The following is a 506316-nucleotide window of genomic DNA, read 5'->3' as shown; positions in this document are numbered from 1 at the left end:
GATGTAGCTCAGTAGAGCGCCCCTAGATTCAGTCCCCAGCACACTTATACACACACACCCAAAAAATAAAGCTTTGTGGGTTTATTTATTTATTTTTAAATTGCAGATAGACACAATACCTTTTTTTAAATTTATTTTTATGTAATGCTGAGGATAGAACCCAGTGCCTCACACATGCTGGGAAAAAGCTCTACCACTGAGCTGCAACCCCAGCCGCGCCCCCACCATAAGTTAATAATTAAAAATAATAATAATAGGGGCTGGGGCTGGGGCTCAGCGGTACAGCACTCGCCTAGCACATGTGAGGCTTTGGGTCCGATCCTCAGCACCACATAAAAATAAATAAATAAAGGTATCATGTCCATCTACAATTAAGAATAATAATAATAATAATACCTCACAGTATTCCAGTTAATTGAGGATTAGGAAAAGGCTACAGTCCTTGGAAGGGCAGGAAGAAATGTGTTTAAGGCCTCCAACCAAATATGTAGAGAGAGATGACTTGGTCAAGTGTCAGGAGTCAGAAGCTCTCATTTGAAGAACTTGGCCCTCTCCCTCCTTGTTTTCAAAGCTGGAAAGAACTGTGTAACAAAAGTTATTGTGTGTACCTAAATAATCCACATCTAAGGTTCTGTGGGCACGGGTATGTATACTTGACATAGAGGAACAGATTCTGGAATCTTCACAAAAAGATACCTAAGCAGCAGGAAGAAGCATTGCCTGGACATGAAACCTTAGGAAACTCCTGCGTGGGATGAATGGGCCTTTATCTTCAGCCTCCTGCTCTATTTTTGAAAGACTGTGAGAACTCCCAATGTTCAGCATGTAAGAGAAAAAAAGAAAAGGAAAAGAGGGTCACTGGAAACAGAATTGCCTGCCATATCCAAGTGCTATTCTTTGCCTTCTCAATAATGGTTGCTGCAGCCTGAGCAAATCTTTCCATTTTTAAGCAGCTGAGAACCACAATTGATTTTGAAGAATTGAGGTCAAATCTACAAGTTGAAATTTTTTTTAAATTTTTATTTATTTTTTTTAAACTCTTTTTTTTTTTACTCTTTTAGTTGCAGATGGACATGATGCCTTTATTTTGTTTATTTATCTTTATGTGGTGCTAAGGATAGAACCCAGTGTGCCTCACATGTATGAGGCAAGCACTCTACCACTGAGCCACAACCCCAGTCCCACAAGTTAAAATTTTATCACACTGCATAAACAGTTAAATAAATAGACACCTGGACAATCGGAAATTAAACCAGAGGGGGAAAAAAAAGATTATGGATGTTAGTGCTGTTTTAAGTGTTTGGGATTCATTTTAAGTGAAAACATGATCTGTCACTTGACCTTCAAGGATGAGTAATCATGCTGGGCACAGTGACACACACCTGTAATCCCAGCAATATGGGAGGCTGAGGAAGGAGTATCATGAGTTCAAGGCCAGCCTCAGCAACTTAGTTAGACCCGGTCTCAGAATAAAAATAAAAAGAATTGGGGGGACTGGGGTTGTAGCTCAGCGGTAGAACGCTCACCTAGCATGTGTGAGGCCCTGGGTTCCATCCTCAGCACCACATAAAATAAATAAATTAAATAAAGGTGTTTAAAAAAAAATAATTGGGGATAAAGTTCAGGTGGTCAAGCACCCCTGAGTTGGATCTTCAGTACCAAAAAATAAAATAAAATAAAATCTGGGAAATAAAGGAATAATTTGATGGCCCCTATCTTTTTCTTTTTCTTTTTCTTTCTTTCTTTTTTGGTCAGCCCAGGGGATTAAAACCAGGAGTACTCTACCACTGAAGTACATTCCCAGCCCTTTTTAAAAACTTTTATTTTGAGAGGTGTGTTGCTAAGTGCCCAGGCTGGCCTTGAACTTGCAATCCTCCTGCCTCAACCTCCTGAGGATCTGAGATTAAAGGTGTGTGCCACTGTACTCACCTAGCAATATTTTTTTTTAAACTCAATTAGTCAAATGGTCAATAAGAACATAAAAAGATGTTCAATTTCATTAATCATTAGGGAAATGTAAATCAAAATTACATGAGCTACCACTTCATGCCTACTAGAATGGCTAGAAGAAAAAGACCATAATAAGTGATGATGAAGATGCAGTGAAATTGGAACTCTCATTTATGATTGTGACTGGGGAATTTAAATGGCACAGTCAGTTTGGAATAATTCAGCAGTTCCTCAAAAAGTAAAAATTAGAGTTACTGTGTTATGCAGCAATTCTAATCTAGTTATATATCCAAGAGAAATGAAAATACAAAAAAAAAAAAAAAACCTTGTACATGAATGTTTTTGGCATTATTATAATAGCCAAAAAGTAGATGCAACCAAATATTCATCAATTTGTGGATGGATAAACAAAATGTGACCTATTCATAAAATCGAGTATTATTCAGCCATAAAAATGAACTACTGATACATGCACAACATAGGTGAACCCTGAAAACACTGTGCTAAGTGAAAGAGACCAGAGGCAAAGGATTCCTATGATGTGTGATTCTATTTCTGTTCAGTGTCCAGATTAGGCTACTTCATAGAGACAGAAAGTAATTAATGGTTGCCAGAAATGGGGGGTGGGATGATGACTGTGGGTACAGGGCTTCTTTCTAAGATGACGAAAATATTCTAAAATTGGAAGTGATGATGGTTGCACAACTTTGTATATAAGGGATAAATTTTGTTTTAAGCTAAATACACTAGAGAATGAATTTCATGGTACGTGGATTGTATTTCAATAAAGCTGTTAAAACAAAAAGCATAATCAGCCTAGAAAACACAAAAGAATAAACCCGGGAAAGGATTGCACTCTGAAGGTTTCATAGTGAAGTAGAAAACCAGGTGGCAGTTACAAGCAATAACAATCAGTCATAGGAAAGAAAACCAAAGGTGTGGCCAACCAGCACCTAAACAGACATGCCAGAACATCCTTACCCACCCAAGTGACACAAGAGCCAAACCCATAGAAGGGAAATGATAAGAAACTTGGAAGGCTGGGGTTGTGGCTCAGTGGTAGAGTACTTCCTTGCATGTGTGAGGCCCTGAGTCCAATTCTCAGCACCACATATAAATAAATGAATACAACAAAGGCCCATCAACAACTACAAAATAATTTTAAAAAGAAAAGTATATATATATATATATATATATATATATATATATATATATATGAGATATTGAAAAAGAGCCCTCATTATAAAGGAAAATATTATATTCTTGGCTTCTCACTTTAGATATATTGACAGAACCTGAAGCAAAATGGTGTATAACAATTTACACTACAAAAAAGAGAATATGCGACATAACTATGTACGTGATACGGTGTTTGGCAAGTAGAAGCACAGTAAATATTTGTTTAATGACTCAAAAAACATAATTTCTTTACTTTTTCCTGCTGAATCACCAGAAGGCATGAATCTTAAGTCCTTTAACCTAAATAAAAAGTGACTGTCTGGAATTAAAATTTTATAGCTAATTGGTAGACGTTTACTAAAACCATGTGCTCTTTTAGGGCTTAACCTGCAAGATACAACTGTCAGGATTCTGCCTCAAAATACTTTTCTGTGCCGCTAATAATCCAAATAAAAGAAAAAAATTTAAAAAAAAAATTATAGCTAAAGACCTCAAAGAAGATAAAGAAAGGATGGACAGAGATGTAAGTGGATTTAAAAGTACAGTACGTTCCACATTTTGGTGATTTGGGTGAGGGGAGGTTTGATTCTAGGTCCTTCCATACACTGAGCTACATCCCCATCCCTTTTTATTTTTCATTTTGGGACAGGGTCTCCTAAATTGCCCAGACCTTGAAATTTCAATCCTTCTGCCTCTACTTTCTTGATAGCTAAGGAGTATAAGTGTGTGTGTGTGAGTGTGTGTGTGTGTGTGTGTGTGTGTGAGTGTGTGTGTGTGTGTGTGTTTTGGTACCGGGGTGTCACAAGGGGGCAAAATTGCGACGTATGCAGTCAAGGGGAGAAATAATGTTCATGGGCTTCTGCCCCTTTCAAGCTTTATTCACTCAAATTACTCAATACAATTTCACTCTATAGGTTCTTAATCAAGAAAACGACTATCCTTAATGCTGGGCACTGCAGTGGACATATCAATTCACAGCAAACAATTCTAGATTAATTCTAAGCACTGCAAAACACACTTAATCATGACAGGCTAATGACAGACATTCCCTCTGCCTGTTAAGTTCAAAAGTCAGATCAAAAGTCTGAAGCCTTAGTTTTTAAGTCCAGCAGATGCACACTCACTCAGACCACGGTGACCAGGTCCAGAACCAAGGCGGGCTTCTCCTGGCGTGGAGTGGATGACCAGTTGAGGAGAGGGTTGAAGGGAGGAAGCTGTGGCTCTCACCAAGGTCCAGGTGAGGCTGTAGAGTTTGAGAGCAGTGAGCATCATGCAGAGGCTCAGGAACAATGACAAGTGATGGGATGTCAGGTCCTCATCAGGCTCTCCAGTTTCGGCTGGCTGAATCCCTGGTCATTTGCTCTATTATTTATCCTAAATTCGGGGGCTTTTGATCCCCCTTTCAATCCTTATCAGCTACCACTGGATTTCTCAGTGCATCCTTTACCTTGGGGTCAGAAACATTTGATCTGGTGGTCTCCACCCTGATCTTCTCACCTTTCCCTCTTATCAGGTGAGGACAGCCTGCCAGGGGCTACACTCTGTTTATCAAGGAGAGGGGAAGTAACTTGTGGGCGTGCCTGGTGAGACTACAGGTTTTAAACTGGAGTTTTTAAAATGGAGTTGCTTAGGCTCAGGCCAAAGGCCAACCTCACAAGAGGATTGAACTCAGGAGCACTTGACCACTGAGCCACATCTCCAGCCTTATTTTTGTATTTTATTTAGAGACAGGGTCTCACTGAGTTGCTTAGAACCTCGCTTTTACTGAAGTTGACTTTAAACTCTCCATCCTCCTACCTCAGCCTTCCAAACCCCTGGGATCATAGGCTTGCACCACCGTATGTTTAGTTTTTTCTTCTTTTTCTTCTTCTTCTTCTTCTTCTTCTTCTTCTTCTTCTTCTTCTTCTTCTTCTTCTTCTTCTTTTAAATACATTTTCAGTTGTTTATAGACCTTTAATTTATTTATTTATACGTGGTGCTGAGAATCAAACCCAGCACCTCACACACGCCAGGCAAATGTGCTACCTCTGAGCCCCAGCCCCAGCCCAGGTTTAGTTCTTCATATAATGGAATATTAAGATTTATTAAAATAGTTTGGTGGGTTCATAAGTAGTTATTGTATTGGTCTCCAAATTTTATGAGTGTTTTAAAGTTTTTATTTGAAAGATAATGTGTGAGGTTCTGGGTTCAATCCCCAGCATCATAAAAATAAATAAATAAAATTTTAAAAATAAAAATAATAGTACGGACTGATATGCAGCTCTGTGACGGAGAATTTGCCTAGTGTTCATGAGACCCTGGTTTCCATCCCCAGCACTGGAAACAAACAAAAAGCAAGGAAGGAAGGAAGTGGTTTCCTACTCCCATGAAGCTGAGCTAGCCTTTGGATTTGTTTTGTCCCTTGGAATATGACAGTTTGATTTCCAAGTCTAGACCTCGAGAGGCCTTGCTTGCTTCAGCTTGTGAACTAGGAAACCTATCACCACCATGTGAGGAAGCTGAAGTAAGCCTACTAGAAAGGACATTATGTGAAGGAAAGCCATTTGTCCCAGGTGAGCCCATCTCGACCAGCCTGTGGCCAGCCAGCCCCCAAATCTGTGAGACAACCCAGACAAGATCTGCAGAATGGCAGACACCTGAGTACCCAGCTAAGATTCCAACAGCTGCCTGCCAGCCTGTGAACCCATACAGGGTAAGAAATGCTCTGCATTTTGTCACTGAGGTTTTGGGGCTGTCAGGCCTGTGCTGCTCTGGGATTCTCCAGGAGTTGATCGGTGAAATAGAGTTAGGAGTAGAACAAGCTTATCAGAGAAGGGCACCTGAGAAAACATGGAGGGAGACAGTCAAGGGAGCTGTCATGCAGACCTGGAGAGACTCTGTTAGTCCAACAGGAAGCTTCAGAATAGAGATCAGAATTCCATGTTCAGTGCAAATTGACCCTTGAATCACCACCTCACCGTCATTTGTTGAGGCTGATTGCAAGCTAAAGCAGACACTTGTACCTAGGCAGTGAGGTTTTCTTATAAATCAATATTTTTTTCCCCGATTCCGGCAATCATATCCAGCGCCTATGCACACTTGAGCACACAATGCCATATTACTGAGTTACAACCCAGCCCGAGACACCTTTGTATAAGGAATTTCACATGCTGTTATTTCCTGCCCTTGCCCATCAAGGATCCTGTCTTAAAATAAATTCAGTTTACTTAAATCTGAAGTCAAGATTTATTTTCAAGAAAGCCCTATTTAAAAGAACCAAAGCTAAATCCGATTCATTCATAACAATAACCTACAAGTAAAGACATGATCAGGCTATAATCAAGAATGAGTTCTGGAACCAGCATACCTCAGCTAGCTCCCCTACATACAAATTGACTTGTTGTTAGCAACCTGGAAAGGTTACTATGCGGATTAGCAAAGCCTATTTGAAAGGTTCCAGAGCTCTGGGCATGTGCTGTGGTGAGAATTTGAAATGTGGCTGATGTAAAATTTCATTGCCGATGAGAAAAATTAGAAAGTATTTATTTGGGGAGGGGATGGTAGGAGATAGGCGTGTTGAATCCAGGCCTTGCCTATGCTAGGCAAGTGCTCTACCACTGAGTTTTATTCCCAGACCTTTTATTTTATTTATTGCAGTACTGGCAACTGAACCCAGGAGTGCTCTACCACTTAGCTGCATCCCCAGCCCTTTTTTATTTTTTATTTTCAGACAAGATCTCACTAAGTTGCTGAGGCTGCCCTTAAACCTTTGATTCTCCTGACTTAGCCTCCAGAGTTGCTTGGGATTGCAGGAGTGCACCACTGCACCCAGCTTCTGCTCTGTATTTCCACTGGACAGTGCTCATGTGAGTAATGGAAATAAAACCAGAAATGGCTTCATAAAGAGTTAATAAATTGTCCCCAGTTGTCTGATTGTTAGAAAGTCAGCAGATAGAAAACCTAGTGGGAAATTTTGTATGGTCATATGCACAGCAAAGGAGAGACTTCAACCTACAAACCTGGGTAATGACCCTGCAAGACTTTGTAAAGAGAGAGAGTGGCACATCTCTGACAGGGATAGTTAATCTGATGAACTGTGGGCAGGAGTATTCCTTCACCAAGCAAATCCACTTCTGCCTGTGTCTCCAGAGAGCATCTCAGGTTAACCTCTTGCCTTCAGCTTCTACCTCTGCAAGTCTTTGTGGCTCACCATGGCAGGACTCAAACCCTCACCCTTGGGTTTTCGTAGTCCTGTGTATCATACCCTTCTAAGGCTGGGGTCGCTTCACTTGTCTGCTCACAGTTATGATTGATCAAGGGAGAACCAAGAAACACACAAACATGTCATCTTGAGTTCCATTCTTATGCCCCCTGTCACCATTGTGTAAAATCAGCCCTACTGGTGCTGGGTCTAGGGCTCAGGGGTAGAATGCTCACCTAGTATGTGTGAGGGCCCCGGGTTAGATCCTCAGCACTACATAAAAATAAATAAATAAAATATAGTTATTATTTTTTTTTAATTGGGGAATGAAGTTCAGGTGGCCAAACACCCCTGAGTTGGATCCTCAGTACCAAAAAAAAAAAAAAAAAAAAAACTGGGAAAGAGGAATAATTTGGTAATTTGGTGTCGCCTGTATTTTTCTTTGAACTTCTTTCTTTCTTTCTTTCTTTTTTTTTTTTTTTTTTTTGGTCAGCCCAGGGGATTAAAACCAGGAGTACTTTACCACTGAAGTACATTCCCAGCCCCTTTTAAAAACTTTTATTTGGAGAGGTGTGTTGCCAAGTGCCCAGGCTGGCCTTGAACTTGCAATCCTCCTGCCTTAACCGCCTGAGGATCTGAGATTAAAGGTGTGAGCCACTGTACTCATCCAGCAATAATTTTTAAAAAAAAAACTCAATTAGTCCAATTTCAAAACTGGCATTCTCCAAAGAAAATATATGCAAATGGTCAATAAGAACATAAAAAGATGTTCAACTTCATCAATCATTAGGGAAATGTAAATAAAAATCACATGAGCTACCACTTCATGCCTACTAGATGGCTAGAAGAAAAAGACCCTAATAAGTGATGATGAGGACTCAGAGAAATTGGAACTCTCATTTAAGACTGTGACTGGGGAATGTAAAATGGTACAGTCAGTTTGGAACAATTCAGCAGTTCCTCAAAAAGTAAAAAATTAGAGTTACTGTATTATGCAGCAATTCTAATTCTAGTTAAATATCCAAGAGAAATGAAAACACAAAAAAAAATGTGGTTTTTTTGTACACGAATGTTTGTAGTGGCATTATTCATAATAGCCAAAAAGTAGATGCAACCAAATATTCATCAATTGGTGGATGGGTAAACAAAATGTGGCCTATTCATAAAATCGAGTATTATTCAACCATAAAAATGAACTACTGATACATGCACAACATAGGTGAACCCTGAAAACACTGTGCTAAGAGAAAGAGACCAGAGACAAAGGATTCCTATGATGTGTGATTCTGTTTCTGCTAAATGCCCAGATTGGGCTAGTTCATAGAGACAGAAAGTAATTAATGGTTGCCAGAAATGGGGAGACAGGATGATGGCTATGGGTATAGAGTTTCTTTCTAGGATGACAAAAATATTCTAAAATCGGAAGTGATGATGGTTGCACAACTTTGTATACTAAGGGATAAATTTTATTTTAAGCTAAATACACTAGAGAATGAATTTCATGGTATGTGAATTGTATTTCAATAAAGCTGTTAAAACAAAAAGCATAATCAGCTTCTCAGAAAACACAAAAGAATAAACCCGGGAAAGGACTGCACTCTGAAGGTTTCATAGTGAAGTAGAAGACCAGGTGGCAGTTACAAGCAATAACAATCAGTCATAGGAAAGAAAACCAAAGGTGTGGCCAACCAGCACCTAAACAGACATGCCAAAACATCCTTACCCACCCAAGTGACACAAGAGCCAACCCATAAAAGGGAAATGATAAGAAACTTGGAATGAAAATTTAGAGACAAAGGGTAGAATGAGATTCACCTGTAAAGCTTTAAGGTATTAAGGGGGGGGGAGGTATTGTGTCCATCTACAACTAAAAAATATAATAAAAAAAAAATCAGCCTTACTCCCCCTGTTCATCAGGTTAGTTATCCCTGCCAAGATGGTTGCTCTTGTCACTGTCTGGTTCCTGGCCATAAGGAATTCAGATGCCCAGATGGCACCACAGTTTGTAATTCAGCTGGAACCTTGCTGTGTCCTCTGGGAAAGAGTGCCTCTGTTGACAACAGAACTGCTAAGCTCATAGGGCCCAGGAAGCAAAAAGTCCCTGTTGGGTCACTGAGAAACATGTTAAGTACAGCCACTACTGCTCCCACCACCCTGTATTCCCAGATCCATGTCTTCTTCTGATTGGAGACGTAGTACCACGTACAGGTCAGCTTTTCATAGCTGTGACAAAATACCTGACCAGACAATTTGGAGGAGGAAAGATATATTTGGGCTCATGGTTTCTGAGGTCTCAGTCCATTTTTGGCTGACTCCATTGCCCTGGGCCTGAGGCGAGGGAGGACATGATGGCGGAAGGGAATGGAGGAGGAAAGCTGCTCAGCTCCTGGCAAAAGACAGGGGTGGGGTGGGGATGCGGGGGCAGTGGGGGGGGGCAGTGGGGGGCAGTGGGGGATGGCTGGGAGAAATAAACTGGTCCAGGGCACAACCCCAGTGATCTACTTCCTCCAACTAGATCCCACCTCCAAGTTGTCCATTAAACTCTAAATTCACTGATCATATCAGAGCCCTCGTGATCCATTATTTCCTAAAAGCTCACCTCTGAACACATGAGACTTTGTGAGACATTCCAAATCCAAACCATAACAAAAGCATCTCTAATATAATGTGTATATGGCATTCTGGAATGTGGAATGTGAAGCCTCATTGTCGCAGAATTTGCCCCTGACTCTGCACTTCAGATATGTCTTCAGAGAAATACACACACACACACACACACACACACACACACACACACACGTGTCTTTGAAATTAGAGGTAGGAAGCACAATATATAAGGGTTTTGAAAGGTAAGTGCTATTCCATCCATCAAAAAGCAAATCTATAAAGCACATGAGCATAAAATCCAAACCTCTCAAAGTAACATTCATGTTACAAGTGATTATTATTAGTCCCTCTCTTCAAATAAAACTGAAGTCTATATTGCAAAATCAAGACCAGGGCTCTCAGGTGCTGTAGCTTCAGCTTCAAAATACGATAAAATATCTGCAAGTGTCAAAAACTGGGAAGCATTTCCTGACAGAAGGACATTTTTATTCAAACTCTTGACACAGCTGAAAAAGAAAAATGTTAGTGGTTCATACACAGTGTCCTAGAACCTCTAATGTTCTTGGCCTGGTCAATAGTGTGTGTGTGTGTGTGTGTGTGTGTGTGTGTGTGTGTTACCAGGGATTGAACCCAGGGGCACCTAACCACTGAGTCACATCCCCAGCCCTTCTGGTATTTTATTAGAGACAATGTCTTGCTGAGTTGCTTAGGGCCTTGCTAAGTTGCTGAGGTTGGCTCTGAACGTATGATCCTTCTGCCTCGGCCTCCCAAGCCACTGGGATTATAGGCGTGCACTACCATGCCCAGCCTGGTCAAGGTTTAATCCTTCTCCTTTGCCCCTTGTTTCTTTCTCTTTATTCCTATGCACATTTTAACTTTTCCCATTTTAACTTTTCTCAAATGCCCCCTCTCCTTTTCCCCTTCTCCCTTTCAGTTTATCTATACCTCTTATTTCTTCTTAGCAACTCTCTTGTTGGTTTGCAGTACTGGAGATTAAATCCAGGGTGCTCCAGCATTGAGCTACATCCCCAGCCCTTTTTATTTTTTGTTTTGAGACAGGATCTTTTAAATTGCTGAGGCTGGCCTCAGTGCGATCCTCCTGCCTCACCAGCCTCCAGAGTTGCTGGAATGACAGGTGTGCACCATCACACCCAGCTTCTTCTTCTTCTTCTTTTTTTTTTAACATTTATTTCACTTATTTATTTTTATGTGGTGCTGAGGATTGAACCCAGGGTCTCACACATGCGAGGCAAGTGAGCCAGAACCTCAGCCCCTTCTCTGGGTTTTTAAAACTGCTGTGGACTTCAGCATCCTCGTCTGTAAAGTGGGGATGATAACAGCAGCTATCTCACAAACAAATGTGAAGATTGATTAACAGGAATCAATACATTGTATTAATTTGCTGGAGCTGGTATAACATAGCCCCACAAACTGAATGGCTAAAACCCAGAAATGTATTGCCTCACAGTTTTGGGGGCTGAAAGTCTGGTTTGAATGTGTTGGGGTGTTGCTCACCCCGAAGACTCCAGAGAAGGGTCTATTTCAGGCCCCTCTCCAGGCTGCTTGTAGTTTCTTGGCTTGTGGCAGTGTAACTCCTACCACATGTGGCATCTCCCTAGGTGTGTGTCTCTGTACCCAACTTTTCCCTTTTTATGACATCAGTCACATGGGATTAGGTCCTTGCCTACACCCATGTGATCTCATCTAATTACATCGGTAGCACTCAATTCCAAACAAGGTCATATTCTGAAGTAATGGGACCTTAACATAGCAATTTGAGGGAGACACAATTCAACTCAAAACATATATGTCTAACACTCAGAGCAGGTCCTGGCGCACAAAAAGCGCTGTGCATATATTTGAGTATATACTGCTTAGTTTAGATCTGGAGTGTCTCCCAAAGGCCCAGGTCCTAGGCCTGAGGTGCTATTGGAGGTGGGGACCAGTGTAAGAATTTAGCTCACTGAGAGCATGGCCTTGAAGAGGACATTAGGACCCTAGCCTGCTCCATCATGATATACTGTGCTGCCACAAGCCCAAAGCTTCAGGACCAAGTGTCCATGTACTGAAACCTCTGAAACTGTGAGCCAAAATAAACCTTTCCCCCTTAAAAGTTGATTTTCTCAGGTATTTTGTCATAGCAACGGAAAACTACACACTACTACATGTGTAGCACTGTGTTAGGTACTGAGGATGTAACAGTGAATCAGACACAGAGCTATTCTTCAAGGAGCCATAGTAGGGTGATATAGGGTAACTGATAGTCCAGTTTCTACAGGACTGATGGGAGGGGTGGATGAGAGGCGCTGGGACATAGGACTTGTAATGCTAACACCAGAAAAGTCCAGGGCAAACAAAGCCAAGCCATTCTTCCTAGAGATGAACAAGATAGGGAGGATACATGATTCCAGAGGAAACAAAGGAGAGACTACTGATTGTCCCCAGTACCAGTTACCTCCTTGGCAGTTGGTGGTCAGGAATGAAGGGTACATTCTGTAGTGGCCCATGACACCAGGAATAGCCATGTGACCAAGTTCTGGCCAACAGGAAGTGATGTATATGGCTTTAGAGAAATGTATTAAAGGGAAGGGGCACACCCTTCTCAACCTGTTCCTCTGTGGACCAGGTTGTGATGTGGTGGCTGGGACTGGTCACAAGGTGGAAGCCAGGGAGCCAGGAACTGCAGAAGTCTTGACCTCTGAAGGTCCTGAGAAGTCATTCACGCGGGACCTCGTCCTTCTAGACTTCATCTATGTGAAAAAGAAATACCCTCCCTTTTTAAGGCCGTGATTATTTGGGGTTTTCTGTCATGCTCTTAATATAATTCAATGTAATTTAGACATTAAACTCTCTTAAACGGTCATGAAAGGGGGTGAAAGGGAAAATGTTCCAAACAAAAGAAGAAGCCTTTGTCACCTCTTAAAACTGAAAAAGAGTCTGGAATAAATTCTGATTTAATAGAGTAGGCTAAATTATTATAAAATATCTTTAATAAATTAAGGGAAATCTCCTAGGGCTAAAAATGAATCAGGAGCTGTAACCGTCATGTTAATAATAGCTGACACACACACACACACACACACACGATGCTGTTCTAAGTGCTTCTCCTATCTAACTGGTTTAATCCCATAGATGATCCTGTGAGGCTGGCTCTGTTTGTATCTGTGTTTTGCAGAGCAGGGAACTGAGTGGCTTAAGCTTACAGAAGATATAATGATAAGGTTCAGTGGTTGTCCAGCCAGAATTCTAGAAGGAGAAGAGCAAACAAATTAAGAAAAGGCAGCATTTGAAAAGATAATGATGGAAAACTGTCCAGAATTAATAAAAATCACAAATCTTCAGGTTAACAAAATACAACAGATCTCGAGTAGATCTCTAAAACAATACTAATACAAAAAGTAATAGCTAAACTTATTTGGTACTTAAGAATTAGGTACTATCCATTAGAGTACATTATATAAGTTACATAATTTAATCTTCACCACAACCTTAGGCAATTGTTTCTACTATCCATTATCCTCACTTTGCAGATACAGAAAATGAGGCACAGAGATATCAAGTAACACTCCTTAGGTCACAGAGCCTACAAACGGTGGTTCCAGGATTCAAACTCAGATCATTTTTTTCCAAAAAACACTTTTTACATCACTTCTTAATTTTTTAAAAAATTTTATGGTACTTTTTAAATGGTATTTTAACTTTCTTTTTAATGGATTGGACTCAGTGGTATTCTACAACTGAACTACATCCCCAGCCCCTTTTGTTTCTATTTTTTTTTTTTTTTTGGTACCAGGGATTGAACTCAGGGGCACTTGACCACTGAGCCACATCCCCAGCCCTAGTTTGTATTTTATTTAGAGACAGGGTCTCACTGAGTCACTTAGAGCCTCGCCCTTGCTGAGGCTGGCTTTCCTCCTCCCCACCTTAGGTTAAATATTTATTTTTTAAAAATTTTAAATGTATTCATTTATCTTAATTTGTTATACATGACAGCAGAATGTATTTCAATTCATAGTACACATATAGAGCACAGTTTTTCATATCTCTGGTTGTACACAAATTAGAGTCACACCAGGTGTTTTTTTTTTAATATTTTTTTAGTTGTAGTTGGACACAAAGCCTTTATTTTGTTTATTTTTATGTGGTGCTGAGGATCGAACCCAGTGCCTTGCATGTGCTAGATAAGCACTCTACCCCTGAGCCACAACCCCAGCCCCAGGTGTTTCTTTCTTTCTTTCTTTTCTTTCTTTCTTTTTGTTTAGACACAATACCTTTATTTTATTTTTATATGGTGCTGAGGATCTAACCCAGTGCTAAGCAAGCACTCTACCCCTGAGCTACAGCCCCAGCCCCCAGGTGTTTATTTCTTGAAGGGGAAAAACACAGAGTGAAATAGAACATGACACATTCACCATTGAGTTTTGTCAAATACATTATTACTAGCTTGGAATTTTCCCTCATTGTTGTTATTGTTCTTCTTCTTATTATTATTATTATTATTGGTACCGGGGATTAAATCCAGGGGTGTTTAACCACTAAGCCACAACACCAGCCTTGTTTTTTTTTTTTTTTTTGCAGGGGGGGGGCAGGGCCTCACTAAGTTGCTTAGAGTCTTATTGAACTTGTGATCCTCCTGTCTCAACCTCCTGAGCTGCTGGGACTACAGGTATGTGTTATCACACCTCGTTCATTTTCTAAATTTATTTTTTTATTCTAATTTGTTATATATGACAGCAGAATGCATCATAATTCATATTACACATATAGAGTACAATTTTTCATATTTTTGGTTGTATATAAAGTACATTCACAACATTCGTGTCTTCATACATGTACTTAGGGTAATGATAGCCATCTCATTCCATCATCTTTTTTTACCCCCATGCCCCCTCCCTTTCCCTCCCACCCCTCTGCCCTATCTAGAGTTCATCTACTCCTCCCATGCTCCCCCTCCCAATCCCACTATGAATCAGCCTCCTTATATCAGAGAAAACATTTGGCATTTGTTTTTTTGGGATTGGCTAACTTCACTTAGCATTATATTCTCCAAATCCATTCATTTACCTGCAAATGCTGAGGCTGCCTTTGAACTCATGATCCTCCTGCCTCAGCCTCCTGAGCCGCTGGGATTACAGGCATATGCCACTGGGCCTGGCTCCTTTTGTTTTTTTAATTTATTTTTAAATTTATTTATTTATTTATTTTTGGGTACCAGGAATTGGACCTGGTACAGGGGTTTTTAACCACGGATTCATATCCCCAGCGTTTTTTATTTTTTCTTTTGAGACAAACTCTGTCTCAAAACTCTCACTAACTTGCTTAGGGCCTCACTAAAAATTGCTGAGGCCGGCCTCAAACTTGAGATCCTCCTGGGCTGGGGATATAGCTTAGTGGCTGAGCAGTTACCTAGCATGTGCAAGGCCCCAGATTCAATTCCCAGTACCAAAAAACAAACAAACAAACAAAAAACAAACAAACAAACTTGAGATCCTCCTTTCTCAGTCTCCCAAATCACTGGGATTACAGGTATGTGCCTCATGACTACCATATTGTATAGCACAAGTTCAGAGCTAATAAAGAATTCTGACCTGAAAACAGGCTAATTCACAAATTCTCCTGATTTCACGCTGAAATGACTGAGTGACTCCCAATTTTAGATGAGAAAAATTGATAAAGTTGCTTCTTAAGCATAATCAAGATTGTCCTTAAGGGCTGGGGTTGTGGTTCAGTGGTGGAGCACGTGCCTCACATGTGTAGGGCCCTGGGTTCGATCCTAAGCACCACATAAAAATAAATAAATAAAATAAAGATACTGTGTCCATCCATAACCTCCCCCCCCCAAAAAAAAAGCCCTTGGCTCATTTGTAACTGCCTATAAAGAACTGTATATGTTTTGTTTATGCCACCATGTAAGGTAATATGTGTGTGTAGCATATAAGGGAATGTTTACAGCTAGGAGAGATGAAGAGAAACCTGAGAAGAACTGAAAAAAAGTGTGAATGGAGGAGAGTCAGGTGAGGAGATTTGCCCCTTAGGCCATGTGGAGAGTATGTTGCAAGAAGAAAGTGCATCTCCTCAGATGCTGAGCAAATGATTATTGAACAGAATAACCGAGAGGGGTATGTTATTGCCCATATTATTTAAATTACTTTTCTGCTTTTCTTCCAGTATATATAGAAGAATAAGACAAGTTAAATGCATATATTATTTGAACATATTATAAATATATATCTTATGTTGAAGTATAAAACACTGTATTATTTTTCTATTGCTGCATAACAAATTGCTACAAATGTGTCATCTTAATCCAGCAGCCATTTATTAGCTCACCATTCTGTATGTCAGAGTCCTGGCTAGCTCAGCTGGGTACTGAAGTTAGGGTCTCACAAGGCTAAAATCAAGATGTGGGCCAATACAGGCTCCTATCCAGAGACGCTGGAGAAGAATCTGCTCCCAGTGTTAGCAGAATTCACTTCCTTGTGGCTGTAGGACGAAGTTTATGGCTCTCCACTTCTGAAAGCTGCCTTTAGGTCCTTTTCAAGCGGTCCCCTTGATCTCCAAGCCAGCAATGGAACAGGGAATCCTTCTTGGGGTTTGAATCTCTTGCTTCCTCTTCTTCAATGAGCCAGAGAAAACTCTCTGCTTTTAAAGGATTCATGTCATTATTTCAGGCTGATCCAGAATAATCTTCATATAACGTATTGCAATCACAGCTGTGATGATCTATTATATTTACAGCTTCCACCACACTGAAAAGGGTGAGTCACTGAGGATCATCTTATGATTCTGTCTTCCACAAACATTATCTCATCCCCCTTCAAAGTGATGTCAGGGGGCTGGAGATGGAGCTCAATGGTAGAGCACTTGTCTGGCATAGGCAAGGCCCTGGGTTTAATTCCTAGCACCAGGAAAAAAAAAAAAGATAATGTGAGCTAGAAAATATTTTTATAAGTTTTAGAAAGTTCTTCAACCTAAGAAGTTTCCTAAATAGACTGATATTTGACGTAACATGTCTTGAAAATCAGTAGAGTAAGACTATACAAAATTGGTACTTGGGCTGGGGTTGTGGCTCAGTGGTAGAGCACTTGCCTTGCATGTGTGAGGCACTGGGTTCAATTCTCAGCACCGCATATAAATAAATGAGAAAAAATAAAGGTCCATCAACAACTAAAAAAAGAAAATTGGTAATTGAAACATTTGGCCAACATTTGTTGAACTTCTGTTATGGATTAGGCACTGTCTTGGGCACTATGGATAGAGAAGCAGGTAAGGCAGAGATGACTCCTAATGACTTCTCCTTACTACTGTCTTTGACTCCCTCCTTTGTCCCCTGTTTCCATCAGACCACATCTCAAATGCTTCCAAGGATCCAAGAGGTGATATAACAGAGGACAAGGAGCCAGGAAGACTGAGGTTCGTGGGAGGACTGGTGCCCATTCGGAAGGGCCTACAGCAATCCAGCGGCTGAAGGAATGTGGGACCAGGCTCGACAGACATTCCAGTGATGAGAACGGAAGAACCCAACAGTGTGGGAGGCCAACCTTATGGGTGACTGAGTTACACTCCCCAGCTGGGTGCTGAAGCGCTCAGTCACAGAAATGGGTGTGTCTTGCTACAGCCCCATGGATGAAGCTATGCTCACCTGTTCCTCTGTAATATAACCCTTTGCCCTGTTTAGGATAGAATCTTCCGTGGAAGTGCCTTGTGTGTGTCCCCTCCTCTTACTGTGCCCTTGGGTGTGGCCTACCCAGGTGTCAGTCAACCTGCTGACAGTGGACATCATGAAGATAGACTCAGCCCCTGAAACCTGACCCCTTGCCTCATTTGAATAGCTTCTCCTCAATAAAAGGGGTCAGAGCGTGCTCTCGCTCTCTCTTTCTGCGGACCCTTAAGGTCAGAGGAGCCATCACAGCAACCCCAAAGATAAAGGTATTTGTGTCTCTTGTGTGGTTATTTCATGCAGCCAGTTAGTCCAGTGTAACTAGAGTGACCCCTGAGCCTTTTAGTCGCGAGAACAGAAACCCGACACAACAGAGTACCCAAAGTGACAATTCACCCAAAGCATTCTTGGGGCTAATGCAAAGAAGTCTATTAACAGATATTCTACCCCCCACCAAAAAAAAGATATATATATATATATATATATATATATATATATATATATATATATATATATATATATCTCACACTAGAGAAAGAGCAAACACCTAAGCTGGTAAATAATAGGACCAGGGAAGTTTCCAGAGCTGCGGTGCACAGGTTCCTGAACTGAACACAAGCAGGGCCCTGTGGATAAATCAAGGTATCATGTGCTGCGTATTCAGAGAAAATGGGTAAAAAGAAAGGTCCGGGCCTTTGGACCTATTTGTAGGAGTTCTGGGCTTGGCCTTGTCCTTGTACCCTGCTTTGGACCTACTTTCCAGAATTATCTTTCCTGCTGTCTGAATGGAAGAGCTGCCCAACAGAACCACTGGCTGGCTCTGGACCCTGAACTGACCCATGAGAACACCAACACCGGCTTTAGCCTGAAGCGCTCTCCTGCACCGCTCCCCGCTCCCCGGGCGCACATCCTCTGCATCTTCCTGGCTCAGTTGGGGGCTCCACCTTCCTAGGAAGAGTCTTCTCAATGTCTGGCTGCTGCTGCTTCTCTCTTTAGCTTCCAGGCTACTTCCCTTGTGAGCCTTGTGCTCTAATTGTCCATAGATGCCTCTCACCCACCCATGTATCATCTCCACGTGCTCTGCACTGCAGGAAAGAAACAGTTCTAATCTTATTCTGTCTCACATCTTAATATTACTTACTTAATATTACTTTTCTTTCTTTCTTTTTTTGGTACTAGGGATTGAATCCAGGGGCACTTAACCACAGAGCCAAACCCTCACACTCTGACATATATATATAAAATTTAAAGATAGGTCTCCCTGAGTTGCTTAGGACCTTGCTAAGTTGCTGAGGCTGGCTTTGGATTTGTGAATTTCCTGCCTCAGCCTTCCAGGTTGCTGGGATTATAGGCATGCACCACTGAACCCAGATAAGGTCTTACATCTTAGTATTGTACTGGATGTCCTTGCCACCCAGTGTGGTCCATGGACCCACAGAATTAGCATTACTTGACAACTTGTTTAAATCCAGAATATCAGCTCCTCACCCCCAGAATACTGGATTAGAATCTGCATTTTAATAAGATACTTGGGCTATTCACACACACAGTAAAGTTTGAGAAGCTCTGGTGTTTGCACTTACCAGTGCAAATCTCTTTAGGTATGGTAATCAGAATGTCTAGCTGGGCTCAGTGGTGGGGCATGCCTGTAATCTCAGTGACTTAGGAGGCTGAGGCAGGAGGATCTCAAGTTCAAGGCCAGCCTCAGCAATTTAGCAAAGCCCTTAGCAACTTAGCGAGATCCTGTTGCAATAATAATAATAATAATAATAATAATAATAATAATAAGGGCTGGGAATAAGGCTCAGTGGTAAAACACCCCTGAGTTCAATCCCCAGTGCTCCCCGCAAATCTAATCTTTCATGTATTTGGTTGTAGTCTTCTGGTATTATTAGACTATAAACTTCACCAGTATAGGGACTATATCTGCCTCAATTGTGACTGTATTCTTAGTGCCTGACACCCAGTTGGGCACAAGTACATCCTCAATAAAAACTGGCAAAATGTATAAATAAATATTAGCAGAAAAAGGATTAAATTTTAATTATAGGAACAAGAGAACATGGTACTGAAATGACCTCTTTAGGTTTGTTTTCCTCTAGGTTATAGTTTTAAATATATCAGATTATGTAGGTATTGGTGATGTTCTTGAATTGTACTTAATTGAACCTCAATGCCAATACCTCTTCCTGTTATACTAAAATCATTTCCAAATGTATTCTTAAAAATAACTAGGCAGAAATTAATCTACCCCCTCTCCAGAAGCCTACAAATAGCTTCCAGCTCCTTCAGTATAGCATGCTCAAGGGTATAATGGAGATCAAAGGTGAATTTTCTATTTATTTCTGTTTCTCAAAATAAGAAATCATAGGATGATGAAAGGATACGTCCCCACATGTAAGCAGTCTAACCATCTGGGAGAGAAGGCAGATGGATTTTCGTGAAGGATTTAGACTTGGTCAATTTCAATTTCATTTCCTGTAGTTTCTCTTCCAATCAGTGTTTATTTGCAAAACTTGTTATGTATGGAATCTTGATTTACTGTGCTTCCCTCTAATTTTGCATTTGGAAAACAAACATTTTTGCTTATCTTTGCTTCTGTACCATCTCCATAGCGATGGTTGGAACTCTTCCTCAGCAACAAACCCACGACGTTGACCTTAGCAAGACCAAAAATGTCTCATACAGAGCTTGTCTTACTCCGCACACTCCGAAGGGAATGTTCAACTTCAGCAGTTCTTTGAGCTAAATATCAAGAGCAAGTAGTGGGACTGACACATTTAATGGACATCAGTATTTGGAGGCCCTTGGTGGCCTGACTGTCACCAGCATCCACCGCCCACTGCTCCCCTCCCCACCCTCTGTGCTCTAGGCACACTCAACTTGTCATTGTCCCCAATACACCCTTCCCTTTAATGTCACCACTCAGGGAAGTGATGTTATTTCTGCCATGATCATTGCAGGAAAACAGAAAATTGGCCTTGAGCAATCTCAGGTTCACTGCCTAATTTCTTTCTTCTTCTGTTTTTGTATTTTTATTTTTTGTGATACTGAAGATTGAAACCAGGGCACTCCACCATAGAACTATATTCCCAGTCCTTTTTATTTTGAAATAGGGTTTTGCTAAGTTGCTGAGGCTGGCCTCCAACTTGTGATCCTCCTGCCTTAGCCTCCAGAGTTGCTGGGATTACAGGCATGCACCATGGCACCCAGCTTTGAGTTAATTCTTATGTCAACCAGATACCTACCTACCCTCTTAGAAGCCATTTATATATTATAAAAAGATGAGATTTCTTCTACATATACCTATTTTTTTATATTTAATTGTTAGTAACTCCAAAACTAGACAATGACATTTTTATTGATCTTCCAATTATATAAACACCATCCCTACCAAAAGAGAGAGACCCAATGGATGTTTATTTAATGGATGGATAGTATGGGATTGTGAATATTTTAGCTACCTTTGCATTGTTATTCCCTCACCAAGTCACAAGTCACAAGTAAAACAACTTACCTTGCAGAGTTTTGTTGAAGATCGAAATAACAATGTGCCATAAAAAGATACAGAAGAAATGTAAATGCATACTGCCAAGTGAAAGAAGTCAGACTGAAAAGGCTACCTAGGATATGATTTCAACTATAACACTGGAGCTGGGTGCAGTGGCGCATGCCTGTAATCCCAGCACACGGGAGGCTAAGGCAAGAGGATTTGAGTCCAAAGTCAGCCTCAGCAACTTAGCGAGGCCCTAGGCAACTCAGTATACCCTGTCTCTAAATAAAATATACAAAAGGGCTGGGGGGCTGGGATTGTGGCTCAGCAGTAGAGCGCTTGCCTAGCGCTGGTGGGACCCAGGTTCAATCCTCAGCACCACATAAAAAATAAAGGCATTGTGTTGTGTCCATCTACACCTAAAAAATAAATATTTAAAAAAGAGAAAAAAAAAAAAAGGGCTGGGGATGTGTCCCTGGATACCAATCCCCAGTACCAACCCCCCATCCCAAAACAAAAAAAAAATAACTATAACACTAGAAAAGTCAAATTATGAAAATAGTTAAAAGTTCAGTGGTTTCCGGGGTTCAGGTTGGGGACTGAGTATAGGAGAAGGAATAAATGAAACACAGAGCATTTGGGGTGACGAAACTATTCTGTATAACCCAAATGTAATGATTTGTCAAAACCCACAGAAGACACAATACAAAAAGTGAACCTTAATGTAAACTGTGGACTTTATCTATTAATAACCGATCAGCACTGGGTTATCAAATGTGATAAATGTACCTACCAAAATAATGCAAAATACTAATAATAGAGGACACTGTGGCGATTAGGTAGTGGAATACCTGGGAACTCTATTCCTTTTTTTTTTTTTTTTTTTCAGACTCACAATGCTCTTGCCTCCGCCTCCTGACTAGCTGGATCGAAAGCATGCGCCACAGCTGCCCAGCTGGAATTCTTTATTTTCGGCTCAACTTTTCTGTAAACCTAAAACTGCTCTAAAAATAAAGCCTGTTATCTAATTTTTAAGTAAAGTGTGAACATAATAGTTTTTAATATGTTAGAGGGTTCATAAGAATGATATGTGCATTGGGCTGGGGCTAAGTGCTAGAGCGCTTGTCTAGCACGCGTGAGGTACTGGGTTCAATCCTCAGCACTACATAAAAATAAGTAAGTAAAGTTAAAAAAAATTGCATTTGCAAAAATTCATTTCATGCCTGCTCTGTGCTAGGCACTGAGTTGTGAAAACAGAAGACCTTGTTCCTACCTCCAGTCTCATGCAAGACACACAGAGATACAGAGACACTTTTCAACGCGGTATGTTATGCACAGAGGAAGTACACCTAAGCTACTCTGGGAAGGTGCCATCACTAGGGGCAGAGACATGTTCCTAGAGGAGGTTGTGCCTGAACTGAGTCTTGGATACAAGCAGGCAAAGGAGAAAGGAGAAAGGAGTGTTCAGAGCTGGGGTCGTGGCTCAGTGGTAAGTGCTTGCCTAGCACGTGTGAAGCACTGGGTTTGATTCTCAGCACCACATATAAATAAAATAAAACTCCATCAACTAAAAAATAAATTAAAAATAATAAAAAAGGAACAGACTTCAGAAACTTACAAATAGTTGAATATTGCCAAACATAAGAGGAAAACAGCTAGAGGAGCAGCAAGTGAAGTTCTTTATGATTTTATGTAGAAGTAAAATCATAAAGAACTTTTGTGCAGAACTGAGGGTGTAGCTCAGTGGTAGAACACTTGCCTGCCGTGCATGAGGCTCTGGGTTCCATCCCCGCTGCAAACAAAGAACCTTTGTGTGCCGTGCTAAGGGACCCCCTCGTGCTAAGGGGCCCCCTCGTGGGGCTACAGGGATTCATGGGTTTTAGGTAGTGGAGTGAGTTGTGGCCAGGAGAAGCAATAAGAAGGACCAGTATTTTGGCCTTTACTCCCCTGCTAATCAAACCGTTAGTCTGTTCTGACTTAGGTTGTTTTTTTTCTGTAAAGGTTCCGGGTACTGGTCAATAAGGAATGATTTGGAAATGGAAATCCTGGCATGCGTATGGAGATGGAGGGGCTGTGGAACGGAGGCTGAGAAGATGTGCATGTTCTCAGGCTGCCCATGGTCCAGTGAAGCTGCTTTTCTACAACATGGATTCTTTCCACTTCAATCCACTACTCATTGGCTCAACCCCGGATACCATCCCCAAGGTCTCAGGAGAGGACATGATTGAAATATGTGAGGAATAGCATCATTAAATATTTTTTCTCAAATATTTTATCAACTACAGTATGTCATGGACTTGTCAGCTTTCCATTGCTGTGACAAATACCCAACATAATCAACTTAAAAGGAAGAAAGGCTTATTTTGGCTCATGTTTTCAGAGGTTTCGTTCCATGGTCACATGTGGCAGCACAGAACAACATGGTGGTAGCTCACAGCAGAAGAACTTTGTTCACTTCATTGGTGGCTACTTAAGCAAAGAGAGAGGAAGAGGAAAGGATGGGTCCTAATAGGAGGGTCCGCCTCCAATGACCTAACTTCCTTCCGCTAGGGCCCACCTCTTAAAGATTCCACCATCTTCCAATAATGCCATGGGCTAGGGACAATGCCTTTAACACATGAGCCTTTAGGGGACATTCCAACGATAGCATGTGGTTAATATAAAAACTCAACAGCAAACACAAACCTAGATCCATAAGGAAAAAATACGAAGGCACTCTAAAACAAGGTCTCAAAAATGATAAACTGAACAGAATTTCTGGATCCTAGACTGGCTCTCAGTTTCTGTGAAAGTGTATAAGAATCACTTCTGAGAAAATCAGTGGGCAAGGTCACAGGCCAGACCTGACCACACAGAACTGACTGCAGTTGGAGCAGCAGGATTGTGGCCCGGGTACAGCACAAGGACAGCAGGGAGACTTCTGCTGCCTATATTCTGCATTGATGTTCACCAAAGCCCATCTATAGTTCTGGAGTAGGTCAAAGAGAAAATTTATGTGGGTAATTCAAGTGTCCCCAGATTATCCAGGCAGTAGGTCAGAGTGGGAGAGAGTTGGGGAGGGGAACAGAAACCCCATCAGAAGATGAATGAGGTTTATCAAACACAAAGAGCAATTTGGACTAGGCTCACCCAGGCGTTCCACTCTCAGATTCAGAGTGTGGGAGGTGTCGTTCCGTTGTCCTTTAGCTTCCGGATTTTTGAAAGTCTGACGCTATTCTGATTCTCCTCCTTTGTATGTGCTTTGCCTCTGTGGACGTTCTGTGCTTCTAAAATGTCATGACAACATGTTTTGAACGGTCTGCTTCTATTCATTGAACTGATTACCTGGTGGACTTTCTCAATCTGTCAATTTAGGTCCTTCCATGATCTTTCCTGTTAATGGATTATCTCAGGTGTTTGATAATCCCAGTTGTCTGTTCATATTTGAGAGAAGAAAGCAAAAAGTTATTAGGAACCCTGTGTTTTGAGGAAGACTTATCAATAGTGAACTGTATTTATTTATTTGTTTATTTATTTTTGGTACTGGGGATTGAACTCAGGGGCATTTGTCCACTGAGCCACACCCCCAGCCCTATTTTGTGTTTTATTTAGAGACAGGGCCTCACTGAATTGCTTAGTGCCTCACCATTGCTGAGGCTGCCTTTGAACTCGTGATCCTCCTGCGTCAGTCTCCAGAGCCACTGGGATTACAGGTGTGCGCCACTGAGCCATGCTGACCATGAACTTTATTGTGAGATAATGTGGATAGTCTTTTTGTTGGGAAATTCCAGCCCATCCATCCTATTATCATCTTTAAGCATTTTTTTTCCCTTTCTTGGAAATAACATGTTCCTTGGAGAAGTCTTTTCCAACCTTCCACTTGGAGGGAAAGGCTGGCATTTGGAGAATTGGGAGAATATCTGAGCACTTAGTATGCCTGCATTAATGAACCCCAGTTCTTCCTCTGGCATCGCTGGCTCCTTCTCCTATGGTAAAAAACCCGCACTCCTGTTAAGTGGGAGCTACCCAGGAGAAAAGAGCAGGAGAGGATATAGAAGTGCTACTACTTCTTTCTGGGTCCCATGGTGCACACCTGTAATCCCAGGGTCTGGAGGCTGAGGCAGGAGGATCCTGAGTTCAAAGCCAGCCTTAGCAAAAGCAAGGTGCTAAGCAACTCAGTGAGACCCTGACTCTATCTAAATAAAATACAAACTAGGGCTGGGGATGTGGCTCAGTGGTTGAGGGCCCCTGAGTTCAATCCCTGTTACTCAAAAAAGAAAAAAAAAAAAAAAAAAAAAAGAGTACTGCTACTTCTCAAGTAGCTGCCAGCCTCCTACAGTTCCTTCTTTCACCCCTTCTTCACCTCCACTCCACATCCAGCACCATCACGAACTTAGCCTTTGGCAGCCTCTGGTTTCCTCAGATCTGCCAGGACCTTCGTCTCTGCTCTCAGTCTCCAAAACTTCATCACTGCTGCCGCTGCTTCTCTCACTACCGACCTTGTGGGCTTGATGGGATTCTAAGGGAGTTAAATTAGATGCATTTGTTCAATCCATCATCTCTACAGCAAATCAACTGTCAAAACACTCTAAAAAACAGAGATCCATTCATCTAATAAATACTGAGTGCCTATGATGTTTCTGGCACTTTGATAAATATTGGAGATGAACTATGATTTATCTTCCACAGTGATGACTGAGGCTCAGAGGTGGTGTTTTGAAAGGAAAATGTCCCCTTCCCTGCCATGGCCCTAGTTAGAATTTTATATGGTGGGGATTGCTGTATGGCAGAGTTACTTGGAGCAAGGGCAGCTGCATAACCATACTGATTTGAATTCACATCTAGAAGCTTGGATCATTTCTGATGGGTTAATTGGCCTAATTCTAAGACTGTATGTTGTGCTGATATGCATTAAGTTCCATTCATACTGAACACAGTGGAACTCCCTTGTCTATGGGGGAATACAGTCTAAGAACCCTAGTGGATGGCCGAAACTATGGATAGCACCAAACCCTATATATGCTATGTTTTTCCTATATAAACATATCTATGATCAAGTTTAATTCATAAATTAGGCACAATAAGAGATGGACAACATAACTAATAACACAGTAGAACAATTATAACAACATATCATAATAAATATTATGTGAAGTTAGTCTCTTTTTCTCTATGAAGATATCTTAATGTGGTATACTCACCCTTCTTCTTGTGATGCTGTGAAATGGTCCAGGGTCTACATGATGAGATGGAGTGAATGACGTAGGCATTGGCAAGTACCATCAGTTTACCACGTAAGGGTTATTTGAATATAATTACTGTGTGTTTTCCTCAACTTTTTTCTTGTTGTGACCAAAATACCTGACAAGAACAATGTAGAGGAGGAAAAGTTTATTTTGGCACATAGTATTAGAGGTTTCAATCCAAGCTTGGCTGGCTGCATAGCTCTGGGTCCAAGGTGATGCAGAACATCATGACAGAAGGGCATGGTGAGGAAAACATCTAAGGACATGGCAAATAGGAAGGAGAGAGGGGGGCGGAGAGGGAGATTGATTCACTCAGGGACAAAATATAAACCCTAAAGATATAACCCCCTCCCCCACAACCTACTTCCTCCAGGCACACTCTACCTGCCTAGAGTTACCATCCAGTTAATCCGTATCAGTGAATTAATCCACTGATTGGGTTAAATAACTCCTAATCTAATCATTTCACCTATAAAAATTGTTGTATTGTTTCACACATGAGTTTTTTGGGGATGAGTTTTTTGCGGATGCCTTGTATCTAAACCATATCATTGTGCTACTGCTAGAGTTAATTCGATCAGAGGGCTACTAGTGACTAATGGTTGGGTAGCATATACAGTGTGGATACATTGGACAAATGGATGGTTCATTTCCCAGGTGGGATAAAATGGGACATGTAAACATTTTATTGTGTTATTCAGAAATGGTATTCAATTTAAAATGTATGAATTTTTTATTTCTTATATTTAATGTTTCGGGAATACAGTTGACTATAGATAACTGAAACTGCAGAAAATAAAACTAAAGATAAGGAGGGACTATTGTCTGCATAAGTAAAGACCAGACAACCTTAGGTGCTGACTGAAGGGTGTTGTGGTCTCAACAGAATCCTTTCATGTCTCTAATTGTCTCTGTTTCTGGTGGCAATTTATTCTAGATTCTGACCTCAAAAACTAACAACAATGGGCTGGGGTTGTGGCTCCGTGGTAGAGTGCCTGCCTCGCAAATGTGAGGCACTGGGTTTGATCCTCAAAGCACCAAATTAAAAAATAAACAAATAAAATAAAATCATAAAAAAACCTAACAAGCTTTGATTATCACAATGGTAAGAGAATAGGAGAGATGTATCATGTTTATTGAGTGTCCACTATGAGCCAGGAAGTGGCCTTGGGACTTCCCATTTAGTAACTCATTTGATCTAGCATTATCCTGTAATAATTTCATAATTATGGTGAAATTCTTTTGGAACAAAGCAAATAGTTCAAGCATTTGTCACTCTCTTCAGTGTTCTCCTCGCTAGGAATTCATGCTCCCGTTTGAATCTCTGTATTCTATACACAGAATCCTGTCAAGCCAAATAGACATGTTTCCACAAATCACATATGAGGGTGTGTTATCAGGATATGTGGATAACCCTACTCCACCCTTATTTCATATTTCCCAAAGATGAGCCGTGTACAAATAGCAGTGTGATCCAAGTGCTTTGGCAGCAGGTTTGGTCTATCAGCAGAGGAGGAAGAAGCCGGGCAGGCTTTCCTTGGGACCAACCCTAGCGAGCTCTACAGATAGCTGCCATTTTTTGCCTGAAAAATCAGTGTCCACTGTTGATAGATTTTACTTTGAGAAAAAATCTTTTTGGCCTCCAAACCATTTTCTTTTCTTGGTACTGGAGGTGGAACCCAGGGACACTTAGCCACTGAGCCATACCCCCAGCCCGGTTTATGTTTTATTTAGAGACAGTGTCTCTGATTTGCTCAGGACCTCACTAAGTTGTGGAGTCCGGTTTTCAACTTGAGATCTTCCTGCCTCAGCCTCCCGAGCCACTGGACCTACAAACACGCACCACTGCACCTGAAAGTAAACTCTATCTTTTATATGAGTCAGGAAAAATCATACAGTTGGGACAGCAACAAGTAATGATATTAACTACAAAATCTTATTTTTTTAAGTTGCTTTTTAATTAGTATGTGTGTGTGTTTGTGTGTGTGTGTGTGGTGTCTTTTTGTTTTGTTTTGTTTTTTGGTTCTGAGAATTTAACCTTTTTAAATTTTACTTTTTAACTATATCCTGGGTGATTTTTTAATTTTTTTAAAAAAATTGTTGATGAACCTTTACTTTGTTTATTAATTTATTTATATGTGGTGCTGAGGATTGAACCCAGTGCCTCACACATGCTAAGCAAGTGCTGAACCACAACCACTGAGCCACAACCTTAGCCCTAAAATTTATTTATTTATTTATTTTTTTGAGACAGGGCTTTGCTAGATTGCAGAGTCTGACCTAGAACTTGCGATCCTCCTGCCTCATTCTCCCGAGTCACTGTGACTGTGTTTGCTATAGCATCTGGCTTATTAGTACATTTTAATTATACAGAATAATGGGTTTCATTGTGGCATACATTCATCCATGCATATAACATACTTGATCATATCCCCCCACTGTTCCCTCCCCTCCCCATGACCTCCTTCCTCTTGTCCTAATGGTCTCCCTTCTACTTTTATCATAGGAAAGCAGGGAGCTGAGACTCGGTTCTTGTGTTCCCATGAAAGAAAATTTAATGTCAGACACCAAAAGTCATGCAACAGAATTTTATTGCAGGTGAAAGTGAAGTAAAAGCAAACTGAGGTTCAGGCAGAGAGCACCCTCCAGGGAGAGAGTGGGCCGTCTCCAAGCAGAGAACAACAGAAGAGACGCTGCTGTCTCCAGATTTCTTACTGTTTGCCAGGGGAGCTGGGGACCACCTTCTGCACTCTTGGCCAGCCAGGTGTTCAACCCCTCCTTCACGTTGGGCGGGGAGTTTTGGTCTTAGTTGGTCCTCCCCGGAGCTGTCTTGGGGGCATCCTGTGTAGGGGGGCTTCATCTACAAGTCAATCCCATGTTGATGTGGGTGCTGGACTCAGTAGCTGGTCAGAAGTTACCTCAGTGCGCCTGCGCTGCTGAAGGACTCTTCCTTCCCAGACAGATGGAGGCACTTACAGCTGTAATTCCTAACTTCACATCCACATCAATGGACCCTGTCAAGAGTTAGCTCAATTAGTCCTTTTCTCTTGATGGTGATTTCCAGCTAGCTCCCTTGACTTTGTTTGTGTTCTGCAGATTAACTGCCACTGTTCTATTTCTTAAGATAATTTAAAGAAAGACCCTAATGTCATGGAAAGAACACTTTGTGACCTTTCCATGCATTTTACTGCTCACGGCTAGCCCACTCCCTAACACTTTCATATCATCTTTTCTCTGTTCTCCTCTAGATTCCATATATGAGGGGGGAAATGCAGTACTTATCTTTCTGAATCTGGTTTATTTTGCTTAACATTATGATCATCAGTCCCATCCATTTTCCTGCAAATGACATGATTTCATTCTTCTTTATAATAATACTCCATTGTATGTGTGCGTGTGTGTGTGACATTTTCTTTATCCATTTATTCATTGTTAGGCAACTAGGCTGATTCCATAATTTGGCCATTGTGAATTAATTGTACCATGATAAACAGGGGTATGTAGGTTTCTCTGTAGTATACAGATTGTAATTCCACAGAGTGGTATATACAGTTATTGGGGCTGGATCATAAGATAGCTCTAGTTGTAGTTTTTTCTGGAACCTCTATACCAATTTCCATAGGGACTGTACTAAGTTACACCCCCACCAACAGTGTTCAAGGGTTCCTTACAAAACTCTTATTTCTGCATAGTACTGAAAGGTTCCAAAGCACTGTCACACACAGGAGTTCCTCTAAACAGCTGTGAAGCTGGCTTCCCTTGCTGTGTAACTCTGGGATTCCAAGATAATACTGTAAACTCATTAATGCATAATACAATAATCATTTATCAACCAGGAATTCTCTAAGCTCAATTTTAGGATACAGGCTGTATTAAAAATTCCCCACCCCGACAACTGTACCTGAAAAAATCAGAACAAGAAACTATGGCAAACAAGTTGTTTGCACCTTAGAATCAGTATCCTAGGACAGAATCATAAAATCTCAAGGCCGAATGTCAAACCTTTACCCAAATCTTGCCCTTGGGGCCAAGGGGCAGCTTATAGCGGTAGAAGGAAAAAGAGGGGGCAGTGGATAAGGAGTTGGAGGAGAGGAGAGGAAGGGAGAGAAGTGGGGATGCCTTGGGGAAGGAGGAGTTTATTATTTTAGTAGACACTGAGCCCTCCTCACCATGCACCAAGCACAGCTGGTATTGGGGACACATAGGGGAAAAATAGACCCTGTCTTCGGGGAGTACAGCCTTGTGTGGGAAGAACTGCTTACTCGAGGTAGTTAAATGGAGGGTGTGTCCGTGAGTCAGCCCTTGAAAACCCTGAGAATTAGGTTAGTAAAGGAAGATAAGATGGAGTGGATACAAGTACTTTAAATGTACTACGTGATATGCTCGAGGTGATTTGCATAGAGCAGAACTGGAGATGATAACTTATCCGAATGAAGAATATGTTAACAGTTGGAGGCGGTTGCCAGAACCAAAAAATTCATTATGAATGAGTCTTGGGTTCGTGAATCCACTCTGAGGAGACACCCAAAAGTTGGCTGCAGAGCGTTCCCAATTGTGGGAGGGCCTCACAGGGGCCTGCAGAGGCCACACCCAGAACTTCTCGCCACCCTTGGCTGGGTCAGTCCACTGTGAGCGAGATCTTGGCTGTTTGGGGCACATCTCCTCCATGAAGTTCCCCTGAACATGGTCCCTTAGCTCCCAGGTAGGACTCACCTCTACCCATTTGTTGTGTGCCTACCTCCCTTAAGGTCCACCCCACCACAGAGTATTTCTCCTGTGTGTGCGTGTGGTGTTGGGGATTGAAGCCAGGGCCTCTTGCATGCTGAACACATGCGCTACCACTGATGCAGGTCCCAGTCCCATACACTATTAAGAAATTTTTTTGTTGTTGTTCTTTTCAGTTACACATGACAGTATTTTGACATATCATCATACATGGAGTATAACTTCCCATTCTTGTGGTTGTACATGATTCGAAGTTACACTGGTTGTGTATTCAAATAAGAACATGGGAATGTCCTATTCATTCTACTGTATCCCATTTCCCTCCCTTCCGTTCATTTCCCCTTTGTCTAACCAATGAACTTCTATTCTCTCACCCCTGCTTATTGTATGTTAGCATCAGCATTTCAGAAAGAACATTTGGCTTTTTTTTTTTTTGGAGATTGTCTTATTTCACTTAGCATGATAGTCTCCAGTTGCATCCATTTACTGTCAAATGCCGCAATTTCATTCTTCTTTATGGCTGAGTATGTTCCATTGGGCATATTTACCACATTTTCTTTATCCATTCATCTGTTGAAGAGCACCTGGGTGGTTCCATAGCATAGCTATTGTGAATTGAGCTGCTATACACATGGATGTGGCTGCATCACTGTGGTATGCTGATTTTAATTCCTTTGGGTATATGCCCAAGGAGTGGGATAACTGAGTCAAATGGTGGTTCCATTCCAAGCTTTCTGAAGAATCTCCATACTGCTTTCCATAGTGGTTGCACCAATTTGCAGTCCCACCAGCAATGTATGAGAGTACCTTTTTCCCCTCATCCTTTCCAGCATTTATTGTTACTTGAATTCCTGATAATTGTCAATCTGGATAGTCTCTATCCTTAGGAGGCACACAACTGAGGAGAGGACAGCTTCCAGGAGCTTCATTAAAAGGTAGTTGGGGCTGGGCATGGTGGTGCATGCCTGTAATCCCAGTGGCTTGGGAGGCTGAGACAGGAGAATTGTGAGTTCAAAGCCAGCCTCAGTGACAGTGAGGTGCTCAGCAACTCAGTGAGACTGTGTCTCCTAATAAAGTATTGAAAAGAGCTGGGGATGTGGCTCAGTGGTTGAGTGCCCCTGGGTTCAATCCCTGGTACCTACCCACCCACCCCCGCAAAAAAAAAAAAGGTAGCTGGGGACAAAGGCGGCCAGAGAGACACAGCCAAGGAAACTGGGAAGTGAAGGATTGAGTGAGTCACGCCTGAGAAGCATTTGAACTGACCTCCAAGGGTGGATCTCAAGGAAACAAGAGGCACTATGAAAGTCAAGAGGGGGAAGTTGAGAAGGCTCCCCCTGGCTGGGGCCAACCAGGAAGCCAGGGGCCAGGTGGACCACAGGATGGAGGGAGAGGCCGGGCGAGGTGGCCGAGGGTGTTTGTCAGGCTAGGGCAGGACCAGTCTGGTTAGGAGGCCCCGGGGAGCCTGTGCTGACTTGCTGCCTGGTTGGGTTGGCTAATTACAGGGGCTCCAAGAGCTGTCAGCCCAGCCCTGGGGAAAAAAAGCAAAGCAAACCTTTTTGACAGGCTTACCTTAGGTTTCAAAAAATTTTAAAAAGTCTATAATTAAGTGTCAAATGCTGAGATAGTTTCTGAGGTTTCCGCACAGGAATTCATTCCTCTCATGCTGCCCTTTCCTGGCCCCATAGACTGTCATTATCATTGCGTAGGGTTCTAATTCAGACCTCAGCTGAGACAGATAAGCATAGACTGGGAATCTGGAACGTTCTCCCCCTCCCAGTTAGGACACCCTTGATCATGGGGCCAGCAAAGCCTTTAGCAAGCCTTCTGTGGAAGCTTCCAGTTAGAGTTGGCAGTGCTTGGTGCATATTAAACCTCAGTTTCTGTTGACTCATGTATGGCCTTATTCAACCATGGGGGGAAATATTTCATTTTTTCTCAGTGTGCAACAGAACCCAAGTATATTTTTCAGGACTCCATTGGTGGTAAGTGACAGCCCAAACCAACTTATTCCCAGCATTAGATTTATTGAGTAGGTACTGAGATAGCTCACAGAACTGAGAGAAAAGCCAGGGCTAAGTAGTGTGGGGTGCCTGAGATGACAATTAGGTTTAAGGCTGCCTAGTCTCTCTATTTACCCTCTCTCCATTCCCCTTGCTGCTGGGGAACAGAATTTCTGACAGTTCCAAATCCATATTCTTTTTGCATCACAAAATAAGAATCAAGAATGAGCCTCCTCCCTAGAACTCCATTAGCAAATCCTGAATTAGGCCTTGAAATGATGTGACTCGTGGGCCCACCACAGAGAAGGGGTGGGTGGTGGTGGTGATGGGGACAGAGCATCGTGCCTGGCTCCGCATGGGTTATGTGCCCTCCTCTGTGGCCAGAGGGTCTGGGACTCTTACAGAAGGCGTGGGGTAGAGAGCAGGGCAGACCAGGAGAAAAAGTCCTGTGCCAGCTGATTTTAGCAAGAACTCTGACAATTTCCTGATTCCAAGTTCCAAAGGCTGGAGTTTCTGATTGAGTTCCAGTCTACTGGGTATGAATTAACTCTGTCACAACACTTCAGGGTACCTTAATTATGTCTTAATTACTTCTGGGTCACTGACACATGGTCTAAGTCCTTCAGGTTGTCTCATTTAAGTGGTGTTCCTTTTTATCTCCAATCTCTGTTTATCTTGAAAGATGTCTATCTTTTTGTCTTTTAACTTCCTTGACTCAGAAATGGAATTTTTGAGTGTTAAAAACCAAAACATGTGCCTTACATGCTTTAAAAGTCACCTGCAGAAGCTCCGTAGGTCCCCTCCACCCTGCCCTGCAAACCAGGTGGTGGCTTTGTCATGACTCATCTGCTGCTGATCTGTAGCAGCCCTGCAGGGTCACCTAGAGTGTCACCTAGAGAGTGTCACTCCTGCTGGGCCACAGCTGAAGAAGGAAAGGAGGAAAGGGTTCCTAGCAAAACAACGAAGGGCACTGCACATTTCTTTCTTTCTTTTTTTGTTTTTTAATATTTTTTTTTAGTTGTAGATGGACACAGTGCCTTTATTTAATTAATTAATTAATTAATTAATTAATTTTTTAAGTTTTAGGTGGACACAATATGTCTTTATTTATTTATTTTTTAATGTGGTGCTGAGGATCCAACCCAGTGCTTCGCGCATGCCTGGCCAGCGCACTACCACTTGAGCCACAGCCCCAGGCCCATTTATTTATTTTTATGTGACGCTGAGGATCAAACCCTGTGCCTCACACGTGCAATGCAAGTGCTCCACCACTGAGCTACACCCCCAGTGTCCTCTCTTTTCATTTTTTGGTGCTAGGGATTGCACCTGGAACCTCCTGGATGGTATGTGAATTCTCTACCCCTGAGCTGCAAACTCAGCCCAGCATTGGGATCCCTCCCTCTCTCTCTTTTTAATTTTAATTTTTTTGCAGTACTGGGGATTGAACCCAGAAGGGCTTTTCAACCCCAACCTTTTTGACTTTATTTTGAGACAGGGTCTCACTAAGTTGCCCCGGCTGGCCTCGAACTATTGATCCTCCTATCTCAGCCTCCCAAGTCACTAGGGTTACAGGTGTGCCTGGTTTGGAATTACTCCCTTTCAAGCATATAATATCATTTGGATCCTCTTAGGGGTTGAATTGTGTCTCCCCCAAATTCACACGTTGAAGTTCTAATGCCCAGTGCTTCAGAATGTGACCTTAATTGAAGAGTCCTCATAATGGTAATTAAGTTAAAAGAAAGTCATTAGGGTGGGCCCTAATCCAAAATGACTGGTGTAGTTATAGAAAGAGAAAAATCAGACATACACATATGTACGTGCCCTCGTGCACACATACACACAGAGAATGCTACGTGAAGAAGCAGGCAGAGATCAGGGTGATGCTTCTACAAGCCAAGAGCACCCTAACCAATAGAAGAGGCCTAAAACAGGGCCCCCCTCACAGCTCAGGAGGACCCGCCCTGCTGACAACTTGATTTCAGCCTTCCAACCTCCAGAACTGCAGAAATACATTTCTGTTGTTTAGTCACTCAATGTGTGATTTTTGTTATAGCAGCTTAGAAAACTCATACAGATCCTTGATAGCAATACTGTAAATTCAACTAATACCCCCAGGGGTGGAGAGCACACCATTCCTTTGCACAGTCTCCTGCCTCCTGGACCTGTACTGCATACACGCCTATCTCTGCCTAGTTTGGGGTCATGCTGTTCTCTCAGCCTGTTCTCCTTTACCTGATCTCGCAATCTGCATCTCTCTTTGCCTGCCTGGTGATCCCATGATTCCCAGCCTCCCCGACCTTTCTTCTGGATTCTCTCCTACTGCCAATCTCACCAATAACCCAACTGTATCACTTCCTCACAGATCAAATTGGCCTCAGAAGTTACCCTGTTCCTAGCATGGGCTAAACTCAGATGTTGATTTTATTTTATTTTTTCTTTTTTAGACATTTTCTGTTTCACATGCTGGCTTGGGACTCTAGGGCTCCAGAGACCCTCCCATCTCAGCCTCCTGAGTAGCAGGAACTGCAGGCATATGAAACTGCATCCAGCCTCCAGGTGTCTTTTTTGGTACTGGGGGTTCAACCCAGGAGTGCTTTACCACGGAGCTACACCAAAACCTTTCATTTATTATTTTGAGACAGAGTCTTGTTAAATTGCTGAGGGCTGGCCTCTGACTTGCAATTGTCCTGCCTCAACCTCCCAAGTGACAAGATTACCGCAATGCCAGCCCCACGGGTCTTCACGCCTTTCCAGAAAGCACTTTAAGGAAGACTCCTTTAAAGGAGAAGCAATGGGGTAATGTTTTAAGGCTGCAGTGGACAAGAATTAACCCTGAGCCAGGCTTCCATGCCCAGCTGTCATCAACTCTATGCGACAGAACCAAAGTGGGGCCACCCCATCCCCACTGGCGATTTCTGATAATTTAATTTATCTTCTAACTTAAGTTTTCTTATTATGGTGGGGAAAGAAAAAGGTTAAAACACAGGACTTCTGATCAGAAAGATCTGGATTCTAGAGGTGCTCTGACATATTCTGGCTGAATGACTTTACTACAGGTCCCTTAACTTCTTTAAGTCTCAACTCTAAGACAGGAATCATAGTTTTATATCTCAAAGGGATAAAAGAGGAGGATGAAAGAGATAATAGTAATTACTCAAATGTCCTGAAAACTAACATTTACATGCAAGATGTCATGTTGTGTGAACCATTTCATTTAGGAATGTTTTAAGTACTTGGGACAGGATCTGAGAACACAATGAAAACTTCTAAGTAGTGCAAAATAAAAGAGGTGGGCAACCCAGGGAAGCTCCCTTCTTCCCCGTTCGGATGTTTTGAATAGAAGCCCAGTGTATCAGATGTACTTAACGAGGACAAATGGCCACAAAATTGAAGGGTCCATTCACATTTTTAACACTCTAATGATGCTGTGTTTGATATTTCTTGAAATAAAAACATGACTCTCGGTTGGAAATATTTTGGTTCTGATGGATTTTTATACGGTTGTACTTTATAGTGGATCATGCCTCAATCGTGACTTTGAGACTTTGATTCAAATAATTCATGCAGAATTACTCTATAGTAGTGCTCTTGGTTAGGGATGACCGCCTCTGGCGGGGGTGGGGTGACATTTGGCAACATCTAGAGATATTTCTGATTCTCATGACAGGGCAACAGCTTGCAAAAAAGGATTTGCAATCCATCAAAATATTAAGAATGTGAAGACTGAGGAACCCTGGACACACATTCTTCCTCTCTCATGTACATATGGTCACACACACACACACACACACACACACACACACAAAGTGCAGTCATCACAGAGAGTGAATGCGAGCCACACAGTAAAAAGGGACTTCTGCAAGGAAACACTGACAGGGAGGGCAGGTGGGGAGGTGAACTGTGGGCTAAAGGCTCTGCAGGGGCTGGGGCTGGTCAGGATGTCAGGTTTCGGAGCAAGTCAGCCAACTTTTCAATCCATCTGCCAAGAGCAGATCCCAGTTCTGCCTCAGCCAAGTGACCCATCTGTGAGCCTTGGCTACTGGAGACAAAGGTGCTGCTATCTCTTCGTAGAACTGGGCACAATCGTGGAGTAACACACACTAGCATTCTTGTTAGGAGTTGGCAGGGGCACAATTAGCACGATTGTTTTGGAAAGTGTGCGAGTGCACTATTGCTTCATGTTATTAATGTCGGCAGTGTCTAGGAATAAAAGGGTGGCTGGGGGAGGGGGCACATACGTCTTAATTATTCAAATACATGCAGAATTTTGCAGCCTTAAACACTATTTCTGAGACGCCTTCCTGCATCAACACAATGTGTTAGATTCTACTGAGTACTCAAAATAACTCCCTGGCTTTGAGTTAGGAATTTAAAAGAGGCCCATTAATTCTTTTGGGTGACCAGGTGATCATTTGCTCATTTCTGTCATGAGAAGAAAAAAAAAAGGACAAAAAACTCAGAAATGACATGAGTGTGGACTGGTAGAAGAGGTCCCTTGGTCTACCCACCACCTTCCTTTTCTCCTCCTCCTCCTCTTCTTCTTTTTAATAAACGGGACACGGGACCTTTCTTTGATTTGTTGATTTTTTATGTGGTGCCGAGGATCCAACCCAGTGCCTCATGTGCTAGGCAAGCGCTCTAACACTGAGCCCCAGCCCCTGCCTCAGACTCAGAGGCACTCTTCATCACAAGTCTCATATTTTATTCCATCATGTTTATCAACTGCTGTTCTTGTTGCTTTCCATTCTCATTTGGCTTTTAACTCAAATAAATACATGAGATTTTCTTTTTTGTACCAGGGATTGAACCTAGGGGTGCTTAGCCTCTGAGCCATATCCCCAGCCCTTTTAATATTTATTTAGAGACAGGGACTCATTAAGTTTCTTAGGGCCTCGCTAAATTACTGAGGCTGACCTTGAACTTGCAATCCTCCTGCCCCAGCCTCCTGAGGCACTGGGATTACAGGCGTGCACCACCACACCAGGCTAATACATGAGATTCTATCATGCCAATATCAAAAGACCACTCACTTAATGACAAGTAAAGTTCTTTTTTTAAAAAGAGAGATAGATAGATAGATAGAGAGAGGGAGAGAGAGAGAGAATTTTTAAATATTTATTTATTTATTTTTAGTTTTCGGTGGACACAACATCTTTATTTTTTATTTTTATGTGGTGCTGAGGATCGAACTCAGCGCCCCGTGCACTCTAGGCCAGCGTGCTACCGCTTGAGCCTCATCCCCAGTCCCACAAGTAGAGTTCTTATGTCTCCAATTAAAGACACTGACAGGAGGTCTGGGGGTGGAACCTAGAGGTAGAATATGTGGTTAGCATACTTGAGGCCCTGGGTTCAAATCCCAGCTCAAAAAAAAAAAAAGATATTAATAAGAAAGTCAGGCCACCAAGATGCTATTTTTGTGTTGAGTTTAGAGATCAAGAAGTAATACAAAGTAGAATAGTGCCAATATTGTGTGTGTGTGTGTGTGTGTGTGTGTGTGTGTGTGTTACTTGGAATTGAATCTAGGGGTACTCTACCATGGAGCTTCATCCCTACCACCCCTCCTTTTTTGATTTTTTTTTTTTAAATTTGGAGACAAGGTCTTGCTAAGTTGCTGAGGCTGGCCTCAAACCTGCAACCCTCCTGCCTCACCCTTCTGAGTCCCTGGGAGTACAGGTGCTCACTCAGTCTTGGCCATATTAATGAACAAAACTTTAATGAGGGATCACTGTTACTCAGGACCACTGGCGTTTGGTGGTATGAGACAAAAATATAAGCCATGGACCTATATAAATATAAAAGTAAATGTAAATAGAGAAAAGAAGCATATCAGTTGTTTTTACTTTACTGGGCCATAGACAGTATTGGTGAAAGTTTTTTTTTTTTTTTTTTTTTTTTTTTTTTTTTTTTTACGTAAGGGCTGAATCAAAAGACTGTTGCAAGGCCATTGATTCATAGAGTTTCAGGCTTCAAGGATGTCAGAATCTACTTAGGGTGACAAATCACCATGACAGTAGAGAACCAGGGGCCATGGTGCAGGCCTATAATCCCAATCACTGAGGAGGCTGAGGCAGGAGGATAGTCAAGTTCAAAGCCAGCCTGGGCAACTTAGTGAGATCCTGTCTCAAAGCAAAAAATAAAAAGAACTGGAGATGGAGTTCAATTCCTAGTACTGCAAAACAAACAAACAAACAGAACACTGATAACAGAGATTCAATGGGTGTCAAATAGTCTTAATTATCAGTGTAATATTTGCTTATAAAAGGAAAAACCAGATTAAGCCAGATAACTGATTTACTCCTTGAAGCAGTCAGAATGGTGTAAATAATCCAGGTTATTATGAATCAGACAAGCTAAGAGATCTTAATCGAACACACACACACACACACACACACACACACACTGAAGCAACTCCCTGGAGTAAGGGAATGACAGGCAATCAAGGCCTAGAATATGTGCTGGGCACTGTGCCATGTTCTGGGGACACCAAGATGACCAGGGCATGGTTCTTGCTCTTATAGAATTGACAAAGAGGCATTTTAGGAAATCGATTTGGCTGCCATCCATAGATCATACAGGATGGGGGGAGTCCAGCTATGGGGGTGGGAGGAAGAAGATGAGTGCCTGGGCTCATGGGAAGAGCAGGGGAGCCAGAGCCCGAAAGGCACTCGTGGGCTTTAAGCCTGCAAAAAAGGGAAAGAGGGGAACGCAATGAAGAGTCAGGGACATGGGAGCCACGGTAGTACCACCCACTAACAGGAGACCCTTGCAAAGGCAGATATTTGCCATCCTGGGAACGACGAATTTTTGGAAGATAAGAAAGTAAGATACAAAAAATACTAGAGAATGGAAGTCTGGAGTGAATCAGGAAATGCACAGGGATTGAAATCAGAGCCTTAGGGACATCCCCAGAGTTAGGAACTGGGAGGGGAGGAGAAGGGAGTCCAAAGTTGTTGAAAAGGTCAAGAAGTAGGAAAATGTATGTCACTGAGTCTAAGGGAGGAAAGAATTTCAAGGAGTGGGTGGTCAGGGTGGTTACATGCTGCAGAGAGGCTGAAGAGATGAAAACCAAGATAAAGTCCTTCATTGTATGAAACTGTGCTCTATGATAAACAGCCTGTGGGCTTTTTGTTTTAAAATTAAATGAAAAGTTTAAGATATTAATAAGCTGGGAAATACAACATATATGCAAATGAACATCAAAGATTCAGTGGCTTGCTGGGCAGAGATAACAGTACCACCTAGTCAGATGCGGTCCCTTTGTTTCCAAAGTGCACATTTCAACTGATCTTTCCAATGCTCCTGGGATAATCCAAAAGAAACCATAGTTTCTGTTTTCATCATTTACTTGCTCAATCACAGTTTGCATTGGCACAACAATTAATAGTAACAATAAATAACTATCCAGGAACTTCGTGACAGAAAATGAAAGATGATTATAATGACAATGATGCCCTTGCAGTTAGATAGCATGAAATGATTTCATGTAAGTGATTTCATTTTACCTTCAATAGTTCAGTGAAATAAGTCTCATTATCTCCCTTTTATATGTGTGGACTAAGAACCCATGGCAAAGATAAATACATTGTCAAAGGGCTAAACTAAACAAATAGATGGGCTTTTCAGGCTGAATTATCTTAGGCTCTGCTAAGAACAATGAAGAAACTTTTATCATAGAACGAGAACAGAAAGTCTGAAAATATCAAGACAAATCAATTAATCAATCCTCTTTCAGTAAGTAGCCATAATATAAAGCTGCCCATCTTATTTGAAAGTCTCATAAATTTCTGTCACACTTTTTTTTTTTTTGGTTGAAAATGACAAACCCACCTCAAACTTATTTGGAAAAAAAAAAAAAAAAAAAACATGGCAAGGGAATCGATTGGCTCAATAGTTGAAAAGTCTAAGAGTAGAAGTTCAGTCGAAAAATTCAGATGTGACTGAATCCAGGGGCAATTCTAGCCAAAAAAGCAAATTCATGGGCTTGTGTTGTGGCTCAGTGGTAGAGTACTTGCCTAGTAGGTGTGAGGCACTGGGTTCAATCCTCAGCACCACACACACACACACACATGCAAAATAATAATAGTAATAACAACAACAACAACAATAATAATACCACTAATAATAATAATAAACAAATAAAATAAAGTTATAAAAAAGATCTTTAAAAAAAAAAGCAAATCCAAAGAGCTTGGACGAGGAGTAGGGAAGGAGTGGTTTTCCGTGGGAAAAATCAAGGTGTTTACGACAGAAGAAAGATGAATGGAGTGCACATCCCTCAAATTACCCCTGCCCTCACATAGTGCTCCACCAGCTTACCTGAGATTGTCACTCTTGGAACTCTTTAAGACTTTGAATCTGAGATGTTTCCTACAGTGGTGCAGCTACCCTGAGGCAGAGATCAATGGTGGCTAAACGTTAGAATCACGTGGGGAGTCCTTTAAAGCATGTGCCCGAGACTGCTCTCTCAAGTGAAGTCCAGATGATGGACCTCAACAGCCCAATCTTCGTCCACATGTTTTTTGTTTTTTTAGTACTGGAGATTAAACCCAGGGGTGTTTAACCACTGAGCAACATATCTCTCTCTCTCTCTCTCTCTCTCTCTCTCTCTCTCTCTCGATATATATATATATCTCTGCCATATATATAATTTATTTAGAGACAGGGTCTCGCTAAGTTGCTGAAGCTGGCCTTGAACTCGTGATCCTCCTGCCTCGGTCTTCCCAGCCCCTGGGATTGCAGATTGTGCCACTGCGCCCAGTCTGTAAGGCAAGTATTTGAAGGAACAATAAATTGTACAAAGTTAATATCAGGAATGAGTTGCGCAACCCATCCTTTTGTATTTTTCTCTTCCCCCTCCTAGGGGGCCGTGAGGTCCGAGTCAGTAGGTATCCCAAAACACTGGCAGAACTGAATACGAAGGAACTGAATGAAGACAATGTTCTATAAAAACTGTGCTGCTCATGTGCTTTTCCTCCTTTGCACACAGTGATTCCTCCTTTCTGTCTGGGTCTTACTGTCTCTAAGGCAGGAAAAGTAGGGGACAAAAATGAAGAAGAGTCATAAACTCAAAGCTTCTCCAGACCAGCAGGGGAGAGAGATGAGTTTACAGGAATTACCTTCTGGAGTTGAGGAACATGTGGAAGGCACCATCGACCACACAGGAGTGAAAAGAAGTCTGTCCGAAGTAAGATTTAGAAGTCAGGCAGAGGGAGAGAGTGGAGTGGGTAAGGGGTTTGCTCAGCATGTGCAAAGTCCCACAAGCAAGAAGAAGCTGGGCGCATTTGAGGACACGTTTCAGTCAGGTCTAAGGACAGTGCGGAAGGGCAGAGTGAGGAGGGCTGGAGCTGGAGCGAAAAGCCAGGGAATTAATGGTAAGTTTTTTGGTTGTTATTCTTAATTCTGTTTCCGCATTTAAATGTTCAGGCCTCTAAAGAAGACCTTATTATAGACCATAATATATATCACGCGTCCTATCGTTTTGAGTTTATCCATTTTCTATTAGTGAATCGAAGACCAACAGCTTTAAATTGGTGGATTTTAAAAAGCAGACAAGAAATGAATCCAAATGGCCTCCCGGACTCCTGTGCTGCAGTGCCACCGCTGGGCCACAAGGGTGCAGTGCAGCTCAGTGGACCGTGGGCCCGCAGCCGCCTGATGAAGGGCCGAGGGGCGGGGCTCCGGGGAATCCCTCCCCAAGGTAATAAGCAGCGCCCTTTGAACCAGGAGGACAGATTGGCTCACTCTGCCGCGCAGCACTCCCCTGTCGCTGGCATCTATTCCTTTTCCCCCAAATTCTATCATAATTGTGTGGAACACAAAAGTGTAAAATGACAGTCCCTGTGGGACTTGACCCACGCCCCCTGCCCCAGTTGACACTGGCCTTGCCTTGTAAGAAATTGGACATAACAAAATGTCCAGTGATCAGGGTTGACGGAATGACCTGTGGTATGTTCATACAAAGAAATACAACGTGGGTATTGAAAAAAATTCTAGAAATTACTTATAAATAGGGGAAATGATAGTGAGAAAATATTAGGTGAAAAAAAGCAAAATCCAAACAATGCATAGAGTCCAGTTTGATGAAATTGTTTATATAATACATATTTACATAGAATACAATCTCTAAATGATGGAAGTATTGTGGACTTTTATTTTCTTTGTCTTATTATTTATTTTATGGTACTGGAGAAGAAACCCAGGGGTATTTTACTGCTGAGCTACATCCCGACCTTTTTAAAAAAATTATCATTATTATTTTAAAAAATTGTAAGACATGGGCTAGGGTGTTGGTCAGTGGTAGAGCGCTTGCCTAGCATGTGTGAGGCCCTAGGTTTGATTCTTAGCACCACATAAAAACAAATAAATAAAATAAAGATATTGCGTCTACCTACAACTAAAAAATAAATATGTATATATAAAAAAAGAAAGTGTGGACAGATTTTATTTTAAAATATAAGAAAAAGCAATTGCAGACTGGCCACAAAATTAAAAACAGATTCAAGATTAAGTGACTAGGAAGCTAGAAGGGACATTTGAATGTCTATTTTCCAACCATTTGCAAATAGTTCTTCCTTCCTGTTATCTTTGTATCTGTTTATTTTTGGTGCTAGGGACTGAATGCAGGGCCTCATGGCCCATAACCGCCTTCTGTGCCACTGAGCCACACCCTTCTCAGCATCTTGCTCCAGTTTAAAACAGGATCTCAACTTTTCAGATATAGTTTGAGAGAGCTGGATCTCTCTCAAACTATATTTTAATGCTACAACAGTCATTTTATCAATCTTTCTTTTCAATCAAACCTTCAAAAAATGTAAACTTTAAAATTTTTTTGTGTTTGTTTTTCCTTTTTGGTACTGGGGATTAAATCAAGGAGTGCTTTACCACTGAGCTACATCCCCAGCCCTTTTAAAATTCTTTATTTAGAGACAAAGTCTCACAAAGTTGCCTATTACCTATTTACAAAGGTAAATAACTGATTCTCCAGGGGGTACTGCTTTGCTAAGTCTTGGTGTTCTGTAGGTAGGTTGCTTGAATGCACTTCTGACTTACTATATTTCCAACTTACGCTGGGTTTATTGGGAGATTCCTCCATTGTAAGTCGAGGAGCATCAGAATATACTCAGCTTTTCCCCCATATAGATATATACTTATGATAAATTATAAATATGATGAATTTATAAATTAGGCACAGTGAGCCATTAATTAATAATAACTAATAATGAACTAGAACAATTACTGCAATATACTATAAAAATTTTTGTGCTTTGGGACCACTGTTAAGTGAAATAACTGTTACTTGAACATACTGTGATATCATGACAGTCATTCCAATAACTCAGGTGGCAGCTGAGTGACTAATGGGTGAGCAGCATTTGCACTGAGCATATGCTGGACAGAGTAATGTTCGTCCTGGACAGAGCAGACAACCAATGTTTCATCATGCCACTCAGAACAGCATGTAATTTAAAACTTGTGAAATGCTTATTTCTAGAATATTCCATTTTATATATTTGTACCAAACTGAAAAGGAACATAAAACTATGGATAAGGAAGTAGTATTTTATATTTTGATTTTTTTAAAAGAATTTTTGCATTTGTGTTAATGAGTGATATTTGGTATACAATTTTCTTGTAATATATCCATTTGGCTTTGGCATCAGGGAAATGTTACTTTGTGGGAGTGAGTAGAAAATAGTTCCTCCTGGGGCTAAGGTTGTGGCTCAACGGCAGAGCACTCGCCTTGCATGTGCAGGGCCCTGGGTTCGATCCTCAGCACATAAAAATAAATAAATAAAATAAAGTTCTTGTGTCCAACTACAACTTCAAAAAATAAATATTAAAAAAACAGTTCCTCCTCGGATGTGGGGAAAAGGGTATTCTTGTACATTGCTGGTGGGACTGCAAATTGGTGCAGCCAATATGGAAAGCAGTATGGAGATTCCTGGGAAAGTTGGGAATGGAACCACCATTTGACCCAGCTATTGCCCTTCTCGGACTATTCCCTGAAGACCTTAAAAGAGCGTACTACAGGGATACTGCCACATCGATGTTCATAGCAGCACAATTCACAATAGCTAGACTGTGGAACCAACCCCGATGCCCCTCAATAGATGAATGGATAAAAAAAATGTGGCATTTATACACAATGGAGTACTACGCAGCACTAAGAAATGACAAAATCATGGAATTTGCAGGGAAATGGATGGCATTAGAGCAGATTATGCTAAGTGAAGCTAGCCAATCCCTAAAAAACAAATGCCAAATGTCTTCTTTGATATAATGAGAGCAACTAAGAACAGAGCAGGGAGGAAGAACAGGAGGAAAAGATTAACATTTTTTTTTAAAAAAACTTTTTTTTTTATATATATATATTTTATTTTCAGCGAACACAACCTTTGTCTGTATGTGGTGCTGAGGATCGAACCCGGGCCGCACGCATACCAGGTGAGCGCGCTACCGCTTGAGCCACATCCCCAGCCCTGGAAAAGATTAACATTAAACAGAGTCATGAGGTGGGAGGGAAAGGGAGAGAAAAGGGAAATTGCATGGAAATGGAAGGAGACCCTCATTGTTATACAAAATTACATATAAGAGGCTGTGAGGGGAATGGGAAAAAAATAAGGAGAGAAATGAATTACAGTAGATGGGGTAGAGAGAGAAGATGGGAGGGGAGGGGAGGGGGGATAGTAGAGGATAGGAAAGGTAGCAGAATACAACAGTTACTATTATGGCATTATGTAAAAATGTGGATGTGTAACCGATGTGATTCTGCAATCTTTGTAATGTTTGAATAACCAATAAAAAAAAAATAGTTCCTCCTCTTAAATTTTCTGGAAAGCTTGTTTATAATCTGCATTCTCTCTTCCTTAAATATTTGGTACACTTCACAGTAAGGTCATTGGGGCCTAGAGTTTTCTTTGTGGGAAGATTTGTAACTATGTATTCAATTTCATTAATAGAAATAAGGCTTTTTAGTTTACTTCCTCTGTGCTTTTTAAAGACTTGTTTTCGTCTTATTCAGGTAGCTTCTTCATACGCATGCCTGTTGAATATTTAGTGGGACATTCTCTAGGTCTCCAGGGTTTTCTCCCTGTGCAGCTCTCTCTTCTTTGGTACTCCATCTTGGGAATTCTAGGTATCTTGATTCCTTTATTTCTTTTTTTTTAATTTATTTTTTAAATTGTTGATAGATCTTTATTTTATCTATTTATATGTGGTGCTGAGAATCGAACCCAGTGCCTCACACATGCCAGGCAAGTGCGCTACCGCTGAGCATCAGCCTCAGCCCCGCTATCTTGGTTTCTTAGACCATCAACTGCCAGCTCTACCTCCTCAACTCAAGGCATCTGCCCTGCAGCCTGGAACTTCCCTCCAAGCAGCAAGCTGCAGAAATGATCCCTCTGCTTGCTTCTCATTTTCCAGGAAAAATTCTCTTGATGTCCACTGCCTTGAAACTTTACATATACGTGTGTGTGTGTGTGTGTGTGTGTGTGTGTGTAAAATTTCAAGGCAATGCAATATATATATTTAAATAAAAAGATTTTTTTTTTTTTTTTTTTTTTTTTGGTACTGGGCTTTGAACCCGGGGCACTCTAGCCCTGAACTATATCCCAGCATTTTTTTTTTTTTTTTTTTGTATCACGGGTGCTCAACCACTGAGCCACATCCTCAGCTTCCTTTTTTAAATTAAAAAAAATAAATATATATTTTGAGATGGGGTCTTCCTAAATTGCTTAGGGGGCCTCCCTAATATGCTGAGGCTGGCCTCAAATTTATAATCCTCCTGCCTCAGCTTCCCAAACTGCTGGGATTATAGGTGTGTACCACTGTGCCCAGCACTTTACATATTCTTTAGGCTTCCCTGTACTCCTGCTTACTCGTTGGATTTACAAGAGACCAAATAACAAAACGTGGGGAAACAGTATCACAAAATGCTTAATTTTTGTAGCTTTATCAATTATCTATAGTAAGTAAAACCTCTAGTTTTATGATGAATCATTATACACAAATATCTTGGATGAGACTATTTAAAAAGTTTATATTGAAAAAAGCCTTCTTTCAATGTCTTGATTTTATCTGGAACTTCAGGACATGTTTAAATGAAAGGAAAGGTAGAAAAATTATAGTCATTAGTGAACATTAAGGACAAAATTTTAAATACCCTCTCAGAGCTACAAATGTAAAACTGTGCCTCTTATCATGGTTTTGAACTGAATATGCTCTAATGCACACTGAAATCTATCAAGTTCAATTATTTTATAAATGATAAAATAATTATAAGTTTTCAAAAACGGTAGCAGGAATCACACAGTAAGTGGTTTTGGAGCACTGCATTCTATTCAGCTGATTTAAAAAAATAACTTGCAATAACTTAAGTGAATATTTTTTGGGGGGGGGCGATACTGGGGATTGAATTCAGGGGCAGTTGACCACTGAGCCACATCCCAGCCCTATTTTGTATTTTATTTAGACAGGGTCTCGCTGAGTTGATTAGCACCGCACCATTTCTGAGGCTGGCTTTGAACTCACAATCCTCCAGTCTCAGCCTCTGGAGCCACTGGGATTACAGGTGTGCGCCACTTTTCTTGGTGTAAATAGTTTTGTAAACTCTTTTCATCTATGGTAGATATTTTATTTTATGCATTTATTTCTTTTTGGTTCTGGAGATTGAACCCAGATCCTCATGCATGCTGAGCATGTACTCTACCACTGAGTCATGACCCGGGCCACCATGGTAGATATTTTAAATGTATCATTTGAATGGGCACAAGAATAAATACCAGACTCTGAAGATAGGCATGAAACCAATGGGGAGAATTTCCTTTCCAGAGAGATGCATTTCCTTATTCCACCACTGTATGGCAGAGTAACAACAACCAGCCAATCAACCAAAATAATTAACCAACTCTTCCAAGACCATCTCATTAGTATTCACAGGTAACCTATCTTCCAGGTTCTAGAGATAAATGAAATAACTATGAAAACTTACTTGAGAAACTTCTATTCTTTTCATGATAAAGAGGGCAATAAAACTGACCCTCTGCTGAGTGCAAATGTAATACATATTTTAGAAGGGTAAAGTAGCACGTTGTCATAAACAGAATCAATCAAATATAATAAGGGGGCTCAGATTCTGAGCCAAACCCTTTTCTGTATATTGAGCTATTCAGTTTTGAGACATAGAGTTACCACATCCTATCAAATGCAGAAACCAGTGAGCAGGATAAATTGGACACCTGACAGCTTTCTAGTTAAGCAGTTTTTACAGCTGCCTTCACTGAAACTATCAGGAAATTTCTACTTGAGTTGAATATAACTACAAGAAAGAAATTTTCTGTAAGAAAACATGATTACTTGCTATTGTATCAATTTGGACACTCCTGAGCTCAATGAAAACAAGCAAGGTATCTCCCCCCTGGGAAATGCATTACATCAGACAGTTCATCCCGGTCTCCTGCTTCTTTCAAATAAATAGGTCCTACTGCAACTACGAGGATGCTGGCCACGTCGAATTCTCTGTGAGGGGGGAAACTTTCATGCTTCCCTTTTAAAAAGCAATCTGGAAAGCTTTGACATGTGCTACAATAAAAACGAGCCTTGGAGACAGTATACCAAGTCAAACCAGTCACAAAAGGAGAAATAGTGGCTGATTCCATTCCTAGAATAGTAAGAATCTAGACATAGTAGGATGGTGATTGCCAGAAGCTAAGGGAAGGAGAGGATGGGAGTTAGAGTTGAATGAGTACTGATTTCAGCCAAGGAAGGTGGTGTCCTGGAGATAGAGGTGGCGAGAGTTTGATAACAAAATGAATGTACTTACTGCTATAGGACTACACAATTCAAAATGGTTAAGGTTTCTGGGCACAGTGGCGAACACCTGTAATTCCAGTGACTTGGAAGGCTCAGGTAGCAGGATTGTAAGTTTGAGGCCAGCCTCAGCAATTTAGCAAGATCCTGTCTCAAAATAAAAAAGACTGGGATGTAGCTCAGTGGTACTGTGCTTGCAAACTTGAGGTCCTGGGTTCAATTCTTAGTGGGAGGGGGCAGGGAGAGAGGAAACAGAAAAATTACAATAGCTTTTATAATTCCTTTTTTCTTATTATAAAATTAGCATATGCCGAGCACAACGGCACATTTGTAATCCCAACTTGGGAGGCTGAGGCAGGAGGATTGCCAGTTCAAGGCCAGCCTTGGCAATTTAGTGAGATACTCAGAAACTTAGCAAGGCCCTCAGAAACTTTGCAAGACCCTGGTTCAAAATAAAAATAAAAAGGGCTGGGCATGTAGCTTACTGGTAAAGTACCCCTGGGTTCAATTCTTAGTACCCAAAACAAAAAATAAAAAGCAAAATGGTATGCATGTACATTGTAGAAAGTAATTTTTTTTTAATTAAAATACTACAGAGTTAACCAGTACTAACTTTTGCTCTGTTTTTTTTCTAGTCCTTTTATTATGTATAAAATATGTATTTGTGTGTGTACATAACATAGCCTCTTCCTAAGACTACAGAGCTCCAATGGTCAGAGAATGCTGGTGATTAGCTTAACACTTCTTATACTTTGTTATAGAAGAGGAAAACAGAAGGCTTCATTTATGCATTTCAGAATGTTAGCTGTGGAGAAACTACTGAAATCTAGAGAATCATCCAAAACTATTTTGAAAATTTATACTCCAGTAATCTAGAAAATCTTGAAGATATTAACAAATTCCTAGAGACATATGACCTACCCAAATTGAGCCATGAGGATATAGAAAACTTAAACAGATCAATATCAAATAATGAAATTGAAGTAGCTATCAAAAGCCTTCCAATGAAGAAAAGCCCAGGACCAGATGGATTCTCAACTGAGTTCTACCAGACCTTTAAAGAAAACCTAATACCAATCCTCAGATTATTTCATGAAGTAGAAAAGGAGGGAAGGCTGACAAACTCATTCAATGAACCAGTATCACCCTGATACCAGAACCAGACAATGACCCATCAAGGAAGGAAAACTTCAGACCAATACACTTGATGAACATAGGTGTAAAAATTCTTTATAAAATATTGGCAAACTGCATACAGAAACATGTTAAAAAGATAGTGCACCATGACAAGTGGGTTTCATCCCAGGGGTGCAAGGTTTGTTCAACATATGGAAATCAACAAATGTAATTGATCACATAAATAAGGATCAAAGTCAGGAATCCCATAATTATCTCAATAGATGCAGAAAAAGCATTTGACAAAGTACAGATCTCATTCATCTTTAAAAAAAATTTTGTAATGGACAGAATGCCTTGGTAGATAGACACAATACCTTTAGTTTGCTTATTTATTTATGTGGCACTGAGGATTGAATACAGTGCCTCACATGTGCAGGCAAGTGCTCCACTACTGAGCCACAACCCCAGCCGTGGACAGCATGCCTTTGTTTTGTTTATTTTTATGTGGTGGATTGAACCCAGTGCCTCACATGTACTAAGCAAGCACTCTGCCCCTGAGCTGCCCTAGCCCCCCATTTATTTTTAAAATACTAAGAAAGTAGTGATAGAAGGAACTTACCTCAACATTGTGAAGGATATATATAACAAGCCCAAGGCCAACGTTATACTGTATAGAGAAAAACTGAAAGCATTTCTTTTAAAAATAGGAACAAGGGGCTGGGGTTGTGGCTCAGTGGTAGAGTGCTCGCCTAGCACATGTGAGGCCCTGGATTTGATCCTCGGCATTACATATAAATAAATAAAATAAAGATATATATAAAATAGGAACAAGCAGAATACAACAGTTACTATTATGGTATTATGTAAAAATGTGGATGTGTATCCGATGTGATTCTGCAATCTTTGTAATGTTTTGAATAACCAATAAAAAAAAAAAAAACAAGGATGCGCCCTTACACCATGTCTATTCAACATAGTCCTTGAAACTCTACTATAGCAATCAGACAAGAGAAGGAAATTAAGCGATACAGATAGGAAAATAAGAGCTCAAATGATCTATTTGCTGACATGATCCTATATTTAGAAGACCCCCCCAAAAAAATTTCACCAGAAGACTTGTAGAGCTCATAAATTGATTCTGCAAAGTAACAAGATATAAGATCAACATGCATAAATCAGTCACATTCCTATACTCCAATGGTGAATCTGCTGAAAAAGAAATTAGGAAAATGATCCCATTCACAATATCCTCCAAAAAGTAAAATACTTGGGAATTAATCTGACAAAAGAGGTGAAGAACCTCTACAACTATAGAACACTATAGAACTACAGAATACTAAAGAGAAATTTAAAAAGACCTTAGAAGATGGAAAGAGCTCCCACTTTCTTGGATAGGCAGAATTGTTATTGTCAAAATAGCCATACTACTAAAAGCACTGTACAGATCAGATTTCCCATCAAACTTCCCATCAAAATTCCAATGATATTATTCACAGAACTAGAAAAAGAAGTTCTGAAATTTATTTGTGAAAGTAAGAGGCCCAGAATAGCCAAAGTAATCCTTAGTGAGAAAAGTGAAGCAGGAGGCACCACAAAACCAGACTCAGATTATCCTATGGAGCTATAGTAACAAAAACAGCAAGGTACAGCACCAAAACAGGCATGAGGATCAATGGAATAGGACAGAAGATGCAACACACTAGACAAAGGTGCCCAAAACATACACTGGGGAAAAGATAGCCTTTTTAATAACGGTGCTGGGGAAAACCGGAAATCCGTATGTAAAAGAATGAATTTAACCCCTATCTCTCACCCTGCACAAACGTTAATTCAAAGTGGATCAATCTAGAAATCAGAACAGAGACCCTGCAACTGCTCCAAGAAAATGTAGGCCCAACTCTTCAACATGTTGGCTAGGAATCCACTTCCTTAATAAGACTCCAGAAGTGTAAGAAATATACATACACACAATAAAATATTACACAGCCCAGGTCCTTATCACTTAAAATTAACAAAAATTATCATGTTGTCAAATGAGCTGCTAATTTTTAAAAATATTTTTATTTTTTAGTTGTAGTTGGACACAATACTTTTATTTTCTTTATAAAAAATCAATAAGTGGGATGACATTAAATTAAAAAACTTCTGCACAGCAAAGGAAACAATTAAGAGTGTGAAGAGAGAGCCTACAGAATGGGAGAAGATCTTTGCCACCTGCTCCTCAGGGCATTAATATCCAGGATATACAAAGAACTCAAAAAAGTTAACACCAAAAAATAAAATAACCCAATCAATAAATGGGCAAAAGAACTAAATAGACACTTTTCAGAAGAAGAAATACAAATGGTCAATATGTGAATAAATGCTCAAGATCTCTAGCAATTAAGGAAATGCAAATCAAAATTATATTGAGATTTCATTTCCCACCAGTTCAGAATGGCAATTATCAAGAGTATAAAGAATAATAAAGGTTGGCAAGGATGAGGGGGAAAAGGTACACTCATACATTGTTGGTGGGACTGCAAATTAGTGCAACCACTCTGGAAAGCAGTATGGAGAGTCTTCAGAAAACTTGGAATGAAACCACCATATGACCCAGATATTCCACTCCTCGGTGTATATCCAAAAGATTTAAAATCGGTATATTACAGCGATGCGGCCACATCAATGTTTATAGCAGCACAATTCACAATAGCTAAGCTATGGAACCAACTCAGGTGCTCTTCAACAGATGAACGGATAAAGGAAATGTGGTACATATACACAATAAAGTATTACTCAGTCATAAAGAAGAATGACATTATGGCATCTGTGATAAATAGATGGAGCTGGAGACTATCATGCTAAGTGAAATAGGCCAATCTCCAAAAGTCAAAGATTGATGTTTTCTCTGTTATGCAGAAGCTAATCCATAATAAGGGAAAGGGAGGATGAAATTTAAAAAAAATAGAAAAAAAAAGGAGAGGGAATTTCATCAAAATAGAGGAAAGGCCAGTAAAGGTAGACAAAGGGGATTGAGGAGGAGGAAGAAGGGACAGGAAAAAGGAAGACAGTAAGATGAATCTGACCCAAGTTTTCGAATGTGCATGCATGGATATGGCATGGGGGGCTTGGTGTTGTGTGTATTCACAGGACACTAACTAAAAAAAAAAAAAAAGTAAACTGTAAATGAATTGAAGAGGGATTGGTGGAGTGAAGGGAGAGGGGCAGGGGGAGAGGTGCTGGGGACTGAATTGGAGCAGGTTGTTTTATCCTTTATGCTTTTGTGATAATGTTGGATGTATCCTGGTGTTGCATGTAACTAAAAATAAGTAAATAAAGAAAATGTTGGCTGTGGGGATTGGATAGTAAGGTTTAGGCAGAAGCACACACATAGAACCAAAATTAAGACAATATTCAAGATACAGTTGTAAAGAAAATATTTTTAGCAATTATATGCATAACATCAATATTGATGTGGATGGTTCCCTTACTGAGTATTTGTGTTTTGTGGATCTGGAAAAAAATGTTCTGAATACAGAAATATGATGCAAATAGTATAATGAATGCCCACGTCCTTACCACTTAAAATTAACAAAAATTATCATGTTGTCAAATGAGCTGCTAATTTTTAAAACTATTTTTATTTTTTAATTGTAGTTGGACACAATACCTTTATTTTCTTTATTTATTTTTATGTAGTGCTGAGGATGGAACCCAGGGCCTCACATGCACTAGGTAAGTGCTCTACCACTGAGCCACAACTCCAGTCTATGAGCTGCTAATTTTTAAGAATATTTGACTAATAAACCCTACACTTGAACATGACAGGTGGAAAACCCTGCCAGGCTGTGTTACTTTCCTCTTTTCCATAGGCAGACTCTTTCTCTTTCATGATTTTTCTGTGCGTCCTTGCAATCTGTATTTTTTAATATATATGTATACATTAAAATATATCACATTGTTTTATGTTTCTAAAACTTACATTAATGGATGCATACTATTTGTATGTCTTCTTTCTCATCTTGCTTTTTACACTATAAACTATATTTTTAAGATTGGGTCATGCTAGTAATTCATTCTTCTAAACCACTGATTCTCAAAGGGGGCAATTTTGCTTCCTCAAGGGATATCTGGAATTATCTGGACATATTTCTGGTTGTCACAGTAGGTGAGGGAATGTGCTATCAGGGTCTAGTGGGTACAGGTCAGGAATGCTGTTAACATCCTACACTGCACAGGACAGCTCCACAACAAAGAATTTTCTGGACCAAAAGATTAAATATTAATATTTAGTTTAATATTAATAATTAATATATTAATAAAATATGAATAGTGCCAAAGTTGAGAAACACTGATTTAAACAAGTGATTCTCAAAGTGTGGTCCTAACCAGCAATATCTGGGAACTCCTTAGAATGTAAATTTTTTGTAGGAGTAGGGGGTATAGCTTAATTGATAGTGTGAGGCCCTGGTTTCAATCCTCAGTGACACAAACACACACACACACACACACACAGAGAAAACTTTTGGGCTCTGTCTCTGACCTAATTAATCAGAAATTTAGGAGGTGACACACAACAATCCATGATTAAACAAACACTCCAGGTGATTCTGATGCATATTAAAGTGAGAACCACTGATCTAAACTATTGACTAGTATTTGTGTTAGTTTTCTATTACTACAATGAAATAACCGAGGTGATCAGATTAAAAGGAGGAAAGGTTGATTTGGGTTTACACTTTCAGAGGTTTCATGGTTACTTGGCCTTGTGCTTTGGGCCTGTGATGGCACAGTACGTCATGGCGGGAGTGCATGGTAGAGGTCTGCACACACCATGGTGACCAGGAAGCAAAAAGAGAGACACGAAGGGGCTGGGCTCCCAAGATTCTCTTCAAGGGCACACCCCCAATGACTCAACTTCCTTCAACTGGACTCCACCTCTTAAAGGTTCTACTACCTTCCAACAACACCAAGCTGGGGACCAATCTTTTAACACATGGGCCTTTGGGGCACATTCTAGATCCAAACTACTGCAGTATCCAATTGCATGGAAATGCCCCAATTTATTTATCTTATTGACCGTTTCACATTCATTATGAAAAACAATGTTTTCTCCACTATGAGTGCTCCTTTGTCCTCCTACATTATACCATATAATATATATATATATATATCTTTTAAATTTTTTTTGTAGTTATAGAGGGACAAAATGCTTTTACTTAATTTATTTATTTTTATATGGTGCTAACGATCAAACCCAGTGCCTCATATGTGCTAGGCAAGCATTCTGCCACTGAGCTATAGACCCAGCCCCATAACATATCTCTTAACAAACTATATACATATATACATGTGTATATGATATGCATATATAGATAGATAGATTTTGTGTGTGTGTGTGTGTGTGTGTGTGTGTGTGTGCTGGGGCTTGAACCCGATGGCTCTTCACCACCGAGTTACACCCTTGGCCCTTTTTATTTATTTGTTTATTTATTTATTTTGAGACTGAGTCTTGCTAAGTTGCTGAGGCTAGCCTTGAATTTGCCATCCTCCTGCCTCATCAGCCTCATGAGTCACTGGGATTATAGGTGTGCACCACTCTGCCTGGCTAAAATGATTTTTTTGTTTTAATAATATACAACTATTGAATATTTACTATATGCTTGCCCTTATTCTAAGTATTTTTCATCTGTTAATTACTTGTAACAACTCCAGGAAATAATTGCCAGTATGATTTGATTTTACAGATGAGAAACTAAGTAGTTAAGTAATTTTTTCAAGGTCATGGAACTAATAAGTATCTGGCTGAGCTAGGATTTGAATCCAGGCTATCTGGGACTGGAGCCTGTTTCTTTAATGAGATATACTCCCAGAAACATAGGCCACACTGTTTTGGCTTAATGGCTGGAATTTAGGATAAAGGATTATGTGTCCAAACTTTAGACAAAAAATGAATGTGAGAACGGTGCAGGAGATGGAGTCTAATCTGCACTTGGCCTGTTTCTATCAAGCACAGGATCCACTTATAATACTGAAGGCACCTGCTTTAGCCATATACACAGGCATTTAGATCACTCAAATGTAAGCCTCCACATGAACTTTAGAGGAGTCTGGCTACTCAACATATATATTCCAAACAGGATTTGAAATCAGGTTGCTTTCTTGTCTAAGCAGATGAAAAATAGATGCTCACACCTTAATGGCTTTAAAAAATAAGGAAAGAAAAACCTTAATGCTGACTTTAACATTTACTCTATGGTTTTAATTTTTCTTATTTATTTTATTTTATTTTTTTGTGGTGCACATGTCAGGCAAGCACTCACTCTACCACTGAGCTACATCCCCAGCCCTGGTTTTAATTTTTCGTGAGTGTCACTATCTATTTTCATGTGATATGAAAGGTTTATCTCATTCTAAGATATTTACTGATCACTTTCTGGAAATCTGCAGGATTGTTAGGAGGACAAAGTGTCCACATGCTAAATAGTTAAACAGCAGTGGGAGGCCAGATAACCTTAAGAGTCTAAAAATGTAACAGATACCAAAGGAGAAAATGCTACTGAGCAGAACAGCTTCTGGCAGCTTCAGATTCTCATCCTTCCAGGTCTTGTGTGTACCACTAAGCCTGCCTTTTTTCTTTTCTTTTTAATGTTCAACTATAGCAGATCTGTCCAGTGGGAATCCCTTCAAGATAGCTCCTGTATCTTCTTGACATGTTCCCATTATTTTTTAAGGGCTTCCTAATGTTCTAATTTTTTTTTTTTTTTTTTTTTTTTTTGGCACAAGATATTGCAGACTCTTCTGTGTCTGCCCTGCTCCAGCCTGGAATCATCCATTTTCCCAAGAAGACCTACGTTCCTTCCAGTAGAGGATAGTAATTAGAAACCAAGATCTGGGGTCAAGATTTGCTACAGTGGGAGAGAGGTTATTGCTTTTAGGCTTTCTCAATGGACAGGAAAATATATGCACACACCTGTACTTCTATAATTATTTGTAAATCTACCTGCACACATGTGAAAACACGAGTTCACATGATTCCCACAATTCTTTTTTTAAAAATTTTTATTATTAGTTGTTCAAAACATTACATAGTTCTTGACATATCATATTTCATATATTTGATTCAAGTGGGTTATGAACTCCCATTTTTACCCTGTATACGGATTGCAGTGATTCCCACAATTCTAATCCAGAACTTGAGGCTCCTCTCTGACTTTCCCTCTTTCCTTTCTAGTAAATGTTTTCTCTAACTTTTTAAACATATTTACTTGTTCACTCAGTTGATTTATCTATTTCTTCCTTGTAACCAGTCCCCAGTACACAGGCTGTCCCCTCTGCCGGCCATCTCCCCTCTCCACATCTCAGTACCCGGTGTTCTTGCTGATGTGCCTCTTCATGGCCACTCCCTTACTCCTTCACTTCTCAGTGCCCCCCACCCCCCCATGCTCTTGGGTGCTATTAGGCATGAGAACACTGCTTTGTAAAGGGGAACTATTGATATTTTAGATGGTACAGTTCTTCCTTTGTAGGACACTCCTGCACAATGTGGTAATGTTAACATCCCTGCTCCCCACCACTAATTGACAGAAGTGTGTCCAGTCATTGTGACTATGAAAAATTCCACCCATTTCTAAATGTGCTCTATTGCCTTGATACTAAAAGGTGACCCTCACACCAGAAACTTAAACATCACCTGAGAACTTATTACAAATACAAAAAGGAGCCCCAACTCAAACCTAGAGAACCAGAAACTGCATTTTAAGATCTCAGGGAATTTGTAAACACATTAAAGTTTGAGAATGAGAGACAGATGACCTGTTGAACACCACTTCCCTACAGAAACTCTTCCATCTGTGCACCAGGAGGCAGGCACAAGAACGTTCACACCAGAGACGCTCCATGTGTAATGCGGACTCACTTGTGATTGAAACTCACTAACTTGGAGCATTTCTGCAAAATGAAACCAACTTCCAGTGGGATGCAGTCAAATGGGAGATGAGTTCAAGACAACAAGATTACTTGAACTCCTCAAAGCATCCTCACCCATAGTCTGTTCCCTAGGTATGGATGTCAATAAACTTGCCTTTTTATTTAAATAGGTTCATGTTGGGTTTTGGTTACATGCAACTGAAAGAGCCCTAAGAAGACAGAGCTGGGCCAGATTATAAACAGTTTTACAGGCATAGGGTCGAATAATGTCAACACATACTCCCAAGTAGGGGTCCAAGATGGATCACCCAAGTGCCAAAAGGCAGATACTTCAGCCTTTCAGATAGCCACATGAAACCTGAGATGGCCAGACACCCCTGTTGGTCACCTCTAATCTTGAGCAACTTTGTGTATTGACCTAGTATGCTAGTGATCATTTTCTATGTGTGCCTCATTGAAAAAAAGATTGGGAATAACCGCTGTCAGCAATGAGAAAACACCGGATGTATATATGTCTTTAAAATGGAAATAAAATACATGTAATATAAGATTTACCTTCATAACCATTTTCAAGTATGTAGTTCAGTTTTGTTTAGCACATCCAAACTGTTGTGTAAATATGCTGCAGGACTCTTTTTGCCTTGTAAAATCAAAGCTTTATATACATTAATCGACTTGTCACCATTTCTCTGTCCTCTTGGCCACTGGCAATCACCACTTAACTTTCTGTCTCTATGTTTTGATGACACTAACTACTTGATGTAGGTGGACTCATACAGTATCTGTCTCTTTGTGACTGGCTTATTTCACTATGTTCTCAGGGTTCATCTGTGTTACAACATGTATCAGCATTGTTTTCCTTTTTAAGGTTAGATAATATTCCATTGTGTGCATATACCACATTTTGTTTATCCATTCAGCTGTTGACAGACACATAGATCGCTTCTACCTTTTGACTATTGTGAACCATGATACCATAAACATTAGTGTGAAAATATCTTTCATGCTCCTTCTTTCAATTCTTTTCTGTATATGTCCAGAAGTAGAATTCTATATCATATGGTGCTATGGTTTGACCATGTCTCCCAAAGTTCATGTGTTAGGAATGAAATCTTCTAGGCAACAAGGTTGAGAAGTGGACCCTTAAAAGTTGATCAGGTCTCAAGGCTGGGGCTGTAGCTCAGCGGTAGAGCTCCTGCCTTGCATGTGTGAGGCCCTGGGTTTGATCCTCAGCACCACATAAAAATGAATAAATAGAGATATTGCGTCCATCTACAATTAAATAAATATTTTTAAAAAGTTGATCAGGTCTTGAGGAGTCTGTTCTTGAGGATGGATTAATATTGTTACTGAAAAAAGGAGTTTGTGGGCTGGGATGTAGCTCATTCTGGAAGCCCTGGGTTCAATCTCAAGTTCCAAAGACCAAAAAAAAAAAAAAAAAAAAAAAAAAGAAAAGAAAAGAAAGAAAAACAAACAAACAAATAAACATGAGTTTGTTACCATGAGTGGGTTTGGCCCTTTCCTGTGCGCTTGCTCTCGCTCTCTCTCTCTCTCTCTCTCTCTCTCTCTCTCACTCTCTTGTCTTTCTGCTTTCTATAATGGGATGACACAGACAGGGACCCCTTGATCTTGGACTTCCTAGCATCCAGAACCTTGAGTAAAATAAATATTATGCTTTATAAATCACCCAGTCTCAGGTATTCTGTTACAGCAGCACAAAACAGAATGAGACATATGATGATTCTATTTTTAATTTTTGAGTAATTCCCACACTGTTTCTGAAAGCTTCTACACCATTTTACATACTTACAAACAGTGCCCATGCATTCCATTTCCCCACTTTTTGTTAACCCTTATTTTCTGGTATTTTTTGATAGTATTCATCCTCATGAGGGGCGGGGGACAAGGGAGTGCTATCTCACTTGGTTTTGATTTGCATTTTTTAATAATCATTGATGATATTTTTTCATGTGCTTCTTCAACATTTTAATGTCTTCTTCAGAAAATGCCTGATTGAGTCCTTTGCCCATTTTATAATTGGTTTTCATTGTTATTGAGATGTAGCAGTTTTTTAAAAAAATCTTTTTGGCTTCTTAAAATAATACATTATTGTTATCTATAGGAACTCTATATTATGTTCTGGATATTAACCCCTTATCAGACACAATTTATAAATATTTTCATCCTGTAGGTTGGTTTCTCATGTGGACAGAAGTTTTAAATTTCAATGTGTCCAATTTATCATTTTTACTCTTTTTTTTTTTTTAAAGAGAGTGTGAGAGACAGAGAGAGAATTTTTTGATATTTATTTTTTAGTTTTCGGCGGGCACAACATCTTTGTTTGTATGTGGTGCTGAGGATCGAACCCGGGCCGCACGCATGCCAGGCGAGCACGCTACCGCTTGAGCCACATCCCCAGCCCTCATTTTTACTCTTGTTGGAGGTACTTCTGATGTTATATGCAAGAAATCATTTTAAACTTCAATATCGCAAAGCTTTCCCTCTGTTTTCTTCCACTGTATTTTCCATAGTTTTAGCTTTTATGTTAGGTCTTTGGTCCATTTTGATTTACTTTTTGTATCACAACTGAAAGTTTTTGAATACATGGAGTAACATAATGTGAGTGTGAGCTAAGGATCTAGTAACCAATAATAATCACAGATGCCTTATTCACACCTCTGATTCTACATGCTAACTACACTAAACAGAATCCTCTTGATCAACATGAGCAATGGTTCTTGACCTCATTTGTCCTGGAATTACCTGGAGAAGTTTTAGAAAACACCGATATCTGGTTTCCACCCTCAGAGGTTTTTATGTAATTGCTCTGGAGTGCAGCCTGAGCACAGAGTCTTGTAAAACTCCCTGGGTGATTCTAATATGCAACCAAGGATAAGAGATTCATAGTGCTAGAGAGACTTCCACCTTGACACAGTTGAACAATAGTTCACTGTGTAGTTATCACAAATACTGTTGCTTATTTGCTTTATTTATTGTTGTAAAAGACTGTAGACTCAAGGGGTAAAATTCCCCATACATTCCAACATGTTTCCAATTCAATGCACTGCCTTCCCCAATATTTAGCAATATTTGAGGGGATCTGACTTCAAGGATGTACAGATTTTTTAAGAACTCTATAGACGGCCTGTGCTATTACTTTTATAACTATTATATGCCTCTGTGGTATATATGGCAAGCACTTTATCTTAGTGGCATCATTCAAAAAATGTATTGGCAGCTGGGTACAGTGGCACGTGCCTATACTCCCAGCGGCTCAGGAGGCTGAGGCAGGAGAATCATGAGTTCAAAGCCAGCCTCAGCAAAAGTGAGGCGCTAAGCAACTCAGTGAGACCCTGTCTCTAAATAAAATAACAAAATAGGACTGGGGATGTGGCTCAGTGGCTGAGTGCCCCTGAGTTCAATCCCTGATACCCCCTACCACTCCACCCCTCTGTAAAATGTATTGGTAAATGACATATGATAAAGAACTCTAAATAAGCCTAGAATTTTTTAAAAATGTAACTTTTTACATTTCAGAACTGAATTTCCAGGCTACAGAGAAAGCCCTTTATTCCTTTCTTAAGCTACTTAGCTTTGAAAATACTGGTGTTCGTCGATGATAGTTTCACAAATCCTGGGTAGGAGCGCGATTAGGAACTGTCATAGATGGTGAACACAGAGAGGCCTGGAGGGAGGAAGTAGAAGCAGGGGATCAAGGAGGAATAAGAAATGCTTCTTGTTTCTGTGTCCCCATTAAGCCCTGATGACTGAGATGTAGGGAAGTAAACCTGATAGACTTAGTATAGGAATTATTTTGGTGTCAGGACATCATATATACTCCTCTGGCCTCTTTTTGCAGACCCAGGGATTGAACCCCGGGCTTTGTCGTGCCAGGCAGAGGTTCACCTGAGCTGCATCCCCAGCCCCCTGCATGCTTTTCTTATGCCAGATCTTACGCTTTTTCACTTTGTAAACTCATAGATAAGCAACAAGTAGTTAAGCCCCACATCTTATTTAGAATTAGATAAATGTGAATTTGTACAAGGGAGAGGTGCCCTTTAATGTATTTCCTCTAGATTTTATTCCAGTGGTTCTCAAATTTTTCTGTGCATCTGAATCACCTGGCAGGCTTATTAAAACATGAGCTGCAGGCTGGAGTGGGGGCTCAGTGGTAGAGCGCTTGCCTGGCATGTGTGAGGCACTGGGTTCCATCCTTGGCACCAAATAAAAAGTAATTAAATAAATAAAATAAAGATATTTTGTTTATCTACAACTAAAAATATATTAAAAAAAATATACATGAGTTGCTGGGCTGTACTCCCTATGTTTCTAATAGTAAGTCTAGGACTGTGCCCAAGAATTTCTAGTTCTAACAGATTCAAAAGTGATTTGGATGCTGCTCTGGGCAGAGGGGAGGAAGAACACTTTGTAAACCATGTTTTATACAGGCTGAACATCCATCCCTATTCTGAATATCCAAAATCCAATGCTCCAAAATTCAAAACTGTTTTTTTTTTTTTTTTTTTGGTACTGGGGATGGAACTGCTCTATCTCTAAGCTATGTCCTCAGCCTCTTTCTAATTTTTTTTTTTTTTTTAATTTTGAGACAGGTTCTCACCAAGTTACCCAGGCAGTCCTCAAACTGGCTGTCTACTTGCCTCAGCTTCCTGAGTAGCTCAGATTATGGGTGTGTACCACTGGGCCCTGCCGCAGTCTGGCTGGGCACAAATCATGAGCCACTGAAGCAGGAACAAACTTTATTTCTGAACTCCACCAGGACACTCCACACACTCTCCCCGGGAACTCTCCAGAATGCCACGAGGCTCCTCCAGGAACCAACAACTGGAAATCCCTCTTCCGGAAATCCCTCCTCCTGCACTTCCCCAACCAATGGGAACTCTCCGGGAATCCCCACGAGAACTCCAAAGTAGCAGGCTGAGGCAAACAGTAAAGGTCTAATATATAACCGAATCAATCCAGCATCATCTTAATGGCTGGCCTCTCAACCAATACTATTGGCAAAATGCCAGGGGCCATTCCGACTCGCTGTGGCTCTCAGCAGGGCCCTGCAAAAATCCAAAACTTTGTGAGCGCCAATGGATTCTATAAGTGGAAAATTCCACACCTCTTCTCATGTGATGGGTTGCAGTCAAAACACTGGTACAGGGCTGGGGTTGTGGCTCAGTGGTAGAGCACTTGCCTAGTATGTGTGAGGCACTGGGTTCAATTCTCACTATCACATGTAAAAAAATAAAGGTCCATTGACAACTAAAAAATATTTTAAAAAAACCACTGGTACACTTAAAATGTATAAATTTATCTTCATGTATAAGTTAACAAATGAATTTCATGTTTAGCCCTGGGTTCCATCTCCAAGGTATATCATTATGTATATGCAAATGTTCCAAAATCTGGAAAAAATTATAAACCTCAAACACTTCTGGTCTCAAGAATTTCAGATAAGGGATACTCAGTTTTATCTTCTTTGACACTAAGCCCCACTGGTCATAGATATCTGGTATTATTCCTTATTCCTGAATTTTTAGTACATCTTTCAGATTGATTTTTATTTGACAAGTGGATTGCTTTTTATCATGCTTCTCTTTAAACATGATTTGAGTCTGATATTTGCTTTTATTTTTCAACTGAAAAAAAAAAAAAAAAAGAAAGTCTTACTGAATGATTCCCACCATTCAAATAGTTGGGTGTATGAATGGTTTTTAATATGAGTTCCCATAGCCCTTAATATGGATATATTCAATTTATAAACAATATTTCCTTTTCTAACTACAACAGTGAATTTTATAGACCTGCCACCTTTTCAATTTTGGATGTGAATTGTGAATTGTGGTAGTGAGGATAGCTGATATGGAAATAAGGGCTAATGGCATCGAGGGAAGTCAATTTTATTAGGATAACCTGTGGATTTCAATTATTCATGCAATTTTATCTTATGAGTAATCAAGAATCCACTGTGGCTATAATTTTCCATTGAAATTTTCCTCTTCAAAAGCTCCACACAGCAGCTTAATTATAATCTCTCATCGCCTACGCAAAGAAACCCCTTGAAACTGGCTGTAGGTGTCCTAAGTGCCTGACTTTAACATGTCATTTTGTAGCTAGACCTGAAGGTAAGGCATCCAGTATAAACCCTGTGTGGTACACAAAGAGGGTGCAATCTGCGAGAAATCTAGAAGAGAATTGGCAAGCGTGCTTAAGGCTCCAACGGTAGACAAATAGAGTCAAGAACAGAGGAAGAGTGGAAGACTTATAAAATGCTAGTTTTTCACTGTTTGGGGTTTTTTTGTTTTGTTGTTGTTGTTGGTGGTGGTTTTTTATTTTTTAATTTATTTTTAAAATAAATAAATAAATAAAATATTTAGCCCTGGTCAGTTTTAGAATGGGTGCTTTCTATGAAGAGAAAAGGAAAAGAAAAACCAAAACCAAATCCCTCAGTGCCATGAAATCTTGGAAGAATATGTTAAAATTAAAAAACAGACAAGTTCACCAATGGTATGGACAACAATCGAAAAAAAGCAATTCTAGGAAAGAGCAAGTAGAGCATCCCTATATTTTAAAGAAGGGGGAAAGAATTGCCTTGTGACCTAGGATCAAGGGTTTATTTTGGAAGCTTAGGGGCTGGTGTGTAGCTCAGTAGAAGAATGCTTGCCTAGCATGTGTGATGTCTTGGATTCCATCCCCAGAGCTCCAGGGAAAAACAAAACAAGACAAAAAAAGATAATTAAATAATTATCAAAAAAAGATAATTAAACCCAATCATGGCTAAATCACCTGGAATTGTGAAAATCTCTATTCTTTCTTTTCTTTTGGGGGGGGGGCGTGTAGGTAGGTGGATACTGGGGATTGAATTCAGGGACACTCAACCACTGAGCCACATCCCCAGCCCTGTTTTGTATTTTATTTAGAGACAGGGTCTCACTGAGTTGCTCAGCACCTCGCTTATTGCTGAGGCTGGCTTTGAACTCGAGATCCTCCTGTTTCTGCCCGCCCCCACCAGCCACTGGGATTACAGGTATATGCTGCTGTGCTGGCTGTGAAAGTCTATTTTTTAAAATCATTTTTTTTTGTTGTCCAAATGGGCTGTTTCCTATTCCTTCAATATGCTTGTCTACCTCCGCACCATAGTCAATATTTCTTTTTCACAAGAAATATCATCTTTACCAATTTGGACCTGTTGGAAATTTACAAAATCCATCAAGGTTTTGGTCAAATAAAATTCTATTAGACCTTTCCAGTTTTAGCCCCATCTAAGTTTCTTTCTTTTAAAGAAAATTCTTTATAACTTTAATTTTATTTCTTTGTGTATTGTGATTAGTAGGGTAGACACATATTTTCCTTACTGGATTATGTGGTAAATTTTGGCCTTGCGTTCCTTTTTATGGCTCTAGGAAGGCCTAATGCAATGTTTGGAAGTTGGTGGGTTCTCAAAAGTATGTAAAATATTAAAAGGAGAAAGAAAGGAAGAAAGAATATAAATGTGGATAAATATGCACACATGTATATATATATATATATATACACATATACACTCGGTGTATCCTTACCTTTACCTTTAAGGCATGCTTATATACTTAAATAAATGCATTTGCATTAATGTTTCATGCATTAAACCAGATACTTCTGGTTCCAGATAAGAGGTGACCCAGGAGTGGATGCTAGGTCTTTCTCTTTCAGAGAGAATCCTGGAGATTCCAGAAAAGACAAATCCCTAACAGTCTGGAATTAAACACCTATGACACGAAGTGAGGTCCTAATGGAGAATCTACAGATCCATAAGAGTTTGCTAAACTTTAGACAACGGTAAAGAAAAATAAGTGTACGTATGGTTCTGAGTAAGTTAGGGATTACTACGCAAAGGTTAAAGACAAAATGCATGCTTCAGACAAGTAGAAGAAAATTTGATCTGTCAAACATTAGGCAACACAGAAAGTATCTGAAAAATAAAACTCAAAAAATATGGCAAGTATAGTTGCAATATATAAAAAATTAAAGTGATATGTGAGTAGATCAAATTTATAAATCTTATAAATTTATAAGACTGAGAATCCCAGGATGTATTTAAAAAAATTGGATCTAGCAATGCATTATTTACAAGTGATAGACTTAAAATAAAAGACAAAAAATAGAGTTATAGAAAATGCTAACCAGCAAAATCTGAATCAGAAGAAAGCTAGAATAATGATTTAAATATGAAGTTTGAATTTAAGGGGACTAAAGGCTGTCGATGGTGGTGCATGCATGTAATCTCAGTGATTTGGGAAGCAGAGGCAAGAGGATCATAAATTTGAGGTCAGCCCTAGCAACTTAGTGAGGCTCTAAGCAACTTAGCAAGAACTTGCCTCAAAAGTAAAAAAAATAAAAAGGGGGCTGGGATTGTGGCTCAATGGTAGCTTACAAAGAGAATCCTGGAGATTCCAGAAAGGACAAATCCCAGCAATTCTCAGCACCACATATTAATAAATGAACGAAACAAAGTTCATCAATCAATAAATAATAAATAAATATAAAGGGCTGTGGATGTGGCTCAGTAAAAAAGCCCTTCCGGGTTCAATCTTCAGCACCAAAAAAAAAAAAAAAGTCAGGGGGGTAAGTTATAAGAGATGGTATAATTCATTTCATGTGTTAACTTGTAGAGTGTTTTGAATGACATTAACATTTAAATTAGCAGTCTCGGACTGGGGATGTAGCTCAATGGTAGGATGCTTGCCTATCATGTGTGAGACTCTGGTTTTGATTCCCAGCATAACAAAAATCAATAAATGAATGAATAAATAAATAAGCAATCTTTGGGTGGGGCAGATTGCCTTCCGTAAGGTGGGCAGGCCTCATCCAATCAGTTGAAGTTAAAAGGCCAGTTTCTGCCTAACTGCATCAACCATCAGCTCCCCTAGGTATGGAGACTTCTGCCCCACTAAAGATTTGGAATTGATAGTCTTCATAATCACACACACACGCACACACACCTGTCTGATTGGTTCTGTTTCTCTGGAGCACTGGAGGGATAAAATGGGTGATTGCTTGTTGGTAAAAGAAATAATAGGTCAAGAAAATATATCATGGGCTGGGGCTGTAGCTCAGTGGTAGAGCGCTTGCCTCCATGTGTGAGGTACTGGGTTCCATCCTCAGCACCACATAAAAATAAATACATGAAATAAAGATATTGTGTCCACCTACAACTAAAAAAAATTTTTTAAAAAGAAGATATATTGTAAACACATGTGCCACCTATAAATGAAGAAATATGCCCTAAACAATATATACTCAAAATACAGAAAACAAAACACTAGTAATATAATGGACATAAATTAAAAAATAACAGTAAATCTAAGAAGACATCTTTTTTTTTTTTTAAAGAGAGAGAGAATTTTTTAATATTTATTTTTTAGTTTTCGGTGGACACAACATCTTTATTTTTATGTGGTGCTGAGGATCAAAACCAGCGCCCCGCGCATGCCAGGCGAGCGCGCTACCACTTGAGCCACATCCCCAGCCCTAAGAAGACATCTTTAAAAAATTTTTTTTATAAGCAATGAGCAAGTAGGTTGGAGATATAGCTTATTAGAACATTTACCTAACACATGTAAGGCCCTGGGCTCAATTCCCTGTGCAACAAAAAATAAAAATATCAATATCAAAATGTTTACATAAGAAAATTAATAAACTTTATCTTCTTTCAATACATCTTTGATGCTTAAAAGCAAATATCCATTTTTTTCAAGTATCCATGGGACATTTATATCAAATTATTATGTAGTGGGTCTCAAAAGAAGCCTCAAAAACCTCCAAAGAATTAGCATCACACAGAATATGTTCTCTGAAAAACAAAGCATAAGCTATTAGTTTAAAAGGTAGATTTTAAAAAGATCTATCAATAAAAAAATTTCTCAAACAGTGAGGATATGAGCCAGGTGAGGTGGCAGCTCATGCTGTAAACCCAGACATGTGGGAGGCAGAGTCAGGAGGATCACAAATTCAAGGTCAGCCTGGGCAATTTAGTGAGACCTGTCTCAAAGTAAATAAAAAGGATGGAGATAAAGCTCAGTACTAAAGTGCCCCTGAGTTCAATCCTCAGGATCAATTAATAAATAAATCACTAAGGGATTAAAAGAAATCCAGTGGGTACAGTGGTCCACACCTATGATGCTGAGGTAGGGGGATCACAAGTTCCAGGCCAGTTTCAGCAATTTAGGGAGATCCTGTCTCAAAATAACAATAAAAGTGGCAGGAGATATAATGGTAAAGCACTCCTAGGTTCAAACCCCAGTATGGTGGTGGTGGTGAGGGATCAAAAGAGAAATTATAATCAATTTCTTTGAATATTTACCTGTTGTAATTCTTTCAAACTTGGTTTTATTTATTCTTTTATTTTGGTGCAGGGGACTGAACCCAGGGGCTCTTAACCACTGAGCCACATCCCCAGCCCTTTTTATTTTTTAATTTTGAGATAGAGTCTTGCTAAGTTGCTTAGGACCTTGCTAAGTTGCTGAGGCTGATTTTGAACTTGTACTCCTCCTGCCTCAGCCTCCTGAGATGCCAGGATTGCAGGCGTGCACTACTGCACCTGGATTCAAGTCCGATTTAAAATGCTTTCTTCAACAGTATTTGAATTGGCTCTAATGGGAAACTACAGACCTAACCAATCCAGCATCCATCTTATCTAAACTTTTGCTATGGGGTATTTTTGTACCACACAGATAATATTTTTCTTTTTATAAAATGCAAATTAACTGAGACATCAAGAAAATATGTGTTTGTGGTTACATGGCTAAAAACATCCTTACAGTAGGGAAAAAGCTCTGTATAACAAAAAGGACTTTCATAAGCCATCAAAGGGAGCACATGCTATAGACGATTTTCTATTTGAAGTGGCTTGTAGCACCAGCCTGTGGGCAGGATCAGCAGAGGGACTGTGGCATTGAACCAAGGCATCTGGGACAGGAAGGGATCCTAGCCATCCTCAGTTGCCAGCTCCTTGCTTTATAGATGGGAGAACGGAGGCCCAGAAAGATGAAGGGGACCACACAGATCATATTAATTCTGGCTCAAAGAGGGATCCAGCTAGTGATTTTCAAGAGAAAGTTTCCTTTCCTTTCCTTCCTTTTTCTTTTCTTTCCTTTCTTTTTTTTTTAAACTTTTAATCATTCCATCTAGAGTCAAGGTTTAAAAAGCACATATCTCCACTGTCTTCCTACTGTGATTTGGATATGGTTTAAGGGTGTCCCCTAAAGGTTCATGTGCTGGCAGCTTGGTCTTCAGTGTGTTGATGTCAGAAGGTGGTGGAGTCAAGAGTTGGGGCCTAATGTGAGGTCCTAATGTGAAGTCCCAGGGACACTACCCCTGGGAGAGATTAATGCTATTTTGCAGGCTAGTTCTCTCAAGAATGGGTTTGCATAGAGCAAGTTCTGCTGTCTGGGGCTCTCTTTCTTTATTATTATTATTATTTTTGGTAAATTTCTAGGCTGGCCTTGAACTTGTGATTCTCCTGCCTCAGACTCCCAAGATGCTGGGATTACAGGTGTGGGCCACTGCACCTGGATCTCTCTTGCTTTCTGTCTTGCCTCTCACTTGCACTCCTACCATGATGCCATTCCCATTCGGTGATGTAACCAGAAGGACCTCACCAGAACCTGACAGATGCCAGCACCATGTTCCTGGACCTCCAACACTGAGCTAAATAAACTTCTTTACTTTATGAAACACCCACCTTAAGGCATTTATTAACAGACAAACAAAATGAACCAAGACCCTGCCTCTGTGGGTTTTCCCTCTTATTCCCCCATTAACTTCCTCTAAAAGTATAAAGGTCCCTTCATATGTAACCCATTGTGACCCAGTGATCAATGGATGATTTTTTAAAAAAGTGCAAGCTCTGACATTCATTTATTTCACATTTTAAAAAACTTGGCATATTGTTCATATACTGTAATTCATCCTTTTAAAGTATGCAATTCAGCAATTTTAGTCACAGAATATATTGTATATTCTCAAGAATGTACAACCTTTGCCACCACCTAATTCCAGAGCATTTTCTTTATACCAGAAAGAAAACCCACATCCATTAGCAGACAGGTCCTGTTCCTCTTATTTTCTAGCTCCTGGCAACCACTAAGTATCGTTCTGTTTCCAAGTCTGGTCTTTTTTGATTCTGAGTATTTGATATAAATATAATCAAAGAATAATATATTTTGTGTTTGGCTTCTTCCATGTAACATAATCTTTTCAAGATTCATCCATGTTGCAGCAGGTATCCACATGTCCCTGGATTTTATAGCAAATAGTGAGGACACACCCCACCTGTTCAACTACCAGCTGGTGGACGCTGCACTGTCTCTGCTGTTTGGCTATCTACTGATGCTGTTATGAATATTCACGTACCAGTTGTGTGTGGATGCATATTTTAATTTCCCTTGAGTACATCCCTATTAGTGCACTTGCAGGGTCACATGACACCTCTGTGTTTAATTACTAGAGGGGCCATCACACCGTTTTCCAATCATGGCTGCACCATTATCGTCTCTCCCACACCCTTATGAGTTTTTGGTACTTAAGTAATTCTCTTACTTTCTAATAATGTATTTAAAAAGATTGCTGGGTGTGCTGGCCCACACCTGTCATCCCAACGACTCAGGAGGCTGAGGCAGGAGGATTGTGAGTTCAAAGCCAGCCTCAGCAACTTAGTGAGGCCCTAAGCAATTTAGTGAGACCCTGTCTCCAAATTAAAATATATATATATATATACATATATATATATATATATATATATATATATAGACACACACACACACAAAAAAAAAAAAAAAAAAAAAGTCCTGGGGATGTGCTCATTGGTTAGGTGCCCCTGAGTTCAATCCCAAGCACCAAATAAATAAATATAAAGTAAAAGGTGAAGAAAATAGCAAGTTATCTCTGTCACCCAAACAACAGTCAACAGTAGAATGGATAACTAATTAATGGAAGACTCACCCAAAGGAATATTACAAATGACAAATAATAAACCACCCATAACTAAATCAACAAGATGGATGAACCTTATAAATCAGTATGCAGACACAGAAGAGCAATTCATATATTTTATTGTTCCAAATACATAAAATACTAAATCAGATAAAACTACTGTGTCATTAGAATCTAGGAGAGTGATAAAAAGGGGGCACAAGGAAGCTTCCAGATTCTGTCTCTTGATACCCCTGCTGATTACATGAGTCTATTCAGTTTGTGAAAACTGAGATGTAAACTTATAATGTGTGCACGAATCTCTATGTGTATTAAAAGGTAAAAGGTAAAAGAAAAAATGGATCCACATTTCAGTTGTGTAGTACTCAGATTATTTTCCCCGAACCTTATTACCTGATAATTCCTATCACATAAGTTGCTCCAGAAAAATAGGAAACGGTCAAAGTGCCCAACTTAAATTATAATGCAGATGCCAAGTCACATAATGATAGTATAAGAAAAAAAGGACTTATTTACCTACTAACATAAGTGCAACATCATCCTAAGTAAAATGTTAGCTAGTGGAATCCAATATCCTACTAAAGAATATCTTATAATCAAATAGAGTTCATATTAGTAAGGTAAATATAATTAAACAACAGAAGACCTACCAAAAACAAAATCAGCACATCATGAGACAGCAACAGAACACCAGAAATTAAAACAACACATGATCATCTCAGACGCAGAAAGAGCATTTTATAAAGTTCAATATCAGCTAATGATGTAAAAATATCTTAAGTTATTCTAAGACTAGATTGGAAGTTTTTCAAAGCACATCAACCCCCAAACTATAAACATCGTTTTTAACAAAAACTCTAGCTGCTCCATTATTTAGGAAAATGTTTGCTATGTGTGAAGGAGACCATAATAACAGTGGGATAAACACACGATGGTTGTTTTCATCTGGGGACAGGAAGTCCAGAGGTGGCAGTGTAACAGTAGTGGTATGTGGCTTCCCAAAGCCCTGTTCTAGGCCGCTTTGGGCTTCGTGCCTCACCAGCCCAGGTGTTCAGCTTTTCTTCCCATCATGTTCAGGTGGCTTCTGCCTCTCTAGTAACCTCAGCCCAGGAGGATGCAGGGGTTGGAGAGAAGGGCGGGAGACAAGCCTGCTGGGCTCTCTGAAGTCCCGCACAGGGACTGCTTCTTCCATTCCTTTGGCTTGGACTGTGTTGCTGCCTTTAGTTACAAGGACATCTGCATTTTGCCACTGCAGACAAAATTGGGGTTCTGGTTGGAAGGTAAAAATAGAGACTTGCAATTGGTCTAATCTACTAGTAGTGCCTGCTTCCATATTCCCTGCAGGTTTGAGAAAAACAGTGATCCCAACTGTGATCACTCCCTTGCAAATTAGTACTTCTGCCTTGGCCATTGCTAAAAGACAAAAATAAACAGGACACATAAGTGTTAGGGTTCTGCTGAAAACTGCAGAAGCCATCCCTAGAGGGTTTAAAGAAAGCAGCTTATTAAATAGCATTGGGTAGCTCACTGAGTCTATAAAGTGGTCCAGATGCAACTTGGAGGCTAGGGATCTAGGAAGAGCACCCCAAATTATATGATAGATCTGCTCCAGTGGAGACACCACTGTTATCACTATTTGCTTCATGCACTGCCAACTCCACCAGCCTGAGCACTGGGCACTGTTGCAGGAATCTCTCGATATCCTCTTCCTCTCCCTACCTCTCTACTAGAATGGTTCTCCATGGGGCTTTCTTGTCTTATCAATCTCCCTTTCAAAGTCTGTGTTTTAGCTGCATGGGAGTCTGAAGGTTTCTGAAATAGGAGGTGGGGACTTACAAGAAGAGAAACCTTTGAATACCTAAGATGAATGATTAAAGATACTGGGTGAGCATGAAGGAGGATAAATATCCATTGAAACATATAAAGTTGGGAAGAAAAGGCATAAATTCTCATTGCTTTCAGATGTTGATCACGTTTGTGAATACCTCTCTGAATTCAACCATTAGAACTAAAAAGAGAGTTCAGCAGAACAGTCGGATACACAATCAATACATAAAAATAGATGGCATTTCTCTATACCAACAATGATCAATTAGAAAGGTTAACATATTAGAAAATGACATTATAAGCATGAAAACCATATAATATTCATAAATTAGGATAAGCAAGAATAAAAAACTATAGAAAAGTAGTATGGCTGGACATGGTAGTGCACACCTGTATTCCCAGTGACTTGGGAGACTGAGGCAAGAGGATCAAGGTAGCCAGCCTTGGTAATTTAGTGAGACTGTGTCTCAAAAAAAAAAAAAAATTAAAAAAAATAAATAAATAAACAAAATAAAGGGCTGGTTATGTAGCTCAGTGGTAGGGGGCCCAAGGGTTCAATCCCCAGTAGCCAAAAAGCCCAAACAAAACAAAGAACAACAAAAAACTGATTCTAATACCAAAATAAAAAAAGCAAAATACCTTGTTAACTGATGGAATGATTTAGCATATTAAAGATTTATTTCCTCCTGAATGAATCCGTAAATGCAATGTAATTCTAATAAAAATTCCAGAAGGATTTTTGGAAGTAAATCAACAAAGTGTTTCTGAAGTATATTTGGTGAATGTCTAAGGGCAATTTTGATAAATAAGCCAAAGTAATGGAAACATCATCCAAGACCATTTTTAAAAATTTTAGCACCACTGAGCAACCCAGGTCCTTGCACACTACTACCAAGCCACATTCCCAGTGCAGAAGATCAGATGAAGGGAACAGGATGGAAAGTCAAGATACAGACCTGTGTATACACGGGAACTTGTTAGAGACACAACATCACAAATTGGTAAAGAAATGATGGCTTATTGGATGCATGCAGAGGTGCACTCCTGTAATCCTATAGATCAGGAGGCTGAGGCAGGAGGCTTGCAAGTTTGAGGCCAGTCTTGGATACTTAGCAAGACACTGTCTCAAAATAAAAAAGTAAAATGGGCAGGAGGTGTAGCTCATTGGTAGAGCACTCTGGGTTCAATCTCCTGAAAAAAAAAAAAAAAGAAAAAGAAAGAAAAAGAAAAAGAGAAAAAGTGTTATTTGGTATATGATAATGGGAAAATCAGCTCACTATAAGGAGAAAAAATATAATCAGATCCCTCTCTTATTTCTCTTATTACATAAAAAATAAATTCAAAAGATGTTAAAAGTCTAAATATCAAAAATAAAAGTAAAAAAGAAAAAATAGAATATTGGGGAAGGATTTCTTTCTTTCTTTTTGGTACCAAGGATTGAACCCAGGAGCACTTTACCATTGAGCCACATCTCCAGTCCTTTTTGTTATTTGAGACAAGGTCTCACTAAGTTGCCCAGGGTGGCCTTGAACTTGAATCCTCCTGCCTCAGCCTTCCCAGTGACTGGAATTACAGGCATGTACTATCATTCCTAGCTGTCATTGTTGTTTTGATTGTATTTCTTATCCCATTATTTTCAAAAGTGAAATTTATTATTTTATTATAATTGTGAAAGCAATACATGTTCACTATAGAACATTGTGAAAATACAGAAAATTATAATGAAAACACTACATCTCTCCAGGAGTTCTGGTACTTCAAGATGATCAGTATTATGGCTGTATGGGTCTTTTCAGCCCTACCTCCTGTCTGTCTGTACACAGGGCTGATGCTAGCCCACACTGCCCTTTTGTACAGTTAGAAAAGACATCCTATCCTCTGGGTTGAACAACCCTGAAGCAGGGAGTACTGCTCAATAAGCAAAGCACAACTAAATCCCAGATCCTTCTTGCCCCCTAGGGCAGGTACTGTGAACAGCCTGTATAACTATTGCAGTCCTGAAGGAACATTTTATAAAACTGAGCCTGTACTATCTGCTAGACTATGTTTGGGAAAGCATAAATTATTTAATTTCTATTAGACAGTTATTAATGAAAATTTTTTTTTATGGTATTGGGGATTGAACACAGGGGAAGTTAACCATTGAGCCACATCTCCAGCCCTTTTTAAAAATATTTATTTTTTAGTTGTAGTTGAATACAATATCTTTATTCTATTAATTTATTTCTATGTGGTGCTGAGGATCGAACCCAGGGCCTTGCATGTGCGAGGCAAGCACTCTACTACTGAGCCATTACCCTAGCCCTCCAGCCCATTTTTTTTAACTATTATTTTTAAATTTTATTTGTTCTAATTAGTCATACATGATAGTAGAATGCATTTTGACATATTATACATACATGGAGGATAATTTCTCATTCTTCTGATTGTACATAGAGTTACACAGATCGTGTAATTACATATGCACATAGGATAATAATGTCCAGTTCATTCTACTATCTTCCTACCCGTTATCATTCTTGCCCCCCTCCTCCCTTCACTCCCCTCTGTCTAATCCTAAGTACGTCTATTCTACCCTCCTTCCTGCCCACCTCCCTTATTGTGAATTAACATCCTAATATCAGAGAAACATTTGACCTTTGATTCTTCCGAATTGGCTTTATTTAGCTTAGCATAGTATTCTCCAGTTCCACCCATTTGCCAGCAAATGCCATAATTTCATTCTTCTTTTTTTTTTTTTTTAAATTTTTTAAAGAGAGAGAGAGATAGACAGACAGAGAGAATTTTTAATATTTATTTTTTAGTTTTTGGCAGACATAACATCTTTGTAGTGGTGCTGAGGATTGAACCCCGGGCCGCATGCATGCCAGGAGAGCACGCTACCGCTTTAGCCACATCCCCAGCCCAATTTCATTCTTCTTTACCAATTTCTTCATCCATTCATCTGTTGAGGGACATCTAGGTTGGTTCCATAGTTTACCTATTATGAATTGAGCTGCTATAAACATTGATGTGGCTTCATCACTGTAGTATGCTAATTTAAGTCCTTTGGGTATATGCCAAGAGTGGGATAATTGGGTCAAATGGTGGTTCTATTCCAAGTTTTCTGAGGAATCTCCACACTGCTTTTCATAGTGGTTGCACCAATATGCTGTCCCACCAGCAATGTACCCCAGCCTTTTTATTTTATGTTTTGAGACAGGGTCTTGAGTTGCTGAGGTTGGTCTTGAACTTTCAATCCTTCGGCCTCAGCCTCCCAAGTTGCTGGGATTACAACCACGTGTTCCCACTCCCAGCCCTCCAGTCCTTCAGAAAATTTTTATTTGAGACAGGATCTTGGTAAATTGCTGGGGTAAAAATTTGATGTTATAAAATCTTGCCGGCATAAGACATGTACATAAATTTTTCTGCCCAGTCACGATTATTGTCCTATGATAAATTCCTAGAAATTGCCTTGAAAATTAAATTTATTGAGTACTTTTTACGTGCCCTGGTCTGTATTCAGATATTCGTTCCCACTCTCTCTCCAGTGATGTAGGTGCTATTATTATGTCTCTTTGGAGAGAAAGCGGAAGCAGGGGAAATGCAGTTCCTTGACTGAGGTCACAAAGCTGGAAAGCAGTAGAGTAGGATCTGAATACATGCTTGGGGGCTGCAAGTGCTGCAGGGCCGGGGTCTTCACTTGCCACAGTGTTCACTTGGAGGGACAAGACAGACAGGTGTGAGAAGAGTTTTAAGAGGAAATGAGCTTCATATCTTCAGTGGAGTAGAGCCTGACCACTTGATGATTTCCATAGGAGACGAGGCCATTCAAAAGCAACGGGTTTTATTAACGTATTTGTTAGGGAGAAGAATTTCTTGACAGGATGATTAATTTTCTAACAGGCTACACATTGTTCGTTTCTGAGCTCTTTTTAAGAGAATCAATTTTAGAAGATAATTTCAATTTAGATTTAATCTGACTACGAATGAAAAAGTTTTCATGTTCTTTTTAGTTTAGATTCCAAGGTACTGGCACAATGGAGGGACAGCTTTGACATCTGCACCTTGGGCCACTCACTTCCCTATGCCATACCTTAGTGTCTGCTTTTTTTTAGATAGATACCTTTTGTCCACTTTCTCACAGGAATGTTAAGATCTATAGTCCTACTAGCAAGAAGAGTTTGTGTCTGTGTGTTATTGATGAGATACTATTCTCCTTTTTTTTTCATATAATCCTAGATAGCTTTTTAAAATTTAATTCTTTTAACAGTTTGAAAAGTGTACAATACAATTTTGACATAGTTACATTTATAAGTGGGAATAAAGGCAGTAAGAAAGAGAGGAGCCTTAATTGGCTTCGGCATTAAAGAAATCTAATTTCATGCTTTAAAGTACTATATGCAACACTGCTGAAGAGGGTAAAAATAAAATTAGATAATGAAAAATACAATTTGGAAAAAGTTAACATTATGTTACTAATCATGTTACTCAGCTTTCCATTTCTATGATATAATACCAGGGATAAATAAACTTAAAAAGAGCAAAGGTTTATTTTGGCTCATAGTTTTAGAGCTTTTGGTTCATGACTGATTAACCCTGTTGCTCTGGCCCTGTGGCAGCACAGGACAACACAGTGGTAGTGCAAGGTTGAGGAACTGTTTTATCTCACAGCAGCCTGAATGAAGAAAAAGAGAGAGGAAGAGACCCATATTCCCCTTTGAGGGCATCTTCCCTCGGGCCACACCTCTTAATGTTACCATTCCCTCCCAGTAGCAGCCAAAGTGAGAGCTAATCCAAACCATAGCCAGATCCAAATGATAGCACTAATATATACATTTACAACCATGTACTTACTTTAATTATCATAATAAGCAGAGGTTAATATTAATGGCCATTTACTGGATGCATGCTGTTTAAAAATATATTGTCCGTAAAGTGCTTTTCATAATTGTTTTGCTTGATACTTAGGGTATTTGCAACTTTTCCGCTGTATTTTATTTTTTGGAACCAGGGATTGAACTCAGGGGCACTCAGCCACTGAGCCATATCCCCAGGCCTATTTTGTATTTTATTTAGCGACAGAGTCTCACTGAGTTGCTTAGTGCCTTGCTTTTGCTGAGGATAGCTTTGAACTTGTGATCCTCCTGTCTCAGCCTCCCAAGCTGCTGGGATTATAGGCATGTGCCACTGCACCTGGCTTCCACTACATTTTAAATAATAGTATAATGACTAACTTACATATACATTGTAAATAAATATTTGAATAAATTCCTAGAAGTGAAAGTAATGGTTCAAAAAGTACATTTTAAAGATTTAGTATAGACTGCTAAAAATTATTGTAATTCATACTTACTTCGGCATGGTATAATATTATCCAAAATTTATAAATTCTAGTATTTGTATGGTTGAACTCTTCTTCTTTCTGTGCTGGGGGTTGAATCCTGGACCCATTCATGCTAGGCAATAGTTGGACTTTTGAAATATATTGGACATTTGCTTTTTTTTTTTTTTGAGAATTTTCTATTTGCCAGGAGTAGCAAGCAAAACTCATTGTCTCTTATACTTTGTGGATTTTTTTTCTGCTTTATAACAAACTTTTCATATTTCAAACTCTTAAACTTGCGAATTCAGATGCTATACTTTGTCTTAGTGAGGAAGCATGTCTTAGAAGAAAGTAGGCCAAGTTAGGTGCCTCTGTTAGACTTCATTTCTTCCATTGCTTTTTTCGGTTGGACTTCCATTTTTTATGTTTTTATTTCTTGTTCTTTCTTCCTGTTTTTATTTTCCTCTCCTTTACTTTTAGTAAGACACACTTCCTTTTAAAACAATATCTCCAGGCATAATGGGTATATATGAGATTCTGATTTGTTGAAATAGGTATTATTTTCTTCACTTTATAAGGTGAGTTTTTTTTTTTTAATGGTACTGCTTAAACCACAAGCTTCAGAGTCCTCCTTATCTTTTTTCCTTCATACTCACCATCCACTCTGTGAGGAAACACCATCAGATCATCATCTCCACCACTATCTCCCTGGTCAAAGGTACTGTGTCTTGGTCCTGGACTATTTTAACAGCCTTCTAACTGGTCTCTGTGCTTAGCTTTTACCATTTACTGTCTATTCTCAACCCAGAAGTCAGAGTGATCTGTGTCAGTTAGCTGTCCCTAACAGAAGACTCAGATCATTAACTTACAAAGAGGAAAGGTTTACTTTAGCTCACATTTTGGAGGTTTCAGTCTATGGTTGGATGGATGACTTGATGGTGTGTGGTGAGGCAGGACATCATGGTGGAGGCCCTGGTGGAGGAAACTTTCACCTCAAGGCTGGGAGGGAGCAGAAGAGAGGAAAATGGGGAAGGGGAAGAGACAGAGAGAGGGAGGAGGGGCCGGTATCCCTCTATTCCATTCCAGGGCATGTCCCTATCTGACTGGAAGGCTTCCAGTAGGCCCTAGTACCCAGTGCTGGGGACCTAGCGTTCAACTCATGGGCCTTTTGGGGACTTATCCCAAGCTATAACATGATCCCATTATAACTGGCCAGGGAAGTTACTTTTCTATACAAAGTTCTCCAATGGCTCCCAACTCATTTACCTGATCTTCATCACCCCTGGTCTTGTTTCTCTGATTTCATTCTCCATTCTTCTGTCACGTCCTCTTGGGTGCTCCTGGTAACTCAGGCATACTCCTGCCTTCAGTATTCATTATGCTTTCTGCTGAGAAAGTTGTCTGCATAGAACTTAGCCTCCTTCAAATGCTTTTTCTTGATCACTCTTTTTAAAAAAGCACCTCTCATACTTCTTTTAAAAAATTTTTTTTAGTTGTTGATGTACCTTTATTTATTTTTATGTGGTGCTGAGAATTGAACCCAGTGCCTCACACTTGCTAGGCAAGTGCTTTACCATTGAACCACAACCCCAGCTCCCTCATACTTCTTACGTAGCCTCTCTGATGAATTCTTCTCAGTGGCATTGTGCATGCGTGTGTGTGTCTATGGGCATCAACCAGGGCTTGGTGCATGCTATCACTGAGCTATATCTCCATACCCATAGGATTTAAAATCATCTGCCACTTCACATATTTTACTTATTTATCACCTGTCTGTATCAGAAAACTATGTTCCATAAGGGTTGAAACTTTTGTTTTTGTTCTTTATTTTGCTCCAAGTCTAAAAGAGTGCCTAGCATGGAAAAAAGCACTGAATTGATACTTGTTGAATGAGTGATTGCCCCACATTCCTAGGGTAGAGCAGGCCCAGGTGACCTGTGCAGAAATTCTTGGTTTCTTCTCTCATCTCTAACTCCCTTGTCTTCCCGAGTTTATACTTAGGAGCCACTTCTTGACGGCACTTGTCACAGGTGAAAGCTGGTGAATCCTGAAAGATATTCTCGGCAAGTTTAATCTGTGTTCCTGCTGCCATTCGCAAGCCCAGCGATAGTGATAGGCAGCTATAGAAGTATGAAGTTTTTACCCTTCAGTTTCTGTGGGTGCAAGAGAGAACATGAAATTAGATCTACCCGATTTGGGTTATATCCGGATTGCCATTCATGAGAACGAAGGCAGGAAGATACTTCCCCCAAAGCAGAACTTGGCGAAGGGTCAGTAGGATGCTGCTGTGGTTGAAAACCTCCATGTCCGCCTCTGTAATCTGCAGCGCAGCCCCACCCGCTCAGATTGAGGCTCACCTCAAGTTTCAGCCACACAACCGCAGGGCCGTGAAAATGCCAAGAGAGCTTCTAACCAAGGGTTTCGATTTCCTCCTCTGGGATTTAAAGTCCAGAAAGCAGAGGCTTGACTTCACGGTCCAAGCGCTTAAAGGGCGTGGGAGACAGAAGGGAAAGCGAGACAGTGTGTACAGCTCGCAGTCCACCGGCAAAGGCAGTCCAGGGCCGGAGGGCCGGGCTCTGGGAAGGGGGTCACCTGCACCCACCTGCACTTCCATGCCCCGAGGAGGTCTCAGTTAGGGAAGTTTCATCTGTGTTGTAAAGAGCCCTACATTTTTTTTTTTTTTTTTGAGAAGGGTCATTGTCAGTAAACCTTTGACACACAAACCCACAAACAAGCCCGGTAGCGCTAAAACTATCCCTTAAAAGCAAAACAACAAAACTGCCACCCTACCTCCGCCCCAGTCCCGCGGGTAGCTAAGTCCCAAGCTTCCCCCTTCCTTCCTTTCTTTTTAACGTCCCGTGTGTGAAGAGGTGAAGTTCCGGCGAAAGGCGAGCCCCCAAGGGTGACGCGTCCTGCCTGGAGCCCCAGTTCAAGTTTCGGTGGAAACTTTCTCCCCGAGGCCCCGCCTCCTTCACCTTGGAAACCGCGCGGGCCGGAGCGCGCGCCGCCGAGTCCTGGCGCACCTGGCGGCCGCGCGTCCGGGCGGCGGGGCGGGGCCGGCGGCGGCGGGGCGGGGCCTGCGCGCTCCCCTGGGCTGGCAGGTTGGGCCCCGCCCCCGCCCCGCCCAGCTCCCGAGGGCACTGGCGGGCGAGGGCGGGCGAGGGCGAGCCCTGGACCCGTGGGGCTCCGCCACCGGCTGACGCACGGTCGGAAAGTTGCGCTCCGAACCCGTGTCGCCGGCTACTTTCTCCACGAGGACTCCTGCTGAGTTTGGACCGAGGCTTGTAGGACCCGGGCCCGGACCTGCGAGGGCAGCCGGCCCGGATTCCTGGGCCGGGCGGGGAGCCGGCTCTGCCTTCCTCGCAGTGCCCAGCGCGGGTGGCGGCTCAGGGGCCCGATTCTCCGGGACCGCGGAGCAAACTTTGTGACTGTACGGGGACGCTGCGCGGTGACGAGGAACCGCGGTGGCCGCAGGTACGTGGCATGCTGACCTGAGCTTTGCGCTCGAAGGGTTCTTTGATTTAGGGCTTTGAAGGAGAGGGGACAGCCCGAGTGGTTCTCCGCGAGCTGGGCAGGAGGAGCAGGTGGGGCTGAGAATGTCCCATAGTGAGTCCGGCCGGGACAGGACGGGAAGGAGGTGGTTCCTAGAGCTGCAGGCTGTGGCACAGGACGTTACTCGGTGACTGACTCCGGGAAAGAGAGGGCCGGCTTGTTTTGACGGAGAAAGATGTCATCAGGTTCTCCACCCCTTTCCTTGGTCCCTGGGGCCAGTGAGCCTGGATCCTACTTGAGGGACTGGCAAAGAGATCTGGCTCTCAGTTTTCATCTCCAGACCTCTTGCATACACAACAGATAAGTGGTGCCACTCAGATTTGTAGCACTTCGCTGGTTTAAGGACTTGTTGGGTGGCTGTTGCTCAATTTCATAAATTCTCTCATGAAACTATTCAGGTCGTGGTTGTTATTGATAGTGTGTGTACATGTTTTCCTTGGCCTTAACAAAGCTCACTTGTTAACCCCCCTTCTGCGAGGGAGTAGAGTTAGCTTTTGTTTTATTTCAAGCCTGCTTAGAGGAGTATTGGTGGCGGCTGCAGCCTTGTTTGCTGGGGATTTTGGAAATCACGTGAGCAGGTCTGATGAATTATGCCAGGTCTGTCCCAGGCTCTGGACCCATACCTTCACAACAGAGCCAGTTTCCACCTTTCTTCAGGTGCCCCATCCCCAGCCATCCAGAGATCGGGAACACTACACTCCCCCTGAGGGAAAGAACCCCCAAACCAAAGAGAGAGAGCTCTCTAGAGGAGGAGGAGGAGTAAACAATGCGTACCAATTGTTGCTTCCCGGTGGGTTGGGCCTACTACTCCCTTTGCTTTTCTGGAAGGCCTTGCTATCAAATTCATCTCATTAGGAAGTCAGCTGATCCCTGCTAATAGTCATAGCAGCCCTGATGAAATTATATAGGTCATTGAAAAATAATTCCCACTTAATCACCTTTATCCTGTTGATTAAGAGAGAAAAGATTTCCTTTCCTTATGGTACACCATGCCTGCTTGTCAGGGTCACCTGCCTGACCTCAAGTTTACTTGTGCTCCTGGCACTAGACAGGATATGGTCCCTGAACCTGCCCAAACATGGTGGACCACAGCCAAATTCCACTTTTGGAAAACTTAAGTAGTCTTCTTTGGACAGAAGTTGAGCCGGAGATTCAGTCCATAAATTTATGGCATATTAGTTGGCTTTGAATAACTTATCAGATAATTAAAGGCTGGTTTCTTTTAGTTCTGGTTAATCTCTTCCTGCAAAGCTTCTAAGAATTGTGTCTGTGCCTGCATTGAAATAAATTAAGTTTGGGGTCCCATTTGTCATTTGTCTTAGAGCTTTAGGAACAGGATTAAACTGTGCCGGGTGAATGGAAAGGGCAAGGGAAACTGGCCATAATCAAATGAACTCAGGGAATGATTTAGAGGGGCCAAATAATTTAGGTCCAACTGCCCAGCTCCTTTCTTCTTACTTTGAACACAGAGGTACTATGTTTAGGCCTTTGAAGACTTTGAAGGAATGAAAAGGGTGTTCTGTTTTTACAGAATCAGAGTAACACATTGCTGGACAGTTCTGTATTCTACCTCCCGAGTTTCAAAATACTTTCTTTGCAAAGTTCTTTCTATAATAGGAAGCTAACAGATAATGACTACAACTCAAGAAACAGATGAACAAATGTATAGAAATGTGAAGGTAAACATTAGAAGAAACCAAATTTACTGCCGAGGAATAAAATTATGATCTTGTAGCACTTTTAAGAAGGAAATTTGATAATGTCCCTTTTCTCTCTGCAAATATAAAGCAAGTTTATTTTCTCTGATTTCTGCTTAAGCACTTGATCTTTATTATGTGTATGTACACTTGTCTTATAGGGATCTGGAACCTTATTCTTGGCCTTGAAACGCAATTTATATCTACTTTACACTTCTTCCCAGTGACTTCCAATTCTTAGTTTTAGCCCAGGTAGAGGAACAATGCTTATGAGTGACTAAACACTCCGGGGACTTTATTTAAAGGGATCTCTTCGACAGTAACAAAAGTGAAAATTTCTATAATGTCTTATGATTAACAAAGTTATTTCACATATATCATATTTATGCCTTGTGATTTAATCATTTCATAGTGAACTCTATTAGACTACACAGGAAGAAAACAGATGACATTGTGAGATAAAAAAGGATTTTTTTATACCTTAATTTAATTTATTTATTTATGTTTATGTGTGCTGAGGATCAAACCCAGTGCCTCACAGGTGTTAGGAGAGTGTTCTACTGCTGAGCCACAACCCCAACCCAATAAAAAGGGATTTTAAGTGCATGCTTTGTTTGGTGGACTCAGAGCAACATTCAGGATTTCTGATTTATAGGCCATGCTTTCAGTTTTTTCCATTTCATTTTGTGAAGTATTTGAATATAAAATGGGATCACCTTTCTTTCTTTAATCATCTTTTTTTTTTTTTTTATTGTGTGGGGATTGAGCTCAGTTGCTCTGCCACTAAGCTATATCCCTAGGCCTTTTAATGTTTTACTTTAAGATAGGGTCTTGCTGGATTGCCCAGGCTGGCCTTGAACTTATGATCCTCTTTCCTTGACCTCCCAGATATCTGGGATTGCAGATGTGCACCACTGCACTCAGCTGGGATCTTATTTCTTATTAACCAAAATGAGGACTCATATGGGGACAGGTCAATAGGACTATATATAAATATGTGCATGTGCCTATGTGTGTATGTGTGTGTGGGTGGGTGTGTATACATATATATGCACATATATGATCTTTATATTCTCTGAGTCTCAACAGTATAACTATCCAATAAAATTGAACTAATGTCCATCACATTTGGAAGGGAAATCCTGCAGGGAGAGGGGATTTATAGATGTCCTGATAGATTAAATAGTGAACTATTGGTAATGTCTAAAATTAAACAAACAAACCAGGAAACAGCAATGTAAGTGTGTGATTTTTCAAACATGGTAGTAATTACCAGAATAAACAGAAGAATCAAAGGACTTATTTTTTTGTGGGGAATGAAATTTAGAGATGAGGCAGAGTCAGGCAGGAATCTTTATTTTTGCAATGTATCTGATTTAGATAAAATTTTATTTTTTGTATGTGTGTTTTGGTATTTATGAAAACCTTTAGAGAGGATAGAGTAAGGGTCTGTGGTCAGGATTTTAGAGTCTCCCTAGCAATTATTTGCGTTCTTCACCAGGCAGATTGAGAATTTCCCCAGGACAGTGGTTCCTCATTTACCTCTCTAGGCTATTCTTTCTTTTCCTTCTATCTGGTTTTTACAGTGTTTGGGTAGGTTATAGGACTATGGAGCCAAAGACATTTATCTCTAATTCCTCCTATTTCCATTATGAAAATGCCTCAAATATCTTTAGAATCCTCAGAACCTGAACCATTTGTTGTTGTTAATTTTGTGATTGCTTTTGCTTAGAATTAGAGACATGCTATTAGAAGTTGACAGTGTTTGCTCAGTTGAATTTTTTGAAAATAATTTAATTTTTTAAAATTTTCATACTGGGGATTGAATCCAGGGGTGCTTTACCAGTGAGCTATATCCCCAGACTCTTTCTTTCTTTTTTTAAAAAAATATTTTTAATTTTGAGACAGGGTCTTGCTAAGTGGGTCTTGCTGAGGCTGGTCTCCCACTTGTGATCCTCCTACCTTAGCCTCCTGAGTCTCTGGGATTATAGGTGTGTGCTACCATGCCTGGCTGCTCAGATGAATTTGATAAACTGGAATCTGGGATGTACTTTTATCTTGAGAAATAAAGAAAGAACACTAAAAGGACTTTTTCAGTATTTGTGTGTCACTTAATTTTGAAGTTTTGAGAGTGAGTATGCTATTGTCCTCCCAAGGAGGTAGAGACAGATAATATTTCAACACTATTATTAAAAAGTTAACACCTTGTTTTCCCTTTTCTTTATAAATAAGACTCCTACTCCACTTCCAGTTATGAAACTTTTTTCTTTCTGATTATACATATAAATATATATATTATTAAAAATCTAAACATTACCAAAATATAATGTTGACAGTTAAAATGCATTATGATCTTATGTTCTGAAGAAACTGCTATATATTTATCCCCTCAAAATTTTTCTTTATATAAAGCTATGTTTATTTATCATTTTGGTTGTTAATGACAAAGAAGAATAATACCATGCAACTTTCAACTTGGTATTTATATATTAATTTATTTTTGGAGTAGGAATTCATAAATCTAGGTTCGAACACTGAGCTACATCCAGCCCTTCACTGTTTTTTTTAAAATATTTATTTTTTAGGTGTAGTTGGACACAATACCTTTATTTAATTAATTTATTTTTATGTGGTGCTGAGGATCGAACCCAAGGCCTTGCATGTGCTAGGTGAGTGCTCTACCACTGAACCCCAGCCCCACTTCACTGTTTTTTTTTTTTTTTAAATTAAAATTTTTTTTTAATTGTATGTTATTTATTCATTTTTATGTGGTGCTGAGGGTGGAACCCAGTACTTCACATGTTAGGCAAGCATTCTAACACTGAGCCATAACCTCAACTCTCCAGTCCTTCTTTTTTTTTTTTTTTTCTTTTTGTAGTTGTAGATGGACAGAGTGCCTTTATTTTATTTGTTTATTTTTATGTGGTGCCGAGGATCGAAACCAGTGCCTCACGCATAATGGGCAAGTGTTCTGCCACTGAGCTACAGTCCCAGCCCCTAGCTCTTGGTTTTTATTTTTAACTTGACAATATGTTTTGAAAGTGTTTCTCTCTTCATACATACAGAACATCTCTAGTTTTCTTTTTTGACTGGCTGTAGAGTTCTGTGTCAAATAGATTTATTATGGGCTAAATAGTTCCTTCTCGTGGAATTTGGATTATTTCCCATTTCTCAAGAATAATGCTTAAGAAACCATCCTTGGGCTGGGGATGTGGCTCGGGCGCTCGCCTGGTATGCGTGCGGCCCGGGTTCAATCCTCAGCACCACATACAAAGATGTTGTGTCCGCCAAAAAAAAAAAAAAAACTAAAAAATAAATATTAAAAAATTCTCTCTCTCTCTCTCTCTCTCTCTCTCTCTCTCTCTCCCCCCCCCCCCCCTCCCTCTCTCTCCCCTCTCTCTATCTTTAAAAAAAAAAAAAGAAAGAAACCATCCTTGAAAAGAGTATCATTGTACACGTGTGCGAGTGTTTTCTGTAGGAAGGTTGGTGAAAGTCACAGATGTGAAAATGTCACACTTCTCTAGTTTGCACTTCTGCCAGTCATGTCACCGTCAGGTCATGCCACTTCACTTCTTGTTGTGTTAGCATCCTTTTTCCTAACGACCGAGATTGAAGATCGAAATTATCAGCATACAACCAGGAGAGGTCATGATAGCGCTAAGCTTTCAGGTGGTGCTCACCTCATTTCTTCCCATTTCAAATTCTTTTTGGCTTTAATGTGTTCCCCAAAGAGGGGATAGTAATTGATAACAGCTATAAAAATACTCTGCAGTTGTTGGATGATCTGCTAATTAGTTTTTATGAAGCATAGTTTCTTTTTTCACATTTTCTTAAGAACATTATTCTAGGACATGCCATTAAGGAGTTCAGAAAATCCATGAGGTTTTGCAGAATGCAGGAGTGTGGGTTTTTTTTTTTAATTTTTTTTTTTTTTTTTTTTTTTTTTTTTTTTTTTTTTAGTTGTATATGGACTCAATGCCTTTCTTTGTTTTTATGTGGTGCTAGGATCGAACCCAGTGCCTCACACTTGCGAGGCAAATGCTCTACCACTGAGACACAACTCCAGCCCCAGGAGTGTGTTTTAACTCCTTTCCTTGGATTGTTAAAGTTTACTTCTGTTGGAAATATTGGTCAGAGGTCAATTTTAGGATTTGGGAGCTTGTAGAAAGTGTTAGAAACTGATTTTCATCTCTTGTATGCAGAAAATGTGAAATAAGATATGTTGGCTAGATTGCATGACTCAGACTCACTGAGGAGGGACATTTCAGGAATTCCTGTGGCAGAATTTTTACTGACCAAAGAGTTGATTAATATTTTCACTTAGTCTAAAGTTTTTTTCATAACCATTCTATTAAAGCAGTATGTTTTATTCCTCAAAATAAATATTTTCTGATATTTTTTTGGTATGTGTGTTCATGGGACTTGGAGTTGGTCATTTTAGGTTCATTTTCTTTGTAACATATCAGAATTGGAAGAATATTTTTACATATATATATCTGTATACACACTCGCATCCACTTACCCACACCCTGTATCTATAAACATGTGTAGTATGTAGAGATACACATTGTCTTAAAAATAAGATCTTGAGATGGGTATGGTAGCACAGGCCTGTGATCCTAGTGACAGAGAAGGCTGAGGCAGGAGGATGAAAAATTTGAGGCCAGACTCAGAAACTTGGTGAGATCTTGTCTCAAAAATAAATTTATTTATAGATGGATAGAGCTGGGTGTAGCTCAGTGGTATGGGTTCAATTCCCAGTGACCTTGTTTCAAAATGAAAAATAATAAGTAGCTTACTGATAGAATACCCTTGGTTTCAATCCCTAGTACTGCCAAAAAAAAAAAAAAAGGATCTTTAGCAGGTCATTTAATGGAAAACTTTGTACATCCTCAAAATAAGGATGACATCTGACCAATTTATTTTATTAGGAAAAATGTTTCTGATTTTTTAAAATGTTTTTCTCTTTAGTTGTAGATGGACACAGTACATTTACTTTATTTATTTTTATGTGGTGATCAAACCCAATGCCTTATATATGCCAGTTGATGTTCTACCACTGAGCCACAACCCCCAGCCCCTGATATTTTTAGTATAAAAACTTTCTTAACATAATAAGAATTTTGGGCTGGGATTGTAGCTCAGCGGTAGAGCACTTGCTTAATGTGTGAGGCACTGGTTTCGATCCTCTGCACCACATATAAATAAATAAATTAATCAAATAAACAAGAATTTCTTAAGACATGTTTACATATGGTCATTTAGATCTTTTGTGTGGGAAAATGCAACATATCTAATATATTATTCTTGATTATTGTCTTTAACATGAAGTCACTTTTTTGATCAGTTGAATATTTTAAATATAATTTGTACATATTCCAAAATGTTTGTACCTTTGGCTTATTTTAAGCAAGATGTAGAATTTAAATGCTGTTGAAAAATCTGATTACAGGACTTTTCATTGACCTTGATTTGCTTCAGGAAGTACCAAACTCGTTGATATTTACCTGCTGCTTGTGTTAAAAACTTAATGGTTAATGTTAATTTTTTATCAGTGTGATTAGATTTGGCCTCTGAATTTCTTGTACTCACCAGCGTATGACTGTTTAGGACTTTGCATGTCCTATTTGAAAACTGCACCCTGGAATTGCTAGAGATAGTGAGAACCAGCTTGCAGCATTTTGGGACTGGCTGCTTTGGTGCCCCCTTTTTTCCTTAAAGTAATCCTACCTCTTGGTCATGTTTTAGGGTTGGGTCATCACCAAGGAGTGGTCATTCCTTCACAGTGAATCACAAAATGAGCAGGTGTGACGGAGTCCTGCCTAGGCTGATTCACACAACCTGCTGTTCTCCAGGCTCCTGTCAGTACAGGTGTGCCAGGAATCAACTCTTAACTTGTGCTTAACTCCAAAATCTGCATCCTCATTGCTGACCTTCAGAACCGTAGGCTTCCTTCTCCAATTCCTTAGTGTAGGTTTATGTTTAGATCCTGACATCAAATTAAGTGACAGGGAGACAAGTAACTCCACGTCTTAATCACCCAGCTGAGTTCCTTGCATTGAACAGAATCCTGTAAATGTTTCTAGTGGATGCTCTGACTCTTATTACCAAATATTCTCTTATTATCAAATATTCTAATATTCTATTATCAAATATTCTAATTAGAATATTTTTCTTTATTTCTATTTGCAATTTTTTATTCTCCTACTCTGTTTTCAGGCCACATTGGATTTTGCTTTTTTGTGTTGCTCTGTGCTGTTAAGCATTCTACCATCAAGTCACACCGAGACCCAGTTTGATTTCATCAAGTATAGTTTTGCTTATGTCACCAATAATGGCCTTACTTGCCTACTAGGGAGTGACTCAATTTCAGGTGTGTTGGTTAATTTTATGTGTCAGCTTGCCTGGGCTATAGGTTGCCCAGATAAACATTCTCGGTGTGTCTATGTGAGTTTCTGAATGAGATTAGCATAGTAATTCAGGTTGCCCTCCCCAGTGTGGGTGGGCCTTATTCAATAAGTGGAAGAACTCACTAGAATAAAAAGGCTGAGTAAGCAAGACTTTGCTCCCATTCTCTTTCTCCCTCTCCCTCTCTGTCTCTCCCACTCCTCCCTTCCCTGTGTATAAGTTGGGAATCGGCCTTCTGTCTTCAGACTCACATGGGAACTTATGTTTTTGGTTCTCCTGCATCTCCAGCTTACTGACTTCAGATGTTGGGAATTCTCAGACTTTAGAATCTCATGACCAATTTCTTATAGTAAATCTGTTTATATGCATATACATAAAAACAGAATCGTCTCCTACTGCTTCTGTTTCTCTCTAGAACCCTAATACTCAACTCATCGATGACCTAGTGTCCTGAGCAGGTCCTCTGCTTTGGCTGTTAGGTGGGTCTGAACTTCATTCCTGAACACACCCTCCCTCTTTCTTTTTCCTCTTCTCTGTTGGGACTAGTCCTTTCTCTTTCCAGTTATTTCAGGGCTGTGCATTCATAAAACCTAGTTCAGAGCCCGTGTCCTCCATTCATTCATTCATTCTCAGCTGTCTCTTCTTATAGCAATTTCCTAACATCCAAATCTTGGTACAGAAAGTTTAGGGCCTTAGCCATTGGTTGTATTCAGACGTTGTCTTTCATTTGTCCTTCTCCTCAGCTAGATTATAAACTCCCATAGGATCTGGGCCAAACTATACTTTCAGCTCTCGCTGTTCCTGGGTTGCCTTTCTTTCACTTAGAAGGTGGCCAGTGTGTGTTTACTGATAATTTGAAAGCCCTAAGATTTACCTAGGGCAGGCAAGGCCAAGGAGGGTCTTGTGTGCCTGCACTGTCCCCTTTAAGGCCATGGCAGAAGCATCTCCTTCATTCACTATGGGGCCCTGACCTTTTGGCTGGGGCAGTGCTCCAGGGAGGGCCTGCAGGTTGCTTGAGGTTGTTACTAGAGGTGAAACTTACATAGCGTCCTTGACCTAGAGCCATCTTTTCCCAAGGAAAGAATTGAGTTGGATTTAAAGTCCTGTTGAATTTGTCCCTTCTCCAGGAATTGCTTTGCACCTGTTCTTGGTCTCATCTACTTTGCCCTTGTCTCTTGTAATTCCCATTGCTCTGCCTCTGGCTGAGTCTTTTCCTATCATCCCCATTAAATATGCTGCATTAGCACATTTAGGTCAAAAATTTTGAACAAAGGTGAAGGAGAAGAAATGTAGAAAGGGAGCTGTATATTCCTAGGAAATTTGGATTTGTCAAATTTTATGCAAATTTCCTTCAAACACAATGTGACTTTGTTTTTCCTGCAATCCTAATGGAACGTAGTTTTTGAGAAACATCATTTGGAATCTGACCTCCTTCCCTCCGATTGGTCTTTAAGTTCAGACCCTCTGCACTTCGCATTCCTCTTACACTGTTCTCTTGCACTTGTCTTTTAACATGTTATAGTTTACTTTTTTACTGTTATCTTTTTTTATTGACCATATAACATATAGATTCTTTGAAGGACAGAGATGGTTGGTTGTATTAGCTTTGGCTAAGTTGGTTTTAATATCTTGAGACACACACCAGTGCCCAATGCTCAATGTTATTTGTTGAATTGGATGGGGATTTGCTAACCTGGGGACCTTCCATCTCCACATCCCCTTGTTGCTTCGGCTTCCTGTGGCAACCTTTCAGACCACTTTCCTTTTCCTTGTCGCTGAAGACCCCTCATAACTATACCTGGTGTAATTTTTTTCAAATCATAATAACTACTTGCTTTCCAGGTCTATGCCTTTGTAATAGCCACATGGAGAACAGAATGATTTACCTTTTCTTGGTAGTTCATGGTCTACAAAGTCCTTTCACATGTATCTCTCATTTGGGATATTCTCTAGTCTGTGGCTGCAATGGAATGTATTTTTCTTTTTTTTAAAGAGAGAGAGAGGAGAGAGAGAGAGAGAGAGAGAGAGAGAGAGAGAGAGAGAGAGAATTTTAATATTTATTTTTTAGTTTTCGGCGGACACAACATCTTTGTTTGTATGTGGTGCTGAGCATCGAACCCGGGCTGCACACATGCCAGGTGAGCGCGCTACCGCTTGAGCCACATCCCCAGCCCTGGAATGTATTCTTTAGGGCCTGCCTTTCTCCAAAGTATGCAAGTTGCCCAAATCTTTTCCTTCCATGGAAGCAAGCATTTTTCAGTATGTGCTGGCTATGCTGTTGTCAGATTATGAATGACAGTGTGCTGCTTTGACAGCATCTTCTGGCTTACTGGGAACAGTCATGTTCCCCAAAAGAGTGCCTGTATGGCAGGCAGTAAGGTCCTCAAGTCAAGTGATGAAAATAGATAAAGAAGGGGGATGGGAAGAAAGAAACACTACTGGCAATAAACATTTGTGGATACTTTTCAATGGAAGGCACTTGGTAGGTGTCACAAAAACCTTTGTTGTCCCCAAGTTAATTTTTTAGCAGGAGCTCCATGAAGATCTATGCTCCATGGAGATGCATGTGTGGAACTGAGAAGGTTGCCTCCAAGGTTATGATCGTTGGTGATGAGCGCTGGTGGCCTTCAGGTTCTTTGCCAGTGAAATCCCATCACTGTCTTCCTAGCCCTTTCTTCCATGAGCTATGGAGATGGAACCATTTTCTTCCTGAAAACCTCTGTTCTTGCCTGCAAGCCATGGGAGTGCTCAGTAACTATTAGTGTCTAATGATGACACAGGGATATTCCTCTGAGCCCTCGGAGAGCTGTAGGTGTGTCACACATTGACAGGTGCTCACAAATCTCTTTTTGCTGTTTTGAAATATCACTGCCAGGGGAGTTGTATACAACATGTTCTGACAGAGTGGTCTTAAATATTCATTTCTTTTCCCCATTACTTTAAGAGAAATGTCAGTGTTTAGTCTTCAGGTTGCCAGTAGCAATTTTGGAGAAATTGTATTATAACTTTTTCAAAAGACTGATTTTAATGTAGCTCGTTTATTTATACATTAGTTGATTACTGTGATTATTTATTTATTTAGTTATGTTTGGTGCTGAGGATTGAACCCAGAGCCTCACACATCCTAGGCAAGTGCTCTACCATGGAGCCACAACCCCACCCCTGCTGTGATTATTTTTGATGATGGAGGGATATTCACTTTGGGGTAGTGGAAATTCAGGGGTTAAATGGAGGTTTTGGATCTATTATGCCTTCTGGTGAGTTAATTAGCAAGGATTTATTATGGTGTTAGGCTACATGGGCTAGTGATACAATTTGGATGCAAATGTGGTTCACATCCCTGATCTCCTTACCAATTAGTAAGTGTGTGACCTCAGACAAATTGCTTTTCTTTGATGAACCTTAGCTTCCTCATCTATAAAATAGAGTCAGGTGTGGTGGTGCAGGCCTGTGGGCCCAGCTGCTCAGGAGGCAGGAGGATCTTGAGTTTAAGGCCAGTCTTGGCAACGTAGTGAGACCCTGGATTTTATTAAAATAAAACAAAACCAAACATGTCTACAAAATTACTCTTTTGGCCTGGGGTTGTAGTTCAGTGGAATAGTGCTTGCCTAGAATGGGTGAGGTGTTAGGTTTGACCTCTACTGCTGCAAAATAACAAAAGACATAATCCGCATCTCAGGGAGTCTCTGTGAGGGTTAACTAAGATGCTCAGGCTCCACTTGAACTCTTTTAGGGACCATTGGGAGATTCAGAAGGTATGTAAGATACATATCTGCACAGCTGTGAAAGATGGGTAGCTGATGCACAGAAAATCAGGACAGTGTAATAAAGTGTTATTTGTATAGAAAGGAAGTGCAAGAAACTGGAAAGGTAGAGGTCACTACCTTGAAGGTAGAGTCTTCAAGACTCTCTATGGGGGCTGTATTGGGATTCCTGAGCTCTCAAATTATAGAAATCTGAACTGTAGGCCTGGGTGTAGCTCAGTGGTGGAGCGCCTGCCTGGGGTGTGCAAGGCCCTGGGTTCCATCCCCGGCACTGCAAAAATGAACAATGAACGAATTGTGTTGAAGGGAGACTTCTTGGTTCCCATGGCCAAAGTATAGGAGAAGTGGGTGGGTCTCAGGGAAGCCGAAACAGGGAGCTCCTGTACCATCCTGTTTCTCTGTCTCATACTCTGCGTCAGTTTTCTCTTCTTGGCTTGGGGTGTGGCTGCAGCAAGCCAGGCAGCAGCCAGAAGAGGACCTGACCTCCTTCGTTTAGTTTAAATTCTCAAAATCTCAGGATTGGTTGGCCTCACTTGATCGATGTTCCTGTTCTTGTGCTCAGGGACACAGGTTCAGTACCTGGTAATTGGATCCCTCTCTGGAAATACCTGTTTGGGCTGGGGAAGAGGAGCAAGATTTTTTTTTTTTTTTTTTTTTTTTTTTTTTTTTTGGTACCAGTGATTGAACCCAGGGGCACTTAACCACTGAACTAAGACCAGCCTGTTTTTTATTTATTGTTTGTAGATAGGGTCTTGATAAGTTTCTAAGGCTGGCTTTGAACTTGCATTCCTCTTGCCTGAGTTGCTGGGATTACAGGTGGGAATGTCTTGGCAAAGGGGAACAGTTTTAAAAAGAAAGATTGTGCCATTATTAGAGGAGAGGAGAGGTGCTGGACAGCAAGAGTTGGAGATGTGTTTATTCCTGAGGGCACAGGGAAGAGATGGAGCTGGTTGCGGGGCTGGTGTGCAGAACACTGAACCAAAGGCAGAGAAGAGCAAATGGTTTGTATTAGTGAAACAGGATAAAATAGGCATGGGAAGATGACATGAAGTAGTTTATTGAGGGAGTGGAAAAACCCTGAGACTAACATCGGATTGTCATTGTCCTACCAGTGCTGGCTTCGATTCTTTAAAATAGGTTTTTCATATTGTAGGCCAGTTATTTGAGTTGGTAAGCAGAGGACATAGGCATTTGAGTAGTTGAACTGATTGATTATAGACAGATGGTCTTCGTCATCAAGAGAAGATATCCACTGCCTTAAAAATGGATGCTACGAAGCGCATGAGCAAGATGCTATCTTAATTTTCCGGTAGGCCAAAAACAACAATAAAATAGATGCATCAGATACAATCTTGCTTTTAGATGAGTTCTAACTAATAAATGGACAATGAATGATAGAAATAAAATATTGCCATTTTACCACCCTTAGTGAAATAGTAGATCTAGGGAATGACCTCAGTGGCTGCTGAAACTGTTAAGGAGTAGGGTTTAATACTTAGCATCCCCCCAACACCAAACCAAACCCCAAAAGCTATTAGGTCAGAGTCTCATGGGGACTTTATGATTGACAGGTCAGGCTTATTACCCCCTGATCTATCTTACTATTATAAAAAGAGAAAGATGCACAAATGACGTGCCTCCTAGTTGATTCAATAGGAAATACACAGAACAACCTGTGAAACTTCTTGCTGGGGGAAAAAAAACACCCCCAAAAACCCAAAAACGAATGTGATATTTTGAGGGGATAAAGGAATGATAGTAGTGTTTTTGTTTTTTAAAAAGTTCTTATTTCTTGAAAAAAATTTTTTTCAGTTTATGTGATAGTATATCAGTTTTCTAAGGCTGGTATAACAAATTACCACAAACTGGGTGGATTAAAAACCAGAACTTCTTTCCCTCATTGTTCTGGAGGCCAGAAATCTAAAATCAAGGTGTAGGCAGGGCAGAGTCTCTGGAGGAGGATCCTTGCCTCTTCCAGCTTCTGGTGGATGTCCTTGGCTTGTGGCTGAGATTCTCTGCCACCTTCACTCTGCATTCTCCTCCCTGGGTCTGTGGTGGATCTCCTTCTGTCTCTCTCTTACCAATGATGGCATTTAGGACATTTTTGGATAATCCAAGAAAAACTCTTCCTTAAGATTCTGAATTTAGTCACACCTTTTTGTAAGTAGTATTCACAGGTTCTAAGAATTAGGAAGTGAAAATATCTTTGTGGGGGCTGGGGATATGGCTCATATGGTAGCGCGCTCGCCTGGCATGCGTGCAGCCCGGGTTCGATCCTCAGCACCACATACAAACAAAGATGTTGTGTCTGCCGAAAACTAAAAAATAAATAATAAAATTCTCTCTCTCTCTCTCTTTCTCTCTCTCTTTAAAAAAATGATTTAAAAAAAAAAAGAAAATATCTTTGGGTGGGGCATTGTTTTGCTTATTGCCAGTATGACATATGAGATTTGTTTTAAAACAGTCCAGCAGGGGCAAGGAGTAGAAATGGGAAATGGTTGGTAACTGGCGGAATCCAGATTGGCCAAGCAGAGCTGGCATGGCCATTGAGTCTGTGATTCTCTCTATTTTGTATTGGTGTGAACATTTCCATAATAAAAAGTAAAAGCCCAGAAATGAGAAAGGTAAAGTCAAATACCAGGATTCTTTAGTTATCACTTCATCTCAGATTCTGGAAAATACCATGTTACAACTGATAAATACAAAACTCAGTTTTTTTTCCTATTCATAAAAATTAAATAAAATACTTATAATATCCTGGTTAATCTTTCTAGTTCTCACCAGTTTTTTGTGCATATTTCTTTTTGTTTCTCAAGAAAAATGAAGGGTGAATGGAAATCCCTTCATTTGGAAGCCTCAAATTGTTAAATGACCTGAGGCTAATACAATAATCCATTTTTCTTCCTTACTATATTGGCGACTGTGTGAAGTGGTCATGACTGTTTGAAGATTCCTTGGCAACACTTTGGTCAAGCAGATGAAATCATGGAAGGGTCAACATTTTCATTATCAGGAGGGCTCTTCCATGTGTTTTAACGTGATCATGAAGTGTTTGAGTAAGCTGCCGCGTGGCACACAGAGATCAACCACTGGTGTAGCTATGTGACAATAATTTTCTGCAAATTATCCTTTTGATAGTTCTATAGTCTTAAAGGGCTTGAGATTTTAATTCCTAAACTCAATCTATTTTATTGTTTTTTTTTTCTTTCCTTAAAAACCACAACTATTGAGTGTTTTTCCAATTTTCTCACCCCTGTGCTGGAAAGATTTCAAGGAACAATTTAAATATAACCACAAAACGCAGAGCATCGCATCTCTCAGAGAGTGAGCGTGGCATATCAGAAGTTTCTTTCTCACAGTACCAGTGTGTGTCCAATTGAGGCTTAAGCATATATGTTATAAATGATAATGATACCATATAAATGGTACCCTTATATGCTAGTCAAGTTATTTCATATATACCTTAGTATTTATGATTTTTTTTGGAGGGGGAAGGAAAACAGAAATTAATATGCAGAATGACTGTTTAAATAATGCCTGACTTGTGACTTAGATGACTAAAAGCAACACACAGCCTTTAGAAGTCAGCTTATTGACATACTGTGGTTTTATGGTTTTATATTGGTTACATAGTACTGTGGTACTATGGTTTTATATTCTCTGCTTGGAAATTGAATTTCTTTCAAAATCCAAAGCTGCATGTTGTAGGTGGGGTGGTATAAACTCTAGTTGGAAATTCAAAATAGACTAATTCTTTTTATCTCAGGGAATTGGAATTTAGATGGTGGTTTGTTGTTGATATATGAGACTAGTAAAAACCAGCTCCCTCTTTTGTTTGTGGTGAGCTGTTGTACAACTTGTTTTGTATAAGTCAGACACAAAGGTGGCCATTTCGGTATAAAATTAGATTTTTTTGTGGTGTCTGTGTTATAAGAAAAACACTCCGAGGTGTCCTAGATTTAATGACAGAATGGAGGATGGAGGGGGGGAGAGAGAAGGGAAGTTAACCAGCTCACAGCATCTGGGCGGCTTCACCATCCCGACTAGAGCCTTGCCATGACCACCGGGCCAGTCCCCTCCGGGCACTGCCGTGCCCTGTGTATGTATCAGCTGTCCAGTCAGTGAACCCCAGCCTACTGAGTAGCAAGAACTGTTTCTTAAATAAGAAGCATCCCCAGATTCCTCATGTTTTGAGGAGTGTGCTTTGTGCTTGTTTGTGCTTTAAGCCCTTCTCTGTCTATAAAGTCAGCCCCCTCTGCTCGGACCATCAGAACACCTAAATTCCATTTTTTGGAATGAAGTGTTGCCAAGTCTACTATTCAAAATAAAGCCAATTACAGAAAAACAAGTATCCCACCCCTCTTATCAATAGCCAGTGAGATTCAATATCAACGATTTTTGCTTTCCTGACTCAAATTCTCATTTATATAACTGCTCTTGGCTCTTGGGTGGTGGATGCATCTCCAGCTGCTCTCTAACCTGTCTGCTGGGGGTTGTGGGAACCTGTCCTAGGACCAGGGTTCTATTTCTGGCTACATTTATAAATGGCTTAATCAACTCCTTTATTTCAGAGAACCTTGATTTCATGGTTTGTAAGGCTGACTATCTTTTGAAGTTATTACATGTGTCAAAGGGCAAAGTTACAACTTATTTTAATCTTAATTGGCTTATTTTCTTTTAATTTTCAATTAAAAATGTACATAGTTATTTGATAATTCAGTACATGTATATAATGTGTGATTATCATATCAGGGTAATTGGCATTTTCATCTCCTTAACTTCTATCATTTCTTTGTGCTGAGAGCCTTTGGACTCTTCTTTTATATTCTTTTTTTTTATTGGTTGTTCAAAATATTACAAATCTCTTGACATATCATATTTCATACATTAGATTCAAGTGGATTATGAACTTTATAAAATATGTAGTAAATTGTTGTAAATCATAGTCTCCCTACATAGTCACCAGTAGCACACTAGAACAATTATTCCTCCTATCTAGCTGTATTTTGGTGTTCATTAGCCAACCTTTCTCTCTCTCTTCTCTCCCCTGCATCTTTCATAAGTGGTGAGTAATCACTATTCTACTTTTCTGAGATCAACTTTTTAGTTTCTATGTATGAGTGATAACATTGATAGTTGTTATTCTATTCTTTTATTTTTTTTGGTATTGGGGATCAAACCCAAAAGTGCTTTACCACTAGCCACATCCCCAGCCCTTTTTTGTGTTTTATTTAGAGATAGGGTCTTGATGAGTTGCTTAGGGCCTCACTAAATTGCTGAGACTGGCCTTGAACTTGCCATCCTCCTGCCTCAGTCTCCTGAGACGCTGGGATTACAGGCTTTTGCCTTTGCACATAGCCCAATATATATATATATATTTTATTTTATTTTTTAGTTTTCGGCAGACACAACATCTTTATTTGTATGTGGTGCTGAGGACCGAACCCGGGCCGCACGCATGCCAGGCAAGCGCGCTACCGCTTGAGCCATATCCCCAGCCCGCCCAATATTTTTTATTCTGTAATTGGATTTATTTTGAATTCTAAACTTGGGCAACACTTCATTCCAAAAAATAGAATTTAGGTGTTCTGATGGTCCAAAGTTGACTTTATAGACAGAAGGGCTTAAAGCAGAGACAAGTGCAAAGCAGATTGGTCAATTCAGAGTTTCATTCCTTGTAAGATGGGGACTGGGGGACAGAATAATAGGAGAATTACTGATAGTTAGCTTTGGGTTGTATCAGGTTATTTCTTTCGTGCAAGGATTAAAGCAGGGAGAACTTTATTACCATGCTGATTGAAACTGGCCTGTTTGAGGACTGTGGCTGTTAGCTCTCTAATCCAGATTTCTTTGAAGGTCAGGGAAGGTGAGATGAATACCTCCAGTTCAGCTTGGTGATGGGGACTCCAGTGTGAGGGACTCTGTATTGATTTTTACCCTAGTCTGATCGGGAGCTTTGTCCAAAACAGTGGTTTCCTGTAATTTTTAATTTAATCATTGCTGTGACATTGTAACACTGAAGCCCAGATTTATGGAAAAGCTGCATTCTTTGGAGGGCGTGGCCTGGGAATTGGCAGGTTGTGATGTAGGTATAAAAATGACTTTCCCCTGAGGCTGGAGCAATTGGTGAAGGATTAGATCTACATCCTTGCAAGCTTCTTGGGCATTCTAGTTGCTTACTAAATAGTTTATTATGAAGCTTGATGGTGATTATTAAATTTCTCAGCCTCCTATCCTAAGGAGAGGTGCTGTGTATGGAAGTAGTTAAGCTAGTGGTTTATTTTTCACTTGATGTATCATGATGATCGGTTCTGCACTGTTTAATCTATGCTTTTGTGCAAGGAAGAAATATTTACTCACTAATATTTCTGAATGTATGCAATGTTTTATTACCCAGGTTGCTCAATTTTTCAGGAATGCACATTTTTACATAAAAATGAAATACTTCTTAAGTTTTTCCTCTTTGCTTTTTCTTCATCCCCTAAAGTATGTTTCAGAAATATCATAATAGGATGCAGAGGATGACTGAGGAAGAGCCCTAACATTTGTATGATGTTTTTCAGTTTGCCAGTGATTAAGAAACTCTTAGGCGAAACCAAATAATGAATGCAATAATGAATGCAGAGTCCCCCATCTGAGTCTGTACTGCCTTCATACCCTTGTGTCCCTCATGTCTTTGCTAACTCTACCCTCCCCCCCTCTTCCTCCTCCCCTCCCCTCCCCTTCCTCCTCTACCAAGGATTGAACTCAGGGGACACTTAGCCACTGAGCCACATCCCCAGGCCTATTTTGTATTTCATTTAGAGACAGGGTCTCACTGAATTTCTTAGCTCTTTTTGCTTTTGTTGAGGCTGGCTTTGAACTTGCCATCCTCCTGGTTCAATTTCCCAAGCCTCTGGGATTACGGGTGTGTAGCACCGCACCATGCCCAGCCTCCTTTTTTTTTTTTTAAATGTTTATTTTTTAGTTGTAGTTGGACATAATACCTTCATTTCACTCATTGATTTTTATGTGGTGCTGAGATTCGAACCCAGGGTCTTGTACATGCGAGGCGAGTGCTCTACCAATGAGCTACAACCCAAGCCTGCCCAGCTTCCCTTCTTGTTGTTACTGTAGCCTCTGGTCTTCCTGCTCCCAACCTGGCTGCTTGCATTGGTTTGCCGTCCATCATTGGGGACAGTTGAACAGCGTAGATTTCATCATATCATCCTCCCCCTCTACTTTCCTTTCCCTTTGAAATCTGGAGCTTCTCATCACTCTTAGGGTAAATAATCAGTGATGCAAAAGCCTATACTAGTGAAACCCAAGTCGCGCAAAGAGGCTGTGGGCAAGGGTCTCCAACCATCCAGGTTTATCTCCCTTTGTCACTATCTCTCAATCTTTAAGGACCACTGCCTATCTTCAAGATTTTTCAGTGTATCATACCTTTTAAAAAGCCACAGAGCCTTTGCACATGCTGTTCACTTTGCTTGGAGCACTTCTCCCATTACTTTCTGCATATATCCCCACTGTAGTCCCCTATGGCTGTTTGCTCCTGCTTAGTTTCAGCTCGACCTCATTTTCTTCAGGAAGCTCTTTGCACTGGTTGGGTTTCACTAGTATAAGCTTTGTGTCACTGATTATTTTTTCTCCTTCATTGGGCTTAGTGGTTATAATTTATATACTTGTAAATTATTTTCCTACCTGACTATAGACTTCTTTTTTTAAAATTTTTATTGTTGGTTGTTCAAAACATTACATAGTTCTTGATATATCATATTTCACACTTTGATTCAAGTGGGATATGAACTCCCATTTTTACCCCGTATACAGATTGCAGAATCACATCAGTTGCACATCCATTGATTTACATATTGCCATACTAGTGTCTGTTGTATTCTGCTGCCTTTCCTATCCTCTACTATCCCCCCTCCCCCCTCCCCTCCCCTCTTCTCTCTCTACCCCCTCTACTGTAATTCATTTCTCCCCCTTATATTTTTTTCCCCTTTCCCCTCACTTCCTCTTGTATGTCATTTTGTATACCCCTGAGGGTCTCCTTCCATTTCCATGCAATTTCCCTTCTCTCTCCCTTTCCCTCCCACCTCTCATCCCTGTTTAATGTTAATCTTCTTCTCATGCTCTTCGTCCCTACTCTGTTCTTAGTTATTCTCCTTATATCAAAGAAGACATTTGGCATTTGTTTTTAAGGGATTGGCTAGCTTCACTTAGCTTAATCTGCTCTAATGCCATCCATTTCCCTGCAAATTCTATGATTTTGTCATTTTTTAATGCAGAGTAATACTCCATTGTGTATAAATGCCACATTTTTTTTATCCATTCGTCTATTGAAGGGCATCTAGGTTGGTCCCACAGTCTTGCTATTGTGAATTGTGCTGCTATGAACATGGATGTAGCAGTGTCCCTGTAGTATGCTCTTTTTAGGTCTTTAGGGAATAGACCGAGAAGGGGAATAGCTGGGTCAAATGGTGGTTCCATTCCCAGCTTTCCAAGAAATCTCCATACTGCTTTCCAAATTGGCCGCACCAATTTGCAGTCCCACCAGCAATGTACAAGTGAACCCTTTTCCCCACATCCTCGCCAGCACTTGTTGTTTGACTTCCTAATGGCTGCCAATATTACTGGAGTGAGATTGTATCTTAGGGTGGTTTTGATTTGCATTTCTCTGACTGCTAGAGATGGTGAGCATTTTTTCATGTACTTGTTGATTGATTGTATGTCCTCCTCAGAAATGTCTGTTCAGGTCCTTGGCCCATTTGTTGATTGGGTTATTTGTTATCTTATTGTCTAATTTTTTGAGTTCTTTGTATATTCTGGATATTAGGGCTCTGTCTGAAGTGTGAGGAATAAAGATTTGTTCCCAGGATGTAGGCTCCCTATTTACCTCTTTATTGTTTCTTTTGCTGAGAAAAAACTTTTTTGTTTGAGTAAGTCCCATTTGTTGATTCTAGTTATTAACTCTTGTGCTATGGGTGTCCTATTGAGGAATTTGGAGCCCGACCCCACAGTATGTAGATCGTAGCCAAGTTTTTCTTCTATCAGACGCCGTGTCTCTGATTTGATATCAAGTTCCTTGATCCACTTTGAGTTAACTTTTGTGCATGGCGAGAGAAAGGGATTCAGTTTCATTTTGTTGCATATGGATTTCCAGTTTTCCCAGCACCATTTATTGAAGATGCTATCCTTCCTCCATTGCATGCTTTTAGTCCCTTTATCAAATATAAGATAGTTGTAGTTTTGTGGATTGGTTTCTGTGTCCTCTATTCTGTACCATTGGTCCACCCGCCTGTTTTGGTACCAGTACCATGCTGTTTTTGTTACTATTGCTCTGTAGTATAGTTTGAAGTCTGGTATCGCTATACCGCCTGATTCACACTTCCTGCTTAGCATTGTTTTTGCTATTCTGGGTCTTTTATTTTTCCATATGAATTTCATGATTGCTTTCTCTATTTCTATAAGAAATGCCGTTGGGATTTTGATTGGCATTGCATTAAACCTATAGAGAACTTTTGGTAATATCGCCATTTTGATGATGTTAGTTCTACCTATCCATGAACAGGGTATATTTTTCCATCTTCTAAGATCTTCTTCTATTTCTCTCTTTAGGGTTCTGTAGTTTTCATTGTATAAGTCTTTCACCTCTTTTGTTAGGTTGATTCCCAAGTATTTTATTTTTTTTGAGGATATTGTGAATGGAGTAGTTGTCCTCATTTCCATTTCAGAGGATTTGTCGCTGATATACAGGAATGCCTTTGATTTATGCGTGTTGATTTTATATCCTGCCACTTTGCTGAATTCATTTATTAGCTCTAATAGTTTCTTTGTAGACCCTTTTGGGTCTGCTAGGTATAGAATCATGTCATCTGCAAATAGTGATAATTTGAGTTCTTCTTTTCCTATTTTTATGCCTTTAATTTCTTTTGTCTGTCTAATTGCTCTGGCCAGTGATTCTTGAACAGAAGTGGTGAGAGAGGGCATCCCTGTCTTGTTCCAGATTTTAGAGGGAATGCTAGCCTGAGGCTTAGCATAGATTGCTTTTACAATATTGAGGTATGCTCCTGTTATCCCTAGTTTTTCTAGAGTTTTGAACATAAAGGGATGCTGTACTGTGTCGAATGCTTTTTCTGCATCTATCGAGATGATCATATGGTTCTTATTTTTAAGCCTATTGATGTGGTGAATAACATTTATTGATTTCCGTATATTGAACCAGCCTTGCATCCCAGGGATAAATCCTACCTGATCATGGTGCACAATTTTTTTGATATGTTTTTGTATCCAATTCGCCAGAATTTTATTGAGGATTTTTGCATCTAGGTTCATTAGAGAGATTGGTCTGTAGTTTTCTTTTTTTGAAGTGTCTTTGTCTGGTTTAGGAATCAGGGTGATGTTGGCCTCGTAGAATGAATTTGGAAGTTCTCCCTCTTTTTTCTATTTCCTGAAATAGCTTGAAAAGTATTGGTATTAGTTCCTCTTTAAAGGTTTTGTAAAACTCTGCTGTATACCCATCCGGTCCTGGGCTTTTCTTAGTTGGTAGTCTTTTGATGGTTTCTTCTATTTCCTCAATTGATATTGGTCTGTTTAGGTTGTCAATATCCTCCTGACTCAATCTGGGCAGATCATATGACTTAAGAAATTTATCGAAGCCTTCACTATCTTCTATTTTATTGGAGTATAAGGATTCAAAATAATTTCTGATAATCTTCTGTATTTCTGAAGTGTCTGTTGTGATATTGCCTTTTTCATCCAGTATGCTAGTAATTTGAGTTCTCTCTCTTCTTCTCTTCGTTAGCGTGGCTAAGGGTCTGTCGATTTTATTTATTTTTTCAAAGAATCAACTTTTAGTTTTGTCAATTTTTTCAATTGTTTCTTTTGTTTTGATTTCATTAATTTCAGCTCTGATTTTAATTATTTCTTGCCTTCTACTTCTTTTGCTGTTGTTTTGCTCTTCTTTTTCTAGGATTTTGAGATGAAGTATTAGATCATTTATTTGTTGGTTTTTTCTTTTTTTAAGGAATGAACTCCAAGCAATGAATTTTCCTCTTAGAACCGCTTTCAATGTGTCCCATAAATTTCGATATGTTGTGTCTGTGTTTTCATTTATCTCTAAGAATTTTTTAATTTCCTCCTTGATGTCTTCTATAATCCATTGATCATTCAGTAACCTATTGTTCATTCTCCAAGTGATGCATGATTTTTCCTTACTTCTTTTATCGTTGATTTTCAGTTTCATTCCATTATGATCAGATAAGATGCATGGTATTATCTCTACTCCTTTATATTGTCTAAGAGTTGCCCTGTGACATAATATATGATCTATTTTTGAGAAGGATCCATGTGCTGCTGAGAAAAAAGTGTAACTGCTTGATGTTGGGTGATATATTCTATAAATGTCAATTAAGTCTAGGTTATTAATTATGTTATTGAGTTCTATAGTTTCCTTATTCAACTTTTGTTTGGAAGATCTGTCCAGTGGTGAGAGAGGTGTGTTGAAGTCTCCCATGATTATTGTATGGTGGTCTATTAGACTCTTGAACTTGAGAAGAGTTTGTTTGATGAACATAGCTGCACCATTGTTTGGGGCATATATATTTATGATTGTTATGTCTTGCTGGTGTATGGTTCCCTTGAGCAGTATGTAGTGTCCCTCTTTATCCCTTTTGATTAACTTTGGCTTGAAATCTATTACTATAGACTTCTTAAGGCAGCAGGTAGTGGGCCTGGTTTTGCTCTTCATTGTATCCCCAGCACTCAGTACAGCACCTAGTATGTATTTGACCGAATGAACAACATGAAAGAATCAGATTTGGCTGTTATCCAGTTGATTAAGTGCACAAACGGTGCTCCTATCCTTGACACTGTAAAAAATAAAACTTGCCCTTCAGAGAAGTCATCTAGGGGGGTTCCTGCTCACGCACAGCTGCTGTTGCGATAAAGGAATTTTGGAAAATTCTTAAGAATTGTCTTTTGATTGGATGCCATGGCACACACCTGTAACCCCAGTAATTTAGGAAGCTGAGGAAGGAGGATCTCAAGTTTGAGGCCAGCCAGGAATTTAGCAAGACCCAATTTCAAAATATAAAAGGGCTGGGATGTAGCTCAGTGGTAGAGAGCCCCTGGTTTTAATCCCCAGTATTGGGAGGGGAAAAAATGTCTTTAGAAGTACATTTGTCCTCAGTATCTACTGGGCCTCAGTTCCAGGACCCATCAAAGAGGCCAAAATCCACAAATATTCAAGTCCCTTATATAAGGTAGCATGGTATTTTCATGTAACCTATGCACATTGTCTTAAGTTAAATTGTGTAGAGAGTACTTATAATACCCAATACAACATAAATACTATGTAAATAGTTGTAATATTTAGGAAGTAGTGATAAGAAAAAAGGTCTGTAGGCTTTAAAATTTTTTTCTCCAAGTATTTCTGATCTTTGCTTAGTTGATTTGAAATCTGTGGCTAGGGAAGCCATCTGCATTTGTTTGTTAATTCTTTTGGTACCAGGGATTGAATCCAGGGTGCTTAACCACTGAACTACATCCCTAACCCTTATTTTGTGTTGTATTTTGAGTCAGGGTCCTGCTAAGTTGCCTAGGGCCTCACTAAGTTGCTGAGGCTGGCTTTGAACTTGCGATACTCCTGCCTGCCAAATCCCTGGGATTGCAGGTGTGTGTCACCACACCTGGCCCAACTGTGGTTTATAAGCCATTTAAGAAAATTACTTATCCTTTTGATTAAAAATGATACCCAGCTTGAGTGTTCTCTTTATTTTCAAAAAGAACTTTCAACTCTGAGATAACAAATTTGCTTTCAAAGAACAAAATTTGCCACAGTTGAAATTTTTAAAAGAATGTTTTATACATGAAGAGGGTCCTGAAAGAGCTGTTCTGGACTCATTTTGAGCATTGGCGAGTGCTTTGGTCATGAGTGTGTGGTCTTTGAAGGGACCGTCCCTCCTGTGGGGTGTGGGTTTTCCTGTTTCTGTTCAGATCTGTCCCAGAGTCCTTCTCCATGCAGAAATGATGTTGCAGCTTTCTTTTGGCCACAGGGTGGAGAGATGCCATTTAAGCTTTAAGTCATTCACTTCATCTTTGTGCTTTTTGTTCTCTGTGGGCAAAATAAATCTTGCAGAATTTTTTTTTTTTTTTTACTAGAAAGGACTGTATTAGGGGATCAAGTTAATTATAAAGTGCTTTAAATTCCTCAGATGTTGAGCTCTATGTCTAGGAAAATTCCTTGTGAGTATGAGATCACAGAATTGGGGCCACGTTCTTCAACTGAAAAGCATCAAGGGATTCTTGCCAAGTTCTGTTATTCAAGGTTATTTATTCAGTACTGCTGTGGACTCAGCTAGTAGTTCTTTCCCTCTTTTGTGCTAGGTGCTGTCCTTTTGCCTGCGGACTTTGGAAGACAGTTACTGTGTGGAGTATTTTTCTTCAGCAGCTTAAATCAACATTTTTTTTTCTTTTCTTTCTTTTTTTTGGTACCAGGGACTGAACCCATGGGCGCTTACCCATTGAGCCATATCCCCAGCACTTTTTAATATTTTTAACTTAGAGACAGGGTCTTACAGAATTGCATGGGGCCTCAATAAATTTCTGAGGCTGGCTTCTAACTCAGCCTCCCGAGTATCAACACTGATTTTTAAGCAGGAGTAACGAGTGTGAAATAATACATATATGTTTGCATTTTAATCCTTCGGAGCACTGGAGCACTGTTAGATACTCTGAACTGACAAAAGCAACTATTGAAGATTATCTTAAAGCAGGACAGTTGTCACAGCTCTCTTCTGATCACTGGTCACTGCTGGCACCATAGTTTTTCACTTTTCACCTTTGAGGAAACATGCTCTAGTCAGCATGACTTAGAGGATTCAGAATAGCAGGGGCTCAGTAAGCTCCCATGGTGGGAAGCCTTAGGTATGTGGCTGTGACAAGAATTTTTTTGACCTTTCGTTCTGGTGTCCTTATTTGCACCTGAGCAACAGAGGCTTCTTGCATTTGCCTTTTTTTCCCGTTTACTGCTTGCCAGTAGGAGTTACATTCTCCAGCTGCTTCAGTTTGCACAGTTTCTACTTTTGCAGATGCATTTTTTCTGTGCCCTGCAATAGTATCAATATTTGTGAGAAAATCATCTTTTGAATCTGATCTTTTAAAGGGGGGTTCTTTGCCGAATCTCTTCTTTGGCAGGTCATTGCTTTTTGGTAAATAAGGCTGGTGGAAAAAAAACCTCTTACTGTGTGTGAGGGAACCTCACTGTGTTCTTTCCCTGTCTGAGTCCCCATGCACCCAAATGAAGTTGAGTCACCACCTCTTACCTGAACCTGATCTTTATATGCATGAGTACTGTCTAGCCACTCCCTGCCTCAAATTGAATTGTTCCCCAGAGGGATTTGACTAATGTCACATGCATTTTGACTGAGATGCACTTTTAGTATTTGCATTAAGCCCTTTATTATTATTCTTTTCAATCATCCATTCTTAGGCTGCCACCATGGTATTATCCAACGTGTTTAATAGGTGCAGTTCATGAGCTCACCCCTTACCTAAGAGTTGGGCTATTTCCTGTGTGGATGTTAAGGGAAAGAGAATCACTCTTCTTTGTGACAGGGTGACATCTTGGGAAATTATTTTGCTGTGGCTCCAGGAAGAGCTGGGAATGATGGCAGGAATGTGCCGGGGTTACTTATGTCCTCTGAGTGAGCACTGAGATGAGGTCATGAAAAGAATTAATGCCTTGTAAACATAACTGCTGTTTCAAATAACGACCTACTCAAGGTGAGCCATGTGAGTTGGACAACTTAAAGCTGGTAAAGAAGGGATGATAAAGGATTCGGGACTGACCACTTAGCTGTGAAGGAAATAGACTGGTTTGCTTTACTCATCTTTTGAGGAGGAAGCTGTAGTGAAGAGAAGTTAAATAATTGCTCAGTGTCATGTCAGAAATCAGTGACAGAGATAAGATCAAAGCCCAGACCCCCAATGGTGCAACTGGTGACTTTGACTACTCTTCAGGGCCATCTTTTCTCTGGGAGGGTGTCATTGTGTGCCATAATAAATAATCCTGACTCCTGGGCTGGGCTGGGCAGTGCTGTAGCTCAGGGGTAGAGCCTCTGCCTAGAGAGTGGGAGCCCCCCTGGGTTCCATCCCCAGCCCCAGCCCGAGCAAAAGAAAACAAGAGACCAGAACCCCCAGACAACTCATATGCGTGAACAAGTGAAAACAACAACAACAACAACAACAAAAACCCAGGCCCTTCTTTATTGAAAAGGTGAGACAAATTCAAATTTAGAAATTAGTAAATTACTTGAGCTTTTATTAAACCAGTGTCAATGTAAAGTAATGACTTTGCTTTAAAGGGAGTAAGGCAATAGTTTATTCTGAGCCAAATATGAGTGACCGTGGCCCGGGAGCATTAGATTCAAGTTACCCTGAATGCCATGTTACACTATGGAAGAGGTTACGTGAACTTTGAAATCACCGAACAAAATAAAGTCCTAAGTCAATACATCCTCAATGACATTGATGGGAACTTTGGGTAGCCGGTATGGGGGGGCGAGGGGGGGCGGGTATCTCTTTAGTAGGTTCCAGATGATCGGAATCTTATAGCATTCTTAGGTTTAGGGTCAGTGGAGGCTACAGGTCTGCTAAGCTTAGTGATACGTTCTAAGAATCTGTCACGAGGCTCTTGGGTCACATACAGAAGTTAAGGTGATTGTCTGTTAAAGGGCTCCAGATAATTCTGGCTCTCCACCCATAACTCTCCATCTGTCCACAGTGACAGTGTTCTCCTTGGCCACAGCAGTCTGAAGGCTCTTCAGTACAGATACAGCTTCTTCAGAGAACCTTCTGTGCAGAGAATCAGAGTTATTACATTGGGTTATTACATTGCAGGGATAGCCAGACTCTGTCCTTGCCCTGGAGGAGGAGACATAAAGCTGACTGTGCGAGGTTCCGTAGGTGCCATGATCCAAGTACTACTATGCTCAGAGCACTGTGGAGCGGACGGTGGGGAGCTTCAGGTCCTCCGGAGGACTTGGAGGGCTCACTCTGCAGTGTGCTTGCAGGACCAGCTTAGAGCTTAGGTGGGAACAGGGAGCAGCCTGCAGGTGAGGCCAGACAGAAGAGGGACGGCGGAGAGGTGAGGCTTACCCTCTGGAGGAACAGCGCTAGTCAGCTGAGGTTACTCTGGGGGAGCGGGGAAGATGTCCTTGTATCCTGCAGAGGTGAAGGGAAGGGTGTCCTATGGTGGCATGACTGGGACAGGTTTTACAGCTCGGGGTGCAGGAGGGAGAAAGCCAAGGGAGTAGACATGAAGTACCAGCTTGCCTCAGGAAGTGGAAGGGACTCGGTGGAGGTTTTTTAGTAAACTGACATGGTCACAGCACTAGGAATTCATTCTCACTGCAGTGTATAAATAGATTGGATGCGGGGAGAGGTGGCTGGGGGCAGTTGTGAACCGCCCGAGGTAATAGAGTTCTGAACTAGGACGTGGATGTGGACCCAGGGCTGAGAGTGAGGTGGGGGATGGCAGTCTCCTGGTGGGATATGGAAAATTAGGGAGAGGAAGAAGAAGGTGACTCTAGGACAGCATACAAAACACCTCTGTGACCTTGATCCTCATGGGATGTCACTGGGAAGTTCTTTCATCCCATCTTTCAGTGCTGTCTGCTAGAGCAGATCGTTCTCAGTGAGTGACAGGAAACAGCTTGGCTTCCCTGGAAGAGTGCAAGTGTTTGTTCCTGGTGGAATCATAACTAATTGTGTTTACATTTTCCCCTTGGCTGCCACGAAGCATGGAATCAGATTCTCTACTCAGCTGCAGAAACAGGACCTTATGTCCTCATATTGAATTCAACTCCAGTTTCTCTTATCCTGGGCAGAGTCTTCCTTTTCCACTCTAATTTGTATTTTCCTGAGTCACAAATTTTAGTTTTCTTCTGTAATACATGCATTTTTTCCTAAGCCACTTCAAATTTGTTGGAGAATTAGACGTGGGTTAAATAAATAATGCCACCATGCTGCTTTCTATGAGATATTCTCAGAATATTTTGGATCAGTACATAAACACAAGGAATATTTAAAATTTACATTTTAAAAACATTTTTTCTATGACTTTTTTCTTCATTGCTAGTTTTCGGGCCAGTGGTACCACAGACTGTAAAAACTTAAATGAAAAATCATGCAACAGCGAGAGCCAAGTTCATGAGTAAATATTTGTGTATTGACCAAGTCTACTTGACTCTTGGTTAGGTGTATGCATCTGCAATAATAATAAAAAAGTTTTTTTGGTAAACCGTTTCCAAATACTAATAGTTGGTCCATTTGGAAACTTAGAGTTGATTTTATTAATTATTAATAAATCATATTATAATTAATCATAATTAATCATATTAGCTTAAAGTTGATTTTATTTATAATCAATTTATGCAAACCCTGCCTCAGAACACTGGGTAGTATTTGTAGATTGTTTACTATTGAGTAATTACTAGGTAGCTGATTAGTTAAAAATAATTGACCTCTTGCTGTCTAGATGTCTGTCCTATAAAGAAAGATTTTTTTCCTTCTGTCCAAGGAAACTTCTGCTTTCAGTGGTCAGATCCCTTTAAAACAAAAAATCTTTTAAATTAAAATAGCCAAGTAATTTAGGAGAATGTTCATGGTGACTGGATTTGTCCTCTATTAAAATTTTCCCCCAATTTTAAACTTGACAAAGTATCCTTTCCCTAAGGCCAACTTTTCAGTTCTGATGGCACAGAAGAATATAAACCTGAGCTGACACAAATCTAAATGGTGCCAAAAACCTCAAAACCAAAACCAAAAATCATTTTCTTTTAGAAATAGTAATTCCTAGATGAAAGACTGACAGCCTATTTCCATTTACTATGGAGTATCAAAATGTTGACCCCAGAATGTTTTTGTGATTCAGTTTGTATGAGAAAAAGCAAGTGAAATAACATTATTGCATTTACTTATTTAGACCCTACAACTATTCCACAGGAAGAAATGCTTTCTGAATGTGGCAGCAATATCTCACTGTCTTGCTATAGGCATTAAGCTTATAGAGACAAGCCCTGTTGTGTCTCCATATTAAATTGCTTGGTTTTCATTAGAGCTTCTCACCCTCAATCTTACCTATTTGTTTTAAAAAAAAAAAATCGTTTTAGGATTCTTACTACATTAAACAGAATCTTCTATTAGGAACCACAGGGTACATTTCCTTCTGATCTCAGTATCTAAAATATTTGTTCTTTCTCTATGCAACTGGCTTGTTTTTACCCTGTGGACATTGAATCTTAGAAGAGATCATTTCCCCTCTGCGTGTCAGCTGCGTTAAGCCTGGAGCTCCACCTTCTTCCCCCAGGTCTTTACAACACTGCCTTTCTGGCTCTTGCTGTACTTGTGGCTACAGTTCTTGGTACATAGATTTTATCCAACTAGTTTAAAGGCTGCTTGAAGACAAGGATTCTACTACTCCTTATTGTATTCTTTATTTACAGTGCATTTGGGTACTCAAATAATGGCTGAACTGAGTATTAGTCATTCAGAGTATTTTCTTGGCTCAGGATGTAGCACGGTGGTAGAAAGCTTGCCTAGCATGTGTGGGGCCCTGGGTTCTACCCCTATACTGCCCCCCCCCCCCAAATGTTCATGTTGGGCCCTCCATGATGATAAGGATAAGGAGAAAGATTGTGTGTTTTAAAATATGATACCATGAAATGGGATCCTCATAGGTTATTTTCCTCTGTGTCATTTCTACCAATAATCCATGAATTCAGTTATTATTCTATATTATTAAATTCCAGTACAACTGCACAGAGCCATGGGTGGACAGTTCCATGGAGTGAATTTTATTTCTTTTCTTTTCTTTTTTTTTGGTACTGGGTATTGAATCTGGGGGCACTTAACCACAGAGCCACGTCCCCAGCCCTTTTTTTGTATTTTATTTTAAGACAAGGTCTCACTGAGTTGCTTAGGACTCACTAAGTTGCTGAGGCTGGTTTTGAGCTCTTCTTGCCTCAGCCTCTCAAGCCACTAAGATTAGAGGCATGTGCCGCCACACCCAGCTCATGGAGTTAATTGTAATGGCATGTGGCACATAAGCAAAATGTTTTAATAGGAAAGTCCATTGAAATGAAAAGGTACCTCCTTAACTGAAAGCAAAGATCATCAACTTTTGACAACACAGTTGATAATTTTTCTTTTTTAGTTGTAGGTGGACACAATACCTTTATTTATTTTTTATTTTTTGAGAGAGAGAGAATTTTTTAATGTTTCTTTTTTTAGTTTTCAGCGGACACAACATCTCTATTTTATTTTTATGTGGTGCTGAGGATCGAACCCAGCGCCCCGTGCATCCCAGGCCAGTGTGTTACCGCTTGAGCCACATCCCCAGTCCCAATTCCTTTATTTTTATTTGGTGCTAGGGCATGAACCTAGTGCCTCACATGTGCTAGGCAAGCGCTCTACCACTGAGCCCCAGCCCTAGCCCCAGTTAATAACTTTTAATAATGCATTTTACAAAATTGATATTCAACTGTGTTGAGAAGGGTAACTTTTAGTTTTTTTTTTTTAATTTAAAAATACATTTTCCGGGCTTGGGATGTGGCTTAAGTGGTAGCACGCTCGCCTGGCATGCATGAGGCACTGGGTTCGATCCTTAGCACCACATAAAAAAATAAAGATATTGTGTTCACCTAAAAAAAAAAAAAAAAAAAAAAAAACCTAAAAAAAAATACATTTTCCTTAGCGCCTGTCTGAAAATTAAAAAATAAAACCGGGCTGGGGGTGTAGCTCACCCTTGGTTTTGATCCCCAGCACCTCGTACACAAAAATTATGAATACAAACTAGGAATAAAAATATATTTTATGAGTTTTATCAGTTAACATACACTGCATGTTTATTGGTAAGGATCATGGTTCTAATAGTAGAACTTTATTTATCATATGCTTAAAGTAATACCAGAAAAAGAACTTAATTTTTTTTTCATATTTCTTTCTCCTTTCCCCATTCCAAAGACTGAAACATATTTAATTAAAAACAACAAAAACCCAAACTTGCCTTATCATAATTTCATTTTTAAAAATTTTGAAAATCAGAGTCTTTTAAAAAATTTTTTCTGTTTAGATATACATGACAGCAGAGTGTATTTTAACATATTATACATACATGGAGTATAACTTCCCATTCCTGTGGTTGTACATGATGTGGAGTTACCATGGTCGTGTATTCATATATGAACATAAGAAAGGTATACCCACTTCATTCTACTGTCTTTCTTATTCCCATACCTCTCCTTTCCCTTCATTTAAGATCTGAGTCTTGAAAAAGAGTATCTTTTGTAATAATATGTTGTTGAAAACCTATTCTTAAGGACCCTTTATTGAATTAATGACATCCCAATGTATTTAGCATAACACTGATTATATAGTTTCAAGTTTTCTTCTAAAGCAAGTTTTCTTCAAATGAAGTTTATCTACATTCTTGATGTACAAATATGCTCTCATTCAACTAGACTCAAACAAAGAACTTAGTTTTCTAATTAATGATAGAAATCATGTTTTATGAAGGGGGTGACTTGGCTGTTGCAAGCATTGCCTCAGGGGGTTGTTGGGATTATTAAGATTATTATTCATGACAAAATAGTGCCTGGCATGAAGTAAGTACTGTAATATAAATATTTGCTGTTTTTATTATTACTTTTATATGACTTAAGCCATTTATTTGTGTAATTAAATTTTTTTTCATTGCATTACCCTCAAAAGGATGTGATCTTCTTCTGAAGCAAGTGGAAGGAATTCTGCTTTTGGTAGAAGTGACTGAAAATCTAAAAAGGTTTCTAAGTTCCCTTTTGTGCCCAGCCGACTTTTGCTCTAAGATGAAGTTATTTAAGTTCTGTGAGCCTCCATTTCCTCATCTGTAAGATGATAGTGTAAGATGATACCTGTAAGATGACAGTTCCAGGGTGATGGACAGGTCTCTGATATCTCTTCAGACCACTGATTCTCTGATCTCTCCTTCTGCTTAAGTAAGAATGTTGGGGTTATTTGTGTCAAACTCTTTGATCTGGGGGTGGTAGAATTTCAGAACTGGAAGAGGCATTAGGCAAATACTCCACTCCTTGGAGAACTCATCTCTTCTTTTAGCTGTAGTGTGTGTGTGTGTGTGTGTGTGTGTGTGTGTGTGTGTGTTCTTTGATCTTATATCTTTGTTTTTTTTAAAAATTTTTTTTCAAAGCAGTTTTTACACACTGCACTGTATGTTTACTTACTGTGTTTGTTATCTCTGTCTCCCTGCTTGAATGTCAGCTTCACAAGGGCAGGGATTTTTGTCTTTTTGTTTAACTACATGATAAATATGTACTATGGTAGGTGCCAGGTGGGGGCTCAAGAAATATTGTTAGATGAATGTATGAATGAACGGGTGATCTTCTAGTAAACATTTCTACCAATTGGCCACTCCTGATTCTTTTCCAAAACAATTCATGTTTTTCTGATTTCCGCCAGTGATGCTACTTTCATACTACAAAGAGCAAACTCCTAGAGGCAGCCACACCTGAGACTGCAGGTGAGCTTTTTTTTTTCAAGAGCATTTAGTCACATAGCTCTGGACATGGAAATAGTGATGGTAGTTTCTCATACAAGGTAGATGGAACTGAATATTCTCTGACAGAACCTTACAAGCCAGAACTGGGGGTAATTGGCTAACTGTCCAAGAAATTAACTACCAAAACTTATTACTAGCATGTTAGCTTCTGCTGGTTTAATATTCTGATATGCTTCCTGTGGCATGTTAATTCCATTGGAGACTGACACCTTGTTGCTTCCAAAGTCCCAACTCTGCAGCTGGCATCCAAAGGATCCCTAGAATCTACCAGTTCTGTCTCTCAAGAATGTCGTGGCATTCCTCTACCCAGCTGAGGCCTCTTCCTGAGCGCCTCCTAAAATATTCTTGTTTCTTCTTGAAGTGCCATTGTATAGTCTGCACTGCTGTTTTCCTCCTGTGTCATCTGTTGGACCCATGCTTTATAACTGAGGGAAGCTTTTCAGCCCTTACTTACTTGAACCTACCTACCCCTGTCATGTTTTGGATTCCTAAACACTGTATTATTATTAACTATTTCACTAGTGTATTGTTGCCTTCCTTACTTAAGATAACCTTTTGGCAAATGCAGTAATGGAGGCGGGATTAGTGAATGAATTACAAATCATAACTAAAGTCAAATTTGCTGAACTGTGGTACAAAATCATCTAATATATATTCAAAGTCATGGGGTGTAGAATATTCTGAGATCAAATCCTTCCTACATTTTTTTGGTATTAAAATACCCTTCTTAAAAAAATGGATGAGCTGGGTGCGGTGGCACATGCCTGTAATCCCGGCTATTCAGGATGCTGAGGCAGGAAGATCACTTGAGCTCAGGAGTTAGAGAGTAGTTGGTAGAACTTAGAGAGAACCTATCTGACAAAAAAGAAAAAAGAAGGAGGAGTTATAATTATCTTGTGACAGCAGTGGCTTCAAATGAATTACCTGTGCTTGGAAAAAATAGAAAACAGACAATGGAATTGTTGTCTGTATGTGCGCACACACATACGTTTAAGGCAATCTGACTGATCTGTGAGGTCAGAGAGACTGAGAAAGACAAGTGTTGGTGGTTTCGAGTCCCAGGAGCACACATATGCACCTTTACTGCGATGGCCACTCCCCTGCTCTGCCTCAGCACTGTTTGTTGTTCAGGGTGTTTTAGGTTTAAGATTTTCATGCTGGGGTTTGGCCATCATTATCCATCCAGGAGATGCTTGAAAGTCAGCTTTCACATATGTAAAAGAGTTACCTCCCCTGTATGCAAACGAGTTTTCTTCCATTTCTTGAACTTCAGAGAGCATTTTTTTCTTGTTCAGTGTTGATTAATCTAGGCAGTGGCCTTCTGTGTCCTTTCCAAGTGAGTCACCTTTCTGTAGAAGAGAAATTCTCCTGGCTTTCTAACTTTTCAGGCTGATTAAAGAATGCTGTGAGGATACACAAGACATTAATGTGCTCATTTTCTTTTCCAATCTTGAGCCATTTGTTTGCCTGTTCCCTGTTGTAAGGCAAGTTAACATCTTCTCCTTTTCCTGATTGTTCCACAGTTTCAAGTTTTCATTGAATGTTTCATCAAATTTATTATGATTACCCTTGGATTTTGACATGTTAATTATTAGGGAGCATTTGATTACATGTAAATGTAATGATGTTCAACAAGACCACACTGCTCATGTTTGTACGGAGTGCTGACAGAATGACAGCCTGCAGGAGCCAGTGCTGTGTGCTGCACAGCTGATTAGCCAAGGGACAGGGGGTGAGCCCTGTTCAGCAGGACAGGATTGCTTGCTCTGTACTTCCAGACATCTGATACCTGCTGTGTGAATAAGTTTATTGGTTGCAAAGAGCAGAGAATCTCTCAAGTTAACTCAAAATCCCCCAGAGCCTTAAAAATGCAGGGTAGATTAAACAGCCAGTCTCAGTGACACTAGTAGATCCTCAGGGACTATGGCATGGGCCAGAAAGTCAAGCATTCTAGTCCCTTGTTCTTCTCTCTGCTTCTCTCTTCCCTCTTTCCCTCATGGGTCAGCATACTTACACCTGATGGTATCCACATGACCTTTTAGTTTTAGGCACCTACTGGAACCTATGTTTTTCAGGAGTCAGATTCTGAAAAAGAGACAATTTGGTTGGCTTAATTCAGCCTGTGGGATCGACTCCCTGGGACAGGTGTCATGGTGTCATTGATATTTTGGGGCTGGGACAGTGGAGGATTTACCTGGTGGAAATTGAGCAGCTTTTAGTTGGATACTGCATGCACCATCTGCATTGGTTCTTTATTTTAAATCGATTCCTTCACGCATCCTGTCCTTTTATCTGTTTGTCACCACATTTTGAGAGACGTCCTTACTGTTATCTTATAGTACTTATATTGAATTTTTATTTTGGCAATCATATTTTATTGTTTTCCATAATCATTTTATTTTCATTGTGCCTTGTGTAATGGTTGCACTATCCTTAAACTTTGAGTTGGATTGTAGTTATTTCTTTTTAAAGTTAATCTTCTGTTTCCTGAATTAACTTTTTCCCTCAGGGTCAGTTTTCTTTCTCCCTGTGTTCCTGATTTTCCTTACATGCTTGGTGCCTATTTATAATAAAAAATGAAGGACTATAGCATTTCCTCTACTCTTAAAAACATCTATAGATAGCCAGGTGGTGGAACAGGTCCAGAATCCCACTGGTTTGGAAGGCTAAGGCAGGAGGACTGCAGGTTCAAAGCCAGCCTCAGCAACTTAGGCTCACAGCAACTTAGCAAGACCCTGTCTCAAAATTAAAAAATAAAGAGGGCTGGGATATGGCTCAGTGGTTAAGCACCCCTAGGTTCAATCCCTGCTACTTAGAAAAAAATAATATATATATATATATATATATATATATATATATATATATATTTTTTTTTTTTTTTTTTTTTTTTTTTCTTTTTCCCAGTTGCACCTCTTCCCTGAGTGGAATCATTTTATACTTTATTATTGTTATTAGTGTGTTATAATTACATATGATAATGGGATTTATTATTCTAGTTAACATGTACTTAACATCATTTGATCAATCTTTCTTATTCCCCAGAACCTTCCTTTCTCTCCCCTCCTACCTCCCTTGATCTGCTTACTCTACTGATCCCAAACAATTATTATTATTATTATTTTGATTGGTATGTTATGAGATATATAAAAATAAATACACACACATATACACACATATACATGGGATTCATTGTGGTATATTTGTACATGAATATAGCACAATTGGAATTGCGTAGATTTCATTTCCTAGTGTTCCCCAGGCCCTTCCCTTCTCCCTCTCTCTTGATCCTTTTCCTTTACTCTGTTGTTTTCCTTTGTATTTTTTCTATTAAAGTGTAGATTATTTATTAGGAATCCTGATATGTAAAAAATTTAAATATTTCTAAAGAACTGAGTCCTGCTGGGTGCAGTGGTACATGCCTGCAATCCCAGGGACTCAGGAGGCTGAGGCAGGAGGATTGCAAGTTTGAGGTCAACCTGGGCAACTTAGCAAGACACTTAGCAACCTAGCAACACCCTGTCTCAAAATGGAAAAAGAGCTGGAGATGTGGCTCAGTGGTAAAGGGCCCCTGATTCCATCCCTAGTACCTAAATAATAAATAAATAAATTTGAATCCTGATCACTGGGAGATATTCATTTATCATCAAAGAACATAAAACAACAACAAAAAATTCTTAAAGTTCCCAATATTAGTGAGATGTTTTTTGACATTTTATAAGTATTTATTATTTTACACAAAAGTTTAATATAATTAATATGTTCATGTGTATTTATGTGTTAGAGTTTTGTACAAAAACACATCACTGGAGGCTTTTGTGTTATATTTAACTTAAAAGATTTTACTATGGAATATGGCATTTTAACAATTCAGAACGTTTGATGAGGCTTACCCATTACAATTTGGAAGTTTAGGACATTTTTAACAGAAGTGTAAAATGCCCTTGAGGAATGGGTTTTACAAAGTTCTCTTGAAGAGGCCCTTTTGCCTCTCTGATTAAGTTTTGGGAGCCCTGCTAATGGAGTAGTATAAAAATGAAACTGACTATAGCACAAGAGGATTCAATACCCCTCATCCAGAGTGCTTGGGACCAGAACTCCTTCAGATTTTTTAATTTTTAAAACTTTGGGGGGTATTTACATAGACTTCACTGATTGAGCATCTATTTCCTTCTATTTTTGTGAGATGACCTCTCTCCTCCTTTTTCCTCCCCCTGTCTCCAGCTTCCACATACGAGAGAAAATATTCCACCCTTTACTTTTGGAGTCTGGCTTATTTCTCATAGTATGATATTCTCTAATTCCATCATTTACCTGCAGATGACATAATCCCATTCTTTTTTATGGCTGAGTAAAACTCCATTGCGTATATATACCACATCTTATTTATTTCTTCATTTGTCTATGGGCACCTAAGCTGGTTCCATAACTTGGGTATGTGAACGGTGCTGCTATAGTCTTTAGTATGCACATATTACCACATGGTATGCCAATTTTAGATCTTTTGGATAAATACCAAGGAGTGTGATAGCTGGGTCATATAGTAGTTCCATTCCTAGTCTTTTGAGGAATCTCCATCTGCTTTCCAAAATGGTTATACTAATTTTACAGTTCTACCAACAATGTGTGAGTGTTTCTTTTTCTCCACATCCTTGCTAGCAGTTATTGTTATTCGTATTTTTTTAAAATATTTTTTTAGTTACCAGTGGATTTTTCACTTTATTTATTTATATATATGTGATGCTGAGGATCGAACCCAGGGCCTCACACATGCCAGGCAAGTGCTCTACCACTGAGCCACAATCCCAGTCCCTGTTATTTGTATTTTTGATGATTGCTACTCTAAATGGGGTGAAATCTTAGTGTAGATTTGATTTGCATTTCCTTGATTGCTAAAGATGTTGAGCACTTTTTCATGTATTTATTGGCCATTTGCATGTTTTATTTTGAGAAATATCTGTTTAGATCATTTGCTATTTACCGATTGGGTTTTTTTCATATTAACTTTTTTGAGCTCTTTTTCATTTTTAAATATGTTTTAGTCGTCAATGGACCTTTATTTTATTTACTCATATGCAGTGCTGAGGATTGAACCCAGTGCCTCACAGGGCAAGTGCAATACCACTGAGCCCCAGCCCCAGCCCTTGAGTTTTCTTATACATGCTGGCTATTGATCTCCCATCAGAAGAGTAGCTGGCAAAGATTTTCTTCCACTCTGTAGGCTCTCCCTTTGTGCTTTTGTTTCCTTTGCTGTGCAGAAGATTTTTAATTTGATGCCATCACATTTATTGATTCTTGATTTATTTTTTGAGCTCTAGGAGTAATTTGGTGCCTGTGTGTAAATGTTGGAGTGTTGACTCCATGTTTTCCTCTAGCAGTTTTAGTGTGTCTAATCTAATTTCTAGGTCTTTGATCCTCCTCGATTTGATTGCTTTGGCTACTTTGGGTCTTTTCTTCTGTATAATTTTAGGACTACTTTTCTACTTCTGTGAAAAATGTCTTAGAAAAATGTCATATTTTGATAGGGATTGCGTTGAATCTGTAGATTGCTTTTGGTATCATGGCCATTTTGACTATATGTATGTGGGTGTGTATATATATATATATAATTATATACATATGGTTGTCAATGGACTTTATTTATTTATATGTAGTGCTGAGAATCGAACCCAGTGCCTCACACAGGGTAGTAAGCACTCCATGTGGGGAGCCACAACCCCAGCCCCCATTTTGATAATATTAATTCTACTTATAGGATGTTCTTCCATCTTTTTGGGTCTTTAGTTTCTTTCTTCATTGTTTTCTAATTTTCATTGTAGAAATCTTTCACCTCCTTAGATTTATTCCCAACTATTTTTTTTTTGAGAAAAACCTGTTATGAATGGAATTATTTTCCTGATTTCTTTCTCAAGAAATTTCATTATTAGAAGTTAGGAAAGCTATTGATTTTTGTATGATGATCTTATATCCTGCTTTTTTGCTGAATTTATGAACTCTAGAAGTGGAGTTTTGGTGTTTCTAAGTATAGGATCATGTCATCAGCAAACAGATTATGTGATTTCTTCTTTTCCTATTTGTATCCCTTTATTTTCTTTCTTTTGCCTAATTGCTCTGGCTAGAGTTTCAAGACCTATAATGAATAGGAGTGGTGAGAGTGGACATCTTTGTCTTGTTACTGGTTTTAGTAGAAATGCTATCAGTTTTTCCAATTAGTATGATGTTGGCTTTGGGTTTGGCATGTATAGTTTTTATGATATTGAGGTATGTTCCTTCTATCCCTAGTTTCTTCAGTGTTTTTAATATGAATGGGTCCTGGGTTTTGTTGAAGGCTTTCTCTGCACCTGAGCAGAGCTTTATGTGTGTATGTTTGTGTGGCACTGGTTTATCTGTTGGCCGCTTTGCTTCACTCTGACAATGCCCCAGTGAGGAATTTACCCTGAGTACCAAAATTCACATCTCACTCCCTCCTGCCACAGTTGGTTCACTGTCTTTAGTGAACCCTGAGAGATTTGGTCTGTCAGTACCCTTGGCCCCGCTGCCTGAGGGCTTTGCTGAACGAGGAGAGGGAGGAGGGGTGTCAGCAGGGTCACTGCTTCCTCCTCCTATTTCCTGCACCATGTCATCCTCCTCTCTGACACCTGTGGACTCTGAGCCAGGAGCCTCCTGGGAGTTCTGGTGCCTCCTGGGTGGCCCTGGAGTAGCAGCTTTCTCCTCTCTTTCACCTGTCATCACATTCCTCCTCTCTGTTTTCCAGAAATTGGTTGAAAACTCTTGTCCATTTAAAGTTCTCTTCCAACCTGCTCTTTTCAGTTTTATGGAGTTCTTCGGTTCTGTCATTTGGTGCTTTTATTTCATTAGGGACTTCGGAGAGACAACCGTGCTGCCAGCTAAGAACTTCACGTCGCTAAGCTTTGTCATGAAGTTCTTTTTAAAAATAGTGTTTCGCTTTGGTTTTTATCTTAGTTTTTGTTTTTTCTAAATGAGAAATATACATATAAAATACATATAAGTGTATGTGCAATTGTAAAAATTAATAAAATGAACTGTAGTTCCTATTACATCACTTAAGAAATGGAAAATTATATTCCCAGTACCTGGACACCCCTGTATGTCCTCTTTGGGTTGCATTCCCTTTGTCTCCCTGCCTCCTGTGGTGTCTTACATTTTTTAGTCATTTCCTTGCTTTTTAAAAAAATGGATTTGTCTTTTGTGTATTTATCTACAAACAATATAATGTTTAAATTTATCTGCTTTTGCTCTTTCTACCAATGGAATCATATAACACGTATTCTTAACTTGCTGTTTTACTCAAGATTATGTTTTTGAGATTCACACATGCTTATTCATGAAGGTATATACATATACATGTACATACATAGATTATCTATATTTTTTGGTACTGAAGAATGAACCCAGGAGCACTTTGCCATTGATCTACACTCCTAGCCCTTTTTTTTATTTTTATTTTGAGACAGAATTTTGCTAAGTTACTGAAGCTGGCCTCAAACTTTTGATCCTCCTGACTCAGCCTTCTAGTCACTGGGATTACAAGTACATGTCATTGTGCCTGGCTTATGAAGCTATATTTTATTTATTTTTGCTGTTTACATTTTGTTGATGTTTTGTTTTGTAAGAGTACACCACAATTTAATGATCTTTTAAAAAAGCTGACAGCTAAAATTATTTTTTATTTACTGTGTATAACATGATGTTTTGAAATTGATTTACATTGTAGAATGACTAAATTTAGCTAATTACCATGAATTATATTATTTTTGTGGTGAGAACACTTAATATTTACTCGATTGGCACTTTTCTTCTTCTTTTTAATGGTAATGGGAACGAAATCCAGGGCCTTGTGCATGGACTGAATTACACCCCCAGCCTAGCATTTTTCAAGAATGCAGAGTATTATTAAATGTGGTCACTATGTTATACTATAGATCTCTGGAACTTATTTCCTCCTAACTGATGTTTTCATCCTTTGACATCTAGAGAGATGTCATCTTTTTTAAAAAAAGTTTTTGTAGTTATAGATGGACAGCATACCTTTATTTTATTTATTTATTTTTATGTGAGACTAAGGATTGAACCCAGTGCCTCACACACGCTAGGCGAATGCTCTACCGCTGAGCCCCAGCCCCTGCCCTCTAATTATGTTTTTAAAAGAGGAAAACAATTTTTCCTATGCTCACACAGGACACTTCTGATGTCACATTAATGCATTTTCCAAATACTACGACCAGGTCTTCAGTGCTTGGCTGGTGCTGACTGTCCTACAGCTCAACTCAGTGCCCCAACTGCCTGGAGTTAGTGCAGACTTCTGTCCCCGCTTCAGATGCTGATCACAAGTAGTGGGTCCCCAGGTTACCCATGACTTCCTTCCACTTGGCCACCTGGCTGAGGTTCCCATGACCTCCTCCTGAGGTTCAGTAATCTGCCAGGGACAGTTTACTTACTATCTTCAGTTTTTTAAATGAAGGGTACGTTAAAGGATACAAATTGAGCAGTCAGATGACAGAGGGCCAGGTCTGAGGGGACGGAGCCCAGGAGCTTCTTTTTGTCTCTGTGGAGTTTGGGGTCTAACACCCTTCACAAGTGGGTGTGTTCTTGTTCACCTACCTGGAAGCTTTCCAAACTGTTGTTCAGGATCTTTATAGAGATTTCCCTACAGAGGGGCTGGGGGTGGAGGAGTGTGGCTGGACCACAAGTTTGAGGGCAACTTTAGCAACCTAGTGAGACCCTGTCTCAAAGTTAAAAAAAAAAAAAAAAAAAGGGCTGGGAGTGTGGCTCAGTGGTAGGACACCCCTTGGTTCAATCCCCAGTCCTGGGGAAAATAAACAACTTTTTTTTTTCTTCACCCTCCTAATCTGCTACACCTTGTGTTAAAACAATTCCAGGTGAGAAAATACCCTTGGCTTCAAGTACTCAATGCTTTCCTTGGATGCATTCCACTTGTAGCATTGCCCTTGTAGCGGGGCTCGTGATGCTTGCAGCGCACTGTGCTTGCGGCTGCTCTGCTGAGAGGTCAAGGTGTCGCGGGGCCTCAGCCCACAGGCTGCCCTGTACTTGGGCAGGTAGGGGAGTGGGCACGAGTGCTGCCCCACACCTCCCATGCGAGCTCCAGGGTTTTCCTTGACTCTCATTAACACATTTCTGAAATTTAATGGAAAAGTAAGTTGGCTTAATAGGATAATAGCATTCATGGGTACCATTCTATTCTCCATTTAACATTTATCCTGAAGATAGCCTTTCCCTCCTTCTCTCCAGGGTCTTGTGCATGGACTCTACCACTAAGCCATATCCTCAGCCCCAGGAACACTTTCTTTTCAGTGGCGACATTTCTATAAATAAAAAGCAAAATGGTTAAAATGGTGAATTTTATGCTTCACATATTTCACCACACTAATAATTAAATGAAACTCAAGGCAGCAATAAATAAAACTGTATGCAAAAACAAACCCCCAAACCAACACAATTTTTGGAAGACTTCTTAGGACTCTAGCAGAGTGCCTCTTAAGTAGTGTGTCTGGTTTTGAATGCAGGGAGGTTTTCCAAAGGTCACTTCAAAATGCTGAGGTCCAGTGACTGACTAGCAGCACTTCTTTACATAAGCTGCCTGTGCCTCCTCCGGATGGTTCTGTTTAGAAGGAACCTTTTCTTTGGAGTTCTTATAAAAATTTGGAATGAATTTTTCAGGATTCTCTTTCCTTTTGTCTCCTGTCCATAGTATTGGCTGTCACTTAGCTGGGAGGTACTGGGCTATGTGGAGGTAGTGTTAAATCATGCTGTATCGTATTTTGCTTTTTGTTGGAGTCATAATATGTGAAAGTCCATAATATATGTTTAAACATGCTTTTCTGGGATGGTCTTTAAAATACAGTTAGCCTCTCACACTCATGGATCTGCATTCTTGATATATAATGCATTTTTTTTTCTCCTAGTAGTGGGGATTAAACTGAGGGCCTCACTTGCTGGGCAAGGGCTCTATTGCTGAGCTTCAACTGCAACCTTGTAGTAAGTTTTTGAAAATATGCTTTTTTGTGATGGTCTTAAAAATATGCTTAGTCTTCTATATTCATGGATTTCATATTGTTGGATTTAACCAACTTCAGGTTGAGAATATATGGGGAAAAAATTGTGTGTCTATAAAGAATATGTGTGGACTTTTTTTTGGTCATTATTCTTGAAATAATACAGTGTAACAACTATTTACATAGCATTTCATTATGTATTGTAACTAATATAGAGAAGATTTAAAGTATATTGAAGGATGGGTGAGAACACTACACTATACATATATAATGAACTTGAGCACTCTTGGATTTTGTATCCATGAGAATTTTGGAATCAGCCTCACATGTTTTACAGGGATGACGGTAAAACATCTGTATGTGACTTTTTGTTCTCAGAGTTTAGAAATTTCATGTGTTATTAATCCTAAATATTGAGTGCTTTATTCTTTTACTCAAAAATCCCTCCAAATTTTAGAGTTTACAAATTAAACATGCTTTCTTGTTAATAGGGTATTATGAGCAAACATTTCATAAAAGGCTTAAAATGTAAGTTTGTGGGCTGGGAACATGAAATCCATAAAGTGGCTTCTAAAAAAATAAATATAAAGAATGCACACATTGGTCTGGGGATGTGGCTCAAGCTGTAGCTCGCTCGCCTGGCATGCGCGGGGCGCTGGGTTCAATCCTTAGCACCACATAAAAATAAAATGGGGATGTTGTGTCCACCGAAAACTAAAAAAAAAAAAAAAAAAAAAAGAATGCACACGCACATTGTAAAAAGTCCAGAAGTATGGGAAAGTGTAAAATAAAAAGTAAAAATGAAACCTATAGCCTCAACTTAATAGTGTGTTATATATTCCCTTTCATTTTACTCAAATTAGATCATGTTGTAATAGTGTTGACCCTTTATTAAGGTCTTTTGAATATTTCTCCTTATCAATGCTCATAGACATACCTTATATTTTTAAAGACTGACTTGTGTTCTGTTGTATGGCTAAACCATAATGTACTCAGTCTGTCTTCTAATGAAAATTTGGGTTGTGTACTTGTTTATTTCACTTGTTAAACCATGCTGCAGTGAACATCCTGGCCTATGTATCTTGGTGTTCTTACCTTGCTGTATATAGAGGGTGTAAATTACTTGTCAGTGGTATTGCTGAGTTACTAGCCAAAAATGTCATTCTAGTTTATACTTTCACCAAAAATGTAAGTTAGTTGTTTTAGTGAACTTTATTGCTCCTGTGACTAAAAGATCTGATAAGATCAATTTTAAGGAGTAAAAGTTTATTTAAGGGCTCACGGTTTCAGAGGTCTCAATCCATAGACAGCAGGCTTCATTCCTCAGAGCTCTAGGTGAAGCAGAATATCATGGTGGGAGAGTGTGGTGGAGAGAAGCAGCACACATGATGATCAAAAGCAGAGAGAGACTCTATTAGCCAGATACAAAATATATACCCCAAAGGCATGCTCACAATGCCCACCTCCTCCAGCCACACTCTGCCCACCTTCAGTCACCACCCAGTTAATCCCATCAGGGGATCACTTCACTGATTGGGTTAAGGGTCCATAAGCCAATCATTTCAGCTCTAAATGTTCTTGCATTGTCTCACACATGGGCTTCTGGGGGATACCTCACATCTAAACCATAATATTGGTCAACTGTCATTATAACAAACACTTGAGATAAGTCAACTGATAGGAGAAAATATATATATATATATATTTTTTTAGAGAGAGTGAGAGAGGGAGAGAGAGAGAGAGAAAGAATTTTAATATTTATTTTTTAGTTATCGGCAGACACAACATCTTTGTTTGTATGTGGTGCTGAGGATCGAACCGGGGCCGCACACATGCCAGGCGAGTGCGCTACCGCTTGAGCCACATCCCCAGCCCAGAAAATATTTTTTTGTGTGTATGGTTTGAATATGAGGTGCCCCCAGAAAGCTTGTATGTAAGACAATGCAGGAATTTTCAGATAAAATGATTTGATTATTAGCTGTGGCCAAATCAGTGGATTAATCTATTTGTTGGATTGATAATTTGAAAGGTCTACTTTATAGGCAGGTAGGCTTGAAGTAGGTCACTGGGGATGTGGCTTTGGGATTTTTTTGGTCCAGGCTCTGTCTCTGCCTCCTAGCTGCCGTGAGCTGGGCAGCTTCCCTCCTGCAGGCCCTTCTGCTATGAGGTTTGCCTCACTTCAGGCCCGGAGCAGTGAAGTTGGCTGACTCTGGACAGAGCCTCTGAAACTGTGAGCCAAACTAAACTTTTCCTCCTCTAAGTTGTTCTTGTCAGGTATTTTGGTCACAGCAATGGAAAGCTGACCAGCACATTTTGGCTCATTGTTTCGGAAGTTCCAGTCTATGAATGGCCCTGTTGCTTAGGACAGTGGTAGCACATCCTGGTCGGATCCCCTGGTGGAGTAAAGCTTCTCATGGCTGGGAAGTGAAAAAGAGGAGGGGGAGGGAGAGATCCCCACAGTCCCCTGGGCTGCAGGCCCTCTGTGACCTGCAGAACCTCCCACCAAGCCACCCCTCCCAAAAGCTCCCCCACCTCCCAGGAGGGCCTCCCAGGGATCAAGTCTTTACTCCATGGTGGGGACACGTAAAACCTAAACTGGGGGAGTGTCAAAGATTTTCCCCACAGCCCCAGCCACTTTTAATATTTATATGTGTTGCTGACCGTTGTTTCAGTAGTGTTTTGATCTTCATCTGAATGAAGTCAGGTATCTTTTGATGGCTGTATTGGGTATTTGCGTTTCTTTTCTCTTTTTGTACCCTTTACCTTTTTTTTTCCTCCTTGGGGTTTTTATCTTATTCTTATTGGTTTGTAAGTGCCCCTTTTACATTAATACAATTTACATTATATGATGCTGATGTTTTCTCAGTTAACTTTTCACTTTTCTTCTTGCTTTGCTTTTTACATAGATACATGCATTAGCCATTTCTTTTATGGTTTCTGGGGTTTGGGTCCTTTTTTTTCTAAGGATTGTTTATGATGTCTTTCTTGCTAATGTTTGAATCTTGAGCAATGAGGAATTTATTTTGGTATAAGAGAAGCTTAGAAATTTTATTTTATTTATTTTTTAAAAATTATTTGTGCCTTATAATTATGTGTAATAGTGGTTTAGAAATTTTAAATGTAGTTGTAAGTAGAAGACTAAGTAATGAATTCGCCTTCTTCCTGGCGTTTGGGCCTTCGCCGTGCTCTTCTCTCTTATGGAATGTACTCCTGCCTCATATTTTTGCATAATAAACCTATGAAAACGTAGCCAAGAGGCCAGTTTCTTCCTGTTGATCTGTTGATCAGCCCATGGTTGAATTTAAATTTCGAATTCCAATAAAATTCTTTCAAATTGATGACATTTTTATAATAAAAGTTTTTTTCCCCCAGTTAGATGTATTTTTCATGTCAAACCTTAACAGGGATTTGGTTATTACTGAGCTTCCTGAAAATCAGTGGAATGGTCTAGTTCGGAAAGTTCTCAAAGGAGACTTTATTTAGTGTAAGACTTGCTTCTGAGAAATGCTTTGGCTTGCCCTGCTGTTCTGGCAGAGCAGAGTGCCTGAGCTGGGAGAATGTGAACTCACTGTTGAAGGAGATGTACTTACAGGCCTTAACCAAGCTTTTAAGTTTTTAAATATAGTTTTTTTTTTTTTTTTGGTATAAAAGTAATACACATATATTCCAGAATATCTTGGATATATAGACATACAAAAAATAACAAACACTGTAATCTCATCAACTAGGGTTATTTTCTTGAATTTCTTTCTAGTGTTTATTTTTTCCTGTATGCAGACACTAGGCATATGTGTATATATAAACATTGCTGAGAGCCACAGCTGAGTCGGAATGGCCCCTGGCATTTTGCCAATAGTATTGGTTGACAGGCGAGGCATTACTATCCTCCTCACCGCTACTTTGGAGTTCTCGTGGGGATTCCCGGGGATTCCCGGAGAGTTCCCATTGGTTGAGGAAGTGCAGGAGGAGGGATTTCCGGAGGAGATATTTCCGGTGGCTGGTTCCTGGACGAGCCGCGTGGGTTTTGGGAGAGTTCCCGTGGAGCGTGTGTGGAGTGTGCTGGTGGAGTTCAGAAATAAAGTTTGTTCCTGCTTCAGTGGCTCGTGATTTGTGCCCAGCCAGACTGTGGCAAAACATCAATATTTTATAAAATTAGGTCTGTACTAGATATAATTTTTTCATTTGCTATTATGGTATCAGCATTTTTCTGTGTCATCAAATATTGTATCACTTACCTGCCACTTAACTGTGCAACCTTGGATGAGTCACTCAAGCTTTCTGTGCCTCACGTTCTTATCTGTAATAGGGACAGTGATGGAGATAATGATAATACCTACCTTACATGTGTGTAAATTCATGTAATGCTTACAACAAACTTGTCATTTAAGTTGTTTTCAAACAAGCCTGACACATTCTAAGTGCTCAGTTAGTGTTTTTCTTATTTAATAACATGATATATAAATACTTTGTAGTATTTATTGGATGCTTTTTTTTTTTTAACCAAATGTTCATTATTTAGTGCTGTGGCTGTGGTGAATAATACTTTTGTGCTGAATTCTTCTCTCTGTGTGTGTGTGTGTGATTGAACCCCAGGACACTCTACCACTGAGTGGTATCCCTAGCTCCTTTAATTTTTTATTTTGAGATGGTGTCTTGTTAAGTTGCCCAGGCTAGCCTTGAACTTGAGGTTGCCCTTCATTGGCCACCAGAGGAGCAGGATTTACAGGTGAGCACCACCATAGCTGGCTTTGTACTGGGTTCTTTTCCTAAGAATGTGTGAGTGTATGTTTCCTAGAAATGCTACACTACTGGTATCCAGGCTTTCAGGCAAAATGCAGCATCCTTGATTTTTTAATTTATTTATTTTTTTTTGTGGGGAAGGGTAATAAAATGTGGTTTTAAAATTTTTACTAGGTTAAGTCAAAGAGTATTGATCTCTTAAGAATTGTGAGAGGCTGTTCATCTGTCTGCTGATTTGGGCATTGTACCTTGGTGGCATCAGGAATAGCTGAGTTACTGGTGGTGTTGGTGGGGAAGACTGGAAATCATCTTTTTTTTTTCCTGTTTGGACCAAGGCCTTTGTTCCCATAAGTTGCATTGGGTCTGCTTACCTGATGCAGGACCAGCTATGCCAACTTGCAGGCATTTCCCACCATAAAGACTGTAAAATAGCTCTTTAGCAGACTAAGAGGTTAGGAGGACATTTGTTGCTGTTTTCCCCAGTGCAAAAATCTCATATTCTTCAGTATTTACATCTCTGTTTGCTTTTATCACTCATGGATCTAAACATTACAATCCTGTAAAGAAAACAGAGCAAGTTTAGGCAGATTAGGCCTCAGAAGTCTGAAGCAGAGGTTGTAGTAAAACATACACAGAAATATACAGGGCTTTCCTGGAGGGCATTTCTGAACTCACCAGCGTTGTGTGTCTGACCTTCAGTGTGTACTACCACTGCCTGAAAGATTAGTGTCAAAGCAGCTGAGTTAGGAATGTTTATAAAAACACCTCTTAACTTTTAGCTCCTGTGTGAACGACATGGAAAAGATTGTGACTTACTTTTTTCCTGGCTCACTCCCCCAATCCCAGCAGCAATTCTTGGTGGCTCAGACTGGCAAACTAAAAACCATTCCTGGTATGGTTTAGGACAGAAAGAGCACCTGATCTCGTGGGCTGACAAATCCTGGTCACTGACTGCTTCCCGCACTAGTCTGCCATCCAAACTCTGTTGTATAGGTCATAATCCACTCTGGGGTTGCTTACTTCAGCAGTGACGAGTCCACAGTGCCAAGGACCAGCAGTAGTGGCATCACAGGACCTCGTAACACTAATTTTACACACACAACTCATATTTTTCTTCATGCAACTTGTGTGCCCACTGGTTTGAGAATTCACAGAAAATATAATTAAAGTGATTGAAGCCGAAGAATAGAAGGATGTTTCCCCTATGATTAGCCCTGTCTTCAGTGTCACTGCAATAATAGTGCCTTGTCTCAGCAGCCTGGAAGCCCTGCCAGTGCTTTATAGGCTTTGTAAACTGAGATAACCACCCTGTCATTAAAGGAGGGCAGGTCACCCCCCAGCAGGGATCAGGTACGCCTGCTTCACCCGTGCTGTTGGCTGACTTAATTTGCTTGGAATAGTAAAGCCCAATCAGGAAGGCGTCCTTGGCCAACCCCGCGTGCCTTTCCAAGGAAGGATGGAAGGTGCAGAAATTGATTGCATTGCTTTCTTGAGGTGTCATGCGGCTAGATCTGTCCCTCTTACTAGAGGCTCAGAGCTGGCGCAGGGAGAATCCGCTTCTTCCTTTGGTGCTGCGGCGTTTTCTGAAAGCCTTGCCGTAAGTGGGATGAAGTTGGCCAGTGGGGTCGTATCTCAGTGTTTGTTGTCCTTACACAGAATACAGAGATGCGTCTAAGCCAGAGAAGCAGAGGATGGGCTTACTTTACTATTGATTGATGGATGCGTTTCACTGATGTTTAACAAATAGGTATCAGAAGTCTGCTGTGTGCTGTGACCTGGGCTAAGCTCTTTGGAGGCATGTGAAGCCCAGTTCTGTCGAAATAGCCTGGAGTGTTAGCCACGTCTGCATGTTCACTCCCAATATGGAACAAGGGTCCTTTGAAAAACATACTCTGGCCCTCTAGTAGTGGTTCCGTAGGGTATTGCTAAAATTTGTAAACAAACATTTTTCATCTGATAATGAAGTAGTAAATTTCATAGATTAGAAGACTTGGAAAACATGCATAAAACAAAAGAAAAATAAATCACCTATCTTACAATCTAGTCACCTGGGAATAACCACTGTTACGTCCTTACTCTTTGGTTCCCATGGAAATGCCTGTGATTATATTTACTTTGCTGTCTCAGACCAGGATATACAGGTTCCACAAAAGCATAGCTGAGTTGGATTCATACAAGATCATTGTATTAATTAGTTATGACAATAATTTGGTCCTATCTACCTTTTACTTTGCAATTATTTTGAAAAATTTTTGTACATCTTGAAAGAAGCCCATGTGTTTTTGTTTTTAAGTATTTGAAAGCAACTGACCTTTTACAGAGCATATTTTCAATGCATAGACTTTGTGGAATAGAAGAAGATAGAGATTTTCTAATAAATTAAAGAATTATTTTATGATATTGATAAATGTCTTTAATAGTTGAAAGTCTTTACAGTCTGAAAGTATGTAATTTCCAGAAGTAATATATGTTAAGGAGGTATGTATACGTTTTTCTTAATTAGTAATTCATTTTTTTAATGAGCCAAGTTCGATAGAGCATGCCTATAATCCAGAAGCTCAGGAGGTTGAGGCAGGAAGATGGCAAGTTCAAGGCCAGCCTCAGCAACTTAATGAGACCCTGTCTCAAAATGAAAATATAAAAAGGGCTGCAGATGTGGCTCAGTGGTAAATTGTCCCTGGTTTCACGCCCTTCCCTCCAAAAAAGAAAAAAACAAATAATGAGCTATTTAGGTGGGCTAAGTTAATAAGAATATGAAAATAGAAAATATCAGTTTAATTTTTTTGATACATGCAAAGATATTAGGTGAGTTTACAGGTCCATCTGGAGTAGAACACTGCCTGGGCAGTGGCTCTCTACATGAGGAGTCCTAGCATTTGAAGGCTATTTTCTGAATCTGTCATTATTCAATTTACTTTGCCATTTTGTGTCAGACCAGGAAAGGGAATATTGGGGTTCTGTGTTTAATTTTTTTTTTTTTTTAGTTATAGATGGACTCAATGGATTTGTTTTATTTATTATTTTTATGTAGTGCTTCGGATCGAACCCATGCCTCACATGTGCTGGGCAAGTTGCTCTACCACTGAGCTACAGCCCCAGTCCAGGTTTTGTGTTTTATAAGAACCTCACAATTTTTTCCATGTCTAAGAAGTTATTCCTGACTATAAAACTGCAGAGTTTCTTCCTTTCCTCTTCCTACCTGTATACAGGTTGGACATTTTAGCTGATTCAGAGGTCTTAATCTTTTTGAAAATAACCGGTTCCTTGCTGTGGTTTTCAGAAAGCTTCACTCCTTTTAAGTATATTGTATGCTGCCCTAATTCTATAATGTTTTTATTATTTAATATGTGTGTGTGTGTGTGTGTGTGTGTGTGTGTGTATTTTGAAGGGGTCTTTTTTTTAAAGAGAGAGAGAGAGAGAGAATTTTTTAATATTTATTTTTTAGTTTTTGGTGGACAACATCTTTTTTATTTTTATGTGGTGTTGAGGATTGAACCCAGCGCCCCGTGCATGCCAGGCGAACACGTTACTGCTTGAGCCACATCCCCAGCTCTTGAAGGGGTCTTGTTATGTTTCTCAGGCTGGGCCCAAACTCTTGGGCTCAAGGGATCGTCCTGCCTCAGTCTTCAGAGTAGCTGGGACTGAAGGCATGAGCCACCACGCCAAGCCCAATATGCCCTATTTATTTATTTTTTGCCTTTGTTTTTAAGTCCTTTTTTGTTGTTGGTGATTGGATAGATAGCATAAGAAGAACCTTAGATGATTCTAGGGAGAAGCTGTAAAGATGGCAACAGAATGGAGAATGCTTCTCTCCCCAAATGTGCTGGTAACAACAACAACATATTAAAAAAAAAAACTAAAAACAAAACCTATATATATATATATATATATATATATATATATATATATATTTTGTGTGTGTGTTTGTATTTTTAAGTATATTTTTTAGTTGTAAGTGAACACAATACCTTTATTTTTATGTGGTGCTGAGGATCGAACCCAGTGCCTCACACATGCTAGGCGAGTGCTCTACCACTGAGCCACAACCCCAACCCTCAGATACATATTTTGAGGGTAAAAAAGAAAGTCCAAATTTGTCCTGAAGCTTGCCTATTTAGATCCTGTTGTAATACAGTAGTAGAGTAGGAGTTTAATGAATATTATAATCATAAAAATAGCTGACATTTATTGAGAGCCTGCTGTATGCCAGGCACATGTCTTCCCAATCCTGGTAAAAATTATTGTCACCCCCAACCTAGAGAGGAAACTGAAACTGAGGGTGCTGCCTGAGTCAGACACTGAGTGGAAGAGTCAAAGCCAGGCTCGTCTGACTCTGGAGCTCGAGCTCTGTGATGTATTTTGCTGTTAGGCCACGAAAGTTTGAAATGCACTGCAAAGGCAAACATCACCAGTCAGTGGTTTAGCTACTTAAGGTGTTGGCACTGGCCAGTTTTGTGGCCTTGGAGGAAGCAGCCAAGCCTGGGAGCAAGGGCAGCGTGCTGGCTCCCAAGAGGAAGAGCAAAAGCGGGGTCAGGTTTGTGGTGTGGACAGGCTCTAGAAAATTCTTCACCGAGTGCCTTAAGAGGTGGCTACACTGGTGTGTTGGGACTTAAGACAGTTATAATTCTGTGTGGAACAGAGGATGTGTATGGGGTGTGTGTAGTACATAGAATTTATGGAATTAAGAACTGAAATGTATGGGGTCTGAGATTTAATCCAGGGCTTCCTGTTACAGTAGACTTTAAAACTAAAATGAGGTTTTATAGTCTGGGTGCAGGGACTGGCTTTTGTCTGCTTTATCTGTTCAGCTCTTGCTTCTGGGGTATAGTGGATCCCTATCCAATCATTGGCACTTCCTGTGGTCTTTAGAAGAAAGAGGGTCATGAAGAAAGTCTCAAACCTTCAGTTGTTTGACTAACCAGTTGATAGTGTTAAGTTAATAACATTCCACTGTTAATGTGGCACAGGGCGGCTGACCTGTTGTGCTTGTGGCTCTTAAAACTACTTGCTCACTGGCTGCACATGAACATGAACCCTAGGAAACAGCTACCTCTGTGAGAGCCTGTCAAAAAAAAGTTCACACACACTCTCTATGAAGGACTCTTATCTTCCCCAGCCCCCAAAATGTAAATGTCCTACAAAAATATGTGAGAGGATAAGATTGATTGGTAGGGTTTGCTTTCTGCTGCCTAAAGATTTTAAAAGAGATACTGAAAGGGCAGGAAGCAAACTTGTATGGGAGAAACCTAACACTACTGAGAGGAGGAGGAGGAAGGGTGGATCAAAATAGAGCAGGCCTGGGTCCCAGGAGTGCTTCTGTTGAATTGTTTGATTGGCTTAAAATGGTCACTTTCCTAGAAGCAACAAGAAAAACTGGTCCAGTTTGTTTGCTGAGCTGGAGGTAAATAATCTGTAAGCAGCTCCTGGCTTTGCAGCAGTTGCATCTGGAATATTATCTAAGAATTTGGCCAGATCTCTCTCAAGTGATTTATGTTTAATAAACAAGATTATCTTCAGCTTCCCACTGTGAAGAAGCAAATGGTTGGGGGGTTAGTTGCAGCTTTTCAGCCTCTTCTAATTGCTTCTTCAAGGTAATGCTGTGTGAATCTCCCTCATTTATCTTGAGTGTTGGGTTTGCAAATAGGTTTCTAAAGCAAGGACCTACAACAGCTAACCCGAGTGGTTCCATGCCAACACCCTTGTGCTGCTGCCCCAAACTGCAGCTGCCTCCTGCCAGGTTGGTGAGGGAAGAACTTTTGTACAACTCTGAAATTCAGCATTTTACCTTTTTTGGTATCATGACAGATTATCATTCATTTTATGGACAAATGAAATACAGGGAATGTCAAGATAGCTATTTTGAATGCTTCTGATATTTTTCTTGTATCTTATGAATTTAATTTTCCCCTACTATAGGCAAACATTTCTTTTTGAAATTGTGGATAACTGGTGAAAAGTTGCATTTCTTGGGGCTGGGGTTGTGGCTCAGTGGTAGAGCGCTTGCCTAGCACGTGCAAGGCCCTGGGTTCAATCCTCAGCACCACATAAAAATAAATAAATAAAATAAAGGTATTGTGTCAACTACAACCAAAAAGTACTTATTTAAAAAAATTGCATTTCTTTTTTATATTTGAGGATAACTTATTGTGATAATGTGAATACTGACATTAAAATGTGGGTGAGTTTTTAACATGTTCTACATCTAAATTAAATTCTTTGTAGAGGTCCTAGGTTAAGAGTCTTACTAATACTAGGTCTATATTTGTGAGAGACAAATTTTAGCAAAGAAATTATCATTTTTTTCTCTAAGACTAAAAAAGCTATTAGTGAAATGTTTCAGAGCATACCATTTAGAAAAATGTATATTTCATATTCCCTGCAGGTAAAAATAGCTACTCACATCTAGTCAGTCTCTGCTTTAGTTCCTACCAACACCTCTTCCTCAATCTTGAATTCAAAGTCTCTTTCTAAACTTCTGTCTTGATATTTAAAAGTTTCATACCTCACACACAGTGCAAATCTAGCAAAAGATAAATTATAGACCCCCCACACTGCAAGAAAAAAAAAAAAAAGATACAGAGAAGGTCACTCTGTCTTTCAGATTCTATCCCCTGTTTTGAATGGGATTCTTAAACTACTCATGATACCTTGGCAGCAAGCCATGCAGTTGTCATTTTGTCTCATTAGTTAAATCTAATCCTGTCAAGAGCAGGTTTACTAGTCTTTTTTAAATTGCCTGCTTAAAATTTTTTTATTTCCAAGATCTGCTGAAGAATTTAAGATGGTGAAAAGTGTGGATGGGGTCAAGTGCAAGTTCCCAGCAGAGTAGGAATTCACTGCAGGAGGGAGATGAATCCATGAGGGAGTTTTAAGGTTTTGGTGGAGGAGAGGATTTCTGAAGCATTTGTATCTAGGAAATTGGAACTAGGTGGGCTCGGTTGTCTAGTTGTGTATATGAAAATATACAATTCAGTGAGTGTAAACAGTTTTCCTTGGTGCATTTTTGCATTTAATTATGCCATCTATTCTTCCAGGAACTAGAGGCTGAGTATTAGAAAATTAGAAAGTTGGAAAAAAACAGGTGAAAAAGAAGTGGAATTTGGAGAGTCCAAGAGAGTAGGGTGCTCTACTACCTGAAAATAATGATGACCTGGTGAGAGGGCAGACGGTGTTCTGGGGACCAGCAGAGTCTACAGTGTGGCAGGCAGAGGGCAGAAGCCTACAAGAAGGAGGTGAAGAGATGTTTAGGAGGAGGCAGGAGGGTTTTTATTTTTTTATTTTTTGTAGCAGGGATTGAACCCAGGGGTGCTTGATTACTGAGCCACATCCCCAGCTGTTTATATTTTTTATTTTGAGACAGAGTCTCACTAAGTTGCTAAGACTGGCCTTGAACTTGAGGTCCTCTTGCCCCAGGCTCCGGAGTCATTAGGATTACAGGTGTGCACCACACCACAGCCAACCTGGCTTAGTCAGTTTTCTTTGGTTGATGCTGATGAGCAGTGTGAGGTGAGCATTCCTAAGACTGGGAGAGGTTTGGAATATGTGCCTTAAGAATCCCCTCTCGAGGACATACAATCAATCAACAAGTATATGAAAAAATGCTCACCATCTCTAGCAGTCAGAGAAATGCAAATCAAAACCACCCTAAGATACCATCTCACTCCAGTAAGATTGGCAGCCATTAGGAAGTCAAACAGCAACAAGTGCTGGCGAGGATGTGGGGAAAAGGGTACTCTTGTACATTGCTGGTGGGACTGCAAATTGGTGCGGCCAATTTGGAAAGCAGTATGGAGATTTCTTGGAAAGCTCGGAATGGAACCACCATTTGATCCAGCTATTCCCCTACTCGGTCTATTCCCTAAAGACCTAAAAAGAGCACACTATAGGGACACTGCTACATCCATGTTCATAGCAGCACAATTCACAATAGCAAGACTGTGGAACCAACCTAGATGCCCTTCAATAGACGAATGGATAAAAAAAATGTGGCATTTATACACAATGGAGTATTACTCTGCATTAAGAAATGACAAAATCATAGAATTTGGAGGGAAATGGATGGCATTAGAGCAGATTATGCTAAGTGAAGCCAGCCAATCCCTTAAAAACAAATGCCAAATGTCTTCTTTGATATAAGGAGAGTAGCTAAGAACAGAGTAGGGACAAAGAGCATGAGAAGAAGATTAACATTAAACAGGGATGAGAGGTGGGAGGGTAAGGGAGAGAGAAGGGAAATTGCATGTAAATGGAAGGAGACCCTCAGGGGTATACAAAATTACATACAAGAGGAAGTGAGGGGAAAGGAGGAAAAATATAAGGGGGAGAAATGAATTACAGTAGAGGGGGTAGAGAGAGAAGAGGGGAGGGGAGGGAGGAGGGGGGATAGTAGAGGATAGGAAAGGCAGCAGAATACAACAGACACCAGAATGGCAATATGTAAATCAATTGTTGTGCAAATGATGTGATTCTGCAATCTGTATATGGGGTAAAAATGGGAGCGCATATCCCACTTGAATCAAAGTGTGAAATATGATATATCAAGAACTATGTAATGTTTTGAACAACCTACAATAAAAATTAATTAAAAAAAAAAAAAAAAAGAATCCCCTCTCGCCCCCTCCACGCTTCATCCTGAGGAGCACCTTGGGTTCACACTGTTCCCTGACAGAGCACACTTTGCTGGGGGTGTACTTTGTGTTCTGGATCTTGCTAGATTTTTTCTTTCTGCCTACCAGAATTTATCTGTTCACTGTCGGATGTCTCTTATCTCTTCAGATAACTGGAGCTAATTTGGTAAAGTCAATTCATTCTCTTTCTGTAGGGTTAATAGGTAACCTTTTCCTGTTTGCATTCAGAAGAAGGAGCTGTAGTATGCTTGCAGTGGAGTCCTATTATGTACATTTTTTACTCATGGGAGTTCAATGAATGCACTTGGCTACAAGAAAAAGAAAGGGCAAGAAATAACTGAATATGGTGAGCATACTCCTGAAGTGACATGAGATGGGAGAGGTGAGCCTGCTGTTCGTTTGGAGATTTAATTTCCTCGCAGGGTGTGAGCACTTTGGGTCATGGGCTGGCCCCCCAAATGCAAGCCCGTTGCTTCCTCTGGTGTTTACCTTAACAGACAATAGTGTTTTGCAATAGTCAGCAAAAATTGTTTCTCTTGCACTTGCTGAGAGATGACATAGTATTTGATGAAGAACTTAAGGAATTTTGAAGAGTAGGTTTGACTGCAGCCATGTGTCACTTAGGGACAAGGAGACTTTCTATGAAGTGGGTTTTTAGGTGATTTTGTCATTGTGTGAACATCACAGAGTGTACTAACACAAACCTAGGTGAGAGAGCCTGCTGCTCCAAGGCTGTGAACTTGTACAGCACACTACTGTACTCATACTGCAGGCAGTATAACACAATGACAGGTATTTGTGTATTTGAACATGGAAAAGGTACAGTAAAAATATGCTAAAAAAGGTAAAACATGGTATACCTGTGCAGGGTGCTTACCATAAATAGCCTGCAGGACTGGAAGTTGCTTTGGGCAAGTGGCCAGTGAATGCCAAGGCCGAGGACATTACTGTATCTACTGTGTACTTTGTAACACTGTGCCCTTAGGTTACGCTAAATTTATAAAAATACCTTTATCTATTTAATAGTAAGTCACCCAAAGCTTATTATAACTCTTTACTTTGCAAATTTAAAAATTTTTAAGACTTTTTTTTTTAAGAGAGAGAGAGAGAGAGAATTTTTAAAAAATGTTTGTTTTTCAGTTTTTGGCGGATGCAACATCTTTGTTTGTATGTGGTGCTGAGAATTGAACCCGGGCCGCACACATGCCAGGCGAGCGCGCTACCGCTTGAGCCACATCCCCAGCCCCCAAATTTTTAAGACTTTTTGACTCTTTGTAATAACACTTAGCTTAAAACACAAACATGTTGTATAACTATATAAACATTTGCACTATAGTTATATTTTTAAAAATTTAATTAAAAAATATTTTTTAGTTGTAGATATACACAATATCTTTATTTTTAAATTAATCTTTATGTGGTGCTGAGAATCAAACCCAGTGCCTCACATATACTAGGCAAGCACTCTACCACTGAGCTGCAACCTCAGCCCTTAAAAATTTAATTTTAAATTTTATTTTTACCTTTTTAGACTTTTTTGTTCAAAACAAAGACTCAACACACATTAGCCTGGAGTAAGGATTATCAGTGTCACTGTTTTCGGCTCCCAAATCTTGTCCTACTAGAAGTCTTTGGGGGCATGCATGGAGCCTTCTTCTGGAATACTTATGAAACACCTGCCTGAGTCTGTTTTACAGTTAACTTGAATACACACACACACACACACACACACACACACACAAAAGGAGGGTGAGCACAGTGGTGTATGCCTGTAATCTCAGTGATGTGGGATTATGAGGCAGGAGGATTGCAAATTTGAGGTCAGCCTCAACAATTTAGCGAGACTTTGACTCATAAGTAAATGGGTAGATAGGTAGATGAATAAATAGGTAGGACTAGAGATGTAACTCAGTGGTTAAACACCCCTTGGTTAATCCCTAGTGCAAAACAAAAAACAAACAACTCCCCCAAACCAAGTAGGAGTGTACTCTAAAATAATGATGAAAGTTTAGTAAAAACTAAACTAAACCAGCAACATAGTTGTTATCAAGCATTACATACCGTGCATAATTGTGTGTGCTCTGCTTCTGTACCACAGCCAGCACAGGAGATTTGTTTACCCCACCATCACCACAAAGCAGGTGTCTCATTGCACTATTCAGGTGTCTCATTGCACTATGATGACCATGACATCACTAGGCAATAGGAGTTTTTCAGCTGTGTTATAACCCTAAGGGACCACTGCCTATATGTGGTCTGTTATCAGCTGAAATCTGTTATGTGGTGGGTGACTGTATTTGCAGTTGCTGCTTTGCTTGGCTTTAGACCCTTACCCAGTTCCCTGTACCATTAGGTATGAGTCGTTTGGTCCAGGTGCTTGGGTGAGAGTGGGGTCTTTCAGGGCCCCTGCAAGCTCCTTGAGACTTGGGACTATGTGTTATTCATCATTGCCACAGGAGCTCAGAAAACCCTTTTGTTGAATGAAATAATGAATACATAACACCTTTCTCTGTCTGACTCTCTCCCTACCCCATGGTCCCTGGAGCATGGGGACGTTCAGGCTGCTTTAGTTTATAAGAAATGGATTTTGCTGAGTGGTTTAGATCGTCTGTGGGGACTGGAGTCAGGCTACTGATTTACTAAGACCATCTTTTCTTCCTGTAGTTGCCACAGTGGCCAAAAAAGTAGCAGTGGGTATGTTTAAGCTGGAGTGCTGGTGTGCATGGAACCCCAATGGCCTTACAGACGCCTTCGCCGGCCTTTCAGTTTTATATTAAATTCTATCTCCCATACCACGACAGGACACTTTGGTAGTGCACATGTTTTTGACATCCCAGGAATGGAGTATATTCCACATAGAAGGTCCTACTTCCTCATTTGCCCTTCACAGATCATTCTGACTTCTGAAATCATGGGTGGTTTATAAATTAAAAGCTTCTAGTGAAAGATGTGGCCACCTACCTCCAAGCCCCCTGTTCTTTCCCTTCTACTGTCATGGAGTTGTGGACTTAATGATCCTAGCACTTCATACACAGCTTGCCAGGTAGCCTACAAATATGTGTCATGAAGAAATGTTTTACTGTTTAGTAAGTACCCTTGTCCAATAACTGTCCTGAGCATGTGGCATCTTGTACTGAATCTTACAGTATCACTGTGACACCTACTGAAAAGACCTGGGTTTCTGCATGAATGGGCAGGATTAAGTAAAGATGGTTACACTGGAGTTAGTCAGTATTGTATTCCATTTCCACGGGCTCAGTAGCTGCCCTCAGTGAGTTTGGACACTCCAGTGCTTGATGTCCAGACCTCCATGCCAGACACATGGTCTGACTGCCAGCTACCCATTCTTGATGCCATGTGCACCCTTTTGCCAGCCCCTTGGGCCAGTTTGATAGTTTAATCTTTGTAATGTTTCACTGAGCCTTTGCTTGTGTTGTAGTAGAATCATAGAAATGGATGGATTCTTAGAGATAATCAAATGTAGTGGTTTTTAAAATCTTTTTTCGCTGCAAGGGGACAGTAAAACCATTAAAATATGGAATTTAACCCAGTCTATAAATCAGAGAAAAGCAGACCTTCTGGTTCATAGAGGAATAGAGGTGAAACGCCAAAGCCTCCGACATTTCTCTGCTCCCCTCCCACCCAAGCCTTGATGTGTCCAGACCTTGGTGGAGCTCAACTGGAAACCACAGCTCCGGAGTCATGGATGGATTCCTAGGTGAAGTAAACCCTCCCAGCACCAATTTGCTGTTTATTGCTTCCTGAGTGTAGAATGTTAAAACAGACCTGCTTCACCTTCTTCCTCTGCGTTTCTCTGGTATGAGTGTCCAGCAGACACTGGCAGCTAGCAGGAAGCTGAGTGTGGGTCTCAAATGTTCAGCCCAACCAACGCTTGTGGAACTGTGGGTGAGAGGCAGGCCTGGGTGACAGTGGTACTGGTTCATTTTTTTTTTTAAGTTGTTGATGGAACTTTATTTTATTCATTTATTTATATGTGGTGTTGAGAATCAAACCCAGTGTCTCACACATGCTAGGCAAGAGCCACAACCCCATCCCTGGTTCATTTTTAAATTCGATGATTGATGTGGCAGCTGGACGGCACTATGAGAATGCTTAGCAGGTTGGGATGTCCTAGAAGAATTAGGCTCTAATCATACTGATCCGTGCCTCTCAAAATATGGTCCCCCGAGGAATGCCATTCGTGTCCCCTAAAACTTGTTAGAAGGTGACTTCTTGGCCTGCACTCCACTACTGCTGAATTAGAAACTTTGAGGGTTGAGCCAAAGCCCAGCATTTTTCCCCCTAAGCCCAAGAATTTAATTTAATAAACCTTCTGGGTGATTCTGTTGCATGTTAAAGTGACAGATGATGATGGTGCCAAGAGTTGGGATGCCTTATCCTGTGCCCTTCGTACAGCATGCTTCTTACCTTGCTATTGGAAATTTGAAACATTTTTCAATCTTATGTGCAGTCTCAAGCTACTTCAGCTTCAAAACAAATCTTCTAAATGGAGCTTCCAGTTACACTGCCACTCCCAAGCCCTTTCATGTGGAAATTCTGAAGCAACCACACTTACGTCTGGTTGTTTGGTTGTTTATTAAAAGAAGTGATTTTCTGCTTGATGGATGAAGCCTCATGAATGGCCTCTGTATACTGCTAAGGCGCCTGGGAATTGAAGACCTTCCAACTTCATGTGTCCTGGGAGATGGAAGGTTTTCTAAGCATGGTACCTATGATATATGTAACCGTAGGTACTTAGTAATCATTATGAGCCTATTCCTTTTTCTGTGTCTTGTGTCTTTATGATTGGCTATATAGTCATTCAACAGTCTGCAACTGGGGATCCCTAGCCCAGGATCCTCTGATATCAGAAAAGTAAGATTTATGCTAGGGATGGAGCTGAGGGGTAGAACACATGCCTGGCATGAGTGAGCCCAGAGTTTAATCTGAGCACTTTGGGGTGAAGGGGGTGGATTTGTTTAAATATATGGATTTTTTTTTTTTTTTTTTTGTAGGTGGAGGGTTCTGTAATTTTTATCAGATACTAGAAAGGATATATTGCCTCTCCCTTCCCAGTACTATCCCTGATTAATCATTGTTTAATTTGCTTTTGGGTAATACTTTTAAGTTTTCATAAAAATTGCAGCCATTCGAACTGTAAGAGCTTTCAATAGATGCTGTGATCCTATTTTAGTCAGTCTAGCCAGCGCAGGTGTTACTGTACACATTAAGTAGAGCAGAACTGGTTCTTGTGCAGTCTTGCCTTTCTGATTTTGGTGTTTGGAAGGGGCATACCCTTGTTGCTGTCATCAACAGAACAGTACTTGGATACTGCTTCCCAGTGTGTGCTGTAATTTCAGGTGTAGTTTCTTTTGTCAAATTCAACCCTGTGAGTCTGTAGAGCTGGAGGGTATTCTCCCTATTTATTGACGGTGGCACTGAGGCTTAGAGAAAAGAGGGAAATGGTGTAACTAGGTTTACCCATTGCATTTTGGACATTACCCCAAGGCTCATGCTCTAGTTGCTTCTAAGTATGCTTGGGTTGAGGGGGTAGCTCAGTGGTAGTGTGTGCTTAGCATGTGCAAGACCTGGGTTCCATCTCCAGCACTGCAAAAAAACACTACCAATACCACCAACAGCCTCCTCCAGTTTGGATGATGCCTAGAGAAGTCTCAAGTTCATTATGTGTAAAAGATTGATTGCTTACTCCCAAGAATGCTTAAAGCCACTCTTATCTCTAAAGGAAGTAGATCATGTTAAAATTGTAGATTTCTTTTTTGCTGTTTTTTTATTTTAGTGGTTTTTAAAAAACACAGCTTTGTAAATGTAGATATGATTTCCCCATTTCTCAGTCAAAGAAAAGCTGGCTGTAGTCCCTCTTCTGTCCTCTATGAAGATCTTACAAAATCCTTTGGAATCATATTTTTCAGCATGTTGGGTCAGGAGAGTGCAAACCATTGGCAGCTGGTAGCATCACCTCATTTTCATTAGATTGTTCTTTGGGTTTCAAAGACTAGTGCCCTTGTAACTTACATTATACAGCCTTAAAATTGCACATAAAAGTTTGCTGTGGAAGAGTAGCAAATGTAAGATAAATTGAGAAGGTTAAGGGGAAAGCTGCTAAGAGCTTCTCATAAATGAATTCTCATCATAAAAGCATAGTGCTTTCTCCAAGTGACAAATTAACTCAGGAATTGTGCTTTGCATTTTTAAATAATGTGTGGCAGGGTAATTCCATTTGTGTTCAAGCCAGAGGTCAGTGTCTTAACTTATTCCACTTGTGCTTTGTGCCTAATAGTGTAGGAAAGAAAGCTGTATATGTGGACATTTCATTTACTTTTATTTTGCAAACGTGCCATGTCTGTGATTCAGTTAGTAAAGAAGTGCTGTGTTTTAAGGCAGGCTGGCATATAAAAGGTGTTTGTGCTGAGGCTTGGGGCCAGAGCATTTTCCACAAGGCATATGTGCTTAGAAAGCCTCTCATAAAGATTCTTGTTCTGACTTGAATTACTCTTTCACTCCAGTGAGGTCACTGAAAAGGGCATCGGATGTCAGTCATTTATTTCAGTTCCCTGCCATCAGGTGGGTATGTTAGCGTGGGTGGTGATTTCCTCTGCCAGCAAGTCGGAGGTTTGATACTGACAGTGAACTCTGAGAGAGGAACTCCATCTTTCTATCATGAATATGCATATTAATTCCATTTAGACTTTTTTGTGTGTATGTGGGGAGGGATATAAAATATCTATATTAATTTTAAGGTTTTACACCTGTGGTTTCTTGAACAGTAATGAGAAAAAAGAGAAGAGACTTCCTGCCCTCCTTTCTTACTGTCTGTCTAGTGATGGATCATGTGATAGCTCTGTGTTCTTCTAGTCATTGATGTCAGGATTACGAATTTCGACTGGGTAATTGATAATATCTTTGCCCTCTGCATCCTGAAGTTTTCATTTTCCTTTCTTTGGCCTGTGTCCACATTGCGTTTTTACTCTGTGATTTTAATTTGTGGGGCAGAGACAGTGGGCATGATGTTAACCAGTTGCCTCAAATGCTGGCTAGTGTGGACTTGACCTTTCAAAATTAGAGCGTGATGCCAAAGATCACATTTTACTTGAATGAGGTTTTTGTTGTTTTAATCTCAGGGAAATCTGAATGCCTGGGGATCAATGAGTGAAATGCAGAGGAGATTAGGGGATACTGGGCAGATGTTTGGCTTAGGAGTTCTAGGACTGTGTACCAGTGGGTCCTAACCTGGAGGGAAGGCCCTTAATGTTTCTTGGGAACAGAACAGAGGAAGTTTCAAGGCTTAGGAGAGAGCCTGAAGCATAGCAGACCTCTGGATTTCCCTGAACTTTCTTCTAACTCTGGGTCTTTCCTGGCAACAAACTATTTTTGACTTTAGTGCAATTTTTTCCAAGAAGAAAACAAGCAAAACCAAAACAGGAGTCCAAATTTATGCTTCCTGTGGTGGAATCTAGTATTATAGAACTATTTGCACCTAAATAAAGAAAGTAAATTCAACTGCTTAGGAAGCTGAATAAGAGCCTAGGGGTTCAAAGCCTAGCCTCAGTAACACAGACCCCACCTCAAAAAAAAAAGGAAATCTTGGCAACAACATGCCAATCAGCAGACCCAGAAACTACAGTGGGCATTTGAGGTTGAAGTCTTACCTGTCTGGGCAGACAGATACAGAGTTAGGAAATACTTGTGTAATTCCAAGGCTAATTGTTTATTGGAAAAACATATTACCACAAAGTTATGGTCTGACTTAATAATAGCTTTGTCTTCATGATTAACAAAAGTTATTTTCCCGTTATTTGGTTTTTAATGGGTATTCAGGCCATGATTTTTTTTTTTTTTTTTTAAATCAAGGACTGAGAGTGTAGTTCAGTGGCAGGTAGAATGCTTGCTCAGTATTTGCAAAGCCCTGGGTCCCCCAAACAAATTTTTTTTCAAGAAAATTTCTCATAAATGCCATGATATTTATTTATTTTGTCAAGGAGAATTTAAGAAAGGTTAATTGACTCAACATTTGGTTCATTTCGTTGAATTCTATGGCTGATAGGCCAGGGTAATTTAAAGCTGCGTCTTTGCCTTCAAGGATCAGAGCCTTGAAGGGGATCATGTAGACAAATTCTAATAGAGGTGCATACAAGATGTCCTGTGACTGCTGGGGATTGTTTTTCATACTCTCATTGTTGAGCCTGCCTCTGGAGGAGGTGGAATCTTTCCTTCTTGCTGTGCTTTTTAGAGCAGCCTGTCTTACTTGGTTGTCTCCGTGCTTTCTGTGTTCAGGATTGCATGTGGAAGTTGGAATTTTGCCAACCACTTCATGCTTTGGAATATTTTTTTTTTTTTTTTTTTTGCATCCGTGATTTCAGGGGCAGATATAAACCTAAGTGGCTGAGCCCAGGCTAGTCTGTTTGTTTGGATTATAGGACAAGCATCACATTAGGGCTTGAATAAAAAAGGTATTTTTGAATGTTGGAGTATAAACTGGGATTCTGTCAAGTCTATGTTTCCTGTGAGTCTGTGGCGTGACTGTTGCACAATCAACTCCAAATCTGCTTGGCTTACTGAAGTCAATCTTAATATTGCGTATATTTCCGGTTTGGTTGTTTGTTTCACCTCTCTCCTCCACCAAAAAGCCTATGCCAGTTAAGGGTGTACTTCCTGACTTCATTGCTTAGAAGTTTCCTGAAAGTCACTTGTTCTCTCTGTTCCATGCATGTAAATGACAATGGCAGTGCCTTTCCCTCTTGTTCTGGTAAATGAGGAATTAACATGTATAAACATCTTTTAGAACTCTTAGAGACAGGATTAAATAAAATGGAATAGTATTAAGCAAAATAAATAAATCCCTTTCCTGTACTGAGTTGAGTTTTATTAAGGTAAGTTTTCTTAATGCTAATCTGTTTTTTTTTTTTTTTTAATTTTAAGACTCTAGCCTCCCTTCAAAAAAAAAAAAAAAAAAGTTAATATTCTTTAGACTCCCTTACTTCCCTACTCAAAGGTATTGCTGAATTGGTACAACTGTCACACCACCCCTAATTTGATAAACTGTGGTATTTTCTTTTTTTATTGGTGGTGGTACCAGGGGTTGAACCCAGGAGAGTTTAACCAGTAAACCACATCCTTGACCCTTTTAAGTTTTTCTTTTGAGACAGGGTCTTGTTGAGATGTTTTTTAGGGCCTTGTTAAGTTGCTGAGGCTAGCTTTGAACTTGTGATCCTCCTGCCTTAGCCTCCCATGCCGCTGGGATTATAGGCGTGTGCCACTGCACACAGTATGGCTAAGTATGGTATCTTTAAAATTTTATTCTAAAAAATTCATCTTTAAGTGTCTTTCATGGCTCATGAACTGTAAAACTTGATTTAAGTTGACTTTCACTTTCATAATCTTATTATATTAAAATCTTGCAACATTTGAGTCAAGTGCAAGAATATAATTTTCATAGCTGAAGTTAAAACCTGAGACCTGAGTTTTACTTATTTTTTATTTTTTAAATATTTTATGGTTTTAGTTGTAGTTGGACACAACATCTTTTATTTCACTTATTTATTTCTGTGTGGTGCTGAGGATCGAACCCGGGGTCTCCAGCATGCGAGGCGAGTGCTCCACCGCTGAGCCACAACCCCAGCCCCTGAGTTTTATTTTACCTGTCTTGTGTGCAGGGTTTTAAGGCAAACTTACCTGGTGACACTTCACAGTTTTACAGAAAAATATGTTTCCTCCTCCCTCCTCCAACTGTCTTGACAGCCAAGAAAGTCAAGGGAACAATCAACAGAGTGGTTCAAGAGGCGGAAATTTGCCCAGTGCCCTGGAATTTGCTTCCTCCTTGGTGTGAAAGCCTGTATTTGCAGCATACAAAGTGATGCTGTGTAAAAATGTGAGGGACAGGTGTTTACTCTGGCTTTGCCTAAGGTGAGAATTTGAGATGAAAGAGTCAGACTCGGAGTGGGAGGTGTTTTGGAATCTGACCTGTCTGTCAGTTTTGTTACCCATCATTGAAATCAAAGACTTAGTGAAAGCAATGTAATTTCACAATTCATAATACAGCTCTAAAATCTTTTTCCTTTTGGTTGATGTATTTTAAGCAGTTGAATATATTTTCCATAAATTTTACTGCCTTCCATTTACCTTTGAATAGAAGCCAATGAGGAGAAATATTTAGAAGGTTATGAGCAGTAATAGAACGAACTGTTAGGAGAGTCCTTTTGTGGCTTTCCTCTAGTGTGTAGAAAACGGCTGTAATTTGATAGTGAAATGTTGGAAGATGATATTATTTACTGTTCAGAAATAACACAAATGGGGCTTTGCTTTTGAAATTCACAGGTTCAAAACGTTTAGTTCTGCCTCACTAGCTCAGTCGTTGTTCATTATGCTTTACAAGGATGGGAGGAAGTGTGACACATCGCAATGGTGGGTCCGCAACACTGGTCTAAAATACAGAGTTTGATTAAACCAATTAAAGGTGCTGCTTAATGTCCTATGTGAAGATTCATGAAATTTCGTTTTTAGCTTAAGGTTGGTTTGAAGAAAGAACGTATCCTATCGATGAAGAATACCTCATTGTAACTTGTCTGTTGAAACAAACAAAAAAATTCAATGTAGAAAGAGCAAATAGTCTTTTCTTTTTTTAAAATTTGTTCTTTTTAGATATACATGACAGTAGAGTGTATTTTGACATATTATACACACGTGGAGTATAACTTATTCTAATCAGGACCCCAGTCTTGTGGATGTACACGATGGTGAGATTCACTGTGGTGCATTCATATATGAACATAGGAAAGTGATGTCAGATTCATCCCACTGTCTTTCCTAATCGTGTTTTCAAGTTAGGTCCTTCACGTGTGTGTCCCCTAGCGGCCTGTCCCCCGGGGAGTGACACTTCTAGTATGTGTCTGCCGATGCCAGTGGTAAACACATTTATTGCCATTTGGTCCTGAAGCATCCAATTTTATCTTCTGAATATTGAAGGATCCATGGCATGGATGGATCCCCACGCTGCTTGCCGTGGGTTGAAAAAGGAGGGGTAACTTAATGTAATTCCCGCAATGCCAAGGAATTCCTTATAGACTCTCTTCTGAATTTTTCACTCACTTTGTGCAAAGACTGTCTACACAGTTTTCTTCTGACTTCCATACAGTGGTGTCATTTACTTGTGCTTTACTGTTCAGAAGATTATGTGAGCTTTTTTTGTGACCTAAAATTGCCTATCATTTGTTTTGATGGTTAAGGGTGAGGAATTGAAAGTTAGACTGGAGTTCCTATTTTGGCTCTGCCACTGAGATTTTATGTCATCTCTTTAAGCTTCAGTTTTCTTGTGTATAAGATGGGTATTCATTCATTCATTCCCCCCTCCCATTTATCCATTTAACAAATATTAAGTATTTTCCATGATCCAGGCCTGTTGGTGTTGGGAATCCCCTGATGAGTAAGGTAGGCAGAATCTCTCTTCCCAAATCTCTCCTCTCATGGAGCTTACATTCTTTGGGTTAAATGGAATGGAAATTAAATATTGCACATTCATTCCATCTGTGAATTTATGTCAGGTGGTGACAGGTGCTACAAGCAAAAGCAGGGTCAGGGCTGAGAGTGACCAGATGGAGGGCAATTTCTGGTTTATTTGAGGTCGACAGGAAAGGTCTCTGTAGTTAGGTCACATGTGAGCAGAGACCGAGAAAAGGGATGAATGGGGATGTCTGGGGATGTCTGGGGACCTAGGACTCAGGGAATGGCATGCATTGTAGGCCCTGAACATTCTTGGAGGTGAAAGCAAGACTGGAACAGCGAGGAGATGCAATGGCTGGAGCGAAGGGCAGAGCGGGCAGGGGAGAGCACCCACCTTGTAGGGCTCCTAGCAAATTGAGCCAGATATCATGTTTAATATGTACTTGGCACACATTAAAAGAATAAAACACCATGACAGCTGAGGCTGATATTTTAGAATGCAAGAAGATTCAATAGTGTGAAATTTACTAATGATATTCATCATTTTATTAAATATAAGTAGGAAAAAACAACCACTTTAATATAAAAGACATTTGAGAAAACTCAATGTCTATTATTGATTTTTTTTTTAAAACCCTCAAAATGTACTAGGAGTATATCCTAGCAAAGTAAGGTACTTTCATCTCAATCCCCAAACCATCTCAAGCTTAAGAGGAAGTTTGAGAACACTGCCATTAAATCAGGACAAAAATAGAGATATCCATACTTTTCACTACTAATGGTGTTTTGGAATCACAAGTCAGTGCAGCTGGGAAAGAGAAAAAAATTATAAAGGCATAAAAATCAGAAAGGAGATGATTGTTGTCAAATAATGTGGTAGGCGATTAGAATATCCAAGAGAATCAAGAGAAAAACTAATTATTAAGAATAAGATAACTTGTAAATGTGCATGGATAACAAATAATGTATCTACATTCATAGCTTTTATATATACTAACAATGATCGATTAGAAGGTTTAATGCAAGAAAAGACCATTAGCATATAAAAAGATAAAATATCTAAGAATTTAAGAAATATGCATGCTGTGTGTGAAGCCATTTAAAAATGTTCCTTAGGGTCACAAATAATACATGAAAAAATTAGAAGAGCTGTCATAGTCTTAGATACAAAGATGTCAGTTCTCTCTAAATTAATCCATAGGTTTAAAGCCAGTAAAAAATAACAACAGGTTATTTGTGGGGAACTAAACAAGCTGATTTTGTATTCACTTGAAAAAAATAAATAGGACAATTCTGAAAAAAGAGATGAAAACCTAACATAGTAAGGCTACAATAGATGGAAGATTGGTATTATCAAATATCGTATTTAGCATATGATAAAGTGTTGCGAGCTGTCCATGGGCTGTGTATGAGCTCTGCTCATTTGAGCCTATGGGAGGACTGGCCTGTCGTGCGTGCTCTTTGGGCTGTGCAACGCAAGTGTGCTCTTTACTCTCGCTCTGACCTGAGATGGGCGTGACTTGCCACAATGTCAATCAGTCTATGACCGCAAGACATCAGGAAGCTAGACTCAACCCCCTGGAACCTGACCCCTTGCCTTATTTGCGTGGGATATTCTATGAATGGCTTCTCCCCAATAAATAGGGGGGTTTCTGGTGTGCTCGCTCCCTTGCTTGTCTCTTGTCTCTTGCCTCTTGCCTTCCTTGCTCTCCTTGCCCTCCAGCATGGGAGCTTGATTCTTCAGGCTGCAGAGCTGTCCTGAACCCTTAATGTCTTCACCATTTTCCATCTACTTGGTTGGACGTGGATCACTGATCCTCCCTGTGCTTCAGTTTTATCATCTGTAGAATTTAGGGTCTGGATTTCAGTGATCCAGTTGGTCCAGCCATGTTAGGATCCTAAGTTATTAATAGAGTCCTTGAACAGAGTCAGCAGAGATTGAGCCTCTGCAGAATGCTCTGTTCTCTGCAGGTTTCCACATGTGAATATGATGTGTCACCTGTGCCAGTTCAGCCCTTTTAAAGAATGGAATTATTCAGTAATTAGCTGGTCCACCTCATCTATTTGAAAACTTGTTGAGTGGTCTGACACTTCTCTCTTGTTGGTTGGATTATTCATCAGCCTCCAGGAAAGCACTTGATTATGTCTTGGGTTTGTTAACACAGTGCCATGGATATATCCACACCTCCTGTGCTGGCACCCCTGCATGAGATTCTCCACACAGGGAGCAATCCCTGATGGGGACAGTAGCATGTACCCCCCCACCACAGAGTTCACTTGGTGGTTTTTCCTTGCCTTTTTGCACTCTCTGCCTCAGCAGATTTCTGCACTTGGCACTCTTGAGGTCTAAATTCTGAATTTATGCCATTTGGAAATGAGCTTTAAATTTTGTTCCTCTGTTGAAATTAGGGATGTGACATGGTGATTACACAGAAGGACTGTGAATCTGAATCTGATTTTATTACATTGTATTAGAAGGCAAGCACTTACCTGGGGAGACAGCTGAGTGTAACTGACCTGTTAACTGCCACCCTCTCCCCTCAACTCCACTGCCCCCATTTTCTGGCAAGTGACATATTTTGTTTTTAAATGAGATTGTGACCAAGAGAGATATCAAGACCCAGTGAGTTTTAAGAAAGCCCCTTCAGCTTACATGCATTCCATTTAACCTTGCTTTCCATGTCATTCTGTACAGTACTGTGAAAGGACCCGGCTTCCTTTGATGATGGGAAGCATCACTGCTGGCGGGATTGTGACGGTAACATCTGAGTGGCACCTGATAAAGCCCTCAGTGATCCACAGCCATGTCTTGTGACCCAAGTAAAAGTGCATGTGTGCGATGACTAACAATGTGGAGCACGAGAGGAGGGTATATGGGGATGGGCATGGAGATGGGAGAAGTGCTTCTCTGGAATTAGGGGCGTCCTTTCATAAGTCCTGAGTCACAGAACAAGGAAAGCCTTGAAATCACCCGAGAGGCATCTGAAGTGATCTGGAATTGCCAAGAGGTGGCAGAAGAGCCAGTGTCTCTCCAGTACCTGTGATAGAACTGTTCGTGGGGTTCTGGAAGCAATACAATTCTGTTACTTCCAAATCCTCTCGAAATTCATTGCCCTGACAGTTGATCAGGAGGTGCTCTTGCTGGTTTCCAGGTGTTTGATAAGCAATTGATCGATGACAGTGAAGAAGGCTGATTGGGGTCATCCGTTTCACACCCCGCTCTTCTCATGCCTAGTCAGTACCACTGCTGTGCAGTTTGGAAGATGAAGGTCACATTGTGTCCCCATTCTCTTCTGCTCTTTCATGAGACATTTGTTATAATCAAATTTATCACATTCTATGCTTTTGTAGCCATCTATAGGTTAAATGTGCACATGCCATACACACCACCTCTTCTGGTGACTCCTGTGGAACTGTCTTCATTGGACCAGTGCAGAAAAATTATGCCATTCAGAATGGCTCATTTGTTCTATAAGACTCAGATTTGTATTGCCCACCTTAACCTGTAGAAAGGATGGGGCAATATTTCACCTAATATTTATAACTCTATCAAAAGAAATCACATCTTGTTTTGCTTTTGCAGAAATGGTTGTAATTATATGTAATTACCCTGTTGTACTCTGCTTTTTCCTTCCTCTTTTTGTTATAAATGACATTTTCTCATTTTTCTTATAAACTTGTAAAATTTATTCATAGCAGGCAGAATTGTGATTAAGTAAATTGTGTGCTAGTGGCAAATTTACTTGATCGTTCCTCTGGCATTCAGTGGATTCCAGTTTTCAGATGTAAGTGTCGCATGCTGTAGGTGTAGTGTAGTCTTCTCTAGCTGTTGGAAGTTTTCTCTAGCTTCCACCCGTCGTGATGGTGGATCCTGTGATTTCGCTTCACATTTACATTAGCTTCTGCTTCTCATACCTCTGTTGGGATGAAGTATTTTAGATGTTCTGGTTTCTGGCCTGGGCACTTATAGCTTTGGCTCACTGCATTTCTCTCAGGCAGGGTGATTTCCCAGCTTGCTTCTCCTCAAACTCATGTTTTTCTGGTTGTTCACTGAGGATGAAGATGTGGGTTTGTGTTGTGAAACTGGGCTTGCCAGCTAGGCCCAATGACGTGAGGTGCCTGTCTCAAATCAAATGCCAGTGGGGTGGCCAAAAACCACATTACCATCGGTGTCTAGAGAGGTCAGAGGTACCAGGGAATATTTTGGGAGCATTGCCTATTTTTGGAAAGTAGTTTATAAAGTCATTGTGGCCACTTGTTCACTATTTTATATTGTCATTCTCCTCTGCATGTGATGCTATCCATCCATGGATGTGAATTAATTTAGTTTCACATTTTTTATCTTCTTCTGAGAGAAACGCATAATTACTTGACATCTGTTAGAAGATGTTACTTTCCCCTACCCAGCAGGGTTTTCTCATTTTTGGCTAGCATTCAGATTTGTAAATAAAGATTTGCTTTTCACTTATTTCTTATGATGAAGGTAAAGGCGGTGTGGAGAGAATTGACTCAATGCACAACAAACAGTGAAAAATGGGAGGGGAGATGGAAATGGGGAACCGTGGATTGGGTCTCTTCATTTAGTTAATGATCGTGGGACTTTTTTATTCCTTTCTGTAGATTCTGAAAGTCACCTTCTGTGGGTTCCTGTGAGTGCAGATGTTGGGGAGGTCTTCCACACTCCTCTGAGGAGGGAGGTCGACAGACAGCACCCAGCCGGGGGCTCTTGAAGGGAGCCGTCACAGGTATGCCTGCCTTTATTACACACCAATGTGAGTCTGGAATGTTCAGTGATATACTTGAAAAGAATCCTGCTTGCACTTTCACATCTGAGTGAACATCATCATGTTCAAAACAGCGTTTTGGAGGGCCTGACCTCGACGTTCTACTCAAAGCATTTTGAAAACATTTCTTTGGGAGGTGCCTCTTGGTCCTCTGGGAGCATCCTCTTAAGCACCCCGTTTTCTGTGGAGGCATCTTTCAGCCCTGTAAGGGGATTTCCCGGAAATAGCCTCAAGTCATTTACAGGTAGGACGATGCATGGGGCACTCTGATTTGATCAGAACCAAGAAGGCAGTAGCGCAGGGAAGCCAGGGTTCTTTTTGTAATTTGAGTGAGTACTCGAGGGCGTACACCTCTACCCAAAATTAGTTCTAAGAGTGAGTCAGAGTTTTAAACACTGATAATGTTATTAAAATAAGTGATTATGTTGTGTAGTTTATAGAGGCATACTTATTTGAGTGCATAAATGTTGAAATTCTTTCTTATTAAAGTCAGGCAGTCCAGTCTCTCTCTCTGCCAATGTTGTAGAAAGATTCCTGGGCTACGCAGGCCAAACAGGATGAGAGCTAAACTTCCTTAGAAGTATACCTTTAAGGCTTTATAATTTGCCTCTTTTAAATGATCCCCCATGGGTATTTTTGCAGTGTTTCTCCAAGTATAATGAGAGTACTTGTTAAAAATTCACATTAAAAATTTCAAATGACAGGTTTGGGGGTATAGCTTTAGTGGTAGGGAGCATTCTTAGTATGAGCAAGATCCTGGGTTCATTTCCTAGCACCAAAAAAAAAAAAAAAAAAAAAAAAAAAGGAAATTCCTATCTATTGTGTCAGAATTAGAATGGAAGCCAGGACTTGGGAATTAGCATTGTATAAGTAAGAAATCCCTAAAGATTGACACCTTTGGGGCAGTAAAATCAGCAGAACTGACATTCAACTCTCTGGTCTCTATGAATTTAACTATTCTAGATACCTCCTATAGTATTTCTCTTTCTGTGTCTGGCTCATTTCACTTAGTATAGGTCCACATTTTATAGCATGCGTAGGATTTCCTTTCTTTTTAAGGCCAAATAATATTCCATTGGAAGCGTATACCCTTTTTTTTTTTTTTTTTTTAAAAAGCATTCTTTTTTAATCTTTATTTTATTTATTTACTTATTTTTATGTGGTGCTGAGGATCAAACCCAGTGCCTCACATTTGCTAGACAAATGCTCTGCTCCTGGGTTATAACCCCAGCCCCCGTATATTACATTTTGTTTATCCATTTATCCATCCATGGGCATATGGGTCTCTTCCACCCTTTGGTTGTGGTGAATAATGCTGCTATGAATATGGATGTACAAATAGGTCTTTGAGTCCCCACTGTCATTTCTTCTGGGTATCTAGAAAAGAATTGCTGGATCATATGGCTTTGGTTTTTTTGGGAATCTCTGTCCTGTTTTCCATAGCAGGTGTATCATTTTATATTCCCACCAACAGTGCAGAAGAGTCCCAGTTTCTCCATGTCTTTGCCAATATTTGTTGTTTTCTCTTTACTTGACAGTAGACATTCTCATGGGCATGGGTGATAACTTGAGGTTTTCGTTTTCATTTCCCCAATGCTTTATGGTGTTGAATATTTTTTGATCTGTTTGTTGGTCATTTAATATCTGTTCAAGTTCTTTTTTTTTTTTAAATTTTAATATTTATTTATTTCTTTTTTTAGTTTTTTTTTGGTGGACACAACATCATTGTTTGTATGTGGTGCTGAGGATCGAACCCGGGCCGCACGCATGCTAGGCAAGCGCGCTACCGCTTGAGCCACATCCCCAGCCCCTGTTCAAGTTCTTTGACATTTAAAAAAAATCTTTTTGTTGTTATTGTTGAGTTTTCTATGTGGATATTTCCCTCATCAGATATATGGTTTGCATAGATGTATGTCCTCCTGTCCCATAAGTTGCCTTTGCAATCCATTACTTGCATCCTCTGATGCACAGAAGTTTTACGTTTTTTTTAGAGTTTTAAAATTTTTATATAGTCCAATTTACTAATTTTTTAAATTTTTATATTTAGTTGTAGATGAACACAATATCTTTATTTTTACTTATTTATTTTTATGTGGTGCTGAGGATTGAACCTAGGGCCCCACTCATGTGAGGCAAGTGGTGTATCACTGAGCTACAACCCCAGCCCCAATTTACTTACTTTTACTTGTTGGTTGTACTTTTGGTGTCATATTGAACAAATTATTATCAAATCCAGTGTCACTCTGTATGTTTTCTTCTAAGAGTTTTATTTCTGAGATCCATTTTGAGGTAATTTTTGTGTATGGTATAAGTTGAGGGTACAACTCATGCTTTTACATGTAAAAATGCCATTTTCCTAGCACTGTTTGTTAAAGAGAAGTTCATACCTTCAAAGACAGTTTAGAGTGAGGAAAAGACAAGTAGATAATTATAAATATATATAGTATGTCTATGCAGAAATTCCCATGAATTTCCCTGTTTCTAATTAAGAAGGCATATCAGAAATAAAAGGGTATTGCACAAATTTGAAGCTCACCTTAGACTGAGATTTAATAACTATAAGTAGGTATGGCATTAAGTTTTATCTTAGTTATATGGTGGGTCATGACACTTTTTATTTATTTATTTTTGTTATGAGGGATTGAACCCAGGGATGCTCAACCACTGAGCCACATGCCCAGCTCTTTGAATTTTTTTTATTTTGAGACAGGGTCTCACTAAGTTGCTTAGGGCCTCACCAAGTTGCTGAGGCTGGTTTTAAACTTGTGATCCTCCTGTCTGGGCCTCCAGAGCTGCTGGGATTATAGGTGTGCCCCATTGCACCTGGCCAGGTAATTTAATATCAAATTAAATTTGGGATTTGATTTTGTTGAACTCTGAGGTTTGGTCTTAAAGTAGGGAGGTGTGTGTGTGTGTGTGTGTGTGTGTGTGTGTGTGTGTATCCCCTGTTACAGATCTTTTCCCAGTGAACTCTGACTAGTGACAGTTTTAGGGAGCATTTGTTTCAAGGCTCTAAGCACCTAAGCAGAATCAACATTTTGATGGTAAAAAACAGCCAATAATGATTCCTGGGGCAAAAGTCTGCAGTTTCAAACCATTCACATGTCTTCATGGCACAAGCTGTTTGAAATGTGTTTTTATCTCTTAGCTCCAGAAAGTTTGTGTGTGTTGACCTGATGATACACTGGTTTTGAAAAGGTCACAACCCAAATATTGTGTCCTTAAGAATTAAGTTATGTTGGGACAGGCAGGAGGGTGTTGGGAATGTGGTGTGAAGGATGTAAAAGAAAATGTACATAATGAAGGGGAAAGCCAGGTCAGGAATACTAAGGAGGTAGCCTGGTGGGGACCCAAGCTTATAATCCCTGATTTAGGCTCAGGCAAGAGGATCGCAAGTTCAAAATCCAGCCTCAGCAACTCAGCAAGACCCTATTTTTTTTAAAAAAATTATTTTTAGTTATAGTTTGACACAATACCTTTATTTTATTTATTTATTTTTATGTGGTGCTGAACTCAGCGCCTAGCGTGTACTGGGCAAGCCATCTACCACTGAGCCACAACCCAGCCCTCTTTTTTTTTAAATTATTATTTTTTTAGTTGTAGATGGACACAATACCTTTGTTTAATTAATTTATTTATATTTGGTGCTGAGAATTGAACCCAATACCTCACATGTGCTGGGTGAACGCTCTACAGCTGAGACACAACCCTAGCCCTGAGACCCTATTTCAAAATAAAAAAATAAAAAGGACTGGGGGTGGTGAAGTGATGGCCCTGATTTTAATTCTCCCATGAAAGGAAGAAAGGAAGGAAAGAAGGAAGGAAGGAGGGAGGGAGGGAAGGAGGAGGGGAGCAGGGAGAGAGGGAGCAGCAGAGGTGCCCAGAGTTGCAGCTTGGATAATGACAGGCTCTAATGTCAGGCCTGTTACTGTCTTGGAGGAAATGATAGTGGATACTGGAGGTAGCGCAGCAAGAACCACAAGTGGAAAATGGCTTTGAAAATGGAGCCTGAAGGGTGGAGACAGTGTGATACAGTGTGAGCACGGTCCTGAGGAGATGCTGTGTGGAATGCATCGCTGTGAATTTGGGATGTGCCACAAATAGCAGGGAGGTGGAGGCAACTGCAGATTTTCGGAGCTGTTGGGAGTTACCGGTCTAATGTACTGTTCCAGGGTTAGGAGCCGTCCCCATGAGAGAAGCACAGCGGTTACAGCAGCACCAGCGCCCTCTTTCTCCTGGATGCTGGGAATGTGCCTGGGAATGTGCCTCCTGCAGAGGGGGGGCCCAGTGTGTGCTCCTCTGTGCACCGCTGGCTGTGTGGAACCCCTGCGAGACCTTTTCCAGAGGTGGTTTAGAGTGACAGTCCAGCCTCAAGACTGGTTGGGGACCAGGTTTTCTGAGGAAATATGAAAGAATGGCCCCCACATGACTTAGGGTCCAATAGTTAAACCAGCTACATAACCATGTAAATATGAAATTTGTTCATTTTGTATAGTTCTTTTTACAATTTCATTGACTTTAAAACCTACTTTCATAGACTTAGTAATCTACTTTCTTTTTCAGATTTAGTAATTTTGTTTATTCAGTCATTTTTGACTCTGCTTATCTCATAACTCTTATAATTTCATTCTTAGTTTAGATGAAAACTATCCTTTTTTATTATTGACTCAGAAGACATTTGTTCCAAACCAGTCTTGATGCTAGATTTTTGTCTTTTCTAATTGATCAGAAAATATATGTGTGTGTGTGTGTGTGTGTGTGTGTAAATAATTTATGTGTTGTTACGTTTTCTATTAATTTTTAACATCATTTCTGAAATAGCTTGCCTCATCTCTGTCTTTAAGTTTACAGGGCCACACTCTGAGAGCTGAGACACAACCCCAGCCCTGAGACCCTTGAATAGCTCTTGTCAAGGCAGACGTTCTCAAAGGGTGGTCCCTAGAGAAGTGGCCTCAGCCTCATCTGGGAACTTGTGAGAAATGTAAATTTTGGGACAGAGTCAGAATCTCTGATGGTGGAGCTCAGAAGCGTGTGTATGACAAGCCCTCCAGGTGATTCTGATGCCTGTTGAAGTTTGACAAGTGTTCTTGGTGTATTCTTTAGCTTCTTCGTGCTTTTCTTTAGATCATTCTTTTTTCTCTAACTTTTGATTCCCTGAGCAAGTAGATTAGGGGTTCTCCAATTTTGTGTGCACAGGAATCACCTGGTGAGTTTGTTTAAAAACATTTCAAGAAGCAGTGAATTTCTCCTGACTTTTTCCTAGGAATCTGATTCCATAGGCCTTAGGTAGACTGGGGTACCTGCATTTCAACAAGCTCTCCAAAATAGTTCTCATATCTAGGATCTAGATTAGATGAGTATCTCTCAGTTTCTTTCAAGTCTCAAGTTAATGTGATTTAAAATGGCTTTTGGGGGGATTAGTAACTGAAAGCTTGAGGCCAGAACTTCATTTGTAAACCGCAGTTTGGATTCTTTTCACTGAAACCAAGTTATGTTCTGATTTCTTTCTTTGAAAAATAGGATTTTTTCTTTATCTACTCAGATTACTATCTATTTTTCGGAGGCTTATCCTCTTTGGTGAGACAGTTCACTTACTAATAGAGCATTCTGACCCTTGTGAACTTGGAGATTTCACATGCACTTCTTGTAGGTAATTCATAAAATATAAACTTTAAACATGGGTTCTAGGGAATGCCACTTTTTATTGAGATGTGTTTTTTTGCCCCTGTCTTTTATTTTCTGGGTTCTAAGTTTGTTCCCTATAAATGATGGCCCATTCCTTCATCTCAATGTCATTCATGTCTTTTTTTTTTTTTCCTTTAGGTTTTATGGTCCTTCTTTGTCAGCACACTTGTTTATGGGTCTTCCTCTTGTCTTCTGTCTCCTCAGTCCTTTTCCACATTGTCTCTTATGAGTGGAGGAAGTTCCCAGGCCTTTTTCCTTTGATGCTGGGAACTGAACTGGGGACTCACAGCTTTGAAGCCCATGCTGTGTCACTGAGCCACACTGTGGTTCTCCCAGCCCTTTTCTTTGCCCCACATCTCACTTGCCTGTTCTTCCCACAGGCCAGCTTCTTCTGTCTGCCAGGTCCTTGCTCAGATGTCACCTTGACACCACTGTTTGTATGGGTGCACCTAACTCCCACAGTGGTCTACTGGATGTCCCATAGTCAGGTCAGGTTAACAGACCTGAAACTGAACTTGTCATTCTTCTCCCCTGGAATCTATGCTTCCCATTGTGCTCCCTGTCTCGGCAAATGGCATCCTCACCTGCCATTAACCACAGGTATTTCCTGCGTGCTAGATACCATTCTGTGAGCTTTCCTGCATCGATCACAAAACCCTTTGAGACAGATTCTGTTATTTTAGCCATTATTCCACAGATGAGGAAACTGAAGCATGTAGATCACAAGTGATTTACCCAGGTCCCCACACTCTTAGTTGGTGGAGACGGGTGAGCAGGCTGTTTCCACAGCGCGTGTGGTCCCCGTTGTTGTGCGTTGTTGTGCTCTGCTGCCTGCCTTTCTCAACTGCCAAGGCCAGAAGCCCAGTATTACTCTTTATTCACCACTCTCTTCTTCTCGGTGTATGTGGTTGTGTTTCTTGAGTTTGCCTGTGAACTCTCTCTTCAAACTATACTTCACTTCTCTGCAATCCATCATAAAAATTCTAGTCCAGTCCTCCGTCATCTCATACTTTCTTTACTGTAATTGGTGTCCTTTTTCCATTCACTTCTTTATTTTATGGCTGGAGTGTTGCTCTCCCCAGTGGTAAATCTGATCATGACAGTCCTCTGCGTTCACCAGCCCAGCCCCTGTTCCACCAGTCACCTGTCAGGCAGCCCTTCGTTATCCACCTTGCTGTTGAACAAGCCCAGCCAATCCTGGGGTCAGGAAGGTTCAAACAGTTGAGGAATCTCAGGAAGGCAAAGAGCTGGCAGGGGTCAGGTAATTCCTGGGAGATGCCTGACATTTTGGTGCATAGTCTTTGCCTCTTTTGGGCTTGGGCCTGTATTTATTGTGATAAAATAACAACAACAACAACAAAATCAGTGTCTAATTTGGCCCTGCGAGGAGGAGCCTGTGTAACTCTGGAAGGCCCAGAAGAGTGCTTCCTCCATCCCACTCCCGAATTGTGCTCTGGCCATATCCGACCTCTTTCCTTCCATAAGGGCATCATGAACTTTCTCTACTCCTGGGCCTTTGCACATGCTTGTCCTACTACCTGAATTCCTCCTCCCTCGTTGCTCCTTTTGCCTGAGTACACACAAGTGTCTCATCTTCCATGTCTCAGTTTAAAGCTCATATCACCTGATAAACCTTCTCTAATTCTGCTCACTTTTCCACAGTTTAGGTTCAGTGCTTTTCTGAAATGCTACCATAGCAAGCACACCATTCTTTTAGTACTGTATGACTCATTAAACTTTGTCTTAATCATCTGTCCATCTCCTTTATACCGTAAGCTGCATCTTAATTCATTCCTGTGTTTCTGCTACCCAACATAGATGTTCAAAAGGTACTGATAATATGAAAGAGTCTGTGAGTATTTTGGTGAGCCAAAAAATGTCTGCTGGTGTCATGTGCTTTCTCTAAAAGGTGATATATTGGAAAGGGTTATGTTCATGACCAAACCTGAACCCTAACCCTGGTGGATAGGGTTTGGTCACCATCACAATCAATGGATTGAGCAAATTAGGAAATTATTATTTTTTTTAGTAAAGTAAGTATGGAACTAGGCTCTCCAGGGAGCAGAGTGGTTCTGTGGTTGTCAGTGACCTGGGTTCCCTCTGTCTCTGCTCCACCGTGTTGCAGTGTGAACCTTGTCTTCCTGTCTTCCTCTCTAGTGCCTGACTCTGGCCTCTGCAGGGCCTACTCCCAGGAGAGAAAGGAAAGGTCAGAAGGTAGCAGAGCTTGGCACAGTCCACATCCTGCCCACTGTCTCTCTGCAGCTCTCCTAAAGGCCTTAGAAGTGATTTCCCTGTCCTCACCAGGCAGAGGGCATCCCACATCACTTCTGGCCACAGGGAGGCTGGGAGGTGGAGGTTTTTGTCTGGTTCTTTGCTGTGCCTGTGAGGTTGAGATTGTTACTAGGGCAAAGGGAGACTCGTTATGGAGTGGGAACCAGCATCTCTGCAGCACAGGTCGGGATGATTTCTAGCCTGTGCTTACAGATGGCTTTAGTGAATAGTTTGCAGTTTCAGTGAATAGTTTTGCAGATAAGTATGTTTAGTGAATAGTTTGCAGTTAAGTATGTTGCAGATTAAGTACCTTGTTTTTTAAAAAATGTATTTGAAAGAAAGCTACCTTTTAAAAATATATATTTTGATTTTAGTTGATATCATAAATGTCATATATTTTGTAAACAGTTTGACTGACCAGCCTGCCTGCCTACCTGTTTTCTTCTTAACTTTTTTTTTTGTTTTGTAAAATCTACTGTACTAGCTACTCTGATATACTCAGTTAATTGTTATTAATCATTGTAATCCTACTATGCTCTATAGAATATTGGTAGTTATTGTTCCTATCCAACTGCACCATTTACCTATTAAATAAATAATATTTCTATTCTATTCTTTATTTCTTTGAGGTCTATTTCTTTGGAAGCTATCCCCCCTTTTTTCCTTTTTTATTGGGGGGGAGATTTTCTGGTGATCTTATATATAATTAACAATCTGACTATTTTAGGCATCTAACAAAATCTAAGTGATGACTCTATGAATATAATTTTTCTGGATATTTGTTACTTATTGGTTTAAGGATATAGCTTCTTTAGGTTTTATTGAAATGTACCCAAGAATCTGCTGATGGCAGTGTAAGGTGCTAGAACACTTGGCAAAAGATTTGATAATACATGTCAAGAAATAAGGAATCTGTAATTTCTTCTGGTCATTCTTCTGTACAGATCCATCATAAAAAGCCAGACCTCCCCAAATTATTTGTATTAATTTGTTCATTGAAGAGCATTTCTGATAGTGAAAAATTATAATAAGCTGAGTTCAATAATCAGGGAAGAGTTATAGTAGAGAATGAACTACTATTAAAATGGGATTTGGGGAAGAATTTAATGACTTGGGTTAATACTGGAGAATAGTAAATGGAAGAAACAAAAATCAGCATTGTATATATACACACACACACATTATGCTCTTGATTTTATAAAATTGATGCAATTTTTTAGAAAGTATAAAAGAAAGATATTAAAGCTTTAAAAATAGTTTATCTCTCATATGGTGCTATGAGAGGTTTTACTGTCTTATATATTTTCTATACTTTCTTGCAGTAACTATATATTGTTTTTATGATTTAAAAATGAGTTAAATTGGGTTGGGACTGTGGCTCAGTGGCAGAGCACTTGCCTAGGACATATGAGGCACTGAGTTTGATCCTCAGCACCACATAAAAATAAATAAAGACATTGTGTCCACGTATAACTAAAAAATATTTTAAAAGTGAGTTAAATTAAAAATAAAAAGTATGTCTGCTGTTTTGATGATAAGCAGTTGCTTTGCAATTGAAGGTCTCAGTATCAGAGCTGATTTTGTGTTTCTGTGTGTTGGGATTTTTAATTTTTTTTTTTTTAAGAGAGAGAGAGAGAGAGAGAGAGAGAGAGAGAGAGAGAGAGAGAATTTTAATATTTATTTATTTTTTTTAGTTTTCGGTGGACACAACATCTTTGTTTGTATGTGGTGCTGAGGATCGAACCTGGGCCGCACGCATGCCAGGCGAGCGCGATACCGCTTGAGCCACATCCCCAGCTTCTGTGTGTTGGGATTTTGTAGGCTGCTCTCAAACTTCTGGGCTCACGCCATCCTCTCCCCACAGTCTCCTGAGAGCTGAACTACAGGCGTGTGCCATCATATCAACAAAAGCTGAAATTTTAATGTTGATATTTTCATCAAAGAGTAATAAGCCCATAGCAGATATATACAATTTGGGATCTACATATTAGACATGTTTTCCTGCATTGGTTTAGATGACCTTCTCTGGCCCCGCCCTGCCATAGTTCATATTTTACCTTATGGAATCTAGTAAATTGAAATAAATGAAAGTTTCTGGTTCCCCTTCTGCTGCCCCAGTGGTTTATGTTGAAGCTGTTAAAAACAAAAGCACAGAGAGCCGAGATTCTCAGAATCAGTAACTGTATCGTAGTACACCATTAAGCCCAGGGTCAGTTTTAGCCTGTCATTTCCAGCGGAATCCTGTTATTAATATAGAAGTACATATATGCTTTTAGAGGCAAAAGCTGAGAGAGTCGTGGTAGGTTTCATGTGATGGGCCCCTAAGGAAGATAAGGTGTCCTAATGACTTATTTCATTCAGGCCAGGAATAGATTAATTTTAGAAATACATTCCAGAATGTTAGATAAGGAGAGAGAATATGAACAATATGTTAAGTATAAACCAAAACACTCTCAAATAAAAACAATAGTAATGATGAAACCAAACCCCTAAATCAGCATTGAGGAATTGGGAGTTTTGGTATTTAAGAACAAGAATGTCAGGTTTAGGATTTATGGTCAAAGGGCAGATTTGTGAGAACATTTTAAAGCAGTGCTTTGAGAACAACCTTGCCTTCCTACTGTAAAAACGTGCTGTGCTGTGCTTCAGGGTCCTGCCTCTATATCCCCCAGTTGAGTAACCAATATTGATAGAAAGTTATTAGACTCTAGTCATAATTTTAATAAATATATATATTTTGTCAAGTATGATATAATCTGCGTGCCATTGGTATCTATTTGAAAAGTGGTACTTGGTCTAAAATAGAATATGACAGATTATTGCCCATGGACCAAATCTGGCCAGCCACCCCCATCCTTTTTTAATTGTCTATTAGCTCAGAAAAATTATTACTTTTTACATGGTTGGAAAAAAAAAGAAGGGACAGAGAAGAATAAGCACAGAAAGTACGCACATATCGCAAAGCCAAAAGTATTTTCTCTGTGGCCCGTTGCCGAAAAAGCTTGCCAGCCCCAGGCCTAAAGCAGTGGTCCTCAACTGGGGCAGTGTTTGCTTCCAGGGAATATTCGCCCCTGTCTCCAGGCTTTTTTGATTGTTACAACTTGTGTGTTTGTACACGTGCGTGCATGTGTGTGCGTGCTGGTGGCCTTGAGTGGGCAGAGGCTGGATATGTTGCTCAACCTCCTAGGACAGGCAAAATGGTCCCCGAACAAAGAATTATATGATCCCAAGTGTAAACTTTCACCTTCACCAAATTTGAGTTAGGCTCCTCTGTTTCCTTTTCTTGACTTGGCCTGACTTCAGCCTGCTCAGCCAAGCTTCAGCAAGAGTCCTGCTAGTGAGAAGCCCCCAGCCTGGATGTCTGATTACATTTCTCATTTTCTGCCCTGGTTATTTGATGACTCTGGCCTGCCTTCATTGAGAATACCCCTAGTCCTGAAGTGTCTTAGTCCTTTTCTGTCCACTGGCCTCTTATTCTGCCCATTGATTCTAATCCCTACCTGTCTGGTTGTTTTCAGAGTTGGGCCTGATCTCTCTCCTTTGTTGTGATAATCTTGATTCTTATTGTAGTAATGATGAACAAAATTTTCCTTACCAACTTAAAAAAAAATGTCTGCTTTTTTTCTTCTTCAACAATGTCAATAATGCAGAGGTTGAGAAACCCTAGTGTTTGGTACACATATAAATTTAGGGGTTACTTCTATAGAGGACTCTGCAGCAACCCTCTTCCCCTCTGGGGATTGTTTGATAGGGAAGGGTGACCAGCCAGCACAAATATGTCCTAAGAACAGTTGTCTCAAGGACTTGAAAGAGGCCATTTGTAAGTATATTTTAAAGATATTTTAGGCTTTGCAACATGCATACATTTGTATATACATTTTCTGTGTCTATTTTTCTATGTCTTTTTAATTTACTCAGCCATTTTAAAATACAAAAACTATTCTTAGCTGGTGGGCCATTAAAAAAAAAAATAGAGGTGGCTGGTCAGATTTGGTCCATGGGACTAGGTATGTAGCTCAGTGGTACAGCTTATGCATAACATGGGAGACACCATGGATCCAATTTCTAGTACCAAAACAAACAAACAAAAAATATATTTTGCCTTAACAACTCTAGAGTAGGGGAGGGCAGTCTGTATAGGGGAGGCTGTGCTGTGTTTGGCCCTGGTATCCTTGAAAGTGAAATGGTGTTGACTGTCTGTCTAGGGATGTCATATGGAGCTCCTTTCCTCCTTAATGTTTTCCTATCTGTTGGTAGCTTCATTAAAAGATGAAGCCTTACAATCTTAAAAGTAAAATGTTAACAAGCAAATGTGTGAGCTTCTTTAGACAGATTCAGACAGTTATTAAGCAATAAATAGAAGGGATAACTATCCCTTTCCTGGTTCTCATTTTGATTTGTGTTGGAGGAGAACAAGAGTGCATGTGGGGGCTGAAAATGTGTACTTATATTTTGGAGTAGAAGTTAATGAGGTTAGTATATTCACTGGTGGGTAGGAGACAAAAAAAAAAAAAAAAACAACTGAAGACAGTAAAACCTCCAAAGCTGCCATCTGACTCACTCTTCTTGTGTATCTGGACCCCAGACCACCACCACCACCACCTATCACTACCACCCACCACCACCAACCACCAACCACCACCAACCACCAGCACTAGCACCACCACCACTACCCACCACTACCCACCATAAACCACCACCAACTACCAGCACCACCACCATCACCACCAACAACCACCACCACTACCACCCACCACCATCACCACCACCATTACCACCACTCCTCCTCCTCCTCCTCTTCCTCTTCCTCTTGCTGGGGATTGAACCTTGAGGTGCTTTTACCGGCTGAACTACTTCCCCTTCCTTTTCAGTTTATTTTTTATTTGAGACAGAGTCTGCTAAGTTGCCAAGGCTGGCCTTGAACTTGCGATCCTCCCATCTCTGTCTCTCCAGTTGTTGGATTACAGGCGTGCACCACTATGCCCAGCTCAGATCTGCTTTTCTTCTGCCTGCTTGTTTCCTAAGAACTGGAGCCCTAGTGGCTTTGATATCAACTTCTGCTTCCTTCTCTGGGCAGGAAACTCCGCGTCAGCCACAAGGCTGGCTCTTCTCCCTGAAGCCAGCTGTGCTCAGTTCGAGTCCTGCCTGGCTGACTGAACCACCCCCACTGCTTGTGTTACTGGAGGTGCTACACCTCTGGTTTTCCTTAAGGCCCTAGCTTTCTTTGGCCATGCTCTAGAATGTGACCTTATAGAGTAAGCACAGCTACAGAGTGACCATGGAGTACCTTGTGCAAGCCAGTTGGAACTTAGCTCTGCATTCCCCTCTGTTCTCTTTGAGTTCAGTTTTCCCTCCATTTTCTTCTAGAACTTTTTCATTGTGGAGATTGAAGTCAGTAGAGCAAACCTTGCTACCGTTGAGAGGTTCAACTATTTTCAGGTAGAATCTTTGCAAAGTTAATTTATGGCCACTATGAGATCATTACAAGTGACTGCTTTAATGACTTGTAATTGCCGATATAGAAATGTCCAGGAGGACATGGAAAAATTTAAAAATTTATGCAGAGAAACGAGGGACCACACATAGAGATTTTTAATTAGCAGCTAAGGGAACTTTATGACCACTCTTCATTTCTTTAGGTTCCAGAAGGACCATTTGATATGCAAGCAACTCAATAAAAGAGACAACTTTCTGTTAAGTAATGGGGTATAACCTACTAATTTATTATTTGTTAATAATTGGCATAGAAAAATCTGCCCCCACTACTGCCCCTGGATTGGATTGAGACCATCCATTCTCTTCAAGTAAAATCTTTTCAGTTAAAGAAAAATTTTAACTACTCTGGGACATAAGGAATACTATAAAAAAAGAGTACTGCCTTTGGGAATCATCTGCATGGGTTGGAATACTGGTTCTGCCCCAAGTCATTTGGGGCAAGTTATTTAACTACTCTCTGCCTCAGTTTCCCAAACTGTAAAACAGGGAAAATAATAGTACCTACCTACATTATAGGATTGTTGTGAGGACTCTTTTGGTTTACATGTAAAGTACTTAAAGCAGTGCAGGTCACACTGTGACTACTATTGAAACTTTAATTGGTATTAGTGGCGCTGTGGCCTTGGAGTTAAGGACCTAACTAGCCAAAGATAATTTTAGGTCTTCAAGGAGGTAAGTTCAGACATTTCCAGAAACAAAACTCTAAACCCAGTTCTTTGAAATACCTTGTCAGGAAGATAAATGAAATTGTTGGAGGTATTAAATCATGTATTTCTTCAATGGACACACCAGTGTATTCCTTTATGTTGAAAGTATTTTTAGCTGACAGAAATTGCCTAGGCCCTGGAAAGCATGCTGCCACTGTCCTGGGTTGTGGGACTCTCAGGGATATGGGTTAGAATGGCACTCAGTTAAATTCAAGTTTCACTGTGCAAATATCGATTTGCTGAAGAGCATAGGAATAAAGCCCCCTATGGGGTTTAGTTTTGGTGTGGTTAGCAAAATACATAGAATTTAAATTTCAGTGAAATCATCAGCAATATAGCAGAATAAACACCAAATTTAAATTATTTCATAAAATAAAGTGGCTGTATGTAGGGGGCAGTTTTCCTTCAATTTGGTCAGTAGACACAAGTTCAGAAGATTATGAATTTTTAATACATATACTTGTGCTATTTAGATGGACAGAAACACTCCCAAGTGAAATGTACTTTCCTAAAATTTCAGCGGATGTTCCTAAAGCTTTATCTTTGTATTTATCGTCAACATAGCCTCTATTTTTTGTTATGTGCATTTATAATTAAGTGCAACTGTGTTAATATGTACGTGCACTATGTAAGTCAATGTAATTATGATAGAAAACAAATTAAGGAAAGAGATTATGGATCTCTTTTTCTAAATAAGAATACAGCTTCTTTCTTTGAGAGTGGTCTTTCTTTAGGCATACCCAAAAACTTAAGCAGTGTTTTGCTGGTTGGATTGATTTTTCCTTTTGCTGTGGGAGGGAAGGAACCCAGGGCCTCACACAACCAGGCAGGTAGGTGCTCTCCCACAAGCTGCACCAGTCCCTGCCAATTGACTTTTTTTTTTTTTTTTAAAAGATGAAGCGAGGGCTGAGCTTGCGGCTCAGTGGTTGAGCGCTTACCTAGTATGTATGGGGCACTGAGTTCGATCCCCAGCACCACATAAAAATAAACAAATAAATACAGGTATTGTGTCCATCTACAAATAAAAAAAAGATGAAGCAGATGCTCTATTGATTTGTAATATGGTTATTGATATGGCTGGATTTCTACATGAGGAGAAAAGTCCGATTTGTTACCATTAATTGTGACATATCTCATAGATTAAGAATCTTTGGGTATGTTTCTGTTTTCCTAACTTTTCAAATAAATTGGTAGCTAGGTAAATAGATTCCTATAAAAGAGTCTGGCAGAAAACTTTGGAAAATAAATTCATCTTCTACAAAAATGTAGAATGCCAACATTGTCAGGTACTTAGTGGTATTAGAGATGTGGGGTCCTGCTGCTGTCTGCAGAAGCTGAACCTTTAAGTCATTTCTCTGGGGGTCTTTAGTGCCTGTGCATTGAGGTGGCTTCTGAGGCTTGGAGCTGCAGTCTGTTACTATTAATACCAGTGTGAAAATGCAACAAAATCCAAGATTAAATCTGTTGTTTAGATTTTGTGAACTCTTGGTTATCTAGTCACTCAGGGCAATGTTAATTAAATTAATGGTTCTACAATGAGGTAACAGTATAATTTGATGTACTTTTATGCATTTTTTTCTCACTTGATTTTTTCAGTGCTATGCAGTAGGAAAGCAGTTGTCAATTATGATACAGTAAGGTTCAGGGACTTGAGCTGTGCTATGATCATCCTTTTATTTTTCTTATGGTGTCCTGGGAGTCAGTGGTGATGGCACAACCTTCATTTCTAATATTAATAATTTGTATTTTCTATCTTTTCGTCTTAGTTAACCTGGCTAAAGAATGATCAGTTTCATCGATCTTTTCAGAGAAGTAGCTTCTGGTTTAGTTGACTTTCTCTGTTAATTCTCTATTTCAATCATTGATTCTGCTCTAGTTTTTCTTCTGTTTTCTTAGGATCCAATTTGTCCTTCTTTTTACTGTTTCCTGAGGTCAAAGCTTAGGTTATTGACTTTGGATATTTCTTTTCTAATGTGTACATTCAGTGGCATACGTCTCCTCCTAAGCACTACTTTTACTACATCTTAAGTTCTGTTGTCTTTTTTACTTTTCTTAGTTTAAGATATTTAAATTTTCCCTTGGAATTTCTTCTTTGATCATGTGTTACGTACAAGTGTGTTTTTCGCATCATACCCTTTTTTGTTCATTAGTAAGTTGTGGGTCTTGTAAGATACAGACCTGAGCTCCAGAGTTTGAGGACCTTGTTCCAGGCTTCTGCTGTCAGTGTGACTTAATTTGGTTTACTTTTTCTGATTTCTCTTTTACTGTTCAAATACTTGAGAAGGAGATGCCCGGATTCAATTCGTTCTTTTTAAGTCGGGCTACACAAGTCATAATTTGCTGGATTCCCCGTGTATGTCTTCCCCAGTAATATCAAATATGCAGCTGGAAGGGGGAAGTGGAAGGTGGCCTGGATAGGGCACCTCCCCAAATTCCTCTAATGCACCCATTTACCAGTCACATAGCATCTTGAGCATGACACACTAGTCATCCAGTAGCCTTTTAAGGAATGGGGATCCAAGAAAAATTCCTCTTGAGGGTCCTTGAGCAGAGGGCAGTGGGGGACCAGAGACACCACATTCTCTCAGCAGCTTCCCTACACCAGCTGCCGTGTGGTTTTTTCACGTAGCTGTGTGCTTGAGAGGCCCTCAGCTTAAGCCAAGCTCATGACGTCAGGTGTGGTTTAGTAGAAGCCATCCTTTCAGGATGTAAAGCAGTGAGGTTGAAGCATGAAGCTCTGCTGCTTAGGGTTGACTTAGAGATAAAGTTTAAGTGACAGAAGTTTTCTCTTTCCTTTTTTGGTTGAGGTAAAATTCACACAGTGTGCAGTGAACCACTTTAAAAGGTAAAACTCACAGGCATTTAGTAGCTTATAATTTTGTGCAACCGCTGCCCCTAATTTCAAGCCTTTTCATCTCTCCACAAGAACCCCTGTGCCCTTTAAATGATCACTGTCCATATCCTCTCCCCCAGTCCCCTGCCATCCTCAGATCTGCTTTCTGTGTCTATGGATTTGCCTTTTGGGTTCAAAAAAAGACCTTTGTGTCTGGTTCTTTCACTTACAATCATGTTTTTGAAGTTCATTTAAGTTATAAAACATTCATCAATACTTTATTTCTTTTTATATCTGAATAATATCTCATATATATATATATATATATATATATATATATATATATATATATATATCTTTTTTTTCTTTTTGCAGTACTGGGTTTGAACCCAGGGATACTCTACCACTGAATTATATCCTCAGCCCTTTTCATTTTAAGACAGAGTCCTGCTAAGTTGCCCAGACTGGCCTCAAACTTAAGATCCTCCTCTTCAACATCCCAAGTTGCTGGGTGGTGTGCAGTACCACACCAGCTAACGATTTGTTTATTCATCTGTTGATGGTTATTGTGAATAACCACCTTTTGGTTATTGTGAATCACGCTGTTGTGAAAATTCATGAAGTATGTGTTTATGTATATTCACAAGTATTTGTTTGAATAGCTGTATTCAGTTCTGTTAGTGTATAAGAAGGATTGCTAGGCTATGTGGTAATTCTGTTTTACCTTTATGAGGAACTGCCAGACTTTTCCACAGTGATTATATTGTTTTATTCTCTCACTAGCAATGTTTGAGAGCTTCTCTTCCCCCATATCCTTACCAACAGTTGAGTTGTTACTTTCTGATTCGCTTAATTAATTTTTTTTTTTTTTTTGTTACAGGCATTCTGGTAGATGTGAAGTGGATCTCATTGTGTTTTGCTTTTGTTTTTCTTTGATGAATTTGAACATTTTTTCATCTCTGTGTTGGCCACTTATATATCTGCTTTGGAGAAATATCTATTTAAGGTCCTTTGCCTCGTTTGAATTGGATTGTTTGTCTTTTTATTGTAGAATTTTAAGAATTCTTATATGTTCTGGATTTGAAACCCTTATTAGAACACCTGGTTCACAAAGAAAAAAAATCACAAAGCATCTAAAGAGCAGGAAAGTATGGCCCATCCATAGGAAAGGGAGAAACTGATAGATCTCATGTTTGAGGAAGCCCAGGTGTTTGACTTACTAGATGAAGACCTTACATGTAATTGCATAAGTGAGCTGAAAGGGCTTGAGGAAGTGAGGGGAGAGAACAGAGGAAAATCTGGAGGACACTGTATGACCAAATAGTATCAATAAAGAGATCAGATTATAAAAGAGAACCAGTGAGAAATTCTGGAGCTGAAAGGTACAATAATGGAAGTTGTTTGAACAAATATATTTGAAAGACAAATGCATGAAACAATAATTATAAATCTATTACAAAGTGGGGCATATGGTATATAAAGGTTTAATTTTTGACAACTCCACTATAAATTCAGGGAAGGGTCAGAGCTGAATGAGGATAGTTTGTGAATGCTGTTGTTGCTCAGTTGGCATCAATTCAAACCAGATTGTTACAAATTTAGGATGTTAACTGTAATCCCCATATAACCCCAAGGAAAATCAATGTAATACACCACATTAATAGGGACAAAAGCCCACTTCATCATTATCTCAGGAAACAAAGAAAAAGCGTTTGATGAAATTCAACACCCATTCATGATTAAAACACCCAGTGAACTAGGAATAGGATGGAACTACCTTTACATAATAAAGGGAATTTGTGCAAAGCTCACAACTAATGACATGCTCAATGGTGAAGGACTGAGAACATTCCCTCTAAGATCTGGAACGAGATAAGGATGTCTGTTCAATAGCATTTGAACATTAAGAGCCAATAAGCAAGGAAAGAAAATCAAAGACATCCACATTGGAAAGGAAAAAATAAAACTAATTCTGTTTGCAAATGACATAATTCTATAAGTAGAAAATTACCCCAAATTCCCATGCATAAAAATCTCTTAGAGCTAATAAATTAATTCAGCAAAGTCACAGGGTATAAGATCAATATTTAGAAACAATTCCAGCAATGAGGCAATCTAAAAGGAAATTAATAAAAATAATTCTATTTATAATAGCACCCAAATAATAAAATATCTAGGAATAAACTTAACTAAGGAGGTGATAGACTCATGCAACAGAAATTACAGAACCTGGCTGAAATAAGTAAAAAGATTTTCCTGTATGGATCAAAAGACTTGATATTGTTATTGGTAGTATTTCCCAAAGTGATCTGTAGAGTCGGTCTTCAAATTTATATGGAATTAATTCCAAGGGGTCCCTGATTAGTCAAAATAATAACAAAGAAGAAGAACAAAGTTGCAGAAGTTACACTTCTTGATTTGGAAGCATATTTCAAAACTACAGTGATAAAACAGTGTGGCAGGGCTGGAGGTGTGGTGCCTGCCATGTGTGAGGCCCTAGGTTTGATCCCCATTACCATAGGATGAAACAGAACATCCAGTGCTCCCCCTCTTCCCCAAACACTGTGGTACTGGCATAAGGACAGACATATAGACCAATAGAATTGAATTGAGAGTCAGAAATAAACCTGAACATTTATGACCCTTTGGCTCTTTTTAATAAGAGTTAAAAGAACATTTAATGGGTAAAGAATTGTTCCTTTAACAAGCAGCACTGGGGCAACTAGATAACCATATGTAGAAGAACAAAGGTAAAACCTTACAATATATTAAAAATTGAATTAAAAATGATTAAAGATCTAAATAAATCTGAGTTAAAGCTGTAAAAGTTTTTAGAAGACAACTCAGGGTTAGAGCTTCATGACCTTGAATTTGGCAGTGAGTTCTTAGATTTGGCACCAAATGAACAACAAAAGAAAAATTAAATTGGACTTCATAAAAATTGAAAACTTTTGTCTATCAAAAGACATTATTGGGCTGGGTTTATGACTCAGTGGTAGAGTGCTTGTCTAGCACGTGTGAGGCACTGGGTTCAATCCTCAGCACCACATAAAGATAAATAAAGGTATTACGATCATCTACAACTAAAAAAAGACATCATTAACAGGAGAAAATGTTTAACAATCAGGTATCTGCTGAGATGGAAGCGTCTTCAACTTACCTTGACTTCCCCAGATTCCGTGGTCTTCCAGCTCTCCATGTTCTCCCTGTAAGTGAGAACTGCCATCCACAGCACACTAGAACAGTAGCACCTCCTGGATATTAACCTTGACCTGGGACCTGTGCTGCCTCCAGTTGAATTTTGCCTACTAGAAGCCCACTGTGTGTTTGTTCAAATTATATTTATTTTTTACTATGATTAAAAATTTAGTTAAGCATAATAAGAACCAGTTAAATATGAGTGCAAGAAGATGTTTGTTTCTCAGAAAAACAAGTTTAATGCTTTCGAAGAACTTGATGAGAATGTGTCAAGAAAAAAATTATCTTTTAATTGTGAATGGGTGACACAGCTGTAAATGGTTGTGAAAAAATGTAAAAGTTCCTTAAAAATTCTCTGCGTGGCTTGTTTAGAAAGTGTCATAGTGTCTTTATTAATCTTCATTAAAATTATTAATTTACATTAAAGAAACTCAAACTGGCTGGGTTTGGTGGTGCGTGCCTATAATCCCAGTGATTCAGGAGGCTGAGGCAGGAAGATCTCAGGTTCAAGGGCAGCCTGGGCAATTTAGCGAAACCCTATTTCAAAATAAAAAATAAAATAGACTGAGGGTATAGCTCAGTGGTGGAGTACCACTGAGTTTGGTTCGCAAACAAAACAAAACAAAACCCCCAAACTCAGAGACCCAAATGGAAAAATGATGAAAGTATACATTAATGGGAGTCTTATGCTAGAAAGGAGGTGTAGGATGCCAAAAAGCAGAGTGTCTCCACAAAACACTTCCTACTGAAAAGCTTCGTGGATGAATGCTTAATGCAGATTCATATGATGAAGTGAAAATAACAGTTATATACTTTTTACCATTCTATCAACTGGTTAACTTTTTAAATGAACAATTCAGTATCCAAATCTGAGCATGATGGGTAAAGAGAATTTTTGCCATATCTCTTTCTCTAAATCCAGAGCATTGCACCCCTAATTCAATTTAACAGCAAGGAATTTTATCTCACATAACAGATATTTCTATGATAGATATCTTCATGTTGTCATCAATAAGCTTTCTCTCTTTCCCTCTTTCTTCAATGTGTTTTTCTTTGGGCGACCCACTGTCAAGATTGCAGAGTGGCTGCAGTGTGTACAGAGGTGCAGAGTTCCGTCCATTCTTCTGTCCCCATGATAGAAGCAGAGAAGCTTAACCCTCCTTAGACTGCCTGCACCAACCCCTAGCAAGGACCCAACAGATGTTTTAACCTCAAAGAAGGTGGAGGCTAATACGTAAGTGAAACCAAATACTGCTAACAACAACAAAAACAAATAAAGAACAAATTGGCTGTTTGGTAATGACTAGTTCTAGATGGACAGCAAATTCCTCATGTAATCTTCCTTGAATGCTATTTATTTTAACTAAGCTTTTGATAAGAACTTAGCAGAGAATTTGAGGTTATTCTCTTTTTGTGAGCATTCAGAATTCGGCTATTCAAAATTGTTGTTCAAGAATGTATTAATATGCTTCATAGTGGTCATCCACTGATTGGCCGGTTGCCTTGCCCTTCTGAAAGATTTAAAGAAGTCTAGCAATGACACCTGAATAGATGGCCACCACACCTTTGCGTGGCAGGAGTCAGTGGTGACTAGTCCCTAGTGCTTATGGCTGTCCGGGATGATTTGCTCTCCCTGCCGTGTGGTAATAGCAGCCTCTCCACCTAGGGTGTGCTTTTCCACCTCCTGTGGTTTTGGTAATGATGATAATCATGTTCATTTATGACCTCCCCATTTCCTGCCCCCCACTCCTAGCCATGAAAGTGGGCATGCGACCTTGGCCTGGCTAATAAGAGATCCCTGTCTTCCAGGCTGCAGTGACGGTTCAGGGAAAGGCGCTGATGGATCAAGTGGGAATCCTCCCTTGGATTTTTGTGATGTAGTTAGTGGGTAAGGCATTTATGTTTTTAGGATGGAAATGCTGGACAAATGATAGCCTGGAGCTTATTTCCTGGGTCACAGGGGGACACACACGGAGTAGAAGAGAGGGAAGCCTTTAGGCACAGACATACAGGGTAACAGAGGCTGAGGTGGGCAGTGGGTGAGAGCAAATGTGTTTCTTGACAGTAGAGTCCTGATTCTAGTTTTCTTCCATTTTGTGAGTTATCCACGATGTCTTCTCATCTAGATGAGCTAATGTATTTTCCATTTTGCTTAAGCAACTTTGAGTTGGTTTTCTGTCACCTGTAACTTCCAGCATCCCGATTAATACACTGTCTGGGGAATTATCTCAGGATAGAGTCATGATTTTCCATAGAATATTTACTTTAATACTTACAGTGCTTAATGAACCACCGAGGGAGGCCCCAGCGTTCTTGCTGGAGGGCGCACTCCTGTTAGTCTAGCCCAGAGTTCTTCCAAAGCTGGTATTACTAATTGCCTATCAAGGCCATAGAGGGGAAAAATCAACTTGGAAACGATCAATGGCCAATTTAAGCACCATGGCTGGTTACTCATAAATACTTCAGGATAAGTGAGTTGCAAAGGTTTTTCCTGAGAAATGTTATTCCAGTTAAATGTGGGGAGATACAGACTTAAAAAATATTTGAAAAGAATCACTAAAAGGAAAGGTGTTAAAATAGTTGAATGTGCATTACTGTTGGTGAGGCTGACTTGATATCGGTACTTGTCTTTTTAGACTCTTCATAGTTTGTGAAAATAGAATCATCTGACCAGTGTGGCTGACACTTCCCTTTGGGTCCTCTATAGTTGGGATTCATGTACAGGGGACAGTCCTGTTGTTCTGCATTCCAAACAAATCTGAGTGGAATTCTAATTAGTAAGGATGGAGGGCAGGAACTAAATTGACTGGGAATCTGAGGCAGAGGGTTTAAGGTTAGCATGTGCCCCAAGGCAGTCTGTTGGAGAGAAAGTTTGGCATTCTCACAGTGAAATACTTAGGTCTTTAGAGCTTAGTGTGCCCCCTTGCACTGGGGAGAAGCACTCCACCACATGGGAACCTGCAAGGAATAAGCTTGCTAGAAGAATTTAGTTTTTCTGTCTGTGGGACTTTGATGGAGTTGTAACTCTTACTAGTTTCCTCCAAGAAAAGGTAAGGGACAAATGCAGAGAAACAGAATGGGCCCAGTCCAATTGCAGAAGAAGAATATGAAGTTTGTTTAGTAGAACAAATGTTTCAGTGTGGCATCATAAGAATTCTTTAACTACATTGAAAACATGGGCTGACACCAACCATGTAATGACTGTGTCACGACAGGAAAATGACATAACCCTGGCTCTCCCTGGTGGGCACAGTGGGGTAGTGTTGTCCCAACAGGCTGTGGACTGACAGCTACATCATGTGCTATTCAGAGACATTAACAACAAACCACCACCAACAACAAAAACCTTCCTTTCATACCCAGTGGCTAGCACTGAATAATTTGGGGATTCTAAAAATGTGTAACAGTTTGATAATCTTCAGAGCTCTAAACCATCTGCAAACCAATTTTGTTTGCCTAGAGTTAGCTGTGGAAGGGATCAGTAGTCAGACTTGAAAAGGCTCTTTTGATAAAGTAGGACAGATTATGCTACACCCCTGAGACTGATGGTCTGCCAAGACTTGGTCAGCGACTTTTATTTAAAGATGTTTTGCCATATGGTTTTCTCAGAAAGCTAAAGATCAGGTCTCAGAGTCTAGCACATGTGCATTAATAAATCATGTTCTTGAACCAGTACAGGTGCTACCCATAGTTTATGGGTAGAATTCAAAGGGGGTTGTGGGAAACAGGGTAAGGGAAGTGACCTGGGTGGAGAGTTGTAGAGAAGGGTGATTTTTTTTTTTTTTTGACTGGATAGTTAATAAAATATTTACTGTGACTGCAAGGCTCTGCTGTATTTTTTTGACCTTTGTCAGGGAAGTATTTCCACACATACCAAAAAAGATATATCTTCAAAGTGTATTGAATTTCAGAAATTTCAGAACATAATAATATGAAACCATTCATGTAATATGAGAAGAGATTTGGAATGGTGGTAATTATTTTAAAAATTTATTTGCAAATCAACTTTGCTTCCTGAGACAGAGGACAACTCTACCCACCTTACAAAAGAGAAATCAAATATGTATTATTTGTAACCCTGATTATCCATTTATTATCTCTTTCCATCCAATATGTGCATTAATTAGTATTTTATAATGAAGGGTTATCTAGAGTATCTTTAATTTCGTATTATACATTGTCAAATGGTGTGGCAGATGATCTTAGATTCATGTCATATATATATGTCACAGAGGCACAGAGATGGAATTAGGGATAAAGTAGGGGTTTTGTAACAGAATCATATACTTTTTACATGGCTCAGTGCATTTGAGTAACTCAATAACTATGTATGTATTTTCTTGAGACAAAGTCTCACTGTGTTGCCTGGGCTGGCCTTGACTCCTAGATTCAAGTGATCCTCCTGTCTCAAGCTCCCAGTTACCTGGGAATATAGATATGTACCACTTCTTGGATTTGATGTTATATTTTGTAGGAAAAAGCTATCAAGTGAGCAGGGGGATACTATGATTATTTATTTATTTATTTATTGTGGTGTTGGGCCGTAAACCCAGGGCTTTTCGCATTGCTAGGCAAGAGCTCTATCACTGAGCTACATCCCAGCCCTTTATCTACTTTGAGTTATAATGACCTAGAGAATCCCCTCCCCCAGCATGAGTTTAGAACTTTTTTTGGTACTGATCATGAACCAGAGCCTTGCTCATGCTAGGTGAGCAATCAGCCAGGCCTCCCCCATGAGTTCAAAGACACTCTGAGAATGACACTTCTGTCTCTGAGAGAGAGATGAAGATACTCCCAGGGATATAGGGTATCAGGAGGAGATGAGAAGAACAGCATGGGCTAGGGCTCATCCGAGATTTTGCATTATATATATTTAGACAGAAGCTGACTGTTGCTGACCTTGGAAGCAGGAGTAGGACTGAACTTAGAATTTCTTTTCTGAGATATTTTAAGTCTGTAGGATTCTGAAGAAGACAGAATGTAGAAATAAAAACCGAAGAGGCTAATTTGAGGTAAAGACTGGAGGAGGTGGTGTAGGAAGACTGATCTGTCAGGCAGGCCTCTCCAGGGCAGGTATACAGAAGGTTGGGAAGAGACACAGAGATGGAATTAGGGAGATAATGTAGGGGTTATATAATAGGGTTGTATGATTTTACATGGCTCAGAGCATTCGAGTAACCCATAAGTCCCAAATTTTCAATTCTGCAAGCATAATAAATACCTAAATACTATTTCCAAGTTACCATAAGCTTGACGTATTTTTTTTTTTTACTCAGGTGTGTTTTTATTTCTCTTTTTTTTTGAGAAAATATGACTCTACTGAATTTAAATGAAAATTTCAAATTATTATGCAATCACATGTAAGCACTATTTGGAGATGATAAAATGAGCCTCAAGTACCTTTTCAGGGTCACAGAGCTAAAATGATGGCAGGGCAGTAAGAAAATCCATGTTTTCCAATACGGTAGGATAGGGGTTTAGATCTCTTAAATTCAGCAAGGGTATAATTTGCAAGTAACTATTCCCTGAAAAAAATCAGTCTGAATTGACCACTTTTAGCAAAGGCCATTTCTCAGGGTGCTTGTCAGGGTTCCCCCTGGTGAGCATGGCCACGTTCTTCCCCCAGCAGCTCGCACAGGTCTCCTTTTTGAGGGTGCGGAGCTTTCTCTGCCTAATCTGGGTCTTCACAGTGGCATAGCATAATAATTTCTCTGCTCAGTACATCATCACTCAATGTTAACTCAGGGAGAAGACTTGGTGTTAGCACAGCGTCAACCAAAGTTAGATGCCTGACATCTCAGAAAAGCCAACCGTTCACTTGAAGCAGGCCCCTTAGACCCGAGGAAGTCTGAAAATGAGGTTACTCAGCCAACAGGGACTGGCTGAGAGGCTGGAAGCTCTGATGGCTGATTGTCCTCTTGTTTAATAGCAATGTATAGGACTTCCTGTCCGTGGGGGTATGGTAGAGAAGAGTATCCAGTGTGTAAGTGGTGATCTGGCCATTTATGTGCAGTTTCCAATAGATCTCGTCAAATTTGGCCAGAAGGTTGGGTGCATCCTTCACTTTTTCCCTAACCTTGACCAACACTTCCTCTGAGAACTTATGTTTTTTCACAAATCTTGATACATTTCCTTCTGCAATATTCGTTAGTATATCTATCAGGGTGTCCAACATATTTGACTGGATATGGATTATAGTATTTAAATTTGTGCAAGTTATGCTCTCTGGATTTTGATTTGAGAAAAAATGGATGCAGCTTTTGCTACCTGGTTCTGGTTCAGAGCTAACGCCACTGCAAAGCAGCAGGCTCTCCTGGAAAGAATGTCTCCTTGATTAAGGCTTCTTCTCTTAATGTAGTACAGATTTTAAAAGACTCTGGGCTATTCAGTTTGTAGCAAAATTGCAAAAGCAAGGACACAGATATCTTTGGTGAACTTCACATCTTGGTTTTTCATCTCTATCAACACTTCCAAGGCATTTTTATATTTGCCTTTGATAAATAACATATCCATCAAAATACTGAATGATGTGGAGTCTGAGAAGAAACCGTGTAAATGCTGGTCTTTGATGAGCTCCATTGCAGACTCCTCAAGATCCAACTCATAACACAGCCTCATGAAAACAGGTCCAAACTTCTATTCCGCCAAAGTGACATTTCTGTTCTCTGTATGGTACCTGTACATGACATTTTTAGCCAGCTCCACATCATCCTGGGTCTGACTCAAATGAAGCAAAGTTCTCAACTTGTCCTTTAAGATGAGTTTGTTCTGGGTCAATTTCTCTTCCAAGTTTCTAAAATAGGTTTCTTTGGTGCCAGGAAGATTATATGCAACAGCCAACTTCTTATGTTGAAATTCTTTTAATTTCATGATATTATCTGTAAGTAGATATCGTTTAGCTCCGAGAGGGCACCGGCAGCAGTTGGAGCCTATGCCTTCCACCCCAGGATAAAAAGAAGTCCGTGTCATTTGCTGCAAAGCTCGTTCCAAGGACCGAAATGCAGCCATATTGTCCTGGGCCGCACCACTTGTCGTGTAGTGTATGTGTTATTCAATTTAGGTGTCCACAATTGAGACAGTGAGAGAAAGTGGATTAATTTTAGAATATCTCAGAGACATTCAGCATTTACAAATGAAGAATAACCTCTTGAGAACTTAAGATCTCAGAACAACAAAGAGCACATTAGTTTAGGGGTAAAGGACTCTGGGAACCTGTCTGCGTGCAGTGTACTGAGGTCTGATGCTGGCCAGTGTTATTTCCTTTGGTTGCTGGTTCTGGAGTCGGAAGCCTTTTCCTGAGGCCCATCTAGAGGTTCCTCATCAGAACCCAGGAACTAAAAATAGATAGTGTCTGTGGGTGGCCCCAGGCCGGAGCTATAGGTGAAGGGATGGAGGGTGGAAAGAACAGACTGCCCTTTTTCTGACATGCCCTCTCAGTGAGCAGGGCACAGCATTGATCTACAACTTCTGGTTGAACCCAAAATTCAGCTGTGTCCTTGCAGAGAAAGATTCTTGGGATTAAGATTTGATTTTTTTTTTCACTCTTATAAGGCTTAGAATCATAGACTAACCCCAAAATAGTTACTTGGAATTGGAACAAACTGAGTCCTGGGACCAGTTAATTTCCATGTCTCAGGATCAGCTTGACCTGCTCAGAGAGAGAGAGAGAGAGAGAGAGAGAGAGAGCGAGAGCGAGCACGTGAGCGAGCTAGTGAGCGAGTGCAAGTGCAGAGTAGTAGGGCAGCTCAAAGTCCATTTCCCACAAGCCTCCCCTTCCCCAACCAGCCCTTTTTAAAACTACCCATAACTTTCCAGGAACATTCTTCTTAAAACTTCTGCCCAGAACAAATATAGGAAACACTTAAAATGATAGTTTTTCCTCCTTCTGGGTGTGTGTGAAATTCTCTGTAGGCAGGCATTTAGCATTTTGGGGGAAGAATACAGACAGCCCTAGCATGGGGCTGACATTGTACAATGAATACTTAATAAATACTACTCCCAGAGAGTGAATGAGCTGGGAAGCAAATTGGCTCTCCCAGCCATTGGCATCACTGGAAGCGTTGATTAATAAGCTCTTTACCTTCATGGGGCGCTGAGCCAGCGATGGTACAAAATACATTAGCAGATGTGACTTCTGCCCTCAGGGACTTGTTTGTGAAGTGTGAAATTTACCTCCATTGTCATTCTCAGCTGACAAAATAGGTGAATGGTGGTTGGTCCAAGGAATGATGGTGGCCAGCAGAAAGCCTACAGGTGCCCTCCCCCTTTATTGTTCCAGGGTCCTTTCCTTTGAGCTGTTGACAGTACCTTTTAAAATGCCTGTTTGCTACAGTTGCCCTTCTGTTCCATATGTGTAGTGTAAGTACCTTTAAAGGGATGTATTTTCCCTCCCTTGACTTGCTTCATCTGGAAGGTTCGGATCTGCATTGGAAGCCTGAATTTGGTTGAGGAATGATTTTCCTTTCTCTGGCAGGAACTTTTATTTTTCTCATATCTGAAAATATCATTAAAACCTGGCTGGTCCTAGACAAGGATGGGAACCAGGAAGTTGTCTTTGTTCTCCCTTCTCTGGCCCTGTTCTTTTCTGTGCCCCTGCATACCTTCTGCTTCTTTTAGCTCCTTCTCATTGCACATGGCCTGGGGACCTTCCCTGTCAGCATTAAAAAAAAAAAAAAGAAAGTTTAAAAATTGGATATAATTTTAGATTTACAGAAAAGTTGTAAAAAATAGTATGGAGAGCTCCTGTTTCTCCTTTATTCATTTTCCTGAATGCTGACCTCTTATTTACCAGGCCAATAGTTCCAAGGTAATGTCCTTGGAGTGCATATTTTTTAAACCTCTTATCCTAGGGACTTTGCTTTTGTCAGGGTACAGAGATGACTTGGTTCCTTCCTCTTTCTCTTACCTTAAGGAGTCAGCAATCTAGGAGTGGGTTTTGATGACTTAAGACTTTGTCTTCCCATATGAATTTTTATTAAACTGTTCCAAAAATGGCAGTGGGGAATGTACAGATAACAGTTTCTAGTAATTGAATGTCAGCTACAGTAGAATCTGGTGAGTAGGTCCTTTTGACTTGAGTCCATGCTGGGATTCTTGAAATTGCTGTTTGTTTATTTATTCTTCTGTTCATTTAGTATTAGTTACTGCCCTGTAAGTGCCAAGTACTTTCCTAGTCTCTGGAGATACCAAATTGAACTTTATGATATAGCTCTTGCATTTAAGAAATTTGATCTAGGGCTATGGTTTGGATATGAGATGTCCCCCGAAAAGCTCAAGTGGCAATGCAAGAATGTTTGGAGGTGAAATGATTAGATTACAAGATGTGTCCTAATGAGTGGATCAATCCTTCTGATGGATTAGTGAGTTGAATGGATTATTAGATGGTGACTGTAGGTAGGAAGGACGTGGCTAGAGGAAGTAGTAGGTCACTGGTGAGCATGTCCCTGGTTCCTTGGATGGGCTTGCACACTCCTGCTCCCCCACCCCCGCTTTGTGGCTGCCATGAATTGATCAGCCTTCTTCTGCCACGTTGTTCTGTCTCACCCCAGGCCTGCCTAGAACAATGGAGTTGACTAACTGCAAACGGAGCCTTTGAAACCATGAGCCAAAGTAAATTTTTCCTCTCTAAGTTGTTCTTGTCAATTTTTTGCTTATAGTAACAAAAGCTGATTAACTTGTAGAGTGATCAAAACAGTTACAAAACAATGGAAATATGGTGGAGATACATACAGGGTGTGGTGGGAATGCAGGGAAGATCTAGCCCAATCTGACCGGTCCTCATTAAGCTGCTCCACCCAGAAAGAACACACGGGGACTGTGAAATAATATGGTTCTGTCCAGGCAAACTTACATTAAGATGGTTTAGGTAAATTCAGGGGACTGTCAGTGCTTTGTTTTTTTATAAATGGATAATACATTGCTGCCCATGAAGTAGAGTTGAAATAGTTATTAAATGCACCAGTATGCTGATTGTGGCTATTGTCCCTCCAAGAAGGTGAAACAGTTTTATTTCACAATTTGTCTTTAAAACTGAAAAGACACTTTTTTCTTTCATATAAAGACATTTCTACAATTGGGTGCAGTGGTGCATACCTGTAATCCAGCTACTTGGGGGACTGAGGCAGGAATATTGCAAGTTCCAGGAGAGCCAATTAGTGAGAGATCTTGTCTGAAAAATAAAATAGAGAAGGACTGGGGCAGAGTGCTTGTCTAGCATGCATGGGGCCCTGAATTTAATCCCCAGAATCACAAAACAAAAACAAAAACATTAGTATTGATACCTGTACTTTATAGAAAAAGATTATATAAGACCACCCCAAAGAAAAATATAACCCATTATATGGTTTCAATAAGGTTGTTTGGAAAAACGCGTTTGGACCAATGGCTCTAAGACTCTGTCCCACAACTGCGTCACCTAGTTCACAGTGTGGGTCGCTGTCATCAGTGTGTGCTCCTGTGTTCTCATCACCTAGCCTTCCATTGGTTCCTCAGCCTTTTTTGCAGGTTTGTCAGCAGATTGTGCAGGTCGCACCTTTCTCCATGATCCTTCTCAAGGACCTTCCAGGAAAGGAGACACATTATTATTCTAGATCATAAATTCCAAGTCCTTACCAACAGTTCTAGTTGGTAGAACATGTCTCATTGAAGGTACAGAGCCCATGTTTAACCTGTTCATTTGAGTTCCATTCCGTAAACTCAGACATATGTCTCTCTGAGGAAGTGTGAATTGATGGAGAAAGGGCTCACATGGACAGAACTCTGCAGTCAAAATAGTTAATGGCAGGCGGGTAGGTTTAGAAAATGTTAGTGCCCATATCATCATAGCCAGCAGCAAGCAGCTGACACCATATGGTCTCCAGCCGTACCTCTGTGTTGGTATCCGGGTCTTGCTTCTAGTTAGAGGTGCAAGATGAGACCCAGGGAGTGGTCTTGTCAAATAAAGTCTGATTTCCAAACAACTCATGGAACATAAAATTACATAACAGTCTAGCATCAGCAGTAAACCCCCAAGTTGAGATACCAATATGGTTGTCAGCATGGAGAATTTTTCCTGGTGAGCAGCAAATTCGGACTATACCCTTTTCAATGCAACCAGCTCTGCATGCAATTTCGATTTCAGACCAACTGCGGCTGAACCTTGTTTAACAGCTTCCGTTGCATATTCAGTTGGATAAACTCTGCCAAACAGTGACTTCATTGTCATACTGGTTGTGAAACGTAGTGCCAGCAGGGACCTGGATGAGCGTCGTCTTCCTGACTCTTTTCTGTGAAATTAAAAATGTGGACTTTTATAGATCTATGTGTATATACCCAGTAATACACATATGTGAATGTATATGTGTACACATATAAAAATTGACTTCAATAAATATTCTTATACCCTGTTTTCAATATTTTATCATGAAAACTTTTGTTATGAGAGATTTTAAACATAAAGTTGGAATAATTTTTCAGTAGACCCATCATTTAGACTTTCTAACAAACATTATTCTTGGCTTCTCACACATCTGTTCATTTGTCCATCATTCCTTTATTAATCTGTCTTAATTCTTTTGATATGTTTAAAGTAAATCATGAAATAGCCTCTAAGTACTTCAGTATACCTGTCATAAAAATTAAATATTTGTTTGGAGTTTTTCTTTTGGTACAAAATTTGTGCTCAGTGAAACGCATGCATCTTAAGTGTGTATTTCCTGAATTTTGAACACATGTACCTGTGTAACCCAGACGTCATCATGATATAGAAAATATACAACATCATCCATCATCATCACCCTCTATAGAAAGTTCCTTTGTGACCCTTCCCAGTCAATCCCTACCTCCCTCTTTCCAGAGGCTACTACTCTTCTAATTTTTTCCTTTTGTCTTTTGTGGTACCGGGGATTAAAGCCAGGGATACTTAACCGTTGAGCCACTCCTCCATCCCTTTTTATATTTTATTTAAAGACAGAGTCTAACTAAGTTTCTATGACCTTGCTAAGTTGCTGAGGCGGGCTTTGAACTTGTGATCCTCCTGCCTTAGCCTCCTGAGCCACAGGGAGTGTGGAGTGTGCCACTACCCCTGGCACTGTTCTTTTTTTTTTTTTTTTGCATCATAAATGTATTTGTCTGTTGTCCAATTTCAAATAAATGGAATCACACAATATATGCATTTTTTTGTGTGTGTAGTGCTTATTTCCTTTGACATAGTTTTTAAGAATCATCAGGTTGTTTATATTTTAGTTCTTTATTAAAAAAATTGCAGAGTAGGGCTGGGGTTGTGACTCAGTGGTAGAGCACTTGCCTAGCGTGTGTGAGGCACTGGGTTCGATCTTCAGCACTGCATATAAATGAACAAAATAAAGTTCCAAATAAAATAACACCAACTTTGTTTAAAAAAATTGCAGAGTAGTATCCCATTGTATGAATATACAGTTTCCCTATTGATGGACATTTGGATATTTTCATTTTTTAATGATTATGAACAAATTTGCTGTGAACATTCTTTTCCAAGTCTTTAAAGTGGATATATATGAATGAAAGTGTGTGTGTGTGTGTATAGATTTGTGTGCACGCGCTCTGTTTCTAGGGATAGACTGACTTGATCATAGGATGGACATATGTTTACCTTCATGAGCAATCACCAGGGCTGTTTCCAAAGTGGCTGCTGGTTTTACTTTTCCACTAATAACATATGTGAATTCCTGCGGCTCCACATCCTTGGGTTGTCTGTTCTTTTCACCTTGGTCATTCTGGTTGGTGTACAGTGTCATGATGACGTTTAGTACTTGTTGTGTGCTTATTGGCCATTTGTATATCTTTTGTGAAACTCTATGATCTCGTTTTCATTTTTAACACCGTCTGAGCTGTTGGAGTATTTGGAAACCGTCTTTTGCAGACATGCGCTGTAGGTCTTTACTCCCATGCTGGGACCTGCTTGTTCATTTTCTTAATGAAAATGCTTTGATGAGCATTTTTATTTATTTCTTTATGTTTTGTCTTTTTGAGGTGGTGAGGGCTCTCACTAAGTTGTTGAGTCTGACCTTGAACTTGTAGTTCTCCTGCCTCAGTCTTCCATGTATAGCTGGGATCACAGGCATGTGCCACTCCACCCAAAAAATGAGACAGTCATTATTTTTCCTATTATTGTTTTCTGTACCCTAAGAAACCTTCCCCCACTCCCAACTCGTGATGCTCTTCTCCTCTAAAACTTTATGGTTGTGTCTCTTACATTCGCATCTGTATTATACCTCAAGTCAGTTTTTGTGATTGTTGTGAAGTAGGGGTCAAGGTTAATGTCCTCTGTACAGATATCCAGTTATTCCAGCACAGTTTGTTGGAAAAGCACCCCCCCCCCCATTGTTGGACTGTGTTGGTTCCTTTGTTGGAAATCATGGCTGTGAATGTGGGAGTCCACTTCAGGAGCACTGTGTTCTGTCTTGTAGTTCTACTTTGATTAGTGTTGCATCCTTCTTAATAGTTGTGTATTTGTATAGATGTTCCATAAGTCATGTGGAATCACTGTGCCATTGTCGGACATTTTGAAGTTCACTGTTTTTTGCTATGAAAAGCAGTACTGAGACATACACATTACATCTGTTCAATCTCTGTTTATCTAAGTGGAAGTGGTAGAAATGATTTATGAATAAAATTCAAGGAGAATATTTACAAGAGTAATGTTAGTGTTTAGTTTTATATAATATAGTCTAATTTTTATTTCTGTGACAAAGGAGAGTACCTGCTATTTACAAGAAAGTAAACTGAATACTATGACCAGTACCCATGAAGTTCTTGTCAACTGGGAGAAGAATATTCATTTTGCTTAGCCAACTTTCCATCACTATAATGAAGTACCTGAGAAAATTAACTTAGAGAAATGGTTTATTTGTCTTATGGTTTTAGATGTACCAGTTCAAGACTGGGCAGACCCATTGCTTTAGACCTCTGGTAGGAGTGCTGGATGGCAATGGTGGAGCCAGCTGCTCACATCAAGAGCCAGGAAGCTAATCCATAGAGAGAGAGAGGAAGAGACAACTTCTCACAGTCCCCTTTGAAGTTATGCCCCCAGTAACCCCAGAGCCAAAGACCTATTTGGCTGTACTGATACTGAAAATTAAACCCACAGGCGCTTAATCACTGAACCACATCCCTAGCCCTTTTTATTTTTATTTCGAGACAGGGTTTTTCCAAGTAGCTTAGGGGCTCACTAAGTTGCTGAGGCTGGCTTTGAACTTGCAATCCTCCGGCCTCAGTCTCCTGAGTAGATGGGATTACAGGTGTGCGTCACCATGCCTGGCTTTGGCTATACCTCTTCAAGGTTTTCCCACCTCCCAGCAGTGCCACCCTGGGGATCAAGCTTTATTTTGGAACCAGGGGTTGAAGCCAGTGGGTGCTTAACCACTGGGCCACAGTGGGCCTTTGAGGAATACTTATCTAAGCCATAGCAACTTCTAAATGTCTTTTATGGATTGTTTATATTATACTCACAATGAAAGTTATTAAAGAAATATAAAAACTAAAGACTTCAAAAGGTCTTTCCTAGAACACGTTGTTCTCCATGGATCTCATAATAGATTGTGAGCATGTATTTGCATGCAGGTCAGCAGATCGAAAATGAGAAGCAGATATTTGACCAGTTGTCTAAAGGCATTTGCTCAATTATGGAAACAGAATAGCAGTTATAACTCATCTCATGCGTACTGTCAGATGTGAGAGGTTATCTTTCTTAAGCTTTTTTATATGGTAATCAGAAAGACATTTAGTTGTGTAAATGATCCCCAAGGTACATGTTTTTTATTTTATGTGGGTATATAAATAAAATACTACTTGTGAAGTGTTTGTAAACGCTCAGCTTCTTTATGTGATCATTTATCCTCTTAAGAGGAGCAATTTGCAGTGGAAAGGCCACCCTGGATTTCATTTTAAGTATTTGAGATGCTTTTCTCGGGGGAAGATGATTTTAAGGGGAAAGAGTTATTTTGGGTAAATATTTAATATTTTTTTTCACGTTCTCTCCCATACAAACAGTGAAATAATTGTACATCATTATCTTTTAAGAGGTTTTCTTATGTTTGCTGTAATAAAAATTAATATCTCTGGTGGAAGGATCACTGTACTGGAAAACTGCAGCTTTCGTAAATTATTTAGTCATCTCTGCAGTCTAATCAGGGTTTGATAGCTGCAACTTGTAGCAAGCCAGATTTTGGCAAAGCAGAAAGACAGAGGACTGTATCCAGAGCAGTATCAGAGGAACGCTGTGTGTGAACGGGTTCTTCAGACTTTCACAGATGCCTTTTAATTTCTCAGTAAATTAGAGACTTCCTTTTTGGGCCATGTCAGTTATTTTTAACCAAGTAAAAACTCTTTTCTGCCTGAAACTTTCGTTATCAGACTATGATCTCTTATAAATAAATTAGAATCTTTTGGAAGGCTACTTCCTTTTTTCCTGTCTTTCCTCTCTTTTCTACTGGGCGAATGAGTAAAGTGATCAAAGAGCCATTTATCCAGCCCCAGTGTTGACTCCAGCCTTCACTGCTGACGCAGTTTCTGGAGCATTGTGAGTATAAGACAGGGGAACCCTCTAATCCAGACCTGGCCCAGTTCAGTGTGAGATGGTTCAAGATACAACGGTTAGTTTTAATTGCATTTTGAGCTATGTCCCAGAGTGAATTGCAGGAGCCCCAGAATGAACTTAATTCCTGGTTACTCTTGGTGGAGCAAAATTTCTCTTTTCCCATGAAACCTACTGGACATCCTTAGTCTAACTTTCTCTGTTCGGGAATCTCCCCGTGGGAAGTGAGTGGAGATTCAACCAGGTTGGAGGACAGGCTTGTCACAGCTGGCTGCCAACTGATGTCCATCCCCTCCAGGGTCCAATTTTCCAGCCTCCTGCCTGTTCTCCTAATGAGAAATAAAGCAGAAAATGATCCAGAATCGAAACCAAGCCCAAACCATAAAACAAGATTAAGATGGATTTTATCCTTTGGCTCTTGAACCATCTTATCTAATTCTATTTCAGTAGCTTTTGATAAAATGTGTCACATATATAAAGTCATTTTATAGATCTTTCTCTTTCCATCTCTTTCCTTCCTTCCTCGCTTTCTAAATAAGAGGTGGGAGACTGTATGCCCGTGTAATTCTAAAGTGGAAGCTTAAAATTAAGAACCGTTTCTTCTCCCTCCTCCTTTACACTTGGTCTTTAACACTCGCCCTCATGGAGAGTGTGTTTGGTTTTGTGATCAATGTGGCTGTCTGGTGTTTGTGATTTTCTCCCGCTTGACTCTTGCTGCTAATGAACATGATCATTTATACTGTGTCACTGTAGTATAGGCATGTTTAATAATTGATTGGGCCATGGTAGGTAGAGAGCAGCAAATGCAGTCCCTTTGTTGCCATGGTAATACATTTGGTTAGGGGGCTGTCCATCATTTGGACCACATGGATCTGGCACATGGGACATAATCGCCTGTGGTTGAGGTGGTTGGAAGACAAAATCAACTTAAGAAGAGGTAGCATTTTGAAGCAAATTAATATGTATTTCAGAGCATATTAGGACTCACAATTGTAGAGTAACTTACCTTTTTTATTATTGAAAGGCTCATTTTCAGCTAATATGTCAGCGTAGAAAATGAGTCAAGTGACAGATTTGTTTACTTGCTAACACGGTGGGATTTGATCATTTATTGTACAAAATGGTAATTGTGTGAGGTTTGCTTCTTCCTTCTATCATCCCAAGGAGGGTTTCTGATGCCCTGTTTATTAGGGACGCCATAGGGAAAGGACAACATATTCTCTCCTCTTATTCTTTATTTTAATAAAAAAATCATAGGTTCTTAAATGTAGAGGCTTTGCTTATGTATGCTTTCAACAACTGTTTATTGAGCCTTCAACCAGGGGCTCTTAGGGACTGGATACTGTGCCAGCCCAGCAGTTGTGCTCCCTGCCCTCACAGCGGGAAGGCTCTGGCGGGCAGTGTCCCTCTAGCACTGTCCTTTCCCTTATGGAGAAATCTCCCTGCATATTTAGTAAGTTTTTACAACCGTTTTTTTCTTCCCAGAATAGTTTTTTAATGTTTCTCCGGGTGGCTTATTAATATCATTTGTCAACAACCAACATGAAGGCAAATGAACACTGTGGTGGCCGAAGCCCTGGCCCTTCTGTGGATCCACGTCCTTCCTGTCCATGATGTGCAGCCTCCAGTGCTGCCTCTGTCATGGTGTCATTGGCACCAATAGCACTCGCTCTCTGGACAGTTCACTCAGTGTCCCACACATTGCTCTGTTTTTTCTTAAATGTTATTACTTATCTTTTATGTCATCTTTCCACACCTCTTAAAAGTGCTGGGGTAGAAGAAAAAAGCTAAAGCCAGTGTGAAGCCTCAGCACCTTTATTTTGTAGAGTCATACCTGTAGAAATGAAATCATAATTGGTTATTTAAAAAAAGTCAGGATGATACCCCAGCATCCAGACCCTGAGATCCACCCCCCACCCAATTCTCCTTGGCCATTTCTAGGAGGAAGAGCCCGCAAGTGCAATGTTCTCCACCTGGCGAGGGAGTCTCGTGACTGTGGATGGCCATCAAGAGGGCCGACCTTTGGGGCTGGCTGTGACCTTAGGCATGATGGGTTATGACAGTGTTTAGGTATCATAGAGCCAGGGGATGCAGCACTTAGTCAGGAGTTTCAATTAGACACATCAAGCTTTGGAAGTCACTGTGGGCTTCTGAGAAGATGCTTAATGTGAACAAATGAACACTCCAGGGAAGATAAAAGAAGCACTTGCTTCCATGTGTTCACGTGGTTGGGGGCAGGGAGGACAGCTAGAGGTGCCCTTGGAAGGGAAGTCTTACCCTTCTGACACAGAGAGGCTCAGGACTCTTTGATTTTGAACTGAGATGCCATAATAAATACATGACAGAAATAGGAATCAGATTCTCATGTCAGTGCCATCTCTTTTGATCAAAGTGGGCTTTCTGGCTCTGAATTTTGATGATTATCTTATTTTCCCTTGCTGAAGGATCATTCCAACATAGCTTGACCTTTATCCCATGCTTATGCTGCTCTAGTCCTGATTTAAATAGGTTGGATATTAAGAGACACCTACTAGATTCAATAAAAAGGGACATTTATTGCAAGGATTCTGGAAGTCAGGCAAAGTTAGGACTCAAGTCAGGACTTGGAATGCCAGCTAGCACTCTTTTCTATTTTCTTTCACTCAACTGGCTTGTACTCAACGTAATTGAGGTAGGCTTCTCCAAGTTTCTGCTGAATTTATGTTCCAGTTGTTGAAATAACTAGAAAAACACCTTGAGCATTTTCTGACCCTAAATTCTTGGGGGAGACCATTTGATGGGCTCAGCCCCGTTCATTTGAGTTAACACAGGTGAGAGGCGAGATGGCCAGGCTCCACATGCCCAGACAGCTGCCAAATCCCAACCCTGAATTTGAGGCACTGGGGGCCAGAGAGGATAATCTGAGCAGATACCCCTGACAAGTTGAAAATCCCCACTTAAAGTTGCCCAGATTCCTGAAAAGTTGTGTGCCATTGTTTTACTAACATTTTGAAATCTTTCTGAGGCATCATGAGGAATTAGATTTATTCTGTCCATTTTGCTAATTGCATCACATAAAAACCGTTCCGATCTGGAGCTTTGCGTTGAAGCTGGCGGTTTCTGCTCACCTCTGCACTCCTCTGCCCTGCTGGAAAATTAGCTTTCCATTTATTTATTTATTTTGCAATATAAGCATTGAGAAGTTAAAGGTCTATGGTGCTTTAGTACAGTGCCTCGACAATTAAAATCTGAGTTTTCACGTATGGAGAAATTTTGTTAATTGTAAACCACATTTCTTTTGATTGTATTTATACTCCTGCCATAGAAGTGTAGAAATGAATAACCTTGAGATATGCATACCTCAGAAGGTTTACTCGCTTCCAAGATTCTGATTTTATTTATAAGGCTGCAAAAAGAAGAAAAAACAAACAAACAAACAAACACTCAATGAAATTTGTTGTGATTCACTGCTCATCACCTTGAGCTGTTGCCACTCAATGCTAGAAAGGTACTGAAACTCAGACAGCAAGAGGACTGAATAAAAACCCTGTAGCTCCAAACAGAAGCCCGAGGGTTGCTATTGCAGGCATTTCTTGTCACATATCGGGTGGACCCAGGCCAGTGGCTTTAGATCTGAGCTTTTTTGCCCACTCCCACCCCTGTGGGAAGGGAGTACTTTTGTCAATTACAGCAGCTGCTCTCAAGGCTGGTTCTTTTGCTGGCTGAAGGAAAAGCTAACGGGAACAACAGATTTCAAGCCCAGTTGAGCAGTGGTCTGACAAAAAGTAAATCTGGATAAATTATGCTGCGGCCTGCTGGAGTCCCACTGTCTCCCTCGCTGGGTTTGATGTATGCAGCAGTACTTTTCTGCTGCTGTTTTTAAATAAACAGTAAACAAATTCTCTGTCCTATGCAGATTTGAGAGAGGCATTGAAGCAGGTGGCTCTGAAGTGTACATCAGGGGTGTCTGCTGAAGCCTGATGTCCATTCTGTTGAAATATAGAACTCACACATTTAAGCCAGAAGACCTGGAGTGGAACAAATTGGGTTGCAAGCCTGGTAATAAAGTAAATGATGAACAGAAAGAGACCCCAGAAGTGCTGCAGAAAACCTGGTGGAGGATGGGAGGCCAGGCCAGGGGCGGTGGGTGCTAGGGAGGCCCACATGTGGCCCCTGCGGGCTCGGTGCCTCTTCCTCCTCGGACTCCTTTCCCAAGTTCATGTCTTTTCATTTCTGTGTTCCATCCTCCACATCATGAAAAAAATAAAGTTTATTATGTCTACCTACAACTAAAAATATCAAAAAAAAAAAAAGAAATCCAGCTTCGTTTCATTCTCAAGAAATGTTAGAGTAAAAAACAAAAAAGAGAGTAAATCCCTCCCCAAGGAACCTATAAATGGTGGCGAAGGTAGGGCTCCCGACTTTAATATTGTACTTCACGGAACTTCTTAAAGCCATTATATTTATAGTGGTCCCCCCCCCCCCACCGCACTCCATCTGCCCCACCTTTCCTTTGGTGGCCTGCCTCTGTGAGGGGCTGCCTTTCTCAGGTAGTGGGGTCAAGGCCTTTCTCCTTCCCATCTGTTAGAGAGGCTCACAGAGCAGCCTGAGCGCTTCTCAGCCCCTCCCGGCCTCTCTCAAAGGCAGTGTTGGCTTCCCACCTGCCTTATTTCTGGCTGCAGAGAACAGACACAGCATCCTGTGACCTCAGGAGTAGGAAGCTTATTGTTCCATCTTAGGGAAAGAGCATTCAGCTCCAGGAAGGACCAGGGCGGGGGGAAACCGGACACCTAGAGGGAGGGAAATCAGAGGCTGCTTGGAGCCCCACTAGTTCTGGGAGTGCGCCCTCACTCCAACCCAGCTGCTCTCTGAGTTGCTCCTCTGTCTCTGGCCTGTCTGCTTTCCTGCCTGCTGCTGGCCAGCTTTATTTTCTGGATTTGAACTGGGAATTTGAATGGCTGAGCTCCTGGAATGCCATAGTTGACATTTAGGCATGTCACAGGTTGGTGGCCAACCCAGGCATACGTTGCTTTCAGGCCAGGTTCCCACTGTTGGTTCTGTGAGGACTATGTAGTTCCATTGGACTAGCAGGTTGATGTTGTGCATGTGTGTGTGTGTGTTAGTGTATACATACACATGCACTTGCATGCTTAAGTACAGAAAATCATTGTCGGAGACTGCCCCCAAGCAGCGGTTGGGAATATTTCCAGTTTCCTGAGGAGGGGCGGTGGGGCAGGGCATCACCTGCGCTGGTGTGTGGAGTGCACTCCCAGAGATACTCATAAGATACTAGCAGGGCAGAAGGTATTATCCCTGTTTTGAAACTGAGGAAATTGGGGCCAAAATAGGTTAAGTACTTTGCCTAAAGCTATAGACTGAGTAGGGAGCAGAGTTGGGATTTAAAGCCAGATTTATTTGACTCCACTAGGCCATAATGTGTTTTTAAATTTTAATGAGGCAGGAAGCGTCATGAGTAGAGCTGCCCCTTCCTTATTCTTGGAGGGACAGGCCTGTAAGATTGCAGAGCTGTGTTCCCAGTGCCCGGTAACCACCGCAGCTTCTGAGTGTCCTCTTCAATCTGATTCCCAGGCACTGAGTTTTAATGACTTCTCTTTAGTGGCTGAAAACTCAGACTCTTTTTAGAGGTCCTTCCTTCTGAGTTGTCAGGCATTGAAGGGCAGCGGCTGACACTCAGTGCTTGGAGTCAGCACTGGCCTCCCTATAGCACAGCTGGATTCGGGGGCATGTAGGGGGAGTTCTCAGGTGGAGAGGTCTCCATCTGGGGGACCTGCTTTGGAAGGGGCTTCCCAAAGGGGCCTGTGGGTGCTGCTGGGTCCCTTCTTTGTTCTGTTCCTCATGGGGTCTCTGGTGCCCTGCCTGGAGGCCAGGGCGTTGCCGTGGCAGCTGACAGGAGATGTGCAGCACTGTCTGCGTAACTGCATGACTCCACCTGCTCTCAGAAGCCTCCACGAACCGCGCCCTCCTAGCACAGCAGCCTTTCCACTGCTCTTCGTTCAGATTTTACCAGCCCTGGGACGGGAGGCTGGTTTTCTGATGCCTATCTGGACTTCTTTCGGGTTCAGCGTTGGCTTCTCTGGCTGTGTGTTTAATCTGCTCTGGGGAGAAGTATGTGCAGCCGACGGCTCCTTCTCCTTCCTGCCCCTGCTCTTTTCACCTTAGGGCTTTGGTGGCTGTCGCAATTAACAGTATAGACTTTAGAGCCAAACAGACCTATTCTCCTCTAGCACTTTCTGGCTGGGGCACCTTTGAAAAGTTGCTCAGTCCCTCTGAGCTTGGGGTATGTGAAAAAAGCACTCAGCGCAGCATGGGGCCCAAGGTAGTGGCCCAGGAGAAGTTAGGTGCTGCTAATACTAATAATGATCTGAGTAGTCACTGCGTCTTTCTCAGGCCTGTTAGTGCTCCTTGTTCCCAAAGGGGGAGCTCTTCACTTGGATCTGCAGCAGCGTGGTAATGGACAGGAGCCCTAATGCAGGGTCTTTTTGTTTATATTCTGTTGTCACCCCAGGGTTTGAAGCATTTTGAGTGTTATAAAGCATATTTTGTATGAAGATAATTACCAGGCTTCTAATGTAGTTGGTAGCCGAGGTGTTTTAATTAATGATGTGCCAGACACCCTTTCAAATAGGGTGAAGTATGATTTTTAAAGCCTTTATCTACTCGGTCATAATTAGGGACACTTGGAACGTTCCAGCATAATATCTGCTGATTTGCACACTTTCATTAAGCAATCAGGATTGAATGACCCAGTGACCAGCTTTTCATGGGATCAGGTTCCAATTTTTCAGGTGGAAGAGCGGGCTCTGCTCTCTGTTCTTCTCCCCTACCAGTGATAACTTTAACTCACATCTTGTTTTTCTAAAATGAAACTTTTGTGCATTTTTTTTGAGGTTTGATTTCTGTAGAATCCCTCCATCACATTTTCTTCCTTTTTTGTCATATGAACCTGTTTGGCCAAGTCTCTCTGTTAGTACAATTTTCATGTGGTACCATTTGTGGGTGTTAGAGGTTGTTAATAATGGAAGGAAAAAATAAAGTTTGTGCCATGAGAATCAGAAAACAGAGGGAGAAGAGTAAAGTTGAAAACTTGAAACCTGGGCCAGGGTAGACTATGATCTAGCATCTGCAAGGCCCTGTGTTTGATCCCCAGGACCACAGATAATTAAAGCAAAGCTACCACCAGTAACAGAACCTTGAAACTGAAAGGGACTGTCGAGTTCTTCTCTACCCTTCATTTTTATGGGCCAAGCTCCACAAGAACAGGGACCATGCTTGTCTCATTCAGTCTCTTTCTCCCACCTGGCACTCAATCTGGTGCCGAGTGAAATTGGCTGGATACATGGATGTGTAAATTACATTAGTATCTATAGGGGCAGAGCTTGGGTCAAAGTCTGGATCTCCTGGGCCCACAAAGAGATGTATGAAGAAAGCAGAAGGTAAAGAAGGCAAGAATTTGTGTGTGTGTGTGTGTGTGTGTGTGTGTGTGTGAAATCAAAACAGAACTATTTAAGGAATATATAAGAAAGTTTCATAATGGAAGATATAAATTTGGTTCACTAGTGATTCATATGGAAGGAGTCTGTGTAGCCTTGCTTAATCCAGCAGTGCTATTTGATTGTTTTTCAGAAAGTAGTAATTTTTCAGAGAGTAACTGTATAACCATCTTGCCATTGTTCAAGCTGTTATCTTTTCTTGGTTTTGTCACTTTATTGCTTAAACCAGAATGACTTTCCCAGCCAAGTCTTTATTAATTTTCTCCCTTTTCAGCTTAGCTTATTGTTGTGAAAAAAAATTCAAAAATTTTTCTTGCTATGATGCAGATTATATAATTTCTAATCTGCTTGCATTTGTCAAATCTTTTATACATTGAATGAATCAAAAAGTAGAACTTCAGATGCCTTCATTGAATATAATTTTGATTTTTTTTTCCCTTTGTGGTACTGGGGATGGAACCCAGAGTTGCTCTACTACTGAGCTACATCCCAAGTGTTTTATTTATTTATTTTAAATATATTTTTTTGATTTTTTTAGTTGTAGATGGACACAATACCTTTGTTTTGTTTAATTATTTTTTTGTGGTGCTGAGGATCAAACCCAGTGCCTCACATGTGCTAGGTAAGTGCTCTACCACTGACCACAACCCCAGCTCTATTTTATTTTGAGTTAGGATCTCACTAATCTGCCCAGACTGGCTTTGAATTTGTGAACCTCCAGTTCCTGCCTCCTGAATTGTTGGTATTACTGGTCTGCACTTCTACACCTATCTGATTATTGTTTTTGCTTTTTAGTGGTGCTGGAGATAACCCGGGGGCCTCCTGCATGCTGGGCAAGTGCTTTACCACTGAGCTACCCCCCCACCCCCCCAGCCTGGGTTTTGAATTTTATGTCAGTTCTCCAAACATGCTGTCTGATGAGCAGATTCTGTGGGCTAGATGCTCTTCCTCTTCCACTCCTCGTCGCTCCCACACAATGGGACTTTCAGGCACACCATGAGTGGCTTCTCCTACCCTCACGTCTCGATGCTAGATCAGGTCAGAGAGGAAGTTGGTGGTAGTGGTTTTCTGGGACCAGGAAGGAGGGGGGGAACAAGGGTTCTTGGAGAGCACAGAGTGCCATCAGCCTCCCCCCATCCCTCCCGTTGGAGCTGAGGGCCATCTGCTGATGATTGTGGTGCGCGGCCGTTTCCCTGGCAGGTGGAGGTGAGGGTGCCCCCCCTTTCCTTGTTGGCAAGGGCCCTTCCGCAGTGTACCTTGGTGGTGTTTTGGCATGTGACTCTCAGATAGCAGTTGTCACCCGGAAGGCACGGGGAGAGAGGAGCAAGAGCAAGAGCCGTCACCGTAGGGCTGGCATGTGAATGTGAGGAGCCGGTTAGGGGCTGTGTGTGGTGGCATACGGGGTGTATTTTCTTTAGCTCCCTGGAACACACACTATGACTTCCAATTATGTAGGCATCCAGAAGAATTAGTTTTGAAAATCCCTAAAGTATGCCTGTAGACCTGTTTACCAGTCCATCCGTAATTATTTATTGATCATGTGTGGCGTAACCGGCCGGGCCAGTCCCTGCTTCCAGAGGGGAGTGAAATTTGGCCTAGGGTTTTCTAACTGTCATTCTGTTTGTGATTTAGGTTATTAGGGAAAGCCCATTTACCCCGAAATCAAGACAAATAGCCTGTGGGAGTTTTGAGTGGAAATTCATCTGTTTTCTCTGTCACTTTGGAGAAGGTGCCACACTTGTACATTCAGCAGTGGATTATGTACAATCAACTGTGATGAATGTATGAGCATTTTTAATTAGTCTTCATGCCCTCTGTCTAATGCAATCAGAAACCCCCGTATCAGGGTAGGGATTTATAATCAATCATTCATCATCTTCTGAGGTGTGTATAAACCTATTTGCTTTTAGTCTGTAACTTAAAATATCTGCTACAGGGAAGTATTATGTAACTAGGCAGATATCTATAAACCAAGTATATTTTGAGCATCTTGACTTAAATCTCAAATTGCAGATTGCTCTGATTAAATGTAATTGTGAGAATTAAGGTGTCACTGGCTTCCAATCTGTATGTGGAAAACCCACCAACAGACAAATTAGTTTTAGAGGAAAAGCATGAGTCTGGCATCAGGGAGACCTGAGTTCTCAGTCTAGCTTTGTAAACCCATTGCTTCATCTGTAAATGAAGCAGATTGGGCAGCTGGGTGCAGTGGCACATGCCTGTCATCCCAGCAACTCGGGAGGCTGAGGCAGAAGGATCACAGTTTGAAGCCAGCCTCAGCAATTTAGTCAGACCATATTCAAAATAAAAAATAAAAAGGTCTGGGGATGTGGCTCAGTGACAAAGTACCCATGAGTTCAGTTCCTACTACCAAAAACAAACAAATGAACACAAAAACTGGATTGAAACACCTGCCATTGAAGTTCTCATTATGCTGTATTAAAGTTATCACAGAAGTGCTGTCAATAAATGTCTTGGGACAGCTAACTCTGTACTAGGCACCTGTTCCTTGTAGCAGCACATGGAGCCCACATTCTCTCACTCACTCCATTTCCCTTTACAAGGTAATTGCTATGAAAAGACCCCCTCGGTCCTTAGCCAGGGAGTTCTTGGTGGGGAGGCCGAATCCCATAGGCTAATGTTTGAAGATGTTATGATTAGCTTCACCAAAAGTACTGAGTTGAATATAGAGTCCTACAGAGGTTTATTTCATTTTATTTTTTTATTTATCTTAGTGGCTCTAACAAAATTTTGCAATGTAAATAAAATTGACAAATTTTCTAATTGAACAGACAACCAAATTATTCCTATATTTTAATCTGCTGTTAAAAATCCAAAGTGTAGAGAATTCAAGAGCAAGTGAATCCCCTGTTATGAGCAGCACTAGTGAGGAGAATGGGTTCTTAATGATCGGTCACATGTAGCAGGACAGCTCCGGGGAGTCTGCTTGCACCCTCGGCCTTCAGATGCCTTGACCCTGTGAGCTGGTACTTCCCCTCCTCAGATTTTAACTGAAGGACAGAATCATGGGTGTGCCAAATGTTTAAAGAATGTCCCATGCACACAGTGACATTCAAAATCTGCAGACAAACTAAACATCTACCCATTAGCAGATTGATAGAATGAACACAGTATATCATTAAATATGTCAGTAAATGATATGTCACTAAAATGGCACATATTTTTAAGGAAAAAAAAATAAAAAGACTTCCTATGAACCAGGCTTTTTCCCTCCGATGATGAAAACCAGATAATACTAGTGACACTTGTTAGTTTTAGAAATTTAGAATATACAGATAAAACCAATAAAATTAAACACACATGCAGTCTTACTTTCCAGAAGAAACCACTGTTGACATTTTGAATGATATCTTTTTTTTTTTTATATTATGTGTGTGTAAACGTGTGTGTGCGCACATGTGTTTGTATTTGTGATCACCTGCAAGCTTTATGAATGTTAGTGTCTCTCCTATTTCCTTACCAGGATTAACCTACATTTCTGTACAGAGTTGTGTTATGGGACATCTGGCCATCCAGCTGGTTCAATGGCTTGCCCATGAGGACCAGTCGTGGGAGACCATGGGGAGTGGTGGAGTCTAGAGCTTAGATGTTGTGCCCAAAGGTCTCCAGTGAGGCTAGTAATCAAACATGAGGCTGTGGGCTGGCCTCAGTATTATCACTGCTTATTTGAGAAGGCCTTTGATAGGTATAGAGTAGTGTCTATTTTGTGGGGGTGGGGTGAAGAGGGAAAGTTTATTTGCAGATCTCTCAGTTTTCTTAGAAATGGGCTAACTGCTCAAGGCAGGTAATTTTTCTACCCGCCTGTCTATTAGGGATTATCTCCCAGTGTAAATCCTGCAAATTAAAGTGTGGGGATGACCTTGAGCTACAGAGCATAGTGCTGTACTCGCCTTCTGGAAAGCAATTGACTCTATAGCATTTCTCCCTCAAGGGATGTGGCGGAAAGACAAAGTTCCCTCCCTGAGAGACTTAACTCATATTTTTTCCAAACAAGAATAATCTTGCCTGCGGATACCCTTTCATGTTAGAGGCTAGCTTTTGAGAATGCAGCTGGCTTCTTTTAATAATACAGTGGAAGTTCTCTTTACCTATCTAAGTGCTTTCCTGGATTGTCAGTGCTTTCCATTCTGTCTGAAAAAACACAGACTATTTCTAGTGAGCTCTCAAAGCTGCAAATGTCTCCCATTGCCAGCAGCAAGCATTGTTATAGTAATTACACAGTTTCATCATATGACATAGAAACAGGAAATGTATGTGAAAAGGAAGTTGAATTTAAAAAAAAAATTTAGTTGTAGTTGGACACAATACCTTTATTTTATTTATTTTTATATGGTGCTGAGGATCGAACCCAGCATCTCACGTGTGCTAGGTGAGCACTCTACTGCTGAGCCACAACCCCAGCCCCAGGAAGTTGAATTTTTGGGGAAGGAATAAAGGCAGGTTGCCATAAAATGTTGCAACTGTCAAATTGGATGTGGAAGACAGAACTCTAAATGGTTGGGAAAGATGTTTAAAATATGGAAGGATTCCACACTGAGATAGAGTCGCACTGAAGTTTTTTTCAACTTCCGGTAGTCCAAACAGGAAATTACAGATGATGCATTTCATGAGTACAGTTCATGCATGAAAGACAAATTTGAACTTCTGTCAGTAGATATGTAGTTGAAGAACTAGCCTTGGTCTATATGGAAATGATAGCAAATAAATTTGATTTTTATGTTTCATGATAAAATATTTAAGAAATGTATATGTCATTTTTTATAATTCTGTACCTTAAATGACGTATTCTATCTATCCATCCATCTCAATTGCAAGTAGGATTTCTGCAGTCATTCTTCCCACAGAGCTGTATGCAACAAAATTGAATAGTTGACCAAGACTTGTCTGCAGCCAAGTTGGGGAGAGGGTATTTTAATGAAAACATACTTTAAAAGGAAGGTATTCATAAATAATTTTAAACAATTCTTAATGAAATTTTGTTTGGATGTGGTGGCACATGACTATAATCCCAGCAACTCAGGAGGCTGGGGCAGGAGGATTGCAAGTTTGAGGCCAGCCTCAACAAATTAGCAAGGCCTTAAGCAACTTAGCAAGACCCTGTCTCAAAGTGGAAAACAAAAAGGGGGGCTGGGGATGTTGGTTCATGGTAAATGCCCCTGAGGGTACAAGAAAAAAAAAAAGAAAAATTTTGTTTGATTCTTTCATTTTATAGCATAGTTCTATCTAGTTTTGTTTTTCAAATACTTCAAATATAAGTAATATACACTTAGTAAAATGGTAAAAATCAACATTTTGTTTTCCTGTGAAAAACTTCTTATGTTCATGGTGGCTATTGTTCAGTATCAAGTGATACCAGATGATTCATTTTTCAAGTTCCAGGATGTTCAAAATTCTCTATAGACATAAAATCGGGATAATAAACTATCCTGACTTTACACATGAACAGATAGTCTTATAAAGAAATCTTAGTGGTGACAATAAGAAGTTTAGAAAATTAAAGATGTGAACTGTGCTTATGTGTCAGACTCCACTGGCTCCGCGTCCCAAGTGTCTGGATTCCCTGGTTCTGGTGGCGCCTGCTGCCCTGGGCATTCCCAGCTTCTCCAGGGCCTCCCGACTGAGTTTCCTCCAGGCAGTGACGGTGAAGGTAGAGCAGGCAGGACAATTTGGATAAATGACTATTTGAAATTTTCTTTCTGCCACTCTGATTTGGCCTGCATTCACGAGGTAAGCGCAATTACATAACCTCCTCCCTGCCCCCCTAAAAAATATTTGCTTTTTGGACGTGTATGTCCCCCCTAAAGGTATCCAGCCAGCAGCTGCCCTTTGCCGCCATCAGACTGTTAGATGAAGTTTGAAGTCCTCACTTCTTTTTTCTCTGGATTGTCTTCTCTTCCCTTTAAGTTTTTTTTTTTTTTTTAAAGCACACCGACTGATTTTAGATCTTCTCTTGCATTAGCAACAAAAGACTAGATAATCCTTTATTACCTGTGAATGGTTAAGTGCCCAAGAATAGTTGTTGAGCAAATGCAGTAGTTGGCCAGGCTCTACAGATGTGTGTGCTCAGGACCCGGGTGGAGGGGCGCTGCACTGCCTTCCTGGAACCCAAGAGCAGGATGGAAGGCGGGCGCTGTGCAGTCGGTGGCCCTGCTGGAGCTTGTAATGGGACTTCAGCCAGGGCGCGGACATTTTTGCAGTCCATTATGCCTCTTCTTCTTTTCCACCATAAGAGTTCTTTCTTCTGAGACTCGTGTCTGTCATCACCATCCAATAATATTCTTTTAGTGCCGCGGTGCCGGGTGCTGGCAGGCTTCATTCTCTCTAATGAGGGCAACGTGGGGCTGAAGGATAGGCTTCTGTGAGACGTTGCCCGTCCAGGGAGGAGTGATGGGTGACGCCTGAGTGAGCTAATTAGACCAGTCACACATTTGTGTTGGCAAGCTCTTGAAAACAAGAGGTAAATCAGCCCTGCCTTGTGCTGGGAGATGCTATCACACTTGGGCTCTGTCCTATTAGCCATTAGTGGGTTCTTTATCTTGATTTTGTAAATAGCCGCCTCCTTCACACAATGAACGTTCATGCTCTCTGCTTCCCCGTTGGTCACTTTGGTCATCTGCTGAGGTACACCCTTTCAGTCCTCAGGAGTTGCTTGGATGGAGACTATGCTGTGTGAGGCTTTGCTTTGTGCTGCTGTTGGTTTGACCTTTAAAAAAAAATGCTTTAAAATTAAGTAACTGCACAAAATACTTGACAAAACCTACAGAAATCAAAATATCCTCAGTGGATTGTGAGATGTGACTTGTCTCTCCCAAGACTCATTGTTGGTAAAGTTCTCTTAATTTTCCCTTCCCAGTGTCTTGGAGCTGGGCGTAGTGGCACCTGCCTGTGATCCCGTGACTCAGGAGGGCAAGTTCTGAGCCAGCCTCAGCAATTCAGTGAACTGCTGCCTTTACAAAAAGGGCTCGGGATGTGGCTCAGCGCTACACACACACACACACACACACACACACACACACACACACACATTTTTTTTTTTTTTTGCCCCTCTGTATTCTCTTTGCTATCACCTGGTGCAGTCTCTCATCAACACAACACCTGCTTTGTTTATAATATATTCTCTCTCTCCCCACTCTCTTTTTTGCCTCGTGCCAGCTTATTCCATGCTTATCTGTGCTAGACCGATTTCCTTACATTCATCTTTTGTCCTGTAACTACTTTGCCCAGAATGTCTTATGAGCTTTCAGTCACCTAATGAATTAGAGCTGAGCTCTCTTGCCTGGCTTTCTTTACCCAGTTCCTGTCCTTTTCAAGAGTAAATGGTGTGCCCAGGTGCGGTTGTTTACCACCCCTGCAGGATGGTGTTGTGATTAAGAGCATGGGCCCTGCAGTCAGATTTGCTTGGCATCTGATACTAGCTCAGCTCCAGACCCCTCCCTGTGCCTGAGATTGCTCATCTACACGTTGGATATGTTAGTCTTTCCTTTCTGGACTTGGGAGATGGGCACTGTGTGTTATCTGATACATAATAAGAGGTTAGCAAAAGAGAGTGAAAATTACTGTTTTTACGTTGCCTAAAATGCCCTTCTAATGATGGTTAGCATGGGGAGTAGTGCTTCTCATCAGGCAGGCAGGGGCCGTCCTTCGACCCTTTCTCATATGAATTTAAGAGCTTTATGAGGAAAAAATTGATAACAGCCCCATATTTCAGATGACAAAGCCGAGGAATAAAGAGTGTTGGAGAGACTTGTCTACACTCGGACAGCAAGGAAAGCGGCAGGGTGAGGATGGCACCTAGGAAACCCAGCCCTAGATTCTGTGCTCTTGATATTTGTGCTGGTGAGACTCTATCAAAGGAACCCTCCCACCCCACAACCCGGGCTCTATCCTTGGCCACCCCAGCCCAAAGTGACATTTCTCTGTCTGAACACTAAATGCATTTAATAGGCAGCATAAGGTAGTAATTGCTAAAACCTTCCTTGTTTTGTGTCCTTTAGTTCTTATATAAACTAAAAAATTCTTTGATTATAATAATTACATGCTGTGATAGGGAATTTAGAATACGGACACAAAAGAAGAAATGACATACACCTGGGAATAGCTACTATTCAGTTTATCTAGCCTCCTAGTCTTATTTATAAATACTATACATAACCGCCAGGTGCAGTGGCACACGCCTGTAATCCCAGAGGCTCCGGAGGCTGAGATAAGAGGATCCTGAGTTCAAATCCAGCCTCAGCAAAAGCAAGGTGCTAAGCAACTCAGACCCTGTCTCTCAATAAAATACAAAATAGGGCTGGGGATGTGGCTCAGTGTTGAGTTCTCCTGAGTTCAATTCCTGACATCAAAAAACAAACAAACAAACAAAAAACTATACATAACATTGTATAATAATGCATAATAATGTATGTGTTGTACTTAATGTCATGCCATATACTTAATTTTTCCTATTGCTTTCCTTACTTAATATTATAGTGTGAAAGTATGCCTGTGCTATTAAATATTATTGTAAGTCACCATTACAGTGAATGCAGACCATTTGCTCACTTAGTGAGTCTATACTGGACATATTGCTTACTTCCAATATTTTAATGACTACTAATGTTTGTGTAGTGAAGTGTGTCAAAGATTGTGACCTTAGGGGCTGAGGCTGTAGCTCAGTGGCAGAACACTTTCCTGGCGCTGGGTTCAAGCACCACATAAAAATAAACAAATAAAATAAAGGCATTCTGTCCATTTACAACTAAAAAAGAAAAAAGATTGTGACCTTAAAAAGACTTGATATATATGCAAAAGTTACCTTTCAAAAGACTGTACCAAGTTGGGTACGGTGGCACACACCTGTAATCCCAGGGACTCAGGAGCCTGAGATAGGATGATCACAAGGCTTAGCCACTTGTTGAGGCCCTAAGCAACTTAATGAGACCCTATCTTAAAATAGAAAATAAAATAAAAGGGCTGGGGCTTAGTGGTTCAGCGCCCATGGGTTCAATCTCTGATATACACATACACCAAAAAAACCCCCCAAAAAACAACAAACAAACAAACAAACAACAAAAAAACCCCACCAAACCAAACTGAATCAAAACTGTACCATTTTATTACTTTTTCTAACTTGGGACCCTCCAGCGTGTTTCACGGTGCTTGTTAAGTACTAATATTTTGGTAAGTCTTTGCTCATGGGATGGATGATACAGGGTGTGGGTCATGGTTTGAATTGCATTGAATCCAAAGTACTTTAAAAGGCCTGGCACTTTGAGAGACTTTGAGAGACTTATGTGGTTGATTTTCAGTAGTGACTTGATGGGCTTCAAATACTTCTTAGATTTAGGACCTGGAGGAGACTGTAAAGCATTTACTGTAGCCCCAGGACTCGATGGTAAAGAAACTGAGACACAGAGAGAGTCAGTCACTTGTCCAAGCTCGGTAGCTGGTTGAGAGTAGAATGAGGATTTGGTTTCCAGTTTTCAAACTCATTGATTTTTCACCATGTCTTCCTGTTTCTCATCTTAATCCATCCACACACCTCCATCTGTTTCACCTATAGTGAAACACAGCTCACCAAGTTTGGAGGTACAGCTTATGGTGAAATAAGCAATGTTCCAAACTCTCTGGGGCAAAGGTAAAGGAATGCTGACGACGCTAATCAGACAGCCCACTGCATAAATCCTCCTTCCCCACAGGGCCTCGCAGGTGCCAAGTGTGTAACAGATCACAGGGAAAGAGTGTGCAGATGGGGACCTGGAACGTGGCCTGCCTTTCACACAGACTCTTTGAGGTTGTTCAGGGCCTTGTGCTAACAGGGTTCCTGGGGGTCAGGGGTTTAGGAGGTGACCATAGTGTCTGGCCGTGTGGTTCTTTTCCTCTTCTGACATGAGAGTGAGAAGAGGTTTGGTATCCAGCTAACCCACGGAGACTGGCTCAGCTCCACTGCCTCTTGCCCCTGGAACCAGTTCTCTGAGCCACCCTCTTCCAGGTTTGGCAGCATACAAGTCCTCAGTGTGCTTTACATTTCCCTGAGGAGCACTTGGCTTCCCAGGAAGGTCTGGGGAACATGGATTAATATTTCTGTTTATCAATAATATGGAATGAAAAGTAAATGCTTTTTATAATTCAGTTTTTTTTTGATATTGTGATTATTAAGCTATAAAAAGGTTAGCAGTTTCAAGGCCAGAAGCACAGAAGAAATTCATATCTCACCTTTATTGCCAGTGGGATGGCTAAAATGAACCAAGGCAAAATATTTCCTTTTCTTAGTTTCAGAGCCTACCTTTATCACCTATCCTTAACCAAGAACAATGGAGTTATCAGTTGATTATAAGAATTATCTTGACAAATTAAAATTTCCCAATAAAATTAAATAATTCCAACAAAAGAAAACCATTGGGTGTGGTGGTACACACATGTGTGAGATCAGCTTTAGCAACTTAGTGATACCCTGACTCAAAATAAAAAGTAAAAGAGGCTGGGGACATAGCTCAGTGGTAGAGCACCCCTTGGACTTAGTCCTCAGTACTGAGAAAAGAAAGGAAACCTGCCCTGAAAAACCTCACATTTTGGGAAAAGTGAATGCTTTAATACTATTTAATGTGTTTTTGGTTGAGAGGCTTAGGAGAAGAACTTTAATTGTCCCATTTATCTTGGGGTATCTTGCAGTTGTTTAAATATCTTGGAAATGCTAGATTAATCTGGGCTTAAATTTTTGGCACAACCACCATCTCTTACTTATTCATTTGTTCATTCATTCATCAATTTACTCAACAAATATTTCTTACAGGCCTATCATGTGGCAAGCATTTATGTAAGGAATTAAAAACACAGCAGGGGCTGGGGATATAGCTCTTTTGGTAGAGTGCTCGCTGTGCATGCACTAGGCCCTGAGTTCAATTCCCAGCACCACAAAAACAAATCAAAATAAAACAGTGAAATAAGTGTCAACATTGTCATCATGGAGTTTGTAGTCTCGGGCAGAAGATGAGCTCCTCTGGGAATGCTTCCTAGTGGTGGAGGTCTAGGCCAAGATCTGAGAAGTAACAAGTTACCCAGGACTGAATCTCCCTTTCCATTACTGCATCTGGAAATGCCATGAGGAAGTGAGTACTTGACTTGACCAATACCATGGACATACACATAAAGCATGTTGAAAAATATCCAGGTTTGATAACAGAGGCTTTGTCTCAAAAGCAAAACCATTTGCTGCTTGCTTGCTTGCCCATTCATTCATTCATTCATTCAGTGCAGGGGTTGGGACCCAAGGCCTTGGACATGCTAGGCAAACAAACGCTGTACCACTGAGCTACACCCCCAGACTTTCTGCTCTTGCAGAGCCCAGACTTTGTTTCTGCCTGTGGCTGGGCCTCAAGAGCCAAGGGAAATTCAGATTCTCAAGTTCTAGTTATGAGACATTCCCTTTGGTCCCCATTTTTTAGTTCTAGCAGCTGGTCTCTGCCTCGCCACTTGTTCCTTAGTTCGGAAATGGTGTGGCAGTTCTTTCTCTAGGTTGGCAGTTCTGATTAGAGTAGAGTATTTCTGTTCTGAAACCAGGAAAGAATAGTGTGACATGCTTTTGTGCAGTCTTTTGTGGTTGGCTCTGCCTTGTCTCCTGAAGAGTTGTCATCAAGGGCTGGAGACCATCAATTTCACCCTGTGTGTGTGAGAAGTGGCAGAAATACCTACAGATACAGTGCAGATTCAGACCTTCTCTGCAACAGTCAGGACACACCTCTCTACTTCACTGCGTAAATGGCAGCTCCGAGGGGAAGGCTGCCCTTTGGAGTGGGCCTCAGGCTCCCAGGCAGATAAGGCTTAAGCTGTAAGATCTTCTAGTCCAGTGGGTTTGAACTTTCTTAGACATTCTCCTTCCTTTCTTTTTTTGAGCAAAATCTCCTGTGGAAATTTAGGATATAAGTCTGATAAAAGCAACGAGTTGACATCTTAAAAAGTATTAATATTCATTTTTTTTAAAATGCCTGAAGCACTGCTTCTCCCCAAAGCCTTCAGGTTCTGGTAGGCCTGGATGGAAGCTAGTTAATAGTGGTAGCTCACTTTTATTAGTGCTCGTAATGAGGAAGACACTGTGCTGAGTGCTCACCTACAGTATCGCAAATGTCCCTACTGTCCCGTGAGGTGTGACATTATAGTCATCTGTATTTTGTCGATGAGGCATTAGGCTTAGAGAGGTTTAATGTCATGCCCAAGGTCACGTGGCCTAGTAAGGGATAAAGCTAGTACTGGAATCTGGGCTGCCTGATTGACCAGCCAACCCCTGAATTATTATTATTATATTATTATTATTGGTACTAGGGATTGAACTCAGGCACTCAACCCTTGAGCCACATCTCCCGCCCTATTTTGTACTTTATTTATAGACAGGATCTCACTGAGTTGCTTAGCGCATCACTATTACTAAGGCTGGCTTTGAACTCACAATCCTCCTGCCTCAGCCTCCCAAGCCACTGAGATTGTAGATGTGCACCACCGTGCCTTGCTGATCCCTGAATTATTAATCTGGTGGAATCACTAGGTGCCACAGGTCAGTGGCTGCACCAGCACTGGGTCCCAGGATTTCTGACCCCTGGTCCGGTGTTCTTTGTGTTGCACTATAGTGATAACTATTTTGGAAATATCAGAGAGATGTTTAATAGGCAAGACAGTTCCCCAGAAACAAAGTTCCCTTACTCACAAGGTAGTATAGGACACATGTCCTTTTCACATAGCTTCCGAATAGCCGTTTTGTAAGGGAGATGAGTGGATGTTAAAGTAGAGTAAAAGTCTCTTCTTCCTTCTTACTCTCTGCTTTTTACGATTAGAGTCCTCTTTGAAAGTCTTTGAAAAGGGCTTTTCTTAAATTTAATGTTTTGGTACTGGGAATCAGACCCAGGGCCTCATGCGTGCTAAGCACAAGCTCTACCACTGAGCTACACCCAACCCCTCAAAACAGTTAATTAATTAATTTATTTAAAATAGTTTTTAGGGGCTGGGGATGTGGCTCAAGCAGTAGCGCGCTCGCCTGGTATGCGTGCGGCCCGGGTTCAATCCTCAGCACCACATACAAACAAAGATGTTGTGTCCGCCGAAAACTGGAAAATAAATATTAAAAAATAAATCAATCAATAAATAAAATAGTTTTTAAGTTATAGACATATGCAATATCTTTATTTATTTGTTTTTATGTGGTGCTGAGGATCAAACTCAGTGCCTCACACATGCTAGGCAAACGCTGTACCAACTGAGCTACAACCCCAGCCCCAATCAGCTTATTTTTAAGAGAAACAAGTGAGTGACTGAGCTAATTTATTTTCCTTGTTCTCCAGATTGTTGATACTTATTTATTTTTAAATTAGCTAAATTGCCAACAGCCTAATATGAAGGGTAAATGCTTTTCAATGTAATGTAAGTACATAGAGGTTTACAATTTATATAATAGGAAAAGCCATTTTTTGGTGTTAATTCTTTTAAGATTGGTCTGGGGATCAGAATTATAAAGGGCTGAATATTGGAAAATATGGGTTGAGCATACTGAAGCAGCATTGGAGTATTTTGGTGATCAAAGGCTTATAATGTAAAAAAAAAAAAAAGTTATTGGGGCTGGGGATTTAGCTCAGTTGGTAGAGTGCTTGCATTGCATACAAAAGGCCATGGGTTCAAATCCCCAGCACCACACACAAAAAATGTTATTTTAAAAATTATTTTCTTTCCTAAATGTGTCTAATTATCTTCGATGTGCAGTGTTTTCGTTGACTGGTGGTACTTGTTGCAGGTCCTCCTGGGTGCAGGCTCTGATGCAGGCTCTCAGACACTTGCATGAAGGGGGACTCTGTTAAGGTCTGCTCTCTGAATCACCTCGGGTGGAAAGAAAGGGGCATGGTCTTCACAGAGGTGATGATGGCCTGCCACCAAAGCTCATCCTAGGCCTGTGTCAACCCTCCAGGGAGATGTGATGGCCCCTCAAGAGTTGTCCTGAGTTGAAGTGAGGGGGTCCCACCTACCCTTAGTTATGAATGTGTGCTCCCCTCAAGGAGGGTGTAAGTCTGGGCAAAGCGACTCTCTTCAGTAGAGAGCAGTTTCTGGAAAGGGCTGAGGTCCACTGGTACTCCTTGCAGCTGGGAGAATAAGGTCTGCTCATGGTAAGGTCTAGCTATAAAGTCTAACTAGTTAGCAGGGAACTGGAGGGAGGGATATTTGAGCATCTATTTCAGTGCTTGTAACTCTTGAAATTCAGTAAAAGAATAGGGGAGTGTGGGAAGCAGGCTACTAGGTAATCTCTGAGTGATGAATATAGTGTTCAGGTAGACATAGTCTTCTACCTGTGCAAGAAGTAGTCCACTAACAAATCCATTATCCTCTGTGTGAGAGACTGTGTGTGCGCTCGCATGTGCATGTAAGAGAAAGAGAGAGAGAGACAGAGAGAGAGTGTGTTTGTGTGTATGTACATAGAAGGTTTGGTACATAACTTGTAAAAGTAGAACCAACTTTCTTATATAATTTGCTTGATACATGATGTGATTTATTCTAGTATTAAATTTAAAACCTGGCCAAGTCACAGGTACCCAAACTACACACACAGGAATGTGCTTTGTATTGTAATTATCCAAAGGAAAGAAGGTAAGTCTGGGACCATCTTGTATGAGATATAAGCATGGTCTGCAGAAATTTTAGGAAACCAAGAGCCAAATTGCAGAATCTATTCCACAGGGATGTAATGTGAGGATAAATGTGATTAATGACCTGAATTTGTATTTAAAATTTTGCATGGTCTTACATTTTATAAAAACTGATAGAAAAGCATATATAGTTACGTTTTAACTGGCTAATTTTAGTTGTATACAGAAAACTACAGAGTGTATACAAGTATTCTTCATGCTGCTGGTCAGTAGGTGCCAAATGAAAGGGAAAAACAAGTTTTTGAACTGGCATTTTGGGTAATAACGTCTCTTAATGGAGTTTAGTTAATAAACTCCTCTCAGAATAAAGTGACATGAGAATATAATAAATAGTTAATGGTTAGTGTTGTTTTTAAAAGTTTTGCTGGCAGGATAATCAGTTTTTCTCATCTTTCTAATATCTATTAGAATTGCTAACTAGTTAGACTTTATAGCTAGACCTTACCATGAGCAGAAAAATGCAACTTCTGTAGTGGCCAAAACCCATGTTTTCTAGACTATTTTTTAATTTGTTCTTTTTAGATATACATGATAGTAGAGTGTATTTTAACATATTATACATACATGGAGTATAACATCCTAACTAGGATCCCATTCTTATGGATATACATGATGTGAAGTTACATTGGTTGTGTATTTATACATGAACATAGGAAAGTTATGTCTGATTCATTCGACTGTCCTTCCTAGTCCCCCTTCCTTCCTTCTTTTCATTCCTCTTTGTCCAATGAATTTCCCTCCACCACCCCTCCACCATTATTGTGTGTTAGCATTCACATACCAGAGAGAACATTTGGCCTTTGGTTTTTTTGGGATTGACTTATTTCACTTAGCATGATAGTCTCCACTTCCATCCGTTTACCAACAAATGCCATAATTTCATTCTTTTTTTATGGCTGAGTAATATTACATTGTGTAACACGACATTTTCTTTATCCATTCATCTGTTGAGGTCACATAGGTCCATAGTTTAGCTATTGTGAATTAAGCTGCTGTAAAGATTGATGTGGCTATGTCACTGTGGTATGCTGATTTTAAGTCCTTTGGGTAGACCAAGGAGTGGAATAATTGGGTCAGGTGGTGGTTTCATTCCAAGTTTTCTGAGGAATCTCCATACTGCTTTCCATAGTGATTGCACCAATTTGCAGTCCCTCCAGCAATGTATGTTCTAGACTGTTTGATCCGTTGTGGTGGTAGCAGTACTGGCTGACTAGTGGTTACTGACTAGTGGTTTTTCCTGTTCTCAGTCTTCTAGTCTCCTTGCAAGTTGGATTTGGGGTAGGTACGAGTCCTACAGCACTGTTCTGTGGGGAGCTGCACTGCAGGGAATCAGATCCTACATTACCAACACTCGTCTCTTCGCTTAGCTGAAGTGCTTCCTTGTGTCACTGTCAGAAATCTACTTACACAGACATGGTGAGGGAACCGCTCCTTGAAGTCCTTCCCAACTCTTCTTGATCTCGGCTGCCTGTCGCTGCTTCCTCCCTCCGCCCAGGCCTCCCGACTCTGCTTCTTGCCAGCCATGTGACCAGTCCCTTTTGTCTAAGTTTGAGTTTCTTCTGTAAAATGGGACGGCAGTCCCTGCCTCGTTGGGGGTGTGGACACACAGGATGTGTGGTGCCTGGCTCAGGGTGGTGCTCAAAAAATGGCCTCCCTCTTCTCTCCTGGCTGAGGGTGCTGCTTGCTGAGGCAGATCTCGCCCAGTGAGCGGATCAGTCCCTGATGCCTGCGAATGGATGTTGACCATACATCCCGCTCTGCACATCGTGGGCATTTGGATTAAATGCCTTTGAATCACCTCATGAGTAGCAAAAGACGGGATCCTTCCTCTTAAGAACACCGAAACTGGTCCTCAGAGCCCGTGTCACCGTGGGGAGAGGAGTTAAACCAAGAGATCTAGAGAAGAAAGGCATTAGCAGTCAGATTCAAGGCAGGGGTTTAGTGGGCACTTAGTTCAGCATAATGTCTTTGATCATGGCAACTAGTGAAAAAAATTTTTGTTAATATTATATTGGGCATGTTTTATTTCCATTTTGTTTTTTATCCCCTTCAACTTTTTTTGTAAAGAGAGAGAGAGAGAGAGAATATTTTAATATTTATTTTTTAGTTTTCGGCAGACACAACATCTTTGTTGGTATGTGGTGCTGAGGATCGAACCCGGGCCGCACACATGCCAGGCGAGCGCTCTACCACTTGAGCCACATCCCCAGCCCCCGACAACATGCTTTTTGCATGTGAGGCAAGCCTGGACAGAGTGGTGTCTGTTAGCCTGAGCAGTTGGAATCAGAGCCGAGGGAGGGTTAGTTAAGTGCATTCCAGCTCCTTGAGACACATTTGCAAGCATTTGCTGAGTATGGTCGTAACTTCTTTCCACTGGATGTACCATTATGCTGAGTAGATAATTTCGTGTGCCTAGTTATAGTTAGTGTGTGTAGCTAATTGGAACACTTTTGTTTTTGTAAAACTTTTATTATATGGTTTTTCTGTTTAATGACTTCGAAAAGATTCTTTCTCCAGAGAGAAAGAGAGAGAGAGAGAGAGAGAGAGAGAGAGACAGAGAGAGAGAGAGAGACAGTGCCAAACTAGAATTAATTATTTTTTAATCACAGTATTTTGGGGGGATAGCATGTTCTGCTTTGCCTTTCTTCCCTTGGCCTCCTAAGCTAGATTTAGGAGAGAAATCGCAGGGGGACCTGTTCAGACTGTTACTTGCTGGTCCCCCAGAGGCACTGGTGCTTTGATCTCCTACTTGTGTAGCTCCTCTGATCTTTTATTCTGTAAGGTGTTTGCGTCTCAGTATGATGGATGTTTCACTGACCCTAGTAAATGGAAGAAAATTTTCTCCAGACTTTAAGTATATTGCTTTCCTTGTTCTTTCAAAAAACAGTCTTCTTGGGTAAGAGTGTTTTAGAGGCATTGGCATCAAATCAAGAGAATTGTGGTCTTTAATGGAATTTGAGGCACCGAGGAGTGGTTTGATTGGTGAGAATCCATTTTTGTTTCTTTCTATCCACTCAAAACAATAACATAAACAGCTCCCGCCTGTCTTCCTGGTCTTCTTATTTTATTGAAACAAGATTTGATTTCAGTGAATTTTGTGCTTTGGTTTTTGTTGTCACTTTTCTTTTTTTCCTTAAAGGGGAAGAAAAACCTCAAAGGTATACAGAGTAAATTAAATTATGAGGGAAATACTCTTTGAGTTTAACAAGATGAATCACGGTTTTAGAACTGAATCTACAAATTACAGTGATGTTCTAGAGTCTAATCTGTGATTCAGAAACTTATTAGTCACTTTGATAGACTGCTGATTTGACTAATTACCTTGAAGACTGCTGCTGGCTGAATTGCTCAAGTCAACTAGTAATTTTGATCAATCAACAAGTAATTATGGTTTTGTGTAGGCAATAAATATAGAATACTGACGGTGTTAGACTAAAGATGTTATTGTGAAATAATTATGTAAAATATTTAATTCCAACATCATAGCAGTCCTCTTACCTTTTTCTTATTTTGTGGCTTAAATTCTCAAAACATGACAAAAAAAGGCCATGGCAACTTTTAATCACTTGATTATCAATGAACAACATATAATTGTGTGAGATATTTTCTGGTGCTAAGTAAGTACTCTAGTATTTTAAATGTAACTTAATTATGATTAAATATATTTTTGGAAGCCCCCAGAAGCAAAAGTGGTCAGATTTAAAGTAAAAATTCTCTTTAGATTTGTCACAGAAGGAACCCAGAAGTGGCTGGAAGCCGCTGCTGCTGGTTTCCATGTGGGCTGACTAGATAAAGGTTAACGTCAGCATGATCAGCTGTATCTGAAGCCCAGGTGCTTACATTTTCTTGGCTCCTATTCTATCATTATGCCTTCTTTTACTTGTGAAAATCATTCTGCAGAGAGCATGATATTTATTACTGAGCTGCCGATTGGCAGTGTTTGTGTGTTCTGTTTGTGAGTGTAAACTTAAAATATTTTAGAAACAGAGGCATGTTTACTTAATGGAAACATCTGTCTTTAATATTACTTGAGTTGTCTCTTGGATGGTTTGCCTGTATTAGATTCCTTTTGATATGAAAGCAGGAAACATAATGTACTTGGAACTTTATGCAGATTTTGGTGGTATTAATGTTTGTGAAGCTCCCTCAGGGTGGTAATTCTGAAGAAAGCGCCAGTCTTGTGTAATGACTTATATATATGTCCTTGACTCCTGCATCCCCCTCCCCCGCAAACAAAAAAAATCAGGGATTGAAAGGGAGGGAAGATAGTGGTTCACAGGTGCAGGGGTTATTCTTGGGTAGTGTACATGTGCGCTCCACTGTGTTCTTGCTTAGTCCTCTTTCCAGCCGCCTCTGGTTGTGTGGGTATCTCTGAGTCTCGGATTTGAAAACACACATTGCTTTTGTACAGCCTGACCCAAATACATGCTGTTTTGTTGGATTTACAACTGTTTTTGCAACTTAAAAAAGATGTCTGTTGGTTTCTAGCAAGTGCTTTGCTAAGGGGTGTTTGGGAGTAATTTTGAACCTTTTCATGCCTTATCTTAGACACTGATGTTAGAACCAACCCCCAGATAAGTTGCAGCTACACTCTGATAGTAAGGGGTCAGATCATCAATGTTTGGTAATTCCCTAGGACACAGAATGGAAGCGAATTATTATGGAACTATGAGTTAGTATTATATAAAATCACTTTTTTTGCTGAAATAAAGGGAGGTACTCAGCTTCCTCTTTCACTTGTACATCTTCCTCTCAACTCCTTTGCTTTTGGAAGTTAGTTACCTCTAAATGCAGCTTGCTTTTATGGGGAGCAGGAACCCCTATGCATTCGTGCTCCTTGTGTTCTACCTGAAGCACCAACTCTAGGGAGAAATAGCACCAAATGCAAAATCTATTTGGAGGAAAACTTAATTTAGGACACTGTCTTTGATTTTCTTTGCTTGCTTTTGCTGCCCCTGCCCATGTACAAAAGACATCGATACACACATGTTAATACAGTGGAGAAGAGTTTTTAATTCAGAAGTGTAGATGGCCTGACGCCATTCAGGTCTGTGCCCGTCACTCCAGGGACAAGTGTAGGCGGGAGGTGGGAGAGTTGTGATCTACCCAGTTGCTTCTGGAGCTTATGGATAAACTAATCCTCCCTCTCCACAAGGAGAGTCTTGGCAGGTCTGCTTGGCGGGGTGGTAGCAGCCGTCAATAAGCCATCCCTGCTGCCACGAAGGAATTGCCTGATAGGAATCTTCAGTTTTACTTTATTTTTTGGAACAGCAGGTGGGAAGCCTTAATCCTGGATCCCCAAGAGGAGTTGGAGCCTCCATAACTGTTAATGGCAAGTTCTCAGAGCTCTTTCTCTTGTGGGGTCTCTGAAGGAAGCCACTGATAATTAATACTTAACATCTGTGTGCAGAGATAGATTTGGCCTTGTAACAATGTGCACAGCTCTCTGTACAAGGGGAAGAATGTGTACCCCTCAGTGAGGTACAGTACCCTCTGTTCAGTGGTAACCAGTCTCTTGCCAAATTTTTCAGAATTCCACAAAATGATGCTTGAAGGCTTACAGCAGTCAGATCTGTAGCTGATGAATGTAATATATATATAAATATTTTATTTGTGATACTAGGGATTGAACCCAGGGGTTCTCTACCACTGAGCCATATCCCCAGCCCTTTTTATTTTTTATTTTACTAAGTTGTCCAGGCTGCCCTTGAACCTGTGATCCTTCTGCCTCAGCCTCCTGAGTCACTGTGCCTGCAGTGAGTGTAATATTTTTAAAAGAGAAAGTTTAAGAAACTTATTTATAGGTGCATATTGATGTTTGGTTTTTAGAGAAAATCTTGGTCTGAAGGAATAGGTTTTGCCATGTTAATATAAAATATCCTAAAAAAGAAATGTTAATTTTAAGGTTTGTGACTAGTGAAACTCAAGTGTAGCTACAGTCAGTTGCAATGCAGAAAGGTTTTTTTTTTTTTTTCATCTGAGCAATCTTTGTTGTAAGCTACATTTACTTTGACTGATTTTGTTTTTTCTTAGAAAGAGGATCTTGAAAAAATTATTGAGAACTCTTGGTTAAAAAAAAGAAAAAGAGAACCCTTGGTGACCTCTGTAAATAGGGGGAGCCTCGGCATCTCTCAGATCTTATTTGGAGAACCACTGACGTAGTCTGACAAAGAGTTTGGCAAAATATTAACTTTACAAATTCCTAGAGATATGAACCTCATAGGCTAAAGGTAAATTATATATATATTTTTAAAAATATATTTTGTTTATTTTTATGTGGTGCTGAGGATAGAACCCAGTGTCTCATATGTGTGAGGCAGGCGCTCTACCACTAAGCTACAGCCCCAGCCCAAAATTATATGAATTTAATTTAACAAGCACTATTGGAAAATAATATTAAAATAACCATTGAAAACAGTGCTCATTAAAAATAAGACTACCATCCTTCTGAATTCCTTACACTTTCCTGATGCATTATTTCCCTTCATATTTACTCCATTGGAAGTTGACAACTTGTTAATTACAGATGTGCAGCTGGCCCTCTGTATCTGCAAGTCCCACACCTGCAGATTCAACCAACTGCAAATTAAAAATATTTGAGAAAAAAAAAGTTGCATCTACTGAATACATACAGATTTTCCCCTTGGTTTCTTTTTTTTTCTTCCTCTATCATTTTATTTTATTTATTTTTATTTTTATTTTTTTATTTATTGGTTGTTCAAAACATTATAAAGCTCTTGACATATCATATTTCATACATTAGATTCAAGATGATTATGAACTCCCAATTTTACCCCAAATACAGATTGCAGAATCACATAGGTTGCACATCCACATTTTTACATAATGCCCTATTAGTGATTGTTGTATTCTGCTACCTTTCCTATCCTCTACTATCCCCCCTCCCCTCCCCTCCCATCTTCTCTCCCTACCCCATCTACTATAATTCATTTCTCTCCTTGTTAATTTTCCCATTCCCCTCACAACCTCTTATATGTAATTTTGTATAACAATGAGGGTCTCCCTCCATTACCATGCAATTTCCTTTTCTTCTCCCTTTCCCTCCCCTAAACAATATGGCGTAATGATTTACACAGCATTTAAATTGCATTAGGCATTATAAGTAATCTAGAGATGATCTAAAGCATACAGGACGATAGGACTTGGTCATCTGCAGATTTTGCTATCTGTGGGATCCTGAAACTGGTCCCCCAGGGATACCAGGGACAACTGTAGTTATTTTCCTTTGTAGGTTTTGTATTAAATACCTTTCAAACATCTTGTGGTCATTATAATTGAGTCAAATAGCATCTTCCACTAAGTGGCCCTTCTCTCCCTACCTGCACCTGTCAGATCACACTCATCCTGCAGCCACATTCCTTTTATATAAGACTAAGAAGAGACTTCAAGGACAGTGTAATGGCTGTACTTAAGTTGGACTTAGGGACTTTCCCTATTGTTTAGGATGTTCTTTTGCTTTTATGTTGTCAAATCAAAAAATTTTGTTTTGCTAAGTAGTACATAAACTTGGTACAAAATTTAAACAGTGAAAAGGTTACAGAGTGAAAAGTGAGCCTCTGTCCCCCTGCTGTCCCCTGACCACCTAGTGCCCCTGTGCTGAGGCAGCACCCTTAGCCTTGCTGAGTCTTCATGGAGGCTACTCTGTGTTTATAAGCACATAGTTACAGTAAGACGTTGGCTTCTTATATGAACAGTGGCTGTACTTTGTGTGCTGTTCCATGTGCCTCCTGGTCATCTTTCCATTAAGAACTGCCTCTTATTGGAATTGCCATAATTTATATAACCATAAAACCATTGTTGATGAATATGTAGGAGTTTGCAACTGTACTATTTAAACACTGCTGCCAAAGATAGCACGGAGTTAGAGAGCACCAGTGGTTATCAGGATGTGCCTAGGGTCTGTCCTGATAGACTGTCAGACCCCACATCCATATGACCCTGATTAAACATGTTCCTTTGGCTCTTTGTTATCATGAAAGTCACAAAATTCCACAACCATCTCTTCAGTAATATTTTAGGATCTGCACTGGCCATTAGCCTTTGTTTTGGACTCTTAATTAAAAAAAAAAATCTGTAATGCATCTTTGAGGTGGCTTTCAAAACTTTCTTGAAGGAGAGTAGTTGATATGCTTACTTTCTTAAATAGCCTTAAAAATTAAGTCCCCCCCAAAATTTCAGGAATGAATCTGGATGCTCAGTTTGATTTTCCCTTCTCCATGTGTTCTGCTTATCATTCAGTTGCCTGGAGCATGGGTGTGGTCTGTTGGCCATCTGCTCTTGTGAAATGAAGGAGTTAACCTGGTGGGGTGCTTTCATGGCATTAACAGTGTTCTCCAGTCTTGTTCCTACTTTGAGGCATGCATCTGTCAAAGCTTAAAACCACTTGGAATGGGTGTAGTGAGAGGATTTTCTTTGTGCACACACTGTGTGTTAACCAGTGACTTACAAGTCAGTGGAACTGAAGGAGGTTCTGCTTCACTGGAACAATGAATGGACCAGAGTCCTAAGGTGGTGCCTTGAGAGAGGCCCAGGAGTCGGGGGTTGGTAGATGCTGGCTCCATTTGTCACACTGTCCAGCGTTGCCATGTGATGTTAAGGCAAGAGAGGGAAGGAAACTGGGCCAGGGTACTAGAGCACAGTGAGGATTTAGGTTTAATAAGATTTTGTTAGGCTCTAAGAAGAGGGTGTGTGAGGTAGTTTGACCCAAAATGAATCCCCCCGCCCAATTATTTGAAATTGAAGGCACAAGGTTCACTTCTCTTCAGGTGTCCCAGTATTTGAAGAGTCTTCACCCTAGATGGCATTGCACATGGTAAACACATTTACAGTAATAGGCTTTTCAGCCCTCAGTCGCACCAGCTCAGGGCATCCAATGTGCATGGTAAAACAATGAGGTTTTCAACCCACAGGAGAGAAAAAAGAAAGAAATGGGGTGTGTATGGGAAGCCACAACCATCACAGAATTCTGTTGAGGTAGTTGATTTCTGTGCTGTGGATTTCTTAAGGGAAGTGTAAAAAGAATACAGATATCTCTCATTTACAGTGGAAGATTTGTGGACAAAGGCTCTTATTCTTCTTGAATGTCTGTGTGATGACCCCTCCCCAACCGTGTAGCAGTTTCAATAAAGTACATAAAATAACAGATTGAGCCATAAGAGACCCAAGAAATGGTGATTTAGTTCTAATTCCTTCTCCAAGTGAGTTTTGCTCAAGACCTCACAGCTCCTTGGAACCACAGGTAAAACTGGATCCTTGGGGCGTCGTCAGCTCAGAGACCAGATTCCCAAGTTGGGACTTGCAGGCTTGGAGAACTGAGCTGCTCACTTAGCCCTTACCCTTTGTCCCCGGCTTCTAACTCTGCCTAAATTCTCTAGCCGTTTTTGTAAACCCACCCTGATAGTACTAGGCTTAGTTAGTCCTGTGAACCCAGCACAGTTGAGTGCTGTAAACCCAGTACTACCAGGAAGAACCAGGAGGGGGAGGTGGGGAGGGAGCCCACCCTGCATCTGCATCAAGGCCCGGGTGTTCCTGCCCACTTGTAACACACCAGGGAAGGGCTCAGTCTGTGGTCTGTGGTGGTCTGTGGTCTCTGGGACACTCTTCCCTGTATTCTCCACCTCACCTTCCTTCTTTTTGCTCCATCAAGGTCCTTTTTCTTGTCTTCCAATTCTGTGTGTGTGTGTGTGTGTCTCGGTGTGCCTCTGTGTGTGTGTGTGTTGGTGTGCATGTGTGTGTGTCCCCCACCCCCCATAGGCCTGCAGGTGTGATGAGTTTACTCTGAATACAGAGTTCTCAGGACACCTTTTCCTTGCATCCTTCCCCCCCAGGGTGGCCATCCCATTTTCTTCCCTTAAGGTTTTTTTCAAAAACAATTCATTATTAAAAGATATTATATTTAAATAGATGAAAGAATTGAAGGATCATATGAGATTATGTATTACTGAATGCTAAAATGTTTATAATTTGAGCTTAGTCTGCTTGTGAGAGAGGGACATGTAAAGTAGTTATTGATAATTCAGGGAAAAAATGTGATTTTGACACATTTATAGCTTTCCTAAATGTTATAGCTTTGCATAGAGCCTGAAATTGGACTGGAATGAGGTGGAGAAATTTTTGCATTGAAAAGAGGTGTGATTTAGTCGACCAGAATCTAAATTTTTAGAATTATATGGTACATTTTATAATTCTGTGTTATGGAAGTCTGTGCTTATTCTTTTTTTCATAGTCAAATAAAAGATATATATGCCCTTTTTAAAAAAAAGGGAAAATAAAGATACATATCCTTCCATGTCAGTTATCCCTGTCTCCAACAATATCTAATAGAATTTTCTTTCTTTTTTTGATGGGAAGAAAGTATTTCTATATATAATATTAATGAGATATAAACATGGCCAGTCGGTAACGTCTTTGGAAATGATATAGACATTTCAGTCTTTGCAGTGTTGAATTTGTGTGGAAATAGCAGGCTGTTATACATGTATTTTGTCTGGCCATTTTTCTCTGCCCCTCCTCTCCCAACCCAAAATCTGAGTAACCACACCATGAAGCCATATATGATCACTGTTGCAGACAGAGTCCTCTGGGTATTTTTTGGTGTTGGTCGTTTGAAGAAAGAAAAAGCCAAAACCCACTTCTTAAGGTCTGAACAGTCTGTAGAGCTGTCTCTCAGGCATGAAGTCTGAGTCTCTGGGCGAGTGTGTATTTAGGGGAGGAACAGGCTGGATGTGTGCCCCCAGTAGCAGGCATCACTCTGAACATTCCCCGTCACAGCCACTGGAGAGAGCAGGGGCCAAGAGGGAGAAGGTCTGATAATTGCCACACTTGGGACTCTGGGGGTTGCCACCTCTTTTACCTGCTGTCAGCCTTTTGCTCAGGTCTGTGTTCCATACTTCACTTGGTTCTTTAGCTGTGATCTGAGAGCTTAATAAATACCTGGAATGGGTGCAAAAAGGACAGAAGTAAAGACTGATAAAATCGCAGACTATGCATGGAAAGCCTTGGCGCTTGACGAGGTGGCATCGTCCTTCCTATCCCTTATGAATGTGGAGCTCCCTCTTTTAGTTCTCTGTTGCCCTGGGGCCTTGCCAGAGTTCCCATGCTCTAAGGTGGGAATGAGAGAAGGAATGGAAACACCCAACGTTTTGGCGCCAGGGTGTGTTCAGTAGTATTTCCACTGGTAGGATCTCCAGCACTGTTCTTTCTCAGATTTAGCTTGACTTGCTTCATTCGTCCATTCTCTCCCAAGTCTTCTTTATGCTGCAGTTCTATATTCATGGCACATTTGATTCTTCAGGTACAAGTCTCTGAAGTATGATTGGATAAGCATAAACCAAACAAGATGCCTTTTTGGTAGAAAATATGCTGATTCCAGATGGTATACACTCATAACCTCTGCTGCTCGGGAGGGGAGGTAGGAGAATTGATAATTCAAGGCCATTCTAAGCAATTTAGCAAGATCCTGTCTCAAAATAAAAAGGACTAGGGTTTTAGCTTAGTGGTAGAGTGCCACAGGGTTCATTCCCCAGGATTGCAAACAAACAAAAACTAAAAACATGTTTCTTAAGGGAACAGGGCTAGAGATTGTGTTATAGCCAGCACATAGAAGAATATAATTTCCAATAAAGAGATTCCCCAGGACAGGGAATCCCGAAACTTAACGTTCTTTTTTCATCAAAGCTCATGACATTGGCTGAGATATTTGTCCTGTCTTAACTACATTCTTACATCCCTGAAAAGGTTGCAGGTAAATTCTCCTTGAGAACTAACTCAAAGGATGTTAGGAGGCATCTTTTTCTGTTTTTGATTTAGAAGCAATTGGTGTGATGCATGTTCCTCTCCTACCTTTGAAGACGAATCAGAATCCTGAAGCTGGAAAGCCTCTCAGGAAGTCTTGTACTTTTCAACCTCTGAGAAAAACTAAAACACTTTGATTTTCCTTATTATTGTGGCGATGTTGTCGGAATAAAAGGCATTGGCATTTTTGCAGAAACACAGTATTTAGGACCATGAGGAAACTGATTCAGAGTCTTGTTTTATCTCTTACCATTTAAAACAGGGCTGTGGACTTAAATGCATGTCAAGGCTGGCCAGGTAACCAAAGTGAGGTGGGAGACTGGCAGCAGGATCATGGGGAGTGGTAGCAACTGAGGGGACGGGAGAAGGTATAACCTGTGCATGGGATCGGGGGCACTCCTGATTTGCAGAACACCACAGGAACCCAATAAAATATTCCTCTCAATGGCAAAAGGCATGATTGGCAGTAAACAGTGTCTTATTGAGAACAACATGTTTGTATTATTAGGAATGCTAGGTGGGGGGATTTGCCAATTTTAATAATAAAATACACGAAAGCCATTTTCCTCAAGTGTGTGGTTTGCCTGGTCCTCCAGCAGGCCCTCCTCTCTGTATACCTTAATCTTCTTCTGAAGCCAATACTTCTTTCCCCAGATATGTTAATACTTGCAAGTTTCCTGTTCTTATGTCCTAAAAGTCTTTTTTAAAGGTCCTTCAGTGTTCATTCCTCACTCCCAGAAGAACTTGTTCTGAATTTTCCAGTGTGGGATTCTATTCCCCGCAAAGAACCTAACCCCTGAGTCTAACCCAGGTCTTAGCCTCCTGCCTGCTTTTTGCATTTTACTGTTAGAGGCGTGGCTGATCTTCTGGTAACACCCTTCATATTACTCAGTGGAAAATACCTTTTTTTCTCTTGTCTTTGGCATAAGTCTGCAAACTTAACTCTTATCATGCATTTATTTTCCAGTGCTCTGTAATTGCAATTACCTTTTTTTTCCCCCTGAACTCTTTCCAGTCTCTACAATAAAGGAAATAATATTCTGAACTCTACCTGGTCCTTTCCTGGGCTGATCAAGCTGGTGAGATAATACTCCTATGTTATTGCTTTTGTCGAAAAGCACCACACAGCTGGATCGTATTCAGGGTATACACTGACCTCAATATCTTCTCCCCTCTTGCCCCTGTTGTAGTCAGGATTTCTTTGTGTTTTATCCACATAATTCATTCTTCATTTGTAAGTGCACTACCTTGTTCTCACAGCTAATAAGCACCATCATGTTTTTGATGGGTCATTTCAATCTCTCATTTGCCAAGGTTACTTGGAATTCTGTTGTTTTTCAGACAAATTAGAAACCTTCACTTAGTTTGGAGCCATAAAATTTTTATTTTTAACTTTAAATATTTTTAACTTCATTATGACAGGCATTGATTAAAAAAATATGTGGTCACGTTAGACCTGGGAGTCTGAATGCTGCATTAAGTCATTTATTTCTATCACTGTTAACTCATAGTTTGCCTTTTAATAGTGTTTGAGACTCCATAAACATTTCTATCATAATTTCTTGCTTGCTTATAGAAACTTGAGTGATTTAGAATAATAACTTGGGGTTTGTGGTTGGTTGTAGTAGAGAGAAGAAACCTCCAAATTGTTTAATTCATGCATATGGTTTATATGCCATCATTTAATATTTTGAGTAGCAAGGGGAAGGAAAATAGGAAAGCCCTGGGATTGAGTGTAAATATATTTTATCCATATTTTTCTGTGTTGGACTTTGAGGATGTCTATCCACTGGTCTTAAACATCATAGCATCCTAAATAGGTCAACATAATGAGTTGCACCTTTTGTTCTTGTCTTCACAGGTTTCAGAAGGTGACCATAAAAAAGTGAAGAAGTTACATTTCTAATATGACACTTGGAAGTTAGTGACTGCTTACCACATTTTCATGAAAATAAAATATGACTTAGAGGCTTCGAAGGCTTATGATGTCATCGGTTTCAACAGAAAGCAAACTCCAGCAGGCTGTGAGTCTGCAGGGAGTTGACCCGGAAACATGCATGATCGTATTTAAGAACCACTGGGCACAGGTAAGGTATGAGCTGGACCTTCCCTTCTGGCCTCAGTGGCCCCAGAGCCACCATGACCCCAAACCAGGGTTTCCTATGTCTGTGACAGATAACTGGGTTTCTAAAAGCAGAGGGAGGGAAACCTTTCAGATGGGAAGAAAAGGAACCTCTCATCTTGCTTACTTAGAACAGGTCTCTGTTAAAGACTCTGGTTTTTACAAAAGCATTTCAAGAACATGCACATTTCTTAGATGTTTTTGGAAAAACAGATGTTTCTTACAGTGACTTTTTACATCACTTTGCAATATACTTGATCATAATAACTTCCCCTCCCTTTCCCACTTCCCTGCTGATTTCCATCCAGTCTTTAAACTCTGATAATACTAGAGTACACTTTTCTTAAGAATTTACTGAGTACTTGTATCATTTAATACTCACAAACCTCTAAGGTAGGTGGTATTGACTTCCTTGTTTTACAGACGAGAGAATGGAAGATTACAGAGGTTAAATAACATGTACAACTAGTGAGGTACCCAGGCAGCGCCTGAACCTTTGTTCCTTGACTCCAGAGCCCATGGATGCGACCTCAGTGTTCTACCAGTTTCGGGCAATTTAAATTCCCTGTACTTTAAAAAAAAAAATTAATATTTTTAGTTGTAGATGGACACAATACCTTTATTTATTTATTTTTATGCAGTGTTGAGGATCCAGTGCCTCACACATGCTAGGCAAATGCTCTACCTCTGAGCCGTAACCCCAGCCCCAAATTCCATGTACTTTTAAGGAAGGGAGATGTCTTGAATATCTGTCTCCTTCATCCCGAAGTTGATTATACAAGTTTTTTTTTTTTTTTTCCATAATTTATTTTTTCTTCTCTGACTTTTCCCTGATCTGCTAATGTGGTTAATAAAGGGTTGAATGTTGAGAAGATTTACCAGCCTGCTCCTTTCCTTAGGGAGTTCACAGGTAGTAAAATAAACAAAGTTGGCATTCTGTACTCCAAGTGTCCAGCATCACACTCCGCAGGTGAGCTGGTAAGTGGCTATTTATGTGACAGTTTTTTTAATGACTATCCAGTTCCTTCCTGTGGCCAGAAACAACACATGGTTAAGGCACTGAGCCTGTAAATCACAGCAATTATAGGGGACACGGTTTAGATCAAAAAGCAACAAAACCAATTCTGCTTCTGGATCGACACGCTGTGTAGCTCCTTCTCCAGTGTAACGCTGGCAAGGTTTTTTCTTTTTGTGTGTTTTCCATTCTCTTTTCAAATCTGAGATTTTCATGGATTTGCTGTGGACATTGAGGATACATCTGCTTTAGTTAATGGTGGAAGTAATTTAGGAGTTTTCCCAGATAATTAGAGTAATTGCTTTTGGCTTTGCACCTTTTCTTTTCTTTTTTTTTTTTTTTGGTACCAGGGATTGAACTCGGGCACTCGACCACTGAGCCTTCCCCAGTTCTATTTTGTATTTTATTTAGAGACATGGTCCCACTGAGGTTTTTAGTGCCTTGCTTTTGTTGAGGCTGGCTTTGAACTCTCAATCCTCTCGGCTCAGCCTCCTGAGCCGCTGGGATTGGCTTTGCACTTTTTAAAGCCTTTTATAATGGTGGCTCCAAATTAGGGTCATGAGCCCGAGAAGGATCTGTGTGCCCAGTGGTCCACTGGATGTGGCTGGCAGTAGTGTTTTAGAGGGCCTGACTCCTCTCTTTACCTTTTAAATTTTTCTATTATTTTGTGTTCATAAGGTACATGGTATTATCATGGATTAGTATGTACATGTTTAAGTATTTAATTATTTATGCTCATTTTTAACTGTTAGGAACCTTTTTTAGCTTCAGTCGTTCATTTCACTTGGCTGACCATGTCTGTCATTCTAACACATCGTCTTCACGCCGGGGCCCCTTTGGTTAATTTGTGTATATTGTTTTTGATCATAACCTTTCCTCCTGCACTGCCTGGTGTTCTGTGTCACTCTTGAGGATGTGGTACGCCTTGGCTGTGTGGGGGTGGGTCACCTGCTGTCTGACTCCCTCCGGGGCAGACCTTCTCCAGGGCTGCTGGGTGCTGTCAGCCTGACCTGCCTTAGCGGCGCGCTAGTGCTGCTCTTGCGCATTGCTGAGAGGAGAAGTATTGGTCTCAGGCTCCTGTGATTCAGTTCCCTGTTCAGCAGGAAGGACTTCAGGATTAACAGGCATTCTGGGTTATTGAAATATAGTGCAGGCAGCTAGCCCTCCTTTTAGCACAGAAAAGTATTGAGTTGAGGGTGAGAATTCTTTGTCAGAGGGAATGGAGTTCGGTCATTGGTAATGTGGGGGCCAGTCATATTGTTGGCTCCGCCATTTCTTGAACTTCGCCTGGGCCTTCCTTGCTTCCCTCTTCCTTCCATCCTTCCATCTTTTCATTCTTCTTTCTGTCCTTCCTTACCTCTCTCCCTCCTTCCTTCCCTTCCTCCCTCTTGAGGCTTAATTTTCCTCTTCAATCTGGAACCTGTCCTCAGTCTGTTTACAGAAGGCCTTTGGGGCCTTTCTCTTACCCGTATGAAAACACCTGTTGAGAAAGTCACTGGGCATCCAAGGGGTTGTTGTTCCTGAGAGGTTGGTTTCACCCACACTTCAGGCGCCCTGTTGTGAGCATCCTCTTGGGACTGGAGAGTGCAGCACCTTGGCCTGGGCTTAAAGGATGTTCCAGCTGATCTGAATGGCAGTGCAAGGAACATAACAGCAAAGTGAATAATGATGATTATAGGAATTAAGGCATGAGAAGAGGCTATTATGGAAGGAAATGGCCTGGGAGAGAGAGGAAGTGACATTTTGGCAACTTGGCTGTGAAGAAGTTTTGATGACAGAAAAAGAGAGCATTTTATAGAAGGATATTTGGAACACAGTTTTGGCTTTTTTGGATGATGAATAGAGGGTGGAGGAGGCAAAAGATTCAGGGTAAAGCAGAGACGAGGGCTCATGTGTGTGGTTGGGAACAGGACCTGCAGTACAATGCTTTCACCACTTAGGAAAAGCAAAGGCAATAAAAGTGCAGTATCCCGTTTGTCTCTTTGTTCCCGTCCTTCAGCACAGGAGCAACATACCTGACATGTATTTGGCGGGCTCTGTTCTACTATGTATTAGTAGCTTTGGTTCCAGAACTTGAATTACAAAGCAAATGTGGATGGAGGAGGATATCCACTTGCCCACTCTCACCTTATGGTTTGTCACGGACACCTTGGTGTACAGCCAGCAGGGGTCCAGGGCAGTCTGTGATTCAGGGGCCCGCCAGAAGAGAGACTGTGAATGACCAGTGGTGTGTGTGAGTTTCCAGACTGTCCCCTGGGCCCAGTGATCTGTTCATGGCAACCCTAAAGTGGTTCTAGAGGAGTTATTTAGGAATAGGTGCATTCCTAATAGTGATCCGTGTGGAATTAGGAAATGGCCCTGCCTGTGCTCCTCCCACCTTCTGAATGGCTATCTTGTACCTTAAGTTGCTAGAGTGATGAATCTAACACCAGATCTGTCTGGGTTACCCCCTAATGGGACCCTTCAGTGGATCCGACCCCCCCCCCCCCACACACACACGCCAGGATAGCACGTGGGGTTCTTCATGTCCTGGCTTCTGTTACCCTGCCTCTCAGTTACTCTCCAGAGATGCAAGTTGCTTGGTGCTCCTATCCAACCTCACCCCTAGGCAAGTGTCCGTCATGCGGTTCATGCCTCTGTGCCTTAGGCATTTGCCCTTCTTTTTGTCTAGAACATTCCTTCCCCTGAATAAATACCTCTTCTTCTCTAGGATTCATCTGGGACAGCATTTCTTCCAGGAAGTCTTCCCTGCTCTCTTTCCTGTTCCCTCTCCGTGTTCCAAAATCACACCCTGTTTTCTTTCACCATTATGCCAACTCCCTTTTATTACAATTACATGTACAGTACCTTCTTGACTTTTTGCATGTGTTTCAAGATCAGAGACCATTTGTGGTTAATTTGGTTCCCAGTGCCCAGAACAGAGCATGGGATATTGTAGATAATCAGTAAACTGCTGAAGAAAGGCAGGAAATATACAACTTTAGAAGGCTTCAGGAATTTAGGAAACAGTTTTGAATGTACACTAATTTTAAACATTGTATAATTTGCTTCTAGCAAGATATTTGGACTTGCATTGAGTGATCAGGAAGCTTGAGTTTGTTCTAGTTTTTATAGTCATCTGCAAGAACAGTTTATAAACTAGTAGATTGTGACGTTTATCTCTTACCAAATGGAAAAGGGCAAAAGTGGAGAGAAGCGTTGACCCACCAGGGTCAATAAACCGTTCAGTTCAACTACCGTGTGAATTAACCCCCTATACTAGTTATTTTTCATGGCCTAGTTGTACTTTGTGACTTTGTGACTTCATGGACCTTGCTGTATTCATTGTCTGTTTCTTTCAAGCATTGGATACCAAATTGTGTGTCTCCTTATAGCCAGGAGAGCAGAGGAGTGTACGTTTAAAAAAGATCCCTAGGAAATATGCATTTTTGCCTTTACTTTTAGTTGGTTCATATCTCAGAGCTTCATACCATCTTCAGCCTCCAAAAATAAACTGTTTTACCATTTTGTGTTTAGATAAGAAAATGACAGAGCTCAAATATAGTAATGGTAACAGTTGAGGAAGAGCTGGTGAACAGGATTAAAATTTTTCATCTTGGAAGGGATGGATGGGGATGGGAAGAAATGGACCCAAACAAATTTGTTAAGTTAGATTTCTTTCCACAGAAATGAAAAATAGATCATATATTTTAGGTGTAGTATCATTTTTTTTGGGGGGTGGGTACCAGAGATTGAACTCAGAGTCACTTAATCACTGAGCCATATTTCCAGCCATTTTAAAAACTATTTTGTTTAGAGACAGGGTCTCACTGATTGCTTAGGGCCTCACTGAATTGCTGAGGCTGGCTTTGAACTTGTGATCCTCCTACTTCAGCCTCTTGAGCCTCTGGGATTACAGATGTGCATCCGACTATGCATAGTTACTTGTGTAGAGCTCCAAGTAGCCAAGATCTATTAAAGAAATACAGAGCATCTATAGATGCCTTCAACACATGCATTTGAATCTTGTTCACTTGCTCTCTGTCCTTTGATGTGTGTCCTTTGGTGCATGACGTGTTGTAGACTAAATGTCAGAGAAATTAAAACCTTTGAGAGATGAGAAGTTGGGAAGTATTGAAGAGCTCTAGTTAATCTTCTGGACATCTTAATAAGTTGATGTTTGTTAGCATTTTAAGAACTAAGGCCTCTCTTCCCAGTTTTACCAGTAGCCCCAAACTCAACATAGACAGTAGAAAATAAAGCAAAGGAAACCTGTGCTTCTCAAGACAGGGCTGAGGCATGAGCTTGTCCTTCCACCTGACCTGGAGTGGAGGAGCTGTTGGAGCCCCACTGCGCGCTCATTGCAGAGTCTGATTTTTGCTGTGGTTGAAATTATCATTTTCTGGTCTATTGTTACTTAGACCCTTTCTCTTAAGTCCTTTCCGTAACTCCTCCCTATCCTGTTCCTATCTCAGGTTTAGACAGGTCCCTGGGACTCAGGCCTAGAGCTGCCACTGTGCACGTAATACAAGAAGTGACTTGGTGAAGGCCCCTACCCCTGTGGTGATAGGTACGCAAGGGAAAGACTGAGCAAAAGTAATGAGCAAAAACTGGATGGAAACTTACTTTGTTAGTTATTTGGTATTAAGTGGATTTTGGCATATGATGGCTAAATCCTGCGTTTCTTCTGTGTGATGGAAAATGTTGCCTGGTAACTTGTTTTTTTTCCACACTCCCACTTTAAATTAGCATTCCAAAGAGTTTGGAAGTATGGCTTTCTTGAAATAACCAGGCTCTAACTAAAGTAGCAAAAACAATCACCTGTTGATATAGGCATGTATCTAAGACGCAGAGTAAAATTAAGCTGGAATCGACTCAGAAATATTTGTGTTTACCATGAGGGAAAATTATTTGTTAGCTTGAGGTGTGATTATGTGATTAATGTAGATCTTCCATTCTGAAAGCATTTAAACTGCCTGTTTAGAGTTTGTAACTGTTTACAATTCAGGCCCACTCTGGATTTTTCCATTTAGTATTTTCAGACTGTGGTTGACCACAGGCAGCAGAAATTGTGGAAAGCAAAATATGATGAGGGGGTACTGAGCATCGAAGAAATTAAACAAATGAAGCGACAGGGCCCAGGATTTAAAATCTTCCCAATTCCAATGCATGTGCTTTAAACTGAAAGGTGTCAGGTAACTCTGAGGAGTCAGAGCCCTTGCAAGAGGCCTTGTTTTCTTGTTTGGGCACAACAGCCACAGCCGCCTCCTTCGCACAGACTTCTGATCTCTCAAAGTGGGAGGCAGGGTCAGAAGAAACTGGACGTCTTTATGTGAACCAAATTGGAGGAAAATACCTGTTATATCATTAAAGTCTTTGGTTTTGTTTTTATATATGTCTCAATAAAAATGCTGAAGTAAAAAAATCAGGCCCACTGTCACCAACTAATGGGGCCATCATTAGGTACAAGAGTAGGAACATCTGATGTTCCTCATAAAAAAAAAGATGCTATTTGTTAATTTTATTTAGCCCCAACAGTCCTCATATGTGTAGGTCAAATAGCTTTGAAATTGGGTTAAATTTGGCTATTTTTATCTGATTGATAATTTGAATACCATGTTCATACTGCTGATTATTTTTTTTTAATGGTTGACATTTTATTTCCTGGACAGTGATATATGGGTTAAAACGCAAACACAAGAAATGTTAGATTAGACTGGACCCATGGTTTACACAATCCAGTGTTCTGCATTAGGCGGTGGTCCTCGGTCAAGGAAGGTACAACACTGTTGATTTTTCTTTCTTTCTTTCTTTCTTTCTTTCTTTCTTTCTTTCTTTCTTTCTTTCTTTCTTTCTTTCTTTCTTTCTTTCTTCTTTCTTTCTTTCTTTCAACAGTATCTTTATTTTATTTATTTATTTTTATGTGGTGCTGAGGATCGAACCCAGGGCCTCCTATGTGCTAGGTGAGCGCTCTGCCGCTAAGCCACAACCCCAGCCCCCAATTTTTGTTTTCTCTTTAGACTTGCGATAATTTACATGTGGATCTAAATGTGATCCAGGCTCACAATTCTCTCTCTCTCTCTCTCTCTCTCTCTCTCACACACACACACACACACACACACACACACACACGCCTATATATTTTAAAAAGTTTTCAAATCAACAAATGCCTGGTTATGATCAGCAAAACATTTACATTATAATTTCTGATCTCTGCTGGTTTACTTTAGTAGTGAGCATGGGTTTAGTTAGGTGTAGATCAGTCTACTAAAAGTTTTTTCAGCTTAAGGAAGTAAACTTCTTTTGCAGAGGGGCTGTTTGCAAAGCATAGTCTTGCTTTCTTGCACTTTCTCACCTACTGTGATACCTTTGGCCTCATTAGTAGTGCTTCCCCCTGAACCCACGTTATCCCCGAGATTGATAGTGTGGGGCTGAGTCAGAGCTAGGGGTGGGCAATCTGAGGCCAGGTTGAGAGTCTGAGGTAGCTGGCCAGGCACCAGAAGGCACTGTGAGCCACTGGAATTGTGGCATCCATTGACCTGGAAGGTCAGAGTTGCTAAGTGGGTGGAACTGTGCAGCAGGTAGAAATCAGGGAGGCCAGAGTGTTGGAGTTGATGTGAGAAGAGGGCACCCAAGGGAAAGGTCAGGGAAGTCCAGGTCACATTCAGAAACTGAAAGAACCATGACACCATTTGGGCAGCAGAGGTGGGACCTTGGGGTGAAGGTTCTTGGCATCTCAGTGTGGCTCAGCCCAGAAGCTGCTTAGGCATCCCTGCCCTGCCTGAACCACTCCCAGTGTGTGTGGAAAGCAGGTTATGGGTGTGTCTGCCTGGCAGGGGGCAGGAGGAAGCCTGGGAGGGACCTACCCCTGAGCATGGAGATTAAGGGTATGTGGCAAAGCAGGCCTGATCAGCACTTCGCTGGGTATTCAGCCCATGACGCAAAGGGCCTTGGTTGCAACACAGCCCACTTCTCCGCCATAACCCCAGGCGAGGGCTGGGAGTGAGGAAAGGGGTTTTAAGCTGCCTGCTTTACTGCAGGAGATCAACAAGCCTTCTACCTAGGTGGGTGATTGTGACTCCATTCTCATGTTTCCCTGCCCATTAACCCAGGGTCAGAATAGAGGAGATACCAAGAGAAAGTTATTATGCTTCTGCTCAACAATCAGCACTCTATAAAAATCCCAGTTCTCTTTATAAGAGTCCTCCTGGCAGGACTGGGGATGTGGCTCAGGGTGGAGCACTTGGCCTGGGTTCAGTCCCTAGCACTGCCTGGGAAGGAAGAGTTTGCAAAGGAATACATCGGAATAAATATTATAAGTGAAGGTTAATTCATGAAAAAATGTGATTTATGGCCCTGTAAATAAGGAATTTTGCTTTGTATTACCCACATAGGAGACACATGATAAATATCAGATGTACAAATATATGCAGATTTATGAATGTATATTGCTTAGGAGATGTCCAATAATCATTTCAAACTTAATGTTTTGGTCCTTTTTAAAGATATTAGTATAAATTGCTTTGTCTACTTTTATTTTTAATTTATATTATGAAATTAGAGCAACTTATAGGAAAGAATTAATTAACCTTAAAATGATCACTTATGTCTCTTCAGATCAATTCTAATTATACATTTGTCAATGTATTAGCTTTTTAACTTAAATTATTTCATGTTTAGAGGTACATGTAATGATATGTAACAACAGTTGTATTATATAGTGATATAACCTTTTGATTATAATTCTCTTATTCTTGACCATTTGGGTTAATAATATTTTATTTTTTATTATTGGAAAATACTATTGATATTAGAATTTTTTGATAAATTACTTTTGGATTGTTTCCTTGGAACATTTTTCCAGAAGTCAGATTTGCAAGTCAGAGGGCAAAAACAATTTCATAACTTCTGTTACATATTACCAGATTGTTTTCCAGAAAGGCTGAGGTAATTCGCCATGCTATTATCAATGTGTAAGGCACAATTCCAGTTTTAGACATCTTGGGCAGTCTCAGCACCCCTGAGAAGTATAATTACATTTCTAACTGTGGTGACTGAGCTGTAAAGATAGCTCTCATGAGTAAACTCAATATGTGGACTTTGAAATTATGGAACTGATAAAGCATGTAGCTAATCTATTCTATAATGTGGAACCACAAAGGGAGAAACTTTTGGGGCTGGAGAGCTTGAGGTGTTGAAGTGGAGGCCCGTTGGGACTAGTGTGGTACTGTGATTCTACTCTGTGGATGTTGTCAAGGCTCAGAGCCAAAGGGAAAGGGGGAGACCCAGGTCCCGGGGCCCTGCTGCCAGTGAGGTCTTCGGGCTGGTGAGGAATTTGGAGGACTTGGTGGAGGCAGGACTGTGACAAAGCAGAGGATAACCAATGTCTGCCCCGTGGCTGCACTGTGGCCACCCGTCACTGGGCCACACATCTCCTGTGTAGCTGCTCACCGAAGACCTTTCTCATTAAAAATATCAACTCAAGGGTATTGGGGTGACTTTTCCTTTGTGACAAAGCACTATCAATTTTACAATGGAAGTTGATAGAAATTATAGATTCTGTGGAAATCCACTCATTTCTGTCAGGATGCGCTTGCCTGGTCCACAAAGATCCCTTTCCCCTGCTCTGACAGGGAGAAACTTAGACCTTTCCTTGAGAAGTACATTTGCCTCATTGCTTATGCATGCTGACAGAGCATTGTGTATTTTCCAGCTTCCCCAGTGACTTGCAAAAATTCTATAACCTAAATGCGGAATATGTAACAGCGCATCGTAGAACTGGGCCAGGAAGGTACTGCAGAGATGCATATTGCATGCAACTCAGAAAGGCAAAAAGGAGCAAAAATAAAGTCTTTGCTAAAAAAATGTTTGGTTGTTTAAAAATGTGTGTCTATACCCCACCCCCCCAGTACTGGGGTAGAATCCAGGGCCTTCTGTGTGCTAGACAAGCAGTACTCTACCTTTGAGCCACCTCTTTAGCCCATGCGTATGCACTTTAAGGGAGTAAATTATATGGGATTATTGTAGACATCCCAAGTCATGAAGTTAAATGGAAATTGTGGTATAAAATTTTTCAGATTTCTAAGTCTCAAAGTAGGAGTATCAATGGGTAGAGAAAGGTAGGTAGGAAGCATTTGAATGCTTGCAGGGGTGAGAGAGAAATAGAGCAGGGCTGTGATTGACCCACTTATGTATGTATTTAGTTTCTACTATTAGTTGATTGTTTTTGTAGTGAAGTATATTTGACAAAGTATACCATCTGAACCATTTTTTAAAAACCATTCAGCACCATTAATTACATTCATAGTCATTACTATTATTTCCAAAACTTTTTTATCACTCTAAAATTTAGGGACTTAATTTATAATTAGTTACCTCAGAATTTTTTTTTTCTCAAAGAAATGGAGCATTGAAAGCCTTTGTTTTCAAGTTTCATCATATGCCATCCAGGTGGATTCTGCTGGTTATACGTCTGTTCATCAGTTTCCTTTCATCCTTCCTACCTTGCCTGAAGAGGCTGCCCATCCGGGTAGAGGAGGGAGGATATTGTTTTGTCAAGGGCAGATGAGTGGCTGTGTTCCTCTGATGAAATCTCCAAAGCAACTCCATTTATAGGAAGACATGGTTAGTCAGATTTCCTTTTACTTGTTTATTGTATTTTAAAGTTAAAAAGGCAACGTTGCGTTGTTGACAGTTTAGAAAAAAAATTAGGAACTTGTCATTCCTTTTGAACACAAATGGTATTATTATTTTCCTATATTTCTTTTCACTCCTTTTTCACCTATGTGTTTTTGACATATCTGATAATTATGGATCTCACAAACATAGCTAGCTTTTTTTTCATCTAAATATGACTACAGTTTTTTTTTTTTTTTTATATTGCTCTAATAGTCTTCACAATAGTAAGCCAAGGAATTCAGGTAATCTCAGTTTGCATGACCATACTGTTTTCTTTGACATTTAGGTTGCTGTAATTTTTAACTGTTATAAATAAGCATCTTCAAACATCTTCTTTCATAGTTTAACCCTTTCATTTTATGAAAGAGACAGAGACAGATGGGCACACACACACACACACACACACACACACATCACATTGATCTTACTGCAGTCAGTGGCTCCTGCATCTTGAGTGATGACTTGGTCAAATCAGGGGTGGGTATGTATTTATGATTATGATAAACCCAGATAGATAATGAATGTTCGGTTTGGTTACAGGTTGTGAAAATCTTAGAGAAGCATGACCCCTTGAAGAACACCCAGGCAAAATATGGGTCCATCCCCCCGGATGAGGCCAGCGCCGTGCAGAACTATGTAGAGCACATGCTGTTCTTGCTAATTGAAGAGCAAGCCAAGGATGCGGCTATGGGGCCAATTCTGGAATTCGTGGTCTCTGAGAACATCATGGAGAAGCTTTTCCTGTGGAGCCTGAGACGGGAGTTTACTGATGAGACTAAAATGGAGCAGCTGAAGATGTATGAGATGTTGGTCACCCAGTCTCACCAGCCCCTGCTGCACCACAAGCCCATTCTGAAGCCTCTGATGATGCTGCTGAGCTCTTGTTCAGGCACGGCCACCCCCGCCGTGGAGGGGAAGCTGGTGGTCCTGCTCAATCAGCTCTGCTGCATCCTGGCCAAAGACCCGTCCATCCTGGAACTCTTTTTCCACACCAGTGAGGACCAGGGGGCTGCCAACTTCCTCATCTTCTCCCTTCTGATCCCCTTCATCCATCGTGAGGGGACAGTAGGCCAACAAGCGCGGGATGCTTTGCTCTTTATCATGTCCCTCTCTGCTGAGAACAGCATGGTGGCCCACCACATCGTGGAGAACACCTACTTTTGTCCAGTAAGTTCCCCTCCTTGGCATATTTTCCTTCCCCTCCCCTCTGTCTCTCCTGTGTTAATGATAAATACTTTTTATTCCTTTCCTCCCCACCCCAAGTTATACCTCCTATGGGAAAATGTTTAGAGGAAATCTTTGGAGGGGGGAGAGAAATCTAAGTTTAGATGCTTTTTGGCTGAGCAATGTCAGCTCAAAATAAGCCAACAGGGGAAATGAGAAGTGCTGCCATTGCAGGTTCATTTTTATTGGATTGGGAACAATTTTAGTTTTTTTTCCCCCCAAGAACATATCCTCTTTTCTAAATTCTTATCTTTTCAGGTTGATTTTGCTCCAGTGAATCAAAGGATGTGGTAGGACCTCTCTCAGCTGGTTTCAAAAATTAATTTATTTCTCTTAATTATAGAATTGAAGCATTGATTTTATTTAAAAAATGAATATGTACTTGCAGATCTGATAACGAGAAATACTCTGATTAGTTTCTTATTCCATGGTATGGTGAGAAATAAAGTACAAGGTTCTTTACAGATATTGGAGTAGCCCAGGTCCAGTCATTTCAGAAAACCATGGGAATGATATGGAACTCATGGGAGGTCTTAGGTCTCTGAGTATTTTTTGGTGTTGGTGCTGTCTTTGGAAGGGGGATGTAAATGACAGCTTTTTAGATTTGTGTCTTCTGTTGATTGGGCAACAACTATCCTTACTTTCCCAGTTCTGTGAACATTTCCATTTTAGTTCCATTGTCTATTATTATTATTAGTATTAGTAGTAGTAGTAGTAGTACTATGGATTAAACCCAGGGACACTTTACCACTGAGCTATATCCGTAGCCCTTTTTATTTTTTGAGACAGGGTCTTGCTAAATTGCTGAAGCTAGCCTTGAACCTCTGATCTCCTACCTCAGCCTCCCAAGTTGCTGAAATTACAGGCATGTGTCACTGCACCTGACTCACTGCCTATCTGTCTGTCTGTCTGTCTCTCTCTTTTAACCAGTCTTTATAAACTGTATTGCCTCAGATGTGTGGAATAGTTTGTAAGGCCCTCAGTGAGTTTTGTTAGAATAGGTCAGGCAAATTGTCATTGGTAGGTTAGAGTCTACCTTGTTAATTAATACGGTATGAGTGGTTTTGACCAGGATGGTTCACTCCCTAGAGGGCATTTAGAAATGTATGTGGGGTGTGTTTGGTTGCATATTATAGGAAGGTAAGGTAGTAGGGAGGTGGTTAAATTGGCATTTGGTGTGCAGGGGCCACATTAGTCATACCAAATGATGGGAAGCATGTGGAACAACAGAAACTCATTTATTACTGGTGGGAATGCAAAATGGTACAGCCACTTTGGAAGACAGTGGGCTGTGTTTTATAAAATGAAACAGAAATTGACATATGATACATCAGTTGCACTGCTTGATATTTACTCAAAAGAGTTAAAACTTATGCCCTCACAAAAACCTGCACATGGCTATTTATAGCAGCTTTATTTGTGATTTCCCAAACTTAGAAGTAACCAAGATGTCCTTCAGCAGGTGAATAAAAACTGTGGTACATACAGACAATGACTATTATTTAACTAAAAAGAAATGAGCTATCAAGCCATGAAAAGACATGAAAGAATCTTAAATGCGCATAATGAAATCAAAGAAACCCATCTGAACAGGATACATGCTGTATGATTCTAACTATAGGACATTCTGGAAAAGACAAAACTATGGTGACAATAAAATGATTAGTTTTTCCAAATCAGGGCGGGGTGAAGGATGAACAGGTGAAGCACAGAGGACTTTTTAGGGCAGCAAAAGCACTGTATATGTTACTGTAATGGTGGGTACAGCCATCACACATCGTCCAAACCCTCAGTGCACAACACCAAGAATGAACACTAACTTGATGGATGGGCTCTGGCTGGCTCTGAGTTGTCAGTGGGGGGTGTTGATAATGGGGAGGCTGTGCATAAGCAGGGAGTGGGAATATATGGAACACCTCTGTGCCTCCCTTTCAACTTTATTGTAAACTTTAAGTTGCTGTAAAGAGAGACTTAAGGAAAGGGCAGATATTTTTGGGCAGGTGGGGGTGGGGTGGGTGGAATGCTCCCAGATTTGGTGTTTGGTTTACTTGAATTGTTTCCAATAGTTCTGCTCTTAAAGGAGAGCAGGCATTGTAACAAATCACAGAATATCAGATGGTTCACTTGATAAGAACGCAAAATGCAGGTTTAAAAGGTCAACATTTACAAAAGCAAGATGATCAAAAAGTATCTCAAAATAAATCTAATAAATATAGGAAAGGCCTTTATGGAGAAAATTATAAAACCTTATTGAAGGGCATTAAAAAAGATGTAAATAAATGGAAAGCTCTGTCATTTATAGATAATGTACAGTGGAACATTCTTGCAAAATCAATTTGTGAAAGTTAATCCAATTTATGTTTTATAACTTTATATTATAAAAAAAGTAAAATGAAAATTTGGGAGAATACTAAAATGAACACCATATTTGTTAACACTTTGGTATTCAATGGTGTATTTTCATCTGTGCTTTTCATTTATTTTGCTGTGCCATTTGAAATTAACTTGCAGAAATAAAATAATTTAGTATGTTTTCCTACAAATGACATTCTCCTATATAAGCACAATACCGTTATTGTGCCTAAGAAAATTATTCAGTTCCTTAATATGATCTAATATCCAAACCTCCATCATACCCTGTATCTCTTTAACCTCTAATAATAAACAACAGCTGCCACTTTTCTTCCCCCCTACACAGACTTTTGAAGGGACCAACCATTGTCTTATAGAACACCTCACATCCTGGGTTTGATGTTTCTTGTATAGTTTGACTTGTTCCTCTCCCCTGTATTTCCTACAAATTGAAGTTAGTCCATGTACTTGATTAAATCAGGTTATTGGGTTGTCCCACCCGAGATGGTGCTCCATTGGCTAAGATGGTGACTGTTGGATCTCTACAGTATAAAGGAACAACTTTCCCTTTGCTAGGTGTAGTTTGTGTGGTGTTAATGTGATTTGAATAAAAATCCAAGTAGGGTTTTTTTTTTTTTTTTGAATGAATGCAACAAATGACGTTAGAAATTGCTTTAAAGTATTTAAAGGCAAGAATAGCTGAGATAATTATGAATTAGGGCAACAATGATATCCTGTATTTTGGGGGTGCTTTCCATGTGCTAGGTGTTGTTCTCAGTGCTCTCCATGTATTAATTCATTAACTCCTCATAGCTGTAGGTTCTGGTGTCGTCATTACCTTTTTTATAGTGGAAGACATCAAGTAAATTTTACAAGCCCACAGGGCTAGTACGATAGTCAGGGTTTGGACCTGGGCATTGTGACTCAAGAACCCATATGCATTAACAATGAAATTTCAAGATACCTTACAGAGTATCCAACCATAAAGAAAAGATTGGGATCTGGGGTTGTGGCTCAGTGGTAGAGCTCTCACCTGGCACGTTTGAGGCACTAGGTTTGATCCACCGATAAAGCCACATAAAAATAAATAAGTAAAATAAAGGTATTGTGTCTACCTCTAATACACACACACACACACATACACACACACAAACACATATGTTTAAAAAAAGATTGGAATTAAGAATAAAACCCCATACTAGGAGAAAATATTTACAATGAACATAACTACAAATGATTGGTACCCATAATATATAAAAATATTTGTAATGCAACAAATTAAGAAGAAAAAGGTGAAACAGCCTATTTGAAAAATGAGCAAAGGATATGAATGCATGACCCTCAGAAGACACCAAAGCCAGTGACATATGAGAGTATGCTCTCATTCTTTCCTTGGAGTCAGGGGAGTGCAAATTGAATCCACAAGGGGACAGCGGCCAACACTCAACATGGAGGTTAACTAGACATCTACTAACAATTAGTGACTTAAGATTACAAATTTAGAAAAGAGTGTAGCAGTATTTAGTAAGATTGAATATGTAAATACCCTGTGACCCTTCACCTTATGGGTATCTACCCAAGAGAAACCTAGCACAGGTTAGAACAGTGATTTGAAAAAGAGAAAAATATAAATTATAAAAGACAAGATAAAACGATTTATTCATACATCAATGCAATATTATTCAGCATTCAAAATGAATAAATCACATGTTTTAGCATGTAACCTCATCTACATGTGTGAAGACCAGGAATCTAAACATGTTGAGTAAAATAAGTAATAGCAAAAGGGTACATATAGTATGTTGGCTTTTACAGAAAATTTACATAAAGTTTTAGAACTCAAAATTTTAATGCCTACTTTTTTGTATTTATCTACAGTAAAATTACAAAAACAAGCACAAAAAAATATTTACTAAGTTCAAGATTATAGTTGCTTTTGGGGGATGAAGGGAGAAGAAAGAGTTAGAGTAGGATTTAGTTCTATTGGTAATGTTTGATTTATTTTATATTTTGGTGCTGGGGATCGAACCCAGGTCCTTGTACATGCTGAGCACACACTCTGCCACTGTGGTTCTCTCCCAGGCTGTAATGCTTTATTTTGTGTGGGGAGAGTAGAGTACTCTGAAAAAACATACCGCAGAATGTTAAAATCTGGTCTTGGTGATGGGTTTCAATTCTATTATGTTTTGTATGTTTGTAACATTTCATAATTTAAAAATTAAAATATATTGGGAGAAGAATGGGGCATGTTTTTAACTTTTAGATTTTTCACTAACTGTGTTACCAGCAGATTTCACTGAGTGACTGTTGCTTTTATAAAAATGTGTTTCACAATGTCGTACAGTCCATTAAAGTTGCAGGGAAAACAGCTGACCTTGTTTGCTAGAAGGGAAGACAAGCTTCGTTGTGTTAAGTTGCCCCTCAGGATAGATCCCATAATCTCTTTTGTACCCAGTTTTCTATAATTACATCTGACAACATAATTAAAAAAAAAATGGCCCCTTTATGTTGAAGATAAAAGCACACTCTATTAACCGTCCAGCTAAGGGCCACAGTTGACAAAAAGCTTTCTCTAATTAGTATGATTGTCAAAGCCTGTTAGGATCAGGCTGTTGGGAGGTAATGACTCTTTGAGGAAATTGGACCCCTTTTGGAAGCTTGTAGCTGATATGGAGAGCTGGCCGGTCCTATGGCTGTTTATCTGGAAATGTGCTTTCCCAAGAAAACCAGGAGAGTAAGAACACTCAAGAGAACAATTTGGTGCCAACAAATGCTTGGGGACAAAATAACCCTATTACTTAAAAAAAAAAAACAAACACTGAATATTAATGGTTAAGCCCATGCCATTTGTTAAAGTTGGCCAATGTGGAAAACAGCCCATATATACATAAATCAAGAAATGCAAATTGAAGTAAGTGACCTTTAGGTACACAGCCGCAGGTAGAAAGTTATTTATCCCATATCCAAAATTTATGAGGCTTTTTATTTCCGGAAGTTGTAGCAAATGGTCTCCACCAGGTGTTTTGCTGCCAGCTTCAGACTATAGCCATCTGCTGAAAATCTTTGTTTTCCTAGAATTAACTGGGTACCATTAGATGTTTAGAGATGGAAATCGCGTGACTTGTTCAGTGCCCTGTGCCTGTCATCTTCCCGGTCATCTTTCCTTTACTGTGTGGAAACATCGCTATGGAAACATTGCTATGCGGAAACCGTTCTGCTAATCTCGTCACATGCGTTATTTTCTTTAATCCTTGCAAGAACTCAGTGAGGAAACTGAGATTTAGAGAGCTTTAGTAACTGCCCGACAACCACAGAATTTGTCTCAAAACCATATTGGTCTCAGTGCTGGCCGGGCCACCCGGCTGCCAGGGAGCTGTGTCTTTTGTCTGTCTTTACCTGTATGGTTTTATATGGCTGTTAGTTTCTTTTAAGGATACTCTTGGGGGGAGATAAATGAAAACTATTGAGTTAATACTTACTGTGTTGGGAATAAATATAATGCTTTTCAGGGTTGTTGTTTTTTTTTGATGTGTGTATGTGTTCTGAGTCAATAAAAGGTTAAAATAGTGGATGGGCTTTTTATTTTTAATTAGTGATTATATGTATATATTCATTTTTTTATAATTTCAAAGTTCAAAAAATTTTAAAGTGGATAGATTGTGTTTTTAAACCCTCGAATCTGGAAAATACCTAGAACCCATTGTTGCCTCTCCTTTTTCTGGTTCTGGTCCCACAGCACTCTTGAGTTCCTCAGGTGGCGAGTGGATCTTCCGTGCTGGGTTATTTAGTTGGTGGGTGCTCTTCTCCAGCTCGCCTGCTCTGACTATTCCCCGCTCTTTCCCCGGCGCTCACCTTGTCCGTGCCAGGCCCACGGCTGGGTCCTGGAACTGCGTGTGATCTGGGTGAATGAATCGAACTCTGAGCAAAGCCCCAGAAGGGAGGCTATAAATAGCAGGAAAGGTGTGGAATCTCCTTCTCAAGACTGGTGATTCTCTATTCTGCAGAACATTTCCTCCCGAATATCTTTGGCACTCTGAAGAAGATAGCAGGCTGTCACCCTGCCCCACCTGGTGGTGGCAGGAACATGGCAGGATTCCCCACCCAGCTGCCACTTCTGTGCAGGGCGTGTCCTGCATGGAGCGTCCTTCCATCTGGACGGCTTCCTTCTGTTCACGTCTCAGCTATGCCCTTTTCAGAATACTCATTTTAAAAAGTGAGTATTAGGTATGTGTTATTTTTAATTACTGTCACTGATGTATGTAATTTGAAAATTAATGTTGCTGTAATTATATTGATATACTGAATAGTTATTCCCAGCTTTTTAGTCAGACAAATTAAGCCTGTCTTTATGAATTCATCTTCAAAGCCTCAAAGTGGTTAAGAAATCAGGAGTATGCAGAATTAAAGCCTTTGTTCTGTGGTTAATTTAGCATGAGTTAGCAAATGTAATTGATTTTTAAAACGTGGCATCAAGATTAGATTTCTCTTCAAGGAGAACTTTTGGGCTCTGTTCTCTTTTGCCAGAGATTTCTAATTTACAATAGGCAACTCATCTGGGTCACATTCAAAATCAGAATTAAAGGGATTTGTTTGGATATGTTGACAAGGAGCTAAGTATTTTAAATAGGTGACATTTTCCTTTGGGCACAAATGCCCTAATTTTGAAAAATAGATAAAGCTGTGATCTTGCTTACTGTTGATTTTCCTGTACTTAATGTAGTACCTGGCCTGAAGTTTTAAGTGCTCAGTATTTTGTTTGTTTTAAATGTGTGAGTGAGTAGATGAGTAAATAAAGGTTACTAGAAAGTGGAACAGAGAAATGATGTATGAACCTTTGATTTCTCCAGTATTAGAATGGTTTATCCATTTCTTGTGCTGCCCTATATTCTGCACTGCAGATCCTATACCATGTCCCCCGCCCACTTCCCAGTCCCTCCCGCAGCTTCATCTGGTTTCTCTGGGAAAACCTCCCAGGTCTGTACTCTTACTGTTAGATTTGGTGTGCTCCTCCTGGGAAGGACTCTGACAGTCAACACCTTTGACAAATCATTCATGCTTCTGGTGTGGACTGGGTGAACAGGTCAGATCTGGTGAGCAGGGGATACAGAGAGTGCCCCAGGGAGCGGGCAGCGCCAGGGGAAGGGTGAGGCCGCAGCAGGCCTGTGGAAGTCATTTCCCCCTGCTTTAGCACACCTAGGCCAGCGTCTCCTCCTGTTTCTAGTGTCATCCGCTGTGGGTGTTTTGTCATGTCTCTCCTGTCTAAATCTCCTTTTCTTTCTCTCTCAGGTTTGTGTGGCTTGAGGTGCTGGCCACACCTGGGCTTCAGATGGCTTCAGATGGCCATGTCTAGCCCAGAGCACTCCTTCAAACATTAGACCCCCTGTCCCTTGGGCTCTCCCTGCTGGCCCATGCACCCCTGCAGGATCTGGTGCTTATTTACTTAGCTGCCTCTGTCTACCTGTAACTCTACACCCTCACAGCACTGTGCCTCTCCTAGGCCTGGAGATACCGTCTTTTCTTTCTCCATATCCCCAGCACTGTTTTCTTTCTTTCATTTTTATTTTAGTTGTTGATGAACCTTTATTTTATTTACTTATTTATACAGTGCCTCACACGTGCAAGGCAAGAGCTCTACCACTGAGCTACAACTCCTGCCCCTCCATTTGAACTCTCGTCACAGCTCACTGACCCCACCCCCAGCTTTCTCCTTGCTATTGCTTGTGAAGATCAGATAATTTGCACAAAAGTACTTTCTAACCTGGAAATATGTGTCAGTCACGACCTTCAGTGTGTGGGGATTTGCAAGGAATCCTTCTCATAGAGCTCCTCATGGTTCCTACCTGTGCAGCCCTCTGTCCTGGGTCCCCCCAACCCCAGGCTTGCCGCCGTAGACTGGGGTGTTTGTGCTCAGTGTATCCAAGTACACCATATTGTCCCTTTCCTGAGCTTCCTAGGGACAGGAGTCCTTTTTATTCATCTGTGTTCACCCCTCTCACTCTCTCCCTTCCAGCCCAGCATGGTGCCTGGCACTAAGGGACCATCAACCGCTGCCACCCACACGTGCAGTGGCCCAGTAGCTCTGGTCCTATTGCTCCCTCCACTTGCAGAATGCTTCCTCACCAGCTGATCCTCCACCTTGCTCCTTCAAGTTTAGTCTTTGGCCTAGAAAATAGGTACCACTCAGGAGCTTCTAGTAGCAGCCTCAGAACTTTGGAGATGACTGTTCTGTTTTTATTTCTGCACACAGGTGCTTGCCACCGGGCTCAGCGGGCTCTACTCTTCCCTGCCCACCAAGCTGGAGGAGAAGGGCGAGGAATGGCACTGCCTGCTGAAGGACGACTGGCTCCTGCTGCCGCCCCTCGTGCAGTTCATGAACTCCCTGGAGTTCTGCAATGCCGTCATCCAGGTGCGTCCCTTTGCTGGGGTCCCTTCTAATCTTAATCACCTTCATGGAATATGGGTGCTCTACTTCAAGCCCACCAAATGCTCTGGAATGAGCGAAAGTGTTTGTTTTGTAAGATTCTGGGAAGTCTCAATTGAGAAAAAAATGAGTAGATTATATCCTCTATAGATTGTGTTAATTCTGTTTTGATTATCCACATCCACTTACCCATCAAAATAAGTTCAGTGCCTGACTCATTAAATAGGTATTTTTAGGCTTTTAAGTATTCCAAATTATAACACTTTTACTTCAAGGTCTTCTTGGGAGTCTACAAAGGAAAACACTTTATTTTGCTTAATGGTGCATACCACATAAAGAATATTGTTATCCCAATTGAATTTAGAAGAAGTTAACCATCTTCTTAGCAACACAAATTAAATTTGCTTTGAAATTGGTCTGCTTAGGGGAAAAAACCAGCCACTGAACTCTTGTATATTTGGCTTCTTGATTAGATTTTTACCTTCAGATTCCTTGTTACTGTTTTCAATAAAAATCAGATTCTATATATATTTAAGGATATAGTAGATTTTCATAAAAATATTTTACTTTTATACAGCATAAATATTACCTTAATATTGGATTTATTATGAAATTGGTTTTTTTATGGTGATTGGAGGGTGAAAAATGTTAAGTTTATCTGTTTATTTACCAAATAAAGAAATAGCTTCTGGAAGAAAATGCAAGTAAATTACTTTAGTTCCATTTTGTTTTTATTGTTAAATCAAAGGAGGTTTTATTTATATGTAAGACAAAATGGATCACATCTTCAATTATTTTTTAATAGTATAAACTATCAAGATTTTCTTGCAGAAGTGTCTGGAAATAAAAATTCCTCTCCAAATGTGGGGGAGGGGAGACACAGACATTATCAGTAATTTAAATATCTAGCCTTACTTATCTAGAATTGCTTTTCAGTTTTTATTTTCCCTCCCTCCCTCCCTCCCTCCCTTCCTCCCTCCCTTCCTTCCTTCCTTCCTTCCTTCGAAGTAAAACTAGTGGGCAGTATATTTTGAAATTAGTATATTTTGAAATTGAAGCCATAAGTGTGTGTGTGTTTGCTTTCTTTCTTTCTTTCTTTCTTCCTTCCTTCCTTCCTTCCTTCCTTCCTTCCTTCCTTCCTTTCTTCCTTTCTCCTCCTCCTCCTTCCCTCCTCCTCCTCCTTCCCTCCTCCTCCTCCTCCTTCTCCCCCTCCTCCTCCTCCCCCTCCCCCTCCTCCTCCTCCTCCTCCTCCCCCCCCACCCAGGGCCTTGATCCTGCTGATAAGCACACACTGAGCTGAATCCCCAGCCTGCCATATGCTTTTAAGAATTTTTGTTTGGGGATTCAACTGGAAAGGTTACTTCTCATAGATACTGGTAAAGTATCATGCTGGGTATATTTTGACAGTCAAATATGGGAAGTGTTAGTACTTCCAGTGTTTTCTGGTTTTGAACATTGTCTATGTTTTAATGAAAAATATTTTTTTATTTAAAAAAATTCATTTATTTTTATTGATGTTGAAGATTGAACCCAGTGCCTCATACAAACTAGGCAAGCACTCTACCACTGAGCTACAACTGTAGCCCCTGAAAATATTTTCCAAATCCCTTTCTCTTTAACATAAATGACTATCAGAAAATGTATTTCAGAATGAGAAAATTCTTTCTGCTAGCAAAATAAGTATATTTAATTATCTGTTTGACAGTTATGTCTTTTTAAATTAGTTACAAGTTAAGATGGGCTCTAGAGGAAGTTAAGGGATAAAATTCATACTTACCAGTTTGTTAATTTTAATTTATGAATCCTTATATATATTTAGTCTTTTGTCCCCCTCCATAGACTCTTTAAAATTACCATTGTTTTTTAAATTTGAAAATCCATCTTTAGCTAAGCTGTTTATACTAGGTTAAACCATTTGAAAAAAAAATCACAGAGCAATTCTGAATTATTCTTTATATATTGTATAAATGACCCAAATTTGGAATTCCTTTTTGCATTGAGCACGTATACAGAAATGTTTGATTTTAAGACCTAAAGATTGAACTTTCTCTGCCTGCTTGTTTGTGTCCCAGGTGGCTCACCCCTTGATTCGCAGTCAGCTTGTCAGTTACATTTACAATGGATTCCTGGTGCCCGTCTTGGCCCCTGCTCTCCACAAGGTCAGTGATTGGCTAATGAAATCTTCTGTCTGTTTATAGTAAACTGATGGGCACCGAGGAGGGTAGACGCAGTGTAACTGACTCCACAGTGGCTTGAACCCCATTTGCCTTCTCATTAATTGCCTTCTCAGTAATATCAAGCACAGGTCTTAAAAATAGCCCCTGTGTTTGGAGTAGTGGAATCCAGCCTGGTGGATGTCAAGTAAGGTCGTCAGTCTAGAGGAGCGTTGGCAGGTGGCCCCTGGATCTTGTGCCTATTCAGTTTGTGGGTGGAGGCTGCTTGGACCCTGTTAAGCTGTCCACTGAGGACGAGTCTGTCACAGCGGATATGAGTTGCCTAGAGAGGGGCAGTGTAGCCCGAGTGTCATGGATTTGCCGTCTCCTTAATAGAACATGATTTTCTATTATAACAATTTTGTGACAGCAAAAATTAAAGTGAAGCCAAGTTAAGGTCCCATCAAAGGTTGGCTGTCTCATTAGCACGGCTCTGAATTCCTTATGACTCTCATTTTACATAATAAATCAACTGATATCTTTTCCATTGTGAGCTGTTATGAGACACTCGGGGACCTAGAATTCTAATTTTTTTTTTCTTTGCCAAGGGAAGAGCCTTGTGTCATATTTAGTTCATAAGATTTTTGTCAGGTTTCTGGAATTACCACTGCTGGTAGGAAGAGAAGCCAGAAGCAACTTGTATATTGTTTTGATGAAATGCTCACCTTTCTCCCTGCTGGAGTTCCATGCTATGGGCTCGTTATTTTACAGAAGCCAAGAATACCTGACTGCAGCGGCTCTGCAGCCTTACTTTACATGCCAAGGGGTTTCAGATGTAGAGCACTGGTCTTGATGGAAGATGTTTCTCTCTTATCAAATGCAGGGCCTTTTGAGCCTCAGAGCCATGTTTTCCAAAACAAATAGAGTACTTGATCTGACTAGGATTTTTGTGTTGCTTCTAGGTTCAAGAGGTAATCTTGGATATGGTTTAAATATCAAAACACTGAGATTTTTAGTTGTTTATGGACACAAAGGGACCAAGTCTGTGAAATTGGATGTGTCTTAGAAAATATAAGCAATATCTTTGGAAAATACAAATCTTGCATTTGTTTTGAGGCTGTCTTTCTGTTAGTCTGTATGTGGTTGTTTGGGGGATGGGGTGAGTGTATGACACTGACGGTCTCTGAGCCCCTGTGTGGAGGAACTTCCCACGTCAGAGGAATACAACAGTGCTATTGAATTTCTTTGCAGTAATTATTCATAGGCCTCCTCACACAATTGGACTTTCTTCCTCATTTATTCCTGTCCTTTTCCTCATTGACCTGTTGACAAAATAATTACTATAATAGTGACAATTATTATAATTACTATTTGCTCAGGACAATTCATGTTATTATAATTAGCATATTTTAATGTTACAAATAATGACAACTCTTTTTAATGCATTAGTGGAGTTCCATGAAATGTTTTGATAGATGTGTACCTTGCATAATGTTTACATCAGGTTAAACATATTCCTCAGACATCTTCTCATTTCTTTCTTTTTTTAAAAAGTTTTTTTTCATTGTTGATAGGTCTTTATTTATTTATACTTGGTGCTGAGAATCGAACCCAGTGCCTCACACATGCTAGGCAAGCGCACTACTGCTGAGCCACAATGCAGCCCTCATTTATCATTTCTTTACAGTGAAAACTTTCAAAATCCTTTCTGCTAGCTTTTTGAAATGTACAGTTCATTATTGTTATCTGTGTCCACCGTACCTTGCGGTGGCACACCAGGACTTCTTGCTCTTAGCTAATTATAACTCACTGTATAGTGACAGTTCCTCATCCACAACCGAGGATGAGCTCCGCCCCACAGCGCCTTGGTGAGGATCTTGCTGGCCACACCCCACTGCCCTTCTCCCTCACAGCACCAGGCACCTCTTTAACTATGCTTCTGCCCACACAGGGACATGCATGCTTTCTGTGGGCAGGGTTCCCATGAGTGCTGTTCACTGGGTAGCCTAGGGTTGAAAAAATAATACATAAGTGAGATCTTTCTTCAAGTGCCAGCAGAGTGCTGGCCCTCGGTACCTTCCTGGACAGTGCTTTGTAAAAGACTAATAGCTAACTCACATTTTACGTCGCTCTTTATATATTATCTGTTATTATTCTCAATTATGCCCATAATTAAAATAATGAATATTTTAAAACTATGGAGCTATACATGTTGTGGGAAAAAAAAAACCCACCTAGAGCCAATAATGACTGTAGAAAATGAATGAAATTGTATTGGATTTGAATTTGCAACTCCCTAATTAAGATTCTTCAACTTTTATCCACAGCAGACAATTTCTCCCAGGGTTTTTTAAGCACCTAGGGAGAACAAAGACTGAGTTTTTCCCTCCTCAATTAATTTTTCTTCCTGTTCTCCATCATTTTGTTTGTGTTTTTGTCATTTAGAATTAAAAAGGCTGGGAAGGCAGTGGGCTGGGGAAGGCTCACCACCTTTCATGAGTGGCAGGATGGGGAGAGGAGCAACCGCCCAGAACCGGGCGGCTCTTGGGGAGTCCCCAGTGGGAGCAGCTGTAGCCTATTTCCTGCATCAGCTCCTTGGACAGGGGAAGGGACGCCTACAGTTTGGGCTCAGGTCTTCTGTAGGGGCTCTGGTCCACTGCCCTGACACGTGCACCTTAGTTAGGTGTCTAAATAAATCTTTGTGCACTCAGTCCCTAATTTATACTTGACATGTTAATTACCTGCCATCAGCCTGGGCAGCTGACAGAGGCAAACTCAGTCTGTCTCCTAAATAATGTAAATAAGTTCACATTTAAAAATGTCCCCACATCGCCATCAGTACCCACACACAGCTTCCCCACAGCATTTCTTAACTATCGCGGGTGGCAGAAGGTGCGGAGTGGGGTGCTCCCGAGTGAAGGTTGGTCCTCTCTCCTTTCCCACTCTGTGTCTGTGCTGCAGGCCGTCTCGTCTCCGCAGGCTGTTCTTTTTTTTTTTTTAGAGAATTTTAATATTTTTTTTTTTTTAGTTTTCAGCGGACACAACATCTTTGTTGGTATGTGGTGCTGAGAATCGAACCCGGGCTGCATGCATGCCACACGAGCGCGCTACCGCTTGAGCCACATCCCCAGCCCAGGCTGTTCTTTTTTTAATATTTATTTTTTAGTTTTCGGTGGACACAACATCTTTATTTTTTAAAAATTTTTTTGTATGTGGTGCTGAGGATCGAACCCAGTGCGGCGCGCATGCCAGGCAAGCATGCTACCGCTTGAGCCACATCCCCAGCCCCATACCGCAGGCTGTTCTGTTCGTGCTTTTCCTCATCCAACACTGTGGGTGGCCACTTATTCTGCTGTGTTAACACAAAGGTGGACTTGGTTTTCTGTTTGTTTGTTTTCTGTTTGTTTGTTTTCTGTTTTGTTTGAAAGGGCTGCATAGTTTTCTGAAATGTGGACATACTTGTTCACAATTCCTCATCTACAACCTGAACTTAAATGGAATGTTTTCTTCTAATTCATTTGGCATACAATCTAATCTTTATTGAACTCAGTTATTGTCCAGCTCTACCTGAACCATCTCAAGACTGTTTACTTTCATCCACTTGCATTAATACACACACACACACACACACACACACACACATATTTTTTTTGGTACCAGGGATTGAACTCAGGGGCACTCGACCACTGAGCCACATCCCCAGCCTTATTTTGTATTTTATTTAGCGACAGGGTCTCACTGAGTTGCTTAGCACCTTGTTTTTACTGAGGCTGACTTTGAACTCGAGATCCTCCTGCCTCAGCCATCCTAGCCATTGGGATTATGGGCATGCGCCACTGTGTCTGGCTAACACTTATATATTTTGTGGAAGAAATATCACTATTTCTTTATATTCCAAGATCTCCTGGGGATATTATATCAAATGTGGCAGATGCACTTATTTCTAAAAGTTTTGAATTTCAAAATATACATCGTCTCCAGGGTTTTTGAAAAGGGATTGGAAGACTATTCTGGACATTTGGAAAAGGGGGAATTTTTCAGATAGGTTGAAGTTATACTTTGTAAAATTCACATGAAGAAAACAATGTTGAATTATTACAGGCAATAAGGAATTAGACTCAGCCATAGATAGGGGTATCACATTCTGAAAAACTGGTTACTTTTTACTTTAATAGGACGGACTTTATTCAATAAGAGCCACTTTTCTTGTGTCAGTGTTTAGTTTGTCAAAACTAATATTTTGAAGCTGAATGGCATTAGCCTGGGTTCTCAGAGAAGCAGACAGGATGAAGTGCACCAGGATTTTATTTCAGATATGAGAGGAAACAGGAGTGGAGATGGGGAGGGCTGGGAGAAGCCGGCCTGGGACTCCGTTTGACTCCAAGTGAAGGAGCCAGTGAGAGGAGGTGGGCTGGAAGGGCCCAGACTGTGTCAGAGGAGGCCCGGCCAGCCAGCTGGGAATGGGCTGCCTTGTTCATTTGTTCACTGGCTGGGAGCAGTGGACAGAGGGTGGCCTTGGAGCACACACGGGGCTGATCCCAGGTGGCAGCAGTGCTCCCTGTGGGTGGAGGTTCGAGAGGGGTTTCCTGATTGTAGATGTGAAAAATATGGGCATGTAAATGTAAGTTTATAGACCTCCTTCCTGGTGTGCAGAATATTCAGGAGGCCACATGGACCTCTAATGGTCATTTGGTTGGTATTAACAAAGGAGCTTCTCATGTCAGTTAGGATGATTATAACAAGGTCCAACTCTTAGGTGCTGAAGTCACAGACGTTTTTTTCTTGTTTTCATCTTGGGTGTGAGATGAAGAATTTGTGGGTAGCTTCTCTTCATGTGATCCTCCCATGGGGATCTGGGTTGATAAAAACCTTATCATCTGGAACTAATATCACCCCCTGAAATGTCAGAGGGGAGAGAGCTTAAGGAATGGCCCAGTGGCTCATGGAGCTTTTGTCTGGGAGTGACTCGTGTCATTTCTGTTCACGTTTCATTGTCATCAGGCTACATCTGACCTCCGGGGGGAGTGCAGTCCTGCTGTTCTCTCAGAAGCCTAGAAGGTGATTAGCAGCTCTAAGGACTGTCATTTGTATTTTGTCAAAGCCCTGTAGGAACAGGTGGAATTCAACTTGGGTAGTGAGGGACCTTAGTAAGTGAACTGCTTAGTTGGAAGAGAGTGGTGCTAGTGATTTATTGCTGTGTAATAGACAATCCCCAAACTTGGTGACTGTAACAGTCATGGACTGTTGGTCTATGTCACAATTCTGGTTCAGGATTTCAGTTGGGCGCAGTGGGGAAGCTCGCTTCTGCTCTGTGATGTCTGCAGCCCGAGCAGCTTCAGGCCTGCTGGAGGCCACTCTCCTCTTTCCTTTGTTGTGACTGGGATCTGGAGTGCCCTCCAGAGCTCCTGTGTCAGGCCACAGCAGTGTTCAGAGGTGTGATGGATGGGTCATGAGGGCTCTGCCCCCATCAGTGGGTTAACTCACTTGTGGATTCATCATTGGATGGACTTTCTGGGAGGTGGTAAGAATTGGAGACAGGTGGGGCGTGGTTGGGGAAGTGGGCCATTGGGGGCATGCCCCCCACTTCCTGGCTGCCAGGAGCTGACAGGTTCCCCGCCTCAGCCCTTCTGCCTTGGCGTCTCTGCCTTGGAGCCGGCTGACCATGGCTCAATCCTCTGAATCCACGAGCCAAAACAAATCTTTCCTCTCCTTGCTTGTCCTTGTCAGGTTTTTTGGTCACAGCAAAGAAACCCTGAGAGTAACAGGCTTCCTCCCAGCCCAGCAGCCTTGCGGGTTGGGCTTCCCATGTTGAAGTCCAGGGACTCCAAGAGGAAGTGGTAGAAGCTGCCAATCCCCCAAGACTTGGCTTTGGAACCTGGAACAGATCACTTCTCCCATTTTTTTTTTTTTTTTTTGTTCATAGTAGCACAGAACCTACCCACTTTCCAGGGAGGGGACCTAGACCCCACCTCATGATGGTAAGAGTATTAAAGAATTTGTAACCATCTTCTGGGCAGGTTTACCATGGCTACCACCCCTAGGTCTGAATGTGTATGTAATGAGTCAGAGAAAGGGCCCTTTCCTGTGTGGACAGGGCCACCTGATAGGAGCCTGAACTTCAGTCATGAGTCACCATCAGACTGAGGCAGCCCTCAGAAGGGGTCAGGATTATCCGCCCAGCTTTTCTCCCTTCCCTCCTCTGGTCTCCTTTTGGAACCCCTTTGCACTAGTCCAAGTGGAGGTCAGATGGCAAGGGAACCGTGGAAAGAGCTGGCGCACACTGGGGTACAGAGCAGGGTGGGAAGATGGAGAGTAGATTCTGAGGGACACCTGGATGCAGCCGAGCATCTCAGAGCACTAACGAGCAGGTATGGCTGGCACCTGTAGGGAGTGCCTGCACTTAGTGCTTCAGTATATTGCAATATAAACTTTCCTAAAAACACATTTTAATATTTACTATTTATAGTTTGTAGTTAGTGCCTAATTCTGTGTATTGACCTTTGTCCTCTGGAACCTAAAATCATAGTGATGTCTTAATGTGGCACGTGGAAATGCCTGCTACATACCAGATGTGGAATGCAGTGATAATACACTAAAGCACAGGTAACCAACGTCAGTTCGGGCTGTTATTACGTGAATTCATGCAGAGGCCCGGTGTGTCACAGGACAGCACTAGACTATGAGTCAGAAGATCTGGGTTCTAATTCTGGCTCTTCTGTTTGCTGCTGTGTGACCTTGTGCAAAATTTTTTTTACCTCTCTGAGTCTCAGCTGCCCAGTGAAGATACTAATACTCCTCTTTCCTCTGTAGAGATTGTGAAGATCAAACATGAGCACATTCTGAAAAATCCTATACTCTGATGTGTAAAGGAATCCCCATGGTTGTTCCAGGACCAACCCTGCCATCTCCTTTGCAGTGAAAGGGTACTATCATTGTTCCGAGGCCATGTCCATGTGCGAAGCACTCCACCAGACTCCCCTGCAACATGAGCTTTTATCTGGTACCCGGGAGACTGACATGTTAAAAAGCAAGGACTAGAATAAGTGCTGCCACAGAGAAAGAGGCCAGGGTGGACAGGGGGCGTGAGGGGGTAAGAGTGGGGAGGGTGACCTTGTACACAGCTGGAAGGCAAGCAGGCTGGAGGAGGGCTGGTGGGAAGAGGGCTGGGCCGGTGATGCAAGGAGGGGAACATTTGCCCAAAAGTTTCCCAGCAGCACTGTGGCTTGCAAAGGCCATAGGGGAATGAAGACCAGGGGAGAGGCTGCTTCAATTCCTGAGGCAGGTGAATACCTGCATCTATCATGAGCAGTGCAGGGGGCCGCAGATGATGAGGGGCTCAGGAACAAAACAAGGCAGCAGTTGTGTTATGGGGTCTGGGAGGTGTGGTGGCCAACAGAAGGAAGCAGGGAGGGGATCAGGAGCCTGAGTCCGTCACTGAGCACTGAGCACGTGTGCCTGACATTAGCCACATATTGACTTTGACCCTGCCTAGCCACTCCTCTGAAACCCTGGAAGGCCGGTATCTGAGTTCCCAAGCAAGTACCAAGGTTTCCTGGGCTTTTCAGCACACCCCCAGGGGCTGGCATGTTCCCAGGTAGTTAGGGAAACACAGTGACATCTGTTGGACACCAGGGGAACTTCTCACTCAGAATCGCTGGAAGTTTCAGTGTTAAATCGTATCCGTTCCATTCAATGTAGCCAAGCCTTTGCAGGGAATTCTTGGTGGGTGGGGAACTTAAATGCTAGTGGCACAGGAGAATTGCTGTGGAGCTGGGAATGAGGTGTGCAGATTCCAGGTGTGCAGATTCTGGTGTGCAGATTCCAGGTTTGAGTGCATGTCAGGTCGCATTGTTAGGACCTCACTGTTGTCTGGATCTAAATACTTGATCAATGGCTGCTTGGTGGGTGTTTCTTTGGTGTAGGGATTCTGGGAAGAACCTGATACATTGGAGATGCCCAGGATTAAGGAGCTTAGTATCCCTGGTCCATGCTGTTTGTTTTTTTGTACCTCTAGGTCAAGGTTTGACAAACCTCAGTCCATGGGCCACATGTAGCCCGTGGCTTGTTTTTCTGTATCCTCAGAATAAAAGGATGGGTTTCACATCTATCAGTAGATATGTGGTTAAGCAAAATGTGGTAGGCACCTACAGTGGAATTTATTCAGCCTTAAACAGGAAGGAATCTCTGCACCTGGTACAACATTGATGGAACCTTGAGGATGTTGTAGGTGAGATAAACCAGTCACAGAAGGACAAGGACCACATGATTCAAGGTCAAATTCACAGAGACAGAAAGTAGAAGTGTGTTTACCAAGGGCAGGAGGATGGGAAGAATGAAGAATTCTTGTTTTATTGGGACAGATTTTCAGTCTGGCAAGATGAAAAAAGTTCTGGAGTTGATTGCACAACCGTATAAATGTACTTCACACTATTGAGCTGTACACTTAAAAAACAGTCAGCTGGAGCCAGGTGTGGTGGCGCATGCCTGTAATCCCAGCGGCTCAGAAGGCTTGAGGCAGGAGGATCATGAGTTCAAAGCCAGCCTCAGCAAAAATGAGGTGCTAAGCAACTCAGTGAAACCCTGTCTCTAAGTAGAATACAAAATAGGGCTGGGGATCTGGCTCAGTGGCCGAGTGCCCCCGAGTTCAATGCTGGTACCAAAAAAAAAAAAAAAAAAAAAAAAAAATCTTCAAAACAAACAAACAAAATGAATATACCATAGACACTAGATCTGCAAAGCCTAAAATATTTGCTTTCTGGATCTTGACAGAAAAAGATGGCCAGCCTCTAATGCACAGGGTAACATGGAATTCTGCATATTTTAGGTTATCAGTAAATGTTCAAAGATAATAATAGTAGAAGCTCCTCTCTAGAAGGATGGAGAGAACCTATTGAAGGGATCATCACATACTTTTTATTTGAAAGCAGTGATCAGGCTGAAGAGCAGTAGATTAAAAACCAGTGGAATAGCCTGATTGGCAGTTGGAGTATCTGCCCAGGTGGGGGTCCGGGGCTGACCGTGCCGCTGGGGTTGGCAGTGCAGCTGAAGGTGGCTTCAGCGCTTGTCCTGGCTCTAGCAGGGTGAGGAGAGCGCTGCAGGGTGTTTGGATGGGACTGGGTTGTCCAAATGCCCTCTGGGCTTGGTCCTGGTATTCAGTCAAGGGTCTGGTGAGCTAGGGAAGTCTTTAGTCTTGTGGGTTATTTTGGATCCTTCATTTATAAGTTGTTGGGAAATGACGACAGAAGTTTGGTACTTTCTCTGGTAGATGGAGGCAGAGACCCCAAGGGGACTGTGCTAAGTAAGAAGTGGGTTGAGGGCTGGGGATGTGGCTCAAGTGGTAGCGTGATTGCCTGGCATACGTGCAGCCCGGGTTCGATCCTCAGCACCACATACAAACAAAGATGTTGTGTCTGCCAAATACTAAAAAATAAATATATATATATATAAAAGAGGTGGGTTGAAGGGGAAATAATTACACACAGTCCTTTTCACTAATGCTCAGAGGCATTAGTGGTGAAAACCATGACCTCAAAAAAAAAAAAAAAAAAAAAAGCCTGCGCCTTTGGCTTTTGCAAAGAGCAGCTCTGTGTGTTTCTGTGTTTCATTCAGCAAATAATTCCATAAGTGTGCTTGGAAAAACAGAAGCAAAAAATCTCCCAGAAAAACCAATTTCCCCACCGTCTCCTGTGTGCTAAATCCAGGCTTGAACAGTGTACCTGGGTAGAATAATTTCAGACATGTCCTTGAAGACCCGTCTTAGATGCATGTAGGCTTCTGTGGTGCCCATTGTTAACAGCCTTGTCTTCCAAACATGCACATACATATTCATGATCTGCATCCTGCAGGCTCAGTAATTCATAGCTTATTGACTTCAACTGATGGATGTAAGTTTTGGGGGGACTTTAGAAAAAAGATGAAAATTTCAAGAGGCTGGGAATAGCCACCTGTGAGTTGTCCCCTAGCTTGCTGGTAGTGTGCATGTGGGCAGGGCAGCTGGGACTCCACCAGAGGCTAGTTCAGCTCTCACTGACTGGGCATGTTGTGGACTTTTATGCCCACTGAGAGTCATGACTGAAGATTTTTAAGAGCAATTAAGTACTATCTTCAAATTTTTATTACTGTTATAATAAAATATTAATGGGCTATAATTGGGTGCGGAGTTTGCAGGAGGAGCACCCTGATCCCTTATGTCAGGGTGAGGAGTGAGCAGAGCAGCCGCTGCTTAACCATATTTTTATTTATGCATTTCAGTAATTCAATTTTTAAAGCCTGTTCTCTACGTTACTGACTGTTATGGTTTGGATGTGAGGTGTCCCTCAGAAGCTCACATGTGAGTCAATGCAAGAAGGTTCCAAGGAAAAATGATTGGGTTGTAAGAGTCTTAATGCAATCTGTGATTTAAACCCTGATAGGGATGAACTGAGTGGTAACTGAAGTGGTGGGGTGTGGCTGGAGGAGGTGGGAATTGGGGTGGCTTTGGGTATATATTTGTGTCTGCCGAGTGGAGCCTCTCTCTGCTTTTCTGATCATGATGTGAGCTGCTTCCCTCTGCCACACTCTTCTGCCATGATGTTCAGCCTCACCTTGAGCCCCAAGGAATGGAGTTGGCCTTCTATGGACTGAGACCTCTGAAACCCTGAGCCCTCAAATAAACTTTTCCTCCTCTACAGTTGTGCTGGTCAGGTCCTTTAGTCACAGCAGCAAAAAAGCTGACTAAAACACTGACCCACAGTTTTTAATCACTGCAAACTCCTGTGCTGGGGTACGGCTGCAGCAAAATAACTGGGGGGTTGACAAGCAACTTGCGTAGATTGATACAGCAGGAATGGGAGCCGTTTATTGTAGGACCAGAGGGGTATTTATACATTCCACACAGCTTATCTTAATTAGCATAAAATAGATACAGCAGTCAACCAATAAGGAATCTCCACACTTAATGGCTTGCTTTTGTTACCTCACAAACCACTCCCTCTGGCATTTTGCCAGGCACCATCCAGACTTGTTTACAGACTCTAACTCCTGAATCATGTTGTCTTGTATTATTTTTTTTGCTAAGTTCTGTTCCTGTTCCTGTAATGATGTTGAATTGTATTTGTTTACATGGAACTTTGTCTGCTTTTAGCCATGCCTGGAGTCAATCAGTTACTTAAAAAGTTTCTGTCCTCCACCGTGCAGAAAGGTGCCCCCATGCTCACACTGGTGCTGGATCACTGGCCTGGTGCACTGTGCAGGTGGTCTCAGTGGTGTCCTGGGGCAGTGAGATCTGTCTTATAAGTTGCTGCTGTCGTCTCTACAGCGTCTGGCTGGCTTCAGGATAGGCAGGCATTCCCTTTAGAGCCATCTAGCAGATTGGGAAGCTGAGCTAGTTGTTGGTGCTTGGGCTAGGCAGGAAAGTCCAGTGTGCCTGGCCATCCCTCCTGTATTGTGTTGTGCTTCATGTCCAATGCTGGGGTCCCGCTGTGACTGAGGATACATCACTAAGGAGCCTGGCCCAGCTTGCAGTGGGAGTGGTGGGGTCCAAACCGTTGTTCTGTTTCCTCAGTGACCCTGGACTTAGACAAGCAGAGTCCCCTGGAAGCAGGGTGGCCAGATGTAAAGATCACTGTAGTTGGTCAGTAATTGCAGTTGAATGATGTAATTAAGAGGCCCAGGCCTGTTGTGGGCCCGCAGCTATGTAACATGGAGCGGCAGTAGCACTATTAAACCCAGACCCAAGAAATCATATTAAGCAGGCCAGCTCTAGACATACTAAATTAATAATTGCTCTGTCCAGTGAGAGCGAGCTATTAAACAGAGCTAGAAGATTTTAACGACAAGTGTGAGAGGGTTTGACTTGGAAATACTTGATTTATTAATTGGAAACTAGAAGTGTGTGTCATATACTGCTTTCATTTGGTGCATTATGTTGAATTAATACAGTTTTGAGAAGCCATCCAGCTTATATTACAGAGCTATTGAAGATTTTGGACTGTTTTTGTTTTATTGTTGGAAAACTTATAGTTTCAGATGAGTAAATAGCTCTTTCATTGATCTATAATTAATAAAATTTGGCTTATTGCCAAGAGGAAATAGAGAACTGTAGATATGAAGATACTAGGAGAAATAATTGAGAAGCATAGACGTGGTACAACCCACTGTTTGAATCTTTTCCAAGGCTAACCCCTCCTCCCACTCCCTCTCTGTAGGCTCCCTTCTCCAGCTGCCTTGGCCTGTTGGCTCTGGTCTGGTTGAAGGCCTGTGCTTATGCTTCCCTCCACTTGAGACACTCTCCCTTTTCCCCTGGGCATCCAAATCTTTCTCACCCTCCAGTGCACAGACCTCAGGCCACCTCCTTCCGGAACTCCGTCCTGGTCAGTGCAGGCAGAGGCAATCCCTGAGCACTTCTCTGGAGTTTGTTTGGTACCACTCAGGTGGCACTGGAAGGCTGCCCCCCATGAACCTATGGCTGACCTCTCCCACTGGGCGGAACGCACCTTGAGAGCAGGGCCTGCACCTGCTGGTTTACTTGCCCATTCATTGAATGAACGTTACTGCAGCACACCTAGCGTGTTGCCGCGAATATGCTAGATGCTATGATGGCTCTTGAATAAAGTAAACACATGTGTGAGTGTAGACATGGTGACGAGGGAAGGGGGTGTGTGCACCGATGGCTGGCCCTCTGGGCCACCTGGAGTGGGAGAAGAGTGAGGTGAGGGGATTGTGTTGAGGACTGGCTGCAGATGAGAGGTGGCTGTGCTGAAAGGGAGACAACTCCTAACTGCTGTGAAAGTCCACAGGGAGCCAGACTTAAAACACATATTGCTGGAAAAAGTACCAAGGAAGATTAGATGTTTTATAGTTAAGAAGCAGAGAGAAAATGAACAAAAAACATTCCCAAAGAATCAGTGATGACTCTAAGAATCCTGTTTGAAGTGGACTCTCCATTTGCAGAAATAAAATTATTTGAGGTGGTTAAACTTTACTGTTTCTGGTGTGAGTTGCCTATGAAATATTGAGTTAAAAAATAATAAGTCATTGCCATGGCTATTTATCCAGATGTCACGCTGTCTGAATAAGCCCCTGTGATCTCCATGCTCATGTTAAGTGCTTCACTGTGACTGTAGGTTGGCACCCCTGATCTGAAAATCCAATGTGCCCTGAAATCCAAGACTGCATTCCCTTGAAGGTTACCCAAGTGTAATGTCACTGTCCAGTTTCCTTCTGTAAAGGGTTTTGTTTGAGAATTTAAGAGTTGAGAGCTTGAAATTCATTAGTTTTCAATTTCATAGAGGAGCTATGTGTGGGGAAGAGCTGAGGGTCTTCTGCTTGTGTCTGTGTCCTTATTGCCTGGTGTGGTGTTGGCCCAGGGACAGTTACCTAGTAAGCTTTATGTGAACATTTTTCAGTAAATGAATTAATAACATGTTAGTTAATAGAAATTTCACAGACTATGAATTTCATGAAACATATCCTTTGTGTTAAAAGTTCTTGCTAAATCTAAATGGAGAGATTAAATTGGAGATAGAAATGTAGTCTGTTATGTTTCACTTGTGAATTTTAATTCTGGACTTAATTCCAGAGATTGTCTAGTCCTAGCTCCTCATTTTATCAGAGAAAGACACCAAGGACCAGAGAGGCTATAAGAAGCTTATGTAGCTGGTGACTGGCTATCTCCAGCCAATCCCAGATCTTGAGGCTTCAATTCTGTCTCTTTCCAGGAGCCCTTTTGAGCTAAATTCTAGATCCATGATTCCTTCTAGGGCATAAATTTAACTCCTGAGCTTCCAAAGCAGAATTTAGGGAAAAAGTACTCATGCTTTTATTAATTGCATTCTTCAAGATTTGCCAGAGCAGACGCCCTGCCCCTCTCTCAAGGGCTGCTTGGGTGCACCAGCACTAATTTTTAAATGTCCTTTCCTGCTGGTAAGAGTGCTTGGAAAGGAGAGCTTGCACCATCTAGTGGAGCTAACAAGAGGCTCTTGGGTTTAATTTTTTGGTGGCCCTCCTTTAAAAAGAAGAAAGGAGCAATATTTTTTTATGTAACGAATCTGCAGATTCTTTTGTGGAAACCCAATGTCATGAGAATGGTGTTGGCAACCCAGAATGAAGGCAGAGTCACTCCATGCCTCATAGTGCAAAAAACAAGGCACAGTATCGACCGCGTTGCTTGTTCCCTGGCGGTGGAAGGAAGGTCAGGCAGTGGGTGAATACATCAAGCCTGTCTCTTCAGCCAGTGCTCGGTGCTTAGATTCTTTTCCTCATTAATTCAAAACATCCGTTCTTCCAATTATAGCCTCCCCATCATAGCAGGGAATTAGTCAAATCCTATTATTCCTGAGAGTTCCTCTAGTGCTCATATGAACAATTAACTTACTCAAGAATGTACAGTATTCTCCTACCCAACTGGATAAACGAAGTTTTTGGAAGCTTCTAAATTATTCCTTTGTTTTCCTTCAATAGAGATATTAAGTCTTTTCACAGGCTCTGGAAAATATGTGTCTCATGTTGCAGGTGGTAGGAGACGGTATCTGTCAAGCGGGAGAACTTGATGACTGGGTGGGCAGTGGAGGGCCAGGGCTCTCAGTTCTGATTGGCTCTGTGAGCTGAAATGCCTGTCAGCCTCTTGGGTCCAGAAGCTGTTATGTATCACTTGTAGAATTTTAATTCTGAATTTAATTCCAGGGATTGTCTAGTCCTAGCTCCTCATTTTCTTTGAAAAGAGCGTATTTGGTCATTTTTATGTTCACAAAGCACTGCTCAGCCCAAATCAGGTTTTAAGAATGTTTTTGTTAACCCTCAGCAGTACCTTAAACAGCACCTGTGTAGTATAGATGTAGTTGGTGGCCCTGTTGACCTCCAGGAGACTTTGTGGTCACAGTTCACGGCCTGCGCATGTCAGAACCTGCAAGGGAATCAACCCTCCTTGGAGGTTTTGATCTAACTAGATCAGAATGGGCCATGAGCATGGGTATTTTTGAATAGCTTCCCGGGTAGTTCTCACATGGAGCTAGGCTGGTGAACCACTGTTGTATGGAATCATTAAAAATGTGTCATGAAGCGGATGAGGTTGTGGCTCAGTGGTAGAGCACTCGCCTAGCATGAGTGAGGCGCTGGGTTCCATCCTCAGCACCACATAAAAATAAAAACAAATAAAAATTTGTGTATTGTGTCCAACTACAACTAATAAAATATTTTAAAAATGTGTCATGAAGCATTGGATTCCAAATTGAGTTTGGTAGAGTTGTGTGTTTTATGACTTTTAAGTGACGTCAGCATCGGGGACCTGTGTTTGCTCGCCAGCGTTCCCCTGGGGGCCAGGGAGCAGGACCTGCACTGCCTGTGATTTTCCATCTGTCAGAGGTGCCACAGGGGTGAGTCCCCGTGCAGGACTCAGATCTGAGGCTGAGAGGGGTTCAGGGCCAGCCAGGAGCAGTGAGGCCTGAGGTCAGTGCTGCAGTCAGTGGCAGCTCAGGGTGTTGTTACTACAGTGGTCCTCAGGAGAACACTGGTTCCATGTCACCCTCGTCCCAGTTACAGTAGGAAGGTGGGTGGGGTGCCCAGCAAGTTCTTTGGCAGGCTGTTTTCTGGAGTTCAGTTCCTGATCTGTCCCTGGGGGCAGCTCTTTCCAGAAAACGTAGCTGAATTGGTTGAAAAGGGTCGGTGGGTTGGGAGGGAGCAGGGCAAGTCCTCTAAAGCCCTGCAACTGGTGGAGCGCCCACGGGAAACTGGGACTTTTACTACATGGTCCAGATGGTTGATGCATCTTCTCAAAATAGCATGAAGAAGGTGACTCTTGGTATCAGGTGGACTTGAGTTGGAATCTGGTCTCTGCCACTTATTTTGTATTTTCAGGGCAACTTTTTAAATCTCCATTTTCTTCTTCTCTTCCTTTCTCTCTCTGTCTCTCTGTCCCCAGTCCCTCCCTCCTTCCCTCCCTCCCCATCTTTCTTTGGGGATTGAACCTGGGGTGCTTTACCACTGAGTTACATCCTGAACCCTTTTATTTTTTATTTTGAGACAGGGACAGGGGCTTGCTAGGTCGCTGAGGCTGGCATCAGACTTGCCATCCTCCTGCCTCAGCCTCTGAACTGATGGGATTACTGGTGTGTGCCACCATGCCCGGCTCTCTGTTTTCTTATGTATGAGAGCCCTAATGTTATGGTTTGACTATGCGGTGTCCCCCAGAAGCTCACTTGGGAGACAGTGTGGCAGTGTTCAGAAGTGAAATGATTATGAGAGCTGTGACCTAATTGGTGGATGAACTATTTGATGGATTAATAACTTGGAAGGACTGCTGTGTTGGGTAGAATTCTTGGCAGGTGGGATATGGCTGGATAAGAAGGTCACTAGGGTCTTGCCCTTGGGGATTGTATCTTTTCCCTGGCTCCGCCCTCTCTCTCTCTTTGCTTTTGGCTAAAGGGGAGCAGGTTTCCTCTACTGTGATCTTCTGCCATCTTCTGCCATGATGTTTTACCTCGCTTTGGGCCCAAAGTGCTGGAGGTGACCAAACATGGACTGAACCTCTGAAACTGTGAGTTCAAATTACATTTTTCCTCTTGAAGTTGTAATTGTCAGATGTTTTGGCTATAGCAACAAAAAGTTGACTGATATGCCTCATAACTACGTTGATAGGCCACAGTGAATTAACTTAGATAATGAGTATAAAGTGCCTAATACAATGGTTGGCACAGAGCCAAGACTTTGAAAGTAGTAGCTACTTTTGAAACTGCCATTAGTAGAAGTAATTAATGATGATGGTCATCAACAGCACCTTCCCTCCCTTCCTTTGGAAATGGTAACTTCATGACCTGTGTGTCCATTTGTCTTTCTGGTGGGGATGGCAGTGGGGTGTTGACCGAGCCCAGCTGGGAAAGGTGTGTTTGGCATTTTCCCTCCATATAGTTAATTTGTTATCATTTGGAGTCTCATCACACCAATGGCTTAAAACATAGTTACTCTCCTAGAAGAATTAAGTTTACTGATCACTCATCTTGTGTACATCCTACTCTTACACTCAGAGGGAATAGGATATAGATTTTCACTTAAACAGTGTGGAAGAGGCTTAATGGGCAAGGGAGGAAGTGTGATTATTCTGGTGTAAGTCACACCTGGTGCCATGGGTAGCATGGGCTTCGGATGCAAGAAAGGTTGGACCACTGGGAAGCTGAGCATAGGAGAGGCCAGAATGGGTGACTGCAGGGTGGTGGGGGCCCAAATACAACAGCCATGAATGTTGCATTGTTGAATGGGGTTTCCTGTTAGGATTGCTTGTGTGTTGCAATGAGCCACCTCGTCACTTGCAGTGTTCTATCATAGGGACGCTGAGCCTGGATTATAAAGAAACCATTTATGTGAAAATCAATGCAAACTTGAGTTTGAGTAACTGAGGGACCTGCAGTGCAGTTTCAGAGAAGTCAGTACAGTTGCGGCTGGGGTTGTGGCTCAGCAGTAGAGCACTCGCCTCGCACATGTGAGACCCTGGGTTCGATTCTCAGCACCACACACAAAAATAAACAAGTGAAATAAAGGTGTTGTGTCCAACTACAACTAAAAAATTAAAAAAAAAAAGTCAGTAGAGTCTTATCAAGATATTAAGGGCCCTCCTTCCCAAAGAAAGAGATGGAGAAATATGAAACATGAGTCGGGCTGATGGACCAATCTGATAGCAACTTTATTACCAGTAAAACCAATGCTGGAATGCTACAGTGGTACAGCCACCTCAATGTTTATAGCACCTCAATTCACAATAGCTAAACTGTGGGAACAGCCTAGATGCCCTTCAACAGATGAATGGACATAGAAACTAAGATACATATACACAATGGAATATTACTCAGCATTAAAGAAGAATGAAATATTAGCATTTCCAGGTAAATGGATGGAGTTGGAGAATCTCATGCTAAGTGAAATAAGCCAATCCCCAAACACCAAAAGTCAGATTTTTTCTCTGATAAGTGGATACTGATCTATAGTTGGGGGAAGGGGCAAGGGAAGAATGGAGGAACTTTGGATTGAGCAGGGGGAAGGGAGAGGATGGGGGTGTGGGTGAGGAGGAAGATGGTAGAATGAGATAGACATTATTACTTCTATGTATGAGTGTGATTGTGTGAATGGTGTGACTCTGCGGCATGTACAACCAGAGAAATTAAAAGTTGTGCTCCATTTGCATCAAAAAATAAAATTAATAAAAATATAAAACTTATGTATTTTGGGGGGTAACACTCAATATCTTAAAGTTGTCATTTATTAGCAAATTAATCTATAAATTAACTCAAGTAAAAAGACAAACAAACAAACAAACAACCCAATGGTGGAGAATAGGGTTTGCCCATGTGGACAAGATTCTACCCTATTAAACTCTAGAGTTAGAGGCACCATAGGAGCTATAGTGTGGGTGACTAGAGAGAATAATGTGTTCTTCCTTCCAGGATCCTGGCTTCCAGAGCAAAGAGGAGGGGCAGGCTCCACCCCAGCTCACTAACCATGCAAATTATTTCCCTTGTCCTGGGAAGAATGACCAAGGAAGTCTAAGAGGCTAGGAGGTCCTGCATGTGGGAGAAGACATTAAAAGTGGAGACGTCCTTTTCCTCTATCAGGTCTTTCAAAAAAAAAAAAAAAAGAAAAGAAGAAGAAGAAATCCAGTCTTTCTTGGTTCTAGCAAGTTTGGAAGTAATAATTAATACTTAGGGAAAAAAAGGAGCAGGGTGGTCAAAATGTCCCTCCCACACCAAAGAACTTGCAGAAGATGACTCAGATGCTCTACTTGGTTTTGAAAACCGCATTTAATCTGGCTCCTTCCTGCCTATTACCCTTCCTACTCCTCATGCTTCCCAGTGCATTCAAAGTCAGATCAGTGTCATTGTTCTCTTCACAGACCGTTTCTTATTTCCTTGTTCCTGCTGGAGCAGTCTTTCTACTCCCTGTTTATCCAGACTGTCCGTCCAATGCAGATCTGTCTGTAAATTCCCTGTGCAAGCCCCACACTGGCGAAAGCCTTGCAGTTAGACACACACTGATTTCTTTCATCTCTAATCTGCCACCAAGCTCTCCTGTGCCAGGAACTTAGCCTTTGTGTCCTCATATGAGCTTTGACAGCTGTCTGCTGCGAGTTCCTTGAGGGACAGAAGCTTCTAGTTCTTCAGTTTGTCCTCAGCTGCTCCTATATAGTACACATGCAAAGCACTCCATAAACATGCAGTTGGCTAAATATAGCAAAAGAAGTGGTGAGGGGCTGGGGCTGTGGCTCAGTGGTAGAGCGCTTGCCTAGCACATGTGAGGCACTAGGTTCCATCTTTAGCACCACATAAAAATAAATAAAATAAAGGTATTGTGTCCACCTACAACTGAAAAAAAAAAAGCGGTGAGCACCCTTCTTTTTTTTTTTAATTAATTTTTATTTTAGGTTGTTCAAAACATTACATAGTTCTTGATATATCATATTTCACACTTTGATTCAAGTGGGATATGAACTCCCATTTTTACCCCATATACAGATTGCAGAATCACATCAGTTGCACATCCATTGATTTACATATTGCCATACTAGTGTCTGTTGTATTCTGCTGCCTTTCCTATCCTCTACTATCCCCCCTCCCCCCTCCCCTCCCCTCTTCTCTCTCTATCCCCTCTACTGTAATTCATTTCTCCCCCTTATATTTTTCCCCCTTTCCCCTCACTTCCTCTTGTATGTAATTTTGTATACCCCTGAGGGTCTGCTTCCATTTACATGCAATTTCCCTTCTCTCTCCCTTTCCCTCCCACCTCTCATCCCTGTTTAATGTTAAACTTCTTCTCATGCTCTTCGTCCCTACTCTGTTCTTAGTTACTCTCCTTATATCAAAGAAGACACTTGGCATTTGTTTTTAAGGGATTGGCTAGCTTCACTTAGCATAATCTGCTCTAATGCCATCCATTTCCCTCCAAATTCTATGATTTTGTCATTTTTTAATGCAGAGTAATACTCCATTGTGTATAAATGCCACATTTTTTTTATCCATTCGTCTATTGAAGGGCATCTAGGTTGGTTCCACAGTCTTGCTATTGTGAATTGTGCTGCTATGAACATGGATGTAGCAGTGTCCCTGTAGTGTGTTCTTTTTAGGTCTTTAGGGAATAGACTGAGTAGGGGAATAGCTGGATCAAATGGTGGTTCCATTCCGAGCTTTCCAAGAAATGAGCACCCTTCTTGCTTCATTAGAATGGAGCAGTGTGTAGGTTATCCTGGAAAATAAAATCACCAAGGCAAAGAGCTAACATTTCCTTTTAGTTTTATGTTGCTAACATGGAATTAAGAGAACCTCAGAATTTTGGAGCCAGTAAGGTACACCATCTGGTTCCTCATTATCACTTTACAACTGAGAAATGAAGACTCACAATTTGGAAAGAAATTCAGAGTCTTCAAGCTTCAGGGTTGTCAGAGAAGTAAGGCCACAGCACAGACAGTTTTCCAGTTCTTTGATATTAGGGAGGAGGAGGAGCAGTGCCTGTGTACACGGAGGAGGATGCGGAGGAGGAGGAGGAAGAGGAGGAGGGTCAACCGTACATGGAGGAGGGGGTGGAGAGGAGGAGGAAGAGGAGTGGTGACCGTGCTTTATGGCCCCCATCTACAAATGCGTGGCTCTCCCAACCTGCTTCCAACTAGAGACAACAATCAGGACCTGAAAGACCATCACCAAGGTTCCTGCAGGTCTGGTGACACCAGAGGTGTCCCTGCTAGCCTACTTCTCCTGATTCCTCTTTCATTCTTCCTGTGAACTAATACCTCTACAGTCTCACCTCCTACCTCATAAATCTCACATCCTACACCTACCCTCTTTGTCCACCATTAGAAACTGTAGACCCTTATGCAAACCTACTATTTGTATAGTAGACATTCACCTAACATGTCATCTCTGTTTATTGTGACAAAACTGTAATAATCTAAACAGGAGCCTTTTGGTTTAAGGCTGCATAGTGTTTGCATTGGGTGCTGTAAATATTGATCTCCCCCTTAAAGGAGAGGTATTGATAACCTGCAGGGACACTAGAAACTATAATACCTTGGATCTGCACTGCTAGAGAGAAAGACACACAGACAACATGAAAAAACAAGGGAAGACATACCTGGAACAAACCAAGATGCCACAATAATAGAATCCATTGATAGCACAGTAGATGAAACGTCAGAGAAGGAGTTCAGAATGTATGTAATTTTAAGAGAGCAAATACAGGCAACAATTGATCACTCCAACAAAGAGAAAAGAGAGGAAATACAGGTAGCAAAAGATTACTTCAAGAAAGATTCTAAAAACAAACAAACAACAACAACAAAAACCCAACAGAAATCCTTGAAGGAAACAATAAACCAAATAAAAAATTCAATAGAAAGCATCACCAACAGGTTAGATCACTTGGAAGACAGAACTTCAGGCAATGAAGATAAAATAAATAATCTTGAAAATAAACTTGACCACATAGTGGAGATGATAAGAAACCATGAACAGAACCTCCAAGAATTATGGGACAACAGGAAAAGATAAAAATCTAAGAATTATTGGGATAGAGGAACGTATAGAGATACAAACCAAAGGAATGCACAGTCTCTTCAATAAAATAATATCAGAAGATTTCCCAAGCATGAATTTCCTGGAAAATCAAATACAAGAGGCTTACAGGACACCAAATGTACAAAATTACAACAGATTTGCACTAAAGCACATTATAATGAAAATGCCTAGTATACAGAATAAAAGTAGAATTTTAAAAGGTGCAAGAGAAAAATTTCAGATTACTTATGGGGGAAACCAATTCAAATCTCAGCAGATTTTTCAACCCAGACCATCAAAGCTAGGAAATACTGGAACAATATATACCAAGCTCTGAAAGAAAATGGATGCCAACCAAGAATCTTATTAAGCTTCAGATTTGATAATGAAAAAATGAAACCTTACACTAAGAAAGGCTATACTACAGAACATTCTTGGATAATATTCCATGAGGAGGAAATGAAAAATAACAATTAAAATCAGCAAAGGGAAGAACTACTCTAAAGGAAAAGCCAATCAAAGGAGAAACCAAGTCAAGTTAAAAACCAAAAATAAACCAAAATAACCAGAAATATAATAATAACAACCCTGAAAGTTAATACCCTAAACTCATCAATTAAAAGACATCGACTGAATTAACAAACAAATAAACAAACAAACAGTATACTGTCTTCAAGAGACTCATCTCACAGGGAAAGACATCCACAGATTGAAGGTAAAAAGTTGGTAAAAACACATATCACTCACATGGACTGTGCAAACAAGCAGGGGTTTCCATCTATGTATATCAAACAAACCCTTTTCAATTTCAAGAAGCAAATAGACCAAAACACAATAATACTGGGTGACTTTAACACACTTCTCTCACCACTGGATAGATCTTCCAAACAAAAACTAAACAAAGAAACTGTAGAAATCAATGATACAATCAATGATTTAGACTTAACAGACAGATATAGGGTATTTTATCCTTTATTGAGTGAATACACCTTTTCTCAGCAGCATATGGATCCTTCTCCAAAAAATATGTTATGCCACAAAGCAATTCTCAGAAAAAAAATAGATACTATCCTGTATTCTATTAGATCATAATGGAATGAAATTAGGAATCAATGATAAAATAAAAAATAGAAGCTACTTCAATTTCTGGAGACTAAATAATATGATATTGAATGAACAATGGATAGCAGATGACATCAGGGAAGAGATAAAAAATTCTTAGAGGTTAATGAAAGCAACAATACAACATATCAAAATCTCTGGGACACTATGAAAGTAGTGCTAAGAGGAAAGTTCATTGCATTAAGCTCATTCATTAAAAGAATAAAAAATCTACAAATAAATGACCTGACATTATATCTCAAAGCCCTAGAAAAAGAAGAAATCAACACCAAAAGTAGTAGAAAACAGGAAATAGTTAAAATCAGAACTGAAATCAATGAAATTGAAAAGCAAGAAGTAATTCAAAAATTGACAAAATTTAAAGTTTGTTCTTTAAAAAATAAATAAAATTGCTAAACTTGTAGCTATGCTAATGAAGAGGAGAGAAAAAAACTCAAATTATTAGAATTCATGATGAAAAAGGAAATATCACAGTGGACACTATTGAAATACATAAGATAATCAGAAATTATTTTGAAAATGTATACTCCAATAAAATAGAAAAATCTCGAAGACATTGACAAATTTCTAGAAACATATGATCTATCCAAACTGAATTAGGAGGACATACACAGTTTAAACAGATCAATTTTGAGCAATGGAATAGAAGATGCCATCAAAATCCTACCAACAAAGAAAAGCCCAGGACCAGATGGATTCTCAGCTTGAGTTCTACAAGACCTTCAAAGAAGAACTAATACCAATACTCCTCAAATTATTCCATGAAATAGAAAAGGAGGGAACCTTCCAAATTCTATGAGGCTAACATCACCCTGATACCAAAACCAGGCAGAGATACATCAAGGAAAGAAAACTTAAGACCAATATCCTTGATGAACATAGACACAAACATTCTCAGTGAAATTCTGGCAAATTGCATACAAAAACATATTAAATAGATAGTACACCACAATCAAGTGGGGTTCATCCCAGGGATGCAAGGTTGGTTCAACATATGGAAATTAGTTCTTTGACATTAGCTTAGCTGTAGAGTGTTTAGATGGTGGCTTCATGTCGCATTAGGTGGTCCTTAAGTGTCCCATAGAGCTTTTCCATTATCTTACAGAGCCTCCCTTCTTTCTGCTTTCACCAAAGTCTATGCAGGAAGGCACTTTTCACAGATGCTTTCACTACTTCTCACTGTTGACCTTCTATATGACAGGTCTCCCTGTGGTGGTGGGGAGCAGAGGATGTGAGTCTGAAGCATATCACATGACTTGCTGTGGTCCTCAGATGCTAAGGGTGAAAATGCAGGTGTCTTATATTCCCACTACAGAGCCTTTTCTACCACCCCTCGATGCCTTTGTTGTCCTTACACTATCTGTAGACCCAGAGAATCATGGCTTAGAGAGAGGCTCATTGGTGGTTCCCTGCTCAGCAAAGGGAAGGAGCAGGGAAGGCGAGTGCTGAACCATCAGGGTAGATGTCGGGGGCGGAGCCAGCATGGGGGAGGGCTGCTGGCTTGCTGAGTCCTGGGAGAGGATGGTGATGCCCTTTGCCAGTGTGGACTAGAGGTGGGAGATGAATGGCAAGTCGCCTGAGCAGCTGAAGGGCCCGTGTCCCAGGCCAGCCTTTCCCAGGATGGCTCTGTGAGTTGCTTTGGATTGTAGAGTTCTCATGGCATCAGGGTCACATTTAGCTCTTGTGCAGAATTATCAACTAAATAAGCACAGCGTTTTGGTGGTTTCATTATAAAAATTTAAGATTTTTAATTAAAATATGAACTGTTGACATTGACTCTTATTTAGCAAAATTGATGTATATATAATCCGTGTAATTGTATATAAGCTTAAGCAGTGTCTTCAAATAGTCATCATGTTAATAATGAATTAGGGAGTCAATTTGGCAGATAACAATTAGCACTTAAAATAGAATAAAATAGAAGTATCAGATGTACTGTACTTCATACTGGAGAGTATTGTGTTTTACCGTTAAGTTTATTTCTGATGATGAATCATGGTTACAAGAAGTTTGGAAACCCCATTGCTGTGCTGGGAGGGGTATTGAGAATGGTTGCTGGATTGATCTTCACATTCCACTTCTGCTTTATTATGAACTGCACATATTAGCTGCTCTTATTATGAAACTTCATTTATTAATGAATTCATTCAGCAGACATTTTGAATACCCATTATATCCAGGCACTGCTCTAAAGGTGGGGGAGGAGATCTCTGTTAAAATTTACTTACTGTTTTCAGGGAAACCCCCTGTTGGCTTGCACAAGGGTTAGCTGTAGGGAAAACCCCCTGAATGGTCCTTCCCAGCTCCACACATCACTTCTGTTTAAGTTGTGGCCAGGACATGGACAGCCACATATAGAGACAAAGCAAGTATTTTTTTGGTTTTGTTTTTACGCTATCAAGTCAAAGTTTCTTTTTAAGGAAGGACAGGAGAACGAATACTGGGAAGACATTGAATCGTGCCTGCCACAGACCTCAGGGCTTCTTACATGTTGATCAGGTTTTGTTTCCTTGATGGGAAGTGGGAAGTTTCTTTTCTAATCCTTGGAAAGGCTTGGAGGCCCTGCATGGAGTCCTGCAGCACCTGCTGAGGTTGCGAATAGAAGAGATGGAGTTCACATTTCTCTTGCCAGACTTTGTGCCCTGGCATGGGACTGTGTCCTCCCTTAGGAAAGGGGAACCTTTATTTAATTGGCAGAAGTCACCTTCTGCTTAAGCTAAGTCATTTGCTTATCGAACCGGGGGCCTAGGGGCTACTCTTTTACTAACATGTGGAAAGCCCTACATGGGCTGGCCTTGGCTCAGAGGCAAGCTCTCAGGAAGCCTAGAGATGGTCATGAGTGTTGACTCTCACCATGCCTGATTCTGCCCCTTCTCCTAGTACAGCTCGTCTCACCTAGTTTTATAATTTTTCATGTTGTAGAAGGCAGGTGACAGAAGGGCATTCAGGGTGTTACCACACCACATAGGCAGAATGTGTAGCGCTTGGCCCAGTGCTGCACGGCCTCCTCTCTGACCTCTCTGCAATGCCACATGTCACTTCTTTCCCATTGTAGGAGAGGAAATTAGGGTTATAAATTAAGCTTACATTTACTTTTGATTTGAAGTGGGAAATGAGATTTCTTTCTTTTTAAAAAAAATTTCAACAAGTGCATGAGGGAGATAATGCTGTACCAAAGGATTCAGTTCTTAAGTATCAGGACTATGAAAAGATAGGGAAGGCCCCACCCTCCCGACACACAGAGAAATTTAAAAAAAAATTAAGAAACTCACACAAAACCCCACCTTATCTAAGGAAGCCAGGTGGTATTTGCCTCGGAAACAAGTGTAGAGAGAGGAGGGAGATCTGGTCTGAAAGTTGGTGTGAATCCCTTATTCTCTCCCTGTACTCTCCTAAGAGAACATTAAAAATTTATCACCAACAAATGCCCTGCAAGTTTTCTTCAGGTAGTCATAAGAAAACCAAAAAGCAAGGAAAACGAAAAAGGAGTTAAGCCTGTTATTCTCCCTTCCTCCTCTAATTTTCCCTCGCCCCACACTAACTTGAAGGGCCCCCCTTTCCTCATTTCCGTGTTGGACTTGCTTTCTGACAGGGCTCTTCTGTGATTAGCCAATGCCAGACGATCAGCAGGTTTGGGATAACAGAGAAAAATGACCACAATGACTAGAATTGTTGAATTTGTTGGGCAGACACCTGCCTGTTTTCTGTCTTCTCATTGTGTTGAGGTCTTTCTGTGGCTCATGGAACATAATCCAGGAGTGAAAACAGTCTTTTATCATCAGAACTTGCTTTCGTTATACTTTTGCTATCTAGGAAGGCCGGTCTGAATTTAAAATTCCATCTCTGGATGCTGCATTTAGTCCAGAGGCTGACTGAGTTGCTGGGGGTAAAGCAGCAGGCATGAGACACCACCTTTCCGCCTAGGGACTTGCTGTTGGAGACTCTGGCCCATAACTGTTTCCTCTCTAGGGTTGGCTTGAAAGTCCTTCTCGTCTGAATTCAATAGGACTTCTCATTCATTAGAAAGAGGAATGGAGGAAGCCACAGAAGCATGTCTTTTTTCCCAGTGGATCTTTTTTCCAGGTTGCCATAATTCAAGACTGTGGCATGAGTTAAGCTTTTTATTTTGCATAGAGTTATATTCTATAAATAGAAAATTTCCTCTGTTGTTTAAGTATTATCAGATTGACTAACTGCCCTGCTAATGAAGGCATCCCCCAACATGAAAACCAAGTGTTTTTTTTCCCCCTAGTAACAGGGCTACTGATTTCCATCTTAACACATTTATTGATTGTTCTTTGAGTGTCTTGATGGTACATCAGATCCTTTGAGAACTCACTATAGGTCAGATGCAGTTTCTGAAAAAAATTTACAATCTTAAAAGCATTAAGAAAACTGAGAAAGAGAATTGACTTAGCCTAGACTTTGGAAGCTAAGGGGTTTAATAAGAATTCCAGAATAGGAAAGAAAGTTGAGTCAGGTGCAGTGGTGCATCCTTGTAATCCCAGTGATTTGGGAGGCAGATACAAGAGATTGCAAGTTTGAGGCTAGCCTCAGTAATTTAGGGAGACCCTATCTAAAAAATAAAAAGGACTCAGTGGGTGCTCAGTGGTAAAGTACTTCTGGGTTCAATCCCGAATACTAAATACATACATTACATATACAGGAAGAAAGAAAGAAAGCTAGTTGACTTTGGGGAGTAGCATTTCTCCATCACCATTCCTTGAGGGGAGGAGGGCAAGGCAAAGCGCAGTTGAAAGGCAGCAGGTGGAATTTCCTTTTGTAATGGGGAATGATTCTTCTGATTCAAAAGACTTTGAGCTACTCCTGAGCTGTGTTGCCACAAGAAGCCCGTGAGCTGCTCTGAGTTTAGAGGAGGCTGCATGGGTGCCTGTGTCCCAGCTGTCTGGCCTCAGAACTGCTTTCCTCTCTGAGCCGGTCCCAGCCTGGGGTGATTCTGTGAGCTTGCCCCCTGCCCTTTCAGTTAGGATCCTTCCTGCTCCGTTCATCTAGAATCAGTTCCCATCAGATTGTGTGGTCTCAAAGCCCCAAAACAGTATGCTTAGCAGAGCCCCTAAATAAACAGCAGGTGCTCAACAATTGTCAAGGATTTGCTGTTTTTATTGTTTTTCACATTGCAACTAGGACGTTTGAATCAAAACGAAGCTTTCTGGAACAGTTAGTAAATGGGAAAGGGGGAATCAAGTGACCTTTGTAATACTCAGATCTTTCCTTTTGAGCTAAAATACACTCAAACTTCTTTGTTAATCTGGACCTCAGAGCCATGCTTAGAAATAATCTCATATGTAATATTTTGGGTATTTCTATAGCTAAACTGTATTGGATGATGTTCAAATACAATGGATCATATATTTGATTGTACTTTGATGAGTTATAATCAAGTCATAGGATACACATGATTCATACCAACTGCAGAAAAGGAAGCTGTAGCCCTTTGTTCACTATTCAGAGAGAGAGAGAGAGAGTGGTTTTTGATGGACAAGAGACAAAAATATAAGAGAGCAGTGCCCCTTCAGCTTGGCCAGCTGTGGTTGCAGTGTGGACCCTGTGGACATCAGGCCATGATTGCTGGCAATGACAGCTGTATTTCTGCTCTCAAATATTGGTCAGCTGGACCTGATGGGGGTATAGCAAGGTCTAAATGGGCCCACACTGGCAAATATAGAAGAAGAAATGTTTTAGAGGGTTCCTGTGTCCCCTCTAACTCCAGCTTGTTCTAGGACACACTTATTCCTTGGGACTGTCTCAGCCTGTTTCCTGTGACCATGTTAGCATCTCTTTGTTTTAGTCAGCTATTTCGCTGCTGTGACTAAAGGATCTGACCAGAACAATTTTAAAGGAGGAAAAGTTTATTTGAGGGCTCATGGTTTGGAGGTGTCAGTCCATAAGAGGGCAACTCCATTCCTTGGTGCTCAAAGTAAGGCAGGACATAATGGCAGAAGAGTGTGGCAGAGAGAACTAACTCACATGAGGATCAGAAAGCAGAGAAAGACTCCACCCTCCAGATACAATATGTATATACAGAAAGCCACACCCCAATTCCCATCTTCTCCAGCCACACCCCACCACTTCAGTTACCACTCAGTTAATCCTATCAGGGGATTAAATAACTGATTGGGTTAAGACTCTTACAACCCATTCATTTCTCCTCTGAACCATCTTGCCTTGATTCACACGTGAGCTTTTGGGGGACACACCTCATATCCAAACCATAATACTCCTAATTCTGAAAAATGCTTGAGAGGAAGTGGGGGAGAGGAGTGGAAATAAAAAAGCTCATTTTTTATAAGAGCTGTTGTACATCTTCCCAAATATGAACAGACAGACACAGATTACATTTGTCATTTTTTGCCCCAATTGGGCATATTTTAAACTTATGCCCTCAAACAGAAAATAATAGTCATCTTTTACTGAGACTCTTTGTATTGAAATTTATGCCTATTGTCTTTAATCCTCTCAATACTCTGAAAGATAGTGGACTATTCATTTTACAGAGGAGGAAGCAGGCCCAGATAGATTAAATGACACAATCAAGATCATGCAGGTAATGAATGTTAGGACTTGAACTTGAGTCTGTCTAGCTACAAAGCTTGTGTTCTTTTCTGAAAACCACACTCTCCTATCTTCCACTCCCTGTTTCCTCCCAAATCTCCTTTTCTACTCAGTGCTGACAGCAGTATTCTCTGAAAGGCTAACATCACTCCATAACCCCAGGATAGAACTCTTGAGGTTTAGATGTTGGAATTTCACACTGCTTTTGGCTTCTGCATACAACAGCAAAGCACTCAGAACTGCCTGTCTGTCCCCGGCATATAACACAGAGCTTTCACATGGGCTTGACGAATGTCTGTTGAAGCGCGCCATCCCTGGTACCTTCCCATTGCCAGGAAGTGTAAAAGCTAAGAACCCCCAAAGGAATAGCATCTGTAACAATTGACAATACTCATGGCAAAACCATCTCTACAGAGAACAAAATGGGAAACTACAAAAGTCAAACCCAAGTTATAGGAGTGTCCTTTGGGGAGGGTGGTGTGTAGGAACAGTGTTAATTCACACACCTCACACTTGGGCCAGCCGCAGTCATGGAGAGCATGCGCTTGGTGAGGAAGCCTCCTGGTCCAGGAAGGCCACCATTGCTGCGGCACAAAGGGTGGCACTGTGCCCCCCACCCCCTGTGTCTCTAATGCCGGGTTCCCCCCTGGTCACCCCCAGCCCCACTTTCCACTGGGAAGATGGAGAGGGGCTTCTCCACACAGGGGCTGGAAGGGCCCTGAAAAGCCATTTGTTCCCTGTTGCCCTTTTTTCCCTGAAGGTATAGTTTGTTATACTTCCGTGTTTGATGTATCACAGATGCTTTGAAGAAATGCAGGGACAGGGACAGACGCTGGCTTTATTTTCACTGTATGTTTTCAATTTATGTTGCCCAAGTCCTCAGTGTAGCCTTCATTTTCATTTCCTCCGTTCTCAGATATTTCGGGAATAAATAACCAAACTTCCAAACTTACTGACTTTGAATGTCACCTCCACTCACCTCCCCAGCCTGCCTCTGGCGGTGGCATCAGTAGTCTGTGGCCTTGAGGTCCAGGAGCAGAAGGGAAGCATGAGGGGGCCTGGAGGGAGGGAGCCTGAATCATCAACGCAGACTATTTTCAGACCTTGAATGATTGAACGTTTTCTGTCCTGAGTTTTTGGCTGGAACTGAGGGGCTGCCCACTGAGAGCCAGGGCGTCTGCGCCTTCCCTTTCTGTACTTGAAAGTTCTGTGGGCGATCGGTGTCCTTGGAGTCCCTCAAGCTGCTGCCCTTGCCTGCGTGGGTGGACCAGCCTTGGGCTTGCACCCCATCCTCTCTGTGCAGACCCGCTCACCCCTGTCTTGGCCCGTCCAGCCCCAGCATTCCTTTCCCCTCTGCTGCTGTGCGTGAGCCATGTTCTCCTAGGTCTCACCTGTTTCCTCACTTTGGTTGAAGCCACTAGGGGTAAGGACTCATAGGTGACCCACCAGAACCAGCCGTTAGCTAGTTTTCTCCTCTGACATCAAAAGAAAAGCCAAGGAAAGGTGGCTTCTAACTTGGAGAGGGTGCCACAGTCACCCAACCCCACTGCCTGCCACCTACCTGAGTGACAGAAGGTAGGATCCATCTGTTTGCTGCAATGTGACTGGATCACCGAAAAACAATTAGCAGGTGGGAAATTTATTTTCCAGGACACACATAAACCAGCCATTATAGGGAGGATTCTGGTGCTAATTTAGATGCAAATGGAGTTGCCCAACTAGAGCTGATTACAGAAAGGTCAGGGTGTCTGTATGCTCAATTTCACTCCTACGCATTAAGTTAATGTGCTGCTGCAATTGTGGGCATGATGGCTGCGCCTGGGTCTGGCCTTAATTTTTTTTTTTTTTATAGAGTTTTGATTTTATAGAAGTGGAACATGACACATGGTGTCACCTCCTCCACCCATCTCCTTTTAAAAAAGAAAACAAACTGTCCATTTATGAAAAACTTGAAATTCTAATAAAAAAGATACACTTGGAGTTCTTAGGCAAAGATAAAAAGGAGTTAAGTTGACTGAAAACTCAGTTGATATCCTGTTCGGAGGACTGATATCGACCATGTGTGCACTTCTTCCAGGCCAGAGCATGTTGGGTTATATCCTGGAGGATAGGACCTGGGGACAAGCTGGTGGGTGATAGAATGGGAATTGTGCCAGATGTTCTCGACTCCTTGTGGTCAGAAATGTGTTTTGTGCATTTTCATATGTACATGTATTGATCTGTGCATATACATATATATATATATATTTACTGGAAATATGAGCAAAGCACATATAAATGATACTGAATTTTATGTATTTCCAACAAAATATATGTGCAAATGTTTCACAAAACAGCACTTGCTCTTACTACAATCAGTGTATATTAACATTTTCTGTTTGAATCTAGTCTAAACTGTTAGTGAACCAATAATACATTGAATCCACTCACCTACTCTTGGGTGTGAAACTGTCCTTTCAAAAGCACCTATTTAGGAGATTAGCAAAGGCACCTGGCATGAAGAGGGACCCAGACAAGGGCTGGAGGAGGTCAGAGAAAATGGGTGAAGATTTTATTTCAAAGGATGGATGGAAATTGGACTTGACTGATAAAATCAGGTACCTAAGTCAGAGACCTCTTCTCGAACTTGGTCTGAAAAGTAGGCACATCAGAGTGCCCACACAGATGGGTTCTGAAGGTCTAATTGTCCTTATCTTGCCAAGGACAGTTATTTGAGGCAACCCAGTTTTCTTTAGGCCCTTTTGGTCATTGTGGTCCGCTGTTGGTATGAAGTAACATTCGTAAACTTAAACTTTATTACTGATGTGATGTGGTGCTAAGGTGCGGTTTCTGTGTAAACTCATACCTAACTGCAGTTCGTGGGGAACCAGTCAGTGGACGTTGGGGTCATCTGTGAGACATGGTCTTCCCTACACTCACACTCAGTGTCCTTTGTCCCTGGAGCACGAGGTCTGCTGTCTTCCTGTCTGGCTCCTGCCACGTCAGGGCCGTCGTGGAGGATTCCGAGTTACATTCTGCACAGCAGAGCATCTTTCCTCTGGTGGTTTCTCGTCAGCTCTCAAGTGATCACACTCAGGCCCTGGTCTCATCCTTGTTCAGGAGGTTGCCTATTGGGAGGGATTAGAAAAAGTTTCTGAAAGTAAGATAATGGGGCAGGAGAAGATTTTCCTGGATAAAAGGCTTCTGAAGGCTCCCAGGACATGGTGGGGAGAAGAGATGGGAAGGGAACCAGATTTTCCTGGTTAGAGTACTAGTTTAAGGTGAGTGTGACCTTGATTTATAAAGAGTTTGCAACTTGATACTTAGTGAAATTGGGTCTTTAATATTTATAGCCTGTTATGTAAACCCTGCTCCTCCAAGTGCTCCCTTAAATCCTCTTAGCTTATTAATGACAGCTTTGATTTCTAAAAAGAAATCAAATCTTCCATTTATTCAGCCTAAGAGTAGTAAACAATAGCTGTTTAATGCCCTCCTTTCATGTTAGCCCCCCAAGACTGGGGCTTATGTTCTAAGGAGTTTATTGCTGGGCTTTTGAGCTTATTAAGGTCATGTGTAACTTAAGGGGGAAAATCTGATGATGCATGATTGGTACAAAAGCAGCTCCTTGAATTCTGTGTGACATGTCAGTTCAGCTGTGTCAGTAGTTAAGTTGAAACTATGGTATTAAAGAACTGCACACGTGGCCTATTTGGAAGGATTATACAGTTGTACTTTTTTTTCTAGTGATCAGGCTCACTAGGAAATTAGACTTCTGCCTAAATCATTTTGGATTAAGTTTCTGCTGAGCAGCCCAAGGTTGCAGTAGTCAAGTGGATGTGAGCTAATGGGACTACATGTTTGGAGTGGTTGGGTTCATTTGCCCCTAGGTATGCTTCATGACACCCATTATTTTAGAGTTATTTATAAAAGAAAGTTTTTTGGGCTGGGAGTCAGTGGCAGAGTGCTTACCTCGCACTTGCCCTGTGTTCAATCCCCAGCAACTTCCCCCCCCCCAAAAAGTCCTTAGTTTTCTGGGCTGTCAGGATACACATAGAAAATAAGTAAGAATTTAAAGATAAGCTCAACTCTGGCAAATGTAAATCACTAGATCCTTAGGGGCTATTGTTCACTCAGGAGTAAGTACTGACTGTATACCAGGTTTGGACACGGGACTGGAGTAATGAAGAAAAAGACACAGTGTGTCCTGGGACAGCATTAGAAGTGCCACGCACATAGGAATCGCATGGGTAGAAGCAGTTTGTTGGAGGAGCAGGAGCAGTCTAGGAGAAGCACTCCTCTCAGTGTGGGCACCTGCCAAGTGCTTGATGCTTCCCTGTTTCCACAGGTGTGTTTGGGCTACAGGGAGCCCTTTCAAGACAGTCAGATGAGCATGGCATGTTGAATTTTGAGGCTCCCACTGGTGGTGCCGACCTGGGGAAAGGCTGTACTCTGGGGCTTTGCCCAGGCCACTTAGGGAACTGCCATGTGAGTTTGAGTAGATTCTAGAAGAGCAAATACAAATGGACTTCATGAGCATGCCTTGTTTAGAATAAAGAAAGCAGACTGCTGATTTGGTAATATCTTATCCACCTGGACTCATCTTTCTAGAACAGCTGAACACCAAGAACGTTTAAAAAAGTAACTTGAACAGCCAAAATAGATAGCGCCAAGCGTTTACGCACAGATGCATCACTCAGGGCCTATCTAAACGTATCTAGCAGCTCTGGACATCTGGTTTCTAAACTCATCTGTGGGTTTTGAAAGCTGAGAATTAAAAGTGGAAGAGGAATGTAGTATAAAAGGAAAAGCACAGTGATAGTATAATAAAGTGATAGCTACCGCTTTTAAAGGGAGGAAGAAAGAAGATAAACCAGAAAAGAGATGATATAATCCCTCAAAAAGTATTACCCTCTGTTTCATTTGGAATCAAGTCCATTGGGACGGCAGGGAGCTTTCTAAGATTTCCAGGGTGTGCCTTTTGGAATCTGAAAGCTCAAACCATTTCTTTGGTGATTTTCTTGCATTTGAATCTGGATGTTTCTGTACCCAAGTAGAGCAAGTGATGACCCTGGCAGTGACTGCTAGTCATTAAGACATATGTTACGTCACATTTTTAGGAGAATAAAGAAGCATGTGCTCCTTAAAAAATTTCCCAAAAAAATTTTTTTTTGTACCAGGGATTGAACCCAGGGGCACTTAACCATTGAGCCTCATCTCCCACCCTATTTTGTGTTTTATTTAGAGACAGGGTCTCACCGAGTTGCTTAGGGTCTTGCTAAGTTGCGGAGACTGGCTTTGAACCATGATCCTCCTGCTGCAGCCTCCAGAGCCGCTGGGAATACAGGCATGTGCCACAGCATCTGGCCCCAATCAAAATGTTTAAGGTTCAGATTTTGATGCTTCAAGCATGATATCTTCAGTTCTTTGAAAAACTAAACTCTTCAGAGTCTTATTCACTGAGAGATTGACATTTTACTGCATGGGGAAAATCATATAGGTTAGAACATATTAATTTGTATTATAAAAAGTCACAGTTAGTGTATTAAATAGTAAGTGCTTGTAGTACTTTGTAATAATACTGTAAAAAGTTGATTTGAAACTGTCCAGAAACATGTTTGAACATCTGTAGCACTTGGTACCTCTCCTTTGCACTTTATTGTATTATCATTTTGTTTGTTATGGTCCATGTTCCTGGACATAAAATATGTTCCATGTTTCCAGCTGCTTTTACATAGTAGATCCCAGTAGATATTTATTGCATGACTAATAATGAAACAAGTTACATCAGACTTTCTGATTAACCCTTTACTAACCATGTAAATACTTTTCATAATCTTTTTTCCCCATTTTTGATTACACGTATTTGAACCGAATCTGATGAGTAGAGTTTTCATAACACTTGAATTGCTTCTTTCCACTTTTTTTTTCATTGAATTGAAGCTTGGAGGCAGCCTGAGGTGTTCTGCCATGTGAGTAGGTGGTGGGCACCTTTGTCTGGCCTGTCCTGCAGTGGCCAGTGCTGGGTTTGGGGAGGCAGTGTCTCAGCATGGAGAGGCACTCACCTGTGCTCACTCTCTTCTGTCCCAGGTGACTGTGGAGGAGGTCATGACCACGACCGCCTACCTGGACCTTTTCCTGCGCAGCATCTCCGAGCCAGCACTGCTTGAGATCTTCCTCCGGTTTATCCTGCTGCACCAGCACGAGAATGTCCACATTCTAGACACTCTCACCAGCCGAATCAACACCCCATTTCGGGTAAGGGGAGCCCAGGAGGAAGGGAACTGGTCACTTGGATTCCAGGAGAGTTTGTTTTGGTAATGAAATTATGAATATTCTCTCTTCTTTCCTTCCCTAGTCTTCCCCCACCCTTCTTTTCTTTTTCTCTCACATCCATTACCTTCTTTTTAATTGTATAGAGATGAATTGGATTTATTACTCTATTAAGAGCCCTCCCACTCACTGTTTTTCACAGGAGATCTTTCTCGGTTTGTCTGAGTTAGCTCTTCTGTAGAATTAGCAGAAGGTACTTCTCAAAGGGCAGGATTCTGGAGAACATAAGACCTTAAGTCCAGGTAAAACCAAGGAACCAGTGTCAAGTCTGGATGTTAGAGATCATATTTCTTTCCGTGCATATTTTGAAGTGAAAGTCTGAGAAGTTGGGAACCCAGGGTCATTTCACCACTGAGTTATATCCCCAGTGCTTTTAAATTTTTTTTTTTTTGTTGTTGTTGTTGTTTTTTAAATTTTAAGATAGGGTTTCTAAATTGCTGAAGATCTGGCTAAGTTGCTGAGGCTGGCCTCAAACTTGCAATTCTCCTGCCTCAGCCTCCTGAGTCACTGGGATTACAGGTGTGTGCCACCATAACCAGCTAGGTGGTCACTCTTTAGTTTGGAGCCCCGATTCCCTTTGAAAATCCTGCTATTGCTATTACTGCCACCTATCATAACCCACTCTCCAATAGTTGTAATTATTGTTTTAAAACAATAATAATCGAACAATGTATCTTTGAGTTTGTAACATATAGATGTAATGTGTTAACAGCAATATCACAAAGAGGGGAAGAGGAATAGAGCCAGGTGGGAGCAATATTTCTATATTTCACTGGAACTAATTTAGCATAAACCTAAAGTAGAGTCTGATAAATTTAAGCATATTAGAAGAACTAGAGCAACTACTAATAATACAAAATATAGTGAAAAGATCGTTAAAGAAATTAAGATGTTACACTAGAGAAAATATTCATTTATGATTCCACCTAATGGCAGAATACACATTATTCCCCAATGTGCATAGAGCATTCTTCAAGATAGACCATAAGCTCTGTCATAAGAAAAGCCTCAGTGTTCCAGTTATTTTGAAAAATTTTAAAAAATAAAAAGCTTCAGTGGATCGCGAAGGATTGGAATTATGCAAAGTATGTTCTCTGATCAAAACGGATTGAAATAAAAAAATCCCCAATATATAGAAATTAAATAGCAAACTCCTAAATAACTAGTAGATCAAACCAAAAAATCGCAATGGAAAGGAGAATTCACTTTGAGATGCTGCAACATGGATGATATTAAGCTGAGGGTGATACCTGAGGATATTATACTAAGTGAAAGAAGCCAGTCAACAAAGGAGAACCCACATGATTCTATTCATCTGTGGTATGTAAAGCAGTCAGACTTTATAGAAACAGAAAGTGGAATGGGGCCATCAGGAGCTGAGTTGGGGGTGAATGAGGGGTAGCTGTTCAGTGGTTCCATTGTAAATATTTTAGAGATCTGTTGCACAACAATGTGCAACAGATACTTTACATTACTGAATACTTAACATTACTGAATTGTACATTTAGAAATCACAAATTTGTTCAATTTCATGTTGTATGGTTTGTTTTTAACAAATTACAACAGAGGATAATTAATCTAAATTTATGACACACTCTTCCAAAAATAGAACAGGAGGGAATACATCCCAACTCATGTCTACAATTTGAAAACCTAAAGTTATCACAAGGAAATTGCAGACTAGTACCTGTTATGAATTTAGACATTCTCAACAAACACTAGCACATAGAACCTAGAATATTTAAAAAGCATTATACACTCTGACCAAGTGGGATTTAGCAAGCCAGGATTGCAAAGCTGCTATAAAACTGGAAAATCAATTAATGTAATATGTCATATGAACAGAATAAAAGAAAAAATCATGTAATCATCTCAGTAGACACAGAGAAAGCATTTCACAACATTTGACATGATAAACATACTCAATACACTGGAAATAAGAGAATATATGAAATCTAATACAGGACATCTATGAAAGACTCAGAACTAACAGTGTACTTGATAGTGAAGAGAGCGTGCCCCCAAGATAAGAGCCTGCCTCACCAGCTTTATTCCTTGTATACTTCAAGTTATAGCCAGGAAAAGTAAATAAGAAAACAGATTGGGAGTAAAATCATCTGTATTTGTAGATGACATGATATTATGTAAAAAACTAAGGACTACACTGGAAAGCTATTAGGACTCATAATGAGGTCAGTAAGATTGGAAGATACAAGATTAATACACAAAAGTCAATTTTATTTCTGTTTAATAGAACTCAGCACACCAAAAATCCAATTAAGAAGACAGTCCTATTAACAATAATATCATAAAGAATAAAATATTTAGGAATAAATCTCACAAAAAAACTATAAAACTTATTCTTGTGACAACTATAAAAATTGTCTTCATATACTGGAGACTTGATATTGTTGATATGGGAATACTCCCCAGATGCATCTGCAAATGTAATGCATCCCTGTGAAACTCCTAGCTGGCCTCTTGGATGAAGTCGATGAGCTGATCCTAAAATTCATATGGAAATGCAAAGAACTCAGAATAGCCAAAATAAATTGGAAAAAGAACAGTTGAGATGCTACAACATGGATGAATCTTAAAGATATTGTACTAAGTGAAGTAAGCTGATCAACAAAAGAAGAATGATGATTCCATTCACTTGAAGCATGTCAAGTATTCGAACTCACAGAAACAGAAGGTAGAGAGGGGAGTGGTGGTCAGGACTGGGTGATGGGAAACATGAATGTCTATTGAGTTTCAGTTTCGGTGTAAATATTTGAGATTTCAAAGCTTCCTTCAAAATGATGGCAATCAAAACGGCATGGTATTAGTAAAAGGATAGACAAAGAGATTGATGGAATAGAATTGAGACTTCAGAACTAAACTCACAACTTCAAGGTCAATGGGTTTCTTTTAACAAGGCTTTCAAGATCAATTAGTGGGGGAAAAATAGTCTTTTCAATAAACAAAGATGGGACAATTGGATACCGACATGCAGAAGAGTGAAGTTGAATTCCTTCCTCACACCACATGTGTCAACCTAGAAACAGATCAAAGATCAAAGACCTCAACATAAGAGCTAAAACTACAGAACTCTTAAAAGAAAGCATAGGAGTAAATCTTTGTAGCCTTGGTAGTGGTTTCTTAGGTATGAGCAACAACAGAATAAACAGATAAACCAGACATCATCAAATGAAAACTCTGTGCTTCCAAGGACACCCTCAAGAAATTGAAAATAAATCCACAAAATGATAGGCAGTTTTATACATATGCATAATTCTTGTACATAAATAAAGAACTCCTGCAGTTCAGTAATAAAAAGAATAAAGCACTCTGCTGAACACCCTCGACGGCGATTTGCAGGGGTTACTGTGGCAGTAGGTGAGAAGACTACCTGAGACTGGGAGGAGGAGGGGCTGGGTGCAGAATTATGAGTATTTCCAAGGGGAGGTGATGTCTGAAGTAAGCCTTGGAGGATAAGAAGGATTTAGCCTTGGAGAAGGCAGAAAAAGGCATGGCAGGTAAAGGAACAGTGCAGGTAATGACTTGGAATGGGACAGGATATGTTGCTTCCAGCTAACTACAAGTGTATGACCTGCCCTGGGCAAAAGAGATGTTTGGGGGCAGGTCAAGTATAGCTCTTTTTTTTATAACACCATAGTGGATTTCATTGACCAGGTTTTAAGGCCATCATGCCTAGAAGACAGGCAAGCTCTTTTTTCTCCTGTGCAAAGAATGAGAGCCTACATTACTTAAATAGCCCTGCGGACTGGTGGAAGCTTACTCTCAAAGGGTAGAGTGATTTTGTAATGCATCTTTATAGATCTCCCCTGTTCTAGAGTTTATCTTTCCCTTTTGGAAGTCAGAGATTGAAAGACTTCTTGTTATTTTTTAATGAACTTATTAGGGAGCTATATCATCATACCCTCAGCACTGTAGGAAATGGAATCAAGCAGAATATTTGCCCCTGCACCAAGGAGGAGCCGAGGCTTGGGGCTGAATTCTCTGCAGGGAACTGTCTGGGTTACATGCAATTTTCTGTGATCCCTCTCTTGTAAATAAGCAATGCCATGTTCGAAAATGACCCAGGAAAACAAATTACCTGTAAAGGAGCTCCACATGAGGTGGAGGGAGGTGGAGGGAGGTGGCAGGGAGTAGGTGTGTGGGGGGAGCTGTAGGGGCGTGTTTATCTGGATCTTTATAAGTTGGTGATAGGCCTTTTTGCAGGAGGCTCCTTCTGCCTGGTGCTGTAATTCTAGGCACTGGCTTCCTAAGCAGCTCCCGTAGGCAAGTCCAGGATACCCAGTCTCAGGCAGCAGTGTGCTTTTCGTCAACACTGCTGGGGGTGGGGGGGCGCATTTTATTTTGTAATTCTGATTTATTTGCCATCTGTGAGAAGTAGAGTTTTGATTCCACTCTCTGAAATAGAATATGTGTTGACTGCTTCCCAGCTCTGCGTGGTGTCCCTGGCGCTGTTCAGAACTCTCATCGGTTTACATTGTGAAGATGTGATGCTACAACTAGTTTTAAGGTGAGTTACCCCCCACCTTTGTGTGTGTGTGTGTGTATGTGGCTCCCTTTAAAGCAAAATTAATTGTATGCTATTAGTATTTTATTTTTACTTTGGTAATGTAAGCTAAATATGAGCAACACTTCTGAGGAAGAACGTCATCAAGAGCATCAATTTAAATTTTGCATTGTGTCCCAAGGTTAATCTGAGTTTTATTCTGTGAAGTTTTTTTTTTTTTTTTTGGACAGGGGGGTATATGCATCTTATTATAAATGTGATCCTAGAAACATCATGTGGACTATTTGGAAATTTTCACAAGTATCATGAAAGCTCTTTGGCTGGTGGTTGAAGTTCTTTCTCCTGAAGTATGTTTATTAGGGATCTTTGTTATTAAAAACAACTGTCCCAAAGATGAAAAGCTGTTGAATACAATTTGGCATTTTCTTTGGTAGTGGTACGCACTATCAGATCTGTGATCATGTTTCAATTAAATTCCATAAATATTTAATCAGCATTTTCCATGTGCAACTCTGCAGGGAGGGAGGTGTGGGAGCAGCTGAGCTAACAGGACTTCTCCTCAAGGTGGCCCAGGTGGCCTTCAGTACAGGTGGAAAGGGTTCACAGTGGCTGGTGGGTATTGGGAGTCAGAACAGACTGCTACTGAGATACTTGATGTGGTGATGCAGGTAGGAGACTCATTGGCACCAAGTCTTGCCTTGGCCCAGCCAAGCTCTTCTCTAGTCCCCAAGGGGAGCATCTGCTTTTGTGTAGGGGTTCCACCCCACACCCCAGTGCAAAAGTCTGTAACACCCCAGGCTACCCCATGCTGCTCTTCCTCCTCTTCTCTGAACCCAGATCCTGAATCTGGGGATCGACTCCTTGAGCGAGACCCATCCCAGCAGTACCAGCAACAGAGATAGGTAGAAAGTTGCCCCAAAGCCTAGAGGGGAGCGAGGGCCGGGGCTGGGAGGTGCTCCTGAGGAGAGTTGGTCAGGGTTTGTGCTGACACTCCCTTCCTGTGGTTAGAATGGAAGAGAGAGCCAGCATCCCTCAGCCGGTCACCCCCTTCTCCTTCCTCACAGGACTTCCTGACCCTCACTTGCCCATCCTTCGGAGTCGGGATGGATGAAGCAGAGATCAGGGAAGAGGGAGTAGCCCTGGGCTTTCCTTAGTTCACACTGGTCATGTTGGAGTGGAGAGTACGGAGGAGAAGGCACTTAGGGTGGATGTCACAGCATTTACAGATAGGTAATCGGGAAAATTAAGGGGGGGTTGATCCTGGAAGAACAGCAGCAGCAGCAGCAGCACCCCTGGAGCTGGTCAGGAATGCAAGTTCTCAGTCTCCTCCCAGATTCTCCGGAATCAGAAGCTGTGGGGTAGGACCCAGCGAGCTGTTCCAACACCTCCTGAGGATTCCAAGACCCTGATAAGCTCCAGAATCAACCGAAAGCTGGTGCAGAGGAGAAGGGAGCAGTTAAATGAGGAGTCCAGAAAAGTTGATAGCTGTGTGTTGTGGGGGCCTCACGGAGGGGCCGCTTTATGGGAGGGTTTTGCCTATTAGATTTTTAAGTAAAAAATGTTTTTGAACTTTTTAGGGTTGAGATCAGGTCATCAGTAACTAATCTTAAGGCATTAGCAGAGAACAAATCCTGTCATACAGTGGCGCCCTGGGTAGTCTGTCCTGAAAGGATGACTTGAGTCCCATCGGGTCTCCACTGACGCAATGGAAGCTTTAACCAGGCCTGGAGGGAATCCAGAAGAGCAACCTCTTAAAGTCTCTTATTGCCAAAAACCAGGCTTTTACTCCTAGGTGGGTAGAACTGGCTTGTATTTTAATGTTAAATGCTTAAACACTGCTTCTTTGATGGCAGGAAGAGCAGCTGGCTCTTCAGTGTACCTGGAAGCCTGGCCCCTGCCCAGAGGCTAGAGCATCTCCACTGTGGGTCAGCCATGTGGGTCAGGACAGCTTTGGCCTAGGTGATGGCAGGGTTGTTTGCTGGCCATTCAGTGACCTTTACAAGGTGAGCTCTGATCACCTTTTCTCTGCTTCTAAAGCCTTGCTTGTAGTATTAAAAACTGTCCTCAGAGATGGCATTAGCCAAGGCCGCATCTGGGACCAAGACATGTACCTTATGAAGATGGAGAAACCAGCTCATGTTTGAAATAGGAACACGTCCAAGTCTGGGCTAGTCATTTCCATAGAGGGTAAGAACAAGTAATTTCCCAGAAAGTGCCTGCAGGGCACGTTGTCACAGATCTTGATGGTATAATGCACCAAAGGCTAGACCTGAGCTGGTTCATTTCTCCTCTTCCTCTCTCTCCTTCTTTCTTTCTTTAATGAGGATGATGGAGATCATAATACCATAATAGAGTTGCTCTTTTTTTTTGGTGGTGCTAAGGATAACCAGGGCCTTTTGCTTGCTAGGCAAGTGCTCTGCCACTGAGCTACACCCCCAGTCCTGATATGGTTTTCTTGATTGAATGGTTCGTCTATTTCTTTTAATATTTTTTTTTAGTTGTATGTGGGCATCAAACCTTTATTTATTTATTTTTATGTGGTGTGGAGGAAGGAACTCAGTGCTTCAAATATGCTAGGCATGTGCTGTACCACTGAGCCACGACTCCAGCCTGGTTCCTGTATGTCTAATTTTCCTGCACTGCTGGGGGATTTCATGGAGAGAGAGAGGGAGAAGACGCACACAAGAGGCCATTGTTCCTGGTTTCCTTCCTCTGAACTGCTCTTTTGCTCTGACCTGTTCTGGTTTTGGAATGTGCTGCCTCATGAGGTTGTGAAGATCACGTGTGGTGATACATGTGAAAATATTTTAAAGTGCTGTGAAATATTATACAAATTTAGGGAGGGAATTCTTTAGAAAGTTTAACCTTAAACTCATGAAAGCAGTTATCTTCTCTCATTTAGAATGTCTCCAAAGCAAGAACAATGAAAACTCTATTCTTCTAGTCATGTAAACTTTAAAGGACATAAAAAAAATAGATTTATAACCCATCCTTTTTTTTTTTTTTTTTTTGCTACCATTACTGTCTTTCAAATGTTCATGGCAAACTCGGAGTTCTCAGAGGCCCTAGAGCAGTAAAGATTGTATGAATGCTTTTTAATGAAGTTATTTATTATGTGATAAATAAATGATAACCTTATGTCACTTTGTATTGCAATTCAAATGCTCTTATACATTGACACTTCATAGTGATATTCCATTCATAACAGATACAAGTTTCTCTTATTTGACAGGGTATCAGAAAAGCAAGTGGAAATAAGACACCCCAGGAGAGGATATTTTAGTGAGCAGAAAACCAAGAAGTCACCCACCTCCTTGGAAGTGACATGTGATAGACCAAGGACAGACAGGCAATACTGACAAGCAGTGAGGTGACAGATTTGCCCCTGTATTCCTGGAACTTCCCCAGTTTAGGTGAAAATTTAATTGCTAGACACCTGAATGCTGTTTCTGAATATCCTGGTTGGCATTTCCTTCCAGAAATGCCTGTGTGCACTGCATCACCATTAGGTTCCCGTAGTGGCTGTTGTGCTTGGAGAGAGGCCGCGTGTGCACCTGAGGAATGCTGCTGCCCTCTTCCCGGTGTTGGGGTGTGCAGCGGGGGGAAGGCAGGAGTGAGGCAGGCACCGGGGAGGAGGAGTGGAGCAGCGGCCAGGCCGTCTCTCTCTGTGCCTCTGTGCCTATGGTGCGATCTGGGGTGACTGTCATCTCAGGAGAAGCACCTTGCTCACCTTGCTGTATGTCACTGCTTTGTTTTGTTTTTCTCGTCAGTGTAGCAATAAGCTTTGTCACCATTCCTGTCATTGGCTCGTGACAGAAGTGATGGTTTATTTTAATGAGTGATATCCAGGAAAAAGGAAGTAGACCCAGGGTTGGGGAATTAACAAAAACCAAAAGGACAATGTGGACATTTTCTTCCCTACTGTGATGGGAGATGGGTTCAAGTCATCTGGACATCTAAAGTCAATAATTAATCTCTGACTAGTATTACATCTTTCTGAATTTAAATACAAATAAGATAAAGTGATGACAGATACCTATGCAAAGTGCTTATGTGAGCTTTCTGCTATGGACAGCCACTTTGTTTTGATATTTGACATTTTAGGAGTTTCTAGCATTCATTCCTTTCCCAATTTTTCCCTCTAAGTGATGGAAAGACAGAGGGTTGGGTAGGGTTTGTCTGTTCCTTCCTCTGTGAGGATCCTTCATTTTAAAGACCCTGTGAAATAACTACCTTCAATACTAGGGAGGTTATTCATTTGAATGGACGCCCCTATTTCCAATTTCATAGAACCTCCTCTTTAACCAACAGGGGATCTCCCTTCAATTGATTTATTCAGAAGAAAATTCTTAGCTTCTCCTGCAAGTATGTATTTGCAAAGTTGCAAACTGCTAGTAACTCTTTATTCTAAAACAATTTCAAGCTACTGACTGGTGGTATCTGATAAATAGCTTTATTAGCTTTGATCCAGTGTTCCTTTTTTTTTTTAACACTTCCAACAAACAGTAGAAATCTGTGTATATCAACTTAAATCAGGAAATATGTTTGGTTTGAGCTGCAAGTACTCATTGAGTTCCTGCAGTATATAAAAACATTGAAGCAGTTTATTCCATAAATAATTAATGACCAAAATAAGGATACAGTGAATCCTGGGTAATCTGAATACCACCAGCCTGTGGTAAGGAAGAATTCACATCAGCAACCACAGGACAGGTTTCCTTGGCTCTCACCTGCCATCTCTTGTCAGATCTTGCCCTCCTGCAAACATCGGTCATCGCCTCTTGGGGTCCCCAAGCAAGGGTGCCAGCATGGGTCTCAGACAGGTCTGCCTCCCACCTTGGTGTCCAGCGGCCCCCCCGTGTGCTCCCCCCTGCTCTGACCCTTGTGTTAGTTCTGCCAAGTATCCTGGCCCCTCCTGCCGCGCTGGAGCAGCCCACCCTCCGGGGTGCCCACTGGGGCCCAGCTGTGCTGTGTTGAGACCGAGGTGGGAGGATGCCTCTGTCCCCTGTGTCACTCTTGGTCTCTGAGCATCTGTATTCGCTGAAATCCTTGGGAAGAAGGCTCCTTCGTTTCCTGCCGTGACAGCGCTCCTCCCGTAGGGCTCAGATATGAGTCCCGGTGAAGCCAAGGGTTAGAACAGGCCTGCCCCCTCTCCCACGCTGTCCTCCTCCATCTTCCCTTTTTGTTCTTGTGGCTTTTAGCTTTCATGGAACTGAGCTTACGGAAATAGATGCCACCATGTCAGAAGTGACTGGTGGGTGGGTGTGGTTTGGTGATAGTGTGGACGTGTGGGGGTCGGGGCAGAGAACAGGGGACAGGGGACAGGACCCCTTTACCTAGCTACACCAGGAAGTTAGAGTCTGTGAGAATCAGTTTGATTTTTGGAGGAGCTGAGGGTTAGGCGGCAAATTTGTCACTTCATACCTGGAAAGCATTCTTAAAACCTTCACTGTAGGAGGAGGAGGACCATGAAGGGGAATTCAGTCGCCTTCCTCTTGACTCGGACTCTGCAGTGGACTGGTCATTAACATCAACTCCAGTTTCCTCATTTGGATCTTCAGCGGATGAGGGAGACAGCTCGAAGTCTGCAGGCTCTGGGACATATCCTAAGTCGGGAACCTGAGTCACAGCTTGTTAGCCTCTTTCTCTAGAGCTCAGCACCGAAACAGAAGCCATTCCGGCTCATGGAAAGGCTGTGACTGGTCCCCTGAGAGCTCAGGCTGCTCTGTGATTGGCTCCTGCTCACGCTGTGGCTGGCCTTGGGTCCTTTATCCCACGTGCTCCATCTCGGTTTAAGTCAGCAGTGTGACTGTCCCTGTGAAGAGAGAATGCTACTTATACCCTTCCTTCTACGCACGCACAAAGCCCACCAGTAGCTCCAGGTGCGTCAGAGAAGATGGCGCAGTTTATTGTCTCCAGGTGCATAACCACACTAAGATGCTCTCAGTCACCTAATCACCTAGTTTCCTAATTTTTTTTTCTTTTTCACAACTGTGACTAACAGACCTAACAGAACAATATTAGAGGAGGAAAAGTGTATTTGGGGGTCTCAATCCAGACAGCAGGCTCCATTCCTCAGGGTTGAAGTGAGGCTGGACATCCTGGCAGAAGAGTGTGGCAGAGGGAAGCAGCTCACATGCTGATCAGGAAGAGAGAGACTCCACTCGCCAATACAAAATACATACCCCAAAGCCATGCCCGATGCCCACCTCCTTCAGCCACACCCACCTGCCTCCAGTCACCCTCAGAGCTCCCATCAGGGGTTACTTCAGACCTTCTTGCCTTGTCTCCCACGTGAGCTTTGGGGGACACCTCACATCTAAACCGTAACACAGCGGTTGCTGGCCAGCTTCATTGCCTGCTCTGAGCCCAAGTTTTCAGAAGTGCAGGACAAAACGGCTGAAGCGGGTCCTTGCTCTGGCAGTGAATCATGTTGAAGAGTCAGGCCTGAAGCACTCGTGGACCGGGCGACAGTGGTGCTTCAACAGTGAGCAGAGGGAAGGGAGCGAGCGGCTCCATCCTGGAGTAGAGAGCCGGGAGCCTTCTCAGGGTGGGTGGCCCTGGAGCTGGACTTTGCAGGGTGACAGGGCATTTGTCAGGCATAGAAAGGAAAAGCACACTCCAGGGGAATTTTGGGTGGTGCAGAGGCCAAGGGCAAGGAGGAGGCTCATGGAGGTCAAGTTGGGAAGGTCTGTGATGCCCTGCAAGGGGCGGTTCTGTCGGGAGGAGCAGCCTGGTCAGGGGGTGGGCGAGCCCTGGTGGCCTGGTGGGGGTGGGGAGAGGACGAATCCTGGCCGCCATCAGCAGGGCTGACGGTGCTTTGGGACTCAGTCCCAGCAGGGTCCAGGGCATTGCAGGGACTGATGCAGCTCTGTCTGTCTTTCCAGGTATCTGATCCCCTGCAATCACATGATGCTCAGTCAGAGGTGGGCTGTGAAGGAAAGAGACTGCTACTCGGTGTCTGCGGCCAAGCTTCTCGCCTTGACCCCTGTCTGCTGCGCCAGCGGGATCACACTGACGCTTGGGAACCAAGAGAGGGATTATATTCTGTGGTCAAAGTGGATGCATGATGGCTCAGGTAGGAACTCACTAGTGACAATCTTTAACCCAGGATGCCACGTTCCATCTCTCCTGGGGCCTGGGGCCTCAGGCAGGTGGAGTAACACAGAGTCCTGTTTCTTCGTGAGTCACTGGTTGGCTCCTTCTCTGCCTCACAAGGGTACGGACGCTTGGTCATCAGTGTTCACTGAAGCTCCGGGTCATCACCTTGGCAGTTGTCCCTGGCCCCTGTTTTAAGTGGCCCTTCTTGTGGCAAAGTCCAAATGTGATATCTACAACAAAATGAGGGTCACAGGTGTGGCCACGGCTGTCGTAAGGGTGGAGCTAGCCCTCGTCTGAACCCCACAGTGTCCCACTTGTTTGTCAGTTGTGTCTCCTCATCGCTGGGCGCCGTGGCACACACCCAGCCCAGCCACTTGGGAGGCTGAGGAAGGAGGACTGTAAGTTCTAGGCCAGCCTCAGCAACTTCAGCGAGACCCTGTCTCAAAACAAATAAAATAAACAGGGCTGGGGATGGTAGGTCAGTGGTAAAGTGCCCCTGAGTTCAATCCCAGGCACCCACCTCCTAAATATATATCTTATTATAAAACTTGCAGTTTGTGGTGTCAGCTCTGTCTGATTAATCTGACGGACAAGTAAGGGACTCTCCTAGATGCTCTCCCCCACAGGAGTTTTAAGACTCATGTCCTGTTTGTCATCTACAGTTCACTTTGTACCAGTTAAATTTAAATGGCCACCTCTATTAACCTTGGTCCTCTGGCAGCAGCTGGTAACAAGGGGACAAACATTTGTGTATCTCTAATGGTCACCCGGCGGTTTCAGTTCAGGAACATTCTGCCTATCCTATGACCACTAGGAAATGATCCAGTCCTGGAGGTGACTTAAGTGTTTCCAGCCAGTGTTCTGATATCCCCTCTCATCATGCCATTCTGTCCACCCAGCCATAGTCCTCTTAGGTGACATCTGTTTAAGAACTGAGCTTCTTGACCAAGAAAGTATCCAAGTATTTGATGTAAGTGCAGTTTTTAGGAATTAAGGTTGTTTTACTGATTCTTGGTCTTTAAATCAAGATATAGTGCATACATAGAAATCAACAATTTATATGGCTGTACCTTAAATATATTTTTCTGTAAGGCACAATATTGTGGATATCTTATATTTTTCTCATTCCAAAGTTATTCTTAAAAACATATTTAAAAATTGATGTCTTTTTAAAAAATTTACTATGCAAGTTTGTTCCAAGAATGATGTTGTGGCTCAACTTGCTGCAGAACTCAAAATTCAGATTAAACATATGATTGTGTGTGATCCCATTTGCTGCTTTGGAGAAGGCAGTGTTCCTGTTTTATAGATGAAGAACAAACTCAGAGAGGACTTGACTTGTTCAAGGTTAGCTGGTAGACTCTGATTCCATATCCCTTGGTTTTGCACATCCTGCTCCTTCGTGAGTCACTGGTTGGCTCCTTCTCTGGCTCACAAGGGTACGGACACCTGGTAATCAGTGTTCACTGAAGCACCAGGTCGTCACCTTGGCAGTTGTCCCTGGCCTCTGGTTTAAGTTGCCCTTCTTGTGGCCAGATGGACACCAGATGAAGGCTCTAATGGGTGGATCACACACCTATTTAGTTAGCTAATGTAATGACTGGGCAGTGGTTCACAGGTAGGATTCTGAGTCTTGGCTCTACCACTTTTTGGGGCAAATCACTGAACCCTTCTAAGCCTTTTTCCTCATCTGTGAAATAGAACCTCCCCTGAAGGATCATTCTAAGGACAGGTGAGTTAAGACACTTAAAGTAACTCTTAAAAGACTGGCATGTAGTAAGTGCTCAGTAAATATAGCTGGTGGCAGTTTTTGATGTATTTTAAAATTTTGTTTTGTAGTTGTAGATGGGCACCATGCCTTTATTTGTTTATTTTTATGTGGTGCCAAGGATCGAACCCAGTGGCTCACACATGCAGGCAAGCGTTTGCCACTGAGCTACAGCCCCAGCCCCTTGATGTACTTCTACTTAAGGTTTGTAAGAGACAAACACCATCCTTTTGGCAGTAGAGCTGTACAAATGGATCGTTTCTACCTGAACAACCTGAAAATGTGCACTTGTAAAGGCCCGACCCTCACCCAGTCTGGTAGAGATTCAGATCTTTGTGTGGCATTGAAGGAAGAGTGGGGGTTGGGGTGGGGCTGCCTGTGCTTGGATGGTGGCCCTGGCCCAGTTAGGGGAGTGTGTTTCTATCTAGGAGTCTCAACTTCTCCAGCTGTAAGTGGGAAAGTAACCTCCACCATGCTGGATTGTGGAGAGGACTAACTTCCCACAGCAGTCATAAAGAACTGCAGCATCTGGATGGTGAAGACATGGTAGAATATGTTTTTCCTTGTCTTTCTTTTTCTCCTTTCAAGGGAAAATGGAAACTTAATTGCAGATGTTTTCACAACTGTTTCAGTAATTAGGTTGGAACTGGTAACATCAAAAGTGGTCATGTGGTAAGATAGAATTCCCAGTTTAAAATGAGTGGGCCAGTGAGCATGACTTGACTTAAAGAGACCACATGGTACATTTCCATATCCCAAAAGTCCCCAGGAAGGTAGAATGAGTTAAAATCCAGGGTTTCTCTACAGAAAACCCAGTTCCCAAATACATGGGTTACCTTGAACCTATGGGTTCTTCCTTTCACTTTAGAGTCAAAGTAAAAACTCGCCAGTTATTACCCAGTCTGCAGGAGGTACCATTAGGTGTACCAGGTAATCCTCTCAACCTAGAGGCGGCCCTGATTAGCCTTCTTACTTTTCTAATGACGGGTGTCAAGTAAGTTTTTGGATGGCTACCGCCAGTACCCGACTGGCCATTTCTGTCTTCTCAGAGAGTAGATTCTCTGTCATTGTCTGTCCTTCTTCAAATCTAGGCATTTTTTTAAAAAATCCAAAAGCATTTAGTCAGAGATTTCTAGACCTAGAGTGGCTGGTGACCCGGCTTGGCCCGAGTGGGCCCACCCCTCCTGCCACACTGGCCCGGCCCGACCGCTCTCTGCTCTCTTGCAGGGCCCGGGGAGCATGCCCTGCCCGCCCCTGCGCCCGCGGCCTGCATCGTGGAGTACGGCAAAGCCCTGGACGTCAGCTACCTGCAGTACCTGTGGGAGGCGCACTCCAACATCCTGCGCTGCATGCGGGACTGCCGCGTCTGGTCGGCGCTCTACGACGGGGACTCCCCGGACCCCGACACCTTCCTGCAGAGCGCGGCCGAGGAGAGCGCCTGCCCGGCCGCCCACCTCGGGGCAGTGGGGCCCCAGCCGGCCGCAGCCAAGGACAGGGGCCAGACGGAGCTGGAGTGGGACGACAGCTACGACACGGGCATCTCCTCGGGGGCTGACGTGGGCTCCCCCGGGCCTTACGACGAGGCGGAGACTTCCGGCCCCCCAGCCCCCGTCGACCCCCCGAAACACATCCAGGAGATGAAGAGGAACGCCATCCAGCTCTTCAGAGGCCCCTACATCGAGGAGTCGGACTTCCAGGACGACGTGATGGTGTACCGGCTCTGTGCCCAGAAGGACGCCGAGGACGCCGCGAGGTCGCAGGAGCCCGCGGGGCCCCCAGTCCAGGGCCAGCCCGAGGCGCAGCCGCCCCCAGTGAACAACGGGCCCCTGCCCAGCCCCCAGCCCGATGCGGAGGAGGAAGAGCAGAGGGACAGGGCTGACCCCCTGCCAGACGCGTCCAGGGAACCAGAGCAAGAGAGCGAGCCTGAAGTCGCCCCGGAGTCGGACTCGGGGTCAGCAGCCGCGGGCCCCGAGGCCGAGCACAGCCCCGACCCGGCCGAGGTCAGCCCCGGGAGCGAGGATTTCATGGCCCAGTATGACCAGATCATCAGGGAGCTGGACTCGGGCCCCGAGAGCCTGATGGACCAGCCCGATGGAGCCGCGCCCGACCCCTTGCTTCTCACAAAGGGGCGTGGAGGAAGGGGAGAGACGGGCCAAGGGGAAAAGCCCGGGGAGGAGGAGGAAGAGCCGGAGAAGGACCTCGAGGAGGAGGACGACGAGGACTTCGACTCTTTCATGGCCGAAGCTCCTTCCCAGCCTGTGCGCTCCCCATTTGGGTTGAGAGAGGAGACGGCCTGTGCCAGGCCCCAAGCCATGAGGACTCAGAGCACCCCGTTCACAGGTGACCATCTTAAATTGCTTTCTGATTTCAGCTTTTGAGAATCCTTGTACATTTTGGAACAGGAAAGTGAGGTAGGTGAAGGTGAGCAGCGAGGAGTGAAAATATTGTTGTAAAGAGCAGAGGGGAGCACATAGTTTTATTTTGTCATTCTTAGATTGTCTTGTTCATTTAGCAAGTTAGGGGTTAAATTTTACTTCCTTTGATGAGTCTGTGATAAAGTAATAGGACTGACTAAGCCACCGGGAATCCAGCCTTAGTATTCAGTAAACCAGTTCCTTTAGTCTAATATATAGTTCTCCTTGGCATTTGTTTATAGGTGTCTTTTCAAAACTTACCCTCGCCCACTGGAGTGTTTGTTCTGCTCTGTCCCCAGCATGCAGAAGGTGCCAGAACCTTTCTGAGTGACAGAAGCTGTGCACACACATCAGAGGTCGTGGGAAGTGGGTTGTACCTTTGGGAGTCCATTCAGATACTGCAGGATCTTCACCCTAAGATAAGGAGAGCAGACCCGTAGGTACTCCTTGCTCATCTGCAGGGTGATACTCTGCCAGGCAAAAGGGACAGGATGGGAAGCAGATGAGTGCATGGGGTGAGGAATTAGGATAGAAAATGTCACTAATTATTAGGCAATAAAATCTGAACTTGCAAATGGTGGTGCCAAGGGAATTTCTACAGATGAGAAGGGTCCATTATACTCAGGGAGGCTGGAGTGGGACCCCAAATGTTGTTTGGTAGCAGGGAGTGGTGCTGGAAGAAGATAGTGTCACAGAGCAGTGGCCTTGGAGTTAGGCCTGTGGGTGGGTCCTGGCTGTAGCCTCTTATCAGCCCTGTGGCCTTGGCATTCCCCAAGACCTGGCATCCCGGGGCCCTCCCTTTGGCCCTGTGAAGACTGGCTGCATTCCTGGGGTGGGGGGGCATTATTACTGTGCCTGAAGGTGGCCCGAAGTCTCAGCTGATGCTTTTCCTTCCCAGGCAGTTGGGAGGTGGCGGGGGGCGGGGGGCTGTGCTTCACCTACTCCAGGGTCCCCTGAGATGGATGACAGCAGCAGATTGCCCTCTGGTCCAGCCAAGTAGGCTTAATGAAATTTTAAGGGGCTCTTCTTCTCTCCTCCCCCAATATTTATTCATCTGTTTACTGATGCCTGAAGGTTTATTTAAACAAGGAGAAAGCTTCTAATTCCACAATTATAAGGCTGGAGGTTCTAGCTGAGATAACATTTCAGTGTGAACAAGTTTTAATTAAAATCCAATCAGTCAATCATAAGTAAAAAGGATTAGATCATCTCAGGTTTCCCAGTTGATAAGAGGAAGGGAGGGAGCCAGAGATCTCAGCTTGAGGGAAAGGACAGAAGTTAAGCTTCTGCCTCCCAGTCTCACTGGAGGCCTGTCCCATCCACTCTCGCCCACCAAGAAATCCCAGCCTAGTCCTGTGGCCTTTTCGTGGGACATCAAGTTCCTCCTTGGTTCTAAATGCTGTTCTTTAGAATGCCAGCCTTCCCCAGTTCCCAGAGCATCATCCCTGGGAGATGCTTAAGCAAAGCCCAGCTTAGGAGAGAAAGCTAATACAACATGTTGAGAGCCACAGCGCGAAGGGGCCCCAGCAAACTTTCAGACTGCCAGCTAATGATTGGCTCACAGCGGCCCCAGCAAACTTTCAGACTGCCAGCTGATGAGCTGAAGGGGCCCCAGCAAACTTTCAGACTGCCAGCTGATGATTGGCTCACAGCGGCCCCAGCAACATCTAGCTGATTGGCTCCTCTGTGGTGATGCTCATTGGGCTGTTTCCCTGCCCTTTCAGTTCACGGAGCTGCTCATTGGGGGACTTTTTTGGCTCCGCCCACACGACCCAGCCAATCGGCCTCAAGAGCAGGAGGATTGTGGAGGTGGAGAGGCTGGTGGTTGGGGGAAGTGGCTTGTGGGAAGCCGGTGGTGGCAGTTGGGCTCTGAGGGTTTTTCCTGAGGAGCTGTTTTGTTTGGCGTGTGTGGTTCTAAATAAAGTTAGTTTCTTTTGACAAGTGGCTACTGAATTGTGCCCAGCCAGACTGCGGCATTTGGTGGCCCGTACGGGGAACGAACCCGCGACCTTGGTGTTATCAGCAACACTTGTTAAATTTGTCAGCACTTTACATATGATACACCTGAGAACTGAGAAAACATGGTGTTTTTCACATCTAGGTCAATATAACTAAAACTGTGCCTTTTTCTCCTTTGGACACAGCTTCAGAAAACACCCCCCCTTCTCTCCATATGAGAGCTTTGTTTTCAAACTTCCAAATGTGTTCTGTAGCATTAGGCTTCACTCCCCTGTCTCCAGGGAGTCCCAGTTTCCACTGAAATGAATTCACTTCCCAACAAAACTACAACATTCCATTTATCTAATTTTATTTGTTCATGTATTCAGCAGTCTTCTATTGATACCATAATATTTGGCAGGTTCTATATACTTAGGAGCTAGCTATGGACACAAAACAGAAAAAATCCAGTCTTTGAGAGGAGAGCTGGGGAAGGCTTGTGCTCTCCTAGTGAGGAATGCACTTGGTTGTCCTCTGAGGGGCCAGTGGGAGGGCTTCCCCAGGAGGGGCTGCAGATTGAGGGAAGCCCAGCTGAAACAGATGAGGAAATGAGGGGTGCAGAGGAGCCTGTGTGACAGCGGGTCTGAGGGGCAGGGAGGTGGGAGAGGAAGCCTGGGGGTCTTTGCGCCAAGCTGAAGAGGGGAACTAGTGCCCCTGCACCGAGAAGCCCTTGAAGTGTTGAAGCCAGGAAGGGCCGTGAGGATCAAGCCAGCCTGGCAGGCGTGTGGAGAGAGCCGTAGGGTGGGGACAGATTTGTGCCAGGAAGAACAGTGAAAGTCTGTGTCCTTGTATCAGAGTTCAGGAGTCACCACTGCTGTGACCTGGCAACTGTTTCTAGGAACATTTCCAAGGCTGTAGCCATTCTTGGGCACCAAGAGGTGACTACACAGATGTTCATCGCAGCATTGTTTACAATCGAAAAAGCCTGAAGCAACCCTGATGCCCACCAACAGGGGATTGGCTTATTGACTCCACTCCCTTAGCCATCAAATAGTCGGTGGCCCTGAGAAGAATGAGACAGCTGTGTGCGTGCTGGTCCCGTGGTCCCCAGGATGTGTCCTTAGTGGGAAAGCAAGCTCCTGACAGCGCACAGAGTGCTGTCACTGGTTTGAAAAACATGCTGGAAGAGGGAGGGGGGACACACTGTCCACCTGGGAGGCGAGAGCGTGCTGGTGAAGAGCACTGGCCGCAGATGAGTTAAAACTCTGGTTCCGTTGTTTACTAACTGAGTGCACTCAGCATTCTGCGTTATCTTTAAATGGAATAAATAATAAATATGCTTCCTAGGGTGGTTGTATTAAGTGCCTGGGAACACTGGCTGGCACACAGGGGGTACCTAATAAATGTTTTCAATAATTCAGCTATTATTATTATATTCATAAAACATTTCTGGAAGGATATACTAAAATCTGTGAACAGGACACAGGGACAGGGGTTTCCTCCATGAAGGTGGCCTTTTTTTTTGTTAATACCCTTGTACCATTATATATAGCATGTAATGATCACTTTAAAGATCATTTTAATCTCTATTGAAACAGAAAATTCGTTGCTAGAATTCAGACAAGAAATGATGAAACTCTGACCTAAGGCAGAGCTGGCACGGTGGGGTGTGTGTGTGTGTGTGTGTGTGTGTGTGTGTGTGTGTAGGTCTACGTTCAGATGTTTCCAAGCTAGAATTTGCAGAGCTGAGAATAGAGCTAATGGCAGCTCCATTCTTTGATTTGGGAAATGCAGAAGGAGCAGGATCGATGGAGGCACGGGATGAGGACACTTGAGGGAAGAGAACTGAATGACAGGGATAGGCAATGGAAATTGTCTTGGTCATTCTGACAAATTAAATATTTTATGGTGGTTTGTTAACTGTTGCTGTGATAAAATACCTGAGACAATCAACTTATAAGAAGGAAAGGTTTATTTTGGCTCACAGTTTTAGAGGTTTCAGTCCATAGTTGCTTGGCCCCATTGCTTTTTGGGCTTTTGGGAAGGCAGCACATTATGGCAAGGAGCTCACTGGGGAGGAAACTGCTTGCCTCATGGTGACCTGGAGGAGGGCCAAGGTCCCCATTTCTCCTTCAAGGGCATGTTCCAGTGACCTGACTTCCTCTCTCTAAGGTGAGCCTCCTAATGGCTCCACCTCCCAGTAGTGTCACAGTCTGGGGACCAGGCCTTTAACATGGGAGCCACCTCCCAGTAGTGTCACAGTCTGGGAACCAGGCCTTTAACATGGGAGCCACCTCCCAGTAGTGTCACAGTCTGGGGACCAGGCCTTTAACACTGGAGCCTTTGTGGAGCCTTTGTGGGATGTTCAGGAGCCCGACCCCGGGAGGCGGGAGCTTACCTGTCCTCCTAGGAGAACAGGGAAAGCAGCCGCCGCTCCCTCCCCACGCACACCTGTGGCTTTCCGGGACGTGGCTCTGTCTGCTGATCTCAGCTGACCTCCAGTTTCCCTGGGCAACTGCTTTTTGCTAAGCAGTTAAAAAAAAAAGGGCTAGAAACTAAGAATAAAGTAGGATCTGACAGGTCCGTGGGGTCTGTGCTTTGTCGTCCCTCAGGCACTGCGTCGCCTCTGCTGTCCATGAGTGGACCTCAGTGTCAGTGGTGGGCTGTGTGGCCGTCCTCTGGCCTGGCCCAGATCTGCCACTGAGATGAGATACTGTTCCAGACTCACTCTCCCCGTTTGTGGGGTTCAAGCTGTGTCTCCCCAACTTGTAGTAGTGATGGTCTAGATGGTCTCCCCTGGTCACTGGCGGTCAGCAGTTTTCATGTCTGTATGGTGGCTGGATGAGGACATGGGCAGTCTGGGACCAGTCATGAGATCACAGTGGGGACATGTTTTCAGAGGACTCTTCCCACCTAAGTAGGGCCTCATTGACTCGATTTTGCACCACCTGGACAGAGACAGATACCGAGCCAGAGACTGCAGGGGGGGCAGGCGAGAGGGTGGGGAGACATGGTCCAGAGTTGGGGGTTGAGGGCAGCAGCCTCCCCCTGGAGATCCACCCGCAAAGCCAAAATTGGGCTGGCATGCCTTCCGAGAAGCCCCCGCTGACGTTTCTGTGGTTCTTGATGGGAAGGTCACTGGTAGCCTTCACACTGGGTGCCAGGGGACTCCTGCGCTGGGCAGACCGCCGGGTTGTGATGTGTAGGCTTCTCCAGGGGCTCTTCCACCCGCTGGCCCATCTACTCCCTCTGCACGGAAAGTGGCTGAGGAGCCTGCCCCCGTCCCAGGGATGGAGAAGAGAGGCTGCTTGGCAGGACACGTGCGAGGAAGGCACCTCCTCTGGCTTTTGAGACTCTCTTGAGAGACTGTGGACATTTCTCCAGACAGGAGTATGTAGTCACCCGTCATTCCCCTGTAGAGTCTCTCCCCTCTCCCCCTCCCCTCCTTTCCCCCTTCCCTTCTGTACTGAAGATTAATCCTTGCTCTACCACCAAGTTACATCCCCAGCCCTTTTACTTTTTATTTCAAGACATGAAAATCTCCCTGAGTTGCCCAGACTGGCCCCAGACTTGCAAGCCTCCTGGCCCAGCCTCCAGAGTCGCTGCGATTACAGAAGTACGCCACGGTGCCTGGCCTGGTATTCCCGTCTCTTAGGGCTGACCTTGTTCCCTTGCCAAGGGTTTTGCTCTCATACCCTACCAGGGCTTCCGAGTGAAGCATCTTGTGATGAAGAGTGTTTTTGTTCAATTTGCATTAATGGTGGTGAAGTCTTCATAAGGCGCGTTTATTTATCAAGGGGCGTGTGCTTTGGCTGTAAATATGCCACGGCTTTGTGGCATCATCAATAGCTCCACTGGGGGAAATACAAAAGTCTCATTGATTTTGCTTAATGGAACATTTTTATGGTAAAAATTTAAAACATGCTTACGTAATTTTTATTAATGCCAGGCTTATTTATTTATTCCTTGTTTTCCCTGGGCCTTCAGTGAACTCAGACATAAAGCATATTAATTTTTTAGTGACCCAAAGAAACAGGAGCTCTTTTTTTTGCCACTTTTTTTTTTTTTTTAATGAGCTGCTTTTGTAGTCGTGTGGATTTTCTTTTATAAGATCTGTGACCCACCAGACCCTCTCTCAGGACTGAGGGCCTTCTCTTCCTCATCTGAGAGTTGGGAGTGGCTTCTGTGTTGCCAGGGCTACTCCCGTCACAGCCCTGGGCCTTTGTTCACCTCTTTTCTCCTGTTGTTTGACGTTGCGACAGTTGACGAAGCAGAATCTCTCAGGGCGCGGGTTCAGGGCACTCCAGGCCTGTTCAGCACTGTTGTGTGCTGGGCATTATTTCACGTGCATTTGCTGTTCTCGACAACCAAGGGTTCCTGTTGTCTTGTAGAGCGGGGCCTACATCTAGCCAAGCAGTCTACACCCAGCCACGCCCCCAGCCCCCCCCAAAGGCTTCTTGTTTCCAGAGCTTTAAGTGGGCTCTGATGTTTGCGTGACACCCTGCGGTCCACGCACAGCCACCTGAGATGATGAATGTCACGTTTTGAGCACTGGCAGCGTGAGAATACAGAAGCAGCATGGGAAAGCTTATTTTAATTTTTTGACAATGAAATTTTTCATCTGATTTTGTTTCAAGGCCCTTGATAATTTTCAAAATATTAAAATGGAGTCAGAAAGACGAGTTCTATGCATAGTTTTCTGTCTTCTTGTGGTTGTGGTTTGTCTTCTGTTTGGATCTTAAGGGAGGAAAAGGCCCGGATATGTTGACCCATCTGGATTTGCACCTGGTGGTCCATGGTGGTCTGGGGCTGTGGTTCCAGTGGTGCCGCCATTGTGAAGGGCCATGTCCCCAGGTGCCAGCCAGCCCTGAAGCCTTGTGTTTCTCCCGCAGGCCCATTCATCAGCGTGGTCCTGTCAAAGCTGGAGAACATGCTGGAGAACTCTCTGCATGTTAATTTGCTGCTTATTGGGATCATCACGCAGCTAGCCAGCTACCCGCAGCCGCTCCTGCGCTCCTTCCTGCTCAACACCAATATGGTCTTCCAGCCGAGCGTGCGCTCTCTCTATCAGGTATGTCTGTGCCCCCCCATCTTCTGGATGCTCATCTGTGAGCTTCTTTTCTCACAATCTTGTCATTATTCAAAAATCCCACTGTCCTGTTTCATTTGCTTCCCTTCCCTGTTCGGTTATGCTCGCTGTGTCGATTAGTCCAGACAGACTGCAGAGCTTCATTTAGTTTGATGTTTTGAGGGTGCCCTACCAAGAACACCCAGGCAGTTAAAAATGAGCAAATGCCTGATATCATAATGGTTCCCATAATGCTGTACCTGAAAGACGTATGGATAACCGAGAGCGGATCCACTGTGGGGCATTTAGCATCGTTAATGTGTTTGACAGGTCCTTGCATCTGTGAAAAACAAGATTGAACAGTTTGCCTCGGTGGAGAGAGACTTCCCAGGCCTCCTCATCCAGGCCCAGCAGTACCTGCTCTTCCGGGTGGACATGTCTGATATGACCCCTGCCGCTCTAACCAAAGGTCAGCCAGCCCTCTCCACCGCCTCCTCTTCACACTGCCCCTCCAGCTGCCTGTGTGCTAGTTTGTGCTCACAGGCGCTGCTCCGGCCCCAGGGCGCTAGGAGCATCTGAAGGTGTTTTTGTTTTGATGTCACAGGAAAGAACCTCCTCTTCGTGTTCTTAAACCTGAAGGAGGTCTGCGGCCCTGGCTGGTGCCTGTTGGGGTCTGGCTGGGCACTCCTTTTCCTGTCAGGGCAGTGCAGGGAAGGGGTGATGTGCAGGGTTGTCAGGCCCCAGCAGGTCACATAGCAGCTGCCGGCCACAAAGAGGCACGGTGTGCATTCCCAGGGCCGTTTTTTGGCCAGCCCTGTCCTGAGGAGGGCGTCTGTTCTCTTTATTGTGTTTTCAGAGGCTCTTGAGCTAAAAATATAAATGTGATTTAGGATTCTGGAAGGTGAAAACTATTCATTTCAATTGGGAGAAGTAAAAGTCTCTGCTCAGCCTAAGATTTTTTTTTTTTTTTTTTTTAGGCACTGGGGATTCAACTCAGGGACACTGTACCACTGAATCACATGAATCACACCCCACTCCTATTTTGTATTTTATTTAGAGACAGGGTCACACTGAGTTGCTTAGGTCTCCCTTTTGCTGAGGCTGGCTTTGAATCCTCCTGCCTCAGCCTCCCAAGCCGCTGAGATTACAGGTGTGCGCTGAGATTCTGGACAGGACCTTTTTATCAGCTCTGGCTGAGGGGTGTGTGTGGGGGGATGCGGGGGAGGGGACCTGATAGAGCAGGAAGCCGCTGGGAGGTATGTTGGTGCTGCAGAGGAGGGCTGAGAAGGGTACTGCTGGCCAGCCAGGCCTGGGAGCACCTGGCTTTGCCTCATTTAAGCTCTGGGGTGACAAATTTGTGACTGTGGCCATCTTCTGAACTGTGATGCAGGTCCCGGGGAGCACAGTAGGAGAGGCCCAGTATGGCCGCTGGCCTTTCCCCTCCACCCGTGGACAAGCCAGGCTTTCTTTGGCAGGGAACGAGAGAGAGGAGGGCCCTTCCTCCTGGGGTAAAGGCAGCTGATCAGAGAAAAGGTTGAGAATGAGAGGCTGAAATTTAATTCAGGGCAAGTTTTAAATTTTTAAAAGAAGCTGAAAAAGAACCCAGAACTCTGTATCACTATCAGATCCTGCCTCTGTGTAGCTACTTGGTCTTGGTCACTTTGCCTCATGGGGCCCATGTCCCTGGACCTCTTTGTCTGTCTGGGTGCTGGGATGGAACTGGGGCCTCCGGCATGCCACATGTGCTCTGCCAGCCCCTCCCTCGACTTCCTGCTCCTCAGGTTCTTTCTGGCTACAGCCAGAACTCTGCTGGTGGTGAGCCTTTAGGGGACTGCGAGGTGCCACTGGCAGAACGAGGGGCCAGGCTTTGAGCTGTTGGGCTTAGAGAAGAGCAGGCAAGGCCCTTCAGGGAGGGAGGGGAGACCTCAGAGCTTGGTGGGAGTGTGAACTTGAAGCCCTTGTGTCCTCTCTTGGACACGTGGATGTCAGTCTGTAGCCGTGCTCCTCCTGAGCAGGCAGCTAGCGTGGTGACTCACCTCGGGGGAGACGTCAGTCAGCACTGTGTGTAGCAGACCGCCACCAGAACTCAGTGCTTACAACGGCCACTTGTGATTGTGTGCGAGTGCGTGTGTACCTGCGTGTGCTGCTGACCCGGGCCCAGTGCAGCTGGTTTTGCCTGGACCCACTTAGGACACTCTCGGTGGGTGGCTGGATGATGGGGTGGTGCAGGTTAGCCCAGGCTGGTCAGTGGGTTCCAAGAGTGAGAGCAGGGGTGTGGATAATCTCCTGGGGCTCAGGCTCACACAGGTAAGTCTGCTGCTCTCTGCTGGCTGCAGCAAGTCTCTGGATTCCCAGATTCAAGAATGGAGCGAAAGCCCCTTCTTGATGGGAAGAGCTAGAAAGAATTGTGGCCCTTTCCTGCAGTCCACTAGACAGAAGGTGGCTCCAGGCCCCTTACATTGTCTCTTTACCCAAGCTCAGTCTTCGTTTGCATTTGACAGTTTGTCAAGTGCTGTCCCAGGCAGTCAATTTTTATTGCCAGACAGCCCTGTGCCACGGGCACGAAAGGTCCCCTTAGCTCCATTTCCATGTGCAGAAGCCAGATCTGAGGCCTGGGCAGTCAGCCCGGATAATGGAGCTCAAGTGCTTGAGACTGTCCTGCTCGGTTCATGAAGCCAGGTGCACACACAGCCTGACCTATGATGGGGTGTGGGGTGGGGGGCAGGTGGGCGTCACTCACACCTGGGCTTTTTCCCTGTAGTATGCTATTTTTAAGTCCTCTTTTTTTAAAATTCTAATTTGTCATATATGACACAGAATGCATTGAAGTTCATATTATACATATAGAGCACAATTTTTCATATCTCGGATTGTACCCAAAGTACATTCACACCATTTGTGTCTTCATACATGGAAGGGTGATGAAGTCCATCTCATTCCACCATCTTTTCTAGCCCTATCCCCCTCCCTTCTCCTCCCACCCCTTTTTCCTATCTAGAGTTCGTCTGATCCTCCCATGTCCCCCCCAACTCCATTATGAGTCAGCCTCCTTACATCAGAGAAAGCATTCAGCATTTGTTTTTTTGGGATTGCCTAACTTCACTTAGCATTATGTTCTCCAACTCCATCCATTTACCTGCAAATGCCATGATTTTATTCTCTTTTAATGCTGAGTAATGTTCCATTTTCTTTATCCATTCATCCACTGAAGGGCATCTAGGTTGGCTCCACTGTTTAGCTATTATGAATTGAACTGTTATAAACATTGATGTGGCTTTGTCCCTGTAGTATGCTGTTTTTAAGTCTTTTGGATATACTCCAAAGAGTGGGATAGCTGGGTCATATGGTGGTTCCTTTCCTGGTTTTCCAAGGAATCTCCATGCTGCTTTCCATATGGGCTGCACCAATTTGCAGTCCCACCAGCCATGTATGAGTGTGCCTTTCCCCACATCCTCACCAACACTTATTGTTGTTTGTCTTCATAATAGCTGCCATTCTGACTGGAGTGAGATGAAATCTTAGAGTAGTTTTGATTTGCATTTCTCTAATTCCTAGAGATGATGAGCATTTTTTCATACGTTTATTGATTGATTGTATATCCTCTTCTGAGAAGTGTCTGTTCACTTCCTTGGCCCATTTATTGATTGGGTTATTTGTGTGTGTGTGTGTGTGTTTTTTTTTGTGTGTGTGTGTTTATCTTTTTGAGTACTTTAAATATCCTAGAGATTAGTGCTGTATCTGATGTAGGAGAGGTAAAGATTTACTCCCAAAATGTAGGCTCTCTATTCACCACCCTGATTGTTTCTTTTGCTGAGAAGAAGCTTTTTAGTTTGAATCTATCCCATTTATAGATTCTTAATTTTAATTCTTGTGCTATAGGAATCTTATTAAGGAAGTTGGGGCCTAATCCCACATGATGGCCTACTTTTTCTTCTATTAGGCACAGTGTCTCTGGTTTAATTCCTAGGTCCTTGATCCTCTTTGAGTTGAGTTTTGTGCATAGTGATGCATATTCATTTTGATGCATATTGATTTCCAGTTTTCCCAGCACCATTTGTTGAAGAGGCTGTCTTTTCTCCAGTGTGTGTTTTTGCCTTTGTCTAATATACGATAACTGTAATTATGGGGGTTAGTCTCTGTGTCCTCTGTTCTGTACCACTAGTCTACAGGTCTATTTAGATGCCAATGCCATGTTGTTTTTGTTACTGTTGCTCTGTAGGATAGTTTAAGGTCTGGTATAGTGATGTCACCTGCTTAACTGTTCCTGCTAAGGATTGCTTTAGGTATTCTAGGTCTCTTATTTTTCCAGATGAATGTCATGACTACTTTTTCTATTTCTGAGGAATGTCATTGAGATTTTGATTGGAATTGCATTAAATCTATATAATGCTTTTGGTAGTATCCAAAATATATATTGTCATTTTGACAATATAAATTCTGCCTATCCAAGAGCAAGGTAGATCTTTCTATCTTCTAAGTTCTTCTTTCTTTCTTTAACGTTCTATAGTTTTCGTTGAAGAGGTCTTTCACTTCTTTAGTCAGGTTGATTCCCAAGTATTTTTTTTTTTAGGCTATTGTAAATTTTTAAAATAACTTTTTTATACCTTCTCTCCCCCTTCAAATCTGTGAAAAACCGCAGTGTCAGTTTCTTCTCTTTCCTTGTTTATTTTTATGTGGTGCTGAGGATCGAACCCAATGCCTCATCTGTGCTAGGCGAGCGCTCTCCCACTGAGCCACAACCCAGCCCCGACTTCTTTTTCAATGCAGTTTTTGAGATTAGTTCCCTCACTTCTTTCAGGTTAGCAAAGTGACACTCTCAGAGTGAGATGGTTTCCTGTCCCTTCTAAAAAGCCGACTTCTGTAGCACTTCCTGGGGCATGATCACCTGCAAATGAGTCGAATCTGGGAGTCCAGTTCCCACGGGGACACAGCACCTTCCAGTTAGAATCTGGGGAAGGGTCCCCAGGGTCTGTGCCAGGGCCTCTGCCTGGCACCACTGTCCCCAGCTGCACGGGTGACGGTTCCCTCCTAACTCCTGAGACCCTCCCGTCTTGGTCTTGAGCACCTTCTGTGGCGGCTTTTCAGACTCGCATTTCAGGCCACGTTTCAGAACCACTTCTGTCCTGACCGCCCTGCCCACCTGCCCTCCCTGTCTCTGCCTCAGGGACTGGGCTGGCTTGTCAGGCTTCGTGCTAGGGCTGTAACTCAGGCCCTGAACCAAGCTGCCTTCATGTCACCTGGGTTCCCTGCGCCTCCTGGCAGCTCCTCACTTCCTCTTGCAGCAGCAGGAGCAGGATGCTGTGCAGAGCAGGCCGCCTCCGTGGCCGGTTGCCTTGGTGCAGTCTTGGGACAGATGGTCTGGGAGGCGCAGCCACTCTCCAGGCGCTTCTCTCCCCCCTCAAATCTGTGAACAACCACAGTGTTGGTTTCTTCTCTTTCTTGTACATCACGCCTTTAACCGAGCCCTTACTCTAGAAGGGAAGGCGGGCTGATAGGTGACATCCCATTTATAGAGAAGGAGAGGGAGACATTTCGGGATGAGCTGGTTGCCAGGAAGGATCGGCCACTCGGGTCTGATTGCCTTTGACTTGGGAGCTGGCTGGTGTTTCATGACACACTGAAAAGCCAACACGCGGGTGGCGAGCCTGCATGGGTCTGCCCCAGCTGCTGGTGGAACCTAGTTAAGGACACTGCCCCTGGCTGGTCCTCGCCCACCTGGCACGCTCTGCCTTCATCAGCAAAAGCAGTTTTGATTCTTGAATTCAAGCTGGGTAAATAAGCCTTAGTGGTGACACTTTTTATTCATAGATGAAGCTAGATAAATAAAGCCACAAAAGCCTTTTAGGGGAGATGAGAGGAGGGAATTTGAATGAGGACGGTGGAGAGAGGACTGAGAGCTGGCCCAGGGAGCATCGGGGTATGCAGGCACTGACGCTGGACACTTCCTTCAGTCATTCAGCAAATGTCGAGGGAGGTGTTAAGGGTCGTGGAAGACGCGTCATCAGGTGGGGACTCAGCCTTGGGGAAGCACGGAGCCTGACAGGAGCTGGACAGCACAGCCGAAGAGCAGCCAGGCCTTAGCTGGGCAGTAAAATGGGCAGAAGAAGCACAGGGAAGGCCTCCAGGGGCAGGAACTGGTGACAAAGTGAGGGTCACCAGTGGGCCCTGTGTCCTTGATTAATCCTTACAGTAACAACACGTGAGCTTCTTGCCAGCAAGGAGGGGACAGTACCAAGTGTAAAGCAGCTTGTCTGGAGCGGCTCAGCCGGCTGATGACAGTCGGTGCTCTTAACCACTGTGCGCCTCGGCGCCTCGTAAGATCTGGACGAGGAGAGATGCGGAGGGAGGAGTTCCCGGCAGAGGGCCAGCACAGACCCAGGGGCTTCACTGGGCCCTCTGGAAAGCAGCAGCGCCTGAGGGCCAGGTGGGGCGGCGAGGGATGGCCGAGGGTGATACAGATCTCAGCCACCTCAACACTTGTGTTGACAGCCTCGTAGGAGTCTCTCCTGAAAGGTGGTGGAAGACAGATTCTCAACAGCTTCTCCAGTTCTTTATGACATGAACCGTGATAAGCTTTAATCTAAAAGGATATTTAAAGCAGTAAAGCAGAGGATTTTTTTTTTAACACTGAAGACTATAGGAGCGCAATGTGGAAAGTACTATAAATGTCAAGAATTTTTAGTACTGCAGTTAAGCAACACTCTGAGAAGAGTGTTGAAAAATGGAGCTGAATTCTAAAAAGCAGCCAAAATAATGAAGAGCTTGAATATAATGATTTAAAAGGAGTAATGAGACCGTTTGGATAGGGGGCAGAAGGTGGCATAAATAATTCCTACAAATATACGAGGGCTGGAGATGTTCAGGAATTAAATAGTCAGGGAAGTGAACCATTTTAATTAGTAAAACTGAGTTGGTATGAAAATGCAAATCACTTGCATATGATGGAACTTGGGCTCATATCATGAAGACCCGCCTTACTGAAACTCAGAAGAACCCCCTGGAAACCCTACTTAAATGTCAGCTTCCGCCGAGCTGCGCGTCGCCCCAGATCCCGGTGGCTGCAGGAGTTCCTGGGCTGCTCTTTGCAGCATCCCAACGTTCTCCCCATTATTCTGGTGATCAGAAGGCATCTTCCCCTCTCCTCTTACTGAAGGCTGGAGAACTAGGCCAGGAGGAGGCTGGTTCACTGGGAAACCCTTGAGGCCGAGCAGTAGATGCAGAGAGCACCGAGCTCGAGTGCTGGCCCTGCATCCTGTGACCAGCACTTCACCCAGTGAAGGTGGACAGTCAGTTCAACTGGAAGCTTGGGAGAGCAGTGAGCCACTGGGTGTCCTAAGAGACACCCTGGCAAGCCAGTCCTGATCCCGACTGATGCCATCAGCAGGCAGGAGAGGCCTGTTTCCCTGGCCCCGCCCCGCACCCTGGCAGCAGGCAGCTTCCTGTCTCGTATTCTTTTTGAGACAGGGTCTGGCTGTGTTGCCCAGGCTGGCCCTGAACTCCGGGGCTTGACCAGTTATCCCTCTTCAGCCACCCTCCCTCAGCTGGGGCTAGAGCTGTGGGCCACTGCTCTTCCTGGGAGGTATCTTGACCAACCTATTTTTTTTAAATTTTAATTAAAAAATTTTTTTTAGTTATAGATGAACATAATACTTTTTATTAATTAATTGAGAATTAATTAATTAATTGAGAATTGAAGCCAGCGCCTCATACATGCTAGGCAAGTGCTCTACCACTGAGCCACGACCCCAGACCCCCAACCTATGTTCTTGCCACAATTTCTGCACTAGATCCTCATTTAGGATTTTGGATAAAATCTCCTATCCTGAGCTCTGTGCTGGACATTGTCTGCTGGGCAGATGTGTGTGCCAGGAGTGCTGTGTCTTTGGGACTTTGGAGGAACTGCACTCTTGACAACCCCCCTTCGCCTACCCTGCAAACGCACTGAAGAGGGCAGGGGGAGGGACACACACCGTCCCATGACAGTTTTCTTTCTGTTTACAGACCCCATTCAGGAGGCTGCCAGGACAGGAAGTGGCAAGAACTTTTTGGATGGTCCCCCAAGAGTGCTTCAGCCCTTCCTGACCAACAGAGCCAAGGTGGTGGGGGCACCCCCAAACCTGCCCCTGCCTGTGAGGAACACCATGCTGGCCGCCGCCCTCTTCCCCGAGTTCCTGAAGGAGCTCGCCGCCCTGGCCCAGGAACACTCCATTCTGTGCTACAAGATCCTGGGTGACTTCGAGGACTCATGTTGTTAGCTTTTTAAAAAAATTGTTATTTTAATAGAGATTCTTGTTTTATAAGGTTAGACTGTCTAGACTGAATGTTCAATGCAAAGCTGCTTACCAGAAACTTCTACTTTGATATTTCCTGACGATACTTGATTTGCAGGGAGGGGTCTTCTGACCTCCTCCCTGTCCGGGTCTCCCCCCCTCACCTATGGAATGTGAGTCTCATGAGCTGATGGCTCCCTTGGCGGGTTTTCTTTGCTCAGTTTTTCCTCCCACTTGGGGTTGTCATTTCCCATCCCTTGGAGTCATACCATGTGCAGCTCAGATGGAGCAAAGCAAATATTGGGGTTCTGTGATCCCCAGAGGTGCCCCATGGCAGAGGGCCGGCCCTGGGGCAGCACGTGAAGAAGGCGCAGTTGCGACCCATGGATGCTCCTGCTGCCAGTGTTTGGCTTCCGTTTTATAAAAGGGAATAAAGACGGAGAATAAAGACGGAGCTCCTCTCACCTCCGTCACACGGCACGTCATATGTCCATTTGCATTTTGCTTCCAGGACTTGTGTCCTCTCAACATATGTTGCCTTATGGTGCAGGAAAACCCATCTCAGCTGTCTGCCTGGGAAGTCACGTGTAGGTGGGGAGAATTTGGAATGCAGGGAATTATTTCTTGTTGCTTTTGTTGATCGTCATGATCACACCACCTGAACACGGACGATAGCCTTACTTTAGTAAGATTTGCACAGAATGAAGTCTACCTATGCAAACGATGACCTTAGTTTCTAGGAGTTGGAGCAGATGAAGAAATGCATCTCATGCCTTACACAGGAAGACAGCTGTCATTGTTTTATGAAAACAAATGTTAACTTGTGAAGCTCTTCCATAGTGGGATTTTTTTTAGGGGCGGTTGGAGTTCGGAGTTGGGGAAGCAAAAAATAAGGGTAAGCTTAATAGAACCATAAAGATGCTGGTCATTATTTTGAATTGTTTGCTTTTGTCAACGCATTGCACTTTATGGATGTAAATGGGCCCCGAGCAGCCTGCTTTGGGAGCTGGGATGTAAATGCACACAGGTCACAGGGAGGCCGCAAAGCCAAGCATCTGCCTGGGACTCTGCACAGAAATTCTGGCTTGTGAGTAAGGGGCTTCGTGATTGGCCCCCTGTGCTGCACTAGAGTTTCTTTCTGCTTCTCGCCCTACTGCAAGAGGCATGATTTTCCTCAGGGCCACGGCCACCCTGAGCCACCACCAAGAGGGAGATGCACAGTAATTGTGGGCTAAAAATGTGACAATACACAGCTGATATTTACAGATGTTAAAACCCACTCCCCTCTGCTTTGGGCCCAGTTCTACAGGAGAGACGCAAATAAGGATGAGCCTCTCTGCCTGTTTGGAGGGAACTTGAAAGTCCTGACTCCCTTTGTTCCCTCAGGGGGTATCAGCAGAGCCCTGCAGGCATCCATGGGCCAGGGGTTGTGCCTCCAGAGCACCAATTTGTCTTAATCTGGCCCCTTACATAGAAGGAAAATGGAGGAGAGAGTCACGGCAGAGCAGAGAGCACCCTTTTGTGTTACAGGGATCCTGAAGCAGCTCTGAATTGAGAGACATGGCGAGGTGGCCCAGGGAAGAAGACACGAGGCCATCTGGCCTGGGCTGGGAGAGCTGGTAGGCTCCGGGCTGGGAGTGTTTCATAGTCTAAGCAAAATACAAAGTTAGCTGTTCAGGGCACATCCTGACTTCACGTTTGCTGCTTTGAACGATGGTTCTCTGGCTCCTGACGCCAAGTTGTGTTTTGTACAGCCCAAAAGTCTTCATCAGGAATGAAGGTGGAGAAGGAGGACCAGTTAAAGATGGAATTTAAGCTGTAACTTATTACCCTTGAACTTTGTTTTGCATGAGTATTTATCCGATTATTGGACTCTGCAGGTCACATACTGCTGAAGCTACATCTGGAAATGGTATTCTTGGCTTTTGGGTTTGATACTCCTCTCTGCTGGTGGCATTGACTCGAGTCTGTATTTCATTATAGAATGCCACAGCCACCTCCATGGAAGGTGCCCACTGGGAAAGAGAGTGACTTTGTGCCTTTTCAAAATTTTTCCAGTATGTACAGACTTAACTTTAAAGGAGGACAGAGATGACTGGAGCCTAGGGTGAGGGGCAGGAAAATTAAACTTCTCATGGAAACAAACTTACATGATGAGATGCCGCCGCCCCCCCTTCCCTGTTTGCAGTTGGAAACTGGGATGTGAATCTGCTGCAATTCTTCAGATGGTTGTGTTCAGGGTTTTATAAAATTAAGTAAAAAAACTGACTGGGACATAGAGCATCAGAAAACCCATGTGGCTGAGGGACATAGCCAGGAATAGGCTATTCGGGGAATGGTGTAGTCTGGTGGGAAGAAAAACGACAGAGGCCTGAGCCACGAACAAAGAGCAAGTCCTGAAAGATGTTGAGATGTGAACCTTGTTCTAGGAAGGCAGCAGAGAGCAGGCAGGTGAGGGGAGGAGCTTCTTGGTGGGAAAAAAAGCAGCGGAGTAGAATATTTCAGTTCTAAATTAATTAAACAGGTGAGGTCCTTAAAATACTATTTCTTTTTGGTAATGAGTTTTGGGAAATTTTAGATAGATTTTAAAATGTGGCCCAGGGGCATGGGTCCTTTCCTGCGACAAGCCCCACATCATTGCTTGTTGGAGAGAGGGCACAGCTCTTTGGTGCAGCCTGGCCTGGCGTCACTGTGTCTAGCCCGATGCCTGGGCAGGGACGGCAAGTCAGGGATTCCTGGAACAGCACGACACTAGCCTTAATTCATAATTCAGGGTCTGATTTAAAGTTCTCAACCGAGTGAGTTTATGATTCAAATTATGTGAGACCACCGGGATATTTAAAATTGATTTTTGAATATGACCAGGTAAATGTAAAATTTTCAACAAATTCCAGCTTATGTTTAGGCTAAAACCCATCTTCATGGGGGTCAGTTACAGTTTCCCGGCCATGAAGTGGAGGTGCTGGAGTTCACTAGAGCTGTGACTTTCTGTGTCACTAGATGCGTCCTTCCCCAGCACTTAGAGGCATGGTGAAATTAGACCCATTTTGTTCATCATTGTGTTGGAAGATACCTTAACTGGCTGAGGCTGGAATTGTGTCACTGTTAGGAGGACACATTGTGTACTTTCACAGGCCTCAGAGGTGGCTTCTGTTTAGGTCAGATGTAGATGATTTTCTTTAAGGCATCTGGGCTGGGGTGTCGGGAAAGTGTCCTCTTGTGAAGACAATCTAGAAACAAGATACGTGGCTATTTGGGTTTCCCATGTAATTTGGGCAGCCAGTGGTTGGAAGCTGTCGTTGATGTCTGAATCCCCGTGGCTGCAGTAGTCATGCGGGATATTTCCTGATCTGTTGGAAGCTTAAGGCTGCGCATGGACTGCCCATTCTGGGTCAGTCTGTCTAGGTTGCCTTCAGTGGGGAAGCACTGCCCCAGGACGGGTAGGACCCCTCACCGTGTGCTGTTAAATCTCTGTCTATGCTCCGGTTCTCTTCTAGGGGCAGTTCAATTTGATTGCTAATTACCAGCCCTCTATTTACTGCAGTGGCTGTCATGCCTGCCACTTTTATGAAACACTTTACTGCAGGACAGCTATTACTGCACGTGCTACTCAGAGTCACTGGCCCAGGCCAGTGTGACATATGGGTTGCTGTGAACCTCAGCCAGCTCTGAGGTCCTATCTTTCCCTGAAGCAGTGGTGCTCTGGTACCTTAAGTCACACCAGCTTTGAGTCATTAAGAAGCCACCCTGGTCTCTTGCTTCAGCCTTCAGCCTGTAAATCACACGTGCTAATTCCCCATCAAATAACAGCTTAAACAATATGTCCAACCTGTTTAGGCTTCACCCTTAAGTCAAATCAGTAAGGGACATTTTAAGAGAATGGAGTTGACATTCTTTATTATTATTCTTTTTGAATGACCATCATAAACCTAATGCTTCAGAAAAAGCTCTTGTAAGACAAAGAATGGTTTTTGAGATAGTTTTGCTTCAGTAAATCCTCTCTACGTTCAGGCATTTATTAGGTCACTACTTGTTTTGGAGCACAGATAATCCTGGCAGCTCATTAACTGGATAAACAGGGTTTTAGCACGAGATTTTCAGAGAGGTTCCTTAGGGAAAAGAAAAACCAGGACAAGGTGGAGGGAAGCCTTCAGATCTTTAGCCTTTGCTCTCAGAACCCTCCGACTGATAACTTTAGACAGGCTGACCTTCCCTAGCCTAGGGGTCGCTGTGAGTTGCGTTCTTGCCTTACGAGATGTGGTAAACCTAACCGTCGCCCACACCAGTCACAAGACCAGCACCAAGACTCCATCAGATGAGTTCAGTATGCATTTTAGGCATCTTTGGGGGAGCTCAGATTTACTGTATCACTTCAGAACCTGACAGAGGTGATGGGAGCTCTTAGGCCAGATTTTAAATTTCATGGAGCGGAGGTTGTGTGAGTGTATGCAGCTGATATTTTATTGGAATAAGTAAGGCCCTCCTGTAACTAGGACTCTTGTCCTGCAGGTGTTTTTAAGGAGGGACTATGGTGTCAGTGGTCTTCCTTAAAATTTTGCCCAGCCGTCCGACTAAAGGAGATAGTTTCATTCAGATGCCTCCCAACCCACTGACCCTCCCAATCCATGGTCAGCTCTGCTGAATCCACAAATGCATTCCCTAAAACCTGCAGGAGCAGCCCAGCAGCCCAGCAGCCACCCCCGTGCTGTGCTGCCGTTGATGCCTTCCACATACAGTGGGCATTTTTTCTCCCTGGTAGCCACTGTGTGGAGTCCTTGAAATGATGCAGCTGAATTCAGTCGAAATGAAAAAAAGACATTTGTTGTGGGTCATGGCCATGGTATGTATTGAGTTAACTAACCTGCTGCTGAAGAGGAAGGTATTCATTCTCAGAAATTTCATGGCTTTCTTCCAGATTAGCAATAACTACTTAAAAGACAAAAAAAAAAAAAAAAAGTGGATGGAGGGGGTTCGGCTAAAACGTCCTTACCTAGGTGTAACAATCTCGATTTTTTCCATTTACACTCTGGGAGGAACAGAAGTCAGTTTGGACACATGAGCTCAGATGGATTCAAAAAACTGCTTTCTAGACCCAGAATTGAAAATCCTAGGTGTTGGTGGCCTCTTTTACAAAGGGGCCTGACAAAGTTTCCTAAGTTAGATGAACTTTTACTGAACACTCCTGTGCTAGGTCGCGTGCTGAGTGCCGGGCTAACATGCCCCTTCCCACCAGGACCAGGAGGCACATGGTTGGGGCCTGACCAGGCAGACCTGGTTCAGGCTGTTCTGGGTATTGTAGAGCCAGTTCTCCAGCACATTCTCCTCCCAGTCAGAGCCTCAGCATTAGACACCCCACCTACAGGTGTGTGGATTCCAGTGACAGATGGCAATGGCTTCAGCTACCATGCTAGCTCATACATTTTAATGAGATTTCCCCTAAATGGTACAGACAGAACCAGTCTAAATTCACACTCAGGCAAGAATGTAAAATTGCATCTCACTGAGGCCCGCGTAGGAGCGGAGCCGCACTGAGTGCGTTTCTTAGGGTGTTATGTAAACACCTCTTTCGAGTAGCTTGGGTTCCAATCAGAGCTGTGCTTTGATTCCACCCCCACCCCCAACCGCTGATGTCAACCAAGTCTGGTTTTCAAAAGCTGACAGTCCATTGTCAGAGCTGGATGGAAATTAGCCTTGTGAAGTCCCACGTCCTAACTGTGGCTCTTTCCCCTGGAGTCACCTGTCCACAGGCAGTTTTCCTTTGATGTCATAGTTTTGGTGTCCTGACTTGGCAGTGCCCCTATTTAAATAAGCCCATGATTTGAAGTGGTCTGGAAAGATCCTTCAGTGCTTTCTGTAAGGTTTGGTCACCAAGATGTCAGAACTTTTTGGTAAAAATGCAGCTTATGAAATAAAATGAGCATCACTAGTTCTTATAAAATAAAGGTCTTGCCGGGTGAAGACCCCAGAGCAGCCATGCCTGTGTGGAATTGGTGACCCGCGGAGTGAGAGGTTGGGGAGAATTACTTCAGTATTGCAACAGAGTGTGGGTAGATGCTTCTGGGGAGGTACGTATTCTAAGTCACTAATTTTTTAAAAAATATATATTTTTAAAAAAACGTTACCTCCTTTTCACGTGTCTAAAAGCACACAACTGGTGTCCTCCCTTTGCCTTTCTGGCTGGGCAGGGCATTGCTCACTGCTCCGTCAGTCCCAAGCCCTGTCCGCAGGCCGGGAACTGTCGTGGCTCAGGTGGCGATGCGTGGGGCGGGGCGGGGGGGGGGGGGGGTCCTAACCTTTCTGCCCTTCCCCAGCAGCCCCTGGAGTGACATTCCCCCAGTAACTTTTGGTTCTTAGTAGGACAAGGAATTCATTTTAAAATCAGGGCCTCCAAAGGTTTTGTCCCTGTGCTCATGTCACATTCAAGTACTTTCCAAACAGCATTTGCAAGACTGGCCTTTTAGGAAGCATGGATCCAAGGTACCAGGCATTTAAGGATCACAGGGGCGTCCAGGCAACAGAACAGCCTTCCTGTCTCAAGCAATGGGGGGTGGGGGTGCGCACACAGCCTTCCTCACTGGACTATCAGCTACACCTCAATTACTGTTAAAGGTCAAGATTTTGATTTATTAGTTTATAATCTTATTCTTTCCAAGCAAAACAAATCAATGTTACAGCTTTTCTCTTTTTTGGTCAGAGGTTGGGGGGACGGTTGTCAACTACACATCTTTGAAGTGTAAGTTAATTTTTATCTGATATTTCAATATATATTTTATTCATTAAATTTATTTGAAAACTTCTGTTTTTTTCTTTATTTGATTCTCAGACCTTTGCCGTGGGGATCCCCAGGGAGGTGAATGTGCAATGTCACTTTGCTCAGTGAACATGGGATTGCTATGTCCTTCCTCCTGTCTCGCGACTTCCCTAATCAAACGTATTCCACGGCACTGACTTGTTTGTTGTTTTCGTCTTCATTAACCTGTTTTTAGGTCTAAATACACGGCATCCAGATTGCAGTCTCTCTTGGACACTATTAATCCCTGGCCTCTGCAATGCTGGGCTCGAGGACAGCTGTTGAGGGACAGCGAGGTGAGGTTCGGGGAGGAGGGCCTGGCGCAGCAGCTGCCTTTTATTCTGCTGCACTCCCCGCCCAGCAGAGCGTGTTATTGCCACACGAGGCTGCAGCCCCTCGCGCTGCTGGGGCCTGGGGGCAGTGGGTGTGGCCGTGGCTACTGCTCTGCCGAAGGCACCAGGCGTGTGACTCCAAGCCTGCCATCTCCAAGGCGTGGCCCAGCCAGGGACTGAGATGCCAGCTCCTACCACACGTGGACCTCAGCTTGCACAGGCTGTCCGGCCACGCTGTCCTCCTCGGGCAGAGGGACCCCAACACACCTCAGGACCACAGCCTCTTCTCCAGGATGTCCTTTATCAGGGCTGGGTCTGCTCGGCTTAGCGTGGCTTTCCGGACCAAGCCGATCAGTTTATTGATCGCCCTGGGGTTTCCCTTCTTCACGTCCATCACCTTTAAAAACAGAAAAGAGGAGACAATGAGTCACACCTAAGAACCCTCAGTCGATGCTTAAGTCAGCTGCAAGTTAAACACAGTTTCTCTGTCCCCTCCCTATGACATGAGGAAGGAGTGGAACCCTCGTGAGGGGTTCTAGGCTCTGTGCCTTCCTCTGACAGTGCACGTGAAAAGGATGTGATGGGTCATGAGTGACCTCTGAGAGCCCGAGAAGCTGGCCCACAGGAACCAGGACACTCCTCTAGGTCACCACAATGAGAAAAGGATGGGGTCTGCGATGGATCACCGAGTCCAGGGTGAGGGCAGTGACAGTCGCCAGTTGCTGGGACTTGAGACTCTCCTTCTCCACTTCCTGCCAACAAGATTCTCTTAACAAAAAACTAATCTAAAAAGTGGCAACTCCTGCCAAGCATTTGAGTGAGGGGCATACGCTGGGGACTGGTGGGGGGTGGGAATGGAGGCAGGAGGTGCTAAATTCCTATCAAATAGCCAGGGCCACCCACTCTGACCTCCCGCTCTGCAGCGTCCATCCAGCAACAGCAAGTGTGCGCGTCTGCACTCAAGTGCCGCAGGACGAGTCTGAAACTAAGTGTGTCCTTATCAGTCACTGCAGAGAAGGCAGGAAGATGGAGATTGCGGGACCTGGTGCAGGCTCATTTTCCTTATCAAGAGCTCTTTACAGAGCTGTTAGTGTCCCCGGCAAGCTGACGGCAGGGTGGGTATTATTCTGAAAGAGATGCTAGCAATTTTTCCCCCACTGGAAGCTCTCTCTAGCTGTCGCGAGCTGGGCGGGGGCTGCGTTCTTGCACAAAATGGCTTGGTTTCCAGCCACGCTCCTGTCAAAGGATGTTCTCCGTAATTTTCACATAATTTTCTCTTCTGCTTTTCTTCCTACTTCTTAAAGGCACAAAGCCAAAGTGTTTCCCTAGCTCTTCCCTCCTGCAGCCCTGCCTGCTGGCTAATCCCTGAGAGGGCCTCCTTGGGAACCAGAGCTGGGCACACGGCCGTGGGGGAGAGCAGCACGTGTCACCCACGTTCAACCTGGAGGCTGAACTTGGAGAGCTTGATACTCCTTCAAAACACAACTCCGCCTACAGTCAGCGCCATGGTGGAGTTTTCTTACAGGAAAGGGAGGTTGTGTTGTGCCAACACTCACCTCATTTCATCTCTTCTGACCTTAACTAAAGGGCTGACACAAACAGTGAGGGACTTACTGATGCAAGGGGCCACCCTCAGGAGGAGCCGCCTCTGGGCTGCAGCAGGAAGCCGCGGGAAGGTGTCTGGCCTTGACCCAGCTGCCAGCAGGGCAGCCCCCACTCCAGCCCCGTGCGAACACCCTCTCCCCCGCTCCCCTACGACTGTCACCACTTGAGGATGCTCCTCCATGGTGGCGAGGCACAGCTGTTCCAGGGCCGCTGGATCCTGCAGCAGTTCAAGCTTCTGCTCGGACACGATCTGCGCGGCCGTCTTCCCCTGGCCCCTCCACAGCTCCTGGAACACCTGCGGTGGAGGACAGTCGGAAGCCAGGCTCAGCCTTCTCCGCCTCCACTTGCCACTGTGGTGACCCGTGGAGCCAGGGCAGGGAGAGGTGGGTTCAGTTAACGCCCAGCTGCGTGGGCCTGGATGGGAAGGGCCCTCCCCAGCCCCCTGGCCGGGAGCAGGCTGGCTACCACTCTGGATGAGTAACTGCCCAGAGTTCTCCCCAGGCAGAAGCACTCTGTTGGTGAGGGGACGAGAGGACTCTGGGGTCAGCCAGGCGCCCACTGTGCCAGGGGAGGTGGCATGTCCTCCTCTCCCACAGGAGGGCCGTGGAGACACAGGACTCCTGCTGACCACAGTCAGAGGGTCAGTGATGGATCTGCCTGTGTCCAGTGAATTAGTGACGTGCAGGGGAGGACGGGGCCGTGCGTGGGCTGCAGGAGCAGCTGCAGTGAAGTCCACAGACTCGACCCTCGGGAGCCGGGACTTTAGGAGGGGGCAGGTAAGAGCCCCATGCCGAGACAGCAAATGGAAAATGACTGAAAACACACGTCACAGTCCCCAGAGGTCCCCGCTGCCACATTCGACCCTTATACGTAGAGCTGGCCACCGACACCCAGCCCTGGTTGCTCCAGGAAAACCTGCTCCTGGATGTCCAACACTCAGAGGAGAGACGGGGACCTCAGACCCTGGCCACACAGCACCACCTGCAAGATGGCAGCCTCCCCTGGTGGGAGGAGACGCCCAGTAGGCAAGGCGACTGCTCCTCACGCCAGGGCTGGAGTCCGTGGGGCACTCCCGGGTCTGCCCCTGCGTACACCACCCTGGCCCTGGAGACCCCGAAGCAGTCCCTTAGAGAGCCGAACCTTGTCTGGACCTAGTGCTGCCCAGACCTGGGAGCTCAGGTGCTGACTGGATTTGCTGAGGCCACAAAAACCAGCACAGTGGTGACGTCTTGGGGACCACTTCTGACCTACAGCGTGAGATGGAAAAGCAGGACACCAGCAGGACAAGTTCGCTTACATTCTGTGGCACTGGGGATGAACCCAGGCCTCCTACATGCTGGGGAAGCCCTCGACCACGGGCCACGTCCCCGGGCCTTTTCCAACAATTTTATTTTGAGATGGGGGCTCAGTTGCCCAGGCTGTTCTCAAACTCGCGATCTTCCTGCGTCAGTCTCCCAAATAGCTGGGGTTACACGTGTGTGCCTTGGCACCCGGAGAGGACAGGTGACTTTAAATGCAGAGGCTGGCAGCTCCCTGAGGTGTGGGGGTTCACAGCGACGCTCTGGACTGTCCAGTCAGCAGCCTCCAGGAGCACAGGCAACCTGTGGCAAAGTGCACTTCACTCCCACAGTTAGACACGTCAGTTCGCTGACCTCACAAGTTAGTGAAGCACCACCCCAGCCCAGACCCCGGGGTGACACAGCAGGCTCCAACTGTCCAATCCTGTCCTCAGCCCTGGCTGGAGCCAGCGGGGAGGGAGTCACCAAGGGGGCTGGTCCCGCCTTGGCCAGGTCTGCTCCCCTGGGCCTCCTGTGGCTGCAGAGCCTCCTGCTGCAGCATGAATCCTGGGCCTCTGTCGGGTTCAATCCCACCCTGGGAAGCGCTGGCCAAGTCAACCGTTTCTGGCCAGGAGCACAGCTCTCAGGCCCGCTGCCGCCCGCCCAAGACAAACACGCAAGGATCTGCTAGCGCCATGCTGGTCCTCTGTGCTAATAAATGGCCACCAAAAAATATGTGGCAATGAAGCTGGGAAGTGTCCAGACACACACACACACACACACACACACACACACACACACACACACGCCAGCTTGACAGATGGGGTAGGACTCAGCCCTTGGACCCCTGGGGTCCGAATTCACACACTTTTCTTAACTGCCACCTGATTACTTCTCCAGCTAAAGCTATTTTAAAAGTATCCTAAAGGAAAGTGCCAAGGCCCCCACTGTCCTGGGCTCCCAAGGTCAGGAGCAGGAAAGGCCAGCCCAAAGGGGAGGCAGGGAGGGCTCCCCTCCCTGATCAAGGACAGATACCGTGAGAAGTCATTCTAGGAAGGCACAAATACCAACCCACGCCCCTAAGAAGGCAGGGCACTGTGACAAGTGCAAAGACTTGGATTACAAAGTGAAAAGGGCACCGTCATTGTGAACACAGCTCTGGTGCATGACATGTAACGTTCCCTACATGAAGAGACTTTCGGTGATTTCTAACACAGACCCCAAGTACACAGAGGAAGCTGCTCGTGGTACAGTGTGTTAATGGGATCTCCACCTCTGTGGACCCCAGTCTCGCCTAGTCTCACTGGAAACGTGAACTGCAAACAGTGGGTCACCTGCATCTGTTTCCAGGTGTGCAAAAGGAGACGCACACACACACGTGGCACGGTCTCCCCGAGCTGGACCTCACCTGGGGCCTCGGAGTCACGAGCAGCGGCACCTCCTGGGATGCTATCCGTAGGTGAGCTGACCCTGCCCTTAGACTGCCACCTGCCACTTTAATACGCAGACCTAGATCTGGTGAGAGGAGCGGGCTGGTTCTGTGTACGGTTACCAGGAGGCTGCGCACACGACACACAATCTCTGGGTTTCTATTTCTGTTTCTGAAAAATAGGACAGCTTCACGGCAGTGACCTCTAGCTGCCCTGGCCCCAGGGTGCCAGGTGAGGCTGGAAACCTCAGAAGCCCCGTCGGAACACCTGGGAGGGGGGTGCGTTGACATGTATAGGGGACAGAAATAATTGGCGATGATGCTGGCAAGGGACAGGCAGAGAGATTAAAAACAAATTAGAACACAGAGCAGGAGGTCCTCTGGGATTCAGAATGTTCTCGGACAGGATAATTCTTTCCACACATCTGTCACCCCAGGAGTTTGTCACAGTCAACACTCGTCCTTACCCCCTGGTCACCCAGTCACGACTGGAACCTCTCCCAGTTTCATCAGAGGCAACACCAGTCACGGGGAGAACCAGAGGCCTTTTGTTCTGGCTCACAGGTTCCTAAAACCCCCCACACACTTGGGTTCTTTGGTTAAATTCTGAAAAATTAATTACAACACCTTTTCTTTTTTAAAAAGTAACACTATAAAATTCGACACAAAAAGATACTCCAGGTCATTAGAGAAACGCAATCAAATACAGTGTGGGACCACCTGCCATTCACCAGGACGGCTATAATAAAAAAAGATGGACAATAACATAACTAGTTCTGGTGAGAATGTGGAGAAACCAGAACCTCCCGCACCCCAGGTGGGAACGTAAGATGGCACAGCCATTTTGGAAAATGATTTTGCAGTTCTTCCAAAAAGTGAACCAATTACCATATGATCCAGAAATTTCATTTCTACATACCCAAGAATTTGGAAAACATGTTCAAACAAAAATATGTACATGAATGTTCAAAATTACATTATTCAGAAGAGCCCCAAAATAGAAACAATTTGGATGTCCATCAACTGAAGAATACTTAGACAAAAGGAGGCTTATTTGTACAATGGAATATTATTTAGCCATAAAAAGGAATGGAGGATAGACACATGCCACAACATGGATGAACTCTGAATACCTTATGTTCAGTGGAAGAGCCAGATACATAAGCCTGCCTATTCTGTGAGCCCATTCATATTAAATATCAAGCACAGGCACATCTGGTGAGCCAGATCAGTTTCAGGGGGAAGGGCTAATGCAGTGACGAGCACAGGTTTTCTTTTATGGGTGATGGAAATGTTCTGGAAAGGACAGTGTGATGGTGGCGCTGCTCTGTGAACACACTAAACGAACACCAATGAGATTTCAAGATGGCTGTGTGTACTGTGGGAGAACACTGGAAACCCGTAGGAGGAAAACAGAAGCTTGTCGACTCGAAGACCTGGGACGGCAGCACAGTAAGAAACAGACGTCTCAGCACAAGCGGGGCTGGCTCCACAGCTGGGAGCGAGGACCTCCCCTCTGCAGGGGGACAGTGGGAGTCCCAGAGAGCTGGACCCGCAGGGTGCTAGCAATCCCAGCTCCCGGGAAGTCCCCCCACCAAGGCTCGCAGCCTGCAGATTACGCTGGGAGCAGAACTGAAGGCAGTGCCAGGCAGTCCCGCACAGGCGCTGGACACTAACAGGGCGGGGAAAGAGTTCTGTGGTTCCAGCTGTCGTCCAGCTGCAGTGGTGCAGCCCCCAAGGAGGTCTGGAGGGCAAGTCTCCTGGTGCCAGCTGTGCCCACTCTTGCTTGCTCCAGTGGGGATTTCCACTGGAAGAACTAGAAGGTGAAAAGCCCCGGTCGTCATCCAGTCCGTGGGAGCTCACAGCCTAATCCCTGGTTCCCTGGCAGCACCTACAGCTGGAAGAGCTGGGAGAAGAGCCCTTCCCACGGCTTATTCCCAGGTGAGTACTGCAAGAGGGAGTTTGAGGTCCTGCTTCTGGGCAGGCATGCCCTCGGGAGCAGCAGAGAGGAACATCACAGCTCCTGCACCTACCACGCTGGCCCAGTTCCCATCGCTGCAGCTTGTCTGACCACCCACTGCCATCAGGACTTCTCCCCGTGAAGCACCTGGACCCATGCTATAGCCCAGTCAGAGGGCAAGAGCTTCAGACCTGCACTATTATGGGGTGAGCCAACATCAACAGTGTCTGAAGACCCATCAACCCACAGGGGCAACGGCCCACTGCGGGAGTTCCACACGGGGAGCATGCCTCACACTCTGCTGTCCACGCCAAACCTGCCTGAACTTCTGGAGTATCCCTCCTTTTGTGTGGGTCTCTCTGCTGACATGATAAGCCCTGTGCCCACAGCCACAGAAGCACATTCCAGTGCCCACCCAAACCAACCCTGCAAAACAGCAACAACCAAAGACACAGCGTTAGGAGGAAGCTGCTAACCAAGAAGGCCATCCCATAAAAGTGGTAGAGATATCTGATTCACCAAAGGCACAAATCACAGCGATGAGCACAAAAATATATGAAAGAAACGGCAATATGAGACCTCCAAAAGGTCATAACTTGCTAGTGAGATATTCCTAAAAAATCAAAATGGATGAAATGCCTAATAAAAAATTCAAAAGAAAGATTTTTAAAAAGCCAATAAGATGTAAGAGAATACAGATTTAGTTAAATGAAATGAGGAAGACAATACAGAACATAAATCAGAAACTCAGGAAAGAGAACCAAACACATCTTGAAAATGAAGAGTTCAATAAGTCAAATAAAAACTCCAGTCAAAAAGCCTCAACTACAGACAAGACCAAGTGGAAGAAAGAATATCTGAACCCGGAAGACAGGCTTTGGAAATATCACATTCAGAAAAAAAGGAAAAAAAAAAAACAAAGAATGAAGAGCACATTCAAAATCTTTAGGATACCATTAAATAAACATCTGCATCACCGAAATATCCAAAGGTAAGGAAATAAAGATTAAGGAAGTACAAAACCTAATCAATGAAATCACAGTAGAAATCTCCCTGATCTTGAGAAAGACATGGATATCAGGTGTAGGAGGCTTACAAAATTGAGTCCCATATAATAAATCCCAAATATTCATGAACAGAAAAAATCCTGACCATGAACATATGATAGTCAAACCATCAAAAGTGCAGGACAGGGCTGGGGATGTGGCTCAAGCGGTAGCGCGCTCGCCTGGCATGCGTGCGGCCCGGGTTCGATCCTCAGCACCACATACAAACAAAGATGTTGTGTCCGCCGAAAACTAAAAAATAAATATTGAAAAAAAAAATTCTAAAAAAAAAAGTGCGGGACAAAGAAAGAATTTTAAAATCTGAAGTGAAAAGTGTTGAGTCATATTTGAGGGCAGCCCCATTACACATGATCTCCCAGCAGAAACCATAGAAGCCAAGAGGGAATAAATGAAGTGTTCCAATCCTGTAAGAACACAATTATATCCAGAAAGGCTATCCTTCAGAAATGAGGGAGAGGTGGGGGAAGAAGACCTTCCAAAATAAGTAAAAGCTGAGAGAATTCATAACAACCAGGCCAACCTTACAAAAGATGCTTACAGGAGTCCCACATCCAGAAGTGAAAGATAACTACTAGAATAAAAAAGGAAAATGAAAAAGTCCCCCTAGAAGAGTGGATACACAAAAGAGAAATAGAAAAGAATCAAACATTATCAATACAGGAAAACATCAAACCACAAAGATCAATGAGAAGAAAAAAAGAATATTTAAAATGAGAGGAAAACAAACGAAATGACAGACAAGTCTGTTCGTTCCGATAATAACTTTGAAGGCAAATGGATTGAGTTCTCTAATTAAAAGATATAGACTGGCTGAAGGTATTTAGAAAAACAAGACCAACGATGTGCTGCCTGCATGAACCTCACAAGTAAAGATACAGACTGAAAGTGAAAGGATACAAAATGATATTCCAAGTACTATGGCTTGTCAATGAGGCTTCCCCCAAAGTTCATGGTTTATGGAGTTTAACCTAATCGTGGATTGATTCAGTTCTATGGATTAACTGGATGGCAACTGTAGGCGGGTAAGGTATGGCTGGAGGAATAGGTCACTGGGGCATGCCTTTGGAGTTTATATTTCTTCCCTGGTGAATGGAGCTCTCTCTGCTTCCTGGTGCCGTGTCTTGAGTTGTTTTCCTCCACCACACTCTTCTGCCATGATATTCTGCCTCACCTTGGCCCAGAGTTGACCATGGAATTAGCCTCAAAAAAAGTGAGAGGCTACTACAATGGAAATTATAAAACAGTGATGAAAGAAATTGAAGATATTAAAAGATGAAAAGACCCATGTTCATGGACTGGAAGAACTAATATTGTTAAAATGTTCACATTCCCACGTGGCACTTCCCATCAAAATACCTGGCACTCTTCATAGAACAAATGTGTTAGCTTCGTTACTGGGACAAAATAATGGAGAAAAAAAAGGAAGAAAGATTTATCTTGGCTCCTGTTTTAGGGTTTCAGTCCAGTGTTTTCGGGGGCCTGTGGTGAGTCAGAACATCAGGGTGAGGAGTGTGTGTTGGAGCAGAGCTGCTCACTTCATGGTGCTGGGAAGTAAAGAGAGCGAAAGGAAAGTGCTGGGGGTCCCAATATCCCTTTCAAGGGCTTGTCCCCACTGACTGGATTCCCTTTCACTAGCTCCCCCTTACTCCCACCTCCTAAAGGTTCTAACACCTCTCAAGAGTGTCATCAGCTGGGGACCAACACATAAGCCACTGGGGGACATTTAAGATCCAAACCATAAAAATTAGAAAAACCAATCGAAGAAATCGTATGAAAGCACAAAAGACCTTGAGTAGTCAAAGGCATCTTAGGAAAAAGAAAAAAGGTGGAAGAAGCGCAGTACCTGACTTCAAGACGTACTCCAGAGCCACTGTAACCAAAACGAAAGTATGAGATTGGCATAAAAGCAGACCCACAGAGCAATGTGACAGAACAGAGATGCCACAGTAGACCCACCCATCCAGAGCCACTGAAGCTCACCAAAGGCACCACCGACATCCTGGAGAGAGGACAGCCTCTTGAACAAACGGTGCTGGGAAAAAGTGGATATTCACATGAAACCTGAACCTGCTCTCACCTTGTACACAAATCAACTTGAAATAGGTAAAGATCTAAGTGGAAGACTAGAAACTATGGAACTACTAGAAGAAAACATAGGGGAGTCATAATTGGTTCTGAAAGTGGTTTTCTGCACAGAATCCTAAAAGCACAGGAAGAAAGCAAAAAAGTCAATAGGGTTACATCAAATTAAAAAGCTTCTGTGGAGCCACAGAAATAGCAAGAGAGTGAGGGAACCTATAGAATAGGAAAAAATATCTGCCAGTTATTCATTTGACAAATGGCACTATGCAGCATCAGTAAAGAACTCAGAAAACTTCATAGAAAAAGAAGAAATCCAATTTAAAAATGGGCTAATGATCTCAACACTTTTCAAAAGATGAAATACAATTGGCCAATAAAAATACTTAAAAATACTCAGTATCATTAGCCATCAAGGAAATAGAAATCAAAACTACAATGAAAACCACCTTATTCCAGATAGAATGGCTATTATAAAAAAACAACAAAAAAGAAAGAAAATCAAAACAAACGAACAAAAACCAAAACACAACAAATAGTGGTGAGGATGTGGGGCAAAAGGCACTCTCATCCTCTGCTGATGGGAGTGTGAACTAGCACAGCCATGTGGGAAACAGTTTGGAAGCCTCATAAGACTAAACACAGATCTGCCACGTGGCCCAGCCGTCCCACTTCTGCCTACAGATGAAGGCTTTCCAAGGGACTGGGAAGGTGCTGGGGGCAGGGTGCCAGAAGTGTGGTTACAAATGACTGGTGCAGTATGGAAATAGCACATAGATTCCATTAATATGTGTAGTTAATGTGTGCTAAGAAAAAATAAAAGCTTCATAAGTTAAAAACACCTATGACCTGTATGCTTAATGATTAAAAAAACTTAAAGCACACTATCAACTCTAATTTTTGGAAGTCATTATCTAACTTCAGCTGTCTGCCCTCTCTCCCTTCCTCCCTCTCTCCCTCCCTGTTTATATGCAGGGGAGGTGCCTGGAAGGATGTTCACCAATATTAATGGTAGGTAATGGCAGTGGAATTTGAGAATCTTATATTTTCTGCATTACTTAAATTCCTTATAATCAAAATACATTATTTCCCCCCTGAAATTTAATGAGCTCCTTAAAAACAGAAAACAAAAAGTAGAAAATGAAAAGATAAAGCCATGACATATAAGGGAGAGTCCCTTATTTATTTATGTAGCACACACTAAGCACCTTTCTTACAGGCTTTTATTTGGGTTTGATTGCCCCACAGAAGCAGCCAAGATTTCTTTAAACATTTCTGAAGAGGACAAAATGCAAGTCTGTCTCTATCTACATCTGAACCCAGCTGACAACAACTTCCAGCATTTTCCATTTCTCCCCACTGGAACGTCTCAGGCACTGCCCTAGGTTTTTGTTTTCTTTTCTTTTTTGTGGAGCAGGATGGGCAGGAAGGAGAAGGGAAGATATTTTTCTCCTTCATTTCAGACACAATAATTCATGTGCTCTTACGAACACACACACACACACACACACACACACACACAGTTTTTTCCTACCCTCAGGCCATCTGATCTTTCTACAACTGCTGAGCATTGTCATAAACATTTGTATTCCTCTGACATCCGTGCAACCAAAAGCCTTTCCTAAATGGTGGGTCCCTGTAGTTGACAGGCTCACTCGAGGTGGCTTAACAGAGCCTTTATCAGCTCCTGTCTCCAGCTGCACAGCAGAGAGCCTGCTGTATGCTCCATGGTGCCTCATAATTAGCCCAAAGCAGCCGCTTCCCCAAAGCCTCACTTTGTAACCTGCCACTACTGTCAGTGCGTATAAATATTAAATGCAAAAGGCACCATTAAAATAACATTAGGATTTTGGCTGAAGCATTGACAGCTGCGATCTCTGAAGTTGAGATGAGGCAGCTGCCTAGAAGTTCTTTATCTTTCTGGGCACTTATTTGTAGTTTTCTGAATTCCAGGAATCACTCACACACCTCCTGCTGATAGGTGAAGGTGGAGATGAGGCAGAAAACCACCTTACATGAAGCTATTTTTCTGAGTTTTCACCTGGGCCCATGTGTAAAATTTCATCTACCAAATGTGTGGCAGCTGGACCCCACCCTCCTTGCTGAGCACTGACTCTCGAGGGCTACCAGGCAGCAGACCAGAGGCAGCTTAAGACTTGTGAGGCTGTGAGGACCTGAGAAGACCAGGCGGGCTGGAGGCGGAGCCGAGGCTGCCTTTGGCTCTGGGGAGGCCGTGGTCTGGCAACCCCCATGAGCTGTAGGGCTCCAGCCTTTTAAGTACACAAACATTTGAGGGAGACATTCAGGGCAAGGCCAAGCAATAACTCTTTCCCCCAAAGAGCAAAGATGAGGAGCACACTGCGTGTGTCGTACATGGAGGCTAATCCAGATCTCTCTACCTTTCAGCCTCCACTGACATGATGAGCCTTTAATATTTTCACTATGAAATCTACTTAGTAACAGCCTCTGGATTTCACAGAAAACATTTGCTGGGATAGTGGAGCAGTGAGAAACTTCTGAAGTGTGGACATACCTGTTTAGCGACGGATGAAGAAATGGCTTTCCTCTCCAGAAGGTCGAGAAGCTCAGCGAGCGCAGAGGGTGTGACGGGACTAGGCGGCCCCACGAAGAGAAAGAGAAAGAAAGTTCACATTTCACACCGTCAGGGTACTCAGGACCCAAACTGCTCGATCGTACACGTTTAAAGAATCACAACCACACCCCGGAATGAAAATAACAGGCCAATTGGGTTCTATTTTATTTTACTTATTTATTTTGTATTTTAGGATATAACAAATTTTTGTGACTGGTTTTGTTTTTTTCTGCTTATTTTACCACCCAACAATAACAGCTGTTTGGCAGAAGCTGTAGCAACAGACAACTGCTCAGTGCAATTAGTCAAAAAAAGGAGGTGGCTGCAAAATTCATGAACCACAAAGAGAAAGGGGGAAAAAATCCAGTAATTAAATATTTTCAACGGAAAGATCGGCCTAAAAATTACTTCAAACAAAACAGCTAACAAAGCCACTTTTCTGTGTTGTTTCTATGCAAATATAAATTCCTTATAATTGTGAGAGATTTTCTGTAGGGGAACACAATGTCTCCCAGCCACGGCTCTACCTGTCCTCATGGGCCCTCTGTATAATCTGTTCTCTTCTGCAGATTCACAACAGCTTTCTGGACACAGAAGGGCCCCAAATCCATTATATCTGTGATGTAACTTATTTGCCAAGGTGCCATGATACAAAAGGTCAGGGGGAAAGGAAACACAGTAACGTGTCATTAACTCACACTTGGGGTAGGGTGAAGGGATGTGTCAAGATGACTGAAAAGATGAGACTCAATTACAGCCTCCTTTACAAATATTTGGTTTTCTAGTTTAAGGCATATGCAGCAACTAGGCTAATGAAATGCCGTCTATCTGAGGTCATTAGGGGACTAGTTTAAAACAAGAGGAATGACTTAAAACAGCACACAAACATGTCCGTGAGTCACAGCTTCTGAAAGGTACGTGCCACTTGAAAATTTACCTACTATTTAAGTCCTGGTTTCCACCATTCACAGTTCATTTCTTTGTGGCTCTTACATAGGGAACCAGAGTTCGGCTCCTATGCTAGTTTCCATGAACTCCAGCCCAGTAAAGTGCTACTTAACCAGGAGTGGCTTACGGGTCTCAGACCCAGATACAGGGGAACCTTTATGGTTGTTCATTCAAATCAGCTAACACACCGAGTCAGCCCATCATCCTGAAGTGCTTGTTCATTCCAAAGTATGAATAAAGGGTAATTTCAAGTGGAAATTAGGTTTGGAAAGTGTCTGGTGTTACTAAGTTAGTGTCTGGAACATCTGTGAACCATGCTGATTAAATCTCAAAAGAAAGAGGGGCAGAGGGCTGTGAAATAAATCACTATCCTTTTCCAACCGCCCATCTTACTGACAAGTAGAAAGGAATCAGTTTTCTCTAAAAATGTGGGTTGCTTGCATGTTCTGCAATCCTAGAAAATACAACAGCCAATTATCTTATAGTGGAGACTGTGCCTGGACCCACAATAAGGGCTGAGGTTTCTAGAGCATGCGAAATATAGGGTCTCTACCCCCATATGGGTTAATTATCTCAGTTCATCGGGGCTGATATAACAATACCATTGCCTGGTGGCTTATAAACAAAGATTTCTTTCTCACAGTTCTGGAGGCAGGGATGCTGGAGATCAGGGCACCAGCAGGTGGTGTCTTGTGAAGTCCCTCTTCTCAGGAGTGTCCTCACAGGCATCCAGGGCAGCTCTCTGGGGCTTATTTTATAAGGGCACTAACCCCACTTATTCACCCTACTTCCTAATACCACCACCACAGGGGTTAGGATTTCCACACAGGAATTCTGAGCACACAGAAACGTTAGCAATGGGGAAGAAAAAGAACACAAAATCACTGAAAATACTTAGAGAAATTCATCTAGTGACCTCAATTTATTAGGTTATAAATTTACACTATAAATCTCTCCACTGACCTAAAAGCACATAGGATTTTCCAATTATCTTTTTATTCCATAATGCTCAACACATAGTAGGTCAATAATATTTGTGTCACAGGATTCCTCCTGCCAACAGGGTATCTGAGGAGGTTGGTTTCAGGATCGCCATCCCACCCCCATCCCAAGGATACTAACATCCTTTGCACAGAAGCTATGCACATCTTCCCATATACTTTGAATCATCTCTAGATTAGGTACAGCTAATACAATGCAAATGCTACGTAAATGGTTGTTTGGGGAATAATGATAAGAAAAAAAGTCTGTATGTGTTCAGTAGAGATGCAATTTTCTTCCAAAATATTTTTGATCTGCAGTTGGTTGAACCCTCACATATGGAAGGCTTACTATACTAATTCCAGGTACGCCAGTGCATAACTAGAATGAGGGGATGACAAACATTGGTACCTATCACACCAAGCCTGAAAGACCCCCCTGCCAGGTAACTAAACAGACCATCATATTTCAAAGCCAATGGCAGCAGAAAGAGAAGCTACTAATTTGCTGCTGTCAGATCTAATACTGGCTTCTGGACAGTGACTGTGTCTCCACTGGGAAGCTCTGATGTGGGAAGTGGAGGCTCTGTGCAGACTGTCTTCCCCTTGACACGGGATCTTTCAAACCTTCCAATCTCACCCATTCCCTTGAGTTCTTCTAGGGTCCCAACTTCATGTCCAGCTTGGATTCTGAGAGCAGACACCCTGCCACTTCTCAGCCAGGGCCCACCCCAGTGAAATGGCTGTCCATCTCAATCCCAAGCTGATCCGCCCGAGTCCCCCCTTCTCTGCCTCTGTTGAAATGAGACTCAAGAAGCTGCTGCAGGAAGATGCTGGGCTTGGAGTGTGCTGCTCACTGAGGCTGCTATTCACCCTACTGGCACCCCAGTGCCCTGCCTGGGCCCACACACCCAGCAACTGCTCCAGACGGTCTCCTGCCCATCCTCTTCCCTGCACACACCCCACCTCCCACTTCCTAGGGAAGTCAGCTGATGCAAGGGCCAGGGGCCCCTAGTGCCCCTCCCCCCATGCTCTCCACCCCATTGCCTGCCACATGCTTACGATCTGGATTCCTCCTGGGAGGTGCACTTTTTCCAGCCTGTGGCTTTAATCTCACCCTTCACAAATGCTCAGACCTCTCCTAGCTTGAAAATGCCCACAAACTACTAGAGCTGCTGGGTTTCTTACCTTATTTTGGCCAATAACGATCTAGCCTTGCTGGTTACTCTGTGCCCTCAGAAGCATGTGTCAACTGGGGTCCACCCCAGCCTGCTGAGCAGCTCCGCTCAGAAACTGTCCACTCACTTGCTGCCAAACCCCAGCCTTCCCTTCTGCTGCCCCGACCCAAACTCAGCCCCTGTGAGCAGGCTTCTTCCAGGCCTCCCTCTGCTCCTCCCTCAGCTGTCTGTCCACCCCCCTCCCCACTCCAGGTCCTCTTCCTGGGTCCCTGGCCTTCCCTCAGTCTGCAAAGGGGAAGCGCATCTGTTCCCAGGGTGCTGCTGCTGCTGCTGTACCTACCTGCCTCCCGTGAGGTCCCACGCTCACCCAAACTAGGTGTTTTAAACCAGGTGGCAAACTTCTGGAAAAAGCGAGATGGCAAATATTTGAGGATCTGTGGGCCACACACATTCTCTTTCCTTCCTTTTTTTTCATGGTGTGTGTGTGTTTGTGTTGGAGATTAAACCCAGGGCCTCCAGCATGCTAAATACACATGCACCATAGAGCTTCACCCCAGCCCTACCCCCTTTTTAAAGAAGGTAAAAAATCCATTCTTATTCACAGGCTGCATGAAAACAGACTCCCCAGACAGCCTGCCAAGCTACACTTAGCCTCCCACTGCCTCTGGTTCTCAAATGATGGCAGTGCCATGCCTCTGGTTACCTGGTGCACATGGTCATGCCATTTTTGCTTAGCTCACTGCCCACTCCCTGAAAGTTTAGCCCAATACTGACAAGTCCCAGTGATCCTTCAAAACATTAGCTACAGCCGTGCCTACTCCTGCATTCCCCAAACTGTCATTTTTGACAGTGTTGTGACAATAGCCCCAATGATCTAACATGCTTCCAGTGGCTGTGGCCCATTCTTGGAAGCCATCCCACATGACACTGCTGGACTAAACCTCCTGGCATCACCACTCCCTACTTGGCTCAAAAGCCTCCCTGCTTTCCCAGTGCTTAGGGCTCATGCCCACTGTAGACCTGAAGTTTGGGACACGCACCTGACCTGGACAACCAGACAGCTGCACTGGCCTGATTTTACTACAAAATACTTAGGCAATTTACAATTTCCATTTTCTTAACTATAATTCTACTTTCTTTTTCTTTCTTTTTTAATATTTGTTTTTTAGTTATAGATGGACACAATATCCTTATTTTTTTTTAAAGAGAGAGTGAGAGAGGAGAGAGAGAGAGAGAGAGAGAGAGAGAGAGAATTTTTTTAATATTTATTTTTTAGTTATCGGCGGATACAACATCTTTGTTTGTACGTGGTGCTGGGGATCGAACCCGGGCCGCACGCATGCCAGGCAAGCGCGCTACCGCTTGAGCCACATCCCCAGCCCGAATATCCTTATTTTTAATTTTTATGTGGTGCTGAGGATCGAACCCAGTTCCTCACAGATGGTAGGCTATTGCCCTACCCCTGAGCCACAACTCTAGTCCCAGTTCCACTTTCTTAACTAAAGCAAACCTATTAACAATTTGAAATTTCTTATTAATTTAAATAACCTCCCAAAGTAACATACTGAAAAATAATCAGAAAGTTCAGAAAAGACCGGATTCTTTATATGCCAGTCTTTTGATATGAAGAAAGCAAATTTGCACAATCAGCATCTATAAATTTGATTGCTAGAATGTTCCCTGATGGGGTGTCAGTAGGACATAGTAGCTAGCTACTGCCCCTCTAAGTTTTGGTAACATAAGTCCTAGTGGCCAAGGCTGTTCATTAATTAATGTTTGCTCCAGGGTTAGGTTGGTACATTCTGTGTCTGTTGTTTGAATATGAACTGTCCCTTCTGAAACTTGGGTTGAAATTTAATGTCTATCAAGGGATACTAAGGAGAGGGACAGGTAGGACCTTTAAGAGGTGATCAGGGCTCTACTTTCCTGATGGATTAATAGGTCTGATGTTTCTTATGCTCTGTCTGTTGCCATGTGGTATCCTACATGGCTTCAGGATCTGCCAGTAAGGCCATCACAGATGCGGCCACTTAATCTTGGACCAGAACCATGAGCCAAGTCTGTGGTATCATGCCATTAACAACAGAAGACAGACCCAGTCGGCTAAAGGTTATTTGAACTGTGTAGAAACAGAGCGGCTACCACTGGTTTCAGCTCCTCCTCACATGGTTTGGAATGACTGTAATATTTCTTTAGACAGAACCAGGGCTCCAAATTACTCAACAAATTACTCAACAATTTATCCTCCAGTTCCTTTAGAAGCCACTGGTTGTTTAGCAGACTGACATATAAAGAAACTGATCCAAAAGTCAGGAGAGTGGCATGTATCCAAGGGAAGTCACCTTATCTCTTAGGGCCTCTGTTTCCTAATCTGCTACCAAAGTTTTCTCCCAAGACTAAAATTCAGCAGCTCCAAGAATTATACCCAAGCCATGACTCCAGAGCCGAGGGATTTATACCTGCTCTGTACACGCAAGCCCCTCGCCTGCCTGGGGCCTTCCTGGATTCTCGGGGACAGTGTGAGTCTCCCTCCTCTCTGTCCCATCTTGCTGTGTAGATGTGAAACAGGAAGTGACCTACTCTGCCTAGATTTCAAACACAGAAGTCTAGGCTTCTTCAGGAGAACGACAGTGACTTGGGGTGGGACTGGGCTGGGGCCTGTATATCTACACACACACACACACACACACTCTCTCTCTCTCTCTCTCTCTTTTTGGCTGTCTTCTGTCCTCTGCTCTTCTCAGTTCTGCCCGTGCTAGTTCCCTGCCATTCCCACATCTTGGCTCCCACAGGCATCACTCGGGCCCCTGGCTCATCAAACCCAACCCGTCCTTTAAGGCTCTGGTACAGCTGTGTCTCCTCCATAAATTCTGGATGGATCCTGCCTTGCCTGAGTGGCCATCGTACTGTCAGTGTAGAGTGGCATTTCTGAGTGGAGAGTTCACACCTGGGAGGATGGGGATGAAAGACCACGGATGCCATGGAGTTCAGCAGACTGTTGTCAACAAGGCGAAGAAAGTAAGGGAACTGAGGCCAGAGACTGCCCTCCCAGACGTCGCATCAGCCATGATCCACACACACGCTGACTCCTGGCTCCCACTGGGGTGTCTGTCCTGCAGGCAGCTCAAACTTGGCATGTCTACGTGCATCGTGGTGTCCTCTAGCCCTTCCCTCTGAACTTACTCCTTTTCCTTGTCTCTACCAAGAGTGAGAAAGACTGTCATCCATTTTACCTCAAGTGGCCAAGCAAGGAATGTAGGTGTGACGCTGTGTGGGGGAACTGCTTCCAGCTCAGTCCCCTCACTTTAGCTGAGCCATCTCCACCCTGGCTCAGGCCTGGGGCACTTCTCATTAGCACTCCTTTAAGATGTTTCCAACTGGTCTTTCTGCCTCTAGACTGTTCTTCTACTCTGCTGGATTATGCCCTCTCCCCCCATACAAACATCATACATACAGGTATATATATATATATCCCAATTGTCCAATGTGATGGTATTAGGAGGTGTACCTCTGGGAGGTGATTAGGTTTAGATGAGGTCATGAAGGTGAGGCCTCCAAGATGGAATTATTGTCCTTGTAAGAAGAGACCCAGAGCTTTCTCTCTCCACTGACAACACCTGATCTTGGACCTGCCAACCTCCAGAACTGTGGGAAACAAATATATTTAAGCCACCTAGTCTGGAGTGTTTTGTTACAGCAGCTGAGCTTACTAATATACACATACTCCCCCAATGTGACCCTAGGGCTTTGCATAGGAGTTTTCCAGATGGCCTACGGTCGTCTCTCCAGCTTTGCCCCCATTCTTGCCTGCCTGCCTCGGCACTCTATAGTCTTGTTTCCTGAGTGTACAAGGCCACTGCCTCTGAGCATGGTGCTACTGCTTTCTTGGTTCAGTGCTTCTGTCCCTCCCACCACTCAGCAACTCCCACTAGTTCTTCAGGGCTGGGCTCAAGTGTCACCTGGGGGAAGCCCTGGATGATTCTGCAGCCCCCACGCAGGGCCCTGTTGCTAGCAGTCACGGCACCCCACGTTTGCCTCTGGAGTAACAGGATCACACTGAGGTGACTGTTTTCTTACAGATCTGTATCCCCTGCAAGTGTGCAAGCTCCTCATCTTATTCATCTGCAGGCCACCAGCCCCATCCCCTAGCACAGTACAAAGGACATGGTGCACAGTCAGGAGAACTGAACAAATAGATGAATTTTCAGATGGGAGAGAGACTATTTTTAGAATTCAGAATATACAGGCCATGTTTGTTGTCTTTTCAGGAGAGCCTGAGGGAGAAGAGGAAGAGGAAAAACTCACCCTGCCCTATTTCAACTATTTTTAGACAGAGTTCATGATAAAGGAAGAAAAGAAATCCCCAGATCTCACTCACCTCTCACTGACAGTCAGGTTCTGTTGCTTTAAATAGCCCAGGAAAGTGTTGAGGACCCAGCTAGCCACCTTTTTTGGCTCTGCCCTAGTTTCTTTTATCACATTTTGGAAGAACTCCAGTAGGCCAACTTCATTCTATTAAAAAAAAAAAAAAAAAAAAAAAATTACATAAAGCCTTCCCCCAAAACGAAAGATCAGCATTCTAAGGCAAATCTGACATTCACTCTTTCTTTGCTAAATGCTGAGATGTCACCAGAAAATTCTGATCGTTTTCAGTAAACGGCAAGAATTCTACTTCTACTACTGCCACTCTGCATTCAGACAGCATTTTCTTGAAGGAATGATCGTGTGTGTTTTAAGAGCCCTGACTATGTGGCCTAGAGGACAGTAAAGGACACACTAGGACACACTCTTGTGTCCTTTCAGCATCACTCATGTACCCAGTGGCCTCTAGCCTTGAGCTGCAAACTGGGCCCACATGTTTAATGCCGTTTTTCCTTTCTAGGCCTGTCTCCTGTTAGGAGTCTTAGTGATTGCTAGAAAAGAAGGTAGGAAATGGAGCCAATCAAGAAGGAACGAGCACGTGACCCAGACAGGCCAGGCGCAGAACCAGTGGAGGAAGCTGCTGGCTCCCAGACCCTGTGAGCAGGCGAGGCTCGCTGGCCCTGCCTCTCATCGTGCTCCCTGAAGTCACCAGAGGATTGAATGAACATGGAGAGCTGCTTCATGAAGACTTTACTGTAGTCCCCTCTGGACGGTCAGCTGCAGGAGTCAGGGCCATGCTGTTCTAACACAGAGCCAAGTCAACGCTGGGCCACTGTAGCTGTTTGGATGGAATCAGGGTCTGCTGTCACCATGTCACAAACACTCATTCTTAGATGTCCTACATTCACCTTTAAATAGTGGAATTGCCACAGTTATGCATGAGAGTGACTGGGCACTCATCAGGTTTCATACTAATGGCCACCAGCTCAGTGATTTAGCACAACTCAGAAATTTAGCTAAGACTGCCCCTAAAATAAAAAATAAAAACATACTCGACTCATGTGGTGGAGGCTGAAATTTCCAAATGCAAAAGGGTACACATTTTGGGAGCTCATAGCCCACTTGAATCAAAGTGTGAAATATGATATATCAAGAACTATGTAATGTTTTGAACAACCTACAATAAAAATTAATTTAAAAAAAAAAGGGTACACATTTTAAGTAACAGATTTCCCTTACCTGCTGAAATCCAAGTCAAACTATACTCTCCTTGAAATATTTTATTTTTTTAACATTCATACTGCAGCTAAAGCTTCCACTTCCTCCCCTTTCAGGGAATCCATCATTAAGCAAGGAACTTTCTAGAAAAATAAGATACTGGGAAGAAACAAGAAATACTAACAAGTGCTCTCAAAGTTTAGTTATACTAGAAACTTTAATATATACACACAGGCACAAGTGCTGCAATAGAAATTCTATAATAAAAAAAAATGTATGCGCCCTTTGTACCAGATAAATTCTCTGGTGACGGGCCTGCTGAATAATCCCATAATCGTCTCTTGAATCTCCTTTCGAGCCAATAGCTATTATTCTGTTCATGCTAAAGGAGGGCAAAGGCCACCTCGGCAGCCCAGACTTGACTGCAGATGAAGGCAAATTCAAGCAACATGAAGAGGAAGTGCAGCTCAGCTTCCAGAAAATAGTCAAACTCTGCAATGGTGTGCAAATCACTGGGGAGAGAGAAAACTGCTTTCCGGCCCCAATCAAATGGGCAGAGTTCTCTGTTCGAACCCAGACAGGCAGGCCCGCTGGCGAAATGAGCCGTTAGGAGGAGAACTATGCTTTGCTAAGGAAAGGTTCCCGAAATCCACCTAGAAATATTGTGCTCGAGCTTGCAGGCTTGGCTGAGCGGCTGGGACGTGATGAATATCTACTCCTCTACCCTTGGGTGGTTTTTTTATTGGATGGATAACATGGCAAGTCAGATTTCTGTTTGTCTTTTCATGTCAGTGCTGTGATGAAGCCTCTCCGAGTTGGAACTGTACTTCACTGGGGGATACGCGGTTTCAGTGCTCAATTTAAAGTGGACGTGAAAATCTGCTACAGGGAGTGGGGCTGTCGGAGGCTGCGCTGTGCTGCAGCTGTCCAGAGAATGATGGATCAATAAAAGTTGCGCACGGGCTGCTTGCTTTGGCTCTTCAGAGCCCAAGCCCACTTTCCAGGGAAAAACGCACATGCATTCTGGTTTCCTAGTGTTAGTTCTTCGATGAGACTGGCAAATGCTAATAAGCCTGGCACAGATCTCAGAAGTCCCTGGTGAACATGGCAGTGCAACCATCTGGTTTTCTCTGAAAAACAGCAGACTGGTAATTCCCTTACATAAAAATCATATTAAGAGCAATGCAGACAGGTCACTGCACTAAAGGACCTTCAATGTCCTTCCCTGAAGCCATAAGCCTCATCTGTCCTACACAGGACAGAACTGAAACTTCAGCCACCCAGTGAGTCAATCTCCTGGTTCACATGACTCCAGTTGTTCCTCAGAGGTTGCTGAAGTGCAGTAGGGACAATCAGTCTTGTCTTATGTAGAGTACCAGGCAGTCTCGAGCTCTGCGACTGGAAAGCATCTTTTTCACATTTCAATCAAATTTCTCAAAGCATTCAACGACATCCAGAGTCAATGTCAGGTGAACCTCTCAGATGATAACAGGAGCCCTCACCTACTAATGGACCTGTCAGCTGGTCGATGTGGGGGTGAGGCAAAGTGGAAGATCACCTCACTTCGCTGCTTGCTCTCGGAATGAGCCTCAGTTTACCCTTGCATAGGGGAAGCAATCTGTCCCCAAGTTGTCCTTTGTATTCTACCTTCAGAGACAACAAAGTGTTAGATGACTGTCCAGTTGGAACAGGATGAAGGCTGATTTCTCAACTGCAATTCTCATTCTAAGTCACACACCCTGTGAACCCGATGACAGTCCAGAAATGAGGCTGGACTATATTTATAAGTAGAACGAAACCTGATAGAGACAGCTGCCCAGGCGCAGGTTCAGAGAAGAAAAAGAAGCCCAGAAAATACTAGTGAAGAAACAGCTGGTTATGTGACAGGGAGTGTCTTGGCACCTATGAGGGACCCTAGATTAGAGATGCTGGCTGATCAAGGTCTCGAGAGCATTTACTAAATATAGCGCTCCCCTTCTCCATGGGGGGATATGTCCCAAGTTCTCCAGTGGATTCCTGAACCCTGGTCAGTACTAAATAAGCTCTGTATTCTCCCACATATAAATATCTGTGATACAAGTTCTAATTGATAAATTAGGTCCAGAAAGACTAACAATAACTAATAATAAAATTAAACTATTATAATAATATACTGTAATGAAAGTTTTTAAAATTTTTTTTTAGTTGTCAATGGACCTTAATTTATTTATTTATTTATATGCAGTGCTGAGAATCAAACCCAGAGCTGAGAGTTGAACCCAGTGACTCATACATGCAAGGCAAGCGCTCTACTACTGAGCCAAAACTCAAGCCCTGTAGTGAAAAGTTTTTTATAACATACAAATTATTTCTGGAATTTTCCATTTAATTACATTTGAACCATGGTTGACTGTGGTTACTTGAAAACTTGAAAGCACAGGTAAGGGGAGACTACTGTACCTATTAGACACCTGGTAGTCAGCCTTGTGGGCAGCTGCGTATGACGGCTGCTGATGGTGAAGATTACAATGATAACATTGGAGGGGCCTGTCCTGTAAGTGAGTTCCAACAACCTGTGAGCTGAGGAGTATCAGGACTCTCCTGCACATGAGGACACCGAAGCACTAATGTACTTGAGGCCACACAGCAAGACAGCAGCAGAGCCAGGAATCCGAACCTCTGCAGTTTGTGTTCTTGTGTGACACTGCCTTTGAGCAAAGAGGACACAGTCGATGCCTTCCTGGGGACTGAGACTGAGCCCCTATCAATGCGAGGCTTGATGAGAGGCAATGAGCTCATCAAAAGAGAGCGCTTCCCCACCCTTCCATTATTTTGATACCTGCCAGATGTTCAAAGGTTATTAACCTATGAAAGATGCTTCAGAGGCCCCCAGCAATTAGCCTAGAAATTAGAAAGAGAAAATGGTAAACTCACTGTTTGCCTTTGCCAAGGTACACCTAGGCCACCTGGCACGACACACTCCAGTTCCTGTACTAAGGAGGAAGACAGTGGCAAACCTACAGCCCCTGCCACTAGGGTTCCATGGGACAGGAAGGTGGCCAGAGGTCCCCCACACCACTGCACCAGAGAAATTAGACACTGCTCAGTTCTCAAGTACCTTCTGACACAATAAGACACATCCCCGAATTTCTCATGAATTTGGATGTGAAGCATACTCTCTTATCTACTGCACTCTGGTTCCTCTAATAAGGGTAACCCAGGTGGTGGGCCTGCACCTAAATGGGCAGGTCACCCCTGTGGTGAGAGGCGCTGGCTGTCCAGGAGGTTTTGCCTCTGCAGACTGAAGGCTGGTGGTTTTAACTGGGCAAGGCTCTCATGTGTTACAACGTGGCATTTTGTGGAGCCACAAGGAATTACATCCAGTCCCTGTGTGGCAGGGGTTGAGGGCTTGAGTAGCTGCTGAGCAATTGTAAAGACAGTCAGGGACCTGTCATCTACACATCCATGGGGGCTCTGTCCTTCCCTCCTTGTTCCTGTGAATTTGGTTATTCTTACAAGATAAGAAAAACTAAACTCAAACCCACCAACTCTGTAAAACATGGCGGTGAAAATAACACCAACTGCTGGTTGGGGATGGAAATGAAGTGAAAAGGGCCGAGAACGCAATGGTTCTAGGTCTAAAGGTTGAAGTTGTAGGAGATGAAGGACTGGAATTATTTTGGGGGTGGTGGTGGTGGGGTGGCAATGGCTCTGGTCGTGATGTGAATGAGCCTTTCCAGGGGCTGTGATAATCTTCCAGGGAGGGTTCCTGCGAGCAGAATAACCACTGAGATGGGCCTTTCCAGTGGAGAAAACAAAGGGAGTTAACTGGCACGAGGTTGCCTGGAAAGCAGCATCCTCACGTGACAGTTCTCCCTCAAGAGAAAGCCAAAAGAATCCTGAACCAGTGTTGCAACTTTTAAACTACAAGAATCTGCAGAAGCTCTGAACAGACCTACCCACCCCAAAGGCATGCTCTCTGGTCTGGGCCATCCCAAGGACACATGACTAGAGGTGGATAGTCCTATTTTGGTCCCTGTGATTCCCAGCCCTGGGCCATGTTCTCCAGCGGAGCTCTGGAGAGCCTACACTCTGAGCAGAGCTCTCAACAATTTCACTTGTGCCATGTTTCTGGCAAAACCGAGTTGTACACAAATCCTGAGTCAATCCAGTATACCAGTCTGTGCAGGGAACACTCAGGCCAACGTGGTACACTTGCTCCAGGAGAGAAGTCAAAGGGAGGCCCATTTGGGAATAAGCATTTCTCCTGCCTAATCACAATGCAAAAAATTAAAGCAGTGAGAGCTGGCAGCAGCGCAGCACAGTTACGAGACTGCATCTGCAAGAATGGGACCCTGGAAGTACGCAATTCTGGTTGTAGTCACATTTCAAGGAGCCTAAAGCCACCACTGTCATCCGGGGTAAGCAAGTCAGCTGGGGGAGAACTTGGGTTGCTCAACAGGAGCTTTCTGGCTGCAGATTGAAATTGGCAAGGAGCTTGCCGGCCATGTAGATATGCATGCGTATCTACTTCAAGATCTGCCTGAAGCCTGAAGTGGCATATTTTATTTGTCCTGAATCAGAAATTATTCCATAACTAAGAAATGCTGCTACAGGATGGGTTGGGGACAGAAGTGCCTGCAGGTCTCCAAGGTAGGGGGCTCAGGACGTCACTGCCCACTCTGCTTTGTCCACAACAGGCAGGTTGCTGAGGGGGTCGATAGCACAGAGCACAGAGAATCCTCACATCTGAAGGCCCCCGTCACTTGAATTTGGAAGAAATGGAGACCCGTTTTTGCAGGGGTAGAATCAGAAGATGCCTCTTTTTATTCAACTTTACCAGAACAAAATTTTAGTTATTTTTCTAGTACAGAGAGTAACTGTAAAAGCGTCCTTAAGCTGGCAAGCTCCAGATGCAATTTATAAAATGAAGAATAAAATCAATTTTGAAAATTGCATGGAGTTAAAATATGGCCACAGCAATGTTGACCAAATGGATTTTCCTTCAACGGCAGTTAGAAGGTGACTGCTTTGCACCTTGGTGAGTCTGGGTAGTCTAAAATCAGTCAACATGGCTTCAGATACTATTGTAAACCATTAGCTTTAAAGCAATACTACATAAGGGATATGCAGGTATTTATCGTGGCAATTGCTTCATGGGCAATTCATCCAGAAGCAAACCAGGCTGTTTCTAGCTTATTTGAGACTTAAAGTAAAAGTCTTGAAAAACAATCCATTTGATAACCAACTGTGGTCATGATAGCTTTTCTGTTTCTTTGTCTCTTGGAGACACCTTAACCTTTTCTATGATGTCAGAAACAAAGCATTATGACTTGCAAAGGGAAAGAACCAGCTGGAGAAAATCAAGTTGTTCAAATAAGATGATGCACCTTGAGGCTGCATATAAAGACACACACACACACACACACACACACACACCCACACACACACACACGGCAGCCCACGTTACTGATCTTGGGTTTACAATCACATTGTCCTTTGGAGCCAGGCTGGATTTTTCTAAAATTCTGCCTCTGGTGGACAACTCTCCATCCATCATATCTGTGTGCTGCTGGTGTTCATCTCCTCTCTCTGGCAGAATATTCTTGGGAGTCTGCTTGACTGTATTTAGTTTTTTTAGATTTGACGGAGACTGGAGTATCTTTGGGGTAAGCAAGTCATCCTCCTATTTCAGCTGAGGAGGGGACTGGCTCTGTTGACCCTTGCAGAGCCTCCCAACTCCTGAGAGTCAGAGGTTAGAGCTGCAATCAAGAATATCTGTCCCTTTGTCAGTATTTTAACCCTCTCCCTGTGGGGCTACTCAGAAAGCACCAAAACGACACAGCCACACTGAAGGCTTATGGGATAAGAGGGACAGGTGAAGGGTAGGCCTTAAGAAACCAATCCGGGCTGCTCTGTCTATACTTCCTCCATGAAACCTGCCAAGCAAGATGCGGCCACATCTTTCTAGCTACTGACTTCACAGGCGGCCAGTTCCCTGACAGCACACACCTGGACCTTACCAGGTGCCTACTATGTGCCAGACTGAATGACTCGAGGCATCAGGCAAGACCATCCTGCAAGCCCCACACCTTATGGCCCAGGTGGACGCACTTCTTGATGAAACAGACAGAAGGAGCCATTTTGTTTAAGAAACAAAATAAATAAAGCTGCCGAGAACAGCTTACACTGCTTCTCTTCTGACTTAATTTTTCCACTTGGAAAATTGACATCATTTCTGCTTTTCATGGGAGTTGACCGATTTTCACTAAATTTAGCAGACAGCACTTGATGTTTATTTATAGGGCAGTCTGACATTTAAAAACCAACAGGAGTGGTCAGAATCTTCAAGGAACCCACAGTCTCTGAGCCTCGGGAAACGAGCATGGTATAGAGCATTAACAGTAAGAGAATTAACTAATGTCACTTCCCGTCTTTTATCAAACTGCCTTGCTCTCTGACCTCATTTTTTTATTACTTATTTTCTTTACTAATGAAACAAAAGTGATCCAAAACAGCCATTACCCTGAAACTTTATTTCCACTTGGCCCTGGAGCACATCAGTGTGCAGACAGACAGGAGGGCTCAGAAACAAAGAGCCTGATCCCTCTGGTCAGCCTGGTTGACTGTGGGTGGGGAAAGTTACCTGACCAAAGAGGCTGCATTTCCTCCCCTATGCCTGCCTAGAGGGCTGTCCTAAGGACACACTGGGGACCCTAGAGCATGCTCTTGCAAGCAGACTTTCAAATGTGTGACTCAGACAAAGGGCTACGGTTCCTCTGCATTCCCTGAGGGAAAGAAGACAGAAGTTTACAAGAGCTGCTTCATGGACATCAGCCAGGAATGATTTTGCCAAGAAAAATGCGCGTGATTACCACCCTGACCATTCTGATAACTACTCCTGTATATACTCAGAGGAGGACTAGTTATGTGAGAAGAATCTCATTTTTCAGAATCCAAATACCTGAATCTCAGCTTCCACATTTCTTTCTTTTTATTATTGTTTTTTATTGGTTCTTTTTAGATATACATGTAGTAGTGTATTTTGACGTATCCTACATACATGGAATATAATTTCCCATTCTTGTGATTGTACAGGATATGGAGTTACACTGGTCGTGTATTCATATATGAACAGAGGAAAGTGATGTCTGATTCATTCTACTGTCTTTCCTATTTCCATCTCTTCTCCCTTCCCTTCATTCCCCTTTGTCTAATCCAATGAACTTCTATTCTCCCACACTTCCCTCCTTATTTGTGTGTGAGCATCTGCACATCAGAGAGAACATTTAGCCTTTGTTTTTTTGGGACTGGCTTATTTCACTTAACATGATAGTCTCCAGATCCATCCACTTACTGGAAAATGCCATAATTTCATTCTTCTTTATGGCTGAGTAATATTCCACTGTGTATATGTACCACCTTTTCTTTATCCATTCATCTGTTGAATGCTACCTAGGCTGGTTTCAGAGTTTGGCTATTGTGAACTGTCACTTCCATATTTCTATTCCTTAATCTTTACAAATGAAGTAAGAGAGCAAGACAATTTGATATAAGATGGGGAAGTGACATTAGTTAAATAGACTGAAGTCTTAGGTGGACAAGGTATTTATTTATGTGAGCAGAAGAAAAACCAGTAATAGTTCTTCTGGGAGGGAGCCACATGAGGTTGTAGGAGAGAAAACCAGAATGTAGATTTGATTTACTGTCCCAATGAAACTAATTCAGAACACAAAAGTCAGACCAAGTGACTTGTGTATGGTCACAGGTAGTGGGATGGCTGAACTCCTCACCCAGAGTTTGATGACACACATGTCACCCATGATTTGCTGGGTTGTCCCAGGGTGGTTCGGTGCATGGTCTTTGAAAACATCAATCCCTTCATCAGGACTACTTCCCCCAGGATTTTCCTGTGTACTGCAGCGATAGCCGGCTCATTCCCTGTCCATCTCAGTTGCTGAGCACCCACCATGCCTCTGACATCATAGAAGATACTAAGGTACACTATTAGACTTGTGCAAAAATCAAAGATAACTAGATGCAATTCAGTGCTCGCTGCACATGGACATGACAATATAAATTAAAGATGAGTTAAATTCTGAAGATTTTTTTTGCGGGGAAGGCACGTCATGTGGGGATGGGGGGATATATGCACACTGCTTAATTAAATAAGCAATCCAAAGGCAGGGAGCACGGAGCCGAGGCCCTGCAAAGCACACCTCCACCACTGCTATTTATTTAATGAATACTCCTGGGCACTCTTTAAATTGAAAGATGGTTCATTAGATTTGTGCATCTGCCCTTCTCAGCAATCTGTTGTGTTTCTGATGGAGGCAGGGAAAAACATGAACAGATCATTTTCGGGAATGTTATGAGTAACCCAGCTTCCAATGATTACAAAGTCATAAAGGGCTCAGGCTGCTTAATTTGGGGAAAACAATTTGTCTGAATCATTCTCTGTCTGTTCCTATCTGTTCCTGTTCTCATTCATCGTGGAAATTTCAGGTACTAGGCCTTTCACTTTTTTTTAAAAAAAGACTAATCACCTAATATATTATCCGCAAGCTACAAAATAAGCATGTGTTTGAGGTACCAAAACATTATAATTCTTTTCAAAAACAGCTAAAACAAACCACCTCTTTCTGAGGTGCTCCAGGTCTCAGTTGAGTCGTCGCCACCTCCGCGGGGCCCCCATCTAGCTCTGTCACAAGCTGCCCTGGGGGCTGGCTAGCTGTCGTACTATGTATGCATACATAGACTCTAAGGAGACCAAAAAGGATCTTAAAAACAGTCTTTGTCCCTATCTCAGTACCTGCACCTAGGCAAAGCTAATAAAGTGTTGAACAAAATAATTATAGGTAGGTTTCTCTTGACAGGCCCCTAAGCTATTAAAATGCAGACTCGCTCGTTTGCAGCACTAAGGAAAGACCTTACTGAAGGCTGACACCAGGTTTTGGTCCCGTGAAGGACGCATGAATGAAGACGGGGGCACAAACGGGAGTATGAGACGCCCCTGCCCTCACGGAACTGAAGCTCAGGGAGATGAGGCAGCTGCTGTCCCCAGAACACACCCATCGGGGCCAAGTGTGAGGATCCTAGAGCTGTCCTCAAGGGGACACACACTTTCACCCAGTGCCTTAGAAACAGAGAGCTGTGCTCCTGAGAGGAGGTTCCAAAAGGTCCTTTCCCTTCTCTTGTGGAGAAGGCTGATCTACAAAAGGATTCCTCTGCAGTGTCTGGTGGCTTCTTCTCTGAGGCCAAGCAACCTCGGCACATCGCCACTCTCCGGGGGCTGCCCCTCCACTGGTGAAAGCCTCTCTCTGAGAGGTAACGATGTCCTCCCCAGCCCCACACAGTTGGCAAAGAGCAATAAAACGCAGACCTGGAATTCAGCATTTACCCCAACTGGGCTGGAAACTCAAGTGTGAAGATGAGGGGAGGAGTGTGAGACTAAAACTGGGGACCGCCACCTAACTTCAGGAAGAACAGGAGCCGCAGGAGGCTCAGGTAAGAGGAGCTCTATGGGAAGCTGACGGACGGCTTCAGCCAAAGACCTGGCATTAGGTCTGCTGACGTGCTCCTCTGTGCTCAGCGACAGGAAGGCGGGCACAGCGCTTGCCTTGAGATGCTCAAGGAGATTCGCTAATGAGCAACTGAAGCGCAGCGACGGAACCAACCGCCACAGATGGATGACTAAGACGCAGGGCAGCCTGGAGGAGGCAGGGATCAAGTCCGCCTAAGGTACTGGCAAGAAACTGATGGTGCCTGATCTTTATTGGTAGTAAAAGAGCTTTCTCATGAGGCACCCTGGATGTCTTTCAAGGGAGCTAACTTACGGATGGTAAAGAGAAACAATTGCTCAGTAGACATTCGATTGCCTACCCTACTATAAACCTCTAGGTGCTGTTATTAAAGGGTATAAATATGCACAGCCATACCATAACACCTCCTATAGTTATTATTAGTCATTTATAAAAGCAAAAGTCCAGTTTCCACAGATTTTGCTGTTCCAAAAGATGACTGGGGCATATACCTTACTCCCTGAGAGCCAGTCGCAAAACTTTCCACTTCTCCCTAACAGACAAGACAATGGTGACAAAATGCTCTGCTCACTGATGCTGTATCACTTTAACGTTGCCATAACAAAGAAAACCACAAAGCCCCAAGTAGCTTTGAAAAGGATGGAAAATCCCTAAGCAGATCTCAATGGTGTCAGATTCTCTACTGGCCCCGTTAGATGCATCCTCAAGCCTCAAAGGACTGATACTTTTAGTCACAGTTCCCAGCATTTTGTGGGGAATAAATGTTTTCTTCCACAATTGGTAAAACAACCGACTGACTTTTGAGAGCCTAACATCCTGCCAGACCCTGTCACGGTTCGATACTGTTAGACATCTAGAAACCCTATACATTGATTTTCCTTTGTCCTGCAGACACATGGGAAAACACTCATCCATAACATTTGGACTGGCTTCAAAAAGTCTCCACGGCTGCTGGGAGCGGCTGCTCAGTTCTACATGGGAGGAATGACTTAAGTGGGATTTGTTTTCTCTTCTGGTGCTGAGGAGCAGTCCCATAAAGGACAGTGAGCAAGGACACTGTGCCTCACTCTTCTCAGGGGCGTCTATCGTAGGAGTGAAGACGCCTGCCCACTTGCGGCCAAGTGCACGTGCAGGGGCCTCTCAGAACACCACCCCCTGCCTGCCTAGCCAGCTCGTTTCCGCCTCTGATCAACACCTACCAGTAACGTGAAGCTGTGCTCCGGCAGCAGCCCATACTGCTGGACGAGCTGCTCTCGGGTCACACTGGGGAGCTCCGGGAGCATGTCCCGAATCTGGTCAATGTTGATCACTTGCTGAGAGTCTGCACCTGCAGGCAGAGTCGTGCTATCGTAGAGTACCAGAGGAGGCAGGTTGGGCTCTGGCATAAACCTGGGAGGAAAGAGGAGACGGAACTGGAATCTGGAGTATCTGGATTGATTAGAACCACAGATCTACCACTGATAGGAATATTTCTGTGTCAGATGTTATGTTACTTGCAAACGATTTCTAATGTCCTATAACATCAATTCCCAGTTTTCCTGGAAAATCTTTGCACAGTGCTCACCAAGTGCCCAAATCACCAAGCTTGCTGTTCTCCATGCTCAGGAAGCAATGGTGAGTAAAATAAGCAGAATGCTCAGCCACATTCTGATTTATGACTGTGGATCATGTACACATTCATTAAGACATAGGCTGGAAACAACGGGACCAACTGAGAACAATTTATTAGGGAGAAAGATGACTTTCCCCTATTTTTAAATTCCCACTATTTTTAGCAGTATTTGTGTAATAATGAAAAGTTAAAGGTGGGGGAGGGGGACTGTTCCTTCTTGAGTGGGAGAAGAAATGAATGAATTCTGCCTAAATAAAATGTGGAAGCAAGAGGTAAGGGTGGGATGAACAGGTGGAGCACAAGGTACTTCTAGGGCAGTGAAATATTCCATATGACTCAGTAATGGCGAATACATGTGTTACACATATGTCAAAACCCACAGAGTCCACCACACTGAGAGGAAACCTTAATGTAAACTATGGACTTTAGTTAACAATAAGGTATCAATATTGGTTCCTTGCTATAACAAAGAGACCACACAAATGCAAGATGTTAGTAAGAATAGACTGTGTCGGGCAGGGCATTGTGAGTAAGTGGGAGAACGCTGCACTTTCTACTCAATTCTGCCGTAAACCTGTAATTGCTCTAAAAATATAAAGTTATTTTTTTAAAAATGTGGAAGCCTACCACTGTGTATATGCATATGAAACAAAGATGTCCCTCCCTGCTCTGTTCCAGCACTGATGTTCTCTCTCTGCTCATAATTGTCAAAGGGTTTATATAAAAGCAGGAGAATGCAGAATAAATGGTGGCTTGAAGGTAATAGATTAGAAGTGCAAGCAACTCATCAAAATTCAATGTTAAAGCTCTGCTATGAATCAGTGTGATTTCTGAAGGCAAGAGGAAACCAAAAGGAGGCCTCACTGTCAGCTAACTTGAGGGACTGAGCAGAAGTCACTGTCCCAATTAAAAGGCAAACTCCATGCTCAGCAAGAAAACAGCATAAATACAGTAGGGAGCAACACTGAGGAACAAAGAGGGTTCCTGGGAAAAACAGGCTGCACCTAGAAGATCACAATAATTAAACAACCTTGACTTTGACAGACACAGATGGGAGTCCTTGGGGCAAAGGCTACATCTGATCCTCACTGACAGCAACATCTGCACTTATATATCCTGCAACTCACAAAGGAGAGGTGGGCTCATCTCAACAACACTGCTGCTTCAAGCCTCCACCTTGGCAATCTGCTAAACTCAATGGGAAGAAGCAAAAGTTCAATTATTTTAAGCCTATCCTTATGATTTATTTGCAAATTTTCTACTGAACCAAACTTGTTTGTCAATGAAATAACATCACCTGAGATTAGAAGGGAAATGCCATTAACATACACACCTCTTTTCATTTTTTTCTCAAGCAACTTCAGAATTTGCTACTGAATGTAATAAGAGTAAAAATAGCCGAGGCCCCTATCCTTCTATCCTTCTATCCTCTCAGCTCAACTGTACAGCTCTGACACAGGAGTGAACAAGGTCTTTCACAGTTGATCAGACCAGGCACTCTGAGGCTATCAAATCAAGAAAATGTCATTTCTTCTCCCAAGATCCACATAAAATAGGGAGTCTTGCTTCATTTTCCATCATACGGTAAGTATTCCTAAAAACTCTCCAGGATCACTGTGTTCATCTTCAAATGGATTTGAAATATGCTCCTAAGCCCAAATGTGTAAGTATTTTGATCCAAGGATAATCACCTGTAGTCTTGTTTTCCTTCTTTGTCTCTCATTGGCACAGTGCACCTATAACAGTTAAGGAAGACAATATTGAACAAACACTGCATGTACACCAGCTAGCCTACACACACAGGAGGGGTTTGCTATAGTCTGAGTCTTGTGTGAACCCAAAGGCGTATGTGTTAAAAAAATGGTGTGGTTCCCCAGTTTGGTGCTACTGGGAGGTGGTGGAAACTTAATAGGTGGGCCTAGTGGGAGGTCTTTAGATCCGTGGAGGCATGTCCCTGAAGTGGACTATAGACTCCGATCTCTTTCATTTTTTCTTCCCAGTCATGAGGTCAGTGATTTGCTTGACCATACACTCCCACCATGATGCATCACTAGGGTCAACCAATCATGGATCGACACTCTATAACTGTGAGCCAAAATAAACCTTTTCTCTTCATAAATTGATTATCTCAGGTATTTGTTACAGTAATGGAAAAGTGACTACCACAGGTTTTCCTTTACCAATAAGGGACACAGGCAAATTCAGGTTCTTTAGCTTTACATAGGAGACACCTATGTGAATTCACATTGAAATGTCTGGAAATATGATTTAAAATAAGAAGAAATGACTTCAATATTTCCAGAATGTTTTTTAAGGTGCTGGGGATGGAACAAAGGGCCTCATACATGCTGGGCAAGTTCTCTACCACTGAGCTATATCCCCAGGCAATGTTTCCAGCTTTAAGCCAGCTCAAACTCTAGGCTTTTGAGCTTTTTTCTGTATTTTGCTTCAATCCTCAAAATTCTAAATAGGAAAATCAGGGTCAAAGTTACCTAAATAAACAAAAAGGCATGCCTATAATCAGGTTTTAGCTTTCTGTCTCTAGTTTAAGCTGGTAGAGGTCTGGTATACTATTTAAGGAAGAAAAGATTCTGGCCACAGAGTAGGTAAGCTAGAATAAGAACAGGTCTAGGACCTAAGACCAAGCATTCTGTTTAAAATTCTCAAGGGTCCGGTAGGGCATATATTAATCCCTGTAGGGTGCATTGATCTAATTTTACTGATGAATAAAGCAAACAGCAGAAACCTAATGGCCTTCCTCAGGAACAGATGTTTGGTCTGTGATCTAGCCCAGATAGTGAGGGGCCAAGATGATATCAATGTGAACTCACCCCAGCTTGCAGTCAAATGAACGAGTTTCATTCAGAATTTTACCTCCAGTCTCAAGTTCATTGATTTGCCTCTGAATTTCATAGTCTATAAAAAATATAAAAGAATTAGTATCATCTTTTGATTATATTTTTTATCCACTGATAATTTGAAGTCTTTTTAAAAATATTTTGTTTATTTTTTAGTTGTAGTTGGACACAGTACCTTTATTTATTTTTATTTTTATGTGGTGCTAGGCGAGTGCTCTACCGCTGAGCCACAACTCCAGCCCCAAAAACCTTTCTTAAACTTGAAGCTGAATGATAATCAAGAAGAAGACTGTTTATCATAATCCTCCCATGTGCTTCTCACTGCCATGTGGGATGCTGATGCTGGAATGGGCCTTGGGGAGGCCTGTACCCTTGTTTTTTTTTTTTTTTTTTTTTTTTAAACAATTCAGGTTCACAGAGATCAAGCAACCCTACACAGATGACACAAGCAGACAGAAGCAGGTGTGTTTAGTGACTACAGACCTAGGATCACTATCTAACGGGGGCTCTGACCCTGGGATCCACAGATGGGCTACAAAGAGCACTGGGACCCCCTGAAATTATATATAAAATGGGGGCTTGTGCATTTTTTGGTGAGAAGGTTCAGAACTCATTCTATTTTCAAAGGGAAGCACCCAGTCCACAGAACTGTGAGAACAAAGGGGTTACCATGTGACCATCAAATAAGAAAGGCAGGTTATGGCAGCCTAAACAGAACAAGCTCCTTTATGGAAATAAATCTTCCCTTAATTCCCCCCACCGCACCCCTTTCCTTGTTTAAATTCACACCCTTTGTATTGAACTGCTACATAATAGCAGCAATACCAGAAGATGCCCATTTTTATTCCACCTCTCCCCCACTGGAATGCTCTTTGAATGACATGAAATTATGGCTAAAAAGCCCAATGCAGGCAGAAAAATCATCATGGAAAAATTACAGGATTGGAGAATGAAGCTCAAGACAGCAAAGCTTTGGTCCTTCCACTGAGCTGGTACAATTCTTTCTGACTGCTGCTCCAAAGGACACTTCATATGACAAAAGAAGGCTCTTTCGTAACCGATTAGGGATGAATCTACTTAAAACATGGTGGCTTGTTTTTTTGGGTTATTATTGACACTTCTTGGAACCATAGGATCTAGAACAGTTCCTGGCCCAAGGTGAAATGGAACTCTCTTTTGTTGGTTCCAAGCTTCCCCTTCAAATACATGGGTTACAGACCTGAGTTTCCCTGACTTGCACCTTGGCAGCTTCAGAAACATGGTCACGTCCCCTTTTAGAGACAGAAGAGTTCATCCTCTTTAGCCTGTCTTCACATGGGGACCTTCCCTTTCTCTTCCCCCTCCCAGAAATTATTCCCTTGTCCATTTTTAATGTCTTCCTTGAACTTCTGTAGATGCGTGAGTGTCTTTAAGGAGTCTGGGTGACCATCTGAGTTCGGGATGGAAGGTTTTATACAAAACTGGAATCACCTTTTCTGTATTGTTTCTGATGTTTTGCTTGACACGACTCAGGATTCTACTAAACATTTTGGGGCAGCAACATTCTGGCAATGTGTTTTGTTGTCTTGTTCCTTGTGCACATTTGAGGGATGCACTTTGAATTCCTTTCCCTCCTTGTTGTGTTAGGCTTTAAAAAAATATTTTTTGTCTCCAAGATGTCCTCCCCTGAGACTCAGTCATCAATTTCTATGGGAGTGCACAGATGTCTATCCTGAAAAGCTATTTCAATAATTATTAGATATTTTTCCTTAATGAAATGCCCACAGTGTGCTCTAGTAAGACCAATCTTGATTGTACAGGCACAGAGAATCTATTAGTTGAAAATAGTAAAGAGCAGAAAAATACACTGAGCCATTATGTCATGCCATAGCCAATCTAAAATGACCACATATGACTTCATAAAGTTCAAGCCATGGCCAATCTAAAATGAACTTGACTTTATAAATACTATGGTACACGGTAAAATATGGCAACAAGAGCCTGTGAATCCTCTCTTTGGGAGGTGAGTCTATTTCTCTCCACTTGAGTCTGCTTTGAATTCAATCTGCTCTGAATATATTGGAAGTGATACTGTGAGAGTTCTAGAGCTTAGGACTCATATTGCTTTGAAGCTTCTGCCTCCATTTTTCTGGAATGTTCCAATGGTAAATGAGAAAGCCTGGGCCAGGCAAGTGAAGGATGGAAAGCTATATGGATAGAGAAGCCTGGTGGACACTCAGCACCAAAGCCCCCATATGTGAGTGAGGCCATCTCAGATCCCCTGTTTCAGCTGACCTATTGGTTTTGCACAGCTATGGGAGCAAGCAGAGGAGAAGTGGAAGAACCAACCAGTGCACAGAACTGAAAATCAAAGGGGTTACTGAGTGAGTCACTAAGTTTGAAGAGGTTTGTTGTGCAGCAAGAGAGGACCAACACAAAGCAAAACAACAGGAACAACAGCTGATATTCACCTATGGCTTTGGCCAAGAACCTGATGCTGTTGAGATTCTTCACTTCGGTTCGGATGCCCAGGGGTTCCCCAGGGTGATGCACAGATATATTGGCATCCACTCTCAACTGGCCCTCTGGAAGGAGAGAGAAAAGACAACTCTGGAGAAATTCTGCGAGGCAGTGCTGTCTTCTGAAGCCTGGTGGATGTTGAGGTAAACTACGTCTATATCCACGTGCTGCCTAGTCACAGCAACCTCACGTTGCAGAGGACACAGCTGGTCCTGAAGAAAATGGCTGGTTCTTCTGTTCACTTAACAGCAGGCAGAATCAGTACTGAGGCATCTGAGGGGTGGACCCCTCAGGGGTTCAAGTGCATGTGTATATAGATGTGTACTAATGCACACTCAGAAGTTCTGAATACACCAGCTGGGAGTCTCTAACATTTTCTATGCTAAATAAGAACACTATTAAAATGGAGATTTACTCTGCAGTTTTATTCTGAAGTTGTTTTTTTTTTCCAAGTGTCAGAACTGGGGTTGGGAAAAAAGCCTCTAAAATCATTATGTGAAAACACTACACTGCACTCCAATGCAGTGTGGATTTCTTACAGCGATTCCAGGAGATTTATAAGACAGTCCTTGAGAATTTACAGCTCAAGGGCAAGAGCTGAAACCCGGGCTTTCTCCCTCCTCCTCCCTCCAGGTACTGTAATAATCTCTTCTTCCCACAAACATGGCTCCAAAGCCTTCCTGATTGCTTTAAGGATTTGCTGCAGGGGAAAGCAGAGCTGTGATGAAGTCACTGGGGGGGATGTCCGTGGTGGGACCAAGGGGCTGACCCCACCCTGGAGGACCTACTCTGCCCCTTAAAGGCCCTCCCCTAAAGAAGCAGGTGGTTGTGGAGAAGACTAAAGGCTTCTGAGGAGGAAAAGGGGACAAAAGTCTAAGACAAACAGATGAAGATATGAAATAATTACGTCAAGTACCTTACAAAGTAAAGCTCAAATACTCTGTTCTCCAATTTCACTTACAACACTCAGAAAGGAAGAAGACAAAATGCTGGATTTTCGTTTCCTAGGTGGATTTTTAAGATGGGATTTTCTGTGTTGCCCAGGCGGGCCTTGAACTCATGACCCTCCTGCCTCCACCTCCTAAAAAGCTGGGATTGCAGGTGTGTGCCATGATGCCCAGTTCCTATACAGATTTTTAAATTAAAATGTAATCTGCAAATTTGAGTGCTTCAATGGCCTGAATAAATTCACTTCCAAAGATTCCACATAAAAGTATAGAAAAATAATAAAAAATTGAAAATAAATTCCATGCCAAGAAAAGGTGATCTTTGGAATGGCTTAATCCTGCACCAAGGGTGAGAGCCCCAGCTGCCCGCTGCTGCCCCTTCTCTCCCACCCTCACAGAACAGGAAGAGCTCACCCACTTTCTGGCTCCAAGTGCCTGAAAAGATGCTCTTCTGCTCAGGAACTACTCTAACCATATCTCTAGCACTGACCTCTCAATGTTTTTATAAAAATCCCACAGCCCCTTCCTTATTTTAAATCCCCTTTTGAACAAGTTGTGCTCTTCTGAGTCTCAAATCCTGCTAGGGTCGTACCTTGAAGTCCCCTTCCTCTTCCATCTTCTTTGCCCCTTACATCCAAACTGCCAATCAGATCCTACCAGGTCCTGCCTCCATACAGTCCCTGGATTTGTCACTTCCTCTCCATTTCCACTGCTGCCACCTTGCCCGAGGTCTTGGAACCTTACCGGAGGTTATGGGATCACATCCTGACTCTTTCACACAGCAGTGCCCCCTGTCCAGTCGCCCACATGTGACCACAACTTCATCCTGCGACACTGTGGCTTTCATCACTCGGTGACTAACTGAAACACAATGGCAGCTCCCATTGGATCATCTCGTCTCCTCTCGGTACTCAGGAGCCCTCACTTGATCTGCAGGTGGACACAACCCACATCTGCCCACCTTTCGTTCCATGGGAAAGCTCCCTTGCAGCCAGGGGAGCCTCTGTGCACTACCTCCTGTCTACATCAGCGGCACACACTCAGTACCCCTGCTCCTGTCCCCCTCTCCCGCCTCGGTTCATCCTTCTGAACTGTTGCCACTGTAGTGTTACCCCCTCTACTCCACCTTACTGGACACCTCAGCAGCATGTGAGAGAACAACTCAGCTTTCCTTCTCGAAATATCCTCCGACCTCATCGGTAAGTGAGCCTCTACTGGCAGGGCCTCCAACCTCAGAATACACACAATCTATGTCACGAAGCTGAGCCCAGGACTGAGAGTCTATTTTGAAGTAACCTTATCTTTAAGACCAAAATGGAAGCTCCCTTAGGACCAGGTCAAATTTTAAGGTCCCTGGTGCCCTCTCAAGGAGATGGCTCTCTCACTTATCCCTCTCCCAGTCAGTCACCGTCCTCTTCCTCAGCGCGCCCTCCACTGTGGACGTGGGTAACAGCTTTTCTCACTAAGAAAACAAACAGAAGCCCAAACCGGGTTTTCCCGAGCCCCCATCTCACCCCACCAGCCATCCAGCCTGTTTCTGTTTCCTTTTCAGCAAATCCTCTTCAACAAGTTTTGTCAGGAGCGTCGTCTCCATTATCCCACATCCCACCTACTCCCAACCCACTTTTGTCCCCACCTCTGTGAAAATGCCCTTGTCGGAGGCACCAACAACTCTCTGGCTGCTAAATCCAGGGAACAGGGCAGGTTTTGTCTTCACCTTTCTGGACACTCAGCAGCACACGACAGAGCAACTAATCCTTCCTTCTCGAGATTTCTTCCGACCTCAGCTCCTGTGGCCTGACCCTCTTGCTTTTCCTCCTGCCTCCCTGGACATTCTATTTCAATTTCATTTGCTGGTGCCTTCTTTTCTAAACTCTTCCTAACTACACTTCTCCGCAGGGGTACATGGAGTCAAATGTCACCTAAATTTCTCTCTTCAGCCCAGTCCTTTCCTCAGACTGCTACACTAGTCTCACGGGCATTTCAATTGCCAACCCCTATTTGTCCCTTCACAAGGACACTTTTGTTCTCAGCTTTCGACTTCAGACAATACCACCACCTTCATCCTTAAACTCCCTCGAGGTACCCTTGCTTTCTTCGGTTAGCAGATCTTCCACATGGGCCTATAACGGAAAAGTCACTCCAGAAATCACCTTGAACCCACCCCTCTCTACCATCAGAGCCACCAGCACCGTCAAACCACCTCATCTTCCATCTGAACTACCACCAGCACCTGTGAACTGGTCTGGGTTTCACTCTCTCCTTCTGGAATCCACTTCCCACAGAGCAGCCACAGTGGTTTTCTAAAACATTAATCCCACCACGATGTTACTTCCTTGCTTGGAAACCTTTCAGTGATTTCCCTTGCACTTGGACAGAAATCGAAACTTCTCGCCATTACCTGTAATCGGTCCCTTGCCAACTTTATAGCCATCTCTAATGCCATTGCTCCTTCTGCTTTTCCTACAGTGCCCTCTGTCACCTTGGGCACCCCAGAGCGTATTCTGAGCTCTTTTACACCTCAGGCCCTTGGCCACAGCTGTTTCCCCAAAATGCTCATCTCCCAGCTCTATGTGGCTGTGCCTCGAGTCATTCTTCAGGCCTTAACTCAATGCCACCTTCTCTGAGGGAACCTAAAAAGCAACACTGTCACTTTCCAATGTTATTCTGAACCACACCACCTCATTTATTTCCTTGAAGCACTTATCACTGTAATTACTGTGTTTTATCTGTTAATGTCCTGGTGTCCCCATGAATATAAGCTCTTGTGGCAGGAACAAGGTCTTTCTCAGAACCCAGAGATGGGGCTGGCACATGATGCTTGTTCAGTGTTGAACAATGAATGCCAACACGCTGTTATCTTCCTGAGCAATGAGTAAGCAGGCTGGCCTCCATCTCACCGTAGGCTCCTGACAGGTTCTAAGATTCTGTCTGAGCAGGACTCATCAACAGTTGGACTCTTCTGAAAGGCCCATTCAGCTCAAAGGCAAACTTCCATCTATACCCAGCTCCGCTCAACCAAATCTCAATACCTGGGAGACAACTTTTTTTTTTTGAACTCAGGGAACCCTGAATTACTCACTTGCTTTTAAAAAGGAAACCATCTTTCACAATTTAGAATTCTAATTTGGAAGAGGAATAAAAGCTTGAATTTTAGTTTCTTCCAGAGAAGACCATACTACATAAATGTCTGAGAGGAATCATTTAGTATCCTGTGGTGTTGAAAGAGAGTTCGCGAGCCTAGATTCAAATATAGTATCAAACATTAACAAAAGACTCTCTATCCAGAGAAGACAAAATACCTTTTAAACAAATTAAGTTAAATTGCCTCAAGTGCATGAGAGCCTTACCAGGCAGGTTTACTTCAATGCATTCTGTCCCACAGAGGGAGGGCCTTCATTCACTCATCATGAGAATGTTACCAAGCTCAATTTCTGTCTTCCAAAGGCTGAGAGATTTGTAACAGCAAAACTAAAATACTATACCACTGAGCACAGTGATAGAGTGCAGTTACATATTTTTTTCTAAAACACATTCATACAACAGAAATACAACATCACGACAGAAAACTGTTTCTGCAAACAGCAGGGATTCCAGGCTTTGGTAGGAAGGTCTGTCAAGCTATCTCATTCTGGTTGCTGAATACTCCCCAATACTTTAATAACAAGATTTAAGAAAAAAAGTATGCACCCACACATATAAAATGCTATAATTTCCCCCCAGTGCTAGGGATAGAACCCAGGGCCTCGCCCATGGTAGACAAATGCTCTACCACTGAGGTACATCCCCATGTGAAAGGGACCAAATTCTACTGAACATAGCTCACAAAGCATACCTCACCAAAAAATGTGGTGATTCCCTAACAGCAATCCTATTTATTTTTGTTAATAGAGCATGGGCACTTACCCAGCACCGTCTGTTCCCCAGGCCCTGTGCTATTTCATATACACTACTACATTCGCTCTCCATAACCTGGCTTCCACGACAAACCCACTAAGACAGCCCCGGGGTATTTCAGACTTAGCATTTCCAAAAGGAACTCCAGATCTCCCCCGTAAAGTCACTTCTCTCATGCAGCTGCTCCAACTCCACTCAATGCCTCTGTCAGCTTCCTGTCCTTTCTGGTTTCTTCCATTCACTTTCTACACACCGTTCCTTAGGGATACCTTTTATAAATGTGGAAAGTGAGGCACAGAGAAATCAGAAAATTTGCTCAGGTTTCTACCATGAAAAGCTGTGGGACAGGACTGCAGCCCAGGTCTGGGACCTTAGAGCCCTTAGCACTCGTGATCTGCTCCTCTGGTTACTCCCCCAGTGGGTCTCTGTGGCAGTCTCGACACTGCTGTGGTGCTTAAATAAAGATCTTCTGGAGTCGTCACCTGGGCTCAAATCCCAGCTCAGGTGCTTCTTGTGAACCCTGGGCAAATAACCCCACCTAACCCTGTAGCTGACCTGTACCACAGGTAAGGAATGTCTCAGGAATGTTGTAAAGAGATGGTATGACGATTTTTAAAAATTCTCAGTGAACTGGTGAGCATATTTTAAATATTCCAACTGGTAGATACTACTATTGTTGAAACACTTAGTAGGTCTACTTCTACACACGTGCTGTCTGAGAAGGAAATGACTTGGAAATGGCTTGAACTGGTCCATGTTCTTTAATAAAACTATCAGGAACTCAATCACAACCCAGAACAGCGGAGGCCTCATTCCCGAAGCACCGTGTCCGCTGGTCTTCACTGCCACCTCTTCTTTAGGGTGGCCCTAGGTACCCAGGATGCAGTCTCCAGTGCTGACACAGGGGTCCTAGGGTAGTGGGACAGAAGGATGAGCCGAGGAGTCAGGGCTGACACAATCTACCAGGAAGCCGGACTCCAGCAGACTGCAGGCAGTCCCCGACTCCCCACAGCCTTCAGAACAACCAAAGCCACTCGGCTGCTGTGCCGGAAGCAAAGCTGCTGGATTTGTGTTTAAAAGAAACAAAAAGTGTCACAACAAATGAGATTTAATGAACATGCTCAGCTGTCACTGACTCACGAGTTCTTGCCGTCATGGTTTATCTCTTGGCAAGGACCCAGATGGGACTATTTCTCAGCTAACAGGTGGCCTGTTTATTATTCCACAGGGTTCACAAGAATCACAGTGGTTTTGAAGAAGAATGGAATAATAAAAACTTTCTTAAAGCAATAGAGAATCAATGCTTAGCGCATTAATGGATAACCATCCAACCTGCCCATATTTCATATATGTTTTGTGGGTAAAAATGTAGCATGAGTGATAAATGGAAAATGGAAACTTCTTTTAACTCTCAGTCTCATTTCTATAAAGGAAATGTGTAGACAGCTAACCTTTATGTAATTCAAATTTATGGGGCTCTGTGTTTCTAGTCTTTGGCTTAAGATGATAGCAAATAAGCAAGTGCTGTCTCCAGACTTGACTTGTACCAAAGCTTTGATGGTACTCTCTATTGCTTGTATGTGACAAATGCAGCATTACAAATTCCGAAGGCCTTCTGTAACATGCAAATACATCATGAAACATGATAAGGGTGTTAACAGTACTATGGACCAGCAGAGAGAGGAACGTTATCACTGGTGGTGTGTGCCATAGAAGACCACAACTGTGCATTCAGATCCTGTATTTGGTCAGGGAGTGCTTGGAGGCTGGGAACAGAAAATTGGGAAGAAACCATGGGAGAGATTAGCTTTCAGTAATTTAAGGGAGGGCAAAGGAGCAAGGGCTAAGGGAGTTGAGCCACCAAGACACTGAGCTTGCCCCAAACTTGTGATTTATATCCAATTTTCAAACATTTAAAAGGGACAGTTTCTTTCCTTCCCAAGGGTACAGGTGTTTATTTTGTTGCTTGGGTTTCCTACTTTATTTCTACTGAACTTAAGTCTGGGTAAAGCTTTATGTAGTCAAAATCTGGGCTTACAGCCAATATTATTTGGCTTTGGTTGCACATGGATGGAAATTGTTTTTTTAATAATTATTTTAATTGTACAAATTTATGGAGTAGTGTGTTAATTTGACACATGTATATAGTGTAATAATCAAATCAGGGTAGTTAATGTTTCAGGGTTGAAACTTCTACAAAAAAAGGAAAAGAAACAGATCCCCCTGTCCAAAAGTAGCAACTATCTATCTATACAGAACTCAGGAATTATTCTGGGAAAGATGAAACTGTTTAAACACATTATTTCATGAGTCCTCATGGTTTTGATGTAAGAAGCTGGGAGAAGACACCTTCTCCTGTGCTCATGTTCACTGGCTTGCATTACTGCGCTGCTGTTATGTATGTGTTTATTTTTATTTGAGGCTCAGAAAAGAATCCAAGGGGGTAGGGAGCCGGTGGGCAAAGGCTGAAAATGGGATGTAAACTATATTATAACTGATGGAAAAGAACAAAACTCAGAAGAGGCCCAGGAAGCAGAAAGCAAGATGGTTCCTACCTGCCATGTTTGCCTGGCTGGTCCCCAGGGCTTGCAGTATCAGCTGCAGCTCCCTGACGACTGCTGCGGCCTCTTCTCCACAGGACAGGTCGGGCTCCAGGACCACTTCCAGAAGGCCGACTCCTACCAGAGAGAGGCGGAGTCAGCCTGCCTGTGTTTGGCCAGTCCATCAGCAGACAAACCAGGCAGAAGTCTCCGGGAAAGCCTACATTCCCAAAGGGCTCTCGAGGTGGTTCTGGCTTGAAATTGTCTCTCCTTCCCCCACATATACTGACTTCTAACTCTGGCTTATTTCTTTTGACATACATCCAGCTGCAGGGTCCGTGACTGGGTATGGAAGTCTGTCTGACTTTCGGGGTGGCCCAGAAGTGCTCACAGCTTGGGGGCCGTAACACCAACACGAACACGTTGCTTTCCATCAGCCAGGCCCCTCTGCCTGCTTTCTCAATTGGTTTTGGAAAACTCCAGAAGTGAAGAAAGGTGTCTAACACCCAAGGAGCCAGAGGCTGGAAGGAAAGACTGAAGCACTGCGCCTACCTGCCCTGTTCAGATCAATGAGCGTCTGGGCCCTCAGGTCATCGTGAAGGCTCTTGCCGCTGTCCTGCTCCAGCTGGATCTGCTTGATCCGCACCCTCTTGGAGACCAACTGACCCCGCTTCTTCCCTACAAAGACGCTGTAGGCCAGGCTGCCATTCGCAGCGATCGGGAGCCTCTGCTGGGTAATTTGGTAGCCCGCCTGCATTCAAAGACACACGCGTTACAGTCACTAGGCCAGAGCCGAGAGCTGGGATCCAGGTGACTATTCCTTTTACTGTCACACAGCTAAAGGCTTATGTGAAAACAAAGTGAAAAACAACAAAAAGAAGAAAAAAAAATCATTTATGCACTGCTGCCATAATTTAGCCTGGCTTTTCCCATCACTCCCTATCCTCCCCCTCCCCAAACCCCTCACAAGAACACCATAACAATGCAATTAACACCACCAGACCCATTTTCCTTATGGAAAGCCGTTTTGGGGAATAACAATAATTTCATTGTTGGGGCCCCTAAAAAGAATTTATTGTTTTCATTTAGCTCATTAGCCTAAACCCTGCATCTCAGTAATCAGGCGCTGTCAGGCCATCCCTATTAGTGAATGCTGGCTGTGCATTCTCGCTCTCTACTCTCAAGGGGATAACAGCGGTGGTCAGTGTGTTTAAGCTTGCTTTGGTTCTGCTCTTTCAGCTAACCAATCATGCCAGCTGCCCTCCCTGACCCAGCTTCCCTCTCTCGAGCCAGAAAGAGCTGTGACGCTCACGCTCAGCGAATGGAAAGCACACAGTACTCAAATACTGATGGATGGTGCAAGGACTCTGGCACCTCCTTCTGAGTGGAAAGGAAGAATTGTTCTCAAATGCACACGTGCATCAACACACACTAAACAGACCACAGGTCTACGCGGAGAACTGAGGCAGAGCAAAGAATCGTAGCTACATCATCTGCAGCCCTCGCTTAGTTCTCAGTAGGTTCCACTCGTTTAATCCCACGACATCCCTAAGTAGCACAAGGCACAGAAGGGTTAAGGGCCTTGCCTAAAGCCACATGCAGATCTAGGAAGTCTCAAGGTCAACATGTGAACTTGGTGGTTTGGCTCCAGAGTCTGACCTCCTCTTCACTAGGCCAGTCAGCAGTCTGTAAACTTTAAATGAATCAGAAATATCAGGGGCTTGTCAAAGCACAGTGTGCTTAGTGACACCGCAAAGGTTCCTGACTCAGTGGGTCTAGGGTGGGGCCTGAGAAGTTATATTTCTAACGAGGTCCCAAGAGATACTGATGCTGGTGCTCAGGAACCACACATTGAGAACCCTGCAGGAGGCTAATTCATTTTCTATGCTAAGATAGGAAGTCTCAATTTATAAAACTAAACTCTGGGGAAGGTAAGCTGGAGAAAATATAGGATGCCCTGTTCAATTTTAATTTCAGGTAAACAATGAATACTTTTTTAGTATAAATATGTCCCACACAATATTTGGCAACAGCAATTGTGATTATATGACCCACCTGGGCCAGAAAGAACAGAAGGCCATAGATAACCAAAACCTCTCGTTTTCATCATATATTGCTCAGGCTCCCACCTTAACCAAAGTGGCCGTCATTTTTGAAAGATGAAGAAATGGGGACTAGAGATATAGCTGAGTAGTAGGGAACTTGCCTAATACTGCACAACCCTGGGTTCAATCCCCAGCAATCACAAAGAAGAAATTCAAACCAGAGCAGAGCTTGCTAGAAGGCTGGAAGGTTGGCAGCCCAGGGGAGGCGGGTGACTACAACTGCAGTGTTCTGGTCCTATTTTATTTTTTATTTACTTCTCCTCCTGTCTCTGCCCACTACACAACAAATCACCCCAACCTTCAGGTCAAGGAGAATGACCTGAAGAGGTGAAGCAACCTTATCTCTATTGTTTTGCGCAGTCTAGGGGAGAGCTAGACTTACTATTGGAGGCTCAGATCAAATGACACATTATTTTGGGAAACCCTCTCCATGTTTCAGTTTTGTTCCAACTCTGAATTAGGAAAAAGTGGCTTTCACTCACACTGGACGCACTTAAATAAAAATCTAATTTTAAGGAAAAGGCAGGTAAATACCAAGTTTATTGCTCAGCCAATTTCTGTTGTTCCTGCAGCTTTCTGGTTCGTGGTTCTGCTTACTACTGTTCACTTACTTGCTCCATGTGAGATGACAGAAATGTCCCCAATAGCCATCTTACTGGGAGCTTCAACTTAAGAGAGAGCCGCTCTTGCAATATCTGTGGTCTGTGGTGGGCACCGACCAGTGTATCTGCCACAGGGTCAGCCTCTGTCCTGCAGGCAATTAGCACCAAACACCACGGTGGGGCTGTGCCTGACAACACTGGCTTCTCCTAGTCCCCATTCAATTATGAATGAGCCACCAGAAGCATGAGGCTAAGCAAGGAGTCAGCAATCAGGACAATTGCATCCAATCTAGTAAACATCGGGGGGCACCTGCCTTCATCAGGGCCAGCCAGAGCTCCCCGCTGGGATGGACAGAGCGCTGATTGAAAACATGAGCGGGTAGCCTTCTCTCCCTGGCTTCAAACCCCGCAAGGCAGGGCTGGCCCAGCTCTGAGAACTTCCAGGGGGTGGATCACAAAGCATACTTACTGGGAGGTCTGCATAGAAGTAGTGCTTCCTGTCAAAGGAGGACTTCTTGTTTATGTGGCAGTTCAGAGCCAGGCCTGTCATCACTGCAGCTTCGACACATCTCCTGTTGAGAACCTAGGGAAAAGCCACACAGGAGCTCCTTTCAGAACCAGAGCCAGCTGAACCAGCGCTTCTCCTTCACACTGACATCCTCCCTGAATATTCAGCTGGGCCCTTCCATGGGCATTAGCTCTAGTTCTCTATGTGGGCAGCTCCGATTCAAAGCTGTCTGTCTGCAAACCAGGAAAATGGTACAAAAAAGAAAATGCACAATAGTGGGCACACTGGGGACCCTTCGCCCCAATTCCTGCTGTTAAAGTTAACAGAAGAGTCCCAGAGAGGCTTAGTAGAGTGGATTACTTTGTGACTAACCCACCCACTTCTGCAAACAGAACATGGAGCCTGTCAGACCCCCATGGAGGGTCCAGAGGCAGCTCAGCAAACCACCTGGGTGAGATCTGAACTGGAAAGGCCCAGGTGGGACCCAGAGACTGACGGGTGTTTATTTACCGACAGAGAAAGAATGAACTTCTGAGAACTACATTTTCTCCAGGGCTGGGAAAGGGGCATCGTGGCCTCCCAACTTTCAATGCAGGCCTGGCCAGCTCCCTGACTGGGGCTCTGACCGGCAGTGTATCACATGGTTGACTCCCCATGCTGCTCGGCTTTGCAGGGGCCCATGGAAATTCCCTGTGAACCCACCCTGAACCTCTTTCAGGAGTGAAGGACCCAGAAACAGGTAGCAAACATCCTAGCCCCAAATGACATGAACAGCTTTAGGAACTTTGGGGTCTGGAAGTAGGCAAACGACTAGAGAACATGGTAGAGGAGAAAGAGCCCATCAGCAATCAGGTACTCAGCCCACTTCTGCTCTGGATATCCATATTATTAGGAACCTCAGTTTCCTCATCTCTGAATCAAGGATTTGATATCTACCTTGAGGAGTAGATAGTATACTAGCTAGAACAGCTAATCTGTCATGGAGACTCAATAAATTGTTTACTTTCCCATTCTACTTTGGGAAAATTTGTGAAGATGTTGTGCTTGCAATGAAATATATTTCTATGTTTTGTTACAGTATTTATGGTGTTCTTTAGTAAATTGAGCACTTATATGTAATATTGTAATGCATATAATAGACATACATCGTACAATAGTAATTATATCTATTACTTAAATAGATAAGGCTTTCCAGTGAAGCAATTTTCATATCCATTATTTTATTTTATTCTAATCTGTAAAGGAGTTAGTATTATCCCAATATTCCAATATTTCAGACAAAGAAAATAAAGACCTAGAGAGACTACAAGACTTGCCCAGTTGGCAAGCTCTGAAGCCCACATGTGCCCTTGGTGACAAGCAGAATCCCTGAGGTCTGGGGACTGGCTCTCTGTGCTGAGATGATGAGTGCTAACTGATCACATGCAGATTTTTAAAAAATCTTTAAAAAAAATTTTTTTAGTTGCAGATGGACATAATACCTTTATTTTATTTATTTAGTTTTATGTGGTGCTGAGGATGGAACCCAGGGCCTCACACATGCTAGCCAAGTGCTCTACTACTCAGTCACAACCCCAGCCCTGATGACACACAGATCTAAAAGCAAACTTAGCTGCATGACAAACTAAGAGAAGCCTCTACTTGCTGCAATATACAACCCCCAAAGGAAACCCACACAAACCTCCCCACTATGACAACATCACACCCCTCCTTTTAGGAACCCAGGTTACAAATGGAGGGAGCCCTCTCACAGCTTCTATTCCAAGTTCTTCCTTCTGGGCCTAATAATGTTGTGAGTTCTGCAGTAATCAAGGTTTTCAAGGAGAGGTGTGCTGGGGAGCAGGGTGCTCTCATTATTGATGTTTTCACTTACTAATGTTTGCTATTTCACCAAGTGGTTGTCATTGCAAAACAAACAGAGCTGTGGAGAATCCTGTCAAACCCCAGCCTGGTGCCTGGGGTCCGCCATCCTGAAGCTGAAGTCTTGGCTCTGAGCTTTGCAGCGCTTGTGACTCTGGGACTCCCTGCCTGCACCACACTGGCTTTCTCACTCCCAGAGCTTTTCTGACCGCCACTCTCTCAATTTGTCCCTTTGGGGCTACGCTATGTCCTCCTTCCTAGCATGAAGAGAACCCAGGTCACTCTGTTTGTTTTTGAGCACACAAAACAAACTGCCCATGCCTGGTACCAGGAGGGAGTTGCGAGTCGTATGTGATCACAGACTCTCACTGTGCCCAAGTACATGCAAGTGCCCAGCACTTGATAAGCCATCAATTTCCAAAGAAAAAGAATGCAGTAAACCCCACAAACATTCGAGCAATATTGAATATACTTTAATCTTTTTTTGATGATTTAGAAGGCTTGAAGTACTTCAGGGTCAGAATTATAAGCATCAATCATTGCCACGCTGCAGGTGCACAGAGGGGCTAGTAAACAGAGTGCCAGTTAAAAGAATGCCAAGAAACAAGAATTTACTATGATCTTAGTCAAGCTGCCTGTGACAGATGGAGGTCCAGGTCAGCATGTTCTGAGGATAGGATGCCGAGCTGGAAAATTCAACTGGGTCTGTCTAAAGCATTTCTTGAGTGTCTACAATATACTAAACATTAGGGATCCAGAGATAAATTGGACTCTGTCCCTGCCCTCAATGAATCTGCAGTGGTGACATGAACCTGCTGCCTTTCCAACACCCTTTTCAAGCTCATCTTCCACCAGAGTGATCTTGCTAAAAACGCACCTTGTGGTAGGTATTTTATTGTTGGAAGTCGCTCAATGGCTCCCAGTGGCCCCATGATACAGTCGAGCTCTTGGATGGTCTAACTCTGTCCTCTGTTTTAAATGTCATTTCCTCCTGTGCTCCCCACCCACACCCCAAAGGTCCAGTTTTCCCACACAAACTACACAGTCCTCCTGACTCTCTGTGTCCTTGTTCCCTTCAAAATCTTACTGAGATGTCCCCACCTCTGCGAAGCCATCATTACTATGCTTCCCAGGTACCTTTTCTGTCTGTACAATTCCATCTGCGCTGTTCACAGCGGACTGAATCTGTTCAGATATTTCCACACAATTATAAGTCTCACGAGGATAAGAACTGTCTGTTCATCCCAATACAAATGGGAAAAAAGAGTGGTGTTCAACTCATGGGAGAACTCACAGGGGAAGGAATGCGATGGGTACTGGGCTGGGGGAAGATTTCAGAGAGCCAGTGATGCCCAATCTCCCCTGCAGTCCTACCTGCCACCTGCCAGCCTTTAAACTTGTTTCTGGAAGTGCTCTAGGTGATAACGGACCATGTGTGAGGTGACCAAAGGGCTAACTAGAAACTCAAAAGACTAACTTGTCCTGAAGAAAACATGTTCCATACTTTTCTTTATAATTACTCTAAAGGACAATGAAGGATCACAGTATTAGCCATAACAGCTCTCAAGTGGAAGGAAATCAACAGTTCTCAGCACTCACTCAGCTCATCTTTCTCAACTGGGCCTGGGGACACTTCCTTTTGGCCTCAGGCATGATCAACAACAGGTATTTATTGTGCACTGGTGTTGTATGAGGAGGTCTGAGATGTGTGTCTCGTAAATGTCCTCTTAGCAATCTTAGCACAGAGACTATTGTGATCTTCATCTTAGAGTGATGAAGGGAAGCTCACAGATGAACTAATTTGGCCAGGTCACACAGATATTAAGTAGCAGAGCAAGGAAGTCAGACCCCGGAACCCAGGCTCTCAACCATAACCTTCTATCTTGAATCTTCAAAGAATAAAGTGTGATAGTTTTAGTTCTCAAGACTATTAACCTGGCCATAACTCCACAGCAGTACCTCAAACCAAATCCTGATGCAGACAATTTAAGGCAGATGTTGCCTCTAATGTTTTATTTCTATCAGATTCTCTCTACATAGGTCTTTCCAGCTGCTGAGTTCCCAGAGGGCAGGCACTATGGGTTCTTTTTTTAGCTTTCTAAAACACTCAATACATAGTCTCTGGTATATAGAGGGTCTGGTAATGTGTGGACCTGTAGGTTGTCTCAAATAGCAGAGGATGTTCTCTTGCTAGATTTCTGACACAAGGATTCATAAAATGATTCATCAACTGGGAGGCTAATTATTTTATTTCATCAGAAGGCAAGAAAGCTGTAAGAGGCAGAAGTGAGAGATGAGAGTCAACCAATTTCATGACTAGCTGGGGAGAGACTGGGCAGAACACGGTCTGGAAAAGAATATCAGGGGTGGTGGGTGGCAAATGGGAAGAGAGTTTTTTTAAAAAAAAAGAATCATTTGCTGGGCTTGCAGGTCAATGTGAGTAGTGCTGCAACCATACTTTGTTTAGAATTTAAAATACGTCTAGTGTAGCGTAAGTCAACCCAGAAATGAGCAGGAGAGCTTCAAGGAGATACTGGGATCCCAATCTGAGAAACAGCCTTCTGAGATTCATTTAGTCTAACCAAACAATCATGTTCTGATCTCTGGGTACAACAGACCATTACATAATGACAACTTCCAACATCACCCCCCATCACTATGTTCTACACATTCTACTTCCTTAACACATCCTGATTTTCTGTTTTCCTACATCCTCTAGGACATAATTCAAGCCTCCCTTCAAATACCACCCCCTCCAACCACGAGGGGCCACTGACCACCTGGCCAGACGCTTCTTCTTCTAGTGTCTCTTTCACATCCTCCAAGAGCGACCTTTGTGAAGGTCAATCTGTTCATGTATTTTCTCTGTCTAGAATCCTGCCTCACTGCTCCACCACACCCAAAGGATGCAGTCCAGGTGCTTAGCATCTTCAGTACCTGAAACCTAATGCTCCCTTGCAGCCAAGTGTGAGACTGCTTTTGTACAAACTGCTACTGCTGCTGGTAACATTCTTCTTCCTCATCTGCTTGAGCAAGAAGTGTTCTGACACCTGGCGAGACTCTCAGATGTCACCTCCTTCGTGAGCTCTTTTCTGCCACTATCCAGGTTTAGGTGTTCCTGCTCCTCTGTTCCCATGACACTCAGGGGAAGCACCATCTCCCCCACCAGCCTGTGCTCCCTGAGAGCAAACGAGTCATTTGGCTTATTCTTCTTTGCCCCATGGCCTAAGCCTAACACCAAGCAGATCCAACATTAGCTAAGGTAATGAATAATTTAACATTTCCTTTATCAACACCCCAAAGACTACAAGCTATGAAATAAAAGCAAAATTGTTCTATAAAATGTATTAGGAAAAGGAAGGCACTCTCGTTATGTAAAGTGGAACATTTTAAATGCACAGACTTCCTTACACACTAAATAGAAGAGTGGAGATGTCAAAGGGGGCGCTGTGAGAACGGCTTAGGGGACTCTCAGCAGCAGAAGCCACCGTATCCCAGGGCTGGAGAGAAGTGGGAGAAGCAGTGTTAACTGGAGAGCCAGGGTGTGGAGCCACCAGAGGATGCGGAAAACATGGCGGCCCTGTCTCCCAGAAGCTGGAGCCATGATGAGATCCAGGTGTCACTAGAGATGCTGATAGGGTAGAGCAGGGAGGAATAATACTCTGCTACTTCTTTCTTCCTATCTGCAATCTTTCATCACACCTCCTGGTGGCTCTACCCAGACAGAAGGCAGCTGACCCACTGGGATCTGTACCAGGAGGAGCTTGGAAAACAGAAGTTGCAAATTTGAGGACACCTGTCCCATGACAGGCAGAGCAAACATATATTTTGTGTTCATTTATTTGACTTTTTCTTTGGAAAAATGAGTAATCAATAAAATGCTGCCACTCTCAAGTCTGTCCAGTCGACATAAAACTGCAAATTTGGTGGGTTCCTTTTTTCACATACTGGGAACCAAGAATTATGACATACTACTAATCTGTAAGGAACATTTGTGCTAACTCACCTGGTGTGAGCTGAACTGGAAATCTACCTTCAATACTAGAAAAGGATTTGCTGAACAAATTAACCGAATAAAGAAGATTACATAACTTACTGTCAGTGAAACATTCTCTAGGATTTGAGCATCTTATGTGAAATTCTATTAATTACAAATAAATCTGCTCATGAAAGCCAGTCCCTGGGAGCCATCCTGGGAGACACTGGGATGGACTTGAAGGAGCAAACTGCACGACTCTCTAAACAGTCTGCAATGCCCACTATTTCTCTGCCCTTCCAACCTTGCCCTCAACTGGCAAGTCCACGATGCTCCAGTACCCAAAGTTAGTCCAGTGAGTATCCATCCATATATCTTTACAAAGTTGGGGTGACACAGCAGTACTGGCGTCCTCACTGAAAATTTAGTTGACAACTCCTCTGAACACTAAAACAAAGACTATAAGGTGATGTTTTTCAAAAAGCCCAAATGGCAATTACTCTGTGAAATTTATGCTAAACATGACAGATCTGATAATTAGGATATAGCATGGTAAATGCTTTAATTTATGGAGAGAAAGTAATTAAAATTTATTAAGTAAAAATAAGGCAGTAAAACGGGCCTTTATCTTACTGCTCACCATAAATTTGTCTCAAAGCATGAACTCCCTCTGATTCGTATTCAAAGCAAGTTATCATGTGATAAATTTTTATTACAATAGAGAAAATGGTTCCCCATTTCTGTGCCCTACACTCCTTCTCACCATTGAGCCCTTTTATCATCACCCCAAACAAATACAAAACTGTAATAACGCTGTGATAATTCAGCTTGCTAAAACTGGTTAAGATAATTTTTTAAAGTAGAATTTTACCATCATAAGTATTAGTTCTATTCAGGTATTAAATATATATGTAGGTGTGCTCATGTAAACATATATGTTCTGTATGTGAAACATGAAGTTCACAAGCATTGCCTAGGGAAGAGAAAAAAGTAAATGCTACATTCTCTCTTTCGTTTATGACCCTCTTTCACAAAAGGGAAAAAAATAAAATATCCATCACATGTGCAATAACTCCTGGTCAAAAGAAGAGAGGTGTGGCTGGCAGTTGCAGCTGTCCCTCAGCTCCGAAGTTCCTCTTCATTCCCAGCCCTCAGTCCCAATTCCACTTCCCATGGGAGCTCAGGACCAAGGGCAAGAATACTTCTTTGATGTAAACAACGTCAGAAGCCTCATTTTTCTCATCTGGAAGTCCATCCTCCTTCCTCTGCTTACCTGGCAAGCTTAGATGGCCGACAGCCAGTGCCCAAAGTCAGCACTACATGAGGCTAGAAATAGGCAGCCTATACGAGCAATTTCTCTTGCTAAGACCTGACATCTACCACTGAGGATGTAAGAAGGGCAATGACTTTGGCCTATGCGGGTCCTAGGCCTGCCTCTAACCTGGGCAAGAAGAGTTCTCACACAACACTTTCCGGATTTTACTTTGAGGTTGTTTACCTAACTATGGTAATAGTATTCATTTGTGGAGGCCCATGTTTGGCCAGTTAGCCAAATTAGACAGGAAGGCTAGAGAGTGGTTGGCAGCCAGTAAAACACAAGTCTTGTGTGTGCAGGTTAACTGGTCTCTTCCTCTTCCCACAATGTTCCCAACGGCTGCTAATCTAGCATTAGTCATTGGTGATTAACTCGCTTTCTAAACAGACTTTTATAAACAGATGAACCGGACCAAAATTGAGTTAGAAAGACCTGAATCTGAATCTCTCTAATTTCTAATTTCCTAATGTGCAAAAGAAAAATTAGTTATATTTTGCAGGACTGTCCTGCAAATCAAATAACTCCACCCTGGCAGGCATTTAGTAATTCCTGTTTCAGAATGGAAGTGTTATTAAAGGCAAAGTGCTTACCCCAGTCAAATCCTTCATGTGCAAACTTTCTAGGAGGCAGGGATGTCTAATGAGAAAGGCCTAAACAGCTCCACAGATCCATTAGTCTGGATTTACAATCCAAGGTAAGGCACAACAGATGCTAAAATTATGTGTTATGTCAACATAATATTTCCCCCTTAAATGATAACCAACACCTTTTGTGATAATTACTGTGCTATCTCCAGTGGAACAGAGAACATATTTCTTAATGTGTCAGGAAGCTCATATTGCTTCATTTTCTCCATTTTATAGTGAAGCAAAATTTTCCTGGGTAATTCACCTCTGGTTGGAAAAAGCTCATTCTTAGGTGAAAGAAATGAGCTTCCAACAAGCTGGCCAATTATAAACCAGTTAACTGAGCCAACCGTTACCCACATCTCACCGTGGCCTGCTGCACATCGGTGACTTCCTGTTTTCCAAAGTAGCAGCTACCTTTAAAATTCAATGAGTCAATGGAGAAAACAGGTAGGAAGGCAAGGAGCGGACACAGGAATCAAGCCAAAAACCAAAATCAACCGCCAACCAAACTAAAAAACATTGTTCTTTTTGAATACAACTTTGAGATGGAGACAGGATCTTTAATGAAAAAAGATTTCCCCTTATTTTAGCTATGAATATTGGTTTTTCTCTAGTTCATGACTTTGAAACAAAGTATCTAAAAATTTAAAATGCCAAGCCATATAAACCCCATCATTTTAGATTTTCTCCCATAACTGAAACTGCTAAGTCTTTCCAGACCTGTCTTAAAATTTACTCATAAGATTCTATACCTAGAGAGATTTTATGGAATGCAATGATAAACTATATCACATCACTGAAACCTCAAGAGCAATCAGAGGAAGTAATGGGAAATATTATTTTCATGACTGAAATACTCTAATGATCAGATGAGGTCTACTTCTGTATATGAGAGATTAGTATTAAGGTGAACGATCGCATTATTGCTGAGAAAGGGAACAACTGACTTGAACCAACCTAACCAAGTAAGGCATGCAGCTAGGTGTTTACTATTGGTATGGATAAGGAGTTTGATGGAAAAAGACCTGTGAATATCAAAAGTGAATCCCCAGAGACACATGCCATTCAGTGAAAAATGGACCTGCTGTGTTCACTGGTCCCATGAATGTTCTGAGAAGGGAATCTGTGAAAGAGTTAATTTTCTGCACTGAATAGAAACAGTGTCTTGTTAGAGGTTCTGGTAAGCCCTGAAATCATGGCGTTTAAAAGGGAAAGAAAAAAGGCTGAACTTCTATAGTGCAAATATACCTATTAATTATGTTTACTTCCATAGTAGATAAGAAAAAATATCTGGCCTGAGATATTTCAAAATCATCAATGTTGTGAAGGAAAGGGGAAGAAAAATGAAGGAAAGAGAAAGGAAAGAAAAAGAAAAAATGAGACTACAGAGACATGACAAGTGAATGTACCATGTAATCTTTGGATGCTGGATTGCAGGGATAAAGGCTAATACTGAGGCCATTCTAGAAACCTAAGTATGAACTGCATCAGATAATAATAATTTTGTGTCAATACTAGCTTTCCTGAGTGTGACACATAGAGGAATTCACATAAGAGAATGCTTTTACTCTTAGAAGACAGACACTGAAGTATTTAAAATAAACTTCTATGAGGTCTTTCAAATGGCTCATCGAAGTGGGGGCAACCTAGATGTAGGATAGGTATTTACTGTACTACACTTTCAACTTTTCTGAAAGTTTGAGTTTTGTTTCTAAGTAAGCAGGGAAGGGGCAGAAGAGTATGTAATTCTCCTGAAAGGATACTGAGATGTTAAGTCTCCCACATCTGCATGCCTGTAATCTAAGTAGCTCAGGAGGCTGAAGCAGGAGGATTGCAAATTTGAGGCCAGCCTCGGTAATTCAGCAAGGCTCTAAGCAACTTAGCAGAATCCTATCTCAAAATAAAACATAAAAAGGGCTGGAGATGTGCTTCAGTGGTTAGGCACCCCTGGGTTCAATCTCCAGTACTAAAAAAAAAAAAAAAAAAAAAAAAAAAAAGTCTCCCACACAAAACTCAAGGAATAAATCAATTATAAAGAGAGTGGGGTAGTGGGATGGTAGGGCCTACAGGAGGCAGGAATTGTTTAAATGATACTGACTTGTAAACCACATGGGTACCTAAAGCTTCCATCCACTGCTGCCAAAAATCAGCCATGGAAAAGAAAGCACTTATATACTAAATAAATCTACCTTAATTGACTGTAGTCAATTAGGTTATGGGGACATACTAAGATGATCCCTGTGTATGTAATGAATGATGGTGTGACCCCACCGCCCCCCCCTTAGTATCATGTCACAATCTGTGAACAGGGAATTCTGCAGTATTTATCCAAAAGTATATAAATCCTACATAAAGATTCCATATATACATAATCAAGAATATGAAAGGAAAATTTGTTCTTTTACCTGGTAGGAAAATAACTCTGTCCAATTATATCTTTTTCTGCTGAAAAGTACTTTCATTTCCCTACCAAATTATATGTGTGTCTTATTTTTTACTAATGCTTCCATTCTGTTGCCTCTCTATGTGAATATACTCATTCATTTCCCAATTGGGAACCTCTAAAAGAATTTATGACTGACAGCTTCATATTAATTGTTACTCTGTTGTGAATACATGCCATCTAAGTTATTTCAGGAAATGTTACGTGTTTATCAGTCCCCCTCCCTGCTCTTATACAGGACACTATATATGAAAGTATCTCTGTTTATATTTTAATGATGCAAAGTTAAGAACATGAACATTATAATAATACTAAATGAAATTTACATGCCACTTGAGTGTTTATGTTTTCATATACATCAATTTCTCTGCATAGGTGTAAAAGATGAATAAGAGTAAGAAATAAAGTCAATAAGTTAGTTGACTGTCATAAGTAAACAAAGGTAAGGAGTAGCTACAGCCATCTTAAAGGTTTACGAAAAGCCATAAGGAAAAATTCCCTCTTATGTTTTGTTGTAAATAAACAATTAGCAATTATGGCAGGAGGGAGGGCAGTCTGGAGCTTTACGCTAAGAATATGAACCAGGCCATTCTCATTTATATTTTCAGCTGGCTCCTGACTTCTCTGTGTCCTTGGGTAAATCAATCAGGCCCTCAGTTTCCTTGCCTATCAACTGGGGTTGGAGCTCCCGACCTTGCTCACTGGGGTGGCCTGTGAGTTGGCAAATACCACTGAAAATTCAAAGCGCTATTGACAATCACCGATTCCTGCCTGTCTGTGTCTCCTAAGGAAGCTGCAGAGCATGACAAAGACCCTTGATTGATTATGCTTCCTGCTTCTATACTTGTGAAAGGAGATTCATGCATCAAAATTTGGAACAGAATATTTTAAGGCTCCTGGAAACACAAGTGTGTTTTGATTCTCACTTCTTGTCCCTGCCTCAGCTCCAGTCCTTCTGATAAGGATGCTCCCAGACGTGGACTGGGGAGCAAGGCTCCCCAGCAAGAACTCTCTGCCATGAGGAACAGCATGCTCTTCGGAGGAGCCCAGTCTGACTACCTAACCCTGCCAGAATCACCACGCCTACGCTTGTCATCTCTAGAATGCCAATGGCAAAATGACTTCCCAACTTTGCCAAGATTTTAAAAAGAGCTAAGGGAAAAAATTCCCCAAGATGCTGCAGTATAGAAGATAGCCAACTACCCCCCCACCCCTTTAATACTAAATGTGAAGCAGAAAGCACATAAAAATGGTCAAGTAAGAAAGGTCCATCTGAATGGCCTCAGACTGACCTCGGGGGTGGGCCTTTCTTAGACTTACAGATCCCAAGAATGTACCTGCAGTGTGGACAAAGAATTCCACAGAACCCACCCCCAAAAAAGTGTCTCTTTCCAGATACGATGTAGATGCTAAGAGTGGCTTCATGTTTTCTCTTTTTGAGAATTTAGGCAACCTTTATTCCCTTGTCACCATGTCCCCATGTGGCAGGAGCGACTTCTCTGACAAGTGACTTGGGAAAAGGAAATGAACACATGTGGATCAGCAGCTTCTGTCTGAGCATTTCCATTATAGGCTTCTCACACTCATCGTCAGAACAAAGCCTGTCCGAGCTCTCTATCAGCAGGCCCACAGAGTGGTGTATTCTGGTCGACTCCAGCCAAATGATAAACTTTCTGCAGAAGCAGAAAGCCTGCAGTTTGGGGGAGCTGAGGTCAACTTAAGCATAAAGTACTAGAAGCCATCTGGCTACATATCAAGTTGCCTTTGTCAATCGAGCTATCATCAGTAACGAAACTGACATGCTCGTCTCCATCTGTCTGACTTCTATGCTAAGATTTCTCAACTGGTTCTAGCTCAAGAGGGTAAGGAAGTACCAACAACCATGATGTAACACAGCAGGAGAAACCCAAGAGGGCGTCTGCCATGGCCGGGTCGGTATACATTTTCTGTAAGGGAAGAGCTTTTCCAGGTCTGCTGCAATTTTTTAAGTTCTGGAACTGTCCATGGAAGAAAAATGAATGGTACCCAGCTGCATGATTTCAGGCTGCATTTTTATTATAGGCTTCTAGTATAAATCACCAGAACAAAGCCTGTATGAGCTACCTGAATGTCAGAGACAGAGTGTCACAGAACACTGGTTTTTTTTTTTTTTTAAACTACTACATATTATATCAACAAAGGACCCCTAAGTTTTTATACTCCCAGACATTTTGGTAATGTGTTTGTATTTTATTTTCTGTACATTCCCATGTCCTTTTCTAGTATTTCAGAATTTTGCACAAAATTCATTTTGAACAGTTAAAAGAGTTCTAAGTATTGCACACTCCTCTCTAACAAGGGCTCCCTCTTATTGTGCTCACTATCTCCTCCAAGGGCATACTTTGAAAGGAAAAGAAACCAATAAGGGGATATGGAAATGGAGGGGCAGGGAACCCTCCCTGACAGATGCAATACTCAAGATTTCTCACTTAGGAATAAACCTGAGGAGGCAAGTATGCTGCCTGAAGATACCCCATTACTAGGGAAGGATTATAGAGTTCCTAGAAACACTGAGTCTAAGAGATGCTCTGCAGCCCCAAAGATTCACCTGAGGACAATGAGGTCCCGCAGGCTCCCCAGGGCTGGGGCGGAGGGGAAAACGAACCCCCAAAGTCCTCAGTGATTTCTCCCACTAGCATCGGCTACCCCCCTCAGTTCCACCATACTGCTTTCTGTTGTTCCTTGAGGAGAAAGAGCTGGTGTCATCATTTTAACATAACAGTTAGGGGAATGAGTCATTAAAGATGAAATTTTTTTTTCAATGTTCATTGCTATAGTTTAGATATGGAGTGTCCCCAAAAGGGATATAGGGGTTAAAGGTTTGGTCCTCACTGGCGTTTCTGCAAAGTGGGAGAATCTTTATTGGATAGGGCCTAGAGGGAGGTCTTAAGTAACTGAGGGCATAACCTCAAAGAAGGTTATGGGACACTGGTCTCATCTCTCACTTCCTGGCCTCCACAAGGTGAACGAGCCTCCTCTACTGTGTGCTCCTTCCATGAGGTACTGTACTGCCACAGGCCCAAAGAAACAAGGCTCAGTGACCACGGACTGAAACCATGAACCAAAACAAATCTCCACTCTTTTTAAGTTGATTACCTCAGCGTAACGCTGACCAACACAAACATCTTTAAGTGCAACAGGTGAGGGTGTGCATTCCTGTCCATCTACGGGGAATTCAGAAGAAGTTGAGTCACCGATCCCTCTCTACAGCAATAGCATAGGCACAGTGAGAAGGTGCACAAATCTCAGCTCAGCTGGCATGAAGAACCACATTACATATGGAACAACACAGAAGAACTGCAACGAGAAGGGAACAGAGGGAAACAGCCAAAGAGAGGCAAAAAGATGCCTTTCCTGCCCCATTCTGAGTCTCTGAGTCACCCATCTTCACAGCTTTGTCTGCAGCCCCATCTACGGGGTCCTATCCTTTGTTCCTTACTCTAAGGGTTCAACCTTAGGTTATGGGGGGAAAGTCTGCCCTTAGAATTGATAACCTACTCTCAGCAGGATTGAGGTCAAATTTACTAGCTCCGTGGCCCATGAATCCCTAAGCTAAAAGATAAAACGAAAAATGGCTGTAGCTAAGAACTGAAGCATTGGGGAAAAGCCAATAAGATAGTTCTTTGGAGGGGTTCTTCCACCCAAATACTAGAGTCCCCCTAAAACATAACTTCATGATCCCAAATTATAAAACACACAAGTAAATCATCTACCCTTAGCAGGAATTAGCAGACATACAAAAAGCAGAATAAGATCTCCCAAGAATTTCTGATAGAATTAGTGAACACAGACTATAAAATAAATAAATTTAAAATTATTAAGCAAATAAAGAACTGGATATGTGAAAAAGGAACACATTGCTTTCAAGAGAACAAAAGGAGATTTAGAAGGGAAAATTAGTATTTTTATAAAGGAGATAGTCTCAGTGAAGTATAAAACTCAGTGGATACATTACAGAGAAGAACAGACAGAGAAAAAGAGGGAATTAGTGAACTGGAAGAAGTTATAGAGAAAATTACACAGAATAAAGCATAGAAAAAGATTCCAAAAGAAGTCACCATTAGAATGAACACTGTCTGCATGGAGATCCATTTAGCTATGAGCTGTCTAAAGTCAGGGTTGCTCTCCTAATGGTTAGCTGGGAGAAATCCAGCACACAGGGCACTGAATTTGTGACCAATTAGGTGAGATCTCCTTTTACCCATTTCTAGTGACTGAGCACTCTTCTTTTCTCTCTTCAGGTTTAGAAGAGAGGTCAAATTTACTAACTCATAACTAATCATAATACCTGGAGCATACAGTCAGCATCAATGATGTGTGGTCAATGTATCTGTTTGCATATGAATATATGGGCATATATCTACAAACATACTACATATATATCTCTTAACGGCATTCATGTTTTAAGATATATACTCATGCATACCTGCAAAATAACAGCCATGTATATAAATTATATAAATTAGACTTCTTGAAGCTCCAACTACAATGGGAACACAAATTTGGAGCTGTTCATTAAACTAGGAATGAGAAATATCCGTTCAAACTTAATTTGAACTGATATTTCATTAAGGACATTAAGCTGTGTGACCATGGGCAAGTCACAACAGCAGTTCTTCCTTCTGTAAATTAAAAGGAGTGAACTGAATGACTTAGGCTCTCTTCCTAATCTAGTCTCCTTGGTTTATAGCCTCAAGAAGCCAAACAGCTTTCACACTATCTATGTACTTTATTCTGTAGGGCATGTCTCTGTGCAGAGCCTTACTCATATTTACATTAACAAATGTGATGATCTAGCTTTCTGGGCTAGAGCAGGTCAGAAATAATAATTGAGAAATGAGCAAGAATGGATTTCTAGAACCAAATATACAGACAGTAGCTTCAAAAAAAAAAAAAAATGGTTAGAGGTAGTGGCTTGTAAATCCAAGGAAAAACATTGTACTATGAAAGCTAAAAAGAATGGGCCATCCTAGCCTTTTACTGTAGAATCAGATGGCTTTACACACTTCAATAGCCCTTCAAGGCACCATTATATTACAACACTGAGCAATAACTGATGTTGCTGATAACCTTGAGCAATCAAGAAAGGTTGCCTTAGCTTCAATATACCCTATTTAAAAGCAGGAAAGCATATAATGCATTTAAAAAGAGACCTATAAAGAGGTTAAAAAATATCAAAAGGGTTTTAGATGCTTGGAAAATTCATTCACATGGACTCCTTGTGTATGTGTATGTTCAATACATAGCAGGATACAGAGAGGTACTTATCAATGTGTTATGTACGTTCTAAGCAAGGTACTGTCAAGTAGCCCAAGGAGTAGATAAACTACTTTTCAAAACCACAAACATAGAACTCCTCCTGAACAACATATATAAAAGGATGATCAGTCAACTGTATGAAACATATATTGATAGAAAGTAGAGGTACCGTTATTAATAGAGTCATGTTGCATACTGGGAATGCTGCATGTACAACTGGCAGAGAGACAGGGGAAATGAAAATTGTTGTGAAACAGGAGGCTTTCAAGAATCCATTGACAGGTGGGAAAAGGTCCATGGCAGAGGAGAGTCAAATTCTTCCCCGCTAGAGGGAGGTGAGGTCATCCTGCCTGCTGAGTGCTGAAGTCCATCATGGTCATGAGTCGTCTGAGTTCATTCGAGATGACCAGTTAATAATATGATAAGGCAAGTTTGGACCACTTAAGATTTGAAGAGCTGAAAGGGAACTCTTCCACATTTGTGGGTATGAGCTCATAGACACGCCTCTTATTGGGACAAAAGACACAGCACAGGGCAGAACACTTCATCATTGGAAAGAAACACTCTTCAAAGGAATGGAGGAAACTATAAAAGTGACTTGGGAGAGTGACTGGCAAGAAGAACGTCTGAGAACACAATGTAATTACAGGTTCTGCAGATTACATTAAAGCAAATCATTGAAATGGAAAAAAATTTTAATAGAAAACTGTCACATTTTGTCTTCTTAGTCAAATAACTAAACATCATCTAAGTGTGAATGGACAGAGAATTAAGTACATATCTGATTATAAATGTATGCATTTAAACACTTTTCCCCTGATGTTTTCTTGAGTCTCTGTTTCATTTCTACATTTTAAGTTAAAAACCACTTTATAATTACATTTAGAATTAAGGGTCAGGAAAACATTTCAGCCAGATGCCCTGTAGACTACTCAAGTATTTTTAAACCTGTTAGGACCTCCCAAACAAAAGTTATTACTAATATCTGCTTAGGTTCAGAGAGTAAGAATACTGCAGATTTAGCTGGCTTTATCAGAAGAAATTTTAAAATAAAATAATTATTCTATCAGAAGAAATTTTAAAAATAATCACAAAACACTTTATAAAAGCATTCGCATCCCGATTTCTTTCTTTCTTTTTTGTTGAGGGGTGGGGTACGGGGATTGAACTCAGGGGCACTCAACTCCTGAGTCACATCCCCAGCCCTATTCTGAATTTTATTTAGAGACATCCCCAGCCCTATTTTGAATTTTATTTAGAGACAGGGTCTCACTGAGTTGCTTAGTGCCTCACCGTTGTTGGGGTGGCTTTGAACTCATGATACTCCTGAGCTGCTGGGATTACAGGCATGCGCCACCATGCCCAGTACATCCTGATTTCTTGAGGGAGGCAAGACCCTTTCTGGTGCAAACTGCATACTTGGATTCGAGAATAAATCCCCAACATAAGGCCTGGTATCTGTACTGTTAGTGCCCAGGGAACAGGCATTATTTATTCCCCTTCTTCATTCTCCTCCTTCTTGCTAACAATAGTGTATACTTTTATGAGTAAAAGAAAGTTTTGCAAAATGTGCTAAATAACATCCCAGTTTTCATTCCATAACTGCGAGGACCAGATTCTAAACATCTCTGGTATGAAAAGCCCCAAACACTTTTTAGACAGTCTGATTCTGAGAGGAGAGGAGACTGTTCTTGCATACATGTGTGAAAAACAGCTTTAAATGTCTTTCCCCCACTTCTGGAAACAAGAGGCATTCATGGTTGCTAGGAGGTTCTGTGTTATGTACAGATAAGAGCTTTCAGACAAGCAAAACATGAGAGTCACTGGTTTCTAATTAATCTAATTGTGGTGTAGCCTGATTATCAGAAGATATCTATTGGGCCAACGGAGCATTCCTACCAGCAAGCAACTGGATTGCTCTTCCCCTCCCTCCCCTTTCTGCTGCTTAGGGACTAAAACCAGTATTTCAAATTACAAAGAAGGAGCGTGTGCGTGTGCGCGAGCACACCCATCTAAGACAGAGCATAGAGGTTTGCACACATTTCCAACAAACTCGATGCCTTACTGAAATCTTACCATTACTGGCAGCATTATTTGGCCAATTATGGAACAAAAAGACTTGTAAATCCTGTGACATTTTAGCCAATACATATATTTTTTTCCTAATTTTCTTTCCATTTCACATCCATATACAAGTATTTCAAGGAGAGAAACTGGAAAGACATGATAAAGAGGAAATAAACAACTCTAAGCAAACAACCTAGGATCCTGTCTATAGTTCTGTAGACAAATAATTAGCTAATAAATTAAGGAAGATTCTGTGCCACAGTAAGAGGTTTTACTAAGTCAAAATAATGAGTGAGGCTGAATCCTTGCTAATAAAAAAAGAATGCCACCTTTAGTTTAGCTGTAATCCTGCTTATAAGGAGTAAAATGGGCTGAAAGACCTTTTCAGGCTGCAAATTTATGATGGAATTCCATAAAATTCTAAAACTAAGGTAAAATAAGAAGATAAAATAAACGTGTTCCTAAAACCCATTTAGAAGAAGGGTCACTGATCAGAATGGGGAAGATGTGTTTACACAGTCGTCAGGACAGCAGGCTAGGCAGAAGCAGACCTGGTGCAGACGTGGGGTGGACAGGGGTGGAGGTAGGGGATGAGAAAAAGCATCACACTTAAACACAGAGACATTTACATACATATAAACTGATACATGTGCATTCGCATGCGCGCGCGCGCGCACACACACACACACACACACACACACACAAGCTCAAAGCAAAGCACTTCCTCTGGGGCCACAAGAGTGGTGAGAGTTTAAAGTCATGGGATGCCCAAGGGTGACCACAGAGAGACAGGACAGCAAAGGGATCAAGAACATGAACCCTGAAGTCAGACTACTGGGTCTGAATTCTGGCTTCTCTACCTACCAATTGTGATAACCACAGTTAAAGCCTCATAGCAACTCTATGAGGTTAAAATAACCTGCTACATACTTAGCACTCGGTAAATGTTAGTAAAATAAATCATTATTGTTGACCAGGCTGAAGAGACGCTGGTTGTCACCAATCTAAAATCCCTCGAAGCAGAAGGCTGTTAATTCATGTGGGCAGGGAGTTAGGAGGGTTCTCAGCAGAAAGATGTGAGCCAAAAAATCCTGGTTCACTCTGAAAACCTTCTACCACGAACTGAAGAGCTGGTATTCGAGAGGCCACCCACCTTAGGTCATGGGTGAAAGAATCTTAAGAAAAACAGCCCCTGACCCTGAACCTGGCTGGGTGTGGGGCTGGACTGGCACAACCTAAGCTGTATGACAGTCAAGGTCCAAGAAGTTAACATAGAAACTGGTTTGTTCAATAAAGTCTCACATGCCTTGGCAGAGGCCATCAGGAATTCACTCCATAGATGCTGCCATCATCCAAAGCCTAATCCTTAAATTAAAAATCGCACTGAGCCCAGAGTAGAATAAATACAAAAAACTGCCCCACCCCTGGAAACATCTGGCTCATGCTATCAGAGAAAAACAAAATACCTACAAGGGATGCAGACTTCTCATCAGCAGTAATAGATGCCTGAGCTCAATGAGGGGAACGTCTTCGAAGTGCTGAGGGGAAATAAATGTCAGCTTAGAATTCTACATTATCATTCAAGAGGGAAGGAGAAGCAGAAAGAGCTGGAGGTGTACAAAAACCCAGACTCCATCACCTATAGACCCAGAATGCAAGAGGTACCAGCACCAGGAGGAAAGAGCACCAGGAGAGTGAGATCTAAAAAACTGTTTTCTAGAAAAGGAAAAAGTCAGACTGAAGCTTCTTCAACGATCCATGACCAAACCTAAGAGCTTACTTGAGCCATGGGAGACACTTCTTCCCTCAGGGTCACAGTGGGAGAGGAGTCTTCCTCCCTGTGCTCTAGAGACATCTTTCTCAGGAAGTTTAACCTCTAATTTTTAAACAAAATATTATAGGCATGTATTTTAAATTAACGGATAAGGAAAAGCAGCAATGCCCCCACATCACCCCTTCCTACATCCAGTCCTGTTCCTGGCAGCTACCTCCTTCAGATCTTTGAGTAGTCTCGTCTGGTATTTATCTTCCTATTTTTAAATAATATGCTGTGCCGGGAGACCTTTGGAAAATCCATCACCTGCTGGCGAAGGCTGAGGCTGCTTGGCTATTTGCCATGTGACAATCCTTCCTTAATCTGGCAAAAAGTCAGACTTGATAAACTGTCACAATGACACAGTGTACTTGTTTTTAGAGTATGGGGCTATAAGACTTGGCCCATTCCATTTCCAAGAGATAACTGATACTAAGTTACAAAGTGAGAAAATAATGAGACATTTTGCAATATTTTTGTACTTACTCTATCATAAGGATTTACCCACACTTACTACTTTATTACATTTATGTTCAAAAATAAAACATGCCCACCTCTAAGTGCTTACCCCCTCCCCCATGATAAACTCGCCAACATGAAGTTCAAAGTCAGGTAGCTAGGATGGGGGTTATTTCAGACCCACCAGGGGAGAGATCCCCATCACATGCATGAGCTTCAGTATGGATGAATCTAAAACATGGATGAGTCTATTCCTCCCCAAATCAGAGTAAGGGTGAGTTGTTTGTTAGGATATGGGGAGGAGGGTGATCTTCAGTGTGTGGATTCTGAGAACACAAAAGAAGAAAATTCCACCAGCAGAAGCCTCAGAAACCAATACAGGTAACATCTGATTATTATTTAATGTTATATATAAAATAAAAAGAAACTTTATTAGAAAAAACCCTCTGTGACTAATAGTCTCTTAGGTATTTTAAGTTTTTCACCCAGTACCTAATTAAAAACAAACAATAACAGCCCCACTTCTTACCCCTTCTCCAAAAACAAACAAACAAACAAACAAAAAACCCAAAAAACTTAGGGTCTAAAATGGAGTAAGGAGAGGGTTCTCCTTTCAATGGCTAAAAATGTCTCTGAAACATACACTCATGTGTTGTTACTTTTTCTTGCTTTACCAATTTAGAATGTGACTTCCAATTATAGTAGATAAAAATTTAGTTATTTTATTTCCTAATATTTAACAGTTTTTTTTTAAATTTGTTTTTGGTGGTGCTGGGCATCAAACCCAGCACCTCATGCATGCTAGGCAAGCACTCTACCACGAGCCACATCCCTAGCCCAACAGTTTATGCTAAGTACCTGGTGCTTCTATAATTACTACCTCATTATGTTTCTCTGCTGAGCTGTTAAGTGTATTATGATTAATTTTCTTTCCTGAATGTTTTGTTTCTCCTGGAGGTGATATGTCTTTTATTTTTCTTCCATTTGCTTCATTTTTTATGTAGCTACAGTTTATCTTCTCGGAGAGTGCAGATTACAAGTAAAATCTCTTCTCCATGATGTAGGCTCCCTATTTACCTCTCTTATTGTTTCTCTTGCTGAGAAAAAACTTTTTAGTTTAAGTAAGTCCCATTTGTTGATTCTTGTTATTAACTCTTGTGCTATGGGTGTCCTATTAAGGAATTTGGAGCCTGACCCCACAATATGTAGATCGGAGCCAACCTTTTCATCTATCAGACGCATAGTCTCTGATTTGATATCAAGGTCCTTGATCCATTTTGAGTTAACTTTTGTGCATGGTGAGAGGAGGGGATTCAGTTTCATTTTGTTGCATATGGATTTCCAGTTTTCCCAGCACCATTTGTTGAAGATGCTATCCTTCCTCCATTGCATGCTTTTAGCCCCTTTATCGAATATAAGATAGTTGTAATTTTGTGGATTGGTTTCTGTGTCCTCTATTCTATACCATTGGTCCACCCGCCTGTTTTGGTACCAGTACCATGCTGTTTTTGTTACTATTGCTTTGTAGTACAGTTTGAAATCTGGTATCGCTACACCTCCTGATTCACACTTCCTGAGAGCCCTAATATCCAGAGTATACAAAGAACTCAAAAAATTAAACAATAGGAAAAAAAATAACCCAATCAACAAATGGGCCAAAGACCTGAACAGATACTTCTCAGAGGAGGACATACAATCAATCAACAAGTACATGAAAAAATGCTCACCATCTCTAGCAGTCAGAGAAATGCAAATCAAAACCACCCTAAGATACCATCTCACTCCAGTAAGATTGGCAGCCATTATGAAGTCAAACAATAACAAGTGCTGGCGAGGATGTGGGGAAAAGGGTACTCTTGTACATTGCTGGTGGGACTGCAAATTGGTGAGGCCAATATGGAAAGCAGTATGGAGATTCCTGGGAAAGCTGGGAATGGAACCACCATTTGACCCAGCTATTGCCCTTCTCGGACTATTCCCTGAAGACCTCAAAAGAGCGTACTACAGGGATACTGCCACATCGATGTTCATAGCAGCACAATTCACAATAGCTAGACTGTGGAACCAACCCTGATGCCCCTCAATAGATGAATGGATAAAAAAAAATGTGGCATTTATACACAATGGAGTACTATGCAGCACTAATGACAAAATCATGGAATTTGCAGGGAAATGGATGGCTTTAGAGCAGATTATGCTAAGTGAAGCTAGCCAATCCCTAAAAAATAAATGCCAAATGTCTTCTTTGATATAATGAGAGCAACTAAGAACAGAGCAGGGAGGAAGAGCAGGAAGAAAAGATTATCATTAAACAGAGTCATGAAGTGGGAGGGAAAGGGAGAGAAAAGGGAAATTGCCTGGAAATGGAAGGAGACCCTCATTATTATACAAAATTACATATAAGAGATTGTGAGGGGAATGGGAAAAAAATAAGGAGAGAAATTAATTACAGTACATGGGGTAGAGAGAGAAGATGGGAAGGGAGGGGAGGGGGGATAGTAGAGGATAGGAAAGGTAGCAGAATACAACAGTTACTATTATGGTATTATGTAAAAATGTGGATGTGTAACCGATGTGATTCTGCAATCTTTGTAATGTTTTGAATAACCAATAAAAAAAAATCTCTTCTCCAAATAAACATCAGACACCCACTATTCCACCTCTCCATTTTTTCTGAGTCCTTTATTCTGCAGCTGTCCCTTCTTCTCTCCCAATACACAACAGGTTTGCTGCTGCAAACCTGTAACCTGGAATGTCTCTATGACTCCAGTTGGTTCCTGGAGAGTGGAACGTGAATTTTTTGAGAGGCTGTCTGCTTGAAAATGTCACTCTACTATCATACTTGATCAACAGTATGGGGTTCGGAATTCTAGGTTAGATGATTCCCCCCTCCACCACTAAATTTTTAAGACCCTATTCCATAATGTCTCTCTGATCCCAGTCCTTTGCAATGTGACCTGACTTTATTTTCTTCTCTGTAAGCTTCAGGATCCTATCTTTATCCCCAATGTTCAAAAATTTCATGATGTGCTCGCACGTGAGACTATTTTTACTCCTTGTGCTGGGGAGCTGGCAGGCCCTTTCAATTTGGAGATTCATGTCCTTCAATTCTGGGAAATTAATCTGTGTTATTTGCTTGATAGTTTCCTCACAGCTGTTTCCTCCCTTTCTGGAACTCCTATTAATCAGATATTGAACTTCCTGGATTGAGTCTCTAATTTTCTCATTTTTTCTTCCATTGTCCAGGTCATTGTACATGTTTTACTTTCGGGAAGGTTTTCTTGACTTTATCTAATAATTCTTCTGAGGATTCTTTGTGGGGAAACAGGAAGAGACACCATAATATTAATTTCAAAAAGCTCATTTTTATTCTGTTTTAAAAAGTAGTACTAGTTCTTATCTCATGGATACAGTTACCTTCTCTTATTTCTCTCAGAATATTAAAGTTTTTAATATTTTAATTATTATTTTTACTTCACACATCATCTATTGCCTCCTCTTAGTGTTCTTTTTTTATTGTGGACTCTGTCCCTCATATTGGACAATTTCTTCAAATGTCTGGTGCTTCTGGCTATCAACTTATATTTGAAAGTGAAGTACTAAAATGCTGATCAAAAGTTCTATGTATGGGCTGGGGATGTGGCTCAAGCGGTAGTGCACTCGCCTGGCATGCACAGGGTGCTGGGTTTGATCCTCAGCACCACATAAAAATAAAAAATAAAGATGTTGTGTCCACTGAAAACTAAAAAATGAATATAAAAAAACTAACAACTCTCTCTCCTTTAAAAAAAAAAAAGTTCTATGTATATCATTAGGACTTGTTGACTGGTAACCTTCACTCTAAGACAAGGCAGCTCAGGGACCCCCAAATGCCACTACATGAGATCCTTTCCTTTAGGACATATGAAATCTCCAAAGATGTTTTTTCAGATTCTTACCTAGGGAAGGAAGGGAAGAGAAAAGATGAACATCCCAGGTCACGTAATCTTCTTAATAAACACAGGGGTGTGATGGTGCATATGTATCATCCCAGAAGCTTGGGGGCTGAGGCAGGAGGAGTGTGAGTTCAAAGCCAACCTCAGCAACTTGGCAAGGCCCTAAACAACTCAGTGAGACCCTATCTCTAAATAAAATACCAAAAAAGGTACAGAATATGTGGCTCAGTGGTTAAGCTCCTCTGGGTTCAATTTGTGGTACAAAAAAAAAAAAAAAAAATAGGAGGAGGAGGAGAAGAAAAAAAAGGCAGGGGAGAGGACTAGGCAGGCCCTGGAATTTGCAGGGCTCACTCTCCGATACCAGTTTCTTTTGCTGTCCCTGTGACAGGTGGAACATGTTTCAGTTCCCAGAGTAAGTCACATCCTGGTTTCTTCTGGCCCTTGTACATTCCATTCACTTTTTACTTGGGCAATCTCACAAACTCTTTCTATCTTTGGCTGCACTCTACCACCCTCTGTGCTCTTCAAGCACACTATTTTTCCATTACTGAGACTTTTATAAACAGATACAACTGCCTGCTTACTTATCCACGCCCCACGAGGGCAAGACCCACTTCTGTCTGCTGCCTCCTTCAAAGCTCTGTTACTAGAACTAGAACAATGGCCAGCACTCGGTAAGTTTACAATAAATGTCAGGTACATGAAGGAATGAAGACACCAACAGAGAGGAAGAATAAATGTCAACAGAAAGATGTATGATGTAATCTCATTTTTTATGAAATCAAGAGACATACTCTGGGGCTGGGATCGTGGCTCATTGGTAGAGTGCTTGCCTCACATGTGTGAGGCACTGGGTTCAATTCTCAGCACCACATACACATAAATGAATAAAATAAAGGTCCATCAACAACAACAACAACAAAAAGATAGAGGCACTCAATAAACACCAACTGACTGAACTTGAGTTTTCTTAAAGGACTACTATTCTTCTAGCCACTTTGGCCTTCTATAATCATAGACATCTCTTTCAAAGGCCGGCAGTGCAAAAAGAAACCACACACCGACCAAATATGATCTATAGAAAAAGACTACACTCTAACCTAAATTCTTTTGGCTGCATTTTTCTGTCTTCTCTTTAGTGTATCTGGAAACCAACTGGTCACTACTTTTTGTACAAAACCAAAATTCTATATGATGATGAATTTAAAAAAAAAATCCTACAAACCTTCTCTTTTGCAAATGAAGTACTATTAACTCAGAAACAATTTTATCCAATATACTATTTTTCACTACACATTTAATTTTCTATATCTGAGATAATGGGAGAGCCAAGTTAATTTTGTGGGCTAGGTCACTGAACTAAAGAAATCCATGTTGAGTAACCAGCTGTCATGTGTAGTGTTTATTTCTGCTGTCATGTGCAACATAACAAAGAGTCTTTGAAAGATGAAAGTCACCAAAATCATTATGCAATATACTGATTAAGATTTACTGTGCACCTTCCATGCAGAGTGACTAAATTTTTTAATTTAATTTTATTTTTTTGGTATGGGGGATTGAACTCAGGGGCACTCAACCACTGAGCCATATCCCCAGCCCTATTTTGTATTTTATTTAGAGACAGGATCTCACTGAGTTGCTTAGCGCCTGGCCATTGTTGAGGCTGGCTTTAAACTTGAGCTCCTCTTGCCTCAGGCTCCCTAGCCACTGGGATTACAGGTGTGCACTACCTACTGCACCCAGTGACTGAATGTTTTAAAGGCATTGATTCATTTAATTCTCATAAAAACCCAATTGTGTCAAATATATTATCCTCATTTCACAAGTGAGAAACTGAGGCAAAAGAAGATTAAGTAACCTACAGGCAAATTTTACTTATCATAATGAGATTTTTACTGTTAGCATTTTCCTGCCACTAAAAATTCTTCATAAACATGATATTATTTCACTGTGCAGACAAATGATAATTCACTCAACCATTCCCACACCACTGGGAAATTTTGGTTGCTTCCAATTTTACACTATTATAAATCGCCTTGCTATAGACAACTTTGCAAAGAAGTCTTTGCCCACATTTTGTTTTATTAATTTCCTGGGGTGGATCCTTAAAAGAATGAGTGGGTCAATAAATATTTATTGGATGAATGAAGTAGACAAACTCCATCATTTTGTCCTATGAGTTTCTCCTCTTTTATGCTTACAAAGTTTCTCCCCATCCCAAGGACAAATGAATATTTATTTTAATTTCACATATAATTTATAAATAAATATTTGAATTTTGTTTTGATGTATGAGATGAGCTATAAACATTTTTCTCTAAATACCTAATTAGACCAGGCATGGTGGCACAAACCTGTAATCCCAGTGGGTTAGGAGGCTGAGGCAGGAGGATGGCAAGTTCAAAGCCAGCCTCAGCAACTTAGTGAGGCCCTAAGCAACTTAGCAAGACCCTGTCTCAAAATAAAAAAAGGGCTGGAGATGTGGCGCAGTGGATAAGCACCCTGGATTCAATCCCTCGTATTCCCCCCAAAATAAATAAATACCTAACCCATTTGTCCAAAACCATCAACTGAATAAACATCTTCTTTCCAATGACTTTTTCCCTTCTTTGATATACATGTGTATATAACACATACACACAGACATTTCTCCCCTGAACATCCATTTCTAAGCATATCCTACCCCCGCCACCCACTTGTTGATTTATTCTTTTGTCAGGAGGCAGTGAAGCTCTGGGAAGCAAAAATAATGGGCTTGGACTGGGGTTGTGGCTCAGTGGTAGAGTGCTTGCCTAGCACAAGTGAGGCACTGGGTTTGATCCTCAGCACCACATAAAAATAAATAAATAGATGTATTTTAAAACTAATGAGTTCAATATTTTAAGTGCTGAATTTAAGCTGATGGTGAATCATTTTGATGGAAGTATACTGTAGGACATTAGAAATACAGATCTGTTACCCAGAAGAGAAGGGAATGAAAGATTCTTCAAGAGGACTTGAGAAAGCGAGAGCCCAGGAACAGCACACAGGAAGCCAACATGTCAGGGCTGGGTGGAGGAACACAGCCACATGAAGGAGCAGTCAGCAAGTCACTTCAGGAGAGAAAGGCACAGTGCAGACTCGAGCAGAGGGTTTCAAGCATCATCATGAATTTCACATACTTTTTGGCTTAACTGATCTAAACAATAACATAATGATCTATTCTAATCCTGAGAAACATACTCTCAACTTCTGAGTTTGTTAAAAGCAGTTACCAGATATAGAGTCAGGATATCAGCACATCGTTATATCATAGGGTTTAAAGAAGGACACCTGTCTAAATGTTCTAGCACATTTTAAATCTATTTATAGGCAAATCTTGGGGTTTTGAAATGTTTTCAGTGACAATGTCTTATTCTAGGAGTTCTGATATAATTTTACTCATGTACTAAAATAGGTATTTTAAAGACAGAAACATTCTTGAAAAAGATGCAGATCAGCTCTGTTAAGAGAATCACCACTTTGGGCCACTCAAATGAGTGCTGTTGGCTCTGAAGAAGAATAAATCCTAGCTCTTGAAAAACTGTAGCTTCTGCCTACAATTTAATTAATGTAAACCTAATTTCAATGGTCAGTGTCTCCAACACCTTCGCTATTTAACTAATCACTATTTAACTAATCACTGGTCAAGCCCCTTCTTTTTTATGACAAGATATATTTCAACACATGTTGGCCTGATGGTTATTCCTAATTGTCCTTAATTAAATTTCACTACATTTAGGCACAACAGAAGCTTAAACATTTTAGAATGTTTTCTGTTTACACAAAATGTGCCTATCTGCAAATGGATCTATTTCTAAATGTGAACTGTAAGAAGTACCCTGCTGCATATCAGACTCCCAGCTGGAAAAATCTAGAAGGAACTCAGAGCTTGTGTCTCATCTTGCTTTTTTCTGCTGGGGAGGAGGGGGGGTTACTGGGGATTTCATCCAGGGGTGCTTTATCACTGAGTCACATCTTCATCTTTATTTTGAGACAGGATATCAATAATCTGCTTAGGGCCTTGCTAAGTTTCTGAACCTGGCCTTGAACTTGCAATCCCCTGTCTCAGCCTCCAAGTCACTGAGATTACAGGTGTGCACCACCAAGCCTGGCTTGGTGTTATATAAACTGCCTTCCATTTAACTTGTCTAAATAGATATTTACCTATTTAGATTTTTTTAATCTAGATTTGTTTTATTTTTCCGCCCTACCCCCCAAACACACACACAAAATGCTCGTATTACTGAAAAACTATCTTTTCTCAAACAAACCAAGTTCTCTGTACACAGCTGGACTTTAAGCCAGAGAGAGACAGAGAGACAAAAAAAGAGAGAGTACCACATCTATTTTCCTTTAAGGAAACCCAAAAGCAAGTCAAAGCTAGCCCTGGATAAGGCTGCAGGAATGAAAGTCCTCCATGACAAAAAACCCAAGTATGACAAGTCTGAGATGGAGATGCTGTCCTAAGACAATGAAAGCCCTTGGTAAGGCAGGCACATGGGAGGCACTGCCAAGAACTTTCCAGTCTGGGCAGTGACTTCGAGAAAAACAGACTTTTACCCCTGCAAGCCTGCCAATGCAGTTCAGCCAGCATTCCCTGGTATTTAAATGTTTGAGAGTATGAAATTCACTCATGATGACCCTTACCGGCCCCATCTCTGTCAGTCCTGGCCAGAATATAAGCTCAGACGTTTACACTGTTCCTTCTAACCTTTTCTTCAAAATTCAGCCAATTATATGAAAACATATGCTAAAAACCTTGCTGATAGTATGCTGGGCTTAGTCATTCCTTGGGTTAAGGTAAAAACGAGTAGCAAAATCAGTAATTAACCCACTGCATGTTGTGGTTGATTCTTTTCTCCATTATTGATCTCTTCTTAATTTTCAATAACCACAATCATTATTGATCTTACACAGTGATATCATATGATATATGTGCTTCCTTTGACTAGGTTCCTCCCCTCCTCCATTTAACTGCCTAACTGCTGTTGGGCTTTTCAAAGAGCTAAGACACCGCCTCTTTCAGGAACCCCTCCTTAACAAATATACAATTTCTAACTGTAGTTTTTCCTGGATTCCAAAACTATCCTCTATATGTTACCTTCACAAGAGTACTCTATTTGTTTCTAAGACATGTCACCCCCACTAGTCTTTGGGTTTCTCAAAGGCAGAGAGCTTTGCTCATCTTTTTGAGCCAGCTCACAGGACAATGTCTGGTATTTAGTAGACATTCTAAAATGTTTGTGAAACAAGTGAATTTGCATATGAAAGTTCACTTAGAAACAGAATTATAGACATGGGTCTTTAGAAAACATTTAGCCCATTTCCCTTTATCCATAATCCCCTAAACAACTATTTCCTGAGTTGTATCAATATATTAAAAACAAAGAAATCTTTATCTATGTTCAGTTTAAACACTTTCTAATGAAAATAGAATTAGATAAAAACCTTACCGGCAAAGTTCCAGGCAGAGATGCATCAAAAAAAGAAACCAAAGAATTTGGAGGTGCTGCAAAACACACTTGAGATCCAGAGAAGAGCTTAGAGTTGGAGGAAATCTGGGCATGAATTTCCAATCCTACAACAGCTGCCCATTTGTGTTCACTGATGAGAAAGAGATCATGGTTAAGAAGTAGTTACATCTGTCAGCACGAATACATTTCTATAAGCCTAAACCCCAAATGTGAATTTCCTTTCTAACTTATTAAAATTTTATATCCTTACATTTTAAAATGTATAAATTTCATTGGTGACTAAATCAAAAGCAATTCATATTGAACACCTGAAATGAGATGGGCAAAATAAATTTGTTTGCAATGTGGAATTAGGAGATTCACTGCATAAACGGGAAGGCTACAAAGAACAAAATAATCTGGCATCTTAATATAATTTAGAAATGGTACCAGGTGACAACTGCCGGGCAGCAATGTCTAAATTAACGGAGCCTATCAGTGAACCACTGAGTAAATGGAAGAAAGCTGGTCTTTCAAATATTATCTAGAATTAACACAAATGGAAGGATTTGACTACAAAAAAAAAGTTAAAAAAGGAAATTCTCAGTCATATTTTAAATTGATTTTATCACAATGGCTTACAGGTACAACAACCAGTGTCACAGATATAACAGATCACCACTAAATGATACTCCTGAAAAATTTCACAAAAGAAAACTAAGCATCAGATGTGGCACTTTGGGAGGAGAGTGTACTGGGGATTAAAGCCAGGGGACACTTCACCCTTGAGCTACATCCCCAGCCCTTTTTATTTTGAGACAGGGTCTTGCTAAATTGCTGAGGCTGGCCTAACTTGTGCAATCCTCCTGTCTCAGTTTCCCAAGTCAATGGGATTACAGGCAAGGGCCACAATGGCTCCCAAATCACTCCAAATTTCTGAGATTTAATCTCAGGTTGCTTTGTTTGTTTATGCTTGACTGCTATCAAATTTAAGAAGAGAAGTGCTAAAATAATCTCTCTTATCTAGCCATCCCTATTCTGTTGGGTTGGTACACAGCTCTCTCCAGGTAATTATAAGTGTGCTTATCCATATCAAATTTATGTACGTTCCTATCCTGCTCTTTTCCCCAAGACATCTTCTATATTATTTAGAATTTTGTTCACATGTATTGGGTTTTGTTTCAATCATTTCAATACAAGAAGTTCCTTCTTTTTAAAGTTTGGAAACATCTTGTGAAAGGAATTAAACTAAGAATTCATCAGGAACTCTAACTTCTCTTAAGCATCATTCAAAGCATTTTTGTAATTTCATTATGCGAGACAAAAATATACTTTCCATTTACAGGGAGTCAATCTAATTTACGAAAAGAATAGAAATCAAATGTTTTTGGACATTTTCCCTCTGTTTCTCTAACTCGAAAACAAAAATAATGCTAATGTCAAAGAAAAAACCCAAAATATTAGAAACGTACCTTATGTTTCTGTATTTAAAAAGAAACTATTTAAATCTTATGTGGCAAAGCTTAAACAGCTGCTCAGGAAATATCTACCAAAATAAGCAAAATTCTTACATAACAAAAAGGGGACGCTCTTAGTTAGCTACGTCCTCCTAAGTCTAGACACAAGTGTTTAACATAAAACACCTCCACAGATCGCTGATGTTTTCTGATTACGTATTTTTGACTAATGACATTAAACCACCAATACCCCAGATAGCTTGTAAGATAAAAACTCCCTTTCCACATTCAGAACATTGTTAGTCCATAGTAGCGCTAAAGATATGTCAGCTAAATGATTCCCCTTCTAGTGTGGCCAACCTCACAGCTAACGAATTTGCTCTTCTGTCTGTGCAACCTTCGGCTCAAAACACTTGCTACATCACACCAACTTTCCCAAATACGCCTACATTAAGACAGTATATGAGGGCCAGACTCACAGAGGGCTCATTTTGTGTTCTCAGGCCCTAGGGCTCCACCCTCCCGCCCCTCGAAACCTCTAAAACTGGGTTGTAGTGGCCATCATCTCCCTGGCGCCTCAGTTCCACTTTACACTTAGGCGGGCAGTAACAGTATGAAAATGGTATACCCTTTCCTCGGCTTCTGAGCCACTGTACTCAGTTCCCTTGTCGGATTGGGCGTGGACCCAATCGAAGCCCCTCTTCTGTGGCGAATACCGCCGCCAACCCCCGCTAAAACCCAACGTGTGCCAGGACAGCCCCAGCGCAGCACGGGCGCCGCCATGGCACCGCCAGAGTCCGAGTCAGGTGACTCAGCGTCCTCTGCCGCAGAGCTCCCTGGGAAGCGTAGTTCTGAAAAATACTGAGACTCTATAGGCTTGGTCCGGAAGACTACTATTCCCGGCGATCATTGCGACTCGAAGCTGCCGGAACTCTGGCGGGGAGGGGAAGGAAAGAGAAATAGAGGAGAGGGTGAGAGGGTGTCAGGGTCGGGAGGTGTGACTCCTCCTAGCGGGGAATTGAAGAGGTTTGCGCTGTGCGCTTGTGTGTGAGAGTGAGCGTGAGAGCTTGGTGCCAGAGAGCCAAAGCTGGGAAACCTGGCCTTGGTTTCATAGCCCGTTAACCTTGTGGGCCCAGCCAATGACCTTGACATCAGGGAAACTTCCTGAACTCCAAACCCACTTATCTGACTTATCTGTCGGCTCTCCCATTTCGCATACAGATTTGTGCATTAAAAGAACGGATACGTATTTGCATGCACAGTTCTTAAACATAATGGTATAGCAAAGAGCAAGACAAGTTTGGGCTCTTAACATTGTTTACATTCTAGGGATAGGAACATACAAAAAAGAAGGTGCTGTATTTAAGCAGAAGGTGGTTGGAGACAGATTGAACCTTGATGTGCATTTTAACTTTTTCTCATTTTTTTTGTTCTTGGCCAGCATCTGAAACAATTTCTTTATATTCTCAGAAGGCTGAATAGCAGATACCATCATCCCGGCCGAATTCTTTCACTTTTCGGCTTTAATCCCTTGTATTTGAACACAGTATCCATTCTCTTAGTTTATCATCCAATTTTAATTGTTCACATAGAGTTTATAATTATTTGATGTTTATCTTGTTTTCCACAAATCCTTTTATTCACCATGGTGCTTCCAGAGTCCAAAGTAGGCCTCTCAAAAGTATTTGTTGAATGAAGTAGTGTGGAAAATGCTTTTGACAAAGGACAGAGTGGATGCTCTTTGGAGGAGTAGTTTAGGAGAGAAGATAAATTAAGATGGTGATGGAAGCAAAGACCAACTGATCTATTTGAAATAGAAGGTAACATTAAGGGACGGTTTAGATATGACAGTGGAAAACTAGCTGGGTTAGAGTAACCCCTGCATTTCTAGCTTGCATAACTGAATGGCTAATGTAGTTAACTGCTGAGATAAGGAAGCTAGAAAAGGAACAGGTTTGCAGTGAAAACATAGGAGTTTGGTTGCCTTGGAGACATCCAAGAGAAGTTAAGTAGGCATCATTGATGCCTAGCTGTGAGTATAGAGCATAAGAAAAAGCTGCATGTTGTGCAAAGTGGTAAGTTTTCCATTATTAATCAATAACCTGTTGATTAGACAACTGCAATTTATGATCTATTTCCATTAATACTTTTGTACAATTATGGCATTATGGTATGTAGAAGTAGGAAATTTTAATTACTCTCTTTAAAATGGTCATAATTTACTTTTTCTGTTTTTTATACTTTTTCATTCACTATTAGCTGATCTAAATTGCTACACCAGAAGTATTTTCAAATGACTAAACTACCTCTAGTTATTGCCCTTTATATCAGGTTCAGATCTATACTTTAGATGTTTTTTTATTAGTGTCTCTCCCTCTCCTCTGAGTTTCCATATTTTCCACCTTTACTGTGGATGAGTTTGTTTTCTCTTTTGTCTTAACTCCTCAGGTTTTTCTGACCCAGAAAAATTAGGGATCAGGAGTACAGCATGAAAGGAGGAGAAAGGGATCCTGCACCTCTAGTCAAAGGGAGTATGAGGTTTTTGCCTTCTTACCACTACCCTTACCACTAATCCGCATACTTAGAAGATAGTTTACTCCTTTACATGGAGTAGTGTTGGGGGTGTTTCGAAAACTACCATAAAGGATAGAGCACACCTAAAGACAATCCTAGCTTTTATGGGAAGAAGGCAGTGTAATGGAAATTCATCTCATGAAGCAGTATTGCAGTAGTGACAGGCTGTCCCTTCAAAGGCCCCCCCCACCCCACCACTAGAGGGAGAGAAAATCCTGTGCATGTAAACATAGTCAATTCCTTTCACAAATGGAACCTTCCAGTCTGGTGCATGTTTTATCCAACCATGGCCCTTTCAAAGTCCTACAAGAGCTAATGGTGGAAATAGGAACTTGTCACCCATCTTTCTGACTCTCTGTTCTCCCAAGATTTTGTGTTACTTCCAAAAATGCCTGATGGTTTCTCTGTGCTTGATGTGGTATCTAGGAGTTGACTGTTTTTCAAATGCCTTGCCCCTCAGCTAGTCTGGTTCTCCCCTCAAATCTCCTTCCATGGGGCCGTTCTTGCCCTTCTCCTGCATGCCAAATCTGATATCTGTCAGAACTCTTACTGACAGACAGCTCTCTGAGAGAGCTATTTTGGTCCTACCGACAAGGTGGCTGTCATCTGGAAGACAGAGATTTTCATTTTCAAGGAGCTCAGGAGGTAGCAGGACAGAATTTCTAGAAGAAAAGAAAAAAAAAATGTTTTCCAGGAAGGGTTTCTCTGCTCTTGTTTTATCCACATAATTGACATAGCACAAATAGATTTAGAACAAATTTTTTAAAAGATGTAGCCACAGCAGAATTTTGAGTTGTTATTTATAAATGGCAATAGTTTGGAAGCATGTATAAAATAACATACTTGATTTTGTTTAATATTCTTCAGAGAGTCTTTGAATGTCAGAGTTGGAATGGACTGGCCCACCTCTCTATTTGACTCATAATCTCCAGCTATCTATATCTTAGATTCTCCAAATCTAAGTTGTGTTTAATTGTAATCATCCCTTTCTCATCCTTTCTCTACTTCTCAATAGGGTAAATAATATGAAGATATCATTGCATTCCAGGATTTTTAAGTTCTTCATTAGTGTGCACACAATGTAAAGGAAATACACATATTAGTAGTTCTAAGTTTATGCTTTTTAAAATGAAGCAAATAATTTTCATGGGAAAATTACAATTTCAGATGAAATTAAGAAAATAGTTCCCACTGTCATGGCAATGTATCTCAAAATATATTTGTATGTATTTTTAAGAGTCTTAAAATTGTGTGAATTAATTTATTCTTCAGTTAACTACCTGTGTCCTGTGGAACTGAAGGCAACAATTTAAAAACTTTTAGCAGAAGAATGAATAAAGGTTCTTGGCGATCTAACAGAGCTGAGTGTGGATGGTTATCTTTGTATTTCTCAATTCAATGGTGAATTTGGTTTCTCTGTTATTTGTTAGTTTCTATCTGTTCTTTGGCTATAGAAAGCAGTCTACTGTTGAAATTCCATGCCATGTGGTAGGAAAGGATGATAGTTAGGCCAGTATAAATTCTCTCTAAAAATAAAACAACAATTCACTTAAAATGATGGACATATGACAAAAATTGACAGGATCATTTTCATGTAGGAAGAAACTAAAGTAGGTCCTGTATTTGAAAAAGCATTCTGAAAACACCAAGTTACTTCTTAGAATTACCCACATTTTAAGTTCCAGTTAAGTATCATTGGGGGGAAAAGAAAGACTGGGAATACATGCCTGCCGAGCAATTGGGAGAACAGGATTCATTTCCTTTTATTTTTCCATTAAAGTCTTGATTCTGATAAAATACGGATGTGGAGGGAACAATTGCTTTCTCTAGAAGATTGCTTGGAGGCAAAGAAATCTATAACTCTTTCTTCCTTTCCAATGCAAGGAAATAGAACACCCTGTCCAATGCTTTGGTAGAGATGAAGTGCCATCCGGGAAAGATGATTCCAGTACATTGCTGCTCTCAGGCCTGTCTGGTGAACTATAATCTCTCTCTGGTCTTCCTTCTTCTAACTGCTCTCAGGGGGTGGTTTGCTGTTTTCCCGGCAGTTGTCTGTTCTAACAATCTGACTCATCCCTGGGAGCAAACAGGAGTTATGTATAAGAAAAAGCTCCACCTGCACACATCCCCTTGACTCACCATTTCCTTGCAGGAAAATACTTTTGAGTTGCAAGTAATGGGTGGTAAAACACATGACACTGTTTTTAGAGGCTGCATGTGATCAAATCCCTGCTGTGTTAAGATGCTCTCCCTTTTGTGTTTTTTGAATCAAGTATTTGGCTTTCAAAGTTAGAGAGTTTGCGAGTGCATGTACACACACACACACACACACACACACACACACACACCTGTGTGCTTTTAAGCATTATTTAAACTCAGGACCATGCATAAATACTAATCAGTAGTTTTTAGATTTAAAAACAGATGAAGTTTTTGTATATCAGACAGTTCTCCTGATTTTAAGTGTAAAGAGTTGAGTAACAGTATGACTTTAAAGAACTATCCCACTAGGACACATGGACTTTGATGAGACCTTTCTCCCTATGAATGAACTCCTACTTGATAACAGAGGGGACTATACCAGAGTTCATCAGGATGGTACAAAAGAGAGCAGAAAACCTTATCTTACAACCCTGCCAGGTAATCAGTGTCTATCAGTGTCTGTCTAGGCTGCCCTTGAACCAAGAATAAATGAACTGCACAAAGCAAGAAAGGCTGAAATCTTGTCAGTGGTGGAGCCTTTGGGGTCACCACAGTTTAATGTATAACTATCGAGAGGAAATGTAGTGCTCCATGAAGAGGCGCCAGATTGAATTACAATCAAGCAGCAATCAAATGATACAACTACTGAGATAAATGCAAAGACAGAGAGAGGGGAAGGGAGAAAAATTCCAGCAGTTCATGAATACTAATTAGGAAAGAAAAGACCAGCACAGACATTATTCATGTCTCTTTGGAATCTGACTATATTCTAATTCAAAAGTAAGATTGGATGATGGCCCAACAGTGATTTCAAGTTGGTGTTGATGGCGTACTTTGATCAGCTTTGCTCTAAGAAAGGTAGTTTTAACTCCTCTCACATATCATAAAAATTAAAAAGAAATAGTGTTAAGAATAGGACTGGATACTGTGTTTTTCAAGAGACAAAAGAAAGTAAGCCTATATAAAAGACTTCCAGTAAACAAGGGCCCACCTAGTCTAATATTCTATTTGTGTTCATTCTCTAAAGCTGTTGTCTTTATTATGACTGCTGTAGTATGTTGGTATGGCATCTTTGGGAAACATTTTTCAGTGATTCAGAGGCTTTGAGTTTGAAAAATTTACATAACTTTTAAATAAATTCATTGTATTCTACTTACCAATGGAACTCACACGATCTCAAGAAATGTCTCACAATTTATGAGAGTCACTTTGACATTTTACAGTCTTTCAGATTAAAATCCTTAGCAGATGTCAAAATGAAGAATCTTGAATTTAGGAAGAAAATATTTATCTTGCTTAGTTCTGTAGGCTGACTACCATTTTAGGAGTTGAAGGTCCTTGGGAACCACAAGAGGATCTGATTGCTTAGAACAATCACCAGTATAGTAATTGTGGTTACTCAATAGTACTTCACTTCCTCAAGGAAGACCATGGATATTTTGTTTTTGGTCTATATTCCTTTTAAATTCTTTCTAGAAACTTCTGCTAGGCTTAGCCTTTTGCTCTTGTGTTCTCTTTATCCAACAGAGATATAAGATGTCACTTGCTTCAAAGTGATAATATCCCTTCGCATTGTGTCTATTGTGCAGTAGATCAAATGAACTGTGTCTCTGACTGTGTAAGTTAATAGATGTTGTCCACAGAATTGAAAAATAAAATGCAGTGTATGTTTTTGTTGGATTTCTATGGCATCATTGAATCAAATGTTTTATTTACTCTTTCTTCTTTCAAAAATATTGTGATTTATTTCCAATTGTCAAAAACCAGCAGGCTTAGAAGTTGTAATTTTCACTCTGTCTGAAATATAATGTGGCAAGACAGGCCAAATTACAGAAAATCAATTAGTTTTTGTTACAAGAGTCATGTATCTGAGGTCTTGTTCTGTCTCTGATTACTGTAGCTTATGTCTGCTCTACTCCAAAGGAATTCTTAGGAGAAAACCACCTGGAGATATTTTTTTTTTAGAGAAAAAACCTGAGTGGGCCTCGACACTTAATCCTTGTCAATTATGATAGAGGCAGAAATAGATTTCTTCCTTGAGTAATTTGCTTTCTTCCTGTTGTTTCAAACCACATACTCTTGAAAGGGCAGTTAACAGTTACTTGCAGAGGCCTAAAATTCCCAAATACTACAATTTCTAAATCATATTATCTGTGTCTTTTTATGTAAGATAAAGACCATAATTCTTGCTAAGTATATGGTTGCATGTAAGTCTGATCTACATCTAGGGATAATTCTCCTCTGTTATCCTTTGATTTAAAAATCAACTAATAAGGGGCTGGGGTTGTAACTTAGTGGTAGAGCACTTGCCTGGCATGTGTGAGGCACTGGGTTCGATTCTTAGCACCACATATAAAATAAATAAATAAAGGTTTATCAACAACCTAAAAATATATATACATATATATATTTAATTATATATATATAATTAAATATATATATATATATGTATATATGTATATATATATATATATATATATATATATCAACTAATAAGTCCAGTAGGACAAATATATTTAGGTCCAGTTTTCATTAATCATAATGTTACTGTTTCATAGATCTGCATTGGAATGTGCCTTTCTGGTAAAATAAACATTGCCACAAATTTCCTTGCTTTTCTCTTCTTGAGCTTTTAAAAGAAAGACTTTATTATCAATATTTCATCTTATTAAGTAATTTCTTATACCTTGGGAGACTCAAGGGATCTAAAACAGCAACAACAACAATATATATAGATGTAAGTATTACACTGATTTCAGAATATTACTGATTCCATTTCCCCCATAATCCAGAAAATCTTAAATTAACATTAACTCAAACTTAAAACATGGATGTAGCAGAATTGTTTTAAAGAGTTGTTAAGCAACACAAAACTTGTAGTCAGCCAAGTTAGAACTCCTATGTTATTTAGGGCCTATAATTAATTTTTTAAAAATCAAAACACTTTTTAAAAATAGTCTCATGTGTTGAATTCCAGCATGGTGCTGCTTTTTGTAGAGGAATTTCTGTAAAATGCAAGTTTATTTATAGATTGCAAGTGACTCAAAGATGTTACAATATAAAAGAAAATGACACTCTAGAGTCTTTGTTCGGGCTGTTTAGGGCTGTCTTGGAATGTTCAGTTCACTCCAAGGAATTGCTTTTAATCTTCTGAAGCAAAAGGAATTTCATAAATTGGAATTGTTGGCCAGATGGAATTTCCTGATTAATTTTTTAGTGTTTTGTATTAAACATAATAATGAAAAGGGGAGTTCTGAGAGTAAACCCAATTAACATTTCATAAAATTTATTGCTCTAAATATGGCTTACCCTTTATTTTACAATTTCCACTCACTGCCTTCCTGGACAAATGATTGTACCTTGAGAAACTGAACACAGTCAACTTGTCTCTCTCCTCCCTCCCATTCCTTCCTTTTCTTTTTTGCTCAACTTCTTTCTATTTATACTCTGTTTGGGTTTTCATGAGGCTACAGTACCACTCTGGGGCTCACCTTTTTTGTTCTATTCTTTATGGGTCTTAGTAGAAAGAATTTTTTTATCAGTTTGTAGTAGTAAGTCCTGGTGCTAGAATGGTGTCACTTGTGTTGGACACGAGATTCCTAATTCCATGTGTAATCATAGACTAGAGTATGGTTTACAAAGCTAGTCTTTGTGATATTGCAAATACAGATAAACATTCTTCCTGTATTTCTTGTAATAGTTATACCCCTTTCCTTTGGCAGTTGGAAGTTCCTATTCAACCTTGAGATGAATATACTCATTGGATTTGTTGGGATTGAAGAATCACACCTTTAAAAAGAAAATCTGTCATACTAGATTGAGATTGTTTGAAGACAAGAGTCATGCCTTTCTTGTTTTGGTGCCCTTTGAGTTCTCAGAAATATGATAACTGTACTGGCCACCATTTACTCATTGCTCCTGGGGATGATTTCCTTGTCCTTACTCATGCAATCCACATAGCTAGGTTAGGGGCTGCAGAATTACTATTCCATGCCAGGACTGGCTGGCTACATAATTTGTGGGGTCCACTGCAAAATTAAAATACAGGATCCTCTATTAAAAAAATTATTAAGAACTTGTAAATGGCAACATCAGAGCATTAAGCCAAACATAGAATTCTTCTAAACATAGGTGTCCCTTCCTGTGCAGATGCACAGGTTGTGAGTTTGACTGTGCTTCTGCCTCCTCCTCGTCCATGGTTTATTGGATCCTGAAGGAAGGAACTATCAAATCCAGGTAGTACAAATCAGAACACTTTCCTGGTTTATTTGTTTGTACGAGAATTAAGGAAACGTTTATCCCAATTGGCTAAAACTGGGAACCATCAGCAATCTTGTTTCCAGATGTGAAGAAAGCCATCAATGCACATCCTTTCATTCTATCTCCGACTTGTGCTTGGGTGTTTGGCATATGCCCCAAATATCTTCTATGGTCTTTACAGCCTGCTAATCTTGCTGCTGACCTATACCTTACTGTCCACAACCTTTCAGGCTCTGGATGCTGGAAAAGATGACCCCTTGAGTATTTTCTAGTTCTGTAATTTTCCGAATCTGTAACCAGATTCCTAAGAGTGACTTCATCTGTGTGTGGTTATACATGTGTAGGAATGCAGAATAGTGCTTGATTACTCATTTTTCTCAAACTTCATAGAAAAGCTATTTTTTTAGACCTTGATAGTGTAATGAAATGACCATTGCAATAACAAAGAAACCTTATCCCATTAAGACTGACCATCAACTAGGCAATTTTTAAAGCATTCCAACTATAGGTGATTTTGAGTGCTTCCTTAGGGGAAAAATGCTTGAGGTCTAAGCCACGAATGCCTCATACCCTGGGGAATTTCTGGATCCACATTTTCAGTCTCTTTCTTCTTTTCCCAATAGTACAACTCCTAAGAACTTTCTCAGAGGATTCACAAAACACTGATAAATGAATAAAAATTGGCTCCTGACAGACCTCTTGACTGGCATTCTTCTGGGAGCTCATTTTAGAAGGCAAGTTTAGGGCAGAGCACAGTCAATTTTCACAGAGTAGGATCTGGGCTTTGGTGTTTTCTGAGTTTTGTTCCCTCTGACCATATTATACTTTTCAAGGGGGAAAACTGATCAAGGTAAAATGAAGGCCTTAGATGAAGTTTAAATTTAACATGTGATGACTTCCCAACTCCTGCCCGAAACTTATCGGAGACTTAACTGGATTGATCATGTTATCTCAAGTATTTCACTGTTACTATTCTTCCTATTATTTTGAAACAACATCTTGCTATCTTTCTGTGTTTCCCAAGTTGAGCTTAAATTTATGAACTCAAAAGATCCTCCCACCTCTAGCCTCTGGTCCATGGTAAAGCCTCAATCAGTGGTTGTCAACCAAACCAAAAAAAGAGATCTTCCCACTTTGAGTATTTTAAAATAAAAATGTGTTTATATCAAAATCTGTTTCAATGAGAAATGAATAATTCCTCAAATATATCTGAAGTTTAAGGTCATAGATATAGAAGAGCTTGTTCCTAGAATCCTATTAAGCAAGTTATCATTCCTAAGAGGGAGGTTTTTTTTTTTTTTTTAATGTCACCTCTCTGTCAATTTATAGATGAAGATGCTGAACCACTGCATGGTGACAACTCATATTTTTCACTGTGTGTATCCAGAATCTTCCAGACCTTTTTTCCCTCTAATCCTGGCTGGGTTAATACCCAGAGCCCTGTGTCTGTGCACTGCCTCAGAGTTGAGAAATTGATATGTGTCATAATGATGACTTGCTCTTACATTAATATTTTTTATTCCTTCAATTGAATATACTCTGGCCTTTTATCTCCTAAGTAAAAACAGGAAAAAGCAAAGGTAAGTAAGAGCCATAGGACTAGAGGTAAAAGCAAACCTACAAAGACAGACACTGAAGGAGGGCTCATCTGCAAATGTCCAGAAGCCTCTGTCCATATGTCTTTCTGAAACCTTTGCCAAGATAGTCAGAAGTTCAAAATTATTTCTTCATGGCCGTTATGCAGTGTCACATTTTACAGAGCCAAAGGAATAAATTCCAGACATGCAGAACACACATCTCTTCAGCCTCTCTCAGGCAGGCTGTCAACTCTGCCACATTGATGCACAAATAAAAAAGGACAGACAGAGCCTTAAAACTTTTTCTGCTAGTCTGTTCCTTACTGTCCGCCTTCCTAAAGGAATGGAGTGAAAAACCTACACCCAGGCCCTTGTCCTCCACATTGCCTTCCCCATACAGGTACTTCCAGGCTAGGGAGAAACACACACGCACACACATACACATGCACGCACACACACACATGCACGCACACACACACACACACACAGGAAATAGAAGAAAGAGATTTCATTAAGTAAAGGAGAAAGAAGTTACATATTGAAGAACCAGTTAGTCAAGGACTTACCACAAAAATTTGACTTCTACTACCTGTCCCTTAAGTGGTCAAAAAATCATGCTCCAATGCTACTCTTTCTCCTCAACATTACTCTTTCTCTTCCTCCCTGATGGTTTGTCCTCCACAGTTGAATGCTTCTGAGTGTTTTCCCTCTTAGAAACAGTATGATTTCTGTCAAACCACAGTTTAAACTTTTCAGAAAAGCTCTCAAGCTTTCATTTCTGTAACCAAGATCAACAATCTGTCACGTACAGTGGCATTTTCAACTGACTGCTAGAAATCTCCACCTGAATGCCCTGCTAGCACCTTGAAATTAACATGTCCACAATCTCAGCATCTTCCCTCCTGAACATAATATTCCTTTCATGGACTTCTTTTTCTGTTGATGATAAACCACTCTCAGTCATTCCAGTTACAAATATTGAAATTGTGTCTGATTCTTGCCTCTCCTGTACTGTCATATGGTTTAAGTGATCACCCAGTTTTTAGCAAAGATGACTAAGTAGAGGTGACACTTCCAAAGATCCATATGCAGTTGTGTAGGAGAGGATACTATGTGCAGTTTTGGACACATTGGATTTGAGATATCAGTGAGGCATCTAAAAACTGTTAATATAAATTCGGGAGCCGTCAGAAGTGTCAATTAATACCATGAGAGTGATGGTGTAGGATAGGACAGGGTATAAATGATTACATTTATTTTTTAAAAAAATTTTAGTTGTAGATGAACACAATATTTTAATTTTTATTTATTAATTTTTATGTGATGCTGAGGATTGAACCCAGTGCCTCATGTGTGTGAGTCAAGCACTCTACCACTGAGCTACAACCCCAGCCCAAATGATTACATTTTTTAAGCATATATATTTATTTTTTCCTAAGACAAGACACAAGGTTTCTGGTCAAAGGCATAGTTATTATAATGAAGTAGGTTCCCCATGTTCCATTTCCTGTTTCAGGGTGATGTGTGAAAGCTAGCTGTCACCCTAAATGTATAAGTGATTCTTGAATTATGAATGGGAACTCCAAAATTAGGGATCTGGATTCTAGTCACAAAGATTTGCTCATGTTTTCTTCTAGACATTCTCTAGTTTTAGGTTTTCAAGTTTGGTCTATGATACATATTGAGTTACTTTTTGTATATGTGTGAGAAATGGATCAAAGTTCTTAAAAAATAGCTGATATTCAATTGTTCTAGCATCATATGAAGAAAAGAGTATCAATTGGATTTCTAAGCACTGGAGACATGTGCACATTTTCTACTTATGTGCCTTTGCCCCACTGTAAAAAATTGGTTGCTCGTGTGTATGTGAATCTATTACTGAACTGTGCTTTGTTCCACTGATTTCTATGTCTGTCTTTATGCCAATATAATGCTATATTAATTATTATAGCTTTATAATAAGCCTTGACATTGGCTAGTGTTAGTTCTCTAAATTGTTATTCTTTTTGAAAGTTGTTTTAGCTATTCTAAGTCCTTTGCATTTCCATATAAATTTTAGAAACAATTTGTCAATTTATAAAATAAAAATAAATTGCTAGGATTTTTATTGAGTTTGCATTGAATCTGTAATTCATGGAGAAGAGTCATCTTAACAATATTAAGTCTTATTTAATAATTTATATAGTTCTTTTTAGTCATTTAATTTCTCTCAGCAAGGTTTTATAGTTTTTAGTGTATGTGTCTTGCACAATTTTGTCAGATTTAATTCTCAGCATGTTATTTTGGGTGCCATTGTAAATGGCATTGTTTTTAATTTATAACTGTACCCAGTATTTAGAAATACAATTGATTTTTTGCATATTGAATTACATTCTGTAGCCTTGCTAAATTAACTTAATAGTTCTATTAGTTTTTTGGTAGGTTACATCAGATTTTCTACATGGACAATCACAGTGTCTGAAAGTAAAATGAGTTTTACTTATTCCTTTTAAATCCAGATGCATTTTTCTTGGCTTTTTGTGCTGAGTAGAACCTCTAGGAAAGGTGAATAGAAGAGGTGATAATGCACATTCTTGCTTTGTTCTTAATCTTAAGGGGAGAGTACGTTTTTGTGTATTTACTCAGGTAGTTCTAGTTCTAGCACTCCTTGTTCCTTTGTATGGATAAATATTTCCATCTGTTATCATTTTCTTTCTGCCTAAAGACTCCCTTTAATGTTGCTTATAGAAATTATCTGTTGCTGCTGAATTACTGCAGCATCTCTATGTTAAAATAGTCTGTTTTACCTTCATTATTAGGTGATTTTCTTTCTTTCTTTTTTCTTTTTTTTTGGACTGGGTGTAGAATTCCAGGTTAACAATTTCCTTCCCTGCACGCTCTCATACTTGATGTTTATATTCTTTTGACCATGTTAATACTATTCAAAGCTGAACCATGCAGCATATTGTAATTTTATACCCTTTAAAATTTTTACATTTTCACTGAATTATTTTTTAATTTGTTTGGCTTTATATGACTCTAATTTATTCCTAAGGTTTTAAGTGTTAATTACCTCTCAGTACAGTCAAACTATCTTTGTCAATTTCATTTTTGTTTTAGAGATATGCTCTGGAACCTTGTGTTTCCTATTGTTCTGAGCTGGAATGGTTGCTCCCTGGTCCTGATGCACAACTGTCCCCCTGAGCAATCCTATCATCATCATCATCATCATCATCATCATCATCATCACCGCCTCCACTATCATTATCATCCTGGGGATTCCCTTCTTTCCTCACATATACTGGATCGCTGTTTTCTTGTTCCCATTCCATATCTTCTTTCTTGGTTTATTCTGTTATTATGGTAAAGCACATTCATTCTCTAGTATCTTCTTAAGAAAGGACAGGCAGTATATATTTTATTTCTTAAAACATCTATATAGGTATTTATATCTGATAATGTTTTAATTCTAACCTCATTCTCTGTGTGCAGGGCAGGCAGAATACCTAGGGGCACTCTACCATTGAGCTACATCCCCAGCCCTTTTTATGTTTTATTTTGAGACAGAGTCTTGCCAAGTTACTGAGAAGGCCTCAAACTTGTAACCCTCCTGTGTTATGGTTTAGCTATGAGGTGTCCCCCAACAGCTCCTGTGTTGATGCAGGAATGTTCAGAGGTAAAATGATTGGATTTGAGGGCTGTAGCCTAATCAGTGCATCCTAATTTGAATGGATTAACCAGGTGGGCAGGCGGAGTGTGGCTGGAGGACATGGGTCACTGGGATGTGCACAGGAGAGTGCATCTTCCCCGTGGCCCTTTCCCCTTTCTGCTTCTCTCTTGCTTTCTGGCTGCCATGAATGGAGCGGTTGGTGTTCCTCCACCACACCCTTCCAGCATGAAATTCTGCCCTCCCTTGGGCCCAGCACAATGGAATTGGCCCACCATAGGTGGTGAGGCAAAATAAACTTTTCCTCCTCTCAGTTGTTCTGGTCAGATATTTTGGTCACAGTGACAAAAAGCTATCTAAAACATTCTGTCTCAGCCTCCCTAGTGGCTGGGGTTACAGACACACACTGCTGTGCCCAGCTCTAACCTCATACTTGATTGATGGTATAGATGGGTTTAAAATTCTAGGTTGGAAATAATTTCTCCTAGACTTTTTCTTTTTCTCCTACACTGTTTAAACCATTATTCCATTCTAACTTTCAGTGCTATGGAGAAATGCTATGCCACTCTGTTTCCTAGACCTTTTATGTCACTTATTATTTTTTAAATGCCTTTAGGATCTTCTTTATTCCTAGTGTTTTGGAGTTTCATAACATTAGGAATAGTGTACGTGGATCTTTTTTCATATATTGAGATGGGTATTCTACTGATGAGTCAATCTGAACATTTATCTTTGAGTTTTGGGGAAAAATATAATCATTTTTCTGGTAATTCCTTCCTGCCTGTTCTTTTTCTGGAGTTTCTCATACTCAGATGTTCAACCTCCCAGTCTTGAACTTCTCTCTCAATGTCTTTTTTATTTCAGGTTTATGCTCTGTTTTATGCATTTTCTGTTATTTTTGCATAGTTTTAAGAAGCAGTAATGGTAAATATATGTGTCTAGTTCTTTGTATTTAACTGGGATCCTCTGATCTCTTTTCAGATATCTTTACTGCAGGTAAGGAGCTATTGTAGAAATCCATATGATCTCTGAGATGAGCAGCACATTTTTTTTCTTGGTCTGACTTTCCCAGCCTTCTAACTTATCTTTAGGATTTTTATACAAAAAAAAAAAAAAAAGAGAGACAAAGTAAGTGAAAGTAGAGCCAATCCAGGTACAAGTTCCTTGGGTACATTATTCACCCTCCTTTATGAGATTTACACATTTCAAGAATGAGGGACAATAATACCCATATTTTATAGTTCACAATTGTTATGAGGAACAAATGAAAATATACAAATGAACATTACTGGAAAGCTATGCAGTGGCATATGAATGTGGAAGATTGATTCTCAGAAAGGAACATAGACACCTCCTAATGAATGCTCAAATAGAACATCTTGTTGCTTTTTTTGACCAAGGTAAACAAAATGAAGCAAGAATCAGGTAAGATAATAGCAAGATCAGTGAGTAGGAGGGTCACAGAGGAAGCAGATAGTCTGTAGAATTTAAACCCTGATTTCAGGACTTATGGCAATCTATGAATGTCCTTGTCTGTGAAATGAGGAAAATAATATCTATCTTGCAGTGTTGCTTTAAGAAACTGACTTATAGAGGTAAAAATAAATGTAAGTCCCTGGCACATAGCTAGCATTCAATAAATGGTAGCAATGATCAGTGGTGAGGTTTTTAGGCTCTAGAGCCCAGTTGTCTGGGTTGTCTCAACCTACCATTTATAAGTCATGTGATTTGAGGGCAGAGTATTTTAATCAAGTATGTTAATCAATGGGAAATTTCTAGGATGGAGCCCTGGTACAAAATCAATACTAAACATATATTAGCTTTATAATTATTATTAGCTACTAAACGAGACAAATGTTTTGACCATACATTGGGTCATCATTTGGAGTGCAAATAAAGTTGCAATTTTATTTTTGTGATGTCTTAGTCTGTTTGGGCTGCTATAACAAAATATCCTAGACTTATAAACAAAACAGTTCTAGAGCCAGCGAAGTCCAAGATCAAGATTCCAGCAGATTTCATGTCTGGTGAGGGCCCCTTTTCTCATAGATGGTTACTTCTCTGTGTCCTCAAATGGTAGAACAGGCAAATAGGCTCCTTAGGCCTTTTTTATTAGGGGACTGATCCTATTTATGAGGACTGAGCTCTCATGATCTAATAATTTTCCATAGATGCCCACCTGTTAGTACCATCACTCAGGTTTCAACATATGAATTTTGGGGAGATGTAAACATTGAGACCACAGCATGTTTTAAAATAAAATAGCATATAATAAATAAATAGAGATTACTTATCCTGACATTAGATGGTTGACTATTTCAAAGGCCTCCAGTCCTGTGTCCCTTGAGCCTCATGTCCTTAAGTCAGGGGTGGAGTGAACATATTTGAAAACATTCTGATGCCAGGGCCCTGGACCAAGTCCTGAAAATGAAAATTCTGATCCTGAAAATGATGAGTTTAAATGGTAAATAAGGGAAGAACCCTTCAGACTTCACAGGCATCCTCACTTAGCTCGGACATCATGGCCTTTCCACTTGGTGCAAAAACTGAGAATTAGCAGTGTTTTTTGAACTTTGTCCTTCTGACTTCAAATAGACCAGTACCAGTTGCCTACCCCAACCAAGAACTAGATTGACTACAGAGACCTGCGAAGCTCCCCAGCAGCCCTGATGTTACCCAGTTTGCCATTGACATTAGGCTGCCTCTGCCCTGGGACTGCCAGCTTCATGCTCTGGTGTGGTTTCAGATCATAGGGATGGCAGCACTGCTCGAGCTCTCAATGGATACTTGTTGAATGAATAACTAACCAGTAGGGGGATCATGTAGTGAAGACGTCCACATTCATGCTGTATCATATATAAAAATAAAATCTACCTTAGAGTTTTAAAGGTAATATGTGGTGTTTCTTCTCCCTTCTGGGCTCATTGCACTTACACTATCATATAAGTTTAGTGCTTGAGTCTCTTCTAGAAAACTGAACCTAACAAAGGTGGGGGACTTATTTTTGTCATCTGTAATATTCGAGGAATAGATGAATGAATGAATTTGTCCATTCAACAAATAAATATTTGTGAGCTCTAGGCAATGATGTGAAGGTATGATGTTGCTCAGATAGGTCTCTGATCCCATGGGGCTTACATTTTAGAGGAGGAGACAACCCCAAAATGAATACATGAACAAGGTAATTTCAGAGAGTGAGTGCAACAACCCCCTCGTAAATTCTGTCAATGCAAATGTGTTTGGCATTTTCTTATAAGGAAAATGTAGTGCATAATTTGGCTCTAAGTTCCTTCTCTGTGGAATAGACCTCTACAGAGGGAAGAAGGATAGATTGCAAGGATATATCCAAATTATTAAACTGGAATGATCTAGCCCTCCAAACTGAGACAAGTGGCAGCATTGCTTAAGTGTTTTAGCTTGGCCTGTGATTTGCTAATCAGAGGCTGGAGGTGACACACCGTAAAACTACACAGGCTTTTTAACTGATGGGTTTACAGAAGGTTCACAGCAAATCTGTGCCCCGTAATTGGAAGTTTAAAGGTATAAATATCAGATTATTTGAACAAAAAATCTCCACACTCATTTACCCTTTTTCTCTTCTAAAAATGAATGAAAACATCTTGGCCAGAAATAATCTGCTATAGGTCTGTAACTCCCAGCAAAGAAAAAATCGAGAACTTAGTGACAACTTAAGTCCTTACTGTAGGTACTCACAGCACATTTAACATATAAGTATATGTAAGAAAAATTCTTAAAAGCATGATAAATGTATTCTGGAAATGCTGTCCTACATGCCTAAATGATAAAAGGAAAACAAACTTAATTAGCCCAGACCAGATTTCACCCTTTGATATGCACAGATAACTTTCACTGAGATTATTATACCAAAGCAAAGGTGGTATTCAGTTCTCAGAAGAGCATGTGTTTTTTTTTCAAGAGAAGAATTTATATTTAGCATGTGCATACATGTTTTGGATCCAGGTTGTACGTGTGTGTGTTGGTGTTCATGTGTGTTTCTCTACTGCCCACGAAGAGAGGTTTTGAGAACTGAGCCAACTGGTAGAAGTCAATTAGGTGGAAGTTAGGCCAAGTATTCACCTTCCTCCTTGCTCAATGATCCCTACCTGTGACTTTCAGAAACACTCATGTTCTAGGGATTCCTGTGGTGGTGGTGCTGGCAGTGGGGGAGCTTCTGATCCCCTGTGATTGGTTAGTAGTCTGTAGATGGTCAAGAAATGGAACAAGTAAAATAGCATGGGGCCTCAAAACAGAAGTGCCATCCGCCAGTGCTTTCCTCCACAAGCATTGCTTGGTTTTCTTTCTAAACCTTGTTCTATGGATACCTGAGTAGGAGAAAGTTAAGAAGAGCTACTACTTTTATACCATAGGCACAATCCTCAGGTTTTAAAAGCAAACTTTGAAACTTGGAATGGAAATGGAATGAAAAGCATTGGCATTGGTGGGGAGGGATGTACCTTCAGGTTTGTAAGTCAAAATCCATAAAATGATTAAAATAAATTACACATTTATTCTAGGCATCCATGAAACTAGTGAGACTAAATTATTCCAAAGCAATTATTCTTCAGAAAAGATCCATTATACAATTTCTACTCTTGCCCCTAATGTTTCACTTAGATTTATATTCATAATGTTATTGGAACACATTAATCCAAGCAAGATATTGCCCCAGGATTCCTGTTATTATTTACCCTCCATATATCCTCACATATGCATTATTAAACTGAAGGAAGCACATACATGTGAATAGAAAAACAGACACACAAGTGCCTGATGCTCCATCACACATACTGCAATCATATTTGACAGGCTAATTTCTAGTAGGTGCCCAGTCAATTGGTTTCACAGCTTTGCTATTCATCGTCAGACAGGGTGTCTGTGTTTGCCCCATGCATTTCCAGTTTGCAGAATAGTGCCAGACTGGCATCTTGTCTTGTGACTTGATAACAGATTCCATTAATAGCGTATCCAGTGGTACTGACATCCAGTCCCTCTCAGCTGGGGGCAATCTGGCATTTAGTGCCAGCCTGAAGAACTGCAAGGGTTGTAAAGCCAGTGCCAGGTCATACACAGAGGCTGGCTGTGAATTCACACCCTCTCTATGCACAAGGAACTGCAAAGGGAAACTTTGAAATGAAAAAGAGATGAGGGAAGATAATGGTAAGGACTTCCTTGATATCTGCCATTCCCACTTCATGAACTCGAGGGTGAAACAAAATCATCATTGTTCCACTAGGTTGGGACCATGCCTAGATGTGTGCTCTATTTATTCCTAAGCACATTGCTAGTTCTCAATGATTATCATTATCATTATTAATGATGGTAATAATTGACAACATGGCAAATAACTTGAAAAGAGCTAGTTTCCTGAAGAAAAAAAAATAAGTCACTTTAATAATGACTCTTTTACACAGAAATAAATAGCACATTTGTGTCTTGGTATTTTAAATTATGTCTTTGTTTGCCGAGGCTGGAGGGCATAGGGTGCAATTTTGAACTCCAATAAATGAACAAATGAATTAGCATTAGGAAAAGGGTACATGTTAATCAAAACCCACCATTTGGACTTCGGGTCCTTAATTACATGTAGATTTTTCTGTTTTGTTTCTTTCTCTCCAATATCACTTATTCCTACATTTTCAGAGTCTGCCTTACCCATAGGAGGAAGAATGCTGTTTCGGTGCAAAGGTTTTTAGCCAAGGCACATAAAATTATTCCTTCTGAAGGTAACTGCCTTTAATCAAGCTAATGCTAAAAATGCAAATATACCAAAAGCAAGAACTAAGAAGGATCTAGAAGCTCCTGACCCAGCCAGCTTCTCTGTCAGACTTTTTTCAGTCAGTAGTAGGAAAGAAGACAGACCCAGCTCATCAGTCTCTATAAATCTGAGAGTTAATTATTTTTTTCTAGAAGACCTGCTAAAGATACTGCTCAATAGTCTTATTCAGAAAAACATGTATCTTGAAACATTCTCCCACATTTACTTGCAAAGCAAACATTTGTATCTTGGTAAATAATTTCAACTAAACTAGAATTAGAAAAAAGTAACATTTCCTGTAATGGGGGATAGTGGCTCAAGCTTTTTCACCCTTTCTCTTTCTGTGATTTACAATGACATCTACTACTGGAATAAAAACTCAAATATGATCTATGGAGCTTGACATGTATTTCTTTTTGAAGTGGTTTGGCATGAATGTATTTGTGCAACTGAACTCATTTGTTTTAAAATATGGCAGAGTAGATTTTACCTAGAAAATCCTTTGGAATTCTAAATATGCATTCACTGGGGTATGTATTTGTTTTTGGAATTTGGGAGAAAAAGATAGGAATCCATTTCTACTAAGAAAACCTCTCTTAAAATATCAGTTTGGCAGACAAAGTGTCAAGTTGGTGAAAGTAATAATAATAAAGATGATAATATCTCCTTGGGAAACAGACTGAGCAAATTTCAATCCTTTTTTTTTTTCTGAGTACCAGTGACTGGCTATATTGCATCTTCAGATAATGAATTTACATTGCTCCCTGATGCTTCCTTTCTTTAGGCTTCTTTTCTTAATGCCCTAAAAGCAGCTTATATCTACCTGCAGAAACATCATTCCATCTTTTCAAGCTTAGTCATTGATTCCTCATTTTCTTTTCTATACAGGTAGAAAACTTCCTGCCCTGCATTTTAAAGTTGAGTTCCATCTTGGTCTACCATATCCTTGGTTTCGACTCAGAGTTACTAACTAAGCATGGTTTCTGAATACAGTATGGACAAATCATTTTTCTAGGTCTCCTGCCTTGCTCGGGCTAAGCTGGCAATTTTTATGAAGCAGCTACTTGCAACCAGTTCTGCACCATTGTGAAGAAAGAGGAGAGTTCTATTGTCTGTGCAAGGGCCTCTGCTCCCTCCAGGTGTTTCCCTCTGCTGTAGGACTACTCTGTTGAAGCATTTCTTCTTGGATGGTACTTGTATTAATTTCCTAGGACTGCTGTAAAAAAAATGGCATAAAATGGGTTGCTTAAAACAACAAATATTTATTCTCATACAGTTCTAAAGGCTAAAAGCCTAAAATCAAGGTGGTGGCCATGTTGGTTCCCACTGGGATTCTGAGGGAATTCCATTCCATATCTCTCTCTATCTTCCAATGATTACCCAAAATCCTTAGCCTTTCTCGGCTCAGGGCAGTATGTTAGTCAGCTTTCCATTACTATAACAAATGCCTGAGATAACCACTTTATAAGGAGAAAGGTGATTTTGGCTGACAGTTTTGGAGGTTCCAATCCGTGGTTGGTAGACTACTTTACTTTTGGGCCCCTAATGAGCTGGACCTTTTCTTGGAATATGGTGGAGTTGTCCATTCCATAGAAGTTGTCCACTCCATAGAAGCAAAAGAGAGAGGAAAAGAGAGGCTAAGGTCCCAATATTCCCTTTGAAGGCACACCTCAGTAATCTACTTTGTCCCACTAGGTCTCATCTCTTAAAGGTTCTACTATCTCCTAAATAGTTCCACAGGCTAGGTCAAGTCTTCAACACGTGAGGTTTTGAAAGACATCTAAGAGCCACAATATAGCACGGCATAATTCCAATATCTGTATACTTCTTCATATGTGTCTTACCTGTGTCTTTTATCCTCTTATAAAGACATTGGTCAGGGGCTGGGGTTGTGGCTCATTGGTAGAGCACTTGCCTTGTATATGTGAGGCACTGGATTAGATCCTCAGCACCACGTAAATAATGACTAAATAAAATAAAAGTATTGTGTCCATCTACAACTAAAAATAGAAAAAAAAAAGACACTGGTCATATTGGATTAGATCCCACCATAATCCAGTGTGACCCCATTTTAACTTGATTATATCTATAAAGATGCTATTTGCCAATAAGTTTACATTCACAGGTACTGGGAGTCAGGACTTCAGCATATTTTGGGGGGATACAATTTGACCCCTGAGAGTGTTATAATCTTTTTTTACACTGACACCTTTTTCCTATTGTGAGCTCTCTGAGGACAGCTCTGTATTGACTATATCCTGGTACATTATAATGCGTCATAAATAGTGACTGAATAATTAATAAACAAACTGTGCATGATGTTATTACTAGGTAAAATTTTGGGAATGTTGGCATTTGATAAAAGAAGGCCTCCCCACCCAACTCTTGCTTGGGTATCTAGAATTCATTATCTTATGGAATGTCATCTGAAATGGGCACAAGCTACAGCTTTATTTTGTAAAACTACTTTCAAAATTTCAACAAACCTGATAGAAATGATGTGTGTATCCAAAGAAAGGTTGCACAGGCTAACCAAAATGTCAAACTTCTTTGTGCTTACGTTGGAATTCAGATTAGATGGGAGTTGAGAGTGGCTCAGAAAAGCTAATACTCAGAACCTTCTCTTCTTGACGGCATTGTAGGGTCAGTTTGAAGGAGGGAAGCCCTAATATGGGTGCCATCTTCAAGAGTCTTAAACAGAGCGTGGTTTGGTGTTATGAGCACCATCCTCTTTGTTTACAGCAACTAACTTCTTGGTTCAAAGCAGGTCCACTGACTCTCTCTTCTTTTTCTTCTTTGTCTTCCCTCCCCCACTCTTCCTCAAGCTTCTGCTTTCAGTTTTGGCTTTTAAGTTTCCTTGCATTATATCCTCCTCTTACTGAGTATCAAGCCTCACTGGCTTTTCTGTCTTAGGGGGAAAGGAATAGCTTCTCACAGCAGAAGAGCTCTATTATTGACTCTTAATAAAGTGCATATTAGAGGAATTTGGAAAATCCTCTCAATGCAAACTCTTGGCTTGTAAAACTATTGTTTTGCAGCATAATCCTATTTTGTATGTCAGATGTGAGTACCAGCCTCATCCTTTTTCAGTGTTACATCTACTTCAACTTTTCATCTCCCCCAAGGCAGATGGACACCTTGGGTCTACTAGTACAAAAACAAACAGGAAAAGCTGATTAAGTATTTTCAAAATACTGCTCCCAAAATACTAAGTAATTGCAAGTTATTCAGTGACAAGTGCCAAAGAGGAAATAGGCTGGGCCATGAGACGGCAAGAGTAACTTGGTGGGGGGGTTATGGAAGGCTCTCCACTCCATCAGGCAGACTAGAAAGAAAAAACACAAAAACAAACAAACAGAAAACCTTAGGGATGAGCCCTGAAGAGACCATATTGTCTCCTTTATTATGGCAGGGACTACATTTCACCACTGCCTTGGGCCTTAGATTACTTAATTTTACTCTGCAATTTCTCCCATTTTTTTTTTTTTCAAATCAACAGGAATTTTAAAGAATTTGTTCTTTGTATATACACATGACAATAGGGTATATTTTGACATATTATGAGCACATGGAGTATAACTTATTCTAATTAGTATCCCGTTCTTGTGGTTGAACGTGATGTGGAGTTTCACTGTCTGTTTATTCATATACAAACATAGGAAAATTATGTCACATTCATTCTACTGTCTTTCCTATTCCTACCGGCCCCTTCCCTTCATTCCCCATTGTCTAATCCAATGAACTTCTATTCTCCTCCCTCCCTTATTGTGTGTTAGCACTCACTTATCAGAGAGAACATTTGGCCTTTGGTTTTTTGGGGATTGGCTTCTTTCACTTAGCATAATAGTTTCCAGTTCCATCCATTTACCAACAAATGCCATAATTTCATTCTTTGTTAAGGCGGAATTATATTTCATTGTGTATATAAACCACATTTTCTTTATCCATTCATCTGTTGAAGGGGACCTATGTTGGTTCCATAGCTTAGCTATTATGAATTGAGGAGTGGGGTAGCTGGGTCAAACGGTGGTTCCATTCCAAGTTTTCTGAGGAATCTCCATACTGCTTTCCAGAGTGGTTGCACCAATTTGCAGTCCCACCAGCAATGTATGAGTATACATTTCCCACTACATGCTCACCAATATTTATTGTTACTATGTTCTTGATAATTGCCATTCTGACTAGAGTGAAGTGGAATCTCAGTGTGGTTTTAATTTGCATTTCTTTAATTGTTAGAGATGTTGGACATTTTTTCATATATTTGTTGACTGTTTGTATTTATTCTGCGAAGTGCCTGGATCAACAAGCATTACTAAGTGTAGTCTTTGGTAAAACTTGTGACACTCTTGAAGACCTTTATCTAGTGACTTTTTAATGTTGGAAAAACCTGTCATTTTCATAGTGGGACCTGGAGGAGGGACAGGGAAGAATTAGATCTTTTGAGATACTATTGTGAGGATTCAGAATGTGATATCCCAAAAGGTGTTGTCTTGGCTGAATATTTTTGAGCTGAAGTAGATAGGAGGACTCAGAAGCAAGAAGGTCTCTCTTCCTGTCTTGCTGTTTTTATCTCTTCTTTCTCCCTCTAATGGGTCATAGAAACTGAATTCATCTTTCCAAAGCAAGACATTAAACTTGGAAAGGTCACTCTCTGACCTGCACTCTTCCCTTAAAGGTACTCCCATGGTAGGTGTCCTGCCCCATGTCCTGGGGAAAGAGACAGAAAAAAGCCAAACAGGTAGCTTGCTGAATACCCCCAGTTTATTAACATTAGGCCACGCTCCTTTTTATCCAATCACACTTCTTCACACTGTCTACTTTTTTCATAACTTACATAAAAATACAGTTTTTCCTGGTTCTTCATTTTTGAATGCTCCCCTGTCACATAAAAGTTTGTTAAATAGAGCTAAGCTTTTTCTTCTTATTCTCTTTTGTTATATCAAGGTGTTGAACATGACCCTTTCAATAAATGAGAAAAAGGCCTTATACTATGATGGTGGTTCTTACCCTTGGCTGCACATTAGAATCACCTGGGGAACTTTAAAAAAATACACACACACACACACACACACACACACACACGTAATATATATGTATATATATGCATATATGTGTCTATGTATGTATACATATGTATATACTTATACATATATGGCTACATGCATATATATGTATCTATATATACACACATATGTATATATAAGTTTGTAAGAGTTTATTATTATTAAGTGCTAATTTCTGGGACACCATTGATCAGGCACTGAATTCTGGAAGAATTCCTTTTGGATTCCTGCAGGCACATTGGATCCATGTAACTTCTGTTCCTGATGTTGGCATAAGATGTATTTGAGAGACATTCTGCAGCCTTGGTCCTCCCCAAATCCCCTCCAAGCCTGGTCATCACATATTCAGTTAGCTTGAGTCTGTGTTGCACTATTGGACAGCTGGGTACAACTGTGTTACTGCCAAGACCTGCAATGTTGTCCCACCCAGTGCCATGATGCCTGAGAGAGAGCACTGATGCTTCACCCAAGATCATGTCATGAATAATGTGCCTCTTGTTGCAGAAAAGTATGGTGCTGATTGTGGGGTCCTCGTTAGGGTACTTCTCTTTATCAGAAATTATCCAAGAAGATGTCTGCTATCTCTGCCATATTTGGTCACCTAATATTTCTACTTTCATTTTGTTCATGTGTGATAAAATTAAGAAAAGATCATTAGTCATATTTCTTGGAATTCTACAGCCTGCCTTTTCCTTAGATTTCTTCAAAATTCGTAGAACATATTCATTTGGTTTAATTTGGTTAGTGTGGCCTGTGAGAGCTTGAAGTCATGGCAACTGGGACTTAAGATTCATTATTAATGGGTGAGAGTGAGTCCAACAGGAGCCAACGAGAAGTGTTACCTAGCAGAGGGCTCCAGGTACCAAAGAATGTATGAACATTCTGGAGCATTGGTTTGTTCATTCATTATTTTCTTCTTTTATTTACTTATTCAAGAAAACATTTATTATACACCATTGAGTTGGATAGGCTCTCTGGGTGCCTAGCTCACAATAGGTATACCTCAAATATTTGTGGAATGAGTAAATAAGAAAACGACTTGAAGGAGCTCATCATTAATTGCCTTATTCTTTACTTCCTGGGATTTCTTCTCTGGTCACTTCTGTAATAAATGTGGATCAATTCTCCTGCTTCCCGATCTCTCCAGCTACCCTGTCTTCCTGGCCATTGACAGAAAAGGACTTCATTGGTTGTGTCTCATTCCTACATCTGGTCCACATTAACCTCTTTTCAATCATAATGTTCACATGTATCCATTTTATAGCTTTTTATCTACTAGAAAAAATTATGGATAACTTCAAAATTGTTCAATTAATAAATCATACTCTATTTTTCTATTTTTATCTTAATTTTCTATCCATATACGTTTCCTTGTTTCTGTTTTTTCTCTCTTTCCCCCAGCTACTTTTTTGTTCTTATGAACAGATCAAGATTAAGAATGTGAGCTAGTGGGCTGGGGATGTGGCTCAAGTGGTAGTGCGCTTGCCTGGCATGCGTGCGGCCCAGGTTCGCTCCTCAGCACCACATACAAACAAAGATGTTGTGTCCGCCAATAACTAAAAAATAAATATTAAACTTCTCTCTCTCTCTCCCTCTCTCTCTTTAAAAAAAAAAGAATGTGAGCTGGTGGAAAACTCTCTTGTACAGGAGAATTTAGATAAGAGTATTCTTATTTATTTATTTATATTCCAATTTAAGCTATGTCTTTTGCTGAGATGATAAAAGGAAACAACTGAAGTCTACTGCTATTTTTAGAATGCTACTTAGCCCCTTAGCCGTGATTTCTTTTGAGGGCCTGGCACATAGTAGGCTCTTAATAAAAGCTTAATGACCAGAAAGGAAATAGAGAGGCTTTTAAAACTCAAAAAAAGATTGAAATGGAAATGAAGGAGAGATTGAAATGGAAATCAAGTTTCAAAGCTCTCTACAGATCTTGTTTCTCATTTCTGACTCTTTCCCATCACTGATAATTGAAAATGGACTGCATTGAATATCAACTTTATTGATAGGCAATTTATTTTTGTGTGAAAAAAATCAGTGTTGTTTAAATGTTTGACTACTTATCAAATTGATTTATTCAATTAATTTTTAAACTTTTGGCTCATTTTTGTCTTGCAAGCTTGTTTTACACTTCAGAATGATTCCAATAAATTACCCTTCTAAAACCACTGGAGAGTTAATAGTAAAGCTTAATGTAACAACAATCTCAATTTAGGGCACCACATTTTCCAGAGAGGCAGGCTTTATGAAATAAAACTGACTTGTTCTGTTTTATAGTTCAAAATCTACTTTGTGCTCAAGGTGATGGCAGAAGCACACATATTAGTGTCTCAGGTAATTCCCTTCAATGGATTGTCCTTTAAACACCTCTTATGACATGCATTAGTGGGGTTTCTGTTTCAAAAGCTGTCCATTTCCTATAATTCTCTTCTTCTCACACTATCAAATACACATGATCTATCTGAAAATTTCTTCTTCTCCTGAAGTTTTCCAACCATCTCCCCTTTCCCAGCTTCCAAGAACTGTTTGGGTTTCTCCCTGGAGATGGGTCTTTCTCTTTCAGATTTCTCTTTTCTTCTTTTCTGAGTTAGGCATTGCTGATGCATTTTCTTGTCAGCTAAAATTTGTTAGGCAGTGAAAATGTCAACACCTGTAGATTTCTTCTGAGCTCTTGCAACATTTTCTGAGAACAAGTGGCTGATTTCCATGTTTATAGAATTTATTTTTAATGGATGTGCCCTTGACCCTGACCTGTTCTATAAAAATGAAACTTTTATTTTCTCTCAGTTTTGTGCTGGATCCTGAATGCAGTATTTTTATATTTGGAAAGCTATGTTTTCTAGCTTTTTCTTCCTGTTTATATTTATAGTTTTTATTTAGATTGTTGTCTATTATTTTTAGCACAGAAACTAGCATAACAAAGTGTAATTGGTTGGCTAAGAGATCACCAACTTGTGGATTTTTAACCATATAGGCAATGAGTTTACTTCAGGTTGTGTGTCCTAATGTTATATACTAACTCTTACTGCTTAGAAACTTGGAAATCATCATGTATGGAAGTAGTTACTTACAAATAGCTAAAAATAATGCAAGGAATGGGGAACCAAACAGGATACAGGTGGATAAAACCATAGTAGCCTTCTGATTCCCCTTTAATAAAAAAATTATTATAGATTTTTAACATATATGCAGCTTCTTCTATTAGCAACCATTGAGGAACATCTTAGCCAGATTTTTTTCCTACATATCCCAGTGAAGTTTAAGAACCCCTTTTCCCTCTCCCTTTCCATAACCCAGGAAAGGAGAAGGAAATAATTCAGTGAAACAGGTTTTCCAGATCTCCTAATGGTGTGGATGTCTTCGTTTCTCACTTCTGCATCACAAGATGTTAAAGAATTTGTATGCAATTGAAAATAGACATCTATGTTGACTGTGGAAAAAGAGAACATAAGCAAATATACTTCTGCCTAAAATTGTATTGGAACATTGGCCTCTGGCACCTGCTGGTACCTTTGTAGCCCCCGGCAGGTCCTAACCTCTCCACCACCCACAGAAATCTTGGCCAAGGGCTAAGTTGGCGTGAATTTAATTCGAGGTCAGCTCAGGGGATAAAAGACAAGTGAGGACACTGAACACCACGTTCTTGTTCCAAAAGTAAAATTTCTTTCAAGGAGGCCAAATTGCTCCTCCTTGAACCACTACAGTTTCTCCTGAGGGTGCATAATGGGTGTTTGCCATAATTAAAAGGCAACATCAAGGACCAATGAATACCAACCTTTGGGGCAGACCCAAGAGCTGTCAGCCAATTCTAGATGCCAATGACTAAGCTTTTCTCAGATTTTACCTTCTCAGATTTTTCCTCACCTTCTTAGGGTCACAAGACTATTAAAAGATTGTCAGTACCATTTCAAAACTTGGTGTCTTCAAGAATGCACAAATATATTTATATGAAAGCTACCTTTTGTTTTGTTTTGTTTTGGCAGTGCTGGGGATCAAATCCAAGACCTCCCACACACTAGTTAAGAGTTCTACTACTGAGAAACACCCCCAGCTCTGAAAGTTGCCGTTTTAGAGGTAGATAGTCCCTTTAGATTAGGTTGTAAGAAAGACTTAATCTCCAAAAAGTCAGGGGTACCCTTGAGGTGAAGGGACAATAAATAGGACATCTTGAGGGGGTCCTTGGCAGGCCAGGATGGTTACACATATGAGGCTGACTTGAGGTTCTGAAGGGGTGTTGGGGTTGAGTAGACAATGACACAGAGCTTGTCAGAAGGGACAATGAACTTGAATATTTTAGATAAAATTCTGCATTTATGACATTGCATCTTTGTAGAGAGAGACATTTCACAGTTTCTTTTAATGAACATTCTAAAGTGATTTATGACAGTTCAAAGAGACACTCGTCTGGAATGGTGTTCTTTGCAGATTAATGATGATGGCAGAAAGTAGTGTGGCCACATCTGTTTGAGAACTAAAATGCTCATCATCAATTGTTAATGAGAATTCACAAAATTGTTCCTTCCCACTCCCCCAGCCCTCTGCTCCTTTTCAGAACAAATTCCAACCAACATGGTGGGGGATATAGCTCAGTGTAAAGCAAGTGCTTTGCATGCATGAGGCCCTGGTTCCATCCCCAGCACCCAAACAACAAGGATGACAAAAACCCAAATCAACAACACACGAGTATACACATAGAAAGGAATCAAAATGGAATGCATTTAAATATTCATAGTATTAATCTAAAATGGTAGGATCTTAATTTCTTCTTCATACCAATATGTACTCTTCATTTTCTAACAAAGGGCATATGATAAAATTATTAAAAATTAAACATCCTAATGTTAAAAAAAATTAAACATCCTTATTTTCCTTTTAACACTGCATCTGGTTTGGGGTCATTAAGCAAAACAAAACAAAAACTCCCTAGACATCCAGGAAATAGAGATCAGAAGGTTGGAGTCGGGTGGAAGTCTCTAGCAGGCCAGTTAAACACCTCGCCCCCTTCCCAAGTGCCCCAGAGCGTAGAATGGCCATGACAGCTAGCTGCAGTTCAGATAACAAACCAAAGAGAGAGAGAGAGGCTTTTATTTGAATTGTCAGCCTTAGCCTTGAGATACAGTGCAAATGGTTTTAACAGCCAAATCACATCTTTGCGAACAATGTCACAAAGATAGAAAAGGAGCATTATATTTTTTATCTCACAGATGTCCTGAATAAAGTACACTTGGTTCCAATTTCATCTTGATAGCGCATCACAGATCACAGTGACAGCCTTGTGGGAAGAATTGCTGATACTGGGTTTAGCTTGGTTTTTTCCACTCCGGGTGGAGAAGCTCTGCATTTTCATTAGCACACGCCCAGCACAGATCCGTTACCATTACTTACCATTTTAAAAGTCTTCTTGATTTTGATGGATTTCTTAGCTCAGGTACCAAAATGCCCTGGCCTCTAGAGAATGCAGATGGAACGTGTGAGCGTTAGCAAGGATCCCATCGAACTAAACATGCCACGGTATCACCTACCGTCTGCCACGGCATATGCTTAAAAGACATGATTTACAAACTAAGTACACAGTAAAACTCAGGTTTTCTTTGCACACATGATTTCCAGTATAAAATCTTAGCTGTATTTTCAAAGGCATCAGGAACCAAAACAATGACAATCTTTTGCAGGTGTCTGGCACTGGGGGAGTTCATTAACTCACAGGTCTGAACCACCTGGATGATGGAATGCAGCATCTTAGTAAAAGACCCATGTGATCTTGGTTGAGTCTGGAGTTTGTAGGGCCAAGTCCCGTTTGGTTTCTGGCTTTACCTTCACTAGGGCCAACAGAAGAAAAAATATAAGAAAGAGGCAGGAACACTGTACATAAACAAGCATTAGACAGTAGACAAGCGCAGAGGAAAAAAACGGAAAAAAAAAAAAAAAAAAAAAAAAAAAAACCAAGCACAGCCCCTAGGGAGTTCACAGTGATTAGGAGCATGAGTCGGCATCTCCTTGTTCTTGGTGCCTGAAGAGCCCCAGGGAGACCTGGCAAAGGCAGAGGAGGAGGAGAAAAACAGAGGAGGAAGAGCAGAAGGAGAAAGGAGGAGAGAGCTTCATAGGCTTCCCTAACTCGTCTGGGAACTGTGGAGCACAGAAATAGTATTCTAGCAGTATTGCAGCTGTTAGCATAGTGACAGAACAGGAGAAAGGGTAACTCAGGGAGGGACAGAGTAACACTCTCTCCCTTAATATGTACGTACTGCACAGCAGACACATTGCACCTTCTATTGACATAGGAAGTCTTTAATTCTGAATCTTCCTGAAGAATCCCCATTTCTGAACTCTCCTTCAAGATTTTCACTGATGTCAGTGAAGTTTCGGTGGATGGGTGATATTGTAAAATTGCCGTAGGCCTAACTGGGAGAGGATCGTACAAACCCAAAGTGGTATGTGAATCTTTGGAAGTGTCGCATCCTGTTGTCCCTACTTTGTTTTATTTATCTTCAGACTAAATTCAGAATCTAGCCATGCATCAGCCACATGGCTGGCTACCATCTTGGTCCAAGGACGGTAGTGATCTTCTCTGGCCTGAATTTGTGTTACAGCTTTCTAACTGATCTCCTTGCTTCTACTTTGGCACTCCTAACCCAACCCAGCTATCCTCAGCAAAGTAGCCAGAGAGATGCTTTGGAGGTATTGGTCATGTCCTGTCACTGTCCTGCTCCATGGTTCCCCTCATTGGGGGAAAAAACCTGTCGTTGAGGTCCCTGACCTCACCCACTGCTTTCCCCTCTTTCGCTCTATGCTCCAAGCACATGCTGGGCATCCTTCCACCTTAGGACCTCTGCATATGTAGTTTTCTCAGCTGGGAAAGTTCTTCTAGGTATTGGAATTCATTAAGTCTTTGCTTAAATGTCCCCAGTCAGTGGAGGCCACCTTAAATCTCTTAAGAATTGTGCATTCATTCCACCTTCACTGGCACTTCCCCATCCCTTGATTTTTCTCTGTAGCATAGAGCGGTTATCGTCTTAAGAATAGATAACTTATTTGCTCATTTTCCCCACCCCGACCTCTACATTAAAATAGAAGCTTCCTGAAGATAAGGACATTTATATTTTTTTCATAGTTACTTCCTTAGTACTTACAACGACGCTCCACACATCACAGGTGCTTGAGAAATATTTGTGAATTGAATTTGCTGAATTTTTCTAGAAGTCTTGTGGGCAGTTTTTCTTATGTACAGTTTTATATATTTGAAAGGTCATGTCTGATTGAAACAAGAAAAACATTTGTAAGATCTTAAACATACCCTTTAGAAGCTGTTCAGCAGCCTATATTTGAAATAGGCTGTAAATGGTAACCAAGTGTCCTGTGGATAGATATCCACACAGAGAACCTTCTAGGTCCTTAATATTTCTTCTCAAATGAAGTTGTAGCTCCTTAGTTGAGGAAAGCATTTATGTCTTATCATTATCTGTGTCTGGTGTAAGAAAAATGTCATTTCCTCCTGAGTTAGTCAGCTTTTTGTCACTATGACAAAATATTATGGTTTAGAAACAAGGTGTCCCCAATAAGCTCATGTGATATAGACAATGCAGGAAGGTTCAGAGGTGAAATGATTAGATTAGGAGAGCTGTAACTTAATAAGCTATAACTAATCCATTTGATGAACTAAGTATTTGAATGAATTACTGGGTAGTAACTGTAGGCAGGTAAGGCCTGACTGGAAGCACTGGGTCACTGAGGGTGTGCCTTGGGGTTATGCTGTATTTTACTGTGTAATGGTCATAGATTTTATGCCAACCTTTTGAAAAAAAAAGTGGGGTGTAGCCATTATGTGAAACCTTAAAAAAATTGTATTGGTATTACATAAAAGTTATTTATTACTAAACTGTCTTTGGTGCAAAATTGGGATGCCTAGGATTCCCAGTAATACACATTAATGTTGTGGTGATGACTATGGGGTGAAATATGGGTCTATTTTCCCCTGGCTCCTTCTTGCTGGCTGCCGAGAGCTGAGCTCCTTTCCTCTTCCTCATCCTTCTGCCATGATGTTCTTCCTCACCTCAGGCCCAAAGCAATGGAGCTGGCTGACCATGGAGTAAACCTCTGAAGCCATTAGCCCAGACTAAGCCTTTCTTCCTCTAAGTTGCTTTTGTCAGGTGTTTTGGTAACAGCAATAAAAAGCTAACACAAAATATCAGAGAAAACCAAGGAAAGATTCACTTGGGCTCACGGTTTCAGAGGTTTCAATTCGTGGTCATTCATCCCTGTTGTGTTCTGGGCCTGTGGTGAGGCAGGACATCATGGTGGAAGGGTGAAGTGGAGCAAAGCTGCTCACCTTATGGCAGCCAGGAAACAGAGGGGCAGCGGTGAGGACAAGATAGACCCTTCTGGAAGGCACATCCCAAGTGACCCATCTCTTCCAACAAGGCCCACTTCCCAAAGGTGCCACACCTCCCAGTAGCACCACCAGGTGGGGACCAAGCTTGGAACACATGAACCTTTGGGGAACCTTATAGACCCAAACTACAGCTGCCCACCTCCTGCAACTGGCCTTGGTTCCTTTTTAACAAAACACTTTTGAATATTCTCAATTAATTAATTAGTTTACTTTTCAGACACTGCACCCTTATTGAATACTTTAAATTATTTTAAATAGAATGTTTTTAATTAAATCAAAATTAATTTTTTTTGGTGTGTGATTCTGAGTATCAAACCCAGGGTCTCATGCATGCTAGGCAAGCATTCTGCCACTGAGCCACACTCCCAGGCCCACTTTAAATTATTTTAAAATAGAACTGGGTTTTGTGCTGTGCACCTATAGTCCCAGCTCCTAGGAGGCAGAGGCATGAGATTTGCTTGAGCCTAGGAGTTGGGGACCACCTGGGCAATAAAGCAAGACCCCACCTCAAAAAATAAAAAATAAATCAAAGAAAAATATTTTTAAGTAAAAGCAAATCTGGTCTCAGTCAGACCTCTCTAAGCCCATCTGTATAATTGTTTATTTTTCATGAGGTTTGTTTCATTAGAAACTTGGACATAAATGAAGGCTCATTGAATTGTTGTTGGTTGTATAGTTGAAAAATAGCTGTGGTGGGACAATAACTTTCGAGTCCTTTCAAGGGTATTATCCAATACTTTCTCTGATCTTATTTACATATATCAGTCCCATTGGTTAAAAATCCATAATTATTCTCTTGACTTTTCTTTGTGAATTGATATTGCTATTGAAAATAACATCCCTGAAGACAGAGCAAGGCAATATTCATTTTTAAGAAAGCGATCTTATTATGTTTACCTTGCTGTTAAGTGTATTTCTTATTTAGCTTAGAAGTACTATAGTGTGGCAAAATATTATATCTTACATAATGATTGTAATTTAAAAATGAAAACCACTTGGTATCTTTGGTTTTGCTGGCTGTGTGATTTTTTTGGCTCTTATCTGTAAACATATATAAAATGTATAACAGTAAATGAATTACAGAGGTATAATTCCATTGAGGGTTCTGGAAACAGCTTTTAGCCTCCAGAGCCAAGCTCTTACAGTCTGTATTGGATCAGAATTGCAAGACAGAATTATAGCTCCGTTACTCAAGGTTTGCTTGTTGTTAATTTTATTGCGGACATAAAAGCTAATGTAAAGCATCTGTCGCATCCTTGACCCCTTTAAGAAACCTGTATCCATGGTAGCTGATAGCAGATAAGAGGAGGAGGCCCTGAATCCCACAAGGCATTTTAAGAAAAAGAAATGCCTTGTCCCTGGAATATCTTTTTTTTTTTTTTTTTTTTTTTAAAGAGAGAGTGAGTGAGAGAGAGAGAGAAAATTTTTTTTTAATATTTATTTTTTAGTTCTCGGCAGACAAAACATCTTTGTTGGTATGTGTTGCTGAAGATCGAACCCGGGCCGCACGCATGCCAGGCGAGTGCGCTAACGCTTGAGCCACATCCCCAGCCCTGGAATATCTTTTTGATGCTACATCCATGCAGTGATAAGTCTGGGGTAAATTTCAGTCTGTTAAATCAACAAATATTAGTTGGGCTCATACTTTTGACAGATCCTGTTCCAGATTCTGTGGTTATAGCAGTGAACAAATCAGACCAGAATTCTCCCTGTCTTCTTGGAACTTACTTATGGTAGAATATGAAATGTACAATGTGGCAATCCAATTCCACAAAACTGGTTAAGTAATGATAGTTTAAGGGGAATAAGGCCTTCAGAGGTGGAGGTAAGATTTTCTCTTTTAAATAGAACAGATAATTTGAGACTTGACTAATAAAATGGTATTTGAGCAGAGGCCCAGAGGAGGTGTAGGAGTAGCCCTGCAGAGATCCCAAGCAGAGAGGACAGTTTGTGCAGTGGCCCTGGGACAGAAGGCTTGGCAGAAGGCAACACTAGTATGCCCAAAGCCAAGTGGGTGAGAAAGGCCAAGATGAGGGGATTAAGTTCCAGAAGATTCAGAGGACAGGATCCCAGGTCAAGGAAAGGCATTGTGATCTAGAGCAAATAGGAAGGCACAGAAGAGATTCAGGCAAATATAAATGTAAATGATTACATTTCAGAGGATCATTCTGGTGGTTTCAGAGGAAACAAAGTCAGGAAACAAGTGTTTCAATAGGAGACTGCTGCAAAACCCAGAAAAGAGATTAGAGTAGCTTGGAGGGAGGTGGAAGGTGGAGGTAGTGAGATGAATCTCCTTCTGGTTATGCATTGAAGGTAGAGCCAACAGAATTTGCTGACAGATTGCGTGTGGGATCCCCTTACAGTGCCATTTCCCTGGAATTGCTATCTTGGTCCATAAAGATCCTTGAGATTTCTCCTCCTTCCTACTCTTGCTCTGATGATGGATGCTCAACACTACATCATTGGCATTTTTGAGGTTTGCTTTTCCCTTTGCAGATTTTTGCCTGAGCACATACATAGTATTTGCAAGGATACAAGAATAAGATTCTTCTGCCCTTCCATTTTCTGAAACCCAACTTCCTGCTGCCATTTCAAGACTTCCCACTAAATCTCATCTCTTCTCCTGGGTCTAAGCACAACAAGCATCTCCATTTTTCCACATGTCATTGCTTCTTTGCATAAATTATGCCTCCCTCCACCATGATCTGAGATGTCTCTTTCTTTCAAATTCTGCTCCAGTCCTTCACTGCTTTGTTCAGGCTGATGCAATAATCTGCACACTGGTTTTTGTTTTTATGCTTCCAGAAAGCTAGCAACCAGCAGCAAAGATTATCCTTGTCCAGTTCCATTTTCATCAGCTCTTTCTCCCATACAGATTCCTGTCTTGGTTTCTATTTTTTTCTCCTTAATTTAAATTGTTTCGCATACTCTTTGTACACATTCTCACCCACCCTTTTCATCATCTGCACATATCTGTAGAATTTTGGATTCATTCTGGCAAACCACTTTGAGAACTATGAGTGAATCAAACAAAATAGGGTATGAATTGGAGAGGGGTCTCCCCCCACCTCCCATTATCTGGTCATTCCTGCCTATGGCTAGAGAATTGAACACAATAAGCTTCATTGTACTAGCAAAGACCACTGAGAGGGGTAACTTTTTTCTCTGCATATCTTCGTTTTTCTTCATAGTGTAAAATAAACATGTCATGCTCACTGTTAGTCATTTATGCAACTCACCAAATATTTTTGCAGAAAAGTGAATCTTTGGGGACTTCATCCCCATGGCTCCCTTTCTGATCCTTTTCAGTTGGATGAGGTCATGTGACTAATTATGGTCAATGAATTTAGAGTAGAAGTAATAATTATAATTTCTGAGCCAGTTCATTTAACTGCAAGAATAAAATTCTAGTGCCTTTTTTTCCCCATAGGGATGATAAGTTAAGGATGGTGTCCTGGGATACTGGTGGTGGTCTGGGCCACCAGACTATGGAGCAGCCCCTTGGAAACTTGAGATGAATATGCAACATGAATGAACAACCCCTGTTTTAGCATGAGATTTTAGAATTATTGTTGCCCCATAACCCATGCCTGTCTTTGTGTGTGCTTCTGAGGATGGAGCCCAGGGCCTCATGCACATAGTAGGCACACATTCTACCACTGAGCTACACCCATGGCCCAACTGCCTGTTTGCCAATCTATTCAGGGCATCTCTTTCTGTGATAGTTATTGGAGAACAGGACCTCAGGCAATTAAGGGTTTGGATGGATGTAAAGGACCAACAGAAGTTAGATGCCGAAACAATTTATGTTGGCCATGAGGTTCCTAAGGACAACTATACTGGGAGGGAGACAGGGTTGCCATTGGAGGAAGTGGAAAGACCCTGGTGGCAACCAGGAGAATTATCTAGGGCTCATCAAAGGTTGGTACTGCAGTCTCCTGTGACTTCTCATGGTGACAGGAAAGGTTTATTGACCTCTACCTAATACCTGACCTCATCCTAGATGCCTCACAGCTGGGGTTCCATTTGGTCAGGAGGGACTTTCCATTACATGTGGTGACAAGAAGCCAAGGCCACAGGGGCCACTGGCTCTGTCTCAAGGCCAAGGCTACAAGGCCCACTTCTCAGGGTTTGCTGTGGTTATTCAAACTAGTGACCATAGACCACTCTGTGAAGAGCTACTGCAAGGTCAGGAGGACTGAACAAGGCCTGATGCTGCATAAGTACCACAGCATGTCAAAGGAATGATTTCTAGCTTCCTGTAGAGACCATTAGCTAAATTGCAATATCTGCTTCTTGTACTGCCTTTGCCAGGATCATTGTTTCTTGCTTTGAACCTTGGGAGGAGGAGGAGGGGTGTGGGTGTCCTCTGCCTCCCTCCCCTTTTGTGTGAAGCCTGGGAAAGGAACCCGCTGTTTAGAAAGTTGCTTTGTTTCTAATTGGCGGGAGGAGGCTAGTGAGAGCCTCAAGCTTTCTGCTTGTGTTATGATTTTGTGACAGTGTGAAGTCAATCTTCGAGTAGTTACAGCTCTCCCGAGCTGTCAGTAACTTAGAGACTTCAACTCTGATTAAAACCCATGACTAGAAAAAAATTACCATAATCCAGTGACAGGCATGAAGGGAAAGCCATAATAGTACCATAACCATGTGCCAGTGAAGAGGCCATTATATTTAGTACCTTCCTTCAGCACACATAAATCTCCTCGTTGCTATCCACAGAGCTCGTGCCTTGTTAATGGATGCCACCAGGAGTGTGCTGGGCCTGCCTCTGATACTTACCTGTGTACACCTGGAGTACAGTGGGGCATGGTGTGGCAACCTAGAGTAATATTGCTGCTGGAAGTTCTGTTGTTGGTGGAGAATAGAAACTACAAACCAGTGTGGTTAGGAAACCAGCAGAGAAAGGGACTCAATGTTTCAGTACAAGTCCCATTCATTGCCTGGACCCCACTGACCACTTTCTTTGAAGCTTCTCACCTCAGCATCCTCAAAAATGTTCTATGTTGTCCCTTCTGTCATCAGAGTGGTCTTTCTGTTCCCAGGTCATCCAAGATACTTCTTACCACTCTACCCTGACTTTGGCCCTGAGTAGTATCACATATTCAGGTCTCATTTCTGTGGGGCCTTTTTAGGTGACTAAGAAGCATTTGATAGACTCATTTGAGCCGAATTGTTAAAGCTGCTAATGGGTTAAGGTGTTAGCCCTTCTGGCTCATCTATTTGCATTTTAACAGGGACCTTTCAGCTTGAAGCCTGAGGTGTTACTACTCAGACTTTAGGGCACACAACAAAAGGCCAGAAAGAGGAAGGTGACATTTGAGAGCATGAATGTGTTTGGAGGACACTTGAGATCATGCCAGGTAAGAAGCATATTCCTTTGCCTATGTGGTGCAGAGAAATGATGCAGTCTTCTATTTGCATTCTGGGACTGCACATCTCTCTAGTTCTTTAGAATCAGATAAAATGCCACCTCTTCCAGACACACTTCCTTTATAGAAGTAGGTCACACTGTTACTGGCCTCCTCTCTGGACTTACTGTATAAGTTTCCCGTAATCTGAATAGATTTTGAAGGATGCTTATAAGCCTGTCATCTAGGTGATATTGGTAATCAGATGTCATAGTTCTGAGTGATTGAATATACAATAGTCACTCCACTATTAGGTCAGCAAGCTTTTTTGAGAGATATTTTTATTTTGGAAGAAAAATTCTGAGTCTAAGGAGTCTCTGTATTTACCAATTACATGTATTAATCAAAGACTATACTTTGCTTATATTTTACATGGAAAGGACCCTGTGTGTGTTTTAATCACACATGCACATGCATGTTTGCACACACTTGTGTGTGCACACACAGAGAGCAATGTCTAGTGATAAACTATTTTATGTTAACAAAGATTCAAAAAGATTCTGGGGTAGATGGAGGAGGTATAACATTTTTGGAGGGAAGCTGAATAAATAAGTATCAAAAGTCATAAAAATGTGCATATTATTTGGGCAATTCTACATCTGGGAGTTTATCCTAAAATATTAATCAGAGGTGCTCACAAAGAAATATAAGAACATGTGAGAATGTTCATTAGAACACTTTAATAGCAAAACATTAGAAATATATATGTATATATACATAATTACATATGTATATATATATACACATATGTGTGTGTGTGTGTGTGTGTGTGTGTGTGTGTGTGTTGTTTGTACTGAGGAGTGAATCTGGGAGTGCTCAACCACTGAGTCATATTCCTATCCCCAGCCCTGTTTTGTATTTTAGAGACAGGGTCTCACTGAGTTACTTAGGACCTTGCTAAGTTTCTGAGGCTGGCTTTGAACTTGCAATCCTCCTGCCTCAGCCTCCCAAGCTGCTGGAATTATAGGCATGTGCTACCATGCCCAACAACAAAAAACATTAGGAATAATTTCTATGCTAACAATGGAAAGTTAGGTTAAAAAGTAGTAAAATGCTCGTAGTATATTTTTGGGTTAAAAGTGGGTCATGGGCTGGGGTTGTGGCTCAGTGGTAGAACGCTTGCCTTGAATGTGAGAGGCACTGGGTTTGATCTTCAGCACCACATAAAAATAAATAAATAAATAAAGGTATTGTGTTCATCTACAACTAAAAAAAGTATTTTTTTAAAAAGTGGGTTATAAGAGATGGTGAGTTTAATCTGAATAGAAGGACATACACTGAAGTGTTGATAATGGTTATCTCTGAGTGTCTGAGTGAATTAAATTTCTTTTCTATATTTCAAATTGTTAATGAGAATGACCACTTTTATAATCAGAAAAAGGTGATTAAAAATGCAAAGTTCATTTGTTCAAAAACTCAATATAGAAAACTTACAAAGGCTTTGTATAACTTATAGGAAAGACCAAAAACCATTGGTGAGCCTACCGAAAATTATTGGGACAATCAGGAAAAAAGCACATTCTACATTTGGATTAAAACAAAACTGGGTTGGAATCCTACTTCCATGGGTGGCTTTTTATTTAAGGTATGCATTGATTTTCACTTCTGGATAATGGGGACAATGAAATGTATTTCTGGAAGCTGTCTTGAGAACTAATGGGAACATTCAAAATAGTAGTTATTATTTTTTGTGGCACAATGTAACAATATGTACTTCCCTGTCACCTCTGCTTTTCCATCTTAGGCACCCGAGGAAGTAAAAGTTGCTATAGGATTTGTCCACTCATTTGTACTCACAAGTTCTTGTTTTAAAAAATAGATTTTCTTATTCAAGTAGGACAAAGTTCACAGATCAGGAGACAACTGTTGTAAGAGATAGTTTGCTATGTTCCCAGGTACTAAGAGAAGGGGCTATGACACACTACTGGAGGGAGAGACACAAGGAAAAGTACTGAATTTGGTCAGAAGGCCAAGGGAGCAGGCGAAAAGTGAAATGTGGTTGGAAGCTTTTATTGTGGTTTCTGCAAAGGAAATAGGTAAGGAAAAATAAGGTTTAGGATTGGATAATTTGAATGATTTCATTGGTCTCTGGTACATAGGGCATGTTCCTAGTTGTCTGGTACTTGGTCCTGGGACAGACAGACTAGGGCAGGTAAACAGAAGCAAAGAGTGTGATAGCCAAGTACAGAATGTGGTTGGGATGTGGGCTCTGGGTTGGTTGATTTATATATGAAAGGAGCACTCTAACCCTGGGAGGGGGCAATCCCTCAAGGGTCCATAAGACCCAAGATGTTAAAGCATCCAAAATACAGAATAAAAAGACATGATTAACACAGTTATAGATTGGGGGGAATTAGCAACACCACATTTTATCATGTCATAAGGAAAAAAGTCAGACCCTTGACATATTGTACAACTCTTGCCAACTTCTGTTTCATAGGGTCATTCATAATTGTATTCTCCCTCCTTCCCTGCTGAATATTCCTGTGAAACAAACCACCCTAAAACTTGATGGCCTAAAACAACTGCTTTATTTGCTCAAGATTCTGCAGTTAAGGCTGAGATCAACTGGCTGGTTCTTTTGCTGGCCTTGCCAATGATCACTCATAGGACTGCATTTAGCTAGCAGACAGCTGTGCGCTTGGTCAGCTTGGGCCTCTCTCCACTCTTCCTGGGTGACTCAGGGCCTTGCCTTCTCCTAATGATCTCTCCAGCAGAGAAGCTGGACATCTTTCTTAGCACTCCAGAGCTCCCAAGAACGCATAAGTAGAAATTGCATTTCTACCATATTCTCCTGGTTAAAGCAAGTCACAGTTCTAGCCCAGAGGAAAGTTCAAGAAGGCATGACTGCCAGGGGTGTGTGTGTGTGTGTGTGTGTGTGTGTGTGTGTGTGTACCAGGAGAGATGTTTCTTTGGAAGCCATCAATGCAATGAACTGTCACAATAGGTGAGGCAGAATGTTCCTTCTAGCAATCCTTTTGAAGACCCTGATACCCTTGGAGATGGAGAGAATTTTAGAGATCCAACTGGCCCCTGAGAGGAAACCTGATGGTTGCCAGCCATAGGGACTGTGTGAATGATTGGACCTTCCCCTAAGGAAGTGACAAGCTAAGGAGACTTGTCTGTTTTCTAGAGCAAAAGGTTTTGCAATGTTGGGGGCCCATTTTCAATAATCAGGCCTCAGAGGGGCAGGGGGATATGCTGTATTTTTAGACAAAATATACTAGGTCAGTCCTGATCAAAAAGAGTCACTGGGATGACTCGACAAAGGGCCAGAGTGCCACACACTGTGGTCCATGAAAGAATGTTTCTTTCCCTTTATCAACTTATAGTAGAAAAAGTTGTTTACACAACTCTTAATAAATAAGGAAATGCTGAGAATTAAAAAGTATGAGTCCTGCCAAATTTCTTTCCAAATTTTACTTTTTCATTAAAAAAAATTCAGTGGATTATCTAGATTTCTCTAGTTTGGAATTTAGACCCCATGGAGTAGTTTGTTCAGCTGAGATTTCCAAATACTTTCTCATGCAGATGAATTTGCTTTTTTCATAAGTTCTGGAGCCCAGATGCTCAGACTTTCCCACCGCAGTGCCCCTGGTGGCAGAGGAGAAGAATGCAGGTGGCTGGACTCTAAAGGTAATCGAAAACACTTCTGTTCTCCCTTTAAATTTTTAGATTTTGTGCCAATCTTTCCTTATGCTCCATGATACATTCATAGTTGTTTTAAAATAAAATATGATATTTTGGGTTATTTACTGCTTATACCAGGGATGGCCAAGAATTTACCCTACTTTCTCTTCCTGTCCCTCTCCTCCACAACCATACCACCCTCTCTCCATTTAATTACTGGATATCTTTGAAATATTTGATGTGTTAATAATTCACTTTATTTTATATATGTTATTATTTGGCAAATACCAAGTCCATCCCCCTTTAACTGCTTGGAAACATGATTCTTTTCTACTTAACACATTTTGCAGTGAGTTCTGAATTCACCTTTCAAGTATGTCCCTCCTTAGATATTCTTCAGTTTGGGGATAAACTTTAGTGTTTCCCATCTTTATAGTTACTCGCCATGATAGGATCATGCTTAATAATTCTTCATACTAAACACCCCTGTTTTGAATGTGTGGTTTCTATTTTTTGATTGGACTGTGCCTCAGAAGACTTCCATCATACCATTCTCACCGATTTTTCTGTGCTTCATTAATTGCTATTTTGTAGCCTCTGATAACTTCCTTCACCTCATGTGTCCCTTAAACAGTTAAGTACCTGGGCTCCTATTTCCAGCCCTTTTTATATTCTTCCTAGATCATCCTACCTACTCCCATGAATTCTGTTATCACTTATATTCTGGTTATCCCTAAATTTTTTTTTTTTTTAACAAAGAGTACAACCTTTTTATTGAGGGCCAAACATCTATTTTTATCAGCTCACTGGATACCTCTTAGCAAATGTCCTGTGGCATCTCAAATTTAAGTGTACAAAAACTCCTTACATCCTCCACAAAATCTGTTTCTCCTCCTGTGTTCCCAAACTTAACACCACCATTATCTCAGTCACCCAAATTAGGAACTTTGAAGTTATATTTGACATCTCCTCCTTATTTCCCAAGTCTACATGCCAAAATTCTGTTTATTGTAGCTCTAGCATACACACACACACAACCTCCCTGCTTCCCTCTAGTCCAGGACTGCAGTATCTCTTGCTTGGTTCTTGGTGGGGGGCCCTGAGTTGCAGACAGTGGCTTTCTGGCTGTGTCCTCACAAGAAGGAGACAGGAAGTTCTGGTATCTTTTCCTCTTTCTGCTGGGGCATTAATACCATCATAAAGATCTCATTCTCTTGACCTCACCTAAACCTAATTATATTCCAAGGGCCCCATTTCCTAATATTGTCACATTGAGGGTTAGGACTTCCACATGTGGATTTGAGGAAGATATAAACATTGAGTCCATAGTAGACTTTTACACTGGTATTCTTATTGGTCTACCTCACTTTCGATCTTTCCTCCCCTCTTCTCTACGGGTTTCAGATTTCTCTTCCAAAAATGCAGAAATGGTACATCACTCCCTTGACCAAAGCTTGTCAATAGCTCCCTATGTTACTAAACCTTGCCACTTGCAGCTGGGCACAGTCAGGGATCAACCCGTCCATCTTAGCTTCCTCGGCAATACCTCCTTCCTTTTTCTCACCCTCTCTTCTTTGTTCTCCTTGTTAATAGTCTTTCCTCTGTCCCCATCTGCTTGGCAATGGTTGTTGTGAAGTCTCCTCCCCAAACAGAATTAATCATTTTCTTATCTGTGTATTAGAGGTCAATGGTTTTTAATGTTGTTTGCATATTATAAACATTTGGAGTATTAGTTGGGTCGTCTAGAGAAACTCACACATACACATACATACACACATACACACATACATACACACATACATACGATCTAAATATGTGATATATAAGCATTTATCCTTCATATATAAGATATATATATATATATATATGACATATATAAACATATAAAGAGATTTATTATAAGCAATTGACTCACATGATTATGGAGGCTGACAAGGCCTAACATCTGCAATAAATAAGCTAGAGGCCCAGTAGTGCCAATACTGTCTTTCCAGTTCAAAGATCAGCAGAGCTTAAGACCTATGAAGAGCCAGAAAAAAAACCATGTTCAAGCTGAAGGATAGTAAGGCAGGAGGAATTCCTTCTTATTTCAGGGGAGGATCAGCCTTTATTTTCTATTCAGGCCTTCAACTAATTGGATATGGCCCACTCACACTGGAAAGGACTGTCTGCTTTATCTGGTCTATATCTTTAAATGTTAAACTCATCCAAAAACACCCTATGGAAACACCCAGAATAATGTTGGATCAAATATGGGCACACTGTAGTCCAGTCAAGTTGACACATAAAAGTAACCATGATACCTTGGAAACTATTAAAATATACTAAGTCTGCTGGGTCCTCTTCCAGGGATTTTTATTTAATTGGTTTGGGGTAGAGCCTGGATACACATATATTTTCAGGTTTTGGTATCTATGGGTGATCCTGCAAACAATCTTCCACAAATACTGAGGGACAACCTGTAGGTATGTGTATATATGTATGTGGTGTGTGTGTGTGTATATGTGTGTGTATATATAAAATTCAATAACACGTGGGATCCTTGAGGGTAGGGATTTGCCTTACTGATGGCAACTGCAACACTTCTGTTCTTTGGTGCTTAATTGGTGCTTAATGCTTATGAACCTCATTGTGGAATAACTGTTAAATTATTAAATTAAATTATGTCCCCCATAAAATCCTAGCCCCCGGTACCTCGGAATGTGAACTTATTTGGAAATAGAGTTGATGCAGATTTAAAATTAGTTGCAATGAGATCATATAGGGTAGGGGGACTCCTAGTCCATTGTGACTGAGAGGAATTCATGTGATAATGAAGGCCGAGACTGTAGTTTGCAGCTGTGAGCTAAGGAATTGCCAAGGATTTCTGGGAAGGGGTAAGGAAGGAGTTCCCTACAGTTTTCAGAGGGAGCATGGCCCCGCCAACACCTTGATGTTGTATGCCCATTCCGCAGATTTGGGAGACAATGAGTTTCTGCTTTTAAGCTACAGTTTGTGGTACCTTGGTACAGCAACCCTGGGAAATCAATAAAATAACCAGTTAAAGGAAAAATGTGTTAATGGAAGAGTGGTCTGCATCCAATTTATGGGAAGGAAGAGGAGGAGAGACAAGAATTGATCACTCTTTTGGGGTGGGTTAAGGAAGGGCTGTTTTGAGACCATGTCCCTTTTCTTTTTTCCAAGTTCAGGATCTTCCATATCCAGGTGAACCTGTGATGTATAATTGAGTCTCTTGAGTTAACAACTTTCCAGAAAGGATCACCTGGGTCTCTCCCGGGTGTCATTTCACTAACTACTCACAGATCCACTGGGGCACCTGGCTTATTAGTGAATCTTTTCCTCCCGGAAGCTCCATCAGAAGGTTCATTCATCAGAGTGCATTTCTAGATCTGTACACTCAGGATGCATCTGTGGGGCCAGGTGCCCCCACAAAGGTCATCGAGACATGCTGCCTGCTCTGCCATCTGCCCCTCACTCTTTTGACGTCTCTTTACATTAAATACCACACCCTGTGGTAGAATGGCTCTTGCTCTATAAATAGCTGCCTTGGCTTGAGTCGCACTGAAAATGCTGCAGAGGAGAAGTGTCAGGAAGAAGAAAAAGGAAAGGCCACAGACTCAAGGGCAAGTTTCTTGGTCAGATGACTCCAGTCTCTGAGGAATCCCAAGAGTTCTCTGCGTAAAATCCCCGGGCCTCTCCCAGGCTTCTTTGGTGAATTCCTTTTCTGAGATCTCCTCCACCCAAGTAAATGCTCCCCTTTTCCTGCCCTTCCAAGAATTTTCACACCTGAATTTTTTTGGATCAGAAAATTGCTTCGAGGTTACTTTAAGAAGAGAGGCCCCATTCTGTGGCTTTGGGGCACATTTCTAATTTCAGTCACATCATTACTGAATAAAATGAAAGCCTTCCACAGGCAGCACGTTGCTCCTGATGCCTTCTGCAGCCACGTCGTTCTCATATCACAATATAATTTCATGACTGGATTGGCCTACACTTTTATGGGGCTGCCACAAACCTCACATCTGCTCCCTGGGATGGGCCCTGACAGATTTCTCACTTCTCTCTCCTTCCCTCTGTGTGATTTTCTCTGAATCCTCGGCCCCGCCAGACTGAGCACTCTTTCTTTCTGCTGGCTGCCCCACTTGGGTCACCTCTGCACGGCTGTCACCACTCTATTGTCAGTAAGTCCCTGCCAACACTTCTTGGGCTGTTTTCCAGATGTTTGACCCTTGTCCACTGCCTACTGCTCTCACTACTCACATTCTTCCTGCCCTTTCTGTCCACACACACACACTGAGTTTTGGGCCTGGATAGACCCTCTCTCCCTACTCTGGCCTACATTGTTGGTCCTGTACCAACCTTCATTTATTTGTATGTCCTGGGCATTGAACCCAGGGGTACTTTACCATTGAGCCCTTTTTATTTTTAATTTTGAGACATGGGCTCACTAAGTTGCCGAGGGCTTCACTAAATTGCTGAGGCTGGTCTCGAACTTTCGATCCTCCCCCCTCAGCCTTCTGAGTCACTGGGATTATAAGCATGTGCCCTGGGTGCCAGCCTTTACATCTAGCTCCTGTCTTGTTCCCTACAGTGCAAAAACAGAGAGGCAAACTTTTGCCTAAGGGTGGGAATTCTGGCTGCACTAAGGCTCTTCTTTTGCCCCCTAGTTCTTTCATCTTGGAAAAAGGCCCATCTCCAAATTCCTCATAATGGGGGTGTATATGGCTTTTCCTAGGTGGTCTCCCCAAAAGGCAGGTTCCCCTCAGAGGACCTGAAGGGGGAGATATTTCTGGACTCATCTTTCTCAGAGCTGGTTTCCATCTCCTCTGCTTTTACCAGAGATTGTTATTCCAGAACCTGGAATGACTTGGAGATCAGCTACAGTGTTTGCATAATATAGAGCTTTCTCATTTCTTTCCTTTTGTGGTCTCCCATTTGTTCCCCACAAATGGTGAGAAATGGGCAAGCAGTATATTATGCAGACAGTGTAGCTGATCTCGAAGTCATTCTAGGTTCCCTGGGATCATGAAAACAGGTAGAAAGGCCAGCACTTTAGGAATGGGCTGGATGTTTTGTATTGTTCTTCCCACACCTAACTTGGCCACCCCACCTGGGGGATGTTTCCAGGGATTTTGTACAATGTGCCTTCTCAAAGTGAAAGTGTCAGGACGAGCAGCTTGTCATCATCCAGGAACTTGTTAAAAATGCAGAATCTCAGGCCCACCCCCGACCTACTGGATTAGAATCTTGTCTTAATAAAATCTCCACCAGTTCTTATGCACACATTTCAGGGTAGAGGTCTACAGGACTGTGCTTGAACTGAGTGGTGGTACACGTGTGTGTGTGTGTGTGTGTGTGTGTGTGTGTGTGTGTGTACATGCATGCACATTCACAACAGTCTGGGGCAGCAGGGACCTGCCTGGAGCCCCTGATACAACTGAAGAGACAACCTCAAGAAGGTCAGTAAGCTAAGTGCATTTCGAGGTTGTCAATGTGTCAGCAAAGCAACCTCTTTCTGGGGATCATTTAATTCATGTTAATTGCTCTTGGCCTATTGTGTGACTGGAGCAGGATTTACGGAAAATCACCATTATCTACAACCCTATAAAAGACTCATTGCTTTTAGAGGCCTTGTAACTCATGCCTGGAGACACCTTCTGATACTTGATGTATCACCCAGATGTATAAATACTGCCCTCATTTGCATAATCCTCAGAGCCCTTTGGCACTCCATTTGCAGGGGCCCAGGTGTGCCCAGGTGAAGAGCCTGCTCCTCCTCTGTTTCAATCTGGGTGCCAGTTGGGGAGAATTTGCTTTATGAACAGAGATGATTTATCAGTTTTTACTCCCCAGTTCTGTGCTTGCATGGATCACGTAAATTTTGTTGTTGTTGTTTTGCTTTTCACTCTGTGGATGTGGAAAGTTGCTTCCGCCTTGCGGTGACACCTTATTCCTCCTCCTCATAGGGTCTCAAGGGTCAGAAGGGGAAGAGGCAGGCTAAAAATAAAAGTAGTGACAGATGATGGGTCCTGAAGAGCTGCAGAGAAATCACAGGAAAGCTGAGCGCTTTCCAAGGGCCAGCACCTGTGCCAATACCACGGCTGGGTTGCCAGGAATTATTGGGGCGAGGATAAGCCTGACTGTGCTCACCCCATGTCAGAGATCACAGTTGTTTGAGAAAAAGAACATGTTACCTTTTAAACCCTGATCTTGGTCCCCTGGCCCTCCCTTACTCTTTCTGTCCCTTTCATTCCAAAAGATGTTGATGCATTTTGGACCCATTCACTTCAGCTTCGATGACCTTCCTGGATAACTTCCATGCCCTGTTTATTACCCTCTTGAGAGGACTTGGACCTCAGAAACTTTCACTCCTCAAGCTTTGAAAAGTCATTCCTTACAGTTAATTTTTGCTGTATTACTTTCAACTTTGGAAACAATCTCTTTCGTGATTCTCATTTTTTTTAAATGCCCATTCAATGCCATCCCTTCCCAAACACAAAACACCATTGGTTTGCTTAAGATGACACTAAATTCTACTCATCTTTCCTGAGTTGGCCTTATTTTACATGAGGGTTGGCAGTTTCTGGTTTATTTTTATGCTTTCAATTCCCCCTAAAATCCTGTAAACTGAAGTGGGTCAAATAACTTAATATCTTTAAAAAATGTTTTTTTCTAATTTGTAAATGACATGATATCTTTATTTATTTACTTTTATGTGGTGCTGAGAATGGAACCCAATGCCTCATATGTGCTAGGTGAGGGCTCAACCACTGAGCTAAAATCTCAGCCCTAAATATCTTAATATCTTAATGAAGAAACTGAGGTCAGGGCCTTTTTCAGGAAGCAGAACTGGGGCTGGAATGAGCTGACTTTCTGCCCAGGGCTGCCGTGGCCACCCAGAGCCACCTCGGCATGGTAGACCTGGACATTCTGCTGGCTCTGATTTTTAGGTGCCAGGGTGGCAGCAGCATTGTGCTCACCTGCCAGCCTCACCAAATCTTCTCTGCTGTGCAGTGGGGCTTCCCTAATTCCTCTGGGGGGAGGACCAAAGTCAACAGCCCCAGTGGGTACAAAATTCCCTGTTGAGTTTGGTTTTCCCTCCTGCCACAGGTGTGGGTCACCTGGGTGCTGCCATGACAGGGTCAGGGTCTCTAACAATCCATCCAAATCCTTCCCGACCAGCCGCTGCACAAACGCTCTGCTCCTCTCACAGGCCTTTCAGGCTGCACTGTCATTGGTCTGGGAGCGATGACCCATTTTTCTGTGCTGAGCAGCATGTGCCATCTGCGGACTCTCTCGCCCAAATGATTCAAATTCTCTGAAATCCAGTTTCACTGTCACTTGTCATTTGCTCTGCGTCCCAGCTTGCATCATCTGCTAATCTGGAGATCTGAGTTCTGTCATTTCTTTCCTTTCCATCTGTAGATGAAATGACAGAGAGTCAGTGATTCCTGGGAAGGAGAGGTGGAAAATGCCTCATTCACTCATACACTCACTCACTCATTTGTTATTGAGCAGCACTTACCTTGCCCAAGGCCCGGTTCTGAGTGCTGGGACATACAGCTGGCCGAGGTCAGATGAGACAGGCTCTCCAGGATCCAATATGCCAACCATGTGTCCCCCAGTAAGACAAAGCAACATGGATGAGGAGCAGTAATGTTGGCTATTAAATCTCTTCTACATCCTGATGGAATTGAGCTCCCACGTAGGGATGATGGTCAGTCTTGTTTGCTGATTAATACCCAGCACCTAGAAGAATGCCTGGACGTGTTGGTGTTTAGTAAATACTGAATTGAGTTTCAGTTTGCATTATTGGCCCAAATTTTCCACCCTCCCTTGTTCCCAAGCTTGCCAGCTGAATAGGCAGCTCTTGCACTGGAGGAGAGCATCTCCCTGCCACTTCACTTTGGGCTCTGTTACGTGACTTGATTTGACTAATGGCATGCAGGGGAAATAAGTGACAAGGTGTTAGGTCTCAGTCTAGGTCTCTAGGGCTGTTGCACATTTCCACTGTTTTTGAGTCTCTGTCACTGTTATAAAAAGAACACATATTGGATGGCCCACTGGTTTAAGGAGGGTGACAGAAAGACTTACATTGTAGAGCAGACATCCCCTCTGTGAACTCAACCAACCCACAGATGCACAAGCAAGTCAGCCAAAATCAACAGAGCCACTCCAGCTGAGCATAGCTCACCCACAGATGTATGAAATACAGTATGATTATTTTAAGACGTGGAAAATTGGGATGTTTTGTTATGCAGCATTATTGTGAAATAGCTGATACTATCTCAGTCTGCTACTGATTTCTTTCAGGGTCTGAACTTTTAAGGTATTATTTGACCCTTGTGTTTTTTCTTTTTTCTAAAATAAGAGGTTGACAAACTTTATTTGCAAAGAATTATATAATAAATATTCTAGGCCTTGTTGACTACATATGGTCTCTGCTGAATTTTCCTTTCCTCTCTTCTCCTCCTCCCTCCCTTGTCCTTAACATTTCCTTTCTTTCCCTCCTTTCTGTCTTCTACCTCCTTCTCTTTCTCTTCTGTTCTTTTTCTCTCCTCCTCACTCTCTCCAGGCCCATTATCATTTGGCCCATGATGTAGTTTGTTGAATCCTGTTCTGAAGCACTAGAAACATTCATTGGTAAATGTCTTTTTGTAGACTTCAGGTCCAAGTCAGGATTCTATCCATTCATTGAGGGCCTGTTGTAGGCCATGGACTTTTCTACGCATTTTAAAATGTATTGTTTTATTTTATTGTGTGAGAATTATTTTACCATCAAGGAAATAGCCACAAAGGTTTTAAATAACGTTACTGCAGACACAAGCTGATTTGTACCTCTATCAAAGAGCCAATAGCCTGTGCTTCAGTGTTACACATGTCCCATTTTCACTGTGACTGACCCTGGGAATCAGGGGGAATGGAGCTCTGTTGAATTTGGTCTGGACTGTAGAGCTTGTCACATGATGATTTTAAACTGGGCTGCTCCATAGTGTGCTGGCAGCACCTGATGCCAAAGCTACATAGAGACTTCCTTAATCATTGCTGTAATGAAAGATGTTTTGCAAAAAGTTCAATTAATATAAGTGAAAAGCTAATTTCAAATGTTTTAAAATCTGAAAACACATTATGAACAACATGAGGAAAATCATATAAAGTTTTAAGATAAAATAATCCTTTACAGATATTTTAAATTTTTAGCATTGAACCTGTCCTCAAGCCCCTGATGCTAGCTCTTCAACTATTTTTTGATATTAGGGGACTTTGTTAGAAAAGTTAGAGAAGCATTATTCCTTCCCTTCTGCTGTAGTTTGATCTTGAAGTTTCTCCCAAATTCCACATATTGAAGACTTGATCCAGCCTCTGGCACTGTTAAGGGATGGTGAAACCTTTAGAAGGTGTAGCCTGATGGAAGGAAGTTAGGTGATTGGGGTTGTGCCCTTGAAGGAGAATTGGGGTGTTGGCTGCTTCCTCTTTCTCCCTTTTGCTTCCTGGCTGCCATGAAGTGAATAGATCTCTTCTTCCATGCACTCCTGCCATGAGGTACTGTCCTTCCATAGGCCCAAAGAAATAGGGCCAAGTGACTGAAACCTGAAACCGGGAGCCCAGTTAAATCTCTCCTCCTCCTAAGTTGATTTTCTTAGGTCACAGCAATGGAAAGCAGACTATTATCCTCCCTTCCCTTTTCCTTCCTTCCTTTTGTTCTATTTACTTTATTAATTTAGTTAGTTAATCTTTTAGTGAAAGCACAGATTCTGTACTCCTGTATAGTCTTTTTGGTCCCCTTGGTTTTAGCAGTCTTATTAAAACAGGAAGTAAGGTTCCTAGCACACTCTTGTCTGAAGAAAGTTTCCTTACCAAAGATAATTGCCCATTTGGAGTCCATTGTCTTTTCTTTAAGACCAAGCTCCAGATTTTTGGGCTTCAATCATCTAGAATTCCTGCCCTACACTTTGCTTAGTGTGCACATCCTGGCCTCCAGTGGTGGCCTAGGGGCAGACCTTTGCATGGGGTCGAGGTGCAGGGGACAGAGCATGAACTCACAGGCTATGGTGTCCACATGCCTGGGAACAAGCTCCTGAGGTATTGTAGAGATCAGGGAGAAGAGAAGTGGGTGACTCGTAGGCAAGACATCTGTTTGTACTTTTGCTCTGGGTCTATGCCTGTTCAGGATGACCCCAAGAGCTCTGCCCTGCTGATCTGATGGTTCCCAGGTACAGACACACCAATTGATGACAAGATATAGGAAGTGTTTCTGGGCCTGTTTGTGAGTTGATGTGTATATTTGTCCTTTCTAAAACCCTTTAGGCCATAAAAGATGTAAAATATTCATTTGTGGCTGAAGTTGTAAAAAGGTCAGCATCTCCTCTGCCTTTAAAGAGTCTTATCTTGGAAATAGTGTACCCTTAGCACTTATAAAGACGCTCACCTTTCTTGTAGAGGCTGGTATTTTGTTGTTAGCACAGCTCTTTTTCCAGCTAGAGGCCATCTTATAAAATGGGTCCAGAGTTGGCCATGCACATCTCTGTCTTTCATTTCCATTTTTATTTGTGCTGCTGAGGATTGAACCTAGGACCCTGTACACAGGATAATGAGAAACTTATTCCTGAGCTAAGTCTCTAGCTCTGAGGCCCTATCTTTTAATGTAAAAGATGTTAAATACTGACTTTAGGATCCCTCCAGTTGTTTGTTCAAGCATTAAAATTCTTTAAAAAATTAACTTATTATTTGAAAAATAGGTTCATTTCAGTGGGTCCAAAATGGTACCTAGTGACATTGTTACTTCCTAACTCTTTTCCTCCTTTGCCCCTCCTATGGAGGCAACTACTTTTTCTGATACATCCTTCATGAGATCTTCTTTGCATATAGAAGATCTTTCTTTAACCACACATGAAGGCCTACTGCATACCTGTGCTTTGGAACCCTACAATATCAGAACATATGCAGTTGCATCTTTCTTTTTAATGAGTGTATAGAATAAATTGAAGGCATTGGGGTGTGAATTATGGAAGATGAGGAAATTCTGGGGATTCAGCATTATGCATTATTTAGTGAAAACTTCTCAAGAAATCCACTCCCAATTCACTTGAAGCAGGAGTCAGAAAACTATGGCCCACTGGCTAGATCTGGCCTGCCACCTATTTTGATACGACCCAGGAGCTATTGCATTTACATTTTGGAAAAAAATGTCAAAAGAATAATTGTCTTCCTTGTCATGTGAAAATCACATGAAATTCAAATTTCAGTGTTTAGAAATAAAGTTTTATTGGAACACAGCCAATCTCCATCATTTGTGTATTTTCTGTGGCTGCTTTTACACTGTATGTCATAGTAGAGTTGAGAGGTTGTAGCAGACACCATATGGCTGGAAAACTGAAAATATTTACCATCTGGCTCTTTATAGGGAAAGTTTACTGACCCCTGGCCTAATCAAAAACATAGTCTAACACTTTGTTCACTTAAAATTTGGTAATGGGGTTCTATGATCAGCATGTCTTTTCCTGGTGAGAATTAAGGAATTCCCAACTGTGTTTGCCTCATTGGGAGAAAGTTTGACTGGGCTAAATCTGGCATAGTTCTAAGTCAAAAAGGAAATGAATTCTTTCATCTTATTTGAAAACCAAAAGTCAAGACACACTAATTATCAAAATTTATTTAAAAGTTCAATCAAAAACAAACTTACTAATGGATTGGTGTGAATAACTTTCTAACCTTTCTTGTGAGCTTGTTCTTAATTTAGAGATTGGCTTTACATTAGCAAATAAATATGAAAGAGAGTTTTTACTAAAACTCTTTTGGTCTTTTTCATTCTGAGAGATGAATCAGAGAGACTAGAAGAATGGTCTTTTTTCAAGTAGGATTTTTCAGAAACAGTGTTATTTAGGGATATATCTTGGCAGAGGGTCTTTTTTCCTCCTAAATATTTAAAAATGAAAATATCATATATGTAAGAAGTGGATTTTCCTTTTTTAAAAAACAATAGAAACAATACTAATATACATTGCTCTCTCTGAAAGATCCACTTGAAGGTGTGTGGCTGCTTATGTCCCTTATATAATATGGTGTAGTATATCTACACACATTTCTCTGTATATTTAAAATAATGTCTCCTTTACTACTTAGTGCAATGTAAATGCTATGCAAAGAGTTGTTGTACTATATTGTTTAGGGAATAATGACAAAAAGGAAAGTCTGCACGTATTCAGTACAGATGCAATTTTCCCCCCAACTATCTTACATCTGCAGTTGGTTGAATCTGTGGACATGGAAACCACAGGTGTGGAGGGCCAACTGAACAGACTCACAGTTGCTTGTGTCCAAGGCTTTCAACTTAAATAAGTAATATCAGAATCTTTTAGCCACAGGAAAAGCAAGAAGCACCAGGGTCATGGGGAAATTATGGCTTCAGATCACCTCTCCATTCTAACAGTAGCGAAAAGCAGCTAAGATAAAGAGGAAAAATGGAACCAACGAGATGCACAGCTAGGAAAGAAAAAACCCTGACCAGCTTCACTCATCTTTGACTAGACTTTCAAAAATGGACACAGGAGTGGCAGATGGATATTGGGAACAATAAAGACTGTGGACAAGAGACGAGAAAGCATAGTGCAGGTTCTTGAAAGCTGTCCATCTCTGTCACCTCTGAATTGTTTTGTCAGGCCCGAAATGATCAATATTTGATGTTATGTGACGTTTGGGGAGAGTAGAGGCTGTAAGTGTTCTTATTTTTTTAAAAAAGGACAGGAAATTGAGGATCAGAGATTACTTTATCTGAGTTAGTGCTCAAAGCTGAAACCATTATCAGACATTTCAAAACAGCTAAACAAACAATTTAGGCTTCTCCTTCAATCATGAATTGAGAGCCTCCCATGTTCAAAGCACTGTGCCAGAGTAAAAAGGAAAAAGTATAAAACAAGACCCTTGCCTACCTGAATCCTACAATTTTGTGGAGATGGAGAATCCAAGCCTGCAGAGTACTCTTGATAGCATCATATGCTGTGCCGACCAGATGACCTTAAGAAAGATTTGTGGAAAAACACTGCAAGCTCTTTGTACATCTTATTTTCAGTAAATAAAAGAAGAATGTTTTGATTGGAAGTCAGACACAAAATTAAGACTGAGGCATGTAGGTGTGGTTCTAAGTGATAGGGTGGTAGGCCTCTCCTGTGTTTCCAGAACACAGGGTCACCATTAGAAAACCCACTAAGCTGAAATTAGTGAACTTTCATCACGTATTGGGAGCCTGATGTGATGGACCCATTGGGACAAAATTAATTTTTTACAAATTTAAATCTTCTATTAAAAATCTCTTTTAAATCTTTGATACATTTGTAATTTACTTTGGTAAATTGTAGATCCCCCCACCCTCAAATAACTAATGGTCTCTGCACCATTTTTTGAATAATGGATTATTCATTTATCCCACAGATTTGTGAAAATATTCATAATCACCATTTCATAAGTGCCTGTCGTGTGTTAGACGGTTTGATACATTATGTGATGGATTTGTGCCTTTCTTAGGTGACCTAGAATTGAAAATTCCTTCCTTCATTTGGTCAATTCTCCATCTTGTGAATCTTGCTGGATGAGGGAGCTTGCTTTGACTATAAAACTCAAAAATGTCAATGACTTATTTTCTCAGCCTCCTCTGAACCTAGGAAAGGCTAGTCAATGGACCCATGGACTTTACAACTGGATCTATTGATCCGAAGGAGGAGGACCCAGCAATCACCATGTTGATGAGTGATGGTAGTCATGCCTACCTCCTGGGATGAGTGTGATGTGCTGGCTGTGGCATCCAGTGCCTTGCAGCGGGTGGTGGGAGTGGTGAAATTGCTCACGTACTTTTTGATGGCATGAATTTCTTTTCTTTAAAAATTTAAAATTTGTTCTTTTTAGTTATACATGACAGTAGAATGTATTTTGACATATCATACATACATGGAGTATGACTTCCCATTTTTGAGGTTGTACATGATGTGGAGTCACACTGGTCGTGTATTCATAAGTGAACATAGGAAAGTGATGTCTGATTTATTCTACTGTCCTTCCCATTCCCATCCCACTCCCTTCCCCCACCCCACCCCACCCCTGTCCAATCCAGTGACTGCTCCCACTCCCCTACTGCCTATTGTGAGTCAGCATCCACATATCAGAGAAACATTTGGCCTTTGGATTTTTGGGGATTGGCTTATTTTGCTTAGCATGATAGTCTCTAGTTCCATCCATTTACCCACAAATGCCATAATTTCATTCTTCTTTGTGGCTGAGTAATATTCCATTATGTATATGTACCATATTTTCTTTATCTATTCATCTGTTGAAGGGTACCTAGGTTGGTTCCATAGCTATTGTGAATTGAGTTGCTATAAACATTGATGTGACTGTGTCAGTATAGTATACTAATTTTAAATTTTTCAGAGTGGGATGACTGGGTCAAAGGTGGTTCCATTCCAAGTTTTCTGAGGAATCCCCATATTACTTTCCAGAGTAGTTGCACCAATTTCTAGTCCCGCCCACCAATGTATGAGTGTACCTTTCCCCCCACATTCTCGCCAACATTTATTTCTACTTGTATTGTTTTTCTTTTGGGGGGAGGGGACCAGGGATTGAACTCAACCACTGAGCCACCTCCCCAACCTATTTTGTGTTTTATTTAGAGACAGAGTTCACTGAGTTGCTTAATGCCTTGTAGTTCCTGAGTCTGTCTTTGAATTCGAAAACTTCCTGCCTCAGCCTCCTGAGCCACTGGGATTGCAGGTGTGAACCACTGAGCCCAGCAGTTACTTGTATTCTTGGTAATTTCCATTCTGACTAGAGTGAGATGAAATCTCAGTGTAGTTTTAATTTGCATTTCTCTAATTGCTAATGATGTTGAACATTTTTTCATACATTTGTTGACTGATCGTATTCTCCTATGAAGTGTCGGTTCAGTTCCTTTGCCCATTTATTGATGGGTTATTTGTGTGTGTGTGTGTGTGTGTGTGTGTGTGTGTGTGTGTGTTTGGTGTTAAGTTTTTTGAGTTCTTTGTATATCCTGGAGATTAATGCTCTACCTGCAGTGCAGGTGGCAAACATTTTCTCCCATTCTGTAGGTTATCTCTTTATACTTGTGATTTGTTTCCTTTGCGGTGAGAAAGCCTTTTAGTTTGATACCATCCCATTTATTGATTCTTGATTTTATTCTTGCACTTTAGTATTCTTATTGACTCCTAAGCTGACATTATGAAGAGTTGGGCCTACTTTTCTTCTAGTAGGTGCAGGGTCTCTGGTCTAATGCTTAGGTCCTTGCTCCACTTTTGAGTTGAGTTTCGTGCAGGGTGAGAGAGAAGGGTTGAACTTCATTTTGTTACTTACGGATTTACAGTTTTCCCAGCACCATTTGCTGAAGAGGCTATATGATCTCCAGTGTATGTTTATGATGTGATGGCATGAATTTCTGTGGTCCTGGCTGCTGCTCAGTCTTCCTCGCTCTTCTCTTTCCCAAGTCTGGTTCTGTTTGAAATTCTGTAAGCAACCTAGTAGGCTTGTCCCAGTTGGCCCAAGTATATGTCTGTTGCTTGTAACTAAAACCTTAATTGATACATGTAGTGTCATTTGATTCTCAGACCCTCACCCCTTAAAGATATGTATCACTTCCTCTATTAGATTTTAGATAATTAATATTCAATAAGAGTATTACCTTGCTGAGGAGCACATGCTTAGGAAGTGATAGATTGGAATTCAAGTCCAGGTTTAGATTTGTCTGATTCCAAAGTTCAAACCATTCCAACTCTATTACACAATGCCAATATTATTGTAACATAAATCATAAAACCACATACATATGTGAGTCAGTCTCTCTCTCTCTCTCTCTCCAGAAATTATATGCACTTATGCTTTTATTATGCTCCATTGGTCATAATGTTGTGTTGGCACCATACTATTTTATTTATTTCACTTTTATAAAAATCTAGTATAGCAAGTTCTCTAAATTCTCCTTCATTCTTTTAAATCCTTTTCTTGCCTCTTCTGGAATGTTCACTTTTCTAAATGAGCAATTGGATAATTTTGTAAAAGCTTTCCCCATAGCAGCTTTAATTTAAGGTCCCTCAACTTTAATGCTATTTTCTCTGAACAGAGTTGCATGAGGTTTTCATTGCTTCCTCGTGTGTAAGTGTTCACACATTCACATGCACACTCACAGATACGAAGCTATATATGGGCTTTTGACACTTCTGGGGATACTTATTTGTTAGTTTCAGCATATTTTAAAAATCCTCCAGAAATGAAACAGTAGCAGGATGGACTGGAGGCTCTCACATTAAGGCTGGTCACAAACTGAGGGAAGATTCCTTGAAAAAAGAGTAGCAGTGGGGGAGGAAAATAGTTCATCACAGGCTTTATTTTTTCTATTGCCTTGTGTCTGCAAAAAGCAGCATGGTTCTCTTCAAGTCTTCCTTTTTTTCTCCAATCATAATTTGGATGCTGGGGGAACTTTCTCCAGGCAACACTCAGCAAACACATCCCTGGAGAATATCTGATTTGTGTTTGCACCTCATTTTCCTGGTGTAGATTCTATGTAATAGGAAGGCAGAATAATACCCATAGTCCTGGAAGAATTGCTTCAATCATGGAGTTGTTGAGGCTCTGCTAAGGACCAATGGGACTCACAGGTCCTGCCTGGTCCAATAAGCCAGAGAGTAATTTCCTTCTCTTTAAGTGGATGTGAATTTGATATATATATATATATATATATATATATATTCATCATGAGTTAATGAAAAGCTCATGTTTTTGATCCAGGAGGACATCAGGCTCTTTCTTCCCTCTTGCAGAAAAACATTCAAGTATAAACATCCTTGTGAGAATCCCCCATAGGAAATTCCATGCATCTGTTCAGATTAAAAAGGCATCAACTTATTTATTTTCTCTAATAGAGAGGGACTTTTCTGAACACTGAGTTCTCTCCTGAAAGGCCAGTGGCTTGGTTCTGGGAGTTGTGAGATGCTAGCAGATTAGAGTGATGCTCTTACTGGTAGATTTGAAGGGTGTATAAATGCTGCAAGTCACATGTAAACTGTGCTGTGGCATCCAGCTACCTTTGTTGCAGGCACAGACTCAATAATGCCAGGAAAGTTCTAAAATTCTGCACTTTTATTCCAGATACAAGGTTATTCTTTAGTACCACAATTTACACAGCTCTTTCTAGCAAGTCTTAATTCGAATTGGGGATAACATCAGAAGTGGAATGCAGCTTGTAGCAAGCTAGAGAGCTAACTTCTTCTGAAATTAAATTAAGGTTAGCCATAGTACCTCCTATCTCTGAAAGCTGTGCTGCATAATAAGGTGGAACTGGATGCTATGCCCAGGAAATTTATACCATATTTGCAGCAACAGTTCCGATAAAAAAAACTGAATTGATGAGCAGAGAGTTAATCATGTTGTAACTGCATATAATCTCATGAACCACTCTCCACTGGAGTTAATAATTAACTGTTGGTGTGCGCAGAGGTACCTGGTAATGTTTCCTGCCTTGGCTTTCCATCAGCAAGAACCTGGCAACAGGGTGCAGAGGATTCTCTGAGGAGAGTGGTTAAGAAATTAGATTTGCCTATAAAAAGCCCACACTTTCAGTTTGTCCTGCTTTGGAACAGAGCTGGGTTTCTAGCTAAAGCTGGGGTCACAATGACTTGCAATGAGTTTCTTACCTAGGCACTTTCTGAAAGGGCAGTACTGGGCATCTGTAAAGAAAAAGACTCACAAGTTTAACCCAAAAGGCACAAAATGATACTTACTGTAATACTGCCATCTTGAGCAGCAGTCTGCAAGAATGCTCAGTGAGGTATTATTGGTCCTTTTTTACATTGCAGTGAAGGAAGAATTTGCTTTATCTTCAGAGAAATTTGCTCTTCTACTAATTAAAACAAATTAAAAATATACATTTGATTGTCTTGCAGCTTTTTGAAATTCCCAACACTGAGCATTTTGTACCCAGAACACATTTCACTTCTCTAGTGACTATAAGCTCTGGTATTAATATGTATACAAAATGCCTTAAAAATCAACTCACAGTGCAATACACTATTGTGTTTTAAATGAGCGACTCACGACTATGTTTAAGTAGCTGCAGAGAAAAGTGACCTGAGTTTTTAAATGATGTTGCCTTCCCAGGTAAAGTGCCCCAAATAATTTTTCTGAAATCCAATGCAAATGTATCACTTCATTTTCCTACCCCCTCAAGTAAACAATTAACCATTGCTCAAAGACTAATGCAATAGTCTATAATTTTAATTGAATAAAACCCATTTCTCCCCCTTTAACAAGTTTAAATTGAGATTCCCAAATTACAAAAGGTTGACATTCAAAATTGCTTAAAATATTGTTCACCAAAACTAGGAAAAATTCCAAGTAACTGTGAGCTATTTATTTCATCAGTGAGAAACATTTGGTGGCTTCATAATTTTGGTGGGAGCCAAGTAGTGTTATAAAATTGTGGTTCTCCTAGCATGGCGAGGGTCCTCTGGGGGTCTGTCTCTAATGGGTGAAAACAAGGCAAAGTCATTTCATATCTAATATGTGCTATTTTGAGAACTGGATTCTCAAAAAATGAATAAGCATCCAAATGGTGACAATTTACTAAAACAATGCAAATTGGTCAGCCTCAGAATATGTGATTCACAAAAGAAATGGAATGCACTCATTAGTTGTAGATGCTGAAGGTCCCAGAACAGTTATTGAGAACTCTATTAAAACTTGCTCTTTACGTCATTCCCCATTTGGGGTCTTCTAAAACCTACAGAGCCCCTTAGACCTATGCTGTCTAAAATAGTAACCACTAGCAACACGTGTCTATTTAAATTAATAACATTATATAAATTTGAAAATTAATTTCTTCAATAGCACTAGTCTCAATTTAAGTGCTTGGTGTCTGGGTGTGGTTGGTGGCCACCATATTGAACAGCACAGACACTAAACATTTTCAACAGTTCATTAACTCGTTTTGGATAGTGCTGCCTTGAATGGAGAAGAAAAAAAGAATTTATTGAGAAGTTGCGGTGTGACGAGCATCATATTTGATCTGTATTTTTCCATTTCACTGTGAAGAAGCTTAGAGAACTTAAGTCATGTGACTGAATCACATACTGATACAGGGCAGAGCTAGGACTCCACCAGTTTTTCTTGACCTTAAGGCCATTGTCATTTCCAATACTCAGCTAAGTGCTGGCTCATCCACTCATTCATTTAACATATACTTAACAACAGAGTGACTTTATATTTTAATAATCACTCCAGGGATACAGGGGAAAACTGTTTCTGATTGGTTCCTCTACCTACTGAGACCCTGGGTAGCAACTACGGCTATCCGGTTAGAAGAAATGCAATTTCTGACTTTAGCCCTTATAGCCCAGTGAGTTTGAGTCCAACATTAAATATAAAATCCCCAAATTAATTATCATCTACAATAGCTAAGTATCTAAAAGGAAAGCCCAGTGGCAGACACACCTATAATCTCGCAACTCTGGACACTGAGGCAGGAGGATTACAAGTTTAAGACTAGTCCCAGCACAAGATCCTGTGTCAACATGTAAAATATAAAAGGACGGGGGTTATAGCTCAGTGGAAAAGCTCCCCAGGGTTCCATCCCCAGTACTAAACAACAACCACCACCAGACCAAACAAAGGGGGAAGTCCCTCTGTTTTGGGAAAGGCATCCAAATCCCATTAAATAACAATAACAATTAACAAAACAGCTTCAGCTTCCAATGCCTGTGAAGTTCAAATTAGTAAGGTAAATCTATGATACTGTGGGCCTCCTGATTGATGAGTGCACTGTAGTCTTTATGCCCCGTAGACAGAGAGATCTATTCCATTCAAGGTCATCCTGGGTTGCATGACCAACTTCAATTTCATCTGAGTCTCCTTGGGTTGAAGTATTTTTGAGACAGAGAGCTGAGATCTGCTAATTTGTCAACATTACAGAGCAGGAGCCTGGTCCTCGTAACTCTTCTCCCTCATTGAACCTTCCCAACAGCAGCGGCTGACATATGAACCTAGCAGATGAAGATGCCAGAGTGTGGCTGTTTCTTGACTGCACTGCTGAGGGTAGCAGAGTGGGATAATGCTTCTTCTCAGCCATTTCTTTGTCATTTTTAACAGGGTCAACCTCAAATACCCATAAAAGGAGATTGAGAGCCAATATGCTATACCATCAAATTTAAAAGGCTAGAAAAAAATATCAAAACCATAAACTGTTATCATTTTCGGTATTTTACTCCTTTTAATGCTAGACTATTAGTTTCAATAAAAGAACAACAGAATGTCCATTACACCATAACTCGACATGCCTATTATGCCAATACGATTAGTTTTTTTTTTTTGCAAAACACTTGTGTACTGGTTATAGTTTATGGAAAAATTGATTTCACAGAATCAGAGAAATTAGAATTGGAAACATTCTATTAGGTCACGAGATGTGCCCCCTGAGGCTAGTGTAGAATTGATCCCTAGTTCCCAATGTATTTTCTGATGCAATTTTCTATCAGGTTTTGATGGGCTTATATATTTATTATAGGCTGGCAATGTGTACCGCTAAAAATTATACCAATCCATCTGAGAAATAAAATTCTAGAAAAATAAGCATTTGCTGAGCGTTAATTTTACTTTGGTGGATGCATTTTTAATATACTAGCATTTATGGCCTCTCATCTTACAAGAGGCAGGGTAGTAGTACTGGATCATGGGTTGGTACTATAATCAAATAGCAAATTTGCATATCTTAAGTTATGGAAATTTCCCTAGACCAAATTTCCCATCAGATTTATACAAAATGAGGTAGGAATTTTTGATCCTCAAGAATGGCTTATTTTCTATGGAGGAAATTGAGCCCTGTACCTCAAGCAAGTGCCCACGCTCACATACCTGAGGAGACTGACATTTTGGTGTTCTTGGGCAGTGTGTACTGAGCTATGACGCCAGGAGAGACTGATGTGAGAGGGTGGCAAAAACCATTCTGAACTGGAGGGCTGGGGCTTGGGGTGCTGAGTATGGGGTACAGCAAGGGAGCCACTAGTTCTGCTTCCCTTTCTCATGGGAATAGCAGCGCTGTTCACTGGGTTGTGATTCTGAGACAGGACATAGGAGAAGAGAGTGGGGGTGTGGCTCAGTTGTAGATTGTTTGCCTAGAAAGCTGGAGACCCTGAGTCCAATCCCTAGAGTGTGTACACATAGCGAGAGTAAAATTAAAAAGGAGAAGGTGATGGCTTCTCTGGGTGAAATTTACATATAATTGTCTACATACTAGCAGCCTATAAACACCTGGAATCTCCCAGGCCAAATGGGTAGGATTGCCTCCCTCCCTGCAAACGCGTACCATTCAGAAATTCTCCTCCCCTTTAAAGACCATCTTTGAAATTCATTTTCACCTGATTTCATGTATTAAAGACATTGGCGAAAAGTGCACGGTAGAATTTTTCTCTGTCCTGATGGTTTTACACCTTTACCCCTTGCTCCTCCATGGAGATAGGAGCAGGAAGTTGGATGTGGGCTCAACTGGGGAGTGGGAGGAGGGAATCAGGCTATGTGCTGAAAAACGGAGGCACAGAATACAGCATTCATCCAAATAATGCCTAGTTCCAGTAGTTCATGTTCTCATGTCCCTGTTTGAAAGTTCGGATGCAATTCTCGTTTGTTCAGGATGCAGCTGTATTATGTGTGGAGAAAGCACCCTGGTGCAGGTCTTATGCATCTTTTATACACCTGCATGCTAAATGAGCAAGAACATCCAGGAGCTGAGTCAGACTTATGAATTTGCTGTACATTATGCAAACAAGTAATTTTGCATGTCCAGAAAGTAGTGCTATCACTGGTTCAGTTTTCCTAAACTCTCCATAATTTAGGAGAATGCAAACTGAAAGCCAGTCAAACAGTGACAAGACCTAATTGCTCAGCACAGTGTACCAGTTTCGACAGGTGCCAGTCACAGAGAGGGATCTTGCCCATCAGGGACTTTTTTTATACCCAAAGCAGAAGCCAGTAAAACTGCTCCAGGAGATTAAATAAGGCAGGGACCTTCACATTAACTCTTGGGTGGGAGCAATAAAGGTGGCTTTGTCTGTGGCATCCAGAACTGTGGCAAAATGAAGATGGTGAAATAATTCTGTATAAGGACGTTTTTGTCAGCTTTTTCACTGCTGTGATTAAAGGACCAGACCAGAACAACTATAGAGGAGGAAAGTTTATTTGAGGGCTCAGGGTTTCAGATGTCTTAGTCCATAGACAGCCAACTTCATTCCTTGGGGCTCAAGGTGAGGTTGAACATCATGATGAGAGAGTGTGGTAGAGGGTACCAACTCACATCATGATCAGGAGGCAGAGAGAGACTCCACTCGCCAGATACAAATATATACTCAAAACCATGCCCCAATTCCCACCTCCTCCAGCCACACTCTACCATTTTAGTTACCACTCAGTTAATCCCTATCATGGGATTAATTCACTGATTGGGTTAAGACTCTTACAACTGAAATCATTTTTCCTCTGAACCTTCTTGCATTGACTCACACTGAGCTTCTGGGGGACACCTCACATCTAAACCATAACAACCACGGTGTTGTGCTCTTCAAGTAAAACAGACTTTCAGTAACGAGTAAGGGTCTACCTTTGCTACTCAAAGTGTGGTCCACGGACCAGCAAATCAGTATGACCTGGGAACTTGTGATACCTATAGAATCCTGATCCCTATTCCAAATCTACTGGATCAGAATGTGTATTTTTCAAAACTACAGGTGGTGTGTTTGAACATGAAAGAACATATTTGAGATGCCCTAGTACATTCTAGGGCCTCCCTAGTGGTTTTTCAACAATAGTAGCCTCGACATGCTAAGAAGGGACCAGCTTTCCTACCTCAGTGGAAAGTTGCTCTCATCCTCATTCAGCAAGAACCAAGGAACAATCATGCTTCCCTCCATGAGTATACAGTTCCTTACCTCCCCACCTATTTTGAGAGCTTGTTTGGAGGTTCTAGCAGGGGAGCGCAGCTACTCGTATACCCTTGACCGAAGAACGGTCCTCCTCTATCGGGGAAGGTCGACCTCTTCGACCGAGCGCGCAGCTTCGGGAGGGACGCACATGGAGCGGTGAGGGAGGAAGGGGACACCCGCCTAGCCAGCCAGATCAGCCGAATCAACCCTGGCGATCAATGGGGTGACAGATGTCGCAGCCAGATCGCCCTCACATCCGTCCCCACCTATTTTGACTGTTTCCACAGCATCTGTCCTTCCTCACTCCATATAATTCTGTAAAGTTATTAACCATGGTGGTGGGCACCTGATTGAGGCTGGCTAGGGACAATTATTTTTTCCTCTGGGGATATCAGATGGCGGGGAGGGTTCCCTCCCTGCCTTCTAATGGTCATTATGTGCAAGAAGAATACAGACTTGAGACTGGCAGGGTATCTTAGTACCATACATAGAGGAAATCTGCTTGAGAGTGAAGCCAGAGGAGTCAGGCAGAGCAGAAAGATGGAGAGAGAAATCATTTGAACACCTGAGTCTCATTTACCAAAATCAGATCATCCTTGGCCTTCCAAGTTGAGTGAGCCAATAAATTCACAGTTTAGCTTAAAGAAGTTTTAGGTTGGGGCTGGGGTTGTGCTCAGTGGTAGCATGCTTGCCTTGCATGCATGGGGCACTGGGTTCCATCCTCAGCACCACATAAATAAATAAATAAATAAATAAATAAATAAATAAATAAATAAATAAATAAAGGTATTGTGTCCTACAACTAAAAAAAAAAAAAAAATTTTAGGTTGGTTTTCTGTTATTTGTAGCTAAAAGAATGATCCCAACTGATACATTCTTGAAATTGGACTATCAGTTCTTCCAAACTGGAAGCTTTTACAATTTATTCCCATGGGAAGAAGTGAAGGGACCATATTCATTGTGAAGTTCACAAAATTTGACTGCTGTGTGAATGAATATGTATGCATATGTACATAAGTTTAATACAAATATAATTATATGAAGGAGGTTTAAAACTTTTAGGCACTCACAAGTCCTAAATACTGGTTTTCTATATGATTATACAGCAGCAGGCAGTATTTATTTTCTGGATTTAGAGGCAGTGCCTAGTGAAATTAATATTCAAATTTATGCCAACTAATATGCAAATAAGCATGGCTTTGGTGCTTTAAAAACAAGGAGGATAGGATTGCAGCACTGGCATTTCAATGGTGCTGATGCTTCTGTGAAAGAATATAAAGAAGACTAGAATGCAGATGAAACATGTTCCCTTGAAATACCTCATGCAAATAGAAAATTTATGGCCCTATAAACTGTTTTAAAACAGAAAAGAATATCTCAATTTAATATAGTGGTTTAACCATTCATTAATTTACTCAGTGCAAACACTGCAACTTCTTAGAAATGATGCTGCCCATAAATACAATCTACAACCACAAGAGAAAATATGTATTTTTATTCTTACTAAATATCAAAATTTAATCCCACAATTGTTTGTTCCAGTGGAACATTGAAGCCCGTCTCTCTTCTGTGATCAATTGATATTCTGTATTAGATCTATATATCTCTATTATGTATCCAATTCAATATTATATATGGTGTGTGTATATGTACTTCATTTTATTTTATTTTTTATTCGTTCTTTTTGGTTATACATGACAGCAGAATCCCTTTGGATAATTATATAAGCATGGAATATATCTTAACTCTCATTAGGATTAGGTTAAGTTATGAAAACAGAAACTTGAAAGTAGTAACTTCCATAAAGTAGAAATGCCTTTCTTTCTTAATCAAAAAAGTTTGAATATGGATTGTTGGGTAGGGTACCTCTGTGGTTATCAAGAACTGAAGGTTCTTTCAGGTTCTCAAAACCTGAAGCCTAGGATGTGACCCAATCCTCTCGATTCAAGATGGCTGCTGCATCTCATAACATATAGCGTTATGTTATGAGATGTAGCAGGTGGAAGAAAGAACTTCTGGAGGAAGTTCCATAAAGTGTACTTCACCACATGTACCCACTTACATCTTATTAATCAGACCTTGGTCCTATGACATACCTAGCTATAAGAAAGGGTAGGGAAATATGTTTTTTTTATCTGGGAGGTCAAGTGCCTGGATCAAAGTAATTATTCTGTTAATTTGAGAGAGACACAATGAGTAGGCACGCTACATTTTGGATCTTAGATGTCTCCCAAATTCCCATGTGTTAAAGGCTCTATTCCCAACACCTATTAAAGGGTGTTTTTGGAAGGTTATGGAAACTTTCAAAGGTGGGCATGGTGGAGAGTCTTAGGTCACTGGGAGTGTGCTCTTGGAAGAGATGGTGGGACCCTGTCCCCTTCTTGTTCTCTCTTTGCCTCCTGGGCATGAGACGAGTGGCTTTGCTCCATTACCTGCCATTGCCATCCAGCACCTCCACCTCAGGTGTAAAAGCAATGGAGCCAATCAGTCATGGAGTTGGACGTCCAAAACCAGGAGCCAGAATAAATCTTTTCTCTTTACAAGTTGATTATCTCAGATATTGAGTTTAGTGAAGGAAAGATGTTTGAAAAATGATGAGCAAATGCTGCTCCAGATATTAAATACATGTTTATCAATTTATTCTGTGTTTCCCAACTAGAAACTAGCTTCTCATGGGTAAGGGCTTTGTTTTGTTCCAAATTCAAGAGTATTCTTAATACTGTTTTATATTTATCTTCTCTGATTTTCTTCCATTAATTTAAGAACACTGATCAACTCAAGTGCTGTGTTGAGGAGACTACAGACACTACATCCAGATTTGGTGACAAGAAGTGCTGTGATCAACTAATAATGTCTGCAGCGGCCAGTCCACCTGTGTCAGGTTTTTACCTTCCCTGGCTTTAAGCCACTAGGGTTCAACTAAAATGCTTTAAAATGTCTGACTCCTGTGAAGCCAGTTTCAACCTATATGGTGGAAGGCCTTATTTAAATTTCTTGTTTCAAATGATGTATTCTGAGTGGAGATAGATGGTATTCTCACCAACGTCTTCGTTTTTAATGTGGAGCTCTATTGTGCAGATGTAAATTTTGCAGGTTTCCAGAGTGTTGTAAAAGAATTACATGCAAATTCCAAGTTACTCTTAGTTGGCAAATTCTCACTAGAAAGTTGCTGGGAAAGAGGATTTTGTTATTCTTTAAAGGACAGAATGAAAAAAACAGGTCATAAGTTTCATGCTGTCAGAATAGAGATGCAGTTCTATGACATGTTCATCTTTTCATTCATTCCGAAAGTAGAGGGGGCCTGGAGGAGTGATAAGGACTTTTCAAGATCAACACAAATGCTAGAAAGAAAAGCTTAGGCTTTTTCTTTATTTAGCTCCAACAAGCCAAGCGTGGGGACAAGAAGGCCAGAGTTAAATTAAACTTACAATTAAAAATAGCTAGGACTATTGAGTAAGGTACAAAATTGCATCTAAAAAAATATGTCTTTAAAAAGCTGTGATTGCAGCAACCTTCTTTTTCTGCCCCACACAACATATTTCATCAGTACTGGTGACAAGACAGTGATTTGAAGAGGCTGTAATTCTTTTGGAGGTGTGGAATTGGAATTATGCAATCCTCCATAAAGATAAACCAGAATTTCCAGGGTATAGGTTTTTTCCCCCCCAGTATTAGGAATTGAAAGAGGGGGTGCTCTACCACTGAGCTACATCCCCAGACCTTTCTAAAAAGCATTATGTTTTATTTTGAGACAGGGTCTCCCTAAGTTGCTGAGGCTGGCCTTGAATTTGTGATCCTTCTGCCTCAATGTCCTGAGTTGCTGGGATAACAGGTGGGTGCCTCTCTGCGCCTTGCTCTAAGGTGCAGTTTGAAAAGCCCTTATGAAGGTTTTTACACATTTTTCCTGGGGTGTGGGTCCCTTTGTCTCTTGACCTTCCCATTTGTAAGTCAAGAATAGCCGTTTGGTTAGAAGAACCAGCTGCTTTGCCATTTAATTGTTGTCTAGTTTAGCTATTTTTATGGAGAATGGTCTATTTGTAAATAAAATCTAATAATTCCTGGTCTCTCTGGGGGCTCTACCAAAAGCAAGAGTCTAAGGGTCTTGGGAACAAGTTGTTTATTGGAGAGGTGGTTCCAGAAAGCAGGAATGAGAAACTGAGAGATTGAGACAGAGGAGGAGGAAAATCCATTGTCACTGTGGACACCATGGGCTTGACTCTATCAGGACCTCCAGAAGTGGGTGCAGATGTGCCCCAGAGTCACCCCCACCCCGGAAGTGTGGGAGATTGGGACATTTTATCCCCTGGCTGTCATTCCTCTTGGTTCTAAGTTGCCCCAGGACATTAATAAACAGCATCCTCCCTCCTGTACTGGACTGTGCTCTCGGTGGTCTGAGTATCTGGTAGCATCAGAGAAGTCTGCCCAGCACTGCCCAGTGGAAAGGTCCACGGACTTAGTCTTGAGATGGACAATGACAGAGCAAGGTGAGTCTGAGATTACTTGGGCTGTTCACTGCAGCCACGGCTGAAGTCAGAGGTGGGTGGAGGAGGGCTGCTGTTGGGAGGCGGGTGCCCGGGGTGTCTGCCACAGTCTCAGAATGTGACCTACCACTCATTATTCTCATCAGCCTGATTTAGATCTCATGGCCATCGTCAATGTACTTTATTATGCATTTTAATTGAGGATAGAGTTTAACACCTGTGTCAACTCAAAGTTACAAAGATAAATGTCACAATTGCCACCTCACTTATATCCACATATAATTTAAACCCTTGAAACCCTTGGATTCTCTTCTCTCTCTCTCTTCCTGCTGTGCAATGTTCAAATTTATTTTGTACATGCTACTACCTCTATCCAGGAGTTGGACAGAAAAGCAAAGTGGTAAAATTAGAACCTGCCAAACATTGTCACTTGTTAGAAATCCTTCTAAAGTCCATCAGGAGTAAGAGGCTGAGATTATTGGCCAAACTGAGATTTGGGAATCACATGCAATTTTAATTTCTTCATTCTATTAAATTTCTACTGTTAATTGTGGCATGACTTATAACCCATAATCATCTGTAGAAGACATAGGAAAGATGTTCCCTGTATGCCACAGGTACTACAGGTGAAGGGTACTGAGGCAGCACTGCCTGGTAGAAATTGCAAAGGCCTTGTGATCTGAGTCTGCACCTTGCTGTCTGTGAGACCCAGGGCAAGATAACAAACCTCAGTGGGCCTCAGTTTTCTCTCCTGTGAGTTAGGGATACTATAGTGTCCTTGTAGCACTATTGTGAGGACTAGGCATTATTATGCAGAATCTTTGGCAAATCAAAAGCATGTTTTTATAAGGCAATGAAAAAAATCTCATTTCTGTTTTGTATCCCACTTTGACTTATTTCTGGGTAAAACTTAAATTTACTGAAACTACTTTGATTCATTCAGAGTAAGACATTGAACATAAAATTAGGAAATCCCTTGGGTCAGTATTGAGCTGATAATGTAGGTGGCAGGAGGTAAGCATGTTCCCCATTTTTCCCATCTCAGGAAGATGGGCAATCTTCCAGCAACTGGAACAACCTCTCCCAAAGCAGAAGCAGCAGCAAGAAGGGGTCCACAGCACTCTCCACTCCGATGGCCACATCTCATTTTCTGGATGTGGCGAGAAGAGAGGCAGTCCTGATGGGATGGGTGAGGGCAATTCTTGGTGGTCCGTTTTTATACCCAGCTGTCTGGATCCATCATGAAGGAGAATTTTGGTTCAGTCTGCATCACAAGATAGACTTCTCCCAAGAGCAATAGGACACAGGTCTCCAAATCTGGAGGCCTGGGGTGTAGTTTAGTGGTAGAGTACTTGCCTAGCATGTGAGAAGACCTGGGTTCATACCGTAGCACTACAAAAGAAAAAAAAAATATCTGAGGTACATGAAGACTTTCCAAGAGTACTGCATGCTTGCTTAGATATAAGGGAATTTGTTTCCAGATGCTCAATTTTCATATGCAGTCTTTCTAAATTGAGTAGGGCTGACCTGAAAACAAGTCTGTTTCTCTCCTCCACATTTCTTTTTATAGTCTCCTTTGACTTTATTAAAGAAAACATGTGTTTTTCATCTATCCTAAATTACACTATCATGCATAGCCCAGTATGTGAAAAACTGTGTGGAATCAAAAGGTGAAGTGAAAAGACAGTATTTTTTTTTTAAAGTACCTGTCTTAGCTGGTACAGTTGTCCACACCTGTAATCTCAGCTACTCAGGAGGCTGAGGCAGGAGGATTTCAAGTTTGAGCCCAATTGGGGAAACTTAGCAAGACCCTGTCTCAAAATATATTTTTTGTTTTAAAAAAGAACTGAAGATGTAGCTCAGAGGTAGAACACTTGGACTAGCAGTGTGATGCCCTGGGTTCAGTGTTTATCATGTATGCAAGCATACACAAACCCTTGTCTTTTAAGTTTCCTGATATTGCCAAAGAAACCTTCCCTGTTGAGAGAGATCCTGAGACTTTTAACAAAGAGTGACTTTTGATAAAGGCAAGCAAGCTGGCTGGCTGGTTTGACAATGAGAATTGTTTATATGGTTGACATTTTCCACTAATGAATGTGTATCTCAAAAGTGCATTAAAAATATTTAAGGGCTGAGGATATAGCTCAGTGGTAGAGTGCTTAATTAGCACGTGCAAGGCCCTGGGCTTGATCTCAAAAACAAAAAAACAAACATAAAAGAAAACAAGTTTTAAGTATGTGATAATATGAAAGCATTTAATAAGAAATATTTTATTGAAAAAGGCCTAATGAAATAAGCAATAATTTGATTCTCTCAATCTTTTATATAAATCTTAGGTTAAACAAGGTATCCTCAAGGAAAAGAGTAAAATGTACAAGTGATAGTCATTCGATGGGTCTTTTTAAATTTTTTTTTCTTTTGGTACCAGGGATTGAACTCAGGGGCACTTAACCACTGAGCCACACCCACAGCCCTTTTTTGTATTTTATTTAGAGAGAGAGTCTCACTAAGTTGCTGAGGCTGGCTTTGAACTCGCAATCCTCCTGCCTTAGCTTCCTGAGCTACTGGGATCACAGACGTGCACCACCACACCTGGCTTTGATCAGTCTTGATGACTGTGTTGGTGCACCTCTCTACCTATAAGGAAGTGGATGATTCTTCTTTTCACAAGGTGGGTGAGTTTCAAGCCTATGCTTTCAATAAAATTAAAGGAAGACCTAATGGAGTTGTCAGCTCTTGACCATAAAATATCATTTGTGATAATAGATCACTTTATTAGTTTTAGAATAAAAATCAGAATTTTAAAAAATTGAGTAGTATTTCTAAAACATATCTATATGCCTTCCATGTATACCTACATATTTATGGGTGCAAGGTTTCTAAGCAATTGCATTCTAAAACATAGTAATTAGAAGCATAATTGTTTGTGAAACCATCTTATTCCAGCAAAAAGCAATGCTAATGCATGGATTCATCAGCTAATATAAAAAAGAAGCCTCATCTATCCCACTGAAAGATGCATTTTTAATGAAGTTTGACTTTTATATTTAATAATCATCAAAATTTATAGTATATTGATAGTTGCTAGCCAAGGAATTTATGTTAGTTTAAAATTCTGTAGATAAAGTGGAATGAAAATATAAGCTCAAGGAGAAAAAAGGTATGATGTAAAAATTGCAACTGTAAAGAAAAACCACACTCACACATCTTTAAACTGGAGGTATGGAATCACCACAGTACTGTATTTTGGTTCAATTAAATAAATGTAAGATTATTCAAAAAAAATACCATTTACAATATGGCAAAATTACATCTTTTGCAAATATTTAAACTTAAAGTGAAAGATTAAAGGTTAAAAATGTATTTGGAGCTGGGTGTGGTGGTGCACATCTATAATCCTAGTGGTTCAGGAGGCTGAGGCAGAAGGATCACAAGTTGAAAATCAGTCTCAGCAACTTAACAAGGCCTTAACGACTTAGTGAGATCCTGTCTTAAAAAAAAAAAAAAAAGATTTCGTATAACAATGAGGGTTTCCTTCCGTTTCCATGCAATTTCCCTTCTCTCTCCCTTTCCCTCCCATCACTCGTCTCAGTTTAATGTTAATATTTTCCTCATGCTCTTTCCCTCTGTTCAGTTCTTAGTTGCTCTCCTTAAATCAAAGAAGACATTTGGCATTTGTTTTTTAAGGATTGGCTAGCTTCACTTAGCATAGGGAGGGGGGATAGTAGGGGATAGGAACGTCAGCAGAATACAACAGTCACTAATATGGCATTATGTAAACATTGTGAATGTGTAACTGATGTGATTCTGCAATTTGTATTTGGGGTAAAAATGGAAATGCATAACTCACTTGAATCAAATGTATGAAAGATGAAAAAAATAAAAATAAAAAAATAAAAAAAATAAAAAAAAATATTAAAAGAAAAAAAAAGATTAGAGATGTGGTTCAGTGGTTAAGAGGCCTTGGGTTCAATCCCCAGTACCCACCCCCACAAAAAGAAGTATTCAGGGGAATGATACTTTTGCAAAATTCTATTAGAGAAGACATGAGCAAAAGGAAAAAGAAAAATCTACCACTTCCCCAGGGACGTGTGGTCAGAGGAGGCAGGAGGGTGCAGCAGGGGCACTTGCTGTCTCTTTGGAGGTCTTGTCTATTGCCTGGGTCTATCCATGAGATTTGGATTTGCAGCCTAGCCTTTCTTTGCATGTGATTTGGAATTCTGGATTAATATTGGAACCAGCCTTATGTTTTACCCTCAAAATAGGTCTTTGCTGCTATTTCAGAGCCTCTCTAGTTCAGATTTGTACCTTCTTAAATATGTTTTCTTCTTTGAAAATGTCCCTGACATGTGGAGATGCTCGTGAGTTTCTGGTGCTACCACTTCAGTCCTGATTCTATCAAACTACTTAGTGCAGTCATTCATTCATTTTCATTCAATATGTATATGCCAAGCACCTGTGGGTGCTGCACACACCATTGTGAAGAAAGTAGGCTTGGACCTAACCTCATGGAGTATATATCTCAATGGAGGTAGAAAATCAATACATACAGATAGATATGCTGCATATGAGCAGAACGTGATTGTTAATGACAAGAACGTGGTGGGAGGGTTCTTAATTTTAATTGGATAAACAGGACAAACCTCTCCTAGGAGGTGGCATTTGAGCTAAAATCAGAAATATGAGAAGGAACCAGCAATGCTAAAAATGGTGAGCCAAGTGTGGTGTTACCCTCCTATAATTCCAGCAGCTTCTGGAGCTGAGGAAGGAGGATGACAAATTCAAAGCCAGCCTCAGCAAGTGGCCCTAAGCAATGAGAGATACCTTGTCACAAAATAAAAATAATAAAAAAAGGGCTGGGGTTGTGGCTTAGTGGTTAAGCACCCCTGGGCTCAATTGCCAGAACCAAAAGAAAAGGTAGAATAATGTTGTAGTGAATGGTGGAAACATGCAAAGACAGTGCTAAGAATCTAGCTTAGGAAGGACATTGCAAGAAGGGTGATCACTGGAGCAGATGAATAGGGGGTGGGTCAAGGGACAGCTAGTGACATTGGAGGAGGAGAGAAAAGAAGCAAGGGTCACTACAGGAACCATGTTATCAAACTTAGATTTCATCTTAAATGCCATGGAAAGGTTTTTAGCAAATCTAGTTTGTTTTTAAGATATAATTTTGGCTGCCATTTGAAGATTGGATTGGAAAGCAGCAAGGTAGAAAGAAGAAAGACATTTAGGAAACATGGCAACCAGGACAGGGTAGGTTATGCAAACAGCTCCAACATCTCTGAGGCTGAGCTCAGCAACATTTTATTTATCACTCATGCAGATGATAAATGATAAGGATACATCCTTATCATGCATCCATTGCATGTCAGCTGGGACTCACTCAGTGTAGGATCTAGGTGGACGAAGCAGTCACCACCTTGAACATGCATGGTCACTACCACAGGAAAGGGGCATAGCAAACCATGTACTAGCTCTTACAACCTGTGCCTGGAAGAACCACCACATGTCACTTCTGCCCATATTTTATTGTTCAATTAAAGATATATTGCCTGTCCTCCTCCTTCTCCTCTTCCTCTTCCTCCTTCTTCCTTTTTTTTTTTTTTTTTTTTTTGGTATTGGGGAATGAACCTGAAAATCTGCTCCTGGGTGTAACATGGCTTAACCACCAAGTCACATCTTCAGCTCTTTATTTTTTATTATGAGACCGGATCTTGCTAAGCTGCTTAGGCCTCCTTAAGTTGCCCAGGCTGCCTTGCAATCCTCCTGCCTCAGCCACCCTTGTCACTGGGATTACAGGCATGTGCCACTATGCCCAGCTTATATGGCCGATTTTGATTTCAGCAGAAAGGAATTGTATCCTCTCCAGGCAGGGACACTGTGAGGTCAGAAAATTAAACATTTGGTAAACAGTACTCTAATGTATTACAGGAGGCCATTACCATAATGCAAATGAGAAAAATGGGGCTTGAATGGGGGATGGACAAACTTGAGGGTTATTTTTGGAGCTGCTCTGGGAATGTCATTATGGGTTGGATGTGGGGGGTTTGGCTTAGTCATCCTTATCAGACTGTGGAACCCAGGAGACAAGCTGTGATATGCATCTTTCACATCTCCAGGGATGAGCAGTTGACTGAATGAATGAGTGGAAGTCCAGAGACCTGAAATCTGCTCCTGGGTGTAACACGGCTTAGGATGTACCACACATGGGCTAAAAAGCGTTACGTACAGACAGGGAGGAGACAATGATGGGGATGGGGATGGAGGTGACGGTGAGGGTGATGGTGGTGGTGATGGTGATGATGGTGGGGATGGTGGTGATGGTGATGATAGTGATGGTAGTGGTGGTGGTGGTGGTGGTGGTGGTGGTAATGATTTTGTCCAGAAGACAGCCTCACTCGGGTTTTCTGCAGTATTGTGAGGAAAATTGATTCTTCTCTCTGCTTCAGATCTGCTCTAGGAGTAGGGCTGTCCTGTACCATCCAGCTCTGCTCCCTCTTGGGTCTTAAATTTCTTCCATTTCTTGTCCATTTCAGATCTCTTTACACCACAGGACAGAATGGAAGAGTGGACATCAGTGACAATGCCTTTGGAGAAAATATATTTTAGATAGAGCCAGTAAATCCAGCACAGCATATAACTCTTTAGCACAGAGGATGGCTGGCGGAGGGGGAAAATCCTGCAGAAAACAAACCGTCAGTCCCACTCCCCAGCCATCCCCTGAAAGTCTGCCCTTTCCGCCCCTGACAGCAGTGGGAGGGCACTGCCTGGCCTTCTGCTCAGCAACTCGAGGAACTGCAGCCCCCTGGGGGATTCTGGGCGAGGAGAATGACCTGCTGTGTCTATAACCAGCCGGCTGATCGGGACCCAGCGAGCATCCACGGCGAGTCAGCATCTGGGGATGAGGCAGATGGCCCTGCATCTTCCTCCACGCTGGGCACAAAGTGGTACCCAGAGGGTCCAAAAGACCACCCAGCCTCATGGCAATGTCACCGTCTGTAGTCAAAGTAGATCACCTAAAGAGGTCTACTACAGTGTGGGGTGGGAGGAGTACCAGATTCTGCTTTGAAATCTGCTCAAGACCTCCTTTTGGGTCAATCTCTGGTTATTCTCTTAGTGCAAGATCTGGGTCCGTGAGTGAGGGTATGGAAGGGGCTGTGTTTTCAGATTGTCACTATTGAAAAACCAGTACATCACCACCATGCTGGCCTTTGGTTTTCCTGCCAGGGCCTCCCAAGTACCAGCTTTCAGAGCAGCTGTGGTCACTTCCTGTCCCCACTGTAGCTAGCAGCAAGATGGGTCAGGGCCGCTGGGATGGCCTCAAGGAGGCAAAGGGCCATTCGGAGGAAACAGTGGGGACAATGTCTGTGCAAGGAGGCAGAGGGGGTCCACAAGAACCTGGAACCTTAGTGTCTTCCAGTGGCCTGCAATTCAGGTTCTGGGACCCAGTCCTGGGTTCCGCCTCAGAAAGGAACACCCTTAATTAACTTCAAGCGTCACTTTGCAGACCAACCAGTAGCCATCTTATTATGCCAGAGAACAAGAACCTGTCCTTGGGGTTTGATTCAACCTGACAGCTTCCACCTGAAAATAATTTCTCTTTGACCCATCTTTGAGGCTGTGGTGTGGCTGGTCGTGGCTTATACCTCAGACTTAAGCAGATTTCTCCCCCTCAGACTCTCACCACGTGTGAATCTTCCTCAGGGGAAGAACATCTCAAATCAACAAACCTCCCAGAAGATGAACGAGTTCTCCATGAAACACACTGTCGCTGCAGGAAAGGCAACAAGAGGAGAATCCCAGTTATCTGAGACAGGAGAGGCCTGGAACAAGGGAATGCAGAAGAGTAAGAGAAGTTGCGGCTGTCCATCTCGGGTGGCAACAACAGGCAGAAGGCTAACCAGGCCCTACCCTGGAGCTTATCACAGTACAATAAGGGCCTACAGCCACTGCCCCGGCCCAGTCCCTAAGGAGCAGAAAGGAGCCAGGCCCTAGGCAGGAGCATTAAACTTGTTTCTTTTTCTTTTTTCACAGTGCTAGGGATTGATTCAGGGACTAAGATGTGCTAGGCAAGTGCTCTACCCCTGAGCTATAGCCCCAGTTCTAAAAAAATGCTCTTAACATCCTATCAGCAGACTCTACTGAGCAGACTTCTCAGATCCACAGGGTCCCTGACGGAGCCATTTGAACAGAGGTTCCAAGAACTGATCTTTAGCAAAAGGGCTGGTAAATGAGCCCGTGCATCTACCTGGAAAGGCATCTTCCAGGAGAGACACAGGCAATAGGTGAGATAGCAGTGAGGGTTCCCATCTCTGGGCCTTGGCAGGTGACCTATCCACTCAGCAGCCAGATTAAAAAAAAATGCATATCCAGGTCCCTGTCTGCCAGCAGTAGTAAGGTTCAGAGTTGAGAGATCCTCTGGTGCCTCTGTGTGTCGGCCTCCTCACTCGTCTGCTGCTTGTCCGAATGGGCAAATCCCACAGGGAGGCCTGTTGGCCAGATGTGGCCAAAACCCATGCCTGATTCTTCTCTGGCTCTAGAGGGGGTGCAGGGGGTGTAAGCACTGGCTCTGAGTCATGTTCTGGGACAGCTGATGTCACCTGCTCCCTGTAGAGAGGGCAGAGACTGTGCAAGGAGGCCAGCACCCAGCTGCCCCTGGGCCAGCTAAGAGGCCCTAAGCTTGTCACCAGGTGCATGTCCAGCTGGATCTGATGGTTGGTGCTCTAACCCCTGGGGATGCCCAGTTCTTTAAGTAGAGGACACCATGATGTGATGTGTTTTGCATTCAGATGGTTAAAAACCAGTTAAAAACCAGTCTTCTGACTTAAAATCTGATTCCTGACTTAAAACCTGATTCCAGAATAATCTCCTTTCTCCTGCCATCAACATTCTACCTTAATTATTTGTGATACAGAAAAAAGGGGTAGGGATCAATTGTGCCAATCATCAAATCCTTCCATCACTGTCAGACCCAGGCGTATAGTGGTTCTTATGCTGTGCTGGCTAGATAGCTAGGCAGAAGCACAGCCAACAAGGCCAACTCCACAGCTTCTTCCTCTCCGGCTCCTCTGCTGAGCACAGTGTCCAGGGCAGAGTAAGTTCTGAATTAATGAGTTCATCACTGGGGCCAACTCTGCCCTGGGTTGACTTCTCAACTCTCAGTCCCAAGAAAAAGCAGGAGGGAGTTGTTCACTCACTGACCTCAGATGAAAACTTGATAAATTGTTGATCCCTTTGGTTATTTAGAAGTGATTACATACATATAAATGAACATATTTTGTTAGCTGTTACAAATTAAATTTATCAGCATAAAACATGCATTTCATTCCAAAGGCAGCTGACCTGCGTTAAAGAAGAAGTTCTGGAATGCGTTAGAATTGTGTTCCTGAATGTATGTGTGCCCCCATAAAAGGGCATGCCTCGAAATCCCAGCATCTAACACTGTAGAGCTAACCAAAACTACCTTCTTTCATGGATGAAAACACAGAGGTCCAGAGTGGTAAAGGCTTCTACCATTACTCAACATGAGGTGGTAGAGTCAGGATTAGAATCCAGGATTGATGCTGCTCCAGCCAGTGCTCTTTCTCTCCACTGGGCTTCATAGGACTGGAGTTTCTAAGAGCCTTGGAACCCAGGGAGTGTGACCTTTTGCCCACCTCTTTAAGGCATGCTGTAATAAACCATCTTCAGTGGTCTGCTCTGCTCTGTAATTCTATGTGGTGATTATACACCTTCCCATGTTATTCTGTAGCTGTGCCACGGTAGCTTCTTATTACAATGGAATGCTTCCTTTAAATGCATTGGAGTCATATAGTATTTATTTTAAGTAGGGAAGAACTAGCCTCTAGGAGAAGAGGTAGTTTCTAGATAAGGACTTAGACATTTTAAATTAGTACAAAAGACCATAGGTAAAACTGCCAAGTGGGCCAGAAAGCTTGGTGCACATGTGAGGGAACTTATTGCAAAGTGCCAATGGGTCATGGGGGCACTGAGCACTGATTATAGACTCAACAGATAATATATCTCACACATACATCTCCTACAGGTCTACAAGCATTTATTTCAAACCTTTGGGACCAAATATATTTTGGAAATCAGATATTTGGGTTTTAGGAAGGCAGTAGGATACCCCATATATTAATAAAATTCCCAGAAGACTCTGGGGTTGCGTCTGATAATCAAACACATTAATATTCCTTCAGTTAAGTAAGGGACTACTCAATACCAATGGGCTAAAAAAAATCTATAAATAGGCTCATGTCAGCTTAGGTCAGGCTTTGCTCCCAAAATTAGTTTATCATAAGCTTACAAAAAAAAAATCCCTCTATTTTTAGTGCTTTATGAATTTCAGGATTGTAGATAAGAGATTTTAGATCTATCTTACCTTACTTTAAATATGTAATTATTCTGATCAATAGGAGTTATATTTATTAAATGAATTTCAATATTTAACATAATTTTTGCCATAATATATTTTCTAGATATGAAGAAAACCATTATGCAAGAACTCATAATATTTTAAGGGCTTCTGGCCTTCCTTGGTGAGAATCCCAATCCCAGCTGGACCCTTGTATTAATCAGCTTTTCATTGCTGTAACAAAATACCTGAGATAATCCACTTAAAAAGAGGAAAGGTTTATTTTGGCTCATTGTTTTGGAGGTTTCAGACTATGGTCTATTGTTTCCCAATTCTTTGAGCTTATAATGAGGTAGTAATTGTGGTGGGAGTGTGTGGTGGAGGAAGCTGCTCACCCTCTGGCAGTCAGAAGTGAAGAGTGAAGACGGGGCTAGGGTTTCCATTATCCCCTATATGGACGTACCTTTGGTGACCTAACTTCATTCCACTAGGCCCCACCTCTTAAAGGTCTCATCACCTCTCCATAGAGCCATACTCTAGTGACCAGGTCTTCCACATGTGGGCTTTTGGGGACATTTGAGATCCAAATTATAGCAGTCCTGGATATCCACCTCATGGGACCACCTCCCTCCCTAGTGCAGCCACACCTGAGGGATTCAGAGGATCTCCCAGAACATAAAGCAGGAACCTAGTTAGGAAAGACTCTACTTCAGGCAGGACTTCCCAATTTTACTTACCTTTCTAATTGTATAAGCTCCAGAGCTAGATTTCTGGGTTCAAATCCTTGCTCTGTTACTTACAAGTTGTGAGACCTCAGACAAATCATTTTACTTCTTTGCACTTTAGCATCCTCCTTGATTATGAGTAAGAGTGATAACAGTTCATATTTCAGAAGAACATTATAGGGGCTAAATGAGTTAATTCAAGTAAAACTTTTACAGGAGTATCAGGTGCATAGCGATCTCTCAATAAGCATTGCCTACTATTGTTATTATTTGTGTACATGCTTATGATAGGCGGATAATATCCCTTCTCCCAAAGATGCCCATGCCCTAATCCCTGCAACCTGTTACAGAATATACTGGAACATATTTTAGAATATGTCACCTAACAAGGCAAAGGACTTTGTAGATGTGATTAAAGGAAGGACCTTGAGATGAGGAGATTGTCCTGAACTAGCCAGATGGTCCCAAGCTAATCACAGGAATCTGAAGAGAGAACTTTTCTTGGTTGTGGTAAGAGACAGATGGGATGACAGAGGCAGCGTCAGAGAGAAGCTCAAATGCTGACTTTGTAGATGGAGGCAGAACTTACAAGCCAAGGGTATTAGGAAGCTTCTAGGAAGCCAGAGGTAAGGAGACGGATCCTTTCTCAAGGTCTCCAGAAAGAAAAGTAGAACAGCCGACAAGCTGATTTTTAGTCTAGTGAGACCTATGATAGACATCTAATTTGGAGAACTTTAACTAATAAAGGTTTGTTGCTTTAAATCACTAAGTTTGTGGCTATCTGTTATGGTAGGAGTAGGAAATGAACATAATATCTATTTTGCTTGTTCTCTAATGAGCAACTTGAGGGTGATCCTGTCTTCCTCATTCCTTTATCCCCAATGCCTAGTCAGAATCTGGTGTGTGGTAAGTACTCAATAAATATTTATCAATCAATTCCACAAATGCATAAGGATGAATGGCTTTGCCAGAAAACAAAGAGACCACTGTGGAGAAAACTGGGGAAAATGGGAGACCAAGATTTCATAAACCTTTACCAGGGTGCTAATCTGATAATATTAGCAAAAATAATTTAAAAGTGAACTGGATGATAATAATGATGATGGTGATAAAAAAAGAGAATAATAAGTGTTGACAAGGACATAGAGAAACTGAAACACTTGTGCATCGCTAGTGGAAATGAAAATGGCCACCATGGAGGAACTTTGGTAATATCTCAAAGAGTTAACTGTAGAATAACCATGTTCAATTTCACACACCAAGAAATTCTACTTGTAGGTATATATCTAAGATAAATGAAAACAAGCATCAAAAAGGGAAAAAAAAAGAACAAGAAAAAAGAAAACTTGTCTAAGAATGTTCATAGCCTCACTGTTCAAAAATCACCAAAGGTGAAAATGACTCACATACCCATCAAGTGAATGAATGAGTAAAACACAGATATTCCTAGAATTAAATATCATTGGACTATGAAAAGAATGAAGTTCTGGTATATACAACATGGATTATCATGAAAACATTAAGCTAAGTGAAAGAAGCTGAATGCAAAAGGTCACACATTATATGACATATTTATATAAAATAATAAGAATAGCTTTTTAAAAAAATCTATAGAAACAGAGAGGTGTGGTGTATCTGTATTCTCAGCATCTCTGGAGGCTGAGGTAGGAGGATTGTGAGCTCAAAGCCAGCCTCAGCAACTTAGTGAGACCCTAAGCAACTCAGCAAGACCCCATCTGTAAATAAAATATTTAAAAAATGTCTGGGGATGTTGCTCAGTGGTTAAGCACACCTGGGTTCAATCTCTGGTACCAAAACCAAAAACAAACAACAATAACAACAACAACAAAAACCAAACCAAAACAAAAATCCATAGAGACAGAAATCAGATTGGTTGTTGCCAGGGACTAGGGAGAGAGAAATAGAGAGTGACTTCTCAGTGGTGTGGGGTATTCTCTTGGGTTGATGAAAAGAATTGGAACTGGAAAGATGTGACTGTTGAACAACACTGTGAACTTACTCAAATGGTGACTGTGTGAATTTTACCTTAATTTAAAAAGAAAGTTAAATGGGCAGAAATATTCTTGTGTTTTAAAATTCTAACACAAATTAGAAAATGTAGTAATAATCAGATCTGTTTTTTTAAAAATGCTCAATAAAATCCTCAGAAAGTAGAGGCAAGAGAGACCTCACCTCCTCTCTCCCCAAGGCTTTTGGAAAAAAGATGGCTAGTGAATGAAATCATGAAGATTCCCACCAATGCTCTCCAGCTTCAAGACTGAGGGAGTGAGTAAAAAAATTTTGGGAAAGTTTTAGGAAAAGTTCTTGAAGTGGTGCTTGACCCTGGGTATTGTTGGGGGAGGAAGGGCCTCCAGGTCAAAATTGGACCTGCAGGAATGTGGTGAGGTCAGGAGAGTGGACTTGCCCTTGGTTAGATGAATTGGGCATCCTAGAAAGGAGTGAAACCTTGGGCTTTGCTGTATCTGGATCTAGAATGTCTTCCAAAGGCCCACGTGGTAAAGTCTTTGTTTCTAGGGTGGCACTATTGAGAGGTGGTAGAGCTTGTAGAAGGTGGGGCTTTATGGGAGGTCTTGAGGTCATTGGGAGCATGCCTTTCAAGGGTATTGTGGGGCCCTGCCGCTTGCTCACTCTCTTTGCTTCACCTCATGGCCAGGAAAAAAAGAGAGTGAGGAAGGGGCACATCTACTGTATAAATATTTTAAAGGGAAAAAAATACAAGCTGAAGTCATGAAAAAACTCCTGCCTGGAAGAATTCAAAACCAAAACCAAAACCAAAATTGTAAGCAGATTCCTTGCAAGTGTGTGTATTATGTGAGACCTTAGTAAGAACATAAATAAAACAAAAGATCAAAATAAGATGATAAAACAACAAAAGGAGATGGATCTGTATATCAAAGAACTAAAGGAACAAAATAAAATGCTGAGTAACTAATAGAAACAGAAATAGTAGACATGGCTAAAAAGTCAGACCAATTACAGGTAAAGATGATATAATCACAGCAAATGTAAAGAAAGAGAATCAATTAGATAGTAGCGAAAGAGCTCAAAGACAGTTATATATAAGGATATCTAAAATTCCTGATAAGCGCCCAACAGATAAACCAGAAAAATATTGGAAGACATAATACAGGAAAGTTTTCCTGCAATGATAGATGAATTAAATTAGCAGTTCAAAAGATCACACTGTGGTCTAGGCAAAACGGATATAGAATAATACATTGAGTCATCTAGTGATTAAGCTATTCAACCTCAAAGATAAAGAATTCTGTCCAACTGAAGAAGCAAAAAGGAGAAAATATTAAGGAGGCTGTAGATTTCTTTCTATTAACTCCCAGTACCACACAACAGTGGAGCAATGTCTAACACAGGAAAAGAACTGTGGCCCAGAGAAATTTTAATGCAGTCAAATTGCCCCTTAGGTAAAGGGGAGAAGAGGAAGGGGAAGGGGAAGGGGAAGGGATTTTCAGACATAACAGAGCCCAGAAAATACAGCAGCCATAAACCTTCTGAAAAGAAGACTTCAAGGATGCAGACTCTGAAGCCAGACCACCTGGGTTTGAATCCTGGCTTTGCTACTTACTAGCTCTGTAATTTAAACAAGTTGTTGAACTGTTTTTGTTTTTGTGTCTCAGTCTCCTCATCTGCAAAATAGAACAATAGTTGTAACTATGTCATTGAGTTGCATAGATTCAGTGAATTTATACATACATAGTGCTTGAAATATTCCTTGACCCATAGTAAATGCCACATGACCATGTTCATGTATGATCAATGTTATATGTCATTGCAATGAAGAAAAGCATCCCACCAAGAGCCAAATCAAGGAATGAAAAAACAATCACTAGTAAGTGTTGAGTCAGTTTAAATATGGAACCAAAGGTAAAATCAAACAGCACCAACAGAGAGAAGTATGATTGCAGAACCGAATCTCAACACATAAACTTGATGAAATAAACAAAATAAAACACCAAAATAATCAGGAGATGGTACAAAGAAAGATGGGAGAAAATACAAGCATGCTGGTCACTTAACTTTTTATAGCAAGATCTTTTGCTTCAACCTTTCTGGGAATGAAACAAGTAATTAGAAAGATGTTCTATTAATGATATTTTTTTTCTTATTCTTCAAGCAATTGTTTAAGAATAAGGAAAGTTCTATAAATTCTATCACTTTACTTTAATGTTAGCATATTTTGTTTTCTATTAAATTCATATGCAACTAAATTTAGTATTTTATAAGAAATATGATTCCATTCTTATAAAGTTATTTTTGTTCATTCATCCATTCCTTCACTCCATTATAGAGTTATATCTGAGCAGATGCTTACAATATATTAACAGGAGTTATTGGTGGTAGCAGGATTTGTTTCATGCATTGATTTCTTTGTATATATCTTAAGTTTTTATAATATGCACACAGAAAGCGAGCATATTTAGTCAAGTTATTATTTTAAAACAAACCAATTAAATAACCATCTAAATATATAGATCACTTCACAACCCTGTGAAGAATGACTCATGCTGGCACAAACACATTTTGTTCTTTAAAGAAGAGATTGTATGTATAATCAAAATCAACCTTTTCATATTTTGTCAAATATTTTCCACTCTATTACTTAAGCATTAGTGAACAGTTCTGTCTTGTCAACACCCAGCTGGAAATAATAGCTCATATGTGATGAAAAATACTGGCTGTGGGGTGTGGAGTGATTCACAGGAACATGATTTCCCATGTCAGGGAGAAATGATCTCCACCAACAGGCTGTAATTTTCCATAATGTTGAGCAACGAGCTTGGACTTACGGGAGCATTAGGCAGTCATTTCTTCAAATGTCATTCAAAACACTATGGTAATGATGTTCTCCTTAGACCAAAGATAACCCAACTGACCTGCCGTGGAGTGTGATCTGGGGTTCTGTTCAGTGGTTGGATGAGCTCCCTGGAACCTGATCCGGGGTTCCATGTTGCGTATTTGGTGGATCCTCCAAGCTTCCTTCCCTTCACCCCCACTGCATCTTGATTGCTTGCTTCCTACAGGACACCCATTAGCCTGTGGGTGTCCTGAGAGCAGAAACCATGCTGTGCCCATCTCTGTAACCTGACCCCATCTTAGAATGGGTGCCCAGTGAACATTTGTGGAATGAATGGATGTTGAATGAGTGTTTATCCTTTCTTCCTAACCTGGGTGTCATCTGATGCAGGATAATGGCCAGGATAAATGGATCTGTCTCCTTCTCTAGGGATCAGATGAGACTGAAAACTCTGCATATCAATTGTGTTACCAGGCTCATCACTAGAAATAGGCATGACTTCCCTGGGACCTAACCATATTTATTTACTTCATTTTTTAGAGACAACAAAGAAAGAAGCAATGGTTCTGGAGTCACCCCCAGAAAAGACTTTATGAACCAGATGAATAATATCTGGTAGGGACCAACTCTGACTGCTTCTCACACCGTCCCAAACCCTAACAGCCCCAGGATGGTTTTCATCTTCCATCACAATATGGTATGTCCTAAGCCAGCCCTCGGGAATAACATAAAAGTTAATTATTGATAGAGCTACCGTGACAGAAAAAGTTGGGAGACTTGTCAGAAAAGAAATAATTGAATTTCCTCATTCATGTTAGATGTAGATTTTGCCCTTTCAAAGAATAGGGCCCTTGATTCTGGATGGTTAAGATCTCAAAGATCTTCCTGTGTGCATGTGATTGGGTCAGTGTGACAAGGATAGTTCAATAGAGACCTGGAGGAAGTAATTGCTTGCTTCACATTGGTCAAAAGTAATAGATCAGAGCTGGGGTTGTGGCTCAGCAGCAGAGTGCTCATCTTGCATGTGTGAGGCCCTGGGTTTGATCCTCAGTACCACATATAAATAAATAAAATAAAGATATATGTCCACTTATAACTACAAAAAAAAAAAAAAAAAAAAAAAAAAAAAAAAGCAATGGATCAGTAATCCCAGCAGCTCTAGAGGCTGATGCAGGAAGATCATGAGTTCAAAGCCAGCCTCAGCAACACGGTGAGGCCCTAAACAGCAGAGCAAGACCCTGTTTCTAAAAAAAAAAATTATATATATACACATACATACATACATACATACTAGGGATGTGGCTCAGTGGAGCACTCCTGGGTTTAATCCCTGGTACCAAAAATAAAAATAAAAAGGAATAGATGAACAAATAGGGGTCAAGGCTAAGGAAATGCATGGAAGTGGGGTACATACCAGAGCACTAGCATGTGCCAGCAGAACCTTCAGGAAGAATCTAATATTTAGATCATAGTGCACCCAGCAAGTTTTATTTTTTGCCACTCAAAATAGAGAAAACAAATAAGAAAAGAAAGAAAGCAAAGGAACTCTACAGATTACAAAACAATTGTGTTTCCTGATTAGTATCCAGATGGAAGTCAGGAAATCTGGCATTATTGCCTTTTGATAAGGGACAGACAGGTGGTACTTTGTAATCTCCTGTGGGATGTTGTAGGTGGATCATTTAGAGAGAAATTCGCTTTCACTCACTCCTTGGTCTTGTTTCTGTTTTTCTTTGCGGGACTGGAGATTGAACCTATGGCCTTGCATGTGCTAGGCAAGCATGCTACCACTAAGCTACGTCCCAGCACAGGCTTATTTCTTTTCTTGATAAAAATTTGCTAATCTAGTGTGAGCCTTGAAATTTGCGCGGAAATCCTGACAGTATAGGCAGATCTGGATTGGACTCCTGGATATATGGATACTTTTCTAGGAAGGAGAGCATCTTTCTGGGGGACCAAGGAAGATGGTTGCCATGTCTACCAGAAGCCAGGGACTGGGGCAAGGTAACCTCCTCTGGCTGTTGTGACATAGTTCTCATCAGCTAAGAGCAACCTTCTCCTTCCCTCTTGGACTTGGCCTTTAGAAAAAAAATCACCAATGAAATTAAAAGCCCATTGCATCCAGACTGGAAGTCCTCATGCCTTCCAGACCCGGGGTGGAGCCCCAGACTCTGCAGTTTTACAAGCTTGACAGATGCCAGAGCTGTGAAGTCCGAAGATGGAAAGACTCAGGTGCAGAGGCCAGGGAAGATTCCCTCTGAGACAGCTACTGTTGGGCATTATTAATACTCAGGAGAAAATGTTACGAAGCACAAAGAAGCAGAAGATCTTTCGAGAGTCTGATGTATTGTGCTATTTCAGCTGAGCGTTGACAAGAAATATAGATATGATTTATCCGAGATGTTACTTTGCACTGGACCCGGGGCCAGGCCTTCCCATAGTGTCTCATTTAATCCTCACACGAGTCCTTGAAGAATATGATCCCTATTTTACAAAAGAGGAAAGAGAAACTCAGAGAAATTATGACAATATCCCTGGGCCTTGCAGGCCCTCAGGGTTCAAGGCAGAATGTCGCCCAGGTACACACAACCTCAAAACCCAAGTGTGTTCCACTCTGCAGAGCTGACAAGAGGATCAACAGATGTTTCAACAAACGTAAGGCCTCACAGGATTCCCTCCTCATTTACTTGCATTCAGGGTCCTTAGCATCTCTCAGGACCAATAGCATTCACTTCAAAATTGTTCCCTGTTCTATCCCCCCCACAGTAGATGCCACAGGGAGACTTACTCCTGATATCATGCAGGTTACTTAGAATCACATAAGCTTATGTCAATGTCAGGGGATAAAAATTAATCAGCCCCGGGGTGCCCATCTAAAAAGAGGTTCAGCCTCCTCTTCATGGGCTTTTTTGCAAAGCTACTTCTCTCTGGCCCCAAGTGCTCATGGGTTACAGTGCTGCAAAGCTAGTGACCAAGCTCCAGGCCCTGGCACAGGCATCAGAGCCTTGGTCATCAAGGAACCCTCCCTGGAGATGCAGAGCGGGCCAGATGTCTTTGACAGACACACAGAGCATGCCAATCCGAGAGATGAAGAGCAGGGAGGCTGTTTGTCCATTGATATCCTTTGGACAATAATTCAAGGAAAAGACTTACAGAGGTGTGGGCAAAGTTAGGGGACCAGCAAACACAGTGAGGCACTTGTGTGCTTTTACTAATCCTGGGCCTGATAGGACCAGGGAAGGGCCAGGATGCTGGAGCTCAGCGAGGCCCGTCACAAGGGAGGACCTGCGCCCCAGGGAGCTGTAATGAGGACCGCATGGAGACCGCCTGCATGTATTTCTTCAAAGCAGCCCTTCCAGAAGGACGCCGATATCTATAAATAGTCTTTTCATTTCCAAAGATAAGACAAGTTAGAAGTGGCTAATCTGAGACATTCTTTTTTTTATTATGTTGAGTCCATGACAGGTATTTGGTCTTTGCCTGCATATTTATCAAACTAGAAGTTCAACTGCCGCAAGCCCTCAGCCCTCTGGTCACTTTTCTTTCAGTGATCTGTGTCAGTAGCCAGGATTCTATCATTCGGGTCCACCTCTCGGTTATCCCAATTATCAGCCCCAAATATGGGCCAGCTTTGTGAAGAGTTAGTATCTCACTATCTTCTCACTAACTTCTTCTTCATTGACGTCAAGTCTTCTCAAGAATATTTACTAGGAGAGAAAATGGCATCTACAGATCACAGTATCCACAGCCAAGCTGCAGCCCAGCCGGGCTAGAGCTGACAAAGCGCAGCCAACTCACGGATATGCACAGACCACCAGGCATATGGCAACAGAGCCATGGAACTTCTGCACAGCCTACCTCTGTCAGCTATACGCTGGGCTCTGTCCACCGCCACCTATGCTCAGGTCACACACGCAACTTCCTATGGACACCCTCTTGCTGGCTATACTACTCCACCTGAAGCCCCAGGCATACAGCCAGCCTGGCCAGGGGTATGATAACACCGCTGCCACCAAGGCCTTCTGTGCAGTTCAGTGTGTGCACGGCACTCAGCCTGCTCAACCAGCCTCTGGGTAGCCCCTGGCAGCTACTGCACCTGTAAGACTGCAAGATGGAAAAGTCCAATATGACTGTCAACCTCAGTGGAGCGCAGGGGCTTATACCCAGTCCAGTCTAGGATACAGACAGAGTCACTACAGTGGTCCCCAGTTCCTGGGAGCTACCCCATGCAGTCAGTCGGTGCCCCTTCATCCTGTCCTCCTACCAGCTCTCTGTCTACACAGCTAACTGGTTATGAACAGAGCAGTTACTCTCAGCAGAACATCTCTGGGCATCTGAGCAGCTATGGACAGCACCGTAGCTCTGGTCAACATGCCAGCTGTGGACTGCAGCTTCCCATTCATTACCCCCACCCACTGGATCCTGCAGCCAGCCTCCGGGTCAGGCTCCCAGTAGAGCAGCAGAGACCGCTTGGCCAGGACCAGCCCAGCAGCACGGGTGTCCTAATGGTTAATCTGAATTGTCCCCTTGATTGGATTGAGAGATGCCAAAGATTAAGTGGCTTCTGGGTGTGTAAATAAGGTGTGTGTAGGAATGATTGTCATGTAGGATAGTGAACTGAAGGGGAGACCCTCCCTAAGTGTGGGTAGCACTGTCCAATAGGATGGTGGCATGGATGGAATAAACTTGGAAGCAGGAGGAAGCAGCAGCAGATGCGGAGCTTGATTCTTCTTGAACAGGCCCTTGATTGCTGCTGCGATGGCCTGAGGAAATGGGACTCTGGCTTCTTCATTATTCCAAAGCCGACTCTGCCAGTGATTCTCCAGGGAGTTGCCAGAAGCCTTGGGTCTCAGACTGGGGTAGCATTGTTGATCCCTCTTGTTCTGAGGCTTCAGCCTCATGGGCTGTGCAGCTACTGGTTCCTCCAGCCCTCCAGCCTGCAGACGGCCACTGTGGACTACCCAGCTTCTGGTCCTGTGAGCCACTCTAATAAATCCCCTTCTAATAATCACCCCTCTCGTTGGCTCTGTTTCTCTAGAGAACCCTGACTAGTACAGGGGTTTATGGGAAGGAGCCAGGAGGATTTTCTGGACCAGGAAAGAACCAGAACACAAGAGGCCCTGGTAACTGGGGCAGGGAAAGAGGGGGATTTGAATGTGGAGGCATGAGCAGAGGTAGGAGGGGAGAAGGATGTGGCAGAATGGACGCTGGAGAGCCAGGTGGCTTCAATAAGCCTGGTGAACCCATGGCTGAAGGACTGGGTCTTGATTAGGCCCTCCTGTAGGTCCGAATGAAGACAGACAGCAGAAGACATGAACAGTGCTTATGTGCAAGGATTAGATGACAATGTGACTCTTGGTGATCTGACAGCCTCCTTTAAGCAGTGTGGGGTTAAGACGAACAAGAGAACCGGGCAGCCCATGATCCACATCCACCTGGACAAGGAAACAGGAAAGGCCAGAGGCCATGCCTTGGTATGCTAGGAAGACCTGCCGGCTGCCAAGGCTGCCATGGAGTGGTCTGATGGAAAAGACTTTCAAATGAGCCAACTGAAAGTCTCTCTTGCTTACAAGAATCCTCCAGTGGCAGCATGTGGGGTGGCGTGCCACTCTGAGAGGGCAGAGGAATGCCAATCTCACTCCATGGAGGTCCAGGTGGCCTAGGAGGTCCTGGAAGACCCATGCATTGCAGGGGTGACTGTGGAGGGCACAGAGGAGGCTTCCTCCCAAGAGGGTCTGGGAATTTCTAGGGAACCCCTCTGGAGGAGGACACATCCAGCACTGGCAATGTCCCGATCCTGGCTGTGGAAACCAGAACTTCACCTGGAGAATATGCAACCTGTGTAAGCCTGAGGGTTCCTCCTACCACCTTCCCCAAACCCAGACAGGGAAGAGGGTCTTGGTGGCATGTGGGGAGGAAGAGTGGCCTCATGCACCACAATGTTTCAGGTGGAATGCTCAGAGGTGGCTGTGATGGAAGAAGATGAGATGGATAGACGGGAGGAAGCAGAGGCAGATGGAAGGACCTGGAAAAACGGATAAAAGCAAACACCGTCAGGAGCCCAGAGACCAGCCCTACTAGATGCAGTGGCTGCAGAGCTACTATTACAACCACATTTATTGATTTAGTTTTTCCCCCCAGGGCCTTCTTGGTGGGGGAAATGTTTTAAAATGTATATTTATAATTACATGTCTATAACCTTGGCCATAACATTATGATTACTGCTTTCTTGTACTTTAGTATTTTTTTTTACCATTTTTGAAGAAACATTAAAATAAGTTAAATGATAGTACACTGAGTTTTTTCCCCCTCTTTTAAAGATGTTTAAGACTTCACAACAGGAACTTCTGGGAGCATACTCAGTCTCTTTGTGCAGAGCCAAGAGGGCCTCTAATGGTAACAATGTTCATGGTTGTGATTTAAAAAAATTTCCAAATATTTGTTATATATATATATATATATAATATACATACATATATATACATATATATGTATATATGTGTATACACACACACACATGTACATACTCTTTGTCCAGCTATGAAGCAACACTTGCAACACTGACCCAATTTACTGATGGAAAAACTGAGGCTCAGTCAGAGTCAAGTTGCCTTCAGTCACACAGCGATCAGGGAAGTGAACCCCTGTGGTTGTGTTCTGCGTAGATGCAGCTTAATGGAAGGATCATCAATTAATGGTTTCAAACTAATGTGGTAAAGATCACAATCATCTGGTTACCACTTCCAGAACTGCTTCATTACAGACTTGGAGTGGGGAATATAGCACTGCCTGTTTTAACAAAACCTTAAGAAAAAAACCACGTTTATTTATTCAACAAATATTTACCAAACATCCGTATGTCAGAATTAGGTTTGGCTGCATATAACAAACAACACTAGTCATGTGGTTCAAACAAAGTAAAGGTTTATTTTTTTTCTCATGTGAAAGAAGTCCAGAAGTATGCAGTCTAGGCTGGAATGGGCCCTCCTAAGCACAGACCACATTGATGCCAGAGTCAGATATAGCAGTGCTTTGAAGGCCTTTGGGGCAGGGGGAGTGGAAACCATGATCCTAAACCTTTAAAAATCTTGTAGCCTGTTCAGATGAAGTTAAGCATCATCGTGGTTTCATTGCTGGAATAATGTTAGTGACACTCTATTAGTGATGTTCCATCTATTCATTAAATACATTTTAAATCAATACAGTAGATATTGAAACTCTAAGTTTTTACAATGAATCTCATTTGGTGTGACTGTAATAATAGATACCTGTTTCTCCCCAGAAAGGGTTCCATAGGGCATATTTTAGTTTTTTTTTTTTGGGGGGGGGTTGGGTGGTACCGGGGATTGAATCCAGGGATGCTTAACCACTGAGCAACACTTTTTTATATTTTATTTAGAGACAAGGTCTCACTGAGTTGCTTAGGGCCTCACTGAGTTGCTGAGGCTGGCTTTGAACTCAAGATCCTCTTGCCTCAGCCTCCTGAATCACTGGGAATATAGGTGTGCACCACCGTGCCCAGCTAGAAAATTAAAGTTTATTATTGAAGTTTATTAAATATCAGCACAAGATGGGTATTTCTAGTTCCATTTCAGGACTTTATATTTTGTTGACATAATTTTGGATTCTTCTCTAAAAAGTGTTTTATGAGGTATATTTATTTTTCAAAATTAAGTGAATTAAAGTTTTACAATAGCCATTTATGCTTTTAACCACTTATTGGTATAGGTTAAAAACATACCAGCATTTGTTTTTATTTCTCCTTATTTTGAGTGGTGCCCTCTTATTGTTTTATTCTGGAGTCTGACGAAGAATTTTTATTGACCTTATCCATTTAATCTATTATTTTACTGATTTCAATAAATTTTATTTCAACCTTTGCCTTCATATTGATGTTATAATCTTTGAAAGTCTCTTCTTGGATGCCAGGGCCGCCTTCCCTGTCACCGTGCCCTTGGCCTTTTTAGTTGCCCCCTGAAATTCTGTGTTATCTTTCTTGATCAAATAGGGCTGCAGAGTCCTCTGTGTGCACTCAGTGTAACCATCGCCTTGAGCAAGCGGGACCCTGGTGTGTGATCACGAACCAGCATTCTGCTTTCCACCGCCCCTTTAAGTCTGTAGTGTGGGCTCTGTTCTTCTCTTGCTTCTGGATAAAAAAATCAGGCAGGTTTCTGGGGCACCCACTTAATACAAGGTTCTTCCATCAATAATTTAAAAATCCAGAACTCTGTAACATATAGTACTCGAATCGACAGCAAGTTTTCCCCTCCTCCCCTGATTGCGACCTGTTGTAGGTGGAGGAGCCGGCAGGGAGAGGGGTATGTTCTTTCTTCACCTTTATCATCTTCCTCTTCTGTCTTTTTTTTTTATTGGTTGTTCAAAATATTACAAATCTCTTGACATATCATATTTCATACATTAGATTCAAGTGGATTATGAACTCCCATTTTTACCCCAAATACAGATTGCAGAATCACATCTGTTACACATCCACATTTTTACATAATGCCCTATTAGTAACTGTTGTATTCTGCTACCTTTCCTATCCTCTTCTGTCTTGTTGTCTGTGATTTCTGACCCTCTGGGGTGGAGCACAGGGAGGGGAGAAAGAAAATATTGGTTAGAGAAGTTTTTCCTTGCCTGCTGCTATTGTGAGCATGGTGTTGCCTGGCCAAGAATTGGGAAGTGTTGCAAGCTGATCCTTGTACTCAGCTGTGATTGGCTTTTGGACAAGCCAATCACGATACACCTCCCTCTCACCTGTGCATCCACACAGGTAATGCGCGCCTCTCCAGATGCAGCAGCATCTCTCGTCTCTGCTGCCTTCTTGTGTCTCCAGGCAACCCTCTCGGAGAGCGCTGTTTGGTCCACATATGGCTCAGGAAAAGGAGTCCTATATCTTTGCACTAACGAACTGAATGAGAGCAGCCGCCCAGCCCAGCCTCCTCTCCTGGGCTCCTGTGCCAGTAGCTGGCTCACCCAATTCTTACTCTTGGAATTTCTCAGCTGGGTGTCAGACACAGTTGAATGTATCTCAGCTACAAAGGACAAAGAGCATCCTCTCAGAGTGTTCCTTATGAAGGCTGTTCACTCACTTTAACACAAGAGGCCAGTACCCAGTCCTTACTCCAAGGACAGGATTAGAATCAGAGAATCTTGAGAATTCTCTAAAAATGTTCTGCCAGCCTCCACTCTTTTTTCTTGACTCTTCTTTTATGTAGGCGAGAGCTGAGTGGTCAACTTAGGGTTGAAATTTGTATTTGAGACTCTAACCCCCCCTTTTTTTCTTTTTTTTTTCAGGGGTACCAGGGATTGAACTCAGGGGCACTCAATCACTGAGCCACATCCCCAGCCCTATTTTGTATTTTATTTAGAGTCAGGGTCTCAGTGAGCTGCTTAGCACCTTGCTTTTACTGAGGCTGACTTTGAACTCATGATCCTTCTGCCTCAGCCTCCTGAGCTGCTGGGATTATAGGCATGTGCCACTGTTCATGGCTCTACCCTTTTTATAAAACTTTTATTTTGCAATCATTATGGGTTCATAGGAAATTGCAAAGAGATATGATGCAGTCTTCACCTTCAGTGTTAATATCTTGCATGATGACAGCCTCAGAAAAACCAGGAAATTGACATTGGTACAATCCACAGGCTTATTTGGATTTGAGTAGTTGTGCATGTACTCGATTGTACACGTGTGTTTGTGACTCTGTGCAATTTTATGCTACATGTAGTTTCAGGTAACCACCACCATCACCATCAAAATGTTTAATTGCGGCTCTCTTCTGTTACCCCTTTACAAAACTACTCAGTTCTCTCATCCCTGACTTGGCAATCACCAGCCTGTTCTCCATCTCTATAATTATGCTATTTTGTGGAATCATTCGGTGTGTATCTTTTCGAGATTACCAGCCATCTCCTTTTTATAAGTCCTATAAATAACAATGGCCTTACTTGGAATATAACATCTATTGTTTCTATGTTTCCACTGAAACAGGGGCAAGAGGGCCTTCACTGCCACCCAGTATTGGGGATGCAACTCAGGGTCTCAGACATGTTAGGCAAGCGTTCTACCACTGAGCTACACCTCCGGCCCTTTTAATTTTGTTTTGAGTAGTGTCTTATGGTGCCCAGATTGGCCTTGAATATGTAATCCTTCCACCTCAGCCTCTTGAGTGGCTGGGATTACTACTGTATATCACCCTACCTGGCAAGAGAGTCCCATTTTAACAGTCTGTTACATATAGTTCAAGTGTGGGACGTATTTCCATTTGGGGTCTTTCTGATGACTGAGTACTTCACTCATTCACTTAACAAATCCTCCTGGAGTGACTGGAATTTTGTTGTCTCTGATGTCACTGCTTCAGGCTTTAAGTTCTCAGGGAGTAAATAACTCCCTAAATCTTCTCTTGGCTTTATGGAAAATTTCTGGGTGATGGTTTAAAACTCTTTGTCTTAAAGTGCTTTAACTTGAACTTGCCCTGAAATTGAAATTCTTGTACCATTTTCTCTTCAGCTTTCAAATCCTTATCCCATTGACTCACCATTTCACTTAAAATGTCTTAAGAACATCTACAGTTGAAAGTTTCACCGAGTACTTTGTTCTTCAGATCTTTTTATAACATTATTCACCAAGACGGGTCCCTCCCGACCTCTGAGAACCCCCTTTCTTATTTTTTAAACAAAGAAATGTCTTTTTTTTTTTTTAATGACCTGGTTTTCTTACATTGAAATTCAATTCCTTGTCCCTTTCAAGTAGTCCCTTTATCCTGTGGAAACCCAGTTACTCCTTATTTGCCCACAATTAAGGTTTGGGGTGTGGACACTTGTCAAAGGCATTTCCAGAATCTACAGGTGACTCCTCCCCTTTCTCTGTGCTCCAAGGACTCCACTGATGGGCCATGGCTCCTCCCTGGAGAACCTCTCCTGCCTTTGCCTTGATGGGTGTGCTGATCTCAACTTTCTACACTTCTGTGTTTTATTTAAAGATTTCAGAAGCCTGCTAGGACGGAATGGAGAAACAACAGTTGGTGGTTTCCCAGGGCCCTTCTGGAAAGTCAGAGCGAGGCTGGCGTTGGCAACCTGACTGTCCTCAGGCACAGCAGCTGTTGTAACAACTGGTCTCAGCAGAGTCTCCAGCTTCACAACCCTGCCCATGAATCCATTCAAGATTCTCAGGTGATTGCATCCTGTCCAGGTAATTTCCTGAAACTCTTTTGTTCTACAGTTTTATTGAGTGCTCCAACTTGTCCCTTTCAAGGACGCACGTCTTCCTAAGTAAAGGGCAAAGCAGAGCACCAGAACCGTCTCTCTCATTCCATGGATGTCTTCTGATTCTTGTTTTTGTTTTTGACATTTTTGGAGAGTATCTTACAAGGTGCTCTTTAATGGATCACAGAATTTCAGAAGAAAAGGGATGATAAAAGGGGGTTTTTCCAAACACCCAACTCTAAAGATGAAAGAACTGAAGTTGAAAGAAGTTATGGATTTGATATGACCCACTTAACTGGCTTCTATTTCTCTTCTGGTTATGTGATTATTTTGTTATTGCTATTATTATTATTATTATTATTATTTGCTATTTATTTTAATTTAAAATTTTGAATAAATGGGTGTTCTTTGGGCCACAGAATTTTGTTCTTTTATAACCCTCAACAGTTCTTAGGGAGAGGGTATCTGACAAATGCTATTGCCTGTCCCTGACATCTGACTAGTTTTGTCCTGCCATTCAGGATCTCAAGGAATCTCCAGCTCCTTGATGTGATGGAGTCTGTGTTAGTCAGCTTTCAATTGCTGTGACAAACACCTGAGATAAGTCAATTTTGGCCTGTGCTAGCCCAGGACCTCATGGCAGAAGAGGGCTGTTCATCTCACCAGCACCTGGGAAGCAAAAAGGAAGAGAGAGGAAGAGGCGGGCCAGGGTCCCAATATCCCCTTCCAGGGCACACCCCCAGTGACCTCACTTCCTTTCACTGGGCCCCGCCTCCTAAAGCTTCCCCCACTTTCCAATAGCACCACAGAGGACCAAACCATCAGCACAGGGGGACCACTTAGGATCCAAACCGTGGTACCACCTAAGGGAGGAACCTCCTCTGCCCAGCCCTGCTCAGGTCAGAATCTCTCTGCATGACATTTGTCACAGCTTCTCATGGAGACACCCTGACACCCTCTCATGGAGAACTTGTTCATTTCCCCATGGATGACAATTCCAGGTGGCATGTGTTCCTTCTATAAAGTGGTCTGCTTTCCAAACATGCCTTCTCAGAGAAGCTCATTTTGCCATCTGTACTGGGAACCTGAGATGTGACAATGCAGGATCTAAGTGGGGTGGCATGGAAGCCCTTCCATTCCTCCTGGAGGCTGCCTTTGACTCACCATCCTGCTACCTTATCTTCTCAGCTGAAATGAGTTTCAAGTTGTCCTCCTTCCTTTCATCCTTCATTCTGAAAATGGCACATGCAGTTAGTAGTCAGGGACCTTTCTGCTCACCTCTTGACCGTGTGCTCATTTCCACTCTTTTGATGTCCATGATGACTTTCGTCAGACACCTGCCCTGGAGCAGGGGCCTCCTGCTTGGTTTTTCTGTCTTCCATCTAGTTGTGCTAGGGCTAGGAGAACACTGGAAACAAAGAACAAACATGCTTCCCCTTTCCCTCAAGGTTGCAGTTCCTAGTGGACCACAGTTTCATACAGTGATCTCTAAGACAGGGACAAAGTCTTGGGCTTTTCTTGTATCCTCCTAGCTCTTGGTACATAGCAAGGCCTCAGTAAGCTGTGTTATCACTGGATACATTCTGCTGTGGTCTCTCTGACTCTGTGCCCCTGGGCTAGGCTGGGTCTATTAGTCATGCAATGAAGAGAATGTGAAAAACAAATCCATGGTCAAATGTCCCCATCTTCACTATACTTGCTCCTAATGCATAATCCCATGAGGCTTGAGGAATCAGCTCTGGTGTATTCCCTGCCCCTTGACTTTGACTTTGTCACTGATATATTTTGGCTATGGGATGATGGTGCACCTGACTTTTATGGGTGATGGACATGAACATTGGGTTTGCCCTCTTTACTTCTGTTCTTGCTAGGACAAGAATGTACCCTCAAGCCTGTTGCTCCTGCATCAGTTCAAGCCTCAGAACAAGACACAGGGCTGATGGCTGCCCAGCTGACCTGGAAATAGATGCTTCCTGCTCTGCACATCTGTTGTTGCCAAAGAGCAAAAGTTGATAGATGCAGAATGCAAAGCCCCTTCCCAGGGCCGCCCCCATGGTTCTTGGTGTCCTCTTTAAAGGCGTTTGGGGACACTTTTGCCCTTATTGATTGCATTCCACAGCTTGTTCCTGCCTTAGGGCTTTGATCTCCACTTATAATGAACTTTTTTTTCTACTATGTGATTGGATCTCTGCTGGTGATAATTGCGGTGAAGCAGGTTAAGGGGACAGTGAGTCCCGGCAGGTGCAGAAGGAAGCTGTTTTAGATGGAGTGATATGAAGAGGTGACATTTGTGCAGAGAGCTGGAGGAGGTAAGGAAGCAAGCCACACAGACCGTTTCAGGGTGGGGAAGGATGTTCCAGGGAAGCAGTATCTTCTGAACACTCTACATGTTTCTTCCTGCATTTATGTCTTTATATTAAGTTCTTCTGTTCTTCTGGAAAGTTCTTTCTTCCTTTCTTCTCCTACTGACATCCCTGTCCTTCTTAATTGAGGCCAGTTTTTTCCAGGCCCCTCAACTCCGTATGAGAAGGTTGGTGTCTGCTATGGCTGATGGTCCTTGTTCTAGAGGCAGCCTAGTATTTTTGGAAGCCATCTTGACTTTATAGCCATCTAATAGCATAAGAAATAAATTTGGGAAAAATAGGAAGAATTATAAGAATATATTCACTTTGCTATTCTTCCAAATATTGTGAAACATTTGGTTGAGAGCTGGCTACATGGGTGTCATTAGCTTCCCAGTAAACACATTGCTAGAGTTACATGGCTCTTTGTTAGGACACCACCAGCAAGTACTTAGTGTTTGTGTGGGAGGGAGCCCAGTCAAGTGTGATGTAGGCTAGACCACCCAGGTGTGGTCTGAGGACCAGCAGCATGGCCCAGGGACATCGCCAGGGGGCCTGTTAGACATGCAAAGCTCAGGCCCCCACAAGACCTTCTGAACCAGATCCCCTATGATCTGCATGTCCCGTTGGGTCTGAGAAGAACTGATGCATTCCTTGCTTATGACATTGCTCTGTGTCCTCTTTAATAGAACTTTACAGGAAAAATTCCTACTTAATTAGTCCCAAGACAAATTGTTCTGAGCATTTTGTTTGCTTTGTTGTTCTTATGGACTCTGCAAATTCTGTAGTTTCTCTTTTTCAATTGGATCCTAAATCTTTACCTTATTTTCTCCAGCTTTATCGTAGTGTCTTGTAGAGAGTAAAAGGAAAATATTTGATGCATAAATGAATGAATCTATTCCATGTATTATTAGAAATTATTAGAGTGAGGAACATAAAATAGAGTGGTGTGCTTTTTTTTTCTTTGGTGTGAGGAGGTGCTGAGGATAGAGCCCAGGACCTCACACATGGCTGGGTTAGCGCTGTACCACTGAGGCATGCCCCCACTCCCTGGTCCTAGAATGTTGGTTTCAATGGCATCAGGGTAGCAGCGGAATTGTGAAATGGCTTTTGCTTGCCAGACAACATGGGATTCCAGGTAGAAGAGCTGCCGGCCAAGGAATAGGAGAGAGTTTCAGGTTTCAGGGAAAATTCAGGAAGAAGTCCACAATTTTCACTGACTGACTTTCACACAACTGGGAACTCCGCACATTGTACGTTGGCCCCTCTGAACTACCCCGTGTTCCAGCTTAGTATTTTGCACCATCAGGAGAACAGTGATGATTCAGATCCATGCACATTGGCCAGGCCAAATCAACCTGCCCAATTCCTGCAGGCTGGACTGTGGCCACGTCTCCCTTTGTCCTCCATGGTAGGAGCGGCGTTGGGACTGCCAAGCTCTGGAGTTCTTTCATTGCTTTCTAGGTGGGAGAATACTCCAGAACCAAATTTCCCTCTCAAGCCACAGTCTCCCTTAAAATTGTTGCTCCTGCACTGTCCTCCATTGCCATGGGAAAGGGGAGGTAGCTCAACTGCCTAAGGGCCTGGTGCTCATGGTGCTGTGAGGCAAGAGGGAGGGGACAGGTCCTTTCTTCCTCTCCTGTTTCTAGGTATCAGTCCCCCTCTGAGAAGCCTTGAAGATTTAGGAGTGGTGGCCTTCAGCCCGCTCCTTCAGAGATTTGGAGACACAGGCTGTTGGATGTTGATGATGTCAAGGTTGATATCTGTGGGCTGGGGCTGTGGCTCAGCGGTAGAGGGCTTGCCTAGCGCATGCGAGACCCTGGGTTCGATCCTCAGCACCACATAAAAATAAATAAATAAAACAAAGGTTAAAAAACAAAAGATTGCCATCTGTGCCAACCTTCTTCTGCCTTGTAAAGACTGGTGTCTCTACAGTATTGGTAGAGTTGCTTACCAGTCTCCTGGGCCAGATGGAGACAGACCCACAGGAATCACATGAGCACTATGAGTGTGTGTGTGTATATACACATATATATCTATATTTTCTTTGTGTATATACATGTATGCATAGGTGCAGGTCTATATGTATATATATCTTTCCATCTTTTAAAATAATATTTTGTTTTAGTTATAATTGGACACAATACCTTTATTTTAGTTTTATGTGGTGCTGAGGATTGAACCCACACCCCGACACATGCTAAGCAAGTGCTCTGCCGCTGAGCCACAACCCCAGCCCCATGTCTTTCTATCTTAAAAACTAAAATTCCTTTATAGAAAGTGCATATAAGACATGATAACACAGCTTTTTAGGATTTTTTTTTTTGTGTGTGTGTAAAACATAGGAATTAACAGGCAGGTCAGGGTTGCTGTGATTTGGAAGCTGGCCCTTCATCTAAATGTGATCCTGGGGGTTAGACATCAAGTGAACACAATGTGAAACCTTCCAGAGCTTAGCAGTCAATGGTACCAACTGACAAAACAGACGCGTACTATTATGGTTTGGATGTGAGGTGTCCCAAAAAGCTCATTTATGAGACAATGCAAGAAGGTTTAGAGAAAGAATGATTGGGTTATGAGAGCCGTAACCCAATCCATGAATTAACCTCTTGACAGGATTGAGTGGTAACTGAAGGCAGGTGGGATGAGACTGGAGGAAGTGGGTCATTGAGGGTTGCCTTTGGAGTATATGTTTTTGATCCTACGAGTGGAGACTCTCTCTGCTTCCATATCATCCTGTGAGCTGCTTCCCTCTACCACACTCCTCCGCCATGATGCTCAGCCTCACCTAGAGTCCTGAGGAATGGAGCCTGCTATCTATGGAGTGAGACCTCTGAAACCATGAGCCCCCAAATAAATTTCCCTCCTCTACGATTGTTCTGGTTGGGCCTTTTGGTCACAGCAGTGAAAAAGCTGTCTAAAATTTGCACTTCTACTTACCCCCTGGGGAAAAGCACACACTACCACCAGGTGGCTTCCCAAGGCACTAGATTTAGAAGCCACTCCTTGCCCTCTTGACACACCTGAAAGCAGGAAATGCCATGTGGAATCCGTTGCCGATGTTTCTATTTGGGCTGCTGATGGGGGTCTGTGCAAAATGAGATCTGATTCGCCTTGTCGAGGGGTAGTTACTCTGGGATGGTCTTTGGCTTCTCTGCTCACTTCATCCATTTCGAACTATTCCCAGGTCTCTATTCTCAGAGGCAGCTGCAAATTCGGAGCACACAGATGTACCCTCCGTCTTAGATTACTCTTGCCAATGCACATTACCTTATGTTTATTTGAGTTAAGTTTCATCTGCCTGCAGGCTGCGCAATCCCCCAAAGTGTTTCCATGCATCTGGAATGTCTTGCAAATCTCCTTAGTTTTTATTAGCCAAAACAATTTGGAGCCAGTTGAAATCTCTGGGAAGAGATTAAGTGACAATTATGTGACAATTGCTCATGTAATCTCTGACCAGGTAGCTGAGGCAGGGCCTGCTGGGGTGCAAGGAAGGAGAGCGCTCCTCTTTGCTGGTCCTGGTCTTGAACTCAGCCCTGGAAAGGCACCAGGGAGCTCATCTTGGTGTTTGCTTCTGCGAGTGGGATATGTAGATGTCTGTGCTTCAACCAGGGCTTGAGAGACACTCGTGCTGGGAGCCAGGGGAGGCACATTACATAAGGTTCGTTTTGTCTGGGCAAATTAGTTATCAGAGCAAGAGAGCCAGAGGAGGGAACAGAACAAGAACTGGCAGGAAGAGAACTGGGGAGAAGGAGGCTCATGTAGCAGCCTGTTCAGATATGTAAAAATACAGGCAATCGGGGGAGGAGAGACAGGAGGGACCCAGGGACATGTGTACAGAGTCTGAGCCATGGCTTCCTGAAAGCTTGGCATGAGGGACACAGCAAGGATGGAAGCCACTGCCCCAAGACTCCAGATAAAGATGGCAAAGAGCAGCCCAAGCTGACGGGAGTGGGGGACAATGAAAGAAGCCACTTGCAAGAGCCGGTTCTCTTTGAGCTTGGCTGGAGCCAGGCTCTTGTGTGTGGGCAGCGTCTGAGCAGATCCCAGAATGTTCCAACGAGCTAATCTAGTCAGCTTCAAGCTGTTCCACAGACAGAGGGTGTGAATCCAAAATCATCCTAGATGTTCAGCTTTATAATGTTTCTTTTAAAAAGAAGAAGAAGAAGAAAAAGGCATGGGAAAGACACCAAACCCAAATGATTCCTTTAGCTCTGGGCGGGTGACCTGCGAAGGCATCGTCCAGTTAGTTGGCAAATGTCGTGTGCCCAGGGTGGAAAGGAGGGCTGCGAATGCTTCTTCCCTTCCAGCACCATCCTTGGAAGGGCTTCTTTCTTTTTCTGCCTCAAAGATACTCATCTTATTTCTGTTCCAGTTTTAGAAACAGGTCAGCAGCATCCCACTCACCTCCAGTCCCTGGACAACTCTTCTCCCTTGTGGGTCCCTTTGTTTCCATGGTTACTTTTTTTTTTTTTTTTTTTTTTTTAATTCAGTACTGGGAATTGAACCTAGGGGTGTTCTACCTCTGAACTCTATTCCCATCCCTTTTTCATTAATTAATCAATTATTTTGCGGGGTCCAAGGGTTGAATCCAGGGGCACTTTACCACAAGGCTACATCCTCAGTTGTTCTTATTCTTTATTTTGAGACAAGGTCTTGTCTTGCTCAGTTGCTGAGGAGGCTGGCCTTGACCTTGAGATCCCCCTACTCTCAGCCTCCAGCGCAGCATCACATGTGGTTCTTTGGTTGCATCTGCCTGAGCCACTGATGTATTGGAATCGAACCTTGATGAAGCTTTAGTGCTGGGTGAGCAGTGGCATCCTGACCCCACCTGTGAGCTCGCTGATAAGTCCCATCTGTTGCCCCCTGTCCTCTCCATCTTCCTAGAGCCATCAGGAAGTCTTACTGTTAAAGAATGAGACATGGAGGCTACCAAGTGTTTGGGGAATCAAAGATAAAGCCTGAGCCAACCCTGGCTTGTGCTGTGAATCTACCAGAAGATGGGAGGAAATGGATCCCGAAGTAGCCTCAGAGCACCCCCCACACCTAGCAGAGAGAATCAGGTCACTCCTGCCTCGTGTATTTATTCATTTATTTATTTGGTTATTTATTTAAGTATTGAGTGCTTGTATTGGTTTGTGAGGGTGCTGTAGCAAGGGACCACAGACTGCGTGGTTTAAGCAATAGGAACTTACTTCCTCCAGTCCTGGAAGCCAGAAGTCAAGATCAAAGCGGCAGCAGGGTTGGTGTCTTGAGGGCTGTGAGGAAGGGCCTGTTTTAAGTCTCTGTTTGCTCCCTATGTCTTCACATTCCCTCTGTACTTTTCTGTATCCAATTTCCCCTCCATATTGGACTATTCATATTGGACTAGGCCTA

At 41.7% G+C, this 506316-nt stretch overlaps 2 protein-coding genes, 1 non-coding gene and 3 pseudogenes across 7 annotated transcripts; 2 read left to right on the top strand and 4 right to left on the bottom strand.

Annotated features, from left to right (window-relative positions):
- Positions 1-7021: 7021 nt before the first annotated feature.
- LOC143406591 (small nucleolar RNA SNORA32) lies at positions 7022-7141 on the bottom strand. Its single transcript, XR_013092235.1, has one exon. It is a non-coding gene; the product is annotated as a small nucleolar RNA SNORA32 (small nucleolar RNA).
- Positions 7142-81098: 73957 nt separating this feature from the next.
- On the top strand, positions 81099-322675 carry Fhip1a (FHF complex subunit HOOK interacting protein 1A). 5 transcript variants are annotated; one of them, XM_076865274.2, is made up of 14 exons: positions 81099-81437; positions 154455-154579; positions 175882-176042; positions 226205-226430; positions 237678-238304; positions 246961-247119; positions 249207-249293; positions 284552-284719; positions 289243-289322; positions 296207-296397; positions 299416-300528; positions 307433-307611; positions 307939-308077; positions 315610-322675. In XM_076865274.2, the coding sequence occupies exons 4-14, from the start codon at positions 226326-226328 to the stop codon at positions 315861-315863; spliced, it is 3102 nt and encodes a 1033-aa protein (XP_076721389.2). In that variant the 5' UTR covers positions 81099-81437; positions 154455-154579; positions 175882-176042; positions 226205-226325; the 3' UTR covers positions 315864-322675. The 5 variants fall into 5 exon arrangements, with proteins under 5 accessions (XP_076721389.2, XP_076721387.2, XP_076721388.2 ...); XM_076865272.2 differs by lacking the exon at positions 175882-176042; XM_076865273.2 differs by lacking the exon at positions 175882-176042 and having other exon boundaries at positions 154455-154862.
- Positions 180669-181816, bottom strand: LOC143406297 (pentatricopeptide repeat-containing protein 2, mitochondrial pseudogene; annotated as a pseudogene).
- LOC143405784 (proteasome subunit alpha type-1 pseudogene) lies at positions 185277-187560 on the bottom strand (annotated as a pseudogene).
- Positions 322482-402326, bottom strand: Gatb (glutamyl-tRNA amidotransferase subunit B). The gene is made up of 13 exons (XM_076865276.2): positions 402139-402326; positions 400054-400204; positions 370747-370860; positions 368123-368321; positions 367586-367708; positions 360138-360251; positions 357661-357745; positions 356521-356565; positions 354417-354606; positions 342495-342628; positions 334951-335029; positions 324766-324900; positions 322482-323397 (listed from the first exon to the last, which is right to left on the bottom strand). Exons 1-13 carry the CDS (start codon positions 402291-402293, stop codon positions 323269-323271), a joined length of 1653 nt encoding a protein of 550 aa, XP_076721391.2. The 5' UTR covers positions 402294-402326; the 3' UTR covers positions 322482-323268.
- Positions 402327-491109: 88783 nt separating this feature from the next.
- LOC143405783 (RNA-binding protein EWS-like) lies at positions 491110-495466 on the top strand (annotated as a pseudogene).
- The last annotated feature ends 10850 nt before the right edge of the window (positions 495467-506316 follow it).

Source organism: Callospermophilus lateralis, chromosome 8, assembly GCF_048772815.1.
Source record: "Callospermophilus lateralis isolate mCalLat2 chromosome 8, mCalLat2.hap1, whole genome shotgun sequence".
NCBI classification, from domain to species: Eukaryota; Metazoa; Chordata; class Mammalia; order Rodentia; family Sciuridae; genus Callospermophilus; species Callospermophilus lateralis.
Note: the sequence above shows the minus strand (reverse complement) of the source record. Positions and strands in the feature narration are given on the sequence as shown.

Coding starts and splice junctions, on each gene's coding strand:
- Fhip1a (XM_076865272.2), top strand. CDS start 226,326: ATGATGTCATCGGTTTCAACAGAAAGCAAACTCCAGCAGGCTGTGAGT. Junction 249,294..284,551: donor TGGCCCCTGCTCTCCACAAG/GTCAGTGATTGG, acceptor CTTCTGTCCCAG/GTGACTGTGGAGGAGGTCAT. Junction 284,720..289,242: donor GAATCAACACCCCATTTCGG/GTAAGGGGAGCC, acceptor ACTGCTTCCCAG/CTCTGCGTGGTGTCCCTGGC.
- Gatb (XM_076865276.2), bottom strand. CDS start 402,293: ATGGCGGCGCCCGTGCTGCGCTGGGGCTGTCCTGGCACACGTTGGGTT. Junction 360,252..367,585: donor CAGCCAGGCAAACATGGCAG/GTAGGAACCATC, acceptor CTCTCCTTCCAG/AGGGCCAGTTGAGAGTGGAT. Junction 354,607..356,520: donor GAAGGAAAACAAGACTACAG/GTGATTATCCTT, acceptor CTTTCCTCCCAG/GTTTATGCCAGAGCCCAACC.